The following is a 576,716-nucleotide window of genomic DNA, read 5'->3' on the forward strand; positions in this document are numbered from 1 at the left end:
TTAAGAAGAAACATCTCACAGTAATTAAACTGTATAGTAACGACATCATTTAAAGGCACTAACACATTCATTTTCACTGGATTTAAAACATAAAACAATATGTCAAACTTATTATGAAATGTCAGTTTTCAACTGTAACTTTTTTATGTAATGGTCCCAAGAATGATTTGTAAAGATTTGAATGTTAATAAATTATAAAGAGTGCCATGCCAGAGACCACGCAGATTCAGTTGAGCTGAGAGCAGTCTTGGTAGGAAGTGTTTAGCCAGTCTTCTGAGAGTTCAGTTTCGGTTTTGGCGAATTTGGTTTAAAAATTAACAATGTAGGGAAGATACATTGCAACTTACCATGAAGATACCACACTAAGTTGCAGACAGGCACAATTAAAAGGCTACAGCCCTTGTTGGATACAGAGAAACACACACCATTCATTCACACAATTACCAGCTCCAGCAGCTTCGACCAGAATGCAGCTATCACATGGAATGGTAGCAGAAATCTATAGGGGGTGAGGAAGAAGAAGGGATAGTAATGTATGTGAGGGGCAAGAAATGAAAGCTCTCTGGCGGAATGTGCAGGGACTAGATTGCCAACAGGAACAGCTCAGGAGGCTGTGCGAGGTGGAGAAAATGGAGCAAAATACGAGAGAAACAGGGAAAGATGGGCAGTTGTATTGGCAAAGATTGGCACACAAAGAGTGTAGGAGAGGGAAATGGGGATGAGGTGATAGGACAGAGGGTGTGGAAAATGTTGGCAGAGGGTGTGAGGATAGAATGTTACCTTGTGTTGAGTCCTGGATAATTATGGCAGCAGAGTAAGTGTTCTAAGGACAACTCCCATCTGCACATTTCAGAAAAGCTGGTGGTGGAGGATTCAGGTGGCTCGGGTATCAAAACAGTGACTGAAACCAAGAATGTTATGTTCCATTTAATGGTCTACTTTGATTTCAGTCACAGTTTTGCAGTAGCTGTTCATCCTGATGGACAGCTGATTGGTCATCAGACCAATAAAAAAGATGTGCAACGATTGTAGCAGAGCTGGTAAATGACATGGCTGCTTTCATAGGTGGCCCATCCCCTGATAGGGTAGGATAAACCTGTGACAGGACTGGAATATGAAGTGCTGAGTGGGTAGACTGTGCAAGCCTTGCACCTGGGTCTTCTATAGGGATACCATCTTTGTGACAAGCGGTTCAAATTGGGAATGACATACAGATGGACTAGGATGTTGTGGACGTTGGTTGGGTGATGGAACACCACTTTAGGAGGGGCACTCCAGACAGCACCTCCTTAAATTATCCAACCTGCTGGCATCCTACTGCTGCCTTGGGACACCACTTTACAATCCCTATCCTATCCAACGTGTTCCTCCTTATCCACCCCTCATAGCATCTAAACCCTGCCTAGCTGATGTTTTCAACTTGCCACATCCCCCAAAACTCCATACTAACTCTCCACCAAATACAGAGCCAAAACATTCCTGTAACACTTGTTAATCTTTCCACCAAAACGCTCAGCTCCACAGAAGTTTCAGTCCTGTCCAAAGGCCTCACCTTTAGACCCACACCCAAATTTAACCATGCTTGACTTGTCAACGACCTACTCTTCTTCTCCTGATCTGTGCAATGGAAACCCCCTTTACTGCAAATCCCTCCAACCAAGAGCGAACTAATTTCAACATTGAATTCTGCCTCTCCCAGTTCATACCACCATCCGAACATGATCCTGCACCACCCCTCCCACCTTACCAACCACTGACCACCTTCCAGGAATTCCTTACCTCCAACTTAGCCTCGCCATCCTTCCCAAGTCCCTTCCTCAAAACACCAACCTTTCAGCAGAAGAAAGAATAGCCATATACAATCTCAAAACTAATCCTGACCTAACCATCCTACCAGCATACAACAGTTCCACCACAGTTGTAATAAATCACAGTGATTACTCTGTGGCAGACCTCCACCAATTATCTGATTTCTCCACCTGTAAACACTGTCAAAATGATCCCATTCCAGAAGTACAACACAGCCTCCAATCCCTGCTTAAAGCCTTACCTCCTTCCTAGAAACTCTCCCCTGAATCCATTCCCTCCTCACCCCAACAACACACTGCATACCCACCCTCTACATGCTCTCCAACAGCCACAAGCCCAACAAATCTGAACGCTCCATTGTGGCTGCATATTGTAGAACCAGTGACCAACACTTCCATCAACTTGCCCATAATCTAGTCTCCCACATCAAAGATACCAACCAGACACTTTCTTCGCCAACTCTCCACCATCCCCTCCAGGATCCTACTCATTACTATTGACACCACCTCCGTATACACCAACATCCCTCACATCCATGGTCTTACTGCTATTGAACACTAACTTTCCCAATGTCCTTCAGACTCTAAACCCTTACCTTACTAACTTTATCCTAATTAACAACTACATCTCCTTTGAAGGGAAGGTATAAAAACAAATCTGTGGCACAGCCAAGAACACCTGCATGGCACTCTCCTGTGCCAATCTGTTTATGGGTCATCTAGAGGAGTCCTTCCTTGACTCCCAATACACCAAACTTGTGGCCTGGTTCAGGTTCATTGATGATATCTTCATGATCTGGACTCAAGGCCGAGATACTCTATCCTCATTCCTTCACAACCTTAACACCTTTCTTCAATCTGCTTCACCTGGTCCTCCACACCCAGCATGCCACCTTCATAGGCATTGACCTCCTCCTCTCTGAAGGCTCCATCCATACTTCTGCCACTTTAAACTCACCAAAAATACCTGCATTTTGACAGCTGTCATTCCTTTCACGCCAAAAAATGCCTCCTGCACAGTGTGGCTACCTGGGGATGGCATATCTGCACTCACAAGAACTCCACTGCCCAGTATGCTGAGGGTCTCACCAAGGCCTCTGTAGACAGTCACTATCCTCCGACCCAGTCAGTAAACAGATTTCCTGTGCTGTTTCCCCTCATATCCCTAATCCTCCCATCCCCAAGAACCAGTCACAATGGAATGGCTCTTTTGTTGCCCAAAACCATCCTGGACTGGAACAATAGAACCACATCTTTTGGATGGCTTTCATTACCTACAAGTGTGCCCTAAAATTAGGGACATCCTCCCCCAAATCGTTCACACCCCTTCTAAAGTGGTGTTCCATGCCCACCCAACCTCCACAACATCCCAGTCAAGACCCAGATGCAAGACCTGCACAGTTCACTAACCCAGCATTTCCTATTCCAGTCTTACCACACATTTATCCTACCCCATCATGGGCCGGGGTACCTGTGAAAGTAGCCATGCCACTTACCAGTTCCGTTGCAATCACTGCAAAGCTTTTTATATTGGTTTGACTACCAACTAGCTGTCCACCAGGATGAACGGACAACACCAAACTCTGGCCAAGAGCAAAGTAGACTGCCCTGCGGCACAACATGCAGCTGAACATAATATCCTTGATTTCAGTGGCTGCCTCACTATCTGAGCCTTTTGGACCCCCCATCCACCAGCAGATTCTCTGAACTGAGAGATTGGAGTAACCCTTACAACACATTCTCCACTCACATGACTATCCTGTCCCTAAACCTGCCACCCAACAGTTTCCTCCTCCCCATTCCCCTCTTCTACACTCTTTGTTTGCCACCACTGCCAACACAACCACCCATATTCCCCCTGCCCTCTCCTTCTTCCCTTGGTGTTCCCCACCTCCCTAGCCCACGAAATGATGCTGCACGCATTGACATTCTACTCCCTGCAAATTCTGCCATACAGCACTCGTCTCTTCCCCTTTCCTTCTCCTTCTCTTTATGACACATGCTAGATGCATTCTGGCTTGAGCTGCCAGAATCACTGGTCATATGTGTGTGAGGTGTGCTTGCTTTTGTGAATGAATGGTGTGTACATTTTTTTTTCCAATGAAGGCTGTGGCTGAAAGCTTATGTGTAATTGTCTTTTAATTGTGCCTGTCTGCATCTTAGTGTGTTACCTTTATGGTTCATAGCAACCTATCTTTTTCTATCTTGTTGATATTCCTACCTGGAGTTTTCTTTGTTTAAAAACTGGAATGTATAAATCAGTGAAGTCAGTGTAACACATAACAGAAGATTGGTATCATGATTCTCCATTTATTTGGAGTAATAAACAAAATGAACAATGAAATCAGGTGTTGGATTATTATATTCAGAAATGAATCCTGGAAACAGTAAAAAATTGAACCCCCAAAGTTAGGTAGGATTACAATAAAATATCAGTAGCAATTCAGTGTTACCATCTGGCACTGTTAACTCTCGGCAATGTACATTATGCTTGTTCTGATCACATCACATGACAATAACAATTTTTAACTACTTGACAGTTTTTGTACATGTAATTGAATGCTTATGTCAGATGCTCTTAACATGATACTTCCAGTCAGGTGTTTATCAACACAAATTATGTTTCATTTATTGATTTACTCTTATGTATTATTTCTAATGGTATGGTCAGGCAATTTGAAGTACTGAAAGGAATGTATTGTGTTTTAACTTGCAACAGTCCATTTGCACAGAACCAGTTAGTAATTTTCAAGGAAATATTTACATTTTCGAGTGTTGAAGTTACTCTAGTAGGCTTCATTACAATACTTGTATCATGGGAGGAGAAGCATTTCTTCTTCTTGGATATAAGATGAAACATTATTTATACAGGGTGTAACTAAATTCTCTTTACAGACTTTGAGGACATGTTCCTTACATAAAACAAGAATAAAAAAAATCTTCATAGACATGGGCTCTACAGTGCATATCTTTAAGAGTCATGAACACTTGGTCATCTTCATTACTGTGAAACACCTCCCTTCTATTGAACAAGCACTCATAGCTCTTAAGATATGCATTTTGGAGTGCATTTTTACTGTTTTTTCTGATTTTGCTCTATACTACTTCTGCCCAAAATACAGAAAGCAAAGAGCTTCCAGTAGAATATTTCACAATATTGAAAATGAACAAGTAGTTATAGTTCTTAAGGCATGCGTTTCAGATCTTATGTTTACAGATATTTTCTTCTTGTTTTGGTGTAAGGAACGTGTCCTCAAAGTTGGTAAAGGGAATTTAGTTAGACCCTATATATAACAAGGGCAACTGTAGACCCAATTTTGATCCCTGTGGTACACCTTTGGCGACTGTTCCCATTCTTAAGATGGCACTTGATTTCGCGCACTCCATGATTTTCTTAATAACTATCAGTAGTGTTTAATCATAATCCTTAATTCCGCTGTTCCAAATGACCCTAAGATATTACAAATCTAGTTTCAAATTATCTTTTCACTTATTTTGGTACAATTATTATTATTATTTACACAGACTGACCAAAAAGTTCCAAGACCAGTTTTATTCCTGGTGTACAAGCGACATCAGCATGATAATTATGTTGGCAACTTGGAATAATAACTGTAAACAACAAACGTGCATTTGCCCAGCCAGCTGCAAGCATGCTGTGTTATGTTGTAGATGTGAGGCTGTAGTGTGTCAATACTGTTATGTAACAAATAACAATCGAACAACTTCTCTCAACTGAGTGATCAAAACATCCATGTACTGAAGAAGAGAAAAGTGTATGCAAAGTCTACCCCACACACCTCGGGTTCTGAAAAAAAAACCAGGCACGAACACCTGCTGCAACTTGACTAAAACACAAAAAGGGGGCTAATTATTTTCTAGAAAATATGATTGCAGATGTCAATATTTGGTATTATCAATATGAACCTACCACAAAATATAAAGTGCAGAAATTCACACGAAGGGTTAACGCTTTTACAACATAAGCCATTTAAGCCGGTGTGACACACAAGTTTGTTCAACGTCCCAAAGGAGAACTTCTCTGACAGTTTCATACGGTTGTACGATCATTCTATGCACTGTTGTCTACTGGAAGGTAATGTAGAACACCTGAAACATTCAAACAACCCTAACTTTTTCGAATTATGTGTATTATTTCTAAAGTCAACATCCCTATTTTTCAACACAAACCAATCACAGAGGGACAAATCATGTATCATTACAAAGGCTTTTTTAACCAGCTCCCAACATTTCATACAGATTTTGTGGCAAAACTCGCTATTTGTGGAAAATTTTAAAATAAAAAAGTCTTAATTCTCGTAGGCAAAAGGGCGTCACGGATGCCCGGCTTCACATCTATACAGGGTGAGCATTAATATAACTGACAAACTGCAGTGGTGGATCCCTTACTGGAAGTGGACAAAGAAAAGGTCCTATGAACATGTGTCTGGGAATGGTTGGATGGTGTGCTTGCATCTATAACAGAGCATCCCGGAATACCGTACAAAGCTGTAACCTATCCACATCACACCATATGATCATTATGAAGATTGATGATGCCAATTCTGATAAAGGTTACCTCATCAGTAAAGGGGACTGATGACAGAAATCCCATTATTGTGGAGGTCTTGTGCAAAAAAACATTGACAAAATCCTTCCCGTAGAGGGAAATCCACTGCTGATAATCCTTGCACTTGTTGCAGGTTATAGGGATAGTAGCAGTTGTCATGCTGGATGCACATAATCGTACAGTACTGGCCATTAAAACTGCTACACCACGAAGATGACGTGCTACAGATGTGAAATTTAACCGACAGGAAGAAGATGCTGCGATATGCAAATGATTAGCTTTTCAGAGCATTCACACAAGGTTGGCGCCAGTGGCGACACCTGCAACATGCTGACATGAGGAAAGTTTCCAACCGATTTCTCATACATAAACAGCAATTGACCAGTGTTGCCTGGTGAAATGTTCTTGTGATGCCTCATGTAAGGATGAGAAATGCGTTCCATCACATTTCCGACTTTGATAAAGGTCGGATTGTAGTGTATCATGATTGCGGTTTATTGTATCGCGACATTGCTGCTCACGTTGGTCGATATCCAATGATTGTTAGCATAATATGGAATCGGTGGGTTCAGGAGGGTAATACGGAACACCGTGCTGGATCCCGACGGCCTCATATCACTAGCAGTCAAGATGACAGGCATCTTATCCGCATGGCTGTAACGGATCGTGCAGCCACGTCTTGATCCCTGAGTCAATAGACGTGGACAAGACAACCACAATGGCAAGACAACCACCATCTGCACAAAAAGTTCGACGACGTTTGCAGCAGCATGGACTATCAGCTCGGAGACTGTGGCTGCGGTTACCCTTGATGCTGCATCACAGATAGGAGCGCCTGCGATGGCGTACTCGACAACAAACCTGGGTGCACGAATGGCAAAACATCATTTTTTCAGATGAATCCAGGTTCTTTTACAGCATCAGGATGGTCACAATGATGTTGGTGATATCATGGTAACGCACATTGGAAGGGTGTATTCATCATCACCATACTGGTGTATCACCCGGCGTGATGGTATGGGGTGCCATAGGTTACACGTCTCGGTCACCTCTAGTTGGCATTGACGGCACTTTGAACTGTGGACGTTACATTTCAGATGTGTTAAGACCCGTGGCTCTACCCTTCATTCGATCCCTGTGAAACCCTACAGTTCAGCAGGATATTGCACGACCGCATGTTGGAGGTCCTGTACGTTCCTTTCTGGATACAGAAAATGTTCGACTGCTGCCCTGGCCAGCACATTCTTCAGGTTTCTCAGCAATTGAAAAAGTCTGGTCAATGGTGGCTGAGCAACTGGCTCATCACAATACGCCAGTCACTACTCTCGATGAACTGTGGTAGCGTGTTGGAGCTGCATGGGCAGCTGTACCTGTACACGCCATCTGAGCTCTGTTCGACTCAATGCCCAGGCGTATCAAGGCCGTTATTATGGCCAGAGGTGGTTGTTTTGGGTAATGATTTCTCACGATCTATGCACCCAAATTGCGTGAGAATGTAATCACATGTCAGTTCTACTATAATATATTTGTCCAAAGAATACCTGTTTATCATCTGCATTTCTTCTTGGTATAGCAATTTTAATGGCCAGTAGTGTACTTTGGCTTACACCATGTTGGCAGGCCACTTGCCTGGAGTTTGTACTAGGGTTTGTCTCAATATACTGTACAACCCGGTTCTCCGAATCTGGTGTATGCAGTCCAATGCCTCCCTGCACATTCGTCTGTCTGTAGCACGCCTGAACACACAAATGCCCAAAACGACCTCAAATTGTTTGTCTGTGAGGTTACATGTTTTTGGTTTAGCTGTGATGCCTCCCTACCATTTCCTTCTGCTTGGCCATATACATACATCATCTCAGCTTGTTTCTGACACAAATACCAGACCATTCTGCTGCTTACAGTACACTGCATAACTCACACAACCAGCAACACAAGGACACCTTTCATCACGCCACCTACCATGGCAATGATGCAGCTCTGGACACATGTTCATTGGACCTTTTATCCTCCATTTCCAGTCAGAAATCTGTCACTGCAGTTTGTCAGTTTTATTAATGTTTACCATGTGTTTTAAGAAGTTAACCTATTAATCACAAATAAGAGACTCCTTTTTCATATTATGACAGAGTCCCGCCAATACGAACACCAGTAATCCAAACATTCGGTTAATCCAAACAAAAAATGTGAGGGTAAACTGCTGTACATACACACTATTTTAATTTACACAGTACAGTAAACATGTATTAGAAAAACTGACAAGAAAACATTAGGTTTAAACAATGCATAACAATGAAAGAAAAGCTGTCAAACTTACTAAAGTATAGCGTACATTTTATCCCTACTTTTTAGATGACAAAAACTCACTCATTGTTTTTTGGTGTAATGAAGGCAGCCTGTTACATAATGCATAGTTGCGCCATCATGTCGTAAACATCAAATCAGCAGGTATGGCAGTGGGCTATTGCTCCAAATAACATGGCGCGAGGTTGAGAGCTTCTGCTGCATAACTGTGTGGCACCAGCTCTCCTTTGTCACTTTCAGGGTCATTGTCACTTCCGTCATAGCAGTTCACTTCTTCCTGGTCTTGAGTCACAGCAGCAACTAAATCAGTGCCAGTAAGGTTCTCCACACATGCCCCATCTGCTGCCATCCACTCATTTACATCTCCTTCACTTGCTTCTTCACATCCAGGAATTGTCTGTATCATTTGTAGTAAATTTTCCTCTTCGTTTTCGACTAGGTTGTCCTGAAATTCAAGAGACGTCCACAGTTTTCTCCACGATTTTCTCAGAGTATTTTCTGAAATATTCTTCCAAGCCTCAGCGGCCCAATAAGCAACATCCTTCACATTGGTCTTTTTTATTTTTTACCCTAAAGGAATGCTATCAACTTGGATCAGCATTCTTAAAAATTGTTTTCTGCAAATCAGTTTTAATGCTGGCAGTACGCCCTGGTCCATCGGCCATGTAAGTGGTGTAACATTCGGCGACAAAAAACTTCGCTACAATTTCTCCACCATATAATTCCTCAGTGCTGGGGTCAGATGGCACATTATCAATCAAAAGGATTGCACGGGGAGACAAATGATTTTCCTTAGAAAACTGTCAAACAGAGGGAATAAACTGGCCATAAAACCATTCTTTGAACAGCTTACCATCCATCCATGATTTTTTCTGGTCGTGATAATATATGGCAGGGACTTAATGTTGCAATTTTTAAAAGCTCTGGGCCTAGCAGATTTGCCAGTCAGCCTTTAAGTCAGCTTGTAATTACTGGCAGCATTGCTGCACACTAATAAAGTCACACGATCTTTGCACATTTTAAAACCAGGAGCATGGTCTTCTGCTTATGATGCCAGGCTTTTTGTTGGCAATGCCCTAAAATTAAGGCCAGTCTCGTCAGCGTTATAAACTTGTTGGGGAGAATACTTTCCCTCTCTTATCATTTTTTCAAACTCATCCAAGTATTCCTTCACTGCATCACGATCAGAAGAAAGGTTCTCTCCAGTAATTGTTAGCTGACGAATTCCATGACATTTTTTGAATCCCTTCAACCAACCCGTACTCGCACTAAAAGACTCACCAACATTCATTAACTTGTTCAGGTAAACAGCCTTCTCCTGAACCAGTGTTCCACTCAAAGGAGTTCCTCTTTCTCTTTCCTGTGTAAACCAAAGGAAAAGAGCTTCATCCACGTTATCGTACTGGCACTGTTTCACAGTCTGCTAAATTTTGAGTGTTTTTCCTGAAGATGTTTCACAGGACTGTTCAATCTCCACTCAGTTCTCCTTCCAATCATAAATGGTTGATTTACTAACACCCAGTTCCATTGCCAGTTTAGATACATTCTCACCATTGTCTATCCGCTTTAAAGCATTCAGTTTTTCTTTGAGAGTTAACATTGTATGTTTCTGTTTACTCATGATGAAAATGCGTACACCACTGCACCTGAATGAATACAAGACAATGGTTACACATACCAGTGATTGATAAGTAACATAACCAAGTGCTTTGCGAGCCAACTGGCACTGACCTTAAACACTAAAAAGGGCTCAACAATGCGCAACCAACAAGGGCAGGGCGTAAGAGTGAGCCATTGTTCTCACTCTTGTTCCTATTTGTTACCATGCGTACCTATTTATCTGCTTGCGATATTTTATCCTAGAAACTCGTCAGCGTAATTCAGGCTAATCTGAACAAATCGGTAATCCGAACAGGGTCTGGTCCCAATTAGTTCAGATTAACAGGACTCTACTGTACTTTCGTACAAATACCATTTGATTTGTTTTAAAGTACTTGTTAACTGGATAATTTGTACACAGCATTGTCATAGATAATTATCTCTACCCATCATACAAGTTTACTTTTCAAAATAATATACTTTCCAAAACAACATACTTCTTGTTATTGTTGCCTTGAATTGTGATTTACCTGTTGCTACTATGGCCTAGTGTGCTTACTGCAATTGAAAATGTTTGTTGAGTGAAAATTATAGGTTCTGTGGCCCTACAGACAGTCCCTGATGTTTGCCTGTCGCACAAGTTGGGAAAAATATTCCAAATGAAAAACACTTTTTGGACACATGGAAATGTATTAACATGGATGCGTCATAAATTCATGATTATTCCTTCACATCATTTGTTTCATTTTTAAAGGTGTTCTCTCTTCATTTGCACCACTGCCCATATCCGAGTGACTACACTTATTCAAAATACTGTCATTATTTAAAACTATGAAAGTGCAAAAGTTTTGCGTGGGCCTCCTGGTTTTATATTAATCCAGCCTTGAAACTTTTTGGACTGATAGGGTATAATTATGTTAAGTAAAACATAACATTAAAAGTTTATGTACATTTAAATCACTGCTCTAATGTAAGAGAGATACTGAATGCCCTCAATTGATTGGCTTAAATATACTTTCAACTTTCCACCTGGCATCCACGAAGAATTTAAGGAGTCTCAAATATCTCACATTGTGAGGAAGGCCTCTGGCATGGTGACTTTCCCCCCAACCTCTGTGGCCAAGCCCTCCATCATCCAGAATCTGCAGATCCCTTGTTCTCTGTTGCTAGCAATATAGAATACTGGGACCCGTTATTGACCACCACACATTTCACACGTCACCCTTTTAATGGGCTAAGCCTTGTCTCCACACCTACAGCTTCCTGTCTTCAGCAGCCCTCTTCATCTTCATGTATGAAGACCATCCCAGTAACTGATTATATTTTCAAAAAGGGTGTCCTCAGTCACCCATTTTCATACCTGCAAACTTGGCTTTGGAAATGTTTTGTAAAAGACTATTGTGTCTAAGTGTTTGACGACTTTTGCTTCGCATTGCTCTGTAACTTTCAGTAGTTCTTTCTTCTCTCCTATTTCTTGTATAAACATCTCATTTGGTTTTCTACCAGTTTATCTTAATTCTCCTCCAGAACTGCATTTCCACAGCTCTGAGCTGAGCTTTCTTCTGCTTTGCTAATGCCCATGTTTCACATCCATATGCCAGGACACTTCACACTTTAGACATCTTTTCTTGGTGTGGAAGCTGTTATGCTTGTTAATCAGAAGGTTCTTATTTTTGAAGGTGCTCTCAAGTACTGTTACTCTTCTCTCAGTTTCCTCAAGACTCCTATTGTTTTCCAACACATTGATACTGAGATACCAAAATTCAGCTACTTCCTAGTTTCTCACTGCCTGTTCTTAGTCTTACCTTCACCACCTTTCTTGTCTGTAAACGTGATTTGTGTTCTTGGTATTTTTTTAAATTTTTTTTTTCTCTTGATGTAAGGCCTTCAGCATTTTATTTAGTTTTTTTCTGGGTCCACCACTTCTATAAGTGACATAAGCAGTATTGTATCAATACTTGGACTGAGCTGTGGCACAAGGATTCATAACTTTGACAACATAATACTATGTAAGATGTAGTTGGGATGGCATGTTTGGAAGGCCCTGTATATGAATACCATTAAATTTAATTCCAGCTGTTTTATACTTTTTCTGTCGTTATTGCCTCCATGATGAACATGTTAAGTAAGCCAATAGAGGGCGCCAATCTTTCACACTCTTCTGATTTTTTACTTTTTTTTCTAACATCCACTTCAGTAGTTTGAATTTTGTGTCTTCTCAAAAGTCAGTCACCTGTCCCTTCGCCCAGGTCATACATTGAACTGCTTTAAATAACAACTTCCAGTAAAACATAGCAATTGCCTTTCTTTGGTCAGTAAATGCTATATATGTTTTCTGCTGGGTTGTAATCTTTCCAAAATTTGATGTAGAACCAATACTGCATACCTGGTTCCTTTTCCTGTAATGAAACCAAAACGATCATTTTCATTTTAATCCTCCCTATCGATTGATGGTAATATTTTTGCTGCGTAAGACAGGAGGATTAGTATTATATAATTTGTACAGTCTTTTGCATTTGCCACCTTCTAGTCGGGATGACACGCCTTGAGACCACCCAGAGCATTTCTTGTAAAGCTTAACCCGTGAGACACGGGAAGGTATGTTCTGTCTCGCCGTCATGATTCTGCGGCACACTTGTGGAGAATGGGTCAAAAATTAAGTTTGGTCTTCTCTTCACAGTGCATCGCATACGAACAATCTGGTAAGCCTGCAACGCAAGACACACACGAAAAATTTACTCATTTCATTTGAGATGTAGCATTAGGGATTGGTGTCAGTAAAAGAGACCCGTACTAAAGTCAATGTTTGTAGTGAATATTAATAGCTGTGGGCCTAAGAGTATTTCATGGGTGTTGCAGAAAATAGACTGTAACATCACATTTGTTCCTGGCATTTTAGTTTTGAAAGCTAAACTACAATGGACTATTTGCTGTGTGAGGAACTATGAAATATTTTCTGGCAGTCCAGTATGTAGTAGTAGTAGTAGTGGTAGTAGTAGTTAGTGGTCTGAGAAGGAGCAGTAGCAGTAATATTTCACTCACTTTATAGGGATGAAAGATTTTTTTATAGTTAGTCACAATAGTGGCTGGGCAAAAGGACTTAAACAGTACATCTGTTACCTTAGTAGTAGCCTTAAGTAGTTAGCTCCTTACTTATTACCTCTGCTCTGTCTTTGTGTACACTCCGTAAAAATTTTATTCATACAGCACATATTCCATGTTTGGAATTTTTTCAGTGTCAAATAGCTATATATTTTCCCAGCAATTGTAGTATGTACTACAGAATAAAATTCAATCAATTATATTGATATTTTTATTTGGGTTTAGTTGTTTCAACCGATTAATGTCACCTTCAGAAGCTTTGTATTACTGGTTTGAACAGATTAATCTGTGACCATAAGCTTAGTATATGTTTAACAGATGTTGTTATCTAAAATAGTAAGAAACTTCCACATGGGAAAAAAATATATTAAAAACAAAGATTCCAAGACTTACCAAGCGGGAAAGCACCGGTAGACAGGCACAATAAAATAACACACAAACACACACATAAAATTTCTAGCTTTCGCAACCAACGGTTGCTTCTTCAGGAAAGAGGGAAGGAAGAGGAAAGACGAAAGAATGTGGGTTTTAAGGGAGAGGGTAAGGAGTCATTCCAATCCCGGGAGCGGAAAGACTCCTTACCCTCTTCCTTAAAACCCACATCCTTTCGTCTTTCCCTCTCCTTCCCTCTTTCCTGAAGAAGCAACCGTTGGTTGCGAAAGCTAGAAATTTTGTGTGTGTGTTATTTTATTGTGCCTGTCTACCGCGCTTGGTAAGTCTTGAAGTCTCTGTTTTTAAGATGTTGTTATCTTCTTCACAGAAGCATAATGCCACAATAACTCCAAAAATGTACATCACATACATGCATATTTTTGTCCATGTCCATGTCATGCCATTTGATAAACAAAAACTAAGGTTATGATCACAGATTAATCTGTTGAAACTAGTAAAGTTAAAAAAATCTGCTCAACTGATTAATAAATGTTACCCTGAAACAAATATCAATGTCGATAACGGAATGGGTCACAGATCAAATGGTTCAAATGGCTCTAAGCCATCTGAGGTCATCAGTCCCATAGACTTGGAACTACTTAAACCTAACTAACTTAAGGACATCACACATATCCGTGCCCGAGGCAGGATTCGAACCTGTGACCCTAGCAGCAGTGCGGTTCCAGACTTAAGCACACAGTACAGCTCGGCCACAGTGGCCGGCAGTTCACAGATCATGTAGATGCTGTAACATTTACACTGATCCGCCAGAATATTATGACTACCAACTTGCAATTGGTATAAACCTGTCCATGTGATAGCAGTGTCACCTGGCAAAGAATTATACACTACTGGCTATTAAAATTGCTACACATGAAGATGACGTGCTACAGACGCGAAATTTAACAGAGAGGAAGAAGATGCTGTGATATGCAAATGAATAGCTTTTCAGAGCATTCCCACAAGGTTGGCGCCGGTAGTGACACCTACAAAGTGCTGACATGAGGAAAGTTTCCAACCGATTTCTCATACACAAACAACAGTTGACCGGCGTTGCCTGGTGAAACGTAGTTGTGATGCCTTGTGTGAGGAGGAGAAATGCGTGCCATCACATTTCCGACTTTGATAAAGGTCGGATTGTAGCCTAACACAATTGCGGCTTATCGTATCATGACATCGCTGCTCGCATTAGTCGATATTCAATGACTGTTAGCAGAATATGGAATCGGTGGCTTCAGGAGGGTAATATGGAACGCCGTGCTGGATCCCAACAGACTCGTATCACTAGCAGTCGAGATGACAGGCATCTTACCCGCATGGCTGTAACAGATCATGCAGTCACGTCTCGATCCCTGAGTCAACAGATGGGAACGTTTGCAAGACAACAACCATCTGCACGAACAGTTCGACGATGTTTGCAGCAACACGGACCATCAGCTCGGAGACCGTGGCTGTGGTTACCCCCATCACTGCATCACAGACAGGAGTGCCTGCGATGGTGAACTCAACGATAAACCTGAATGGTAAAATGTCCTTTTTTCGGATGAATCCAGATTCTGTTTACAGCGTCGTGATGGTCACATATGTGTTTGGCGACATCACGGTGAATGCACATTGGAAGCGTGTATTTGTCATCACCATACTGGCGTACACCAGGCGTGATGGTATGGGGTGCCATTGGTTACACACCTCGGTTACCTCTTGTTCACATTGAAGGCACTTTGAACAGTGGACGTTACACTTCAGATGTGTTACGACCAGTGGCTCTACCTTTCATTCGATCCCTGTGAAACCCTACATTTCAGCGAGATAATGCACGAACGCATGTTGAAGGTCCTGTACGGGCCTTTCTGGTTACAGAAAATGTTTGACTGCTGTCCTGGCCAGCACAATCTCCAGATCTCTCACCAATTGAAAACGTGTGCTCAATGGTGGCCGAGCAATTGGCTCATCACAATAAGCCAGTCACTACTCTTGATGAACTTTGGTATCGTGTTGAAGCTGCCCCCAAGCTGTTTGACTCAATGCCCAGGCATATCAAGGCCGTTATTATGGCCAGAGGTGGTTGTTCTGTGTACTGATTTCTCAGGATCTATGCACCCAAATTGCATGATAATGTAATCACATGTCAGTTCTAGTATAATATATTTGTCCAATGAATACCTGTTTATCATCTGCATTTGTTCTTGGTGTAGCAACTTTAATGGCCAGTAGTGGAGCTAGTCAGACATACGCACACAGTGTGTGTAGTATCATTGAGTGTGCTGTCCATAAGCAGAATGGGGAAGCTGCATGATCTGAGCTTGACCAAGAGCAGCCTGTGATGGCCAACTTGGCATGAGCATTTCAGGAATTGCAAGACATATGGGTGTTGGAGGAGTGCTGTGGTATCTTCAGTGAAACCAAGGCGAAACCTAGTAAAGACGTTGCAGGATGGGTGGGCCACCCCTCATTACAGGTGCTGGACGTCATACACTGGGCAGACTGGTAATAACAGGGCAGGTGCAGACTGTGGTGGAACTTACAAAAGACTTTAATGCTGGGCAGAGTACGATTGTGTCTGAACACATCGTGCACTGAACACTCCTAACAACGGGCATCCGCAGCCGATGACCCTTGCATGTGCCAATGTTAAAACCACGACATTGGCAGCTACGACTGAAGTATGCACATAACCATCGGCACAGCATTGTGTGTGAGACATGTTTCTGTCCATTTCGTTTAAACACACGCCCTAATTATGCCTTGGCTTCCCGTCGGCGCTTTTCCGCGTGACGGCGCCATCTGTTCTCCTCGTCTCATGTCCCACCCTCAAAGTCAGTGGAGTGGTGTGACTGAGACATGAAGCAACGCAGTACGCCATCGACTCCGGAAGTGCTTGTTTGTCTTACTTGTGGTGGTTTGTGTGGTGTCGGCCGGTTCATTCCAGCGTGAGGTTCTACAGCATAGCGTGTCTGACTTGGAGAAGCCGTTAGCTCCGATTGTGCTTGTTCTTGTCGGAAGAGAATTGAAATAAGGAGCTGTGATGTTGCTATTCCGGAGAATAGTGGGTGTCGCCCAGGACAGTTGCTCCAGGAATGTTTTGAGCTCTGAGAGCGGCAGTTTTTCTCCGGGACTGAAATTGATGTGCTTTTGACTTGCTATTGCCTTGTATTAGGGTGGTGTGTGCGACTGCCTTTATGTTGCTGCTGCCGACATTGTTTGTTTTCTGTCCACCGGTTTAGCTAGCCGGTTCTGAACCTATGAATAAAGGGTTGAATGTTAGTTCTGCACTGCATTTGCGGAGTTTGACTTCGAGTGTGTAGGTTGTTCTTGTACTGCTGGGCTGGTTCCTCGGTTAGGCGACAATGTGAGCGTGAATTGCTTGGTTAAAATTTGCAGAAGGCACTCCGGGCATGGTCGATGCTGTACAACGAGGATAGTGGAACATGTTGAATCAAAGGCTGTGAATGTGAACTGTTGCTCTGTCATGTCACACTAGGAGACTGTCTAATTAGGTACTGATGTATTGGTGGCTATCTATTGATTCTTGTGACCAATTTGGTAGTCAGTTCCAAGCCTACGTGTTCTATGTATGCGAGTGTGGTCTGATGAACCCTGATACCGTCATCATACCAATGGGAGTGCACGAATTCTTTGTCTTCCACAGCAACAGCTCCTCAATAACTGTACCGCAGGATGGAGGCAAGCCGTCAGCAGCGCCATTATGCTCCGGGGAACATTCGTGTGGGCACCCGTTGGTCCAGTGGGGCTCATGCAGAGGCATCATGATGGACTAGTATTGTACACTGTTTGCTCACAACATATACCCATTCATGACTATCATGTTTTCCGATGGCAGTGGTATTTTTCAACAAGATACTGGGTCGTGCCACATGGCCAGGAATGTGATCACATCTGTCAACAAAGTGGTTCAAGGAGCACAGTGGCAGGTACCAGTTGATGTGCTGGTGCTCCAACTTGCCAGATTTCAACCCAATCAAACCCATGAGGGATGTGGTTTAATGTGGCATCAGAGCTCATCCCCCCCTCCTAGGATTTACAGGAATTAGGTGACTCGTGCATGCAGATGTGGTGTCAGTTCCCTCCAGTAACATACCAAGGCCTCATTGCCTCTATGCCACGATGCATCGCCACCGTTATCTGTGCCGAAGGTGGCCATACCGGCTACCTTACAGGTGGTTATAATGTTCTGGCTGATCAGTATATTTTCATGTGACAATGAAACACTCAATCAAATGAAATATAGCTTTATGCCATCATCCATTTTAGGAGTGCAGGAAATATTCAGACACTTAACATTTCTTTTGGTAGCATGTTGTCAAATTCTCCAGGTAATATCAATTGGAGGTATCTGTAAACTTAAGAGAGTTCTGTGAGAAAGGAAAGCCAATATCAACAGCCGTGCGAGAATGAATTACTGTGACAGTGTAAACATACAAAAGTAATTTGAAAATTCAAACCAACATTACAGAACATGGAAAAAACCACAGTGTAGCATTCACTGTGACATGCTGAGCACCATCGTAAAGTGAATAATTTTTTTTCTTCTTTGCAGTAGTTGTTTTGGAGCATCTATTACTGATTACATCAGTTTCAATGTCTCCACTGCCAATATTTTGTCCAGTCTTCTTGAAATGGCTAGATTATGTGTGCATGCTTTCAGCGCAGCATTCTGAAATGTCCCTGAAGTTTTCAACATGTGTAAATCTGGAGACTGAACAGTGCAAACTGGACCATCCTCTTGTTCTTATACCGTTTCTGACCGTTTTATAATTTTTTTAATTTTTTTATTATTGGATGTAGTAGTAGTAGTAGTAGTAGTATGAATATCACGTGTACGATTGTTACACAGATGAACTATTTTCTTTCTCAAGTGGAGAACCTTTAAGTTTTATAGGTCACAGTATCATTTTGCAAGTACTGATCCTTATTACCCAATTGGTTTACCCTGAAATATTTTTAATAAGTAAATATCAATTTAAATATCTGTAGAAACAGGTGGATACAGAATTTGAAGCAAGCTAATAAGCAGTTCCGACAAACGTATTTCATCTACCCATCATGCCTCTCTTCTCAGCAAGCATCTTTCTTTCTGCTAACACTTCCTATTTCAAATGTTATTTGTAATCATACAGAATGTTCCACACTTACCTGGTTCCATTTCCAGCATTGTTTCGCAGTCCAATTTTTTCTTTGCCCACTTTCAGTGCAAAATCTCAGTAAACTTGATTTAGAGAATTTCATGTTTCAGACAATTTTGTCACGACCTGGTAATCACTGTTTTAGGTTGCGTAGTACAGGGTGTCACACATAAAATCAGTACAATTCTCACACAGTATTCAGGTAACAATGGACTAACTCAAAAGAACAGATAATAGTAACATCACAAAAAAAGTGGATTTGCTGCCAGTATTTATCTTTGTGCCTACAAAGCATGCCTGTGTAGCACTACATATATTCGACGGCAGAAGTTAGTTGTGGCGGCACCCACCAACATTTTTCAAAACCTCCACTTGCTTTGCACTCGATTCCAAGCCACAGGCAGTTTTTTGGATTACAAAAACCAGAAAAAAAGTGCGGCTCAGATTCAAGTAAATACGGTAGAGCATCCGGCCGTTGGACAATGATACAGGTAGTGCGGTGTGGTACTCCGGATTGTGCATCACCTGTCACTGACGTCCATCATCCCTAGAAGCATGCGTGGGCACACACTGTACATCCTTTCCATTCTTCAAAAAAGTTTCCATTCCCTGCAACCCTCCTGCTTTCAGGAAATGCACCACACCCGTTTGCTCTTCTTCTGTAGCCTGTTCCACTGTGCAGTGGTCACTGCCATCACGTGGGTGTGAGCCAGTCCTCTCTAGCAGCGAGTTTGAGGCCTCAGCATTCCTATAGGGAGTACACCTCTTTCTATGGGTAACAGCATTAAGATTCTTTCAGTGGGTTTCATTTTACAGCCTCCAGATAATTTCTTTTTTAATTACTTCGATAATTAACCCACCTCTGTGGCCGAGGTGGTTAACGCCTGCTTGTGCAGGGGCACTTGAACCGAGTGTAAGCTGGTTCAAATCCTGGTGGTGGAAAAATTTTCACTGCCGGTATTTGGCTGGAACGGGAAGGAGAAGTGGTGGCATATAGTTCCCAATTACCCAACTCTGCACCAATGCTCTGATTTAAATATCAAACCTCTCTACAGTGAGTAATGAATGGGAGGCACAAAAGACTGCCGGTCGTGATCAGTCTGGCTGATGGGGGCTTTAAGCTCGGCAGCCTCCTTGTTGCTATTCACGACAAATAGGCTGTATGCCGGCACTGGCACTGGATTGCACCCCCTCCCTTCTCCCGTCATCGTACAGTGTCCCCAGTGAAATAATACGAGAAGACTTTAAAAACAGTATTTATAAAGAAGAGATTTTAAAATTGAATAATGTAATTTTTTCTCACATACTCGTATTATTATAATTTCTCTGTGTAAGTTTCGAGGGCAAAGAGGTATAACAAAATGATCTGAAGAGACGACAAGATACGCTCTTTTGTTAATTTTTTTTTTAGTCGTCTTCACTTCTTCTCTCGTCTTGGTTGCGTGTACACGGACATCGTGCAAGTGCTGGCAAATGTAAGCGTATCTGTATGAATTAAGCGGATAATATATTGATTTAATATCATTGATCACTTTTAATTTGTAAGATGTGATCCCGATTTCATGTCCACCTTCCTTTAATTCACCTGCATTCGAGTAATTTACAGTTCAACAATCGCAACAGCCGATGCAGCCGACAACGCCATTACGTGACGATATTAACTTATAAAAAATTAGCGGAAGTGGAAACTCGCCCACTATTAACACAATATACATTTTTCTCCACAGCTGAACAACACTGCAGAAAATATGTAGCTTTAAGATTCTTACTTTCAGTACAACAGCCGAGAGCCAGAGACAGGACTCCAACTACAACGCAATGGTTGACGGAGGTAAGAAAAAAATACTCTCGCACGTGTGTGGGCCGCAATTTTAATTAACTAAAGATTTTTTGCTTTAAAGTGAACTGACTAGCCGAGGAAATTAATATGAAAAAATTTATTCCATTGTTCAACTTATATATTCATGCTTTAAGATTCAGTGAGTCTAACGTTCATTAACGTAAAAAATAAGTTCCACTCAAGTGAAAAGAAAAAGAGGGGGTGGGGGTGAACTTAAAAAAGCATTTAACTGCAAACCAAAATAAAAAGAAATCATTTTTATTAAGGCCCACCATGTAAGTCTGCAACAATCACCATCATCAACAAATTTTTGTGGTAAATAATATATTAAATTACGATGGCTGACGGATGCAAGAATTGTCACCCAAAACTAACGCTACATTCATCCCCCCCCCCCCCCCCCCCACACACACACACACACACACACACTGCATGCCGGCATAAAAATTTTATATATTGGAGCAACTATGGTACTAAGTTTGATCATGAAGTTTTTCAAGAAATATGTTGGCACTGTTAAGATGTATGAATTTTAAACACTGCCCTGTGATGTGCAACTTTACAAATTCATTAGTGAAACCAGTTCGTCATCTTTTTGAGAGCAATAAATGTGAAAATATTTCAAGTTAACCTGCGCAGTGTTGTGCCCATCATTTAACAGCCCAGTCACTAAACAGACAGTTTCAGGAAGAGTGACAATAAGAGCAGCTACAGAAAAAAAAAAAAAAAAAAAAAAAAAAAAAAAAAAAAAAAAATGTCAGTGCTCACATAACTGAAGCCCCCTCAGCTGTTTTTGGAGTATTGCAGAGGAAGCACATTGTAGGATTTCTTATTTCCACTGTTCTGTTTGAAGATACAATTGTTTCCATCTACATCATTAAACTAGAGGAGGACACAGCAAGTGCATAATCTGATTTCTCAGGTACTTCATTCTGTGGAAGAAGAGTCAAAATAAGGGAGTACATGTCTGCTTATCTGTAGTCGACAGTTTCCGAGAGGGGGAGGGGAAGTCAAAGTTTTCAACATAATTTCGATGCCTTTTAGCTCACAATAATCTCAGCCAAAAATGGTTGCACTGTGGCTAGGGTCACAGTCCCTCATTTCTGCACCCCATATTCGAAACCAAATTGCTTTCGTTTATTTTATCTTATTTATGTTTTCATTTATGTACCCACGTCTGTAGGAGTCTACTACACGAATATTCCTTATCAAGTTCCGGGGTATAACGGGAATACATTAATTGTAAAATTACAGCTGAGTTTCACAATGTCATACATTTACTATATGTGTGCATGGTATTTTCAGGGGTTACAATATTTTTAAATTTTCTTATTCTTACGTTTCTTTCATATACCAATTACATTAATTCTTATATTTTATTGTTATGTTTATTCTTCGGGAAAATTAGGTGCATTCCCTCAAATGAAACAGATCATAGAAACAGTGGAAAGATAGAAATGCTGAACATCACAAGCACTGCAGCAGGCTTGCAACAGTAACATTTGTGCAAATCTCACTTGGGAAAGTGAGCATTAACACTGCTGAAGAGTTCACACAATAATTTCACGGCAGACCATGCATAATGTACCACTTTTAAAAAACTATATGAATTTCATTGAAAACAGATAATAAAAAAAAGGACAACATTATTTCAGCATAAAATAGACAATGTTCATGTAGTAATGTCTTACAGATAAGAATAGATAAATGAACGACAAAAGTGAAAATAAAATATCAGGTTTCAAACACGGGGCTTGAAAGTCTGAAGCCACAACACTAGCCACAGTGCTTCGGCTTCAGTTGTACTATTTACTTGCTGAAAGGCACTTAACGTACATAGAAAACTGTTCAGACATTTTCTCTTAGACGGTCAAGTATCTACGGATAAGCCAAGGCACATATTCCCTTATTTTGACCCCTCTTCCATTGATCAGTTTTTCCGAGAAATTGGGTTTCGGTACTTGCCATGTTTTCCTCGTGATCACGCTACCTTGTGTTGTGAGGTAAAGGGTACTTCATATGCCACCATTTCCAATCCAAACAAAGGTTTTTCACATTCATTTATGTTTGCCTTTGACGTATAAATATGCCATGTTGACCACTTTGCCTTCAACGAAATGTGATTCTCCGTTTCCTTCATGAATTATGTTATTTTTTTACTGACCACAGAATACAGACTTCGTGAAGTGTGGCTCTCAAGTCATTTCCCTCTGGCAAGTCTGCCCCCTCTGATTCAACATCTGTGGAACCATCCCACCCTTGCCACAGCCTATTGCTCACTTGTTTGCACTGCATGAAGATTTCTTCGCTTCAATTCTATTGTTCAGAATAATAAGATTCAATATTTTTTATAAAAAATGTACTGAGAGAATTGGTGTCTTTCAAAAACAATGGGCAGTTTTTACTGATAATGCACCACCCACAGACTGCGGCAAAAATGGCTGCATTGGCCAAATAAGAAATAATGAAGTTAAACAGTTAACTTTATGCTGAATCAGTAAGTACGTGAGTCAGACGTGTCAGGATGATCACAATGAAAGACATTGCACAAGTTGTCAAGGACAAGTTAAATAAATCTGCCTGTATATGTAAATATTTCATTAGTTATGTAATAGTTTTACACATGTAATGAAGCCAAAATTTAAAATTTCAATAGTTTATGTTTTGAGGCTTCCACACACAGTGACACCTCTTTATAACGTTCCTCCATATAATGTTTTCCTCTATGTTACAGCCGTTTTCTTCGGTCCCAACTAAAAGCCCATATAAACAATTTAACACTCATATTTTTGTAACCCTGTCAATTATTTACCTCTTTATAACGTTTAAGTGACTGGATGTAGGCGCATCATTTTCCGTTCTGTGGATTCACAGTTTGCACCAGCTCGGAAAGCCCGCACCCAGCGTGTTTCATATGTAAGTGGCAGAAACCGGTCACGTGACATGTGACGCACAATCTGCTTGTGATCTTTTTGGCGCCATGTCAGTCAATGCTTTGTATTCGTAGTGAATTGTGTGAGCTGAGCAGCAGACAGTTTGTGTGTCTAGTGAGAGTGTATCTTCGATATAACCTTATTTAAGCTTTCATCGGTGAACACGAGTGAAAAGCCGAAGAACATTTCTCTGGAAGAGAAGGTTTCTGTTATTAAAAAAGTGGAGGCATCTCCTGGTGTGAGTCACGTGGAGCTAACGAAGCAATTTGAACTGGCCCCCTCAACACACAACACTATTATGAGAAGCAGATCGTCGATAATGGAAGGGTTTGAGAGTTGTGGAAATTCGAAACGTATGCAAGAGTTTCACGAATTAATAGGCAGTGATTCTGTCATTTTTGAGGACTTTGTGGCTGTGGATGACAACGTGGCAACCACAGGAGTACAAAGTATTGAGGGCTGGCTCATTCTATAATTGGGTCAACTGAAGAATGAGACACCACCTGACGGCTTTGGACAATGATGTCATATCTTAAGAATCTGTTATAACTTTTTACAGCACAAACTGATCCATTTACTTTCAGCCATCTCCCTTAATTACAAAATACTAATCATTTGATACATTGATCATTTGCAATGAATATCATATTACAGTGTTGTGAAAATTTAAAATGTCATCTATGGCACCATTTGTCAAGCTGATTAGTGGTATCCTGACCTTCAGTATTACCCTATAATAATTATTTGGAAGCCTTCCTCTTTATAATGTTTCCCTCTATACAGTGTTCAGAATTTGTGGTCCCTTGACAAATGTTATACAGAGATTTCACTGTATATGGAGTATGTAGAGCTCACAACCCAATATGACTGACAAATCATCTCTACAACCGGCTGGCCATGACGGCATCACACGAGTTGCGTCGGAGAGCAAAGCACTCACCTGAGAAGAATGGCTCATGAATTTTTATTTTCCATACCTAATAAGATAGAAACTTCATATTTCACACAAGCTCTTGCTCTCCCTCCATTTAGTAGAAGCTACCAGAGTGATAAAAATGCGAGCTAAAAGTGTATATCAGGGGAAAAAAAAAAAAAAAAAAAAAAAAAAAAAAAAAAAAAAAAAAAAAAAAACCAAGACTCCAGCAATGTCCAGATTTTTATTACATTCAGCCAATGTCATGTGGGACGAGTACAAATGTGTTTCCACAAAAATCGGTAACAACTTTTAACAACCAGGAACAGAAACCAAACACACTTCATCAGATACACGGGCTCAAAGTAACAGAGCTTTTTTCAAAAAGACGGCACATGCAATTAACTTCACTAATTTTTAACAATAATGTGTGCCGGTAACCTTATTTCCTACCAAGAGCCAGTGTGTCGTGTCTCAGCTATATCACAGGACTGCCGCAGCAGCTAGTTAAGCCTAAATTACAGCTATTTCCAAAAATTAAAATAAAAAGAACAAAAGTACCTACTGCACAGGTGACAATTGAAAAATCCCACAAATTACAAAAAGTTCTAAAAATAGCTTCAATTCTTCACAGACATTTCCGAAACATACGGTTCGTGCACGATTAACATACGTATTGCCGCCGATTATTTTCATTGCTAAAATTTGACGATAATATTCCTAGAGAGAACGAGAAATGGTGAATAAATAATACCTTAGAAAATTTATAATACCCTAGACAGTTTGTAATAAGATACCTACGAGATTTATACTTTTTTTCCCTTTCAATGATGGACACCCCGACAGCATAGGAAAAATTCTTATTTCTCTCTGGCCCGGAGTTCAATATGCTGACAGCTGTAGCGGGTGAAGAACTCAAACTTATTTCACATTTCCTTCTGCAGCAATCCATCAGCCAAGTCTGATGCTTTGTACCAATTTTCAAATATGCAATGTACATTGTTACAGTAATTTCTCTGATACCCGACTCTAGTACGATATTATCGGTGAAGATAAGAACAACTGTGCGACACGTCGGTCCTCTTAACAGTTAACGACACCCAACTAACCTACCCAGTATTCCTCTCGGCTGACACCTCAAAATAAACACACCGTCCCTCACACCTAAAAAACAGTTTGCATCTATTCTCAACTGTTTGTCCACATTCTGTCACCTGTTTGAGGGGATGGCTGAAAATTAGAACACGTCAAATTAGACAATTGTACGAGACGGAAATCAGACTGAGGCAGATATAAAATGCGTCAGTACTTCTTAGCTGACAACACGTGTCTCTTCCCTTGTTTTCTTCTAACACCTTATAGAATAGCAACGGGAAGAGGGAGCTGGTGTCACCAATTTCCAGTGGTTGTTATCAGAAGTGACGTGCCACTTGCTTTCTGCATTTTCAAGATGGAAGCAGCCATTCACATATATGCCACGAGGTGCAGAACAATAACCGCAACACAGGCATAACTGTTATTCAACTGCCCCCCACTGTCCTTTGATTTTACTTTGCACATACCTGCTTTCTTATGATAACCAAATTTTTTGTCAGGAAACATCACTCTCACACCTCAAAAATAATCTCAAATTATATCAGCAGCAAGCAGACTGCACTTTACTAGAAGGTGTCAGTCAGCAGCAGATGTGGGCGAGTAGACACGAGGTGCCCATCATATCCCAACCATCTGTTCCTTAAAAAGAGTCACTTCCACATTTGAAACTGACCCGAAATTACAGTTAGTAAACCAGCGAATGTGAAGGGAGTGAAAGATGGAGGGATAGAATACCAACAGCAAGTACTTCACTAAGAACAGGTCAAACCGAACCTTACGAAACGATCCTGCATACACCGAATGATCGTCACTGTTTGTAGCAGTGTGGCACATTCACTGCGACAGTTGCTCCTATAACCCAAGTTCTTTCTTACTGCTCGGAAAGTGAAAATAAAAAACTAGAGATTACGACAAGTATTTTGTCGAAATCAAGAGAGAAAGAAAATGAACGACCTCGAAACTCGAGGGAGGAGGCCGAGAGAGATATATAGTGGAGTATGTGTGTCGGTCGAATTTTCCTGCAGTGTCGTCAATTCATTGTCCCGCCTAGCGCGCCCGCTCATCACTTGAAGAGCTTCTTGTTGTTGGCCTTGTCCTTGAGGATCTTCGCCTTGAGGTGTTCCTTGTAAGTGTGGATGCCTCCCTGCCATTTTGTCACCGTGCCATTCTCGCACACCCAGATCTCCTCCGCCACCTGAAACATGGGACATCATTATGATAAGCTGTGAAAACTCTAATTGACTTGCACACGCGCACCAAAGCAAAGCAAGAATACAAGAAGCAAAAGAGGCAGCAAGCTGCAAAATTTCTGAGAAAAGAATGACAGCCCACTAGAAGACCGAGGGAATAAATTATTAGTGCAACTGAGTGTTTATCAGGACCTGTGCTTCCCACGTCTAGATTTAAGCAAGGTACAGCTGTGTGCTGAACGAAATTTCATGGACATAATGAGGATGAACACAATAACACACAACCAGGAAGATGGTAAAAGATCGAGTAGACAGAACCAGCAAGCCTTAACCCCATGACTGTTCTGGACATACTAACAAACGTCGCAGCTACTGTCCCCAGATGCCCTGGACATGTATATGCACACCTTCGATCCTTCCATCAGGAGCTGTAAATGCACATACATGCCCTCCCTCGCCAACGTGTTTCTGCTCCCGACATGTTAATACAGCCAGCCACTCGGGTCTCTGCGTGCTCTGAATGAGTTAATGCCTGAGGAACAGTCAAGTACAACGCCCTAGTAAACACATTTCTGCCCTGAGTGCTCTGCAGCTTTCAGTCATTTGGCCTGTGTGCATCTGATGCTATGATCTTGTTGCCATTTTCATCTTCAATTTTGACAGAGAAAATGGCATGCTCTTTTGGTTGTATGCAGGAAGGAATCATTAAGACAGTGACAGGCAATTATAGTTGGCTAAACTGAACTATACTACTGTAACAACAAAAACAATCTATTATTGACAGAATTATTTAATTGGATACATAAAAAAATCTACTCACCAAACAGTGGCAAAAAGACTGTTGTAATTGGTAAACTTCCGGAGCCAGTGGCTCTTCCTTCAGGAAGAGGGGTTGAAGGGGAAGGAAGAAGGGTGAAGGGAAAGGGAAAGGACTGTAGAGGGGTAGGAAAAGGGGTAGATATCGGAAAAGTCACCCAGACCCACAGGTCAAGGGAAACTTGACGTATGGGATGAGAAGGAAAGACATCAGTCTTTCCTTCTCATCCCATATGGTGAGTCTCCGTTGTCCCGTGGTTCCTAGTGACTTTCCCGAAATCTACCCCTTTCCCTAGACCAGTTGTCCTCCTTTACCCTTCTTCCTTCACCTCCAACATTTCTGCCTGAAGAAATAGCGCCACTGGCTCCAAAAGCTTGCCAATTAAAACAGTATTACGTGTGTGTTCTATTGCTGTTTGGTGAATAGATTTTTTATGTATCTAACTATACCATCACTTCACCCAAAGACCACTGCAATAGTGTTGCTGGAGGGTAATTGGCAAGCTGGTATCACGGCGTGTAGCTATAACGAATTCTAAAGCTTCTAAATAAACACAAGGTCTCAATACGAACTGAAATAACTGAACATACTTAGCAATCACATCATGTGACGTAACAACAAACAAATTTTGATTAAAGCTGAGTGTATCACATAGAATACCATAAATATTAATGTCTTCAATGCAATAGTATTCTTTTTTGACAAGGTGTTAAATGATATTAAAAGACATATACTAGATTCTCACTAATCCGGCCATTCCTTGCACATAATGGGTGCCACATTATTGAGAAGATCTGAAATTTAGTTTAAAAATATATGGACTACACTTTACTGAATTTAAAGGTACAGTTACTTTCATAGAAAACTTAGGTCTTTGAAAACGTACATATGCCGTACGATTACTCATAAAAAATATCACAAATAATTAGTAGTTGCAACGATCATGTGACGGCAGCATGCTTATCACACGTTTTACAAACTTTACATCAGTGCTATATCTGCACATCTACACAACTACTCCGCAAATCACACGTACGTGCCTGAAGAAGGGCTCATTGAACCAACTTAACACCAATTCTCTATTGTTTCATTCTCTAACAGCGGAAGAAACAAACATCTTTCAGTGCAAGATCTTATTTTATCATGTCTATCATTTCTCCATATGTAGGTAAGCATCAACAAAATATTTTCACATTCAGAGGAGAAAGCTGGTGACTATTATTCCACGAGATGATCCCATCACAATGAAAAATGAGTGTTTTAGTGATGTCTACTGCAACTATTATGTCCATGACGTACTCTCCCCTATTTCTTGATACTACACAACATGCTGCCCTTCTTTGACCTTTGTCAATGTGCTATATTAATCCTATTTGATAAGGATCCCACAAAAAGAGAGAGAAAAAGAGAGAGAGAGAGAGAGAGAGAGAGAGAGAGAGAGAGAGAAGCCTAGTGTAGGCAGTCACTTGGGTACATGTGTTCATGTGTTGCATTGTGTCAATTCTTTCCCTTGCCTCCATCTGTAGCAGCAGACAACGGTTTGCACAGACCCTAAGCCAGCCCCACAACACCCTTGCTGGTCACTTCAGCTGGAGGGAAAACTTAAGACAGCCACTTTCCGGACATTACGCATGCTGAACCGTTGCTCGACCAGTCTTGTTCCGCTCTGACAAGGCAACATCCCCGGCCGTGCTCTCGGCAGCCCGGCCACACAACGCCACATGGACCCATGTCATTGTCCGCCGCATTTTGCCGGTATATGTGTGAACTATAGAGTTCTTATCCTACACCCATCGTCGTCGTCATCATCTTGTGGCAGCCCGTTTAGTAAGAGGAGTGCTACTGCACTGTTACCCAAGCTGCAGCATCGAGGTGATTCTATATTCTATAGGAGCACAAAGGCAGTTGCCAGATGCCCAGTTCGTCCTCTGGTATCAGCAATTGGGATGCAGGGGAAGTGCAGTTTGTGCCAGGACTACCAGGCTGATTTATTACTATTCTATCCCTGGGCATTTTGAAGCTCCTTCGCCACCAAGCATACCATTAGAGCAGTTTTTGCATGCTGCCAAACAAAGGTTGTAAGCCACCCACGGTCCACCTCGTCCAAACCCTCTTCGATTAAGAGGTATTAGATCATTGCTTCAGCATCTTCTAATGCTCTGCCAATAAAGTGCAGTCTTTGATTCACCTTCCCCACATTTTCTATCCATTCCTTCCAATTTACATTTTTCATAATAGTAATTCCTAGGTATTTGGCTGAATTTACAGCTTTTGGACACTATTGATTTATTGTATAACAGAAGTTTAATGGATTGCTCTTAGTGCTCATGTAGATGACCTCACACTTTACTATTTAAGGCAAATTGCCAATTTTTGTACCATACAGATATCCTATTTATACTGTTTTGCAATTTGTTTTGATCTTCTGATGACTTTACTGCTGACAAACGCCAGCATCATCTGCAAAAACAACCTAAGATGGCTGCTCAGATTGTCTCCTAAATCGTTTATGTAGACAAGGAACAGCAGGAAACCTATAATACTATTTTGGGGAATGCCAGAAATCACTTCTGTTCTACTCGATTACTTTCCGTCATGTACCTGATTGCTACATAATTTTCTCCAGGAAGACTGCAGCTTCATCACCTTCAAACTGAGAAGGCTCCATTCTCTTTCTTCCTATGTCCTCTAATTCATTGCTTTCACCATTACTTTACTGCATGCTTTCGATTATTTCTTCACCTGTTAAAAGATTGCTCGCTCTCACAGTGTTCCTTATTCAGACAGTTACCAACACCATCCTCATCAATTTCTCCTCCTGGAAGATTCTTAAGATGTCAATGTATTAACTGAATTGACTGGCTCATCATTACTGCTCAATACTGACTACAGCTCTTCAACAATGTATGGCCACACTTTATTCCAGCTCCTTTTTATGGTACCGTTCTCCACTTTATCTCAATCTTCTGCTATTTGGAAAATGTCACTTAACTGCTTTCCACACCTTCAACATAGCGCCAATAGAACCTTTTTCACATTCATTCACCAAGGAGACACATTCACATCACTAAGAACATTTAATTGATTCGAAAATTCCCCGATTTATGGGCCAAGTCACTGTTTTCACACTGGGTGGAAGAAAGAATACTTTCATAACAATGGACTTTAGATCACATCAAAAGAATGATTCAGAGCAATATTACAATGACCGCTTTCAGTTTAAACTTTTTCTTCTTTAACTCCTTTCAGAGTGGGTCCAAATATCTCACAGAGGATATTTCTCTGCCAATTCTCACTTTCTTCTGAGCACAATATTGCAATGATAGTGTATTTATGTTTCTGTGTTAAAAACAGTGAGGATGTTGGTATTTCCCATTAGCCATGAGCAGCAGTTAATTACTCCCATTTGCATTACAACATGCCATTTATATCAGGTGTTGTTTCTGTTTTCCTTCTCATTCTTGGCAGCTAATATTTTTGAAAGACGCATCTTTTACAAGAGTCAGGCTTCATCAGCATTATACAAAGCATCATCGTCCTCTATTACCTCTTATTATCTTCTTTACAAACTAACAACGTAGGAATGGTAGATTGCTATTTACTGTAAAGATGACACATTAAGCTGCAGACAGGAACAATTAAAAGACACTTACACAAAGTTATTGGTCACACCTTTGTAAGGAAGAGAGAACACACACTTTTCATTTGCACAGGCAAGCGCACCTCACAAACAAGACAATTCCAGTGTGAGCATGAGGTGTGCTTGCTTGTGTGAATGAATTGTGTGTGCGTTCTTTCTTCTGATTACAGTTGTGGCCAGAAGCTTTGTGCAAGTGTCTTAATTGTGTCACCTTTACTATAAGTAGCAATCTATCTTCCTACAGTGTTGATATTTCAACCTCTCAAGTTTCCCTCCTTTACAAGATCTTCTGCATCTTACAGCATTTTTTTCTGATGAGTGTCAGCAGTCCAATGCTGTGTCTTTTTCCAGTGTAACAGCCAACCCTCATGTGCTGCAATCAAGTTACTCTTGCCAAGATGCGTATTAAATGCAACTGGTTTTTGTTTAATTATCAGACCACTGACTGCAATTTCTTTACTCTGTTGTTGTATGAACCACATATGAACAGATAGATTCAGTTCTTCATTCTCACTCTTTCACATAACCTTCCATTTTCCCAACTCGCTCCCCGCACTGTCGATCATCGTCCCCTTTTTTATGTCCTAAATAATCAGCAACAATGGCTTTCCATGAAGGTCAGTTCAATTTATTCAAAATTTTGGGTTGCTGCTTCATGTCTTGCATAATGGGTTTCCTTTTGGAGGCCATGATATAGGGGCCACTGTATAGAGAAAGCCGCAATTTCAAATATTTATAGCATTGTTTAACAATGTAATTAACTAATGCATTGTTGCAAATGATAATTCGTTGTTTTAAGCATCTTATCTGCTTGAACAACTGAAGGAAAGATGTAGACCAGATTACTGGGAGGACAGAATACTGATGGCTAGATTAGTGGGCATTGGTTGTACGTCATTCCTGCAAAACTAATCATAGATTTTGATATCTTGAACTGTTCATCAAATATGACGAGTATTTTGACAGCAATTCATGTTGCACAGACAGAAAACTGGGCACAATGCAGACAACCCTGCTGCAGATATAAAAACCCAATACCTTCATAACAGTTATATTCAGGGTGTTTGGACAAGAATATACAAAAACATTTATTTATATTTCAGTACCTAGTATGATTGTATAACTATTGGTTCAATATCATACATAGAAGATCAATCATTTTTATACCTAGTGGCAGAGTTCAATGCGGACAACGTAGCTCGACAGATATTGAAACTTACTCCACATCTCGCCACACGTTCATTTGCATGACAGGTGTTACAACCTCACCTGCAGAGTAAATCCTTTGTCTTAAATCCACCAGATCTTGTACCTTCATTCTGAAACAATGTCCTGACAAACCCCCAGGAACTGAAAACAGCAGAGTCGGATCAGTAGACAAAGACTGAAGAGGCCAGCAACTCCTAATCCTCGTCAGTCCATTTAATCTACATCTACATCCATACTCTGCAAGCCACCTGTTGGTGTGTGGCTGAGGATACCTTGAGTACCTTTATCGATTCTCCCTTCTATTCCAGTCTAACTGTCCGTGGAAAGAAAGATAGTCGGTATGCCTCTGTGTGGGCTCTAATCTCTCTGATTTTATCCTGATGGTCTCTTCGCAAGATATACGTAGGAGGGATAATATATAATGCTAGACTCCTCCGTGAAGGTATGTTCTCAAAACTTCAACAAAAGCCCGTACCGAGCTACAGAGCGTCTCTCCTGCAGAGTCTTCCACTGGAGTTTATCAATCATCTCTGTAACACTTTCGCAATTACTAAATGATCCTGTAACGAAGCGCGCTGCTCTCCATTGGATCTTCTCTATCTCTTCTATCAACCCTATCTGGTACGGATCCCACACTGCTAAGCAGTATTCAAGCAGTGGGCGAACAAATGTACTTTAACCTACTTCCTTTGTTTTCAGACTGCATTTCCTTAGGATTCTTCCAATGAATCTCAGTCTGGCATCCACTTTAGCGACAGTTTTATATGGTCATTCCATTTTAAATCATTCCTACTGTCTACTCCCAGATAATGGAATTAACTGCTTCCAGTTGCTGACCTATATTGTAGCTAAATGATAAAGGACAACTCTTCGTATTTACAGGACATTACACTTGTCTACACTAAGATTCAATTCCCCTTCACCCCTCTTCCCTCCCCATCGACCCTTCTACTAGAAAACGGAACCACTGGCTCCTAAAATCTGCACACTTTTTTTAACCTTTGTGTGTGTTTTCTCCTGCTCCAACTTGGCTAGTAGATTTTTTTATCTGTCCACTTATTGAACAATGAGGATGATGCACAGAGTGAAGTTCCCAAAACAGGGATAGTTGTCTGCAAGGGTGGAGGAGGAAAGGAGAGGAGTGGGACACGGAGACAGAGGAAAAGGGGGAGAGATATTTGCAAAGCAGACCTCGTCAGTGGCTGCAAGCTCTGCCTCAATGGCGAATGTACACTTAGACTGATTTCATTTTTGTTGTACAAGTTACATCAGAGCAGTAACTACAGTGGCAACTTTAAGTAATAACTGTAATCAATAATTGTCAATTCAAGCTGTCATCTGTGGGCAGGTAGTGTTAAACAGAACAGGCAACTGGCGTGTGTATCTCTGTTGTCTCACGAACTGCAATGCAACGTCTCTAAGTCTAAGTATTCAATACATTCTCCACAACATTTTGAGGAGTGGAGAAGTGTGTGGAAAGTGTGTGGAAAGAGTGTGTGTGTGTGTGGCACACCTTGACCACCAAACAAAAACAGTGGTGCAATTAGATTAAAAAAGACAGAACTCGTTTCAGAGGGAAAAACAATATCATCACAGGTGATGAGACTTGTCAGTATGATGATAACAAAATAAAAAAAGGGGGGGTGGCGGAGCATAGTGCAGAAATATGCACGAAGGGTCAAAATGCTTTCATGACAATCAATATTCAAGCCAAAGTGACAAGCGAGTTGATCGTCATCCCAAAGAAAGACCTTTCTGAAGGTCTGACATGGCTGCATTATGGTTCTGTGCATTTTATTGAAGTGTGGGCAGACTATGCAGAACACATTAAGCATTAAAACAAACATCTCAGTGTTTCTCCTCTTCTTTTTCCTGTGTCTTTGTCCTGCAGTGGCACAGAGTTGCCACAGTTATGAATGGATGGGGTGGCCGGATGTCCTGCCTACTCGCACATTGGCTTATACAACCGGCTCACAGACAGACCAGACAGACAGACAGACCAGACAGACAGACAGACCAGACAGACAGACAGACCAGACAGACAGACAGACCAGACAGACAGACAGACCAGACAGACAGACAGACCAGACAGACAGACAGACCAGACAGACAGACAGACCAGACAGACAGACAGACCAGACAGACAGACAGACCAGACAGACAGACAGACCAGACAGACAGACAGACCAGACAGACAGACAGACCAGACAGACAGACAGACCAGACAGACAGACAGACCAGACAGACAGACAGACCAGACAGACAGACAGACCAGACAGACAGACAGACCAGACAGACAGACAGACCAGACAGACAGACAGACCAGACAGACAGACAGACCAGACAGACAGACAGACCAGACAGACAGACAGACCAGACAGACAGACAGACCAGACAGACAGACAGACCAGACAGACAGACAGACCAGACAGACAGACAGACCAGACAGACAGACAGACCAGACAGACAGACAGACCAGACAGACAGACAGACAGACCAGACAGACAGACAGACCAGACAGACAGACAGACCAGACAGACAGACAGACCAGACAGACAGACAGACCAGACAGACAGACAGACCAGACAGACAGACAGACAGACCAGACAGACAGACAGACCAGACAGACAGACAGACCAGACAGACAGACAGACCAGACAGACAGACAGACCAGACAGACAGACAGACCAGACAGACAGACAGACCAGACAGACAGACAGACCAGACAGACAGACAGACCAGACAGACAGACAGACCAGACAGACAGACAGACCAGACAGACAGACAGACCAGACAGACAGACCAGACAGACAGACAGACCAGACAGACAGACAGACCAGACAGACCAGACAGACCAGACAGACCAGACAGACAGACAGACCAGACAGACCAGACAGACAGACCAGACAGACCAGACAGACAGACCAGACAGACAGACCAGACAGACAGACCAGACAGACAGACCAGACAGACCAGACAGACAGACCAGACAGACCAGACAGACCAGACAGACCAGACAGACCAGACAGACCAGACAGACCAGACAGACAGACCAGACAGACCAGACAGACCAGACAGACAGACCAGACAGACCAGACAGACCAGACAGACCAGACAGACCAGACAGACCAGACAGACAGACCAGACAGACAGACCAGACAGACCAGACAGACAGACCAGACAGACCAGACAGACAGACCAGACAGACAGACCAGACAGACAGACCAGACAGACAGACCAGACAGACAGACCAGACAGACCAGACAGACAGACCAGACAGACAGACCAGACAGACCAGACAGACAGACCAGACAGACCAGACAGACAGACCAGACAGACCAGACAGACAGACCAGACAGACCAGACAGACCAGACAGACAGACCAGACAGACCAGACAGACAGACAGACAGACCAGACAGACCAGACAGACCAGACAGACCAGACAGACAGACCAGACAGACCAGACAGACAGACCAGACAGACCAGACAGACAGACCAGACAGACCAGACAGACCAGACAGACCAGACAGACCAGACAGACCAGACAGACAGACCAGACAGACCAGACAGACCAGACAGACCAGACAGACCAGACAGACCAGACAGACCAGACAGACCAGACAGACCAGACAGACCAGACAGACCAGACAGACCAGACAGACCAGACAGACCAGACAGACCAGACAGACCAGACAGACCAGACAGACCAGACAGACCAGACAGACCAGACAGACCAGACAGACCAGACAGACCAGACAGACCAGACAGACCAGACAGACCAGACAGACCAGACAGACCAGACAGACCAGACAGACCAGACAGACCAGACAGACCAGACAGACCAGACAGACCAGACAGACCAGACAGACCAGACAGACCAGACAGACCAGACAGACCAGACAGACCAGACAGACCAGACAGACCAGACAGACCAGACAGACCAGACAGACCAGACAGACCAGACAGACCAGACAGACCAGACAGACCAGACAGACCAGACAGACCAGACAGACCAGACAGACCAGACAGACCAGACAGACCAGACAGACCAGACAGACCAGACAGACCAGACAGACCAGACAGACCAGACAGACCAGACAGACCAGACAGACCAGACAGACCAGACAGACCAGACAGACCAGACAGACCAGACAGACCAGACAGACCAGACAGACCAGACAGACCAGACAGACCAGACAGACCAGACAGACCAGACAGACCAGACAGACCAGACAGACCAGACAGACCAGACAGACCAGACAGACCAGACAGACCAGACAGACCAGACAGACCAGACAGACCAGACAGACCAGACAGACCAGACAGACCAGACAGACCAGACAGACCAGACAGACCAGACAGACCAGACAGACCAGACAGACCAGACAGACCAGACAGACCAGACAGACCAGACAGACCAGACAGACCAGACAGACCAGACAGACCAGACAGACCAGACAGACCAGACAGACCAGACAGACCAGACAGACCAGACAGACCAGACAGACCAGACAGACCAGACAGACCAGACAGACCAGACAGACCAGACAGACCAGACAGACCAGACAGACCAGACAGACCAGACAGACCAGACAGACCAGACAGACCAGACAGACCAGACAGACCAGACAGACCAGACAGACCAGACAGACCAGACAGACCAGACAGACCAGACAGACCAGACAGACCAGACAGACCAGACAGACCAGACAGACCAGACAGACCAGACAGACCAGACAGACCAGACAGACCAGACAGACCAGACAGACCAGACAGACCAGACAGACCAGACAGACCAGACAGACCAGACAGACCAGACAGACCAGACAGACCAGACAGACCAGACAGACCAGACAGACCAGACAGACCAGACAGACCAGACAGACCAGACAGACCAGACAGACCAGACAGACCAGACAGACCAGACAGACCAGACAGACCAGACAGACCAGACAGACCAGACAGACCAGACAGACCAGACAGACCAGACAGACCAGACAGACCAGACAGACCAGACAGACCAGACAGACCAGACAGACCAGACAGACCAGACAGACCAGACAGACCAGACAGACCAGACAGACCAGACAGACCAGACAGACCAGACAGACCAGACAGACCAGACAGACCAGACAGACCAGACAGACCAGACAGACCAGACAGACCAGACAGACCAGACAGACCAGACAGACCAGACAGACCAGACAGACCAGACAGACCAGACAGACCAGACAGACCAGACAGACCAGACAGACCAGACAGACCAGACAGACCAGACAGACCAGACAGACCAGACAGACCAGACAGACCAGACAGACCAGACAGACCAGACAGACCAGACAGACCAGACAGACCAGACAGACCAGACAGACCAGACAGACCAGACAGACCAGACAGACCAGACAGACCAGACAGACCAGACAGACCAGACAGACCAGACAGACCAGACAGACCAGACAGACCAGACAGACCAGACAGACCAGACAGACCAGACAGACCAGACAGACCAGACAGACCAGACAGACCAGACAGACCAGACAGACCAGACAGACCAGACAGACCAGACAGACCAGACAGACCAGACAGACCAGACAGACCAGACAGACCAGACAGACCAGACAGACCAGACAGACCAGACAGACCAGACAGACCAGACAGACCAGACAGACCAGACAGACCAGACAGACCAGACAGACCAGACAGACCAGACAGACCAGACAGACCAGACAGACCAGACAGACCAGACAGACCAGACAGACCAGACAGACCAGACAGACCAGACAGACCAGACAGACCAGACAGACCAGACAGACCAGACAGACCAGACAGACCAGACAGACCAGACAGACCAGACAGACCAGACAGACCAGACAGACCAGACAGACCAGACAGACCAGACAGACCAGACAGACCAGACAGACCAGACAGACCAGACAGACCAGACAGACCAGACAGACCAGACAGACCAGACAGACCAGACAGACCAGACAGACCAGACAGACCAGACAGACCAGACAGACCAGACAGACCAGACAGACCAGACATTTCAGGTTTGTTATTACACTGCCGGCTGTGTGATGGGCTGAGCAGTCATAGTTTCTTCTTAATATTTTCTTCTTCTCTGTCAACAGATGGCATCACATGTTATATGGAAATGAAGTCCCATACTTCTTGACAGAGCGTAAGGGATTGATGCGGGAGATGCACACCGCCTTACTAGGCAATGTCTTATTGGAGGTGGTTTGCCGTTTCCTTCCTCCGACTGTAAGGGGGATGAATAATAATGATACCACAACACCCAGTCATCTCAGGGGATGTGAAACACCCTGACCCTGCCAGGAAACAAACCCAGGAACCCACGCTCGGGAAGCAAGAACGCTACTGCGAGACCACGAGCAGCAGAGGATGTGCTATATACCATTGGAAAAATAAGAAATGTCTGTCTAGTGGTGCATAACACACTATTTCTTTCGATATTTTGTGAGTTAGTAAGCAACTGTTATCAGGATTTGTTAGGTTTATCCCCCCAACCCCATCAAGAAAACACCCTACAGAAATTGTGAAGTGTGCAAAGCGAAGGAGAAGAAAAGCAATATACAGTTTGAGTGTGAGAAATCTCTATTGGTGTTCCCAATGCCTGTACTTTTCAAGTATGCCACACCATCCAAAACTTCTAAAACAGTATTGTCTTCTCTACTTATTGCTTCAATAAACAGTAATGACAGATTTATGAAGAATTCCTATCAAAAAATTATACAATTTTGAGGAAATACACTGATTTTCATAAATTTAAATAGTAAATACAGGGTTAATATGGGGGGAAATTATTAGTAAGTGTATTGCACAACACCACTGTCAAATGTACAATACACATTAATATCAGAAAGGATAATAGCATTTTACAGTTTAACAACATTAACAACCCACAGCATATTTTTACACATATAGGTGACAAGCAGGACGGATAGGAGAGTGGAAATGGGGGCGAGAACTGACCTGCGAGATGAGCCTGAAGTCGTGGCTGACCAGCACCATGCCGCCCTCAAAATCGTTGATGGCATCCGCGAGTGCATCGATGGTCTCCATGTCGAGGTGGTTCGTCGGCTCGTCCAGTAGCAGGAGGTGTGGCGCCTGCCACGCCAGGAACGCGAACACCACACGGCACCGCTGCCCGTCTGACAGCTGCCGGATGGGGCACACCTGCCGACAGACACCCACCAGTGATAGCCTCTACTCCACTGCAGAGCTGAAAGCACACACTACTGACTACAGCACTCACTCTGAAAAAGTTATATACTCTTAACAGTCTAAAGGAGGAAACGGCATTACGTCTCGCGCTATTTGTCATCGTCGATGTGCACCCCTTTATTTTAGTAATTTTTAATACCTTTTGTTTCTCATTTAAGATTCCACTTTTTGTATCCAATCTTTCTGTACAACCACCAGCTAAACGAGTTCCACACTGGCAGACCGAAGTCCGATGGCAGAATGAATCCCGTACACGGATGCACCACAGTCCAGCATTCCTTCACCGACCGATCGCGAGGTGCAGGAGGGGACCGCACGACTACTCTCCCATCTGTTTGCAAACTGCAGCTGCTGAGGTCAGCAAAGCAAAGGCTGTAACTCCACTTTCTAATGTTCCTTTACAAAGAAAGACCGAGTAGAAATGCCCAATTTAATACTCGTACCACTGAAAACATTAATGAAACACAGTATAACCCCACTTTTACACTCCCGGAATTAATGTTTCCCCGCACCTTACGAAATTTTTTTACCAGTTCAGTCAAATTCCCTATGCCCACTATGTTAATTTGCACCTGATTTTGCATCAACATATTTATAATTTTTCCACAATTTACACATCACGAAAAAATATGATTCTGGCTTCATGTTGGCCGTCCAGTAGTGTTTACAAATATTAAGTGGTGAATTTTCTTGACACCAGGACACTATTCAAAGGATTTGAATGGGTAAACGAGTAAAAGTTTTAACGTCCGCCCCGGTAGCCGAGTGGTCAACGCGACAGGCTATCAATTCTGAGGACCCGGGTTCGATTCCCGACTGGGTCAGATTTTCTCCGCTCAGGGACCCGGTGTTGTGTTGTCCTAATCATCATCATTTCATCCCCATCGGTGCGCAAATCGTCTACGTGGCGTCAAATCAAAAGACTTGCATTAGGCGAGCGGTCTACCCAACGGGAGGCCCTAGTCACATACTATTATTTTTATTTTTATGAAAGTTTTAACAATTCCTGCCGCATCTCCTGCTGCCGCCTAGCTCTACGTGGCATGGTGGCCGATGGGAGTAACTAGGTTTGTTCCAATGAAGATATAATGACCAATCACAACCTTTTCCATACAGTCTCTACTGCGAAAATGCAGTTTCGTGATTGTTGTTATCATCTTGACATCTTTGTTGAATCATATTTAGCGTGTCTCGGCGTATGGCCACGTGGAGCGCTAGTTGACGCAGTCGTTCACTTTGTGTTGCTCAATGTTTTTAGTGTAAACACAGCCGGCTTCGTATTGTATTCATGCTGAGCGAAACGTGTTTCGAGAATTTGTCGTCAAGTGCAGTATTTATGTGTGTATTTTTTGTAATGTCACACAAACAAACAAAATACTTATTTTCATATTTGCATTTGACAAGGAGAAAAATTTCTCGAGACGTGTCGTGCTAAGCATGAAGGGGGGGGGGGGGGGGAAAAAAAAAAAAAAAAAAAAATAATAATAATACATAACTAGTGCAATATTTCATTATTTAAGTAATGAATGATAGCTGCAGGCTTTCCAAAAAGATCGATTATGACATTTGAAAGTAAGTCAAACATTTTCACTTCCTAGACAGATAAATAGTAAACATTTACTAGGTAATAAAAAATCCCTGACAGGTCTTTTGATGCCTCTTACGTACATATATCATACATGAAGTGCAACGGAGTTTCCTACGCATAACTTTTACAGCTGAAAACTGTATTTCCTACATTTTACATTTTCCCGCATTTTACACCATTTTTTTTTAAGTCACTTGAAAAGGTGTAAGGCCAAATGCCAGACAAGCCTGAGTAAATAAAATATCGGAGTGTAATCTGGCATTAATTTGAACCCAACAATTACGTTTGTTATTGTCTCTGTTGCATTTTGAAATCTTTTCTATCATCTTACTTTCTCTTTTTGTTTGTACAAGTAGTTGCACTTTGTATCCATCTGCCCTTTTTCCGTAATCTACCATACATTTTATCCTGCCTAATTATACTCAATAATACGTAATTTACTTCCAAACCATAACCTAAAATTTTTTAACGCTTTCAACATTACCGCTGCTATAAAATCCACTGTTCCAAGTTTACAAACATTTTGTGTAAACTCGTGAATACTATTTCACAGCTTCAGTTCCTTTTAAACATTAAACAACCATCTCAGCTATTTCCAACAACTTTCGTTTTATTTCCATTCCCGTTTTTCCCACATAACCGATCATTTTTTAGCAGCTTCCCACAGGGTTAAACGTTATTATTTCTTCATCAAACAATTGTTAGCCTCATTTTCATAACCTGCCAGTACATAACTAGTCTTTTGAATACATTTACACGCATTATTTAGAAATTTTTTTTTCGGGAAATTTTTTTCGAAATTTTCCTGAATTTCCCCACCCTTTAACGTGTTTTGGAGACAACACAACTACCTAACCTTTGCACCCATTATTGTTCACCAACCGAAGTTCAGCACAAGCTTACCTCAAACCAACACTTTTTCGACTTTTTTCACACCTTTCTCTCTCCCTATATATATTTGTATTTGTTTTTCACTTTAACCTCATATTACCCTTTCCACCTAATACCATGTCAACCTCACAACATCCCTACAACGACCCCATTATATTTTATTTACATGCCTTCACCCTAGCCAGATTACGCTCCCATATTTTATTTACTCAGGCTTGTCTGACATTTGGCATTACTCCCAAAGGCCTCACACTTAAAGTTCCCATCTCTGGCTGCAATCCTTCTTTCCATCAGTCCTTATACCAGTTCCAAACAGCACAATCCATAGCCCTCACCCGCCTAATCCTTCACCTATACATCGACTTGGCCAATGAACACACCCGTCAACTCCTATCCCAAATCAAAGTCCTCAATCTTTCCTCTCCCACATCCACACCGGCTGTTCATAGCATCCTCCTACAGGTCAACCGCAAATTAGAACAGCATGCCACCCACCACCTCAAAAAACTATCCAATCTCCTGGTTTCCCACCTCCGGAAAGGCAACTCACTCACCCTCCACAACCTTTCCAACAAACCTCAACCTCCTCTCATTGCACACAGACCCAGTCTCCCATCTACTCAATCTCCCACTTCCAGCTCCACTCCCCCCAACACCACCTCAAAATTCTAGTCAACACAATCTGGAACCACAACACCCCAATTCAGTAGTTAACCTTTCCTGCAAACCTCTCTCCCAATCCGAAACCTCTGTCCTAATCCAAAGGCCTCACCTTCAGCCCCACTCCCAGGTTCAACCAAACTGCCCTTGTCAAAGATTTACTGTCCTACACTCTTAGTCTCTGCTGGAAATATCACTTTGCCACGAAGAAAAATAATCCTGATCCCACTCCTAATGATCCAACTCCCCAGGACACTATCCAAATTGAACCCTGCCTGCAACAGTTCCGTCCTCCATCACAGCGGGACCCACCTCCTCTTCCTCAAAATCATCCTCTCCAAACCTTCCAGGAACTTCTCACTTCCAGCCTTGCCTCTCAATCTTTCTTGAAAAACCTTAATCCTACTCCCAACATCACCACAGCCGAAGCCCAGGCTATCCGTGATCTGAAAGCTGACCGATCCATCATCATTCTTCCAGCTGACAAGGGTTCCACGACTGTGGTACTTGATCGTCGGGAGTATGTGGCTGAGGGACTGCGTCAGCTTTCAGACGACTCTACATACAAAGTTTGCCAATGTAATCCCATTCCTGATGTCCAGGCGGAGCTTCAAGGAATCCTCAGAACCTTAGGCCCCCTACAAAACCTTTCACCTGACTCCATCAAACTCCTGACCCCACTGACACCTCGCACTCCTACCTTCTTCCTACTTCCTAAAATTCACAAACCTAAACATCCCGGCCGCCCCATTGTAGCTAGTTACCAAGCCCCCACAGAACGTATCTCTGCCTATGTAGATCAACACCTTCAACCCATTACATGCAGTCTCCCATCCTTCATCAAAGACACCAACCACTTTCTCGAACACCTGGAATCGTCTTTGCCTCCACACTTCCGCCTTGACTTACATCTCTGCCCATACTCTTTGCCTTTAAATATGTCTGCTTGTGTCTGTGTATGTATGTATGGATGGATGGGTGGGTGTGCATGCGTGCGTGCGTAAGTATATACCTATCCTTTTTTCCCCCTAAGGTAAGTCTTTCCACTCCCGGGATTGGAATGACTCCTTACCCTCTCCCTGAAAACCCACATCCTTTCATCTTTCCTTTTCCTTCCCTCTTTCCTGACGAAGCAGCCGCCGGTTGTGAAAGCTCGAAATTCTGTGTGTGTGTGTGTGTGTGTGTGTGTGTGTGTGTTTTTTATTCATTGTGCCTATCTACCGGCGCTTTCTATATATATATATATATATATATATATATATATATATATATATATATATATATATATATTTTAAAAACAAAGATTCCAAGACTTACCAAGCGGGAAAGCGCCGGCAGACAGGCACATGAACAAAACACACACAGAATTACGAGCTTTCGCAACTGGCAGTTGCTTCGTCAGGAAAGAGGGAGGGAGAGGGAAAAATGAAAGGAGAGTGGGTTTTAAGGGAGAGGGTAAGGAGTCATTCCAATCCCGGGAGCGGAAAGACTTCCCTTAGGGGAAAAAAAGGACAGGTGTACACTCGCGCGCACACACACACACACACACACACACACACACACACACACACACACACACACACACACACATATCCATCCGCACATACACAGACACAAGCAGACATATTTAAAGGCCTTTAAATATGTCTGCTTGTGTCTGTGTATGTGCGGATGGATATGTGTGTGTGTGTGTGTGTGTGTGTGTGTGTGTGTGGTGTGTGTGTGTGTGCGCGCGCGAGTGTACACCTGTCCTTTTTTTCCCCTAAGGGAAGTCTTTCCGCTCCCGGGATTGGAATGACTCCTTACCCTCTCCCTTAAAACCCACTCTCCTTTCATTTTTCCCTCTCCCTCCCCCTTTCCTGACGAAGCAACTGCCAGTTGCGAAAGCTCGTAATTCTGTGTGTGTGTTTGTGTGTTTTGTTCATGTGCCTGTCTGCCGGCGCTTTCCCGCTTGGTAAGTCTTGGAATCTTTGTTTTTAATATATTTTTCCCATGTGGAAGTTTCTTTCTGTTTTTATATATATATATATATATATATATATATATATATATATATATATATATATATATATTTAAAAACAAAGATTCCAAGACTTACCAAGCAGGAAAGCGCCGGCAGACAGGCACATGAACAAAACACACACACAGAATTACGAGCTTTCGCAACTGGCAGTTGCTTCGTCAGGAAGGAAGGAAGGAGAGGGAAAAATGAAAGGATGTGGGTTTTAAGGGAGAGGGTAAGGAGTCATTCCAATCCCGGGAGCGGAAAGACTTCCCTTAGGGGAAAAAAAGGGCAGATGTACACTCGCACACACACACACACACACATATCCATCCGCACATACACAGACACAAGCAGACATCTATTATCTTACGATTTTCTCAATAACGCTCGAGAAGTACACGCTACTGCTTACACACATTGTTGTCCTCATGGAGTACTACGAGTGTACGGCGTTTGCAGTAAATCCGCGTTCCAAACGTCGTGGCCTCCCCTTGTTAAACTAAGTTACACAAGGACAACATACACACCCATGCCCAAGGGAGGACCAACCTCCAACAGGGGTAGCCACGCGGACCATGGCAAGGTGCCTCAGACCACGCAGCTTCCCCATGTGGCACACATGTTATAAGAGAAGAAAAACTGACAGAGTACTACTACTACTACTACTACTACTACTACTACTACTACGCAGATCATGTACCTGGTAATGAAGAGAATATACCATTTTTTTAAAAAAATAAAGGTATGTTAAGTTATTCAATGAAAATGGTGTAGCAGTTCTGGAATTTAAAGCAATTAGAACAAGGTCTGAAATTGTCCGAGAGAACAGACACTAGAGTAAATAAGGTCGTTATCATAGCACAGTGCCACGTCAGCACCTACCTGCTGGCGGCCGGTGAGGCCGTAGCGGCCAATGATCTTGCGCATCTCTTCCTTCTCCTTCACCTCGGGGAAGGAGCGCATCATGTACTCGAGTGGAGACAGGTCCAGGTCCAGCAGCTCATGCAAGTGCTGGTGGTAGCGTGCGATGCGCAGGTGAGAGTTCTTGCGGATCATACCCTCCGTCGGGATCAGCTGCAACACGCACCTCCGATTAATACTGCCACCGTAATACGACGCAGAACATACGACAGGAAATATAGCCAAATATCCGAACTTAGAGAAAGTTAGTAATACTTTAACTACAGAAAGAATGAAGTTATTAGTGTACCGTTTTCTTATACACTGGCTGCTGTGTAGACTTGAAGCTGTAGGGAATGACAGAAGCGGGTACAAACAAGCAAAGGGCTGTCAAATTAATCTACAAGCTTGTAAAAGGGATGGAGGGCCACAGTGTAATACAGCCGGCTTAACTATGGCAAATTGTGCGAGAGAAAGATCCAGTTATGTAAGAATTTTTAGCACGTTGCAGCCCTGTCAGCAACTGTGATAAATTAATACGTAAAAAAATCCGCCTCCATTGCAAAATGTTACTGGTCTTTACCCAGGTTTCAGCTAGAGTAATCTAGCCTTCTTCAGAAGCATAAAATAAACTAATACATGCCAGAATAAGGTACGGTCCAACATAAAAAGCTAAAGTACTGTGGATCTATGTCAAGCTACATTACTTAGCTGAGGAACAGCCCCGGCCCCACTTTGTGGAAAGCAGTTGGTTAGCCGCGAACAGTTTGTGGGAGCATGTTGCAGAGCACGCACTGCCCACCACGATGACCACACATACCATTAAGAACCATGCCCCATTGTTATTATGTACAGCGGACTATCATTAATCGTGGTGACTACAATGACATTTCTACATCTACATCTACATGACTACTCTGCAATTTACATTTAAGTGCTTGGCAGAGGGTTCATCGAACCACAATCATACTATCTCTCTACTATTCCACTCCCGAACAGCGCGCGGGAAAAACGAACACCTAAACCTTTCTGTTCGAGCTCTAATTTCTCTTATTTTATTTTGATGATCATTCCTACCTAGGTAGGTTGGGCTCAACAAAATATTTTCGCATTCGGAAGAGAAAGTTGGTGACTGAAATTTCGTAAAAAGGTCTCGCCGCGACGAAAAACGTCTTTGCTGTAATGACTTCCATCCCAACTCGTGTATCATATCTGCCACACTCTCCCCCCTATTACGTGATAATACAAAACGAGCTGCTCTTTTTTGCACCCTTTTCATGTCCTCCATCAATCCCACCTGGTAAGGATCCCACACCACGCAGCAATATTCTAACAGAGGACGAACGAGTGTAGTGTAAGCTGTCTCTTTAGTGGACTTCTTGCATCTTCTAAGTGTCCTGCCAATGAAACGCAACCTTTGGCTCGCCTTCCCCACAATATTATCTATGTGGTCCTTCCAACTGAAGTTATGAGTAATTTTAACACCCAGGTATTTAGTTGAATTGACAGCCTTGAGAATTGTACTATTTATCGAGTAATCGAATTCCAACGGATTTCTTTTGGAACTCGTGTGGATCATCTCACACTTTTCGTTATTTAGCGTCAACTGCCACCTGACACACCATACAGCAATCTTTTCTAAATCGCTTTGCAACTGATACTGGTCTTCGGATGACCTTACTAGACGGTAAATTACAGCATCATCTACGAACAATCAAGAGAACTGCTCAGATTGTCACCCAGGTCATTTATATAGATCAGGAACAGCAGAGGTCCCAGGACGCTTCCCTGGGGAACACCTGATATCACTTCAGTTTTACTCGATGATTTGCCGTCTATTATTGTCTGAATTAAACTGTCCTTTCTGTTTGTCTCCCTGCATATTTCTTTCTGTTACCTTCTGTACTATACTGTAGCAGTTATTTCTATGTACACTCCACGTTTAGTCGAGGTGTGTTAATTCACAGACACCATGAGAAAGTTACTTTCATCCTTACATTTTGTTCACCAGTGTATTTTACATCTGGGAATGATACACAACTGAAATGTGTTGTCTGTTAACATTTTGGAACTCCTTCCTAAGCAAGCACGTATGTTACATGCAGTGTTCCTCTAAATTCTGTATGTATAGGCCCAAATGTTTTGCCAAGATGCAGATTTGGAAAAAGCTGATTCTCCCTATCACCCCCTTATGGATTATACTTAAAACAGCTCTTTTCCTATCAGGCGCCTACATCACACAAAGTACATTCATGTTTTTGTTTCTGAGATTAGTGGTTTAGTTGCACGTTACGTCAATAAGTTTCTTACATACACGGGGAAAGTGATCAACATATCTGAAAGAGCTTTTCAGCACAGCCCTTAAACCAACTGGACAGACAGACAGACACACACACACACACACACACACACACACACAATCACAAGCTACTCACATCCCCATACAGCAGCTTCAGCAGTGTACTCTTGCCAGCTCCATTGGGGCCCACCAGGGCCAGCCTCGTGTCCAGGTCGATTCCAAACTCCAAGTTCTTGTAGATCCAAGGCCCTGTGTCCGTATACCGGAAGCTCACATTCTAGAATTGTGAAGAAAGCAGTGCATTAAAAAAAATGTGTGGCACAAAATAATTTAATTGGTACTGTGCTCTGGTGACACTTCCAACTCAAATATGAAGTTATTTACACAGATGTACAGTCAAAAGAGTCACCAACTGCACGCTGTTGTGTTACAAATAGTGTTGGAATTACTCTGCAATTCACATGTAAGTGCTTGGCAGATTGTTCATCGAACCACAATCATACTATCTCCCTACCATTCCACTCCCAAACAGCGCGCGGGAAAAACGAACACCTAAACCTTTCTGTTCGAGCTCTCATTTCTCTTATTTTATTTTGATGATCATTCCTACCTAGGTAGGTTGGGCTCAACAAAATATTTTCGCATTCGGAAGAGAAAGTTGGTGACTGAAATTTCGTAAAAAGGTCTCGCCGCGACGAAAAACGTCTTTGCTGTAATGACTTCCATCCCAACTCGTGTATCATATCTGCCACACTCTCTCCCCTATTACGTGATAATACAAAACGAGCTGCCCTTTTTTTGCACCCTTTTCATGTCCTCCGTCAATCCCACCTGGTAAGAATCCCACACAGCACAGCAATATTCTAACAGAGGACGAACGAGTGTAGTGTAAGCTGTCTCTTTAGTGGACTTGTTGAATCTTCTAAGTGCCCTGCCAATGAAACGCAACCTGTTACTTTTCCAGCTGAGGGACATCAGCAGGGTGTCTACAGATTTCCAGAGGGTCAAATTCATGGTCTTTTCATGACTCTTACTACCTCAAGTTATGTTCATGATTTCTCAAAATGTGTGTGATACAATGACAAAAACACCTATGAACCTCAAAGACTGAAATTAAAGTTAGCTGTAATACTTCTTATATCACAAAGTGTATGTCAGCATGAATAATGTAAGAATGTACGACTTACAATGAACCACTCATCAAATGCTATAAAAACAAACTTTCGCATAAGATAGGGTATGGCTATTTTCAGATATCTTTATCATCACATCAATTAAAATACAAATTGTTTTAACATCATAAATATGGCAAAAATTTACAATTTTTCATAAGACAATATTACAATTTTGAATGTACTAAATTTATGTCAAATAATATTAAGTTGCTTAGCTAAACTTGACATTTCAACATCTATAACTTCAGGTGCTTCTTTTGCCTTTCTATGATCATTCTTTTTTATTTTTAAGATCTTATTTCTTCAACTGTTTCTTTTATGATTTTTTTTAAGGATTCTAGTATTTTTGATGAAGCATTCTTCACATTTAGTATTAATGATTTTGTGATGTCAAGATCAGTTGTTTCTCACTATTAAGTGAATCTCCTAATAATTTTATTGCAATTATAAGCACTTCTCTCTGCAAGAGCTGTATCTTCTTGCTAGTTTTCACTGAAACTTTATTGTTAACAGAGAAGCCCCTTTCAACTGCGGCATTTCCATAAAACATGCGTAACAACTTCTGCAAGAACTTTAAGTTATGGTTCACACTTTGCAGTATATCAATCAGAAAGTGATCAAGTTTGTCTTCCATAGGACTGAATTGTTATCAGCATTTTCTTTTTTTTTCCTTTTTTTCTCAGAATATTCACGAAATTTAGACTGTTCTCTATTCACAACATCAACTGTTGATGGAACCATACGTCTGACAAATTTATTTAGTGCAAATGTCACTTTAAAATTTCCCAAAATGGAGCTCTGCATAACCTGAGGTGATAAACATGAGCCACCTTAGACTACAGAATGAGATTTTCACTCTACAGCAGAGTGTGCACTGATATGAAACTGGCAGATTAAAACTGTGTGCTGGGCCGAGACTCAAACATGGGACCTTTGCCTTTCGCGGGCAGATTAGAGATTGGATTAGTTTTTTGTTCCATAGATCCATGCCAAGGAGATCCTTGTGGATGTAGAACATGTCTTTTTTGGCTGAAATAACAATACTAATAATATGAATATATACAATACATCATTTGTTTCTATTAAAAAATTCATCAATGGAGTAGAAGGAGTTGGCCACTAGTTAAGCCTTTCAGGCTCCCTTTAAATTGATCTTCATTTGTAACAAAGTTTTTGTGTTTGCTGGCAAATTATTGAAGATGAGTGTTCGTGAGTGGTGGACCCCTTTTTGAACTACAGTAAGTGCTTTTAAGTCCTTGTGCAGATCATTTTTGTTCCTGGTATTGTTATGTATGAACTGAGCTGTTTGTTGGAAAAAGAGATATCTTATTTAGGACAAAAGTGCGCTACCAACTTAGCTACCCAAGCACGGCTCGCGACCCATCCTAACAGCTTCAATTCCGCCAGACCTGTGTGTGAGTGTGTGTGAGTGTGTGTGAGTGTGTGTGTGAGTGTGTGTGAGTGTGTGTGAGTGTGTGTGAGTGTGTGTGAGTGTGTGTGTGAGTGTGTGTGAGTGTGTGTGAGTGTGTGTGAGTGTGTGTGTGAGTGTGTGTGTGAGTGTGTGTGAGTGTGTGTGTGAGTGTGTGTGTGAGTGTGTGTGAGTGTGTGTGAGTGTGTGTGAGTGTGTGTGTGAGTGTGTGTGTGAGTGTGTGTGAGTGTGTGTGAGTGTGTGTGAGTGTGTGTGAGTGTGTGTGAGTGTGTGTGAGTGTGTGTGAGTGTGTGTGAGTGTGTGTGAGTAAGTTTAAAAACTTAATATTGGGTTAATGCCATACCCCTTGCAATATCCTTTTCATAAGGAAAATTTGTCAGCTACTGGAATTTTTTTTAAAAATATTGCCAGACTAAAAAATTTATTATTGAGAAAGTCTTAAAATAAAAAGGTATCTTTAGCAGTGTATGTTATTTTACCAGAACCTCCCACCCCTTACTTGCACGATAATGTTTTGGAATAACATGTGTACTTGAGTTGTTTGTGAACCGCCCTAATTGATGGTTCACACTACCTATCAATTATGGCTCGGTGGAACTCTGACAGCAATGTCACCATGTTGAATAATGCTTTACGAATCAAACTGTGTGCAATAGGCACCATGATGCGCAACTTCACTCCTGACATCCACAGCGAGGGCCATGTTTGCAACCACAACACCATGCAGTGCGGCACAGATGGAATACACAGCATGCTGAATGGACCGCTCAGTATTGGCATCATGTTTTCTTGACACCCATGTTGCACATGCTTTCAACCACACTATCGTCAGAGACGTGTTTGGAGGCAACCCGGTCAGGCTAAACGTCTTAGACACACTGTCCAGCGAGTGCAGCGATGTGGAGGTTCCCTGCTGTTTTGAGGTGGCATTATGTGGGGCTGACATACGCCACTGGTGGTCACAGAAGGCGCTGTAACAGCTGTACGATACGTGAATGCTATCCTCCGACCGATAGTGCAAACATATCGGCAGCACATTGGGGAGACATTCGTCTTCATGGACAACAATTCACACCCCCATTGTGCACGTCTTGTGAGTGGCTTCCTTCAGGATAAAGACACTGCTTGACTAGTGTGGCCAGCATGTTCTCCAGACATTATTAACACTATCAAACATGTCTGGGATGGATTGAAAGGGGCTGTTTATGTACGGCATGACCCATCAACCACTGATGTATCTATGCCATATTGCCACTGAGGAGTGGGACGAACAGTGCCTTGATGAACTTGTGGATAGTATGCCATGACGAATACAGGCATGCATCAATACAAGAGGACGTGCTACTGGGTATAAGAGGTACCGATGTGTACAGCAATCTGGACCACCACCTCTGAAGTCTCGCTACATGGTGGTACAGATGTTTATGCTTATCTCTATTCCAATTTTCTATACCAGTTCCAGAACTCTCTGAACTGAGGTGATGCAAAACTTTTGATGTGTGTAGGTGTGAGGGTGTGATGATTATTCACTGATGACATTGCTATCCTCAGTGAAAGTCAAGAAAAATTACAGGTTGTGCTGAATGGAATGAACAGTCCAATGAGAACAGAATGTGGATTGAGAATAAACTGAAGGAAGACTAAAGTAATGAGAAGCAGCAGAATTGAGAACAGTGAGAGACTTAACATTAGGACAGGTGATCACAAAGTAGATGAATTTACGTAATTATGCTACCTCAGCAGAAAATTAACCTATAACAGAGCAAGGATGACATAAAAAGCAGCCTAGCACTAGCAAAAAGGGGTTTCCTGGCCATGAGAAATTTACTAGTATCAAAATTATGTCTTAATCTGGAGGAGGAAATTTCGTGAAAGTATGTTTGGAAAACAGCATTGTATAACTGTGAGACATGGGGCATGGGGAAACCAGAACAGAAGAGAATCTAAGCATATTAGATGTGATGCTACAGAATGTTGAAAATTAGGTGGAATGATAAGGAAAGGAATATAAGGAAAATACTGACAAGAAGAATGTAAAGGACAATAGGGTATCTGTTAACACATCGGGGAATAACTTCCATGGTACTAGAGGTATCTGTAGAGCGTAAAGACTGGACGAAAACAGAATGGAATACATCCAGAAAATAATTGAGGGCGTACATTGGAATTGCTGATGTGAGATGAAAAGGTTGGTACAAGTTAGGGATTTGTGGCAGGTCTGGCAGAAGACTGAATGACTAAACAGAAGAATAAGAAAATTCAGAGGTAGTACATCCACTTAAAAGTGAAGACAAAGGCCCTGTGACAGTACGTTTCAATTATCAAAAGCACATATGAGAACAGAGCAAGCAGATAGGAAAGTTTTGCCTGTACTAGTGTTTCAGCTCCACACTGGAGCACCACCCGTATGTACTGCCAAAGGCTAATCTTGCAGCTGTGGAGGCAGGGACACCTATAGGGAGGACAGATGTGCCTCACCTGAGAGACACTGTTTAAGGGGGTACCAGTCCCACGAGACAATTTGCGAATTTCCTTGCCCACACACACACACACACACACACACACACACACACACACACACACACACACACACACACACACAGAGAACAAACTGGTGCCAATGCATGCAGTGAACTATAGTGTGGGGATTCTCTGTAGCGTGAAAGTAGATGTCTTTGAGGTGAACGGTACCACCCCTCGTAAAGACAGCCTCATCTGCGAGCGGGTCAGGCGACATATCCCAGCACAGTGGTTGTCCAAAGAGTCACTGTCGAGATGAGTCTAAACATACTAAGGCCAGTACGCATTATGATATAGATAATGGCAGTTGTCTCAGAGAATGTTCCACACAGTTGTCTGGGCTACCTTGCGTTGGAACCTGCTTGGTGCCAATTCGAGGATCACTGTCAAAGTTCTTTTATCTCCACATTTTTGTACAGTGGTACGAGGAAGTGCCATAAAACATACTAAAAATTCTGAGACATGGAGTGTGTGTTGCTGCGGGTGGTGGTGGTGGTGGTGTTTGAAGGTGACTGTTTTTTATCCAGTAACACAAAAACTGGAACTCCAACAACTCTGTTTCCCAGTAATAAATTAAGCTACATTAACTTTACAAGAAGTAAGAACTGATTAATTTTTCTCTCTAGGACTAAGTTTACAATTTGAGGGGGTTGGAAAATCACAGATTATTAAAAATATTATTTTAACTGTATAAAATTAGCATTTATTTTTAAATGAAGTGGATTAAAAACAGATACTAATGTGTGAACCATTTCATACTGCAGTAGAGCCATATTAACACCCACTGGCTTATACAGCTGGCTCAAAGCATGTTACCAGTTTTTAAGTTTATTATTATATTGCTGGCTGTGAGACGGGCCAAGCAGCTATAGCTTTTTCTTCATGTTCTCTATTAGGTGATAGCGTGAAATTTACATACCATTGGAAATCTGAGAAATCAATCTGTTTAGCGGTGTATAAGACAACATTTCTTTCAATATTTTGTGAGTTATAGGCCATCATTCTTAGGTTTTGATACTGCACAAAAATTTGTGACTACACAAATTTCTTCCCTAAACTTTCCTTCACTGACTGAACTGTGCGTCCATAAGACAGTTTTTGATCCCTGTTTTCCCGGTGATTGCTTCCTGACCTTTGCTTCACTTCAATAAACAGCAGATCTACAGGGTGTTACAAAAAGGTACAGCCAAACTTTCAGGAAACATTCCTCACACACAAAGAAAGAAAATATGTTATGTGGACATCTGTACAGAAACGTTTGATTTCCATGTTAGAGCTCATTTTATTACTTCTCTTCAAATCACATTAATCACGGAATGGAAACACACAGCAACAGAACGTACCAGCCTGACTTCAAACACTTTGTTATAGGAAATGTTCAAAATGTCCTCTGTTAGTGAGGATACATGCATCCACCCTCCGTCGCATGGAATTCCTGATGCGCTGATGCAGCCCTGGAGAATGGTGTACTGTATCACACCTGTGCACAAGCACGAGGAGTCTCTACATTTGGTAACGGGGTTGCATAGCAAGAGCTTTCAAATGCCCCCACAAATGAAAGTCGTGAAGGTTGAGGTCAGGAGAGCGTGGAGGCCACGGAATTGGTCCCTCTCTACCTATCCGTCGGTCAATGAATATGTTGTTGAGAAGCGTACGAACACTTCGACTGAAATGTGCAGGAGCTCCAGCGTGCATGAACCACATGTGTCGTAGTTATAAAGGCACATGTTCTAGCAGCACAGGTAGAGTACCCCTTATGAAATCATGATAACGTGCTCCATTGAGCGTAGGTGGAAGAACATGGGGCCCAATCGAGACATCATCAACAATGCCTGCCCAAACGTTCACAGAAAATCTGTGTCGATGACGTGATTGTACAATTGCGTGCAGATTCTCGTCAGCCCACCCATGTTGATTGTGAAAATTTACAATTTGATCACATCAGAATGAAGCCTCATCCGTAAAGAGAACATTTGCACTGAAATGAGGATTGACACATTGTTGGATGAACCATTCGCAGAAGTGTACCCGTGGAGGCCAATCAGCTGCTGATAGTGCCTGCACACGCTGTACACGGCATGAAAACAACTGGTTCTCTCGTGGCACTCTCCATACAGTGATGTGGTCAATATTACCTTGTACAGCAGCAACTTCTCTGACGCTGACATTAGGGTTATCGTCAACTGCAAGAAGAATTGCCTCGTCCATTGTAGGTGTCCTCGTCGTTCTAGGTCTTCCCCAGTTGTGAGTCATAGGCTGGAATGTTCAGTGCTCCCTGAGACGCCGATCAATTGCTTCCAACATCTTCCTGTTGGGACACAGTCGTTCTGGAAATCTCTCGATATGAACGTGCCATGCCACGGCTATTGCCCTGTGTTAATCCATACATCAAATGGGCATCTGCCAACTCCGCATTTGTAAACATTGCACTGATGAACACTAACCTGTTGATGCTACGTACTGATGTGCTCGATGCTAGTACTGTAGAGTAGTGAGTCGCGTGTCAACACAAGCACCAAAGTCAACATTACCTTCCTTCAACTGGGCCAGCTGGCAGTGAATCGAGGAAGTACAGTACATACTGAAAACTAAAATGAGATCTAACATGGAAATTAAGCGTTTCCGGACACATGTCCACATAACATCTTTTCTTTATTTGTGTGTGAGGAATGTTTCCTGAAAGTTTGGCCGTACCTTTTTGTAACACCCTGTATATTAAATATTTTTAAAAGATATGAGACAATTATTTTGTCATTGACAAATAACTACACTTTACTCTGATGTAAAATAATATGTTGGAATTTTTAAGACTAATGCTAAAGTAATCAGCATAAAATATACTCTTAAGTTATAAGTCCGGAGAACATAACCTACAACTGTCATTATTGAAACGAGTAAACAAGTGGCATCTTCTCTGAGTCACTAAAAAGCCTATTTTATTTTTGAGGAAAGCAATATAAACATTCTAAAAGTCATTCATATTCTGCAGTGCCATGTAAAGACTATTATATAGATAAACTTGCTGTGCAGGGTATGTACCTACAAAACCTGATACCATTGCAATCATCTAACTGTTGAAGGTAGGTCTGAACATTTATACAAAGTAACATCACAGTACGGAGGCATCACGACCCCACACACTCACCTGTACCATGATGACCGGAGGTGGGATACTGCCGCAGGACGGAAAGTAGAAGTGCACCGTCTTATCAGTCGTGACACGCTCAGTCAGCCCCTGTGCCACCATCTTGGCCAGCGTCTTCTCCTTCGATTGTGCCTGCCGGGCCAGCTTGGCACTGCCGTGACCGAACCTCGCGATGTAGTTCTGAAAATAACGTCACGCGCTCCGTCACACCAGGTGACTGCAAAAGCGAATCACTGTACCGGCAGTGCCACCAGTAATCCAGTCTGAACTCTCCCAGTTTTATTTATTACTAGTGAACCCGGAAATACTGTGCAACTGCTAAATATGCATGGAAACTGCATATACTTCCTGAATTTCTTGCACCCTCTCTGCCCACATTTCCATCAACGCCCCCTCCCCATCTCCCCTGTACATTTCCTCCTCCACCCATTCTTTGTGCATAACCAATCCTCCCATCCATCTCTTCCTACCCCCTCTCTATGGCCATTTCCATCTGACTGTTTAGTACAGTATTGTGTAAAAATGTGAAGTAAATCCATGAAGATCTTTTCAAGATTTTTGATAACATTATTTCTTTTTCATATATTACATAAAGGCCTTTACGTATGTATGCTTGTGTCTATGCGTGTGCGTATACCTGTCCTCCCCCCCCCCCCCCCCTCCCCCCGAAGATAAGTCTTTCCGCTCCCGGGATTGGAATGACTCCTTACCCTCTCCCTTAAAACCCACATCCTTTCGTCTTTCCCTCTTTGCTGATGAAGCAACCTTGGGTTGCGAAAGCTTGAAATTTGTGTGTGTGTTTTTTATTGTGTATCTACCAGCACTTTCTCGTTTGGCAAGTCACAGCATCTGTTTTTTATATATTTTTCCCAAGTGGAAGGTTTCCCCCTCTTATATTTATATATGTAATATTACAAAAAGACAATATTATGAAAAGGAGTGTTGCTACTGACTGTATAGCAGAGATGCCGAGTCGCACATAGGCCAACAAGACTGTCGGAAAGTAACACACACACACACACACACACACACACACACACACACACACACAAGACTGCAAACAGGACCGCATGCTGGGAGAAGCAATGGAGTGGTGAGGGCAAGGGAGGAGGCTGGGGCACAGAAGGGGATGGTTGGGAGGGTAAGAGTGGGGAATTGTAAAGTGCAGCTGCAGGGAGTGTACAGGGATGAGGTGGAAAGAGGGTAGGGCAACTAGGTGTAGTCACGAGGTTAGACGGATGGCAGGAAGGGCGGGGGAGGGGGGGGGGGGGGGAGGGAAAAAGGAGAGAAGTAGAAAGACTGGGTGCAATGATGGATTGCAGAGATGTGTAGTGCTGGAATGGGAAAAGGGAAGGGGGTAGATTGGTAAGAACAAAGACTAACGAAGGTTGAGACCACGAGGGCGCAGACAATTTGGATCCTTTTCACCAACACCAGCTTTTCTGAACTGAACTGGTGGGAAATCTCCCTGCAATATAGCCTTCGTTCCCGCAATCCTGCTGACCTCAACATACGAAATATTGACAAACTCTTGTAAAATTACAGCGAGAACTTTCAGTGATGATATTAAACAGTTCCACAAGAGCTCTATGCCAAGAGAAGTTTACAGTGCAGTAGCCTTAGGAAAAACCAATGTCCTCTCAAAACCTCCACATATCTCATATACAAATTTACTGGTTGTCAAGTGCAGTATTTACATATGTATTTTTTGTGATGTTACACAAACAATGTGAGTGGTAGTACGCAAGTGTGTGGTTTTCCACATAATTGAGAAGGCACAGTACCTAATGACCTCAATCAAGAGATGCAGAATAACATGTTAACACCACACAAAATACTTTGTACACTTTTGCACCTGACAATGACTAGAATTTCTCAAAACACATCATGATAACCATGAAAAAATACGTAACTAGTGCAGTACTTCAATATTTAAATAATGAATTACAGCTGCAGCCTTTCAAAAACATTGATTATGATGTATGAAATTGTGTCAAACATTCCTACTGCCCAGACAGTTGTCAGTTCCAGTTACATTAGCAGTCTTTATTAGATTATGTAATGGTAAGACAGATTTACGAACCAGGTTTTAAATTGTAAGACATTTCCAGTGGCAGATGTGGACTGACCACAATCTATTGGTTATGACCTGTAGATTAAAACTGAAGAAACTACAAAAAGGTGGGAATTTAAGGAGATGGAACCTGGATAAACTGTAAGAACCAGAGGTTGTGCAGAGTTTCAGGGAGAGTATAAGGGAACAATTGACAGGAATGGGGAAAAGAAATACAGTAGAAGAAGAATGGGTAGCTTTGAGGGATGAAGTAGTGAAGGCAGCAGAGGATCAAGTACGTAAAAAGACAAGGGCTAGTAGAAATCCTTGGGTAACAGAAGAAATATTGAATTTAATTGATGAAAGGAGAAAATATAAAAATGCAATAAATGAAGCAGGCAAAAAGGAATACAAACGTCTCAAAAATGAGATCGACAGGAAGTACAAAATGGCTAAACAGGGATGGCTAGAGGACAAATGTAAGGATGTAGAAGCTTATCTCACTAGGGGTAAGATAGATACTGCCTACAGGAAAATTAAAGAGACCTTTGGAGAAAAGAGAGCCACTTGTATGAATATCAAGAGCTCAGATGGAAACCCAGTTCTAAGCAAAGAAGGGAAAGCAGAAAGGTGGAAGGAGTATATAGAGGGTGTATACAAGGGTGATGTACTCGAGGACAATATTATGGAAATGGAAGAGGATGTAGATGAAGATGAAATGGGAGATACGATACTGCGTGAAGAGTTTGACAGAGCACTGAAAGACCTGAGTCGAAACAAGGCCCCCGGAGTAGACAACATTCCATTGTAACTACTGACGGCCTTGGGGGAGCCAGTCCTGACAAAACTCTACCATCTGGTGAGCAAGATGTATGAAACAGGTGAAATACCCTCAGACTTCAAGAAGAATATAATAATTCCAATCCCAAAGAAAGCAGGTGTTGACAGATGTGAAAATGACCGATCTATCAGTTTAATAAGCCACAGCTGCAAAATACTAACAAGAATACTTTACAGACAAATGGAAAAACTAGTAGAAGCCGACCTCAGGGAGGATCAGTTTGGATTCCGTAGAAATACTGGAACACGTGAGGCAATACTGACCTTACGACTTATCTTAGAAGAAAGATTAAGGAAAGGTAAACCAAGGTTTCTAGTATTTGTAGACGAGGAGAAAGCATTTGACAATGTTGACTGGAATACTCTCTTTAAACTCTAAAGGTAGCAGGGGTAAAATACAGGGATCGAAAGGCTATTTACAATTTGTACAGAAACTAGATGGCAGTTACAAGATTAGGGACATGAAAGGGAAGCAGTGATTGGGAAGGGAGCGAGACAGGGTTGTAGTCTCTCCCCAATGTTATTCAACCTGTATATTGAGCAAGCAGTAAAGGAAACAAAAGAAAAATTCGGAGTAGGCAATAAAATCCATGGAGAAGAAATAAAAATATTGAGGTTTGGCGATGACATTGTAATTCTGTCAGAGACAGCAAAGGACTCACAAGAGCAGTTGAACGGAATGGATAGTATCTTGAAAGGAGGATATAAGATAAACATCAACAAAAGCAAAACGAGGATAATTGAATGTAGTCGAATTAAGTCGGGTGATGCTGAGGGAATTAGATTAGGAAATGAGAGGCTTAAAGTAGTAAATGAGTTTTGCTATTTGGGGAGCAAAATAACTGATGATGGTCGAACTAGAGCGGAAATCAAATGTCAACTGGCAATGGCAAGGAAAGCGTTCCTGAAGAGAAATTTGTTAACACTGAGTATAGATTGAAGTGTCAGGAATTCGTTTCTGAAAGTATTTGTATGGAGTGTAGCCATGTATGGAAGTGAAACATGGACGATAAATAGTTTGGACAAGAAGAGAATAGAAGCTTTCGAAATGTGGTGCTACAGAAGAATGCTGAAGATTAGATCACGTAACTAATGAGGAAGTATTGAATAGGATTGGGGAGAAAAGTTTGCGGCACAACTTGCCCAGAAGAAGGGAGCGGTTGGTAGGCTATGTTCTGAGGCATCAAGGGATCACCAATTTAGTATTGGAGGGCAGCGTGGAGGGTAAAAATTGTAGAGGGAGACCAAGAGATGAATAGACCAAGCAGATTCAGAAGGATGTAGGTTGCAGTAGGTACTGGGAGATGAAGCAGCTTGCACAGGATAGAGTAGCACGGAGAGCTGCATCAAACCAGTCTCAGGACTGAAGACCACAACAACAACAATAAATCTTTATGAGATAAACAAGTCCCTGACAAGTATTTTGATGCCTGTTATGTAAATGGATCATACATAAAAGGCGAGAATACAAGAGGCTATACTATACACAACTTTTACAGCTCAAAATATTATTTGTCATATTTTACATTTTCCTGTGTTTTACACCATTTTTCTGAAGTTTTTCTAAAGTTGTTATCATTATCATCATCAATCATCATCATAATCACCCTGAGGGAGGGGAACAAGAAGAAGGGACCAGGAGGGTAGCCTTTCTACTGTATGGAGGACCTATATTTGCCAAGATCAGCAGAATACTGAAAAAGCTTAATATGAAGAGTGTGTTCTGCCCACCAAACAAGATCAGGGCACTTCTTGGAACGGTTAAGGATGATCTGGGATTGAGAAAACCTGGTATCTACCACATACCATGTGAATGCTGTATGTCTTACATCGGCCAGACCATCAGGACATTGGACATAAGATGTCAAGAGCATCAAAGGTGTACCAGGCTACAAGCCACTAAGTCGGCAATAGCAGAACACTGCTCTGAACTTGAGCACACCATGAATTACGATAAAACCGGGATCTTATCTCAGACCCCCAAATTTTGGGATAGTGTTGTCACTGAATCTATCGAAATCAAGATGACAGAACTCGATAAACCGGGAAGCTGGGTACCAACTCAGCACGGCGTGGAACCCAGCTTTGGACCTCTAACAAAAAGAATGGAAGAAAATACATGACCAGGAGAATGACAGGGGCACTGGAGAAAGTCAGAACAGTCACCAACAGCAAACGCAGCCTGTCGACAGTGCGAGGAACATGCCTGACAGGGGCCAACCTAATATGGAATGCCATGAAATGGCCGCCACTGGGGAAACAGCAGAAGCGGGCACGGACGGAAGACGGAACACCTGGTGACAAACCAATACGGTTGCGCTGGAGAAAGTCTGTATGGTCACTAACAGCCAACAGCCTGTCGATTGTGCTAGGAACGCACCTGGTGGGCGGAACATCCGGCGACCAACCAACATAGCTGTGGTGTGAGCGGACAGCGTAGGGAACGCCAGACACCGTCCACACACAAATACGGCAGACAATCAGCCTGTCGTTCAGTCACTGGAAGAACGTGATGAAGACGCCGAGTTACGGCGTTGAAATATTTTGTCAGAAAAATGCAGACCACCAGCAGTACACTCAATTCAACGAGATGGCATGCTGATTTTTATCAACAACAACAACAACAACAACAACAACAACAACAACTTGGAATGAGGTCAATGTAAAATGAATACATTTCAATTTTGGGAAATGTATCACGATGTTCAGAATCCGACTGGTAAGCGAGTCATCAACGATTTCATACATATTTATGGTTTTAGGAATTTGTGTTTCGAAGTAAAATAGTGTTACTGCATAGGCTGGGCATTAACATTAGCATAGCTTTCAGTCAGGATTGACACAGAGGAAAGAGACAAGAACAGTAATCCTAGAGTAGTGGAGTCGAGTCCATATCTGGAAACATTTCTTTTTCTTATTTTCAATTTTTATGTTGCTTTGGAATTAATGTCCACAGAGAAGAAATAAAAACTGAGATTTGTCCATGACAATCACCATCATCTCAGAGACATCAAAGGGCTTGAAAGAGCACTTGAATGGAATGGACATTGTCTTGAAAGGAGCATAAAAGATGAACAAAAGCGAAGAAAGTATTATGGAATGTACTAGAATTAAATCGGGTGATGCTGGGGAATAAGATTACAAAACAAAACGCTAAGTTGTAGATGAGTTTTGCTATTTGGGCAACAAAATGAATGAAGATAGTCAAAGTGGAAAGGGTACAAAATGCAGACTGGCAAGAATAAGAAAGGCGTTTCTGAAGAAGAGCAATTTGTTAAAATCAAGTGCAGATGTAAGTGTCAGGAAGGCTTTTCAGCAATGTATAGAAGTGAAACATGGATGATACAGAGTTTAGACAAGAAGACAGTAGAAGCTTTTGAAATGTGATGCTACAGAAAAGAGCTCAAGATTAGATGGGTAGATCACATAACTAATGGGGTAATACTGAACAGTATTGGGAAGACAAGAAATCTGTGACACAACTTGGTGAAAAGAAGGGATCTGTTGATAGGACACATTCTGAGAGATCATTAAATGATCTATTTATTACTCGAGGAAGGTGGGTGAGGTAAAAATCTTAGACAGAGAAGAAGAGATTTATACAGTGAGCAGGTTCAGATTTATGTAGGTTGCAGTAGTTATTTGGGGATGAAGGAGCTTGCACAGGATACATTAGCATGGAGTGCTGTATCAAACAGCCTTTGGACTGAAGACCACAACAACCAGGTTCCTTACACAGCAGAATACTGTATATTGAGCATTATTTTGGTTTTTATTAATATTTTCATAAAAGGCTTGAAAAGTACAGAGCAACAAAACTTTGGAATTGTAAATGAATTTCCAGGGAGGGATTGTAAGGCATACATGAGAACTTGCATAAAATTACAGACTTATTCAAAATGGTTAAAATGGCTCTGAGCACTATGGGACTTTAACACATTTGGTCATCAGTCCCCTAGAACTGAGAACTACTTAAACCTAACTAACCTAAGGACATCACACACATCCATGCCCGAGGCAGGATTCGAACCTGCGACCGTAGCAGTCGAGCGGTTCCGGACTGAGTGCCTTAACCGCAAGACCACCGCAGCCGGCTTACAGACTTATTATTTTGTAGTTTATGTTTTAGTAGTGCTGGTGTGATATTAACTATAAAAAGGAAGGTAAAATAATCTTGGTAACTTTCACACTTCATGTAACACTGCATTTTTACAATTACTTGGTGGTTTTACAGTTTTATAGAAAATCCAACTGTTTACTTTCATCAGAGATTCTCCTTCATCGCACAGTGCAGCAGCAAATCACGTGCAACACATTTCTTCAAATATTGGCAATGGAATTTATTAGGAAGCAGTCTTCTTGGGATGTGATATCTCTCTCTCAAGTCAAATTTTTGAATGAAATTTAAAAACAATTTCCCAGATTCTGATGAAGTAACATTCCTACATTTTGCCCAGTACTCACCCACCAAATTTTTGTTTGCTTTTTGTTTTTACACCTCTTATAGCAATATTAATAATAGTGAGCATTATCTTCATTTATTTACAATGTACGTAACACAATGTAAAAATTAAAAATAAAGTTTCTGCATAAGGTCCCAATCCCACACTCTTCAGCTTACCATTCTGTCCTCTTTCCACAGTCACAACCATTGCCTTGAAACCATGTTACCACAAAATACTCATGCATCACCCAGCCTGTGACAAAACAATATTTTCCCCAACTGGCTGGCCATAGAGCTCCCACTTCTGCCACTCATTTCTGTCCGAGCCCTGTGTAAACCATAAATCTGGACGCTACTGGTGACGACTAGGTGCGGTCCCATCACTAGTAGAGACTACCTCGGGACAACACACCAGGATGTTGCATGGCACCTGTTGCGCCATTTTCTCGGGACATACCTTCATGTGGGCGATCTGGTCCTGCTCCCAGTTGTACTGCTTCATCTGGTTCTCCAACAGCTCCAGCCTCGTCCGCACAAACGCGTCGTAGTTCCCCTGCAAACAGAGAGGAACAAGAGGATTGGTCCAAGAAACTGCAGAGCCACTGCACCAACTACCGAGGTCTCGCAGCTGCCTACACTACTGTGCTGTCGTCCGGCCCTCTACACCTGCAGTCCACGAGCCACCGTACAGCTCTCTGTGGAACGTACACCGTTTACTAAATACCCCCTCTTCTAAATCTATATCTACATGATATCTACATTTAACTGCCTGGCAGAGGGTTCATCGAACTACCTTCACAATAATTCTCTAGGAAAAACAAACCCCTGTATCTTTCTGTGCGAGCTCAGATTTCCGTTTATTTTTGTGATTAACATTTCTTCCTATGTAGGTCAGCACCAACACACAATGGTGTCCATCCCAAATCCCATGTGTGTGTGACACTCTTGATAATATAAAACGTGCTGCCCTTCTTTGAACTTCCTCGATGAACTCTGTTAATCCTATCTGGTCAGGATCCCACATACTGCAGCAGTACTCCAAAATAGGATGAAGAAGCATAATGTAGGCAGTCTCTTTAGTGAATCTGTTGCATTTTCTGATTGTTATGCTAGTAAAATGAAAAAACTGCATCTTCCCCACAAAATTTTCTACTTGTTTTCTCCAATTTAACTTGTTTGTAATTGTCTTCCTATGTATTTAGTTGAATTTGCAGCCTTTAGAATTGACTGCTTTATCTTGTAACCGAAGTTTAATGAACTCCTAGCACTCTTGTGGACGACCTTACACTTTTCATTACTTAGGGTCAATTGCCAATTTTCACATAATACAAATACCTTATCTAAATCAATTTTTAACAGTTTTTATCTTCTGATGACTATACTAGATGATAAACAACAGCGTAATCTGCAAACAACCTAAGACCACTCCTACATTAAGCAACAGCAGAGAGCCTATAACATTACCTTGGGGAATGCCAGAAATCACTTCTCTTTTCATTCCACGGCCTTCTGTTTATTACTATGAACTGTGACCTCTATGACAGGAAATCAGAAATTGAATCACATAACAGATGATATTCCATAAGCATGCAATTTTATTACAAGCTGCTTGTGAGGCATGGTATCTACAGGTTTATTGAAATTTAGAATCAATCTGAAATCCCTTTTCAATAACAAGCAACACTTTGTTTAAGTAAAAAGCTAGCTGTCTTTCTCAAGAATTACCTTTTCTAATGTTTACTATGTATCAACAGAATGCTCTTTGAGGTAATTCGTAATGTTCGAACACAATGTGTGTTCCAAGATCCTGCAGCATATCTGTGATAATGACATAGGCTTGTAATTTAGTGGATTACTCCTACTGTCTTTCTCGAATACTGGTAAGCCCTACCTAACTTTCTCTGGGTATGGATCTTTCCTCAAGTGAGCAGTTGTGTATTTTTGTATGAAGCTACTGCATCAGCAGACTCTGAAAGAAGCTTAATTGGTATACAATCTGGCCCACAAGACTTGCTTTTATTAAGTGATTTAAGATGCTTCACCATTCCGAGGATATTTATTTTAAGTTACTTATGTTGGCAGCTGTTCATTTGAATTTCTTGTGATGTGAAAGAGTTTCAGCACCTTACACATGTCTGCCAGTGTGTGTGTGTGTGTGTGTGTGTGTGTGTGTGTGTGTGTGTGTGTGTGTGTGTGTGTGTGGTGTTGTGTCTTTCTACCAGCACTTTCTCGTTTGGTAAGTCACAGCATCTTTGTTTAATATATATTCCTCCTTCACTAAACAACCTACACCATTTTTGCATATTTCCATCATTCATTACTCCTGCACCATAAACTTGAAGCAGTGAATTTCAACAGGATGAACTAGTTTCACATTTAAGAACCGAGTTACTGAGCGTGCTTCACAATCGGCAGGATTGCTGATGCGGCACGACGACAAATGAAGCAGTGTAACCAACACCGCCAGAGATGTGAAATGTAATGGCAGCGTAGTTAGAGACTTGCTGAGAGTGGCCGACCGTGGATGGACATCGTGACAGGACACACTGTTTTTACATTAAAAATGATCCTCTTATTTACAATATAACTAAGCTTAACAATAATAAAATCCACAATAGAAACATTTTCTTTACTTATTTTATCGGTGGTACTGTAGAGGTTAAAGTAGTTCTGTTTAGATAGACTACTCCTTTTCTTTACCTCCAGTGTGAGCTCGGGAGACACTGAAGATTGCGAGACCACTCACAATCCACTTTCCTCTCACACATCAGCCCCGAGAGCCCTGTGTTAAGATTAACAGATCACAGACAGAGAAGAATGTCTGCAACTCATCAATAGTGACTGGTAATGGAGGCATCGACAATCTGCCCTCACCCCGTCTGCGAGTTCCGACACGTCAGCAATAGTCAGTGTCTGAATGGTACAGCGAACACTCTAAACAGTATCCATCCTGTGAGTGCCTGGAGGAGTACATCCAGTACTGCACATATTCGGACATACTTGTGCCTCAGGTCCCATTACAGTGAGTCGAATGAGTGAATATGTGCAGGGGGGGAGGGGGGGGGGGAACCCAAAACAAAACAAAAACAAAAAAACTACTCACCGTGTAATACTTTAATTTCTTCTTGTCTAAGTGGATAATGTTGGTACACACACCATTCAGGAAGTCTTGAGAGTGCGAGATTATCACCAGGATTCGCTTGTACCTGTAAAAATTGACACGCATACATCAGGACTTTCAGTTACACATCTCTCGTTAACATTTGCAAAACAATTAACTTTAATGAAGAAGGAAGGTGGATGGAGCACAAGGCATAGATGGACCCGACAGGGCATGGTGCAACACCTGCGACAGTTGGCGGGATGAGAACGTCAATGTATTCAAGACCAACTACTGTGGCATTCACTTCAATCTCTTTGGGGAAACATTACTGTGAATTGTACAAAAATTGTGTAAATGAAGGTGCCAAGGCAGCAGTTTCGATTCCAGTTGAAATGAAAATGTGTGCCCCGACCGGGACTAACTCAGTAGCTACTGCTTACATGGAGGACACTATCAGATTGAGCCAGCGAGGACACAGAGGATAGTGCAACTGCAGGGTCTTACCTCTGGAATGCTCCGCCTGAGACCCACACTTCCAACTTAACAGTCCACACACTACATTAGTAGTGCCCCTACCCACTACACTCATTACTCGCAGCACTCAATCTACCAATTCCTGTAAGAGTTTCAGCAATATGAGTGCATCCGCACTGAAGATCATTGGCCAGTAAGCCTTCTCTATATGAAGATGGTATCTGTTCTTTTGGACATGTCAGAAAGAATAGATACCATCTTTGTATTAACATAATATTGGATTCGTGTTTGTTTCCTTTTTACAGGCCTTCCATACAGTCATTCCGCCTTTCAGTTTTCTCTTCTTCAGACAGTACTACATTGTGATCCAAGCTCTAGATATTGGTACAGCTCCTTTACTTTTCTCCAAAGTTCTCTCTAATTTTCTTATGTGAGTCACTGAGGCGAAACTAGTGCTGTACAATTGCAAGAGGTATAGAGGCGAGCGAGTGTGCCCAGTTCCAGCACCACGTCGTCATAACGTGCCTGCGCTTAACACGCAAAGGATTGCACCATAATTGAAGAGTGAAATTAAAAATTCATCAGTGTATGCTTAAGCACATTAAAGTTAATGTTGCAAAGTCTCAGGATGATCAAATGAATATGTTAAGCAAAATATGATTTTAAGAAAAATATAAATGGTGCTGAATAATTAAACTACAAAGCTAAAAACTGATCAGAATACAGGATGTATACATGGACAAGGAAAAAATTCCCAGATTTTCCCTGGATGTTCCAGTTAAAAATACACTTTTTCCCGGGTGAAAATAAACTTTTTCAGTGTTAGGTGACAGAATACTTTCTCTCGGAACCATAAAATTTAGAAACCCTTTGAATGGTTCAGGTTTTATACACCTTTGTAGAACTTCCCGGCACTTCAGTGAACGAACCCCACCCCCCCCAAAAAATAATCATTTTGAAAGATGTTTCATGTGCAGCAGCATGTACGCTGCATATTTTCGTATTACAATAGTATATATTTCTTCCACCAAACACAGCACTTTTTGTTTCCGAAGCATTGAAATTGAGACGGCGATGCACTTTAGTAAGCCAATCATAGCTGATATCAAGTGATCTCGCCAGCCGATGACAGCAGATCTTCGGAGCAAACGACACGTGACATGCTACCAACAGCAACCAACATCACTGTTCAGTAGCGCAAACACATAAATATGAAAAGTTAATGATTTAGATTAATGCATATGGTGTAGCTACAAGCTTTCGCATATAATACTGGCCTTTTTTTGCACGTGTTACACTTTAATATACATCACACAAATGTGCTAGTAAACTTTAAAATAATACTTAAACATCTAGGCACGAAATTCTGCTAAGTGGTTGGTAGTCACGGCGTTAAGCTTTTAATGAGAATCAAACGCTCCGTGATTTAGGAAATTCAAAGCACATTCGCACATGTAACATAATTCATCTTGCGTAAAATGAAATTTTTAAAGTTAACGCTTTTCAACCACCATTCGCAGTATTTTCCTGCAACCTGTTAGAATTCATTTCAGCAGTCGACAGACAAAGCCAGAAAAGGTGTTACTGCGGGTGCGCAGCTAGAATGACTTAGGAAGCCCACATGTTCGTACCTTTATAGCTTTAAGAGATCTTACGTCATAAACGAAACAGAACAGAGGGTACTCCAAGAGCATCGGAATTTCGTAAACCAGACTAAAATGCATAATTCGGCAGAAAGTGCACATTCGTATGTCCAGATTCACAAAGAAATAGGTTCCAAAATGATAAGCTTTTCAGTGTGGTTTTCGGGCTGCAAATTTCCTTGGAGTAACAGTATCTAATGTTTGGTTCTTTATTATGGCATAACGCCACATAGGCCAGGGGATAAACACAGGCACTTAATTCAGAAAAGAGTTGACACCAGCCAGTACTGTGGAATAAAACACTTCGTTTCAAATAAATTGACTGCCTCTGCCAAAAAGATAAATAAAAGCCATTTTTTAAGCAAATCAACAAAAATAACTTCAGTATTCTGAAAGGCAATTAATGCTTGACTGCCAAACACCTGGAATTAAAATCAAGAAACAAACTGAAATGTTATTAGTCTTTTGTAATTATATAACCATTTTAATTCACTTGCTAGCTCTCGGCCACAGAAATTTGTTTTGTTCTTATTTGACATCAGAGTTGTAAACGAAGAAGAAACAGCAAAATCACTAGATCTAAACATGGGTCACATGGAGACTACCGTCCTCTCCACTGCTAGTTAAACTGCTCTGCGCATGCACGAATTTAGCAGCTTGGATTTGCCAGAAGAATTTTTCCAGCTCTGTGAGACTGCTTGTTGCTACTGCTGATACAGTTAACAGCTGTACTTCAAATAGCTGTAAGCAGGAGCAGGTTCTGCTCATATGCGGATCAACTGTGCATGCGCACAAGCCTGCTGACAACTGCTCAAATGAATCTAGTGCAAACTGTTGTGACCTCACAGTAATTGGAAGCAGTTTGTTATTAAGTATTGCATAGCCTTCATCCTAAAGCCTTTGACACATTTTGGTGTTGGCAGGCACTTTGTGGGCACTGTCGTTTGTTGTTGGAAATGGCGCATTTCTTTTGCAACTTAAGTTTATTTTGGTTTTCTTTCCCTTGTTTATGTTTTATTGCTGCAGTAGCGGGCTAAAGTAAAGTTATTTGTTAGAGCATCATTTTTGAAACTACAAAATTTTTAACTGAAAACTAAAACAATGAAAACTTCCCAGAATTCTAAAAAATACCAAGTTCTTCCCAGTTTTCTCCCAGATGAAAAAATTCCCAGGCTTTTCCCGGATCTCCTGGTTGTCCCGGGTCGTATACACCCTGGAATATGAAATTGTTACAAGCCCCAACTTCATCAGAGCAGTATTTTGGTTAAAATCTGCATTTTTCAAAAATGCAAGCTGCTAAATATTTGACTCCAAGCTGAAAATCCTTAAGAAGCACCAGTAGAAACATTAAATATGTGAACTGTTGTAGGGTATGATTCCATGGAGCTTAACATACAACATAATACAGATTATTTCACAAAGCCGAGCTCACAGTTACAGACCTCTCCTCGTCAGTGCTGCTCAATTGTTATTTCAGGTTTTCAACGTAATTTACTCTCTGCATAACATATATAGTAGTAATTCGTAATCAGAGATAGACTTGCACTACTGTAACACAACCTTCACTGGAGTCTTTGGCGGCCATTTAGGCAAGTCGTGTTGAAGGAATCTACAATTTCTCATTTCCCCACAGTTTGTAAATGTCTTGGAAGGTCTAACGCACAAATGCATAGGTGGAAGATGAATATCGTCCTTGAAACACAAATACTACTAGGTCTCTCGCCTGAGGTGAACGTGAAATCACCATCTGAACATTAAATTACAAACTTTACCGCTGTCAAGAAGACTATAGTCACTAGCCTATACATGAAAATTTTGTGAGTTAACTTTAATAACAATAGTCCTAAATATTAAAATTTCATAATATGAAGTGGATACATTATTTTTTCATAGGAAATATATAATTTTGAGCCTATTTAAAACAAGTTAAACATATGATACTTGTGATCTCCTTATAACTTCTATTTTCGCAAACATCTATTTTTCTCAGAATTTTGTGTATGTGCTTTACGTTCTTACAGCTGTCTGTGACTTTATATTTTTCCAAGTGTTACTTACAATTTTTAACAGCACATCCTCAGTATTATGGATGAAGCATCACGTGGTAAAATAACAACCATAATGGTATGACAGCATGCTGGAAACCAGCTAAAAATAGTAACACTTGCAAAAACATCTACAAATGACTGAGGGGAAAAGAAAGACTACCTACAACAATGAGCATGCCACTCTGGCATATGTATGTGCCCCACAAGGAATGCTTAATATTCAAGGGTTGTGACAATCATTTTAGGCAAAAAAATTCATATGGACATATGTTCTACTCCCAATTGTTTCCGAGATACAACGTGCGTGCTGGTAGTAAACTACGTTGCATAATTTCCAGAACGTGTTGCTGTTCCTGCACAGATTGTTGAACTACAGGTTCAGAAGAAAAATGGGAACTTGGAGGAAGAACTGTCACGGAATGTGCTGAAAACTCTAGTAAATACTCTATAATCAGGATTTCGATATGTCGGAAAGTGCAGCCGACATATTTCCACAGCAGTAGGAGCACTACTGTCGCAAAACCCATAAACGTACAACATATCTGTATTTTATTTGTTAGTGTAGTTGTGTGGCACTTTAGCGAACACACGTACAAATACAGTTAACCAATGCTTCTCTCTAGTACAATCCCAATCCCTAGAGCACAACTTGACTCGCAACACACTGTAGACAACTGTGTATTGAACAGGCTAGTTTAATAACAGACAGTCCATGCAAAGAGCTTTACAGCAACAATCTAGGTTGGGCTACAATATATCATCAAAATAGGTTGGGTGGGTACGGCACGTTATCTACACACCACTAGCCCAAAAACAAATATACATTAATGTCCTAATTTTGAACACCATTTGCAATAGGGTACAAGTCCACAGGAAGTTTTTTCCTTCACATGAGTGTTCTCATATATCTGAATGCTGACCATTCCTCCTGGGGCACACAGGTACATGTAAGATTAATACGAAGAGCACAACTGAGAGGAAACAACTTGAGAACTGGCTCGTAATAAACGACCAGTCCCGCCTGCTCCTAGCGATAGAGCCCACGCCTCCGCACTACTCACGACTTGAGTTCCTCCTCTAGCCAGACACAGGCATCCAAGTCAAGGTGGTTGGTCGGCTCATCCAGCAGTAGCAGGTGCGGCGTCACGTACAGGGCGCGGGCCAGCGCGATGCGCATGCGCCAGCCTCCACTGAAGTCGCGCGTGCGCTTCCGCTGCATGTCGGGCGAGAAACCGAGACCGTGCAGAATCCAGGCGGCACGCGCCTCTGCCGTGTCTGCCGACAGGTCGTCCAGCCGCTCGTACACGTCCAGCAGCTGTTCCTGCGACTCATCGTCCTCGCACGACACCAGCGACTCCGCCAGCTTCTCCAGGCGGATGCGCTCCTCGTCCACCTGCCGGCAGCAGACAGTTATATACCTGTGCTTGGTGGCAGTGTCAGACATAATGAGGTGCAATACTTGCACTTTCTACAGTCCCACTCCTAGCATAAATACAGGGCTATTACAAATGATTGAAGCGATTTCATAAATTCACTGTAGCTCCATTCATTGACATATGGTCACAACACACTACAGATACGTAGAAAAACTCAAAGTTTTGTTCGGCTGAGGCCGCACTTCAGGCTTCTGCCGCCAGAGCAGTCTAGAGCGCAGTGAGACAAAATGGCGACAGGAGCTGAGAAAGTGTATGTCGTGCTTGAAATGCACTCACATCAGTCAGTCATAACAGTGCAACGACACTTCAGGACGAAGTTCAACAAAGATTCACCGACTGCTATCTTCATTCGGCAATGGTATGCGCAGTTTAAAGCTTCTGGATGCCTCTGTAAGGAGAGATCAATGGGTCTGCCTGCAGTGAGCGAAGAAACGGTCGGACGCGTGCGGGAAAGTTTCACGTGTAGCCCGCGGAAGTCCATGAATAAAGCGAGTGGGGAGCTAAACGTACCACAGTCGACAGTTTGGAAAATCTTACGGAAAAGGCTAAAGCAGAAGCCTTACCGTTTACAATTGCTACAAGCCCTGGCACTTGATGACAAAGTCAAATGCTTTGAATTTTTGGCACGGTTGCAACAGCTCGTGGAAGAAGATGCGTTCAGTGTGAGACTTGTTTTCAGTGATGAAGCAACATTTTTTCTTAATGGTGAAGTGAACAGACACAATGTGCGAATCTGGGTGGTAGAGAATCCTCACGCATTCGTGCAGCAAATTCGCAATTCACCAAAAGTTAACGTGTTTTGTGCAATCTCACGGTTTAAAGTTTACGGCCCCTTTTTCTTCTGCGAAAAAAATGTTACAGGACACGTGTATCTGGAAATGCTCGAAAATTGGCTCGTGCCACAACTGGAGACAGACAGCGCCGACTTCATCTTTCGACAGGATGGTGCTCTACCACACTTCCATCATGATGTTCGGCATTTCTTAAACAGGAGATTGGAAAACCGATGGATCGGTTGTGGTGGAGATAATGATCAGCAATTCATGTCATGGCCTCCATGCTCTCCCGACTTAACCCTGTGCGATTTCTTTCTGTGGGGTTATGTGAAAGATCCAGTGTTTAAACCTCCTCTACCAAGAAACGTGCCAGAACTGCGAGCTCGCATCAACTATGCTTTCGAACTCATTGATGGGGAAATGCTGTGCCGAGTGTGGGAGGAACTTTATTATCGGCTTGATGTCTGCCGAATCACTAAAGGGGCACATATCGTACATTTGTGAATGCCTAAAAAAACTTTTTAAGTTTTTGTATGTGTGTGCAAAGCATTGTGAAAATATCTCAAATAACGAAGTTATTGTAGAGCTGTGAAATCGCTTCAATCATTTGTAATAACCCTGTACTTTCTTTTCTTTTCTCAGTTCCTTATGCAATATATACGTTGTGTACATGGGATGTTAAAAATGTGTTCTACATTTTGAGAGGTGATAGTCTGGACCAAAACAAGATGAAAATGTCTGGAAACATGGGCTGTGAAATGGGTACCTCAGAAGTACGAGAGCAGATTTTCATCTTTGCTACAGTGAATCTCATCCTTTTACTATTAGGTTGGTGCACAAGTTCATAGCATCTTTGTTTTACACATTGGTATACGAGTGGCTTCGAGTTTGTTTATTGGCTGACATAATTTTCATTTGTAGTTCACTGTTGCTATTTGATTTTACATACTGTCACCTGGAAATACAAGTGGCATTATGAACACTAGAAAACGGTGTGCCAAGTGAGGGAATAAAAATAATTCTGACATTTTTCTGACTGAGTTCAACAGGTGGGTGACAGAACTCAAGGCAGCCAGGAACATTTGGACCATTTTTGGGGTCAATTGTTTTTGGCATCTGCAAGAAGTAGGAAGAATGTTAGACTGAACATTTACTCCAGAATGCCCACTTAATTCCAATGTTTAAACTTTACACAGTTAAGCAAGTCGCGACTTGACCCTGTCTGAATTGGACGACACAGAAGCAGTAATGCCCAAAAGAAATGGGGCCACAGAAGTGCTGTCCAATACCACAAGTGCAGTCACCAGCAGTCAGTCTCCTCCTCATCGCAACCAGTAAGTCTCCATAGAGCCAGCGTTCTGCTATACTTTTCTGTATCTCCCCCCATTTTCTAAGCCATGCCAACAAAACATTATGTCAATATCTCTCAACAACATGTCATTTCTTGTAATGATAGTGCCCGAAAAGTGTAGTAAAGGAAATATTCTCTCTCTCTCTCTCTCTCTCTCTCTCTCTCTCTCTCTCTCTCTCTCTCTATGCCCAAATCAAAATCTTCACTACAGCACTGAGTAACGCAGCCAATGTCTCAAACAATTTGTATATGAGGAACCTAAATTTGACTGATCTTAAAAAAAATCTCAGAGAAATTACTCTCCTTCCTGGCTTCAAAAGACAGTTAATGGTCCCTCTACTACCACAGTTATCTCTTCTTTGACATGCATGTCTTCCGCAGTTCACTTTAGTCAACCCCCCCCCCCCCCACACACACACACACACCCCAACTGCATCATCTCTGGCCAGAAATGCTGGACATTGTGTGTGTGTGTGTGTGTGTGTGTGTGTGTGTGTGTGTGTGTGTGTGTGTGTGTGTGATGTTTTATCACCAGTCTGACAATACCCAAGCACCTACAACTGCTTTCTGCATGTATTTATACAGATCTCAGTAAATTTGCTTTAGTGTAGTTGTCAGATGCATATTTTATTAATAGCATTGATCTTCAAAAGCCTACCAAGATGATCTGCAACTACTGCACATGTGCTACAAACCACTGGAACGTCTTTCACTGGTTTATGCCACAGCTGCTGTAGTTTTTATTTCTCACCAATTCAGCTATCAGCTGGAGCAGCAATGTCAATCATTTACTGTTTACCCTTCTCCACAGCTGTGATGCCTGGTGCAATATGTTCAGCATTCAATCAGTCCACAGTTTCTTTCGAGTACCACAGTAATTTAGCACATTCATTTTTTGAAACTTCCTCTGGCTTGTTGTCCCACTGATTTCTTACCAGCAGCAGACAGTAATTGTGGCATAGTTCCACTTTATCACTTGTGGCACATCAGTGTGCCTGTACTTCTAAATTGGTCCGAGCAATCCTTTTGGAACAGCCCAAGACGCAATCAATTGCTTCATCAGCTTCTTCGCAATTCGGATCTTTAGCCGATTTCTTGATTATTCTGGATTCAATATCATTCACTCTGATAGCTTGGTCTTCTGCAGAATGAATCATTCTTCTGGTTTTCTTCTTCAGTGTTCCATGGTCACTCAAGATTGGGTCTTCTTTTTTATCAGGGTGTATACGTGGACAAGGAAAAAATTCCCGGATCTCCCAGATAAAAATACACTTTTTCAGTGTTATTTGACAGTATACTTTCCCTCTGAACTGTAAAACTTATCTTTTGAATGGATATGGTTTTATATAGCAGCACAGAATTTCCCGTCACTTTAAAAAATGAAACTCAGGGGGAAAAACACATTTTGGAAAGATCGTTTATGTGCAGCAACATGTACGCTTTCATGTTACGAAAGTATAAATTCAAATTCCACCCACTGGAAAAGTTAATGGTTTAAATTAATAACATGTTGCTACAAGAAAAGCAAAGCTTTCACATATAATATTAGTCTCTAAGATTAATAAGCTACAAGAGAAGCTAAGCTTCCACATACAATGTTGATCTGTTTAGCGCATGTTATGCTTTAAGATACATCACACAAATACGCCAGTAAAATTTTTAATACCAACATAAATCTTTGATCTTCTGCACTCTAAATTCTTCTAAATGGCTCGTCATCAAAGAGTTGATTTTTAAAAAGAGAGCAAATGCTCTGATTTAAGAAAATAATCTTACATCCTCGCACATAGTTCATCTTGGGTAAAAGGAAATTTACTTTCAAGATAACGCTTTTTGAACAACAATTCGCAATATTTTCCCGCGAACTGTTATAAATAGATTTATTTCCGCAGTTGCCAGAGCGCCAGATAAGAGGCGTCCCCGCGCTGATGCAGCTACTAGGAAGCCCGTATGTCCGCACGTGTAAAACATTAAAAGCTCTTGCATTATGTCATAAAAGAAACTAAAACATCAGAGGATACTTCAAGAGTGTCGGAATTTCGTGAATCATACTAAAACACATAATTCTCCTCACAGTGCACATTCGTATGTCCAGATACCCAATTATGTAGGCCTTGACCTGATATGGACCTTTTCAGTGTAGTTTTCGGGACAAATTTTCTTTGAGTACCAGTACTGTATTACCTCATGTTTGGTTTTTTATTATGGCATAATGCCATCCGTGTTAGAAGATGAAAACGTCCACTTGAAATGCAGGGAACAATTGTGACTAGCCAATAGCATGGAATTAAACACTTTGTTTCAAATAAATTGACTGCCCCAGCAAGAAAGCTTAGTAAAAGCAGTAAAAAATTTTAAAAAATACAGACTTTCCAAAAATAAGTTCATTTTTTAGTGCCCATCTTTCTGAAGAGTGATACATTAAAAAATACCTTCGACAAAATTTACAACACGTTATTTAGTCTTAAATGTGCAGTGCAGTGTCACGCCTCTTCAAACAATATTCTTATACCACATGTCACTGCATTTCGCTCTGTGGAACTCTGACATGAATATTTTGTAATGGATGCCATCAAACTATTTCAGGACAGTGGAAATTAAACACACAGGGACTTCAACTGGCCCTGTATAGTGTACCGATCTGGCCAAAAATTTTCTGCCAAAATTTCACTTTCTTGGGTACACCGAGAAGATAATATGTACCGTATTTACTCGAATCTAAGCCATACATTTTTTCCGGTTTTTGTAACTCAAAAAACTGCCTACGGCTTATAATCGAGTGCAAAGTAAGCGGAAGTTCTGAAAAAATGCTGGTAGGTTCCGCCACAACTAACTTCTGCCGTCAAATATATGTAGCGGATAAATACTGGTACCAAAACCTCTGCATCAGCAAATTTAAAAAAAACAGTGGATGATGAGCTTTCTTCTCCGCCTCAATTTTCGACTACTGCATTTTCATACATTATCCAATGAAGTAAATACAAATTTCGTATTGTTAATTTTCGAATGTAGCAGCATTTCAAAGCACTATGAAAATCCGACTGGCAAGACTCTTTGGGATGTTTGTCAATATGGCCAATTCTACGTTCTGAATTTTTCCTACGTATGAGAAGAGATGGTTGCTAATATGAACATTTATGAATTGTGAATCGCAATGCAGTATTCTCTTCATTATAAGTATAATACGAATATAAACATGTTGCCATGTCTTTTTCGTGTTTGCTGCTATCTCATTTAAATTCTTTCTGCCTAATAAACTACAAAACTAGGGTGAGAACAGCAAACGCGGAAGAATATACATATCATGTCATGTTTATATTCGTATTATTGTTATGCCTAACAGTGATACAGTCATAAAAGAAGCATGGCAATTGACTAGATTTTTAAATCTAAGATGACTCATTTCTGTGCAGAATGTGATGTACTAAAGAGGCGCCTGCAAAAATTTTCAAACGGAGAAAATTTTTTGCTAAACTCTCGTTCAGAACATCATAAGCAGTCTATTATTTGGTTCTTGTTGATAATTATCAAAGAAAGCAGCAGTGTAAGTAACAACAAATAGCACTCTCTTGCCATTGTTTCACTAATGAGACAATCCTTTTTTTAATTGTAAGTAGCAGTAGCATGCACAAAAGCAAACCATGCCGCGAGCGGTGACAGGCTGTAAACACTCATTATCAGAATGTGACAAACAATGCATGACAGTACAGTAATGCATTTTCAGCTTAGAGTGACGTAAACATCTATAACAAAAAGAACAGCACTTATCAGATCAAAGAAAAATAAGCAATCAATTCAAACCAGATGAAGCATGTGAAAAAGGAAGGGTACCTGCATAAATACAGACGGAGCGCCTGATGCATAGCAATGGCTACCTGGTAAAGCTTAACTGCTAAGGAATAGCAGTCAGGGGTGGGGGATGGTAATGGATACATGGTAGCACAGCTAGGTGCAGTCAGGAGGGTTGGCGGATTGGAGTTGGCTGCAGGAAAGGGGAGGGAGTAAAAAGGCGGTGGACGCATTGGTGGAATTTGGGGCTGTGTAATGCTGGAGTGGGAGCAGGGAAGAGGATAGGTGGGTGAAGGGTAGAGAGTGACCAAGGCTGAGGCCAGGTGGGTGACAGAAAAAATATATTATACTGCAGGAACAGTTCCTACCTAAATAACTCAAAAAAAGCTGGTATCAATAGGAGGCCGATATCATTGTAATTCTGTCAGACAACAAAGGACTTTGAAGAGCAGTTGAACGGAATGGATAGTGTCTTGGAAGGAGGATATATGATTAACATCAACAAAAGCAAAACGAGGATAATGGAATGTAGTCGAATTAAGTCGGGTGATGCTGAGGGAATTAGATTAGGAAATGAGTAGTAAAGGAGTTTTGCTATTTGGGGAGCAAAATAACTGATGATGTTCGAAGTAGAGAGGATATAAAATGTAGACTGGCAATGGCAAGGAAAGCTTTTCTGAAGAAGAGAAATTTGTTAACATCTAGTATTGATTTAAGTGTCAGGAAGTCGTTTTTGAAAGTATTTGTATGGAGTGTAGCCATGTATGGAAGTGAAACATGTACAATAAATAGTTTGGACAAGAAAATAATAGAAGCTTTCAAAATGTGGTGCTACAGACGAATGTTGAATAGGTGGGTAGATCACGTAACTAATGAGGAGGTATTGAATAGGATTGGGGAGAAGAAAAGTTTGTGGCACAACTTGAGTAGAAGAAGGGATCGGTTGGTAGGACATGTCCTGAGGCATCAAGGGATCACAAATTTAGCATTGGAGGGCAGCATGGAGGGTAAAAATCGTACAGGGAGACCAAGAGATGAATACACTAAGCAGATTCAGAAGGATGTAGGTTGCAGTAGGTACTGAGAGATGAAGGAGCTTGCACAGGATAGAGTAGCATGGAGAGCTGCATCAAACCAGTCTCAGGACTGAAGACCACAACAACATCAATAGGAAGAATCCAGGTGGTGCTAGGCTGTGAAGTACTCACTAAAATGAAGGTTCTATCAGGCAGCATGCTCGGCAACTGAGTGGTCCATCAGTTTCTCAGCCACAGTTTATCGGTTATTGTGCCCACACAGAATGTAGCACAGTGGTTGCAGCTTACTTTGTAGATCACACGACTGCTTTCACATGTAGCCCTGCCTTGTTGGGAATGCAATGTTTGTGACTAGACAGAACGTGGTGGTGGTACGATGTACAGGACAGGTCTGTCATCTTGGTTCACTACAGGGATATGAACCATGAGGCAAGAGGATGGGAGCATGGGTGGAGTAGGGATGGAAAAGGGTATTGTGTAGGTTTGGCGGGCGGCGGAATACCACAGTGGGAGGCCCGGAAAGGATAGTGGGTAGGACATTCCATATTTGACAGCACAATGAGGGGTAGTCAAAACCCTGGTGGAAAATGCTCCTCTGTGGAGAGATGGTGAGACTTTGGGAAGTGGTGGATGACTGGAGAAAGAAAACACAGGATATCTGTACACAAAGTTGGGAGGATAATTTCAGACTGTGAAAGCCTCAGTAATACATTCGGTATATACTGAGTGGAACGGATCATCACCACAGATGTGACAGCCACAGGTGGCTAGGCTGTACAGGAGAGACTTCTCGGTACAGAATGGGTGGCAGCTGTAGAAGTGGAGGTATTGCTGGTGGTTGGCAGGTTTGATTCTGACAGAGATACTGATGTAGCCTTCTTTGAGGTGGAGGTAAACATTGAGGAAGGTGGACTGTTGGGGTAAAGAGGTCATGTGAATGGGGGATCAGGTGCTGATGTTCTAGAGGAATGTGGATAGGGTGTCCTCACCCTCAATCCAGATCATGAACATGCTAGCAATAATCTGGGCCAGATGAGGGGTTTGGGATTTTGGGTGGTTATGAAGAATTCCTCTAGATGGCCACAAATATGTTGGCACAGGATGGTGACATGCGGGTGCCCACTGCTGCACCACAGATTTGTTTGTAGGTGATGCCTTCAAATATGAAGTAGCTGTGGGTGAGGATATAGTTTATCACCATGACCAGGAAGGAGGCTGTAGGTTTGGAATTCACCGGGCACTGGAAAACTTAGTGTTAAATAGCACTAGTGGCAAGCAGGCATTGTGTGGTGAAGGAACCAATCCTGGATTTTCTGTCATTTGAAAAGGGGTTATAGTGCAGACACCAAAAGGAATAACTACTGTTGTTGACATGTACAGACAAAGGGACCTCAAAATTTTTCATGAATAACAAATTTGTCAGTCACTTATCTTCTACCACTGGGAAGAAGGTTAGTGCTCTAATTTAAACAATTTAGCTGTCAATGAATACTTTCAAAATGTGACACCACTCTGGTAACTGAGGGCGTCTGATTGAAATTGTAGTTTGTGGATACTGTACTCTACAGATATTAATTTTTAATTTTGTGAAATGCACAATTTTACATTTCTGAACATTTAAAGCAAGATGCCAATCTTCGTACTACTTTGAAATGTCATCAGATCCAACATACTGGTGCAGCTTTTTTCAGATAGAACTTCGTTATATAAAACTACATTAGCTGCAGGAAGTGTGATATCAATATTAATATTATCTGAGAGGGCACTAAGGAATGCTGTAAACAAACAAACTTTTATGGAATTTGCTATTTGATTTCCACTGGTTTGTCAAACAAGCGTGCAGATATTCAACCCAAGTCTGGCAAGTTTAAACTGACTTTTGAAACAACTCACACTGTGCATATCATGAGGGTAAAATTTTGAGACTAGTCGGAATGGCTATCAATGTAGACAAAACACTTCTTGCACTAACTTTAGCACTGTATATAGAGAAGAAAAAATAAACAGCTTGGGCAGGGAATAAATGAAATTGAGATATAAATATATCCACCAAATTCTGTCAACAGAATGTTACATTCAGAACCTGGTGATTAGACCAACTGGCACCAAATTATGTTGATCAGAACTTGTTTGCCAAAAATATTTACCACTCAGATTTTCACAACTATTTTTGAAGTTCGTGAACCATTTCCTTTTGTCATCTATGATTTCTTGTTGCAAACATAACATCAGGAATCAAAGAGTTTCCATTTGAAGGCCGTACAGTCCAGAATCAGTATGCCAATTGGGCAAAATCGTCGTGAACATTGAGGTAATCATCCCACTGACACACCAGGTTGAAGATACTCCATGAAGAAGACAATAACTGCCTGATGCACATTCTCATTTGACAACATCGCCGACCCTTCAATGCCTTTTTTTAAGGGACCAAATGTGTGATAATCACACAGGGATACAGGACTGTAGGGTCAGTGCTTGAATTTCCTCTACTTACATTTTTTTGTGGATATTTGTGGTATGTTCCTATAGGACCAAACTGCTGAGGTCATTGGTCCCTAGGCGTACACACTACTTAATCTAACATAAACTAACTTACACTAAGGACAACATACACAGACATGCCCAAAGGATGACATGACCCTCCAACGGGAGGCAAGGGGCCTCAGACCGCGGAGCGTAGCCGCGCGACTCCCTACTCGAGTTGGTGTAGCTCATGAATTTCAAAATTTGCAATATGGGATTGTGAGTTATCAGGAAGCAGCAGCAAGCCTTGTCGCACAGACATGCTGCCATATACACATTCTTCATACTTCCACAAATATCTATCAGTGTTTCTGCTGTGGCAGCCACGGAAAGGACAACAGCGCAGAGGTCCTGTTTGAATGCATTTGGTATTAAACATCTTTGCATTTACCGCACCCACGTCAGAGACTATCGTCTCACTAATCCTTTACCTACGTGCCAGTGCTTATGTACCTGATTCTGAGTGACACTACTTTGCATACATGCTGTAGCATCGTCAAAAAGAAAATTTTTGATTGCTCATTACATTGTATGCTTTAATACATATTTCAATGCAATGTTCCAATTGATTAAACAAATGAAGAAATCAATGAGACTGTCATGCAAAGAATATTCATTTTCTTCTCAATATCTTCCTGTATAATACATGGCTACATAAGATGCAACCCACTACCACTGTGGAAATTGCCAGTAATCTTGGTTTTATGCACGTAATCTTTTGATCTTACTTTCCACAATTGCAGAAACTGATGATCAGTGAGACACAGTGTAATGGAAACTCACTTTATGTGCAGCAAGATTTAACAGAATTTCTGAGAAAGTCTTATGTTATCCCCCCCACACCTCTGTCCCAACTGACAAAGGATAGTCAGGACTTTTAAGTGATATTATAAATAGTAGAGAGGTCACTATCAAGCTGAATGTCATGTGGAAAGTTTCTGTACTCTTGTGACTGTGACATGAGCAGGGCTGGACACAGTGCACTCGCAACATGGGACAATGGACAGACGGTCAACTTCCCATTGCGACACTTGTCATTTAGACAATTGTTCCGTTCCATTAAGCAGATACACTGTGGACCCTACACCCTTGCAGCTCATGACAATCCCACTGTCACAACAGAAAATGCAGTTCTGTATGGCTAACAGACAGCTACCAGATGAGATAGACAAAACTATTGAGAACAATGGTAATATCTGATTCTAAGTTGGATGTAATAAGCAATGAACAATAATAATGGAAGTACTATACATGTGTGTTGTAGGAGATGCACTGAGTTCACTGAGCAGTAGTTGGCATTCATACCTGGTGCAACCAGCTTCAAGGATAGAATCGGACCGAAATTCCCATTTCAGGTCCTCCGAGCTGTGGTTGCAAACCAAGCAGTCTCCGTGTACTGGCAATGGCAACTGCAAGACATTTCTTACTGACAAACCTGTTTACAGCATAGTAATGTAATACTGCCTATGAAACACTGCATTCCGACATTGATACAAACCATTTCACACATTGTGTCAATCTGGACGTCAATCGAAATTTCAATCAGATTAGTGTTCCACAAATACAATTACATACTGCAGAACTGGAGTTTGGCAAACTGTATGATGCTTTACAGCACCTTAATAGACAACTGCAAGGGCCCTGACATACCTAAAGCTAAAGCCCTACAGCAAGTGCAGCCAATGTAGGCCATACATACCTCCATTACACACTGCAGAGCTGTCTTGTCCGACGCCGGCATCTCACGTGTTAGGTGGAAGATGTCTATGTGATCTGGAATGGGCACCTCCCGATTCCCCAGCACGGACAATAGTGTCGACTTCCCTGAAACCCAATACCAGACATGGTCTAGTACCTACACCATACTTTTTGCCTTACATTCCCTCCATCCACTGACTCGTAAAACTGTCCATGCATACAACACACAGACAGAGCCTCTAGGCACTCACCACAGCCATTAAGCCCCAGCAGACCATAGCGGCGTCCACAGTTCAACTCCAGTACAGAGTCTTGCAGCAGCTCGTGGCCATGGAATGAGATGGACAGGTTGTCAATCTTGATGTCACGTGACCGCGGATGCACCGCCAGACTGCCCGTGCACGCCCGCGCCTCCGCATTCAGGCGCGCATCTGCCTCCAGCTTCATGCACAGTGCCTCTGTGATGAGAAGTTCGTTCAGTTTGCTTTTAATATGTTTTTTTCCATCAAACTCTGTCATTTATTTATTTACATATTTACTGTCATTTGGAAAATACTGTATGGTCAGATATTTACTACACACACACACACACACACACAGCGTGAACCAGAAGTACATCAACATTTGAAAATTCAGTACTCACCAAAAAGTGTAAGTAGACTTGCTTGAAATGACTCTGGGATTTTATTGAAACCAAAAGAAAGTACACAAACGTCCAATGCTCCATGTAATACGAAATCAATAATAAACATAGCAACTTATTTTTAGCAAAGATGATATTTATAATACATGTTCACTGTATGGGCCATCACTCATCAACAGTACCTGTAGTTCAGGTACAGTGTTGTCAACACCACTGTACAGCATATGTGTAGGTATGTTGAGAAATTGCCATCAGATCCCTAATGACGTCAGACAATCACGGTAGATTTGCGACTTCATGTAACACCGCAACAAATTACCATAAGGTTTGAGGTCTGGGGAACTGGGAGGCCAACCATGACAGAAGATGCAGCTCAGCACACAATCCTCACCAAACAACGTGTGCAAGAGATGTTTTACATGTGTACCAATATGGGATACAGCAGGTTTCTATCAGCCAGGCAAGGGATATTGTAACTATCAGCAGCATACCTCACAACACTCATGCTGGCAGTTCGAAAAACAGCACCCTGCAATTCCTCTAAGTAAAAGTGTTTGACCACAACTGATGTGATTAATCCACACCACAGCGTGACGGTCTCTTCACGCAATGGGGGTACCTTGACAGTTCTAGAATTTTTGGTAGCCCAAATTCTGCTGACACATCCTTCGAGTGTAATGTGGTCTTCATCGGTCCACAAGAATTGGTGAAGTGTGTGGGACCTTTATGAAATACGACTGACAGGGGATACTTAACATATACAGAGAAGCACAGCATGAATGGTCATGGGTTTGTTTGATCTGTGGCAGAATGTCACAGAGATAATGAAGAAATTGAACTGGAAGACTAAGATGGACATAAACTATCCTAAAAAAAGTCAATTAATGAAGTTTCAAGAACCAGCTCTAAATGATTAAACTAGGAATATATTACAATCCCATACATATCGCTCACATAGAGATTCTGAGGATAAGGTCAGAATAATTACTGCATGCACAGAGGCATTCAAACGATCATTCTTCCCGCACATCGTACCTGAATTTAACAGAAAGAAAACAATTGGTACAATGAGACAGATAATTGTTGCCCTGGTGGCAACACATTAGGGGGTTAAACTCATGGCTGCATACCACAATCAAACTAACTTGGCAAATATTTAAGACATTTAACATTAAATTAGGTCAGTTATAGACTCAAAGTCACTGAGTAAAACAGAAGTCATTTCTGGTATTCTCCAAGGAAATGTTAGAGGCCTTACGCTGTTCCTTCTCTATATAAGGAGATTTAGGAGGCAATCTGAGCAGCCATCCTAGGATGTTTGCAGATGGTGCTGTCTTATCGTCTACTAAAGTCATCAAAACCATTTGAAAAACAATTTAGATATCTGTGTGATATGAAAATTGGCAACTGTCCGTAAATAATTAAAAATATATTAGAAACAAAGATTCCAAAACTTACTAAGCGGGAAAGTGCCGGTACATAGGCACAATAAATAAAACACACAAACACACACACAGAATTTCGAGCTTTCGCAACCGGCGGCTGCTTCCTCAGGAAAGAGGGAACGAAAAGGAAAGATGAAAGGATGTGGGTTTTAAGGGAGAGGGTAAGGAGTCATTCCAATCCCAGGAGCGGAAAGACTTACCTTAGGGGGAAAAAAAGGATAGGTATATACTCGCGCGCACACACACGAACACACATATCCATCCATATATACACACAGACACAAGCAGACATATTTAAAGGCAAAGAGTATGGGCAGAGATGTAAGTCGAGGCAGAAGTGTGGAGGCAAAGATGATGTTGAATGACAGGTGCGGTATGAGTGGCAGCAACTTGAAATTAGCGGAGATTGAGGCCTGGTGGATAATGAGAAGAAAGGATATATTAAAGGTCAAGTTCTCATATCCGGAGTTCGGATAGGTTGGTGTTGGTGGGAAGCATCCAGGTAACTCTGACGGTGTAACACTGTGCCAAGATGTGCTGGCCATGCACCAAGGCATGTTTAGCCACAGGGTGATCCTCATTACCAACAAACACTGCCTGCCTGTGTCCGTTCATGCGAATGGACAGTTTGTTGCTGGTCATTCCCACATAGAAAGCGTCACAGTGTAGGCAGGTAAGTTGGTAACCCTTGGAACTGCCCCCGGTGTAAAACCTGTCCTATGCACCCTACCACCACCACCACCTACTCCAGTCCTGTAACCCGGAAGGTTTACACGATCAAAGGCAGAGCCACGTGTGAAAGCACCCACGTGATTTACCAAGTCTTGGAATCATTGTTTTTAATATATTTTTCCCATGTGGAAGTTTCTTTCTATTTTATTTACATGATCATTAAATAATTAAAAATGTGCGCTAAAAATCCATTAAAACTTCGGTTACACAATAAATCAACCATAAATTCAACTAAGTAGCTAGGAATTACAATTATGAACAACTTAAATTGGAAAGAACACACAATGTTGTGCAGGAGGCAAACCAAAGACTTGTTTTATTGGCATAACACTTACAAGCTGCAACAGATCTACTAAAGCAACTGCCTACACTACACTTATCTGTCCAGTTTAGGGCATACTGCTGTGTGATGTGGGACCCATACCAGATCGTAGTAACACAGTAAATTGGTAAAGTTCTAAAAGGGCAGTATGTTTTGTATTATCAAGAAAGTAGGGGGGGGGGGGGAGAAGTGTTTACAGACCTGACACAGGATTTGAGGTGGACATAATTAAAACAAAGGCGTATCTCAGTATCTCATTGCAGCAGGATCTTCTCATTAAATTTCAATCACCAGCTTTCTCCTCCAAATGTGAAAATATTTTGTTGATGACAACCTATGTAGCGTGAAATGACCATTATAAAATAAGGGAAATACATGCGTGTGTTTTTCCACACATTGTTAAAGAGTGTAATAACAGAATAATTGTGAAGGCAGTTCAACGAACACACTGCCAGGCACTCACGTCTGATTTGCAGAATAGCCATGTAGATACAGGTGAGTCCACTGTATTGACAGGAAGACTGCTGCCAATGTTAGAACGCAAGCTCTACCTTAACTAACGTTGAAATGAAAGATTTTAGTTGCCTCTCTTATGTGGTGCACAAAAGTAGTAGACTACACATTTCCGCCCCCATATGATAAATCACATAATGGAGATTCCTTCAATCCCATTCAGAATGGATGGGCTGATTTGCTGCAATTTTAGTGCTGGTGCCTTACTGTCATCACGAACTGCATGCTTCAATAACAAGTATTGAAATGTGTACATAATGTTACTTCAGTTTGCAACCGCCCGCGATGTGCCCCTTTTCAGATCTCAGCCCAGTCCAACTTCGGCTGCTAACTGTTTCTTGATTTTTCACAGATTAAGCTTACCATTCTTAAAGGAGGACATCAGTCATTTGGGATTTTATCTATGCTAGAATGTCCATATCAATTTTATTAAAAATAAATCTAGGAAAAATTCTGGGACAATTAAGAAAAAAATATAGGACACAAATTGTATTGACAAAATTAAATTTACACTGACATTTACATTTGGGCCATGCACTCAGATGGTCCCAAGTGACTTTACAATTTTAACAAAATGCATGTTAGACCACCCAATTGCAATGTTTCATTACACAATGTACACTCAACAGTTTCTCCACTGCCAGTGATAAAAATGAACTCAGTTTTTTGTATTCCTCTCAAAATTACACTTTTGTTTTGGCATAATGAAACGGTGAAAATCTGTACTACCAACCAGTAAAACATTACCAATAAATAAAGACTGCACAGTAAGTTGTTCAAGTGGCGTTTCCCAGCATATATATTTACGCAATTCATAGTATGTTGCAACTCAGGTGCCCCATAGCATAAAGTATTTTAGCCAAATTGAATCACAAAAATCTACAAAATTCAGAAACAGCTCCAGCCATCCACTCACCTTCTGCACTTATCTCCCGGTCACCATTCTCAGTGGTAATGCCATTGGCCTCTGCGGGCGGAGTAGTTTCCTTGTCCTTGTCGCCAGCCGCTGCACCGTTCTCCACGACCTGCGCCTTGCTCTGCTGCGGCTTGCGGCCTGACTGCCGTGCCTTGGCCGCCTCCTTCTTTCGCTGCTGCTCTCTCTTCTTTGCGTCAGATGGCATGTTGGTGGTTGCGTTGACTGCTGGACGCTACTGTTACCTGCCAGGAGAGAAGGATGTCAGGCAACGGTTATACCAATGGCTGCACCCGCAGCTAAAGTGCATCTCAGCTAATTCTTGTATTGTGTGCTGACACTGGATGTATCCAATTGGGTGTCAAAACGGCAACGGACGAGAATTGCTGAATCTAATGTTTTATTTTGTTGGAAAATACAAATTCATTACATCCGTCATCGATACGGAGAACATCAGAATAAGTTTTGTTGATTATTGATGTATTTATTATGTGAACGGTAAGGGCCAGATGAGACGACATACCGATCTGCAGCAAAGCCAGGTCTAGGTTTGGTTTGGTTGGACCATGACACCTTGCTTTTAAGTTAGCACAGTCAATGATCTCAACACATAAAAATGATTGTTTTAATGGACTGCGTGTAACATAGCCTAAAATATATGATTGTCATTGCAATAACTTATTTGCATTTTCTATTTCCCATTTTGTCTGTAACTCCGATGCATTTAAATTCTAACCTAGTAAGACAAAACACTACCTAAATTTGTTTCTAAACCACAGAAATTACAGAAAAGCATACTCAATGGCTACCGACTCACGATTCATCGTATCCAGATTATATCATTCATCCACAAGCTACCAACATCAACATGCAACAACAGCAACAGACACCATAACCACACTATTATCACTTATAGAGACTGACAATAATTTAGCCGATTTCTTGTAACACTTTTTGCCCAAACACCATTTGCGTGTCTTGGAACAGCAAAAACTACTGCTATAAAAATTAAAAGCTGTGTTAGCATGTTAGGAAGTACTAAATCTGCCAAAATTTGACTACTTTGGGATGTAAAGCCACCATAATGGCAAACATGAATGACTTGCTCAAAGCAAATAGGCATAAAATATGCAACATAGTGAGAATTGCAGTTACTATTATGATATCGCATTTGACGGCTTTCACTCAACTGAGTTATTACCTTCCAGCCTAATTAGGCTTTGGGCAACACTACAGTACAGCCTGTCACCACAACCTGCTTTCAAAATGTTACATGGAACAAAATTAATACTGTCATCAGATTTCTGCTTTACCTATTTGCACACAGACGACAATCACATGCCTATCAACATTACATTATGGGTCAAAGCAGAAGTTAGGTGTAGGTACTTTCAATGTATCTGCAAATCCAATGTTGAATGAACCAGACAATTAAATTAACCTCTTCAGTATAGAACTCTGAATGCTGATTTCCATAAAGAGTATACAGACTACAAATTAACCGTTACTGAGTCTGGTTGAAGGCAATAGTCGGCCTACTGGATGTCAGGTTGACCCCTGATGGGATATATGACAACATATGTGCATATACACAGACAGAACAGAATACTGCACAATATTTATTTGCTTCTATTCAAATCCCCCCCAGAGGCTATTGTGACAAACCAACCTGTGGCAGGTCCTGATATCTTGTTTGGGTTGGAAGGAGACTGCTCTGTTGAGAACTGGCAAATGCAAAGAATGTGATGTCTTTAGAGTAAGTGTACTTCTTACTGGAGCACACTAGATGCTAAAGCATTGTTTATCTCTGCTATTTTAATCATGTCATAGGTGACAGCACATCTGGTGTTGCTAGATTCAATATCTGCCAGTAAAATATAAATAGTATAACCAATCAGTTTTACATGATATGCTGACGTGTGGTAGGTACAAACAACCGTAGCTGCAATGTTCAACTTATTGTCCTGTGCCTCTCTGTTGCTGTCACCGTGACACTTCCTCTGCACCATAAGCTGTTGTCTTTCTCTATGTCAAAAACTTTATACTTAATGTTCTTATGATCTCAACTGTGACTATTCCTACACACCACAGTGGGTGAATAGGTGTAGTGTGTTTCATTGTAAGTCTTTCTCACCCCCAAAGTCACACTAGACCTACTTCAATGTAGTAATGAGGATAAAAATTAAACAAATGTCTGAATACTGCGAATACTTGCCACAGGGTCAGCTGTAATATTTTTAGTATTAAAACTGTTTTCGCAGATCCAAACAACGGTTTTAACTTGTTTTGCTATTAACAGGCATGATGAAAATAGATGGTGGTTGAGGAGAGAGTGCCTCTTCACAGCTCATCTGACACCAAACTCATCTGTCACTATTAGGTACAAAATCTAACTCCTCAAAACAGACAGAAATGTGTTTTCAAATGATAAATTAGGTTGGGTAACTAAATGAACAAGTGTGGAAAAAAATAGCATTATTACACATTGCTCCTTGAACCTCCAAAACAAAATTACTATCATAATATTGAGTAGAGTTTAGTATAAATACAGAAAGCTACCATAAAACAATAATAAATATGATTATTTACAGCTAATGGAATAGTACAGTATTTGGAAATAAATACATTGGCATGATTTAAAAAATCATTATCACAAGCTTCATGCATTTTGGGTAAGTAAACAAAGCACCTTTAAGTTTACTAATGTGAACCAACCAATGTACAACAAAGTGGTACATAGTTAGCAGGACTTGATAAGTGTGTGACATGCACAGAAACAATGGCAACATTTAATTGAAGGCTCTGTCATGCCTTCTTTTAGTTTATAGCTCACACCTAAATTACACTATCTGATCAATAGAAAGAAGTAACGAGAAGAACCATTTACAAAATTTCCGAGCACTGCAGTAAACTGAAAAACAAGACTTGACATTGTGGCTAATAAAAAAAAAAAAAAATCTGCATCTCTCTAAAAGTAAGTTTATACTTTTCTTTATGGAGATGACAAACTATTTTCCCATTCACAGTAACGAAACGGTACCGATGAAAGCAAGCCATTCTTCAGTGCCTTTAAATTCCGTGCAGTATGCATTATCATCTCGTCCAGCTCAAAAAGACTGCCAACAGCGCCAAAAAAACTATCAGTTTAACGGTACTCCAACCAGCAAGTCAAGTTTATTTCAAAGCAGGAGTCGCGTTAGAGTAAAAGCAGTAAGAACTATTCTTACGATTCTAGATACGTTTCTCAAAAACAAACACACGTCACGCCAAAACTTCGGAGAATTTCTACGTCAGAACACAAATTTCTGTTTTCTGAAATGAAACGACAGCCAGTGCGAGGCGTAAAAAAAAACTGTAGTATTGACGGGAAACAATGAAGCACTCACAAGGTATCGCAACAAATCTTCCAGCAATACATTCAGGTCATCAACTGCTCTACTGCTTCATTTCCACAAACCTCGATCCACGGAAATTCACGATGACAAACTCGGCCCACGACAAAAGCGTAACAAAAGCCAGCAACCCAGACGTCAAAGCTCTTTTGGATTAATTTTGCACCACACTGCGCACATACAGAATTACCTCAGTTCATCATACCATTTCATGCATTCAATATAACTGATAGCTTACTCTGTAGATCTTCACTAGGAATATTCTTCACGTGCACGAAACCATAAAGCAAATTTGGACAACACTTTTACCGAAAGAGGACTCTGGCAGCTTCCGTGCGCCGGCAGTGCAAATACAATCTATGGAACTAATACCAACCTTAAATACTCAATACAAGTGATCCACCACGTTCTGAAAAAAAGGACGAGGAACATCTATTTCTACAATTTTCCTCATGCACAGCGAATGTGAGGATGATCGCATTGCACTTGGCACCTGGAAAAAAATTATTCACTACGGGACAGTGTCTTGAGTTGACGGCAGTGGGTGTATCGAATTCGAAACCAAACCTGATATCCATAGTTGAGTATGCGTATGGTCGTGAGTCGTGAGCCTAGAAAAGTAGGAATTTAGGGAAGAGGTGGCGTCTTTTCCACTTTTTCGTAGTGATGGTGGTGTTTTTTTTTTGTCTTTGTCATAGAAACGTGAAAAAGCTGTGTCTACATTCTACAAACGTCCAAGGCGAACTAAAGAGTAGTCCATTTTCACAAACTTAAGCCTTAATAAAAATTGGTTATGCACGTTACTACTTATACATTTAGGACTCCAGTAACTGTCACTCTCTCCTCAGTCGTTTACAACGCAAACAATAGTCTCATCGAATTTCCTGTTGACATCAGTTAAGAAGGAAAATTATAAATTTTAAGAACGTACAGGGAAGTGGAACACCGTCCTTGAACAGATTGTAGAGTAGAAAGAAATCTAATATTTGTAAATGATGGACTGTAATGCAAGACCTGTCTTCGGGTTCTAGTGCATAGCTTTTTGTTGCAGCTGTATTAATTTGATACCACAGCGTGTTAAAAAACATTGTTGTTGGTTACTTTCGCAGAGTAGATTTATGTTAATTTTAAAATTTTCATAAATACCGAAGTTTTGTGGTATTGCCGTTGGAGACTTATTGACATTGCATTTGTGTAACTACACATGAAGTAGCTACGTTGTACCATTCTTCTTCTCCTTCGTTAAAAATATTACATGAAGGAAAAGGAATGTGTGACCGGAAATAATGTGTTAAATCAGGGCTGCTTTACAAGTAGTGACACGTCCCCCCCCCCCCCCCACACCCTGTCAGAGAATTCATTCAAACAGTACTCTAGCTCTTTGTGCAGGTTGTTGTGTGACATCAGAACAGTGCCTTCAACTTCGTATTGTCTGAGCTTATTTAAAAAGATCTTATGAGGAAACAGTGTTGCAGTTTGCAAGTTCTTTTAGGTAAGCATACTGGTGAAAATTTAAAACTGGAAAAGTGATATAGTGGACCTGCGAATACATGAAGGTTCAGCTACTTTTTGCCATAAGAATAACTGCCAACTTTGAGATTGTAGAAGTCAGTACATTAACATATTTTGCATATTTTCATCCACTGATGCCTTATGGAATAATATTCCGGAGTAAGTCTTCACTTAGACAAAAGTACTCACTGAACAAACAAAAGAAATTAGAATTATGTGTGAAGTTTACTTGTGCGCATCTTACAGGTATCCCTTTAGCAGCTGGCAGTATTGACCACAGCCTCACACTACATTCATTTATATGTGAAATTTATCAACAGTCCATCTGAGTCTGAGAGTAGGAGAGATATTCACAAGTTCGGCACTAGAAACAAAACTGATCTGCGTTATTACTTTGCCACAGAATGGGGTGAAATTGGAGCTATAAAACTCTTTGTTGGTTACTCAGTTAAATTAAATGACTAACAGATAGCATCTATGTTTTCAAATGCAGATTAAAGATATTTCTACAAAACAAGTCATATAGGACAGAGGGATTATTGAACGAAAATAAATGGTCATTTATACTGAAAATAACCCTGTAAATGACTGTCTCTTAGCCATACATTGTTTTTTATATAAATATATGTCCTATGTTTGTTAAATTGACACATTTCAGATCATAACATTTATTGTATGGAGCGCACAACAAACTAACTAGCCAACTTCAAATAAAAAATGTGCCCAGGAAGATTTTCATCAGCTTGAAAGTGCGGTGAATCCTTGCAAACCCACATTTTGGAGGAATCAATTTCAAGGTGGAAAATATGACCCAAGAATTGAATTCATGCAGAAGTGTATAAATTTTAAACCTGAATGTTTTCTTTTTTTTTTTGGGGGGGGGGGGGGGATGGAAGGAGATACAGTGAGTTGTACAACAACAGATTTATTGCACATTTTTTTTGTAAAATTGCAAAAGACGTACTTCGTGTTTACGTCTATTTCAGAAACTTCACACTTCTCTGCTACTGCTGTGTTCTGAAATCCTTTACCCAGAAAGCAACATACTGCACCTAGTGTCCAGTTCATGACACTCAGCAGCCAAATTTACTTTCCCCCTTGTTGGCTCCTTGTATTTGAAAAGCTGTTAGTTATGTACAAACCCTACTTGTAAAGTTTCACATAAGACAGAAGCAGACTCGGTTGTAGTCAACTGTCGCAACACATCCAGCCTGTCCACAGTTTCTCCTTTATCACCTATCTTATCTCACTGGCATTAACTGAAATGCCTTTTAATCCCTTTGTCTTTTCTCACAGCTGTTATCTGATGGTGACATTTCCAAAGCTCTTTTACCATTTAGAATCTTCCCTATGCTCAAGATGAGCTGTGCATCGGCACATCACTGCCTGCACTTCAGATAACCACATGCCTTACATAGGCCACATTATCACTCCCTACTGTATTTAAGTCTCAAAATATATTAGTGATTCATAATAGAAGCAAAAACTACATTGTCACGAACTGTGGTTGATTAATCATGGAATACTTCTAGATAAGCTCAAGTACTGTGGTATGAATGGGACAGTGCTCAGATGGTTTAAATCATACCTAACTGGATGAGTGCAGAAAGTTGATATAAGCAGTTCACATAATATGCAAAAAACTGGTAATTTCTCAAAGTGGGGATCAATCAAGAATGGGGTGCCATAAGGTTCAGTCTTGGGTCCTCTGCTGTTCTTAATATATATCAATGACTTGCCATTCTATATTCACGAAGATGCAAAGCTGATACTTTTTGCCAATGATACAAGTATAGCTATCACACCCAGCAGACAAGAATTAACTGGTGAAATTGTAAACAATGTTTTTCAGAAAATCATTAAGTGGTTCTCTGCAAATGGGCTCTCATTAAACTTTGACAAAACACAGTATATACAGTTCCACACAGTAAATGGAATGACACAGTTAATAAATATAGACTTCGATCAGAAATCGGTAGCTAAGGTAGAATATTCAAAATTTATAGGTGCATGCACTGATGAGCGGTTGAACTGGAAAAAACACACTGAGGATCTGCTGGAGCTTTTGAGTTCAGCTACTTACGCTATTAGGGTCATTGCAAATTTTGGCGATATACATCTCAGTAAATTAGCTTATCATGCCTGTTTTCATTCTCTGCTTTCGTATGGCATATTCTGGGGTAACTCATCATTGAGTAAAAGAGTGTTCATTTCACAAAAGTTTGTAATCAGAATAATTGCTGGAGCTCATCCAAGATCATCCTGCAGACACTTATTTAAAGAGCTAGAGATCTTCACTGTAGCCTCACAATATATATATTCACTTATGAAATTTGTTATTAACAATCCGAACGAATTCAAAAGTAATAGCACTGTACATGGCTACAACACTGGGAGAAAGGATGAATTTCACTACTCAAGGTTAAATCTAACTTTGGTGCAGAAGGGGGTAAATTATGCTGCCACAAAAGTCTTTGGTCACTTACCTAATAGCATCAAAAGTCTGACATATAACTCCTTCTACTCATTAGATGAATTTTTAGATATAGTAAGTGGGTAATTTCCCCAAACCTTTTATTAACCTGACACGTTCCACATCATTACGAAGTGTCGTATTCATGTGCTATGGAACAAGTACTGATCTAATCTAAACATACCCAGAACACCCCTCTCCACCTACAATGATGGGAAGGAAGTATATTTTTGTTTGGTACCTGGGCACACAGATACTAAGAGAAACAAAATGGCAGATGTAGCAGCCAAAGATGTGTGTCACAATGATTAGACAGTTCAGTGTGCCATCCCTCTACATGCCGTGGTGGTGGTGGAGGAGGAGGAGGAGGAGGAGGAGAAGAAGATTAGTGATTAATGTGCCATCAAAAACAAAGTCATTAGAGACAGAGCACAAGCTCAGGTTGGGGAAGGAAATTGGCCATGCCCTTTGAGGAAAACTATCCCAGCATTTGCCTGAAGCGACTTAGAAAATCACAGAAAACCTAAATCAGGATGGCTGGCTGTGGGTGTGAATGGTCCTGAATGCGAGTCTAGTGTGCTAACCACTGCACCACCTTGCTCAGGTGTCCTACGTGCAGTCACCTCGCTGTTGACATAAAGAGATATGCGCAGATGGGAAGAGGAGTAGTGTGATGTTACTATAGACTAGTTCCTAATATTCTAACCACTATGCAACATAATATCTATTACAGTTCAAATGATATAAACTTGCTTCTATTTTACGTTCAATGAAATATGAACAGTCCACATGGGTGGTGCATCTCAGGATACTTAACCTGATATATACTCATTGTACTGGAGTTCATGCTAAGAACTGGATTCATATTTTAGGTCCATTCAGCTTGCTGTGTGGATTAGGGAACAGGTATATCTTTATATTTTGCGTTACATTTTTACTACACGAAGTGGCATAGATGGCGCATGACAAAATCTCTGATTAACAATGATGCCCAGTGGACCAACCCTCATTTTTATATACCCTTTTAGACAATTCTTACAGTAATAACAAAAAGAGGGTCAGCGTTGGAAGTAGTAATCTCTATTTCTGTTGCAAATCGATTTCAATCATTGTCTGACCATCATCAATGCTAGTATTAAAGCCAAGTGGACTCATAAATACAGGTGCAGTATCTGGAAATATCAGTAAAGCATATTTGTCAGACTGAAGCTGCAAATGCAGATGGGCTAGCTGCTTACAGGCTTTAAGGCAGTCTTGGTGCGGACAACTCCAGATGGAATCCCCATTCAAAAAATATTTGTACATTGTACATTTGTACATTGTACATTTGTACATTTTTTAAAAAATATTACAGTTGAAGATTACTACATCAAATCAATTTAACATAATCACAAAGTAGTTTCAAATACACTTATCAGTTTTAGACATAACAATTCAGCCAAATTACAATGTTACTACAGAAATTTACATCAATATGTAAAATAAATAATGAATTTATTATTTTTCTTCATTACATAAAGACAAAATTAGATTCAATGTTCTACAAAGGAAATTAGATCTTTCTGTTAGCATAAACAGAAGTTCTTGTCTTCAGACCGATAGTACTTTTTGATAATTTTTTTGACATGTTTTAGGCTGCATTATTCAACAAATTATTTTAATTACTTATAAAATTAAAGACTTAACATTATGTACATTTATTTTAGAGATTAACAGCAGCAGCTCAGATGTTATCTCAGGTATTTTTTGACTAATAAACAAAAATGAGTAACATTGTATTGTATCATTTCATTACACGTTAATTACAACAGAATACTTTAATTTCTGACATTCTTACTAGCTGACCAAATTATATAAATTAGATGTGCTGATGTTCCATAGATATTTATATCTTATATTGTCCACAAGGTAGAGATTACTCATTTCAGCATTGTCCTGACATTATAATTACCCTGTTAATTGAAATCTGATACTTACTTGTCCCAAATGAACTATCAATCACTGCAATATGTTTCCAAAACTGGTTGGTTACGTATCGGTGGCTCCTAGCGACAGACAAGAAACTACACATAGTAAACTTGATAGCTTGGCCGTGGTGTGCCTCCCTCCACCCATGCAGATACGATGAGACTCTTCTCACTTGTCTTCACACAGGACACAGCTCTGTGATGTACAGATTCTTGCTCCAGCAATAGGGCCCCCAATGTGTGGTGCTTGTGGTGTGCAGGTCTCAGAGCACCACATTGTAATAGAATGTATTTTACACACGTGAAAAAAGTGTTGCATCACCTTGGTTCTGGAACCTACACAAAAAATTGGAATAGAGATCAACATAAACATCATTTCTGTCCTAATTATTGCTCATGAAATTGACACATTGCATGTTTTACCACCATACAGTGAGACCTTCAGAGGTGGTGGTCCAGATTGCTGTACACACCGGTACCTGCAACACCCGGTAGCATGCCCTCTTGCATTGATGCATGCTTGTATTTGTTGTGGCATACTATCCACAAGTTCATCAAGGAATTTCATCCAGATTGTTCCACTCCTCAATGGCGATTCAGCGTAGATCCCTCAGGGTGGTTGATGGGTCACGTCGTCCATAAACAGCCCTTTTCAATCCATCCCAGGCATGTTTGATAGGGTTCATGTCTGGTAAACAAGCTGGCCTCTCTAGTCGAGCGATGTCGTTATCCTGAAAGAAGTCATTCACAAGATGTGCATGATGCCGACATGAATCGTCATCCGTGAAGACAAATGCCTCGCCAATGTGCTGCCGATATGGTTGCTCTATTGGTCGGAGGATGGCATTCAAGTAATGTACAGCCGTTACGGTGCCTTCCATGACCACTAGCGGCATATGTCGGCCCCACATAATGCCACCCCAAAACAGTGGGAAATCAACACCTTGCTGCACTCTCTGGACAGTGTGTGTAAGGCATTCAGCCTGACTGGGTTGCCTCCAAACACGTCTCCGACGATTGTCTGGTTGAAGGTATATGTGACGCTTGTCAGTGAAGAGAACATGATGCCTATCCTGAGCGATCCGTTCTGCATGTTGTTGGGCCTATCTGTACCGCACTGCATGGCGTCGTGGTTGCTAAGATGGATCTTGCCATGGAGTGAATTTGCGCATCATGCAGCCTATTGCACACAGTTTGAGTCGTAACATGACATCCTGTGGCTGCATGAGAAGCATTATTCAACATGGTGGCGTTGCTGTCAGTGTTCCTCCGAGCCATAATCCGTAGGCAGCAGTCATCCATTGCAGCCTGAGCGAGGCATGTCATCGACAGTCCCTGTCTCTGTATCTCCTCCATGTCGAACAACATCGCTTTTGTTCACTCCGAGATGCCTGGACACTTCCCTTGTCGAGAGCCCTTCCTGGCACGAAGTAACAATGCAGATGCGATGGAACTGTGGTATTGACTGTCTAGGCATTTTGAACTACAGACAACACGAGCCATGTAGCTCCTTCCTGGTGGAATGACTGGAACTGATCAGCTGTCGGACCCACACTGTCTAATAGGTGCTGCTCATGCATGAGTGTTTACGTCTTTGTGCGGGTTTAGTGACATCTCTGAACAGTCAAAGGGACTGTGTGTGTGATACAGTATCCACAGTCAATGCCTATCTTCAGCAGTTCTGGGAACCAGGGTGATGCAAAACTTTTTTGATGCATGTATTTTCAACAAGAGGGCAACAGCTTGTTTAAAGATTTGCACTGTATTTGAACTGACAGTGACACAAATGTGGAGTGAATTTTCAAGGTTGTGTGAAATGTCCGATCCGTTCCCTAGAATTGTGGGCAGAACTTTTTAATGTGTTGTTCAAGGTATCTGGCCCCTCGCTGTGTTTTATAAGTGACCAGCCCGCCAGATATACCTGTGTAATTATTTTAGCCTTCCCCTTCTACTACTTTTGTTTTAAGTCAACCAATGGAAAATCCATTTAGGAATATCAGGAATATAGGAAAAGATAGATTCCTACTTATCATAAAAAAAAACATGTTAAGTTGCAGACAGGTATAATTAAAAGTTACTTACACACAGCTTTTGGCCACAGCCTTCATCAGCAAAAGAGGAACAGTGAAACATACACTATTCATAAACAAAAGCAAGCGCATCTCGTGCACACATGACCGCCAACTCCAGTATCTCGGGCCAGAATGCATCTGTCACGTGAGGTGGCAGTAGGAGTGTGTAGGGGGCATAGAAGCGGATGGTATAGTAATGTGTGGAGGGACAGGAACACTTATCAGGCGAAGTGTACACAGACTAGAATGCCAACAGGTGCGACATCTGGAGGTTGTGGGGCAGGGAGGTGGTGATAAAGGAGAGGAGCAGGGAAAGATGGACAGGTGCGTGAAAAAGAGAGCAGCAAACAAAGAGGCTGGGAGACAAGAACAGGAAGGAGACGATAGGATGTAGGGGATGGAAACTGTTGGATGGAGGATGTGGGGGCTGTATGTTCCTGTAGATTGACCACAGGATTATTACAGGAGTAGAGAAAGTGTTGTAAAAATAACTGCCATCTGTGCACTTCAGAAAAGGTGGTGGTGGATGGAGGGATCCAGATGACTCGGGTAGTGAAGCAGCCATTGAAATCGAGCACGTCGTGCTCAGCTGCATGTTGTACCGCAGTGTGGTCGACTTTTCTCTCAGCCAGAGTTCAGTAGTGGCCACTCATGCAGGTGGACAGTTGGTTGGTAGTCATATCAATATAGAAAGCTATGCAATGGTTGCAGCAGAGCTGGTAAATGACATGGCTGCTTTCACAAGTGGCTTGGCCCCTGATGTGGTAGGATAAACCTGTGACAGGCCTGGAGTAGGAAGTGCTGGGTGGGTGGATTGGGCAGGTCTTGCACCTGGGTCTTCCACATGGATATGATCCTTGTAGAAAGGGCTTTGGATTGGGAGTAGCATAGGGATGGTCTAGCAGGTTGCATGGATGACAGAACACCACTTTAGGAGGGGTGGGAAGGATCTTGGGTAGGATGACCTTCATTTCGGGGCACAGCGATTGGTAATCAAAGCCTTGGCAAAGGATGTGGTTCAGTTCTTCCAGTCTGGGTTGGTACTGGGTGATGAAGGGGTCACTCTTTTGTGGCTGGTTCTTGGGGGGGTGGGAGGATGTGGGGTGTAAGGAGAAATGGCAAGGGAGATCTGTTTGCAGACTAGTCTGGGGTGGTGCCTGTCTGCGAAGGCCTGAATGAGACCTAAGCGTATTGGGCAGGAGAGGTCCTGTCACTGCAGATACGCCATCCATGGGTGGCTGGGCTGTACAGGACGAATTTTTTGGTGTGAATGGGGTGACGGCTGTTGAAATGCAAGTACCATTGGTTCGTTTATTGTGGGCAGAGGTGCAGATGGAGGAATCAGAGGCGAAGAGGTCAACACCTAGGAAGATGGCCTGCTGCGTTGTGGAGGACCAGGTGAAGTGAATGGAAGAGAATCTGTTGAGATTGTGAGGGAATGAAGATAGGGTGTTGTGGCACTGAATCCATATTGTGAAGATATCATCAATGAACTTGATCCAGGCTAAGGGTATGGTGTTTTGAGAGGCTAGGAAGGTCTGCTCTAGATGGCCCATGAACATGTTGGCCCAGGAAATATTCAATATATCTCTTACTCTTTCTTTAAGCCTAATACTAGCTAAGCCAAATGCAGTAGCCCTACGTATTGTGAAAATATTTATTTCTATAACATTCAACTTCTTGGGTCCACTTAAATGATAAATGTTATTGCACACAGTTTGTTACTCAATTAAAAACTGGGACAATTATATGTCCTGAATGATTTTCTCAGGACACCAGGATGTTATGTGAAAACTGGGACTGTTCCAGCAAAACTGGGACATCTGTTCCGCCTAACCAAGTTGAGGTAGCACAGCAATCCCAGAGTAAATGCCAATGCTGTAATAATACTGTGAACGTTCCACGAAGAAGCAGAAGTAGTATATAGAACATTCATTGATCTAATGATATGTCAAACTGATGTACACAGTCTTATGAGATGTTTCCTATGTTGAAAAGTTTTCTATAGAAGTTGTTGTATATTTATGGAACAATATGCAAAGGCTGTTGTAGAAGAAACTCGTATTCACTTATCAGAGCTTCATATCATTTTTAAAGATTCTGATTCCAGCAATACTCAAGATTGCAACAGCAGTGTAGCCCAACAGATCTGCACCACTGTTACCAAAACACTAATTCAGAACTATGAAAGTTGACAAATTCAACCAGAAGTCAAATAAGAAACATTACACAGGATGATTAGAACCTCACTGTTGAATGCCTGTAAATCAGTATCTCTCTCTCTCTCTCTCTCTCTCTCTCTCTCTCTCTCTCTCTCTCTGGTGAAGGGGAGGTTTACTATGTTTGGCTCAAAAAAAGCATGTTCTTTGAGAATTTTTTTCTCGGGATGTGTTATAGATATCAATGTCAAATTTGGTCTAAATGTTTATTGATATTTCCTCTACAAACTGGAATTTTTTCGACCGGAAATGAAGAGCAACGGCGGAAGTGCCATCGGAAGGAAACAAACTTTTGATGTAGACCACGCGCGGTATGTCACAGGTCAGCTGGCTCGTCTGATATCAAAACTGAGTTGACGTTAGTGATGTATATAAGATTCTTTAGGAGTTGTACCTGTCTTAAGTTATTTGGACAATAGAATACAAACTGGCGGCCATTTGAAAAAAAAAAGTATTAGGCTTAAAGAAAGAGTAAGAGATATTTTGAGTATTTCCTATGCCAACATGTTCATGGGCCATCTAGAGCAGACCTTCCTAGCCTCCCAAAACACCATACCCTTAGTCTGGCTCAAGTTCATTGATGATATCTTCATTGATTTTTCAACTTTGTCGGCCAAGTAAAAATATTTATAGTTGATGGATTGTAATGAAAGTGGTACAACTCCTAGATAATGTAGTTAGCTTTATCGGAAACAAAGAACTCATTTTGAGAAAAAAGTGTTTGAAGTTTTGACTACATGCAATATTATGCAACTTACATTCAATGTGCTATTCTGGGTCCATAAACTAATCCTTCCTCTCCCTCATTGAGGGTGTTCTGCTCGATCTGGCCCATCCTGTACTGCTCCAGAACTGGTCGTATGGCTGGTGACAAGCAGTTTTCGGCCTCTTGAATTCAGTTGTCATCTGAATGCTTGGCGAACTGCGTCAAATAGAGTCCCAGGGTGGTGTCCATTGTTGTCACAGTCTTCAGAATTGCTGAATACCCTTCGTTGAAGCTGCTCTTTGCTAGGAAAGCCACATCTTGACAGTCTTCGCACCAGAATGCAAATGCTTGGGGGCTAACTTCCAAACACACGCGTTCAAACTTTCATTTGAATCCTGTGTGTTTCCTCCTCAATTTTTTGAGCCAAAAGATAGTAAACCTCCCGTTTACATAACCCGTTAACATAGCTACAATTTGAGACCCAAGAATAATATCCATGCAGCCTCTTCCTTCTTGCGGAGATCTGTAGTCTTCTTCAGAGTTTTTTTTAAAGAAACTGCCTGAAGGTATAAGCACCGGTACAATAACTCGTCCTCTGAAAGGGCCTCATAAATCGGATGAATCACTTTTTGAACTTCTTTGGAGAGCATCTGGTCGTGTTGATATTTGTCCAGATGTTTGGTAACCTCTGAAATGCACCCCAGCCGACCAATTTTGGTGTTGTGACTGGTCATCCGTCGAACACTTGTGGAAATACGTTGTCCAAATTGCTTTCTTCATGTGTTCCACCGAATTGGAATGCTGTCGGATTGCCAAGCCATAGTATGTGTAAGCTTCTTGATGACTTTATCAGTTTTAGTCATGGGCAATAGAATAATTTTTCATGGCTACAGAGTCGAAAATCCGCAAAAAAAACTGCTGCGTGATTTCACACAGCTGCATTTTTTTGTTCAACCACAAACAACAAACATTTCTGTTCCGTATTTGGAAAAACCATTACAGGGGTGGATTCTAAATACTTTTATGGATCCAAAAATGCAATTTAAAGAAAATCGATTGTTTGAACAAAAAGATAGTAAACCTCCCCTTAACATAGCCACAATTTGAGACCCAAAAGTAATATCCATGCACGCTCTTACTTCTTGCGGAGATCTGTAGTCTTGTTCAGAGTTTTTTTGTTTTGTTTTAAAGAAGCTGCCTGAAAGTATAAGATAAGAAGCTGGGAAACCTTGAAAGCTAAAACTAATGGAAGCAAGAAGGTGACTAATCACTGCACACTTAAGATGTGAAGAGATCAACAAGTTTGTAAATGTGACAAATTGCGGGTAATCTTCTGGGAGTATACTTTCTTGGAATGATGGTTTGGGGAATATACACTCCTGGAAATTGAAATAAGAACACCGTGAATTCATTGTCCCAGGAAGGGGAATATTGACACATTCCTGGGGTCAGATACATCACATGATCACACTGACAGAACCACAGGCACATAGACACAGGCAACAGAGCATGCACAATGTCGGCACTAGTACAGTGTATATCCACCTTTCGCAGCAATGCAGGCTGCTATTCTCCCATGGAGACGATCGTAGAGATGCTGGATGTAGTCCTGTGGAACGGCTTGCCATGCCATTTCCACCTGGCGCCTCAGTTGGACCAGCGTTCGTGCTGGACGTGCAGACCACGTGAGACGACGCTTCATCCAGTCCCAAACATGCTCAATGGGGGACAGATCCGGAGATCTTGCTGGCCAGGGTAGTTAACTTACACCTCCAAGAGCACGTTGGGTGGCACGGGATACATGCGGACGTGCATTGTCCTGTTGGAACAGCTAGTTCCCTTGCCGGTCTAGGAATGGTAGAACGATGGGTTCGATGACGGTTTGGATGTACCGTGCACTATTCAGTGTCCCCTCGACGATCACCAGAGGTGTACGGCCAGTGTAGGAGATCGCTCCCCACACCATGATGCCGGGTGTTGGCCCTGTGTGCCTCGGTCGTATGCAGTCCTGATTGTGGCGCTCACCTGCACGGCGCCAAACACGCATACGACCATCATTGGCACCAAGGCAGAAGCGACTCTCATCGCTGAAGATGACACGTCTCCATTCGTCCCTCCATTCACACCTGTCGCGACACCACTGGAGGCGGGCTGCACGATGTTGGGGTGTGAGCGGAAGACGGTCTAACGGTGTGCGGGACCGTAGTCCAGCTTCATGGAGAGGGTTGCAAATGGTCCTCGCCGATACCCCAGGAGCAACAGTGTCCCTAATTTGCTGGGAAGTGGCGGTGCGGTCCCCTACGGCACTGCGTAGGATCCTACGGTCTTGGCGTGCGTCGCTGCGGTCTGGTCCCAGGTCGACGGGCACGTGCACCTTCCACCGACATGTTGAGCAATTCGGCGGTACGTCCACCCGGCCTCCCGCATGCCCACTATACGCCCTCGCTCAAAGTCCGTCAACTGCACATACGGTTCACGTCCACGCTGTCGCGGCATGCTACCAGTGTTAAAGGCTGCGATGGAGCTCCGTATGCCACGGCAAACTGGCTGACACTGACGGCGGCGGTGCACAAATGCTGCGCAGTTAGCGCCATTCGACGGCCAACACCGCGGTTCCTGGTGTGTCCGCTGTGCCGTGCGTGTGATCATTGCTTGTACAGCCCTCTCGCAGTGTCCGGAGCAAGTATGGTGGGTCTGACACACCGGTGTCAATGTGTTCTTTTTTCCATTTCCAGGAGTGTATATGTAGGTATGTACTGTGAATGCCATAAGGGACTTACACTTCTTGCACTATTTGTCTACCACCAGGGTTTCACTGTATTCTGTTTAAAGAAAATTGAGAAGGTGGTCGTAGAAAATCCCTTGCCAATGGGTGGGTCACCTGGCCAGTCCATGGAGTGTCGGTATTGTTAATTTTAAAATATTTTTACTTCAATTTTTGTTTTCAGTAATCCAGTACTGACTCTTGTGGCCCAATTCCAAGTAGAATCTTAGGACATCTTCTGAGCTCAAACATAATGAGATACCTTGAAAATAATGATGTCCTCAATGCCAAGCAGCATTAATTCCAAAAACATTGATCATGTGAAACCCAACTTGGACTTTTCTCACATGAGTACTGAAACCTTTGGATCAAGGCAGTCAGGTAGATGAAGTATTTCTTGACTTTCTAAAAGCATTTGACTCAGTACCACATCTAAACGTATTGTCAAAAGTATGATCATATGGGGTTTCAAGTGAAATTTGTGACTGGATTGAGAGCCCGCATCTCGTGGTCGTGCGGCAGCGTTCTCGCTTCCCGCGTCCGGGTTCCTGGGTTCAATTCCCGGCATGGTCAGGGATTTTCTCTGCCTTGTGATGGCTGGGTGTTGTGTGTTGTCCTTAGGTTAGTTAGGTTTAAGTAGTTCTAAGTTCTAGGGGACTGATGACCATAGATGTTAAGTCCCATAGTGCTCAGAGCCATTTGAACCATTTTGACTGGATTGAGAAATTTTTACTATGGAGGATGCAGCATGTTATCTTGGCTGGAGGCTCATCATCAGACATAGGAGTAACTTTGAGTGTGCTCCAGGGAAATGTTTCGGGATCTCTGCTGTTCACATTGTATATTGATGATTGTGCAGATGATATTAATACTAACCTCAGCCTTTTCATAGATGATGCAGTGATCTATAATGATGTACTGTGTGAAAGAAGCTGCATAAATACCCAGTCAGAGCATGCTAAGATTTCCAAGTGCTGCAAAGATTGGGAACTTGCTTTAAATGTTGAGTAATCTAAAATTGTGCACTTCACAAAACAAACAAAAATGTAGTATCAAATTGTTCAAATGGCTCTGAGCACTATGGGACTTATGAGGCCATCTGTCCCCTAGAACTTAGAACTACTTAAACCTAACTAACCTAAGGACTTCACACACATCCATGCGCGAGGCAGGATTTGAACCTGTGACCGTAGTGGTCGCGCGGTTCTAGACTGTAGCGCCTAGAACCACTCGGCCACACTGGCCGGCAATGTAGTATCCTATGACTATAATATCAATGAGTCACTGTTGGAATCGGCCAACTCTACTAACACCTGAGTGTAACACTTTGCAGGGATATAAAATGGAATGATCACAAAGGCTCAGTTGTGGGTAAAGCAGGTGGTAGACTCCATTCCATTGGTGGAATACTGGGGAAGTGCAATCTCAAGTAAATCCATAAAAGTGTCCAAGATTTTTGGTAACATTTCCCCTTTATATGTTACATATATATTCATATATGTATAGCCTATGTGTATCTGAATGTTCATTAGAATATTGTGTAAACATTGGAAGTAAATTAGTCAAGAATTTTTCGAGATTTGTGGTAACAATGCTTCTTCTCCCTTTATATATTGCGTATATATGTATGTATGGCAAAAATGAATCAAAAGAATCAATACACAAAGAAGTGAGATACGGAAGTACTAAGGAAGGACAAGATATGCTTGAAGTTCTCAAAGGCTATAGATACAGCAATAAAGAATAGCTCAGTAGGCAGTATAGTTGAAGAGGAATGGACATCTCTAAAAAGGGCAATCACAAAAGTTGGAAGGAAAAACATAGATCCAAAGAAGGTAACAGAAGAAGTACTTGACGAAAGAAGAAAGTACAAAAAATGTTCGGGGAAATTCAGGAATACAGAAATACAAGTTGCTGAGCAGTGAAATAAAAGAAAGTACAGGAATGCTAAGATGAAATGGCTGCATGAAAAATGTGAAGAATTCGAAAAAGAAATTATTGTCAGAAGGACTGACTCGGCATTTAGGCAAGTCAAAACAACCTCTGGTGAAATTAAAAGCAAGTATGGTAACATTAAGAGTGCAACAGGAGTGCAGAGGAGACAGTGGATAGGTGGAAAGAATACACTGAAGGCCTCTATGAGGGAGGAGATTTGTCTATGTGATAGAAGAAGAAACAGGAGTCAATTTAGAAGAGAGAGGGGATCCCGTATTACAATCAGAATTTGAGAGAGGTGGGGAAGACTTAAAATCAAATAAGTCAGAAGTGATAGATAACATTCCACAAGCATTTCTGAAATCATTGGGGGAAGTGGCAACAAAATGACTATTCACGATGGTATGTAAGGATGTATGAGTCTTGGCGACATATCATCAGACTTTCCAAAAACTGCAAGGGCTGACAAGTGTGAGAATTATCGCACAACCAGCTTAACAGCTCATGCATCAAAGTTACTTACAAGAATAATACACAGAAAAATTGAGAAGAAAATTGAGGGCATGTTAGGTGATGACCAGTTTGGCTTTAGGAAATGTAGTGGCACCAGAGGAGCAGTTCTGATGCTGTGATTGTAATGGAAGCAAGACTAAAGAAAAATCAAGAAATGTCCATAGGATTTGTTGACATTGAAAAAGCATTTGACAATGTAAAACAGTGCAAGATGTTCGACAGGGATGTAGTCTTTCACCCCTACTGTTCAGTTTATACATTGGAAGAAGCAATGATGGAAATAAAAGAACAGTTCAGCAGTGGAATTAAAATTCAAGGTGAAAGGATATCAAAGGTACGATTTGTTGATGACATTGCTATCCTGAGTGAAAGTGAGGAAGAATTACAGGATCTCTTGAATGGAATTAACAGTCTAATGATTACAGAATATGGACTGAGAGTAAATCAAAGGAAGACAGAAGTAATGAGAAGTCGTAGAAATGAGAACGAGAAACTTAACATTGGTATTGATGGTCACAGGGTAGATGAACCAATGACAGATGGAGCAAGGACATCAGAGGCAGGCTAGCACTGGCAAAAAGGGCATTCCTGGCTGAGAGAAATCTATTAGTGTCAAACATGGGCTTTAATTTGAGGAAGAAAATTTTGAGAACGTACATTTGGAGTACAGCATTGTATGGTAGTGAAAGATGGACTGTGGGAAACCTGGAACAGAAGAGAATCAAAGTATTTTAGATGTGGTGCTACAGATGAATGCTGAAAATTAGGTGGACTGATAAGGTAAGGAATATGCAGAAAATACTGACAAGAAGAAGGAGCAGGATGATTGAACATCTGTTATGACATCAGGGAATTACTTCCATGGTACTACAGGGAGTTGTACAGATCAAAAACTGTACAAGAATACAGAGATTGGATGTTGTTGTTGTTGTCTTCAGTCCTGAGACTGGTTTGATGCAGCTCTCCATGCTACTCTATCCTGTGCAAGCTGCTTCATCTCCCAGTACCTACTGCAACCTACATCCTTCTGAATCTGCTTAGTGTACTCATCTCTCGGTCTCCCTCTACGATTTTTACCCTCCACGCTGCCCTCCAATGCTAAATTTGTGATCCCTTGATGCCTCAAAACATGTCCTACCAACCGATCCCTTCTTCTAGTCAAGTTGTGCCACAAACTTCTCTTCTCCCCAATCCTATTCAATACCTCCTCATTAGTTACGTGATCTATCCACCTTACCTTCAGTATTCTTCTGTAGCACCACATTTCGAAAGCTTCTATTCTCTTCTTGTCCAAACTAGTTATCGTCCATGTTTCACTTCCATACATGGCTACACTCCAAACAAATACTTTCAGAAACGACTTCCTGATACATAAATCTATATTCGATGTTAACAAATTTCTCTTCTTCAGAAACGCTTTCCTTGCCATTGCCAGTCTACATTTTATATCCTCTCTACTTCGACCATCATCAGTTATTTTACTTCCTAAATAGCAAAACTCCTTTACTACTTTAAGTGTCTCATTTCCTAATCTAATTCCCTCAGCATCACCCGATTTAATTTGACTACATTCCATTATCCTCGTTTTGCTTTTGTTAATGTTCATCTTATATCTTCCTTTCAAGACACTGTCCATTCCGTTCAACTGCTCTTCCAAGTCCTTTGCCGTCTCTGACAGAATTACAATGTCATCGGCGAACCTCAAAGTTTTTACTTCGTCTCCATGAATTTTAATACCTACTCCAAATTTTTCTTTTGTTTCCTTTACTGCTTGCTCAATATACAGATTGAATAACATCGGGGAGAGGCTACAACCCTGTCTCACTCCCTTCCCAACCACTGCTTCCCTTTCATGCCCCTCGACACTTATGACTGCCATCTGGTTTCTGTACAAATTATAAATAGCCTTTCGCTCCCTGTATTTTACCCCTGCCACCTTTAGAATTTGAAAAAGAGTATTCCAGTCAACATTGTCAAAAGCTTTCTCTAAGTCTACAAATGCTAGAAACGTAGGTTTGCCTTTTCTTAATCTTTCTTCTAAGATAAGTCGTAAGGTCAGTATTGCCTCACGTGTTCCAACATTTCGACGGAATCCAAACTGATCCTCCCCGAGGTCTGCATCTACCAGTTTTTCCATTCGTCTGTAAAGAATTCGCGTTAGTATTTTGCAGCCGTGGCTTATTAAACTGATAGTTCGGTAATTTTCACATCTGTCAGCACCTGCTTTCTTTGGGATTGGAATTATTATATTCTTCTTGAAGTCTGAGGGTATTTCGCCTGTCTCATACATCTTGCTCACCAGCTGGTAGAGTTTTGTCATGACTGGCTCTCCCAAGGCCGTCATTAGTTCTAATGGAATGTTGTCTACTCCGGGGGCCTTGTTTTGACTCAGGTCTTTCAGTGCTCTGTCAAACTCTTCACGCCGTATCGTATCTTCCATTTCGTCTTCATCTACATCCTCTTCCATTTCCATAATATTGTCCTCAAGTACATCGCCCTTGTATAAACCTTCTATATACTCCTTCCACCTTTCTGCCTTCCCTTCTTTACTTAGAACTGGGCTGCCATCTGAGCTCTTGATATTCATACACGTGGTTCTCTTCTCTCCAAAGGTCTCTTTAATTTTCCTGTAGGCAGTATCTATCTTACCCCTAGTGAGATAAGCTTCTACATCCTTACATTTGTCCTCTAGCCATCTCTGTTTAGCCATTTTGCACTTCCTGTCGATCTCATTCTTGAGACGTTTGTATTCCTTTTTGCCTGCTTCATTTACTGCATTTTTATATTTTCTCCTTTCATCAATTAAATTCAATATTTCTTCTGTTACCCAAGGATTTCTAGCAGCCCTTGTCTTTGTACCTACTTTATCCTCTGCTGCCTTCACTACTACATCCCTCAGAGCTACCCATTCTTCTTCTACTGTATTTCTTTCCCCTATTCCTGTCAATTGTTCCCTTATGCTCTCCCTGAAACTCTGTACAACCTCTGGTTCTTTCAGTTTATCCAGGTCCCATCTCCTTAATTTCCCACATTTTTGCAGTTTCTTCAGTTTTAATCTACAGGTCATAACCAATAGATTGTGGTCAGAGTCCACATCTGCCCCTGGAAATGTCTTACAACTTAAAACCTGGTTCCTAAATCTCTGTCTTACCATTATATAATCTGTCTGATACCTTTTAGTGTCTCCAGGGTTCTTCCACGTATACAACCTTCTTTCATGATTCTTAAACCAAGTGTTAGCTATGATTAAGTTGTGCTCTGTGCAAAATTCTACTAGGCGGCTTCCTCTTTCATTTCTTAGCCCCAATCCATATTCACCTACTATGTTTCCTTCTCTCCCTTTTCCTACACTCGAATTCCAGTCACCCATTACTATTAAATTTTCGTCTCCCTTCACTATCTGAATAATTTCTTTTATTTCATCGTACATTTCTTAAATTTCTTCATCATCTGCAGAGCTAGTTAGCATATAAACTTGTACTACTGTGGTAGGTGTGGGCTTCGTATCTATCTTGGCCACAATAATGCGTTCACTATGCTGTTTGTAGTAGCTTACCCGTATTCCTATTTTCCTATTCATTATTAAACCTACTCCTGCATTACCTCTATTTGATTTTGTGTTTATAACCCTGTAATCACCTGACCAGAAGTCTTGTTCCTCCTGCCACCGAACTTCACTAATTCCCACTATATCTAACTTTAACCTATCCATTTCCTTTTTTAAATTTTTTAACCTACCTGCCCGATTAAGGGATCTGACATTCCACGCTCCGATCCGTAGAACGCCAGTTTTCTTTCTCCTGATAATGACATCCTCCTGAGTAGTCCCCGCCCGGAGATCCGAATGGGGGACTATTTTACCTCCGGAATATTTTACCCAAGAGGATGCCATCATCATTTAATCATACAGTAAAGCTGCATGTCCTCGGGAAAAATTATGGCTGTAGTTTCCCCTTGCTTTCAGCCGTTCGCAGTACCAGCACAGCAAGGCCGTTTTGGTTAATGTTGCAAGGCCAGATCAGTCAATCATCCAGACTGTTGCCCCTGCAACTACTGAAAAGGCTGCTGCCCCTCTTCAGGAACCACACGTTTGTCTGGCCTCTCAACAGATACCCCTCCGTTGTGGTTGCACCTACGGTACGGCCATCTGTATCGCTGAGGCACACAAGCCTCCCCACCAACGGCAAGGTCCATGGTTCATGGGGGGGAGAGATTGGATACCTCCACCAAATAATTGAGAAAATAGGTTGCAAGTGCTACTCTAGTATACACCTACAACGTGCTGACATAGGAAAGTTTCCGACCAATTTCTCATACAAAAACAGCAGTTGACCGGTGTTTCCTGGTGAAATGTTGTTGTGATGCCTCGTGTAAGGAGGAGAAATGCATACCATCACATTTCCGACTTTGATAAAGGTTGGATTGTTGCCTATTGCAATTGGGGTTTATCATATCGCGACATTGCTGCTCACGTTGGTCGAGATCCAATGACTCTTAGCAGAATATGGAATCAGTGGGTTCAGGAGGGCAATATGGAACACCGTGCTGGGTCCCAACGGCCTCGTATCACTAGCAGTCGAGATGACGCATCTTATCTGCATGGCTGTAACAGATCGTGCAGCCATGTCTTGATCCCTGAGTCAACAGATGGGGACGTTTGCAAGACAACAACCATCTACACGAACAGTTCGACGACGTTTGCATCAGCATGGACTATCAGCTTGGAGACCTTGGCTGCGGTTACCCTTGACGCTGCATCACAGACAGGAGCGCCTGCGGTGGTGTACTCAACGACGAACCTGGGTGCGCGAATGGCAAAATGTCTTTTATTCGGATGAATCCTGGTTCTGTTTACAGCATCATGATGGTCACATCTGTGTTTGGCGAGATCGCGGTGAACGCACATTAGAAGCGTGTGTTGGTCATTGCCATATTGGCATATCATCTGGTGTGATGGTATGGGGTGCCATTGGTTACACATCTCAGTCACCTCTTGTTTGCATTGACGGCACTTTGAACAGTGAACGTTACATTTCAGATGTGTTATGACCCGTGGCTCTACTGTTCATTTGATCCCTGCGAAACCCTACATTTCAGCAGGATAATGCACGACCGCATGTTGCAGGTCCTGTACGGGCCTTTCTGGATACAGAAAATGTTCATCTGCTGCCCTGGCTAGCACATTCTCCAGATCTCTCACCAAATTAAAATGTCTGGCCAATGGTGGCTGAGCAACTGGCTCATCACAATATGCCAGTTACTACTCTTGATGAACTGTGGTATTGTGTTGAAGCTGCATGGACAGCTGTACCTGTACATGCCATCCGAGCTCTGTTTGACTCAATGTGCAGGCATATTGAGGCCATTATTGCAGCAAGAGGTGGTTGTTCTGGGTACTGATTTCTCAGGATCTATGCACCCAAATTGCGTGAAAATGTAGTCACATGTTAGATCTGGTATAATATATTTGTCCAATGAATACCCGTTTATCATCTGCATTTCTTCTTGGTGTAGCAGCTTTAAGGGCCAGCAGTGTGTGTCTCTCTCTGCTTACATCTGCCTGAATGTTTGTCAGAGTATCATATAAAAATTTGAAGTAAATTAGTCAAGAAATTTTCGAGATTTTTTTTTTATAATTATCAAACTGATTTTTTGTTCTGATAAGATTTTTTTAAATTTTCTTTTCTTTTTCAAACCAAAAATACCATTACTGCGCACATTTACAAACACAATTAAAAAAAGCAAATCAGTCAAGTCATTTTCTCATCTTTAACAATTCATTTTTATTTCCAACTTTTATGCTAGATTTTCCAAAAATTTTCTTACATACAAATCTTGACCTGATAATTACAAAGATAAGAAAGACAAGGATTTGCCAAATCTGTCGACCCATTCATAATTGATTATATTTCATACATGCGGCAACTTAATTTCTGACTTTTCTGTTGGATTTATCCAAAAATTTTCTTCCATACAAACTTTGTCCTAAAACAAACAAAACAAGCAACAAAATTGGGCAAGACATTTTCAGGTGATGATATTTCGTACTAACGGCAGTTGACTTTATTTCTAATTATTTGTCTTGGATGGCCACACTCTTGAATTTATTAATCTACACCTTTACAGCAGAATATAAATAATGGAAGGAGAAAAGTTAACAACTTGTCAGCATTTACAGTCATACTCTGCAAACCACTGTGGAACACATGGCGGAGGGTATGTCCTGTTGTACCAGTTACTAGTGTCTCTTTGCTTTCCATTCACATATGGAGCATGGGAAGAATGCCTCCTTAAACACTATTATGGAAGAAGGAAGTTAGGTCCTAAAATAATTACTCATGGAATCGATTGATTGAGTATACAATACAAGGTCAAATTTTTATCATACTGAAGATTAGTGTCCTCAAGTATAAATAGAATACTTACTACAAAATAATGACTCCAGGTTAATATAAGAATGACTAACAGGGTAAAACCACCAAAAATTGAATTGCTGCAGCAAAATCTCATGAAAAAAAACAGCCCCCAACCTTTAATTTCCATGATATAGCTTCTGATAATGAAAGACACAGGATGTTAATACAAAAATCTTTAAAAACAACACAAACAAAATTGAAAATTATTACTTTTATACAACTATAATACAGTCTTCTCGATTTATCTATTTTATCGAGCAAACCATTATTGTGGAACCCGCTGGTGTTTCGATCTAGGTTCGAAGCCCGTAGAAGAATACCCTTTGTGGAAATCCATAATGAGTACAAAATGCTGCTTCCCATCTGTTGCAGCATGCCAAACACCACTGCCACTATTCCGTCCAGTTATTCAACTGCATAGAATGTGTATATAGTGCATTTTCCTTTTACAGAAGCAGCATTACATGGAGTTCATCGGCACAGACCATGCCTTTATATACATAGGACTCAGACAGTGGTTTCATTAACCTGCAACAGATGTATGTTACACACTGGAAACATCATCATTTCATCAGTTTAACAAATAATATGTAAGCACCTGTAATGATATGCATAGTGTCAGACTGCTACCAAAACTATTAAAGAAACACCACTCTATTACTTTGGTGCCCTGCAAGGATGCCTTTAGGATTCCTTTTAAAACATTATTGACACATTGCAATGGACTGACCGCTATTAAATTCAGCACCTTGTCTCCGAAGCACAAATTGTACATGATAGTTTACAAGAGATAGGCCGTGATAACAGCAGTGAACAGTTCCAATAGGCTACTTCAGTAAACTCTCAGCAGAGGCACAGTACAATCATACCTCAATTCAAACGTCCGCTTCCTACGCACTTACATTGGAACAAAATGAAGCTATTACATTTTCTGATCAATCATTGATACCTCTGCAGTAACACCCTCGGTCCACCAGCCACGCTGTGCCTGCCAAACTTCCAGCTTGCCACACCCCAGACAACCACCACTGTGAAATAACGCCTCCCGTGACCCAAGTAGAAATAATTAATTATTTATGTCTAGGGGAACATATATTTTGCGTTAACTGCAGCGATCATGTAATGTTGATTGTCTGAGTGTTAATGCCAAGCTTACTGTGATCGGCGCAGCATTAACATCTCTGTTACTACTACACTCCTGGAAATTGAAATAAGAACACCGTGAATTCATTGCCCCAGGAAGGGGAAACTTTTTTGACACATTCCTGGGGTCAGATACATCACATGATCACACTGACAGAACCACAGGCACATAGACACAGGCAACAGAGCATGCACAATGTCGGCACTAGTACAGTGTATATCCACCTTTCGCAGCAATGCAGGCTGCTATTCTCCCATGGAGACGATCGTAGAGATGCTGAATGTAGTCCTGTGGAACGGCTTGCAAGGCCATTTCCACCTGGCGCCTCAGTTGGACCAGCGTTCGTGCTGGACGTGCAGACCGCGTGAGACGACGCTTCATCCAGTCCCAAACATGCTCAATGGGGGACAGATCCGGAGATCTTGCTGGCCAGGGTAGTTGACTTACACCTTCTAGAGCACGTTGGGTGGCACGGGATACATGCGGACGTGCATTGCCCTGTTGGAACAGCAATTTCCCTTGCCGGTCTTGGAATGGTAGAACGATGGGTTTGATGACGGTTTGGATGTACCGTGCACTATTCAGTGTCCCCTCGACGATCACCAGAGGTGTACGGCCAGTGTAAGAGATCGCTCCCCACACCATGATGCCGGGTGTTGGCCCTGTGTGCCTCGGTCGTATGCAGTCCTGATTGTGGTGCTCACCTGCACGGCGCCAAACACGCATACGACCATCATTGGCACCAAGGCAGAAGCGACTCTCATCGGCAAGATGACACATCTCCATTCGTCCCTCCATTCACGCCTGTCGCGACACCACTGGAGGCGGGCTGCACGATGTTGGGGCGTGAGCGGAAGACGGCCTAACGGTGTGCGGGACCGTAGCCCAGCTTCATGGAGACGGTTGCAAATGGTCCTCGCCGATACCCCAGGAGCAACAGTGTCCCTAATTTGCTGGGAAGTGGCGGTGCGGTCCCCTACGGCACTGCGTAGGATCCTACGGTCTTGGCGTGCATCCGTGCATCGCTGCGGTCCGGTCCCAGGTCGACGGGCACGTGCACCTTCCGCCGACCACTGGCGACAACATCGATGTACTGTGGAGACCTCACGCCCCACGTGTTGAGCAATTCGACGGTACATCCACCGGGCCTCCCGCATGCCCACTATACGCCCTCGCTCAAAGACCGTCAACTGCACATACGGTTCACATCCATGCTGTTGCGGCATGCTACCAGTGTTAAAGACTGCGATGGAGCTCCGTATGCCACGGCAAACTGGCTGACACTGACGGCGGCGGTGCACAAATGCTGCGCAGCTAGCGCCATTGGACGGCCAACACCGCGGTTCCTGGTGTGTCCGCTGTGCCGTGCGTGTGATCATTGCTTGTACAGCCCTCTCGCAGTGTCTGGAGCAAGTATGGTGGGTCTGACACACCGGTGTCAATGTGTTCTTTTTTCCATTTCCAGGAGTGTATAAATTATGATACATGACCAATTTTGTGCTCCCTATTGTTGTAGCGCCTTTCTGTTAGTCTCTCGAACTATCAAATTCTACTTTGCAGACATTTTAGTTCTAGTGAGTTCTGTTTCTTAATATTGTAATTACTCCTTGTGTCTTATGACATATCATGCATCACAATTATTGTGATATTATTATTTTCCTCAATTATTTCCTCTGCTGATGAGCATTCTAATTTCTAAGCAGGACTAAACTTTGCAAACGATAACTAATTTTCATTGGCATATTCCACTGTGTTTTCTTTGCAGAAGATGTCTGCGTGAAACTTGTAAATGTACAAAACAATTTTTGTAAATAATAACCTGAATTATAGCAAAGTAAAAACGGGATGCTTTTCACAAAATTATTTATTAGTTAGATTTCCAGAGTCTCAGATATTCTATATTTCATCATTAGTCAACCCCACTTATGGACAGTAATAAGAAAAAATATTTTTCTTAGGAACGTTTTACCCCGCTCTTTAAAAACTAGCTGGTATATATATATATATATAATAGAAAGAAACTTCCACATGGGAAAAATATATTAAAAACAAAGAGTCCAAGACTTACCAAGCGGGAAAGCGCCGGTAGATAGGCACAATAAATAAAACACTCAAACACACACACAGAATTTCTAGCTTTCGCAACTGACGGTTGCTTCTTCAGGAAAGAGGGAAGGAGAGGGAAAGACGAAAGGATGTGGGTTTTAAGGGAGAGGGTAAGGAGTCATTCCAATCCCGGGAGGGAAAGACTTCCCTTAGGGGGAAAAAAGGACAAAAAGGACAGGTGTACACTCGCGCGCGCACACACACACACACACACACACACACACACACACACACACACACACACACACACACACACCCGCACATACACAGACACAAGCAGACATTTGTAAAGGCATAAAGGCAAAGAGTTCGGGCAGAGATGTCAGTCGAGGCGGAAGTACAGAGGCAAAGAAGTTGTTGAAAGACAGGTGAGGTATGAGCGGCGGCAACTTGAAATTAGCGGAGGTTGAGGCCTGGTGGATATTGAGAAGAGAGGATATACTGAAGGGCGAGTTCCCATCTCCAGAGTTCGGATAGGTTGGTGTTGGTGGGAAGTATCCAGATAACCCGGACGGTGTAAAACTGTGCCAAGATGTGCTGGCCATGCACCAAGGCATGTTTAGCCACAGGGTGATCCTCATTACCAACAAACACTGTCTGCCTGTGTCCATTCATGCGAATGGACAGTTTGTTGCTGGTCATTCCCACATAGAAAGCGTCACAGTGTAGGCACGTCAGTTGGTAAATCACGTGGGTGCTTTCACACGTGGCTCTGTCTTTGATCGTGTACACCTTCTGGGTTACAGGACTGGAGTAGGTGGTGGTGGGAGGGTGCATAGGACAGGGTTTACACCGGGGGCAGTTACAAGGGTAGGAGCCAGAGGGTAGGGAAGGTGGTTTGGGGATTTCATAGGGATGAACCAAGAGATTACGAAGGTTAGGTGGACGGCAGAAAGACACTCTTGGTGGAGTGGGGAGGATTTCATGAAGGATGGATCTCATTTCGGGGCAGGATTTTAGGAAGTCGTATCCCTGCTGGAGAGCCACATTCAGAGTCTGATCCAGTCTCGGGAAATATCCTGTCACAAGTGGGGCACTTTTAGGGTTCTTCTGTGAGAGGTTCTGGGTTTGAGGGGATGAGGAAGTGGCTCTGGTTATTTGCTTCTGTACCAGGTCGGGAGGGTAGTTGCGGGATGCGAAAGCTGTTTTCAGGTTGTTGGTGTAATGGTTCAGGGATTCAGGACTGGAGCAGATTCGTTTGCCACGAAGGCCTAGGCTGTAGGGAAGGGACCGTTTGATATGGAATGGGTGGCAGCTGTCATAATGGAGGTACTGTTGCTTGTTGGTGTGTTTGATGTGGACGGATGTGTGAAGCTGGCCATTGGACAGATGGAGGTCAACGTCAAGGAAAGTGGCATGGGATTTGGAGTAGGACCAGGTGAATATGATGGAACCAAAGGAGTTGAGGTTGGAGAGGAAATTCTGGAGTTGTTCTTCACTGTGAGTCCAGATCATGAAGATGTCGTCAATAAATCTGTATCAAACTTTGCAACATCACACAACATATCTAGCTGTATTGGCCGTGTGTGTGTGTGTGTGTGTGTGTGTGTGTGTGTGTGTGTGTGTGTGTGTGTGTGTGTGTTGGGGGTGGAGGGTGTTCCTTTCAGACAGATGAATGTGCAGAGAGGAGGCAGAGAGTGTGTACTCCAGATTTGTGGGACTGTGCTACCTGTTGACTGTTTTCATCTGCTTGGCCGCACACAAACACCATCTCGGCTTATTCCAGACATGAGTACCAGACCATTCTACTGCTTATAGAATGCTGCATCAATCATACAGCCTGCAAGACAACAGGGACACACGGTACGTGCTCAGAGGAGCTGACATTTGTCAGCATCATCTACCGTGATAATGATGTATTTCCGGACACATGTTGAAGGACCTTTTATCCTCCATTTCCACTCAGGAATCCATCCCTGCAGTTTGTCAGTTTGATCAATGTTCTTCCTGTATAATTAAGATGTAGATGGTCAATGATCTCTTAAGTGCGGATGTACACCAGTTCAAACTAGTGGTCTACTACCAAAGAAATTGCTTACAAATCACTTGTGCAACCCATCCTATAATATTGCTCAAGTGTGTGGAATCTACTAAATAGGACTGACAGGGGATACTAAACATATAATGAGAAGGACTTTGTGAATGGTCACAAGTTTGGTAATCCCTGGGAGAGTGTCACAGAGATACTGAAGAAACTGAAATAGAAGACTCTTGAAGATAGAAGTTAAGAATTCTGAGAAAGTCTATTAACAAAGTTTCAAGAATTGGCTTTAAACGATTACTCTAGGGACATACTGCAATCATTCATCCTGTGTTCCATCGTGAATGGAACAGGAAGAAAAACTGGTACAATGGGATGTACACTCTGCCGTGCATCTCATGGTGGTTTTCAGCGTATACATGTAGATGTAGAATCTGAAGGGAATCCTCAAAATGCAGTGAGAAATGATAACAATGGGCCAGGGTCACTACACCAGTAGTGTATGGATAAGCTGAGAACTTGGGTCTGATGGGAGGCATGCCCGGGTGGCCTGTGTAGCTGCGATGACCATTGTGTCTGGATGACTTAGTAGTCAGAGCATCTGGTTAGTAAGCAGAAGACCTGGGTTTGAATCCCAGTCCAACACAAATTTTCAACTTTCCCCATTGATTTAAATCAAAGCCCACTCATAGCTAATGTCTGCAATTTCTTAATGTCTTAATTGATAGTGGCTGCTGGATCAAAATGGTATCTGTTGATCTGGACCTATCCAAAAGAACAGACACTACATATATGTTATTTCAAAAGTATTGGCCATAACTGTTACATTTATCCCACTGTTAAACAAGATGGTTAATGCCTTTGTGGAAAAATGTTTGCAGTTGCCTATGGAACCCTGACTGTACCCAGCAAATTGACAGCCACAAATGTCTTTCTTCAGGGCACCAAAAATATGGAAATTGCACAGGGGAGAGATCGGCACTGTACGGAGGATGTGTAAGGGCTTCCCAGTGAAACTTCTGCAGTGGAAATGAGCTTGATTTATTTAATTGTACGGTTGGGCCCCCCTGTAGGGCAGGCCATTCGCCGGGTGCCGGTCTTTCAATTTGTTGCCGCTTCGGTGACCTACAGTCGATGAGGATGACAGGTTGATGATGAGGACAGCACAACACCCAGTCCCTAGGCGGAGAAAATTGCCCAACCCAGCTGGGAATCGAACCTGGGCCCAGAGGATTGACAAATCATCACACTGACCATTCAGCTACTGGGGTTGGAAGGACCTGATGGCGTGCTTCAATTTTTGCAGTGTGTCCGCATACCGCAGAGCATTAATTGAGGTGCCGTGTTGCAGAAGTCTGTGTGAAGTGGGCCCTTGCAAATCAAAGGAAAAGGTCATCATGACTTTCCTGGAGTTGGTGTGCATGGCTTTGCATATTGTTTTTTTTTTGGGGGGGGGGGGGAGGGGGCGGGGATCCACCACTGCCCCCGTCAGCGCTAACGTTTGCTTTCTGGCTCAAAATGATGACCCCATGTTTCATGTCCTACAACAATCCGGGACAGGAAATGATATTCTTTATAATGATACTGTTTGGTGCACTGCAGTTATATCACCATTCTTGACTTCTGCTCCTCTGTCAGGCTGTGGGGAATCAACTGTGCACAGATTTTCTGGAACTTGAGATGCTCCATCATGATGGTGTGATGAGCAACACCATGGCTGACACCCAACGTGAGCTGGATGTCTTAAACTGTCCGCCATCTATCATTTGTATAGCAGTATTCACCACAGGAGCGATAGAAGGGGTAATGACATGATGGACCTGTTGTGGCTGTGTGCTGTCTTTCAGTGACGCTCAATCTTCTTGAAATCATTTATCCCACGCAAACACATGCACAGGTGAGTAACTGTATTTGCCATAGTGGCAGACACTGAGACAGAAATTTCACTTCCTGACAGACTCATTCCACAGTCAAAAACTTTATCACACCTCATTGTCCCTCTTTGACAGCCACCATAGTGTAGTCAGGTGCACACATGACTCACTGATCTCACTTTGAGCATGCCTTACATGCAAATGGCACAGCAGTTAACGATTGAGTGTTCCTTCTGGACTCCCAATACAGGACACTTCTATACACAAACCTACCTGTGTTAACAACGTGTGTGCCGTGCCATTTATAGTCTGTATCATTTTCATTTGACTGTCCCTTATAGTTTTATGAGCTGCATTTTTTATTATTTATAAACATTTAAAACAAGTTGCCAATCTTTGCAACACTACGATACCTTATCAAGGCTTGACTGAATATTTATGCTCTTTTTTCAATAGCACTTCATTATATATAACTGCATCTTATGTGTAACATCATAAATATTAATACTGTCTAACAGATCATTAATAAACCACATGTACAGCCAGGTTCTCAACACACTTCCCTGAGGCACCTAAAGGTTGTTTCTACCTCTGTTCACATCTGTCCATCGAAGATAACCTGCTGCATTTCTTCTGAGAAAACCTTAGTCCATTCAAAAATTGTATCTGATGCCCCATGTTATCATACTTTCATTGATGAGAGTATATTTGAGGTGTGTAATGGCTGACATGCTCACACATAAACCTGAAAATGTTGCTAAGCTTTCGGAGGATGTCCTGGTACAGGATAAACATACACCAATGCGACATTATTTTCATGGCTGACTACTCTGTAGTGGCACCTCAGCGAGACACCAGGTTTAATTTCTGTTGATGATATTGCCCTGTATCACTGACGAAAAAACTGCTGTTTTTTTGCTTGGTGAACTAGGAGTAGAAGGGTAGAACTTTTCAGATTAGTCCCAAAAAATCTCAGACACACTTAAGAGAAAGGAAAAAAGGTACATTTAAGAAGACTGATTGGTTGGTTGCTAGGGGAAGGAGACCAGACAGCGTGGTCATCGGTCTCATCAGATTAGGAAAGGATGGGGAAGGAAGTCAGCCGTGCCCTTTCAGAGGAACCATCCCGGCATTTGCCTGGAGTGATTTAGGGAAATCACGGAAAACCTAAATCAGGATGGCCGGACGCAGGATTGAACCGTTGTCCTCCCGAATGCGAGTCCAGTGTAAGAAGACTGAGGGGAACAGACTAGGTACTCCTTTTTCAGAAAAGTTCCAGAACAGGATTTAAAAAAAGAAATAGAAAATTGCGCTTACCAAGTGATGATCCTATCTCCTGACAAAGTATTTCCCTTTGCTATCTATACACAGGTGCCAACATTTCTTGAGGTCTCGGAGGCAAGCAGGGAAAATTTCAACTGTGAAGTTTGTGAGATCATTTGTCACAGCCTGTTGAATGTCTGCTGTATCTTGATGGGGCTTTCCTTTCAATTGCCTTTTCACTCACAGAAACAAGAAAAATTTACAGCGTGAGACGACGGGCGAATGTGGGATGGCAACAACAGAATGTCTTGCCAGATACTCAGTGACAGAGAAAGCAGTATGGGGTCTTGCATTTCATGCAGTGAGAAGCAGTCCAGAGAATGCCACAAATCAAGGTGGTGATGTCGAATTGCTTGTTGCAAATGTTTTGAGACTTCAATGTAAAGAGTTTGGTTTACTGTGTGACCTGAAGGAATACACTCATAGTGAACTAATAATAATAATAAAATCTTTCGATTTGATGCCACTTCTTGTGGCTTGCGCGTTGATGGGTATGAAATGACAATGATTAGGACAACACAACACCTAGCCCCTGAGCAGAGAAAATCTCCGACCCAGCCAGGAATCGAACCGGGGCCCTAAGGATTGACAGTCCGTCGCGCTGACCACTCAGCTACTGGGGGCTGACATAGTGAACTAATCCTTTACCATCAAAGAACACTCTCAACATTGTCTTTGTTTGCAAAGGTTGTCGCTTGACATTTTTCAGGCTGGTGATTGAGGACTCTACCATTCAGCAGTTTGACACTTCATGTTAGGGTCATGCTGGCAGCACCAACTTTCATCCTCAGCAATAATCTTTAACAGAAATGTGGGATCACATCTGGCTCTGTCCAGTAGTTCATCAGAAGGTTCTTTTTTATTTTTTTTTCATTTTTTTTTATGTCTGTTACGAGGTGAGGAATGAGCTTTGCATTCTGCTTCCCAAAATCTTCATGTAATATCTTACAACACCCATCACGATTCAAATTGAGTTCTTCTGACATGCACGCACAAGTACATGATGGTCTTTCTTGCAATAACTGCCTTGCACACTCCACATTTTCATTGGTATGAGCTGTAGGTGAGCGACCAGCTCTGGGACAATCTTGCACTACATCTCTGCCTCCACAAAACGTTTTGTGTCACTCAAAAATATGACTTCTTGAAAGTGCCTAATCTGCACACGCTTGCTCAATCACTGTCCACCTTTCACTAAAGATTTTGTCAAGCTTAATGCAGAACTGAATGTTCACTGTTTGCTCACAAGCAACATCCATTGTGTCACCGTAATTAATGTGCCGAGAACCTGAACAGTGTATTACTAACCACAGTTCTTCTGACTAGTGAGTCTTCGTGGAAACATAGCCCACGTCATTTCAATGACTTACACATACCAGGTAACATAAAACAACATTTGTTTCTTTATGTATTTGCAACCTCAGAAATTAAAAAAAAATGTCTGACAAAGAGATTATATCTAAAGTGAAAATGCCACTTGTGTACACCTCCGACTCTGGGTGGTCAGCGTGGCTGATTACCAAGCAATGTTCCAGTACTTCTAAGGATCTTTTCTTGTCGGAAGGACTGGAATAATGTGCCCTCAGCCTAGTGAGACCAACCGAGCTGCTACTAGACCGAGTACTAGCAGTTTCAATGCCGAGAAACCTGACAATAGCTGGGAGAGATATGTGCTGACCACATGGCCCTCGATACCACACGCAATGACGGCCATTGGCAGAGGATGACAATGTGGTTGTGTAGCGTTACATGCTGTTTAGACAAATGACATTTCCTTCTCCTTACACATGACAAGGAAAAATAATTGTGACGAAATAGTAAAGTAGTATTAGGTATGGAGTAAGTCGCAAAACACATACTGAGCATGGGCGTTTCATTTCGCATTTGTATGACTGCATACCAATTAGGTTCCTTTTGGAGTATGCTGATGCATTAGCTCCATACTCAACGAAAGATCCGTACCCAAAGACTGGAAAGTTGCACAGGTCACACCAATACTCAAGAAAGGTAGTATGAGTAATCCACTAAATTACAGACCCATATCATTAACGTCGATATGCATCAGGATTTTACAACATATATTGTGTTCAAACGTAATGACTTACCTAGAAGAAAATGGTCTATTGACACACAGTCAACATGGGTTTAGAAAACATCATTCCTGTGAAACACAACTAGCTCTTTATTCACATGAAGTGCTGAGTGCTATTGACAAGGGATTTAAGATTGATTCCATATTTCTGGATTTCTGGAAGGCTTTTGACACTGTACCACACAAGTGACTCGTAGTGAAATTGTGTGCTTATGGAATATCGTCTCAGTTATGTGGCTGCATATGTGTTTTCTTGTCAGAGAGGTCACAGTTCATTGTAACTGACAGAAAGTCATCGAGTAAAACAGAAGTGATTTCTGGCGTTCCCCAAGATAGTGTTATAGGCCCTTTGCTGTTCCTTATCTATATTAACAATTTGGGAGACAATCTGAGCAGCCGTCTTCAGTTGTTTGTAGATGACGCTGTCGTTTATCAACTAATAAAATCATCAGAAGATCAAAACAAACCACAAAATGATTTAGAAGAATTATCAAAATGGTGCAAAAAGTGGCAGTTGACCTTAAATAACGAAAATTGTGAGGTCATCCACATGAGTGCTAAAAAGAACGCATTAAACTTCAGTTACATGATAAATCAGTCTAATCTAACAGCCATAAATTCAACTAAATACCTAGTAATTACAATTACAAAGAATTTAAATTGGAAGGAACACATAGAAAATGTTGTGGGGAAGGCAAACCAAAGACTGTGTCTCATTGGCAGAACACTTAAGAAATGCAACAGACCTACTAAGGAGACTGCCTACACTACCCCTGACTATCCTCCTTTAAAATACTGTTGCCTGGTGTGGGATCCTTACCAGATAGGACTGACTGAGTACATCGAAAAAGTTCAAAGAAAGGCAGCACATTTTGTATTATCGTGAAATATGGAAGAGAGTGTCACAGAAATGATACAGGATTTGGGATGGACATCGTTAAAAGAAAAGTGTTTTTCGTTGCGACAGAATCTTCTCATGAAATTCCAGTCACCAACTTTCTCCTCCGAAAGCGAAAATATTTTGTTGACACTGACGTACATAGGGAGCAACGATCACAAAGATAAAATAAGGGAAATCAGAGCTCGTACGGAAAGATATAGGTCTTCATTCTTCCCGCACACTATACAAGATTGGAATAATAGAGAAATGTGATTTTCAGAGTATCCACGTAGATGTAGATGTAGATGTGTAGAGTTGAATGGAGATGTGTGTGGTTCAAGTAATTGCCAAGATGCATTGGTGAGTAAACGTCTTCACCCAATGTGGGTGGGACCTTCTATGTTTTGATGTCACAGCTTGGTGGTGTCTTGACAGTTGAGGGGCAGACACCCTCTCCAAGAATGTAAACAGCAATGAACAAAGGAAATGTCAGTCACTTCTTGTCAAGCCTTTGGGTGGATGTTATATTTAATTTATATTGTATTTGCTCCAAGTTACGAAGTAGCTGTGACCTTTACACCCATTGAAACAAATACAAGACAGTCAATGATAAAATGTTGATTTAATTTCATAATTACAGTAGATATCATTTCTCCTTCCACCAATAAGAGCAGCAAAGAAAAAAAGTTGGAAGTCTTTCCAGGATTACGCACCATTCTACAGGCATACTGCTTTTCAGGACCTTCACATAAAAAAGAAAATTAACAGTGACCAAGATATATTAAAGACAAATTAACATGATACATCAGATGACAGATCAAATGTGAGTGTTCTGACTCAGCTCCAAACACGTAAGAAGAGGGTAAAAAGTATTTCAATCGATCATGACTGATGCCAGAATGCAGAACATTTTTTTTAATGCCACTCACAGATTAAGCCTCAGGCCTGTTCCGACTGGCTGACTGCTGCTGAGAAAGTGGTACAAGAAGTAACCTGTTATTGTCTACATCTACATCTACATTCATACTCCGCAAGCCACCCAATGGTGTGTGGTGGAGGGCACTTTACATGCCACTGTCATTACCTCTCTTTCCTGTTCCAGTCATGTATGGTTCACGGGAAGAACGACTGCCGGAAAGCCTCCATGCGAGCTCGAATCTCTCTAATTTTACATTCATGATCTCCTCGGGAGGTATAAGTAGGGGAAGAATCCAGAAACACACTCTCTCAAAACCTGGACAGCAAGCTACACCGCAATGCAGAGCGCCTCTCTTGCAGAGTCTGCCACTTGAGTTTACTAAACATCTCCGTAACGCTATCACGCTTACCAAATAACCCCGCTCTTCTTTGGATCTTCTCAATCTCCTCTGTCAACCCGACCTGGTACGGATCCCACACTGAAGAGCAATACTCAAGTATAGGTCAAATGAGTGTTTTGTTAAGCCTTTGTTGATGGACTAGATTTTCTAAGGACTCTCCCAATGAATCTCAACCTGACACCCACCTTACCAAAAATTAATTTTATATGATTATTCCACTTCAAATCATTCCGCACATACTGCCAGATACAGTCAATGATAAAATGTTGATTTAATTTCATAATTACAGTAGATATCATTTCTCCTTCCACCAATAAGAGCAGCAAAGAAAAAAAGTTGGAAGTCTTTCCAGGATTACGCACCATTCTACAGGCATACTGCTTTTCAGGACCTTCACATAAAAAAGAAAATTAACAGTGACCAAGATATATTAAAGACAAATTAACATGATACATCAGATGACAGATCAAATGTGAGTGTTCTGACTCAGCTCCAAACACGTAAGAAGAGGGTAAAAAGTATTTCAATCGATCATGACTGATGCCAGAATGCAGAACATTTTTTTTAATGCCACTCACAGATTAAGCCTCAGGCCTGTTCCGACTGGCTGACTGCTGCTGAGAAAGTGGTACAAGAAGTAACCTGTTATTGTCTACATCTACATCTACATTCATACTCCGCAAGCCACCCAATGGTGTGTGGTGGAGGGCACTTTACATGCCACTGTCATTACCTCTCTTTCCTGTTCCAGTCATGTATGGTTCACGGGAAGAACGACTGCCGGAAAGCCTCCATGCGAGCTCGAATCTCTCTAATTTTACATTCATGATCTCCTCGGGAGGTATAAGTAGGGGAAGAATCCAGAAACACACTCTCTCAAAACCTGGACAGCAAGCTACACCGCAATGCAGAGCACCTCTCTTGCAGAGTCTGCCACTTGAGTTTACTAAACATCTCCGTAACGCTATCACGCTTATCAAATAACCCCGCTCTTCTTTGGATATTCTCAATCTCCTCTGTCAACCCGACCTGGTACGGATCCCACACTGAAGAGCAATACTCAAGTGTAGGTCAAACGAGTGTTTTGTTAAGCCTTTGTTGATGGACTAGATTTTCTAAGGACTCTCCCAATGAATCTCAACCTGACACCCACCTTACCAAAAATTAATTTTATATGATTATTCCACTTCAAATCATTCCGTACACATACTCCCAGATATTTTACAGAAGTAACTGCTACCAGTGTTTGTTCTGCTATCATATAATCGTACAATAAAGGATCCTTCTTTCTACATACTCGCAATACATTACATTCATCTATGTTGAGGTCCAGTTGCCACTCTCTGCACCAAGTGCCTACCCGCTGCAGATCTTCCTGCATTTTGCTGGGATGTGTCATTAGCATGCTGCCAATCCCTCCACCTGCTATCACCAGTAAATCAATCCTGGTGTTGCCACTGCTTCTTTATTCGAGCAGCTCCTCGTTTGGCCTCATGAGGGCTGAATGTGCCCTGTACCAGCCTTCACTACCTGAGGCAAAAATCTGAGGAGGTATCAGGAATCAAATCTGGATCTTTCACATCCAACATAGCAATGACAATCATTAAAAAAATTAACAAAATTCAAATATATTTTTTTTTTTTACTGTAGCTACATTTAGCACTTATTTTTAACCCTTGAGATGGTGCACATTGTTATGAAGCATGCCAGCCACAAATGATGTACTCTTGTACCATTCCATTGTTGTTTTGCAATTGTGAGCACATACCTATTCCTTAATTATTGCTTCAGCTAACACAGTTGTTAGTTGTGTTGTCATACATCTAAATGAGCAGCTGTAATATAAAAGGAACAGTGAGCTATATGACAAACACTTTATGATCCATGCAAGAGGATGATCCAGATTGCAAGCTAGCTGTAGAATCCCACACTGAGACAGTTGTCTACAAAATAATTAGTGATTGAATAAGCAGTTGACTTGGATCTGAGGCAACTGCTCAGTTTATTGCTTTGAGTGGCTCATTACTGTGCAAAGACACTTATACACAGCAACAGAGTAACATGATGAAAGTTTATTTTTTTTTACTGTTTAATTAAATAATGTTTTAGCTCATGTGATGTAAGTTTAATATATTGTTGAATTAAACTAAGATTGAACTGTGATTTTGCACATTTATGTTTATCTTGGTAACATAAAGAAGCTATTGTTCACATGTTTGTTGTTCTTTACATGTGTGCGTGCCCACTCGAGGGTTAAACTCTCGTTAAAAGCAAAGCAATATTATAGAAAAACAATTTATCATTTGTAATGTTTTCTGTGCCTCACTGCTTTTCTTTCTGTAACTAACTTGTGCCTGATTTTATTCTGAGAAGGCTCAGTAATGTATGTAAATACCGTAAATGTAAATGTGATTCAAAAAGTACTTGGAGTGAAGTGAAGTGGAGCTGGACAACAAGAAACTCTTTAGCGCACAATCCCCGCAATGATAGTATTAGAGAATCTTTGAGTATGGACTCTAAAAAAAATAAGACAATTGATTTTATTAAAAAAAAAGACTGTTAATCTGTATCTTGTGGAAAGAGGACGTGTTGCTACGCCGTCGCTCGGAACGTATTGTTACATTTAATGAAAATTTATATTTTAGTGATTAAACCAAGTGAAGTATGTGTAAGAGTTGCCAAACATTTGTGTATACAAATTTTCTGGAAGTGAAGAATAGAAATATCTTGTTTTTGGGAAAAGGAGGTAAATTTCATTGTCGTTGCCGTCTATCAATCGACAGAACTGTAAGAGTACAAAGTTCACTAAAATAAAGGAAAATAAATGCACTGTCTATAGTTTTCATTCAATAAGTGACAATCACTCATAATTTCTTAATTACAGTAATTGGATTATGTTCTTGTACAATAGTATGGTGCTGAATTCCATTGACCAATTTTGATGTAACAGGGCGTGTAGTTTGAAGGAAGTTTGTGTGCCAAGCAATGTCCTAATCTCACAAAAAGCAGATTGCAGTTCGATCTTTCGTACTTACAACAGTGGTCCCTTAGGGATGAAAAGCTACGGAAACTTGGGCTCAAAGCTATCCGCAATACGGTCAAGTAACTAACAGAGTCGCATTTTAAACCTTAAACAACAATAACTTCCTCCAAATTGCAATACGTCAACAACTGGTGCAGAAGCTGATCATTCAAGGAGGCAGCAACCAAAATTCAGGTACCAGTTAGGACTTAAAGTAAAAATCCCAATCAAAAATCAATCTCTCTCTCTCTCTCTCTCTCTCTCTCTCTCTCTCTCTCTCTCTCTCTCTCTCTCTCCAAACACATATATGAATATTCATATTATTATGAAAAAAAAAATAATTTTATACATTCACAAAAGCTCAAAGAAATGTATACTGCCTATTCTGAAAAAGTTGCAACTCACACTTCATTTTCATCCACTGGAACTATTTAAATGGACATTTTAACAGCTGTACACAATTTGTAAATTAATAATAATATTAATGCAACTTCTCAGACAATAACTTAAAAAGAGAAGAATCGTAACTGAAGAGTAAAATCTGGCAGTTTGTGCCACATCCTCAGGTAATTACCAAATGTCTTTCATATTCTTGTTGAAAACTAAGGTTTACCTCTCTCTTTCTTCTGAATAATTACTATACACAGGCAAGATAACTTGTCACAAGTCAAATCATAATTTACTGTGTGAAGTTTCTTTTAGAAACATAAACATACGCTTTTATCATCATTATTTTTAAAAATAAAAAAAAAAATGCCATTCATTCTCTCGCAGAAACCTATTAAGAGCCATTCAAAAGAAGTATATGCCTTTAAGTCATGAACACTTTAACAAACAGACTGAGTTTATAGATGGCTCCGTCACATTAACGTGACCACTGCCTGTGTACAATGTCAACATGCAAAAACGACTCACAGACATGAAACTTCCTGGCAGATTAAAACTGCGTGCTGGACCGAGACTCGATCTCGGGACATTTGCCTTTCACGGCCAAGTGCTCTACCACTTGCCTGTTAAAGGCAAAGGTCCCGAGTTCGAGTCTCGGTCCGGCACACAGTTTTAATCTGCCAGGAAAGTTTCATATCAGCGCACACTCCGCTGCAGAGTGAAAATCTCATTCCACTCACAGACAGCCTGTAGCAGCACTAGCAATGCAGGGCATACAAAGTTGGAGAGACACAGAAAACAGCGCAGTTGTCGTAATGCAGAAATGGATTGACTTATCTGTCATCGAAAAGGGCAGATGCATTTCCAAAATGGCTAAATTTGTAAACTGTTAACATGCCAGCACAGTTAAAGTATGCCTCACAAGCTCCAGCTCGTGAAGCGTCAACTATCAAGTAATTTTATTCAGACTATATCTTTAAAATTATAGAGAATTTTATTGACTATAAAACTCTGTAACTGAAGCGTAAGAAATATCTTCGAAATTGCTTTTTTACAAGGTGTACAACTCTGCTTCCACCGTTTGCCGATAGGTGGCGACAATGGTAAGTAGCGGTCGAAAGAAACGGATCGCAGGCATCAGGCAGTTAGCTTGTACATCGCTCAACATAACCTCATTCAAACATTAGTCGATTTGCGTCTGCAACATAAAGTTTTTCTTCATTGAAAATGTCAGTTTACGAGCCTAATTTTCATCATTTGCGGGAGGTGTTACGGTTTTGTTTCAGTATGAAGAAAACAGTGGCTGAGTCTCATCGAATGCTCTCAGGTACCTATGGTAAGGACGTTATTAGTGAAAGAATGTGTCGTGAGTGGTTTCAGTGCTTAAAGAATGATAATTTTAACATTGTAGACTGGCATAGTGGTGGAAGAGAGAATGTTTTCGAAGATGTAGAATTGTAGACATTTGCTGAGTGAAGATTCGCCTCAACCTCAAGAAGAATTTGCCCGATTAGTGGGAGTGACGAAGCAAGCCATTTCAAAACATCTCAAAGTTATGGGCATGATTCAGAAAGAAGGACTCTGGGTGCTGTGTGAGCTGAAATGAAGAGACGTTGAATGGTGCTTGTGAACAGTTGCTTCAGAGGCAAAAACGGAAGGGATTTCTGCATTGCATTGTGACCAGGGATGAGAAATGGGTTATTACGATAACCCTAAACATGGGGATATCCTGGCCACACTTCCATGTCAACAGCCAAACTGAATATTCTTGGCTACAAGATCATGCTCTGCATTTGGTGGCACCAGATCAGTGTCATGTTCTATGAGATATTAAAATAAAGTGAAACAATCACAGGTGCTTGTTATTGAACACAATTAATGCATTTGAGCAGAGAATTAAGAGACAAATGGCTGCAATACAGTGAGAGGCACAATAAAGTGATTTTGCTGCACAATGCTCAACCCCACGTTGCAAAAGAGGTCAAAACGTACTTGGAAACGTTAAAATGGCAAGTCCTACCCCACCCGCCATATTCTCCAGACATTGCTTCGTCTGACTATCACCTGTTTACATCAATGGCACATGGCCTGGTTGACCAACACCAACCATCTCATGAAGAAGTCACAAATTGGACCAATTTGTGGATTGCTTCAAAAGATGAGCAATTTTTTTGACGCAGGATTCGTACAATACCCCGAAAGATGGGAGAAAGTAGTGGCCAGCAATGGAAAGTACTTTTAATGATACATGTGTAACCAATTTGTTTCAGTATATCCTCAAATATTGGGGAAAAATGGTAGAAGCAAAGCTGTACACTTTGTACAACACCAGGTGAACTACAGCACCAGGTTTCGATGGAATCTCAATTTTTACCAAAAGCAGGGTACAGCATTGACCTCTTATTTAGATTGCATTAATCACAAATCTTTCACCCAGCACAAAGTTCCAAGCGCCTGGGAAAGGTGGCTACTCTGTACAAGAAGGGTAAAGGAATGGACCTGCAAAATTACAGTCAAATATCCGTAACATTGGTTTGCTGCAGAATACTTGAACATATGTGCAGTTCAAATATAATACAAAATATGTCCACAAACCAGCACAGTTTTAGAAAGTACTGCTCATGCAAAACTCAGCTTCCCCTTTCCTCACATGATATCCTACAAACCATGTGTGAAGAGTAACAGACAGATTTCATATTCTCAGATTGCCAAAAAGGCTTTGACCCGGAGTAGTGTAACATGGGTTATCTGTGAGAATGACCTATGTTACACTGAGGATGCTCACAGTGGCAAAATATGGTTAACTCTCTTATGAAATTTTTATGTAGCAGAATAAAATCCACTGTACATGTTCTGAGCTGTGATCTGTGCAGACAATATTTATGCAGTGACATAACACAGCAGGGATAATGTGCGGCATGAAGAGTGCAGTAGCAGTTGCTGGATGTGGATGTTTATGCCTTGGTGATGTCTCTTGAAGGTGTCATGAGCAACCTAGAGAAAACAGGCATGCTATAATGTAAATGCTCAAGACAAACGAAGATTGTACACTATTGGCCCTTAAAATTGCTGCACCAGGAAGAAATGCTGATGATAAACGGGTATTCATTGGACAAATATATTATACTAGAACTGACATGTGATTACATTTTCACGCAATTTGAGTGCATAGATCCTGAGAAATCAGTACCCAGAACAACCACCTCTGGCCGTAATAACGGCCTCGGTACGCCTCGGCATTGAGTCAAACAGAGCTCGGATGGCATGTACAGGTACAGCTGCCCATGCAGCTTCAACACGATACCACAGTTCATCAAGAGTAGTGACTGGCGTATTGTGACGAGCCAGTTGCTCGGCCACCGTTGACCAGACGTTTTCAATTGGTGAGAGATCTGGAGAATGTGCTGGCCAGGGCAGCAGTCGAAATTTTCTGTATTCAGAAAGGACCTGCAACATGCAGTCCTGCATTATCCTGCTGAAAGGTAGGGTTTCCCAGGAATCGATTAAACGTCCACTGTTCAAAGTGCTGTCAACACGAACAAGAGGTGACTGAGTCGTGTAACCAGTGGCACCCCATACCATCACGCTGGGTGATACACCAGTTTGGCGATGATGAATACACGCTTCCAATGTGCATTCACCGTGATGTCGCGAAACATGGATGTGACCATTGTGATGCTGTAAACAGAACCTGGATTCATCCGAAAAAATGATGTTTTGCCATTTGTGCATCCAGGTTTGTCATTGAGTACACCATCGCAGGTGCTCCTGTCTGTGATGCAGCATCATGGGTAACCGCAGCCATGGTCTCTGAGCTGATAGTCTGTGCTGCTGCAAATGTTGTTGAACTGTTCGTGCAGATGGTTGTTGTCTTGCAAATGTCCCCATCTGTTGACTCTGGGATCGAGATGCGGCTGCACGATCCGTTACACCCATGTGGATAAGATGCCTGTCATCTCGACTGCTAGTGATACGAAGCTGTTGGGATCCAGCACAGCATTCCGTATTACCCTCCTGAACCCACCGATTCCATATTCTACTAGCAGTCATTGGATCTCGACCAACGTGAGCAGCTATGTCGCGATACGGTAAAACGCAATCGCGATAGGCTACAATCTGACCTTTATCAAAGCCGGAAACATGATGGTACGCATTTCTCCTCCTTACACGAGGCATCACAACAACATTTCACCAGACAACGCCGGTCAACTGCTGTCTGTGTATGAGAAATCGGTCGGAAACTTTCCTCATGTCAGCACGTTGTAGGTGTCGCCACCGGTTGCAACCTTGTGTGAATGCTGTGAAAAGCTAATCATTTGCATATCACAGCATCTTCTTCCTGTTAGTTAAATTTTATATCTGTAGCACATCATCTTCATGGTGTAGCAAATTTTAATGGCCAGTAGTGTAAAACGTAGACCTTGAGTCAAGTCTAATGTGATCATATGTATCAATCAATGTGTTTGAATTTGTAAGTTACTGTTATTTTAATCTCTCTTCATAACTGATTCAAGTACTTGAAACAATACAGAAGATTGTTGCCGAAGACATGTCCATCATTCAGTAGCTAGGTGTAGTGAGACACTCTCTTACAGCATCACCGTGCCTGGAGACAAAGTCAAGAAGAATACGTTTGCACATGGCTGTGGTACAGAGTAGTCAGACCATGAGAACAAACCAAAAAAGGCAATAATATTGGAAGGAGGACAATCGAAGCGTCACTTCGTAGTGACAAATCTGCCAAGCAGCGTTCCTTACTCATGGTGTTACAGCCAAATCTTAGCACACACACATGGCAGGAAACCCCCTAACAGTGCCCCACTGCAGATGGTCAACAAATGTAAAAACAAACAAAGTAGGTTGCCAGAAATGTGTACAACTCAGTCTTCTTTTAGTGATACAACCAACAACCTCAATGTTCTTGAGGACGAGTATTTGTCTGAGATAAGGGTATTATCAGGAGCACCTCAGGGAAGTGTGCTAGGACCGCTGTTATTTCCTATACACTTAAACGATGTGGTGGACAGCGTGGGCAGCAATCTGCCAGTGTCTGCTGATGATGCTGTGCAGTAAGGTGTCCAAGTTGTACAACTGTAGGAGTTGGTACCCGCGGTCTAGGGGTAGTGTCTTTGATTCATAATCAAAACGTCTTCGGTCACAGGTTCGATCCCCGCCGCTGCCTAAATTTTGATAAATAATCAGCATTGGCGGCCGAAGACTCCCGGCGTAAGAAGTTAGCCTTATTCTGCCAACGGCCTTGTCAAAGAGGGCGGAGGAGCGGATAGAGGTTCAGGGCAGTCTTGTCCTAGGAGTGGGAAATTGCCCCTAAAGGCGGAAGAATCAGCAATGTTCAACGACATGAGGATGCAGAAGGCAATGGAAACCACTGCATTAAAGACACGTAATGTGTATCCACAGGACATGGGGCCTGTAGTTGAAGAAGTGTCATGATGATCTCTCCATTGGCAAAAGATTCCGGAATAGTCCCCCATTCGGATCTCCGAGAGGGGACTGCCAAGGGGGAGGTTACCATGAGAAAAAGATTGAATAATCAACGAAAGTATAATGTTCTACGAGTCAGGGCATGGAATGTCAGAAGCTTGAACGTGGTAAGGAAACTAGAAAATCTGAAAGGGGAAACGCAAAGGCTCAATCTAGATATAGTAGTGGTCAGTGAAATGAAGTGGAAGGAAGACAAGGATTTCTGGTCAGATGAGTATCGGGTAATATCAACAGCAGCAGAAAATGGTATAACAGGTGTAGGATTCGTTATGAATAGGAAGGTAGGGCAGAGGGTCTGTTACTGTGAACAGCTCAGTGACCGGTTTGTTCTAATCAGAATCGACAGCAGACCAACACCGACAATGATAGTTCAGGTATACATGCCGACCTCGCAAGCTGAAGATGAACAGATAGAGAAAGTGTATGAGGATATTGAAAGGGTAATGCAGTATGTAAAGGGGGACGAAAATCTATTGTCATGGGCGACTGGAATGCAGTTGTAGGGGAAGGAGTAGAAGAAAAGGTTACAGGAGAATATGGGCTTGGGACAAGGAATGAAAGAGGAGAAAGACTAATTGAGTTCTGTAACAAGTTTCAGCTAGTAATAGCGAATACCCTGTTCAAGAATCACAAGAGGAGGAGGTATACTTGGAAAAGGCCAGGAGATATGGGAAGATTTCAATTAGATTACATCATGGTCAGACAGAGATTCCGAAATCAGATACTGGATTGTAAGGCGTACTCAGGAGCAGATATAGACTCAGATCACAATATAGTAGTGATGAAGAGTAGGCTGAAGTTCAAGACATTAGTCAGGAAGAATCAATATGCTAAGAAGTGGGATACGGAAGTTCTAAGGAACGACGAGATAAGTATGAAATTCTCTAGCGCTATAGATACAGCAGTAAGGAATAGTGCAGTAGGCAACACAGTTGAAGAGGAATGGACATCTCTAAAAAGGGCTATCACAGAAGTTGGGAAGGAAAACATAGGTACAAAGAAGGTAGCTGCGAAGAAACCATGGGTAACAGAAGAAATACTTCAGTTGATTGATGAAAGGAGGAAGTACAAACATGTTCTGGGAAAATCAGGAATACAGAAATACCAGTTGCTGCGGAATGAAATAAATAGGAAGTGCAGGGAAACTAAGACAAAATGGCTGCAGGAAAAATGTGAAGACATCGAAAAAGATATGATTGTCGGAAGGACAGACTCAGCATACAGGAAAGTCAAAACAACCTTTGGTGACATTAAAAGCAACGGTGGTAACATTAAGAGTGCAATGGGAATTCCACTGTTAAATGCAGAGGAGAGAGCAGATAGGTGGAAAGAATACACTGAAAGCCTCTATGAGGGTGAAGATTTGTCTGATGTGATAGAAGAAGAAACAGGAGTCAATTTAGAAGAGATAGGGGATCCAGTATTAGAATCAGAATTTAAAAGAGCTTTGGAGGACTTACGGTCAAATAAGGCAGAAGGGATAGATAACATTCCATCAGAATTTCTAAAATCATTAGGGGAAGTGGCAACAAAATGGCTGTTCACATTGGTGTGTAGAATATATGAGTCTGGCGACATACCATCTGACTTTCGGAAAAGCATCATCCACACAATTCCGAAGACGGCAAGAGCTGACAAGTGCGAGAATTATCGCACAATCAGCTTAACAGCTCATGTATCGAAGCTGCTTACAAGAATAATATACAGAAGAATGGAAAAGAAAATTGAGAATGTGCTAGGTGATGATCAGTTTGGCTTTAGGAAAAGTAAAGTCACGAGAGAGGCAATTCTGACGTTACGGCTAATAATGGAAGCAAGGGTAAAGAAAAATCAAGACACATTCATAGGATTTGTCGACCTGGAAAAAGCGTTCGACAATATAAAATGGTGCAAGCTGTTCAAGATTCTGAAAAAAGTAGGGGTAAGCTATAGTGTGAGACGGGTCATATACAATATGTACAAGAACCAAGAGGAATAATAAGAGTGGACGATCAAGAACGAAGTGCTCGTATTAAGAAGGGAGTAAGACAAGGCTGTAGCCTTTCTCCCCTACTCTTCAATCTGTACGTCGAGGAAGCAATGATGGAAATAAAAGAAAGGTTCAGGAGTGGAATTAAAATACAAGGTGGAAGGATATCAATGATACGATTCGCTGATGACATTGGTATCCTGAGTGAAAGTGAAGAAGAATTAAATGATCTGCTGAACGGAATGAACAGTCTAATGAGTACACAGTATGGTTTGAAAGTAAATCGGAGAAAGACGAAGGTAATGAGAAGTAGTAGAAATGAGAACAGCGAGAAACTTAACATCAGGATTGATGGTCACGAAGTCAATGAAGTTAAGGAATTCTGCTACCTAGGCAGTAAAATAACCAATGACAGATGGAGCAAGGAGGACATCAAAAGCAGACTCGCTACGGCAAAAAAGGCATTTCTGGCCAAGAGAAGTCTACTAATATCAAATACCAGCCTTAATTTGAGGAAGAAATTTCTGAGGATGTACATCTGGAGTACAGCATTGTATGGTAGTGAAACATGGACTGTGGGAAAACCGGAACAGAAGAGAATCGAAGCATTTGAGATGTGGTGCTATAGACGAATGTTGAAAATTAGGTGGACTGATAAGGTAAGGAATGAGGAGGTTCTACGCAGAATCGGAGAGGAAAGGAATTTGTGGAAAACACTGATAAGGAGAAGAGACAGGATGATAGGACATCTGCTAAGACATGAGGGAATGACTTGCATGGTACTAGAGGGAGCTGTAGAGGGCAAAAAATGTAGAGGAAGACAGAGATTGGAATATGTCAAGCAAATAATTGAGGACGTAGGTTGCAAGTGCTACTCTGAGCCGAATCACACCTGTCAGTAGACTGATGGGGGGGGGGGGGGGGGGGGGGGAAGAAGAAGAAGAAGGAGGAGGAGGAGGAGGAGGAGGAGGATACAATATGACTTACAAGGGAACCTCCCCATCGCACAAGCCCTTGAAAAACTGAACACAGATCAATCGAGAAAACAGGAAGAAGTTGTGTGGAACTATGAAAAAAAAAGGAAAATGTACAAACTGAGTAGTCCATGCGCAAGATAGGTAATATCAAGGAAAGTGTGGGCTCAGTAGCACCATGGTTCCGTGGTTAGCGTAAGCAGCTTCGGAACGAGAGGTCTGTGGTTCAAGACTTCCCTCGGCTGGAAACCTTAATTTTTTATTTTCAGTTGAATCTCCTCTTAAAGGTCCATAAAGGGACAACACATATAGTGTTCTAGATATACATGTGCAGTCTGCAAACCATCATATGGTGTGTGGTGGAGGGTACCCTATACCATCATTTCTTTCATGATCCACATGCAAGAAAAGTGAGAGACATGACTATCTATATGCCTCCGTACAATTCCTAACTAATCTTATCTTATCTCTGTGGTCCTTATGCAGAATGTATGTTGGCAGCAGTATAATCATTCTGCAGTCAATTTCAAACATCGGTTCTCTAAACACTAGTTGCAGTACGCACAGAGCCATTTAAGTAGGCATTCTTCTGACATTCTGTATGAAACTGGAATGGGAAGATCTGGTAACAGCATTGTGATATGATACACAGTGGTATGCAGCGTATTCCTGTAAAATCATTACAAATACAGCTTAATGAGTGTGTGGCACCAATGAGGTCGACACTAGCATCGATCCGAGTATTGTCTTTAAACTAAGCTAAGATTATCTTTGTGCAGTTCCACCATGTCAGTTCTTTGTAAGCCTTGCTTGTGTAAAGAGGTGAATAAATGAACTACTGTTAAAATGATGTTGTTTGGCGTAACCAACCCGAACATCCACCTCATGTGGACTGCCACAAACATAGTGGTGAATGTTTCACAGCCGGACCAAATCATTGGGTGTGAGGCTCTGCTGTGGCCACTGACGGTCTCGTGATAGTCGATGTGTTGAGGGTAGTCCCAGATTTTAATATTCTAGTAGAAACACAATCATAGCTAGCAGAATTATTTTTACTGATCTGATGAATTCTGTAGTCTCCTTGTGTGTTGTATTACAAGGGAGGATCGGAAAATAGCTCACAATAATTTTCTACTCCACAGGTACTGCAGCTGGAATGCTGAAATTTCATGATAATATAGCTTGAAGTTTCCGCTACAGAAGCTTATTTTATTTTTGTGTGCAGACTCTAGTGACAAGAGCCTGAACTATGAAACAAACATGGCACATATGTTACTGTTGTCCACTTGTGAAGAGCAGTGAAGTGTAGTTCAATATTTGTGGGCCAAAGGGCATAAACCAAGTAAAATTTACAGGGACATTCGTGATGTGTATGGAGATGACTCTATGGACTGTTTCACTGTCTCCAGGTGGTGTGCATTCTTCCAAGAGGGCCATGTGAACCTAAGTGATTCCCTGCTCTCCAGATGGCTGGTAACAGCTGCAACCCCACAGAATGTCTGAACCACTGAGGCAGGAATTTTGAACAGTCAGCATGGGCAGCTGCAAAACTTATCACAGCATTTCAATATTTCCTATGGTGTGGTGTACAATATTGACCATGACACATTGAAATTGTGTAACGTTAGTGCTTGTTGTGTGTCTAAGAGCCTGACAAACAACCATAAAGGCCAGCAAGTAATGACAAGCTCAGGTCACTTAATGCATTACATCACAGAAGGGCATGCCTTTCTGAAAGGAATCGTCACTGCTGATGAGTTGTTGGTGTAGTACCACTATACACCTGAAACTGAGCAGCCCTCTTATAGAGTGGAAACATGCTGGTTCTCCAGAACAAAAAAAATTCAGAATGACTCAGTCTTCTAGGAAAGTGCTTGTGACAGTATTCTGGAATACACACAGTGTGCTATTGGTGGACACTGCTGAACATGGGACCACTGTGAATGCTGCAGCCTATGTTTAAACTTTGCATAAGTTTGGTCATGCCATTCATGACAAACGCCACAGCATTAATGTAGACAATGTCAAACTTCTTTGTGACAATGCTTGCCTCTATTTTGCTGCTCCTGTTCATGAGAAAGTCACCAAATTTGTATGGAAGGTGCTCCAGCATCCCCCATACAGTCCAGACTTTGCACCATTGTACTTCCATCAGTTTGGTCCTACAAAGATATTCCTTTCCAGCCAATGCTTTGCGATGGATCTGGAAGTGAAATTGACAGTTCACACATGACAATACTCCAACTGAATGGACTTCAGTGGACAAAGCACATTGGAACTGGTACCACAATGAGAAATGTGTTGAGAATATTGTTTAATGTATAGAAAAGTAGGTAAAGCTCAATTGTAAATTTTTTGGTTTGTCGCCTATTAAACTTTTTGACAGTAAAATTATTGTTTGTTACTTCATGATCTTCCCTCGTATTTAAATTAATGTCTATTGGTGGTGGTACATCCAATGTCTGTGCAAGTGCATCTAATGCATCTGTGTTTGGTTGTCAGTTGTTTATTGCTGGATGCAAAGTTTGCAGTCACTGTACGAAAGTAGTCAGTGAATTTGGTGGCCAATGATTTAAGAGTATCATCATTTCTGCCAGAGCTGTTTCTGGGAGCTGACTTTCATATGCCGACTATTTTTGTTTGTTTCTCATTTAATCATGTGCCAAACAGTTTTTGCCTTACTCTTGGAGTGTTTTAGTTTTTAAGCCCAGCAAACAAGTTTCACTTTTTTTTTTTAATGAAAAAGGGAAGGATTCTACAGTATCAGAGGTAATGGATCTAGAACTCTCAACTACTGCTCATTCTCTGAATTATGCAGAGCTCTCTCTTCCTACCATGAGATCCCAGCAGTTATCCCCCCTTGTTTTGCATCTTTTCAGTTCTGCCCCTGTTTGTTTTAGTGTGAAATGATTGTGGTAGGAATATGTTTAAGAAAGAATTAAATGTTTCATCAACATTGCTTTATAAATTTCTCCTTAGATATTTATTGCATTACTGACTATGATCTTGCAGTACAATACTTTACTGCTATGGTGTATAAGTAATTAGTCAATAAATTTTATTGTGAACATTTGACCACCACAGTCAGATAAACCATCAACTATTGGTTTTAAAGCTAAATCATTGCAGACTGTTGGATGTAAAAACAAACTGTCAGTAGCCAGTGTTTTTCTTCTGGAGAAAAATGCGCCAGTACCCACAGAGGAGGTGTTCTTCCATCAACTTCCACAATTTTAACATGCCCTCTGATTTACACTCATCTCTTATAGACTGCTTCTTGCTTTTGTTATCAGCTGCAGAATGATGGCCTTGAACCAGCCTTGAATAAACATATTTTTTAGGTTTGAACTGAGTGATAGGAGGGCTTACGATCCTCACAAACAACAGTGCAGAATTTGTCCGTACAAGTTGAGATGACCTATGTGAACTAATTGTAAGAGTCCTTTGATAGAAACACATTTCACATTTGCTTGAAGATATAGCAATTACATTCAAAGTGTGATTATGAGAGACTAGTATGTCTGGGAGTTTATTTTCTTGAAGCTGTTCATATAAACCACAAATTGCTTCTCTTTCTTTTAAGTGAAATTTGCAGGCTAACTTCATACTATGGGCTTCACCAAATCTCAGATGATTCTGATTCTGAGGATCATATGGAATAAAACTGGAAGTTTCATTCACGAAGATAGAACCATCTACTGGGATATTTACAATACATTTTGGTCTAAATAAAACAAGACTTTGTAAAACATAAGAAAAAAGGAGCCAATACTGCATACTGTTGCATACTGCCAAGAAGAAAGCACTATCAATAGCTATTGCACAATATCCTTAAATACACTTGACAATTTCTTCTGGGGAAAATAATACACAAATGAAAATCAGCCACTGTAGGTGCCCTTTGTCCATATTATCTGACAGGAAATTAGTGTTAAATTCTGCAAAACAATGATTCCTCCAGTTGAGCCAGTGTAAGCTTACTAAAGCTGTTTCTAACTGCTTTATGAAGTTTAAGATACCTCCTCATTACCTGTAGGGTGCCAGTACAAGAAGCTTCTACATTCTCTGATCCACTTCTGTAGGACAGCATTCAAAAAGCTGTTCAACACATTATTCATTTACCTGAATGACTTGCTGCATAAATACACTTTTTGCATATGCTGTATTGTCACTCCCCATTTCTTTTTATTGGTTCTATGGTTGTATGATAAAAGTTGGACCCATCAAGGTGAAAGCAGTCAATTTCAATTATTTCCTTATGACACTCTGATATGCACAACAAATATGTTGCAATTCCAGGAGAAGTTCACCTTTTTTATCTGTAATGCCTCTTATACAATAGAACCTTCATAATTCAAGGTAATTGGGATGGAACAGAACTCATATTTGGAAAAACTTAAATTACACAATTACTAACAATTTTAGAAACCTTTTATTTAAAAACAGATTCAAAGGAGGATGTTCACAGGATTATTACAAAAAAAGTTACTTTATCAATTAACATATTACTTAGAGCTTGTTTTAGAAATAATGTTCTAGTAGAAACTTAAACAAGGTGGTTTAAACACACCAGCCACACCATTATGACCACCCATGTAATAGCCAGTATATCCACCTTTAGTGAGGATAACAGTGGCAAACCATTGTGGCATGGAACAATGAGACCTTGGTAGGTTGCTGGAGGTATTTGGCACTGCATATGCTCACACATCATATAATTCCTGTAAATTCCGGCAAGAGGGATGATGAGCTCTGACACCACATTCGATCACATTGTGCTACGGTGGGTTGTTAATAATAATAATAAATCATCAGTAATAGATAATATTATAGTAATAGTAATAGAAAATATTATAATATTGCTTGCTGTCTTTTATGAGAGCGTGGAAACTATTTCTGCGGTCAGCCAGAAAGCATTCGAGAACATACTGACCATAGTTTCTACATTCTTGTCCAGTCCACTGAAAGAAATGTTTCTGTTCACTATTTTCTCTGTGGGGTCAGGAACTATGATTATAAATGAAGATTTTAAGTGCTATTTAAGAGACATATTTGATAACTTTTCACATGCACAACATCATAATATTCGTTATGTTAATACTGATAATAAATCTCTCTATGCTAAACAACACTATGAGCAGTTCAGAGGTATTTGTATTTGTTTTTATTTATTTATCCTGTGGATCACATATTGTACAAAGTACACGTGATATAGGACAAGTCATTTTTATTAACAAATATGTAGTTTGGGAAAAAAAAGAATAGGCAATGGACTGCCATTTAAAAAATGTACACAAAATTGTTCACTGATGAATATAGTAACTTCACATACAGAGAATTTAAACAATTTACATGGGGAACTAAGAAACATGTAGGCAATGTAGTGCTACTTTAAATTGACACAAATAATCACTGAGATTACAGAATAGTGAAAATGTCAACTGGAAACACAAACAGAAGGACAATGTCATTTAAAAACTACATTAAACATGAAATTAACATTGAGACTTAACAGACAATTAAGTTTTAATACTAATAGAATGTGTACTTGTACATTCATAGTAGTAGTCGTAGTAGTAGTAGAGGGGTTTTGGGCGCACGACAGCAAGGTCTTCAGCGCCCATTCAGTAACATAGTGAGACGGGTGTCAAGAAAAATCCCAGAACAGGAATATAAAACGAAACAGAAAACATGGATAATAATCGTGGAAAAACATGTGCTCACCCACACCAAAGCGTGGGATGAAGCAGAGCATCAGCAGTAAAACATCGACAACACAGGAAGAAAATGATAGAGGGAGCTAAAACAGTGTAGCAGATGGAAGTGGCTGCTTGACCACAAGGAAAAAAGGGGAGGAGTCAGCTACTCTGCAATACACTAAAACCTCCAGCGTAAAAGTTTAGGCCAGAGTCCAGACACATCACAAAACTTAAAAACCCTAGACACACATGTCTCATCATTAGCTAAAATAGAAGGCAGATCCGCATCAACTTGTGCTTCTGCCCGTGCATCATGGTATAAAATGCAGTCTGTTAAAATGTGCCGGACAGAGATGTGCACACCACAAGCATCACAAAATGGAGGATCCTCCCGCCGTAATAAAAAGCTATGTGTGAGAGGACAGTGCCCGATCCGAAGACGTGTGAGGGCCACCTCCTCCCACCTAAACAACCGGCAGAAGGAACGCCACAGCTGAGTGGTTGACTTTATCAACTGCAGTTTATTGGCCGTCGCTGCCAGCCATTTGTCCTCCCACAACTCCATGCCCTTCCTGTGGAGTGCAGCGATGACTGACTGCAAGGGAATAGGACACTGGACCACACCCTGCTCTCTGCAGGCCTCCTTGGCAGCCCGATCGGCCTGTTCATTGCCCCATATGCCGACATGACCAGGCACCCAGCAGAAGGATACTTCTGTACTCCACCGTTGGAGCAAGTACAGTTGGTCATGTATCAGCTGGACCATCTCCTCAGTCGGGTACAGGTTCTGCAGTGTTTGTAAGGCACTAAGAGAATCGGAGCAGCGAAGAAATCGATCGCCCCAAACACGATTCATCTGCTCCAGTGCCTTCAGGATCGCGTGGAGCTCCACTGCGAAAACAGTATATTCAGCAGGGAGGCGAATCCGGGTAACTTGATCAGGGAACATTACAGAACAGCCGAGGAAATTCTCCTGTTTGGAGCCATCAGTGTAAACAACAGTGAAACCGTGATGCACATCTAAAATGTTAAAAAACAGAGATTGGAATGTAAAATCTGGTGTGCGATCTTTCTTAAAATTAGTCAAATCTAAAATAAGTTTGGGTCTCCAGAGGAGCCACGGGGGGGGATCTGCTCCAACCGCGACGCAAAACACGAAGACCAACCATAGACATCGCAGCGAGGCAATCCTGTGCGCGAATCCCATAGGGCTGCGTCACACGTTGCCGGTTATGAAATAACCGTGCCAGAGGAGGCTGAGCAACGGTATGGTATGCAGGGGTGCATGGTGTGGACAAAGTTTTATACGCCTGGCGCACTGTAAGTAGCCGTCGCCGCATATGAAGTGGCGGTTCACCAGCCTCTGCACAGAGGCTCAGTATGGGGCCAGTTCGGAATGCCCCAGTGGCCAACTGAAGCCCTTCATGGTGCACAACGTCCAACATCTTTAAGTAAGAAGGCCTCAGACCCGTACACCGTGCACCCATAATCGAGCCGAGATCGCACAAACGCCCTGCAAAACTGGAGCAGACAAGTCCTGTCAGCTCCCCATGTACTGTGGCTAAGACATTTTAAAATACTTAAAGCCTTAAGTGACCGCCGTTTCAGGTCTTTAAGATGAGGTAACCACTTGAGCTTTGAGTCAAAAATGAGCCCCAGAAACCTCACCATGTCTTTAAAAGTAAGAATAGTGTCCCTCATCTGCAACTCAGGAAAGGTTAAAATCGAATGAGAATGGTAAAAAATAACACATACAGACTTCTCGGTGGAAAACTTAAAACCACTCTTCCGTGCCCAGTCATCCACACGCCTAATCATAAGTTGCAACTGACGAGTTGTCGTTGCAAGGCTTGAAGAAGAGCAAAACAAAGAGAAATCATCCACAAACAAAGAACACAGGACAGGACTTTTCACTACGTATGTAATGCTATTAATAGCAATGGCAAAGAGAGTCACACTTAAAACACTACCCTGAGGGACACCGTTCTCATGCTCAAAGCGATCAGACAGGATGTCACCAATTCGGTATCAAAAATATCGTGGCGAGAGGAAAGACTGAATAAAAAGACAACCACGAAAACCTCATTTGTGGAACTGCTCCAGGATGAGACGCCTCCAAGTAGTATTGTAGGCCTTCTCGACATCGAAAAATACACGTAGAAGGTGATGACGGCGTAGGAAAGCTTGTTGTATAGCTGCCTCCAGGAGGGCAAGGTTATCGAAGGTGGAACGAAACCTCCTGAACCCACACTGAAAGCGACTAAGGAGTTGCCGGGATTCTAACATCCAGACAAGGCGGCGGTTGACCATCTGCTCCAAGGTCTTCCCTATGCAACTAGTGAGGGTAACACTACGGTAGCTACTTGGGCTCTTGCGGTCTTTCCCAGGTTTTAAAAAAGGGATTAAAACTGCCTCACGCCACGCATCCAGAAAGTGACCCGACGCCCAAATAGCATTAAAAAGTGCGAGGCGGATTTCTTTGTTGCACATTTTGAGGTTCCATAGCATACTGTAATGGATTTTGTCGTGACCAGGAGATGTGTCACGAGCTCCAGACAATGCAGAATCCACCTCCCACATAGAAAATGGGCAGTTGTAAACTTCATGACAGGTGGACTGGAAGTCCAGACTACATCTCTCAGCAATGGCTCTATGGCCCTGGAAACCTGGATCCTGACTGGTTGTTGCAGTAACTGTGGCAAAATACGCTGCCATAGTCTTGGCAATGTTTCGCGGATCTGTGTGGAGAGTGCCGTTATTCATTACAGCAGCTATGAGGCACCTCCCTCCTCTGCCAGAAAGTCTCCTGATAGTCTCCCACACGATGGAACTTTTGGTGGAACGGTTAATGGTGTTCAGGAACTTTTGCCATTACCTCTTCTTGCTCTCACGAATAATACGGCGACATCTTGCCCTCACCACCCGAAAGGCTGCAAGATTCTCAGCAGTCGGCCGACACTTGAACCGATGCACAGCCACACGCCTGGTCCTGATTGCAGAGCGGCATTCGGCACTCCACCAAGGCACAGGTGGCCTCTTCCGGTGGCCTGTGGACTGTGGAACGGATGCTGCAGCGGCGTGGTGGACCGTTTTGGTAATATGATCCACCCACACCTCAACATTTTCACAGTGTTCGAATTGGGCCAACTGGCTATAAAGTGTCCAGTCAGCTCCACTGAGCACCCATCGTGGTGGTCTCCTTTCGGGGGCCACGCCATCTGGCAGGTGAATCCAGATTGGGAAATGATCACTGCCGTGCAGGTCAGCGACCACTTCCCAGTGAGCACTGGCAGTGAGTTGAAAAACTTTGGGAAGTGAAACTGATACATAGTTGTGTATAGTAGAAATTAGGTTATTATTTTGCCTACAGAATGTTTTACTCTAATCACAGTATTTTACAAAGGAATTTTATAATTTTTCATTCCAGGAATTCTTGTACTGAATAGAAACAGTGCTTTGTCAGGAATACCTTTAGTTTATTTTTAAATATTGGATCTGGAGCAGTTTTTATTTGTTCTGGAATTTTATTGTGTAATACGACACCCAGATGAGTTATATATTTTTAGTATAATGATGTCCTTGAAAAAATTGATGGATATTAAGTTGCCCTCTGGTATAATGAGCGTGTATATCATTGTTTTGGATTAATTTGCCTGTTCTTGAGAGGTATTCCCTGGTGAATAGGATTGTTTCTTGAATGAATAGGGATGGGATGCTTAGAACATTAAGTTTTATAAATTGACATTTACAGCTTTTTGGGGCCACAGATTATCCTCAGCGCATTTTTTTTTTTGGAGTTTAATTATATTTGTGCTGTGAGTTGAATTTCCCCAAAAGATGATTCCATAGCGGAGCAATGAGTGGAACTGCACATGGTATAAGCATTAGTGTAGATTTCCTTGTAGTAGATTTTAGTATTCTTAGTCCATAGCACAATGATGAGAGTGTCTTTGATAAGTTGTTTATATATGTGTCCCATTTTAAAATTTGTTGGATCCATAGACCCAAAAATTTTGTTGCATTTACATTTTCAATTTTATCATTATTTAACTTTACTTGGATACTTTTTTGACTGGATGTGGGAATTAGATGGAAGTTGGCATACAGTTTTCCCACAGGTGACGTCTATGGTAAGTTCACAGTAAATGGTCTTTCTCCCTGACTTCTGATGATCAAAATAATTGCTCACCACAAAAGTCAAAAATAAGTATCACCACTTGCCATATGAATTTGTTAACATTACAGGTGGCACACTAACAGTTTCTTTTGCGAAATCTAAGTGATTCAGGACAGTGTACAGTCCTTGCGAATTCACTTTCTGGTTTACTCCAGTGTTTGACGGACGCAGATTGTATGGTAGCTCGGTATGAAGTGAAGTCTCGCCTCTCGGGCCGTATCCCTATACGGGCACAGTGGGCGGCCAAGGGAACACCTGCTGTCATCTGCTCTATGTTCCCGGTAGTAGCCTCTAGACGGCCGCTTTCTTGGATGCATAATATTGTATGACACTGTTGTGTATTAATTCAGAACCTTTGTAATTTGGAATGGATGTAATTAAGATGGCTATGTTGTTCTCGTTGTGGTCTTCAGTCCTGAGACTGGTTAGATGCAGCTCTCCATGCTACCCTATCCTGTGCAAGCTTCTTCATCTCCCAGTACCTACTGCAACCTACATCCTTCTGAATCTGCTTTGTGTATTCATCACTTGGTCTCCCTCCACGATTTTTACCCTCCACACTGCCCCCCAATACTAAATTGGTGATCCCTTGATGCCTCAGAACATGTCCTACCAACCGAACCTTCTTCTTGTCAAGTTGTGCCACAAACACCTCTTCTCCCCAATTCTGTTCAATACCTCCTCATTAGTTACGTGATCTCCCCATCTACCCATCTAATCTAAAGCATTCTTCTGTAGCACCACATTTCTAAAGATTCTATTAATTTTAATTCCTACCCGAATTTTCTTTTGTTTCCTTTATTGCTTGCTCAATATACAGATTGAGAAACGTTGGGGAGAGGCTACAACCCTGTCTCACCCCCTTCCCAACCACTGCTTCCCTTTCATGCCCCTCGACTCTTATAACTGCCATCTGCTTTCTGCACAAATTGTAAATAGCCTTTTGCTCCCTGTATATTACCCCTGCCACCTTTAGAATTTGAAAGCGAGTATTTCAGTCAACATTGTCAAAAGCTTTCTCTAAGTCTACAAATGCTAGGAATGGAGGTTTGCCTTTCCTTAATCTTTCTTCAAAGATAAGTCGTAAGGTCAGTATTGCCTCACGTGTTCCAACATTTCTACGGAATCCAAACTGATCTTCCCCGAGATTGGCTTCTACCAGTTTTTCCATTCGTCTGTAAAGAATTCACGTTAGTGTTTTGCAGCTGTGGCTTATTAAACTGATTGTTCGGTAATTTTCACATCTGTCAACACCTGCTTTCTTTGGGATTGGAATTATTATATTCTTCTTGAAGTCTGAGGGTATTTCGCCTGTCTCATACATCTTGCTCACCAGATGGTAGAGTTTTGTAAGGACTGGCTCTCCCAAGGCTGTCAGTAGTTCTAATGGAATGTTGTCTACTCCGGGGGCCTTGTTTCGACTCAGGTCTTTCAGTGCTCTGTCAAACTCTTCACGCAGTATTGTATCTCCCATTTCATCTTCATCTACTTCCTCTTCCATTTCCATAACATTGTCCTCAAGTACATCACCCTTGTATACACCCTCTATTATACTCGTTCCACCTTTCTGCTTTCCCTTCTTTGCTTAGAACTGGGTTTCCATCTGAGCTCTTGATATTCATACAAGTGGCTCTCTTTTCTTCAAAGGTCTCTTTAATTTTCCTGTAGGCAATATCTATCTTACCCCTAGTGAGATAAGCCTCCACATCCTTACATTTGTCCTCTAGCCATCCCTGCTTAGCCATTTTGCACTTCCTCTCAATCTCATTTTTGAGACGTTTGTATTCCTTTTTGCCTGCTTTATTTACTGCATTTTTATATTTTCTCCTGTAATCAATTAAAATCAATATCTCTTCTGTTACCCAAGGATTTCTACTAGTCCTCGTCTTTTTACCTACTTGATCCTCTGCTGCTGTCACTACTTCATCCCTCAGAGCTACTCATTCTTCTTCTACTGTACTTCTTTCCCCCATTCCTGTCAATTGTTCCCTTATGCTCTCCCTGAAACTGTAGCCAAGATGGTTATAGTCACAGAAAATGATTTAGCTCATCTATGTACAAACTTTGCCATCTAGAATTTTTAGAACAGAACTGACAGTAGAACATGACCTCTCAACTACAACTTTAAGAGACCGTGTATTGTTTGTTATTAACATCAACATCTTGAAACTTGTTATAACGCTATTATTTAATACGTTTCATCACATGCTGTAATCAGAACTTTCTAGCATTAATATAAGAGATACTTAACTTAATCTACTACAAATAATGACATTTTGTTCCAAATCTAGTTTTCAGTGAATTACTCGAAAACTATTAGAGGTAGCTTGTGGGGTCAGGTAATCATTTTTATGTTGAACTGAAGCTTCATACAAATATTCGTATTTATAAGTCTAATATTTAGTGCCTTTTTTTTCTTAAAAACGTGTATTCTGACCAAAATATTGCTTTAATCACGTTGAGACTTGTACAAGTTAATTTTGACATACATCTGCACATTATGACCAATTTTTGGTTTCATAGCTTTATTATTTAGTGCCACTTATTTTTTTCTTAAAACAATGTATTTAGGGAAAGATATTCATCTGATCAATCTGATAGTTTAAACATTTATACACTGAAGCATATGTTGACAAAGTTTGGAAAACCAATTTTAAGTTTTAATTTCATTCTTAAATTATGGTGCAATAGTTCTGTGATATGCACAGATCTGTTGTGGTGATGTGGCGCTAGTTGCAGTGAACTGCGGCAAGTCCCTGCACACTCGCTCACCTCTGTATCTCTCTAAATATACAGCACTTGTTTTGCCACGTCCCCAGTGTGTTCAATTTGGTTCAGATCTGGCGAGTTTGGGGGAGAGCACATCAATTGGAATTTGCCACTGTGTTCCTCGAACTGCTCCCTCACACCCCTGGTCTCGCGACATGGTGCATTATCTTGTTGAAAAAGTCCCTGCCATCAGGAAACGTGATCGTTATGAAGGGTGTATGTACTCTCCAACCACTGTACAATACTCCTTGGCTGTCATGGTGCCTTGCATGAGCTGTACTGGACCCTTTGATGCCCATGTGAGTGTTCCCCAAAGCATAATGGAGCTGCCACCAGCTTGTCTCCATCTGGCAGTACAAGTGTCAAGGAGCTGTTCCCACGGAAGCCGAAGGATCCACACCCTCCCATCGGCATACCATGGAATGCTCTGCTGCTGTGCCAATATTCAGTACAGATGCTCACATGCCGATTTCAGTTGTAGTTGCCAATGTCATGGTGTTAACATTGGTACATGCATGGGTGTCAGCTGTCGGCTGCAGTGGCCCATCGTTAGGAGTGTTCAGTGCACTGTGTGCTCAGACACACTCGTTCTCTGGTCAGTATTAGTCTGATGTTAGTTCTGTCACAGTTTGCCGCTTGTCTTATTTTACCAGTCTTCCCAACCTCCAATGTCTCACATCTGAAATGAGGGGTGGCTGCCCAATCCCATGATGTCTGGATGTGGTTTCACCTCAGCTTCCCCACATGTTGCAGACACTGGCCACAGCATTCCTTGAACACCCAACAAGTCGTGCAGTTTCTTAAATGATAATACTGAGCCTCTGGGCCATCACCATCTGCTCGTGGACAAAGTCAGATAGGTTGCGCGCCTTCCCCCATTCTACACCGGGACAGCTCACTCACTGATACTGCATGCACTGTGCATGTATCTGACTAGCAGTCATTCCTCACCAGGTGACACTGCTAGCGCCGGGACGGGTTTATATTGATAGTATGTCAGTGGTCATAGTGTTCTGGCTGATCAGTGTATGTAGTGCATATACTACTGTGAACTATTCCTACTGTACATATTTTAGTTTTGGAAAAAATAATCAATAGTTTTTTTGCTTGTGTGAATTACATGTATTATTAACAGCTTAGCAATTAACAAAAGTGGCAATTTATGATCTTCAGCCTCATTGCTAGAAGCTAGGATCATTTTTCCATCTTTTGATTTCTTGTAAACTGGAGCAGAAGCTTCATTTCTGTCTGCTGTCATTTTAGCTGGAATCATTCTATAATTTAGTCCTACTTCATTGCAATTATAAACTTGTCGAGTGACAGAGTTTCCTGATTTACTACATTTTTTTTAGTTTTTATTGGATCACTTTGACAGTTTTGCTGTCATTACAGATTTTGAGCTGGTGCATCCCATATCTTCTCTTCCATGTATCGAGCCTGCCAGAAGAACTCTCTCCTTTTTCTGATTCTCTTTGAAATAAAAGTGTCTTCTCCTGAATCAGCAGACCACTTGTTGGACTTCCCTTACCTCACTGTTGAATAAACCGCAAATAAGAGGCTTCACCAGTCTTTTCATAACCTAATGTTTTTCACAGATTTATGATCAGTGAATTCTGGAGTCTTTTTAGAAAAATAACGAGGTGTTTTGCTAGAATACCACTGCTCTAGCTATGTTCTGTTTCACCACCAGACACCTACTGTTACTTTGCCTGCACTCAACACTGCTGTTAATTTTTTATAGTCTCCCAACTACCCAGTCTTTACTTCTGTCTGCAGACAAACAAATTTTTGCTTCTGTTTCAAAGAGTCAGCACTCATATTGGCAAATTGGGGCAGAAGCAATAATAAATACACCAAATGGTGGTGGGTGATACGAAAATAGTGGCCAAAGCAGACATGACAGTAAACAGCATATGTGCTGATCATGCCCCCTCCTTGCATATTTTCCTTGTTGTCTGTGATCTGCGTAATTCAACTAAATGCCTATGGATTACAATTATGAAGAACTTAAATTGGAAAGAACACAAAGAAAATGTTATGAGGAAGGCGAACCAAAGACTGTATTTTATTGGCAGAACAGTTAGAAAATGTAACAGAGCAACTAAAGAGACTGCCTGCACTATGCTTGTCTGTCCTGCTTCGGAGTATAGCTGTGTGGTGCGTGATCCTTACCAGATAGGATTAATGGAGTACATTGAGAAAGTTCAAAGAAGGGCAGGGCATTTTTTGTTGTCAAGAAATAGGGGAGAGAGTGTCATGGACATGATATAGGATTTGGGGTGGACGTCATTAATCCTGAAGCAGGTGCACCATTTTTCACAATGTGGCGCACTTCGTATATGTGTAAAGAATACCTGTTTTTATGTTACTAAGGTTACAGTTTAACCTTAGATTAATTAAAGAATGATAAATAAACTAACTTTATAAGAGCTAAATCACTGTTTAATTGAACAATAATAAAATAAATCTTTCATTGTCTCACTCTGTTGTGCACAAGTGTTGCCCTACAGTAATGACCCGTTGGAAGCATTAAACAGCATAGCTGCAACAGATCATTGCCAACTGCTTATTTGAGTACTAATTATATTTTAGGTATAACTCCTTCATTATGGGACTGTGCTACTAACTCAGAATCTGAGTCAATTTCTAGTACAGACCATAAATTGTTATTTTGTATTATTATTACTCACTTGGACATATGACAACTCAACATATTTCAGCATTAGCTGAAGCAATAATGAAGGGATAAGTATGAGCTTGCAAGTGTAAAACAACAATTAGACAGTACAAAGCAATTTTATTTATGACTGGTGCACATTATACATAGGTGTGCCAGCTAGAAGATGAAAACAAAGGCATTTCTCATTGTGGCAGGATCTCCTCACAAAATTTCAATCACCAACTTTCCCCTCCTAATGTGAAAATATTTTGTTGATGCTGACCCACATATGGAGAAATGACCATGAATATAAAATAAGGTATATCAAAGCTCAGAAATATATAGGAGTTCACTTTTTCTGTGTGCTGTTAGAGAGTAGAATACTAGAGAATTATTGTGCAGGTGGTTCAATGATCCCTCTACCAGGCACATAAGTGTGATTTGCAGAGTATTGATCGAGATGTAGACATTGATATCTTTCCATTTTAACACAGTAGTCATCTGCCATCCACCTCAGATTAAATGGAGGCTCAGATTGCTGAGGCTCAAATTACTACGGTTTTACTTTATTCTGATTAAAGACACTAAACGAATTTTCTTTAATATCCTTAGCTTTGTCTAGATTGCAGTATTTTATTGTACTAGTAGTTTTAACTGTAACTAAATTTATTCTGCAGCTGACAGTATGCAATGAATTTTCTTTAAAAAGCCTTAGTGAACACAATGCAAATCACTGAGGCGGGATACTGCTTCAGTCAGTTTGGAGGATGGTGGTAATTCACCATGTAAATAGCCTATTACCAGAATCACTCAGAGGCAAACCACACTGTGTGTGAAGCAACTGACAGAGGGGCCATGTATCAGACACACCCATGTGGGAACACCTCTCTCCCCTGAGAGGTTTTGCAATCTCAACATTAAGAGGTTCTACACAATGCTCCATCCAGGGTTTAACATATCACTCAAAGAGTGACATGATCTTTACAATGGTGTGAGGAGCATTCTCAGTAACGTGTCTGATGTCATCCTCAGTTGTGTAAGAGCCCAAACTGTAAACTACATCCACTACTATTAGTACACTTTCTTCTTTTCATGATCCTTCCCCAAAGTGCCTGAGGATGCATTTATGTTACTATCTCTCTATTGCTTCTTTTTCCAAAACTGAAATATGTAGAGGAGAAACAGTTGTACACTAGTTTATGCGACACATTTTGCAAACACTACCTTATTTGAGTTTCTACTAAAATATTATTTCTAAAACAAACACTAAGTAATATGTTAACTGATGAAATTACTTTGTTTACTCTTATAATGTCGTGAGCATCAAGTTCTGAATCTGTCTCCAAATTTTCGTGTAATTCAAGTTTTCCAAAATCTGAACTCTTCTGGATCCCAATTACCCCAAATTACCAAGGTTTCACTGTACCATGAGCCTCATAAATAAAAAAGCAGATTTCTTGTGCGTATTGGAATGTCACATGAAAATAACTGAAAATGACTGGTTTCATCTTCATGGATCCAACTTTTATCATTCTGCTGTAGAATCAATAAAAAGGAATGGTAGTGACAATACAGTACATGCAAAAAGTGTATTTATGCCTCATGCCACTCAGGTTAAAGAATAACGTGTTGAACAGCTTTTTGACCCAGCATTGATGAAACAAGCTCACCAAGTCTGACCAATACATTTTATTTATTTATTTAACCTGTTCTGATTACAACCATCAGGCCATCTCTTACATAGAATGAGGGTTTCACAGATATGGTTCTTTTTTTACATCACAACAACTAGTATTAAAATGATTTGATTGTCTATAGTGACTATGAAGCAAGTAAATACTATCAACCATACAGGAAAAGAGAGACTGCTACTTTCTGCAAAGATGACACTGTCTTTTCAGAGTGTGAAAATATGTTGTTGGCACCCACCTACATAAGGAGATATGATGACCATAATAAAATAAGAGAAATCAGAGCTCACATGGAAAGATTTAACTGTTTGTTTTTCTGTGTGCTGTTCAAGGGTGAAACATCGGAGAAGCAGCTTAAAGGTGTTTCAATGAACCCTCTACCAGACACTTAATTGTGAAATGCAGAGTAATCATGCAGATGCAGATGTAGATGTAGATGTAGACCATGTGTCTGGGGAAAATTGATAGCACTGAGTTAAGGTTCTGTGTCCAACAACTCAGAAAGGGATGACATCTGAAACAAATCATTGGGGGAAGTGCCAACGGAGCGACTATTCATGTTTGGTGTGTAGAAGCCAACTTACAAATTTTACCTTGTGTAAGACCACCTGTACAAGAATGTATGTTGATTTAAAGTTCTCTGTTCACATATTTTATTGTTCATGAAGATTCTTCTGCATAATCTTTCATTGTGTGTATCAGTTTGTATTGTGATGTTTGTGAAATTTCAAAGACTTGCGAGTCTGAAATAAACTAGTATTATTATCATTAATTGCAAGCTTAGACTAAATTGTGCTCTTTTAAAATTTTTAAGGAGAGTAGGCCTATCCTCGTTCAAAACAATCTTTCTCTAATTTCAAACAATGGAAAATTCAGGATGGAATGTAACAGTATTATGTTATGGCAGTGTGGCTTCGCTGCCATGTGTGTGTGTGTGTGTGTGTGTGTGTGTGTGATCTATTTTTGACAAAGCTATCTGCAACTCAGTTTCTCTAATTTCATTGTACAATTATGTAGGAAATAAGTTAACCTGAGAATTTTTGGACGCTTACAAAACTATATTTTCAAAAGTTAGCAAATCAGCGTTTGTGATTCACATTTCAGCCAAAGTATACATCACCCTGAATCTCATTCTGTATCGATACAAATAACCCCTTCAGTCACTATTTTTTTCTTCACCAAAGAAAGAAATTATGTTTGCATTTTTCTTGATCAAATGATCTATCTCAACATGTTTTCTGAAAAAGAAAGAAATTTCGAAAATAATTTTTGAAAAATATAATGTTGTCATTTGACACAATTGTGTCAGGATGAGTTCATGTAAATAAACAATTGGTTCAACAACTTCTTGGTACAGAAATAATTAGTACACCATTCAAGTGACAAAATTTATTGCAACAGATTATTTAATATGAAATTTAACACGGCAATTCTTATTTTTGTTCAAACAAAGTGTTACATGGAACAATGAACTCAGCTCATGCCAGTGCATTTTTCTAATTTGCATCTTTTCTCTCTCCCATCAAATGTAATGTGGCCTATGAGAAAACCCGTTACATACGGCATCTGAAACTGGTCTCACCTCTCTCTGCAATGTTTTTACCACATTTGATGTGGATTCTTCATCTTCAAACTCATCCTCAGTCAATTGCGGACATCCTCTTTTCCTTGAGGTGGAGCTGTTTTCCTTCTCCATTAGAATTAAAGCTTTAGCTACCTCGTTTCTGAACTTCAGCAGATCCATTTTCTCTTTATGTCCTTTTCTGTTGACATACAGATCTCTCAGGTATTGTAGCCATGAGTTGCATATGGAGAGATCGACCATGTGAAAAATTACTTTTACAGACCACTTCTTAGTTTTCATGTGTATACTGTACAGGGAGATGAAAACATCCATTTTGTCAACATCACCCATAAATATATAGTATTTCTGTACATTGCACTCCACCTCTTTACTTTATCGATGATGTCTGCACCCATCTATGAGGAAGTGAGTGTGACAGCACTATTCTTGAGCCGGCAAATGAGAGAGAGATCTTCTTCTGTTGTAACACAAACATCAACAGATCCAATTCCATTTTCCTTTGTTTCAGGCTTGGATGCCAGTGGGCACTTTTGTAACCGGTTAACTCTGATGGTCCAAATGGAAAAGACCTTTCTCAACAATTCACACACCAATGACATAGATGTAAAATCATTATCAAAATTTAGTTTGTAGCCACAGCCTTGTGGAATGTGTTCACTCAGTCACACCACCACCACCACCACCACCACTGCCGCCAAGGTCTAGGTGCTTGTGCTCACTTCAAATTCCTGTACTTTTGTCCTGATATATTTCAAAATAATATACAATTCTGGAAACTTCACAACCAACAAAATTTTTTAGACCAACAGGGTTTGGTCTACCATGAACAAATTGCTTCATTACAGTTCTTCCTTTGAAAGGGCTCATTTGGTCATCAATACTTAGCCTTTCTTCTTGTTTCAAACTGAGACAAGTTTCCCAGATTCTATTTAGCAGTAGTCTCATCTTCTAAAGTTTGTCTTCCAGAGAGCCACCTTCCATATTGTTGACTAAATGAAGATGATTCTTCAGTTTGAATATTCTACTTACAGAAAATGTGTCTGAAATTGAAGGTAAAATCGTGTGAGGCTCCCAATACAGACGAAATCTGGGAAATCCTAATATACCCATTAAAATATGAACTCCAATCAGTTTTTGTATTTCAGAGCTGGTATATTTCACTGCACCCCCCCCCCCCCCCCCCCCCCCCCAATGAATCATGGACCTTGCCGTTGGTGGGGACGCATGCGTGCCTCAGTGATACAGATAGCCGTACCGTAGGTGCAACCACAATGGAGGGGTATCTGTGGAAAGGCCAGACAAACGTGTGCTTCCTGAAGAGGGGCAGCAGTCTTTTCAGTAGTTGCAAGGGCAACAGTCTGGATGATTGACTGATCTGGCCTTGTAACAATAACCAAAATGGCCTTGCTGTGCTGCTACTGCGAACGGTTGAAAGCAAGGGGAAACTACGGCTGTTATTTTTCCCGAGGGCATGCAACTTTACTGTATGATTAAATGATGATGGCGTCCTCTGGGGTAAAATATTCCGGAGGTAAAATAGTCCCCATTCGGATCTCCGGGCGGGGACTACTCAAGAGGATGCCGTTATTAGGAGAAAGAAAACTGGCATTCTACGGATCGGAGCGTGGAATGTCAGATCCCATAATCGGGCAGGTAGGTTAGAAAATTTAAAAAGGGAAATGGATAGGTTAAAGTTAGATATAGTGGGAATTAGCGAAGTTCGGTGGCAGGAGGAACAAAACTTCTGGTCAGGTGACTACAGGGTTATAAATACAAAATCAAATAGGGGTAATGCAGGAGTAGGTTTAATAATGAATAAATAAAATAGGCGTGCAGGTAAGCTACTATAAACAGCATAGTGAACGCATTATTGTGGCCAAGATAGATACGAAGCCCACACCTACTACAGTAGTACAAGTTTATATGCCAACTAGCTCTGCAGATGATGAAGAAATTGAAGAAATGTATGATGAAATAAAAGAAATTATTCAGATAGTAAAAGGAGATGAAAATTTAAAAGTCATGGGTGACTGTAATTCGAGTGAAGGAAAAGGGAGAGAAGGTAACGTAGCAGGTGAATATGAATTGGGGCTAAGAAATGAAAGAGGAAGCTGCCTGGTAAAATTTTGCACAGAGCACAACTTAAGCATAGCTAACACTTGGTTTAAGAATCATGAAAGAAGGTTGTATACATGGAAGAACCCTGGAGATACTAAAAGGTATCAGATAGATTGTATAATGGTAAGACAGAGATTTAGGAACCAGGTTTTAAATTGTAAGACATTTCCAGGGGCAGATGTGGACTCTGACCACAATCTATTGGTTATGACCTGTAGATTAAAACTGAAGAAACTGCAAAAAGGTGGGGATTTAAGGAGATGGGACCTGGATAAACTGAAAGAACCAGAGGTTGTACAGAGTTTCAGGGAAACCACCAGGGGAACAATTCAAAGGAATGGGGGAAAGAAATACAGTAGAAGAAGAATGGGTAGCTCTGAGGGATGAAGTGGTGAAGGCAGCAGAGGATCAAGTAGGTAAAAAGACGAGGGCTAGTAGAAATCCTTGGGTAACAGAAGAAATATTGAATTTAATTGATGAAAGGAGAAAATATAAAAATGCAGTAAATGAAGCAGGCAAAAAGGAATACAAACGTCTCAAAAATGAGATCGACAGGAAGTGCAAAATGGCTGAGCAGGCATGGCTAGAGGACAAATGTAAGGATGTAGGGGCTTATCTCACTAGGGGTAAGACAGATACTGCCTACAGGAAAATTAGAGAGACCTTTGGAGAAAAGAGAACCACTTGTATGAATATCAAGTGCTCAGATGGAAACCCAGTTCTAAGCAAAGAAGGGAAAGCAGAAAGGTGGAAGGAGTATATAGAAGGTCTATACAAGGGCGATGTACTTGAGGACAATATTATGGAAATGGAAGAGGATGTAGATGAAGATGAAATGGGAGATACGATACTGCGTGAAGAGTTTGACAGAGCACTGAAAGACCTGAATCGAAACAAGACCCCGGGAGTAGACAACATTCCATTAGAACTACTGATGGCCTTGGGAGAGCCAGTCCTTACAAAACTCTACCATATAGTGAGCAAGATGTATGAAACAGGCGAAATACCCTCAGACTTCAAGAAGAATATAATAATTCCAATCCCAAAGAAAGCAGGTGTTGACAGATGTGAAAATTACCTAACAATCACTTTAATAAGCCACAGCTGCAAAATACTAACATGAATTCTATACAGACGAATGGAAAAACTAGTAGAAGCTGACCTCGGGAAAGATCAGTTTGGATTCCGTAGCAATATTGTAACACGTGAGGTAATACTGACCTTACGACTTATCTTAGAAGAAAGATTAAGGAAAGGCAAACCTATGTTCCTAACATTTGTAGACTTAGAGAAAGCTTTTGACATTGTTAACTGGAATACTCTCTTTCAAATTCTAAAGGTGGCAGGGGTAAAATACAGGGAGCGAAAGGCTATTTACAATTTGTACAGAAAGTAGATGGCAGTTATAAGAGTCGAGGGACATGAAACGGAAGCAGTGGTTGGGAAGGGAGTGAGACAGGGTTGTAGCCTCTCCCTGATGTTATTCAATCTGTATATTGAGCAAGCTGTAAAGGAAACAAAAGAAAATTTTGGAGTAGGTATTAAAATCCATGGAGAAGAAATAAAAACTTTGAGGTTCGCTGATGACATTGTAATTCTGTCAGAGACAGCAAAGGACTTGGAAGAGCAGTTGAATGGAATGGACAGTGTCTTGAAAGGAGGATATAAGGTGAAAATCAACAAAAGCAAAACGAGGATAATGGAATGTAGTCGAATTAAATCGGGTGATGCTGAGGGAATTAGATTAGGAAATGAGACACTTAAAGTAGTATAGGAGTTTTGCTATTTGAGGAGCAAAATAACTGATGATGGTCGAAGCAGAGAGGATATAAAATGGAGACTGGCAATGGCAAGGAAAGCGTTTCTGAAGAAGAGAAATTTGTTAACATCGTGTATAGATTTAAGTGTCAGGAAGTCATTTCTGAAAGTATTTGTATTGAGTGTACCCATGTATGGAAGTGAAACATGGACGATAAATAGTTCGGACAAGAAGAGAATAGAAGCTTTCGAAATGTGGTGCTACACAAGAGTGCTGAAGATTAGATGGGTAGATCACATAAATAATGAGGAAGTATTGAATAGGATTGGAGAGAAGAGAAGTTTGTGGCACAACTTGACCAGAAGAAGGGATCGGTTGGTAGGACATGTTCTGAGGCATCAAGGGAGCACCAATTTAGTATTGGAGGGCAGTGTGGAGGGTAAAAATCGTAGAGGGAGACCAAGAGATGAATACCCCAAGCAGATTCAGAAGGATGTGGGTTGCAGTAGGTACTGGGAGATGAAGAAGCTTGCACAGGATAGAGTAGCATGGAGAGCTGCATCAAACCAGTCTCAGGACTGAAGACAACAACAACAACAACAACAACAACAATATTTCACTGGTATTCCATTTTTCTGTACCGAATACAAATCTGTTTGTTCCAATCCAAAAACAATACCAGAAAATCATTGATGAAGTATTCTGAAAAATATTCAGCAGGGTTTCTTACTTCTTCATCAGCTGTAATATCTGGACCACTGAAAGTAGTGTCAAGGCATGTGAAAGGCATTTTTTCCATTTGAAGTTATCTTGCAGCTGTTTATTTGAAACTTCTTTTTCAGGTTCTAGAGTGTCTCTTTCATGTTGTGAGGTCCGGCACTCCTATTGTGCTTCTTCTCCCTTGTATCTGCTGTATCTCCAATGGTTTCAGATCCAGACTCATCACTGTCAGAACTCTGAAAGCTCAATGACATTGAGCTCTAGAAGAATCTGCTCAATTTCCTTGTCAGGAAGTTTCACCATATCAGAGTCTGAAAAATTAAAATATTTTCTTAAATGAGCTATGTGACGTTTGAAAATAATCAGAATATCGATTAAATATATTAAGAATGATTATCTTTCAAAATTATTACCTACAAGAACAAAAATGTCCATGCAACATGAATGCAAGTCATCACAATTGTGTCAAATGACAACAACCAGATTTGAAAAAAATGTAGCTAACAGTGTAACAAATAAGCATTCACCATAATACACACACACACACACACACACACACACACACACACACACACACACACACACACACACACACACAATAACCTTACCTTTAAGAAAATTGTAACACCTTTGTCTTCTATAAGTCTTCCACAGGCTCAAAACAGAAAGAAAAAATGTGAAGCATGTTCTGCACACTACAGCACACGTAACACAGCATGAAAAACATTTGACTGTTGACTTCCCTATTCAAAGGAGACGAAAGCACTCCATGTGGCACATGCCTCTACTAGATTGTTGTTATCCACCACCAGCGTGACGAAATGCAGACATTCTGTGTTTCCAATCTGCAGTTGGTAAAACATGACGATGTCAATTGGCAACATGATGAACGAAAGGAATAAATGTGCATTTTTGAGAATTTCCGGAAGCTACCATTGTCCTTTGCATAATCTACAAGCAATTTGTAGTAAATCGAGGTTTGTGATTTAGTAACTGTAGCAGATTTTCTAAGTAAAATTTTATGTTACATCTAGTTTGCTCTTAAAGAGTAGTAGCCCCATATATTAACTGCATTTATTGTAAATTAAATCAGTTTTTGAGTTTTCTAAGAACTATAATTAACATCAAAACGTTTTAAGAAAGTAGTAATTTCTACCACAGGTTTTTGTGTTGCCTTAATACAAAACTCATTTTGTTTATCTGCTTCAGTTCTTCCAGGGAATTAGCAACTTTTTTTGCTCAACAAATTAAAAGATAATGAGTGGGCTTAAATTAAAGTTTTTATTTATTTATTTTTTTGCTGCCTTGTATACATTGCACCAGCCTAAACGCAGTCCCACTGTGAATGCTGTTCTCCAACATGAGATGAATTGGTTGATGTTCATAGCAGCTGGAAGTTGTCATGACTAACTGTCAAACTACTAGCAGATGCTGCAAATTGATGTGTTGGAAGGGCTCCTGATAATCATGTACCTTTGATACCAGTATCAGAGATACCTCAAGTACTATAAGAAGATGGTATCTGTTCTTTCGGACATGTCCGAAAGAACAGGTACCATTGGTAACCGTGCAGCTCTCTAGAATGAAAATGATAATTAAATCAAGATCCTAAGCTGCTGACAGGCATTGATATACAGCACCAGGGACAGTTGAAAATGTGTGCCCCTGACCGGGATCTAGTGCTTACATGGCAGATGCTCTGTCCATCAGAGCCACCAAGGGCACAGAGGATAGTGAGACTGCAGGGATTTATCCCTTGCATGCTTCTACAGTGTTACGTGGCTTTATGCTTAATAACAGACTTACTATTTTATCAGTTGATTTGTTTTCACCACGTAACACCCGCTGTTTATGCCCTCTTCGTTGCTGAGCAATGTATCACTTTTCGTTCTGACGCCACAACTCTTCCTTTCCTATATCTTTACTACTTTTTATCTATATAAATGATGAAATAATGGTTTTGCTGTTTAAGAACTTTTCAATAACTGTGAAAGTATTACAGGCATCGGGTCCCACCTAATGTGTCACCCGCCTATACGTTTTACATGAACCTTTTAAGTCTCGATAGATCTGTTTACAAAGAGAAAGCAGGATATCTCTTCCTTTGACATTGTCCAACAACGACCTAGGAAGCTTGACGCCCTCACGGCGCAGGCTCTTCCGTGGCTCGCGGTAGTTTGCAGCATTCATTTTATTCCTTGCCCACTTGCCGCTACATCGAACTTCCGCGGTGATCGTTGGGCAACGTCTTCCATGTTATCTGCAACATAAATAAACTTTCTTTCCACAGTATTTCTGAAAACCCAAAAACAAACTTAAAGAACATAATAATAATAACAACTGTTCTTACAATTTTTCGTACAAGTCTTCGTCGATTTAATGAGGGGTGGGACAAGCCTAAGCCTTGTGGCACCACACCTGTCGATAGCATTTATTCCTTTGTGAGAATAAAAAGATATTTGTGTTTCACAAGAATGATATTTTCCGAAATTGTGTTTGCTGTTTGTCAATAAATCATTTTCTTCATGATATTCGTAAGGTTTGACAACACTGTATGTTGCAAAACCCTAATGGAAGTCGACATTAGTGATATGGGCGTCTAATTCAGTGGATTACTCCTATTTCCTTTCTTGGATATTGTTGTCATTTGTGCAACTTTCCAGTCTTTAGGTATGGGTCTTTCTACAAGTGTGCAGTTGTGTATGATTGCCGAGTATGGATCTATTGTTCCAACATTCAACGTACTCTGAAAGGAACCTAATTGATATATTACCTGGACCACAAGACTTGCCTTTATTAAGCGATATAAGCTGCTTGACCACACTGAAGAGCTGGCCAGTCTGGCCATGCAGTTCTAGGCACTTCAGTCTGGAACCGTGTGACCGCTACGGTCGCAGGTTCGAATCCTGCCTCGGGCATGGATGTGTGTGATGTCCTTAGGTTAGTTAGGTTTAAGTAGTTCTAAGTCTAGAGGGCTGATGATATAAGATGTTAAGTCCCATAGTGTTCAGAGTCATTTGAAACATTTTTTTGCTACTGGACCAACAACAACCATTACAACAGACTGCTACAGAACAGCAGATACAGCCCCGTCAGCAGCCAAGAGGAAGGATAGTGCTCTCATTTCATAAGGAGTACCCCAAGGTTCTGTCTTAGGCCCCACTCTGTTTTTGTTTTACATAAATGATCTGTCACTTAATATTGAGTGTCACTCAGTTTTATTTGCAGATGACACATCTGTAATCATTGAAAGTAACATTACAGATCATATTCCACACACTGTATTGAATACTCTAGTAAACTTAGATACCTGGTTAGATTTAAAAGGGTTAAAATTAAGCATGGAAAAGGCTCAGTTAATGCAATTTAAAACAAAACGAGCGAAATTAAATGATATTCAGGTCAGTCACAGAAACCAGTATTTGCAGGAAGCTAGCTGTGTGAAATTCCTAGGAATACAACTAGATAAAAATCTATCATGGGGGTTACACATACAATACCTTGCAAATAAATTAAATAGCCTAGAATATGCAGTGACAATACTGTACAAAGCTACCAGTATGGGCATAAACTACTTTCAGTCAATGATAAGGTATGGAATTGTATTTTTGGTTACCTCAACCATACATGTCAAATACTAAAACTTCAGAAAACCATCATTAGAAATATGCACAATGTAGGGTGAAGAAAATCGTGTCACCCACTCCTAAAAAATCTGAGTATACTAAGTGTTCCCTCACTATACATATATGAGATGATTATCTTTGAACACAGTAACCCTGATTTATTTGTAGCAAATCATTTTCAACGCGATTACAACACCAAAAATCAAAAAAATTTTATGACGCCCACCACCATTTAAAACTTTATGCTCAGACTCCACATTATATGGGTATGAATATTTACACCAAAGTGAAAGGAAGAGAACTGCTCAGCATTAATTTAGAAACACTGAAAAAATCCTTGTATGAGAAACTAGTGCAGAAATGTTACTATGCTGTAGAAGAATTTATAAATGACAACATGAAAATTTGAGCAGGAGAGAGCAAGTACTCAGGACTGTTAATCTTAAAAGTTTGTTATTTTTGAAGAAAAATTATTTATTGCTTAATTAAGTAATTATTAAGTAGTGTATATTACATTACTGGTATTATAAGGAAAATTGTAAACCAGTTTTTGTGTTTTGACAAGTCTCCTGTACTTTTAAGTCAATGGCTTGAAATTGTATGTTGTGAGACAATAAACGTCTACTTCTGCTTCTACCTCATCTACCAGAAACAGGGCTGTGAGTAACTGCAGTGAAGATTTTTTATGAATGATCATGCCCCAGCCAGTGCCACCAAAACTGTAAATACAGATGCATTAAGTTTTTTACCTCTTTCAACAAATGTGCAGTCAGCCAACCTTCTATGACAAACCTGACAAAACGAAGTATCTCCCTGTACCCACACAGGCTAAAAGATCATCAAAACAGTGCTCTGAGATGCAGTTCAGATACAGAGACAAATAGCTCCCAGAGGCAACTACTCACTTTTCTGCAAATTAATATATGTTGCTGTTCTGGCGTAACCACAAGCACTGGAATGAAGATGAAGTACGCAAGAGAAGAGTTGGCAGTGAAATGACGTTGGCCAATGGTGTGCGGATTAGGACCACACCACGACAGGAGCTCCCCCTGCAAGAAGTGAATACAAGCACTGCTCCTGCCAGCCTCGGCCACTCAGATCGGCTCAGTATACGGACAGTAGTGGACGGTTGTAGACCCGCACTCGCAGAACAGATTGTAGTGATCCGTATCAAGTGTTTACTTGGACTTTGTCTCTAGCAGAGATGATTTACTGTTTGCATGTCACCCATCATTTGTGACACTTGTTTCTAAATCCAAAGTTAAGTATTGTAAATCAGCTACACAGAAATAAAACTATTGATGTTGTTTATATATTTAAAAAAGATGCTGTGACTTACCAAACGGGAAAGCGCTAGTAGATAGACACAATAAAAAACACACACACAAATATCAAGCTTTCGCAACCCATGGTTGCTTCATCAGGAAAGAGGGAAGGAGGGGGAAAGATGAAAGGATGTTGCTTTTAAGGGAGAGGGTAAGGAGTCACTCCTGTTTGAATTGTTGTATAGCATTCTGAGAATGCAGCATCCTTTAGGCATCCTATATGAGACCAGTGGGCAAGATGCAACAGTTGCATTAGAAATAAACTTTTAGAATTAGAATGTGTGTGTAACAACCAGCATTTTGATATTATTTGTGTATCCAACCACTGGTTAACTCGAGATCAAGTACAAGAGTGCTAGAGCTGGAATTTTGTCAAAGATGGAGTAAAATTTACCAGAATTGATTTATCTACATATCGCTTAGAACTGGACGAGGAGTTTAGTTGTGTAAAATTACAGAAGAAAAACATAATGCAGCTAGCGTGTATAGGTCTCCAGATGGAGGTGTAAATTTGTTTATTGAAAAATGTGAGTTGATAGTTCAAAAAATCTTGAAGAATAAGTCAAGAATTGCTATATGTGGTGATTTTGACATAGGAATGGCAAATGTAGAGGGGCAATTCGCAATGACATTTCTGAATATACTAAGACCATTGGACCTACATTGTACAAATAACTGGGCTATGCATAAGAAAGCCTGCATACACAATATTATAGTGAGCAACCAATTAAAAGTGAAGAACCTGAAGTGGTACTATTAAGAGGGCGAAAGGAAGAGTGCGTAAGAGAGTTTATTGAGACACTAGGTAGAGCTAACTGGGACTTTATATAAAACTGCCAATCAGCAAAAGGGGAGCTTAAATGGACTTTGATAATTTTTTAAAGAAATATACAGATATATGATATTATTGTTCTCCAGTAAAAAAAAATAGCTCTCCAGTTGCACTGGAAAATAGAATGCTGAACTGGTTTTCTGGATAACTTACAGAAATCAGACAAAACAAGCTCATACTGCACCAGATGCATAGGCCTGCCTGTACCTGAAGGACGGAACAGAGAGAGCATAGGTTCCTCTCTTAAATGCAAAAAATTCTGTAAAGCTAAGCTCTTCGTGACAAAAACACTGGCAGTGGAAAACTATACAGGGTGTCCCATTTATCTTGACCACCCTAAATAACTGTTTGTCCAGATGCAAATTACAAAATGTTTCAAGCAAATGTTCTTTAGTTGTCAGGGGTACATCAATCAGAATGATTGCCTTCATTGTAGCTTTGTTTTTTTTTTTTTTTTTACAAAGATATGAACAGCAGTACAACTTTTTTAAATAGCACCCTGTATTTTTTATACAGTATTTCATTTCCTCTCCTACAGACCTATTCAAAAATGTATCATAGTGTGCCATTCACTGAAACACACTGTTATTAATTACATAACACAACACCGACGTTGACACTCCCAGCACTTAGTGCAGGTACTCGGGGTAATGGAACACATCCACATGCTGACGTTGACAGAGGACAATGCACATCCGTCATTCCATCAACAAAAAATACACCACATAGTCACCGAGTGTCCCCTACGGAAATATGCTGGAGCTCTGACCAGCATACATGAGGTCTCTGAGGAAGCAATCTCCTGGCTGGATACTTTAGATATTAACCTATAGTTTTTATTACAACTTGAAGCTCTGTTTGTCAATATTACTATTTATAAAAACCACTTTTTCTCTTTTACATGTAACTCATCCTAGTGTTTTTATCCATATGAATATTATTGATTTATCGATCTTATCTAAGACTTTTATTACCATAAATGAATGTAATCTATTTTATTTGTAGTATATGCATATTGTGTTACCAGTAACATCATTGCTGTTCAATTCATGTAATGTATCCTTGATGCCAAACGAAATAATAATAATAAAAATTCCATCAACCATGTCAGTTGAAGAGTTGTGTGAGTAGAATGTACACCAATGAAGAGAAGGTAGAATTGCTACTCATCTATGGAGAATCTAAGTTAGCAGATCAGTAATTGAATACTGTTTTCTTATGTATGGGTACATTTAGTACTGTAGTTTAGTCTTTTTAAATACTGTTGTGTAGAGTAGGAACACAGAAAAGGCTGTCCTTCCTATAAACTGCCTCTACATAACGTTTCTTTTATTGTTGTTCTGTAAGGTAGGTGAAATGCTGCACACACAGCGGAACTGTACAGAGAGAGAACGATAGCCTATCGAGAACCCACCTACCCGACGGATGTTTTTCGTCTTGTTGTGATGCTTCAGGAAACGGGAAGTTTCAACCTACAACAATGCAATTGTAGCACTCGCACAGATGAAGTGGCCGAAGTTACTGTTCTTGCTTCCATTGCTATGAATCCACGTGTGGGCACACGACAGCTTGAACACAAGACCGGCATTCCTAAAACCAGTGTGCATCATATTCTTACACGTCACCATTTCCATCCTTAGTATGTACACTTACATCAAGGAATTGCATGGGAATGATTTCCAGAATCGTGTACAGTTCGGTTGTCAGTGGGCACAGTAGCAAATCCTCGCAAACATGAACTACTTCTCCAATGTTCTATTTACCGAAGTTTGTTCCTTCTCAAACAAAGGACAGGTAAATACAAGGAACATGTATTATTGGTCCAGTGACAAACCACGATGGCTTACACAGGTGGAACGTCAGTGTCAGTGGAGAGTTAACGTCTGGTGTGGGATGCTTGGTACTACAATTATTGGCCCTTATTTAATTAATAGCAGTCTAAACAGCATAGTGTATGCCAACTTCCTCAGACGAATTCTTCCTCCTCTTCTGGACGAAGTGCTGCTAAGAACCAGAATGCTTACGTGGTATCAACACAATGGATGTCCAGCACATAATGCCTTGCGTGCACGTCGTGTTCTGAACCTTGGTTATCCTGCCAGATGGATTGGTCGAGGAGGAACAGTTACTTGGCCTGATAGGTCTCCTGATTTAAATCCTCTGCCCTTTTTTTTCTTTGGGAATGCATAAAGAAATTGTCTATCACGATATTTCAACAACTCTCGAGGACGTGCAAGAACATATTGTGCTTGCTTGTAATTCTCTTCAGCAGGCAACACTGGAAGCAGCAAATAATTCTTTCATTCAATGAGTGCATCAGTGTATCGGTGTCCAGGGTCACCACTTTGAGCACATTTGGATGTTTTACTCCCGGGCAAAGGTACAGGAGAGTCAAAGTCAATTTTGTGTTATGTTTTTCCTTGGTTTTCATTTGTTTTTCGACAACACCAGCAAGTGGACGAGTTTGTGATCCGAGACTCAAAGTCAATATTGTGTTATGTAATTAACAATGTTGTGTTTCAGTGAATGGTACACTGTGATATATTTTTGGATAGGTCTTTAGGAGAGGAAATGAATTACCAAATAAAAAATACAGGCTGCCATTTACAAAAGTCATAATGCAGTTCCTATTTTTGTAAAAAACAAAGCTACAACAAAGGCAATCATGCTGATTGATGTCCCCCTGACGGACAAACAACAACATTTGCTTGAAACATTGTGTAATTTCTATATGGACAAACAGTTATTTTGGGTGGTCAAGATAAATGGGACACGCTGTATAGAAAGGGCCCCCAATAAATGCAAGACAGCATGGCAAATAATAAAACATGAGGACACACCAAAATGCACACAAGCAGCTCTGCTAGATCTTGGGGAGTTAAATCACTACTTTTTAAACTCAATTAAAGAACTAGGAAAAAAATATTAAAGAAACAGGTTTGTAGCAATGGATCTGATTGGAGCCTCACCTTCAGATGACCAGGTATTTCAATGGAGAAGTATCACCTCTGCTGATATCATAAAAGCTGTTTTCAAATTTTCAAATTCTAAAAGTATGGAGTGCTATTGGTTGTTGACATACATCATTAAAGAGATAATATACTCAGTCTCTACTCCATTACCTTTTATTTTTAATAAATATGTAGAATTTAGAGTATTTCCAGAATCACTAGAGGTACCGAAAGTTATCCTAGATTATAAAAAAAAGATGACAAACAATTTCCCCAAAGCTACAGAGCTGTCTCAATTACGCCAATATTTTCAAAGATATTTGAGGCACTGCTACACTCACAAATACGCAGCTACTTTGAAAGATGTTAACAATCAGTTTCATTTTTGTACGGGAAGAAACACAACAGCAGCAGTTTTGGATCAGCTTTTGAAGAGAAAAATGTGGTATCACTGCTATTATGTGAACTAAGAAAAGCATTTGATTGCAACCCCGTTAACATACTAAAAAGAAAGCTGGAGTTTTATGGGGTATGTGTGAGCACATTAGCTGTGACGCATTCTTTTTTAAGCAACAGAAAACAGTTTGTCTCATTCAGAAATGTAGATTACTCCTTAATGGAAATTAGCACAGGTGCTCCACAAGGGTCTATTCTTGAATCCTACTCCTTCTTTGCAGCAATCAGTGATTCGCCTAATGACATACCTCATCCTGTCACGTGTTATGCTTATGATACAATGCTACTGACCACCCATTAGAGAATGTCAGATCTAAATAGGATAACAAAAAAAACTCTTGATACTGCCTCGGTCTGGTTTGCAGTAATAAGCTCCTGTGTAATCCTGATAAAACCCAATTACTCCTAATAGGAATGTCTAATGAAATAGAAAATAAGTCAGTAACACTTTTAGGTATTTACATTGACTCCAGATTGCACTGAAAGGAGCATATCAATTACATAGGTGCAAAAATATTTTCATTTTGAAGCTAAGGGATTTAGTGAGCTTGGTTTACCTTAGGATGACATACTTTGGATTATTCCAGTCACACATGTTGTATGGTCTGATTGTTATGAGGACACTCACCTCACATCAAGAATATCTTAATGCATAAAAAAGAAGTCTACATGTAATGTATAAAACAGGACATATGGAGCACTTGTGGGGTGGTGGGTAAAAATTATTTAATTAATGCCGTCTTATTCACGTGAGCCTCGTAACTAACTTTGTGGTCTGTTGGAAAGTGAAGGGTAACATACTGACCTTAGTTTCCAGTTTGCACGTCCACATTCTGGTCCAGCCCAGTGAGAGAAAAGTTTCTATTCTCCTATTTTTTGCAGGATCAGGACTATGATTTCAAATAAAAGTATAAAGCTCCAGTCAAAATTTATATTACATAAAGTTTCTCACAGACAACACTTAGAAAATTACTGTTGTCAATCGAGAGCAAGTCTTTCTATTTGCTCTATGTAAAAAATAATATTTCAGGATTTGCTGCTAGGGGCGAAACACAAGAACACAACACCAAAGCTAAGGCTAATTGAGGTATAACAAGGTACAGGTTACCAAGAACTGGAAATTCTCACACAGTGAACCCACTCAAAATTTCCAACAAATTACCAATCTATGTTTGGTCTATGGATCTAAAATTTTTTGAATTTAAATGGTACAAATGGCTATCAGAGCACACATTGTACTATATTAAATAATTATTTGAGATGCTTGAGGAGGATATTAGCATGTAACAGTCTACTGTATCATTATGTGCTTCTGTTTTGTATGATTATGTCCTGTATACCCTACTGAATTATTATTGCACAGTATTTGTAACATACTAAATCACAGTACAACTTATGGACATTAGCTCTTAGAAATCTTGCTAATGCATTTATTACTATTGCGGTGCTAAATATGTACACTACAGCTAATTGACATTATTTTATTTTATTTCTATGTACCCATATGTATTACTACACCCTGTGTTATACAACAATGATGAAGCCTATTTCATTGCAAAATGATCAATGGTGAAAAAAGATTCTTGATCAATTGCTTTTAACACCTTTCCTAGCCAAACCAGTGCACGCATCCAGGGTAGAGGGTGTGCAACTCTACACTGATAAGTCAACTAATATTGTCAAGTCATTCATAAAATTGACTTGATTTTGTAATCACTCAGATAACATCACATACTCTCTGAACCCATGAAGTTTTATTTCCTCCTCTCCTCCTAGATGCTACACCTTTTCTGTCAGGTGGAGTATAGGCCAGGAAACTCTGTCACTGTTTCTCAGTTGATGACGGTATTATCAGTGCCTCCATGATCAATTTCAAATACTGACTGTCTTGCAGAAGTAAATTTTATGTGTACAGGGTGATTAAAAAAACCTTTATCAACTGACATGGAGCATTGAGCATACAAGGATCAGTAACCACATAGCAACTGGAGGTCACAAATGCCACGAGATAGCACTATGGTCACAAAAGGGCATTGATATACAAACAAAGGCAGAGCACTCAGAGACAATTCCCATTGAGACTGTGGAAGTGTTGGGAGAGACGTGGCTACCAACAGGTACCGCGAAATGACTGAGATGCATTTGACTTATGGCACGGCCAACTGTAATGGATGAGAAGCCGTGTGATAGTTGTTGCTGTTGTTGTGGTCTTCAGTCCTGAGACTGGTTTGATGCAGCTCTCCATGCTAATCTATCCTGTGCAAACTTCTTCATCTCCCAGTACATACTGTAACCTACATCCTTCTGAATCTGCTTAGTGTATTCATCTCTTGGTCTCCCTCTACGATTTTTACCCTCCACGCTGCCCTCCAATACTAAATTTGTGATCCCTTGATGCCTCAGGACATGTCCTACCAACCAATCCCTTCTTCTGGTCAAGTTGTGCCACAAACATCTCTTCTCTCCAATCCTATTCAATACTTCCTCATTAGTTATGTGATCTACCCATCTAATCTTCAGCATTCTTCTGTAGCACCACATTTCGAAAGCTTCTATTCTCTTCTTGTCCAAACTATTTATTGTCCATGTATCACTTACACACCATACAAATACTTTCAGAAACGACTTCCTGACACTTAAATCTATACATGATGTTAAAAAATTTTTCTTCTTGAGAAACGCTTTCCTTGCCATTGCCAGTCTACATTTTATATCCTCTCTACTTTGACCATCATCAGTTATTTTGCTTCCCAAATAGCAAAACTCCTTTACTACTTTAAGTGTCTCATTTCTTAATCTAATTCCCTCAGCATCACCCGACTTAATTCGACTACATTCCATTATCCTTGTTTTGATTTTGTTGATGTTCATCTTATATCCTACTTTCAAGACACTGTCCATTCCATTCAACTGCTCTTCCAAGTCCTTTGCTATCTCTGATAGAATTACAATGTCATTGACGAACCTCAAAGTTTTTATTTCTTCTCCATGGATTTTAATACCTACTCCGAAATTTTCTTTTGTTTCCTTTACAGCTTGCTCAATATACAGATTGAATAACATCAGGGAGAGGCTACAACCCTGTCTCACTCCCTTCCCAACCACTGCTTCCGTTTCATGTCCCTCGACTCTTATAACTGCCATCTGCTTTCTGTACAAATTGTAAATAGCCTTTCGCTCCCTGTATTTTACCCCTGCCACCTTTAGAATTTGAAAGAGAGTATTCCAGTTAACAATGTCAAAAGCTTTCTCTAAGTCTACAAATGTTAGGAACATAGGTTTGCCTTTCCTTAATCTTTCTTCTAAGATAAGTCGTAAGGTCAGTATTACCTCACGTGTTACAATATTTCTACGGAATCCAAACTGATCTTTCCTGAGGTCGGCTTCTACTAGTTTTTCCATTCGTCTGTATAGAATTCATGTTAGTATTTTGCAGCTGTGGCTTATTAAAGTGATTGTTCGGTAATTTTCACATCTGTCAACACTTGCTTTCTTTGGGATTGGAATTATTATATTCTTCTTGAAGTCTGAGGGTATTTCGCCTGTCTCATACATCTTGCTCACCACGTGGAAGCGTTTTGTCAGGACAGGCTCTCCCAAGGCCATCAGTAGTTCTAATGGGATGTTGTTTACTCCCGGGGCCTTGTTTCGACTCAGGTCTTTCAGTGCTCTGTCAAACTCTTCACGCAGTATCGTATCTCCCATTTCATCTTCATCTACATCCTCTTCCATTTCCATAATATTGTCCTCAAGCACATCGCCCTTGTATAGACCCTCTATATACTCCTTTCACCTTTCTGCTTTACCCTCTTTGCTTAGAACTGGGTTTCCATCTGAGTTCTTGATATTCATACAAGTGGCTCTCTTTTCTCCAAAGGTCTTTTTAATTTTCCTGTAGGCTGTGTCTATCCTACCCCTAGTGAGATAAGCCTCCACATTCTTACATTTGTCCTCTAGCCATGCCTGCTTAGCCATTTTGCACTTCCTGTCGATCTCATTTTTGAGATGTTTGTATTCCTTTTTGCCTGCTTCATTTACTGCATTTTTATATTTTCTCCTTTCATCAACTAAATTCAATATTTCTTCCGTTACCCAAGGATTTCTACTAGCCCTCGTCTTTTTACCTACTTGATCCTCTGCTGCTTCACTACTTCATCCCTCAGAGCTACCCATTCGACTTCTACTGTATTTCTTTCCCCCATTCCTGTCAATTGTTCCCTTATGCTCTCCCTGAAACTCTGTACAACCACTGGTTCTTTCAGTTTATCCAGGTCCCATCTCCTTAAATTCCCACCTTTTTGTAATTTCTTCAGTTTTAATCTACAGTTCATAACCATTAGATTGTGGTCAGAGTCCACATCTGCCCCTGGAAATGTCTTACAATTTAAAACCTGGTTCCTAAATCTCTGTCTTACCATTATATAATCTATCTGATACCTTTTAGTATCTCCAGGATTCTTCCATGTATACAACCTTCTTTTATTATTCTTGAACCAAGTGTTGGCTATGGTTAAGTTATGCTCTGTGCAAAATTCTAAGAGACGGCTTCCTCTTTCATTTCTTAGCCCCAATCCATATTCACCTACTACGTTTCCTTCTCTTCCTTTTTCTACTGTCGAATTCCAGTCACCCATGACTATTAAATTTTTGTCTCCCTTCACTACCTGTATAATTTCTTTTATCTCATCATACATTTCTTCAATTTCTTCGTCATCTGGAGAGCTAGTTGGCATATAAACTTGTACTACTGTAGTAGGCATGGGCTTCATGTCTATCTTGGCCACAATAATGCGTTCACTATGCTGTTTGTAGTAGCTTACCTGCACTCTTATTTTTTTATTCATTATTAAACCTACTCCTGCATTACCCCTATTTGATTTTGTATTTATAACCCTGTATTCACCTGACCAGAAGTCTTGTTCCTCCTGCCACCGAACTTCGCTAATTCTCACTATATCTAACTTTAACCTATCCATTTCCCTTTTTAAATTTTCTAACCTACCTGCCCGATTAAGGGATCTGACATTCCACGCTTCGATCCGTAGAATGCCAGTTTTATTTCTCCTGATAACGACGTCCTCCTGAGTAGTCCCCGCCCAGAGATCCGAATGGGGGACTATTTTACCTCCAGAATATTTTACCCAAGAGGATGCCATCATCAATTAACCATACAGTAAAGCTGCATGCCCTCGAGAAAAACTACGGGCATAGTTTCCCCTTGCTTTCAGCCGTTTGCAGTACCGCAACAGCAAGGCCGTTTTGGTTAATGTTACAAGGCCAGATCAGTCAATCATCCAGACCGTTGCCCCTGCAACTACTGAAAAGGCTGCTGCCCCTCTTCAGGAACCACAAGTTTGTCTGGCCTCTGAACAGATACCCCTCCGTTGTGCTTGCACCTACGGTACGGTTATCTGTATCGCTGAGGCACGCAAGCCTCCCCACCAACGGTAAGGTCCATGGTTCATGGGGGGCTGTGTGATAGTACCGTGCAAAATATCCAGATAGGAAGATTCTGTGTCACATATTATTTGCCGCCCTGCATCGCCGATTGTGCAAAACCAGCTGGATGCTGGCTGTTAATGAGCAACAAGGACAGTTGTGACAGAAGAAAGTGTTCTTGAAAGGGTGCAACGTAAACCGTCAACAAGTACACGTGGTGAACCATGTGCCACTGATATATCCCAACACTCCATCTGGTGCATTTTACACACCAAAGGAGTGCATCTGTTTCCTTTCCAATGCACCCAAGCCACTGCAAGTGTGGGACTACAACAAGCGCATTGAATTTGCGTGGTGCTGATTTCTGCAAGAATCCACTTGAGACTGAAGGGTAAGAGCTTCTTGAATGCCCTCTGACAGGTAACTGCATTCCCTTCATTCTGATAGTTGTGGCAGCTGGTTGAGTGCGGATCTGTTAGGGCTTGTTGCCAGATTCTGTCTGAGTGAAAATGGACGTAAAAACGGAACAACGAGTTTGTGTGAAATTCTGTTTTATAACTGAGAAATTAGCTTCTGAGGCTTATGAACTATTAAAAGCAGCTTTTGGAGATAATTGCATAAGCCATTAAATGTTTTTGTCCAGTTCGACAGATCTAAAAATGGCCGCGAATCTTTTAAGATGAAACACCGGTCCGGCAGTCTGTCCACCTCAAAAACGAATGAAAATGTTATGAAAGCTTGAGACTTTGTGCGCTCTGATCATAGATTTACAATTAGGAGATGACTGATGAACTTAATTTAAATTTATATGCAATTCAGTCAATTTTAGCTGAAGATCTGAAAATGTGCCAAGTGTCTGCAAAATTCATTCCAAAAGTGCTGTCGAGTTACCAAAGACAGTACTGACTTGACGTGTGCCAATAACTGATTAATCAGGCTACAAATGACCCAGACTTAACAGAATCTTTCGTCGGTTCTTGGTAGAACAACATAATAATAATAAATGAAAAGCACCAGTTTGCTTTTGTTCTACAATGTTACTTTTATTGCTAACCGGTTTTTGGCTTACAAGGCCATCTTCAGACATGACCCAGATTTGTTAAGTAGGGTAATTACAGTTGACGAATTGTGAGTATATGGATATGATCCTGAAACCATAGTGTAGTCTTCGCAGTGGAAGACTCCAGGTTCACCATGACTGAAAAAAGCATGGCAAAATCGAAGGTGAAGGCATTGGTGATATTTTTGTTTCGTGTCTCATTTTACCCCTAGAGGACAGACAATTAACCAGGAATACTACAAATGTGTCCTTGAGCATTTGCACAAAAAGGCCTGCACAGTGGAAAGACAGGGGCTGGATGCTATACCATGACAATGCTATGGCTCATCGTGCCTTCTCCATCGTTGAATTTTTGATCAAATTCAAAATTCCTGTGCTTCCACAACCACTATATTCCCCTGATGGACTTCTACCTGTTTCCTAAACTGAAATTTTCACTGAAAAGGAAGCAATTTGACTCGATTGAAGACATCCAGGCAAATATGGAGAGCGTCCTTAACACCATTTAGGAAAAATTTCCAGGTATGTTTCCAAAAGTGGAAATACTGTTGGAGTAGGTGTGTTCAGTCAGAAGGGGACTATTCTGAAGGAGATGCATCACAGTAGCATGTAAGTACCACCAATGTACAATTACAAGCCCATTATTAAAACTTACCAATCACATCTCGTATATCCCCTCACACGAAGGGGGAGGGGGGCAACAAGGTAATGACAGGAAGGGCAACCGGCCAACTTTTACAATTAGCCCTGCCAAATCAGTTCCTAACCATGCTGAACCCAGCACAGATGTGGAACAAAGGAAAAAGTAAAAGAAGACGACAGCCTTGTCTTCGTTCAATAATAATCAGTGGTCATTTCACCAAATTATTTGCAGAGGCTGATGTCATCAGTCATTACTGTTATTCCTGTACTTTGTGATTAGTAAGCAGGATATTTGTACAATCACTAAAAATTATTGGCAGCCCCTTTTTACTACAGCTTCTGAGATCATTAATAAAAATTACAAAGAGGAATGGACAGTAAGCTGGGCGCTGTGAAATGTCTTGTTTGAAAATTTGTTCACAGGATTGTAGGAATTTCTCCATTTTGTGATTACCTCTCCTTGTTTACTACTACCACCACCACCACCACCACCACCACCACCACCACCGACTACTATTGTCTTGTAGATAGGAACCAAACCAGCTCTGAGCACTATGGGACTCAGCTGCTGTGGTCATCAGTCCCCTAGAACTTAGAACTACATAAACCTAACTAACCCAAGGACATCACACACATCCATGCCCGAGGCAGGATTTGAACCTGCGACCGTAGCAGTTGCACGGTTCTGGACTGCGCGCCTAGAACCGCGAGACCAGCGCGGCTGGCTCCAAACCAGTCATTACATGTGCTCCTAATCCCATAACTTTGCATTTACTGTAGCAGAAACCATGACCTATAAGATAAAGTGCCATGGTGAGATGGACGAATATTCCTGAAGTTAGTTTCTTCATATTAATAGCAGAATATATTTAATTTAAGAATCAGTATAGGACCCGACTAATACACATTCCCCTCCTGAAACCAAATTGTTGCTGACTATACAGTGTGAATGTTAATAAAACCAATGAACTGCAGGGACAGATTCCTAACTGGAAATGGAGGAAAAAGGGTTCTCTGAACATGTGTCCAGAAATGGGGATCCTGCGTGTAATGACAACAAATTGTCCCAGAACAGCACATAGCTGCATCATACCCACATCACAACAGATGTTCAAAGTGGTCTCCATGGGATGCAACGTACACGTTTACATGTCGCACCATGGATTGCTGCATGCTTTCACACGTACCAGCCTCTTCTCCGAATAGCAACACAGACATTGTGAACACACTGTTGAAGTGTCAGTATGTCAGGAACTGGTTCAGCATACCCCCAGAGGTTATCTAGCAGGCCATGCTGGTATCAAAGGAAATTGACGGAGATCCGAAATGTGAAATAATTTGGGTGAAGGTCACGGTTAAAGCAGGCTCAGACATGGTAATTGGATGTCTCTATAGGCCCCCTGGCTCAGCAGCTGTTGTGGCTGAGCACCTGAAGGATAACTTGGAAAATATTTTGAGTAAATTTCCCCACCATGTTATAGTTCTGGGTGGAGATTTTAATTTGCCGGATATAGACTGGGAGATTCAAAAGTTCATATCAGGTGGCAGGGAGAAAGAATCCAGTGAAATTTTTTTAGGTGCTTTATATGAAAATTACCTTGAGCAGTTAAACAGAGAACTGACTCGTGGCGATAACATATTAGACATTCTGGTGACAAACAGACCCGAACTATTTGAAACAGTTAACGCAGAGCAGGGAATCAGCGACCATAAAGCGGTTACTGCATCAATGATTTCAGCTGTAAATAAAAATATTAAAAAAGGTAGGAAGATTTTTCTGTTTAGCAAAAGTGACAAAAAGCAAATAACAGAGTACCTGATGGCTCAACACAAAAGTTTTGTCTCAAGTACAGATAGTGTTGAGGATCAGTGGACAAAGTTCAAAACCATCGTACAATATGCGTTAGATGAGTATGTGCCAAGCGAGATCGTAAGAGATGGAAAAGAGCCACTGTGGTACAACAAACGAGTTAGAAAACTGTTGTAAAAGCAAAGGGAACTTCACAGCAAACATAAACATAGCCAAAGCCTTGCAGACAAACAAAAATTAAAAGAAGTGAAATGTAGTGTGAGGAGGACTATGCGAGAGGCGTTCAATGAATTTGAAAGTAAAGTTCTATGTACTGACTTGGCAAGAAATCCCAAGAAATTTTGGTCTTATGTCAAAGCAGTTGGTGGATCAAAACAAAATGCCCAGACACTCTGTGAACAAAATGGTACTGAAACAGAGGATGACAGACAAAAGGCCGAAATACTCAATGTCTTTTTCCAAAGTAGTTTCACAGAGGGAGACTGCACTGTAGTTCCTTCTCAAGATGGTCTCACAGATGACAAAATGGTAGATATAGAAATAGACGACAAAGGGATAGAGAAACAATTAAAACCGCTCAAAAGAGGAAAGGCCGCTGGACCTGATGGGATACCAGTTTGATTTCACACAGAGTACACGAACTTGCCCCCCTTCTTGCAGCGGTATACCAGAGGTCTTTAGAAGAGCGTAGTGTTCCAAAGGATTGGAAAAGGGCATAGGTCATCCCCGTTTTCAAGAAGGGATGTCGAACAGATGTGCAGAACTATAGACCTATATCTCTAACATCGATCAGTTGTAGAATTTTGGAACACGTATTATGTTCGAGTATAATGATTTTTCTGGAGACTAGAAATCTACTCTGTAGGAATCAGCATGGGTTTTGAAAAAGATGATCGTGTGAAACCCAGCTCGCGGTACTCGTCCACGAGACTCAGAGGGCCATAGACACGGGTTCCCAGATAGATGCCGTGTTTCTTGACTTCCGTAAGGCGTTCGATACAGTTCCCCACAGTCGTTTAATGAACAAAGTAAGAGCATATGGACTATCAGACCAACTGTGTGATTGGATTGTAGAGTTCCTGGATAACAGAACGCAGGATGTCATTCTCAATGGAGAGAAGTCTTCCGAAGTAAGAGTGATTTCAGGTGTGCCACAGGGGAGTGTCGTAGGACCGTTGCTATTCACAATATACATAAATGACCTTGTGGATGACATTGGAAGTTCACTGAGGCTTTTTGCGGATGATGCTGTGGTGAATCAAGAGGTTGTAACAATGGAAAATTGTACTGAAATGCAGGAGGATCTGCAGCAAATTGATGCATGGTGCAGGGAATGGCAATTGAATCTCAATGTAGACAAGTGTAATGTGCTGCGAATACATATAAAGATAGATCCCTTATCATTTAGCTACAAAATAGCAGGTCAGCAACTGGAAGCAGTTAATTCCATAAATTATCTGGAAGTATGCATTAGGAGTGATTTTTAAGTCGAATGATCATATAAAGTTGATCATCGGAAAAGCAGATGCCAGATTGAGATTCATTGGAAGAATCCTAAGGAAGTGCAATCCGAAAACAAATGAAGTAGGTTACAGTACGCTTGTTCGCCCACTGCTTGAATACTGCGCAGCAGTGTGGGATCCGTACCAGATAGGGTCAATAGAAGAGAGAGATAAGATCCAACGGAGAGCAGCGCGCTTTGTTACAGGATCATTAAGTAATCACGAAAGCGTTACAGAAATGACAGATAAACTCCAGTGGAAGAGTCTGCAGGAGAGATGCTTAGTAGCTCAGTACGGGCTTTTGTTAAAGTTTCGAAAACATACCTTCACCGAAGAGTCAAGCAGTATATTGCTCCCTCCAACGTATATATCGCGAAGAGACCATGAGGATACAATCAGAAAGATTAGAGCCCACACAGAAGCATACCGACAATCCTTCTTTCCTCGAACAACATGAGACTGGAATAGAAGGGAGAACCGATAGAGATACTCAAGGTACCCTCCGCCACACACTGTCAGGTGGCTTGCGGAGTTTGGATGTAGATGTAGATGTAATGTGGAAATGGGGTGGTGCTCTGTCATACAGAAACCGTATAACCTGTTGTACTGCCAAGGCCACATTTTCAAGTAGCCCAGGCAAAGTATTCCGCACGAAGTACAGGCACATTCCACAATTGAAGCCTTGTGGAATATTAACGTTGTCGCCAAGAATCCCTATCCACACACTGACGCTGGACTGATGTTGGTGGGAAGCCTCAACCATTCCTTGAGGATTGTCTGTAGCCCACAGATGATGATTATGCAGTTCCGGTAAAGAGGACTGATGACTGGAAACCCATAATTGTGACTGTCTGGCGCCAAAACCATCGACAAAATCCTTCCCTTAAGAGGGAAGTCCGCTCCTGATAATCCTTGAACTTGTTGCAGGTGAGAAGGATAATAGCAGTTATCCTGCAGGATATACATAATTGTACAGTGGCTTACACCACGTTGGCAGGCCATTTGCCTGCTTTGGTACAGCTGTGCTACCTTTCGACAGTTCCCATCTGCTTCATTATCTGGGCTTCTTCCTGACATGAAAACCAGGCCACTCTGCTGTTTTCAGTATGCTGCATCAATAATACAGCCTGCAACACACAAGGGACACACGGTACATGGTCAGAGCAGCTTTAATTTGTCAGAGCCATCTACTGTAGCAACAACGCATTTCCGGACATATGTTCATAGGATCTTTTTTCCTCCATTTACTGCCAGGAATTTATCCCTGCAGTTTGTTGGTTTTGTTAACGTTCACTCCGAATAGTAAGCAGAATTTTTTCAAGGAAGTTTTTACCCAATCACACATTTTCTCCATGACCTTTGAAGGACTTGGTATGATATTTTCAGGCCTATAATTATTTACACCCATTTTAATGCCCTTTTTAAACACTGGAATAATTTTTGCCATTTTCAAAGCATTACAAAATTGCACAGTTTGAAATGAAAATTTAATTGTACCACACAACTGAGAAGACATTATGTGGCAGATCTGTTTTAACACGCACTCTGATCTACCACCAAAGCCTCTTGAGTGTGAATCTGGTTTTTGCTTTGTAACACTCCCAATTTCAGCTGGGATTGCCGCAGTCAGCAACACTCATTTTTTTGAATCCTCACTGTGTTGTTGCAAGGGTGTTAACTGAGAAAGAGAGCATGTCAGCAATGTTCGTAAAACTAGTGTTCAACACTTTGCATATAGTCCTGCGATTTATTATTTCACCTTGTGCATGCTTAATACATGTTAATCACGTCTAGATTTTCTTCTAATTGTATTATTTCCTTGTTGCTTTTATATATCTTCACTGTTGTTGTTGTTGTGGTCTTCAGTCCTGAGACTGGTTTCATGCAGCTCTCCATGCTACTCTATCCTGTGCAAGCTTCTTCATCTCCCAGTACCTACTGCAACCTACATCCTTCTGAATCTGCTTAGTGTATTCATCTCTTGGTCTCCCTCTATGATTTTTTACCCTCCAGGCTGCCCTCCAATACTAAACTGGTGATCTCTTGATGCCTCAGAACATGTCCTACTAACCGATCCCTCCTCCTGGTCAAGTAGTGCCACAAACTTCTCTTCTCCCCAATACCATTCAATAGTCCCTCATTAGTTATGTGATCTACCCATCTAATCTTCAGCATTCTTCTGTAGCACCACATTTCGAAAGCTTCTATTCTCTTCTTGTCTAAACTATTTATCGTCCATGTTTCACTTCCATACATGGGTACACTCCATACAAATACTTTCACAAATGACTTCCTGACACATAAATCTATACTCGATGTTAACAAATTTCTCTTCTTCAGAAAAGCTTTCCTTGCCATTGCCAGTCTACATTTTATATCCTCTCTACTTCAACCATCATCAGTTATTTTGCTCCCCAAATAGCAAAACTCCTTTACTACTTCAAGTGTCTCATTTCCTAATCTAATTCCCTCTGCATCAACCGACTTAATTCGACTACATTCCATTATCCTCATTTTGCTTTTATTGATGTTCATCTTATATCCTTTCAAGACACTGTCCATTCCATTCAACTGCTCTTTCAAGTCCTTTGCTGTCTCTGACAGAATTACAATGTCATCGGCGAACCTCAAAGTTTTTTTATTTCTTCTCCATGGATTTTAATACCTACTCCGAATTTTTCTTTTGTTTCCTTTACTGCTTGCTCAATATAGAGGTTGAATTACATCAGGGAGAGGCTACAACCCTGTCTCACTCCCTTCCCAACCACTGCTTCTCTTTCATGTCCCTCGGCTCTTATAACTGCCATCTGGTTTCTGTACAAATTGTAAATAGCCTTTCGCTCCCTGTATTTCACCCCTGCCACCTTTAGAATTTGAAAGAGAGTATTCCAATCAACATTGTCAAAAGCTTTCTCTAAGTCTAGAAATGCTAGAAACGTAGGTTTGCCTTTCCTTAATCTAGCTTCTAAGATAAGTCGTAAGGTCAGTATTGCCTCACGTGTTCCAGTATTTCTATGGAATCCAAACCGATTCGTGTTAGTATTTTGCAGCTGTATCTTATTAAACTTATTGTTCGGTAATTTTCACATCTGTCAACACCTGCTTTCTTTGGGATTGGAATTATTATATTCTTCTTGAAGTCTGAGGGTATTTCGCCTGACTCGTACATCTTGCTCACCAGATGGTAGAGTTTTGTCAGGACTGGCTCTCCCAAGGCCGTCAGTAGTTCTAGTGGAATGTTGTCTACTCTGGGGGCCTTGTTTCGACTCAGGTCTTTCAGTGCTCTGACAAACTCTTAAAGCAATATCGTATCTCCCATTTCATCTTCATCTACATCCTCTTCCATTTCCATAATATTGTCCTCAAGAACATTGCCCCTGTATAGACCCTGTATATACTCCTTCCACCTTTCTGCTTTCCCTTCTTTGGTTATAACTGGGTTTCCATCTGAGCTCTTGATATTCATAGAAGTGGTTCTGTTCTCTCCAAAGGTCTCTTTAATTTTCCTGTAGGCTGTATCTATCTTACCCCTAGTGAGATAAGCCTCTACATCCTTACATTTGTCCTCTAGCCATGCCTGCTTAGCCATTTTGCACTTCCTGTCGATTTCATTTTTGAGACGTTTGTATTCCTTTTTGCCTGCTTCATTCATTGCATTTTTATATTTTCTCCTTTCATCAATTAAAGTCAATATTTCTTCTGTTACCCAAGGATTTCTACTAGCCCCCGCCTTTTTACCTACTTGATCCTCTGCTGCCTTCACTACTTCTACTGTATTTCATTCCCCCATTGTTCCCTTATGCTCTTCCTGAAACTCTGTACAACCACTGGTTCTTTCAGTTTATCCAGGTCCCATCTCCTTAAATTCCCACCTTTTTGCAGTTTCTTCAGTTTTAATCTACAGGTCATAACCAATAGATTGTGGTCAAAGTCCACATCTGCCCCTGGAAATGTCTTACAGTTTAAAACCTGGTTCCTAAGTCTCTGTCTTACCATTATATAATCTATCTGATACCTTTTAGTATCTCCAGGGTTCTTCCATGTATACAACCTTCTTTCATGGTTCTTAAACCAAGTGTTAGCTATAATTAAATTCTACCAGGCGGCTTCCTCTTTCAATTCTTAGTCCCAATCCATATTCACCTACTACGTTTCCTTCTCTCCCTTTTCCTACACTCGAATTCCATTCACCCATGACTATTAAATTTTCGTCTCCCTTCACTATCTGAATAATTTCTTTTATTTCATCATACATTTCTTCGTCATCTGCAGAGCTAGTTGGCATATAAACTTGTACTACTGTAGTAGGTGTAGGCTTCGTATCTCTCATGGCCACAATAATGCGTTCACTATGCTGTTTGTAGTAGCTTACCCGCATTCCTATTCATTATTATACCTACTCCTGCATTACCCCTATTTGATTTTGTATTTATAACCCTGGAGTCACCTGACCAGAAGTCTTGTTCCTCCGGCCACCGATCTTCACTAATTCCCACTATATCTAACTTTAACCTATCCATTTCCCTTTTAAATTTTCTAACCTACCTGCCCGATTAAGGGATCTGACATTCTACGCTCCGATCCGTAGAACGCCAGTTTTCTTTCTCCTGATAACGACATCCTCTTGAGTAGTCCCCGCCTGGAGATCAGAATGGGGGACTATTTTACATCCGGAATATTTTACGCAAGAGGACGCCATCATCATTTAATCATACAGTAAAACTGCATGACCTCGGGAAAAATTACGGCCGTAGTTTCCCCTTGCTTTCAGTCGTTCACAGTCCCAACACAGCAAGGCCATTTTGGTTATTGTTACAAGGCCAGATCAGTCAATCATCCAGACTGTTGCCCTTGCAACTACTGAAAAGGCTGCTGCCCCTCTTCAGGAACCACACGTTTGTCTGGCCTCTCAACATATGCCCCTCCGTTGTGGTTGTACCTACGGTACGGCTATCTGTATCGTTGAGGCACGCAAGCCTCCCCACCAACGGCAAGGTCCATGGTTCATGGGGGGTTCACTATCTTAACAAAATTGTCCAGTGGCCTAGGCTAATGTTTTTGTGATTGGGCATGTTTCCATTTGATGCATGGCATAAAGCTAGCTGGGAAACTGCTAGCCCTTAGTTAGCTGTTGAAATATAAACTTCCCAGAGAATCAGATGTAAGTTCACATTGATATGCAACTGGTACTGAAGTCAGCCGGTGTCTTATAAGCACATAAAAAAAAAATTGTGTCCTTATTAGCCATCAACAAAAAAAAAATAGTAAAATGTTTAATGAAATAACTTGTGTAAAAGTAAGACATAAAACAGATTAGAGAAATATTTGACATACCTCATTTCCTGCAGGATTCTAAGCATCATCCAAAGGCACATTAAATGTTTCTCTAGTCTATTTTATTTATATATTTCATTTGAATGAATAATTTCACAAAACACTGACTCCTCCAATTGGGAAATGAAAATAATAATGTCATTCCTATAATGTGTCTGCTGAGGAGGTGCAGCTTTCTCTGGTTGAACAGACATCCTGTCCCGTGCCAAGCTGGCTTTGTCTGCTCAAAGAACAGATCAAGATTACACTGTTCTTATAAATTGTTGCTAGCCCATAATTTTATAATGTGCAGCAGCAGGAAACGGGGGTAAATCTGCTAATGTCACAAGTTATAAACAATTTCTACTACACTGACAGGTGTTGTAATGGATTTCATGCTTTTGTGTCTTTCAAATATTTATTTTATTGTTGCATTTTTGTATGTATTGATGTCATACAAGGACTTGCTACTTTCCCTATGAAGTTTCTTCCATGACACATATGAAGTACCTATAAGTAAAAGATTACTTAGGTTTTACAATATCTGGATAAAGAATTGCTTACACAGAGAGTAAATGATTGATGGAAAATCTCTTTCTGGTTGAAAATTGAATAGTAAGTGTCAGATCTATTGAAGAAAAAAACATTTTGGATATTCTTGGGCGCTTAGAATGGAAACAACAGTAAAGTTAAAAGGTGCTTTATCCTGCATTTTAAATATATTTTAACGTGTTTGTATGTATATATTTTCTCAAGCAAATAAAATTTGACATTTTGACAAATTTTGATACTTCTCTCTCTCTCTCTCTTTTTTTTCTTTTCCCCCCTCTCCAGTTCTCAGCACGGTGGGGAATTAGCCACATGTCCTTTGTCAAGAATAACCACTATGAATTTTGTTTCAGTTATTTATAAACTCTACTATCATTGCTAATTCCTTAATTCTATTAATATACGAGGGTCGTTTGAAAAGTTCTCGGAATCACTATGAGGGGTCAGTGCTAGCACAATGAGTTGTTCACATGATATTCATTGGACTGTCGCCTGTAAACTTGTACCACGTCAGTGCTCTTTTAAGAAAGCTGTGGTGGTGACGTGGCTCTCTCCTTGTTCCCATGTAGTGATTTGCGAAGATGGAAGGGGGGAACCAGATTTGAGCAGTGAGTAAGCACTTTGTAAAGAAAGGTATGAAAGCAAAGAACATTCATGCCAATTTCCAGAATACAATAATCAACTGTTGCCAAGATGACAAATGAATTTAAATTTTGTTGGGAGAGCTTAGATGATCTGTGGAGTGGTCGGTCAAAATGTGTCACTGCTCCATAAATCATTGCAAAAGTGCACAAAATGGTCACGGAGGATCGCTAAATGAAAGTGCGTGAAATTGCTCACACTTGCCAGATGTCATCTGAGAGGGTATATCACATTTTAACTGAAGAATTAGAAATGAAAAACTTATCTGTGAGATTGGTGCAGTGACTCTTGACACTGGATCAAAAATGCAAAAGAATGGACACATTGGAACAATGTTCAGCCTGTTTTTAGGTGAAACGAACAAGATTTTTTGCGCTGGTTTGTAACCACAAATGAAACTTGGGTGCAGTACTATACCCCAGAGACAAAACAACAGACAAAGTGTTGGAAACAAGCTGATTCCCTAGCACCAAAGAAAGCAAAGACAATTCCTTTGGTGGGAAAGTCCATGGCATCAGTATTCTGGGATGCGAAGGGGATTCTGTTTGTAGATTATCTCCCCACTCGGCAAAAAAATTACAAACTGCAACGAAAGATATGTGAAAAAAGGCCAGATTTAGCGAGGAAGAAAGTCATCTACCATCAAGGCAATGTGCGCCCACACACATGTGCCATCGCCTTGGCAATATTACACCAACTAAGGTATGATTTGTTGCCACACCCGCCTTATACACCTGATATGGCTCCGTCAAGACTGCCATCTCTTCCCAAAACTGAAAATTTTTCTTAGTGGGTGAAGATTCACTTCAAATGAAGAATTGATAGCCGGAGTTGACAACTAGTTTGCAGGCCTGGAGGAAACTCATTTTTGAAATGGGATCAAGGCACTGGAATGTCATTGAACCAAGTGCATTAATCTACAAGGAGACTACCTTGAAAAATAAAAAAGTTTCAGTGATGTAAGCATTTTTTTCTATTCCATTCTGAGAACTTCTCAAACCACCCTCGTATTATGACTTTTTGTAAGGAGGAGGATCACTTTCACTGTAGCAAACCAGACAGCATTCAGAACATGCACAATTTTGGTGCTGAAACGTAAAATGAAGCAATTATTTGCGACAAGCGCGTCTCCATACACTGTGAATGCTGAAGCAGACTCACTCGATGTGAGTTGTTGAACAACAATGTGAAAATGAAGTAACTTGCAGAAAGGAACTTTACAAGTAATGCATGCTGGCATGTATGAAGAACATGAGGCTTACAGGGATGACTTGTGCAAACTGAGCAATTGACGCAGAAAGCTGACATTAGTCAACTTTTGGAGCACCTACCAAAAGGGATGAGGTCACCTAGCCAATATGGCTCCATTTATCTTTTCTTTATCAGGACAGCTGTAAAAAATAGTCTTTCATCTGAAATCTGTGTGGCGTGAGAAATAATACCTTATATTTGAGCGACAGCCGTCTGGAGATATTTTAATTCACGCAGTTTATTTAAACATCCTATTAAACAAGCAATGGCTAATAGAGATGACATCAGTCCAAAAATCGCAGTCTCCAAACTGTTTGTACAGGGGAAGTTACTTTGTACAACAGAATTATTGTTTGATGTATACGGTGGAGCTTTATTGTCTTTCATTACACTGATAGGTATTCAAGAAACCTTCCAACTTTAACACAGATCATACACATTTTTATCTCTGAAAATAATTTCCATTTGTTGAATACATTACGTCCTGTATCTTGCTACTATGATCAATAATATAGGTAAGTTGCATACAGTTACACAACAGTAACATGAATAAAATACAGACATGTAGCCAAGGTTACATTCCAATGTCAACATCTCACTACATATATTGTGATAATATATAATATAATATATAATATATATAATAATACTTATTATAATAATAATAAGTTACAATATGTTAGTATAATACAGGTTACATATAATAATAATAATAATAATAATAATAATAATAACAACAACAATTATACAATGCAAATACAACAGTAATGCCGATAAATGTGCAACTCATGCAAATAAAAAATCTGTGTGGATAAAGAAATTTTGTTTTGTTATTTGGTAATACTACAAATATGTAAATACATCATTTTCATTAAATGCACAGTAGTGGATTGTTCAAAATAAAAATTTAAAATACATATTGGCTCTCTAAATGCATCACACTTGTTGTACAAGAAGGTGAGTGCCGTCAACTCGACATTAACATGGGGTGTGATAGGTAACAGAGTCGGCACAATTTCACCTTGTCGAGCGTGTGTAAAAAATTTTTGGAACAATTTTATAGTCAGTTGACATACGGCGATGTTTATTGTGTGTTTGAGGAAGACCAAGGGGAAAACAGAAAGAATAACCGTTACACAAAAAATGAGAATAGCGACATTCTATATATACTGCTTGATGCGAGTCAAAAGCAGCAACTGTGTAGACCCACATGTTGCAAGAACAATGAGGGAGCATCTGCAGCATGCAGAAGCAGAGGGCAATAATAATACAAAATGCAATGCATACAAACTTAAAACTGGATATGTAAAAGAAACTTCCTTTTATATTTAATAATACTAATAATATTTAAGTACATACGCCATTTTCATTAAATCCACAAGAGTGGGTTTTATAAAACAAGATTTTAAAATACATGCTGCCTCCCAAATGTACCTGGACTGCCGAGCGTACTATAGGGGAAGGCTGGTCTCTCAGCTCAACTTTGTGCCATGTGGCACAACAGGCAATAGCAACGGCACAACTCTTCCAGTTTCACCTCTTTAAGTGTGTGTAGAAAATTTAGGGACAATTGTAATATCTGTGGACATATGGTGATGCATATCATGTGTTAGTGGAAGAGCAAAGGAAGACATAAAGAAACACCACTCAAACAAGTGAAACTGGTTGCATTCTACCCATATCATTCGATGTGAGTCAGAAGCTGGAACTGTATACAGCCATGTCAGAAGAGGGAAGGGGGACAACTGAAGCACGTCGAAGCAGAGGGCAAGGTCAAAGTATCCAACCTCCCTCTCCCTCTCTGCATACCATTCAGAAGCAGAGAGAGAGAGAGAGAGAGAGAGAGAGAGAGAGAGAGAGAGAGAGAGAGAGAGAGAGCATAAGTGTGCCCTCAATAAATGGGGGAAGACAGTACCTCCAAAATGTGGCTGTGGAGCCGAAAACAAACAACCCAATGTAAAGTGGAAGAACTTCCAGACTGAATTATGAGAGTCACTGAATTTCTTGCAGTGACTGATGAGGCAGTGGAGTCTAGCTGTTGCTCGAGTGTTAAATTGTAACTAAGTTCAATAGGTAATAGGTACATGTCCATAAAAACTATGTTAGCTTTATCGCTGTACCAATATAACAATGGCAAGCAATGAAGACCTCATAACTCCATCTGTATGTGAAAATCTTGAGATTCCAGTAACTCCACTGTCAAACAGAGATTTGAAAGAACATGGATTTTTTTAATCTGCCAACATCAAGATTTCTACTACAGTATATAGCTACACATGTGCTAACATTGTCGGCATTACTTTATATGATTTTTAATAAATCTTTTTTCTTTCTCCAGTAAAATTTGACAAAATGGAGTTATGAGGTTTTCATTGCCTATCATTAATATTTTTATTTAATGTTCATTATATGACAAATTACAGATGGAAAATTCCAAGACTTAATCCTCTGTTGTGTCAGAGGATGTTTCACACATTATCCCTAGCAGCATATGTGAACTGACTAAGTCAGTCATTTGCAAGGTGGAAGAAAGGCAAGGGTGTACGTGCTACAGTAGGACTGCAGCTAAGAAAGGACTACAGCATTCAAAGCAATCTTCATCTTGATGACAGTTTCAGTACATATAAAAGGGACAATCAGTAATGAAAGAGACAAACTGATTAAAAATCAAACAGTTCATGGGATGAGTTTTGTACATTAATAATTTTAGGTTGGTATCACTGGGCCGAGCTAAGAATAGTTCATGGACAAAAACTTGTTTATTTATAACCTCAATATTGCGTTTAATGATGGTGCGTCTTCTTGAAGAATCCACAGTTGTTGATCAACATTCAGTGATCGATTTTTTGCTTTCCGAAGGTGAAAATCTGGCTAAAATCTTTTCTTGGATGATTTTACAGTACAATGAATGTTGTACAAACTATGGATATACTTATAAAAGTGCGGAGCAGTTAAAAAATGATTTAACCTCAATGACTGATGAGCAACATCCTGGCTGGTCAGTTGAAGTATCAACCACTTCACTCGAAAGTTGCATTGATGACATGATTCGAGAAGACCAAAGTATTAGAGTTGAACATATAGCAAAGACAGTTGCAGTAAGTGTTGGCACGGTTCATAACTTTGTCAGAAACAAGCTCAATTGCAGCAAAACAAGTGCAAGGTGGGTCCCAAAAGAGTTAACACCACAACACAAGGAAACAAGACTCAAAGTGTGTACAGACTCGATAGAAAGCTATGGAAGGGCAGGTGACCCCTTTTCTAAACGGGATTTTTAATGTGTGGTGAAACTTGGGTTCACTCGAGGAGGTATTATGTTGGAAAAAGTTCAGCAACAATGATGTTGTCAAAACATTTGTGGAATGTGGCTCAAACAACAAGACAAAGACTTCTTTACATAAAACTAGTTCATTGCCAGGACTAGCGAATTAATATTGGTGGGGATTATGTTGAGAAGTACTAAAAGTCTTATTTTGGTAAAATATATAGCTTTTTCTTTTTATACCAATTTGGCTCTTTAATTATTTAATTCCCTTGTATCTGAGTTAATACAAAATCCTTTTTTGTTTTGGTGGTCGTGTAGCTATGATGTGGGTATGAATTTTTTTACAGACTGATTATGAAACAGCATAGTTAATATTGTGCAAACACCTGAAATATTTGTGACCGTAGACTCATCCAGCATATACTATTGGTGAAAAGTTCTCAGGTTTCCAGCAAGTGGCAGTGTTAAATTATCACGACATTTCGAAGAATGTCATACTTGTCATCTACTAGCTCCTAGGGTTACAAACTTCTACACGGAACACTTTGAGGAGATGGCCCTCCAAAGTACCTACCAAAACCCGAGCACTACTTCTGATATGTTGACAATGTTTTTGTGGTGTGGGATCATGGCAAGTTGCAATCTCTATGGAAAAAGAGGAGAATGGTTGTCTCCCTTTCTTGATCAACAGGAAGGCAGACGGTACACTAGGTCATGGAGCATATAAGAAGATGACCCATGCAGACCTTTACCCATACACAACAGTGTTACCATTCAGCATAATGGAAGATTGTACTGACCACAGTGGTACATAGAATGCAGGTCATGCGTGATAAACGAAGGCAGTATTTCACAAATACGCGTTCAGAGTAGCACAGATTAGTAGGGCAGTTGATAAAAGATGCAGCAAACTGGGAAGAGGAGAAAGAAGACAAGATAATCACTTTACTTCGTTACTTGGGGGCCTCTCTCGGTGTAACCTAAAAACTGTCTTATGACCACTGCGTAAGATGAAAGAGTGCTTCGGCTCTGTGAAAGACCCAATATAGTTGAAATGTGCCTGGGATGTACAAGATCTCTTGTGAATGAGGCCTCCAATAACACATTGGACAAACACTCTGTACCTTGTTTCAAAATATTATTTGGAACACCAACATCATGTAAATAGCAATTAGTTATCTGAACATTTATTATTGTGTGTTTAGCAGTATTTTAAAGAATGGTTTGTTTAATGTTGAGTGCACAAGTTTGTCATGAAGTGGTCCAGTGATTATCTATGGATGTAGTATGTAGCAGGAAACAGCTGCCAGGAGAAGTCGCGATAGTACTGTCAAGAACATCCCTGCATGTTATTCTATTGAAATAATATTAATTTTGTAATTAAATACGTAGAGTCTGCATTGAGACTAAAGTATTAACTAACTGTACATGAAGTTTGATTTTGGAAGTGGTCTGCAATTGTATGCTAACATGATTTCATTGACTCAAATAAATCTGCTGGAGAGAAAAAGTTATTGGAAACATATGAACTGGAATAGTTATTTAACCTTACTGGAAACATCTGAATTGGAATACTCATTTGATCTCTTAATTTCCCGTACAGACATTAAAATATTTGAGATTTACAGTATGTGGAATTTTCGTAACGTAATGACAACAGTCAGTGCAATAGCATCTACGGCAAAGGTAAATTCTGACTGGAGTGATTCCCAATGTGATTTTGATGTTATCAGTTTTTCAAGTTACAAAAAATCTTTATGTTCTCTTCCAACTGGTATAAACAAGCTGCATCAGAATAAATGTTAAGAGGAATATACACATTCAAATTATACTATATATCAAGAGAAAGGCAAAAGACTTTTCAGTGAATTGTGGTATTGCTATTGGCGAAATGGTCATCAGCTTAAAAGAAATCTATATATAGAGCCTCTTCAACTGCAACATAATGAAAATTCACTACCTAATTTAGTGGCAACACTACAAGGCCTGTATTACTAGTTTACAAAGAAAAATAAGTAATAGCAAAGTACACCCCACAGGAAGGCCACACTTTTGACTTAGCATTGTAAGGGAATCTGTAGAAATAAGGATTCAAGAGAATCCAGGCAATACAAATGAATGGTACCAACATAGTTTGGCGCAGAATAATGCGTTAGCGACAATATGACAAGAACTTGCTCAGCACACAAGACATATTCAGAATGCCAAAGAGGGCACACCACTAGTGTAAATATTCTGACATCTGCATATCTCAACACCTTGGCAGAAGATGGTGATTATGGTACTCTCTGAAATGTTGTGCTATTTTAACACTGTCTCGCGGGTGGAAACCTGAGACTTTTTCTTTATCTGAAATATTGTAAGTTACAAGAAACTTAGCATCTTTCCAAGATATTCCTCGTGAGGCAAGTAGACACGAAACACCGAAACATGTGCCCTATGTAGAGGGGGAATCCTTCAGTGAAGTACACTGAGGAAGCAGCCAATTCTCATTTGTGAGACATTGCAGGACATACTGACGTAGAGATGGTTTAAATCTGACAGTTTCATCAGTCAGGCAGATTTAAACTTCTATGATCTGAGAACACCATGTAATCTCACTGTACACTTTAAAAAAACACCTCAAGCCTTTACTCAAAGTTGATGGCATCCGACTCTGACGTACTCTGTTCAAATAAGGGTGATGAAACTTATTTTCATCATCAGTATTCAAACAGGAAGGAGGGAAGAGGCAGTCACATTCAGTTCCTGACCACCACATCACATGCTGCACTGCCCGAAGAGCAAGGCCGCTGAACTACACATGCACTCGTTACACTTGCCTGCACCAAAGAGTAAATTTGAAACAATACAAGAGACTCACACTCCACAAGAAAACACTTCACTGTCCACGAAAAAGGAAACGCTTCCCAACTGGATGGCTGAATGACACCAATGACACCTCTCAGGCCTCTGTGCTGGCAATGCCCTCAGGCTTCACAGAGAAACTGGAGAGGAGCTACTTGCTACTTGTACAACTCTGCTGCGAACTACCAATTAATCTTTGAAGCTATTTGATCATTTCTGCCCATTTTGCTATGGAGATTTTTGTATATGCGAAGAAAAACAACATTTGTATTAAGGATAGAATGTCTCAGTTTTAGTATTGTACAATTTGACACTGCCATGCTTACTGTGAAGCCAGCACGAATGCTGCAATATGGAGGCATCACCTGCCCGCCCGCTGACTAGTTGCCCGTGTGCCACCGGCTAACCTGCTCTCGAATTACTGTATGTTTCCCACCTGGGAACAGGCACTGCATTCTTTTTGCAATGACAATAATTTTGAATCTATGCTCAAAACTTCAAACTGCTATATTGTTTCAGACACAGAACTGAAAAACTGTATGGTGATTCGCAGCTTCCTAGCAACAGACGAATACTACAATTTTATACCACAGCCTAATGTACTCCACAAAAATACACAGCTCTCAAACAGCATGATACATAATTCATTATTATTAAAGTACGTAAAGTATGTGAAAAATACTCTAAAATATACATATATTTCTACAAATATTTAATTACATCATTTACAAAACAAAGGAATGCCTCCTGCAGTCTTTTTGAAGAGATTAGGAAACTGACAAGACCATTTTATTATAAACCATTGCACATACAGGGAACCACATACAATTCCCTTCATCCTAAAGATACATCTGCTGTTTACATTAAGTAATTTTCAAATTACTAGCAGAGAGATGGACAGAAAATGGGCAGAATATGCATTTTCGTCTCCCAACAATGCAAATTGTTGCGCACATTATCTCTTGTTAATCAAGGTACTTTTTTATTACACAACTTTTGCAACACACCCAAACAGTGAACAGTTTGTGTGTAAGTAACCAGGCACTGGCCATAAATATTAGTTACATAGATGGGGTCTTCCGTCTTTGAAGGAAGCACACAATTATGTCTCTCTAAAAAATCACACGAACACTCTAGAATATTTGGATAGTGGTCCAACTGGCAACAGAAGGCCAGGGTATCACGTAGAGGCCTCCATAAACTCTTACTAATCTGTCTTTCCATGTTACAAACTCTTTCAGTTTGCTCTTACAATATATACCATTTCATTCGCTACCCCTTCATTTCATCATCATTATTATTAATAACATATGGCCACTAGTGCCAAGGGCTGAAACAGAGGTGATTTAATACATTTACCTACATATGGAGCAATTTATGTCATCAACAACTGATTTCTATTTTTTTTAAATGTACTGGAAAAGAGATCTGAGTTCTATAATAGCCTGTGAAGAGTAAACAGCATCCACTGCCTTCAGAACTAATTCTAATATGAATAAAATACACATTCTGCAGGCAGTAAAAAAATAATCACTGCTCGTTAGTCCTCATCCAGCCCTCTCCACGGCAAAGTCAAAGAACATTCCAAAGGTAAACTGATTGTGGACAACAGTGCACAGCTTACAGTAAAGTGTCTATAAAAATAAAATCTGCCATAAAATGTAACCCAATCAATTAATTTTCAACAAAGAAAAATGAAGACAGTTAATCGTAAACAGATATCCAACATTTGCATATCATACATTTATTAAAGAATTAAATATGCAGCAATTGTTTCCATTCCACATGTGTGACAGCAAGTAAATGTAGTTCACATTTCAATCATCCTCCAAATGGATAAACAATAGCAGACAATTCATTTTTGACAACACACAGGCTGCCACACATTTTCTTCCTTATTCACCATTTGAACACGAAAAAATTACAAAGTTGACTCCCCCACAGTAAATGTTTCAAATGTCCTCTTTCCACTGAATGTTGTGCATATATCAATATTATTCACTGTCTGTGGCCTTCTGAACCAGTACACTGCATGAGCAATCTTTTAAATCTAAATAACTATGCTAATGGAAGACGGTGGATCAATTAGTTAAGTAAGTACATGACACTACACCACACCTTCACCGACCCAAACACTGCCTGCCGACAGAAGAGTATGCCTGTGCCACCTGACAGCAGAACCATGCAAAACCTCCATCCCACTCTCGCCACCAGGCACTGATGTACAAAACGTAACAAGGTTATACCCTAACTACACCAGTTTCTCAGTTTTATCTCCCATATGCAGAAATAATTACATCATCTATGTGTTTTATATCAACATCTCCAACAACAACATTAAATTAGTACAAGCAATATGTAACCCCCTCCCCCCCTATCTTCCCAGAAATACATATGAAATGCTAAAATCTAAGAAACAGATTCTGAAAATAGGTTTATGCTTAGATATATTATCAAAAGAGTTGATATATACAAAACAGTATACATATAGCAAAAATACGACTGTTACATTGAAACAGTCTGATGATTAAGTGGTGTAAGTAATATATTTAAATTTTGTTTTTGTATTTAACAAAATTTAACATGTAAATGTACAATCAACATCAGATTAAAAAGTAATTAATTACTGTGATTCTGGGTGTTTAGAAGTACTGTAGGGATAAAAAAAAGTCTTAGAGTCTAAACACGAAACATGATTCCATATAAGAGTTTTGTGGAGGTGAAAGTAGGAAATGAAAACTTTTAAAGTACATTTCATTTCAGGAAGCCACTGTAGTCAGGATTACAGATTAAACAGAGTGTACAAAATATATAGTCATACAAATATATTGTTTATATATCAAATATGGGCAAGTTAAGTATCTATGCCTCATTTTCATTTTCTGCTACAGACAGTCTCAGAGATTCTTCACTCAAAAGGAGCTCTAAATAAATTCTGTCTCAATAAAACTGTAGAACCTGCAAAACACAGTCAGAGCTCTTCACTAGGCGCTAGAGTTGTAGGCCTATTCAATTTTGTGCAGCAGTGAGAGAGTGCGCCGAGATTCTGTTTTTGGGCAAGGGTCTGGATAAAACAGCCCCTACCTTATGTGGAGTGTGCACAGAAAAAGGATATTTTGGGGAAAAGAGAGAACGCTGTAGAGCTGGTGAAGCAGCCCTACAGAGGGGTGGTGGACGGTGATGCCGACGGGCCCGTGCCCATCACACTCTGTATGCGAACTGCGGCCTCCTGGGAAAGCGCCGCCTCGCGTAGCACCTGGAAAAAACACGTGTGGCAGGACTGAGTGCAACAGGGTCACAGCTCAGAACAGCGGAGTCACAACTGACAAGTTTTAAACTTGGCAATGAAGATAAAATAATTTGTTATTTACCCACAAAAAGCAAGATTTTGAAGAAACATTTGGGAGCTAAAGTGAAATCAATTCCTGTTGAGTGCAGTATCTGCCTTAATAGCTTACAGTGAAAAATATATGCAGAATATACAGGGTGCATGGCAACATGACTTTCTGATATCAAAACACAATAAAATACATTTTATGAATTGAGGGGGTAACATAACACTTTGCTTAAAATTTCTGGGCTGATAGGCCGTGGTAGAAGTATAAAACTCTCCCCTGACGTTTCGTCTCCAACCGCAGCAGACATCCTCGAAGGTACAGCAGCGAATAGTTCACTGCAACACCTCCGAGGACGTCTCCCGCCGTCCTCGGAGGTACAGAAGCGAACAGTTCGCTGCTATACCTCCGAGGACGTCTCGCACAGTCCTTGGAGGTACGGCAGCAAACAGTTCACTGCTGTACCTCCGAGGACGTCTCGCACAGTCCTTGGAGGTACGGCAGCGAACAGTTCGCTGCTGTTCCTTGGAGGTACGACAGCGAAAAGTTCGCTGCTGTACCTCCGAGGACGTCTCGCACAGTCCTTGGAGGTACGGCAGCGAACAGTTCGCTGCTGTACCTCCGAGGACGTCTCGCACAGTCCTTGGAGGTACGGCAGCGAACAGTTCGCTGCTGTACCTCCGAGGACGTCTCGCACAGTCCTTGGAGGTACAGCAGCGAACAGTTTGCTGCTGTACCTCCGAGGATGTCTCCTGCAGTCGGAGACAAAACCTCAGGTGAGAGTTTTATACTTCGACCACGGCCTATCGGCCTAGAAGTTTTAACTGACAATACTGACTGTCAAAGCCAACATTTGATAACACTTTGGGTGAAGTGATGTGTTATTCCCTCCATCCCTCTAACCAACAAAGGAAAGTTGTGACTGTGGACAAGCATTTTGTTATTTTAGTAATTAAGTGTTTCTTTTGGGCCACATACTGTGCAGGAAATTTTGCTTCTTTTGTGCATGCCAAGAGAGTGAAATGGATGCAGCATATCTGCAAGGCAGGGCTGATGGGCATCTGGATTGCTGCTCATCACACATTTGGGAGCTTAAGGGAAATCAATTCCTGTTCAGTGCAGTATTTGCCTTAATAGCTTACAATGAAAAATATATGCACAATATACAGGATGCATGGCAACATGACTTTCTGATATCAAAACAGTATAAAACTCTCTCCTGACGTTTCCTCTCCAACTGCGGGAGACATCCTCGGAGGTACAGTAGCGAACAGTTCGCTTCTGGGCTAATAGACCGTGGTCAAAGTATAAAACTCTCCCCTGACATTTCGTCTCCGACTGCGGGAGAGATCCTCGGAGTTACAGCGGCGAACAGTTCGCTGCTGTATCTCCGAGGATGTCTCCTGCAGTCAGAGACAAAACGTCAGGTGAGAGTTTTATACTTCGACCATGGCCTATTGGCCTAGAAGTTTTAACTGACAATACTGATTGTGAAGGCCTACATTTGATAACACTTTGGGTGAAGTGATGTGTTATTCCCTCCATCTCTCTAACCAACAAAGGAAAGTTGTGACTGTGAACAAGCATTTTGTTATTTTAGTAATTAAGGTGTTTCTATTGGGCCACATACTGTGCAAGAAATTTTGTTTCTTTTGTGCATGCCAAGAGAGTGAAAATGGATGCAGCATATCCACCAGGCAGGGCTGATGGGCATCTGGATTCCTGCACCCAGAGACAGCTGCTCATCACAAAAATGCCACCCCACCTCGGAGATGCACTACAAACTACAGAACCTCGACATGCACAACAATGGTCGTGACGTCATTCATATAGGGAGACTCGTAGGAGACAGGCCGAGCTAAACAACAGAGGCAAATATGTACTGTGAGCTTCATTAAAGCTTTGCTGTCGTAAAATCTAACATGAAATGTAATAAAGTAGGTGAAATACATATGCGATAAAGAAGTAGCACGTGAATTTATTTTGTAGTGACTACTGTACGAGCTTTTCAGCTGGGATGGACTTGGCATCTTCGAGAATGGAGTTGCTGCCTTAAGACAGAGCAACATGATCCAATCAAACAGTTAATGCAGATAATTAATGGTGATCACAAACACTCGAGGCCACTTCATACGACACCTGAACAACGGTAGGTGCATTACTTTCCAGAATCAGAAGTTTTGATTTTTTTTAATAATACAGGTATGAATCTAATGGTTTGTTTTATAATTTTGAAAATCTATCAGATAGGTGGTGCCCCCATTGGCCAGGTGTGGCTACATAACTTCCTTGTTTGACACAGGCACCATTCAGGCAGTTGTAGCAGGGCGGGAGCAGTCTCATTTGACAGATGACAGGGTTGTCCTCTTGCAGGTCAGTCACCATCACACACTGGAACAGTAAGAAGTGTGCATTTGCCACTGAGGTCTATTTTTCGAATGGACAATCTGTGATCGCAATGAAGTGCACCTTTCGAAATCACCTCAATGTAACCCTGTCAGCCCATGTCCCAAACTGGAAATCAATTATTACACGGGTTACTACATTCGAGTATGGCAAGACGAAGAACTGCGGTCCCTCGTCTTGTTGGATCATGTGGGAACACTGAGGCAGCGAGCTCCAATCTTGCAATCCTCACAGTGTTCTGCATGCAGACGTGCATACATGCATCTGCCCCCGGACTTTCCTATCACTCACTGAGCTGAATTCCTCACGCTGCTCTTCATTACCATCCGTACAGGTTGGCGATTATGAAGGAACTCTCCAAATGTGTCTTCAGTTCTTGGAAGAATGAATGTGAGGCACTTCTCAAAAATGTTCATGAGGATGCTTCTCATGCTGGAGTTGGCAGTCGTGTGTGTGTGTGTGTGTGTGTGTGTGTGTGTGTGTGTGTATGTGGGGGGGGGGGGGGGGCACATGCGTGCGTGTGCGCTGAAAGCTATAAGTGAGTGTCTTAATTGTGCCTGTCTGCGACTTGATGTGGCTTCTTTGCAGTAAACAGCAATGTCTTTTCCTACGTTGTTGATATTCCTACCTAAAGTTTCCACTGTTTGGTTAAATGAAGGAGAATATGTTAAGAGATGGTTCAGACTACATAAACACTATGGAAGAGGTGAAAAATGAATTCGTAGTTCCACCAATTACTAGATCAAAATTTTACAATTCAAAGAACAACAAAATGACTGAAACAGATAACATTCCTGCTGACTTACTGATGAATGCTGGAGATCAGGTGAACTGTACAAATTTGTGTCTTCCAGGTTTGTAATCTTTGATGATGACTGAAAAACACATTTACATCATACTTCTATAGCATATGACCAATCCTGTCAGAAATGCTACCTGTGTATCGCAAATAGGCTGTAGACTTTGGTGGATTAAATTAGTAGGTGACCTCGCATACAGAGATGGAGGTTTTTGGTTAAATTCTGCAAGCAATCCTGCTCCTTCCTTGGACAACCAACAGAGGGACAGAGTTAATGTAACCTCACTCATTGGTTATTTATATTTTCAACTGATAACTTCTGACTCTGGTCATCTCTTGTTGTGTGGAGGTACTAACACCTACTCTGTGTGTGTGTGTGTGTGTGTGTGTGTGTGTGTGTGTGTGTGTGTGTGTGTGTGTGTGTGGGCGCACACAATCTTTTCCACATGTGATCTGCATATCACGGCTTGCTTTAAATTTCCTTGCACAGTGTTGAAAATGACAGGGTATGCAGTAGTCAAAATACTGGCGATTATTGAATTATGTTCTATATATCATGCGAAACTTAACACGTAACTGCACTGCTTTGCAGATGTGGAAAGCAAAGTTGAAACTTTTGTTTCCTTGCTGTCCTTGAAGTTGAACACTGGAAACTGCCTTGCAGATGGGCAGTGTTGCTTTATGAGGGTAACTGAAAAGAATCTGCCACTAAAAAGTGCTACAGAGCCCACAATGTAGCCAGATGTGTTGTTATGTGTAACAATGTCGGTCTGATATACAATGCTTTCTTCTGATGGTAACTGTTAATCACAGCAAGTAAGAACACGTAAAAGTAAGAAAAATATTTAGCACTTTTATAGCCCTTGGAGAGTGTGCAGTTCAGCTCATATTTCTGCTACTAATGTACAATTACTACAGGAATCAATTCTGTTTGCGAATGTGCACAAGCGCAATGCTTCCTTCTAGTTTCTCGTGGTAGTTAAAGAGCTGTAATGGAGCCATTCTCGTATTTTGAAAATGGTCAATGTAAAGTGATGTCTTATGAAGAACTTACAGCCCTAGAATATCTGTCTGACAGTGAAGATGGGTTGGATTTTGTCAATCTGGATGATGATCTTTTTATAACTGTAAATGATCTGAAATCTGCAGAAATCTGCAGAAAGTCAAAGCAAGCCTGACACTATTATGATGAGAATATGTAATTCAAATAATTATTTGGAGGATGATGAACTTCTTGTTGACATCCTGGTAGTACAAGCTTCTGAAACACGACCAAATATACAGAAAAATTGAACAATTTGGAAAATGCAAAGTGCTTCAATTGTAAAATGACTATTTTAGATTAAAAGGGAACACCACACTGCCCCAATCAATGCTAGAGTTCTCTAAATCATATCAGTTTTTTAATTTTTACTGACAAATTAAAGGAAAAACTGCAGATGAAGCTAATCTTTACAGCAGATTAGATAATATACTAAATATTAGATCATTTGGAAACATTGTTATTTGCCTTGTATGCAGAATTCCAAGAGACCAGAATTCTACAAGATCCATTTTGACAGAAATTATACCTCTATTGATCTAGTTGTATACCTGTTCAAGATAAAGATTCTGTATGAAGGAATGAACCAAAGTAATGGAAGACGAAACTATAAATTTCAACATTAACAAGAGTTGAAGAAAGATACTTGGGTATTCTGAGTAATACATTAATACCATTGACAAACTGGACATTTCCTCTGTTTAGAATAGAGACAACAGCATTATCTGATTCCTGTCTACTTTTGTCAGTAAGCTGTAAAAAATCTGAAGGGAAAAGTTTGACTAAAAGAAGAGAGACTGCAGAATGGTACCATGTCCTATTTATTAGATAGCAACATTGGCAGATACCAGAGAAATGGTAATTGCAATAAGTTCATGGATTCTCAACAGAAGGATACTTACTGAGGAAAGAGCAGCAGCATTGCTAATGAACCTGAAGAACTGAACTGACTCAAACATTCTGCCAGATTGGCCCAAGAGCAAAAAAATGAGGTAGACCAGCTAACACAGATCAATAGAGACCAACAGGCTTACATATAAGGAATCATCATTACTTGCAAAGGATGTAAGGTCAGATGCCTTTAATGATTGAACAGTGTGGAATGACAACAAAACAATGTGCAAATGCCCAAACTGCAAATGCTATACCACAGTGAGAAGTGTAAAGTAAACTTATGTTCAAATAAAGACAAAAACTACTTTCCTACTCTCCATAGTACACTATGTGATCAAAAGTATCCAGACACCCTCCAAAACATACGTTTTCATATTAGGTACATTGTGCTGCCACCTACTGCCAGGTACTCCATATAAGCGACCTCAATAGTCATTAGACATCGTGAGAGAGCAGAATGGGGCACTCCGTGGAACTCATGGACTTCGAACGTGGTCAGGTGACTGGGTGTCACTTGTGTCATACATCTGTATGTGAGATTTCTAAACTCCTAAACATCCCTAGGTCCAACATTTCTGATGTGATAGTGAAGTGGAAATGTGAAGGTACACATACAGCACAAAAGCGTACAGACCAATCTGGTCTGATGACTGACAGAGACCGCCGACAGTTGAAGAGGGTTGTAATGTGTAATAGGCAGACATCTATCCAGATCATCACACAGAAATTTGCAAACTGCATCAGGATCCACTGAAAGTACTATGACAGTTAAGCGGGAGGTGAGAAAACTTGGATTTCATGGTCGAGCGGGTGCTCACAAGCCACACACCACGCCAGTAAATGCCAAACGATGCCTCGTTTGGTGTAAGAAGCATAAACATTGGACAATTGAACGGTGGAAAAATGTTGTGTGAAATGACAAATCACGGTACACAATATGGCGATCCGATGGCAGGGTGTGGGTATGGCAAATGCCTGGTGAACGTCATCTGCCAGCATGTGTAGTGCCAACAGTAAAACTCCGAGGCGGTCGTGTAATGGTGTGATCATACTTTCGATGGAGGGGCTTGCACCCCTTGTTGTTTTGTGGCAATATCAAAGCACAGGCCTACATTGATGTTTTAAGCATCGTCTTGCTTCCCACTATTGAAGAGCCATTCGGGGATGGAGATTGCATCTTTCAATGTGATTGAGCACCTGTTCATAATGCACGGCCTATGGCTAAGTGGTTACAGGACAATAGCATCCCTGTAATGGACTGGCCTGCACAGAGTCCTGACCTGAATCCTATAGAATACCTTTGGAATGTTTTGGAATGCCGACTTTGTGCGAGACCTCACTGACTGACATGAATACCTCTCCTCAGTGCAGCACTCTGCGAAGAATGGGCTGCTATTCCCCAAGAAACCTTCCAGCACCCGACTGAAGCTGTCATCAAGGCTAAGGATGGGCCAACATCATTATGAATTCCAGCATTTCCGATGGAGGGCGCCACAAACTTGTAAGTCATTTTCAGCCAGGTGTCCAGATAATTTTGATCAGATAGTGTAGACAAATGGAAAAACTAGTTGAAGCCGACCGCGGGGAAGATAAGTTTGGATTCTGTAGCAATGTTGGAATGCGTGAGGTAATACTACAATTTATCTTAGAAGACAGAGTAAGGAAAGGCAAACCCATGTTTCTAGCATTTATAGACTTGGAGAAAGCTTTTGGCAATGTTGATTGGAATACTCTCTTTCAAAATTCTAAAGGTGGCAGTGGTCAAATACAGGGTGCAAAAGGCTATTCACAATTTTGTACAGGAACCAGATGGCAGTTATAGGTGTCGAGGGGAATGAAAGGGAAGCAGTGGTAGGAAAGGGAGTGAGACAGGGTTGCAGCCTATCCCCGATGTTATTCAAACTGTACACCGTGCAAGCAGTAAAGGAAACAAAAGAAAAATTTGGAGTAAGAATTAAAATCTATGGAGAAAAATAAAAACTTTGAGGTTTGCTGATGACATTGTAACTCTGTCAGACACCAAAGGATCTGGAAAAGTAATTGGACGGAATGGACAGTGTCTTGAAAGGAGGATATAAGATTAACATCAACAAAAGCAAAATGTGGATAATGGAATGTAGTTGAATTAAATTGGGTAATGCTGAGGGAATTAGACTAGGAAATGAGACACTTGAAGTAGTAAAGGAGTTTTGCTATTTGGGGAGCAAAATAACTGATGATGGTTGAAGTAGAGAGGATATAAAATGTAGACTGGCAATGGCAAGGAAAGCCTTTCTGAAGAAGAGAAATTTGTTAACATCGAGTACAGGTTTAGGTGTCAGGAAATCATTTCTGAAAGTATTTGTATGGAGTGTAGCCATGTATGGAAGTGAAACATGGACAATAAATAGTTTGGACAAGAAGAGAATAGAAGCTTTCGAAATGTCGTGCTACAGAAGAATGCTGAAGATTAGATGGGTAGATCACATAACTAATGGGGAGGTATTGAATAGGACTCAGGAGAAGAGCAGTTTGTGGCACAACTTGACTAGAAGAAGGGATAGGTTAGTAGGGCATATTCTGAGACATCAAGGGATCACCAATTTAGTACTGGAGGGCAGCATGGAGGGTAAAAATGGTAGAGGGAGACCAAGAGATGATACACTAAGCAGATTCAGAAGGATGTAGGTTGCAGTAGCTACTTGGAAATGAGGAAGCTTACACAGGATAGAGTAGCTTGGAGAGATGCATCAAACCAGTCTCTGAATTGAAGTCTGGCCCCCCTTAGCTCAGTGGTCAGTGCAGCAGAATGCCATCCTAAGGGGCTTGGGTTCGATTCCCAGCTGGGGCAGGAGATTTTGCCCGCTTAGGTCAGGTGACTGGGTGTTACTTGTGTCATACATCTGTATGTGAGATTTCCAAACTCACAAACATCCCTAGGTCCACCATTTACGATGTGATAGTGAAGTGGAAACATGAAGGGACACATACAGCTCAAAAGCGTACAGGCCAACCTCGTCTGTTGACTGACAGACAGCTAACTGTTGAAGAGGGTAGTAATGTGTAATAGGCAGACATCGATCCAGACCATCACACAGGAATTCCAAACTGCACCAGGACTCACCGCAAGTACTGTGACAGTTAAGCAAAGTGTTGTGTTGTCCTCATCATTTCATCCCCATCTCTGACGCGCAAGTCGCCCAATGTGGTGTCAAATGCAGTAAGTACTTGCTCTTGACGGCTGAACTTCCCCGAATGGGGGACTCCTGGCAAATAATGCCATGTGCTCATTTCGATTTCTGGACTGAAGACCACAACACAAACATTACTGGCGTTTAAAACTTTACCATTCCTGAGATGACAAATTGATAAAATGTTTTTACCAAATTATTAGTGAAAAAACTAAAAAAAGACAACCTGTATACCCCAGACCAAACAAATACCAAAAAATACCAGTTATTCAGAACTAAAATGCAGATGTTGGGTAAATGGAACTAAAATACAGAAGTCAGGCAAATGAGTCACCTGATTTTGATGGAATGCCAACTCAATTTTACAAAGAGTGTTCTATGGCACTGGCCCCTTATTTAGTTCATATTTATCATGAATCTCTCACCCAGCACAAAGTCTCAAGTGACTGGAAAGAAGGGCAGGTGACTCCTGTATATAAGAAGAGTAAAAGAACAGACCTGCAAAATTACAGACCAGTATCCCTACTTCGATTTTCTGCAGAATCTTTGAACATATTCTCAGTTTTAATATAATAAACTTTTTTGAGACTTAATGTGCATCAATCGGTGTGGTTTTAGAAAGCATAGCTGGTGCGGAACACAGCTTTCCCTTTACTCACAAGATATACTGTGAACTATGGACGAGGGGCAGCTGTTCTTGATTCGAATTCTGGAACATTTACTTTGTCTTCTGTAGTGAAGGCATTTTGGAATGCCGTGTTTAGTAACTCTGCTTTGGTAGCACTGTCGCTGATAGTGTTTCCATTGCTATCGCACAGAGAAGCACTGACTGTTCCCCACTGCTAGCATACTAAACATATGTCCAGTTATACTGTGGCAGCCACTGCGCTCCCGCAGCTGCCCCCAGTACAGGCCTACACCTCTCCCCACTACTCACCAGGAGGTGCAGGTCGATGTCGGCCAACGCCTGCGCCAGCCAGCTGGGCGTTGCCGTCCCGCCCGTAGTTACTCCGCCCCCGGCCGCCGCCTTCCTCTTGCGCCGCCCCGGCACCCCCGCACTGCCACCCGCTGTCACCAGCAGCGCCAGGTGCGTTACCACAAGGGCGAGTGCCGCCGCGCGCGCCTCCAGCAGGCGTGCGTCGATCGGCGGGTAAACGGCACGCACCACGTCGTCCACCCGCGGAGAGATACGACGAGCCACCTGCCAGCAGAAGCTGTGTACTAAACACCGGCAAACTGACAGATTAAATCGCATGGAACAGTTGAGAAATGCCACAATTACCACGTCTAACAACAGAAATACCAGGATGGGCATGTGCTATCCACCATCCTCCCCATCCCTCACATAGCGGTATTTTCCTGCCACACAAACCTATATAATATTGTCGTCCTTCTCATTCCAGCCCTGCTCCCAACCCCTTGCTTCCTTGTTCAAATCCCTGTAATAGACCAAGATGAATACCTGTCCCATACATCCTCTCACCGCCACCTACTCTAGTCCGGTCATGAGCGTCACATATCTCTAAGGGCTCTTTAATTTTTTTTAAATGTGGCATCTATTCTTCTATAGACATGGATTTTTCCTCTGACCATTTCAGACTTTCTGTCAATGTAATCTTTTTGATGTGCGTAGACCTTTCCTCCTCCTTTATTACATTATTAAAGTGTATTTTCTTTGTGTTGACCTGAGGGCCCCCATTTTTAATATTCATTTGTTAATTAAGGGGTGATATATCATCTTCATCCTATGTCAAAATTAATTGGCCATTAGCAAATTCTAGTAAATACATTTTCTTACACTGTGACTGGCAGCATTCCTGCTGCAATCTCTTTTGTAAGCTGAAATGTATGTGGGAGGAAGTTAAATACATATAGTGAAAGGCAACCACTCGTGCACAGCGGATTGGTGCATGATGCACAGAAATGTATTACAGAAAGCAGTATTTACACTAGCTTTTGAGCTCTTGCTCTTGCTCTTTTTCTAGTAGAAGTAAAAACATTCTCACACACTCGGACACCCAAATATGCACTCCTGCAATAGCAGCAAAACTGATTATTTAAAGGAGGTGCCTGAGCAGATGGTGGTACGAAGGGGGGTAGTGGAAGTAAGGAGAGTCAGGTAGCCTTCCTGGCTGAGTGGCTTGGAGGATAGCTTTGTAACCCCCCCCCCCCCCCCCCCCACCACCAACCTCTTTTGACACACAACTTTTGATCCATGGCAACAATGGGTTTACGATTATCTCACATGGTTAAGTAATTTTATTTTTTACAACACGATGTATCCTGTATAAGAATATTAATTTAGCAACTGTTGTGCATTTTCTTCTTTTCATAAAAGAGGTGTGTGTGTGTGTGTGTGTGTGTGTGTGTGTGTGTGTGTGTGTGTGTGTGTGTGTGTGTGTGCCTCATTGAACACTGAATGAATATGGCCAATTATATTACTGTATGTATGCTATACACACTATTTACAGTAAACAAAGGAGTTAATTTATAGCAGAAGTCAAACTTCAGACACGGCCCTATTTTTTTTACTCTAGCATCTAACTGCCATCACAGAGTGCGGCACAACATTTGCGCTCCACTCTGTGTCCCGACCCAGATACACACCTCCACGATGTCGTGGGCGGCCACGACACTGCCGGCCCCCTTCTTGGAGGCACTCGTGCCGACACGGCCCTGCTCGGCGGCGAGGCGTGTGAGCCGCTCGGTGAGGGCGTGGCAGGCCTTGAGCACGGCCAGCCCGTGGGCCGCCAGGTCACCCGCCCCCGCACCCACACCCGCCGCCGCCTCCCCCAGGATGCGCTCCGCGTCGGGGCTCAGCACCACCTCGCCCAGTTCCACTTCCCCGATGCCGCCGCTGCCCCCGCCGTCGGTGATGAGCAGATCCACGTCTCGCAGCTTCTCTCCTTTCCTGAATACGTAAAAATGTTAACGTCAACTTAAAACTGTGAGAAGAGAAAAAGATTTCTGCAATTTATAGCAGTATATTGCAATACTGTAACTCTACACGAGACAGAAAGTGCCAGTAAAGTAAAGTGGCACGGTTGGTTGAGTGACTCGTAGGTTTAGGCTGAGTAGCCTGGTCAGGAAGGCTTTTCTTCCGCTGCGCACAATGGCCTCTTTCTTTGTGAGTGTGTGAGAATTGTGTATTTGTTGAGTGTACAAGGGGGGACTCAAAAATAACTGGAATTTCTTTCTAGAAAGAATATACTTAATTGTTTTCAATAAGAACCTTAATCTCCTTCGAAGTACACTTGTCCAAACGTTCATTCCAGTGTTCGAAGCACCTTTTAAATTTGTCCTCTTTGATACCTGCTAGCACTTTCATGACACTGCGTTTTAAGTCTTCCATATCCATAAAACACTTCCCTCTCAAGTCTCTTTTCATCCTCGGGAATAGGACGAAGTCCGAGGGTGCTAAATCCAGCGAATAGGGCACGTACGTCTTCGTTGACTCCAAAAACTGGCGAACGCTGAGAGCCGAGTGCGCGGGAGCGTTGTCGTGATGCAGGAACCACACGCCAGAATCCCACAAAGCCGGACATTTTCGCAACAAACTTCTGCGAAGCCGTTTCATAACCTCCAAATAGAATTGCTGGTATACTGTCTGGTTTTTTTTTTTTTTTGGGGAGGGGGAAAAAAAAAAAAAAAAAAAAAAAAAAAAAAAAAAAAAAAAAAAAAAAACAGATTAACATCGTTCTCACATGCAATTTCACTTGTCGAGCCTTTTTTGGTCGAGATGAGCCAGGTGACTTCCATTGGGATGACTGTTGTTTAATTTCTGGATCGTATCCATAGCACCATCACTCATCACCTGTAATGATTTTGTCGAAAAACTGTGGCTCATCTTTGAATGCATCCTTCATTTCGAGACAGGCTTGAACGTGACGATCCCTTTGATCTCCGGTAAGAAGCTTCGGCACGAATTTTGCAGCCACTCTTCACATCCCCAAATCGATGGTCAAGATGCGCTGAATTGAGCTCCAGGGCAACCCGGACAAGTTCTTGAGTCGGTCAATTTTCCTGTGCCGATCTTCACTGATGAGATCACGGATTTTGTTGATGTCTTCGCTTCGAGCAACTGAAGGTCGACCGGAACGGGGCTGATCTTCAACCACCATTTCTCCCTTTTTAAGCCCAGAAAACCATTCGTACACTTGTGTTTTACTAAGAGCACGCTCTTTGTAGGCTCTGAATCATCGCAACAGTTTCTGCTGCGTTCTTGCCGAGCAAGAAACAAAACTTCACTGCCGCACGTTGTTCGTAAGAACTAGTCATTTCCTCATGTTAAGTCTGTACTGTACACACACTCAAAGAACTGCCAAATAAACCGCACTTCCCAGTGGTGGGTGACACTGTGTGGTAGAATGACTCAGCAGAGCTCTTTCTACAACCTTCTGGTGGCGCAACCTGCTACAACTACTGCATGATGTGCAGCATTACGATTCCAGTTACTTTTGGGTCCCCCCTCGTAGGTGAGTGTAATGGTGCGTGTGAAGTGTGGTATGTTTGTGTTGTATGATGATGATGATGATGATGATGATGATGATAAGGTAGAGTGTGAAAGCAGGTGCTGACACACAGCCTACTCCTCTTGAATAGCACCGAGGAGACCAACTGTAGGGAAGCAATCACTTATCGGTTTGTCTAGTGGGGCACGTGAGGTACTGATTTTTCTTCATTGCTCAGCCCAGGGCAAGACGGCAATGCCGTGGACAGAGCGAACAACGAGATTGTATATTAAACTTCTGTGAAATTAAATGTTTGAATATTGTTACAAAACTTGATCATATTATGTAAAAACGAAACTGTTGTCAAAGGTTTTGAACTTCAACGTGATTCAATCATCAGTTAATTAAAAAATCAAGTTTTTTCAAATTTTTTAAAGTACATAATTTTAAACTTATAAAGTTATACTTTTGGAATTAGGTTAAGTTGGTTATAAAAACATTGGGTAGAGCTACCTCTTTTACTTTTGAATTATTAAATAATAACCAATTTTTGTGCCAAAAAATGTGAAAATGCATTAGATTAACTTACTTTACTATAGAAGATGCAAAGCAAAAATGACAGCACCGTATTTGACATATGACAGCACTATATTTGATATAAGTAATAAGGAAACTCTGCCAAGCCTCAGTATACTCCATTTGAAAATTTCTGAAGGTTAAATTTTAAAGTTATTGGGCTCAAAATTTTATGTGATGTAAACAGAGCATGGTTTTACTTTGAGAAAAATTGGTATCATTATAGGCCTTCAACGAACGATATCAACAATTTTGTAGTTAAAAAGGATGCGAGTTGGGCAGTGCTGCCAATGCTAGAAGCAGTTTTGGAGTGAGTGTGTTACTTGACTGTCAGTCATAGGGAAAATATGCTCTGCTACAGAATGTAGCACCATTCTGTCTGTGACAGTCTGCCTAAGCCTCGGATGGTGTTAATGATGACTGACATTGGTTTTTTGAATGAATGGGATGTCGTGTATATATTGTGAAAGTGTGTAACAGTGAACCTAATTGGATTAATGATATACTGGCAAATCCATATTTCATGTTTGATGTTCCGTTTCGGGTGGAGCCTGTTATATTATAAAAAAACTGTGTGGCAAGTGTCTGGGATTATTCTTCAGTTCTACAGTGAGCAATTACCTACATTATCAACAAAGAGTAGAAATTGGCTCTGAACTGTGTCAAGTACTGAGAACCAAAGGCCATCTTTAATGAGTTTTAAAACTATTACTCGTGCATGTGAACTGTTGTCAGAATACACTGCTCAGTTAAGCGACAGTAGACTTTTATTTATCTCATGGTTCCTGATTCCTCTGCACGATTCATAGAGAGTTAGAACATTTTACTTCAGTTTAGGTAGGCTGTATAGTGGACCCGTGGACAGGAGATTATCGGACAACACATTCTCCATTGAATCTGACAATTCGCACAAATAGTTTTCATACCCTCTTAAAAGGCTGTGGTACCCAAAAACTGAACAAGACTATCAAATGTTTCAGTGTTCAAAGCCAAAGAATTGACCACATTATTAAACCCATCGCTCTACATGCCGAGCTTAACAGTGCCATCTAAAAGGTTACTATCAACAACTTCACTATCAAGAAGTTTGGAATTTAATGCAGGACACTGATGACAATAATGCTGAGTAGAGAGTAACCACCACCACTGCTCCATTGCCAGCAAAATAATGGCAGCGAAAAATTCATCCATCGCTATGATTCAAACCAGCTTACCTCCAAGATTACTGCCACCACACAGGTGTGCGATAGTGATCTCAGTTACAGAAGCAGGTAGTAATGACTGCCGATGAGGTAGGTATTGGAATAGGTATTGGAGAAGGTGGTTGTTGCTGTCACTGAAGGTTTTCAAAATTTATGCTGAGAAACTAACAGAAAAAATTAAGGATAATTTTGTTGCGACAGCCTTGACAAACTTCTCAAGAGAAATAAGTTCCTGCATATTTATAAATAAAACGTGAAAACAGAATAGAAATGACTAATAGCCAATGCAAGACAATTGTTTCAACAAAAAGCAAGGAGTATAAGAGGAGGAGGAAGAGGAGGAGGAGGAATAAATATGATTAAGTACAAAGATGATCGAGCAAAGAGAAGCTTCCTGGCAGACTAAAACTGTGCGCATGATCAGAACTCAAACCCAGGACCTTTGCCTTCTGTGGATAAGTGCTCTACCAACTGAGGTACCCGAGCACGACTCACGATCTGTCTTCATAGCTTTACTTCCACCAGTACCTCATCTCCTATCCTCCAAACTTGCAAATTAGAGTACTTGCACACAAAAGAGAGAGGTCCTGGGTTTGAGTCCCAGTCTGATGCAAATATTTACTCTGTCAAGAAATTTCATATCAGTACATAGACTGATGCAGAGTGAAAATTTCATTCTGGATGACAGAGAGGATTGTAAAATTGAGAAAAGCATGTAGAATGAGGAAAATATAGGGAAAACCAAAGTGATGTGACTAAGAAAACATGGATACTACACCAAAACATAATTTGAAGGAGAGACTCTGTAAAAAAAATCATAAGTACCTAGGAAGTTTGATGACAGAAAGTGGAAGCTGTGTGAAGGAAGTAAGAAGTAGAATATTATTGGTAAAACAGCTGTTACACTGATAGCAGATGGATGGGATGTTTGAAAAGTAGACAATAAAATAATGAATGCAAGGCCATGATTCAGCAGCTTCATCCAGTACTAGGGAATGACAATGTCTCCCATGTCATTAAGAAGTGACACTACAATTGTTTTGTCAGAGAAGTGTGTCATATCACACACACACACACACACACACACACACACACACATACACACACACAGACAGACAGACAGACAGACAGAGAGAGAGAGAGAGAGAGAATTCATGCAAAACAATTTTTGTATTTGAGGTGTTGTAAAAGCAAAATAAGGAAAGAGATTGGTACAGTGAAAATGAATGAAACAAGTAGAATGGAATGGCCTTTGCATGGTAACAGAGTACTCAAAAAGGACAGGGAGGCATTCAGGAAAGCTGAACAAGAGCAGACCTAGGGGCACACAAAGCTCACCCAACACAGTCCTCTGTATGTGATCCATCACAAAATTCAAAGCAACAAACCACGAATATCAAGCAAAGTTTGTGACTGGATTGAGAATTTCTTGGTAATGAGGACCTACCAAGTTTTCTTAAGATGTAGAATTGCCGACAGAAGAAGAGGTAACTGAGTGTATCCCTGCAAATTACGTTGAATCCCTCTGGAAGACAATATTAGGAAAAGGGTAGACTGATACTCGCCACAAAGATTACCTGTTTAGTTGGAGTCGAACACAATGAAAAGATTGCTACACATTATAGTTTTGGGCCAAAGCCTTCTTCTGCAAAGACGACACACAAGAAAGCACCCCTCACACAAACATGACCACTACCACCAGCATCTCCGACTGGAAGGCAACTGCTACATGAATGGCATTAGCAGATTGCTATTGATGCGACAGTCGGAGCTGGTGGTGGTAGAGGTCATGTGTGCACGAGATGTGCTTGCTTGTGACCGGGTACACTTTCAATTATTTATTGCACAAGAACTGAACACTGTACAAATGTAATACATATTGCATTTTGAAGAGAAACTCTGGAAGTTTTTTTTTTACAAACATTCGATATGTGAACCTAGAGTGACCCGGCAGACGTCAATACGGTAATCAAATTCTTGTGTATACCCATCCCAGCACTTGCCATACCCATCCCAGCACGGCATCGTCAACTGTGGCAGTCGCTTCCTGTTTTCTCTCCTGGAGCTGCGCCACATCATGAGGTAGAGGCTGTACATACACCAGGTCTTTATGTGGTCCCACAGAAAAAGGGCACACGGAGTGAGATCTGGTGATCGGGGAGGCCATTTCATGAAACAGCTGCCCCCTTCTGTAGCACGGCCGATTCATCGATGCGGCAGCTCCGCGTTCGGGCATCCATGAAATTCACAATGAAAATGGGGTGGAGCCCTGTCCTGCGGAAAGATGAACTGAGAGTCGCATCAGCCATTGGGCCACTGTGTCCAAGTAGGAATATCTAATGACGGTGCCCTCGGTGAAGAAGAATGGCCCATACAGTTTTCGGCGCGACAAAGCACAAAAAAACATCCACCTTGGGGGGAGGATCACGCTCAAATTCGATGCATTTGTGTGGATGGTTTGTACCCCAGTTCGACAGTTATGCCTGTTCACTGTCCCATTAGTGTGAAAAGTGGCTTCGTCGATACAAATTAATCGATCAACACTACCATCGCCATCCTGATTCAATAGTTGCAACTGCGAACAAAACTCAAAACGCTCATCTTTGTCAACATCGAGCTTCTGCACTAGCTCCAATTTGAATAGTTTCATAGACAGCTTCTGTCACAGGACTTTCCACATTGTCACTGGAACCATTTCGAGTTCACGGGATGCAAGAGGCACAGATTTCTTTGGACTCCTTACGGATGTCTCTCGTACGTGCTCAACATTCACTTCACTCACATTGGGACCTCCACTTCTCTTTGCCGAGCACAAACAACCAGTCGTAACAAATTTGTTGTGCCAGTGGTAAATGGCCTTCCTTGTTGGTGGCTTCTTACTGTACTTGGTTCTAAACATTCACTGAACAGCTGTAGCACACTTGTTTTTGTCTAACTCCAACACACAGAAAGCTCGCTCCGCACCTGAACTCACCATGTTTGCGACTAGTGACGACTATTGGCAAATTACAAAACTACACTGTGGCGGTACACAAGAAAAAATACTTTCAGGGTTTCTCTTCGAAATGACATAGGTATTATATCTGTACAATGTTTGGTTCTTGTGCAATAAATAATTGAAAACTGAAGGGGGCTTTGGCCGGAAGCTATCTACATCTACATCTACATCCATACTCCGCAAGCTACCTGACGGTGTGTGGCGGAGGGTACCCTGACTACCTCTATCGGTTTTCCCTTCTATTCCAGTCTCGTACTGTTCGTGGAAAGAAGGACTGTCGGTATGCCTCTGTGGGGGCTCTAATCTCTCTGGTTTTATCTTCATGGTCTCTTCGCGAGATATACATAGGAGGGAGCAATATACTGCTCGACTCTTTGGTGAAGGTTCGTTCTCGAAACTTTAAGAAAAGCCCGTACCGAGCTACTGAGCGTCTCTCTTCCAGAGTCTTCCACTGGAGTTTATCTATCATCTCCATAATTATTACTAAATGATCCTGTAACGAAGCGCGCTGCTCTCAGTCGGATCTTCTCTATCTCTTCTATCAGCCCTATCTGGTACGGATCCCAAACTGCTGAGCAGTATTCAAGCAATGGGCGAAAAAGCGTACTGTAACCTACTTCCTTTGTTTTTGGATTGCATTTCCTTAGGATTCTTCCAATGAATCTCAGTCTGGCATCTGCTTTACCGACGATCAACTTTATATGATCATTTCATTTTAAATCACTCTTAATACCTACTCCCAGATAATTCACAGAATTATCTGCTTCCAGTTGATTACCTGCTATCTTGTAGCTAAATGACAAGGGATCTATCTTTCTATGTATTCGCAGCACATTACACTTGTCTACATTGAGATTCAATTGCCATTCCCTGCACCATGTGTCAATTCGCTGCAGATCCTCCTGCATTTCAGTACAATTTTCCATTGTTACAACCTCTCGATATACCACAGCATCATCCGCAAAAAGCCTCAGTGAACTTCCGATGTCATCCACAAGGTCATTTATGTATATTGTGAATAGCAACGGTCCTACGACACTCCCCTGCGGCACACCTGAAATCACTCTTACTTCGGAAGACTTCTCTCCATTGAGAATGACATGCTGCGTTCTGTTATGTAGGAACTCTTCAATCCAATCACACAATTGGTCTGACAGTCGATATGCTCTTACTTTGTTCATTAAACGACTGGGGGGACTGTATCGAACGCCTTGCGGAACTCAAGAAACACGGCATCTATGAGGTGTGACAGCCTTCTCATTGTGCCTGTCTGCAACTCAATAGTTCATCTTTACTGCGAGTAGCAATCTATTCTTTCCCTAATGTTGTTGAACTTCCAACCTGGAGTTTCCATTGTTTAGCAGCAACTTTATGCTTTTTGCAGATGACACAATTGTCTATGCCCGAAAAAGGTGCATAAATATTCATTCAGACCTTCATATGAGGGTGCACTGAAAAGCAGCACCTCAGAATTTTTTGTTCGGTTCTCAATATCTGATAAGGTATTACATATTATGAATATTACTTTGTTGACATTCACGCTTCACTGGTGCTAGTTGCAATGCACCACCACTAGTAGCCTCTGAATCAGAAGGAAGAAAGATTGGGCTTAACGTCCCGTCAACTTCAAGGTCATTACAGATTGAACCTCAAGCTCGGATTCTGTCAAGGATGGGGAAGGAAACTGTCTGTGCCCTTTTGACGGAAACATCTGAGCAATTTAGGTAAATTGTGGAAAACTTAAATCAAGCCAGAGCCTTCAAATTGTAAAATGGCGGCGTGTAAAGTAACTATGTTGCTCACTGAGCAAGGAACATGTGGAAATAGGTGTAGCTAAACACACCTGGAAATCGGTATATCGAAGCACACATTAAGCTCAGGAAGGAAGAGACACACAAATTAGAACAGAAGACATTTGCGACAAGAGCAGCTTACCGAGTGAATTACAACATCTAAAGGAAATCTTCAGACGAAACGACTACAGTGAGAAACTAACAGGAAAAGCTTTGAGGAATAATAAGAAGAGAGGTGGAGAGAGATCAGATGAGGACAACACCAGAGATTGTGCATTCCCGCCATATGCGGGACCACCAACGGCAAAGATCACAAGAATCCTTAAGAAACACCAAGTGAAGACCGTCTTTCACACAGCAAAGAAAATTGAAGATATTCTTGGATTGACCACAGACCCACTAGGACTAATGACACGAGGTGTTTATAGAATTGTAGAATTGGATGAGAATGTTACATAGGGCAGACACAACGTTGCATTACACAATACTGTACAGAACATATAAGAGACGTGCGTCTTGGACAGGTTGACAAGTCCAAGGTGGCGGAACACAGCATCAACGAAAAGCATACCTTCGAATTTGAAGAAACAAAGAAGTTATGCAGTGCCAGCGGATTTTGGGATTTGGTGATAAAGAAGTGGAAGAGATTCATTCGCATGAAAATTTAATTACAGTACTTACTCGAATCTAAGACTTCCTTTTTTTTCTGGCTTTTGTAATCCAAAAAACCACCTTTGGCTTAGAATCGAGTGCAAAGTAAGCAGAAGTTCTGAAAAATATTGGTAGGTGCCGCCACAGCTAACTTCTGCCGTCGAATATATACTCCCGGAAATTGAAATAAGAACACCGTGAATTCATTGTCCCAGGAAGGGGAAACTTTATTGACACATTCCTGGGGTCAGATACATCACATGATCACAATGACAGAACCACAGGCACATAGACACAGGCAACAGAGCATGCACAATGTTGGCACTAGTACAGTGTATATCCACCTTTCGCAGCAATGCAGGCTGCTATTCTCCCATTGAGACGATCGTAGAGATGCTGGATGTAGTCCTGTGGAACAGCTTCCCATGCCATTTCAACCTGGCGCCTCAGTTGGACCAGCGTTCGTGCTGGACGTGCAGACCGCGTGAGACGACGCTTCATCCAGTCCCAAACATGCTCAATGGGGGACAGATCCGGAGATCTTGCTGGCCAGGGAAGTTGACTTACACCTTCTAGTGCACGTTGGGTGGCACGGGATACATGCGGACATGCATTGTCCTGTTGGAACAGCAAGTTCCCTTGACGGTTTAGCAATGGTAGAACGATGGGTTCGATGGCGGTTTGGATCTACCGTGCACTATTCAGTGTCCCCTCGACGATCACCAGAGGTGTACGGCCAGTGTAGGAGATCGCTCCCCACAGCATGATGCCGGGTGTTGGCCCTGTGTGCCTCGGTCGTATGCAGTCCTGATTGTGGCGCTCACCTGCACGGCGCCAAACACGCATACGACCATCATTGGCACCAAGGCAGAAGCGACTCTCATCGCTGAAGACGAAACGTCTCCATTCGTCCCTCCATTCACGCCTGTCGCAACACCATTGGAGGCAGGCTGCACGATGTTGGGGTGTGAGCGGAAGACGGCCTAACGGTGTGCGGGACCGTAGCCCAGCTTCATGGAGACGGTTGCAAATGGTCCTCGCCGATACCCCAGGAGCAACAGTGTCCCTAATTTGCTGGGAAGTGGCGGTGCGGTCCCCTACGGCACTGCGTAGGATCCTACGCTCTTGGTGTGCATCCGTGTGTCGCTGCGGTCCGGTCCCAGGTCAACGGGCACGTGCGCCTTCCGCCGACCACTGGCGACAACATCGATGTACTGTGGAGACCTCACGCCCCACGTGTTGAGCAATTCGGCGGTACGTCCACCCGGCCTCCCGCATGCCCACTATATGCCCTCGCTCAAAGTCCGTCAACTGCACATACGGTTCACGTCCACGCTGTCGCGGCATGCTACCAGTGTTAAAGACTGCGATGGAGCTCCGTATGCCACGGCAAACTGGCTGACACTGACGGCGGCGGTGCACAAATGCTGCGCAGCTAGCGCCATTCGACAGCCAACACCGCGGTTCCTGGTGTGTCCGCTGTGCCGTGCGTGTGATCATTGCTTGTACAGCCCTCTTGCAGTGTCCGGAGCAAGTATGGTGGGTCTGACACACCGGTGTCAATGTGTTCTTTTTTCCATTTCCAGGAGTGTATGTACCGCAACCAGTACACAGGCATGCTTTGCATGCACAAAGATAAATACTGGCACCAAAACCTCTGTGTCAGTAAATAAATTAAAAGAAAAGTTAGAAGAATGTAAACATTATGCCATGTATTCTTTTGTGTTTGCTACTATCTCATTTAAATCCTGTCTGCCTAATAAACTACAAAACTAGAATGAGACAACAGCAAATGTGGAAGAATATACATGTCACATTTATATTTGTATTAATCTTACACTGAATAGTGATACAGTCAGAAATGAAGCATGGCAACTGACTAGATTTTTAAATCTAAGATGACTAATTTCTGTGCAGAATGTAATGTACTGAAGAGACCTCTGCAAAGATTTTCAAACGGAGAAAAATTTTCGCTAAACTCTCATTCAGAAAATCTTCCATCATACGCAGCCTATTATTTGGTTCTTGTTGATCATTGTGAAGGAAATCAGCAGTGTAAGTAATAACAAATAGCAGTCTCTTGCCATCGTTTTCACTTATGAGATTTTTTTAATTGTAAGCCACGAGCAGCAACAGGTCGTAAACACTCATTATCAGAATGCAACAAACAATGCACGACACAGCACAATAATGCATTTTCAGCTTTGGGTGATGTAAACACCTATAACAAAGAGAATGGCACTTACCAGATCAAAGCAAAATAAGCAATCAATTCAAACCAGACGAAGCATGTCAAAAAGGAAGGGTACCCATATAAATACGGATGGAGTGCCTGACACATAGCAATGGCTACTTGGTAAAGCTTAACTGTTAAGCTTACAACTCGAACCAAACTACTGTAACAGTATCTTCATCAATTGCACCTAAATTGTGTCTCATGTTACAATGGACCAACTTTGCGCCTTAGACTAGGGAAAATTTTTTTCCTTAATTTCGAGTCTCATTTTTCAGGTGTGGCTTAGATTCGAGTGCAGCTTACATTCGAGTAAATACGGTAATCGAGACAGTGGTTACCATTTCAGCACAGCTTGTGATCCTGCAATTAGGAAAATTCTGCAAGAACGCTCCAGTCCGAAGCGGACCGCAGCCAGGGCTGATATGAAAGCACACCGGGAATCGACGCCTGTACGCACGTCCCTCCTACCAGCGGTGGTGCCAAGCGCCCGGTGCAAATCCGCTGGCACGTGATTTGTTGGCGGCCTGAATCTGTTAGCGGTCCAGGGGCTTCAAAGGCACGTGACAGACAACAGCATCCCGACACTTCACCTGAAGATGATGGATACGCATTCCATTGAAACGTTGCAACTAGAAGGCGACACCACTTGGCTAATAACACGTGAAGATTTCATAGCAGAACAGAACATGTACATGAATACACAATTATTCTGACATTCACACAGGTGAAGATCGCTCTAACTTGGCCTAATCGTGATAAGCGTGCTGTAATCGAGTTTCAAAAGTAGAAAATTTATCTCCAATTGAAATTCATATAAGAAAGAAAGCTGTGTATGGTGATGATTGTATCAACCTCAGTAATGTAAGAAACAGTGGTGCTAACCTCAACATATGTGATGGAGCTAAGAGTGGCAATTGACGAGATTCATTGAATCCGACGGATGAACTCATCAGAGAAAATAATCATATAATACAGACACAGCTCTGAGGTAAGTGTGGCATATCAAGAGAGTGTGTACAGGCTATCATTGCAGAACTGTGGTACAGGAAACAGTGCACATGTGGATGCCTCAAATACTCTCTCCAGACATGTACTATAGGAGACTGGACATATGCCAACAATTTCTGTATGTCTATTGTTGACAAAGGCCATTGGCTGAAAGCTTTAAGTGTGAAAATCTTTTTGTTGTGCCTATCTGTGGCTAAGTATGTCCACCATATGGTGAGTAGCAACTTTCCTTCTCATCCTGGATTTTCCATTGTTTGATTAACAATTTCTTTTGTATTTTGAGCATGCAGATGATGGATTCCTTACCAATATTGTGACAGATAATGAAAGCTAGGTTAACCATTTTGATCCCAAAAACCTCTATTTCCAAAACTTAAAGAACACTGCCGAGGAACCACTTTAATAGCTTTGATGAAGTGTAAGCAGAGGTGATGTGGCTCCATCAACTAAGTCAAACGTTCTACAGTGATGGCATTAACAAACTGGTCTCTCAATGGGAGGAATACGTTTGTTGCTAGGATGACTATGTTGAAAAACAAACATGTAGACATGAAGAATAAAGTTGTATAATCTTAATGAAGCTCTTTATCTAAAAAGCCTTAGGAGTTTTCACATAAGTTTGGAAGCACATGTTTTCAGTTCTCCCTCATAAAAGTAAAAAGTGGTGCGAAGACTGGTAACTTCCTTTCAATGTTCTGAAATGTAAAACTGTGCACTTCTCACACACACACACACACACACACACACACACACACACACACACAGTATCCGACCATTCCAATATCAATGTGTAACAACTCGAATCTGTCAACTCAAATACATGAGTAACAATTTGTAGTTGTATTGTAGTGTAACCAAATATCAACACAGTTACACAATATCTCCAAATGTTCAGTTTGCAAGTAATAATATATTATTTGTATGAAAAATGTATGACTTTAAATATTTACTAGGATTATTGTCAATGTTATTTGAATGGTATTAAAGTTTGGATTGTGTGTTAAATTTTTTTTTAAATCTGTTTCATGTCAAGGAAGAGTGCTGTAGCAATGTCGGCATCATCTTTGGCGCTGGCATGAAGTGGAAAGCTGACCCCTGTTGTTCACCAGATGAAGGCCATCGTGTGGAAGAAGATTCTGTCACTCTATGTTATTGCCCTCTGATTTTCATAAGACTTATGGGATTTCATTGTCTTAAACATTATAATATACGGTCAATAATGTAAATGGAAAATATGATGATGATTAGTCAATTCCTGCCTCGATCTCATATGACTAACATTGATGTTAATGTAAAATTGACATCATATTAGAGTACATCAGTGGAAGTGAGAAAATGTTTACTTATCCTTCATGATTTTCTAGAGTGAATGCGTGTTAGAAATGACAATTTGAATCTGAATGTGATTCCATCATGAGAAGAGTGATTTTTTTTATAATTGACTCTTGTAGAGAAATCTGGAGTTACTGAAGTTTGAAGTTAATTGGCGACCGACAGTCAAAGGCAAGAGCAGAGATAATATCCCAATTTTTAGTTTTTGGGGAGGCATGGAACTTCTATGTATCGGTGATATGTAAAATGACTGAAAATCTGCTTCTTTGTACTTCCGAGCTTGCGGAAAGTTAATTTTGGAAAGATGTTCTGTAATGGTCAAGCTGAATTACTATACATACCCCCAACTGAAAGTTTTCATACACTTGGTTTTGGGTTGGGTTGTTTGGGCGAAGACACCAAACAGCTAGGTCATCGGTCTCATCGGATTAGGGAAGAACAGGGAAGGAAGCTGGCTGTGTCCTTTCAAAGGAACCATCCTGGAATTTGCCTGGAGCGATTTAGGGAAATCATGGAAAACCTAAACCAGGATGGCCAGATGTGGGATTGAACCTTCATTCCAGTCCAGTGTGTTCAAGTCCAGTGTGCTAACCACTTCATCACCTCGCTCGGTAAGCGAGTTTTGGGTACAAAATTTACTTATATTGAATGTTTAATACGAAATGGATTACTCACAATGGCTCAATCGTAGATTAGGCAGGGTGGCAGACTTCAGTTCACTGGTAATACACAGTCAGTTTACAAAGGAGACAACTAACCAATCACTGTGTGGTCCATCATGGAAAACTGCTCATCTACTGGTCACGTACCAAATAGAATTAACAGTGGATATTAAACAACAACGAAGAAGGGCAGCATATATGCTGTCTAGGCACATAAATGTGACCAACTGTCCAAAGACTGAAAAACCACTTTTTGCAGCATGGACTGTTGTGAGACATGCAGGAAGAGTGTCAATGAGATTCTGGAAGGTACTGACAGGGATGTGGAGCCACTCCAACTCCAGTGCCATGGCTAGCTGCACTAGGTTTCTCGCTCGAGGATCCCCGGTGTGTACGGCCTGATCGAGGTGGCCCAGATTCTCAGTTGGGTTTAAATGTGAACAATTTGGTGGCCACAGCAGTATGGTAAACTTATCCAGGCACACTCTAACTGTGCACGTACAATGCGAGCTGTGCAACACGTTGTGTTGCCCTGCTGGCAAATGCCACTGTACTGAGGAAAAATGCATTTAGTGGTGGTCCCCAAGGATAGGTGCATACTTGTGTTCATCCATTGTGCCTTACAGCCAGGGAATGTCATGAAAACATTCCCCAGACCATAACATTCTAAAGTGCGCGTCAATTATGATGGCGGCCGAGTTTAGGTTCGTTCTGCGCATCTGATGTCACAAAATAACAGTCAGCCAATGAACAGAGAATGACATTGCCAGAACTTGACTGCAGTGCAGAGCACGGACGAGTGTCTTCAATTATAGAAACATTCAGTCGTAAATAAAGTAATTGAACAAAAGCAATGTCCTAATAGCAGACTTTCTATAAAAGAAAGTTCGCAAAAGCATTCTTTATACCAACTGCTTCATATTGTATTAATTAATTAAACCAAACAAGCAATAAGCCTACTAATTCAGGTGATAGCAAGGAAATTCATTCTTACTAACTGCTTTTTCGCAATAAAGAACAGTGGCAATTGTTTATTTCCTATTGTACTTTGACGAAACGAGAGTAATTCATAGTCGTACAAACAGTGTTCGTCGGTATTTTGCGTGATTCTTTAAATTACTTCGGGAATTCAATTAAATGACGAGCCGTGGAAGCGTAATAGTTAAGGTCTTTGGATGCTAAGCAAATGGTTACGAGTTCAAACCTTGTTCGGTACTCAATATTTTCTATTTTTAAAAAAACAATATTGAAGAGCCTTACTTCATGAATTTTATTCATTTGAATGTAATTTTTTGAAATTTCTAGTGGCAACTAAACTCAATCATACAGAAAGTATACGCAGTGGAATTTTATCTCTGCAAATTCTTCAAAATTTCATGCAATGGTTTACTACATCTAATGCTGCACAATAACTGCGTTGAACATCGAACGAAAATTAAGTCATTTATGGGGGGAAGGCGCCAGTCAAGAAGATGTGTAAAAATCAAGTTTTTGGACCAAATAGTTTTTGTGAAATCGAATGATAAGAGTGTCAAAGCAGTCGGAACACCATGTGCACAGGCGAGCAGTGCAACGATGACAAATGCGGGGAGCACGTCTCTGTAGCAGCGAAAGGGTTAACGCGGCAGTGGCAGCTTTACTTCATAAACTGTGCACTCCCCCCTAAACGTAAGTTTGTGAACTATATGATACTATGTCGCTGCAGCTCTTGGCGCGTGCAACTGGCAACACAGCAATCTCCCGCTTCTGGGCGGGCATGCGTGAGCTGCCAAGACAAAAGAATTGAACTATAGTGACTGTTGCAAGGTTTTGGCATTCAGATGTTTCACACTGCACATGTCCACTAGATATCATCTGGAAATGCCACCTCAGTGGATGTTCAGTAGTGGTACTGGGATGCAGATTCCAACCTTTGACGCCGATGAATCGCAGTCACTACAGGTGCAAGAACAAGGTGTCTGCTGTGGAGGCCCGTACGTAACGACATTCGTTGTACTGTCATTGGGGAGAATCTGTATGTAGCCTCTCGATTCCTTTGGGCGGTCAGTTGCTAAACAGTTGCATGTCTATTTGCCTGTACATAACTCCGCACCTGTCATTTGTGGCCTATGGTGCACCACAGTTATCTCAGTGCCAACTTTGAATAGAGCCATTTTGCCGTGCACAGTATACTTTAACCACAGTGGCATGTGAACAGCCCAATGATTGTGCAATTTTGGATGTAGATAAATCACTTTGTTTCTGAATTACGAAAATGACTGCACTATTTTCTATGTCTCTCCGACATGCCTTATATACCTTCCACTAGTGCTGGCACCTACCATCTGTTGTTTGTCATCACTATAGGGCATAAAAGAGCTGAGGCCATAAGTGCCCATATCGTAACTTACAATGGCCAATTACTGAATTAATTTGAAGTTCATAAAACTCAGAGTGTAACTGATTGGAGTAGAGGGACGGCTAAAAGTAATCACTTCCTGTTTGAGGGGGTTGTTCAAATGATTGAAAATTAAATCTCTTGTCATATTACTACGGCGAATAAAAAGTAAAACTCGATCATGCTTTATCTGCTAAAATATCTGATAATTCAGATGGCAGACAGACATTAAAATGTAAACAGTTATAATATTGGCATTTGGTCAGAAAATAGTGCACTGTCAATGGTCAGTTAGAGTAAGCACTTGATACATCAATGTCCGAGCATTTTCCGTGGTCATTTCCAATGTGGTTCCGCCCCTGCTACCTGCAACGGTTGTTTGCTGCGGCGTGGGCCATTCGTCTTTAGGGTTTCTATTTTCCTGTTGAAGCTATTGTCATGATTGTGTATTTCTATAGCTTCTCTGAACAAGAGGGTGTGATACTTTTTCTCTACAGCAAGAACTTCCGTGTCTGTGAATTTTACTGTGTGGTCAGTTTCGCATGGCCATGGTTGATTTCTTCACCTGCCTTAACCTGCAATGCCGATTTTGTTCAATGATCTTGGTGTTGATTAATCGTCCAGTCATTCCCATATAGACTTTTCCACATGTACATGGGATGTGGTCTATTTCTGACATTGTAAGTGGTCCCTTTCCTTCTTTGCCAATCTGAGACACTCTCTGATCATCTTTGTCGCTTTATGAATAGGCTTTACGCCTGTACACGACATTTCTTTTTCTGATATGTCACTTCACTGAATGTTTGATTCTAAGACACCTGAACAGTCTCCGAGCTAATATAAAATTCATCTTGGAGGTAGAAAAGGATCAACAACTGCTACTCTTTCTAGACGTGCCGGTTGATAAGGATGGTGAATACCTGGGTCACAGCATATACTGAAACCTGACACACATGCACCAATCTTGCCCAAACTCTCAAATTACAATGTCAGCACGAAAAGAGGCACAATTACTAAGCTTGTAACGTGAGCAAGACGAGCATGTGAGCTACAGCACCTCAGACACGAGATGCAACACCTAAAAAGGGCTTTGAGGAGCAATGGCTACTTCACAGAATCAGACACTTGCGAAATGACACATCGGAGAAAGAAATGTTGGGTATGGCCTTTTAGCCATACATTCTCAGCGTACAAACACAGCTACAGACTAACAAAAAGTGTGTCGGATCAGCAAATGGCAAATAGGACAGACTTGCAATGTCAGGAATATACCTCGCACCATATACGTGTGGGAATATCTGTGCCGGAATGATTGTGTGACGAATCGACACCGGGATCATCAAACATAGCAGCACAGCAAGTTGGGGGAGATTGAAAAATTGGCCGTAGCAAGGCACACACTTTGTGACTGACCATATAATATTTGCCAACAGGGAAGTTCTTGCTGTGGAGAAGAGGTACCACACTCGCTTGTCCATGTCGGCTACAGAAATCTGCGAAACATGACAATAGCTCAAACAAGAAAGACAAAAGCTTTGTGGGGAGGAGGTCTTTGAGTCCCATGCTGCAGCAAACAACTATTCCAGATACCAAGAGCAGAATCATAGAAGTACTGAACATGAAAAAGCCCTCTGACAGTGGTGCACCAGGCACAAATTGCAGCTGTCAGGTTTACTCCAGTCTACTACCAGCAGTGGAGGTTGAGGCTTTGACGATGCCAACCACTTGTGATGGGGAAATGTCAGAAAAAATCATCAAACAAAAATCAGCAGAAGAAACCGGGACAGAAGCCTACAAGAAATTGTCAATCATCAGGTTCTGAATGTAGTATGTCCTTCAACAGGTTTTCTTGTATATATATTTCTCATTTTAAACCAGTCCCTGGAACACCTGTACTTTTACTTCTCCTCTAAACACAGGACCAAAGTCAATTTTAGAAATGTTTTGTCTGCATTTGTAGTCATTGCCACTAGTGTCAAAACAAAACATATACAAACAGTGTCTGCTTCAAAAGTGAGGTTAAACTGACAAACTGGTTGGACTGTGTATTGGACTGACTAACAAATCTGCCGATAGATAAGAGCAAATTTTAGATGTAAGTTTGACTGTGGACAAGGATCTTAAGATGTGACATCTGGCATACCTCACGCAGAGTTTGGAGGGACTCAACTGTGGGGAAAATAGCCCCCTCATTCTCAAGTCAATGAGCCGACAACAGAAATCTGTGGGTAACATCTTCATTTACATCTACATTGATACTCTGCAAGCCACCACACAGTGCATGGCAGATGGTACCCTGTACTATTACTTGTCATTTCCTTTCCTATGCCACATGCAAATAGAGCGAGGGAAAAACTATTGTCTGCCTTCGTAGGAGCCCTAATTTCTCTTATCTTTTTCGTTCTTATGTGCAATGTATGTTGGCGGCAGTAGAACAAATCGGCATTCAGCTTCAAAAGCCGGTTCCCTGAATTTCCTTAATTGTGTTTCTCGAAAAGAATGCTACCTTCCCTCCAGGGGTTCCCATTTGAGTTCCTGAAGCATTTCTGTAACACATGTTGCTTGAACCTACCGGTAACAAATCTAGCAACCTGCCTCATAACTGATTCGGTATCTTCCTCCAATCTGACGTCATATGGATCCCAAACACTCAAGCAGTACTCAAGAATAGGTGACACAAGCCTTCTGTAAGCAGTCTTCTTTACAGGTGAACCACTCTTTTCTAAAATTCACCCAATAAACCAAAGTCAACCATTCAACTTCACCACTACAGTTCTCACATGCTCGTTCCACCTCTTATCGATTTGCAATGTAACTCCCAGATACTTAAAACGCTTGGACTCTGTCAAGTAACACAATAGTAATGCTGTATCTGAACGCTACAGGTTTGATCTTCCTACTCATCCATATTAACTTACACTGTTCCACACTGAGGGCTATCTGTCATACTTCAAACCAACTGGAAATTTTGTCTACACCTTGCATCTGCCTACAGTCACTCAACTTTGACACCCTACCATACACCATGACATCATCAACAAAGAGCTGCAGATTGCTGCCCACCCTGTCTGCCAAAATATTTATCTATACAGATAACAACAGGGGTCGTATTACACTGATGATGCCGTTATCTCTGATGTACACTCGTTGTCGAGGACAACACTCTGAGTTCTATTATTTAAGAAGTCTTCAAGCCACTCACATATCTGTGAACTTATTCCACACACTTGTACCTTTGTTAACAGCATGAAATGGGGCACCGTGTCAAATGATTTCTGGAAATCTAGAAATATGGAATCTGCCTGTTGCTCTTCATCTATAGTCCTCAGTATATCATATGAGAAAAGGGCAGGCTGAATTTCAGATGAGCGATGCTTTCTAAAACCGTGCTGATTTGTGGACAGAAGCTTCTCAGTCTCAAGAATGTTTATTATATTTGAACTGAGAATCTGTTCAAGGATTCTGTAGCAAACATATGTTAGTAATATTGGCCTGTAATTTTGTGAGTCCATTCTTTTACCTTTCTTATATACTGGAGTCACGTGCACTTTTTCCAGTCACTTGGGACTTTGTGCTGAGAGAGAATCACGATAAATGGTAGCTGAGTGAAGAGCCAATGCCGTAGAGTACTCTTTGTAAAATCAAACTGGGATTCCATCCAGACCTGATGATTTATTTGTTTTCAAATTTTTCAGTAGTTTCTCTATGCCAGGTATGCTCATTACTATGTCATCCATACAGGAGTCTGTCCAATAGTCAAATGACGGCATTTTTGTACAATTCTTCTGTGTCGACAATTTCTTGAACATGAAATTTAAAACTCTGGCTTTTGTTTTGTTATCTCCAACTGCCACACTAGACTGGTCAACAAGCGACTGAATGGAAGGAAGTCTTACACACACTTGGCGATTTCACTTACAACCATATAACCTTTTTGGGTTCTCTGCGAGACCTTTTCACACATTCACGAATCTCTACTAGCCTCCTCTTATCGTCATCATCGTCATCATCATAACTCCTTATCTGCTCTATCTAGCAGAAACACACTCTTAGACTGATTTACTGTTGTTGTTGTTGTTGTTGTTGTTGTTGTTGTGGCCTTCACAGTCCAGAGTCTGGTTTGATGCAGCTCTCCACGCTACTCTATCCTGTGCAAGCTTCTTCATCTCCCAGTACCTACTGCAGCCTACATCTTTCTGAATCTGCTTGGCGTATTCATCTCTTGGTCTCTCTCTACAATTTTTACCCTCCACGCTGCCCTCCAATACTAAATTGGTGATCCCTTGATGCCTCAGAACATGTCCTACTAAGCGATCCCTTCTTCTAGTCAAGTTGTACCACAAATTTCTCTTCTCCCAATTCTATTCAACAACTCCTCATTAGTTATGTGATGTACCCATCTAATCTTCAGCATTCTTCTGTAGCACCACATTTCGAAAGCTTCTATTCTCTTCTTGTCCAAACTATTTATTGTCCACGTTTCACTTCCATACATGGCTACACTCCATACAAATACTTTCAGAAACGACTTCCTGACACTTAAATATATACTCGATGTTAACAAATTTCTCTTCTTCAGAGACGCTTTCCTTGCCATTGCCAGTCTACATTTTATATCCTCTCTACTTCGACCATCATCAGTTATTTGGCTCCCCAAATAGCAAAACTCCTTTACTACTTTAAGTGTCTCATTTCCTAATCTAATCCCCTCAGCATCAACCGACTTAATTTGACTCCATTCCATTATCCTCATTTTGCTTTTGTTGATGTTCATCTTATACCCTCCTTTCAAGACACTGTCCATTCCGTTCAACTGCTCTTCCAAGTCCTTTGCTGTCTCCGACAGAATTACAATGTCATCGGTGAATATTAAAGTTTTTATTTCTTCTGCACGGATTTCAGTTCCTACTCCGAATGTTTTACTAACTTTCATAATTATAATTGCTATAAAGACATTATGATCACTAATCCCTGTTTCTATACTGACTTTGTCGATAAAGTCTGGCCTTTTTGTTGCTACAAGGTCTAAGATATTTCCACTGTGTGTAAGCTGCTGAGCTAACTCCTCAAGACAATCTTTAGAAAAGTGCTCAAAAAGATTTTGCATTTTACCCCCCCCCTCCCCCCCCCCCTCCCCCCCCCCCTCCCCATGAATCCACAGGCACCCCAGTGTATATTTGGCAGGTTAAAGTCACCTCCAACTAGTAAAAGTCGTCTCTAACTAGTATTGCAGCATCTGGGTATTCATGTGCTAGTGACCATATACTTTCTTTGAATGACTCTGGAATTATCACAGCAGAACCGGGTGGCCGGTAAAAACATCCAACAATTAACTTGGTTTCAACTACTCTTGTTATACACAACCAGATGATTTCACCGTCACATTCAGTTCGATGTCAATAGACAATATTTCTGTCAACTGCAATGAACACTCCCCCTCCTATGGCCTCTAATCTGTACTTCCGATATACATTCCATGACTCGCTAAGTATGTCAGAGCTTTCCACTTCTGGTTTCAGCCAGTTCTCGGTCCCAAGAATGCACGCGAACTTTTCTGGAGGGCAATACATTTGGGATCTTTATTATGAATACTTCAACAGTTTAATGATAAAATTGTGACAGTCGAAGCGTGTTTATTCCGACCATCTCTTGTCTTCCCTTGCTGTATTTCAAAGAGTGAGTGTTCATCAGAGCACTTCAAACTAGTGCCTAGCCTAAAAAACCCTCATGTGCCCTCCACAAGTACTCTGCTACCTGAGTACATCCTTCCTTTGTGTAGTGCAAAATACAGCCACCAAAGGAGCAACAATAGGAATTCTGACAAAGGAAAGGGAGAGAGAATAACACCAGAAACAAGATTTATATGGTCCTGGCATGCACATAGGGTAGAGTCGGGTCAAGAACTGTGACACTTTTGCATGAAATGACTTACAATGAACTGTGTGTGTGAGAAAAAGAAGCTGCGGCAAATGCACAGGTGGCAGAGAAGCATTTGCAGGGAGGGGAGAAGGGGTTTCGAGCATGGGTAAATACTCACTCAAAAGGATAACTGTGGTGGAATATTTATGCCCGAAACTCCCACGCCTCTCACACCAGGAGAGGATCCAGTAAAAAAGATAAGATTACAGGCATAAGGAAATATAATGCAAAAATGTATTTTGAGTGGACAGAGATGGGATTTAGTATTTGTGTGTGGTCACGGCTACAACTAGGTATGGATCGCCTTGTGGCAGGAGGAACTCCACCTCCATCCCCACCCTCTATCTGTTCCGCAAGTCGGTGGCAAAAGCAAACGTGTTACGGGATTGGCATGTGACTAAGTGACAAATAATCAGTTTTTAATTTTTTGTATCAAAACAACCCCCCTTAGTTTTCTCAACATGAAAAAGTTTCTTAGAGGAAACTGTATGCAAGAAAGCCCCAAAATGAGAGGAATTTAAAAGTGTCTGCATACATTATGACACCTGTGAGTCACGCAGATTTTCTCTCACCTGTTTGGTTTTTATTACTTTTTAGTCTCTAATGTCTTAGTGACACCAAGGTGGTAGAGAAGTAATTACATGATAGGATTCAAAATGCAAATGAGAGTTTTAAGAACTGTATATGGGAACATGAATCATAAACTGTTCTGGCATGGCTACATACCTTGAAAATAAAGGTTACAAAATTGTTGGAAGTGCCCTGTGGACTAAATATACAAAGAAATTAAATTAACACTGACTGCAAGGGACTCTCTGAAGCAGAGAAATCAGTGCTGGAAGCCACCAATGAAGCAAGAATAAGAATTCTGAGAAACAAATGGAAGGGAAACAACACCAGAAACTAGATTTATATGGGCCTGAGATGCATTAATGTACAGAAACAAGCTTTAACTTTAACTTGAATTTCCCAGAAGTTCACTTTTTTGCTATTCTGGTACACACCTGTTAAAAACTATTGAAGATATAGGGCTGAAATTTTCTTATTGTTTTAAAAACATACTTAACCAACAGTATGCTATTCTTACAACTTAATTTTGAATATCACAGATTTTTTAGGCTAAACAAAAACTACGGGTTAAGGTTAATTACTGATAATTTTGATAATCATTATTAAAAATATTTTGAATGATGATTTATGACAGCAACATCTTTTTAGAAGTCTACTTTAAACATGATAGTGTAAAGAACTTCCAGAAAAAAAATCAAGCTTCTACTTTTTAAAGACATGTGTACCTATGACGTAAAAAATAATTAACATCCTTCATTTCATTTGCATCACAAAATATGACTCCGAAAAAATAGTGACCAAAAAGCTGTGGTTCATATGTCAAATTATTCCCAAAAGATCTATTAAAAGATGATAAGCATTACATGGGCTTCTAACTGTTATTCTTTAAGCTACACCATTTAGGAAAGTTACTTTTTTTAACATTTCCCCTTGTGTTAACAAACCAGTTCCCATAAATAGTATGGTAACACTAGCTTTCCAGAAGGAAGGTCAAAACACAGTGGGCCCCTGTTGCATTGTCAGCTAGGAACTATAGTAAGGACCGGCTAAGGCATAACCTGCACCATCGGTCGAGTGAGTTTCGAAGGGCCTCACAGGTGTTGCGGACCTTCAGGCCTGCTCTGCAAAAATTCTGAATTATTTTAAGTCAGTGAACACCCAGTTCTTAAAAGAGTCTAACTCCTATGTATAAAACAGCTTCAAAAATCTTTTTACTTTACAAATAAGATAATATGGTAAATATTTGATGTTAAGCATGTAAGTGAGAAAACATGTAGAAGTTTGAAGTTGTGCTTAAAATTTGCTGAAAATCACTAAGTGCTGCTATCATAAAATACTGAATGAATTTACATAGGTTAATTAATTTGCACTCTATTTAAAGCAGAAGAAAGTTTTTCACACATCTCAATGTGTATGATAAGATGAATCCTGAACTAGGTGCCATACACTGATATAATTTTGCAGTAGATTCAGTGCTAAGTGTGGATACTGTCTGCAACTGTGTTGCAAAGAAAGTGGGCAGTAAAGAAGTAATAAACTGAAATGTCTGATGCTGAAAATTTACTGTGTGAACAGTGAAAATGTACTAAGTGATAAACTTTCTTTCATTTCATTATTTTTGTGTGTGTGTGTGTGTGTGTGTGTGTGTGTGTGTGTGTGTGTGTGTGTGTGTGTGTGTGTGTGTGTGTGTGTGTGTGTGCGTGCACGCGCACGCTAGAGTACACCTCTAAATGAGTAGATTATGGCAGCATTTTTATTTTTTAAAGTTGATCAATAATTGAGCAAAATACTGAAAACCAAATTTTTGGTGCTCCTGAAAGCTGTTCGACAGGCAACCTGCAACTGGTATTAGTTTGCTTAGTACTACAGATATCGTCTTATTATTTGCTTGAGATACTCCATGGACAGTGTGCAGCATTTGGAGTTTATCAGCAGGTGTACCCGCATCACTGCAGGTGCCACATGGAGCTACCAATGCTGTATGGAGTGTCAAAGATGACCTCAGAGCACACTGTCAAGGTGAATTTTCCAAAAAAATGAAAACTGTAAACCCACCACAATGGGACCATGTAATGGTTACATTCAAGGGTAATCAACACACAGATTTATACAGTTATCCCACTCGGACATGAGACAATCAATTCTTGTTTTGTACGCGATCATCCACACAGATTTATCTGGCATCTAAAAGGGGCAGTGAAATGAAAATTGAACACCCGCCAGAACGGGTAAACGGAATGTCTCCATTTAAAAGTAATCACCACAGGTGTTAACATATTTATCCCACTGGTAGACAAGATGATCCGCTCCTGTTTTGTAGAATGCCATCAGCCACTGATGGATCCAAAACTGCACCTGCTCTTGCAGTTCCTCATTAGACAAAGTGATGTCCATGTATGTCCTTCCTTAGAAAGCTAAAGATGTGAAAATCACAGAGTGAAAATTACACACTGAATGGAGGATGTTGCAGTGCTTTCCAACCAAATCTCAGAAGCAAGCCTTCATAGGACTGGCAGTGTGAAGTCCGTCATTTTTGTGCAACAGGACGATTCCGTAAAACAGCAATTCGATAGCCGGAGGGCAAACGACAAAGCCAATAGTGGAAACGTTCCACGTCTCCCCTCCCAAACAAATTCAAAGCTATTCACGCAAGTTCTGATAAAGACACGATTATATCCTTCCACTGCAGGGATCCTCTGCTTGTTGAGTTCCCTGAACATGGAACCACAGTCAATGTGTAACTCTACGAAGACACTTTGCAGAAACTGCGGCGCACCGTAACGTCAAAACATCTGGGAATGACTACCACATGCTAGATAAAGCAGGCATCTTTCACCATGTTATTTTCACAGTTTGGCAACCTGAAAACAAAATGCATGGACGTCGATTGCAGTCGAAAAAGGCAGTGCAAGAGTTGGATCAGTTGCGGATCCAACAGTGGACGATTGCATTCTACAAAACAAGAATTGATCATCTCATATCCGAGTGCGATAACTATATAAATCTTTGTGGTGGGTCTACAGTTTTGAGTTTTTGGAAACATTCTTCGAGGAAACAGTGAGCTATTAGTATTATAATTCTTTAGTTAACACAGTGGTGATCACGTATAAAAGTTGTTAAGTTTTAATTGTGGATGACCAGTTTCAATCTACTAAAGAGAGCACCATCATCAGACCTACATTCTTAGGTGGTAGAAGAAATCCCTGATGTGGAGCAGGGCCATCTGTGCTGGTGTTGAGAACACTGCTCCACATCAGGAATGTAAGGCTGACGATGATCTCTTAAGTAGATCAAAACCAGTCATCCAGAAATAAAAAGTACGAGTCCATCCTGTGTTTATTAAACAATTTTCAGTTTTCATCTGACTGCCCTTTTGGTATCCACTGAATATACAAATATGTAATCAAGAATATAATAACATGTCATTGTTGTTGTGTTCTTCACAATCCAGAGACTGGTTTGATTCAGCTCTCCATGCTACTCTATCCTGTGCAAGCTTCTTCATCTCCCAGTTCTTACTGCAACCTACATCCTTCTGAATCTGCTTACGGTGCCCCCCAATACTAAATTTGTGACCCATTCATGCCTCAGAACATGTCCTACCAACCGATCAATTCTTTTAGTCAAGTTGTGCCACAAACTCCTCTTCTCCCCTATTCTATTCAATACCTCCTCATTAGTTATGTGATCTACCCATCTAATCTTCAGCATTCTTCTGTAGCACCACATTTCGAAAGCTTCTATTCTCTTCTTGCCCAAACTAGTTATCGTCCATGTTTCACTTCCATACATGGCTACACTCCATACAAATACTTTCAGAAACGACTTCCTGACACTTAAATCAATACTCGATGTTAACAAATTTTTCTTGTTGTGAAATGTTTTTCTTGCCATTGGCAGTCTACATTTTATATCCTCTCTACTTCGACCACCATCAGTTATTTTGCTCCCCAAATAGCAAAACTCCTTTACTACTTTAAGTGTCTCATTTCCTAATCTAATTCCCTCAGCATCACCCGACTTAATTCAACTACATTCCATTATCCTCATTATTACCTGGAAAAAGCACAAAAAGTTTGTAATAGAAGACAATTATATACGATTTTATAAAGAACCTATAGAAAGAAGTAGTGTTCCCGTCACGCAAACCCTCTCGACTGCTCACCCGGCACTGAGCTTGTCGAGGTAGCGCGTGTGGTGGCGGCGCCAGACGACGACCAGCACGACGAGTGCGCCCAGGAAGACGGCGGCGAGGGCACCGATGGCGATGGCCACTGCCGTCTCCATCCGCTCCAGGCCCACCGGCCGCGCCGGGGGCTCGTACAGGGCCTCCATCTCACTGCACAGTGTAGTATCGCCATGTACAAATCCGAATAAACAGCAAATTACATTTATGCTTCTGTTCTACAATTACAAGACAAATGACCCACTATGAAACAAACTATATATTGTCATCTCAGTCTTCAGGTGAACATAATTACCCCAACAGCCTAGCTCAAAAACAGATATTCTGGGCCATCTCATTCAATACTGGTACAGCCGATCCCTCTGAAAAACAGCACAGGTGTACACCACTTGTCACTCTGTAGTATCTTGGTCTCAAACGTATTAGTCAGGTATGAATATAATAGAAAGAAACATTCCACATGGGAAAAATATATTAAAAATGCTGTGACTTACCAAACGGGAACGCACTGGTAGACAGACACAATAAAAAATACACAAACACACACACACACACACAAATATCAAGCTTTCACAAACCACGGTTGCTTCATCAGGAAAGAGGGACGGAGAGGGAAAGATGAAAGGATGTGGGTTTTGAGGGAGAGGGTAAGGAGTCATTCCAATCCTGGGAGCAGAAAGACTTACCTTAGGGGGGAAAAGGGACAGGTGTACACACACACACACACACACACACACACACACACACACACACACAAGCAGACATATGTAAAGGCAAAGAGTTTGGGGAGGGATGTCAGTCGAGGTGGAAGTACAGATGCAGAAAGAAACTTCCACATGGGAAAAATATATTAAAAACAAAGATTCCAAGACTTACCAAGCGGGAAAGCGCCGGCAGACAGGCACATGAACAAAACACACAAACACACACACAGAATTACAAGCTTTCGCAACTGGCAGTTGCTTCGTCAGGAAGGAAGGAAGGAGAGGGAAAAATGAAAGGGTGTGGGTTTTAAGGGAGAGGGTAAGGAGTCATTCCAATCCTGGGAGCGGAAAGACTTCCCTTAGGGGAAAAAAAGGACAGGTGTACACTCGCACACACACACACACACATATCCATCCGCACATACACAGACACAAGCAGACATATTTAAAGGCAAAGAGTTAAGGGCAGAGATGTCAGTCTTTCAACAACTTCTTTGCCTCTGTACTTCCGCCTCGACTGACATCTCTGCCCTTAACTCTTTGCCTTTAAATATGTCTGCTTGTGTCTGTGTATGTGCGGATGGATATGTGTGTGTGTGTGTGTGTGTGTGTGTGTGTGTGTGTGTGTGTGTGTGTGTGTGTGTGTGTGTGTGTGCGCGCGCGCGCGCGAGTGTACACCTGTCCTTTTTTTCCCCTAAGGGAAGTCTTTCCGCTCCCGGGATTGGAATGACTCCTTACCCTCTCCCTTAAAACCCACACCCTTTCATTTTTCCCTCTCCTTCCTTCCTTCCTGACGAAGCAACTGCCAGTTGCGAAAGCTCGTAATTCTGTGTGTGTGTTTGTGTGTTTTGTTCATGTGCCTGTCTGCCGGCGCTTTCCCGCTTGGTAAGTCTTGGAATATATATATATATATATATATATATATATATATATATATATATATATATATATATTAAAAATAAAGATTCCAAGACTTACCAAGCGGGAAAGTGCCGGCAGACAGGCACATGAACACAACACACAAACACACACACAAAATTACGAGCTTTCGCAACTGGCAGTTGCTTCGTCAGGAAGGAAGGAAGGAGAGGGAAAAATGAAAGGGTGTGGGTCTTTCATTTTTCCCTCTCCTTCCTTCCTTCCTGACGAAGCAACTGCCAGTTGCGAAAGCTCGTAATTTTGTGTGTGTGTTTGTGTGTTGTGTTCATGTGCCTGTCTGCCGGCGCTTTCCCGCTTGGTATGTCTTGGAATCTTTATTTTTAATATATTTTTCCCATGTGGAAGTTTCTTTCTGTTTTATATATATATATATATATGTGTGTGTGTGTGTGTGTGTGTGTGTGTGTGTGTGTGGGCGCGCACGCGTATATGTGGATACCTGTCCCTTGCCCCCCCCCCCCCCCCCCCTCGCGATGAAGCAACCATCGGTTGCGAAAGCTTGATATTTGTGTGTGTGTTTGTGGGTTTTATTGTATCTATCTACCAGTGTTTTCCAGTTTGGTAAGTCACAGCATTTTTAATGTATTAGTCGGGTAGACAAGGTAATGACTTCCTAAATTGTGCCCCAAAATGAAATCCATTCTGTCCAACATTTTGCCCACGACACCTAGAGCATTTCATTGCCCTCCCAATTTCTGCAATATCCTCGTCAGACAGAACCTATGCTGCTCCTGCTCCCAACTGCTTACCCTATGCCTCACACCCCTGTGTCTGTCCCTACTGTAAGACTTGCCTTATGCATCCTCCTATAGCCAACTTTACTAACCATATAACTGGCAAAACATATGCAGTCAAAGAAAGAGCCACCTCTGAATGACATGTCATATATCAGCCATTATGTAAAACTGTTTGGCCTTTTACATTGGCGAGACTAACATCAAGTTATCAGATAGGATGAGTGGGCACAAGCAGAGGTTATCTCTTTAATTGTACGGCTAAGGCACCCCGTTGGGCAGGCCATTCACCGGGTGCCAGTCTTTCAATTTGACACCACTTCGGTGACCTACAGTCGATGAGGATGATAGGATGATGACGACAGCACAACACCCAGTCCCTAGTCAGAGAAAATTGTCCGACCCAGCCGGGAATCGAACCTGGGCCCAGAGTATTGACAATCTGTCACGCTGACCATTCAGTTAGTGCAGGCGGACAACGAGCAGAGGGTGTATACTGGTAAAACACAATATCCTGTTGCAGAGCATGCATCTGGCATGTACGTTGTAGTTGGCTTCTCCCAATGATCTTGGTGCCTGTTTCACCACATGTGCCATCTACATTCTTCCCCCAGACACCAGTTTCTGAGAACTCTGCAGGTGGGAACTTGCACTCCACCATTTCATTGATCCTTGCCATCCAACTTGCCTTAATTTACCTTAATTTCTTCTGTCTATTATTCCTTCACAGAAACTAATCCTTTTTTCACTTCCTTTTAATTTTCTATACCTTTCATTTAATGACTTCTGTAATAACATATCGTCCACCTTTAGGCTCTCACGTTTTCAAATTTCATCCACTGCAGTCGTCAACAATTGGTCCTTTCTTCTCTTCCCATCTGGAAAGTCTTGCCTGACTGGGGTTCTGGGCGACTTTTGCAAACTCTGTTCCTTTTCCTAAACATCAACAGTCCTTTTCCTTTACCACATCTTCCTTCCCCTTCAATCCTTCTGCCAGAAGAAGGAGCCACTGGCCCTAAAAGCTAGCAAACTTTAATACCTTTATACTTGTGTTCTCCTGCTGCCACTTTGTGAGTAGATTCTTATTTATCCAATTATATTATATTTTCAAAAATCGAATATTTCATTGATATAAAACAAACTATCAGTTGATCTATTTTGCTCCAGAATTACTCGATGTACAAAATCTGGCAAAAAAGTAACCACATTTGGGGTATGACATTAATTTTTACTTCTTCACAAATTTTACATTATCCCCTCCGAAGCACCCAGGCCATGATCGTTGGACTGCTCCATGCGAGTTTTCCATTGCTCAAAGCAATCTCTGATTTCTGAAAGCATGTTCATAGTCAACTGGCATGTATGTTGTAGTTGGCTTCTCCCACCCAGCACCAGTCCCTCAGAACTGCGGAGATGGGAACTTGCACTCCAACACATCCTTTCATCCCGCCATCCCCCTGGACTGAACCTACGTTAACAAGCCTCACTCCCATTTACTCTTCAGCCTTCTCCTTTTCCCCTCCCCTCTTTAGCCACTCACGTATCTTTTCATCATACATAGTTGTGTTTATCTTTATACTATATACCTTTTTACTTCTGTATGCATCCTCTTTGGTTTGAAGCTGGCACAGTACTTAACAGTAGAATATCTTTGGCTTCCCTCTGACAACCAAGCCTCCATTCTTGCTACCCTCCCTGTTGCTTCATAACCTGGGTTGTGAGCAACTGAATCCACTTTCCCTTCTTCCCCTTTTTCCCCTCTCTCCTCCCTGATGAAGGAACAAAGTTCCAAAAGCTAAGAATGTAAATTTTCTGTTCTGTTTTGTGTATCTATCGGCTGTACTGAGCTGAGGTAAGTACTGGCCAGCCCCTCTATGTTTGTTAGTATTTGTTTCACATCTTTATATGAGATTTTCCGTTAATCATTTGCATAACATTATCATTGTCATCTATTACACAGGTTGTTCATTTTAAGTGAAGACACTGAAATATTTCAAAAACTACAAATTGGATCAAAAAAATTTATAATTACAATTTGTTTGTCCCTGAGGGGAACATCGAATGATACCACACCCAACCCCACCCTGGTCCTCCAGACCATGTATGTCGCAGGCAACTTTCAAATCTTTGTTGGGAACTCCCATATTTTTATAACAGAGTATGATTTTTTTTAAAAAAAAAAAAAAAAAAAAGAACTACATGTTTCTCTTGAAGCATTTTCGTCGTTTCACGAAAGGGCACGCTGCAGTTGGAGGAATAGAAATGAGTACACAATTGTAATTTACGACATCTATTCAGTGGTCCTTGAATATCCAATGCCACGTGGGAACACACATCCACGCTGGGAGGATAGGACAAACCAGTATTTCATAACTTAATTGGAAACTCCCATTCACAATGTTTTATTTCTCTGACATATCGAACAGGGGACTACCCCCACGTCATTGAGGTCATGGCTTGACACGAACGTGACTCTACTTTTCCAAATCGAGTCAGTGTTTAATCGTAGCACTGTCAACTTCAATACACTTAGTAATCCACTTTTCAAATGACTGTACACGAGACAGAAATATATCTGCAGGAATGCCACAAGAGATGTTTCTGATGTGGTCAGTGCAGTCTTCATGGCCTGTTGGCTCCTGCTGGTACACTTTATGTTCTAAGTATCCCCACAGAAAGAAATTCAGTGACCTAGCAATCTGTCGATTGACCGATCAGTGAAAACACGGTCTAATACCTCCCATGCTTCAATTGCATATGTGCTGGGCAGCCATCGTGCTGAAACCACTTACGCTGTTGAACATAAAATGCTTCATCCTGCTGTAGTAACAATATTTCCTGTTCCAAAAATGTTCAGTGTTTGCATCCATTCAAACTGCCATCAATAAAATATGGAGCAATGAGTTTGTGCCCCATGATGACACACCATGTGTTAACCGATCAAGGATGTCGTGGTCAACTTGTTGTAACCAGTGGGGATGTTATGCCAGTCAACACTACCATGGTTTATGAATTCAGACTCATAGGAAAATAGTACCTTGGCAAAGAACATGGGGATTGTTTGCGTTTGATGATGAGCCTATTCACAAAACACTACTTGGTTATGGAATCAACGCCATGAAGTTCTTGATGCAGTGAAATGGCTCCGAGCACTATGGGACTTAACATCTGAGGTCATCAGTCCCCTTGATGCAGTGACATGTGGTATGGATGATACTTATTATATGATACTTATGATGATTCTGTATTGTGACAATATTACCCAAGGATACACAGAAATCGTGGTGTAATGTAATTGCTGGGCGCTTATCCGTGGTCTGTGGTGCACAGCAGCTAGTACAGATATTTTGTTATGTTCTGCTGTAACACATTTGCTTCATTTCCTTTTGGCAGTCTGTACACAGACATCAGACAAAGGCGCTCACAACCTTGTAAAAGAACAAACGAGAGCTACCTTTCTCTGGAAAACGCTCTGCATACAAGGCACCAGCACCCCCAACATTTCACTTATATTCTTCATACAACAGGATCATTTCAAATTTTCCTTCTGTGGTTGCAACATTCATTGTACATTTACATGTCTGTTCTCCAAATGATAGGTGGGTGTGCAGGCAATTAACACTGTGCAAGTATTATTGTACTCAGAGCCACTATCTGTTCTACATCTGCATGATACATGAGCTCTGCTTGCAGCATACTGTCTGTTATTATACATTGCAGTTCACTACATGGCCATGGTGGTGCATTGAGTAATCGCCTGCTCAATATACAGGGTGAGTCACCTAACGTTACTGCTGGATATATTTCGTAAACCACATCAAATACTGACGAACAGATTCCACAGACTGAACTTGAGGAGAGGGGCTAGTGTAATTGCTTAATATAAACCATACAAAAATGTACAGAAGTATGTTTTTTAACAAAGATTACAGTGTGGTGCTGTGTAAGCGTCTATGTTTTAGACTGTACAAACTACGATTGTGCAGGCACTCATACCAGCATGTAAAATGAAAAGGCAGAATTTTGTGAAGAGCTGCAGTTAAAACTGGAGAATGCTGGTTTTGTAGTAAGACTCATCTTCTGTGATGAAATTACTTTTCATGCAAGTTGCAAAGTGAACACACGCAATGTGCATATTTGGGGAAGGGAGAAATCACATACGCTGGCCCATTTTCACAGGAATGAATGAGAGCTTCTTAATTGTTTTCTTCACCAACAGTGGACTGGATGTGCTGCAACAGCAGACATAAATCTCCTCCAATGGCCAGACCATTCGCTGAATGTTGCACTGAGTGATTTCTTTTAGTGGTGGGGGGGGGGGGGTGTGTTTGAAAAAGACCAAGTTTCTGTACTGCCAATGACCATGTTCCTTGAGGAAGCGTATGATCAGATAAAGCCTGCACTGCAGAGCATCACAGAGGATATGCTACGCTGAATATGAGAAGAATTTGGTTACTGTGTAGATGTGTCTCGTGTGACCAAGGGAGCACTTATTGAAGGACTGTGATTCATGCGTAATAAAATTGGAAAGTTGCCACTGTTTATGCTGCCTTTCTCTGTACATGTTCAACATCCGCCTTAGCGGTGTGGGTCCCACACAATTAAGCAATATTCTAGGATGGGCTGCAAGAGCAGTTTTCTTTGTGGACTGACTGCATTTTCTTAGTATTTTAGAAGCAAACCAAAGGCTGCCATCTGGTTTACCTACAACTGGGGCTATGTGACCTCAGTATATCACAGAATTTCTTGGGATATTGTTTCGTATTCCAATGTCATAGTTTGATTGTACCCCAAGGTAGATGTTAATGTTGAAATGTCACTGCTTTGTTGTGAGTTGGAAAAGCCAACTAATGCAACTGGCAGAAAACTGCCTCTGGCGGTGGACTGATCTGTAGCATAGTCCAACAATCGCTTTGAAAACTTTGTGGGGTATTTTCAAAATTTCTTGATTTCCAATGATGATGTTGCACAGGAATCTGAGAGAACAGTTTCAATTTTACAGAATATTTTGCTTTATAAAAAATCATTCTGCACTATATGTCCCATTACGCCGCCATGTAGTTTTGAACACTCCACAACATCACAAGGTTTATTGAACATTATTTTCCCAGTGGTTCCACCATTTTGTCTGATCATTCAATTCATAATTTTTCATATTCACTTTCCATCATTCCCACACAAACAGTTACCAACTACAGCACACAGTTGAAAAGCCATTGACACTAAAAGTACATTTTTGCCCTGAAGTTAATTTGTATTGTAACTATCACGCTGACAACAATAATGGACACAGGTTACAGATAAGTAACATTCTGCTACAAATTATATCAGTATTTTCAAACTGTGGAAAATTCAGGATGGAATAAAACAATATTATGAAAAGGATCATTGCTACTGACAATATAGTGGAGATGCTGAGTCGTATTAGTTTCAGGTATCATTAAGCAAGAGTCAAACGAAAGCAGCAATACACAAGATTTAGTATTCAGACAAATTCTGCTGTGTAAACAATATTTCAGACAAAGCAGTGTGGTAATTACAAACATGTTTCACCAGTGGCTGGAGTAATACAGTAAAAACCCCAGTATTCTTCTGGAATACAGACCTTCCAAATTTAAGTCCGGATAAAAAGATCATCCACAATTTGAATCTGTCACTGTCACAATTTCATTCTAGGCCTAGTTTTGTGTGACTACATTACTATTTACTCGATGTACTAGAATATTTTTCGGTTATAAAGAATGGGAAAAAGTTCTGAGAATGTATAAATGCTAATTTAAAATAGATTCCTTGCAATTTGTTCGAAATGCATGGTATTCTCAAGGCGGAAGGTAAAAATTATCATAACAACTACTGCAAACGGTGGTGAAAACATAATGAATTTTAGTTTGCTACAGGATATTTGTAAACATGTCAAATGAAAAATGACAATCTCAATGAAAATTACCTTGGCACTTGTGAGTTGTTGAACATCTATTTGTGGCATTCAGGTCCGTGCAAAATGCCGTAGTTGTCTGTAAGATCAGTACAAACACACGCACTGTAACTACTGTCACCAACGTCACACACTTGCTGGGTAGTATTAGAAGTGGACATCTAATAACAACGACAAAGAGTCGTAAATCAGATAGGTGGGAGGTATGCGCTAGACAATAGTCAGCTGTATATTTCAGCAAGGCACACTCCAGCAGTACAAATCTGAGAAGTTGAATTTTACAAATCAGTTACATGATCTTCTCTGAGAGTCAAACGAAATTAAAATTAATGAAAGATATGAGTGGAAATGATAATTACCGTGTGTCCTTCGAAGAACTTTGTTTAGATTTTGTTTTGCTATGAACTTACATTTTTCTAGTTTTTCTTTTGTTTTACAGTGATGCCAACGTAAGCTGATTGACTGGGACCTCGACTATGCAGTGGCAAACTCGGTAGTTGGTAAACATGGTTAGATTACGGCAGACGGCCAGTATTTGCAGGAAGAAGACGTGTTGAGGATTGTTGATATTTCTTGGTGTTGTTCTTTGCTGGGATGGAAAACAAGAAGAAACGTGTGGTTGCTCCCTCCGTGAAAGAGAATGGCGTTGAAGAAATTTCCATGGAAAATGAGGTATCCACAAACACAAACGCGCCGGATATCTTGCCTGGATTTAAAACGATGGACGAGTTTTTACAGGTTAGTAATCGTATCTTAAAGAATTAATTTGCTATTCATGTCAGCCAAATTACATGACCACTATATTTGTATTTTAACGACATTTTACATTTCAGTAACGATGTGTCTGTAAAGTACTGTTAGCTTTTCAAGGCAAAAGAATGTGTGGACAATGTCATTTAACTGGGGATTGATTTAATAACGATGTATGTCAGTTTTTGTGGCAAAGTAATTTTTGTAACGTATCTACCAGAATTTTCGCCCTTGTTGCCGTACTAGTTGTTATTGATCGATCTCTCTGTGTGCACATTGAACTACTTAATAAGGATACCGGTAATTATGATATTCCTATCCATTGTTGATGCGGAAGCATCCCCAATAAAACGGAAAATGCGCCGGAAACCAACATTACAGATGCATAAATCCACCTAAAATCATAGAGAATAAATCAGTATTAATAACGCCCAACATGAACAACAAATGTATACGTATGCTAACGAATCTTGCTGTATCATCTGCAGCAGTCATTGAATGTTTCAATTAAACTCAGATCTTGGGAGAAAAAAATTCCTACTGCAAGAATATTAGGAGACATATATCATATCTTCAAGTCAGTACTCATGAATCGTTTGTTTAACTACAGTTTTGTGTGAGAGTCATTTGTTCTGATTAATGTGATAAGCTCAGATTCTCTCTGGCATTAGAAGTCGATCTGAGGAGGATTGAAGAAGTTATCTTGCTCTCGTTACAGAACCAGTATCCACACCTCCATCATAATAGGTTTTATTTTTATTTGTGTTACACCTTTTATCAAAATGCTGCTCCATTTTTTAATGGAATCTTTCATTGTCTGATAACAGTAATCTCTTTAATCTCCTTGGCAGCAAAAGTTGATTTGAGTTTTATATTCTTTCTTGCAAAATGTTTGTTCAGTTATGATCTTGTTCCATGGTCACAGGTAGAGCACTACATATGAAAATACCTACACCACGTCATGTACCACATGTGTTGCAATCATTTCTTGTCTTTTTATATTGACATGACTACCAACTAGCTGTCTGTCTGAATGAATGAATGGCCACTGCGGAACTATACGCTAGAGCAAAGTGGACCACCCAGTGGTATAGCATGTAGCCGAACATAACATACTGGACCATCTGGATCCTTCCCTCCACCATCAGCTTTTCTAAACTCACAAATGGGAGTTACCATTAGAGCACATCCTCCATTCCCAAAATCATCCCAACCTTAACCTATTATAACCTGTCAGATGTAGAAGTAACTTTGGGTGTGCCCCAGAGGAGTGTGTTGGGACCCTCACTGTTCATGTTGTAGAGAACATTAATAGTACTGACAGGCTTTTTGCTGATGATGAGGTTGTCTATAGTGAATTACCATCTGAAAGAAGCTGCACAAATATTCAGTCAGATCTCAAGATTTCAGTGTGGTGCAGAGATTGCCAACTTGCTCTAAATGTTCAGAAATGTAAAATTTTGCACTTAACAATACAAAAAACCATAGTATACTATTACTGTAATATCAATGAGTCACTGTTGAAATTTCCCATCTCATACAAAAACCTGGGTGTAACGTTTTGTATGGATATGAAATGGAATGATGACATAGGTTCGGTTTGGGGTGAAGCAGATGGTAAACTTGGGATGGTTGGACTGTTTTTGGGGGCGGAGACCAAACAGCGAGGTCATCGGATTAGAGAAGGATGGGGAAGTAAGTCGGCTGTGCCCTTTCAGAGGAACCATCTCGGCATTAGCCTGGATCAATTTAGGGACATCGGGATGGCCGGACGCAGGATTGAACTGTCGTCCTCCCGAATGCGAGTCCAGTTGGTAGACTTGGTTTTGTTGGTAGACTACTGAGGGAAATGCAGTCGGTCTGCAAAAGAGATTGCTTATAAATCACTCATACGAACAGTTCTAGAAATGTGCTCAGGTGTGTTGTTCCCATACCAAATACGACTAACATGGGGTATTGAATGCATACAGGGAAGGGCAGTACAAATGATCACAGGTTTGTTTAATTCATGGGAGAGTGCCACAGAGATACTGAAGGAACTGAACTGGCAGGCTCTTGAAGAGAGACGGGCCCAAGACAGTCTATTAATAAAAATTTCAAGAACCAGTTTTAAATGATTACTGTAGGAAATGCTACAAACCTCTATGTATCGCTCACACAGGGATCGTGAGGATAAGACTAGAATAATTACTGCACACACAAAGGCATTCAAATCCATTATTCCCATGCTCCAAATGTGAGTGGAACACTAAGAAATGGTAGTAACTGGTACAATGGGATGTACCCTCTGCCATGAACCTCACGGTTGCTGCAAAGTATAGATGTTATATACATGTCAACCTTATTTTTGGATCATGTTAATTTTATTTCAGTTGACATATTTACTAGCAACAAGTATAGAACTGTGGATTGTCTTCAAATTCATTACTTGTCTAGAATAAATCAGTTCACTTTCTTCGCACTGTTTCGTAAATACAGGGTGTTTCAAAAATGACCGGTATATTTGAAACGGCAATACAAACTAAATGATCAGTGATAGAAATACACCGTTTGTTGCAATATGCTTGGGACAACAGTACATTTTCAGGCAGACAAACTTTCGAAATTACAGTAGTTACAATTGTCAACAACAGATGGCGCTGCAGTCTGGGGTTCATGTCTAGCGAATATGGAGGCCAATCCATGCCGCCTCCTGTATGTTTCGGATAGCCCAAAGCAATCACACGATCATCGAAATATTCATTCAGGAAATTAAAGATGTTGGTCGTCGATGTGGCCAGGCACCATCTTGCATAAACCACGAGGTGTTCGCAGTGTCGTCTAAGGCAGTTTGTAATGCCACAAATTCACGAAGGATGTCCAGATAGCGTGATGCATTAATCGTTTCGGATCTGAAAAATGGGCCAATGATTCCTTTGGAAGAAATGGCGGCCCAGACCAGTACTTTTTGAGGATGCAGGGACGATGGGACTGCAACATGGGGCTTTTCGGTTCCCCAAATGCGCCAGTTCTGTTTATTGACGAAGCTGTCCAGGTAAAAATAAGCTTCGTCAGTAAACCAAATGCTGCCCACATGCATATCGCCGTCATCAATCCTGTGCACTATATCTTTAGCGAATGTCTCTCGTGCAGCAATGGTAGCAGCGCTGAGGGGTTGCCGTGTTTGAATTTTGTATGGATAGAGGTGTAAACTCTGGCGCATGAGACGATACGTGGACGTTGGCGTCATTTGGGCCGCAGCTGCAACACGGCGAACGGAAACCCGATGCCGCTGTCGGATCACCTGCTGCACTAGCTGCGCGTTGCTCTCTGTGGTTGCTGTACGCTGTCGCCCTACCTTTCCAGCACGTTCATCCGTCACGTTCCCAGTCCGTTGAAATTTTTCAAACAGATCCTTTATTGTATCGCTTTTCGGTCCTTTGGTTATATTAAACCTCCATTGAAAACTTCGTCTTGTTGCAACAACACTGTGTTCTAGGCGGTGGAATTCCAACACCAGAAAAATCCTCTGTTCTAAGGAATAAACCATGTTGTCCACAGCACACTTGCACGTTGTGAACAGCACACGCTTATACCAGAAAGACGACGTACAGAATGGCGCACCCACAGACTGCGTTGTCTTCTATATCTTTCACATCACTTGCAGTGCCATCTGTTGTTGACAATTGTAACTACTGTAATTTCGAAAGTTTGTCCTGAAAATGTACTGTTGTCCCAAGCATATTGCAACAAACGGTGTATTTCTATCGCTGCTCGTTTAGTTTTTATTGCCATTTCAAATATACCGACCATTTTTGAAACACCCTGTATCTTTTGCCAATGCAGCTATATATGTCCACTTATTTCTTCTTAGTCTAGTGATTTTCTGTGAGACACGCCACTCTCACAAACTAAATTTCGCGCTATCGTGACATCACACACCACAACAGCTTTACATCATGGGTCAAAGCCGACAGGTGGGATCGGACACTTCAGTCGACCCTCCCTCTTCTTATATGTTCGTAGCAGAGTCAGAACACCGACATATCATCTGTCACCCGATTTATAGTGTGTTAACTTACCTGTATTATAACTCAGTCATCATTAATTATCTTCTTTATGCACAGGACCTGCAAAGCATTATCTCCATAGAACTGTACTTGGCCCTGGGATGACTTGAACTCTTCTTCTTTGCAACTGTTATTGTTGGAAGGAAAAATGATATTTACTCTAATTGCGGAACGCTTCATCATTTCGTCATTGACTGTCTTATATTTGTTTCAATGGCTGCACAGATCACAATTACTTCGTAATTTGGAGTATATACAACTTAAATCAAATATGACATCAGCCCAAAGACATGAGAAGAAGTAAGTGACAATTTATTTTAGAGCTTCCATTGATCATTGCTGTTTTAATTCTTGTAAAGGGTGTCTGCTTCTTGACAGTCAAGACACCACCCACCTGTGACGCTAAACATAAAAGGTCCTACTAAAAGCAGCTGACTACGTTCACCCACTGTCACACCTTGCCAATTACTCAAACTGCACACCTCTCTGTTCAACTCTGCATAAACGTGAAACAACACAACTGCACACTGTGTGTTTCATGACTTAATCACTACCTAATAATACTTCTACTCTTTTGTCATTATCATCTTTCCTTATCATAAATAGGCAGTGCGAAAAGTCATTTGACACATGTAACACTACACTACACACTGCTCTGTTGAAACAGGTTTGTCAGGTTTAAATGTATACCACTGTCTTTATAAAGCCTCATTACTAAGTGCCATGGGCCAGGATTTTTGTAACTTGGATCCAATTTCTTGCTCATTTTCCATCATTCACCTTGCCACAGATGCTGTATACTTTCACTCAGTAAGGTAGAGGCACTAGTCTTTGACAGTGCCCCAGTTTTTGAGACTTATCTCAGTATTTGTTAAATGTTAATGAAAGTATAACCATTGTCTTCGGTGTGGATATTGGAAAATTTTGTGCCTTACTATATGGCAACATTGTAGATTAGTAGCAGACATACACAGCTGTTACAGAGAAAAAATAAATTGTGACATGATTGTTAATGTTCTTATAGTACATCTACATCCATACTCTGCAAGCCCTGTGATGGTGTGTGGCAGAGGGTACTTGGAGTACCTCTATCGGTTCTCCCTTCTATTGCAGTCTCATACTGTTCGCGGAAAGAAAGATTGTCTGTATGCCTCTGTGTGGGCTCTAATCTCTCTGGTTTTATCTTCATGGTCTCTTTGCGAGATATACATAGGAGGGAGCAATATACTGCTTGACTCCTCGGTAAAGGTATGTTCTCGAAACTTCAACAAAAGCCTGTACCGAGCTACTGAGCGTCTCTCCTGCAGAGTCTTCCACTGGAGTTTATCTACCGTCTCCGTAATGCTTTCGCAATTACTAAATGATCCTGTAATGAAGTGCGATGCTCTCCGTTGGATCTTCTCTACCTCTTCTATCAACCCTATTTGGTACGGATCCCACACTGCGGAGCAGTATTCAAGCAGTGGGCGAAAAAGCATACTGTAACCTACTTCTTTTGTATTCAGATTGCATTTCCTTGGGATCCTTCCATTCAATCTCAGTCTGCCATCTCCTTTACCGACAATCAACTTTATATGATCATTCCATTTTCAATCATTCCTAATACGTACCTCCAGATAATGTACAGAATTAACTGCTTCCAGTTGCTGACCTGCTATATTGTAGCTAACTGATAAAGGATCTTTTTTTCTATGTATTCCCAGCTCATAACACTTGTCTACATTGAATTTCGATTGCCATTCCTGCACCATGCGTCAATTCGTTGCAGTCCTCCTGCATTCCCGTTCAATTTTCCTTTGTTACAACCTCTCGATACACCACAGCATCATCCGCAAAAAGCCTCAGTGAACTTCCAAAGTTATCCACAAGGTCATTTATGTATATTGTGAATGGCAGCGGTCCTAAGACACTCCCCTGCACCTTGTGAAAGTCAAGAAACACGGCATCTACCTGGGAACCCGTGTCTATGGCCCTCTGAGTCTCGTGGAGAAATAGCGCTAGCTGGGTTCACATGCTCATCTTTTGCAAAACCCATGCTGATTCCTACAGAGTAGATTTCTAGTCTCCAGAAAAGTCATTATACTCGAACATAATACGTGTTCCAAAATCCTACAACTGATTGACGTTAGAGATATAGGTCTATAGTTCTGCACATCTGTTCAACGCCCTTTCTTGAAAATGGGGATGACCTGCGCCCTTTTCCAATCCTTTGGAACGCTTCGCTCTTCTAGAGACCTACGGTACATCACTGCAAGAAGGGAGGAAAGTTCCTTCACATACTCTGTGTAAATTGAACTGGTACCCCATCAGGTCCTGCGGCCTTTCCTCTTTTGAGGGATTTTAATTGTTTCTCTATCCCTCTGTCGTCTGTTTCGATATCTACCAGTTTGTCATCTGTGCGACAATCTAGAGAAGAAACTACTGTGCAGTCTTCCTCTGTGAAACAGCTTTGGAAAAAGACGTTTAGTATTTCGGCCTTTAGTCTGCCATCCTCTGTTTCAGTACCATTTTGGTCATAGAGTGTCTGGACATTTTGTTTTGATCCACCTACTGCTTTGACATATGACCAAAATTTCTTAGGATTTTCTGTCAAGTCAGTACACAGAACTTTACTTTCGAATTCATTGAACGCCTCTTGCATAGCCCTCCTCACACTACATATCGCTTTGCGTAATTTTTGTTTGTCTGCAGGGTTTTGGCTATGTTTATGTTTGCTGTGAAGTTCCCTTTGCTTTCACAGCAGATTTCTAACTCTGTTGTTGTACCACGGTGGCTCTTTTCCATCTCTTACGATCTTGCCTGGCACATTCTCATCTAATGCATATTGTACGATGGTTTTAAACTTTGTCCACTGATCCTCAACACTGTTTGTACTTGAGACAAAACTTTTGTGTTGAGCTGTCAAGTACTCTGAAATTTGCTTTTTGTTAAGATAGTATGTTCAAGTAAAACTAGTCTTTAATGCATAATATGCAACATTTTCGAGTTAAATTTAGTAATAGTACTATGCTGGACTGGACCATGACACTGTAGGAGGTAAAGCTGTCAATTACTAGTACCTTTTGTTATTTTTACGTCAGTGTAAAGAAAATGAGTGATAAAAATTTACTACTTTACGGACGCCTCTCTTGGAATTTCGGGTTTGCAAATGTTGGTTTCAGCCTTTGACCTGGTGTCAGTCGGTGGAACAACCGGCTCTCAATAACAGGAGCATTGAAAGAGATTACAATCCTGAGAAGATGACAAAAGCTTTGGAAGCTTTCCAGGCAAACACCCTAATGGCTACGGCAACCAAAGAGCTGATGTGTCGTGTGTGGCATTGCATTATAAAGTAAGACAGCAAAAGTCCCTGTTGCATAACTTTGGTCCATCAGTTATACTGACTGTGGATTGGGTAAATATTCTATCCCACTGGCCTTTGTCAACTGCAAATGTGCACTGTCCACTAGCAAAAGAAATATTGCTGGACAGTGAACAGCAAGTAATAAGCAAAATCAAAAGAAAAAAAGCACTTAACTAAAGTAAGACGAGGTATATATCACTTATGAAAAGGCATCCAGTTCTGTGTTACAGAATGGCACAAAACTTGGGAACTTTGCACGAAAAGATCACTGGTCTGTAGAAATAGAACGGCATTTGTGGGGAACTGGGAACAGCAAATGACACAGGTAGAGTTTCCAACTCAGATCAAACTGCACTTTTGTTTTTTGCAGCTTAAAAGGGAAAATTATTCATCTATAAGGGGAATGAATTTGTATACAATGCTGGCAGTTCTGAGAAAGAAAATGTTACTGTACTTGTAACAACAGGTGCTGCTGATAAGCTTGCTCCTCTGGTGTGTGTGGTTGTGTTTGTGGTTATCAGGCATTGTGATCGCCACACCTAGAATAGCTTTTTGTTGCCCTCCCAATCTCTGCAATATCCTTGTCAGACCCTATACTCCTGCACCCATCTGCCTGCCCTACGGCTCCCACCCTAGTGATCATCCCCACTGCAAGTCTTGCCAGTTTCACCCTACTACCACCACCTGTACCACCCCTACAACTGGGACAACTTATAATGTCAAAGAAAGAGCCAATTGTGAAACAACACGTCACGTACCACCTGCTACACAAACACTGTTCGGCATTTTAGATCGTCGTGACTATCACCAAGTTATCAGTTAGGATGAATGGGCATAGTCAGAGGGTGTATACTGGCAACACACAATATCCTGTTACAAAACATGCTGTACAACATGACAGTCATGATCTCGCTGCATGTTTCACCACACTTGCCATCTAGGTTCTTCCGGCAGACATCAGTTTCTCAGAACTCTGCAGGTGGGAACTGGCATTTCAACATGTCTTCGATTCTGGCCACCCACCTGGCCCCGCTTTACATTAATTTCTGTTGTTGTTGTGGTCTTCAGTCCTGAGACTGGTTTGATGCAGCTCTCCATGATACTCTATGCTGTGCAAGCTTCTTCATCTCCCAGTACCTACTGCGGCCTACATCCTTCTGAATCTGCCCTCCAATTGGTGATCCCTTGATGCCTCAGAACATGTCCTACCAACCGGTCCCTTTTCGTCAAGTTGTGGCACAAACTCCTCTTCTCCCCAATTCTATTCAATACCTCTTGATTAGTTATGTGATCTACCCATCTAATCTTCAGCATTCTTCTGTAGCACCACATTTCGAAAGCTTCTATTCTGTTCTTGTCCAAACTATTTATAGTCTGTGTTTCACTTCCACACATGGCTACACTCCATACAAATACCTTCAGAAATGACTTCCTGACACTTAAATCTATACTCGATGTTAACAAATTTCTCTTCTTCAGAATCGCTTTCCTTGCCATTGCCAGTCTACATTTTATATCCTCTCTACTTCGACCATCATCAGTTATTTTGCTCCCCAAATAGCAAAATTCCTTTACTACTTTAAGTGTCTCATTTCCTAATCTAATTCCCTCAGCATCACCCGACTTAATTCGACTACATTCCATTATCCTCGTTTTGCCTTTGTTGATGTTCATCTTATATCCTCCTTTCAAGACACTATCCATTCCGTTCAACTGCTCTTGTGAGTCCTTTGCTGTCTCTGACAGAATTACAATGTCATCGGCGAACCTCAACATTTTTATTTCTTCTCCATGGATTTTAATACCTACTCCAAATTTTTCTTTTGTTTCCTTTACTGCTTGCTCAATATACAGATTGAATAACATCGGGGAGAGGCTACAACCCTGTCTCACTCCCTTCCCAAGCACTGCTTCCCTTTCATACCCCTCGACTCTTATAACTGCCATCTGGTTTCTGTACAAATTGTAAATAGCCTTTCGCTCCCTGTATTTTACCCCTGCCACCTTCAGAATTTGAAAGAGAGTATTCCAATTAACATTGTCAAAAGCTTTCTCTAAGTCTACAAATGCTAGAAACGTAGGTTTGCCCTTCCTTAATCTAGCTTCTAAGATAACTTGTAAGGACAGTATTGCCTCACGTGTTCCAACATTTCTACGGAATCCAAACTGATCTTCCCTGAGGTCGGCTTCTACTAGTTTTTCCATTCATCTGTAAAGAATTCGCATTAGTATTTTGCAGCTGTGACTTATTAAACTGAAAGTTCGGTAATTTTCACACGTGTCAACACCTGCTTTCTTTGTGATTGGAATTATTATATACTTCTTGAAGTCTGAGGGTATTTCGCCTGACTCATACATCTTGCTCACCAGATGGTAGAGTTTTGTCAGGACTGGCTCTCCCAAGGCCGTCAGTAGTTCCAATGGAATGTTGTCTACTCCGGGGCCCTTGTTTCGACTCAGGTCTTTCAGTGCTCTGTCAAACTCTTCACGCAGTATCGTATCTCCCATTTCATCTTCATCTACGTCCTCTTCCATTTCCATAATATTGTCCTCAAGTACATCGCCCTTGTATAGACCCTCTATATACTCCTTCCACCTTTCTGCTTCCCCTTCTTTGCTTAGAACAGGGTTTCCACCTGAGCTCTTGATGTTCATACAAGTGGGTGTCTTATCTCCAAAGGTCTCTTTAATTTTCCTGTAGGCAGTATCTATCTTACCCCTCATGAGATAAGCCTCTACACCCTTACATTTGTTCTGTAGCCATCCCTGCTTAGCCATTTTGCACTTCCTGTCGATCTCATTTTTGAGACGTTTGTATTCCTTTTTGCCTGCTTCATTTACTGCATTTTTGTATTTTCTCCTTTCATCAATTAAATTCAATATTTCTTCTGTTACCCAAGGATTTCTACTAGCCTTCGTCTTTTTACCTACTTGATACTGTGCTGCCTTCACTACTTCATCCCTCAAAGCTACCCATTCTTCTTCTACCGTATTTCTTTCCCCCATTCCTGTCAAATGCTTCCTTATGCTCTCCCTGAAACTCTGTACAACCTCTGGTTCTTTTAGTTTATCCAGGTCCCATCTCCTTAAATTCCCACCTTTTTGCAGTTTCTGTAGTTTTAATCTACAGGTCATAACCAATAGATTGTGGTCAGAGTCCACATCTGCCCCTGGAAATGTCTTACAATTTAAAACCTGGTTCCTAAATCTCTGTCTTACCATTATATAATCTATCTGAAACCTTTCAGTATCTCCAGGCTTCTTCCATGTATAAAGCCTTCTTTTATAGCTCGTGAACCAAGTGTTAGCTGTGATTAAGTTGTGCTCTGTGCAAAATTCTACTAGGCGGCTTCCTCTTTCATTTCTTTGCCCCAGTCCATATTCACCTACTACTTTTCCTTCTCTCCCTTTTCCTACTACCAAATTTCAGTCACCCATGACTATTAAATTTTCGTCACCCTTCACAATCTGAATAATTTCTTTTATCTCATCATACATTTCTTCAATTTCTTCATCATCTGCAGAGCTAGTTGGCATATAAACTTGAACTACTGTAGTAGGCATGGGCTTCGTGTCTATCTTGGCCACAATAATGCGTTCACTATGCTGTTTGTAGTAGCTTACCCACATTCCTATTTTCCTATTCAGTATTAAACCTACTCCTGTATTACCCCTATTTGATTTTGTATTTATAACCCTGTATTCACCTGACCAAAAGTCTTGTTCCTCCTGCCACCGAACTTAACTAATTCCCACTATATCTAACTTTAACCTATCCATTTCCCTTTTTAAATTTTCTAACCTACCTGCCCGATTAAGGGATCTGACATTCCACGCTCCAACCGTAGAACGCCAGTTTTCTTTCTCCTGATAACGACATCCTCTTGAGTAGTCCCCGCCCAGAGATCCGAATGGGGGACTATTTTACCTCTGGAATATTTTACCCAAGAGGACGCCATCATCATGTAATCCTACAGTAAAGCTGCATGTCCTCGGGAAAGATTACGGCCGTAGTTTCCTCTTGCTTTCAGCCGTTCGCAGTACCAGCACAGCAAGGCCGTATTGGTTATTGTTACAAGGCCAGATCAGTCAATCATCCAGACTGTTGCCCCTGCAACTACTGAAAAGGCTGCTGCCCCTCTTCAGGAACTACACGTTTGTCTGGCCTCTCAACAGATACCCCTCCGTTGTGGTTGCACCTACAGTACGGCTATCTGTATCGCTGGGGCACGCAAGCCTCCCCGCCAACGGCAAGGTCCATGGTTCATGGGATCTCATAATTTATTGTCAATAACCACTCCATTCTTGACTCCATTGTAGTTTCCTGTATCTTACATATTCTGACCTGTCTATTTTTCCCTCCTCCAGTCTATGCCACATTCAGTGCCTTAGCTATCCGCTCTTATTAACTCATGCATGATGTTTTGGTAGTAATCTCTGTCTTTGTGTGTTACCATATTTTTCGCCTTTAAGCTCTCATGTTTTCAGATCTCGTCCTGTGTAGTCCCCAAGAAATCAGCCTTTCCATCTCATCCTGTCCAGTAAGTCTCCCCTGACTTGGCATTATGGATGACTTTTCTAAACTCATCCCATTTCTTAGACCTCACCATTCCTTTTCCTTCATTCCTCTATCTTAGCCTGCGACCCTTTTGCCAGAAGGGGAGCCACTGGCTCTGTGCAATTGCAGCAATGCGTGGACTTACAAATCTAAATCACAATTATGACCGCACTATCCATGATCCCCACCCTCCCCTACGTGTCCATCAATGAAAAACATGATAGATCATTGCAGTTCTTGATCAGTTATCTGAGGCAGAAACATGCCTTTCATGTACTTATAGAATCTGGGACATCACATGCAACAACTTTCAGATCATAAGTTCCCCAATGCTCTTAGTGTGCTGTTAGTTTTTACACCAGGAATTCTCTCCCTCAAGAACATGGGGGATTGGATGATACGAAAAAGTTGTTGAATGTGTGGTCCCATATTCTATGAGTATGTGGCAAATTTGTTTCTGCTTCAGATAACTGAGCAAGAGATCGAATGGCCTCTCATGTTTTTCATTGATGGACATGTAGGGGCAAGGGAGGCATAATGTCATAGCAGCAATTTGAATTTGCTAGTCTGTACAATGTTGAAATTCTAATGAAATTGCATAAAGGTGTCACTCAAAACCCCCTCAGTCAGTAATTTGAAGGAACCAAGATATTTCTCATCTCGCATTCACGTTTTGTTTCCTTTTGAGACCTTTTATCTAAGGTAACTTCTCACTCTATGTATTTATTACAAATTTACATCACAAGTTTGGTTGTTCTAAAATAATTGTGTTGAAGGAGTGGTGAGAGCCTTATATTCCCCTGTCGATGAATGCTTCATTGGACGTTGTCGCTAACAGAAACTATTTTTGTGGAATAGTGTCTAGGCAGGCACCATCCTCAGCCAGTGACTAATATACATACCCTGAATTAAAGATTTTTGTTACATTTTTGCTGTTGTTTATGTGAACAAATATTAAATACTGACAACAAGAGGGTCTTTAAAGGGTTTCAGTCATTTTCGCCTCAAAACAAGAAAAAGAAATTTGACCATATCCTGTTGTTGCACAGATTATTTTTGTGTGTAGGAGTTAAGGATTTGCAGTGCAGATTGTTTCAACTGTCTGAGAGGAATAATATTTCATATAACTTTAATAAGAAGACCAAAATTGCTGGAAAGGAGTGGGTTGTGTGTAGGTACATAGTGAAAGACCTCTCTGGATATGGTAAAGTTAAAATTTATGAAGCAGTAATAATGACAGAAACAAATACCGACCATAAGTGTCGGCAAAGAGATTAATTAGTTGAGGTCAGGTGCCCAGGATATGCAGTGTGAGCCCACAAATAATATGTTGCTGTTGACAAAGATGAAAATGACTGTGAAAGCTGTGCCTAAAATTTTTTGAGTTAGCTTACTTTACTTTTTCTTGGTAGTAGAAATGAATTTCTCATAAAAAGTAAATAGTATTTTATTATGTAATAATTTTTTTATTCTCCATATGTAAATTGTACTGTAAATGAGTTCTTTTCCCCCAGTACACTTTCTCATAGTTAAAACAGGGTTTTCTCAATTTTTAGACCTTTTGAGCTATCTGGCTATTATGCCCTTCCTGTTGGGCACAATGACCACTCTAACATTTTCCACCTGTGTGCTGTACCCTTATTTTGACACTCACTCAAGTTCTGTCCGAAGAATGGTAAAGTGCTTACTGCAATTTTCTCTAACTCAACACGTGTTTTCATACCATAGAATAATGTAGAATCCTTTAAATTTCTGTTAACCTAACTGTCAATAACTGATGTATATGAATGTCAATAGCTGATACTGGTACACATGAAAATCTGGAATCTCAAGGATTTGTGCTGCTGTCTTTTCATGAGTGGTGCAAGCAGTCATAGGCGAAAAGTTACTCTTATACAGCTTTTGATTAGATTCCTCAGGAAAGGGTTGAGAATGTTTTAGGAAAGGCATAAATCTTCTGACAATACATGATGTTGGCTGTTACCTGTGTGTCCAGTCTTCAGTGTGATACATTTTCTGCAATGGTGGATGACTCGACAGAGGCTTTGGATGCAGAAATTTGCATTTTGGCTGTTTGGGAACGGTTCCACCTCAAAAATAACCTTACCGTTGCTCTGGAAATGTCTGCTGCAAAATAGTTTCATCGTCTAAGGAAGGAGCGAAGTAAGTGAATCCCATGTCAGGACAATAAGGTGGATGAGGCAAAATTAGACAGGCCAAAGCAGTAGTATGTGTGACTGTGTGGTGTGCAGATTGAAATGGGGTGTAGTCACAGACCAGAAACACACCCGTCAGACAGCTTCCTGTGATGTTTTGTCTTGACAGGCTCCTGTAACCTGGTCAGGAGATTTTGGTAGTACACTCCTTTGTGACAGTCTGTCTCTTACTAGCATAAAATGATAGCATCATAATGTGGCAGACACCCACCCTGTCACCCACATAAAATTGTTGCTGAGCACCACATTGACCAATGACGGGTGGGTCTTGGCCACTTTTGGGTGATTCTATGGCGTTCGCTGCTTGCTTTGCTCCTTTGTTCTAGGGCCACCGCTATACATGCAGCACTCATCCACAGTGATTGAGTGGCTTAAGAACTCATCTATAAGGGGCATTCAAAAAGAAACAAGTCCGAGTCTGGAATGCGCAGACTGATGACAGGAGAGTAATACATGGCGTGTGTAACAAGGTGTGGTTCTGACCAGAGCGTGGAAGTTCACAGCGCGATGCTAGATGGCACGCGTGCGTGTCACGCGACTACATAGAGCTAGCTGCAGTAAGCATCAGTTGCCAGTCGCATTGCAAACATTGACTTGGAGTCAGCAAAAGAAGAGCAAAGAGGTGTTGTTTCTTTTCTGACAGTGGAAGGAGTAGGAGGAACGGACATTCATAGATGAATGTCACAAGTGTACAGTGAACACTGCATGTCCCTCGTTAGAGTCAAGGCATGCCACAAACACTTCAGGGAAGGACAGGTGTCGTTAGCCGATGATTCATGGTTTGGAGCACCTCACTGCATTACTGATTGCATTGTCCAACTGATGGATGCACTCATTACCCAGGACCGAGTGGCAGTGAAAACTGTAGCCGCCATTGTCGGAATGAGTGTCAGAAGTGTTCACACCATTATGAAGGACTGACTGCACTTGCACTTTGAACCAGAATCAAGACGACAAAGTCTCCAGTGGAAGCATCCAGGGTCACCACCACCAAAAAAAGCCAAGGCCAGCCACATGAGTGCAGGAAAGGTTAGGCTGACATTCTTCTTTGATCAATATGGCCCCATTCTGATTCACTTCCTGCACCATGGGACAATAGTGAATGCCCAGCATTACTCACAAACCTTGACCACCCTCTGCCGAGTGATCAAATCAAAACGACAAGGCAATCTCACCCGTGGGATCATTCTGCTCCACAACAATGCAAAGCCTCATATGGCCAACACAGTCACGGCACTCCTGCATAATTCAAATAGGAGGTTCTTGGCAACCCTCCATACAGTCCGGACCTCTCTCCTTGTGATTACGCCATTTTTGGTCCCCTTAAAAAGACTCTGAGGTGCAAATGATTCACGTCGGGTGACGACGTCCAGCTGTACGTGAGGAACTGGTTAACATCGCAGCCACAGGAATTTTATGAGACAGCAATTTACTGCCTTGCGTTGTAGTGGGAAAAGTGTCTCAACAGCCAGGGTCAATACTTTTATAATACAGGTACTGGTTTCTGTAGTCATGCCTCCGGCTCGTTTCTGTTTTGAGCACCCCTTATAGATTTCCCATAAAAAGTTGCAACATTTCCACTGCTGCCTTGGTACACCAGACTTAGTGACTTACTCTTAAACCATGGTTTAAGAATAAGTCATGTAAGATTTTATAGCAGACTTCACAATTGTGCTTCCCAATACAGTCATATGACTGCAATGGCGCTCCACATATAGTAAAACAATATCTGTAATCCGTTTATGTGCCAAAACAGTTATAAGTAGCCTGCAAACAGTAGTCTGCAGCTGTGGTCTAATGCATGTGTGACTAGTGATGTGCATTTACAGATTATGTTGTTTTACAATGTTTGAATGTGTGTGCTCGCACTGTGGAGCAATGACACGAATGTATTTAACAGGTCTGACGACGACATACACTCCTGGAAATGGATAAAAGAACACATTGACACCGGTGTGTCAGACCCACCATACTTGCTCCGGACACTGCGAGAGGGCTGTATAAGCAATGATCACACGCACGGCACAGGGGACACACCAGGAACCGCGATGTTGGCCGTCGAATGGCGCTAGCTGCGCAGCATTTGTGCACCGCCGCCGTCAGTGTCAGCCAGTTCGCCGTGGCATACGGAGCTCCATCGCAGTCTTTAACACTGGTAGCATGCCGCGACAGCGTGGACGTGAACCGTATGTGCAGTTGACGGACTTTTGAGCGAGGGCGTATAGTGGGCATGCGGAGAGGCCGGGTGGACGTACCGCCGAATTGCTCAACACATGGGGCGTGAGGTCTCCACAGTACATCGATGTTGTCGCCAGTGGTTGGCGGAAGGTGCACGTGCCCATCGACCTGGGACCGGACCGCAGCGACGCACGGATGCACGCCAAGACCGTAGGATCTTACGCAGTGCCGTAGGGGACCGCACCACCACTTCCCAGCAAATTAGGGACACTGTTGCTCCTGGGGTATCGGCGAGGACCATTCGCAACCGTCTCCATGAAGCTGGGGTACGGTCCCGCACACCGTTAGGCCGTCTTCCACTCACGCCCCAACATCGTGCAGCCCGCCTCCAGTGGTGTCGCGACAGGCGTGAATGGAGGGACGAATGGAGATGTGTCGTCTTCAGCGATGAGAGTCGCTTCTGCCTTGGCGCCAATGATGGTCGTATGCGTGTTTGGCGCCGTGCAGGTGAGCGCCACAATCAGGACTGCATACGACCGAGGCACACAGGGCCAACACCCGGCATCATGGTGTGGGGAGCGATCTCCTACACTGGCCGTACACCTCTGGTGATCGTCGAGGGGACACTGCATAGTGCACGGTACATCCAAACCGTCATCGAACCCATTGTTCTACCATTCCTAGACCGGCAAGGGAACTTGCTGTTCCAACAGGACAATGCACGTCCGCATGTATCCCGTGCCACCCAACGTGCTCTAAAAGGTGTAAGTCAACTACCCTGGCCAGCAAGATCTCCGGATCTGTCCCCCATTGAGCATGTTTGGGACTGGATGAAGCGTCGTCTCATGCGGTCTGCACGTCCAGCACGAACTCTGGTCCAACTGAGGCCCCAGGTGGAAATGGCATGGCAAGCCGTTCCACAGGACTACATCCAGCATCTCTACGATCGTCTCCATGGGAGAATAGCAGCCTGCATTGCTGGGAAAGGTGGATATACACTGTACTAGTGCCGACATTGTGCATGCTCTGTTGCCTGTGTCTATGTGCCTGTGGTTCTGTCAGTGTGATCATGTGATGTATCTGACCCCAGGAATGTGTCAATAAAGTTTCCTCTTCCTGGGACAATGAATTCACGGTGTTCTTATTTCAATTTCCAGGAGTGTACAAATGTGTCAGCTTACTTTATGTTGACATGGCTTAAAGCCATAATATGTAAGTAACGTGGCGACATAGTTAAAATGTTTTGTATAATAGGCATAACGTCGAGATACATAATGAATCTGTAAAATAATTTTTTAAACATTCTGTATTTTTCAGTGGCACTTGATAATGGCCTAAGGCTGAAATTGATGTCCTTCAAAAATGTTTGAAGAACATTCTGGACAATCCGAGGAAATGATTTGGCCACCCAGATTGCCCAATATGAATTGTGTTGAATATTTATGGGACTTGATTGGGAGATTAGTTTGTACACAAAATTTACACTGGCAAGGCTTTTGCAGTTACTGACGGCTGTAGATGCAGCATGGCTCAGGATTTCTGCTGGAGACTTCCAACAACTTGTTGTGTCTATGCTGTCTCTATGCTTTGTCGAGTTGCTGCACTAAGTTAGGCAATAGGAGCTCCAACACGATATTAGGAAGTATCCCATGACTTTTGCAACATTAGTATATATTACATTTGCACACTCCCTAAAGCTGTTGTTGATGTGGTTGTGGTCTTCAGTCCTGAGACTGATGCAGCTCTCCACGCTACTCTATCCTGTGCATGCTTCTTCATCTCCAAGTAACTTTTGCAACCTACTCCATCGTCGATACTACGATATTCCTGGGGCTCATGCTCGATAGGAAAATCTCTTGGTCCTCCCATATATCTTACCTGGCAGCCTGCTGTACATGGTCCCTCAATGTCCTACGTGTCCTCAATGGTACTTCCTGAGGTTCCGATCGAACCACCCTCCTCCGTTTGTACTGGTCCCTTGTCCGTTCCAAACTCAATTATGGGTGTTTATGCATCTGCACGCCTGTCCCTTTTACACCGTCTCAATACTATCCATCATCATGGCATCCGTTTGGCCATGAGTGCCTTTTACACCAGCCCGGTTGACACTCCGTATGCTGAACTACCACTGTCCTACCGCCATGACTTTCTTCTCAGTAGGTATGCATGCCGTATGTCTGCCATGTGTGGCCACACGTCCTATGCCTGCTTCTTTGATGATTCCTGTGATTGTCAGTATGGGAGCTTGTCCCTCTTCTCTCTTACCTCCTGGAGTCTGCTTTCAGCACTGGCTATGACTGATTAACTTCATGCTACCTGCAGCTTTCCTGAACCCTTCACCACCTTGGCTTTGTGAAGTGGCCTGTGTCAACCTTTGCCTTCGTTCACTTCCTAAGGACACTGCCCAAGCCTCGGTCTATCGCCTTCAGTTTCACAACCTTCGCATGGGGTAGGATCTGCCTTCGTCATTGGCATCCGTGTCTTTCGATATCGGCTTCCGGCACACTCCTCAATACTTACCGCCGAGCTCTTTGCCTTGTATCAGGCCACAGAGTACATCCGGCAACACCGCCTTTTTAATTGTGTCCTCTGGTCAGACTCACTCAGTACCCTTCAAAGTCTATGTGCACTGTACGCTGCCCATCTGTTAGTGCAGTGGATCCAGGAAAACCGTCACTTGCTCACTGTTGGTGGAGCCAGTGTCCTGTTTCCGTGGGTTCTTGGTCATGTCGGTCTGCCGGGCAATGAGGCTGCTGCCAAAGCTACAGTCCTCGTACCTCAGCCTGCGAGTACCTATATTTCCTCCGATGATGTCTACCTTGCCATCTGTCAGGACGTGGTGTGTGCCCAAATTTGAACTGTCCGCCACTTCCTGATGGAATGCTCTTATTTTAACCATTCATGTTCCAGCTTAGGATTTCCGTCCGATTTATCAGCTGTTTTAGCGAGTGATGTGCGGGCTGTCGACCGTGTTTTACTTTTTATCTGCCAAAGCAATATGATGCAGGCCATTTAATTTTGGACCTCCATTTCTATGTGATGTCTTTTTTACCCTATTTTACACTTGCCTGTTGTTAGCTGTCTTCTGTTGTCAATTGGGACTGACTTGTAATCATTTACCTCCTCTCTGTGTTTGTGTTCTATAGTTTGTGACTTGGGCATGCATGACCCGAGTTGTTTTTTGGGCCCTAAAGCAAAACAAAACACACAAACTGCAACCTACAACCTTCTGAATCTGCTTAATGTATTCGTCCCTTGGTCTCCCTCTACGATTTTTACCCTCCACACTGCCCTCTAATACTAAATTAATGGTGCCTTGATGCCTCAGAACATGGCCTGCCAACTGATCCCTTCTTCTAGTCAAGTTGTGCCACAAATACCTCTTCTCCCCACTTCTGTTCAGTATTTCCTAATTACTTATGTGATCTACCCGTCTAATCTTCAGCATTCTTCAATAGCACCACATTTCGAAAGCTTCTATTCTCTTCTTGTCCAAACTATTTATCGTCCTTGTTTCACCTCTATACATCGCTACACTCCATACAAATACTTTCAGAAACAACTTCCTGACACTTAAATCTATACTCGATGCTAACACATTTCTCTTCTTCAGAAACGCTTTCCTTGCCATAGCCAGGCTACATTTTATATCCTCTCTACTTCGACCATCATCAGTTATTTTGCTTCTCAAATGGCAAAACTCATCTACAACTTTAAGTGTTTCATTTCCTAATCTAATTCCCTCAGCGTCACCCGATTCCATTATCCTCATTTTGGTTTTGTTGATGTTCATCTTATATCCTCCTTTCAAGACACTGTCCATTCCATTCAGCTGTTCTTCCAGGTCCTTTGCTGTCTATAACACAATTACAATGTCATTGGCAAACCTCAAAGTTTTTATTTCTTCTCCATGGATTTTAATCTCTACTCCAAATTTTTCTTTCGTTTCCTTTACTGCTTGCTCAATATACTGATTGAATAACATTGGGGTTAGGCAACAACCCTGCCTCACTCCCTTCCCAACCACTGCTTCCCCTTCATGCCCCTCGACTCTTGTAACTACCATTTGGTTTCAGTACAAATTGTAAATAGCCTTTCGCGCCCTATATTTTACCTCTGCCGCCTTCAGACTTTGAAAGAGAATATTCCATTCAACATTGTCAAAAGCTTTATCTAAGTCTACAAATGCTAGAAACGTAAGTTTGCTTTTCCTTAATCTATCTTCTAAGATAAGTCATAGGGTCAGTATTGCCTCATATGTTCCAACATTTCTACGGAATCCAAACTGATCTTCCCCGAGGTCAGCTATGTGTGGTTATAGCAAAAGTGAATTGGTGTGAACTGCACATTTGACTACTACAATAGTAGAAGTAAAAAATTTCCATATAGGTTATGCATCTCTGTCTAGGACATTTCTAGTTATTACTTTCATCCAGCAATGTTTTCTGTTTGGGTAGACGGGCTTCCGAGCTGCAATGGAGGCGACAAAGCTGGCAAACTGCCTGCCGTCCGGTCACAAGTGGGACATCTACACCAGCTACCCGTCCTTCCAGAGACTCATGGAAGGCGAGGCCAACCAGATGATGCAGATGTGAGTACACTGTGTTCCAGGTTTGAGGAACTGCTGTCCATTTTGTGTGTGTGTGTGTGTGTGTGTGTGTGTGTGTGTGTGTGTGTGTGTGCGTGTGTGTCTGTTTTATACTGTGTAGATGCATAAAACTCCATTTACATGATTTTAAAATCATGTTTCTGTTCGCAACCCTGTTTATGACAAAGTCCGCAACATTGTTGCAACTATGTTGTTTCTGTTCCTGTCCACCCTAGCAACAAACATTTCTTTATATTTATTTGCATGACCTGTTACACTGAAGCTGGTAGCAAATGTTGCACATTGTTTACTTACCTTGCGGTGGCAGGAGAAAGCACACAAAAGTTAAGCAATTGTGCAAGCTTTTTGAGCCAGTGGTTCCTTCTTCTGGCGGAAGGGTCGAAGGGAGAGAAAGAGGGATGAAGGAAAAGGGCTGGGTGAGGTCCACCCCTATCGAGTGAGGTGATGCAGTGGTTAGCACACTGAACTCGCATTTGGGAAGACAATGGTCCCAACCCTTGTCCAGCCATCCAGATTTAGGTTTTCCGTAATTTCCCTTAATCACTCAAGGCAAATGCCAGGATGGTTCCTTCACAACTGCACAGCTGAATCCTTTCCCCTTTGTTGATTCAATCCAAGCTTGTGCTCCATCCCTAATCACCTCGTTGTCGAGGGGATGTTAAACCCAGTCTTCCATCTTTCTTCCTTTCCTTCGTCCCTCTTCCTTGCTCTTTTAACCCTTCTGCCAGAAGAAGGAGCCACTGACTCTGAAAGCTTGCATATTTACTTAAGGTTTACGTGTGTTTTCTCCTGCCGCCACTTGGCAAGTAGATTTTTTTTACCTGTATAATTATGTTTTCAAAACTTGATTATTTTCAATTATTTCTTTCCCATTGTTTACTACACCATGTTCATCGAAGAGAATAGATTGATGACGTTGTTGTTGTTGTTGTTGTTGTTGTTGTCTTCAGTCCTGAGACTGGTTGATGCAGCTCTCCATGCTACTCTGACCTGTGCAAGCTTCTTCATTTCCCAGTACTTACCGCAACTTACATATTTCTGAATCTGCTTAGTGTATTCATCTCTTGGTCTCTCTCTAAGATTTTTACCCTCCACACTGCCCTCCAGTGCTAAATTGGTGATCCCTCGATGCCTCAGAACATGTCCTACCAACCGACCCCTTCTTCTACTCAAGTTGTGCCACAAACTCCTCTTCTCCCCAATTCTATTCAATACCTCCTCATTAGTTATGTGATCTACCCATCTAATCTTCAGCATTCTTGTGTACCACCACATTTCGAAAGCTTCTTTTCTCTTCTGGTCCAAACTGTTTATTGATGACATACTTCTGCATTATTATTACTCAAAAATATAAGCATGCAAAGACATTCATGTAAGACAAAAACATACCGGGGTGGTGGGTACAATTATGTGCTTTGTGAACTGAATTTGGAAGATGGGACTGGTTTTTGTAGCTTCACTGGGCTGTCGCAGTTTGATTTTGAAATTATGTGGAGTATTATAGAGCCATTTGTTTCAGAGAGGGACACGAATTTAAAAAATGGGAGTGGGGGGGTTGGGTGAAACTCCTGTGAAGAAAACACGCTATGGTAATTGACAGCAGAAGATTCCTTTCAAAGACTGCATGTTTGTTCTAGATGTCAAAGCCAGCTGTCTCTCTGATAGTTCCTGGAATTTTTGAAGAATTTCTTAAAGGATTATGCAAAAGTGATTTTTTTTACGTAAATAACATTGAAGTACATCTATATCTATACTGTGCAAACTATGACATGGTCTGTGACAGGGGGTACTTACAGTATTGCTGTCGCTCTCCCACGCCGCCACCTTCTGCTCCCCTTTTTTCCTGTCCCTGTTGTGAGCTTGAAATGCAACGAAATGTGCAGCTCTTCTTTGGGTCTTGTTGATTTCTACTATCAATCCTTCCCAGACTGAAGAGCAACATTCACGTATTGGCTGATCAAGGGTTTTGTACACCAACTCCTTTCCAGGTGAACTACACTTCCTGAGGATTCTTCCAGTGGATCTGTCATTAATTTTATGTTGTAATTAGACTTACTCTTGTATATTTTATGGAAGTAACTGCTTCCAGTGATTCTTCAGCAGTTGTCTAATCATGCAGTTGTGAATCTTTCCACCTGTTTATGTACAGTACATTAGACTTGTTTGTTGAGCATCAACTGCAAACTCTTCACCAAGTGTCAATCCTTGATAGCTCTTCCTTCCTGTCACTACATATTTGTAGCTTTGTGATTTCTCTTTATACAATGATATCATCAAGTGGGAAAAAACTCATGGAACTTCCAACATTGTCCATTAGATCATTTATTACAGGGTGTTAATAATATGTGACGAAACTCTTGGGAATGGATAAAGTACTTATGAAGAAGGAAAAAAGTTCATGTATACATATGGTCAGTGTTTTTTTATTTCCTTGGTTACGGACAATTTTTTGTTCTTACATGTTTGCTTCCTTTTGGTTCTTTTTGTTTGCAAATTACCAGCTTGGTTCTTCAAGCATTTTCTCTTTTAAGATGTTGTCTTCTGATGAATGAATGAAATGAAATGCTCAAAAATCTAACATCTATATTTCTAACATGGTATCCCGGAACCTGGTACCGGTTGCAGCATAAAGGAAATAAAAAAATTGATATTAAAAGTTTTGTGTTGTTACTGACGGAATTTAAAAATTGAAAATGCTGTTATAATATACTCATAAAGAGATAAAATCTTTTGTTAGAAGCTTAACACAATAAGACAAATATTACAGGTAGAAACTGTGTGTTAAGTCTCGATGCAGCATAACTGATGACTTGCAAATACACACACTTCATTCATCCAATATTTGAGAATTACTACATTTTGGCTGTTCATGCAGTGTAATTTCATTGTCAGGCATGAGATTTTAATTTACTGCTTTTTTACCACCAACTTGATTCACTACACAGTTTGCAGTCAGTGTCCACGTATACCACTGAATGTACTTGCAAAGTAATATCATTGTACTACAGATAGTTCAGGAGGTATGACATCATAAATATTGAACTGCATGAAAAACTAGCTTTTGCTTAAAATGGAGCAAAAATTACCCACTTTATATTCATCCATTGTTTCATAATGAGAGCACTTTGCAACTTCCAACAAACTTTAAGCATAATTTCAAACTTTTCCTTTACTTTATCTCGCTTAATTGCTTAAAGTCAGTTGTTGTTGTTGTTGTTGTTGTTGTTGTTGTGGTTGTGGTCTTCAGTCCTGAGACTGGTTTGATGCAGCTCTCCATGCTACTCAATCCTGTGCAAGCTGCTTCATCTTCCAGTACCTACTGCAACCTACATCCTTCTGAATCTGCTTAGTGTATTCATCTCTTGGTCTCCCAGTATGATTTTTACCCTCCATGCTGCCCTCCTAATCTTCAGCATTCTTCTGTAGCACCACATTTCGAAAGCTTCTATTCTCTTCTTGTCCAAACTATTTATCGTCCATGTTTCACTTCCATGCATGGCTACACTCCATACAAATACTTTCAGAAAAGACTTCCTGACACTTAAATCTATATTCGATGTTAACAAATTTCTCTTCTTCAGAATCGCTTTCCTTGCCATTGCCAGTGTACATTTTATATCCTCTCTACTTCGACCATCATCAGTTATTTTGCTCCCCAAATAGCAAAATTCCTTTACTACTTTAAGTGTATCATTTCCTAATCTAATTCCCTCAGCATCACCCGACTTAATTCGACTACATTCCATTATCCTCGTTTTGCTTTTGTTGATGTTCATCTTATATCCTCCTTTCAAGACACTGTCCATTCCGTTCAACAGCTCTTCCAAGTGCCTTGCCGTCTCTGACAGAATTACAATGTCATCGGCCAGCCTAAAAGTTTTTATTTCTTCTCCATGGATTTTAATACATACTCCGAATTTTTCTTTTGTTTCCTTTACTGCTTGCTCAATATGCAGATTGAGTAACATCGGGGAGAGGCTACAAGCCTGTCTCACTCCCTTCCCAACCACTGCTTCCCTGTTATGCCCCTCGACTCTTATAACTGCCATCTGGTTTCTGTACAAATTGTAAATAGCCTTTCGCTACCTGTATTTTACCCCTGCCACCTTTAAAATTTGAAAGAGAGTATTCCAGTCCACATTGTCAAAAGGTTTCTCTAAGTCTACAAATGCTAGAAACGTAGGTTTGCCTTTCCTTAATCTTCTAAGGTAAGTCATAGGGTCAGTATTGCCTCATATGTTCCAACATTTCTACGGAATCCAAACTGATCTCCCCCGAGGTCGGCTTCTATAAGATTTTCCATTCGTCTGTAAAGAATTCGCGTTATTTTGCAGCTGTGACTTATTAAACTGATAGTTGGATAATTATCGCATCTGTCAACACCTGCTTTCTTTGGGATTGGAATTATTATATTCTTCTTGAAGTCTGAGTGTATTTTGCCTGTCTCATACATCTTACTCACCAGATGGTAGAGTTTTGTCAGGACTGGCTCTCCCAAGGCCGTCAATAGTTCTAATGGAATGTTGTCTACTCCCGGGGTCTTGTTTCGACTCGGGTCTTTTAGTGCTCTATCAAACTCTTCACACAGTATTGTATCTCCCATTTCATCTTCATCTACATCCTCTTCCATGTCCACAATATTGTCCTCAAGTACATCGCCCTTGTATAGACCCTCTATATACTCCTTCCACCTTCCTGCTTTCCCTTCTTTGCTTAGAACTGGATTTCCATGTGATCTCTTGATATTCATACAAGTGGCTCTCTTTTCTTCAAAGGTCTTTTTAATTTTCCTGTAGGCAATATCTATCTTACCCCTAGTGAGATAAGCCCCTACATCCTTACATTTGTCCTCTAGCCATGCCTGCTCTGCCATTTTGCACTTCCTGTCGATCTCATTTTTGAGACTTTGTATTCCTTTTTACCTGCTTCATTTTCTGCATTTTTATATTTTCTCCTTTCATCAATTAAATTCAATATTTCTTCTGTTACCCAAGGATTTCTACTAGCCCTTGTCTTTTTACCTACTTGATCCTGCCTTCACTACTTCATCCCTCAGAGCTACCCATTCTTCTTCTACTATATATTTCTTTCCCCCATTCCTGTCAATTGTTCCCTTATGCTCTCCCTGAAACTCTGTACAACCTCTGGTTCTTTCAGTTTATCCAGGTTCCATGTCCTTAAATACCCACCTTTTTGCAGTTTCTTCAGTTTTAATCTACAGTTCATAACCAATAGATTGTGGTCAGAGTCCACATCTGCCCCTGGAAATGTCATACAATTTATAACCTGGTTCCTAAATCTGTCTTACCATTATATAATCTATCTGATACCTTTTAGTATCTCCAGGATTCTTCCATGTATACAACCTTCTTTTAGGATTCTTGAACCAAGTATTAGCTATGATTAAGTTATGATCTGTGCAAAATTCTACCAGACGGCTTCCTCTTTCATTTCTTACCCCCAATCCATATTCACCTACTATGTTCCCTTCTCTTCCTTTTCCTACTACCGAATTCCAGTCACCCATGACTATTAAATTTTCGTCTCCCTTCACTACCTGAATAATTTCTTTCATCTCATCATACATTTCTTCAATTTCTTCGTCATCTCTAGAGCTAGTTGGCATATAAACTTGTACTACTGTAGTAGGCATGGGCTTCTTGTCTATCTTGGCCACAATAATACATTCACTATGCTGTTTGTAGTACCTTACCCGCACTCCTATTTTTTTTTTATTCATTATTAAACCTACTCCTGCATTACCCCTATTTGATTTTGTGTTTATAACCCTGTAGTCACCTGACCAGAAGTCTTGTTCCTCCTGCCACCGAACTTCACTAATTCCCACTATATCTAAGTTTAACCTATCCATTTCCCTTTTTAAATTTTCTAATCTACCTGCCCGATTAAGGGATCTGACATTCCATGCTCCGATCTGTAGAACGCCAGTTTTCTATCTCCTGATGACAACGTTTTCTTGAGTAGTCTCCGCCCGGAGATCCAAATGGGGGACTATTTTACCTCTGGAATATTTTACCCAAGAGAATGCCATCATCATTTAATCGTACAGTAAAGCTGCATGCCCTCAGGAAAAATTACAGCTTGTAGTTTCCCCTTGCTTTAAGCCATTCACAGTACCAGCACAGCAAGGCCGTTTTGTTTAGTGTGACAAGGCCAGATCAGTCAATCATCCAGACTGTTGCCGCTGCAGCTACTGAAAAGGCTGCTGCCCCTCTTCAGGAACCATATGTTTGTCTGGCCTCTCAACAGATACCCCTCCGTTGCGGTTGCACCTACGGTACGGCTATCTGTATCGTTGAGGCACGCAAGCCTCCCCACCAACGGCAAGGTCCATGGTTCAGATGTGCAACACATTAAGTAATTGTAAAGTAATCAAACATTTGAAGCAGTTTTATACATGACAGCTTGGTTCTTTAAAAAATTGGTGGTTTAATGCAATAACGATGAAGACTGATATTATTTTTGGACATTTATACGAGGTGAATGATGGGAGTAATTTTCATGAATCTGTGGGAAAGGGCTTAAGAAGCAGCATGATCTGAGAAGTTAAAAAGGAAGTATAAAAGTACACAACATTAAAAGCGAATAAGATGCAAAAGGAGATGCTTTCAGATGAAAAGCATTAGGGTTTGAAGAATTCTAGAGCAGGACCAGTAAGAGTACAGGGGGAACTGATCTGGAGAAAGATTGATGAAAAGATAGAAGAATATCAGGTGAAAAGAAGTAAACAAATGGCAGGGAACTGAAACTGTCATTCAGTCCTTGAGTGGCCAGACCAGGAGTAGGGTAGAAATCAGATTATCTCCATTATCAACACTAATATCTATCATCTCTTCTACAGCACTGTCACAGTTGCCTTGATGGATGAATTGGGCAAATTCACAGTTGTCAATCCCCATGGTGTATCCACTTTCACTGACGAATCATTTACTTCCTTGGCAAAGTCAATTCCACCTCAGAGAGAACCTGAAGCAATTTTTCTGTGCTGTGGTAGGAAGGCTCTCAGTTCCGTTTCTGTGCCCCTGCTACTGCTGTAGCAGTGGAGTCGTATATTGAACGGGATTTTTTGTAACCTGCAGTTCATACAGTTCAGATGCACCCCTCTGCCTCATAGAGTGATGAGCTCAAATATCTCATCTTGTCCATTCAGTTATTGGGCGACACAATGTACGTCAGAATGCAGATGAACAGTAGCATCACACAGTGACTTTTAGAGGTAGTGGGTCTGAGACAGTGTGTCACGTTTCCTCTCATTTGTTCTGATAGCACTTTCCATGTTTGGAACTTGTTGCAATTGTTGATAGTCCACCAGAAGCTGCAAACATTGTTGTCAGACATGTTTCAAACTTGGTATAAATGTAGCTTTTCATTGTAAAAGCATGTTGCAGGAACAGATTTATCGGTACCTCTGTGTACAGAGGCGTTCTGGCTCCCTCCTTATTCTTGACAGAAGTGAAGTTTTTGAAGGTTCAAGCTCTTTGCAAAGTGAGTTGTAACTTTCTACAAATGGAAGAATTGTACTCTGGGAGAACTAGACTGTTAGAGTCTCGTACCTTCTATACTGACCGAAGATGCTGGAGACCTCAATTGCTAAGAACTCCACAAAGAAAAATACATATTATGTATTTATTTATCCACTCACAAGAAAGGCGAGGTCCACACCAGTAAGCCCTCCAGGGGCCTCACCACTCTTGGACGAGTTTATGCTTGGCTATTGTCGGGCCCCAGCCATTGCAGCATCTTTTCTCTTCCATGCTGCATGTCTATCCTGTGCTATTCTTTTCCCACTCCCTTGGGGAACATATCTGGAATAGTTTTGGGAATGTGTTATGCATTTTTAGTAGCCTGAATCAGAACAATCCCTCCACTTTTTTTTTTTAGTTCTGTGTTTCTTTCTTCATTCCCCTTCTCCTATCCTCCCTCTGCTTTGGTGTTTGAGGTTTCTTTACTGTCCTTCCTCCTCCCTGTGTGCTCCTAAAGACAGGCCCATGCGTCTGACGTGTAACAGGCGACTGGGTAAGGCACGATTCACAGCTCCGGGTCGACAGGTAGAGTTCGCACATACCCCTGGTACAGGCCAAGTACAGGAAGGGGTGAATGCATGACCTGTTACCTTTCCAAATTACCATTTAGTACCTCTGTCAGGTGTTGGGGAGATATTATATGAAGTGTGAACAATCACCTAAGGTGCGTGAGTCTCCCTCTAATGGGCACTCCCCAGTTGGAAGGAGTGCAGCCATTGGAGATGCTGCAATCGTGGGGAGTTTACTTGCAATGAGCCAAACATGTACTTCTCAGACTTTGTCTACTAAATGTAAACAGAATGAGCCTACCGACACACACACACACACACACACACACACACACACACACACACACACACACACACACACTCCAGCTGCACCTCGGTTCCTTGTGGTTTCACATACTGAAGACAGTCAGTCCTTTGTTACAGTTAATCTGTTTATTATTCAGAAAGGTGTTGATGCAATTGCTGCCCCTCTGAAATCCTGCTCTTGTTTATGCAATGGCATGTACTTTTGTAGAGTACTTGTGATTCTCGATCACAACAGCTTGCAGCTTCGCTCCTTCGTGGCTATCCTGTTTGTGTTGAGGCCCATTGAATGCTGAATTATTCATGTGGTGTTCTTTACACCAGGCTGCTCGATGGACAGACTGAGGCAGAAATCCATACTTACCTCTCTGATCGGGGTGTCATTGCAGTCCATCGGGTGATGAAAAACATAGATGCATCCGTAGTGCCCACATCCACTCTCTTTTTCTTACGTTTGATAGAGTAGTGCTTCCATCAGAGATTAAAGCAGGCTATGAAGTTATCACAGTCTGACCATACATTCCGAAACTGATGTGCTGCTACCAATGTCATTGTTACAACCACGCTCGAATGTGCTGTCAACACACAGTCAAATGTGTAATCTGTGGTAGGGATGCTAACGTGGGTGATTGTTCACCTCCTCCTCCTGCTGTATCAATTGCAATGGTGACCATGTAGCCTCCTCCCAAGATTGTCCCGTGTATCTCGATGAGCAGGCCGTCCAGGAGATCAGGCTGAAGGAGAAAGTGCCTTAGCCTATCACTCTCAAGTTGTTGGCTAGTTGGAAACCCAGTGTTTTACCATCTGGCAACTACGGTATCATTCTTGCTACATCGTGCTTCACGAAGGGTATGACCATGCAGATGTGCGACCCCAAATTATCCTCCAGCTGTGCAACAAGCCACCAGATTTGCACCTCATGTGACAAAATCACCAGCTACATGACTGGCAGGCTGGCAAGGAGAGAAGAAATACTTCCATGGAGACTTTTTACGTCTCTACTCAAGAAACATCTGAATCGCCATCTGCCAACCGCGAAGGCTCCATGAAATCAAATAAAGGCAAACAGTTTTCTGCTTCGCTGACTTGACGATCCTCTTCAGTGGTGTTGTCGTGGTGCACTGCCAACTGTTTTTATGCTCTGGACTCCACAGATCGACTCAAGAAGAATGTCGATGCCTCTGGATCTCATGGAGCTGGAGAATCCAGCCTCTGCACCTTGTAGCATAGTGTCTTCAATGGCTGGGCACTTGGCAACCTCTTCATTTTTTCCCTCCAACCCTTCTCCTGTCATAACTCTCCTCCAATGGAACTTTCGTGGCCATAGCTCCAACAAGGAGGAATTTCAGCTGCTCTTGGAATCACAGCGTCTACTTGTGCTCTGCCTCCAGGAAACAAAATTGTGTCCTCACGTGTGCTTTAACCTCTTGCATTTCTCTCCGGTCTACTTTGACAACCCCCCACCCCCCAGGATGGCATTCTATCAAGTGGGGGAGTTATGCTGCTCATATGTGATGATGTTTATAGTCAAACCACCTCCCTGAACACCTGGGTTTATAATCATAGCACCTCCCTGAACACCTGGCTGCAAGATGTTGCAGCTCGCATTTTCCTTCCTTGCTTTACCATTTCCCTTTGTACCATTTACATCCACCATCCATCATTCAGTGTCACCAGAGCAAACTCCTCCCAATTATTGGGCAACTCCCTGACTCCTTTTCACTGCTCGTTGACTTTAATGCACGCCATCCTCTTTGGGACTCTCCCAGAACCTGTCGGATAGGTGCCCTCTTGGCTGACTTGAGTCAACTCCACCGTATCTGCCTTAACAATGGAGCACCCGCATTCCTTTTAGACTGCACACACACTTATTCCCATTTGGATCTCTTGTTCTACACTGCTCAACTTGCCCGTCGTGTCGAGTGGTCCGTTCTCTCTGACATATACTTGAGCGACCATTTCCCGTGTGCCATCCGTTTGCTGACTCCTACCCCATCTACGTGTAAATCCAATTGGCAGCTTTCTGAGGCCGACTGGAGGTTTTACTCCTCCCTGGTGACCTTAGATGAACAACTTTTCCCCAGTTGTGATGACGTGATAGAATACCTTACAAATGTTATCTTTGTAACCACAGGACATTCCATTGCTAGCACTTCAGCTTTACTGTACTGTGTCCCGGTCCGTTGGTGGACTGAGGCATGCTGCAACACAATTTGCAGGCAGAGATGTGCTCTGTGCGTTTTTAACCTTCATCCTACAATGGCAAACTGCATTCCTTATAAACAGTTGCGTGTGCATTGTCATCGCGTTCTTTGAGATAGCAAAAAAGCTTGCTGGATTTCATTTATTAGTTCTTTAATAGTTCCACTCTTCCTTCCATCGTGTAGGCCAACATCCAGCGGCTCTCTGGGACCAAGATCCATTCCCCAATTTCCAACCTGACTGTAGCAGATTGTGTCATAGTGCCCCTATTGCTGTCTCCATCACCTTGGGCTGCTATTTTTTCAGAGATTTTGAGCTCCACCCACTGTCATCCTTCCTTCCTCCAGCAGAAATGAGTGGAGGAGGCTTAGGTGATACCATTCTCTTCTCAGAATTGTGAGTGCTACAATGCCGCTTTTACCATGAGGGAGCCAGATCGTGCTCTCACTTCATCCTGATTCTCCACCCCAGGGCTGGACGCTGTTAATATTCAGATGTTGCAGCACCTTTCTCTTGTGGGAAAGCACTTTCTCCTTCATACGTGCAATCACATTGTGGAAAAGGCACATACGCCAGATGCTGGCACGAAGCCACTATTATCCCCTTATCTAAGCTGGTAAGGACAAGCACCTTCATTCTAGCCACTGCCCCCTTTTGTCACCAGCTGTGTTTGCAAGGTGATGGAACATTCGATTCATGTCCAGCTGTTATGGTGGCTCGAGTCTCACAATTTACTAATCACTGTACAGTGTGGATTTCGAGTGCACTGTTCTGCAGCTGATCATCTCATCACATTGTCAACCCATTTCATGAATGGTTTTCTGCAGAAATACCAGACTGTGACCGTGTCTTTTGATTTGGAGAAAGCCTACGATGCCAGTTGCAGGACTAGTATCCTCTGTACTCACTACACGTGGGGCTTCTGAGGCTGTCTGCCCTATTTCCTTCAGGAATTTTTTAAAGACAGAGTTTTCAAGGTACATGTGGGTTCTGCCTTGTCAGACACATTTATCCTGGAAAATGGTGTGCCTCAGGATTCTGTCTTGACCGATATCCTCTTTGCTATCACCATTAACGCTAAAATGGCCTGACTCGCGCCGGGCACCTCTGGTTCCTGTTTCATTGGCAATTTTGCGATCTACCAGATGTACCGATATGAAATGAACTTTTTTTTGTGAAGATGAAACACTAATTTTGAAAAAAAAAGAAAAAAAATTATTCAATGTACTGACCATTGCTTTCTACACATTTTGACCACCTTTCTGGCAATTTATGGACACCACACCAATAGAAATGTTCGTCTTTTGAAGCAAACCAATCAGACACCCAATTTTTGACTTCTTCGTAGGAATTGAAGTGTTCCTCAGCTAATGCGTGTCCCATTCATGAAAACAAATGGTGGTCGAAAGGGGCCAAGTCTGGTGAACATGGCGGGTGGGGTAGCAGCTCCCAGCCAAGTGTTTTGATTGTATCCTGAACCAGTTTTGCTTTGTGTGCAGTTGCATTGTTGTGTAAAAAAATTGCTTTGCCATGTCTTCTGGCCCATTCTAGTCTTTTTTTTTGATCAATGCATAGTTCAAATTGATCATTTGTTGTCTGTAGCGATTAGTATTCATGGTTTCACTGGGTTTTAGAAGCTCATTATACACTACAACTTTCTGATCTCCCCCCCCCCCCCCTCCCAAACACAGAGGATTGTCTTCTTGCCGAATCGATCTGGTTTTGCAGTCGATGTTGACGGTATCCTGTATTAACTCATGATTTTTCCTATTTAGGATTCTTAAAATAAATCCATTTTTCATTGCCAGTAACAATTTGATGCAAAATTGATTTTCTTTCATGTCTTTGAAGCAAAATTTGACAAATGGTTTTTCGGTATTCCATCTGTCTTTCATTCAGTTCATGTGGAACCCATTTTCCACACTTTAGGATCTTTCCCATAGCTTTCAAATGGTCAGAAATTATTTGTTGTGCAACATTTAGCATTGCTGCCATTTGCTTCTGTCTCAAAGTATCATCTTCATCCAATATTGCTTGCAATTTGGCGTCTTCGAACTTTTTTGGTAGTCTTCCACGTTCTTCATTTCTTATATCAAAATCATTATTTCTGAACCTTTGAAACCATCTTTTGCATGTTGCTTCTGATAGAGCATAATCACCATATGCCTCGACAAGCATTCGATTTGACTCAGCAGCACTTTTTTTCAAATGAAAACAAAAAAATTAATGCTTTCTGCAAATCATCACTTTCTGCTACAAAATTCAACATTGTTAACACGATGAAAACATATGATGTTTGTTCCATGGCTTGATGTATACTAAATATGTTTGACAGATGTCATACCAACCAAACAAAGAAAAATTAAGACTCGTTCACAACAAATGTTCCTATTAACACATTTGTATCTTAGCACTCATTTCATACCGGTATACCTGGTATTGCAGTTCTCCACGGACTTGTCTCCTTGTCCAACATCATCTGTGATGTCTGAATTGTCTTTAATCCTGGAGCTTCAACAATGTCTTTCATTTTTCCACTGACAAACTCATTTGCACATATTTCTGTCAGCGCAGTGGTTTTCTTCCACAATCTTTACATGCTGGGCGTGTTGCTCTTCCATTCATTGACACCGTGAAATATATGAGGCTAATGTTCGATGGAAAATTTCTTGGTCCTCCCTTGTGTTGTACGTGGCTGCCTGCTGTACCCAGTCCCTCAATATCCTACATGTCCTCAGTGGTACTTCCTGGTGAGCGGATCAGACCACCCTCGTCCATTTGTACCAATCTCTTGTTCATTCAAAACTAGACTATGGTTATTTCATTTATGCATCTGCACGTCTGTCCATCTTATTCAGTCCCAATACAATCCACCATCATGGCATCGGTTTGGCCACAGACACCTTTTACACTAGCTCGGTATAGAATTTGTGTGCAGAAGCTGCCGAACTAGGGCTGTCGTACCGACGTGAAGTTCTCCTCAGCGATTACACACGCCGTTAGTATGCCGTGCCTGGCCATCCATCCTTTGCCGACTCCTTTGACCGCCAGTATATGGTGCATTCCTCTTCTTTGTTACCTCCTGGAGTTTGCTTGTGGATATTGTTCCGGCAGCTTAACTTCTTAAGGACACTACTCCAGACTTGCTCTATCATCGTAAGTTTCTCGATGTTTGCACTGAAGTTCGTGATAGCTCCTTTGTGTACACTGATGGCTCTTGGACTGACCGTGGTGTCGGGTGTGATTTTGTCATTGGCACCGATGATTTGCGACATGGGCTTCTGGAACACTGCTCAGTATTTGCAGCAGAGTTCTTTGCCCTGTATCATGCCGTGCAGTACATCTGGTGACATAGGCTTTTCAATTGTGTCATCTGCTGTTCACCGTCCACCTCATAGTGCAACAGGTTGAGGAAAGCTTTCATTTGCTCACTTTTGACAGAGCCACAGTGATGTTTATGTGGGTTCGTGGTCATGTCTGACAGGAAATGGTGCCACTGACACTGCTGCCTAGGCTGCCAACCTCCTACCTCGGCTCGCTAGTTCTTACATTCCCTCTGGTTATCTCTGTATTGCCATCTGTCAGCAGCTGCTGCCAATTTGGCATCATGACTGGTCTTCCCTTCAGGGAAACAATCTCTGGAGAATTAAATCTCTCCCAGCAACTTGGCCGACCTCCTCTCGGCCCTCACACTGCGAGGAGATCATTTCAGCTAGGTTGCGTATTGCACATTGTCATTTTAGAGATCGCCATTTGTTAAGTGGTGATCCTCCGCTACTGTATGCTCATTGTCATCAACCTTTTTTTATCCATCGTAGGAGTATGGTGAAGGACATTTAATTACAAGTTTAGGACCTCCGCTGTTTTTGTGGCATATTTTATGGACCTTTCTCCAAGAGGAAGTCCCTGGTTTTAGCTGCCTTTCCTTTCGTCAATTGTTCTTAATGTGTAGTCACTTTTTAACTCTTTTCTTCATCATGGTGTACTACGGTTCTGACATGGATGCGAATAATGACCTTAGTTGTTTCTGCACCATAAAACAAAACAAAACAAAACAAAAAAACAAACCCAGCAGTGGGATCGACATTTTGAAACCAAATATATGGCAATGTAGGTTAAGAGTCCAGGTATCACACTCACCAGCCATTCACTCTGGTGGGCCCTCATCTGCGAATAACTGGTGAAAAAATTTCGGATTCTCTTGTGTGATGCGCCATAGCACTAAAAAGGCTGTATTGTATAGACTCATATCATGGTGTAGTGGATAGGGTAAGAGCTTTACGTACAGGAGGTTGTTAGTTCAAAACTCATAACGGGCACAAATCTTTTTAATCTTTAAATGTTTATCAAAATAACTTTGATCGTTACTTTTTTCCATAAATTGGGTTACATGTAATTATTTTTTATTTCTGTTCCTTTGTCACATCAGATTAATCACAGTATGAACTTTCTCTTTTGTTTCATCATTTCCTTACTTCATTCTTTTTCCACTTAGAATTTTTTGTGAATATGAATTTAAATATATTTATCTGTTATAATATCCAGTTATTCGAAAAGACCAATCTTTCGATTAAAAAAACAATAGGCAAATAATCTATTTATATTGACTGCGCGGTGGTATGAAAAATATATTGTTCGTTAGAAGCGCAAATTTTTTTTTTTTTTTTTTTTCGGTAGCCATCATATAAACATTTAAAACATAGTCTAAATTTCTGTTGCACTATGGACAAAATAACGCAGATGAAGATTTATATGAAAGGGTGTAGAAGTAAAACAAAATTCAGGCAAAATGAGGAATAAATACGGTGTAATGGATATTATAACCTGGCCAAAAAATAGAATGATAAAAACAAACAAAATTATGTCAAAATTAATCATAAGATTAATTAAAAACAGATGAACAAAGATGTGAAGTGGAAAAGGAATGGTAAGACAAAAAATGAGAGCAAATAAAGAAGTCGATGCTGTATTATGATTAAACTGATGTGACAGAGGAATCCAAATAAAAAATTACATTTAAATCAATTAATTGAATAAAAATGAAGAAAAAATCAGTTTGATAAAGATTTCAAATAAAAGAAATTAATGCACCTGATGAGGCTTAAACCAAATTGTTTTGTTTGAAAATTTTTGAGAACCGTTGACCTGTCCTTGTTCAAAATAATCATTCTCTGATTCCAAAGTAGGCTTTTATAGGGTGTCCCATTTATCTTGACCACCCTAAATAACAGTTTGTCTAGATGTGTTTTACAAAATGTTTCAAGCAAATGCTCTTTAGCTGTCAGGTGGACATCAATCAGCATGGTTGCCTTCGTTATAGCTTTGTTTTTTACAAAGATATGAACAGTGGTGTGACTTTTTTAAATGGCACCCTGTATTTTTTATTCAGTAATTCATTTTCTCTCCTAAAGACTTATTCAAAAATGTATCACAGTGTACCATTCAGTGAAACACCACATTATTAATTACATAACACAACATTGACTTTGTGCCTGGGATCACAAACTTGTCCACTTGTTATAGTTGTCACAAAACAAATGAAAACCAAGTAAAAACATAAGACAAAATTGACTTAGACTCTCCTGTACCATTGCCCAGGAGTAGAACATTCGAAGGTGCTCAATAAACTGGTGCACTCGTTGAATGAAAGAATTATTTACTGCTTCCAGTGTTGCCTGTTGAAGCGAATTACAAGCAAGCACGATACGTTCGTGCATGTCCTCTGGAGTTGTTGGAATATCACAATAGACATCTTTAATGCATCCCCAAAGAAAAAAGTCCAGAGGATTTAAATCGGGAGACTTAGCAGGCCAAGTAAGTGTTCCTCCTCGACCAATCCATCTGGGAGGATAACTAAGGTTCAGAACACGACGTGCACGCAGGGCGTTATGTGGTGGACATCCATTGTGTTGATCCCACGTAAGCATTCTGGTTCTTAGCGACACATCATGCAGAAGAGGAGGAAGAATTTGTCTGAGGAAGGTGACATATGCTGTGCCATTTAGACTACCACTGACGAAATAAGGGCCAATAATTGTAGTACCAAGCATCCCACACCTGGCATTAACTCTCCATTGATGCCGATGTTCCACCTGTCTAAGCCATCGTGGGTTGTCGCTGGACCAATAATGCATGTTCCTTGTATTTAGCTGTCCTTTGTTTGAGAAGGAACATTCATTGTTAAATAGAACATTAGAGAAGAAGTTTGGGTTGGTGAGGATTTGCTGCTGTGCCCACTGGCAGAACTGTACACAATTCTGGAAATCATTCTCCGATTCATTGCACAATTACATAAGAAAGGTTAGTTTGACAATTTTTGGACACTTATAAAGCTATATTTTCACAAATTACCAGTACAAGTGATTTTGGTATGTAATTTATTTTGTAGCAAATTGGTTTTTGTAGTTCGCAGTCCTGCAAAAAAATAGATCACCCCTGAACAAAAAAATAGATCATCCCTGAACTTCACTGTGTATCAGTGCAAATAAATGTGTGTTTTTTTAGAATTTTTGAAACCTACGATTGTCCTTTGCATAATCTGTGAGCAATTAGTAGCAAATTGGCATTTGTAATTTAATTACTGTAGCAGATTTTCTAACTAACACATTGTGTTACACCTAGATTACCCTTAAAAAGGAGTAGCCCCATATATTATCTGCATTTATTGTAAATTAACTAACAACTATAATTAATCTTAAAATGTTTAGGAAACTAGTAGTTTTTAGCACAGGTTTCTGTATTGCTTTAATAGAAATCTTGTTTTGTGTATTTGCATCAGTTCTTACAGGAAATTAGCAACTTTTTAGCTCAACAAATTAAAAGATGATCAATGGCTTAGTTTAAAGTTATTTGTTTGTGTCTTGTAATACATTGCGCACGCCAAAACGCAGCCCCACTGTGAATGCTGTTCTCGAGCACGGGATGGGCTGGTTAACATTCTTAAGCAGCTGGAAATTGGCCTGGCTACTGTCAAATGATTGGCAGCTGCTGCGAATCGGTGTGTTTGAAGAGCTCCCGAGATCTGTGATACAGGTACCAGAGTTACATCAAGTACTATCCTCTTCTGTTTATCCTTCCTGCTCTGCAGAAAGTATAAGATCTAGGCATCCCGTACAGCATGGATGAGGACCAGGAAGGACTCAGGCTGTTACACCTATCCCCCTAGCCAACAAGTTTGAGGCGCTGTCTCTCATTGAAACTGAAACGTAGCTAGTGGGATTCACTTCATCTGTTTTGGGGAAACCTGTTTTGTCCAGTGTTAAGAGGCAGCAAATATAAAAGAGTAGGGGACTATTAATCGTCGGAAGTTCAAACATATGGTGAATGAAAGTACCCCTTAGGACACCTTTTTTTCCCACCAGCTGCTTATTTTTTATGACCCACCGATTATTTCTTATGGGGGGTCGTATTTTGCCACTTAGCCGCTGTGACTGAGTCCGGGGTCCAGTGTGACTGAAAGTGAAACCACACCGGCTCCCGTCCCCACTCACACCGTTGCCCGTGTCCCGCCACGTGCAGGCGGGCTCTATTTGTTTACATCTATTTGATATCTTTTTTTTGTGCAGCAGTAAAAAAACTTATAACTAATACAAAATCAAGTGAGATATTAATAAACGAAATTAAATATTTAGAAAGAAGGAAGGAAGAGAATTGAATAGAGAAGAGATAATTATAATATTGCCCGTCACCTTGTTGTTGGCGGTGGCTAGGGTCTTGGAATGACCCTCAAGACGCTGGCCATCACTCACCATGCCTTTAACATCTACCATCCTAAAAACTAACTTAACTAGAAGAGATTAGGGTACGTTAAAGCCCTGCCCCTTAGGACAGCAAGGGGCAGGAAAGGATGCTAGGTGCATTCATTGTGCATGTCTGAGGGCCTCATTTAACAATTTGAGGAGGCTATTGCCACAGCCATTGAGGGAACAGGGTGTAATCAATTTGGTTAGTCACTGTCCTTTACCCACCTGTCTCCTCTAATGTTCCCATTCCAGCACTATACAGCCTTCTGTCCCACCAAAACACCCACAATCTCTTTATTTCTCTCCTTTTCTGCTGTCCCCCACCTCTCGCCTTCCGTCTTACCTACTGACTGCACCTCGCTGCCCTACCCTCTCCCCACCTTGTCCCTGTATGCTCCCACAAACATCACTTTACTGTCCCCCTCTCCTATCCTGTTATCCCTCCCCACCCTGCCCCAGCTTCCTTCTTACCCCCACCACTCAGGTTGCTTCTTTCATCAGATGCAGCTGCTCACAGTGTGGCCTCAGCAACCAGACAGTGGTCGCGTAAGTGTGTTTATTGTCTTATTCAGAAGAAGGCCTTTTGGCCATAAGCTTACTTGTTTAGTAGTCTTTTTTGTTGTGCCTGTCTATGACTCAACATCCCTCATTATTGTGAGTAGCAGTCTACCCTTTTCTTAATATTGCCAATAATTTGTAAATTCTAGACAATGGCGGCATGTCACTCTGACTATCACTTAACTTTTTTTCCTCAGAAAATCAGCACTCCGCGCGCGTGTGTGTGTGTGTGTGTGTGTTTTTTTATTTGTTTGTTTCACATGTGAGTGTTTTATCAGGACTTTGTTACTCAAGCGTCTAGCTGCAGCTTGCCAGATGTTTGCTTCCATCCTTTTCCTGCCACATATTGACGTGGACGTCCCTCTGTTTGCACAACACTCTGTTCCAGACTGTCGATGATACTCAGGCACCAGGGGATCGGGGCGAACGTGGTGCGCCGCGACGTGGAGGAGAAGTTCGACCTGGTTGTGGAGGCCAACGATGCCATCCTGGAGCGTGTGGTGAGTGACAGCCGAGCTCGTAGTCTGGTGGAGCCCAGCATGGCTTGCAAATGCGTCAGACACCATTATCGAGTAGGCTGTAGCAGCTGCCTCCTCTGGGACATTTAGCCCTGCTTTGGTTTTTGTCATGTGACAGACTATCATCGTGCTGCTGCTGACGATGACGATAACGATGATGATGACGATAACAATGACGATGACGATGATGATGATGTTGTTGTTGTTGTTGTTGTTGTTGTCCTCATTGTCATCGTGTACATTATGAAGACTGGTTTGTAGTAGCTCTCCGTGCTACTCTATCCTATGCAAGCCTCTTCATCTCCGAGTAACTACTGCAACCTACATTCACTTGAACCTGATTACTGCATTCTTGCCTTGGCCTCCCTATCTACTTTTGACCAATACACAGTTCCTTCCATTATGAAATTGACGATCTCTGTGTTTTGGGATGTGTCCTGTCAACCGATCCTCCCTTTTAGTCAAGTTTTGTTTCCTCTCCCAGGTTGGATTTGGTACCTTCTAATTGGTTATTCGGACTACCCATCTACATCATTGGGCCCTTTCTTAGCTTGCATTTATCGCAAACCTCATGCCTGGAGCAAACTCGCAAAGAACTGGAAAAAAGCACAGGTGACTTCTGTTTAAAAATGGTGTAAAAGAATAGCCCCATAAAATTGCAGACTAATATCCTTAACATCGGTTTGCCACAAAATCCTTGAACATATTCTCAGTTCAAATATAATAATCTTTCTTGAGGACAAAAAGCTGTCCATAAATCAGTACCATTCTAAAAAGCATTACCCACGCTAAATTCAACTTGCCCTTCTTTCACATGACATCCTGCGAACTATGTTAAAAGGCAACCTGCAGGTTACATATTTCTAGATTTCTGAAAAGCATTTGACATGATGCCCCGCTGCAGACTATTAATGAAGGTACTAGTGAAAGGAATAGGCTCCCAGATATGTAAGTGCTTTGAAGAATTTTTAAGTAATAAACCCAGTACAATGTCCTATACACTGAGAATTTTGTCACCACCAAGGATATCGTCAGGAGTGCCCCAGGGAGGTGTGATAGGACCACTGTTGTTCTCTATATACATAAATGATTTGGTAGACAGGGTGGGCAGCAGTGTATGGTTGTTTGCTGGTGATATTGTGGTGTATGGGAAGGTGAAGGTGTTGAAGTTGATGAACTGTAGGAGGATACAAGATGACTTGGACAAAATTTTTAGTTGGTGTGATGAATGACAGCTAGTTCTAAATGTACAAAAATATAAGCTAATGCCGATGAGTAGGAAAAACAATCCCATAATGTTCAGATACAGCATCGGTAGTGTTCCAGTTGACATGTCGATTAAATGTCTAGGTGTAACATTGCCAAGCAGTATGAAATTGAATGAGCATGTAAGGACTTTAGTAGGGAAGGCAAATAATTATTTGACTTTGGTTTATTGGGAGTATTTTAGGAAAGTGTGGTTCATCTGTAAAGGATCCTGCATAGAGAGTGCTAGTGCAATCTCTTCATGAGTACTGCTAGAGTCTTTGGGACCTGTACGAGGTCGGATCAAGCAGGACATTGAAACGATTCAGAGGTGACTCACTAGATTCGTTATTGGTAGGTTCAAACAACATGCAAGTGTTACAGGGATGCTTCAGGAATTCAGATGGGGCCTGTTACGTCGGTGGCATAAGTTATTTGTTATATACAACAAGAATTACTGTATATATATTTTATATATTTTTATTTTTAATTTATCTACATACTTCTTTCTCTCAGGGATATGATCTTTTCTTATCACTTTTACTTACGTGCATAAGTAAATATGAAACAGGTTCTGGAAGGGCCTCAGTTATTCGTGTACCAACTTTAGAGTTTGAACGTGATGACTAAAATATAGTTCCGTTAACCGAATTGAATGTAATTTTGTTAATTTTTGTTTATTGACTGCAAAGCAAGACTTGAGAGAATTTTGATTGTTGCTGTGGAGCGGCCAAGATAAAACTTATTGAACTCGTGGAATCTTTGTAATTTAAAAACATGAACTTTAACGTAAACTAATTATCTGTTGCAATTTTAAAAAGGTTCTTATAACGAAATATCTTGCATTTACAGTTACTGTTAACACTGAAAAATAAATTAATACTTCGGCGCGTAATGGTCGACCAGAGGCTGCATCGGAAGATGAGCTTCTCACAGTGCAAATTACTCAAAAAATTCTTATTAAAAATAATTAGCCACTGCGAGCATTTGAGGTGACAACTATTACAAAGAAATTCGTTTTGTAATAATAATAACAAAGTTTTTTTAGCAATAAATACGAATAACTTAAATGAAATATGTGTAGCCGCTCAGTGGCTGCCTTCCGTATAGCGAAACAAAACAGTGTGTGTATCACAAAATACGTCCTTCCTCCTCTGCCGTACAATCGTTTCTCTTTCAATCCTCTTTTATTTTCATAGACATTAAATAAAGATGCTATCGCTGCATATCAGTTGTTTCAAGAACATTAACTATATCTTTTACACTATATTCATAAAATACGTAAACTACGATTTACAACCACTAAAAATGTCAATATTTATGAGACGTACCATCACAGGCCCCTGATGGGAAGTTGACATTCTTTTTGCGAAACATTGAGGAAATTTGGAGAACTGCCATTTAAAGCCGGCTGCAGAATGATTCTACTGCTGGCAGTGTACATTTCGAGTAAGAACTGCAAAGATAAAATAAGAGACATTAGGGCTCGTATGGAGGCATAGAGGCAACTGTTTTTTCCCTTGCTCTATTTGTGTGTGGAACAGGAAAGGAAATGACTTTTAGTGGTATGGGGTACCCCCTGGAAGAACCACACGGTATCTTGCAGAGTATGTATTTAGATGTAGATCTAATCTACAGCATTCATCTGTAGCAGAAAATTCAATAGCTTCAATTCTCGTCATGTCTGAACTGTTTCACCTCTGTACAAGACTACACTCCATAATTCCTAACACTTTAATTCGTATTAGATATTTGCAGATCCTCTTTTTTCAGTAATACTTTCCTTGCTATAGGCATTCTACATTTTATATCTTCTCTGTTTTGGTCATCAGCTGCTGTTTCGATTCCCAAACAGCAAAAATCATCTATCTGTAGTGACTCATTCCCTAATTTAATTCTTTCAGCACCTCCCAATTAAAGTTGACTAGATTCCATTAACACTATTCTACTTTTGTTGATATTCACCTTATAATCTCTTTTTGAGGCAGTATTCACTCTTTTGAAATGTTTCTCCTAATGCTTTGCTGCATGTGACAGAACTGAAATGTCATCGGCAAGCCTCAAAGGTTTCATTTCTTCTCCCTGAACTTTAATTCTGTTTCCAAATTTCTCATTGGTTTTCTCCGCAGCTTCCTCCATGTTCAGACTGAATAACATCAAGGATTAGCTACAACACTGTCTCACTCCCTTCTCCATCAATACTTCCGTTTCATATCCTTTGACTCTTGTGTATGACTGTATTCTGGGTTCTATGCAAGCTGTTGGTGATCTTTTCATTTTTTGTGCTACTACTATTATAACAACTCACACGGAGTATGTCTTCTTTCTGTCTCCAGCACTAAGTCACTTATGACTTGAAAATATGCGATCAGAGTTTTACATTAAATGTTTTCTACAAGTAGGTGCATTTGGACTATGGAATAATTGAAGGCACTGTGTAGCCAAAGCGTACAGTGGCAGGCAGGCAGATAAAGGAAACGGGTCTTGTTGCATATTGTCTGGACAAAATTTTCCACTCTTGGATTTGGCCACTTTTTGCTTTTTACATCTCCAGTGATGATTTTTTCCCATTACACCATTGTTCTGTGTTCACATGAAACTACAAGATTTTACATCTACATCCGTACTGTGCAAACCACCACAAAGTGCGTGGCAGATGCTACATCCCGTGGTACCAGTTGTTAGAATATCTTACTGTTCCAGTCACGTATGGAGTGCGGAAAGAATGCCTCTGAGCATGCTGTAATTATTATAATCCTATCCTCATGATCCCGAGCGATACGTAAGGTGTTGTTATATATTTGAAGACTCGTTATTTAAAGCTGGTTCTTGAAACTTTGTAAGTAAATGTCCTTGGCATAGTTTACTTCCATCTTCAAGAATCTGCCTTGTCAGTTTCTTCAGTATCTCTCTGTCACTCTCCCACAGGACAAACAAATACCTGTGACCATTCGTGCTGCCCTTATCTGTATATGGTCATTACCACATGTTTGTCGTACTCGGTATGGTTCCCTCACACTTGAGCAATATTCTAGAATGGGTCACACAAGTTATTTGTAAACAGTCTCCTTTGTAGACTGATTGCACTTGCCCACTATTCAACCAATAAACCGAAGCCTACCATCTGCTTTACCCACAACTGATTCATTATAATCTTTCTATTAACTATCCCTGCAAAGTGTTACACCCAGGTAAATGTATTATTTGACCAGTTCCAACTGTGACTCATTGAAATTATAGCCATAGGATACTATTTTTGTTTTGTTTTTGTGAGGTGCACAATTTTACATTTCTGAACACTCAAAGCAAGTTGCCAACCTCTGCACCACTTTGAAATCTTATCTTGATCTGACTCAATATTTATAGATAACTGCATCATCTAAAAAATGATCGAGTTTATTATCAATATTGTCAGCAAGAATATTAATATATAGCATGAATAGCAAGGGTTCCAACAAACATACCTGCGGCACACCAGAAGTTACTTTCACATACAATGATTATTCTCCATCGAAGATAACATGCTGCATCCTCCCTACTGTTAAGTCCTCTGTCCAATCACAAATTTTATGTGATACATCATATGATCATACTTTTGACAATAAGTGTAGATGTGGTACTGAGTCGAATGCTTTTAGGAAATCAAGAAATACCTCATTGCTTCGATCAAAAGCTTTCAGTATGGCTTCTAATAAAAGTGGAAGTTGGGCTTAACACGATTGATGTTCTTGCAATCCATGCTGGTTGGTATGGAAATTCCTGTAAATGATTCAAAATGTGGAAGGGAAACCAGCAGGATACTACCCACTAAAACATGCTCTATTCAGACCAATCAAAGGGTTTTACTGTCTCTTTCTCATATATTTTTGATTGCAGGTTTGAAAACTTCAAAACAAGAAGCGGCTAACTATTAAGAAAATCAAATTTGGTTCTTTGTTATCACTGAAGTGTAAAATGCCGTTCATGTTATGTTGCTGGTGTATTAATATTATAATTTCAACAGACTTACATTCTGCTCAGTTGTGTTAATGAATGTCTCATCGTTTCCTCGCAACATTATAAGTCGTAGAAAAACGAAATAACATAACTTTTGTTAAGAATTATAGAGTAGCAACTGTTTAATGTCTCGATGTTTGTCTTCTTTGGCCGTTGTTCAGCTGAGCTGTCTGTTCCAGTCTTATGCACAATATCTTGATCAGTGGCCCAGTGATCTATGTAGGTCACGTTAGCTGTGTTATTACGTGTACTCGCTGCCCGGACTCCTCAACTAAATGGATCACTGCCACGTGCTGTCTCTGCATCGTCACTGCTGTGTTCGGTTGATAGTAGGCAGCAGCCAGATTGCACAGGGGCTGCTTCTAGCGTATTTTGGAATTCAGAACACAGCCAAGTGAACATTTAGATTAGAACTAAAAATGTGAAATTTATAACCTGTCTTGTTATTCTTCTGCAGTGAAAACACATACATATGAGTAGTACTGTGAAAATCTGTAAAAATGAAAAAAATTCAGAGTGCAGTATTGAAAGAATTTTCCCTGTCATCTCAATTCTTTCTCAAGTCATATAGAAAGCCCATTTTCAGCTGTCCACACACAGAGTTCTGGATTTCTTTTTGGAGGGCATCACACTTTAAATTCAACAAGTAACTTGAAATAAGTAACAGTTGTTTGGTTGTGTGTGCGAATGTGTGTACTCATACTAGAAAAACAGCAAGAGCTCCAAAGTTGAGTGTTAACGGTTTTCTTCTGTGTGTGTGTGTGTGTGTGTGTGTGTGTATGTGCTACATGCCAGTCGTCTATGGGTATGTGGTAGTCTTTCTCTTATATCTTACCTAACATTAATAAACTGAAAAATGTAAAAGCATATGGTGCCAATAACGAAAAATAAAAAGAGAACTTTTCCAAAGAATTTAAAGTTAAATAAATGTGCACAGACTATAGGCACATTATACTGACTTATGTAGACACAGTGGCCAACTTGTGAATCAAAAGGAAAGTAAAGTGGGATGTTCCCTGCTGTACTTCATGAATGACCAGAGGGAATTTGTTCTGAAATTACTGACATGGTTATCTGGAATATCTCTCTCCTCTCAATGTATTGTTTCTTCCTTTTGTGGACTTCATGTCCTGTGCTGGAAATGGAGATCGTGCTTATCTATTTTCAATGATCTTCTAAATGACAGAAGTCACCCTCTGAAGATGTTTTTATATTCTTCTAGCTCATACAATCTAAGAACATTCCATATAACAACTGCAAGCAGTTTCAATATGTTAATCACATCAAGTGTTAGAAATTGATAAACAGCTCAGAGTCAACTCTCTGTCCAACTTCAGAGCTGTCTTCTCTCTTTCATGACATCATCCATAGTCAATGCATATTCCACAGAGCACAATGTCTGGCTAAGGCAGCTGTGCAGCTGCACAGAGTAATTGCCAAACTAGCAGGTGCCCAAAAGTATGACCAAATTGTCATCGTCGCCCCTTCTTGCAGAAATGATGCATTGGTCATGCTAGTTAATGTGCACAAACAATTTAGATTCTCCACACAACATGTGTATCCAAACCCTCCAAACCTACTAATAAAATTCAACTGTGTTTTTTGTGATTGGCATTCATCGGTACTGTAAACATTGTGCAACACATCACTTCCTGACTTGGTATGTTACACATAAAAACGCCTTTTTTACTCTGACGTGTCTGTGGTCTGATTGCTGAAACTGAAGGTTGCAATTGACTGGCTAATACTGTAAAGTGTTATGCTTGAATTGGAAATATATCATTAAGAAAATTCCCAATATAAAATTCATTGCAAAAGAACCCTCCTCAGAGTGAAATGTAAAACTTTTGGTTCAGATCAGCTAGACATTGTAGAATCTTATAACATATTCTGAGCTCAAACTTAATGAGGGATATCGAACAGAATGATCCCAAATGCCAACCAACATGTATTCCGAAAACTTCGATCACGTGAAACCCAACTCGCGCTTTTCTCGCGTGTGATACTGGAAGCTTTGGATCAAGACAGTCAGATAGATGCAGTATGTGTTAGTTTCCAAAAAACATTTGACTCAGAACCACAGCTAGGCTTATTATCAAAAGTATGACCGTATGGGGTATCAAGTAAAATCTGTGACTGGATTGAGGACTTTTTGGTAGGGAAGATGCAGCGTGTTATCTTGGATGGAGAGTCCTCGTCAGATGTAGAAGTAACTTTGGACATGCCCTAGCAAAGTATGTTGGGACCCTCTCTGTTCTTCTTGTATAGTAATGACCTTACAGACAATATTAATGGTAACATCAGACTTTTTGCAGATGAGACATACATCTATAATGAGGTACTATCTGAAAGAACCTGCATAAAATATTCATTCAGTCATAATATTTCAAAGTAGTGCAAAGACTGGCAACTTGCTTTAAATGTTAAGAAATGTAACATTGTGCACATAAAAAACGAAAAAAACATAGTATTCTGTGAATATAATGTGTGTTGGAATCAGCCAACTTGTGCAAATACCTGGGTGTAACACTTAGTAGGTATATGAAATGGAATTATTACATGGACTTAATCGTGGGTAAAGCAGGTGATAGACTTTGCATTTCCCCAGTATTCTACCAATAAACCAATCAGTCTACGAAGGAGATTGCTTACAAATCACTTGGATGACCAGTTCTAGAATATTGCTCAAATGTGTGGGACCCATACGAAATAGAACTAACAGGGGATATTGAATGTATACAGAGGGAGTAGCCTGAATGGTCACAGTTTTTTTTTTTTTTTTTTTTTTTTTTTTTTTTTTTTTTTTTTTTTTTTTTTTTTTAATTTGTGGGAGAATGCCACAGAGATTCAGAAGAAACTGAGCTGGAAGGCCCTTGAAGGTAGATTAAACTATCCCGTGAAAGTCTTCTAACAAAGTTCAAGAACTGGCTTTAACTGATGACGGTAGAAATATATTGCAACCCACTATGTACTGCTCACATAGGATTATGAGGATAAGATTATAATAATTAGTCAATGTACAGAGGCATTCAAACAATCAATCTTCCCATGCTCAATACGCAAATGGAATGGGGAGATGTGCTGGTTAATAACTGACACAATGGGATGTACCCTTTGCCATGCACTTCATGGTGCTTTGCAGAGCATAAATGGAGTAGTATATATCTCCACCGCTCTGTTGTCATACGGGCCAATTGGAACCGACTGACTGCCACGTTACCCTGTGCCGGTGGCATCATCAGGATGTGTTATGGGGGGATGTGGGGTCACCACACTGCTCTCCCAGCCGTCGTCGGGCAATGCAGATCTTGGATTTTCTCCTTCGAGTAGCTCTTCAGTCGGCATGACAAGGTGGAGAGCATCCCATTCCAGTCCACAGCCGTTCCAGGAATTGAACCTGTGTCCTTCACGCAGCCTCCAAACGTCTGACCATTAAGACCAGTAGATAAAATGACAAATACATAATCCCAACTGGAAGATGCGATCTGCGACTGGCGGCAATTAGTCCGCTACTCACGGGTCACATCTGCTGGCAGGTCTCACATGTGCAGCTTCTAATGTATGTCTAGTTTTCTATCACAATACATTTTATATTTTGAATATTCCTAGAAACTCGTCTGTTAAATAAGAGTAGTTAACCATGTGGAGATGCAATTGAGAGAGAGTGCTCCTTGTGACAGGGGCTGAACTTGGATGAGCTGGCGGGCATTCGCCGCAACCCAGAGCCCGTGCTGCTGGAGGCGGCCATCACACGGCCGGTTAGTGCGCCCTGGAACAGCACCGCCGCCACTGAGGTGAGTACGAACTGTGCGTGCACTTGAGGTACGTGTGTGTTACACTGTGGGAGGGTCTGCTGCAGAAAGGAGCCGGTCATTATGTTTGAGTTGTGGCTCCATTCGTTAGTAGTCTCATTGCTCTAGATGTGAGGCTGTCCGTCTTGTGAGTTTATTGTGAGACAGAGCTAGGTCTCATAGTTACGTGTCTGTTGCACGAACTGATGGATGTTGTTTATTTACAATACTGTCATGCAAAGGCGTTATCAACAGCAGTGTGTTTTTTCCAACAGTGTGTCGTGTTTTCAGTTCTGGTAAATATAACAGTGCATAATAGTTACGGCTTTTGTGGCCTCTTCTTGACAAATCATCTGAGGGCACCTGTGTCAGGTTCTTTGAACAGTGTTTATTTGATGATGGTTCCGATGTTTTGCAAGCACGAGTGGTTGGTGTAGTGTTATATGCCGACATTTTGCAGTCCCTATTTATAACAAGGAAAGATGATTGTGACCAAATAGTAAAGTAGTATTAGGTAGAGAATAATTCACGAAACACATACTGTGTGCGGTCATTTTGTTTCACGTTTGTGAATGGAGAGGTGTGCTTTTCGAGCAATTGGCAAGGCGTGATTAAACATCTTCACCTGTTGCGGACAGGGACTTTCATCTTTTGACAACGTTGCTTGGCTGTGTCTCAACTGTCGAGAAGCGGACACCCCCTCCAAGAATAAAAACAGTAGCGAACAAAGGAAGGTCTAAAACAAAATGCCACTTTCTTCTTGTTGATCCTCCGTGGCGAACTTTCTATTTACTTTAAATTGTTTCATCTCTGAGGCACAAAGTAATTCTGTTCTGTACACCTATTGAAACAAATATGACAGTCAGTGATGAAGTGTTGACATCATTTTGTAATTACAGTAGATATCATTTTTCCTACTACCAATAACAGCTGCAAAGGAGAAGAGTTCGAGTCTTTCCAGGTCTACACGTGGTTCTACAGAGATACCACTCCGCAAGACCTTCGCAAAAGGAAGGTAATTAATAGCGACTGAGTTACATCAGAGGTGAATTAATACGCGATACGTCGGTCAAATGTGAGTGTTCTAACTCTGGTTCTAACACGTAAGAAGACGGTCAAAAACATTTCACTGGCATTGTTGAAGCTTCACCCTCTGTTGCTGGTGGCAGACTGGAGTCAAACTCACAGCCACAGATTATATCTACCTGGCACGGCAATGTCTGAGGACTTAGCTATTGTTGTTATGTTGTTACCATTACGGTTCTTCCCTTCTTACTACAATGGTCATTTGCTGCAGTACGGGAATCCAGGAACTGCTCATCTTGAGGCTTCCCTCTTTCTTGTTGAAGCTGTTGGTACATTTGCTGGTTTCTGTGGCTTAAGAACTTTCAGCTTTGCAGCGCGTCAGCAATCGTAAGTATCGAAATAATTATAAAAAAATCTGCCTCGATTGCACAAACTGCCTAATTACCTAGGTTTCAGTGTGGATAACCACACTTTCTTCAGAACAAATGTAAAACAGATTGCCTAAATAGGCATAGTCAAAGGCTAAAATCAACACCTACAGCGGCAAGACCCCGTATCATTTTTTTTTTTACAGATAGACAGTGCGTATGTACCAAGTCAGTAATATTACTTATCTCAACCCTGTGTGTGCTGCCTCGCCCCAGCCAACGTACGATGGTCACAGGCTCTCCACTACAGGCTGCTCACATGCGTGGCTATCGAAGTCACTGCGCATGCGTGCGGCCAGGAAATGCTCTTCTTACGCATGGGAGCGGGATTACAAAGTTAACACGGATCGGGACCTAACTGACTGCCAAAAGTTGTCGCACAAATAGCAAATTGAGCAAATGATAAAAGTGATGATGTGGGAATTAAGATGTATTTAATAGCAACGCTCGACAAACATTGTGTATGGATGGTAAATCAGCCACAAGCTAATATGGAAGCCCTAGAATTAGGTAGAAATTACAACTAAACTAAAAAGATAGCTATGCTAAGGATGTTATTATCTGTTAACAATAATGTACCGTGTATTTGTAAAAAAAATTTTATGGGCTCTTGCCACTGTAGGTGTTGATTTTGCTTTTGATTATGCCTATTTAGGCAAGCTGTTTTACATTTGTTCTGAAAAAGTGTGGTTATCCACACTGAAACCTAGGTAAACACCAGGTAGTTTGTGCAATCGAGGCAAATTTTTTATAATTATTTCTGTTACTTCCCTGAATGACGGGGTGTGGTAGCCCTTCTTCACAGCTATAACTCCTCTGTCAGCAAATTATATTATGTGGTCATTATCACATGGTATGTGCTTTAGCATAGCCAGTTTCTCCATCTGTTCCAACTTGGTGATTCTGATGTCATTCTGATGTAGATTTTTCCATATGTATGTGGTATATTCATGACATTGGAAAAGGGTCCCTTTTGTCCTTTGCTGATCTACGGCCCTCTTTTATCTTTATCAGTTTATAAATAGTCTTTATGCTCTGTTTATGCTGTATATAACTGGTTCTTCCCATCACCCTGGGAATGTATGGCAGAAATGCCGAAAGTATTTGATTCTGTGACACTTCTTATGTAACTGTTGGAGGACCCATTGCTAACCAGAACATTTTTCAAGTGTCACATCTGGTGTCAGGTGCTGCAGCTCATATAACACATTTTCTATATGTTTGTTGTTGTTGTTGTTGTTGTTGTTGTGGTTTTCAGTCCAGAGACTAGTTTGATGCAGCTCTCCGTGCAAGCTTCTTCACCTCCCAGTAACTACTGCAATCTACATCCTTCTGAATCTGCTTAGTGTATTCATCTCTTGGTCTCCCTCTACGATTTTTACCCTCCACGCTGCCCTCCAATACTAAATTGGAGATCCCTTGATGCCTCAGAACATGTCCTATCAACTGATCCCTTCTTCTGGTCAAGTTGTGCCACAAACTTCTCTTCTCCCCAATCCTATTCAATACCTCCTCATTAGTTATGTGATCTACCCACCTAATCTTCAGCATTCTTCTGTAGCACCACATTTCGAAAGCTTCTATTCTCTTTTTGTCCAAACTATTTATCGTCCACGTTTCACTTCCATACATGACTACACTCCATACAAATACTTATCAGAAACGACTTCCTGACATTTAAATAAATTCTCGATGTTAACAAATTTCTCTTCTTCAGAAACGTTTTCCTTGCCATTGCCAGTCTACATTTTATATCCTCTCTACTTCGACCATCATCAGTTATTTTCTTCACCAAATAGCAAAACTCTTTTACTACTTTAATTGTCTCATTTCCTAATCTGATTTCCTCACCATCACCCGTCTTAATTATACTACATTCCATTATCCTCGTTTTGCTTTTGTTGATGTTCATCTTATATCCTCCTTTCAAGACACTGTCCATTCCGTTGAACTGCTCTTCCAAGTCCTTTGCTGTTTCTGACAGAATTACAATGTCGTCGGCGAACCTCAAAGTTTTTATTTCTTCTCCATGGATTTCAATACCTACTGCGAACTTTTCTTTTGTTTCCTATACTGCTTGCTCAATAAAGAGGTTGAATAACATCAGGGAGAGACTACAACCCTGTCTCACTCCCTTCCCAACCACTGCTTCCCTTTCATGCCCCTCAACTCATAACTGCTATCTACTTTCTGTACAAATTGTAAATAGCCTTTCGCTCCCTGTATTTTACCCCTGCCACCTTTAGAATTTGAAAGAGAGTATTCCAATCAACATTGTCAAAAGCTTTCTCTAAGTCTACAAATGGTAGAAATGTTGATTGGCCTTTCCTTAATCTATCTTGTGTAGTTTATGATCATATTAATCGTCAAAATTCTGGTTCGAGTTGTGGTTTGATAGTGGTTTGACCATGGTGGGCCATGTGCTGTGAGAAACCGACCATGTGATAAAATTCACTTACACGGAAGTTCTCATTGTGGGGAAGTGCTACCACACCCGCTTGTTCACAGAACCTAAAGAAATCCACAAATATGAGAATAGCTTCAACAAGAAAGAGGAAAACCTCAAAACGAACAGATTTGGAGTCCTGTGCTGCAGAGAATGACTGTTGCAGGAAGAAAGGGGAGAATCACAGTGGTAATGACTGTGGAAAAGCCCACAGACATTGGTACACTAGATAGTGGGGTTGTCAGAAGTTCTGGAAATTGATGACACTGAGGAATATAAGGGAACTACAGATGTGTATTAAAATCCATGGAGAAGAAATAAAAACTTTGAGGTTCACCGATGACATTGTAATTCTGTCAGAGACGGCAAAGGACTTGGAAGAGCAGTTGAACGGAATGGACAGTGTCTTGAAAGGAGGATATAAGATGAACATCAACAAAAGCAAAATGAGGATAATGGAATGTAGTCGAATTAAGTCGGGTGATGCTGAGGGAATTAGATTAGGAAATGACACACTTAAAGTAGTAAAGGAGGTTTGCTATTTGGGGAGCAAAATAACTGATGATGGTCGAAGTAGAGAGGATATAAAATGTAGACTGGCAATGGCAAGGAAAGCGTTTCTGAAGAAGAGAAATTTGTTAACATCGAATATAGATTTAAGTGTCAGGAAGTCGTTTCTGAAAGTATTTGTATGGAGTGTAGCCATGTATGGCAGTGAAACGTGGACGATAAATAGTTTGGACAAGAAGAGAATAGAAGCTTTCAAAATGTGGTGCTACATAACAATGCTGAAGATTAGATGGGTAGATCACATAACTAATGAGGAGGTATTGAATAGAATAGGAGAAGAGGAGTTTGTGGCACAACTTGACTAGAAGAAGGGATTGGTTGGTAGGACATGTTCTGAGGTATCAAAGGATCACAAATTTAGCATTGGAGGGCAGCGTGGAGGGTAGAAATCGTAGAGGGACACCAAGAGATGAATACTCTAAGCAGATTCAGAAGGATGTAGGTTGCAGTAGGTACTGGGAGATGAAAAAGCTTGCACAGGATAGAGTAGCATGGAGAGCTGCATCAAATCAGTCTCAAGACTGAAGACCACAACAACAACAACAGATGTGTTAGGGAAGTCTGAAAATAACACTGGAAACTCCTCGTTTTGGCTCATCGGATGAAACGGTTTGTTTATGGATACACCACCCATCGTCACAAGCTGGGCGCACCTGAGTAGCTGCTGGGCGTCATGCACCCCCATCTTACTCAGTCTTTCTTACCACTTCTCCCGTGCCCACCGCTCTCCTCAGCCTGCAGGCAAATAGCCACTAGCTGAGCAGCTGCCGACAAGAAGGGCAGGGAGGCGTGAGGAGTGGTTTGTTTGAATCTCGGAGGATTGCACGAGCAGAGAGTTTGTTGACATGCTGTGGGTGACTCGTGACTACGGCTGAATGCTGAACAGCAGATTTCTTTGACGAGCCAGGACTGTGGGCCAGTTCTGCTTGTATCCCTGACAGAGCAGGCCTGGCGATCTGAGGCCTGGCATATCCCTTTGATGTAGAAGCCTCGACCGTTTGATCTAGTCTGTCTGATCTGCCCACAGGCTTGGTCTGTTCATCTGTGGTGCATCATCAAGGTTTAGGTTAACGAGAGAACGATTCTGGACTGTTGAAGTGCTTGAGATTGGTGTGGTGAGACTTTAAAGCAGAAGCAATGTGGAGAAGCTGGAAAAGCTGATAAAGCTTGACAGAAGAGGTACATATTCCAAAAAGTTAATGAACTGTATAGGAAGGTGGCATGGATACTTCCTGAGAGGAGAGCGGAATTAACGAAGAGATCACTTCTCTCAGAGAAGAGTTTTGACTTTGTTTTCCATTGATTGATTTTAATTATTTGTTTGACTTTTTTAATTTGTCAAAACACTGAGAATTTTTTGGCAGAGGAAATGTCACTGTACGTACCCCAGTGCTGTCGTTCTTATTTTTGAAACTTTAATGTTGTGTTATACAACGTATTCCATTTCTGTTTCCTGTCCGATCTGACACATATTGTCACCTGGAAAGTTCATAAATCCTGAATGGGAGGAGCAGATAAAACTTGCTACTAATTTGCAGTTTGAGTTAACTCGTTGATAAACATAGAAATCCTGTTATTAAAAAAAGCTTTTATTTACCTGTTGACTCACCCCTTCAGATAATAAATCCTGTAATGATGATGATGACGACGACGATGACGATGATGACTTGCTGTTCATTCAAAGTTAGGGTTAATAACATGTCCAGAAATACAAAAGTTGTTACTTTTTTTGGCAGCTTACTTGCTTACTCCCCCTTCAGACCTCAAAATTTTTCAGGGAGTAATACTAAAACTGTGTCTGGAAATTGAGGAATTTCTCGTTTGACAACTTGTGGCAGCCCTGAGTACATAGAATCTGGGACTGTAAGCTTGACTGCAGTCCACTGTCAACAACGGAGGGTGAAAATTTGAGAATGCCAACCACCAGTGCTGTCAAAATGTCAGAAACATCGTCAAACAGATGTCAGTTGAAGAACATGGGACAGAAGTTGACAGGTGATTTGTCAACAAGTTGCCACAATAGCCTTAACAATTATACTGTGGTATGTTTACCAGAACTGAAAACACAGAGTCTCATATAAAAAAAGACTGCTCTTGAGAACACATTTTCGCACCAGTGGTGTAAATAAACTACATTTGTTAACTCGTGCAACAGAGAGCTAACTTCCAACAAAATAGCAAGTCAATGAATTTTTGACCACATAATTTTATTGGATAGATAAAAAAACTATTCCGAAGTGGCAGCAGAACACACGCATAAAAGAAGGTTATAATTAGGTAAGACTTCGGAGCCAGTGGCTTCTTCCTACAGAAGTGTTCAAGGGGAAGGAAAAGGGAGTACAGGAAAAGGACTGGAGAGGTCTGGGAAAAGCGATAGGTTCTGGAAAAGTCACCCAGTTCTGCAGGTCAGGGGGGACTTCCCAGATGGAAAGAGAAGGAAAGGCTGGCTCCAAACGCTTGCCTGATTATAACCTACTTTTATGTGCGTGTTCTGCCACCATTGGGTGAGCAGGTTTTTTTTATCTATCCAATTACATTAAACTAACTAGTCAGGTGTAGTGCGAGAATATTGAAAAATAAACAATAAATTCTTTATTTCACTACGTTTTTATTAAAAAAAATTGTGATCAATGTAGGTCGTGCTTTTTAATGGTATGTTTCCTAAAAGCAGATAGAATATCTATTTTGTGTTGAGGAACAGTGAGACATGAGCTACAAGATTAGGCAGATAAACTTTTGAGTGAAAACTTAAGGAACCTTGCCAGAAAGAAAGTTTTCACTTGGGTTAGAATTCTGATTTCTCAAAAAGGTTTCTCTTATTGTTTACCAAAGACTTGTAAAACTACAGCTACTTCCTTTCTTGCAGCATATCCTTAAGTTGTTTTTGAAGGTGGTAGCCACAATTGTAGCCACTGAAGTGATAAACTAATAATTGATGTACAGCAAAGATAAGAAATCTGCAGCACACAGCAGTGTCATCTTTTCATCAAAGTATGGTATAGAAGTGGGAAGTGACACACTATTAGATCTGTAGGTTACAGTACGATAAAAAAAAAGCCTTACAGTGTTCTAAGTTGCATTTTCTGATATGAGGCCATGGTAACACTATTGAGAGATCGGTGTTCCAACCAGCCAGTCTCTCGTACAGAGTGACTCACCAGTCACAGTACCGCATTTTCTTCGCTTCATGTAGGTTAGGGCAGCAGATTACCTCGCAGAGGAGAACTTGCTTTATATAATGATCATCAGGCCGGTACACTGACTGATCTGATTGTGGCTTTTGATGCTTTTCCACACTCACTCAGGCTAATGCTAGGCCGGCAAATTTCACAGATTGATAGCTGCAATATTGCTTTTTCTTTTTGTATATCTGTTTGTATTGACTCACTTGAAATACAATCTCTAATGTTGCTTTTAGCACCATTACTTAATGGAAAATCTAGCAACACTGGCAGTTAATATTCCTCCTTTATTAAAATGGAATGCTTTGAAGTCAGCTAAAAACTACACTACTGGCCATTAAAATTGATACTCTACGAAGATGATGTGCTACAGACGCGAAATTTAACCGACAGGAAGAAGATGCTGTGATATGCAATTGATTAGCTTTTCACAGTATTCACACAAGGCTGACGCTGGTAACGACACCTACAACATGCTGACATGAGGAAAGTTTCCAACCGATTTCTCATACACAAACAGCCGTCGGCCGGCGTTGCCTGGTAAAACATTGTTGTGATGCCTTGTTCAAGGTGGAGAAATGCGTACCATCATATTTCCGACTTTGATAAAGGTCGAATTGCAGCCTATCGCGATTGCTGTTTGTCATATCGCGACATTGCTTCTTGCGTTCATAGAGATCCAATGATTGTTAGCAGAATATGGAATCGGTGGGTTCAGGGGGGTAATACGGAACGCCGTGCTGGATCCCAACAGCCTCGTATCACTAGCAGTCGAGATGACAGACATCTTATCCACACGGCTGTAATGGATCGTGCAGCCACGTCTCGATCCCTGAGTCAACAGATGGGGACGTTTGCAAGACAACAACCATCTGCACCAATAGTTTGATGACATTTGCAGCAGCATGGACTATCAGCTTGGAGACCGTGGCTGCGGTTACCCTTGACGCTGCATCACAGACAGGAGAACCTGCGACTGTGTACTCGACGACGGACTTGGGTGCACAAATGACAAAACGTCATCTTTTCGGATGAATCTAGGTTCTGTTTACAGTATCATGACGGTCGCATCATAGACTTATTATGCTGTGAAGTAAGCATAAGTCCACATTGAGCTAACCGGGGCATTTGCCTCCAATACAATCAAGACAGCAGGTGCAGTGATAGGATGGCACTTGCAGAATTGCACACATCTTGCTTCGCTATGCATAGTAGATGATATTGAGCAGTGATAGCCAGTTTTCATTGCACTATGTTTAGTGAAACAAGATGTGTACAGTTCTGTAAGTGTCATCCTATCACTGCACTTGCCGTCTTGATTATCAGAGGCATGTGCACTGGTTAGCTTGATCTGGATGTATCCTTACTCCACAAGCATAGCAGTTCTACAAATGTCTCTCAATTCCCCACAATCTGTTGCTGCCCTACAAAGGCGAAAAGCGGCATTAATCAATATTTTCGCAATCAAGACTGTTTTATTTAGGAATAATCTTTATATGATTGCTGTACCAGTCAGCTGGATGAAGGTAAAGATGTTTTTATTTATATTGTTGGTGGACTCTTGTAACAATGTCACAAAAAGCGATTTCATTCTCGCACATCCTCCACGATTCTACACGGAGTACGCGAAAGAACTTGTCCTCCTTCTAACAGCCGTGTACCGCAAGTCTCTAGAGGAACGGAAGGTTCCAAATGATTGGAAAAGAGCACAGGTACTCCCAGTCTTCAAGAAGGGTCGTCGAGCAGATGCGCAAAACTATAGACCTATATCTCTGATGTCGACCTGCTGTAGAATTTTAGAACATGTTTTTTGCTCGAGTATCGTGTCTTTTTTTGGAAACACAGAATCTACTCTGTAGGAATCAACATGGATTCCGGAAACAGCGATCGTGTGAGACCCAACTCGCTTTATTTGTTCATGAGATCCAGAAAATATTAGATACAGGCTCCCAGGTAGATGCCATTTTCCTCGCCTTTCGGAAGGCGTTCGATACAGTTCCGCACTGTCGCCTGATAAACAAAGTAAGAGCCTACGGAATATCACACCATCTGTGTGACTGGATTGAAGATTTTTTAGCAAACAGAACACAGCATGTTGTTATCAATGGAGAGACGTCTACAGACGTTAAAGTAACCTCTGGCGTGCCACAGCGGAGTGTTATGGGAGCATTGCTTTTCACAATATATATAAATGACCTAGTACATAGTGTCGGAAGTTCCATGCAGCTTTTTGCGGATGATGCTGTAGTATACAGAGAAGTTGCAGCATTAGAATATTGTACCGAAATGCAGGAAGATTGCAGCGGATAGGCACTTGGTGCAGGGAGTGGCAACTGACACTTAACATAGACAAATGTAATGTATTGCGAATACATAGAAAGAAGGATCCTTTATTGTATGATTATATGATAGCGGAACAAACACTGGTAGCAGTTACTTCTGTAAAATATCTGGGAGTATGCGTGCAGAACGATTTGAAGTGGAATGATCATATAAAATTAATTGTTGGTAAGGCGGGTACCAGGTTGGGATTCATTGGGAGAGTCCTTAGAAAATGTAGTCCATCAACAAAGGTGGTGGCTTACAAAAACACTCGTTCGACCTATACTCGAGTATTGTTCATCAGTGTGGGATCCGTACCACATCGGGTTGACGGTGGAGATAGAGAAGATCCAAAGAAGAGCGGCGCGTTTCGTCACAGGGTTATTTAGTAAGTGTGATAGTGTTACGGAGATGTTTAGCAAACTCAAGTGGCAGACTCTGCAAGAGAGGCGCTCTGCATCGCGGTGTAGCTTGCTGTACAGGTTTCGAAAGGGTGCGTTTCTGGATGAGGTATCGAATATATTGCTTCTCCCTACTTATAGCTCCCGAGGAGATCATGAATGTAAAATTAGAGAGATTCGAGTGCGCACGGAGGCTTTCAGACAGTCGTTCTTCCCGCGAACCATACGCGACTGGAACAGGAAATGGTGGTAATGGCAGTGGCGCGTAAAGTGCCCTCCGCCACACACCGTTGGGTGGCTTGCGGAGTATAGATGTAGATGTGATGTCTGCCTATCATGTAACTTGTGCACCATCTTTAGATGTCCCCGAATTATGTGCGTTTTCTACACAATTGTTTGGGTTCCTACATCAGATATGCAGAGTATTTATTAACATATAGTGAAATAGTCACGGAACAACTTACAGTTCACCAAAAACCTGATCAAACTGGGTCAGTGTGACGGAGCAATCTTGATGGTGGAAGAATGATAACCGGAATGTAAGTCGTTGCAAAGTTATTTGCCACACTATCCACCCCCCCTCCCCCTCCTCCCATGTGGGTTAGATCTAAACCTTTATCGACACAGATATAAATAGTACTTAAAGCATTCTGAAGTCCGATCCAGCAGCAGGCAGTCATGTTCTGGCAGAGCAACACAAGGAAGATACGTAAAGTCTTCATTTGTCAAATGGTACGACTGTGGGGTTCCTAGCCTCTGCTTGTAAAGGAATTGTGACCTCTTGGTGATGGGACCAGGTGACTCACCAGTAGTGAGCCCTGCAATCTCTCTGCCACTCTAATATCAATATTGCCCTCGAGGGAACCGATGTCTCTATCGAGATGAGGTATGAGAGGACCAAAGTAAGAATGTACACTTTACAGAAATAACAGATAATGCCTGAAAATAAAATGTAATTGAGTAGATAAAAAGTCTACTCACCAGGCAGCGGCAAGAGAACAAACGTGTAAAAGTTATTGCGCATGCAAGCTCTCGTAGCCAGTGGCTCCTCCTCTTGACAGAAACATTGAAAGGGATGGAAGAGGGGTGAAGGAAAATGGCTGGTGATGTTTAGGAAATGGGGTAGAGTTTGGAAAAGTCCCCCAGAACCCTGGGTCAGGGGAGACTGACCAGATGGGATGAGAAGGAAAGGCTGCTTTTTGGTGACTGCACCGAATAAGACTTGAAAACCTGAGAGCTTGTAGGTGGAGGATAGGGTGACATACAAGACAGAGCTCACTGTTAATACACCACGCATGGGTTAATAAGAGGGAAAAGCTAAGTGCATTGTATGTGATAGAGGGAGACATCGAAAAATAGACAGTTTGGAAAACAGAAAATGTAGGAAACTAATGGACTGAAGAAAGGAATAATTACTATGAAGAAATTCTGACATTGAAGAAATTAACGTAAATTACAGCCAGGTGGGTTGTGAGAACCAAGGACTCATTGTAGCACCAGTTCACACTGCAGAGTTCTAATAAACTGATGTAGGGGGAAGAATTCAGATGGCGCGGGTTGCGAAACAGGCACCGAGGTCACGACTCTTGTGTTGTAGTGCATGCATTGCAACAGAATATTGTGTGTGTTGCCAGGATATACACTCTGCCTATACCTGTCCATCCTAACTGATAACTTGATGATAGTCATGCAGGTGTAAAAGGCCAAACAGTGTTTACATAATAGCTGGTACACAACATGTGTCATTTCACAGGTAGCTCTCCCTTTGATAGTATACGTTTTGCCAATTACAGGGCTGGTATAGATGGTGGTAGGAGGGTGCATAGGGCAAATCTCTTGCAGCGGTGACGGCCACTGGTGTCGGAGCCATAGGGTTGGTTGGGAGATAGGTGCAGGAGGGACGTAGGGTCTGATGAGCAGAGATTTGGTGGGCAACAGAAAGCTATTTTGGATGTGGTAGGCAAAATCTCAGACATAGGATGGACCTCATTGCAAGGCATGATTTTAGGAAGTCACGGCCTTGTCGGAGTAGCTGATTAATACATTTGAGACCAGGATATTACTGAGTGGTAAGTGGTGTACTCTTAAATTCTTTTTTGGGGGGATCATCAGTACCAGGATTGGATGTGATGGCCCAGGAAATCTGCTTTTGAACTAGACTGAGGGGGTAATTACGTGCAACGTGCAGTGGAGGCGGGGGTGAGAATAGTGGTGTACTGCTGTGAAGAATGTGCATCTGGACAAATATGTTTATCTTGAATGCCAAGGCTGTATGGTAGGGAACGTTTGACGTGGAAAGTATGGCAACAGTCAAAATGTAAGTACTGTTGTTTGTTAGTATGTTTAATGTGGACAGAAGTATGTAGCTGGCCTTTGGTGAGGGTGAAATCAACATAAAGGAAACTGGCATGGGATTTGGAATACGACTACGTGAAGTTTAATTGGGAGAAGGTATTTAAACATTCCAGAAATTTTAACAGGTCACCCTCACCATGAATCCGTACAGCAAACATGTCATCAGTGTATCTAAACCAAACCACGGGCTGTAGGCTTATGGATCCCAGGAAAGCCCTCTCGAAGTGACCCATGAAAAGGTTGGCATAGGAAAGAGCCATCCTGGTTCCCATGGTCGTACCCCTGATCTGTTTTTATGTCTGCCCCTCAAAGGTGAAGTAGTTGTTGGTAAGTATTAAGTTGAGTAAGGTGAGTAGTTAGGACATCACATATTTGAAATCAGGTGGGCACTGACTGATGAAATGTTTAGCAGCACACTTACCATGTATGTGGGGGATACTGGTGCAGAGGGAAGTGGTGACAAGCAAGGTGTGTGGTGGAAGTGGGATTGACACAGATTTCAGAAGATATAGGAAATGATTGGTGCCTTTAATATAAGAAGGATGTCTTTGTACTATGGGTTACAGGTGTTGATCGACTAAGGCAGACATACATTTGGTGAGTGTTTTAAGGCAGAAGCTGTGGAATTTTGGATCTTAGGAAAAAGGTAAAAGGTGGGGGTGTGTGGTTTGGCTGGGGTAAGAAGTTTTATGAACTGAGGTGTTAGTCATTGTGAAGGGCCTGAGGTTTTAAGGAGGGACTGTAGGTCAGTTTGAATCACTGGGATGGGGTCCCGATGACAAATGCTTTATGTAAAGGTGTCAGACATCTGGTGCAGACCTTCAGTTACATACTCCCGTCGATCGAGTACCACAGCGGCAGATTCATTCCTGTCGATAAATGCGGGTCGGCTGTTATTATTCCGTGCTGGATCTACCTCGACCGTTGTTCGACAGAGAGAGATAATGAGAGGTGTGTGCTATCCACGTCGTGTGCTGCGGTGCGCGCGCCGCCCCTGCCCGCTCCCACGCTCTGTGTCCTCTTTCGATTGCAGGCCAGCCCAGTGGCTACGGTGGTGGGCTCCGGGCAGACGGTGCGTCTGCTCACTGCGCGCAACATCGAGCGGCCGCAGGCAAAGTTCAAGGACAAGGTGGACAACTCGCCCGGACCGTTTCAGCCGATCCTCAAATACAAGCCGAATGCGATAACGCCGCTCGCCATCACGCTGGAGGTCACTGACGAGGGTGAGAGGTGAGTGCGGTAGGGGCCACTCTGTGTCATTCCACGTGGGAAAAATATATCTAAAAACAAAGATGATGTAACTTACCAAAAGAAAGCGTTGGTATGTTGATAGAGACACTAACAAACACAAACACACACACACAAAATTCATGCTTTCGCAACGCACGGTTGCTTCATCAGGATACTGGGAAGGAGAGGGAAAGACGAAAGGATGTGGGTTTTGAGAGAGAGGGTAAGGAGTCATTCCAATCCCGGGAGTGGAAAGACATACCTTTGGGGGGAAAAAGGATAGGTATATACTCGCGCACACACACATACACGCATATCCATCCATACATACACAAAGGCCTTTAAATATGTCCGCTTGTGTCTGTGTATGTATGGATGGATATGCGTGTATGTGTGTGTGCGCGAGTATATACCTATCCTTTTTTCCCCCTAAGGTAAGTCTTTCCGCTCCCGGGATTGGAATGACTCCTTATCCTCTCCCTTAAAACCCACATCCTTTCATCTTTCCTTTTCCTTCCCTCTTTCCTGACGAAGCAGCCGCCGGTTGCGAAAGCTCGAAATTCTGTGTATATATATATATATATATATATATATATATATATATATATATAGATATATATATATATATATAACAAAGATGCCAAGACTTACCAAGCGGGAAAGTGCCGGTGGACAGGCACAATAAATAAAACACACAAACACACACACAAAATTTCTGCTTTCGCAACCGACGGTTGCTTCTTCAGGAAAGAGGAAAGAGTGTGTTTTATTTATTGTGCCTGACTATTGGCGCTTTCCCGCTTGGTAAGTCTTGGAATCTTTGTTTTTAATATATTTGTGTGTGTGTGTGTGTGTGTTTGTGTGTGTGTGTGTGTGTGTGTGTGTGTGTGTGTGTGTGAGAGAGAGAGAGAGAGAGAGATATATATTTTCATTCTTCTGTAACATTTCCATTTTCCCATTTCTTCATATTATACTTGATACTAGTTGTTTTCCCCAAAAGCAAATTAATTAATGTGTTTTCTTAACATTTTTGTCTCAATAAAAGGCCACCACACATTCAGTAAATCTTCTCATTTGTTTTTCTGGGCAAGCTGATGTCTCTGTTCCAGTTTTTGCATGTATCGTTTGCTAGAGAAAACTATAAAATTACAAAGCAGAATGACTAACTGTAATGTGGGTAAATTGTTGGTTCTTTGTATACACACATTTAACACTAGAATAGTGAAATAGACATTTCAGCTTTTACTTCTGCAGTAATGAATTCAGTTTTTAATGTATTTCCACCAAATTTTGTGACCTTTTCTCATTTCTTCTACTTTTGACATTAAAGTAAACAGGGCTCTCGCTAAACGGCCATGTTATAGTCTCTGTGTGTTTAAACTAAATTTCAGACACACCCAATAATCCTCAAGCATGTACGTGTGCAGCAGTGCCACTGACTGTGAAACATGTCTTGAATTTTTAGTTGTCACAATCATGCGTGCTGTGGTGGTGAACTTTATTCTGAAGCGTCTTTACGAGCATTCCATCGGTGCTGGATTTATCTGGTTGTTGCGTAATGTACTTCAGGAAGATGTCTGCAGCTCTATGTCCCCTTCTTCAATACTTTCATGTACACTTCTGATTACTTCTTCATCTGTTGAAGTTTGGTCTATATCACAGATTTCCTGATCCACCCACTTAATAACACCTTCTTCAATTTCTCCTCCTCCTGGGAGCTTGTAGGACATCTCAGTGTACAAAGTGTCAGCATTTGACAGTTCCAAATTTACTGGCTCATCTCTGTTGCTCAATACTGGTTCCGAAGCTAACTGTTCGGCTGAGCTATAAAGAAAGTCACAATTTCAAATATGTATAGCATTGTTGTGCATTGTGTTGGTCATTTCTGCTCAAATGGCCAGAGGCTGGATGGGTACTACTCTGCTGAGGGCCAGATTAACAAGATTTTAGTGTACTGAAATTTGCTTAATTTTCGAGATTTTGTAGAAATTTCATGAAGTACATTGAGATTGGCAGGAAGATTCAATTAGCCCTTTGCGTAACTCCCTTTTAGAAAATTGCTGTTTTCATAAGTACAAAAGTACTTGTCTTGCATTTTATTTTGGTCAACACCTCCTACCTTGAACGATGATGTCCACATTGTCAGAAAGGGTTACACAGTGGTTATAGTAATGTATCTTAACAGTTTTTTTTTCTTATTCTTCCCCCCACCCCTACCCCCTGCCCCAGTTATTACGCACTGAGCAGATGGCACAGCGGTAACCACACTGGAGTTGCATCTCCGGACTGCCACTGTTAGGTTTTCTGTGATTTCCTTAAATTGCTCCAGTTGAATGCTGGGGTGGTTCCTTTCACACACTGTGCCAAATTTCCTACCCAATCATTGAAACTGTCTGATATTATGCTCTGTCTATCAAGACCACTGTGTCAAATGTACATTAATCCTGATCTTCCTTTCTGAGCCAGGAAAACACTTATAGGATTCAGATGGTGATTTTCTGGTAGAGACAAGTGACGACAAAAATAGGAAGTGCTAACGTCAGCAGGTGACTTTCTATCTCAGTTCTCTCCAACACAGTTTCAGGAGTCAACTGCCACGACAGTGAAGGTGGCAGCTTGAGGTAGAATGGAATAGTTCGCGATCACACTGTCGTCAGGAAGGGGGACTGCTTTGAACATCCCGATACAGGGTGAGGGTACAAAAGTAAGCGGCGAGACAAAAATTAAACTGTATCGTATACGTCACTCGAAACATGTATTGCATATCTCTGTATGAGTGTAGTACTGTGTATTTCATTATCCAGTTCTCTCATTGAGCCAGTTTCACCTCTTTCTGTTTATACCCTGTGGAATGCTAAAAATGAAGATACATACTGGCCAGCATTCTAATCTTTTAGTGATATGAAGATACAGAGTGACTCAAAAGAATGGGAAATTTTGTAATGGAGTTCAGTGGATGAGCACAGTTACTTTACACATATACATTTATGTCGCTGTATAGTACGTAGTATGGCATTATTCAATTTCACAGGCATTTTTATTTCTTGACTATCACATCCAATAGATGAGCTCACCCTTGGTGCTGACATTCCTGTACCTGTTAGGGACAGTATGCATGACTCGACCTAACATTTCAGTCCTCTCATTTTCTTGCTTTTTCATTCTTTGGTGGTAGCAGGTTGACTACGGTAAACTGCACTCTTAAGGTGGCCTCGCAATAGAGAGATAGTACACTGTCAGGTCATGCGATCTTGGATGTCGTGCTGTGTTACCGTGTCTAGAAATGATGCAGTTAACAAACAATTTTCACACAACTGCCATCGATATCTGTGCTGTTGCTCCGTCATATTGAAACCAACTGTCGGCAGAAAAATGGGGCAGTTGGTGCGCAGCAAAACTTTCCATCGTTGCAACATATTGAACATATGAGTTGTTCCCATGTCACTGTCCATCATCATCTTCAAAAAAGTAGGTGCCTGTAACACCACTCGATGACATGACTCACTGTACAGTAACCTTGCTGCTGTGCAATGGATGCTCTTGTAGCTGACATGGATTTTTCTGTGACCAACAATGAAAATTCTGTCTACTGACAAAACCACTCGGGTGAAAGTGAGGTTCATCTGACATCCACTTGTCGTTAGTGAAATTGTGAATTATACTTTTGCTAACAAATGTGTAGCATATTGTCTTCGCATTAGCAGATTGTTAGGTTGAAGTTGCTGAATAATCTGTGGCTTGTACAGATGGACTTTCAATCCACTTTCAGTACTCATCAAACTCTCAAGCAATACAACTGACGTAGAACAGAACGCTGTCCGATTTGTAGTTAAACAGTTCACACATTCTCGCTGCACATTGCTCCTTCAGTACTGAACACATCGCTTCAAAATTGCAGGGTCAGGCATCAGTTGCATGTGCGAAATGATGCCTAAATTGTCAATTTGCATCCTCTACACTTCCATTCTTGTTATAGGCTTTTACCACAAAGACCCTCTGCACGCCATTCTGTTGCTCCACGTTTGGTGTTTATTAAATGGCAAGATAGTGTGAGCAGCATTCTATATCTCATTCGGCACCACCTATCTCGAGTGTTGCCGCTACATGTTCCAAAATTTTCTGTGCTTTTGAGTTAACCCATATTTATTTATCATGTCTGATGGAAGTTACATACGGATACAAAAGTTAACTGAGAACAACACACAAATGTTACAAATATTAAACAACTACTTACCAGACATCGGGAGCATTGAGTACACTGATGACAGCTTTGGCAGAGCCTTCACTGTACGGTAGGCCGGGTGTCAGCAGCTCTGCCGAGATATGCACTGCAGCAAAGTGGAGGATTTGTAGAGAGAAAAGTCCCCTACACTGTGGCAGAGCCACTTCTCTGGAGTATCCTTTCTTCCAGGAGTGCTCGTCTGGTTACGTACATCAGAGAGCTACTGTTGAATTCGGAAAGTAGAAGGCGAGTTACTGCTCTGTAGGCAGGTCGGACGGGTCATGCCCTCATATGTCGGTCGCTAAGAGGCGAGGATTAGGGTCGGAGTTCCGACCCCACACATAGTTTCATACCTGTTGTTTGTTGTTGTTGTTGTTGTTGTTGTTGTTGTTGTGGTCCTCAGTCCTGAGACTGGTTTGATGCAGCTCTCCATGCTACTCTATCCTGTGCAAGCTTCATCATCTCCCAGTACTTACTGCAGCCTACATCCTTCTGAATCTCCTAGTGTATTCATCTCTTGGTTTCCCTCTATGATTTTTACCCTCCACACTGCCCTCAATGCTAAATTTGTGATCCCTTGATGCCTCAGAACGTGTCCTACCAACCGGTCCTTTCTTCTAGTCAAGTTGTCCCACAAACTCCTCTTCTCCCCAATTCTATTCAGCACCTCCTCATTAGTTATGTGATCTACCCATCTAATCTTCAGCATTCTTCTGTAGCACCACATTTCGAAAGCTTCTATTCTCTTCTTGTCCAAACTATTTATCGTTCACATTTCACTTCCATACATGGCTACACTCCGTATAAATACTTTCAGAAACAACTTCCTGACACTTAAATCAACGCTCGATGTTAACAAATTTCTCTTCTTCAAAAACACCTTCCTTGCCACTGCCAGTCTACATTTTATATCCTCTCTACTTTGACCATCATCATTTTGCTCCCCAAATAGCAAAACTCCTTTACTACTTGAAGTGTCTCACTTCCTAATCTAATTCCCTCAGCATCACCCGACTTAATTCGGCTACATTCCATTATCCTCGTTTTGCTTTTGTTGATGTTCATCTTATATCCTCCTTTCAAGATACTATCCATTCCGTTCAACTGCTCTTCCAAGTCCCTTGCCGTCTCTGACAGAATTACTATGTCATCGGCGAACCTAAAAGTTTTTATTTCTTCTCCATGGATTTTAATACCTACTCCAAATTTTTCTTTTGTTTCCTTTACTGCTTGCTCAATATACAGATTGAATAACATCAGGGACAGGCTACAACCCTGTCTCACTTCATTCCCAACCGCTGCTTCCCTTTCATGCCCCTCGACTCTCATAAGAGTTTCATATCTGGCATACAGTTTGTAAGCCTCCGGCATTCAGTGCTTTCACGCAATAATTGGTGGCGGTGGCTCGCGTCGCAGATTCTGCCACCCGTACGAGTATGAGCTGGACCGCCTGCGTGTGCCGCCCCAGCAGCTGGAGCGTGTCCCCGCCCCTCGGCAACCCCTCCCCCTGGACGAGACGCCACTTGTCGTGGTTGAGCGCCCGGAGGATGTGCACATCATGCTCGAGGACCTGCGCCGCTACACCGAAGTCGCCGTCGACCTTGAGGTACAGTAAGCTTTCCATAAAAAATAGTCTGTATGTCAGAAAACCGAATATATAGATTTTAGAAACTCTCTTCTCATGTAACTTGTACTTTAGGTGTCGTATTAAACTAATTGTTTGCGAATGAATCCAGAAATAAACATATTAAACAGTTCAGGATTGTGTAATTAATAATAGAAATTGTAAATATGCAAATATTTTGTAATTTCAAATGTTTATAAAAAATAGTTTTAATTGGATCGTTTGATGCAACAACAATGAGAATTTTACAATGAAATGAACTCCCTTAGCTGCTTACAGGCGTTGACATATGTCAAAGGGGACAGATGTAAATGTGTGCCCCGACCGGGACTCGAACCCGGGATCTGCTGCTTATATGGCAGATGCTCCATCCATCTGAGCCACTGAGGACGCAAAGGATAGCACGACTGCAGGGATTTATCTCTGGCACGCCTCTCGCGAAACACACATTCTGAACGTATTGTCCCGCACTACATTCGTAGTGCCCCTGCCCATTATATTCATTACTCGTGACCGAGCGAGGTGGCACAGTGGTTAGCACATTGGACTTGCATTCGGGAGGACAGCGGTTCAATCCCGACTCCGGCCATCCTGATTTAGGTTCTCCGTGATTTCCCTAAATCGCTTCAGGCAAATGCCGGGATGGTTCCTTTGAAAGGGCACAGCCGATTTTCTTCCCTCACCTGAGCTTGCGCTCTGTCTCTACTGAGCTCGTTGTCGACGAGACGTTAAACACTAATCTCCTCCTCCTCCTTTCATTACTCACGGTGCATTGCCTATTCCCGTAAGTGTTCGGGCACTGTTTGTGCATTCGCACAGAAGAATAAGATGGTCAAGTGGCCAGTGAGCCTTAACTATATACATATACTAAGATGGTATCTGTTCGGACATGTCCGAAAGATCAGATATCATCTTGGTATATATAATGAAAATTTTGTCCGAAGTAGTTAGGAGCTTGAAGACGCAGCATGATTTTTTGTTTTTGCACTGTGTATCTAACATAAAATTGGCGAGACGTAGAAATGGACCGTGCAGTGGTCTCAGGTATTGTAGCTGTTGAAGACCAAAAATCAAGATCGAAAATTTACGCAGCAAAAACCCAACATAAATTGACAATGTGTCATGTGAAGCTTGTGGCTGAGTTTACTGTAAACTGTAGAACAGTTTCATATTAGGAGAAATCATTTTTGTGATGGTCTTATGAGCATAATGACGACCTGAGACTTAGATGGCCAAAAATGTCAACTGATGAATTAAGTGTGAAACATGTGGCAGATGATCTTGAAGAAGATCACAATGCAACTTTTGAGGAACTCTCTCAAGCCATGGGAATTCTCCCCAACAGGAGTATCCCATATCCTGACAGATGATTGGAAGAAAAGAAAAAGTTCTGCAAGATGGGCCCCGCACTGTCTTAACTGCTAAAGAGAAGCAGAACTACCTGCACACTGCAACCTTGTTCAAACAATGATTTGACTGTGAAGGTCAGTGATTCTTGTGTCAAATTGTCACTATTGATGAAACACGGATTAGAGACTTGAACTGGAGTTGAAATCACAGGTCAATGGGCAGAGAGCTTCAGATTTTCCTCTCCAAAATAATTTCGATGTTCTCAATTGAAATTCAAGCAAATGATGATTTTTTTACTCATGATCACCAAGGAATCATCATGACAGATAGAGTGAAAAAGTGACACAGTGGTGTATTATCATAAATTCGTGTAATACGAGCACAGAAAAATGCACGAAACCTGACTTCAATTGCTCGAGGCTGGGCCACTCATTTTCAGTGACAATGTTTGCCCACATATTGGCAATGGCACAGTGCAAGCAAGCACTGCGCGAATACGGATTGGGAGCACTGCAGCATTTGCCGTACAGCCCAGACGTGTGTGTGTGTGTGTGTGTGTGTGTGTGTGTGTGTGTGTGTGTGTGTGTGTATACCAAGCGGGAAAGCGCCGGCAGACAGGCACATGAACAAAACACACAAACACACACACAGAATTACGAGCTTTCGCAACTGGCAGTTGCTTCGTCAGGAAAGAGGGAAGGAGAGGGAAAAATGAAAGGATGTGGGTTTTAAGGGAGAGGGTAAGGAGTCATTCCAATCCCGGGAGCGGAAAGACTTCCCTTAGGGGAAAAAAAAGGACAGGTGTACACTCACGCACACACACACACACACACACACACACACACACGCACACATATCCATCCGCACATACACAGACACAAGCAGACATATTTAAAGGCCTTTATAATTACGGGCAGCATGGGGTTCACGCCTGAGCCTCAGGACGTGCGCTAGCAGCACATGTCGGGTGTTTCAAGTGTCAACTTCGCGTCTCAATATCTCGGGATGTAATGGGAATATTGCGATGCAATCAACGCCATTGTGTATGTGCTTTATCATGCTATGGATTTCTGAAGAAAAAATATAGGAGGTTCATTTTAAAAAAAAACATAAGTTTGTGTTAAAAAACACATATGCTTTTGTTTTAGAATGTTTCCAAATATGTACATTCATGGGCCCCAGCCCTACATTGATACCGGTGAAAGTCGTTTTCCAATAGCTGTTCTTGTTCCAGAGATATTTTGGATGGACAAGATAGCTGGGACACCCTGTATATATATATATATATACAAAGATGATGTGACTTACCAAACAAAAGCGCTGGCAGGTCGATAGGCACACAAACCTACACACAAAATTCGAACTTTCGCAACCGGCGGTTGCTTCGTCAGGAAAGAGGGAAGGGGAGGGAAAGATGAAAGGATGTGGATTTTAAGGCAGAGGGTAAGGAGTCATTCCAATCCCGGGAGCGGAAAGACTTACCTTAGGGGGAAGAAAGGATAGGTATACACCCGCGCACGCGTGCACACGCGCACACACACACACACACACACACACACACACACACACACACACACATCCGCACATACAGACACAAGCAGACATTTGTAAAGGCCTTTACAAATGTGTGCTTGTGTTTGTGTGTGTGCGGATGACACACATGTGTGTGTGCGCGTGCAATTGTATACCTATCCTTTTCCCCCCCTAAGGTTAGTCTTTCCACTCCCGGGATTGGAATGACTCCTTACCCTCTGCCTTAAAACCCACATCCTTTCATCTTTCCCTCCCCTTCCCTCTTTCCTGACGAAGCAACCGCCGGTTGCGAAAGCTCGAATTTTGTGTCTATGTTTGTGTGTCTATCGACCTGACAGTGCTTTTGCTTGGTAAGTCACATCATCTTTGTTTTTAGATATATTTTTTCCATGTGGAATGTTTCCCTCTGGTAATATTGTCTTACATGTGAAATTATCGATACTCACAGGTATCAGAGGGTTCATAATGTGTGTATTAGGCTTCGTACACCACAGTGCTTTTCACATTCCACTGCTAATTAGGGATTTTTCCTGCTCCTTTCACATCTGAAGAGCTAGAAAAATGACAGCTTTATCATCTCTGTGTGCTATAATTAGTCTACTGTAGTCCTCACAGTCCCTACAGGAGCAATACTTCGAGGTCTATAGTGTAGTCCTAGATTTGTCACTTAAAACCACTTCTTGAAACTTATAATAACTAAGTATTTTCGCTACAGCTTGCATCTGTGTTAAGTGTCTACCAGTTAAGTTTCTTCAGTATCTCTGTGACAATCTCCCATGGGTCAAAAAAACGTCTGATCCGAATGAAATCTTCACTTTGCAGCGCAGTGTGCGCTGATATGAAGCTTCCTGGCAGATTAAAACTGTCTGCCGGACTGAGACTTGAACTCGGGACCTTTGCCTTTTGCCGGAAAATGCTCTACCGACTTAGCTACCCGAGCACAATTCATGGCCCCTGAAAGGCAAAGGTTTCGAGTTCGAGTCCCGGTTCGGCACATAGTTTCAATCTGCCAGGAAGTTTCAGAACTGAGACCACTGGTGCTGTTCTCTGTATACATCCTATTTGGTATGGGTCCCACACATCTGAGCAGTATTATAGACTGGGTGCCACGAGTGTTTTGTAAGCAGTCTCCTGATTAGACTGGCTGCCTTTCCTAGTATTCTGCTACTGAAACCAAGTTTGCCACCTGCTTTGTATACATCCGAGCATATGTTAATATTCCATTTCATATTCCCACGTGTTGTTACACGCAGATATTTGTACGAGTTGACTGATTGCAGCTGTGTAATATTATAGTGATAGGGTGATATATTTTTCATTTTTAACAGTGTACAGATTTAAATTTCTTAACTTTTAAAGCAAGTTGCCAATTTTTGAAACATTAAGAAGCTCTGATTTAATATCTTTCTCTCTGTCCTTCCCACAGCACCACTCATACCGCAGCTACCAGGGCCTGACGTGCCTGATGCAGCTGTCGACGCGCGACACAGACTACATCGTCGACACTCTCGCCCTGCGCTCTGACCTGCAGTGTCTCAATGATGTCTTCACTGACCCCAAAGTCGTGAAGGTGAGTGCGGCCGGCACCGTCATTCCCATCTTACTGTGTCATAGTGTCTGAGTAGTGGCACAATTTTATGTAGCCTTTCATGTGGATTGGGGGCTTAACCAATGTTGTAAAGAACCTCAATGTCTGGTGGGCCATTTGTGCATCTAACTTTATATTTTAAAGGTGTCACATAGAATAGGTTACAATTTTCTCTCTCTCTCTCTCTCTCTCTCTCTCTCTCTCTCTCTCACTCACTCACGTGTTAGGAGTCAGTTTAAAATGGAGCATGTGCAGTAATTCAGCAAAAGAAATTGTTTGTTTGCTTGTTTATTTATAGCAGGCTTCATTACACTTTATTTGTGATACTACATGTGTTTGTGTGTGGAGTGGAGTGTAATGATCGTGTTCCATGATGGTTGTGGTGGTGGTGGTGGTGGTGGTGGTGAAGACGAGAGAAAGGAGGTGGTGCCAGAACACAGCCTACTCCTTGTGAGTAGCACCACACCAAACTTAACGTCCCCATCCGATGGGCAGATCACCATCAACAGGGTCAGATGCTCTCACTTCATGAGACACTGCAGAGAGGTTAGGTATTTAAACCAGGATGTTGGTGCAGAGTGTGGTGATCAGAAACTTTATGACACAACCTCTCCTCCCATCACGGGCCAAGTTGTGACAGTAAAAATTTTCTCCACTGCTGGAATTCGAATCAGCTTATCCTTGAGTCGAGTGCCACTACTCTAGCGTGCGTTAGTGACCTCAGCCATGGAGGCGGGATACTTAAAGAAATGTATTCAAAGTTTTTGAAGTACAGTGTCTTAGAAACTATTGTAGGGATTTCAATCCGGTTTTGACTAATAGATTTGCTGATTCATGATAAAAGTTTTTGTATACAGGGTGTTACAAAAAGGTACGGCCAAACTTTCAGGAAACATTCCTTACACACAAAGAAAGAAAATATGTTATGGACATGTGTCTGGAAACGATTACTTTCCATGTTAAGAGGTCATTTCATTACTTCTCTTCAAATCACAATAATCGTGGAATGGAAACACACAGCAACAGAATGAACTAGCGTGACTTCAAACACTTTGTTACAGGAAATGTTCAAAATGTCCTCCGTTAGCGAGGATACGTGCATCCACCCTCCGTCGCGTGGAACCCCTGATGCGCTGATGCAGCCCTGGAGAATGGCGTATTGTGTCACAGCCGTCCACAACCCGAGCACGAAGAGTCTCTACATTTGGTATCCGGGTTGTGTAGACAAGAGCTTTCAAATGCCCCCATAAATGAAAGTCAAGAGGGTTGAGGTCACGAGAGCGTGGAGGCCATGGAATTGGTCCGCCTCTACCAATCCATCGATCACCGAATCTGTTGTTGAGAAGCGTACGTACACTTAGGCTGAAATGTGCCGGAGCTCCATCGTGCATGAACCACATGTTGTGTCGTACTTGTAAAGGCACATGTTCTAGCAGCACAGGTAGAGTATCCCGTATGAAATCGTGATAACATGCTCCATTGAGCGTAAGTGGAAGAACATGGGTCCCAATCGAGACATCACCAACAATGCGTGCCCAAACGTTCACAGAAAATCTGTGTTGATGACGTGATTGCACAATTGCGTGCGGATTCTCGTCAGCCCACACATGATGATTGTGAAATTTTACAATTTGCTCATGTTGGAATGACGAAACTAAAATGAGCTCTAACATGGAAATTAAGCGTTTCCGGACACATGTCCACATAACATCTTTCCTTTATCTGTGTGTGAGGAATGTTTCCTGAAAGTTTGGCCGTACCTTTTTGTAACACCCTGTATAATTTATGAATATTTCACACAAATTGTCTGAATTTAAGTTGTGAAAATGATGCCATTAGCACCTAGTGAGCAGCCGTCATAACTTGAAGAGGGCAGGAAACACAACCAAATGCATGTTGTGCATGACGGTCTAGCAGTAGAGCGTCTGTCTAGAACTCTTTAAGGTTGTGGGGTTGAAACCAAGCAGGCTCACTTTTCTCCACTTTGCCTTTTAAACTAGCATTCACCTATCAACAAAGTGAAGAGTCGCCAGAAATGAAATGTGGCTCAAACTGTGATGCTCCTTTTCTTGGTTGGATAGCTGTTGAGGGACATGAAGGTTGCCTAAGTGACATCCAGTTGATTGCAATCGTTTCAGAACAACTATTCAGTGGGAAAAAAAAAAAAAATGCAAATCAAAAACTTGTGGTTTTCAATTCTTCATGCATGAAGTAAAATGCAGCATGTGATGCAGCTTTGCTTCATTTGTATAAAGGCGAAAGATGATGATTGTTTGAACATACTCAAATTATATAGAAGGCTGGTAAACAAATCTCCACTGGAGAGAAAGAGATTTAGGCTTTTTAAGAATCATAAATGTGCGGGCATGATCTTCTTGAATGGGATTCAGAAACTTCTTGTGGATGAATACACAAGATTTTCAAATACTTCTACAAATGGTTCAGGGACCCATTTTGAAATATCACAGTTTGACTGCCAATTTCTGCTTCCCTCGCACTAACAATCGCAATTCACTGCAAATGCTTGGAACAAGGGGCTGTGAGGTACTTAACTTTTGAAGTACTGTAAGAAGTATAGCCAATAACAAAATGATAACCATCTCATCATGTCATGTGAGACTTGCAATTCGAAATAAATAAACAGTAGTTTCCCTGCAGTTGTTTCAGAACACCTGCATAATGTGTGTGTGTGTGTGGGGGGGGGGGGGGGGGGGGGGGACATGACTCCATAATATGAGGTGTTTCATTTTTTATGCTACAAGTAAAACGTTTCTGAAGAACTGTTGGGTGCAGAAAGGAGTTCAGTATTCAGCAACATTAATTTTTGTTAATGTGCTCAATAACATAAAGTTTCTGACAAGCAGAGAAGCAAGTGTTAAATCTAAATTAAAATCATTTTTCTTCAGCAACTCCCTCTATTCTGTGGACAATTTTTTGTGGAAAAGTCTAGCTTTTAAGTGTAGCTGGAGGAGTAGGAATAAAATATAACATGTGGAATAATGTTAACACTAATCACCTGACTATCCTGCATACTGACCTGTTTCACATCATTCCCATATAAGAAATTTTCAAATGATCCATGGAGAGGTTAGACCAAAGGCTGAAATACTAAATGTCTTTTTCCAAAGCTGTTTCACAGAGGAAAACTGCACTGTAGTTACTTCTCTAGATATCGCACAGATGACAAAATGGTAGATATCGAAATAGACGACAGAGGGATAGAGAAACAATTGAAATCGCTCAAAAGAGGAAAGGTCGCTGGACCTGATGGTTTACCATTTCGATTTTACACAGAGTACGCGAATGAACTTGCCCCCTTCTTGCAGCGGTGTACTGTAGGTCTGCAGAGGAGCGTAGCGTTCCAAAGGATTGGAAAAGGGCACAGGTCATCCCCGTTTTCAAGAACGGACATCGAACAGATGTGCAGAACTATTGGCCTATATCTCTAATATCGATCAGTTGTAGAATTTTGGAACACGTATTATGTTCAAGTATAATGACTTTTCTGGAGACTAGAAATCTCTGTAGGAATCAGCATGGGTTTCGAAAAAGACGATTGTGTGAAACACAGCTCGCGCTATTCGTCCATGAAACTTAGAGGGCCATAGACACGGGTTCCCAGGTAGATGCCATGTTTCTTGACTTGCGCAAGACATTCGATACAGTTCCCCATAGTCGTTTAATGAACAAAGTAAGAGCATTTGGACTATCAGATCAATTGTGTGATTGGATTGAAGAGCTCCTAGATAACAGAACACAGCATGTCATTCTCAATGGAGAGACGTCTTCTGAAGTAAGAGTGATTTCAGTTGTGCTGCAGGGGAGTGTCGTAGGACCGTTGCTATTCTCAGTATGCATAAATGACCTGGTGGATGACATTGAAAGTTCACTGATGCTTTTTGCGGATGATGCTGTGGTATATCGAGAGGTTGTAACAATGGAAAATTGTACTGAAATGCAGGAGGATCTGCAGCGAATTGACGCATGGTGCAGGGAATGGCAATTGAATCTCAATGTGGACAAGTGTAATGTGCTGTGAATACATAGAAAGAAATTTCCCTAATCATTTATCTACAATATAGCAGGTCAGCAACTGGAAGCAGTTAATTCCGTAAATTATCCAGGAGTACGCATTAGGAGTGATTTAAAAAGGAATGATCATATAAAGTTGATTGTCGGTAAAGCAGATGCCAGACTGAGATTCATTGGAAGAATCCTAAGGAAATGCAATCCGAAAACAAGGGAAGTAGGTTACAGTACACTTGTTCGCCCTCTGCTTGAATACTGCTCAGCAGTGTGGGATCCGTACCAGATATGGTTGATAGAAGAGATAGAGAGCAGCGCACTTTGTTACAGGATCATTTAGTTATCGTGAAAGTGTTACGGAGATGATAGATAAACTCCAGCGGAAGACTCTGCAGGAGAGACGCTCAGTAGCTCGGTACGGGCTTTTGTTGAAGTTTCGAGAACATACCTTCACCGAGGAGTCAAGCAGTATATTGCTCCCTCCTACGTATATCTCACGAAGAGACCATGAGGATAAAATCAGAGAGATTGAAGCCCACACAGAGGCATACCGACAATTTTTCTTTCCACAAACAATACAAGACTGGAATAGAAGGGAGAACCGAGAGAAGTACTCAGGGTACCCTCCGCCAGACACCGTCAGGTGGCTTGCGGAGTATGGATGTAGATGTAGAACCTGTGGTAATGTCGCCTATCAGCATTGTGTGTGTGTGTGTGTGTGTGTGTGTGTGTGTGTGTGTGTGTGTGTGTGTGTGTGTGTGTGTCCGTGTGTGTCCTTTGCACTCTGCGCAGGACTCTATTGCAGACTTTGGGTTTGTATTTGTGATTTTTGCGGCAGGTTCTGCACGGGGCGGACAGTGACGTGGAGTGGCTGCAGCGTGACCTGGGCCTCTACCTAGTGAACCTGTTCGACACGCACCAGGCGGCGCGCGTGCTGGGGCTGGCCCACCTGTCGCTCGCCTTCGTGCTGAAGCACTACTGCCACGTCACCGCCGACAAACGCTACCAACTGGCCGACTGGAGGATCCGGTAAAAAAAGCGCACGATAGCTGGCGCTATCTTAGGTGCTATCGACACTTGAATCTGGCTGCGGGAGAGGCATGTGCTAGACCCCCATTTGTAACCAGCTTATGCCGATAACGTGTATTATAACAGCTTGGGCATTGTAACAGACGGTGCACGCATTGGTGTCGGGCACCGTAGAGAATTGTTGGACCGTTTGTGTGCAGGTGACTTGTCTGACATAGGCACTTACATTAAAGCACAGACTGTTCAATGTTGACAATTTATGAATAGCTCACATCTGTGAATATTCTACATCTATGCCTTCAGCCATACATTGAAAACCACTGTGAAACGCTGTGCAAAGTTCGTGTCTCATTGTACCAGTTATTAAGATTTCTTCCTGTTCCATTCACATACAGAGCGTGGGGGAAAATGAGCGTATCAGTGCTTCCGTATGTGTTGTAATCACTATATCTTGTCCTCACGATCCCTATGTGAGTGATATGTAGCGGGTTATGACTTATCTTAGAAGAAAGATTAAGGAAAGGCAAACCTACATTTCTAGCATTTGTAGACTTAGAGAAAGCTTTTGACAATGATGACTGGAATACTCTCTTTCAAAGTCTGAAGGCAGCAGAGGTAAAATATAGGGAGTGAAAGGCTATTTACAATTTGTACAGAAACCAGATGGGAGTTATAAGAGTCGAGGGGCATGAAAGGGAAGCAGCGGTTGGGAAGGGAGTGAGACAGAGTTGTAGCCTCTCCCCAATTTTATTCAATCTGTATATTGAGTAAGCAGTAAAGGGAACAAAAGAAAAGTTCGGAATAGGTATTGAAATCCATGGAGAAGAAATAAAAACTTTGAGGTTTGCCGATGACACTGTAATTCTGTGAGAGACAGCAAAGGACTTGGAAGAGCAGTTGAATGGAATGGACAGTGTCTTGAAAGGAGGATATAAGATGAACATCAACAAAAGCAAAATGAGGCTATGGAATGTAGTCGAATTAAGACGGGTGATGCTGAGGGAATTAGATTAGGAAATGAGACACTTAAAGTAGTAAATGAGCTTTGCTATCTGGGGAGCAAAAAACTGATGATGGTCAAAGTAGAGAGGGTATAAAATGTAGACTGGCAATGGCAAGGAATGCGTTTCTGAAGAAAAGAAATTTGTTAACATCGAGTATAGATTTAAGTGTCAGAAAGTCGTTTCTGAAAGTATTTGTATGGAGTGTAGCCATGTATGGAAGGGAAACATGGACGATAAATAGTTTGGACAAGAAGAGAATAGAAGCTTTTGAAATGTGGTGCTACAGAAGAATGCTGAAGATTAGATGGGTAGATCACATAACTAATGAGGAGGTATTAAATAGAATTGGGGAGAAGAGGAGTTTGTGGCACAACTTGACTAGAAGAAGGGATCAGTTGGTAGGACATGTCCTGAGGCATCACGGGATCACAAATTTAGCATTGGAGGGCAGCATGAAAGGTAAAAGCCGTAGAGGGAGACCAAGAGATGAATACACTAAGCAGATTCAGAAGGATGTAGGCTGCAGTAGGTACTGGGAGATGAAGAAGCTTGCACAGGATAGAGTAGCATGGAGAGCTTGCATCAAACCAGTCTCAGGACTGAAGACCACAACAACAACATGTAGGGGGTTGTATGTTGCTAGAGTCATCATAAATGACCGGTTCTTGAAACTTTCTAACTAGGCTTTCAAGGAACAGTTTATATCTACAAGTATCTACCAGGTCAGCTTCTTCAGCGTCTCTATGACACTCTCCCTTTGGTCAAACCAAACAAATGTGTGACCATTTGTGCTGCCCATCTGTATATATATTCAATATCCCCCGTTATTCCTATTTGGTATGGGTCTCACATACTTGAGCAGCATTCCGAGGTGAGTTGAACAAGTGATTTGTAAGCAGTCTTCATGTGGTCATTCAATTTCGCGTGTCTACAAACTGTAACATCTTGGTATTTGTATCATTTAACCAGTTCCAACTGTGACCCATTGAAATTGTTGTCATAAGATGGTGTGTTTTATTGTTTTTTGAAATGCAAAATTTAACATTTCTGAATGTATCAAGCAAATTGCCAATCCATCTGTCACTTTAAAATCTTGTCAAATTCTGACTAAATATTTGTGCAACTTTTCTTCAGACAGTACTTGATTACAGGCAACTGCATCAACTGTGAAAAGTCTGACGTTATTGTCTGCAAGGCCATTAAAATACAACAAGATCAGCAGGAGTCCTGATACACTTCCCTAGGGTACACCCAAGATCATTTCTACATGTGTTGATGTTTCTCTCCATCAGAGATAAAACCTTCAATACAGTCACAAATTTTGCCTAATCGCCCATATGACAGTATTATTAATAATTTCTCAGCTAATTGTTCAATACTGAATGGAAAAATATGAATCTACTCACTGTAGTGCAAATTGCCAATGCAACTGAGTCAGAAAAATAAATAAAGAAATAATAATACAGTCGCAGATGCTTTTACTGTCACAATGTTGAAATTCCAGTACAGTGTTAATTTCACTGTAATTACGAGATGTACAGATATTCAGCTCCCCTTTAGTTCCCACTGCCTAGAGAAGTGTTGTGTAAGTAGGTAAGATACGGTTCACAAATAACTTTGGTTGTACTGTGGAGTCACTGCACGAGATCTTCGATTAGCTCGTGTTTCTTTACCAGTTATTTTTTATAGTAGGAAGGAGAGTCTGAATCACTTACACCATCCAAATGATGCAAAGTGCAGATCTACTCACCCATACGGAGAGGACAATGCAAAGGGTTCGACCTTTTGGGGCACAACTTCGTAACACTCAAGGGTAGAGATCAGTTGCCACACCGAGTGAAGTGTTGCAATGCCATTTTTGGACTCTGGTCGGTTGGAGTCTGAGTCAAAATCCAGAAATTCCAAGAAAGATTCAGCAAAGTACTGAGAATTATAATTTCCTGTGTCTGGGAAGTGGACACAGAATTCCTCCCTCTCAGAACTCTGCCTTTCTGAGAACAGAGGCCTCTTCTGTGCATTCATTCTCGAATTGCTGCAGCGAGCCTGCGAACGTGTCTTGAATCTGAAATTCTGCAGATTTCCTCCTGTAAAAATAACACCACTTTCACACCGTGACACAGCTAATCTTGGTCAGATCAAGGTTCTGTAGGTGTTATATGACAGTGGTTTCGCACTGCGCAGTTCTCCTTTGTGTGGGGTGGCATCTCGAAATGCTGTCCATCATCTCCACAGAACTCCCCCACTTCACTCATGAATCTCCTCTTTCATTATTTGAGGCAGGGCCTTATTTCTGTGCATTTTGGGGGCTTTTCCTTGTATATGTGTCACTGCTGTCCCAACCACAGTATTTTGGGCAGCTGGAGGATGGATTTTTTGTACCAGTGTCGGCGTCATGCTGAAATCACGTTGTGTACTGACTCGTCAAAAAAATGTGATGTTCTTCTCGGAATTGGCAGATGCTCGACAAACTGGAGCCGTGAAGGGAAGTGCAAAAGCTATTTGAGTGTGATGCATTTGCCTTCTTTGCAGGTGCTTTTCTGGAATCTGTTTTCCTTCTGAAGAGGATGTGGCTGTTTCCATCTCCTCCCTTATCCTTTTGCTCTGTTCCAGACTGCCTCATCATCGGTCGTTCATTAAAGCCTACTCCTCATTTAGGCTGGAGATTTGCTCAGAAAGTTCTCTTCTTTGTGACTGCAGTGCCTGTGAGTCTGTGCTGTACAGAACAGTCAGCTGTAAGGGGTAGTGGAGTTGCCCACAGAGACATTGGCTGTAGTGGTCTTAGCAGCTGTCAGATCTTCATGCTGCCAGAGTTCACACTAGCATCTCTCAATTTTGAGTGTGATGTGTCTGTTGCAGGTTATTGACTAGCTATGACTTCATCTTTCCATAAGTGGTGCTAATGAAGTTGATGTACGTCTCCTAAATCATGGGTCATCAGAAACCTGAGAAGCTCCATTTCGTTTGGTGAGCTGCTGTTTATCTGGAAGTGGTGGTGACTTCCCAAGCTGACAGAGCGATGATTTAAGAAATTTTAGACTTATCACACCCCCACGGCTCATACCTACCTCTTCTGGTGCCAAAGAAAGCTACCGGAGACTTCTCTCTGAGCGAGATTTCAAATTTTCCGCTTTTTCTTGTCTCAGTGTGGCAAGATTTTATAAATACTCTGACAGTCCAAAAACTTTAATGACTGGATTAATAAAAAATATGGAAAGTTAAGATGACGGTTTTAATGCTTGAGGTGTTCTATGGGCGTCCCCTCCTCTGTAGTACAATGCACAGGACATATGTACAATTGTGTGAAAATTTCAGAGAAGACCTTCCTAGATATTTTGTTCCACGTGGCCCTTATATTGTCTCAAATGTCAATTATATTGTCAAAGCATTGATACTTCTTTTAAACTTCTGCATTTTCTCTTTTTGTGATAGCTTTGTATGATAACTCCAAATCTTGTCACCCGTGATGATTTTTTTCAGAAAAGAATTGTCCTCATTTTTAATTTTGGTTGTGGTGTGAAAGGTCACCACTTGTCGTTTTTGCTCAGGATTCAGAGTGTGAGGGACAAGCTTTACACACACTTTTCTCCCCTTCAGAATATTCTGACGAATGTCTTGTTCATTCAATTTTGATATGTGTCTCCACTGCAGTGTGTGACAGAACAGTGTAGGCGCACTACGGCCTAACGGCCACTGCTTAACACTTCCTGTTCAAAACCGACTCCTAGAAAGCATATCTGTTATTTGCATTTCTCAGTTCAAGCTGCTACCATATTTGGTGCCCCAGTGTCACTCATACTCCAGGAATGAAATAAGTTTTGGAACTTTTAGAACAGATGGTTCCATACATTGTAGCTAAATGACCATACAGATATTTGTAGGAAATATCACAAAATTATGTACATCATCCGCCACAGAAAAGAAAGTAATTTATGAAACACTGCTTAATTGAACCATGACAATTTCGGAAAGTCACACTTAAACTTCATTTTTCAAGATATAAGAGTGAATTTAGAAAAATACCAACTGTTGCAGTATCAAAACAGTGATATTATGACAGTTGCGTATCATTCCTGCATCTCCAACCTTTCCCTGGCTCCCCCCACTGTGCTGTGCAACCTGTCAGCTGCTGTCTCGTTTACCGTCTCCCTCTCTCTGCTTCTGGAATTTTGTAAGCTTTGTCCTGTGTGTGTTGTGCCACATTGTGCAAATCTGTAAACAAAGAATACCCTCTAAGCCACTCTCTCTGTGGCTGACTGGTGTCCCCCCCCCACCCCCCACCCCTTCTCCCCGCCCCCAGAGAATTGGAAAATGCCACCTCACTTGTCCAAAATGGCATTGGGTTACAACACACTTCTTTGTGGCAGCAGGTGTGTTGTAAGCTGCTTATTCTGCAGCTGCAGGCTTCTTGGCGAATGCGTAATGACCCCATTTGTGTGGAGGCACACACTTTTTGCAGCCACAGCTCGGCACATGTTAGCATTTCTCTGTATCCTCAAATTGTGTAGCGAACTGGACTCGTTTACAGTAACACTAGTTGACCCTTCCGCTACATTTGAGTACCTTGAATGTTAAGGCTTGCAACTCCTCTTCCATTTGTCTATGTAACCACATACGGACGTTGTTTAAGTTATCACATGTGTACAACCAACAGCAGTGATAATGTAACTGAAAAAAATCAGAAGTGTACGAGTAGGGCTCACATGTCAGTGGTTATTATTTGTATAATATCACATTTGCTACTGTAATTTTTCACTTATTTTATTAATTTTGGGGTTATATTAGCATGCTGTGCCAACTGTCAATTGCAGATGCATTGAATACCCCTGTTGTAATTACCGGTAGGATTTGACAGAAGTCTCCAGAGAAGAAAACAGCACAGGTGGCCACAAGACCATTGGTGTTACACAGATGTCTAACTGCTCTGTGTACACACATTTTATGGGATATCGAAAGCTTATCCTAAACTATGGAAAATCAATCCTGCATCAGTTACCAGTATTACTTTGCTCTGAAACATTACAGATGCTGTACGTTCATAGATGTAGGCTGTCGGTGCATTAGTTGGACATCCTTAAGCCTATCATTGCTAGATGGAAAAGGCATCACTTTAATTTCATTTCAGTTCAACCAATTAACATGACATGTGTAAAATGTAAGCTACTACAAACAGCATAGTGAACGCATTATTGTGGCCAAGATTGATACGAAGCCCACACCTACTACAGTAGTACAAGTTTATATGCCAACTAGCTCTGCACATGACGAAGAAATTGAAGAAATGTATGATGAAATAAAAGAAATTATTCAGATAGTGAAGGGAGATGAAAATTTAATAGTCATGGGTGACTGGAATTCGAGTGTAGGAAAAGGGAGAGAAGGAAACATAGTAGGTGAATATGGATTGGGGCTAAGAAATGAAAGAGGAAGCCGCCTAGTAGAATTTTGTACAGAGCACAACTTAGTCATAGGTAACACTTGGTTTAAGAATCATGAAAGAAGGTTGTATACGTGGAAGAACCCTGGAGATACTAAAAGGTATCAGATAGATTATATAATGGTAAGACAGAGATTTAGGAACCAGGTTTTAAGTTGTAAGACATTTCCAGGGGCAGATGTGGACTCTGACCACAATCTATTGGTTATGACCTGTAGATTAAAACTGAAGAAACTGCAAAAATGTGGGAAATTAAGGAGATGGGACCTAGATAAACTGAAAGAACCAGAGGTTGTACAGAGTTTCAGGGAGAGCATTAGGGAACAATTGACAGGATTGGGGAAAAGAAATACAGTAGAAGAAGAATGATTAGCTTTGAGGGATGAAGTAGTGAAGGCAGCAGAGGATCAAGTAGGTAAAAAGACGAGGGCTAGTAGAATTCCTTGGGTAACAGAAGAAATATTGAATTTAATTGATGAAAGGAGAAAATATAAAAATGCAGTAAATGAAGCAGGCAAAAAGAAATAAAAACGTCTCAAAAATGAGATCGACAGGAAGTGCAAAATGGCTAAGCAGGGATGGCTAGATGACAAATGTAAGGATGTAGAGGCTTATCTCACTAGGAGTAAGATAGATACTGCCTACAGACCTTTGGAGATAAGAGAACCACATGTATGAACATCAAGAGCTCAGATGGCAACCCAGTTCTAAGCAAAAAAGGGAAGGCAGAAAGGTGGAAGGAGTATATAGAAGGTTTATACAAGGGCGATGAACTTGAGGACAATATTATGGAAATGGAAGAGGATGTAGATGAAGATGAAATGGGAGATATGATATTGCGTGAAGAGTTTGACAGAGCACTGAAAGACCTGAATTGAAACAAGGCCCCCGGAGTAGACAACATTCCATTGGAACTACTGACGGACTTGGGAGAGCCAGTCCTGACAAAACTCTGCCATCTGGTGAGCAAGATGTCTGAAACAGGCGAAATACCCCCAGACTTCAATAAGTATATAATAATTCCAATCCCAAAGAAAGCAGGTGTTGACAGATGTGAAAATTACCGAACTATCAGTTTAATAAGCCACAGCTGCAAAATACTAACACAAATTCTTTACAGACGAATGGAAAAACTAGTAGAAGCTGACCTCGGTGAATCACTGTACCTATTACTGAAAACCAGATCAAGATCCCTACAGTAATTCCAGAGATTTTTGACAGATTGCGAATACTGTGTATGTTCATAATAGGAGAGGAATACTTTTTATTTGATATAATTCCAGTTTAACAATGTTCGAAAATTTTCCTTTACTTGTGTTGTGAAACCTTGCTTCTTTTCAAATTTCGTGATTCTAAATAAATGGGAAGTACCCTATAGGTTTTGATAAGTGAGTTAGCAAGTATAAAAGTATCTGATATAAATGGTCACATATTTTCATTGAATTGATCTTGACGCTTAAATTTTTATTCCACCAAGGAACCATAGACCTTGGTATGTGACATAAATTTGAACTTGATATGTGCGCCTGTTCCTGGGAAAACTGTCCGCAACAGTCGGATGGTCAGATAACAGAATGAGCGCACACTGATTTCATTTTTGCCAGATGAGGTACAGAACCCTAAAAGCAGTTGAGTTTTATGTATTTATTTATTTTGTTTACTTATGTATTCTGGTAACCAGTTTTATTCCAAGTGATCATCTTCAAAGCAAAAGCTACTTAATGGTATGTCGATCCAGTTCATGGAGCTGCTGTGAGTACCAACAGATACAAGTCACCACTGCTCTGCAGATGGTCACTTAGACCAAAACCAGGATAAATAAATAAACAAATACTGTGGACTCCATTGTCTTTTTTTCCTTTATGCTGTTAAAACATGATTACTATTGTTCTGCAGTGACATAAAACATTATTTGCCACATTAATGTCAGGGAACATACACCTCTCAATGCTCAGTCTCAGTAGTTTGAGGAGTGAGTTTAGTTCCAGAAAATTTTATCTGGTCTGACTCCTGCAAGTGTTCTTTCAACTTGGACAAATAAGTGGTAGCCAGTGTGCACTAAGCCCGCACTAAAGGGTGGGTGGATGGCGATGTCTCATCCAAACTGTTGCAGGAGGTCTACAGCTTGATGGACAATGTAAGGACGGGCATTGTAGAGGAGAAGGCAAACAGTTTCCTTACAGCTCCAGCAGTTTGGGAGCCCTTAATTTTTGGGATTACCCTTATGAAAACAGTATGAGCAATTATGACCCAGCTGTAGTGTGCCCTAAATGCACATGCTCTCCTCCCTTTCCCCGACACCCCTCATCCCCCTCCCGTTCCCACTGATGACACACAGAGCTCTGGGAGCTGGAGACTACACCACAGTTACCAGTGTCCACCGTCTGCTGTCCGCAGGCCCCTGCCGGAGGAGCTGGTGAAGTACGCACGCGAGGACACGCACTACCTGCTTTACGTGTACGACCTGATGAAGAACGAGCTGCTGGAGCGTGCCAACGGCAACACCAACCTGCTGCTCTCCGTCATCCAGCGCTCCACCGACATCTGTAAGAAGGTACGTGCCGGGGAGACGTCTGACGTGTAAAGTTTCTGGGGAGCTGACGGAATAGAGGTGGTGCTGACGAGAGAGGTGTTGGAGAACTGTGAGGATGAAAAAATTCTACAGGGCCTTGAGCAGGTGGTTTCTAACACGATAATACAGACTGGAAACAGATGAATACACACATTAAAAAACGTTTTGCGTCACCGCGGTTCACAGGACTATTGAAGATAGATGTCGACTGTGGATATTTTATCACAGTCACAGTCCCTTTGACTGTTCAGAAATATCACTAAACCCGCCCAAAGATGTAAACAACCATGCACGAGTAGCGCCTTTTAGACGGAGGTGGTCTGACAGCCGATCAGTTCCAGACATCCCTCCAGGAAGGAGGTACACAGTTCATGTTGTCTGTAGTTCAACCATGCCTAGATGGTCAATACTGCAGTTCGATCGTGTCCACATTGGTACTTTGTGGCAGCAAGGGCTCTCAACAAGGGAGGTGTCCAGACGTCTCGGAGTGAACCAAAGTGATGTTGTTCGGACACGGAGGAGATACAGAGAGACAGGAACTGTCGATGACATACCTCGCCTAGGCCATCCGAGAGCTACTACTGCAGTGGATGACTGCTGCCTTTGGATTATGGCTCGGAAGAACCCTGACAGCAATGCCACTGTGTTGACTAATGCTTTTCGTGCAGCCACAGGACGTCGTGTTATGACTCAAACTGTGCGCAATAGGCTGCATGGTGCGCAACTTCTCTCCTTACGTCCATGGCGAGGTCCATCTTTGCAGCCATGGCACCATGCAGTGCGGTACAGATGGGCCGATTGGACTGCTCAAGATTGGGGCGATTGGACTGCTCAAGATTGGCATCACGTTTTCTTCAGCAATGGGTGTCGCATATGCCTTCAGCCAGATAGTTGTCGGAGACGTGTTTGAAGGCAACCCAGTCAGACTGAATGCCTTAGACACACTGTCCAGCGAGTGCAGCTAGGTGGAGATTCTCCGCTGTTTTGGGGTGGCATTATGCGGTGCAATGTATGCCGCTGGTGGTCACGGAAGGCGCAGTAACTGCTGTACGATACTTGAATGCCATCCACCGACCGATAGTACAACGATATCGGCAACATATTGGTGAGTCATTCATCTTCGTGGATGACAATTAGCACCTCCATTGTAGACATCTTGTGAATGACTTCCTTCAGGATAACAACATCGCTTGACTAGAGTGACCAGTATGTTCTCCAGACATGATCCCTATTGAACATGCCTTAGATAGATTGAAAAGGGCTGTTTATGGATGACGTGACCCACCAACCACTCTGAGGGAGCTACGCTGAATCACCGTTGAGGAGTGGGACAATCTGGACCAATAGTGCTTTGATGAACTTGTGGATAGTATTGCCACGATGAATACAGTCATGCATCGGTGCAAGAGGACGTGCTATTGGGTATTAGAGCTACTGGTGTGCACAGAAATCTGGACCACCGCTTCTGGAGGTCTCACTGTATGGTGGTACAACATGCAATGTGTGGTTTTCATGAACAATAAAAAGGGCGGAAATAATGTTTATGTTATACCTGAGCTTCTCCTGGCGTAAACTATGTTCAAAGTACTTACGGGCATTCAGCCTGGTTGAATTTTCAACAACTGCCGATATTTCGGCGGATGCACACTCCGCCATTTTCAAGGCTTAACTGCAACGACCAGACGAAGTGTAGAAAACACGAGAGCTCGGTTCTGCGAGTCTAACAGGAAAGATAACACACACCTAAACAAAAGCCACCAAAGATGAACGAAGTCAGAGCTATCGATAGTAAGAAACTATGGACTGGTAGTTGAGGAAACGTTAACTCTGTCCCTATGTTTTTTAACAAGTGAAAGAGCAGGATTCCAGGCCGAGTTTAAACAAAAGCCTCCATCCCTATTCACAAGGTTGCTAGCCAATTTAATTTCAACAGACTCCTTAATCACACTATCACAATAGCCGGACGTGCATGCTAATATCTCGGTTTTATTATACCACATGGGGTGACCAGTGTCCAAACAATGTTCAGCAATAGCAGATTTGCTAGGCTGCTGTAGTCGCGTGTGCCGTTTATGTTCAATACACCGGTCCTCCACGGTCCAGATGGTCTGACCGATGTATGCCATGCCACAGCTACAAGGAATGCGATAAACACCTGCCTTACGTAAACCAAGATCATCCTTAACAGACCCCAAAAGCGCTTTAATCTTAGATGGAGGTCGGAAAACACATTTCACATTGTATTTCCGTAAAATACGACCTATCTTGTTTGAAGTGCTTCCTATGTAGGGCAAAAAGGCAATAGATTTAGGAGTCAACTGAGAATTATCATCAGTCACCTGGCGCACAGTTGGTTGGTATCGCAACGCCCGTTCAATCTGTCTTTCACTATACCCATTGTGGCGGAAGGTAGCCTCAAGATGGGCCAGCTCAGCAGGAAAAGTCTCAACGTCGGAGATGACATGTGCCCTGTGTACCAGGGTACGAAGTACCCCTTCACGTTGGGCCGGATGATGACAACTGTCCGCCTGCAGATACAAGTCAGTGTGAGTACGCTTCCTATAAACTGCATGTCCCAACGATCCATCCACCTTCCTCCTAACCAAAACGTCAAGAAAGGGAAGGCAACCATCCTCTTCCACCTCCATGGTAAAACGAATGTTGGGATGGATTGAGTTTAGATGTTCTAAAAAGGCATTCAAATTCTCCCTGCCATGCGGCCAAACAACAAAAGTATCGTCAACGTATCTGAAAAAACAGGCAGGTTTCAATGGCGCCGACTCTAATGCACGCTCCTCGAAGTCTTCCATGAACAGATTTGCAATCACAGGAGATAACGGGCTACCCATCGCAACTCCATCTGTCTGCTCGTAATACTGGTCATTGAATAAGAAATACGTGGACGTCAACACATGTCGAAACAAATTAGTTAGTTCCAATCCAAACTTCACTTCAATTAACCGCAACGAATCAGACAAAGGAACATGAGTAAAGAGCGAGACCACATCAAAACTTACTAACATATCACAGTCATTCAACTGCATTCCCTCCAAACGCCATAAGAAGTCAGCTGAGTTCTTAATATGATGTTCACAACGTCCAACTTGTGGGCTTAACATTGAAGCAAGGTGCTTAGCCACACGATATGTTGGAGCACCGATATTGCTGACTATGGGGCGGAGAGGGACCCCATCCTTATGTAGTTTCGGAAGGCCATATAACCTGGGGGGAACAGCACTATAGGTGTTAAGACTCTTGATAGTGTCCTGTGGCAAACCACTTTTCTTCAGGAGGTTGTTGGTCTTCCTCTCAACGCTTTTCGTGGGGTCAGCATCGATCCTGCGATACGCTGAGTCAGATAATAAACAATTCATCTTTTGTACATAGTCATGTTTGTTCAAAACAACGGTGGCATTGCCCTTGTCCGCAGGTAAAATGACAATGTCCGGATCAGCTCTGAGAGAGTGTAAAGCAGCCCTCTCCGCTGATGTCAAATTGCTCTTGGGTGGACGAGCCCTAGTCAAAACACGACATGTCTCCCTCCTGACATCCTCTGCATCAACAGGAGGTAGTTTGTAAACTGCCTGTTCAATCGAACTGATAAAATCCACTACCGGCAAACTCTTCGGTGTTGGTGCAAAATTTAAACCCTTCCCTAGCACGGATAACGCTGCGTCGTCAAGGGATTTCTCTGTGAGATTTATCACAGAACGTCGGGAGATAGGATCAGCCTCCGAGCCACGGAAACGTTCAAACTTAGCCAGATGCCGAGCAGTGACAGAACGATATTCACAATCAGCCTGAGTCCATGAGGCACCGTCCAACCAATCCCATGTAAATTCAGACAGTTTACTAGCCATCAATAAATGGAAACGAAACAATTCTTTGGAAACAGAGTCCAACCGTAGCAGTCTTCTCCCTTTAATCCCAGAAACCAACCACATATCTGGTAGAGTTTGTTGTGTACCATTTCTCCAAAAAATGAACCAGAATCACACCTTCTGTATCCCAAAAGATTGTTGCTGTAACTTTCCTAGCAGAATGCAGTGTTTAAAAGTTTTTTTCCTTGTCGCTGTGTCTTGCATTGCAATTTTGTCAGCTGATCCTCAGACTTGGGTTGAAAAAAATGAACCCGAGTGTCATCTCCAGCCACAGTTTTCGCCAAAAACACCTCCCATCCACACTGAAGCCCTGCTACAGATTCATTGTAGATGTTTTCCTTGCCTTTGTATTGTGGTCGGGCTATGTTTTAGGTACCCAGTGTTCACTAATCTAGTAGTTGTAGTCCACGTTTTCTGTTGTGGCCACCACACTAACTTTACTGACAAAAAACTGCCAACACAGTTAGTCTGGAGTTATCGAGCAGTCATTGCGGACAATTTGGTCGATACCCTGAATGTCGTTTTAAGTCACTGCAGTCGCCGACTCGTTACTCCACGTCGCAATGTATGACCGACGACTGACAATGTTTGCCCTCCAGCTTTTCTACGGTGACGAACCCATTACTGGACAACACAGTCGTCCACTGTAGCATCTCTGTACACTTTCTTCAGCCTTTCACGAATGCGGGTAGGTGTTTCATATTGTGCAGGAAGGATTTTTATTACTAATTTCTGCCTTACAAGTAAGACAGTGTTGGCGATTTTCTAAGCTTATCCAGTGGTACCATCTGTCATCGTAGGGTGCTGTCACCAGAGGAGGCTTTAGGAGAAGCTTTGGGTAAGTGTGCCAAATGTGTGATCACTAGATTACTGACTTGATAAAGGAGAAAAATAATAGGAAATGTCAGAATCTGTACAATACGTAGAAATCTATAGCGTGTATCCTTTAAAAACGTTGTTGATTTGTTAATAATTATACTGTGCCGTACGCTTTGCAGAGGTACGAGAAGCCGGTGGTGACGGAGCACAGCCACATGGAGCTGTTCCAGCGCCACAAGAAGCTGCTGGACAACCGACAGCAGTATGCGCTGCGAGAGCTCTTCCGCTGGAGGGACAAGATGGCGCGCCAGGAGGATGAGAGCATCGGGTGAGTGCAGCGAGTGGTAAAAACGTCAAAGAAAGGTTTTGCACTCGGCATCTTCCGATCTCTCTCATGTTTACCCACGTTATTACTGCTCATCCTTATAAGTTACTGTACATTTGGTAAAATACTCTATAATATAGTATTAAAATTCAAATAGTTAGAGGAGGAGACTGAAATCAATAACGACAAAGGGCTATGTGGCTGTCACTTACAAAAACTGGCCCTGTAGTTCCACATTGTGTAAATGGAGTGGGGCTGCGGCTGGACAAAGACTTGAAGAAAGTAAATACTGATGGCCATAATTTTACGAGTGAACCTGGCAATACTCTGTTGTAACTGCGACCAGGGCGGTCGTGGGGTAGCAGTGATGGAAAGGGCGGCGGGATCCGCAAACAACAACACAACGGGAGAGGACGGAGATGACCAACAAAGGACAGAACGAATACGAGATCAAACAACGGAGTCACAAGGAAACAAACACGTCCACTCGTACACAGAACAAGGAAGCAAGCTGTCTAGTGCGAAGTGAGTTGTAAACCGACGTACGCGAGACTAGACTGGCTGGCTGAGCGCGAGGCAGGCTCTTAAGTACGCTATTGGGGGCGCCGCTATTGGCCCCTGGGTCCACGTGTTCCACTGTGGCGCCCTCACACTAAAAGCAGGCCAGGAGGTGCACGCTACCACAGCTTATGGCGCGATAGCACAGGGACCTCTATGGGTCTTTGACGTCCATGATGTCTGGCGCGCGTTCAAATTCCGCGGTGCGTGGTACCAGATATTTCACAATTGTTAAATATGTATGGGAGTTGCATACTCATCCTAAATTCTTGGGCAGCCCCCTCCCACCCCTTACTGCCCATCTTCTCATTAGGGTATCATGCAAAAATTGGAAGAAAATGCTACCGGCACACTTAAATATTTGTCAGTTGAGCTGTCTAGCTCACATGGGACTTTCACGTAGATGTTGCTCATATGCTTTCAGAGTATGACCTATCACGGACTCATTACATATTTCTGTCTAATGTGACTTTGGGGTGGGTTTGGCCATACAAGGCCTGGCATATGAATGTTTTAGTATTTCAGAAACTACATAATGGCTTGAAAAACTGTAAGCGTAGATGTGACTGATTGGACCTATGTTTGAGTGTTAGTTCACAGAGTGGATAGTTAATTTACAAAGTGAAAAAGATGACAGAATTATTTAGTATGCTTATACTGTAAATTCCCCAATTACAAGAATGGCAGCCATATGTAGACTTATAATAATTTATAATAATTTTGGCAAATTGTTAATTAATGGCTTAGTTAATTAATGGCTTAGTTAATTAATGGAGGATTCCATTCAGACTGGAAAATTAAAATGACAAAAGAGTAGTGTTAGAAGTTTGCAATTTAATAAGCACAGTGGCATAAATGACCACAGGAGTTGTGTGTGATTCCAAACGTTAATATCAGTTACCTTTTAAGTTAGCTGCAGGAAAATTAGAACATTACTGTAAGACCTGGATTCTTAAATTTCTACTGGGAGGTGTCAGTATGTCCAGTAAGAGAGATTAGCTCATTCATAATCATTGTAATAGGTTCAGTTACTCATTAGTTTTAATTAATAAAGTTTTCAGTAAAACTAATAATAATATTACAGCCAGTAGATCAGAAATTGTCATAAGAATATTCCATTAGCAGGAAATAATAGTGCGAACAATATTTGGAAATATTTCAGTGTAATTTTTAAGGCACAGCCAAATGAAAATGAGACAGATGGGAAAAAAAAACATGTAAACTGTTTTAAAAAATAATGACCATAACTGTTAATACATTTATTCTACTATGAAACAAGATGCTTTCATGGAAAACCACGAATGTACCCAGGTGTGCAGCTCTTCATCTGAAGTAAATTGGTGCCCACAAATGTCTTTTTTTCAGGGCTCTAAAATTATGGAAATCACCTGAGGTGAGATTGAGATTGTATGGAAAGTGTGCGAGGGATTCCCAACAGAATTTGGGCATTACCCTGGAACAAAACAGTGCCGTCTCAACTACGCTGCAGAAGTTATCCTGGGAAGCCCTTACACATCCTCCATACACATATGATTTCCGTATTTTTGGAGCCCAAAAGAGGGACATTCGTGACTGTTAATTTGTTTGGACAAAGAGATGTACACCTAGGTACAATCATGATTACTCAGGCAACTGTACACATTTTTCCATGAAGGCATTGATCATCTTGTCTCACTGTGGGATAAATGAATTAAGTTAGGAAAGAATCTGTTTATGAAGAGGAGTCTAAGGATAACATATGCAAAGGTTTGAGCTTAGTGTGTTACGAGGCTGGATCGGAAAGTAATGCACGGTAATTTTTTTTACCCTGGTATTGCAGCTGGAATGTTGAAATTTCATGACAATATAGTTTGAAGTTTCCACTGCAGAGAATATTCTGTCTTTATGTACAGCTCTGGCAAAAGAAGCCTGAACTACAAATCAGACATGGTGAGCATGTTGTTACTGTCATCAGCTTGTGAAGAGCAGCAAAATGTAGTTCGATACTTGTGAGCCAAAGAGGATAAACTGGATGAAATACACAAGATCATGTGTGGTGTGTATGGGGACTACTGTATAGACCATAGCAGTGTCTCAAGGCGGTGTGCATTCTTCCCAGAGGGCTATGTGAACCTTAGTGATTTGCCATGCTCTGGGTGGTCGGTAACAGCTCCGAACCCACAGAATGTCAGAGCCATTGAGGCAGCAATCTTGAACGACTGGTGTGTACAACTGCGAACCTTATCACAGCAGTTCAACATTTCCTACGGTGAAGTGTATGATATTAATCGTGACACAGTGAAATTTCATAAAGTTAGTGCTCAATGGGAGCCTAAGTACCTGGAAGACAAGAACAAGGGCCAGCTCAGATCATTTAGCACATTACACCACAGAAGGGCATGACTTTCTGAAAGCTTGGAGCAGGAGAGGCACCACAGGACATTTTAATATCCAGTGTCTATACTTTTACAAATAAATTCATAAAACTTTGTCATCATCGCCAGGAAGGATTCAGGATTCACACTCATTGCAGTGGAAGTTCGAAAACATAACAAAATAATTTTTTTTTACTTATGAAATTTCATCATTTTTTCACTTACTAATGGCTGCATTTGTTGCTATAGGTACACTTTTCTTCATAAGTTAGAGAGATTCTTCGATGAATTTTGCACAGCATACGTACCATACTTACAGGTGTATGAAACTCTAGAATTTATTTAATTTATGAAAAAACGAATAATCTGTTGTATTTTCAACTTCATGTTCAGAAAAACACAAATTTTGTAGTTAATTACCTCAATTTTTACCACCGTTTGTAATAGATTTGGAAAATTCTAGAGTTTCATACACCTTTAAGTATGGTTTGTATGCTGTGCAAAATTCATCGGACCATCTCTCTTACTTATGAAGAAAAGTGTACCTATAGCAACAAATGCTGTCATTAGTAAGTGAAAAAAATGGTGAAATTTTACATGTTAAAAAAATTACTTCGTTATGTTTTCGAATTTCCACTGCTATGAGTGTGAATTCTGAATCCTTCCTGGTCATGCTGACAAAGTTTTATGAATTTATTTATAAAAGTATAGACAGTGGAAATTAAAATGTCCTCTGGCGCCTCTCCTGCTCCAAGTCGGCCCATTTGACGTCCTACTCCCCTTAAGTTATGTCGTGCCCTTTGTGACAAACTCTACAACATTAATGCTGACGGTGTCAAACTTATTCGTAACAATCCTCGTCCCCATGTTGCTGCTCCTGCTCCCAAGAGGGAGGTGCTTCAGCATCCGCTGTACAATCTGGACCTTGCACCATCAGATATTCATTAGTTCAGCGTCACGTAGAAATTCGTAGCCGGCCAGTGATTTGCGACAGATGCGGAAGTGAAATCGGCAGTCTGCAGATGGCTATACTCCAACTAAACGAACTTCTATGGACAGTGCATACTGAAAATATCATCATGATGGGAGAAATGCTGTTGAGAATGTGGGTGGCTGTGTGGAAAAGTATGTAAAATGTGTAAGTTCATTTGTTTTTTAGTACCTATTAAACTTTTTGGCAGCAAAATTAGCATGTGTTACTTTCCAATCTTCCCTCATGTAAGTGGTTATGTTAGGTGTACAACAAGCGTACATTGTTTTGCGCAGGCATCAGTAGACAGTTCCTCATCACTGCTGATTGTAGTCTGAACCCGTGCTATTTTAGTGTGTGAGTGACGTGTGTGTGTCAACAGGTACGTGCTGCCGAACCACATGCTGCTGCAGATCTCAGAGGTGCTGCCACGCGAGATGCAGGGCATCCTCGCCTGCTGCAACCCTATCCCGCCGCTGGTCCGCCAGCATCTTAATGCCCTCCACCAGATCGTCCTCAAAGCACGAGACCAGCCCCTCGTCCGGGTGAGTTTCTGGACTGGAGTGTGAATTGTCTTTATTTTTGGCACGTTATACTGGGTGTTACAAAAAGGTATGGCCAAACTTTCAGGAAACATTCCTCAAACACAAAGAAAGAAAATATGTTATGTGGACATGTGTTCGGAAACACTTACTTTCCATGTTAGAGCTCAGTTTATTACTTCTCTTCAAATCACATTAATGATGGAACGGAAACACACAGCAACAGAACGTGCATCAACCCTCCGTCGCACGGAATCTCTGATGCTCTGATGCAGCCCTGGAGAATGGCGTATTGTATCACAGCCGTCCACAATACGAGCACGAAGAGTCTCTACATTTGGTACCGGGGTTGCGTAGACAAGAGCTTTCAAATCCCCCATAAATGAAAGTCGAGAGGGTTAAGGTCAGGAGAGCGTGGAGGCCACAGAATTGGTCCGCCTCTACCAATCCATTGGTCACCGAATCTGTTGTTGAGAAGCGTACGAACAATTCAACTGAAATGTGCAGGAGCTCCATCTGACATTCCACCCTCCGATCCATAGAACGCCAGTTTTCTTTCTCCTGATAACGACATCCTCTTGAGTAGTCCCCACCCGGAGATCCGAATTTGGGACTATTTTACCTCCGGAATATTTTACCCAAGAGGACGCCATCATTTAATCATACAGTAAAGCTGCATGCCCTCGAGAAAGATTACGGCCATAGTTTCCCCTTGCTTTCAGCCGTTCGCAGTACCAGCACAGCAAGGCCGTTTTGATAATTGTTACAAGGGCAGATCAGTCAATCATCCACACTGTTGCCCCTGCAACTACTGAAAAGGCTGCTGCCCCTCTTCAGGAATCACACGTTTGTCTGGCCTCTCAATAGATACCCCTCCGTTGTGGTTGCACTTACGGTACGGCTATCTGTATCGCTGAGGAACGCAAGCCTCCCCACCAACGGCAAGGTCCATGGTTCATGGGGGGAGGACACCTTATCTTAGAAGAAAGATTAAGGAAAGGCAAACCTACGTTTCTAGCATTTGTAGACTTAGAGAAAGCTTTTGACAATGTTGACTGGAATACTCTCTTTCAAATTCTAAAGATGGCAGGGGTAAAATACAGGGAGCGAAAGGCTATTTACAATTTGTACAGAAACCAGATGGCAGTTATAAGAGTCGAGGGGCATGAAAGGGAAGCAGTGGTTGGGAAGGGAGTGAGACAGGGTTGTAGTCTCTCCCCGATGTTATTCAATCTGTATATTGAGCAAGCAGTAAAGGAAACAAAAGAAAAATTTGGAGTAGGTATTAAAATCCATGGAGAAGAAATAAAAACTTTTAGGTTTGCCGATGACATAGTAATTCTGTCAGAGATGGCAAGGGACTTGGAAGAGCAGTTGAACGGAATGGATAGTATCTTGAAAGGAGGATATAAAATGAACATCAACAAAAGCAAAACGAGGATAATGGAATGTAGTCGAATTAAGTCGGGTGATGCTGAGGGAATTAGATTAGGAAATGAGACACTTAAAGTAGTAAAGGAGTTTTGCTATTTGGGGACCAAAATAACTGATGATGGTTGATGTAGAGAGGATATAAAATGTAGACTGGCAATGGCAAGGAAAGCGTTTCTGAAGAAGAGAAATTTGTTAACATCAAGTATAGATTTAAGTGTCAGAAAGTCATTTCTAAAAGTATTTGTATGGAGTGTAGTCATGTATGAAAGTGAAACATGGACAATAAATAGTTTGGACAAGAAGAGAATAGAAGCTTTCGAAATGTGGTGTACAGAAGAATGCTGAAGATTAGATGAGTAGATCACATAACTAATGAGGAAGTATTGAATAGGATTGGGGAGAAGAGAAGTTTGTGGCACAACTTGACCAGAAGAAAGGATCGGTTGGTAGGACATGTTCTGAGGCATCAAGGGATCACCAATTTAGTATTGGAGGGCAGTGTGGAGGGTAAAAATCGTAGAGGGAGACCAAGAGATGAATACAGTAAGCAGATTCAGAAGGACGTAGGTTGCAGTAGGTACTGGGAGATGAAGCAGCTTGCACAGGATAGAGTATCATGGAGAGCTGCATCAAACCAGTCTCAGGACTGAAGACCACAACAACAACAACAACAACAAGATAAGGTGTAAGTCAATATTGCCTCACGTGTTCCAACATTTCTACGGAATCCAAACTGATCTTCTTCGAGGTTGGCTTTCCCAGTTTTTACATTTGCTTGTAAAGAATTCGCGTTAGTATTTTGCAGCTGTGACTTATTAAACTGATAGTTCGGTAATTTTCACATCTATCAACACCTGCTCTCTTTGGGATTGGAATTATTAAATTCGTCTTGAAGTCTGAGGGTATTTCGCCTGTCTCATTCATCTTGTTCACCAGATGGTGGAGTTTTGTCAGGACTGGCCGTCAGTGGTTCTAATGGAAAGTTGTCTACTCCGGGGGCCTTGTTTCGACTCAGGTCTTTCAGTGCTCTGTCAAACTTCACGCAATATTGTGTCTCCCATTTCATCTTCATCTACATCCTCTTCCATTTCCATAATATTGTTCTCAAGTACATCACCCTTGTATAGACCCTCTATATACTCCTTCCACCTTTCTGCCTTCCCTTCTCCGCTTAGAACTGCGTTTCCATCTGAGCTCTTGATATTCATACAAGTGGTACTCTTTTCTCCAAAGGTCTCTTTAATTTTCCTGTAGGCAGTATCTATCTTACCCCTAGTGAGAGATAACGTACTCATAACTATGTAGAACACAGTTCTCACGGTGACTGACACATTGAACATATTGAAGACGCTGCGCAGGTGTCATTCGTGGTCAAATACGACAGTGCAACATGCAGGCTTGGCTGGCATCTCCGTTTATGTTCAAGCACGCATTTCTCACAACATAGCCATATATTTTTGTACATTATGTATCTATATTTGAAGAACAAGCACAGAAGGTGCTCTCTGTAAATCAAAGAAAAATGCGTACGGTGAAGGATACGCTTTTATTTTCAGTAAGCTTAAGACAGAAAAACTGTCAATGATTCATCCTTCTGATTGTTTGCCATCCCGCACTTGGTCAGTCGGCATCTTGACAGTTTAATGCCACCTGCTCCCTAAGCAATGTTCTTCGGTTGTAAATGAGTGCACTTTCTTGAAGATACCTTTTTAAATTATGTAGCTGGTCCAAACAGTTGTGTTCAGATCGCCACCTCACCTTGAAGGAGTTTACGCTTTTCTCCGTAGTGTACTGGGCTGACGTCGGTCCCAGTCTGAGCCGACCAGTCTGACTTTGATAAGCACGTATGTCAGAAAAGGCTGACATCGAGCCAGAGGGTCGGAAATTTGGAAGCCTTGTGTAACACTGGCAAAGTTGCAGAGAAAGAATTAAAACTAAAAAGAATTAAAAGTAAGGAAAAGGGCAACGACTTACCTCTAGAGGATCCTACAGTGACAACACAAACATATGACAACAAACAGTATTTGTACTAGCTTTTGAGCTCTTGCCTTTTTCCTGATGAAGATACACACATGACCACCCAAACATCCAAACATACAGGGTACGTTCCGAAAGTAATGCAATTGAATTTCCCGCGCCGCTCCTAGTAGTCGGAGTGGGAGCGGGCCACATGGAGTAGGTGGGGGGGACGCTAAGCTTTGCCGCGAAACCGGTTTCAGTGCTCTCCGAGCTGTGGAAGCGGCAGGACGTCTGTTATTGTAAACCTCTGCGCGCCGACCGTGTCACGGAAAGAATGAGATCGAGCAACGTTACGCGATTAAGTTTTGTGCTAAACTGAACAAATCTTTTGAGGAGACTAACAAAATGATTCGTGAGGCTTACGGGGACTCTGCTCTGTCCTACTCACAAGTTTCGAGGTGGTTAAAGGCCTTTAAGCCCAAAAAGGCAAGAATGAGCAAATCAAAAGTGAAAACAATGCTCATTGTCTTTTTCGACAGCAAAGGAGTGGTCCATAAGGAGTTTGATCCTCAAGGACAGACAGTTAACACTGCCTACTACGTGGATGTGCTGGAAAAACTCTACAAAAGGGTCGTCAGGACGAGAAAGGACATCTCCGCTACCTGGCAACTCCGTCACGACAACGCGCCTTGCCACAACACGCTACGAGTCCGCGAGTTCCTGGCCAAACACCAGGTGCCAACGCTGCCCCACCCCCCCTATAGTCCTGACCTCGCCCCAGCTGCCTTCTTTTTGTTTCCTAGGATTAAGTCAGCCCTGAAAGGAACCCGTTTTTCGTCCATAGACGAGATCCAATCCGCTGTGACGAAGACCTTGCGAGAGGTCCCAGAAGATGCCTTCCAGGGCGCGTACCGGTCATGGCAGAGTCGCTGGAAAAAATGTGTAGAGGCTCAAGGACAGTACTTTGAAGAATTTTAAGTGTTTGTGCAAATCTGTTCAATAAATTACTTTAAAAAAAAAATAATAGCATTACTTTCGGAACGCACCCTGTACACTCCCATAATAGTAGGCAGAGCGTTGTCACTATTGTAGGTGTGTTCTCTCTCTCTCTCTCTCTCTCTCTCTCTCTCTCTCTCTCTCTCTCTGTGTGTGTGTGTGTGTGTGTGTGTGTGTGTGTGTGTGTGGTGTACTTTGAGTAGGAGAAGAACAAGAGCTCAATAGCTAGTGTAAATATTGTTCTCTGTTGCATGTTTTTACGTGGTACAGTCCCTTGTGCGCGAGTGGTTGCCTTTCCCATTATTACTTACCTGATTTTTCCATCCCGGAATTTCATCTATTGTTGTGAAATTAAAACTTTGCTAGCTTTCAGATAGTTTTCTCTGAATGGTCTCCTTTACTACTAAACTATTTACATTCTGTGTGTACTTTCCTTACCATATTAGCAAAATTACATGTGTTAATAATGTGTACATGGCCTTAGCACAGCAGCTGTTAGAATGGTGTCGGACCAGTATAGCCTCTGTATACTGGTAAACAGTTTTGGTAGAATGCATTTAACAAGATGATCTAACCTCCACTAAAATATAGGACTCCATAAATCTGTTACAACATATGAATTACTAACTATAGGAAATTTTTCTTTTATTTTTTCTTCGTCTCCTCTTTTAAATAACAACTCCCTCTCCAACTAAAATTTGAATGTACATTATTGTCATACACACTTTTGGAGAAAAATAAACCTTGACAGGAATTTTTTAGAGCAAAAGGTATAAAACCTCGCTTGTTCTTAAGAAAAGCTAGTGTGTTACCATGTTCTAGTTGTTTTTGTATAGGCATGGCTACTGCGCAATCATGTGGTAGGTGGTGTGTGACTATGATTGTCCATCACATTGCTTCTGTTTGTGTTATGTGTAATTACTAAGTTTGCCTTTTGTTAATGGTAGCATTTAGCTCATACACTTAAAAGGAGAATGCTTCAGACATGTCAAAACAATGTGACTCATATTTGGCAGGTCTTGTGTACAACCTAAAATGAAAGACTCTTAGGATATTTTGGTTCAAACACGCTGTCCCTCCCCCCATCACTTTTGAGAAAACTGCCCCCTGAGTTCCTGGCATGACGTGCAGTCGATTTCGAATTGCCTGTTCCAACAGATAACACAAAACTAAGCACTTCTCATCGTGCAAGGGGTTCTTAAATGCATAATTTGCTAGAAATTGTGGAAAGAACTTTTTGCTGCTTATGTACCCATAAGGTAAGTGCTGTTCAATGAAAGCAACCGTGGTGTAGCAACCACCTCTCTTCCTATTTTTCTTCAATCCCCCTCCCCTAAAAAAAAATGGAACATGAGGGTTAAAAATGGAAGTAAATCAAAACTGAATAATAAGCTATGCAGATAAATTTCTCAAACAACTTGGATGAAAAGATAATTAAAGTTTGATCCTTGGAGCATGAAAACAATTCTGAGTGAAGTGCTCTGAAGATGAGCATTTGACGCATGTTATCCATAAGGTAGAGGAATGAACTCTTGCCCCAGTTGGTAATATATGTGAAATAACAAATTCATAAGTGATGCTGTGTTCCATTAAGACACCTGTAAACCTAAAATTTTCTTACACTTGTTACAGACTAATGTTTAATTTGCTCCTCAGGGCATAGAAGATGTCAGTCATTTAACCGACTCACTAGGGAATATTTATGTCACTTGCTCCAAATTTAGTAAACTGACAAAATGAGGTTAGTATAACATTGGTTCCGTGGTGTAGACAAACAAATGCTGTCATGTACGACACAACGTTTACAGATGACAAGGGTGAAGCGACTTGCACGATAGAGGTAACACTAATGAGCTAAAAACTTTATTTCGAGGCTTCAAAATTTTAAGCTGATTCTGGAGTCCCAATGTGAATTGCACATGTGTGTATGCCAGAACAATTCCCAGCATAATTCCCAATTAATTATTAATTTTCAACACCGATTTGTCAGGAAATGTTATCATGCATCAAAATTAATTCCCAAAAAAGAAATATTTTGGAATAGAAACAGTCGTTTTCAGCTGAATGTGTGGAAGGAACAATGTAACCTTGTGAAGATTGAGTTTGTTACATGTTCTCGGTGCCGTGAGTGTATTTGCTTCAAATATTTATATGACAAATACCATACGTGTAAATGTTGTAAACAAATGGAAGGCATGTAACAGAGTTGAGTGAAAGAGCCGTTGTAAAGCGACCAGGTACTTGGTTATTCGAAATAGTGTTAGAAAGTTATTTACTAACATGTTGTTATGCCTTATTGATTTACTTATCATATCCTTACCAATTTTGAAACTGGGAAAAAATGAAGAATGCACTTGAGAATCGAAAACAAGTCCTCTGCTTCCCAACCTGATGCCTCGGACACTACACCAGTGGCACTTCTTTTCCATAATGTGTACATTGCAGGTGCACGAGCATCAACCAAAAAAGTTTTCTCCTCAATTTCTAGTAAAATAGGCACTCGGAGACCCCATATATGATAATAAAACATGCTCAGTTTTCAGTTTGATGCTGATACCGCCAATTCTGCATCAATTGTGCCTCATGAATTTTAGGGGTGGTTGAGTGTTGAGCTGAAATATCTTAGTGTCTTTCATTTTAGGTTGTACTACACCCGCTTCCCCCTCACCTAACTCCCGCTTCCCCCTCAGCCGCGCTTACCATATTTACTTGAATCTAAGCTACACTTTTTTTCCGGTTTTTGTAATAAAAAAAAAAAAAAAAAAACAACTGTGGCTTAGAATTGACTGCAAAGTAAGCGGAAGTTCTGAAAAATGTTGGTAGGTGCCGCCACAACTAACTTCTGCCGTTGAATATATGTAGTGCTACACAGGCATGCTATGCAAAGAAACATACTGGTGCCAAAACCTCCGCATCAATAAATACGAGGGTCAGTCAAAAAGTAATGCCTCCTATTTTTTTTTCTACGTTTAATTGTCAGGAAATTTAAATGCAATTACATAGGTTGAAAACCACAACATTGAGGATCATTTTGTCATTTTTCAATGTAATCTCCGCCTATCTCTACAGTTTTGGTCCATCTTTGAACAAGGGCATGTATCCCAGCACGGTAAAAATCACAGCTCTGCTTCCTAAGCCATTGACACACGGATGTTTGACGGCCTCCTCATCTTCAAAATGAATCCCACGATGAGCTTCTTTTAGTGGCCCGAACAGATGGAAGTCTGATGGTGCCAGGTCAGGGCTGTATGGGGGATGAGGCAAAACTTCCCATCCAATTTTGACAATCTCGTCAGAGGTGTGACGACTGGTGTGTGGTCTTGCATTGTCATGCAAAAGAAGAAAAAGAATTGTTTAATAATCGTGATCACACTGCCTTTACTAAGAGAAATAATGCGACACACTTCATCTGCAGTCACCCGACGGTCACCACGAATGATGTCATCAACTTGCTGAATGTTGTGTGGAGTCACTGCACTCACCGGCCTGCCGCTCCACTTTTCGTCAGTCAACGGTGTTTGCCCTTCAGCTTCCTTACAACGACGAACCCATCGTCTAACAGTGCTGACATCCACTGTCACAACACCATACACGTTCTTCAGTCTTTCATGAATGCGTATGGGCGTTTCACCTTCTGCATTCAAGAATTCAATCACACAACGCTGTCTCAAACGAACATCGATGTCGGCCATCTTACAAACTTCTGCTGTGCTGCCACCTGTTGACACAGAAAGTTACTACTGCAGTGGATTGCAGAAGAAGGTTTGAGGAATGGCGCCAAATTCAAATTTTTCACTTAACTTAATTTTTTTAAGTAGAAAAAAATGGGAGGCACTACTTTTTGACCGACCCTCGTACATTAAAAGAAAAGCTGGAAGAATGTAAACATTATGCCATGTATTCTTTCGTGTTTGCTGCTATCTCATTTAAATCCTGTCTGCCTAATAAACTATGAAACTAGAGTCTGACAACAGCAAATGCGGAAGAATACACATATCATGTCATGTTTATATTCGTATTATTCTTATGCCTAATAGTGAGACAGTCAGAAACTAAACACGGCAACTGACTAGATTTTTAAATCTAAGATAACCCTAATTTCTGTGCAGAATGTAACGTACTAAAGAGTCGTCTGCAGAGATTTTCAAACTGAGAAAAATTTTCGCTGAACTCTCATTCAGAACACCTTCTATCATACGCAGCCTATTATTTGGTTCTTGTTGATCATTATCAAAGAAAGCAGCAGTGTAAGTAACAACAAACAGCAATCCTTTGCCATTGTTCCGCTAATGAGACAATTCCTCTCTTTTTTTATTGTAAGCGGCGGTAGCGCGCACAAAAGCAAACCATGCTGCGAGTGGGGACAGGTCTTAAACACTCATTATCAGAATGCGACAAACAATGCATGACACAGTGAAATAATGCATTTTCAGCTTAGAGTGACGTAAACACCTATAATAAAAGCAACAGCACTTATCAGATAAAAGCAAAATAAGCAATCGATTCAAACCAGACGAAGCACGCGAAAAAGCAAGGGTACCAGTATAAATACGGACGGAGCGCCTGGCACATAGCAATGGCCACATGGTAAAGAGCTTAACTGTTAAGCTTACGACTTGAACCAAACTACTGCAGCTGTATGTTCATCCATTCGACCTCAATTGTGTTTCATGTTAACAGTGGACCAACTTTGTTTTGATTTGGAGGGGCAGCCTAAAACTTTTCTCTCACCATGAATTTTGAGTCTCAAATTTCAGGAGCGTGTTAGATTAAGGAATAATCCCCCCCACCCCCCACCCCCGCCCCACCCCACCCCCGATTTCGAGTCTCATTTTTCAGGTGCGGCTTAGATTCGAGTAAATATGGTACCCCTTACCCCCCCTCGCTTACCCCCCCCTCCCTCCAGCTCACCCCTCACCCCCCCACTCGAGCCTCACCCGCTGACTTACACCTCACACACAACCCCACTTATCCCTCACCCCTGCTCTTCTCCTACCCAGTCCATCTCCAACTCATCCTACAACTGGCATTTTGCAAGATCCACTGACTAAATATGATGTGTTGGTAAACATGAGGCTACGTCACAGATCAGTCTGTCACCACAAATATTATTAATTATCATATTTCAACCTAGCATAGACCTCAGGCTACACTACAGATCAGTCTGTCACCACAGCGAAATTGATCGACTTCAGCTCAACAGCTCATCTTATTCATATCCTCTTATGCCCTCCCACTCACTTCTCCCTCACCACCACCACCTGTACCCCTGCCTACCCCTACCACCTCTACCCATACCTACCCCTACCACCTCTACCTCTACCTACCCCCATCACTGAGCTCTAGCTGCAGTCTCCCGGCTCCCAGTCACTGTCTGTGGTGCTTTGCTCTATTCTCTTCTGTTACGGACTGTGTGCTCAGCCGGTGCTGGAGGAAGAGCGACTGGCACGGCCCGCCGCGCAGACACAGTTCCTCAAGGCGAATCTGGAGGGCCCGTTGCTGTGCCCGCACGACCTGAGCCACGCGCCCGACTTCCGCGACGACCTGCCCTGCCTACTGGGAGCAGAGGCCGAGGGGCCGCAGCAGGACCAGCCCCTCTCGGCCGCGGCACCGGCTGTCACCGTGTTTGACGATGCTGACGCATGGGCCGATGTGAGTTTACTTTTTTGTGTCGTCTGTGAGCTGCTGGAAGCTGTGTTGCAGAATATTTGATATTTTTCCAAATTGTAGCAGAGGTGGTACAGCAACCAGTAATATTACACAAAACAGATAATATCAGTTGCAGGGTTGTCATTATTATTTATTTACCCATGATGCATTTTGCCTGATTTGGGCATTTTCAGATTGGCTGATATTAGATGGTGTTAGGCACGTGGGATACCGAGCAATGATGTATCTAGTCCAAACACAAGTGAGTGCACCTCTAACATGTTTACACGGTGACTGATGTATGTAGGTCTGATCCTGTTTGCATTCATCGGACTACATCATGTGCCTCAACAAGGACACTGTACACTGTTTCTAAATAGTTAACTAGGGCTGTTTTCTGCTTGGACTTTTGCATGCTTACAAGGGAACCTCCCCATCGCACCTCCCTCAGATTTAGTTATAACTTGGCACAGTGGATAGGCCTTGAAAAACTGAACACAATTCAATCAAGAAAACAGGAAGAAGTTGTGTGGAACTATGAAAAAAAAATAAGCAAAATATACAAACTGAGTAGTCCATGCGCAAGATAGGCAACATCAAGGAGAGTGTGAGCTCAGGAGCGCCGTGGTCCCGTGGTTAGTGCGAGCAGCTACGGAGCAAGATGTCCTTGTTTCAAGTCTTCCCTCGAGTGAAAACTTTACTTTCTTTATTTTCTTAAAGTTATGATCTGTCCGTTCATTCATTGACGCCTCTGTTCACTGTAATAAGTTCAGTGTATGTGTTTTGCAACTGCACCGCAAAACCGTGCGATTAGTAGGCAAAAGTCCGTGCCTCTCCGACGGGAACCGAAAACATTGGATCACAAGGTCATAGGTCAACCGATTCCTCCACAGGGAAACACATCTGATATATTCTATACGACACTGGTGACGACATGTGCGTCACATGAGAGGAATATGTAGTCGACCCACCTAAGTTGTACACTTGGCAAATGGGTAAAAAGATTCTTCTACCTTGCCCGATTTTGGTTTTCTTGTGGTTGTGATAATCACTCCCAAAAAAGTGATAAAAACATAAGAGTTTGTCACATAAACTGCAACAAATGAATGGAACAATTTCACAGTCACACAGTTTTCCCTGTGCTCTGTCAAAACATATGTTTCTAGCGTTTTCAAGTTTTTCCGTGTGTACACTGTCAAATCCTGCATATGTCCAAGCAAATCTGAACATGTCCTGGAATTTTGGAGAGCGAAGTTGACTGTGTGAGTGCCTGAACTTTGATAATTGTCTGAAAATAAAAAATTAAAGTTTTCACTCGAGGGAAGAATTGAACCAAGGACCTCACGTTCTGCAGCTGCTCACGATAACCACGGGACCACGGTGCTCCTGAGCTCACACTATCCTTGATGTTGCCTATATGGCGCATGGACTACTCAGTTTGTATATTTTGCTTACTTTCTTCATAGTTCCACACAATTTCTTCCTGTTTTCTCGATTTATCTGTGTTCAGTTTTTCAAGGCCTATCCACTGTGCCAACTTATAACTAAATCTGAGGGGGGTGCAATGGGGAGGTTCCCTTGTTAGTATATCATGTGTCTAATGCCATCTAATGTTAGCCAATCTGAAGATGCCTGAATTAGACGAAACATGTCACTGGTGAATAAATAATAATTACAACACTGCAACCGAGATTATCTGTTTCTTCACACTTAATATTTGGTCGTAAAAGAATCCAATAGAACTAAACGATACACCCACCTAAATACCTATTTTCGCACTCAAAATTTATTCTGTATTTCTATAACCTATTAGTCCACCACAATATTAATGCACCTGGAAGTGAGGATGCTTTGCTCAGCTTATCATTGCTTGGTATATAATTGTTGTGGAGGGAAGGAAGGACGATACAGCTAGAGTTACGCAGTAACAGTAACATCACTATATGTTTCCTCTAGCGAAGGCCGAATGCAGTAATATTATGGTTATAAGTACTGACAGAAAGTACGCTTAATATGAAACAAAAATTTCAGAAAATAATCCACTTCAAAACTGAAAATTAGATACAGCACACATAGTGCCATTAACACAGATCAAGAATTAAAAAGTAATCTTTTGACACTTAAAAAGACGATGTAGTATATCAAAGTATTACCAAAATTACAGCTGGCTCTCCCCAGGGCCGAGAAGATAATAAGTGAAATTTTGCTTACCGTAACTGTCAGTTATTGTCAATCATTCTATTGTTATTGACTGTTCCACATCAATGAAACTCAGACTTAACAAGCTATTCAAAAATAATTATCTGAAAAAATTAATTCAATATAAAAGATTTCTTGTATTAGTCAATTACATTGCATTCAAACATTTGTACGATTGGAGCATAAAAACTGGAGTAGCTGCCTCACACTATGCAACTCTTCAATTAAATTTTGTCAAATTAATTATTACTCTCCATCTGCAAATTTATTTAAAACATTTATGTTATAAAAGTTTAACTGAGTGACACTTCCCTTCATTTGTGTATTACTTATGAAATAAATTTTCTCTGAGAATAATTCCCTCTTTCCTAAGATGTAATTTAGCATTTATTAAATTATATAATAATCAGTGAATATACAATGCTAATACATTACTATTTTAACTGCATATTTTTTGAAGTTTGAGTAAGCGTATAATCTCACAGTTACGTCCCAGTACGTCACACGTCTACCAGTCAGCACACTAAAATACAACACTACGTCTCCGCTCCTGGAAAGTCAGTTATAGGTGCTTTGATGAAGTTCCGACAGTGGCCACATGTCACAGTTGTGCCTCTTCTTCAACTAAACCTACATCCTGTGAACTGAATGGCAGAGGGTGCATCACACAGTACTATTTCTCATTCTACAGAGCATGGTTTTTTTTTTTTTTTTTTTTTTTTTTTTTTTTTTTTTTTTTTTTTTTTATGTCTGTGTACACTGCAATTAATATAATCTGTCTGCCGAGTGCCGGACTGACTGCGCCCGATCGTCTTCTGTCCTTGTGGTAGGAAGCGGAGGAGGAACTGCCGGCGCGCGTAAAGCAGGTGCGCTTCGTCAGCCCGTACACGCGCTACCTGCGCGTGCGGCCGTATACGCAGGAGCTGGAGGCGGAGGCGGCGGCGGCAGCTGCAACCGCTGCAGAGGTGACGGCGCCGGAGGCTGCGGTGGCAGACGGGACGGTAAGAAGGCGGCGGCCGGGCACGTCGCTCGCCAGGCTGCTGCGGCTGTTGGCGTGAGGGCCGCCTGCACCCACCCCATCCACACTGTCCCTGAATAAAGTGCCTGCTCTCTGCTCCACTCTGTGTTTCACTTTTGCGCTGTTCTGGCATTTACAGGGTTATAGAAACAGGGTGCTAAATCAGTAGACCTTACTTACTCTTTGCTGCACACGATAGCCACTGCACGAGATCTATGCAGACTTTCTCAGTTGATGCTGTTATATTTATTGACACTGAAACTCTTTCCCGGATAAACCTGTCGTCAACAGGAGATGAGAAATTGTGAAGTAATTACTCCGTGCACGAGCATGTGTCAGACTCGGAGTACTTCATAACAACCAGTCACTGAAGAACCCAGCAATTCACAGAGTGTTCGACAGCATTAGAAGTGAACTAAAATTGAAGCTGCATTTCACATAAAGCCACTTGTCTGTCAGTACACTCCTGAGCAAACTTACGGCAACATATAATTCACAAAATGGAGAAATTTCAAATCACAGTACACTCCATTGCATTAACAAAAGTCCTTGTGGTTTGCATCCCTCCTCGTTGTGCATTCGGTTTCGAGCTACCCGTCTCGTGGTGTGCATCCAGGTACAGTGGCTGTCTGTCTTTTGGACGCTCATGCTCCATAGAGGTGTCACCAAATTGCCGATCACTGAACTGGTAGTAATTTTGCCGTCACAGAGGGATCCACACCTCAGGGTAGGCGGTAGGTCGGTCTCCCCTGGCTGCCATTTTGGATCGTGGGATGTACGGTTTCAGAGGATCCGGTGCAATGTCATTTCAGAGATATTTAACTTGTGCTGGACCCACACTGTCGACCTACTTTTCAGTGCGAGTGTGCTCAGCTAGGATATTGTCCACCTCTTTCCAGGTGTCTGGTGGCTGTGATCCAGAGTGAGTCGCTGCCCTAATCACAGATACTTGCTAAGTTGCAATCTACAGTGTCTCTTCATGCACGCTATTATGGGTCACCTGACAGTGCAGATAACTTTGAACAAATAATACCTTGTGTTGGAAGATCTGCTTTTTGTAAATGACTGCCGGTGTTGCTTCTGGTGGTGGGAATGTAAACAGCACCTGTGGGCACAAAACATGCAGCTGTGTTACTTTCAGACCTCGATCGTACTTGCGACAAAATTTTTTATTATGAGATAAATATACACATCAGACTGGAACTCGAATCTTGGACACTTGTCTTTTGTGTGCCTCAGGAATTGGCAGAATACTAGCCAATTGTTCCCATGTATTTACTGGGTATTTGTTAGGAGTATACCATTGTGTGTGTCATATGCTATTTCACAAAGCATAAATCAGTTTTGCCTTTGCACCATAGTTTTCTATAACCCTGTATTTGAAGGACTGTGTGAAGAGGGAAGTATGAAAGTTGGTGGTTTTTGTGGAATTTTTGCAAAGTGTGTGCTGCGGTGGAATGATGAGCAAGCCCAGAAATTAAACAGGAAAATCGTTGTTTACATCACAAGAAATAGTGAGAACATTTTAGGCGACACAGTTCATTCTTGTGAACCCATAGATCCTGGAATCCAGAGATGGTGGACACATTCTCATCATGCTGAGAAGTGTGTTGGGGCATGCGAAGTGGTTTTTGATTTTGAGAAAGGCAGTGGGGAAAAATTGAGCACTTCGCATACTGTGACTGAAATCTATATTACTGAACTCCAAAGCTGGTTTGCGGTTGCTGGTGCACACTTGTAGTTGCAGGTTGCCATCTACTAGCTTCTAGGGGCAATGAAAATTTTATTTTCAGTAGTTTGCAGAATTGTTGACTATGTTTAAAAATTTAAAGTGCTGTCACTATCTGCTCATTAACAGGTATAATCTTATAAAACTTTGAGACAATGAGACAAGTATTACAGTTAGAACCTGTGTGTTTGTCTTGAGGCAACATAACCAACGGTGCACAAATACACGGACTCCATTCATCCAGTGTTTCAGAATGCAAGCACTTGGCAACGTCCAACAAAATTTACAGATAATTTCGAACCACCTCGAACGTTTTTCTTGCTGACAATGTCTACGAGACAATGAAAGGAAAACATTTCACCTCTCACAACACTTTTTCCGTTTGTGCAGTTGAACTGCAGCATCAGGCATGTTGTTGTTGTGGTCTTCAGTCCTGAGACTGGTTTGATGCAGCTCTCTATGCTACTCTATCCTGTGCAAGCTTCTTCATCTCCCAGTACGTACTGCAACCTACATCCTTCTGAATCTGCTTAGTGTACTCATCTCTTGGTCTCCCTCTACGATTTTTACCCTCCACGCTGCCCTCCAATACTAAATTGGTGATCCCTTGATGCCTCAGAACATGCCCTACCAACCTATCCCTTCTTCTAGTCAAGTTGTGCCACAAACTTCTCTTCTCCCCAATCCTATTCAATACTTCCTCATTAGTTATGTGATCTACCCATCTAATCTTCAGCATTCTTCTGTAGCACCACATTTCGAAAGCTTCTATTCTCTTCTTGTCCAAGCTATTTATCGTCCATGTTTCACATCCATACATGGCTACACTCCATACAAATACTTTCAGAAATGACTTCCTGACACTTAAATCTATACTCGATGTTTTGCTTTTGTTGATGTTCATCTTCTATCCTCCTTTCAAGACACGTCCGTTCCGTTCAGCTGCTCTTCCAAGTCCTTTGCTGTCTCTGACAGAATTACAATGTCATCGGCAAACCTCGAAGTTTTTATTTCTTCTCCATGGATTTTAATACCTACTCCAAGTTTTTCTTTTGTTTCCTTTGCTGCTTGCTCAATACACAGATTGAATAACATCGGGGAGAGACTACAACCCTGTCTCACTCCCTTCTCAACCACAGCTCCCTTTCATGTCCCTCGACTCTTATAACTGCCATCTGGTTTCTGTACAAATTGTAAATAGCTTTTTGCTCCCTTTATTTTATTCCTGCCACCTTCAGAATTTGAAAGAGAGTATTCCAGTCAACATTGTCAAAAGCTTTTTCTAAGTCTACAAATGTTAGAAAAGTAGGTTTGCCGTTCCTCAATCTAGCTTCCAAGATAAGTCGTAAGGTCAATATTGCTTCACGTGTTCCGATATTTCTACGGAATCCAAACTGATCTTCCCCGAAGTCAGCTTCTAACAGTTTTTCCATTCGTCTGTAAAGAATTCGCGTTAGTATTTTGCAGCCGTGACTTATTAAACTGATAGTTCGGCATCAGGCATAAAAGTTTAATTTATTAGTCCTTTGCTACTATATTCACAACACATTTTGCAGACAGTATTTACCCCCTACGGTGTCGGGGGCGAGGATTGCCCTGCGGCCCTTCCTTACATGTCATAAGAGGTGACAAATAGGACTATCTTCTTATTGGGTCAGGTTTTTTACCTTGATCTTGTGACTGTTTTCCGACATTCAAATGTTTTTGCTCTTTTCATTTTTTTAAAATGCTTTTACCGTAACATTTCGTGGCTTTTTAAATTATGGTCCCCAATTTTACATTTGCCCTCCACTTTCCAAATTTTATGAAAGTGAGGGCCATTTGGGGAAGGACTCAATACTGTGGTGCGCTACCTGTCCTCAGTGCACTGTTACCTTTTGTGCCCAGCAGTCAAGTGGATTTACCTCTGCACCCAAAATCCAGTGTGGTAGCCTGTCATTCATGGTCGGGTTGTCATGTACCCTCTCAGTGGTAGCACCCTGACAGTGCAGGGATCATACTGCCGATACCCGAGCTGTGACCTCCGCGTGTCAGCCAAGGAGTAGGTACCTGGCATTTCGGGGTAACGGCACTTTGGGCAGCGGTTACAGTGCCAGGTGGCCTTTGCCTTGGCGGTGTTGTGCCCAGTGGGAAAGCCTCCGATCAGTGGCATTGCAATGAAACTGATCAAATTAATGGTGGCCGTGCCGACACGGCCGCCTCATCATTCAGGAACAGTGATTTTAAGGTAGAAATTTACTACGGCATACCAGTCGTTGACCGTGCCTCAAGATGAGAGCCACACAAGGAGAGATGGAAGTGGACAGTTTGCCAAGTTCTCGGTTTGTTCCCGCGCCGATGGCAGCTCTTTCGCTTCAATGAAGCCAGTGTTTTTCGTGCGGCTCTTTGTCAATGAATCATTACACGCCAACCAATCACGGGCACTTCAGACTTGTGTCAAGTAAACTGACACACCAGTCACCATTTCTCCTCATAACAAGCTCAGTAGAATTCAACGTGTTATCTTCCATTTGGACCGAACACTTCGAACTGATGAAGAGCTGCATACTAATCTGGTGCGGAATGGAGTCCATTTTATTCGCTGTCTACAGAGTGGTCCCAAGGATAATAGTATGGATAATTCAGCTTTTATCCTCGCTTTTGACACCAACATTTTGCCAGAGAAGGTTAGGGTCATGGTTTATAGGCCTTACTTTCCTCCTCCGATGGGATGTTTTAGGTGCCAAAGGATCGGACACACGTTCTCCCACTGTTGTAATTAGGCTATCTGTAGCGCTGTGAACGGGCATCCCACGAGGACATCCCTTGTGACCGACCTACTCAGTGTGTCAACTGCCTGGAACCACACCCTCTTCATTCACTGCAAACCGAGCGAGGTGACGAAGTGGTTAAACACTGGACTCTCATTCGGGAGGCCGACGGTTCAATCCCGCGTCTAGCCATCCTGATTTACGTTTTCCGTGATTTCCCTAAATCGCTCCAGGCAAATGCCAGGATGGTTCCTTTGAAAGGGCACGGCCGACTTCCTTCCCTGTCCTTCCCTAACCCAATGAGACCGATGACCTTGCTGTTGGGGTTGGGTTGTTTTGGGGGAGGAGACCAGACAGCGAGACCATCGGTCTCATTGGATTAGGAAAGGAAGTCGGCCATGCCCTTTCGAAGGAACCATCCCGGCATTTGCCTGGAGTGAGTTAGGAAAATCACAGAAAACCTAAATCAGGATGGCCGGACACGGGGGAGGGCAGGTTTTACTCTAACCTGTAATACTCGTCCTCATCCATTGTTAGGGGTGGTAGTGATGGCAAGAGCCTCCCCGTGTGGCAGGTACCCACCAAGCAACCACAGGTTCCTTTCTTCCCCTCTCACCTTCTTGTGCTTTTAGCCCCATTTGTGCCAGATGCTGCCTTGTTTATCTCTTTTTCTTATACATATTGTAGTACAACTACCGTCACACCTTTTTAAACTCTTTGACTTGCTTATATAGTTTGAGCATCCTAGTGCCCATTGTTTTTGCTTTTTACCTTAATTGAGATGGGACCTGGATAAACTGGATAAACTGAAAGAACCAGAGGGTTGTACAGAGTTTCAGGGAGAGCATAAAGGAACAATTGACAGGAATGGGGGAAAGAAATACAGTAGAAGAAAAATTGGTAGCTTTGAGGAATGAAATAGTGAAGGCGGCAGAGTATCAAGTAGGTAAAAAGATGATGGCTAGTAGAAATCCTTGAGTAACAGAAGAAATATTGAATTTAATTGATGAAAGGAGAAAATATAAAAATGCAGTAAATGAAGCAGGCAAAAAGGAATAAAAATGTCTCAAAAATGAGATCAATAGGAAGTGCAAAATGGCAAAGCAGGGATGGCTAGAGGACAAATGTAAGGATGTAGAGGCTTATGTCACTAGGGGTAAGATAGATACTGCCTACAGGAAAATTAGAGACACCTTTGGAGATAAGAGAACCACTTGTATGAATATCAAGAGCTCAGATGGAAACCCAGTCCTAAGCAAAGAAGGAAAGGCAGAAAGGTGGAAGGAGTACATAGAGGGTCTATACAAGGGCAATGTACTTGAGAACAATATTATGGAAATGGAAGAGGATGTAGATGAAGATGAAATGGGAGATACAATACTGCATGAAGTTTGACAGAGCACTGAAAGACCTGAGTCGAACAAGGCCGCGGGAGTAGACAACATTCCATTAGAACTATTGGCGGCCTTGAGAGAGCCAGTCCTGACAAAACTCTACCATCAGGTGAGCAATATGTATGAGACAGGCGAAATACCCTCAGACTTCAAGAAGAACATAATAATTCCAATCCCAAAGAAAGCAGGCGTTGACAGATGTGAAAATTACCGCGCTATCAGTTTAATAAGTCACGCTGCAAAATACTAATGCAAATGCTTTACAGACGAATGCAAAAACTGGTGGAAGCCAATCTCAGGGAATATCAGTTTGGATTGTGTAGAAATGTTGGAACACATGAGGCAATACTGACCTTACGCCTTATCTTAGAAGAAAGATTAAGTAAAGGCAAACCTACATTTCTAGCATTTGTGCAGTTAGAGAAAGCTTTTGACAATGTTGACTGGAATACTCTCTTTCAAATTATAAAGGTGGCAGGGGTAAAATACAGGGAGCAAACAGCTATTTACAATTTGTACAGAAACCACATGGCAGTTACCAGAGTCAAGGGGCACGAAAGGGAAGCAGTGGTTGGGAAGGGAGTAAGACAGGGTTGTAGCCTGTCCCCGATGTTGTTCAATCTGTATATTGAGGAAGCTGTAAAGGAAACAAAAGAAAAATTTGGAGTAGGTATTAAAATCCACAGAGAAGAAATAAAAACTTTGAGGTTCGCCGGTGACATTGTAATTCTGTCAGAGACAGCAAAGGATTTGGAAGAGCAGTTGAACGGAATGGACAATGTCTTGAAAGGAGGGTATAAGATGAACATGAACGAAAGCAAAACGAGGACAATGGAATGTAGTCGAATTAAGTCGGGTGATGCTGATGGAATTAGATTAGGAAATGAGACACTTAAAGCAGTAAAGGAGTTTTGCTATTTGGGGAGCAAAATAACTGATAATGGTCGAAGTAGAGAGGATATAAAATGTAGACTGGCAATGGCAAGGAAAAGCGTTTCTGAAGAAGAGAAAAGAAGAGAAATTTGTTAACATCGAGTATAGATTTAAGTGTCAGGAAGTCGTTTCTGAAAGTATTTGTATGGAGTGTAGCCATGTATGGAAGTGAAACATGGACGATAAATAGTTTGGACAAGAAGAGAATAGAAGCTTTTGAAATGTGGTGCTACAGAAGAATGTTGAAGATTAAATGGGTAGAGGAAGTATTGAATAGGACTGGGGAGAAGCGAAGTTTGTGGCACAACTTGACCAGAAGAAGGGATCGGTTGGTAGGACATGTTCTGAGGCATCAAGGGATCACCAATTTAGTATTGGAGGGCAGTGTGGAGGGTAAAAATCATAGAGGGAGACCAAGAGATGAATACGCCAAGCAGATTCAGAAGGATGTAGGCTGCAGTAGGGACTGGGAGATGAAGAGGCTTGCACAGGATAGAATAGCGTGGAAAGCTGCACCAAACCAGTCTCAGGACTGAAGACCACAACAACAACAACAACAACAACCACCTTAATTGACATGTTTCTCTCATGATGTGGAGGAGCTGATGACACGATAATCTTAACCATCAGTCATGCAGACAATATTCATATATACCAGTGAATGTACCTGGAAAATTATGTGTACACCACAGTTTGGGAGGTATGTCATTTTATACACGGGAGTTTGATTCTTTAAGAAATTCGGATGGGATTTACTGATGCTTCTATTTCCCATAATGTTACGCAAACTGGAAATGTTTGAAGGTAAAATCCTTTTGGGTTGTCAGACCACATTATGATCAAATGTGTTTTACAGTAGCCGAATGAGTGAGGTGATGCAGTGATTAGCACACTGGACCCATATTCGGGAGGAAAATGGTTCAGGAAAATGGTTCAAATCTCCATACTGTCAGCAAGACTTATATTTTCTGTTGTTGAGAAATATCATACTAAGCTGCTGCAGGAGGTTTAGGATTCCTTGGATAACTAAATTGCCATTTAAACACCATGCATTCACAGAGAAGAAATACTTTTGAGACGCTCTATGACTGATAATGGTTGTGACTAAAGCACGTATTGTTATGATGAAGGAGAACAACATAGATCACAAACAAAACAATTTTGTGTATTACTATTTTTGGTAAGACGTAGGGGTGATAAAATCTTTATCTGGTACTTGCTGTCGACAGTTTCATCACTCGTGTTGCCGTGTGATAGTGACCTATTCAGTTTCATAATCGAAGAAAGCCTTTCGTACACATACGCTGATCAAAATATTGTATCACATTTCCCATGTCGTTACGGAAATTCTTCATGAGTAAAACAATAGCTTTAACTTAAAAGAAATTGTCTTTTAAACAGGAAATACATTGCAGATCGATCTTTTCTATCGGCCCATGCACAGGAGCACTTTCAACTGAAACAAGAAATGGCCTTGAAAAAAGCTCAAAAATAGATGTAAGATTGGCAGTGTCCTCAAAAGTTTAGAAAACTATCCTTGTAAGTCTTTTAGCAACTGAATTAATGCTTTGAAATTTGTGTTTTCGTTTACGCGCCACTGTGCTAAGGGAAATGAACAGTGATTTTTACTCCCCCCCTTCCACAATGTGATTTTCTTTTCAAAATGTATCCACATCAAATCAGAAATATATTGTTTCTCATCTTGCAGCATTGTACTGTGGCCAGTTTGCATTCAGTTCCATTTTTAAAACATATCTGCTATTCATTCTGGGTGTTTGAATTTTTGTCCCAGCTTTCTTTTCTCCTTCAGAAGTTCAACGACTGTGAATTTCAAACTGAAAAATCATTCAAAGCATGCCTGTTGACTTCCAGTGTTCTTTGCAGTAGTATATAAATTCTCCATACACTTCATCCAGTTCAGTCAAAAACTGTTGCAGCTGACAGTGACACTTAACATAATTTACAATTCCTACCAGCAGTTTCATGATGTGCACCTTGCCTGCAAATTTAGCCCACAGTGGGTCTAGATTTACAGAACAGCGATTCCTTATGAATTGTCTGTTGATCATGGTAATTTTTTGCTATTTCATTGACAGCTAAAGCTTTAAATTCATTCTGCACAGTGTTTTAATTGTGTCCCATAGCAAATCTGCAGTACCCACCAATTATGCGACTGCATAATAGACACTGAAAATTCTCATACTTCTCTTATGCAATTCCCATTCATTTTTAAAGGCTTCTGGCAGCATATTACTGGACAACCCCTCCTTTTGGAATTTGCTTTGTACTACGAACAAATAGTGAAGGATAAAGAGTGCAGGCGCCATGAGTCTGCCAAACTGAAGAAAACTGTACCGGCCAAAAATTCCCCACTGCAGCACTAAATGAAATGTTGCTATGTATCGAGTACTTCTGAGAAGTATCTGAGACGTTTCGAGTAGTGCCGAGACAGGCCTAGACTCGGACCAGACGTGTGCAGCGCATTATGCAAGCATACAGTTTTGCATGACATTATTGACTGTGCTTTACAGCAACCAGAGGCAGTCCGTACAGCTTCTCATGGATCTCTCATAAAACCAAAATTTTTCTGTAGTGAGGTGGTGCGTCAGTGAAGTCGGCCATTTTAAATTTCCATGACTGATGTGTGATTGATGAAACTCTGCCTCAGAGGTTGTTATCTTACCCTCCCACACATCACCATTAAATTTTTCATAGTGTCTCAATTAGTTTAAAAAGCTTCAAGAGGCGTAATATATACAGAAAGAAAAACTTTTTACTTATCTTCATTTTCTCTTGTTGTTGTTGTTGTTGTTGGCTTCAGTTTCTTGTGTCTAGGGTACATTCTTGAGGCTGTAATTTTTATAACATTGTGTGTTCCTGTTAATGGAATAATTGATGAAATTATTTCTGTTGCTATGATTTTCTTTTATTTTGTCCCATTCTTCTATATCACACTGACTTCACAATCTCCATTTTCATAAAACCATCAATTACATTATCAGTGCAAAATTGAAGAATACGTGTCTTTCCCTCAGAGGCATGCCTACTACAACTCACATTCTGTGGTACTCACAGTATTCCAAAGAGTTTACAAAGCAAAAGAGTTTACATACTTTCTTGACAAAAGAAGAATCAATACCAAGTTATAACATTATTTTATAAACGAGTACAGAAATAAATTTTATAATTATTGTCATATTCTGCAAATTAATAATAGGAATTTTAAATATGCCGGGTATTTCGCAATTTCAAATATTTTTAAAAGAAGGGTAATTTTATTTGTACATACAGAGTACTAAAAAATTAATCTCCTTTTGCATATTTTAGGCTGAAATATAATACATTGTATACAAAATTAAATGAAATTCTTTCAGTGAAACAGTCGAGATAATGTTCACCTATACGAGATTTGAGATTAATCCTGGTGTCAGCTACTTCTATAAAAAAAAAAAAAAAAAAAAAAAAGGTAATGCTAGAGGAGGGTGTCCCATTACAAGATATAACAGTAACATAAAAAGGATGTATTGCTACTCACCACATGCAGGAGGCATTAAGCTATAGACAGACCCATGAAAAAGACTGCTAAATGTTTAAGCTTTCGATCAGCAAACCTCATCTTCCAAAATACACTGCACAACACAATTAAAGGACCACTTTTTTGAAAACCCGTAATGGTCTCCCATTGTGACACAGAAGTTCAAAATTTCATCTACATCTATATCATACTCCGCAAGTCATCTAATGGTGTGTGGCCGAAGGTACTTTCGGTACCACTATCTGATTCCTCCAATCCTGTTCCACTCACAAATAGTGCGTGGGAAGAATGATTGTTGGTAAGCCTCTATATTGGCTCTAATGTATAGAATTTTCTCCTCGTCAATACACAAGATGTATGTGGGGAGAAGTAATACGTCATCCGACTCCTCCTGAAAAGTGCTGTTCCGAAATTTGAATAGTAAATATCTCTGTGATGCACAACACCTCTCTTGTAATGTCTGTCTGTAGAGTTTGTTTAGCATCTCCATAACGCTCTCTTGCCAGCTAAATGATCCCGTGACAAAACGCGCCACTCTTTGTTGGATCTTCTCTACTTCCTTTATCGGTCCTACCTGATATGGATCTCAGACAAATGAACAACACTCAAGAATTGGGCGAACAAGCTCCTTATAAGCCACTTCTATCAGGATGAGTTACATTTCCATAAAATTCTTCCGATGATTCTGAGTCTGGTGTCTACTTTTCCCACTGTCTGTTTTGTATGGTCATTCCACTTAAGGTTGCTCTGGATAGTCATTCTTAGATATTTTACGGCAGACGCTGTCTCCGGCTGTTTGTCATCAATAGTGTAGCTGTAGAGTAGTGGATTTCTTTTCCTATGTATGTGCAATATTTGTTTACGTTCAGGGTCAACTGCCAGAGTCCGCACCATTCATCAGGACTCTGCAGGTCGTTCTGCAAATTCTTACTATCTTCTGGCATTGCTGCTTTGGTATAGACAACTGCATCATCTGCAAATAGCCTTAAAGAGTGTCTGATGGTTTCTATTAGATCATTTATATATATTGTAAACAGCAAAAGTCCTGTCACACTTCCCTCTGTATATTACCTTTACATGTGTTGATTTTCTTCTGTTAAGAGCGATGTGTTGATTTCTATCTGCAAGAAAGTCTTGAATTCAATTACAGGTCTGCTCCGATACTCTGTAAGCTAGTATTTTTTTAATTAAACAGCAATGCGTGACAGTGTCAGATGCCTTACTGAAATCGAGGCGGCGATGCATCCCAATTGAATGTGATCACACCTATTTTGAGAGCAGTAGAACTGCAATGTTTGCATTACTGTAGGGACTATTCGCAACCATTCAACAAAATTTTAACACGATTAAAGCAGCAATGGGTGCTTGCAGATTTTCAGCCTTTCTGTCGTGTGGTCTCCTGTGGCACGATCAGTGGAGGGTGTGACATGGACACGTGTGTATAAAATGGCAAAGGGCCACCCACTTCAGCAAAACCCTCGGTGTCATCCACCCAGCTTCACTGATAATTTTAAAAATGAGTGCGTACAGAAATAACCTGTGAAGTACAGTGTGTAAACATTGAGATGGCAGACCTCTCCCTACTCCTGAGTCGGTAGAAGTCGGTAAACGTCGGTAGGCTTCGGTAGGCACGCAGTTTCGACTGCTGCCAACATTACGTAGCTGACTGTGTTGTACAAGGTAGCCATTGTCGTCTGCTTCGTTATTGTTTTTGCGCTTTACTGTTCTGCGTGTTTTTATTGTGCAGTTGTGCTAAACATTATCAAAATGAGTGAAGAGGCAGTTGCTGGCCCGCCTCGGGAGTCACCAACAACCCCTACCGGTAGGCCTACGGTTAGAAGGAAACCAGTATTGCGTAGCGATGCTCGCAAAATTATATTGGTGTGTGACTGAATGTTGCGAAGGGGAAAGGGAGCAGAAAAAAACTGCTTCGCCCCATTTGCAAATCTTCAGTGAGAGCTGCTACATACACAAGACAAAGCATGCGTAGCATTGGAAGATTCAAACAGTTTTCCAAGAATCATCCTGGCGTATCACCACAGACGCCTGGCAAGAAAAGGTGAGTTTCCATTTCAGATATTTTGTTCGAGATCACTTTGAAGAAGCCCCCCTATTTCGTCTGAATTACCTTATATTTCATTTTTCCCTTCTACCGTATTGCTTTGTATGGAAACACCACTGGTTACTGTATTATTTCAAAACACATGCTCTCATTCTTAAATACTGAATGCATAAATCTGGGTATTTTCCCGCGGTGGCATCCCATTGTTTGTGACATTCATATCTCCTCCAGAATGCAAATCACCAAAATTTCACTGCAATCGGTTGAATGGTTTGGGAACGCACAGAGGGCAGACATACATACATCCATTTTTATATATAGAGATTGACAGTTACGTTATACTATATGACCTGTTTAAGTATATTTAAATTTTATAATTAATAGTTTAACATTTGGGGTGGGGGGGAAGCGAGCAGTGGGAATCGAACCTGGGTCTGCTGCATGACAAGCCTTTACATTATCATTTTTGCTACGCATTCTATGATGCTTTAACTGTTGAAACATTGTCTATTGCTCTTTCGTTGGCATTCGGATAACAATTCACCAAAGTTTCATTGCAATCGGTTGAATGGTTTTTGGGCGCATAGTAGACAAACATGCATAAATTCATTATTATATACATATATTTTAATGTACATGATTAATTCAGTTTCGTTTATGAACAACATTTAAACCCAGTTTTACTTCCAAGCCTTTCGTCTGCTTTCGTGTAAGGATGACGCGTAATTTTTAGTGCCAGCACTACAACTGATAAGCGTGCCTTAGAGGTGACAGCGGCAGAGGCAGCCAAGAACATTTGCACCGTGTCTGTGGATAATGAGAGCAGAGCATGAAAATGGTTTTTGACATTAATGACTACACGTTCAGGAAGACCTTCAGGGTTGGTGAAGATCATTTAAACACATTAATCCACAATGATCCACTTCACTGTACTCGATGTGATGAACTGTGATCATACCAACATCTTAAAAAAAGTATGCATACTTCTTGCTCTAAGCCAAAATCACTAAAATCAGCGGGTGGCCACATGTGCATTACTGCTTGCTTGTCGTCAACTGGCTCATGAACAACACTGACTGTTCCTATCCTTTATCGTTACTGGTGATGAGAAATGGTGTCTTTATGCTAACATAAGGAAAAGATGTGAATGGTTAAGACCAAACAACGCAACAATTTCCTGTACAAAGACCAGTGCGCATCACAAAAGCTAATGTTGTGCATCTGGTGGAACAGTGATAGCGTGGTGTTCTATGAATTGCTTCTCGATGTGTAACCATCGTGCCAGACACTTATTGTCAGCAACTGAGATGTCTTCCAGACGCAGTCTAAGAACAGCGACCAGGAAGGCTGTGTGAAGTGATGCTACTCCACGATTATGCCTTCCCGCATTCTGCTAGACTGACAAAAGGCACTATACAGGAGTAGAGTTGGGAAGTCATTATGCACCAACCTTATTCACCTGATCTGGTTTTTCCCTTTTCCGCTCTCTATCAGACAACTTTCAAGGAACTTCCTTTCCAGGTGAAAATGCATTCCAAACATGGCTCGACAAGTTCTTCGCCTCAAAACAAATGATTTCTGCACATGCGGAATTGAATAGTTAACCCAGTGTTGGCTGAGTGTTGTAAATGGCAAAGGGGAATATATGATGATTGGGACTATTTTGGCAACTATTTATTTACAGCTTGTACAAAATAGATACATGTTTCAAAGTTTTACTGACCTTCAAAGTAGTCACTAGCATTGTTTATAACCCATTGCCAGCAACGTGGAAGCCGTAGGATGCTCTTAGCAGTGCCAGTTGTGTTGACAGTTCAAGCGGCACGGTCAATTTCCCGACGAATTTGTACCAGTAAGCGAATGCCACGAAGCGTTTCCTTCAGTTCAGAAATAGAGTTGAACTCACGAGGGATTAAGTCAGGGGAGTGCAGTAGGTGGCATAGCACTTAGCAGCCCCATGAGTCAAACAAACCAGTAACAGCCTGCACTGTACGTGCTTGAGCATTGTCCTGCAAAATGATGGTCAGGTCCTGCAGAATGTGTCAGCACTTCTGTCTCTAAGCTGGTCGTAGGTTGTGTTCCAAAAATGAACAACATAGAGACAGAGGTGATGACACTTTCTGCAGGAAACTAGTAACGACAATGCACAAACACGTACAGTGCGAGCTGTTACTGATTTGTTTGACTGATGGGGCTCCTGAGTGCTATGCCAGCTACTGCACTGCCGTAACTTAAGTCGTTGTAAGTTCAACTCAATTTCTTAACTGAAGGAAACACTTCACGGCATTCGCTTCAGAACTGTTACAAATTCATTGGGCAATAGACTGTGCCGCCCGAACTGTCAACACAACTGGCACTCCTAAATGCTGGTTACTACTTTGAAGGTCCGTAAAACTTTGAAACACATATCTATTTTGAATGAGTTGTAAATAAATAGTTGCCACTATTAAAGTTCCAACCCATGTACTATTACTAAAGTTTTTGTTATGTGAGTGTTTATTAAACTTGTGGAAAAATGCTATTAACTTAATTCACCACTCTAATACTAGGTTTTTTTTTTTTTTTAACTTTACCTCATGCTGGCCAATCCGACATCCCATCAGTCAATTCCCAATCTTCATTTGGCCATGAGAATTTGGTCAAAAATTTTCCCTCAAATTGGTAATTAATTTTTTATTCATTACCCTGACTATTTTTTTAAAACATCACACTGGTCAGTGTGATACTCTCTTTGTCTATTCCACTCTGTTTTTAGCTATGAAAATTCAATGGTAATCCCATTGGGTAATTTTTACAGGGAAGGAAAATGGATATGCTGGTGTTCCTTCCATGGATCCTATGAGAAATAGTTCTCAAGGAATGTGGAATGAGCCAAAAAATCTGAAACCTATTTTAATTTAAGAAACGCGGTGCACAAGGCTGCCTGTCAGTGGTAGTTGCCAATCGAGAATGGCTACGACTACTTAGTCAGAAAGTCATGGCATTTTAGCAGTTCTGTGTTTTCAGAAGCTAGAGCATCGGTAGCTGGAGGATGTTGCATCGTAAGTGTGTATCACACCCTCACCATTGTGGCACACCATGCGCAAGACGTGCTGGAAAAATAGTCGAAGAAGAGGTTGAGAAACAGCAGTGAGAAAACTGGCAGAGACAACGGAGGAAATCAGCCATCACAGAGCACTGTGTGGGGTATAATTGTGGAACAACAAATGACAGGACCAACAATGCGGTCTATGAGTTCAACTACAATAAGAATATTGGGAAGCTGCTTAACTGGAGAATGAACATTTCAATTTGAATTAGGCTCAGAATCTGGCACCAGGTTTCCTAAGATCTCAGAACTTGACAGTGGGATTAAACTGTGGGCTTTGAGCCCAGATATTCACCTCTGTGGGCACTTATCTCACTGCACCGCTGTTGCAGCCAAACTTTTGCCGACTGAGTGCCATCCTACTACGTCAAGATCTTCCCGGTTGTCCCCTCCGTGAAGTGTGGAAGACGCAGAGTGGGTGTGCAATTTGGGGTTGATGGAATGTTCAGAGGAAATTGGATGTAAGCCGAAAGGATTGTAGGGAGGGGCGGGGAACTGGAGCTGTCCTGTGTATTGCAGTCAGGGGGCAGCACACGTGTTGTCAGCACTAACCAAAACCCCGTATTATCAAGCTTGGAGGGTGATTAGCCTACATTATCACAGTTACAAGAAAAGACCAACAAAATTGATGTTGTTCTTGTAAAATACAGGTACCATCAATGTTTTGATAGGTGTGTGATTGGCAGACGAAGCTGGCCATGTGTGTAGGGCACTGAAACTATGATATGTCACCTTCATTGCTGGCAGGGGCGTACATAGAAATGACCGCAATGCTACCGTGTGACCGAAACTGGGTCTTCATCTCACATTAAAAGAGAGCAGAGTTTGATTAGGATGCTTGCCACACCTGGATACTCATGAAACAAACTGCTCCCATACACCCTGTTGCCGTAGAAGTTGACACAATTGGAACACTAAGAAATTAGCGTAATGAAGCTCCAGGCTCTAGCAACAGAGATATGGTGAGGAGTCTGTATATACAATGCGGGGAAAATGTGGAATCTAACTATGAAATTAAATTCGGTGTCCAAGATATTACAGTTTTAACATTTAGAGAATCTTTTCAACTTAATTTCAAGCAAATGTAAGTATTAGAAAAAAAAGAAGGCCCTACAAAAGAAGGCATGAAGAGCAAAATTAATAATGTTAACATTGGATTGAAACCCTGGGAAGTAAGACTAAACTGACAAGGATAAGGAAATGAATTTTGTCATACTGCGCACAAAAGTAAGTTAAAAGTTCCACTGATTGTCATCCTAGCAATTACAAAATCCCAAGCAATGTAACAAACACAGCCTAAAGCCAAAGATTCTTTGGCAGTAAGCTGTTATGTGTCTCTCAAACACACATACCCACCATCTAACAATCCCACATTAACTAAACTATAGATCAGCCACAATTAAACTTCATAAAAGACTCAGTGCATAGTGCCGCAGATTTATCTTACGCTCAACTGGTGACTATGGCAGCAAAGGAAATGACCCTGTTGCTGAAGACGAGCCAGCATCATTCACGAGAGAGTCAGATGTTTGTCGGCTGCCTTTGCGTATCATTGGAGTGTAAAGTACTGAGATTGGTGCACAAGCTAACTCAGACACTGCTTGTTACCAAATAGACTGATATCTGTGTGACTCTGTTGTTTACCGAATAACCTTAGTCTCACTCATTTCTCTCCTCCCGAGTTCTGTACAGCACTTCCCGACAACACCCATAACCTATCGAAGTGCCACCTCATTAGTTATTACCGATGGAAAGATTTTATAACAATTTTTCGAGTCCTACCTACTGAATAGGAAAAGCCAATCGGAAACATTCCTGTGAATAGCGAAAGTGCACCCAAAATCTGTTCCCAGGCTGTCCGCCTCAGTAAGCTTTCCACTCCCACGAACAGAACAAAATCGTGTAGCCTCAAGTGCTCTTTGCTTTCAGGAAACATTGGAAAAATGTTATCTGTTCAAAACAGTCCTGTAGTCACGGTTTCAGAGTCTCACCTTTCTTAAGCAACAGAGTGCTGTTCGTGTTCCCTTTTGCCGTAGATTCCTCTGAAAAGAGATTACACTGTCCAGCTGAGTCGCTCACATTGTCTGCAATCATATTTCTGGAGCAAACCTCGGTCCTGTTGTCTGCAACTCTCTCGTTTCGCTATCAGGATCTCGACTGACTCCGATGACCCGGTCTCAGTCACTTTAGAGTTTGGGAGTGACTCTTCGGCTGTGCTCTCCCCCTGGCTTCCTCCAGAGCCAGCCGTCATGCCAGGTAGACTATGGCTGTAAATACCTCTCCGTTACATGAACACCAATACCCAAAGGCAGCTTCCAAGAAAATGTGCATCCCTTATTGCCAAAGTCATGCACAGGCGAAGCGAAGAAATAAGTAGAGAAAATAAACTACAGAACCAACCATCTTGCAGCCACTTGTTACCCTCATGAAATCAAACATCTGCATATACACCTGCATCTACTCTCTGTAAACCACTGTAGTGTATGGCAGAGAGTATCTTCCATTGTATCAGTTATTATGGTTTCTCCTCATTCCATTTGTGTATGGAGAGCAGAAAGAATGATTGTAGAAATCCATCTGTGCATGCTGTAATTATTCTAGTCTTTCCCTCACAATGTGTATTTGAGTGATAGATAGGGAGTTGTTGTATATTCCTAGAGTCACCAATCAAAACTGGCTGAACTGGGTAAGTAGAGTTTCTCAGCACAGTTTATGCCTATCTTCAAGAGTCTTCCTGTTTGGTTCCTTCAGTGTCCAGCATATCTGTGGGGGTTTCCCACCAGTGAAACAAACCTGTGACCATTCGTACGCAATATTCCTGTTAGTTCTGTTTGGTACCGAGTGAGTTGGCGCAGTGGTTATCACACTGGACTTGCATTCGGAAGGACGGTGGTTCAAACCCGCATTTGGCCGTCCTGATTTAGGTTTTCTGTGATATCCCTAAATCACTTTAGGCAAATGCCGGGATGGTTCCTTTGAAAGGGCACGGCCGACTTCCTTCCCCACCCTTTCCGAAACCAATGATACCGGTGACTGTGCTGTTTGGTCCCCTTCCCCAAATCAAACCAGTCCTATTTGGTCCAGGTCCCACACACTTGAGCAATATTCGAAAATGGGCTACACTATTGAATTTTAAGCAACCTCCTTAGTAGACTGATTGCGGTTTCCCAGTATTCTACCAGTAAATTGAAGTCTACCACCTGCTTTACACACAACTGAGCCTCTGAGATCATTCCATTTTGTATCCGTACAAAGTGACACCCCAGGATCTGTATGAGTTGGTCGATGCCAACTTTGAGTCACTGTTGTTATAGTCAGAGGATATTAATTTTTGTTTTGTTTTGTGAAGTGCAGAAATTAACAGTTTTGAACACTTAAAACAAGTTTCTAATCTGTGCAGCACTGTGGAATCTTCTCAAGATCTGAATGAATATTTATGCAGCTTCTTTCATACAATACTTCATTATAAATAAATGAATCGCATGCAAAAAATCTGAAGGTTACTATTAATATTGTCTGCAAGGTCATTATATAAGACATGAACAGCAATGTTCCCAACACACTTCCCTAGGGTTATCCTGAAGTTACATTTTACGATGACTGTCGATTCAAAATAATAAAAACGATTAGAGCTCAAAATAGAATTAAAGAAATAAATGAGAGGAGGAAGCCCAGCCTCTGGTTGATGCCTCTCAAGCTGATATGTATGTATTGCCATGTTTGCATGGCAAAATGACTTTGGTGTAGCACTTCTGATGATTCACTAATGGTCTCATGAAGTTTGAGCCAGCACCACATAACCTTTATAGTGTCATGCAAGATACTGCTCAGTTAAGTGGGGAGACTGACTGTCAGTACATACTTTTAATACAATGTGTCTCTCTGATGACACATCAGACTTTTACAGGAAGTGGAGCGGAGCGATGTCAGCCCGAGCTGAGGAACACCAGCCCAGATATGGCGGAGCCCAAAGTTTTAAGCGGATATGAGAGAGTCTGTCGTGTGCCGCCAGTCTGACGGCTGCCAGTAAAGTTCTGTCTGGTACACTTACATATTAACTGTGCTAGCTCGAGCCGAGTGCTCCGTTTCTGACAGTTGTCGGGAGTGGTGTGCTATGAATCGTGTGCAGGCACAATACTGTTGCATGACTATTACGTCACACTTGTTCAAACAGCCCAGTTTTCAAATACTGTCAACGGCTGCAAGGATTCTCGTTGGGTGACTCGTCCCATCCCGTTCGGGAGACTATTCCCCATGTTGCGACAGTAAGAAAGTGAGTGGGATGCCGGCCTCCTTTCCTCCAGTTGGTCACAGAGCACCTGACATTTTCACTGCCCAGGTCAGTGTGTGAAATCAGCTGCTCCTCCACATGTCCACCTGGGGAGGTCCTTCTGGCGGCCCCTATTTTGCCTGTCAGCTGCAGCAGTGCATTCAGTGCGAATCTCTGTGGGCAGCTCAGAATTCAAAAGAATGGTAAATTATCTCGTATCATAACAACTACTTTTTCTTCACTGTAGTTTCAGGAAGACATATTCATTTTATTATTACTGGATTATACGGTGTGTCTGTATGCTCTGTAAGAGGTTGGCCATACTGATATACACAATATACATAAATGACCTGGTGGATGACATCGGAAGTTCACTGAGGCTTTTTGCAGATGATGCTGTGGTGTATCGAGAGGTTGCAACAATGGAAAATTGTACTGAAATGCAGGAGGATCTGCAGCGAATTGACGCATGGTGCACGAAATGGCAATTGAATCTCAATGTAGACAAGTGTAATGTGATGCGAATACATAGAAAGATAGGTCCCTTATCATTTAGCCACAAAATAGCAGGTCAGCAACTGGAAGCAGTTAATTCCATAAATTATCTGGCAGTACTCATTAGGAGTGATTTAAAATGGAATGATCATATAAAGTTGATCGTCGGTAAAGCAGATGCCAGACTGAGATTCATTGGAAGAATCTTAAGGAAATGCAATCCGACAACAAAGGAAGTAGGTTACAGTACGCTTGTTCGCCCAATGCTTGAATACTGCTCAGCATTGTGGGATCCGCACCAGGTACGGTTGATAGAAGAGATAGAGAAGATCCAACGGAGAGCAGCGCGCTTCGTTACAGGATCATTTAGTAATTGCGAAAGCGTTACGGAGATGATAGATAAACTCCAGTGGAAGACTCTGCAGGAGAGACGCTCAGTAGCTCGGTACGGGGTTTTGTTGAAGTTTCGAGAACATACCTTGACCGAAGAGTCAAGCAGTATATTGTTCCCTCCTACGTATATCTCGCGAAGAGACCATGAGGATAAAATCAGAGAGATTAGAGCCCACACAGAAGCATACCGACAATCCTTCTTTCCACGTACAATACGAGACTCGAATAGAAGGGAGAACCGATAGAGGTACTCAGGGTACCCTCCGCCACACACCGTCAGGTGGCTTGCGGAGTATGGATGTAGATGTAGATGTAGATATCTGTGGTACTATCATGCTGCCTCTTGTTCCCACTGTGACATATCGGAACGCATCGCTGACTTTTACATCGAGATCCATAGACTCTTTTATCTATAATCTGCCATAGATCCCTCGAACAATAAACCATATTTACTTCTTCAAAAAAGCAGAGGTCACACCCGTCTACAAGAAGGGCAGTAGAAGTGATCCAATATCATTATGTCAATTTGTTGTAGAAAACCTTTTGAATTCAAACATAATTACGTATCTTGAATAGAATGACCTCCTCAATGCCAACTAGCACTGATTCCTGAAACATCGACCATGTGAAACACAACTCGCACTTTTCTCATATGACATACTGAAAGCTTCGGATTAAGGCAGCCAGGTAGATGCAATATTTCTTAATTTTCGAAAAGCGTTTAACTCATTACTACACCTACACTTATTGTCAAAAGTAGGGTTATGCAGGATAACAAGTGAAATTTGTGACTGAATTGAGGTCTTTTTGGGAGAGAGGACACAGCGTGTTATCTTGGATGGAGAGTTATCATAAAATGTCGAAGTAACTTCGAGTGTGCCCCAGGGAAGTGTCTGACATTTGCTGTTCATGTTGTCTATTAATGACCTTGCAAGCAATATTAATAATGAAATCAAGCTTTTTGCAGATAATACAGTTATCTGCAGGGTCATCCAGAAAGTAAGTTTCCATACTTTTTTTTTTTTTTTTTTTAAACAAAGACAACATAGTTACATGAAAAACTTTATTGGCAACAGATAGAGCAGTCTTTGAGGTATTTTTTGACACAGTCACCAAAACAATTGAAACACTTGTCATATCGTGACATCGACTTTTGTATTTCTGTGTCGTAGAAGTCTGTCACTTGTGAATGGAACCAGTCTGTGACTGTCATCTTCAGCATTGTCGTCAAAATGCTGTTTCACCTCAGGGCAGGAGTCAATAAACAGAACGCCCTTCATGTCCCAGAATACCGTGCACATCACTTTCCGCACCAACACAGTTGGTTTGAATTTCTTCTCGACCAGAGATCCACTGTGAAGCCAGTGCATTGACTGCAGCTCAGCTGTCGTGGTCAAATGAGAAATCCATGTCTTACATCTACATCCATACTCCGCATGTCACCTGCCGGTGTGTGGTGGAGGGATCGCCCTCGACTTTCCTGTCGAGGAGCTCGTCGCCGTCGTCGTGCTACTGCTGCAGAAATGTCGGCGCTGCTCCAGAGCATTACATTCTTGTGCTAGGGTGTCAGTTTTTCAGCACCCAATTGGCACACATTCCTTGAACAGCAGCCGCTTAGCGACAGTTTCACGCAACAAGGATTGCGATATCTGCAGAAAGTGGCTGCTGAACTCCGTAATCGTTGAGTGACAGTTCTCCGGGATGCACTGCTGCAACAGCTCAACGGGGTGATCACTGCTGAGGGACAGTCGCCCACTCTGCTCTTCATCATGGGCACTTTGACAATGTTTGGAAAATAGCCTACACCAGCCACGCACCATCTGTTTGCTCGCGACGTTCTGCACATAGACCTGGCAGAGCTGATGATGAATTTTGTTAGGCACTACGTTTTGTGGATTAAGGGACGTTGTCACTGACCAAACATTGTAGGCGGTGGGAGAACAAATAAGAGATGCCATTTCAGGGCAAACATTGTAGGCGGTGGGAGAACAAATAAGAGATGCCATTTCAGGGCACTGCTGCTGCCGTACTAGCACCCGGCGAGCATTTGATTGTCACGTCATAGACCCGTTGTGCATGCACAATTTTCCCAGCTAAATATGTCTATTGTATAGGAAACAACATCAGGAAACTTACTTTATAAATGCACATCGTATGATCTGAAAGAACTACATAAATATTCAGTCGGATCTTGATAAGATTTCAAAGTGGTGCAAAGGTCGGCAACTTGATTTAAGTGCTTTAAATGTTCAAAAACATAAAATTGTGAATTCCATAAAACGAAAAAACATAGTATCCTAAGACTTTAATATCAATGAGTCACTTTCGGAATTGGCCAACTTATTCTAATACCAGGGTTTAACAATTTGTGGGGTTATGGAATGGAATGATCACACAGGCCTAGTTGTGGGTAAAGCAGGTGGTACTCATCTGACTGCTTTGATGCGGCCCGCCACGAATTCCTCTCCTGTGCTAACTGTAATAACTTCAAGTTGAACAAATATATTTTAAGGAAGATGCAATACATGAAAGTCACAGCTCAAGTAAACAGAGTAAGACGTGTGTACACTTATAACACTTCTTGATATATATTAATGACTTACCATTCCATATTGATGAAGATGCAAAGTTAGTTCTTTTTGCTGATGATACAAGTATAGTAATAACATCCAAAAACCAAGAACTAAGTGATTTAATTGTAAATGATGTTTTTCACAAAATTATTAAGTGGTTCTCAGCAAACAGACTCTGTTTAAATTTTGATGAAATACAGTATATACAGTTCCGTACAGTAAATGGCACAACTCCAGTAATAAATATAGACTTTGAACAGAAGTCTGTAGCTATGGTAGAATTTTCAAAATTTTTAGGTGTGTCCATTGATGAGAGGTTAAACTGGAAGCAACACATTGATGGTCTGCTGAAACGTCTGAGTTCAGCTACGTATGCTATTAGGGTTATTGCACATTTTGGTGATAAGAATCTCAGTAAATTAGCTTACTATGCCTACTTTCATTCACTGCTTTCGTATGGCATCATATTCTGGGGTAATTCATCGTTGAGTAGAAAAGTATTCATTGCTCAAAAATGTGTAATCAGAATAATTGCTGGAACCCACCCACGGTCATCCTGCAGACATCTATTTAAGGATCTAGGGATCCTCACAGTGTATATATTCACTTATGAAATTTGTTGTTAGTAATCCAACCCAGTTCAAAAGTAATAGCAGTGTGCATAGCTATAACACCAGGAGAAAGGATGATCTTCTCTATGCAGGGTTAAATCTGACTTTGGCACAGAAGGGGGTAAATTATGCTGCCACAAAAGTCTGGTCACCTACCAAACAGCATCAAAAGGCTGACAGATAGTCAACCAACATTTAAAAATAAATTAAAAGAATTTCTAGATGTCAACTCCTTCTACTCATTGGCTGAATTTTTAGATATAAATTAAGGGAGGGGAAAAAATAACTAACTTAAGCATTAGTGTCATGCAATATTTTGTGTAATGTAATATCTTGAACAGACATCTTTTATTAACCTGACACTTTCCACATCATTACGAAGTGTCGTATTCATTATCTATGGAACAAGTATTAATCTAATCTAGTCAATTCGTAACTGAGTCCGAGCCTAGCGGCTGATGGCTTGCTGGCCGCTTAGGTGGCGCTGCTGCTGCACGTCTGGCAGACAGCGCCGCATGTAGAGGACACGCGTAACTGCGCGGCAGCACTTTGAATGATTGGCGGGTCACAACACTAACCTCTTCATCTCAGTGTAGCACTTGGAACCTACGTCCTCAATTATTTGCTTGACGTATTCCAATCTCTGTCTTCCTGTACAGTTTTTGCCCTCTACAGCTTCACCTAGTGACATGGAAGTCATTCCCTCACGTCTTAAGAGATATCCTATCCTATCTCCTTATCAGTGTTTTCGACATATTCCTTTTGTCTCCAATTCTGCACACAACCTTCTCATTCCTTACCTTATCAATCCACCTATTTTTCAACATTCAACATCTCAAATGCTTCAATTCTCTTCTGTTCCTGTTTTCCCACAGTCCATTTTTCACTACCATACACTGCTGTACTCCAGACGTACATTCTCAGAAAATTCTTCCTCAGATAAAGGCTGATATTTGATATTAGTAGACTTCTCTTGGACAGGAATGCCCTTTTTCCCATTGCTAGTCTGTTTGCCTCATCCGTCATTGGTTATTTTACTGCCTAGGCATCAGAATTCCTTAACTTCATCTGCTTTGTGACCATCAATCCTGATGTTAAGTTTCTCGCTGTTCTCATTTCTGCTACTTCTCATTACCTTCGTCTTTCTTCGATGTACTCTCAATCCATACTCTGTACTCATTAGACTGTTCATTCTGTTCGGTAGATCATGTAATTCTTCTTCACTTTCACTCAGAATAGTCGAACCATTGATTTAGTTTCACCTTGAATTTTAATTCTACTCCTGAACCTTTCTTTTAGTTCCATCATTGCTGCCTTGATGTACAGATTGAACAGTAGCTACACCTTGTCTTACACCCTTTTTAATATGAGCACTTCATTCTTGATCGTCCACTCTTATTATTCACTCTTGGCTGTTGTACATATTGTAAATGACCCATCTCTCCATATAGCTTACCCCTACTTTTTTCAGAATTTCGAACATCTTGAACCATTTTTTATTGTCAAACGCTTTTTCCAGGCCGATAAATCCTATAAACGTGTCTTGATTTTTCTTTAGTCTTGCTTCCATTATTAACTGCAACACCAGAATTGTCTCTCTCATGCCTTTTTTATCTTAAAGCCAAACTGATCGTCATCTAGCGCATCCTCAATTTTCATTTCCATTCTTCTGTATATTGTTCTTGTAAGCAACTTGGATGCATGAGCTGTTAAGCTGATTGTGTGCTAATTCTCGCACTTGTCAGCTCTTGCTGTCTTCAGAACTGTGTGGATGACCTTTTCTGAAAGTCCGTTGGCAGAATGAGGGGTAACTTCTTATGCCGGAACACTTTGGCCGCCAATACTGATTATTAATTAAAATTTAAGCAGCGGCAGAATTCGATACTGAGACCAAAGCTGTTTTGATTATGAATCAATGACGCTACCCCTAAACCAGGGGTCATAGCTTTTGCTTATTGGCAGACTACTGGAGAAGTATCAGTCGTGTCACCGGTTGTAGAATATTGCTCAAGTGTGTGGGACCATACCAAATAGTACTAACAGGGTATATTAAACGTGTACATAGAAGGGCAGCAAGTATTGTCACGTTTGTTTGATCTGTGGGAGAGTGTCAGAGAGATACTGAAATAACTTAACTAAAAGGCTGTTGACAGACACAAACTTTCCCGAGTAAGTTTCTAGAATGAAATTTAGCACTCCACAGCGGAGTGTGCGCTGATATGAAAGTTCACGGCAGATTAAAACTGTGTGCCGGTCCGAGACTCAAACTGTGAAGTTTGGAAGGCAGGAGACGAGATACTGGTGGAATTAAAGCTGTGAGGATGAGGATGGAGCGTGAGTCATGCTTGGGTAGCTCAATTGGTAGAGCACTTGCCCGCAAAAGGCAAAAGTCCCGAGTTCGAGTCTCGATCCGGCACACAGTTTTAATCTGCCAGGAAGTATCCCGAGTAAGTTTATCAACAAAGTTTCAAGGACCAGCTTTAACTGATGACTCTAGGAACATACTACAACCTCTATGTATCACTCACATAGGCATCCTGTGGATAAGATTACAATAATTATTACACACACAGAAGCATTCAAACAATGATTCTTCTCGTGCTCCATACATGAATGGAATTGGGAGAAACGTTAATAACTACCATGCACTTCACAGTGATTTGTGGAGTGTATGTATATCTAGATGTAGATGTAGACTCTCCCTCACTTTCATTATTCATTTATCATACCGAGCAACCATTGAGCTGTGGAGCTCCATTCTCTTTCCCTGGGCTCATCTGCTGGGCTTCCTCTTTCCTAGGCCGCGCTTTTGTGAGATACTGTTAACTAAACAGTTCAGATTACTGGAATCCTCTTTTATTCTAATTATGGTCTAAACAAATTTGCTCCCAGAAGTGCTGCCTATCAGTGATTGATGTACCTCGAAGTAGGGAACATCGCCACAGGAAACGTTACCATGTGAGGCGAGATTACACACTTCTTCATCTTCACCAAATTCCTTCATATTTACAGGATTAAAGGCCAGTGGCAGACATGAATTCTCTAAAACGATGCAACAAAATTACCTAAAATAATTTAGAAAAATCAACTTTGAAGATTAGAAGATTTCCGAGCAACAGTAATACAGAACATTTTGAGCATTTTAAACGAATCATCTGTAGGGCACAAAGGTACTACTGATAATGGCTGTGAGTGGGCTTTAATTGAAATGAATGGAGAAAGTTGAAAATTTATGGCAGAGCAGGATTCGAACCTGAGACTCCTGCTTAGTAGGCAGATGCTCTGATCACTGAACCATCCAGACACAGTGGTCCTGCAGCTGCACGGAATACCCTGACACTCCTCATGCCACACACAAATTCTCAACTTATCTGCACACTACTAACATAGCACCTCCTGCCCATTATCCTCATTGCTTGTGGCATGTCATCGATTCCCACAAGAGTTCAAGCTGGTGTGCATGCGCACTGAAGAAGTCGTCGGTCATTTCTGGCCGCGAGCGGACATTGATTGAAATCAAAGGAGAAAGTCTGTGCAGCTGCGATGAGCAATGTGTGTGCGTGGCTTAGTGGTCAGAACATTTGCTTAGTAAGCAGGAGACCCAGGTTCAAATCTCGGTGCAGCAGAAATTTTCCGTCTGCGTAGATTCTTTCTAAAAAAATTTTTCCCATTATACACAGCGAGGCAGCTATGACAGACCACAAAAAATATGTCCTGAATGGCTAAACTTATTGAAGTGCAGTTGTTGCCAAGTTATCATGGACAGTGCAGCATTTTTCCTGACATTCACAAGTAATTTTTATCATTTATAGTTGCAGAATTATGACACTGACCATCCCCCCCCCCCCCTCACCCCCACCCCTCTTGTTTCCTGTGATATTTGAATGAAGCGTATCTACCAAGTTCTACCGTCATAAGATAATTACAGCCCATGCTGAACCTTTATGGGTAGCTGCACTCTAGTTATAACCACCCATTACAATGAAAAAAATTAGTCTCAGAACTTTTTGGACAGACATTCTAAACCTAAATGGTGATTGTATAGAGAAGTGATACAGACCTTTAAAAGGAGTGGCTATAAAATAATGGGACTACTTCTGTAAAGTTTTCTTGTCTCAGAAACATCCCCTACTGTATCCCTACAATGCTCCACGACATTTTTCCATTGATGGGAACAGTGCCAGAAGTCTTCCTCAGTGAGCTCCTAGATAATGTGTGCCACACTTTCTTTCACTGATCCAGCAGGGTGAAATCTTGTTCCTTTTATTGCAGATTTGACCTTGGGGAATAGATCAAACTCTCACGGTGCTAGGTCAGGCGAATAAGGAGCTGGTCTAACACTGGGATGCTGTTCTTTGCTAGAAATCTCTTCACAATAAATGCAGTTTGAACCGGGACATTGTCTTGATGCAGAACCCATGATGTGTTCTTTCTCAATTCAGCTCTTTTTTGTAGAAGCCAGTGAAGATACACAATTCTTTGAAATATTGAAAAAAGGTAAGGGGGACCATTGCTTTGAATCGTGATTTGGTCATTCAAGCTTTTCGCACTCTCAATGAAAGTGGCCCCTTTCAACCCATGGACTGACACTTAGTTTCTGGATCATAAGTGAAAAACCAAGATTCGCCACATGTTATCTCCCTTTCCAAGAAAGTAGGATCTTCTCTGAGGTGTTTGAAGTGTCGGTGCAAACATTTTCACAAGCTTTTTTTTTTTTTTGTTCGATCACGAGAATTTAAGACACCAGTTTTGCCCAGGCTTTTGTCATCTTAAATTGGTTTCATAAAATATGTCTTAAACATTCTTTGTCAATTTCTAGAGTTGCAGCAATTGATTTAATACTCAGCTGATACTCTTACCAAATAAAATTACTTACTTTTCAACATTTTCATCCGTTTTTGATCTGGAAAGGTGTCCCAGGTGTGTGTCATTGCACAAGCACAGTCATTATACAGAAATGGCTCATACACTTAAATGATGTAGCATTTACTGTGAATTTAATTGTCAACACGCTTTCTCATTCGTAGACAACTTACAAACCAGGCATTGACCGGGCATACATTTTGCAATTTTGTATTAGAAAGAAAACCAAAAGATGAACTGTTGTTGTAGTGAAGTACCGAAAAAATTTAATTTCCATGTATTCATGAGAACACCTTTGAAATTATGAAATAGTCATACAAAGAAATATGCATAACATACAAATGTACAAGTACAGCATCTGAATTAAGAAACACGATCTAGAACAGCCTTTGTGTGCTGGGCTACCACAAGATTTTGTAAACGGGTCTGTGGTGACGCATCTTCATAGCTTTGTAATGGGAACTGTTTTTGCCTACAGCTGTTACTGCTTCACAGTTGAAAGCTGTCAAAAGTGCTGTCAGGAGTCAGGGATTTCTTTAATTTGACTCGACCGTAAGAGTATCTTAGCAGTAAAGAATAAATCTTTTACAAATTCATGCATGATGTGACATATTTTGACACATCTCGGTATTTATCATGTCATATCTTTTGAACTATGTGTCGTACAATAATATATTTGCGTAGATACATTCATCGGCGTATGAAGATACTGTCAGTGAAGTGTGTTGAGAAAAGCCAAGAATTAATAAATTTAAACATGGTGCACAATGCCGCTGTCTTTCCTGCATCTCTGGTGTATGACATCATATTTTCTGAACTGTGTGTGATACTTTGATAGACTTTTGTAAGTGCATTTAGCAAAATATATGAATACTGCCTGTGAAATTTATTGCGAATACAGTTAGTAGCACAGAAGTAATAGATTTAAATATGAAACATGATGTTGCTGTTTTTCGTGCATCTTATTTATTTGTGATTTCATTGTCTCCTGAACTGTGATAGATAGGTGCTTGTCCCCCCCCCCCCCCCCCCCCCCCCTCCCTCACAGGGATTGTTGCCCACCAGTGAGGGACATGTGTATTAAGTTTGGTTGTAATAAATCCGATGGTTCAGGTGGTGGTATGGAAACACATACACACACACACAATATGTATGGATGTCTGTACATAACACTTTGTACCTCTGATGTTTATGGAAAAAATTCCAAATGTAATTCAGTAAAAATTCTATATCCTTGCAACACACATAAATGTTCAGATGACTGTTAATGAGTGGTTGCTGTTATGGCAGCTGTGGAGTGTATTGTGTGTGTCTGTGGGGTGGAGGGGGGGGGGGGGGGGGGGGGCGGGGACGAAACAAGAGTTAAAAACTAAAATCAATCCTTATTTTTAAATATACCTCTCCAGTACCTGAGTCTTGTGTAGTTATTGTTTGGTTTTGTTTGTGGTACATAATATCTATTGCCACAGTATTTTTGTTGCACGCTTCAGACAAATTTCTTCCTCCCAGGTCACCTCCACTCCCGCAAAGAGGGAGATCAAAGACGAGGTGGACATTTCCACGGGTCCACCGACGCTCGACTCACCGACTCTGTGCGGTGCCTCTGGGGTGCCAGATTCGTCACCAGAGGGTCCTCCGTCGCTTAAGAGGGAGAGGGAGCGCTCTCCCAACATGGAAGTGGTGAGTGGCATTTGCTGTCGCTGCGGTGACCTGCCGGCGTGGTGTTCCCTTATAGTCGTACTTTTAGGTAAACATTGGTCTGATTTTATAATTTTCCCATAGTAGTAGGCATTTTTTCAGGTATCTCTTCTTTCATCGATATGAGTAACCTTAAGAAACTTGTATGGATTGACCAAAACTGTGCAGTGTTACGTGGCTTTATGCTTAATTACAGACTTACTGTTTCATCAGTTGATTTGTTTTCACCACGTAATGCCCACTGTTTACGTCCTTTTTCGTTGCTGAGCGATGTATCACTTTTCGTTCTGACACTGAAACTCTCCCTTTCCTATATCTTTACTAATTTTTATCCATATAAATGATGAACTATTGGTTTTGCCGTTTAACAACTTTTTAATAACTGTGGAAGTATTACAGACATCGGGTCCCACCTAATGTGTCACCCGCCCATACATTTTACGTGAACCTTTCAAGACTCGATCGATCTGTTTACAAAGAGAAAGCAGAATACCTCTTCCTTTGACGTAGTCCGACAACGACCTAGGAAGCTCGACGCCCTCGCGGCCCGGGCTCTTCCGTGGATCGCGGTAGCTTGCAGCATTCGTTTTATTCCTTGCCCACTTGCCGCTACGTCGAACTTCCGTGGTGATCGTTGGGCAATGTCTTCCACGTTATCTGCAACATAAATAAACGTTCTTCTCAGAGTATTTCTGAAAACCAAAAAACAAACTTAAAGAACATAATAATAATAACTGTTCTTACAATTATTTGTATAAGTCTTAGTCGATTTAATGAGTGGTGGGACAGGCCTAAGCCTTGTGACACCACAATTGCTTGTCTTGTGCACAGTTATGCTCTAATGTGAAGTTTTCGAAACTGCCTGCTGCCACTATACAAGGGATCCACGTTTCTTAATGTTATTTACCTGTCAGTTCCTCCTCCTGGTGGGAGAAAGTGGACTGAATGAGAGCTCACGGTCTCTTTTCAGCCGTGGAACTAATTTTAAGCAGGTACTTAATTTTCGTAATGATGCATATATAGGATCAATTTTCTCTGTGTGGGTAAAAAGAAAAGGGAACAGAACAAACTGATGAAAATGGTTAAGGCTTGGAGTACTTTACTGTTTGTGTTGCATTATTGTTCAACAAAAATGAAATATGGTAGGTACAATAGATACAATTAATACAGAATACAAAATAATACAGCAGGAGAAATATGAGGTGCATTCAAGTTCTAAGGCCTCCGATTTTTTTTCTCCGGGCTGGAAAGAGATAGAAACATGCGCATTGTTTTAAAATGTGGCCGCGTTCATTGTCAATACGTCCCAGAGTTGGCAGCACCGTACGGCAGATGGAATTTTACCGCCAGCGGCAAGAATGAGAACTGTTTTAAATACTTAAAATGGCGATGTTTTCCTTACTTGAACAGCGTGCAATCATACGTTTTCTGAATTTGCGTGGTGTGAAACCAATTGAAATTCATCAACAGTTGAAGGAGACTTATGGTGATTGAGTTATGGATGTGTCGAAAGTGCGTTCGTGGGTGCGACAGTGTAATGAAGGCAGCGCATCGTGTGACAACAAACCGAAACAACCTCGCGCCCACACAAGCCGGTCTGACGACACAATCGAGAAAGTGGAGAGAATTGGTTCGGGGGATCGCTGAATGACTGTTGAACAGAACGCCTCCAGAGTTGGCATTTCTGTGAGTTCTGTGCACACAATCCTGCATGACGACCTGAAAATGCGAAATGTGTCATCCAGGTGGGTGCCACGGATGTTGACAGACGACCACACGGCTGCCCATGTGGCATGTTGCCAAGCAATGTTGACGCGCAACGACAGCATGAATGGGACTTTGTTTTTGTCGGTTGTGACAATGGATGAGACGTGGATGCCATTTTGCAATCAAGAAACAAAGCGCCAGTCAGCTCAATGGAAGCACACAAATTCACCGCCACCAAAAAAATTTCGGGTAACCGCCAGTGCTGAAAAAATGACGGTGTCCATGTTCTGGGACAGCGAGGGCGTAATCCTTACCCATTGCGTTCCAAAGGGCACTACGGTAACAGGTGCATCCTACAAAAATGTTTTGAAGAACAAATTCCTTCCTGCACTGCAACAAAAACGTCCGGGAAGGGCTGCGCGTGTGCTGTTTCACCGAGACGACGCACCCGCACATCGAGCTAACGTTACGCAATAGTTTCTTCGTGATAACAAATTTGAAGTGATTCGTCATGCTCTCTACTCACCTGACCTGGCTCCTAGTGACTTTTGGCTTTTTCCAACAATGAAAGACACTCTCCGTGGCCGCACATTCACCAGCCGTGCTGCTATTGCCTCAGCGATTTTCCAGTGGTCAAAACAGACTCATAAAGAAGCCTTCGCCGCTGCCATGGAATCATGGCGTAAGCGTTGTGAAAAATGTGTACGTCTGCAGGGCAATTACGTCGAGAAGTAACGCCAGTTTCATCAATTTCGGGTGAGTAGTTAGTAGAAAAAAAATCGGAGGCCTTAGAACTTGAATGCACCTCGTTCTGTAGGAAACAAAAAATAGTTCATACGAGGTAGTACAGAGCACAGGATAAATAGACTACATAGTAGATACAAAATACAAAAAAAGAGAACATTCAGTTGGTACTGTATATGGTTCGCTATTGTGACAAGTGTTTGCAAGTGGTGAGAAGCTGCCTGTTATCTTTCTCGAAAATCCTTTTCTTCAAGTGATGTGGAATGTCTGTGTTAACCCTACGACACCTAGGGGGAGGGGGGGGGGGGGGCGTTGAACCCACAATTTTTTTATGTCCCCTGCTTTTGCCCAAGTAACTTTCATACTACATATTCCCTTTGAGTTATTGTTTGTTGGCTATTTTATGAAACGTTGGTGTCAATATATTTTATAGAAAATTCCTGCTTTGAAATAAAAAATAAATAAACTTATTATGGGTCCAACAACCCTCCCCTCTTAGACTTCCATGCTTCCCTTAGTAGGATTTCGTATTTCTCACCTCTACAACAATGTAAGTTAGTTTCTTGCTGGTTGGTTTCTTGATATTCACAACAATCAGTTTACTTTCAGAGGAAGTGATTGTTGATGTCAGTCAGCTGTTATTTATCTTGCAGTTCCCAACACGTAGGCCTCCAGTAACTTTGGTGTCCTACACAGCAAAAATGAAACCAAGTAAAAACTTACTGATGTTGTCAACAATGCACCAAGAAAAAGGCACTCTTGGAGGAGAGAAGAATAAAACCGAGATAAATGCATATTATAATTCCACTAAAGGTGGAATTGATACCATCGATCAAATGGTGCGTATGTACACCTGCAAGAGGGGAACAAAGAGATGGCCTCTGTCTGTATTTTACTCTTCCATCAACATTTGTGCTATCAATACAACCACCGTATTGATCCAGTAGCATCCAAGACGGAATGAAAAGAAACACAACAAACGGAAACTTTATCTTTTGCAAGCTGCGATGGAACTAGTGAAATTGCAGGTAGAAGAAAGAAGTACCAATGCAAGAGGGTTATCTAACCAAATTGTTCAATCAACGGAGACTATTCTACAAAAGAAAATCAAATAAGTGACATCAGAATCACATCAGCCTCCTGCAGGGAAGAGTCGGTGCCATATTTGTGTAAGAAAAGCTAAAACAAAGAAGCAGAAGTACAACAATCTAAGTCAACCAAAGCAGTATTGTGGACAATGTCATAAACACGTGTGTAACACACATTCAGAAAAAAATTGTGAAGTGTGTCTCTTGCCTTGAAGTTGAGGACTCAGAATAGTCTATTGTATATGAACACATCTGTATTTTGTATTGTAATATGTCAATTTTTTATTCACTGAATCCAATATTTATAACAATTAACAACATTTGTAAACTGATGCCTTAGTTAAAATACATAAGCCATTTTGAAAGTTGTAATTTTTCGTCAGTAAACTTATTTAATACCTGTGGGCTCACCGAACCCCTCCCCCTCCCCCCAAAGCATCCAAGTTAGAAAAAAAGGCTTGGGCATACTAGGGTTAAAGTAGTGAGTTCCTCCGTAACGCCTTTGTACGTGGATTTTGTGTGTGACTACTGTTGGGAGGGAGGGTAAGTGTACGAGGGTGATCCCATTGTTGAAAAATATCTCTGGATTAGAAAGTATACCATCTATGAAGCATATGTTTCAAGTTTGATGATGCCACATTGTTTAGTATTTGTTTGGCAGCCATCAGTAGTGAATGTTGTTAGCAAGCTTGTGAAAATGGAGAAAATTTGTCATCGTTATGTGATACAATTGTTTTTTTGAGAAGCCTCAGCACAACCAATATGAAAGCTGAGCTAGATTATACTTTGGGAAAGTCTGCTCTTTTGTTGACAACAGTAAAATATTTGGTAACTGAGTTTAAACGAGGCCATACGAGCTGCCAAGACGAGCATCGCAGAGGTCGACCAAATGAGGTGACGACTTCAGAAATGGGGAAGAAAATCCACAATGCGGTACTGGATGATTGTCAACTAAAAGTGCGCGAGATAGCGGGCACAGTAGGCATTTCAAAAAGTGCGGTACATGCATATTGTCTGAAAATTTGGGCATGAGAAAACTGTGTGCAAGGTTTGTACCGCATTTGCTTGCACTCGAGTAAAAACAATGTCGTGAAGATATTTTGATTGCGTGTTTAGCAAAGTTTTGCAGCAAAAAGGTGACTTTTTGCACTGTTTCTTAAAGATCGATGAAATACGGGTCCACCACTTCACTCCCGAGACGAAAGAACAATCAAAACACCTGACACAAATTGGAGAACCGACTCCAAATAAGGCGAAGACCGTTCCATCTGCAGGCAAGGTCATGGTATCGGATTTTTGCGATGCGCGTGGGATAAATTTCATTGAATACCTTGAACAAACAAAAATGATCAACACAGAGTATTTTGCAAACTTATTGCAACGTTTGGGCGAAGAAATCAACCAAAAATTGCCGCATTTGGCAAAGAAGAAAGTGTTGTCCCTTCAGGAGAATGCACCAGCTCACAAGCTCCTTATGGCAGTGGCCGAAATTAATGAATTAAAGTTTGAATTGCACCTCATGCATGCTATTAGCCAGATTTAGCCCCCCTCGGATTATTTTCTGTTCCCGAAATTGAAAAAATGGCTTGGTGGTCGAAGATTTTCAACAGATGAAGAAATAACGTTGACAGTTAATGGCTATTTTGAGGAGTTACAGTTCTCATTATATAAAGGATATCGAACTTGTTGAACGTCGCAGGGAAAAGTGTACAGAGCTGAAAGGTGATTAAGTTGGGAAAAAAAAATACATTTCCTCCCAAAATTTTTGTCTTTTCTTTGTTGGGTCGGGCACTTATGGTACCACCCTCGTATTTACATATGGGTTCTGTTGTGTGTCTTGGTGTTGCGGTTAGAAAGTTTTGTATGTCAGGTTTGTTTTTCACTATATGGTGTCCGTACTGGGTGCGCAGTTACTTGAGCCTCGTCTGTAGTGGAGTGGTGTCAGCAGTTGTGTAAATTCTTAGGATGTTGTTAGAGGAGGGAGCCTGAGGGTGATTCTGAGTAGTCTTCTTTCGGAGGCAAAGAAACATTGTACTTAGAGTTTTGTTATTCCAGCTAATAGAGCAGCTCCGTATTCCATCGCAGCTCTCATATATGTTTTGTATGTGTTAAGTGTGGTGTTGTTGCTGCGGCTGTGGAAGAGTCCATATATGAGTCTTAATAATCTTTGTCTTTTTGTTACTTTGTCGAGGGTGTACATGGTGCGGTGGTTCTAGATTAGATATTGACCAACACATATTTTGAGGTATTTTGTGTTGTCGGTTAGAGGTAATTGTACGTCTCAGAGCTGGAGTTGTAGGTGCCTTTTATCCACGTTCGACTTACGGGAAATATTTCTGTGTCTGCATAGTACAGACAGTGTCATATTTGGATTTGGTGTAATTCTCCAGCACATCACCCAATTTAGTAGCAGGGATAAGTATTGACTCGTCTGATGTAGGATGGAGTTTGTAGCACTGTAGGCAGTGTTGTCTGCGTACATTTTTACCCTTTCATTGAAGTGTCGTGTCTTGGGGACATCTGTGGTGTGTAAGGTGTAAAGTAACGCGGATAATATGCCTCCTTGTGCAACTCCTGCCTGTAGAATGAATTTGAAAATGTGGCTTCATTGAGACTGACTTCGCACTGTCTAAGTCGGTATAGAGGAGTATGTCAGTTTATATAATAGTCCATCGTGCCAGTCTACCGTACCTTCCTTCATCGTCAGCGTTGTCGTTGTTACTGTGAGACACCGTTATACCAAGAGGAAAGGCGCGTCGATCTTAGAGCGTGAGATATGATGACCTTAAGCCATTGACAACACACAACAGTCACGGTAGCACCTGATTTCAGAATAGCTGCAGTAGTTAGGGTCTACGAACTATCCCCTCTTGACCAGGTCCCCAAAACTTGACTCGTAACGAGATCCCTTCAAAGCAAATTGTCATAACGATCGTCTATAAAGACTTCGTACAACGAGAGGAAATGTTACAGTTTATGGAATAATAACAGGTATGACCAAACTGTCTTGTCTCTTCTGTTTTATTTAACACAACCGCGTTCACAGTTTCATTTCGCATTCACCACTCATTCACCAAAACCCTTTGATGAACAGTTTTGGCTGCTTGACACCAACAGTCAATGATAATGATACAGCTTTTCTCCTTTTCATAAATTGAAGCCCGCTCTACACAAACAATTTAAAAAAAAAACGAGTCCCTCGTGAGATGCGAATAAACTTATCCTGGAATTGACCGCCCTGTAGGTGTACTCAATTTAATGACCACACTTCGCTATCTGCGATTTCGTGTAACTAAATGTCCATTTGTTAGTCTGATTGTACACCGTAGCTATTTAAAACTCGCCCCTATATTTTTCATAACGCACAATTAGCACTTCTTTATTTGTTTATTTCTAAGAGTAAACGAAAAAAAAGGACGCCGTATCATCGGCTTCATTGTTATAAAGCAAAACACCTTAATATGCCCAATTTTACCTCTTCTTATAGAGTCGGCTACCTTATTCATTAATTTACTACATATTATTTCCAAAAACACTAAACAGGCATCGCCATTATATTTTAATTGAATTCAAAAGCATGTTATTATTACACTCCTGGAAATGGAAAAAAGAACACATTGACACCGGTGTGTCAGACCCACCATACTTGCTCCGGACACTGCGAGAGGGCTGTACAAGCAATGATCACACGCACGACACAGCGGACACACCAGGAACCGCGGTGTTGGCCATCGAATGGCACTAGCTGCGCAGCATTTGTGCACTGCCGCCGTCAGTGTCAGCCAGTTTGCCGTGGCATACGGAGCTCCATCACAGTCTTTAACACTGGTAGCATGCCGCGACAGCGTGGACGTGAATCGTATGTGCAGTTGACGGACTTTGAGCGAGGGCGTATAGTGGGCATGCGGGAGGCCGGGTGGACGTACCGCCGAATTGCTCAACACGTGGGGCGTGAGGTCTCCACAGTACGTCGATGTTGTCGCCAGTGGTCGGCGGAAGGTGCACGTGCCCGTCGACCTGGGACCGGACCGCAGCGACGCACGGATGCACACCAACACCGTAGGATCCTACGCACTGCCACTTCCCAGCAAATTAGGGACACTGTTGCTCCTGGGGTACCGGCGAGGACCATTCGCAACCGTCTCCATGAAGCTGGGCTACGGTCCCGCACACCGTTAGGCCGTCTTCTGCTCACGCCCCAACATCGTGCAGCCTGCCTCCAGTGGCTTCGTGACAGGCGTGAATGGAGGGACGAATGGAGACGTGTCGTCTTCAGCGATGAGAGTCGCTTCTGCCTTGGTGCCAATGATGGTCGTATGCGTGTTTGGCGCCGTGCAGGTGAGCGCCACAATCAGGACTGCATACAACCGAGGCACACAGGGCCAACACCCGCCATCATGGTGTTGGGAGCGATCTCCTACACTGGTCGTACACCTGTGGTGATCGTCGAGGGGACACTGAATAGTGCACGGTACATCCAAACTGTCGTCGAACCCATCGTTCTACCATTCCTAGACCGGCAAGGGAACTTGCTGTTCCAACAGGACAATGCACGTCCGCATGTATCCCGTACCACCCAACGTGCTCTAGAAGGAGTAAGTCAACTACCCTGGCCAGCAAGATCTCCGGATCTGTCCCCCATTGAGCATGTTTGGGTCTGGATGAAGCGTCGTCTCACGCAGTCTGCACGTCCAGCACGAACGCTGGTCCAACTGAGGTGCCAGGTGGAAATGGCATGGCAAGCCGTTCCACAGGACTATATCCAGCATCTCTACGATCGTCTCCATGGGAGAATAGCAGCCTGCATTGCTGCGAAAGGTGGATATACACTGTACTAGTGCCGACATTGTGCATGCTCTGTTGCCTGTGTCTATGTGCCTGTGGTTCTGTCAGTGTGATGTATCTGACCCCAGGAATGTGTCAATAAAGTTTCCCCTTCCTGGGACAATGAATTGACGGTGTTCTTATTTCAATTTCCAGGAGTGTATTATGGCCGACCAAATCGTAACAAATCGTTCAGCGTGCGTTTTTAACGATAACTTTATGCTATTCAAGTTCCGTTACGTCTATCTTGACTCGTAATGTTACACTAGGTCTCATTAAAGGCTCTTTCAGTGTCAAGAAAGATGGTCAGAAGGCAGTGGGCTGTGTTTATAGCATTTGTGACGTCTGTTGTGAGATGTAATAGTGGCTCTAGGGTCAATCTTTCTTTTCGGAAGCAGGCTCTCCCAGTAGATACTATTGGTGGGAAGCACTTGGGCTTCCAGCCTGGTGGCTGTGTTAGCATAATGTGACATTTTGAAGAGTGTCATACGTCTGGTGAAGATGAGTATTACGAGACTTGTCAAAACACTGCATTATTTTAACACTGCCACCTGATCAGAAACTTGAGTTTTTTACTGAGATTCGTGTTACTATCCTGTTTCATAATGTTGTAATTTATGTTATTCTTGAAATGTTTTTCTCACAAATAGTGTGTCACATTTGGTCTGCCTCTCCCATAAAGAATACATGAAGTGAATAAAAACTTTGTCGTCTCGTTTGTCAGGACTCTGGCCAGAGGAGACAGAAGCACCAGCCGATGCCAGATCAGATAACGATCGAGAGTGCCGACGATGGCAGCCTGCTGCCTAGCGGCAAGAACAAGAAGAGGAGGAAGAAGAAGAAAGGGAAGGCAAATGCGGCGGCTGCAGCTGATGCGACGGATGTGGGAGACGGTGAGTGCAGTGCCGGATGATGAGGTGGGGATTCAGCAAGTCAAAGAGAGGGCGGGGGGGGGGGGGGGGGAGAGAGAGGAGGATTTATGTGTGTATGGTAAATTCCTTCTCTTTTAAAATTTCCCTCCTTAAAACCTCTGTGTCACCACAGATGACACGTCACTGATCTCATTTGTACTAAGGTTGCAGTTCACGTGAGGTACCTAGTTGCTTCCACTACCTGAGTGGCATAGTTCTGAGTAATGTTCACCAATTGGCAGTATTCTGTAGTTGTTGTTCCCCTGTGCAGAAAACAGCATGTAGGTTGTGAAACTGTCATCTTGGGGCTGTAATTAACTATTAGCTAGGAAGTGGTATTGTAAAAATAACTAAATTTTGAATCGAATATAATAGAGTGAAACATTCCATGTGGGAAAAATATATCTAAAAACAAAGATGCTGTAACTTACCAAACGAAAGTGTTGGTATGTTGATAGGAGACAATAAAAAGCACACACACACACACACACACACACACACACAAATACAAATATCAAGCTTTCGCAACCCACAATTGCTTCATCAGGAAAGAGGGAAGGAGAAGGAAAGACGAAAGGGTGTGGGTTTTAAGGGAGATGGTAAGGAGTCATTCCAATCCCGGGAGCGGAAAGACTTACCTTAGGGGGAAAAAAGGACAGATATGCACTCGCACACTGTATATGTGCAGATGGATATGTGTGTGTGTGTGCGTATCTTTTTTTTTAGATACATTTTGAATCGGTTTGATTAAACAGGATGCCACTCACTTTTTATTAGCAGAATAAGAGAGACTGCACAATTATAGTCCACTTTATGAGTCGCAAATAATTTTCATTCTTTATACTTTCACAGAGAATAAACAAAGTAATGAACAGCTTGTTTGCATAATTATTATGTAACTAGTTGTTAGCTACACATCCAAAAAACCAGAGATTGCAAATTATGTTCTTAACCAATGCCGACTGTGGCAGACAACATGCCTGTCCTCCATGACTACAGATAGAGGTCTCATGTTTACAAACCAGAGCTTCCTAATTAAGTCTTAACTGATGCTGACTGCAGCAGACAAGATGTCTGTCCTCTGAGACTGCCAACAGAGCCATGACCTTACAGCTGAATCACCTCACCGCCATTCAAGTTACACACAATTTGAAGATCTCCGAAGTCCTTTTCGTTTAGCAATTGTTTATTATTCTGCGTGGATACCACCATTTCTGAATAATGGAATGATACCCTTCTATTGTAGATGCATTTAGTTGCAGTGCAAGTAAATCCACTGTTTAGTTTCCCTAATATTAATGACAAAAGTTCATCATTTTGGTATGCTATTTCCAAACACAGCAGTAGAAGGACCTACAATTTAAGCGGTTTTTCTCAGAGTACGTGTACCGAATAAAACACAGGGTGTGTATGACCCGGGAGATCCGGGAGAAACCTGGGAATTTTTCATCTGGGAGAAAAGCAGGAAAAACCCGGGAATTTTTTAGAATTCTGGGAATTTTTCAAAAATGGTTCAAATGGCACTGAGCACTATGGGACTTAACATCTGAAGTCATCAATCCCCTAGAACCTAGAACTACTTAAACCTAACTAACCTAAGGACATCACACACATCCATGCCCAAGACAGGATTCGAACCTGAAACCGTAGCAGGCGCGCAGTTCCCGACTGAAGCACCTAGAACCACTCGGCTACTGCGGCTGGTGGGAATTTTTCATTGTTTCAGTTTTCAATTAAATTTTTGTAACTTTGACTGGTATGAACTAATAGTCTAACAAAGAATATTACCGTATATTGCTACTGCAGAATAATACTGCAGCAATAAAAAACGAACGAGAGGAAAAAAAACGAAAATAAAACATAAGTTACAAAATAAATACACCATATACGACAACAAAACACAGTGCTCATACAAGCGTCTACCAACAGCAAAATGTGTCAAAGGCTTTAGGAAGCCTGTGGTGTATCTTAAAGTGTAACATGCACAAAATAGATCAACATTGTGTGTGAAAGCTTAGCTTCTCTTGCAGCTTATTAATCTTAGAAACCAATGTTATACGTAAAAGCTTTCCTTTTCTTGTAGTAACACTATGTATATTAATTTAAGCCATTACCTTTTCCTAATTGTGTGTTCGCGCTACTTAACAGTGATGTTGCTATTGGCTGACTACATCACGTGTCCTATGCTCTCAATATCCACTGTCATAGGTTGGCGAGATCGCTTCTCACTGGCTTACAAAAGCGCGTCGCAATATAGATTTCAATCCTTCGGAAAGTAACATGCGATGTTTGGTAGAATTTGAATTTATACTTTCGTAATACGAAAATACACAGTGTACACGTTGCTGCACATCAGACACCTTTCCAAAACGTGTTTTTTACCCCCTGATTCTCGTTTTCTGAAGTGCCGGGAAATTCTACGGCAGTGTACAAAACCATAACCATTGAAAGAATTGATAAGTTTTACAGTTCCTAGGAAAAGTATACTGTTACTTAAGACGGCAAAAGTGTATTTTCATCTGGGAGAAAGTGTATTTTTAACCGGGAAATCCAGGAAAAATCCAGGAATTTTTTTTCCCTCATCCACGTATACGCCCTGTAAACATCTGTCATTGCTGCCTCACATTACATTATATCATCTTCCCACTGCTGCCTCCTCAATTCGTTTAAGAAGAGCTTCTTGTAGCTGAATATGATGGCTGTAAAGCCAGAAATATTATAGGAGTTGCAACTGTGGCTCTTGTGGTCTTCTCTTCAGTTTGGGGACTGGCTCATTGATTTCCTATCTTCACTATGCTGCGCCTGTGTTATCAGTTCCGTGTAGTGTGTACAGTGTCGGTCTCTCCTTCAATATGTTTGGTGTGTATCATCCGCTGACCTGCTCTCGCATTCTGACCACCTGTAGAGCCGTCTAGTGTGACTCTTAATTCACTCCTGATCTGAGATATGGGTAGCTTAATCTCTGTAATATATCACAGGTGAGCATTTTCGTTTGTATGGGCAATGTAGAAAGTAACTTGCCGTGTTGGCATTGCAGGAATAAATGTGTGACTACTTCTGCTGTGTGCCGGCGTGACTTTTGAGAGAGCTCTCTCGTGTGAACTTTAGCTGACTGTTGCCGCACGCTCGGTGCATATTTGTAGGAAAGTTGCTTTTCTCATAATCAGTTTTAAGTGGCACTTCATAAAAATCACCGGTCTACTTGTATCACAGGCCTTCTTTTGTTAATCAACTGATGAGTCCTCAGATTTCCAGTGATATGTGCTACAAAGGCCTGGTAGGCTTGTACACACACACACACACACACACACACACACACACACACACACACACACACACACACACACACAAATGGTCAAATGGCTCTGAGCACTATGGGACTTAACTGTTGAGGTCATCACTCCCCTAGAACATAGAACTACTTAAACATAACTAACCTAAGGACATCACACACATCCATGCCTGAGCAGGATTCGAACCTGTGACCCCCCATTTGAAGAGGAATCATATAGTCAGTAATTTATAGTGGCCAGAGCACCTGAAGCACCAGTTCTCTTCCGTGTTTCCCCTCTCACGGATACGGAAATTTGACGACCAGTCAGTCGGCAGCAGCTTCCCGTGCCTCAGAGCCTCTACTTTTCTCCCAAACAGCTCCGCACTTTGCCGTGTGAGCCCAAGTGCGTACCATTCTGGTCCTCTTGTTGAAGCAAGATTTCGGACAGTACCGGGAGCTGAACCTGAGTCCTCCGCAGTTCTGAGCTGCTCTCTGCCCGGGGCCACCTCGGCCATTGGGAGGTCCGAATCTCTCTCTCTCTCTCTCTCTCTCTCTCTCTCTCTCTTTTTGAAACCTTTCCTTAGGATTTCTATCTCTTGCTTAATAATAACAAATGAAATCTTCCCTTTGAAATTTATTCTCTTTCTCAATCTTCGCATACAAATTTAATTGCTGCTTATTAAAAGTGATTTTCTGATTATTTCGACGAAACATAGAATGTGTCGTCGTCGTGGCCCTCAGTCGTTATCTGCAATAACCCAAAACTGTTCCTTACCTTTTTTGCTGTTACTGGATCCCCATCTGACTGCTACATCGAACTGCGACATGAATATACTTACTCTGGTTTACTATACTCTATCAGGTGCTGGTGGGCTGTCATAATAAGTGACTGTATTTATTACCAAAGCTGACGTTATTCTTTAATAGCAAAGGTGACGTTATTCTTTAATTAATTTGACTGAAGTTATGTAATTCATAGTTACACTTTTTCTTGACAACAATAAAATTTTTGCAAAGTTTTACGTTGATCGTTTTTGGGATGGATTATAATCAGTAATACAGCATTGCTGGCAAAAATTAATTATATTCTGAAAACGTTTCTTCAAATATTTACTGCTGGTAATGAAATGATTTTACAAACATTCAAATGAGACCTACTTTTTACAATAATCTTACTACTAGCATTGCACAAACATACCTTCAGTAGCCTTGAGTTTCACAAAGAAAATAATTCAATAATATTAGTTCCTCTTATGATAATAGTTAGCTGATGTCTCTGCACCTCCGTTTATAATCTCTTGTAAATCATAGCTGGTGGCTGGCAGGCATACCGCTCCTCTCAACCTCTCGCTGCAGACCTGCTACCAACTCACTTCACATCTTGTTTACTACTGACTTCCTACGAACGCTAAAGTGCAGTCTCTCCTGCTGACAATGCTTTCTGGTGCAGACAATCCCTGCTACCGTTACAAAATGTATCAATGCATGGCCTTTCCCGCTCTTTTCCTAAAATGTATCCATATGTGGTCCCTCCCACCCTTTTTAAAATTATATAAATTTGCGGTCTCTCTTGCCAACAATACTTTGGTGCTGGCATTCCCTGCTACCACAATTATTTCCAACACGACAAATATTAATTATTCCTACTTAATCCTATTAATAAAATATAAACATCTTTAATAAATTGTGGTTTGACAATAGAAATATACATGTCTCACACCATCTGTTTTAGGGTCACATTCACAGTAAGAATGTGCTGTAGTACTTGACACACACACACATTAACTCTTAGGGTGCCGTTACCTGCTGTGACGCCACATTCAGCCGCATCCTAAATGTGTTCGATCGGGTTAGATCTGGTGAGTTGTGGGGGCCATCATATGAATTGGAACTTGCCACTGTGTTCCTTAAACCACTGCACCACACTCACGGCCTTGTGACACAGCACAATATCTTGTTAAAAAATGACACCGTTGTGAGGAAACATGACCGGCATGAAAGAAACCAGTCTACAATACCAGTACAGGTGTCAAGGAGCTGTTCCTCTGGAAGATGACGGTCTCATGCCCTTCCACTGGCACAGTGAAGAAAGTGTCAGGATCTGCCAGACAGTGGAATGCTCTGCCACCGTGCAAACATCCCGTGCCGATGGTCACGTGCCCATTTTGGTCACAGTTGCCAATGTCGTGGTGCTAACATTGGCACGTGTACGGGTTGTCGCCTGTGGATGCCCACCGTTAGGAGTATTCAGTGCACTGTGTGTTCAGGCACACTTGTACCCTGTCCGGCATTAAAGTCTGATATTAGTTCCACCACAGTTTGCCACCTGTCCTGTTTTACCAATCCGCCCAGCCTAAAACTTCTGACATCTGTAGTGAGGGGTAGCCGCCCAACACCACAATGTTTGGACACGGTTTCACCACGTGCTGAAGACACTCACCACAGCACTCTTACAACACTTTAAAGTAGCGCAGTTTCGGAAATGCACCTGCTGAGCCTCTGGGCTATCACAGTCTGCCCCCAGTCTAACTCAGATAGACTTTCCCCATTCTACACACAGACAGCATAGTTAAAATGTGTTGTACCCCCGCCCCCTAAACATTTGAACAAACATAGGCTGTACGTATTGAAAAATATGTGATATTATTATTGTTGTCATTATTATTATTAAACACAATCAATTTACCCTGTGTTTTTCCTACTCTTTTTGTTCACTTCTTTCCTGTTTCCTTCTCTTTTGGCATTTCGTTAAATCTCTATTTTCTGATTTTTTTCTCTGAATTTTTGCATGTCTGTCATGTCTTCTGAGGAGATGTTCAGTTTGTTGACATCTTCCATGGTTGCCTTTACCTCGTTGATTTTCACTATGTTAGTTGTCACTATGTTAAAATATTGTCTATCAGCCTATTTTCATTCATCCTATGTATGTGTAAGTAGAATGTTTCCCTTCATTTCCTTATGTTGTATTAATCGTCTGTCTGTTCGGACAGTTCTTTTGTCAGCCTCTTTATCCAAATCCCTTATCTTGAAGCAGCCCATACATCTTTCTCAGTGTTTTCCTCTCCTGTCTTTCCATCTCCTTGATTTTTTGTCTTCCCTTGATTACTATAGTGTCTTAATTTGGCATTGATGGAAATACTTCTTTTGTTGTAATGGTTGCATGTAAGTCTGTATGCTTTTTGTAGTTTTGTGATCTTTTCTTCATTCGCTGTCAAGTTCAATCTTGTTTTGTGTATAATCTTCCCAGATATTTGAAACCTTGTTCTTGTGCTATCTTTCCATACTTTGTTACCAGTGGATGTCTGCTCATGGATTTTGTGTCCATGTACTGCATTTTTCATTAGAGGTTTGTAGTATTATTTCAGCAAATATTTTGTATTCTGCCTCTAGAGCTTCTTTGGCTTTTATTCTGTTATTTGTTATGATGACTATACTATTAGCGAAGGCCAGACATTTTATAGTGACAGTTCTATCCTTGTGTCTCCCCATCTTTACCCCAATGACTCCTTCGTCTTGTGTCATGATTATTTTCTCCAAAACACAGTTAAATAGAATGAGTGGAAGGCCATCTCCACTGTATTGATTTCAAATGTTTCTGAGACATTTAATGTTTCCTGGATTAGCTTTTTTGGTCTTGTTGTCAACCTTCATTTCTTCCAGTGTGTTGAAGAGTGATGCTCTATAGAATCGTGGGCCTTCTTGGAAGTTGACAAATGTAGTGTTACTGGATTTCTTGTTGTTAGTATTGTTCTCAGGCACCAGATCTGCGTGAACTTCCCTTTCTGATCCCTCCTCATTATTCTCCTATTTGTGGATCTGTGTCCTCACCGTCCGTCCTTACACAATCCCTGCTCCCAATCCCTTACCTCATTTCTCATACCCCTGTAATAGACCTAGATGCAAGACGCGTCCCATACATCCTCCCACCACCACCTACTCCAGTCCGGTCACTAACAACACCTCTCCCATCAAAGGCAGGGCTACCTGTAAAACCAGTCATGTGACTCACAAGCTAAGCAGCAACCACTGTGCTGCATGACAACCCACAAACTGTCTGCCTGCACGAATGGCCACCAAGAAACAAGTGGACCACCCCGTTGTCGAACACGCTGCCAAACATGATATCCTTCATTTCAATGATTGCTTCACCGCCTGTGCCATATGGATGCTTCCCACTAACACCAACTTTTCTGACTTGCGCAGGTGGGAACTTTCCCTGCAGCACATCCTATGTTCCTGTAACCCTCTTGGCCTCAACCTTCGTTAGTCACTGTCGTTACCCACCCAGCCCCTTCCCTGCTCCCATTCCAGCACTACACAGCCACCATTACACCACCACACCCAATCCTTGTATTTATTTATTTTACTTTATTTATTCTCTCTATATTTCTCTCCTTTTCCCGCTGCTTCCGCCTCCCCCCTCCCCAGCTCTCTCCTGTCCGCTTCCCAACCTGCAACACTAAACTGTCCGGCATCCCTACCATACTATCCCTCCCCCTCCCCCTCCCCTCCCCACCCCAGCCTCCTCCTTTCCCGCACCCGATTGCCACTCCTGTCATACACTGAGACTGCAGTTGCGTTTGCGTGAGTATGTGTGTCTATTGCTGACATTGACCAAAAGCTTTAAGTGTGAAAATCTTTTTGTTGTGCCTATCTGTGTCTCAACATCTCTGCTATATGGTGAGTAGCAACTTTCCTTCTCATAATATTGTCACTTCTGTACAGTGTTTAGTTCTCGTGCAATAAATAATTGAAGGTGTTCCCGGACTTTATGTACACCCTGTATTTTCCACATGGTAAATCATCTCGAGGGGCGACATTTGTCTTTGAGGTGGGACGACAGTCAGACTAACTGAGTACCTGCAAAGGCGTTTGTGCGTGTTCCAAGGATTGCTGGTCGAGGTCGGAGTAGTGCATCGGCCCTGCAGCAAGAGCAACAGTCGAACAATACTGAAAAGTGACTCCAGAAACAAATGAACACTTTTGTGTCTACACTATGATCGTGTTTACGAAGTATGTTCATTTTCAACCATACAGATCACCCCACTGCACAGCATGTATTCCTTGAAAAGTATTTAGGAATTGCAAAGCATTGCTGGCTTTGCTAGTAAGAGTATAAATCTCAGCTTAGCAGTTTGAAATTCCCAAGAGAATGAATGAATGTAAATGTGTTCATTTGTTTCTGGAGTCACTTTTCAGTATTGTTAGACTGTGGCTCTCCCTCCAGGGCTGATGCACTGGTCTGATCTGGATCAGCAATCCTCGGAGCATGCACAAGTGGTCGACAATCTCCACTTCTTCGGACAGCCGTGCCTGTGGTTCATGTGGTTCTGTGCATGTGAAGCAGTGCTGTGACCAGTGCCAAACTCCTGGGTTACACTCGTCACACTTCGTTCTTCTTCCATTTTCCTGACGATTCTTCTCCATGTAACGTCATCTACGTGCCATCTCCTGTCGATGTTTTAATGAAGAACACCTCCCCGATGCACCGTTACTGCACAGTGATTGACACAGACTGTCTTTTAGCACATCCCGTGTTGCAGCGCCAGCCCCAACTGACATTGAAGTCACGCTGACCTTCATGCTGTGTAATGTGCAGCTTTCAGTGTGTGACCGGGAGACATCCGACAACTTGTTTCGACACTTTCATTCGCTTCCACTGAGTAATTAATTTGTTATCTAACTCGACTTTGAGTTTTGCAGAGCAGTGTGCATAGAAATGATAATAAAACTGGGAACCCGGCAAGGCTTCACAGCTGCTAAATATATTTCTTCGGGTATACCACACCAGCAAAAACTTCTAAAATAGTATTATTTTCGCTCGTCCTCACTTCAATATGTAGTAAGTATGAATTATAAAGAATTCCTATCAGAAAACTTGTATAATTTTGAGAAAAGTGTGCAAGACAAAATGTGATGATTTCTATAGTCTTAAATGGTAAATATAGGCGTGACTGGGTGGAAAACTATTAGTAAGTCAGTGGGATAATTTCAACTACCACAGTTGCATTCTACGTGGATTATCCATAAGATCTTTAACAGAGTGATTTTCCATTGCCTTTCCCATTCTATACTGCCGACTGTGATACATCACTTCATTCATATTTAGCTGCAATTTCTCACCCTGGTGACAAAAGAGTGCCCTGTCTTCAGTTTAGTTGTCCACCTTGAGAAGAGGCTGTTGGCGATATTTAGAATACCAGAACTAAGGAGTGGAGGCAGCTATTCACCTTTGCCCCTGATTAGGTATACCGTGAGTTGTAAGAATGGAAAGGGCAGTTAAATCTGTGAAACGATATATTAAAAACAGAGAGAAATGCATATGGAGTGTGCAGTGAATTTTTTCAAGAAAGCTGAACTAATAAATTTGTTGCATTATGACTTGATGAAGATATTACTGGGTTTGTCCATCTCCTTGTCCCCCCCTCCCTCCTTATTTATTGTTATTGCAAACAGAACCTTGACTGCAAATAGAAGTCAAAAGGATTGACTTAATTGGTTGGCATAGTAGTAGTATATAGTATGCGGGGTATGAGAGAGACTTTTCCACCTGCTGGATCTGTGAGCAGGGTGTACACACTCCATGACAACTGGGAAATCTGGGGAAAAGCCTGGAATTTTTTCATCTGGGAGAAAACCAGGAAAACCCCGGAAATTTTTTCATTGTTTTAGTTTTCAGTTAAATTTTTGTAATTTTGACTTGTAAGAACTGATGCGCTAACAAAGAATTTTACTGCATCCCACTACTGCAGAGTAATACTGCAGCATTAAAACATAAACGAGAGGAAAAAACCAAAATAAACTTAAATTGCAAAGAAAATGTGCCATTTACAACATCAAAATGCAGTGCACGCACAAGTGTCTGCCAACAGCAAAATGTGTCAAAGACTCTAGGATGAAAACTATAAAACACTCCATAACAACAGACTGCTTGCGATGAGCATGAAGTCAAGGTCAGAACTATTTACATTAGGTTCGCTGTAAGTGGTTGCCAGTGGGCTCGTGCACATGCACAGTTGAGTCACGTGTGAGCAGTACCTTTTCCCACTTCTGGATGATTGAAAAATTTGCCTGGTGCACCGAAGCTGCCAGGTTTGTGCATGTGCGGGGCAGTGTGAGTTGGAGTGAGGAAGGGGGTATTCTCCACATGACCCATGCTTATGTTTAGGGATTTTACTGTTTCTTTTCTGCTTACAGCTCTCGCGCCAGTGAAAACAAAATGAATTTTTGTGGCTAGGAGCTATGAAGTGAAGTAAAATAAATTCCTGTAATTATGGGAGACTAAAATATCTTATTGGTTTAAGTTTTCTGATTTTATTTTACTTCCACATTTCAGCAGTGTAGCGTTAATCACGTTGCAGAACAATGAAGTTATTTTTGTTGGTTTACTAAACAGATTTCGCTTTTATTAATCTTTTCTGCAGCAGCAGTCAATTTAGTTGAAACGAAGTGTTTCATATCAAATTATTGGCTATTTTCAGCTGTTCACTGAATTTGAAACGCACATTGTAATCTTCTGGCCCATATGGCATTATGGAGTAATAAAGAACTGAACATGAGATAATACAGTATTATACCAAGAAAATTTGCATCCCGAAAACCTCACTGAAAAGCTTAATACTAGATTACGGCCTATTTCATTGTGAATCTGTACATATACATGTGCTCTTTAAGCCTAATTATGCATTTTAGTATGTTTTATGAAATTCCGATGGTCTTGGCGTATGCTCTGATGTCCTGTTTCTTTTATGACGTGCTGTAGGACCTTTTAATGATATATATGTACGAACATACGGGCTTCGTACATCGTTGTAGCTGAACATGCACAGTAACACCAGTTTCCTGGCGCTCTCTGGCAACTGCTATTTCTGACAGGTTGCAGGAAAATATTGTGAATGTTGTTTCAAAAACTTGAAAACTCTACTTTCAAATTAGATTTCCTTTTACGCAAGATGAATCATGTTACATGTAAGATGGGTGATGAATTTCTTAAATTAGAGCATTTGACTCTTTGAGGACCAGCCTCTTATAAAAATTTCGTGCCCTGAAGAAGACCCCTTTATGCGATTATTTAAAATTTTACTGGAACATTTGCGTGATGTGTCTTAAAGTGTAACACACACAAAAAGACCAATATTATATGTGAAAGCTTAGCTTTTAATGTAGCTTAATAATCTTTAAGATCAGTATTATATGTTAAAGTTTCGCGCTACTTGTAGCTAGATTATGTATGTTGATTTAAACCTTAACTTTTTTCTATTTGTTTGTTCACTCTACTTAACAGTGATATTGCTATTTAGTGACTACATCACGTGTCCTATGCTCTGAATATCTATGTCATTGGTGGCAAGATCATGTGACATGAACTGCGGCTGGTTTACAAAAGCTCATCACAATCTCAATTTCAATGCTTCGGTAGCTAACGTGCTGTGTGTGGTGGAATTCTAGATTATACTTTCGTAATACATAAATATGAAGTATACATGTTGCTGCACATCAAAGATCTTTTCAGAACGTGCTTTTTTTGTGGATTTCATTTTCCAAAGTACCAAGAAGAAGTTCTACGCTGGTGTATAAAACCTTAACCATTCAAAGGATTGATAAGTTTGACAGTTCTGAGGGAAAGTATACTATCACTTAACTTAGAAAAAGTGTGTGTTCACCCAGGGAAAAGTATTTTTAAGCAGAAAATCTGGAAAAAATACAGGAATTTTTTTTTCTTTGTCCTCATATACACCCCGTGTTAGGATAGTAGCTTTAATCACAGTATTTTACATGGTAGGATTATGAAGTTAGCCATAAACAGAGCTTTCCTGTTTTCTGTTAATAGTGACTGAGGAAAGGGAATCAAAATGGCACATTTTCACAGCACAGCTTGACATGTTCTTTCTTGCAGCCAATTTAACAGAAAGTTTTATTGTATACTTCTTATTGGCTTTGCCTGCAAAAGCTGTCTGAGCTCTTCATCAGTCACGCCGACTTGACGATCGTGTAGCTGGCTTGCATCATGTGTACACCAACCAATATTTCAACACCTCACTGGTGACATTTCTTTGAAAGAAAAAAAAAACCACAAACTGGAATCAGTTGAATGTTTGCAATGCACCAAATTGCTACATACTGACAACAGTTTAATCTTGACAGCACACCAAAGATATGATCACCACCAATGACACACTGAAATATCGCTTTCAGTTGTTATTCTTTTTTGAAAAAATATCAGTATGCAATGCAGATTTTTTTAATGAAAATGTGGGACAGCAGAAGGGTCAAACTGAACGTCACGTACAGATCATATCATCACATTTCTTTTATTGAGATTTTCATACAAAAATATCATCCAGATTTCTGATTTTCCAGGAATTTACCAAAAATTTTCTTTCACACAAACCTTGTCCTGACAGTTATGAAGGAACACACACACACACACACACACACACACACACACACACACACACACACACACACACACACAAAACTGCCTAATTGGTCAAGCTGTTCTCAAGTGGTGATATTTCATACATGTGGCCATTGATTTGTGTTTATATACATTAGTTGTAGCCACTCTCACTCATTTATATATGGTGATGGTACAGAAAATTTGGTATCTCTAATGCTTATGAGAAAATACCCGAATTCAGTCAGGTTCTGTACCCCGACAGCAGAAAGACTGACCAGCTGCAGAACGCGAACGAGCACCCACATATGCGTGCCGAGCACGGGCGTGTACCGTTAGCACTCACCTGCTGTTCGCACCAGAGAAAGTGCTGCTCCAGTCGTGTCTGCTGCTGTGTTGGCCTGCCATTACAGAGATGCAGTTGTCTCACGGGAGATCACATTGTTTCAGTAGAGAAGCAGACGGTCATTGCGGACGGAGGTGGTGGAGGTGACACGGGGCGGAGACAGAGGAGTGGAGCCGGTCCGAAGCACCCGAGGGACGGTGGAGGTGACAGAGGAAGTGGAGGCGGAGGTCCACTGGAAGAAGAGCTGCAGCCGACGCCACCGAAGCAGAGAAAGGTGAGAGCGAATGTGTGTGTGTGTGTGTGTGTGTGTGTGTGTGTGTGTGTGTGGGCGCGCGCGCGCGCGCGCGCGCACACACACGGCCGGCTTTCTCAGTCTTGTTGTAGCCATAAAAATCCTACTTGGACTGAATATATTTTCACTTTTGAAGAAATGTGAACAATGTGCAGCACTTCTTCACTGGATTTTCATCATATGAAATTATGTTACTCAGTGAATTTCCAGAATGTGTCAAACTCTTCACCTCAAAGAAGCACTTGCAACCTACTTCCTCAATTATTGGCTGGATGTACGAGGGGGGACCCAAAAGGAACCGGATTGTTGTCATAAAAAAATTATTGATGAACCTTTTTACAAAATTACTTCAGTCATATTCAAAATACTCTCTATTACATGTGATGCACTTGTCAAGTCTCGTTTCTCACTGTTGGAATCATGTCTGCTATCGTTCAAGTTTGATATTGTCCACTGCCCTTTGCGAAGCTGATTTTACCGCCTCCACATCATCATAACGCTCCCCTTTTAACGTTTTTTTTCATTTGTGTAAATAGGAAAAAGTCGCACGGGGCTAGGTCTGGCGAATGCAGAGCATGGGGAACGACAGATCACCTCTGAGATGCCAAACAGTGGGTCACTCGTGAGGCCATGTGTGCTGGAGTGTTGTCGTGATGTAGAAACCAGTCACCTGATCGCCAAAGTTCCGGGCGTTTCCTCCTCACATCCTCTCGCAGACACCTTAAAACATCCAAGTAAAAGTGCTGGTTAACAGTCTGGCCAGGGGGTACGAATTCCCGATGCACAATTCCACGAACATAAGAAAAAGACAATGATCATCATCTTCACATTTGACCACACTTGCCTTGCTTTTTTTGGTCTGGGAGAGTTGGCAGTCCTCCACTAGCTTGACGCTTGCTTGGTTTCTGGGTCATACCCGTAACATCAACTCTCATCCCCTTTAATGACTTTGTTCAAGAAGTTTGGATCACGTGCAATCTCTGTTTTCAAGTCCTGACACACATTCATGCAGATGGTTTTTTGCTCCTGTGTGAGAAGGCGGAGCAAATTTAGCAGCAACATGTCTCATATGCAAATCCTCTCTCAAAATCCGCTGCCACGAGCTCCAATTGATTCCAGTCTCTGCCGAAATTTGGTCGATCGTTTGGCAATGATCCTTGTTGATCTTTTGGCGGACCTTTTCAATGTTCTCCTCATTTTGCGATGATGAAGGGTGTCCAGAACGAGCTTGATCATCAACACACATCTCACCACATTTAAAGCGCCCAAACCACTCCCCCCCTGTGGGTTCGGGGGTAAGAATAGGCCCACGGCATTCCTGCCTGTCGTAAGAGGCGACTAAAAGGAGTCTCAAAGGTTTTGGCCTTGTGAGATGGTCCCCTAACGGGTTTGACCTCCATCCTTCTAAATTTTCCGAAGAGCGAGCCGATTGGGGAAGGGCACCTTACAAGGAGCGATGTGTCCATCATGCATTACCATCTCTAGCCAGGTTTGTCGTCATCGCTTAGCAGTCCCGCTACCATCTCTTGGGCGTGGATTTGTTCTTGGGTGCAGTTTATTGCAGTCTGCTATGCTGTGTCGCTTTATGCGCCAATGACGATATTGGACTACATCACCTGAAATCCAGCACGGTAGCCAGTCCGTTGTGGTGGGGCCGCCATTTACCCTGTTGGTTGTAGCCCTCTGACTACACAGGGATCGCTCTGCTGATGCCAGCGCCGTTAACTCCCCACGGATGCCAAGGAGTAGATGCCTATCTCCTTGGGGCATTGGGACTCCCGGCAATGGCCATCCTGCCAGGTGGTCGTTGCTGAGGCTGGGTGGCGCCCATGGGGAGGGCCCTTGGTCGGAGTAGGTGGCATCAGGGCGGATGACCCGCAATGAAGCGTGGTACATCATCTCTTGCTGGTGGCCAGCCGCCAGCAGTCTCTAAGCGTTCCAGGGCTCAATACAACGCAACTACATATGACCCCAAATCGTTCCTCTCCCTGGCTACACCATGGGAGGAACGAAAGACTAAGGATGCCAGCGAACCATACTCGCCCCGCTACCTGGTGTGTACGAGAGCTGATGGTGAATCCTTTACATCCATGAAGCCTCAGTTCTTCGTCGAGCACTTAGAGGACAAGTTCGGGGAGGTGGAGGGCTTGTCCAAAATGCGCTCGGGCTCGGTTTTGATCAAATCGGCGTCCTCCGCCCAGTCCAGCCGGTTACTCGATTGTAACAAGCTGGGGGATGTTCCGGTTACAATCACGCCCCATAAGAGTCTTAATATGGTCCAGGGCATAATATTCCATCGGGAACTTCTATTGCAGTCCGATAACGAGCTTCGCGCCAATTTAGAGCGGCGAGGTGTTCACTTCGTCCGGCGCGTACATCGTGGTCCAAGGGATAAGCAGGTTGCCACCGGTGCCTTCATCTTGGCCTTCGAGGGTGGTACCTTACCTGAGAAGGTCGAGGTAATGGTCTATCGTTGTGACGTCAAGCCATATATCCCTCCCCCGATGCGGTGCTTTAAGTGCTGGAAGTTCGGGCATATGTCTTCCCGCTGTACTTCCAGCCTCACATGTCGAGATTGTGGACGCCCATCATATCCCAATACTCCATGTGCTCCGCCTCCCATCTGTGTAAACTGCGGAGAGCACCACTCGCCTTGCTCGCCGGACTGCAGGATCTTCCAGAAAGAGCGCAAAATCATGGAGTATAAGACCCTGGACCACCTGACATACACTGAGGCCAGGCGGGAGTTCGAACGCCTCCATCCTGTTCGAATGACTGCCTCTTACGCCGCGGCTACTACTGTTACGGCCCCATTAGCTCTCCCTCAGACTCCCACCTCTCAGAGCCGGAATGCTACACCTGCCCCCTTGATGGTGGGGGGCACTTCACTCCCTGCTGCTCCTGCACTACCTGCCTCAGGAGCAGCAACCCCCCAACCATCGGGGACATCAGTCCCCACTTCTAAGCTGGGGAAGCCTCAAACTTCCCCGGCTCGAATAGCACGGAAAGGGTCCCTTGGGTCCCTTCCTTCCCAGGTTTCCGCCTCTGGGAAGGGTGACGTCAGCCAATGGAAGAAAAGCAGACCAGCGGCTGGTCGCAGGGCTTCCCGCTCCTCCTCCGTCCCGGAGACTGACTCGCTGGAGCCATCCCAGCCAATGAAACCCAAGGACCAGAGAGACAAGACGAAGAAGAAGACCTCTAAGGCCAAGGACCACGCGGTGGCATCCACCCCACTGCTCCCTACAGGCTCTGCGTCCGAGGATAAGGTGGAGATCCGGGCGTCCGCTGAGGACCTGGATCTCGCCGGACCCTCAGACACCATGGAAGCAGATTGTACTGGTCCTCCATCGGTGGCAGCAGGTGACCCAGTGGCGTGATCTGCCTCCTCGGCCCCTTCACGCCTTTTTCGGACATGGACAAAGCGATACTCCAGTGGAACTGGAGCGCTTTTTTCCACCACCTTGCTGAGCTTCGCCAACTCATCAGCAGTCACCCTTTCCTCTGCATTGCCCTACAGGAAACTTGGTTTCCGGCAATGCGGACCCCTGCCCTACGTGGGTATCGGGGTTATTACAAGAACCGGGCAGCTTATGAGAGGGTATCTGGTGGAGTCTGCGTCTACATCCTTAACTCTGTCTACAGCGAATGTGTACCTCTTCACACGCCTTTAGAGGCTGTCGCTGTAAGGATGTGGACGCCTCAGCCTATTACTGTCTGCAGTTTGTATCTTCCGCCAGATGGTGATGTCTTGCGTCATGTGTTGGCTGCATTGATAGCACAACTGCCTCCTCCTTTTGTGTTACTGGGCGACTTTAACGCCCATAACCTCCTGTGGGGTAGCGCCGCGATTACTGGCCGGGGTAGAGATGTCGAGACTCTTCTCTCGCAGCTTGACCTCTGCCTCCTAAACACGGGAGAGCCGACACATTTCAGCGTAGTCCATGGCACATTTTCGGCCATCGACCTTTCTATCTGCAGCCTCGGACTTTCACCATCCATCCCATGGAGTGTCCACGACGACTTATGTGGTAGTGACCATTTCCCCATCTTTCTGTCACTACCACAGCGTCACTCTTCTGAACGCCCCTCCAGATGGGCTCTGAATAAGGCTGATTGGGGCTTGTTCTCCTCTCTTGCCACTATCGCACCTCCTTCCCCTGACACCATTGATGCGGTGGTTCAGTCGGTCACCACCGGCATCGTTTCTGCGGCGGCATCGGCGATTCCCTGTTCATCCGGGTCCCCTCGGCGGAGGACTGTGCCTAGGTGGGCGCCCGAGATCGCAGAGGCGATTAGAGATCGCCGGCGGGCTCTTCAACGCCATAACCGGCACCCGTCCTTGGGGAACCTCATCGTTTTTAAACAGCTCCGTGCCCGTGCCCGACGCCTTATTCGCCAACGGAAGCAGGAGTGCTGGGAACGGTATGTTTCCACCATTGGCGTCCATACCTCTGCATCGCAGGTTTGGGCTAAGATTAGGCGACTCCATGGCTATCGGCCGCCTGTCTCTGTCCCTGGGCTTTCGCTGAATGGAGTGGTGTGTACTGACTCCGACACGATTGCGGACTGGTTAGCAGCGCATTTTGCTCAGTGTTCCGCATCTACGAATTACCCACTGGCCTTCCGCTCCCGGCAAGAGCGGTTGGAAAGTTGGAGGCTTTCCTTTCACACGCGCCACGCGGAGTCGTACAACGCTCCTTTCAGCGACTGGGAATTCCAGAGTGCTTGCCCTGATACGGCTCCTGGGCCAGACCGCATCCACAGCCAGATGCTGAAACACCTCTCTGTGAATTGCCAGTGACGCCTCCTAGATGTTTTCAACCGCATCTGGGTTGAGGGTGTGTTCCCGTCTCAATGGCGAGAAAGCATCATCCTCCCCGTGTTGAAACCTGGCAAGAACCCGCTGGAGGTGGACAGCTACCGCCCCATAAGCCTCACCAACGTTCTTTGCAAGTTGCTAGAACGTATGGTGAGCTGGAGGTTGAGTTGGCTCCTCGAGTCTCGAGGCCTTCTGGCTCCGTCTCAGGGTGGGTTCCGTAAAGGCCGCTCTGCCGTCGATAATCTGGTCTCCCTAGAGTCTGCCGTCCGTACAGCCTTTGCACGCCGCCAACATCTGGTTGCCGTCTTCTTCGACATGCGGAAGGCGTACGATACGACTTGGCGATATCACATCCTGGCCACACTTCATGGGTGGGGTCTTAGGGGCCCGCTCCCGATTTTTATTCAGAATTTTCTGTCGTCTCGTTCCTTCCGCGTGCAAGATGCTGCGTCCCATAGTTCCTCCCGGGTCCAGGAGCACGGGGTCCCACAGGGGTCTGTCCTCAGTGTCTCCCTGTTTTTAATTGCGATCAATGGGCTCGCTGAGGCGGTGGGATCGTCCGTTGCAGCTTCGTTGTATGCAGACGACTTCTGCCTCTACTACAGCTCCGCTGGCAGTGCAGTTGCTGAGCGCCAGCTGCAGGGCGCTATCCGCAAGGCGCAGTCGTGGGCTGTAGCGCACGGCTTCCAGTTTTCGGCCGCTAAGACCTGCGTTATGCATTTCTGCCGGCGTCGCACGGTTCACCCTGAGCCACGCCTTTACCTTGACGGTGAACCTCTTGCTGTGGTAGAGACGCATCGGTTCTTGGGACTGGTATTTGATGCCCGGTTGACTTGGCTGCCTCATCTTAGGCAGCTTAAACAAACATGCTGGCGGCATTTAAACGCTCTCCGTTGCCTTAGCCACACCGGATGGGGTGCCGATCGGTCCACCCTTCTCCGGCTGTATCAAGCGCTGATCCAGTCCCACCTTGATTATGGGTGTGTGGCTTATGGTTCGGCATCGCCATCAGCGTTGCAATTGCTGGATCCCATCCATCACTGCGGGATTCGACTCGCCACAGGAGCATTTCGGACAAGCCCTGTTGACAGCTTACTTGTGGAGGCTGGTGTTCCTCTGTTGCGGATCCGGCGCGACCGACTTCTGGCCGCTTATGCTGCCCACGTTTGTAGCTTGCCAGGGCATCCCAACTACCGTCTCCTGTTCCCGCACTCGATCGTCCATCTTCCAGACAGGCGGCCCCGGTCAGGGTGTACGATCGCGGTTCACATCCGGGCTCTACTGTGTGGGATTGAGTTTTTTCCTCTCCCGCCTGTTTTCCGGGCCAATCTCCGTCTGCCCCCTTGGTGTGTGCGCCGACCATGCATTCGGCTGGATTTGGCACAGGGTCCGAAAGACTCGGTCCCTCCTCCGGCCCTCCGCCGCCGCTTTGTTTCTCTCCTTGCCGAGTTTCCCGGATCTGCCGTGGCCTATACCGACGGTTCGATGGTCTCTGGTCGCACTGGTTACGCTCTTACTCTAGAGGATCATTGTGAGCAACGGTCGCTGGCACCCGGGAACAGTGTATACACTGCCGAGTTGGTTGCCATCTATCGCGCCCTAGAGTATATCCGCTCCCGCTCAGGTGAGTCCTTTGTCATCTGTAGTGACTCCCTGAGTGGTTTACGAGCTCTTGACCAGTGCTTTCCTCGTTCCCGTCTGGTGATGGCCATCCACGAGTCGCTTCATGCTCTTGCCCGTTGCGGCCGCTCCGTGGTCTTTGTTTGGACCCCAGGTCATGTCGGCATCCCAGGCAATGAGCGGGTTGACACGCTGGCTAAACAGGCAGTGAGTTCACCGGCTCTGGAACTCGGCCTTATGGAGTGTGATCTCCTGTCGCTTTTGCGCCAGAAAGTGCTTGGTGCCTGGGGTGACGAGTGGCGCACCCTGCCCATGCCCAACAAACTTCGGGCGGTGAAGGAGACGACCGGTGTGAGGCGCTCCTCCATGCGGGCCTCTCGGAAGGACTCTGTCGTCCTCTGCCGGCTGCGCGTTGGCCACACGTGGCTGACGCACGGCCATTTGTTGCGCCGGGAGACCCACCGCTATGTCGCTGCGGGGCAGCTCTGACGGTGGGCCACATTTTGGTGGACTGCCCGCTTTTAACAGGACTCAGGCAGACGTTTGCGCTGCCTGATACCCTCCCTGCCCTTTTATGTGATGACGTTGCTATGGCGGACCTCGTGTTGAGTTTTATTCGGGCAGGGGGTTTTTATCGTATGATTTGAGTGTTTGCCCTTTTATTTCCTGTATTGACTTGGGCCTTTGGCCTGTGGTTTTAAACTGTGGGTTTTAATGTCATTTGGTGGTTGACTTTTCCTTATTTTCATGGTCGGCCAGCCACCTTCACACTCGGTGTGATTTTAGTTCCGTTTGTCTGGTCTTTGTCTGTCTTTCTTGTATTGTGTCGTCCCTTGTCTCAGTTCTCCGTTTTTATCAACTGACAGTTTTTATTTCGTGTTATTTTATCGTGGAACAAGGGACCGATGACCTTAGCAGTCTGGTCCCTTCAATCCCACACCCAACCAACCAACCAAACCACTCGAAAACCTGTGTTGGGCTCATAGCGTCCTCTTGGAAAGCTTTCTGAAGCATTTGGGGTGTCTTCGTTGCAGTTTTTTTTTAGCAGAAAACTAAATTTCACATGTGCTCTTTGTTCTTTTAAAGTTGCCATAACGACTTAGCAGAGGTAACACACCAACAGTCAGAGAAACACAATACCACACTTGCACGCTCAGCTCTACACTGACACTGTCTGCACAGCTCTTTCATGAAGGTCTCTACTAACACCATCTAGTGTAGAACACTGCACTACGGCTACGAGTGGCAGCGCCCTCGGAGTCCGGTTTCTTCTGGGTCCCCCCTCGTATTTCAGTCTCTGTCTTCTTCTACAGTTTTTATCTTCTACAGCTCCCCTGAATACCGTGGAAGTTATTTCCTGATGTCTTAATTGATCTCTTACCATCCTGCCCCTTCTTCTTGTCAGTGTTTTATATACTCATTTCATCACCGACTCTACAGATCAGCTCGTCATTTCTTACCTTATCAGTCCACCTAATTTTCAACATTCTTCTGTAGCACATTTCAAGTGCTCAGATTCTCTTCTGTCCTGGATTTCTCACAGTCCATCTCACTGCCATACAATACTGTGCTCCAAACATACACTCCCAGAAATTTCTTCTTTGTGCTACTTCCCATTACTTTCACCTTTCTTCGATTCACTCTCAGTCGATATTCTGTACTCATTAGACTACTGTAATTATTCTTCACTTTCACTGAGGATAGCAATGTCATCAGTGAATCTTATATTCTATTCCTTCAAATGTAGTTCCACTCTTACATTTAGGAAGTGTAAAAAGTGTGGCTAAGCTAGAAGAAAAAAGTCGTTACACTAGGATAAAGTTAACACATTTCAGAGTTGTGAACTTAGTTTTGCTTAAGACACATTAAAAATATAAACTAATGCCTGCTGAGTTAAACAAAGTCTTTGATGTACACATAGGACCATTTGAAATCCAGGTAAATTCACAACCAAATGGATGCAAGTTAGTTTATCCTAACTCAAGGAAATTGTTTGCATCTAGAAACTTCAGAGCATTATATCTGGAACGCAGAATATACAAACATCAAAAAAAAAAAGTTTTGCATAATCCCAGTTCCCAGAACTCCTGAAGACAGATGGTGACTGTGGATATTCTATGACAGACACAGTCCATTTGACTGTTCAGAGATGTCACTAAACCCACCCAAAGATGTAAACAGCATTGCATGAGTTGTGCCTATTAGATGGAGTGGATCCGACAGGCAGTCAGTTCCAGTCATTCCACCAGGAAGGAGGTACACGGCTCGTGTTGTCTGTAGTTCAACCGAGTCTAGACGGTCAATACCGCGGTTCGATCGCATCCGCATTGTTACTTTGTGCCAGGAACAGCTCTCAAAAGGCGTCTCCAAGTGAACCAAAGTAGTGATGTTTGGACATGGAGGAGATACAGAGAGACAGGAACAGTCAATGAGATGCCTTGTTCAGGCCGCCCGAGGGCCACTGCTGCAGTGGATGACTGCTGCCTACGGATTATGGCTCGGAGAAACACTGACAGCAGTGCCACCACATTGAATAATGCTTTTTGTGCAGCCACAGGACGTCGTGTTAGATGTAACTGTATGCAATAGGCTGCATGATGCACAACTTCACTCCCGATATCCATGGCGAGTTCCATCTTTGCAACCACAACACCGCGCAGCGCAGTACAGATGGACTCAACAACATTCTGAATGGACCGCTCAGAATTGGCATCATGTTCTCTTCACCAATGAGTGTTGCATATGCCTTCAACCATACATATTTCTGATGCAGTCTGGTCAGGTTGAACACCTTAGATACACAGTCCAGCGAGTGCAGCAAGGTGGAGGTTCCCTGATGTTTTGGGGTGGCATTATGTGGGGCCGACGTACGCCGCTGGCGGCCATGTAAGGCGCCGTAACAGCTGTACGAAACGTGAATGCCATCCTCCGACCGATAGTGCAAACAAATCGGCAGCATATTGGCGAGGCATTCGTCTTCATCTGCGACAATTCGAGCCCCCATCATGCACATCTTGTGAATGACTTCCTTCAGGATAAAAACATTGCTTAACTAGAGTGGTCTATCAAACATGCCTGGGATATATTGAAAAGGGCTGTTTATGGACGACGTGACCCACCAGACACACTGAGGGATCTATGCTGAATCGCCGTTGAGGAGTGGGACAATCTGGGCCAACAGTGCTTTGATGAACTTGTTGATAGTATGCCACGACGAATACAGGCATGCATCAATGTAAGAGGACGTGCTACTGGATATTAGAAGTACCAGTGTGTACAACAAACTGGACCTCCACCTCTGAATGTCTCGCTGTATGGTGGTAAAACATGCAATGTGTCGTTTTCATGAGCAATAAAAAGGGTGGAAGTGATGTTTATGTTGATCGCTATTCCAATTTTCTGTATAGGTTCTGGAACTCTCGGTACCTAGGTGATGCAAAACTTTTTTTGATGTGTGTATATAAATGTGTGATAGGGCTTGCAACATTGTATTCATTTCTTTTTTGAAGCCTACGACTATTACAATGTCATCAGCAAATCTGATACAATGCGTTCTTTGACCATTGGCTTTTATTTCCTTTACCTTCTAATTCATGGTCAGCATAGCTTCATCAGTGAACACATTAAATAGATACAGAGGTGGGGGAAGCGCTTGTAGAAAAACTTTTCCTAACCCTTATCTCTTCTTCTTTCTTACTGGTGTTCATCATTAACCCTTTGACTTATATAGCTGGCTCACAGCGGTCACAAGTTTCAAGTCTGTTATGAAATGGCCATCTTTGAGACGAGCTGAGCAAAGCTGAAGCTTCTTCTTAGTCTTTTATTCTTCTCTGTTGAGAGATGGCACGATGTGCTGTATACAGTTGGGAAGCTAAGAAATCTGTGTGTGTAGTGGTGTAGAACAACTTGATTTCTTTCAATATTTTGCGAATTATGAGCAATCATTTTCAGGTTTTGTTAGCTTTATCCCCCTCTCCCAGTGCCCCATTTCCATCTTGGAAACACTCTCCAGAAATTGTGTAGTGTGTGCAAAGCAAAAAAGGAGAAGTGATTCACAGTATGAATTGAGAACTGTCCAGCGGCATAGCACGTCTGTGTTTCTTTGGGTATACCACACCAGCAAAAACTTCTAAAACAGTATTATTTTCGCTCGTCCTCACTTCAATATGTAGTAAGTAGGATTTATAAAGAATTCCTATCAGAAAACTTGTATAATTTTGAGAAAAGTGTGTAAGACAAAATGTGATGATTTCTATAGTCTTAAATGGTAAATATAGGCGTGACTGGGTGGAAAACTATTAGTAAGTCAGTGGGATAATTTCAACTACCACAGTTGCATTCTACGTGGATTATCCATAAGATCTTTAACAGAGTGATTTTCCATTGCCTTTTCAATTCTATACTGCCGACTGTGATACATCACTTCATTCATATTTAGCTGCAATTTCTCACCCCGGTGACAAAAGAGTGCCCTGTCTTCAGTTTAGTTGTCCACCTTGAGAAGAGGCTGTTGGCGATATTTAGAATACGAGAACTAAGGAGTGGAGGCAGCTATTCACCTTTGCCCCTGATTAGGTATACTGTGAGTTGTAAGAATGGAAAAGGCAGTTAAATCTGTGAAACGATATATTAAAAACAGAGAGAAATGCATATGGAGTGTGCAGTGAATTTTTTCAAGAAAGCTGAACTAATAAATTTGTTGCATTATGACTTGATGAAGACATTACTGGGTTTGAAGAACTACGTCAGTGTCTACAGTGGATGGAGAAGCACAGGCAGGTTTTTCTATCAAATTAAGCCAAAGGTAGAGCACATTAAATGCAAGAAGGTCTTGCTGTGTTTAGTCTGCCAATCTTACACCCATTTAACACAAAACTGCAGCATATAGAGGAGAGCTGTACTGGGCACAACAGTGAGCAGGGATATTATGGGCAACTGCTTGTGGTTTTAGAATCCAAACGAGTCAGAAGGGTAGCTGATTCCCTGCTGTAAAGTTTTGTGTTTGTTCTCCAATTTTTTATAATTGTATAGAAGAATTGTTTACTTACTTACACCGCATTTCCCTGATATGGAATACAGAAACTGGGGGAGATAAGTGCAACAGCATATTCAGGAGTCCCTAAATGTGGAATGGGTGGTACGCATACTGTGGTTTCCAGTCGTTGGTGATATTGGAACAACTTTATCACGTGCCAGATTACTGTATTTTCTCGAATCTAAGCCGCACTTTTTTTTCCGGTTTTTGTAATAAAAAACCGCCTGCGACTTAGAATCGAGTGCAAAGCAAGCTGAAGTTCTGAAAAATGTTGGTGGGTGCCACCACAACTAACTTCTGCTGTCGAATATATGTAGCACTACACAGGCATGCTTTTTAGGCACAAAGATAAATACTGGTGCCAAAACATCTGCGTCATTAAAAAAAAAATTGGAAGTCGAACTTTTTTCTCCTCCCCGGGTTTCGACCAGTGCATTTTCATATATTATCCAACGAAGTAATTAGAAATTCCATATTGTTCATCTTCAGATGTAGCAACATTTCAATGTGCTATGAAAATCCGACTGGCAAGACTGTTTGGGATGTTTGTCAATATGGCCAACTCTACGTTCTGAATTTTTTCCTACCTGTTAGAAGGGATGGTTGCTAATAGGAACTTTTATGAATTGTGAATCACATGCAGTATTCTCTTCACCATTAAGAGTAATAGAATATAAACATTTTGCCATGTGTTGTTTTGTGTTTGCTGCTATCTCATGTTTGGTGCTATCTCATTTAAATCCAGCCTGCCTAATAAACTTAGAAACTAGAGTGAGACAACAGCAAACGCGGAAGAATATACATATCATGTCATGTTTGCATTCGTATTATTCTTATGCCTAATAGTGATGGTCAGAAATGAAGCACGGCAATTGAGTAGATTTTTAAATCTAAGATTTCTCTAATTTCTGTGCAGAATGTAATGTACTAAAGAGGCGCCTGCAAAGATTTTCAATCCGAGAAAATTTTTCATTAAACTCACATTCAGAACACCTTCTATCATACGCAGCCTATTATTTGGTTCTTGTTGATCATTATCAAAGAAAGCAGCAGTGTAAGTAACAACAAATAGCAGTCTCTTGCCATTGTTTTGCTAATGAGATGATTCTCTCTCTCTCTCTCTCTCTCTCTCTCTCTCTCTCTCTCTCTCTCTCTCTCTCTCTTTTTAATTGTAAGCGGCGGTAGCACGCACAAAAGCAAGCCATGCCGCAAGCGGTGACAGATTGTAAACATGTACTATCAGAATGCGACAAACAATGCATGACACAGTATAGTAATGCATTTTCAGCTTAGGATGACGTAAACACCTTTAACAAAGAAAACGGCGCTTATCAGATCAAAGAAAAATAAGCACTCAATTCAAACCAGATGAAGCACGTGAAAAAGGAAGGGTACGCGTATAAATATGGACAGAGCGCCTGATGCTTAGCAACGGCTACCTGGTAAAGCTTAACCGCTAAGCTTACGACTCGAACCAAACTACTGTAGCTGTATCGTCATTCATTCGACCTCAATTGTCTCTCATATCACAACAGACCGACTTTGTTTCGATTTGGAGGTGCAGCCTAAAACTTTTCTCCCCCCTTGAATTTTGAGTCTCAAATTTCAGGTGCGGCTTAGATTCGGGAAACTTTTTTTTTTTTCCTTTATTTCAAGTCTAATTTTTCAGGTGCGCCTTAGATTCGAGTGTGGCTTAGATTCGAGTAAATGCGGTATATTTATCGAGAGAGCAGTGTTACGTTCACAGCTTTGCACTTGGTTTTATGTCTGGTTAAAAATGGAAAGTGACGCGGACCTTGATCAAGTGTGACTTCCAAGCATGACAAGCAACTGTACGGTATATGTTACATTGCATTTAGGAACTTTTGGGTAATTGAACATGTATCAATAATTACAGGTTTCTGTAGTTGTATATATTCATTTGGATGTAGCTGTATTGTGTTGATGCACTGGTGGATATTGCGTGGTATGACTCCTGTAGTTGATAGTACAATTGGTATAATGTCAACTTTATCCTGATGCGACATGTCCTTGACTTCCTCAGCCAGTTGTATGTATTTTTCAATTTTTTCTCCTGTATATTTGTTGTATTGGATATTATTATTATTATTATTATTATTATTATTATTATTATTATTATTATTATTATTATTACAGTGACTTATTTTATGAAGCATAATGTTGCACTGCTTATATTAATCTGCACTGATTCGTCACAGGAGGCAGCTCTGAGAGACCACATTCAAAACTCGACATTCTCTTGCTGTTCTCAACAGTTGCAGCATCAGCAGCAGCAGCCACAGCCGATTCGCAGGCAGTGGGGCGACACGGCAGAAACTGCGGGTCCAGCCGGCAGCAGAGGACACGGCCAGAGCCGAGGCCGCGGGAGCGGCAGGGGGCGGGGAGGCGGGCGTGGGTCGGGGGCTCCCGGACCGTCAGAGGTCAGGAGTGGGGCGGCGTTCCGACCCTTCGACTACAGCCAGGTGGACTACCAGAGCCGCTTCAAGGGCGGCAGCAAGAGTGCAGGCGTCGCGAAGGACGGGGCCAACTCGAAGAGAGCCAAGGTGAGTGTGCCGTCGTTCCTGGCAGCCGAGTGGGGATGTCGAGTACGGAGGTCGGGGTCGCAGTCTTACTGTCTGCCTCCGCTGCTCCAGTTAGGGTAGCCAGCCCCTAAGCCAAATCTGCGCTGTGCGAGTCACATTATGGTGTGTGGTGGAGGGCTGTTTCTTCACCTCTGTCATTCCCCCCCTTTCCTCTTCCATTTACAAATGGCGCACTGGAAGAACAATTGTCAGTAAGCCCCTGCATGAGCTGCAATCTTGCTCATTTTAACTCCCTGGTATCTTTGCAGTATGTACTTACAAGGGAACCTCCCCATCGCACTCCCTTCAGATTTAGTTATAAGTTGGCACAGTGGATAGGCCTTGAAAAACTGGACACAGATCAATCGAGAAAACAGGAAGAAGTTGTGTGGAACTATGAAAAAAATAAGCAAAATGTACAAACTGAGTGGTCCATGTGCAAGATAGGCAACATCAAGGATAGTGCGAGCTCAGGAGCACCGTGGTCCCGTGGTTAGCGTGAGCAGCTGCGAAACAAGAGGTCCTTGGTTCAAGTCTTCCCTCGAGTGAAAAGTTTACTTTCTTTATTTTCGCAAAGTTATGATCTGCCCGTTCGTTCATTGACGTCTCTGTTCACTTTAATAAGTTTAGTGTCTTGTTTTTTGCGATCGCACCGCAAAACCGTTCCATTAGTAGACGAAAGGACATGCCTTTCCAATGAGAACTGAAAACATTTGATCACAAGTTCGTAGGTCAACCGATTCCAACACAGGAAAACACGTCTGATATATTCTATACAACACTGGTGATGGCAATGTGTCATATGACAGGAATTTGTTGTCGACCCACCTAACTTGTACACTTGACGAATGGGTAAAAATGTTCTTCTACCTTGCCCGATTTAGGTTTTCTTGTGGATGTGAGAATTACACCCAAAAAGGTGATGAAACATAAGAGTTTATCACATAAAGTGCAACAAATGAATGCAACAGTTTCACAGTTGCACGGTTTTCCCTGTGCTCTGTCAAAACATATGTTTTTAACGTTTTCAAATTTTTCCGTGTGTAGACTGTCAAATCAATGCATATGTCCAAGCAAATCTGAACATGTCCTGGAATTTTGGAGAGCGAAGTTGGTTATGTGTGAGTGCCTAAACTTTGATAATTGTCTGAAAACAAAAAATTAAACTTTTCACTCGAGGGAAGACTTGAACCATTGACCTCTCGTCCCGCAGCTGCTCACGCTAACCACGGGACCAAGGCGCTCCCGAGCTTGATGTTGCCTATCTTGTGCATGGACTACTCAGTTTGTATATTTTGCTTGTTTTTTTCATAGTTCCACACAACTTTTTCCTGTTTTCTCGATTAATCTGTGTTCAATTTTTCAAGGCCTATCCACTGTGCCAAATTATAAGTAAATCTGAAGGGTGTGCGATGGGGAGGTTCCCTTGTTAGGAGGAAGCGGCAATCAGTTGACTCTCCCAGGAACGTACGCTCTCAGCATTGTAACAGTAAAGCACACTGTGATGCTCATTGTCTCTCTGCCACAGAAGCTGGATGAGCAGATCTCTCACACTTTCTTGCTTACTAAAAGAGCCTGTGAGAAATGCACTGCTCTTCTTTGTATTTATTTTCACATTCGATCCTGTCGGGTACAGATCCTTGACTGACTAGCAGTGTTTGACTGTTGATCAAACTGGGATTTTCTTAGCTAACTCCTTCGCGCGTGGACTACGTCTCCTGACGCTTCTTCAAATAAATCTCAGTCCGCCATCTGTCTTACTACGATTTGTGTTATGTAGTCATTCGACTTTATATCAGTCCAAACACACAATCTTAGATACGAGGTGTCCAAGAAATGTTGCAACGTACTTCTAGAACAAGTGGGGCACTTCAAAAGCTTGAGAATTGTGCAGGAACTTGTGGCCTCAAACAGCATCACCTGCCACTGGGCAGTGCTGCACGATGGAGTACTGAGCAAAACACGAAGGTTTCCTCATTTGAGCGTAAGCCAGAATGTGAGTAGTGTGGTATGTTATACAAATGGAAAGCTTGCAGGTGTGTACCTGATGTATGGAGTAGCTGAGTGCATTGTTTGAGCTACTGGATGCATATATTGAGGGTGCTTCACAGACAGGCATCAACCACACCATAGTTTGTTTGCACGTGTGCATCTAAATTTGCACAGCTGCAGCTCGTTGAGAAGTGACAGGGGTAGTGGAGGCAGGCCATGATCGGCATGTTCGGTTGCTACGGAAGAAACTCCATCTGGTTGACCACAATCGAACAACTCTTGTGGCCACCAAATTCTGCGTCTGCTTTGTCGGCTCACTGCTGTGTCGCAGTACCACCCATCAGCTATTGAGAGCGCATCTGGTGTCGCCGTTCTGACGTGTGGTCTCTGTAGGCGCCCCCCGGTGGTCCCGGTCGCCTACGGTGGACTGGATGGCCGATCGGTGACCTCTCCATTTGTCAGGATGCTAGGAAATTTAGAAACGCCAAAGAAACATTATTTATTCATAACAATTTTATTCCTGCCGAATACAATGTGGCTTGGTGATATCAAGGACCTTCCCTGAGTCCTCACTGACTCGTAGTGATGACACCAGATCCGGGCCACGCAGTCTTGCTAGCGCAGCGCCACGTGCTGTGACATAGTGGAGGAATGCCCTTACTTCGGCCGCACATGGCTGGCGGCGCCCGGCCGGCTTGGTGGCGGACAACAGGCCACTGCACATAGGAGGCTCCGGGTGGGAGTCCCGGCGCTGTCGGCACGAGAGGCGTTCTCATAGTGCGGAGTGTACTCTATCCCACCCCATCTTCTTCCCTGTTCCTCCTGGTGGCTCGTCTGCAGTGGACGGGCAGAAAGGGCTGCAGTCCCCCAGCGTCGTCGGCTCACGCGGTTGTGGCGGCAGATGCACGGGGCCTAGGCCCCGCACGATCTTGACGACAGCTCACTGATGGGTCGGCATTGATGGCGAGCGACTCTGCCACAATGTCTGCTAATCCTGGGTTGATGATTGACAGCGGCAGCAGAGAGGACCAGAGCTGGTACTGTCCCCTCACGTCTGCTGCTGGATGGGCGGCCCTTACTGCAACATCTCCTTAATAAAGATTAACATGTCGATCACCAAGCTAAGCGCTACCTAGCAACCCAGTACACATCTAACTGCAAGTCTAACTGCGAGTGCCTTGTTGCTATCAAAGCTGGCATATTTAAAGGAAGCATGAGCGACGTCCTGACGTCATGTTCGTTTGTAATGAACGCATTCGTTCCACTTATACTGCTGATTCATCTGTCGTACTCGCCCCTTAAGTGCTCTTGCGACAGAGTTACGTGTTGTTGCGGCAGACTTACGTGAAGTTATGAAAAGAAATGCAGTACAGCTGACGCTATACCTCTGTCTTGCACTCTACGAAAGTCTCCGTCTAACACAAAACCAGAGTGCTAAGCAATTCTCTCTCGCCTGTTGTGTGTAACCAGGCCATTGCCCCTGCATGATGACACATTCCGATGCATGTGCAATCCTCTTAGGTCTTGTCTAACCTACTGCCTCTGGCTCTCGGCATAGGCAACAAAAATTTGACAATATTCCACGTTTCCAACTCTTCACTATTCTGCGACACTACATATCTCATGTTTAGAATCCTAGATGTACCGATCTGTAAATCAGACATGATTGTGAACTACTCCTCTGGCAGTGCCACCTGCTTCTGCAATGAGCTGCCTTGCATTCTGCATACAATTTGGTGCCCTACCTGTCTTGTTTAGTATGAAGCTGAAGCACTTCCTCCTGTCATCCTTGGGATGTTCCACATCAAATCGACACAGTTTTAGTACGAATTTCAAGTCACCACCTCAGATTTCGATGAAACTCAGAAGAGATGTAGCCTACAAATAAATCAAGAAAATACTCAATTTTATTAAAATATGATGACCCTTTTTTAAAATATGGCAATCTGAAGTTGTCAGAAATTACCAAAAATGGTTCACTGCCTTAATTTCAAATTCTTCTGGCAACTCTCCTAATAAGCTAAAATGATGGGAGAGGTGCCATATTGCAGCATTTTCCATAAGCTTTCCTATGCTCTACAATACAGTATGGATTGAGCAGCAGTTTATTTTAAAAAAATTATATCCAACTCTTCACATTATTGCTAACTAATTCCCTAAGTGTAAAACTGTTGTTGTTGTCCTCAATCTGAAGACTCATTTGATGCAGCATTCCTTGCTACCCTCTCCGTGTAAGCCTCTTCATGTCTGAATAACTACTGCAACTTACATCTTTCTGAATCTGCTTAGTGTATTCATCTTTTGGCCTCCCTCTATGATTTTTACCCCCCACACTTCCCTCCAATACTAAATGGGGTGATCCCTTGATGTCTCAGAATCTCTCTCTCTCTGCCTTCTCTCTCTCTCTCTCTCTCTCTCTCTCTCTCTCTCTCTCTCTCTCTCTCTCTCTTTGTCATAATTTCCTTGCCTCCCCAATTCTTTTCAGTACCTCCTCGTTAGTTACATGATCGACCCATCTATTATTCAGTATTATTCTGTAGCAACACACTTCGAAAGCCTCTATTCTCTTTTTGCTGAAACTGTTTATCGTCCATATTTCACTTTCATACATGGCTACACTCTGAACACACATCTTTAGAAAAGACTTCCTAACATTTCAATCTATATTTGATGTTAACAAATCTCTAATCTTCAGAAATGCTTTCCTTGCCTTCCCATCTACATTTTATATCCTCTTTACTTTGACCATCATCAGTTACTTTGCTGCGCAAGTAGTAGAACTCATCGGCTGTTTTAAGTGTCTCATCTTCTAATCTAATCCCCTCAGCATCACCTGATTTAGTTTGACTTCATTCCATTATCCTCATTTTGCTTTTGTTGATGTTCCTCTTATATTCTGCTTTCAAGACACTGTCCACTTCATTCAGCTGCTCTTCCAAGTCCTTTGCTGTCTCTGACAGAATTACGATGGCATCGGCAAATCTCGAAAGTTTTTATTTCTTCTCCCTGAACTTTAATTCCTACTCCAAAATTTCCTTTTGTTTCCTTTACTGCTTGCTCAATGTACAGATTAAATAACCAAGGATCGGCTACAGCCCTGGCTCATTCCCTCCTTAACCACTGCTTCCCTTTCATGCCCGTCGACTCGTATCCTTGCTGTCTGGTTTCTGTACAAGCTGTAAATAGCATTTTGCTTCCTGTATTTTACCCCTGCTACCTTCAGAACTTCAGAGAGACTATTTCAGTCAGCACTGTCGAAAGCTTTTCGTAAGTCCACAAATGCTATAAATGTGGGTTTGCCCTTTGTTAATCTACTTCCTAAGATAAGTCGTAGGGTCAGTATTGCCTTGCATGTTCCTACATTTCTCTGGAATCCAATCTGATCTTCCCCATGGTCGGCTTCTACCAGTTCTTACATTCTTCTGTAAAGAATTCGTGTTAATATTTTGCAACCGTGACTTATTAAACTGATAATTTTGTAATTTTCACTCCTGTCAACACCTGGTTTCTTTGGTTTTCTACATTATTCTTGAAGTTTGAGGGTACCTCACCTCTCTCGTACATCTTGCCAGATGGAAGAATTTTGTCTCGGCTGACTCTCCCAAGGCTCTCAAAGGTTTACACCTTTATAGAATTTCAAAGATATATATAAAAAGTGAGATTTTTGCAAAAATTTATAAACTAAATTGGAAACATACACAACTTACCCATAAATAAATATCCATCTTTTCATAATTTTTTTAATGTTTGAAATGTAACTAGTGATTATGATAGGTCATTATTTTATTGGAACTACTAAAAATATATTTTTTAATAATCTTATAGGCATAATTATTAAAAGTTAGGAGTATATGTAAAAAGTATGAATCGGGATGAAAAATCTGATTTTTTAATTCTAGCTATTCATGATAGATATTGCTAAGCTCAGTATGTTACCCAAAGGAGACTTGGGCTTTTACAAACACTCTTTAGCAAAAGTGCTGTGCAATCCAGAATCAATACACTATATGATGAGAAACTAGTTCTTGCCCAGGATGCAACCAAATATAAAGTGCACTTCAAAATGCATTTGATGATAATATAGTTGAAAACAACACTTTTTGAGTGGGTTTCAGTAGATAGATGTAACTTAAAACTATACAGAGGGCCTCATCTGAGTTTGTCGAGTTATTTTCGGAAAAATTTACCACATTTATACTCCGTGATTTTCTAGCTGGGCAGCAAAGCTCTTTTGTAAATCAAGTGAAAGAAAACTTGAATGAGGATGAATGTGTTGTTACATCTTACTTATGTGAGAATTACACTTTTGTCATTTTAGATGAGGTCCAGAGTTGTCATTAGTTACGTGGTGACGTAGCAGTATTCCTGTTTGTAGTGTATTACAAGGGTAATTCAATTTTTAAAAACAAAAATTCAGACTGATATACTGAAGATATACTACCTTTCGGATGGCAGTGCAGTGCAGTACCCAAATAAAAAGAATTTTGTAAGCTTATGTTCCCACAAAAAAGATTTTGGCACCAAAACAAAATGGCCTTTTTGCCTCTGCTAATGGAAAATGACCTTGCGACCATGTTGGCTGCACTGTTAAGAGATTAGCAACAAAAGGAAGTCTGCAGAATTCGTATGAACCAAATTCTTATTCCACAGCTACTTTTTGATTGGGCAGTTTCAGCACAAGATGAGTATATTGAAACTGAAAGATTTTTAGAAGAGCTCATAAGTCTGCGTGTTACCGTCAAAGGGACAAGAGACTCCACACTTCTGTACGTGTAGCATGGAGTACATCAAAAATATTCTTCAGATACAACATAATATACTGTTTAAAGTCAAAATCTCCAGAAAAACTGTCTCTGAGAGATTTTTGTGAATACATTACTGCCATCTACGACAAGAAATGATGGCTAGGTAACAATTAAATAAAAGAGAAAAGCCTTGATAAAATTAAAGCTACTTATCTTCTCCGAGCTAGCCCATCACACTCTTATGCATATCCTACACACCGAGCGTGGTGGCGCAGTGATTAGCACACTGGACTCGCGTTCGGAAGGACTACGGTTCAATCCCACATCTGGCCATCGTGATTCAGATTTTCCGTGATTCCCTAGATCACTTCAGGCAAATGCCGGGATAGTTCCTTTGAAAGGGCTTGGCTGATTTCTTTCTCCCTCCTTCCCTAATCCGAGCTTGTGCTCTGTCTCTAATGACCTCGTTGTCGACGGGATGTTAAACACTAATCTCCTCCATATCCTACAAAACCTGATACTCAATGGGTATCTGTAAATGATGTTCTTTGTAAAGTAAATACAATGACACAAGCAGGAAGAATATGTCAAAATCCTGGGGGTAATAACGTAAAAACAAATGATGTTTCTACAAAAAAAGTGAATTGTTAATAGGCGCACTGTTTGTAATATGTTTCACAAGTGATGTTGGAAATAATAGACAACGATAAATTTGAATGTGTGCATACATATATATTAAGTATAAAATTATGATTATTTCCACTTAAATCTATAAATTTTACAGAAGTCTCGTTTTTAAGTACTTTTGAAATTTTATAAAGATATGAACCTGTGGCAGTCCCATTTTCATACTCAGAGAATCGGTTAGAAATAATGTAAAGTATCTTAACATAATTTTTTGAAAAATTTTGATGATTTGCTTTTTCCAAAATTAGAAATCTAAATTTGAAGAACAATTTTCAGTTCAAAACCATGTTGTGTTGTGTATCATATGAAAGCCTGTGGAAAATGCTACAAAATGACACCTCTTCCTTTTATTTTAGAATAATTAGTAGAGTTCCTACAACAGTTTGAAATTGTGGGAGTGTTTTTTTGCAACTTCACATTGCCATATTTTCATAATGGATCAACATATTTTAATAAAATTGGGTACTTCTCTTAATCTGTATGTAGACAACATATCTGCCAAGTTTTATCAAAATCTCAGATGGAGAATGACATGCAATTCCCTCATAACTTTTCCCTAAAATACTTGACATAGAAAGCCAGTTCCCTCATGTCAGACTCTGAAGCAAATCCTCCCAGTCACATTGCTTGTCTTTGATCACTTCCCCCTATTGTTCCCATTCTCTCATGTCCATGACTGCCAATGCTCTCAATATAAATGTAGCGGGCTGTGATCTTTGTCACTCTGTTTGTGATACCCTGATATAAAGTATGCTTTTCTTACAATACATATAATACTGTTTGCAATATTTATTTCATAATGCTTTCCAATCATTTGATACCATATTAGATGAAAAAAAAACCTTCTATATTTGCATTGTAATGAATGTGATATGAATTAATAACCACCTATTGTATTTTTATTTGTTTTAATAACATATATAACCTATGTATTAATTATTTAACTGGTGTCCGGTACTTGCTTGTAGACAGGAATCTGATAGAAAATATAATGAAATAACGTACATTGTTACAGTCACAGTTGTCTTGTCAAATAATAAATTAGAACCGTGTAAAGCACCTCTGTTTTTGCAGTTATGTTTCTGAATATTAATTTATGTATTATTAGTGCATGTTAGGTGGTTAAGTGGCACATTTTTCTTTTCTTTTTTAATTTTTCATTTTCTGTGTATGTTGTTTTGATTTCCCCCTCACAAAAGAATACTGACAGGTGCTAGGCAGTATTCATGAATGCTATTTAGTTACTATTAGTCTCACAGTAAAGAATACTTATTTTTATTATTTTCTTTTACTGTCTGATATGACTAATGTGAATATAAGCATCCAAATTTGCTTATTACAAGTGTTGCCCAATAAGTTAGTTTCCCTTGTTTTATTTCTCTGTAAAATGAACTGTACACGTCTTGTGAGTGCTGGTGAGTTTGACCAGTATACGATGAAAATATACACATTGGCTTACAATACTTACCACAGTACCTTGTCAGTGTGCTGCCAGTTAGCGTGAAGTTTTTATAAAATAGGGAAAACTTACTTACTGAACATCCCTCATATATCTTCTGTCAGATTACTGTTCAAGAGCTACTCCCAAACGCAAGTCAAATAGTAAATAATTTGTATGTTGTTTAAAGGTGTTGTTACTAAAAAATATCATTTACAGAGCACGTGGAAACTGAATAGCATTGTGAATACAAAATGTGGTGTTTACATTGCAGGGCAAGAAAGGGAAAGCCATGTTTGCCGGCAAGATGAACCAGAAGAGCATCACGTTCGCCAAGAAGCTGCTCTGAGTCTGGGGCGACTGACGTGTGCAGACTCTGTACAGACTGTAACGAGGAAGCATTTATCCATTGTTGTATTGATGTGTTTTTTTTTAATAAAAGTTTGGAGGAAAATTAACTTTTCCTCTCAAAAGTGAGTGCTCTGTGAACTTATTTATTCACTGGTTCAGCTGTGACGTGGAACACAGTGCTGAAAATTCCTTGGAGGGGGGGGGGGGGGGGGGGGGGACCTATGGTAAACAGAAATAGTGGCGGCGGCGGCGGCGGCGGCGGCGGTGGTGGTGGTGGTGGTGGTGGTGGCGGTGGTGGCAGTGGTGGTGGTAACTGCTGCTGCTGTTGTTGTTGTTTTTGCTCAAATTGAGGTAAATTTTGTGAGGATAGTGGACGTGTCATGATAATTCATATATTCAGACATTTACATACTTACAGCTCTACTTTGACAAGGGTGGGACAGGTAGTTGGTTGTGACTTCATTGTGGGAACCGCTGTGAAGTAGTTTTAGGAAGTCACAGAAAATGTTAATCAAGGTAGAGCCTGGAGCCTCCACACTTCCCTGTACGAGGCCAGCCTGTTGAACAACAGCACTACTCACTTTAGTTTATCTGTGTGTACAGTACCAGCTTTGTTTAGGTTTTTGTAGAGAAGTTGCTTTGTAACATAAGAAGCCAGTGCCACAGTGTCGATTCATTTCTAGACATGTATCACTGCACACACTATCAACTGACACTGGGACAGTGACGATTACTTTGAGTTTCCACAAAGATGTGTAGCATAACCGTATTTACCTCTGCTAATACGACTCTGGTAGCTGCACCTCTGTGACTGTCTAAAGTGTGCTATTTTAATCAATGTGGTTGGCAGCAGGTTTACACTTCAAACACTTTGACTCTTTCTTTGGTAGTATTGTCATCAAGAAACATCAAAATTGCACACTGTTTTCTGCAACATGTTTCAAATTTTGTCATATGATGGGTAATGGTGCTTGCAAGTAACATTTAAGCTGTCATATACAATGATATTCTGTTGTCTCTGTGACAAGTTTCTGAATAGTGTGCTCCATAAGCAGAAATCCTGCAAAGTTATGTGAACATCAATTACCAATGGAGCAGTTTCTTTTGATTTTGAGGTGTTGCTGTTATTGTGCAATGAAAACTGCTTGTAAATGGAAAGAGGAAGTATTGAAGGTGAGTTATTATGCAGATGTGTAAGCAAAATATTACCTATGTTACTTACCTTTTCTGGAAAGAGAAAGCCTGGCTATTAGTATAGGATGGACAACAAGACCAGAAGAAATATTAAACAGATGCTTCTGTGCCAGGGAATGATATATGACATTACAGTTTTGGTCACTGGCCAGAATATGGCCCAAAAGGGAAGCTGTAGACTTTGCCCTCAGGGATAGTCGACTGTAAACTGCGGAAAATGAGGAATTCTTCTGTGCACGATGGAATTATATGAAGACATTTCACGTGCAGCAGTGCAAAATGCATCCATTTTTCACCCACAGGAAGAACAGTGTAGTACTTTTATTGCAGCACTCCTGCACCTTAAGAGACAGCGTAACTGACAGGTAACATACTGCATTTTCAAATGGTGTATGTAAAATTGTTGACATGACCATATACATCTAATTTAAATAACTTAATGATTTTCCTTCTCAATGTGTGCCAAATCAAGGGTTAATTGCATTTGGATGTTGAGTAACATATAGTTTATGGCCGGATCGATTCTCATTTATTATAATTTATGCATAGATATATAGTCAGCCACGTACTATACTCGACTGATGTCACAATTTGGTTGTTAGAGAACAGTAACCTAACATAGACATACTTGTTCACAAAAGTTCATGTGTAGCAAACATTTATGACTAACACAGTCACTGTATGTAACTCTTGAAACACTGCCCTTGAAATCTGACAGTCAACTCGATACAAAAACGGTGTGCACAGTCAGTAACTAATGGAAGTAGCACTGTTCATATTCTGAATTTGTTGTCACAGTGAACATTATTGAAGTTTGCACAGTCCGTAGTAATAATTATTAATTCCCTGTCCAATCTGTCATTGAAACTAAAGTCACAGAATGGTCTCCTGGGTGCAAAATGTGGATAAAACTGCACGTTGTACGAGTTGCCTGTCTGCACTACACTTACGGACACAGATCTTACTCGTTCTGCAGCCTGACTACGAGGGTCGGTCAAAAAGTAATGCCTCCCATTTTTTTTCTACTTAAAAAAATTAAGTTAAGCGAAAATTTTGAATTTGGCGCCATTCCTCAAACCTTCTTCTGCAATCCACTGCAGTAGTAACTTTCTGTGTCAACAGGTGGCAGCACAGCAGAAGTTTGTAAGATGGCCGACATCAATGTTCGTTTGAGACAGCGTTGTGTGATTGAATTCTTGAATGCAGAAGGTGAAACGCCCATACGCATTCATGAAAGACTGAAGAAGGTGTATGGTGTTGTGACAGTGGATGTCAGCACTGTTAGACGATGGGTTCGTCGTTGTAAGGAAGCTGAAGGGCAAACACCGTTGACTGACGAAAAGCGGAGCGGCAGGCCGGTGAGTGCAGTGACTCCACACAACATTCAGCAAGTTGATGACATCATTCGTGGTGACCGTCGGGTGACTGCAGATGAAGTGTGTCGCATTATTTCTCTTAGTAAAGGCAGTGTGATCACGATTATTAAACAATTGGGGTACTCAAAAGTTTGTGCACGGTGGGTTCCAAGAATGTTAACCGATCAGAATAAAGAGGCAAGGAAAACAATAGCCTCCCAACACTTGCAGCGCTTCCGTTTGGAGGGAGATGAGTTCCTGAAAAAAATTGTGACCGGGGACGAAACATGGGTGCATTTTTTTGAACCCGAATCAAAGAGGCAGTCAATGGAGTGGCGTCACACAAGCTCGCCGAGGAAGAAAAAATTCAAAACTGTGCGATCGGCAGGGAAAGTTATGGCAACAGTTTTCTGGGATACAGAGGGTGTGATTCTGGTTGATTTTTTGGAGCAGGGATGCACAATAAATTCTGTTCAATACGTCACAACCCTCAAAAAACTTAAAGCACGTCTTCAGCGAGTTCGCCCAACAAAATCAATGGCAGATGTTCTTCTTTTGCATGACAATGCAAGACCACACACCAGTCGTCACACCTCTGACGAGGTTGTCAAAATTGGATGGGAAGTTTTGCCTCATCCCTCATACAGCCCTGACCTGGCACCATCAGACTTCCATCTGTTCGGGCCACTAAAAGAAGCTCATCGTGGGATTCATTTTGAAGATGAGGAGGCCGTCAAAACATCCGTGCATCAATGGCTTAGGAAGCAGAGCTGTGATTTTTACCGTGCTGGGATACATGCCCTTGTTCAAAGATGGACCAAAACTGTAGAGATGGGCGGAGATTACATTGAAAAATGACAAAATGATCCTCAATGTTGTGGTTTTCAACCTATGTAATTGCATTTAAATTTCCTGACAATTAAACGTAGAAAAAAAAATAGGAGGCATTACTTTTTGACTGACCCTCGTAAAATGGCTTCAAAATGTTCCTTTTATAAGTTAAAATTTTTAGAACAACATTTATCTATTGTTGTTTACTGGCTTTTACAAATTAGAATTAAAAATTTACATTTCTGATTAACTAAATAGTGGAGGGAGATTCCTTTGAATGTGAACTTTCAGACATAATAATAATCTCTATTGAATTACACTGTTTAGTTTGCCAAATATGGTATTCTATTTCAGTAACAATATTTTAAATATGAATGCTAATTACTCTGAAACAAAACGAGGGTGGAAGTTGCTAACATGTCATCATTAGCTGTAAGAGGACGTCACTTACTTACATATATTTTTGCTCTTCATTATGTGAAAGTTAGTAATTGAGTATATGCTAAATATTAACATTGATAACAGAAGTTTCAAAATTGCTGGTGACTGTAATTAGCACAGGTTTTGGGTGAAATAATTAGCTTATTAACTGTTCATAGCCAAAGGAACGTAATAAATACCATATTTAAAGTTAGGTACTGTGCACATGTCATAAACCAAGAAATGGTAGCCCTGTCTGTAATTTCAGATTAACACTTCTGGCAGGATGTGTGCATATAAAGAGTGGTAAGTGCCAAAAACATGGCTGCCAGTAGTAGTAACTTGTGCAGAGTTTGTACCAGAAAAATGTTTTTCAGGGATGATTTATACAAATTTCAGGATGATATGGACACCTACAACTCAGATAAAAGATCTGAAGATGTTTCTGAATGCAAATACACTTCAAAAGTTGTTGCTAATAAGGTAAATGGGAATAATTCTTAAGCAGGCAAACAGTGTTACCTCTTGTAATTCTTCATGCTTTCCCGGCGATCTGTTGACATCTTGGATATTTGGGAGTCCAGTCGGATATTCGCATCGTTCTCACACGATATTTCAACAGCGTGCCTCGCTGTCTTCTTCAGGTGCTACCTGAGACTGATCCTTGGGTCGGTCGAGTCCAGTATTTATGCCTGGAAGGAGCTGGCGTTCCGTCTTCGGTTCGCGCGGAGTTGAGTGTTCCCTCTGTGGTCTGCGCCTGCCAGACTCAGCTTCAAAGGACCCCTCCAGTCACGGATGTTCTGACTGCCTTCCGTGCCCATTTTGGCCGTCCCCAGTGTTTGTGGACGTCATCTGAGGTGCGTCAGACCCGATCTGAGATGTTGGGTACTCTGTCTCATGCCTGTCACTAGGATTTCCACTTCTGTTTCGTGCTGGACGCTCCGTAATCGGTCCGCGCTGTGTCGTGTTGTCGTGTGTTCCGTCTGCGGTCCGCGCCCGCCAGACACAGCTACATTGGCTCTCTCTGGTCGCTAGTGTTCCGACCGCCCTGGCCTGGCCATCTTCTGAAGTCGAGTTCATGACCTGGGGTGTGTCAACTGGTCTCTAATGCCCGACACCTTGTCTCACGGCTGTTCTCTCAGTCTCCGCTTCTATTTCTTGTAGAATCCCAGAGTGTCCTGCTTTGAGTTTTCACAAGCTCAAGTGCGGATTCCAAGCAGTGCTGATTCAGTATCCCGAGCCACGGTTGATTAAATTATCTATGACCTTAATCTCAATGGCTTCTTTAATGACACTGTCCCAAAATCTTGAGGTCTGTGTCACAATCATGGTGTCATTCTAATCCATTGAGTGACCAAGTTCCAGGCAATGCTCTGCTATGGCTGATTTAGTTGCCTTAGCCCCAGGTCATATTTTACATTCCCCAACATAGCCCCAATTTTGGTGGGTGGGCAAAATGTGCATATTGGGGCTATGCTGGGGAATGTAAAAGATGACCTGGGGCTACACAAGCCAGGTATTTACAACATACCATGCCAGTATGGGATGTCATACATTGGCCAGAACACCAGAACTGTGGACATCAGGTGGAAAGAACACCAAAGACACACCAGACTCAGACAGGCAACTAAATCAGCCATAGCAGAGCATTGTCTGGAACTTGGTCACTCAATGTATTATCAGTAATGGCCTACAGAGTATGGTTTTGTCAAAGTATCCAAAGGCTGTCTATATTCACCACTATGCCCATGTATGAAATTTGGTTTTGCAACAAAGCATCTGCAATATAAAAAAATGTAAAATGTTTTTCCATAGTGTGAGCGGATTCTATTATTTTTTTTTTTTTTTTTTTCCAAATCTTCTAAAAGAACTTACACATATTTGTTCAAAGGGGGTTACCATCACCTGCCCCAACTAGGTGGATCTTCTTATCAAGATTAGTCCACGTACTTAAAGAACACAGAGAAGAACTGTTACAAACCAGGGTATCTGCCCTGGGCGACAATTTCAGGAGGCACCAAATTCATATTCTTGAAGGAAAAAAAAAAAAGAAAGAAAAAAGACTTGTGCATCCAGCACACATTTGTCTATTGGTTATTCATATGATTCTGAAACATGTCCCTGTTGGTTTTTGAACACATTCTAGGTTGGTTTCTGAATGAATCGTAAGTTGATTTTTGAATGCGGGCAAAGTGTACATGATATCGCTGCTAGTGGAATCCCCATCACACCAAGAAACAAAAAACTTTCCCACAGACCAAAGGAGATGGGGCTGTACGAGTTGAGCTAAATAAACTCAACTGAATATCAACAGCTGTTTGTGGTTGACTGAGTGTGTGAATGATAAATGTTGTTATAATTATTAGTGAAACCAGAGGTTCAGATTACCAGAGTGGAAATAAACAATTAACAGGTAAGAAAGATTACATATTTATTTCTCAGTGTATCCAAGAAAATGAAAATTTGACAGAAATTTTTTGCCAGATTGCTACACTATTAAGGGCGAGTTGTACAGTCTCCAATTAGCACCACTTAAGTTCTATTCTCAGAATAGTGTAGAAAATACATTGTACAAACACACAATAATGCCTAACTGGAGAATAAATGCGGAATAACTAAACTGCTGAGTCTGGCAGCGTTAGTGAAGTTAATTTGAGAATAAGTTTGACAACGGCAGGAATAATTACAGAATTAGTGATGACAAGATTTCTTATTAGAATCAGGAAGGAGAAGAAACTAGGACATCACAAAAATTATATGGAAGCATATGACAATTCCAAATTTTTTAAAAATTTCGTACTTCGATACCACAACTTTTTGATCCTGTGCTTGAAAAAATGAAGCATGTGAATAAAATGTGAAACTAAATCCAAACATAAAAATTTTTGGTTGTAATAGGCCTAACAGGCATTTGATACTGCTACTTCATCAGTTATATTGAGTCATGTTATTCATGTAAATGACCATTTCTGCCACAACAGTCTTGCTTAATTGGAATGTGTTACAATTGCTGCAAATATTAGAAAGGCCTATTTCGTTTTATCTAGCAGACAGTGAAAAAATAGATGTAATCAAATCTAGAAACCACCCACTCTTGGGTACTATTCATATTAACAGCCTTTTCTGTATTACACGACATTATTTTGATTATTCATGTAGTAAAACATTTGACGAACTTCGATGAGGTAATACATTCTTTTGCATTAAGGAAAACATTGTGTAAAGCTGTAGCAAAATTAGAGAGAGAAAAATGCTGGGACCTAAGGACTGAAGAAATGTGTACTGCTTTGCCTGTCTTTTGCTTTTACTGGCTCTGTTTCCTGTATTTAATTTGATGTCACACAAAAGAGAGTTATCTAATGGTCAATAAACAGTGCAAATTTCCTGATGAGTTCTCATTCTCCTGGTCACAAATAATCCCACCCAGTATCAATTGTAAGTTTTTTAAGGTGGTGTGGAGTAGGGTGTTAAACTGGCTTACCGGGAGGAGGAGAGGTACCACAGGACATTTTAATTAGAACTGTCCTGAACATACGTTTGATGACTTCCATTACAAAATATACAAGTCTGAATTCCACAGCGAAACAAGTGACGTGAGATAGAAGTATGCTGTGTGAAGAGGCATGGCAGTGCACTGCACTTTGGCAAACATAAGTCTAAATAACATGCCTTACATTTCCTGAAACAGATATGTTTTATATAGCAAACTCTTCAGAATGATGGGCACTACAAAATGAATATACTGTTGGAAATATCGATTTTTAAAATTTTTGACATCCTATCTCAAACATTTGAATCTAGCTCTCAGTCTCAAGCAAAGGAAAAAAAGTAATGTATTCAGCTGATTTTCGTCCAAGAAAATGATTTAAGGCAGTATTAAGCAGGTTTGTAACATGTTTGGAATTGAAATTTTCTTAACGTTAAAAATATCGGGTGATCAAAAAGTCAGTATAAATTTGAAAACTGAATAAATCACGGAATAATGTAGATAGAGATGTACAAATTGACAGACATGCTTGGAATGATATGAGGTTTTATTAGAACCAAAAAAATACAAAAGTTCAAAAAATGTCTGTCAGGTGGCGCTTCATCTGATCGGAATAGCAATAATTAGCATAACAAAGTAAGGCAAAGCAAAGATGATGTTCTTTACAGGAAATGCTCAATATGTCCGCCATCATTCCTCGACAATATCTGTAGTCGAGGAACAATGTTGTGAACAGCACTGTAAAGCATGTCCGGAGTTATGGTGAGGCACTGGCGTCGGATGTTATCTTTCAGCATCCCTAGAGATGTCGGTTGATCACGATACACTTGTGACTTCAGGTAACCCCAAAGCCAATAATCGCATGGTCTGAGGTCTGGGGACCTGGGAGACCAAGCATGACGAAAGTGGCGGCTGAGCACACGATCATCACCAAACAACGCGCGCAAGAGATCTCTCGCGCGTCTAGCAATCGGGGATGTTTTGTTTTGGTTCTAATAAAACCCCATGTCGTTCCAAGCATGTGTGTCAATTTTTACCTCTCTATCTACATTATTCCATGGTTTACTAAGTTTTCAAATTTATACTCACTTTTTGATCACCCAGTACTTCATACCCCCATGCCCCCTACAAACTATCGTATGAGTACCCTTGGCATGTTGAAATGCTTCTTAAAAACCAAAAAGCAGTGTAAACAGACTCATTGTCTGAAACATTGATCGTTGAGTGAGTCACATTTTTACAGTTTGTCTGCATTATGTGAGGTGATCATTGAATGAAGCTTGATCAAACTTCCGTGTGACATTTTTTACTATAGCAGACAGCCCTCCTGCTGGAACGAACTGTCTGGGTCCTCAGCATTGCCTTTCCTGCAGCTATGGCCTCCCCCCACCCTCACTCCCTCGCCCCCCCCCCCCCCCCCCAACTTCCACTCTTTAGTTTGATGATAAAGGGAACTTGCATGTCCACCAGACTTGTTTACGAGACGCCACTGTTGTGTAATGGCCTGTTCATCTTTGTTGCTGTCCTTGTCTGGAACCTCAAAACCCTACTACATGTCAGATGATGTTGGAACACTATGGTCACATTTGTGGATTTCAAAAAAACCTTATTATTCTGTTGACAGACAAATGCTGTGTAATAGCCTAGAAGGATTGGAAGTCAATAGAAAAATCAGAGCCACCATCATCCAGGAGCCATTATCAAAAACCACCTCGAAAGTGAATTTCATTTGAATTTCACACAGGAGTCTTGTAAGGAGATGGCTTATCACCTCTCTTGTTCAACATTTCACTGGAAAAAATAATCAGACAATAGGAAAAGGATGTCAAAAGAGAAAGGGAAAAAGTCACTGTGAAATGCCAGGTCTTTGCTGATGATCGAGCTATATTGACAAACAGTAAAGATGAAGCCAAACAAGTGCTAGATAAACTACATGAAATCTCCTGTAAAACAAAACTCTAAACAACAAAAAAACTTTCATGAAAACATAGTATAGAACAAAATCACAGGTTTCTCACTTCAAGTACTTAGGGAAACCATCCCTTTTGTCTCACCCCAACTGTTGGTACTTCAAAGTTTAATTTACATTTGCTGTACCTGTCTAAAGTCGATACAAACACGGGAGCCCTTCATACTTCTGTATAACCATAATGTCTTTCAGCAGCCTTCCTGTACAGGCTTCGCCGTACTTGATCACACACCTGGCCCCACTGGCTTTGTTACCACCATATCACTGGAGTGCCTTTCCACCAGGCTCCTTTACCATGCCCAGGTCCTGCAGTACCCAGATCCTCCATGTTAAAACTCTACCTCAGGATTCTTATTAATGTATGGGCTCAACTAGACCGCATGATGTGTGCACATCACTTGTCACTAATGGGTGGGCGTTTTCCATTTTGCAGCACATTCAGCTACCTAGCTTTGTAGTGATGTGTGTCAAAATTTTTATTGTTTTTATTGGTGGAACATAAAACTTTGCAACCACCTTCAGTCTTACAGAGACATTTAAATATTTAAGTAATGTTGGGCTACTTGCTATTTCTGCTCTCTCATTCCTCATACTCTTGCGATAACAATGTTTTGTTATGCTTATTATGTTATTGTACAATGTCTATGTTATAATTCACACTACACCATATTCCTTCAGCCATGCATTCATTTTGGGTGCCCATTTCAGGTTTCATCAGTGCAGTAGAGCAAGTTGCAGTCACACCTCCACCCAATGTGGCAGAGGAAGTCCGCTGAGAGACGTGCAGGGCACTCACCGACGCCAAGCCTCCAAAATGGAATATCACATCTAAGGAAAGGCTTGCACTGAAGAATCTCCGGGAAGACAACGGTATTGTAATACTGCCAGCAGACAAATGGAACTCTACAGTCACTTTATAGCAGGTGGATTACGATGAGAAAGTATGTCAACCTCTGGAGGACGCAGCATATAGAACTTTGGAGTGTGACCCCACAGACAAGGTGGACAAGAAGACCAGGGCTCTCCTGAAGGAGACAGGGATGCCTGCGAAGATCATCAGACAACTTTGGGCTAAAGCACTGTATGGTCTGCCTAAAATACACAAGGAGGGCTCGCCTCTATGCCCTATTGTCAGTAATATTGGGGCACCTACATATGCAACAGCCAAGTATTTGAAAAATCAGCTGTCTCTCTATGTGTTCACCACATCCGAAACTCAGAAGACTTGCTGCAACGCCTCAAGCAGCTACGCATCACAGATTTGGACATCGTGGTTAGCTTTCATGTGGTATCACTGTTCACTAGGGTCCCACTGAGAGACTCACTAGAATTGATTGCAGGAAAATGTGATGGTCAACTGCTGGACCTGTTCAGGCATACACTGACATCCATGTATTTCCTGTACGGGAACCAATATTACGAGCAAAACCAAAGGTGTAGCTATGGGTAGCCCACTGTCTCCTGTGGTTGCCAACATGTTCATGGAGAGATTTGAGGCAAGGGCATTACAGACAGTAAGATATAAACCCACATACTTCTTCAGGTATGTGGATGACACCTTCGTGATCTGGCCTCATGGGAAGGACAGGCTCAATGAGTTTCTGGAACATCTTAACTCGTGCCACCCGAATATCAAGTTCACCATAGGGGAAGAATGGCCAGCTGCCGTTTCTGGATTTACTAGTAAAAAGGAAAGCAGATGGATCAATTGGTCCACACACACTGATTTATACCTGCAAGCCAGCAGCTGTCACCACCCTGTACAGAAGAACGGAGTTCTTAAGACATTGGTCCACAGAGCACGAGACCGAGAAAGTCTACCAACAGAAATAGATCATCTCAAAACATTGTTCTGCAAAAATGGAGATGGCACTCCAACCAGCCACTTCACCACAAGTTCCAGAAGCAGAGGAAGTTGAAGCAAAGAAGGTGGTGTATTTGCCCTATACTGGTTTTGTTTCTGCCAGAATTAGTAGGATACTTTGTAAACACAATATCAAGTGTGTTTTCAGTTCATCCTGCAAGATCGGGGGACTGGTGGGAAATGTTAAGGAAGACCTGGGTTTACAGAAACCAGGGATTTATAATATACCTTGCCAATGTCGCATGTCCTACATTGCAGACAACAAGAACAGTAGATATCAGGTTCAAGGAACATCAGAGGCACACCCGATTAAGACAGGCAACAAATCAGCCATTGCTGAACACTGTCTAGAGCTAGCTGATGCCATGAATTATGAAGAAACCAAGCTTCTAGCACAGACGCCCAGATTTTGGGACAGTGTTATAAGGAAGTCAATAGAGATACAAGTGACTGATAATCTCATGAACCGTGACACGGGGTACCAGCTAAGTAGAGCCTGCGATCCTGCTCTGGAATTGTTGAAGGGGCAATGGGGACAGCTACAGCACTCCACAAATAGAAGAACTGAAGGTGTGGACATGGAAGACAATCCCCATACAGAGTTTCAGGCTCACCAGACCGAAGATGGAACGCCCAGGGCCGGGTCTGATTGGCGCGGACAGCAGAGGGAACATCTAGAACCGCAGCGGACTGAAAATGGAATGGGAACGCTCCAGCAGACCACAGCGAGCGAGTGCGGACCGCAGAGGGAGCGCCTTGTGAAGGGGGAAGGCCACAGGCATAAATACTGGACCAGGTCCACTCGAGGAGGAGTCTCAGGTTACCGAAATATCGTGCAGGTACGACGCTGATATCCGGCAGAACACTCGACAACCCAAGATGTCATTAGATCGCTGAGAAAGCCTGAAGAATTACAGATGCTGTTTGTCATTAGACAGTGCTACATAAATGTAACTAGTAAAAAGACTTGTGACATTGTCGTTATGTAACTCTTGTAACTAAAGATCCTTACGAAAACCTTTTGAAGATGTTGGAATCTAGGTGAAGGGACTCCAATGAACCTTTCATTTTTGAATCTGATTGCCTGTATATCACTTCAGCTATGTTCAAGATTGTAATGTGTATTTTCTCTTGTTGCTATGTTATATTTGTCTTTGCTATTATTTATTAACATTCTTTTTATGCAGTTCCTTTTTATACTGTGCTGTTGATGGATGGCCTACTTTTCTAACAGCGAAAGAACTTGCCCCCCTTCTAAGAGCCGTGTACCGCAAGTCTCTAGAGGAACGGAAGGTCCCAAATGATTGGAAAAGAGCATAGGTAGTCCCAGTCTTCAAGAAGGGTCGTCGAGCAGATGCGCAAAACTATAGACCTATATCTCTGACGTCGATCTGTTGTAGAATTTTAGAACATGTTTTTTATTTGCATATTATGTCATTTCTGGAAACGCAGAATCTTCTCTGTAGGAATCAACATGGATTCCGGAAATAGCGATCGTGTGAGACCCAACTCGCTTTATTTGTTCATGAGACCCAGAAAATATTAGATACAGACTCCCAGATAGACGCCAGTTTCCTTGACATCCGGAAGGCGTTCGATACAGTTCCGCACTGTCGCCTGATAAACAAAGTAAAAGCCTATGGAATATCAGACCAGCTGTGTGGTAGGATTGAAGAGTTTTTAGTACACAGAACACAGCATGTTCTTCTCAATGGAGAGACGTCTACAGACGTTAAAGTAACCTCTGGCGTGCCACAGGGGAGTGTTATGGGACCATCGCTTTTCACAATATGTAAAAATGACCTAGTAGATAGTATCGGAAGTTCCATGCGGCTTTTCGCGGATGATCCTGTAGTATATAGAGAAGTTGCAGCATTAGAAAATTGCAGCGAAATTCAGGAAGATCTGCAGCGGATAGGCACTTGGAGCAGGGAGTGGCAACTGTCCCTTAACATAGACAAATGTAATGTATTGCGAATACATAGAAAGAAGGATCCTTTATTGCATGATTATATGATAGCGGAAGAAACACTGGTAGCAGTTACTTCTGTAAAATATCTGGGCGTATGCGTGCGGAACGATTTGAAGTGGAATGGTGATATAAAATTAATTGTTGGTAAGGTGGGAGCCAGGTTGAGATGCGTTGGAAGAGTCCTTAGTAAATGTAGTCCATCAACAAAGGAAGTGGCTTACAAAACACTCGTTCGACCTATACTAGAGTATTGCTCATCAGTGTGGGATCCGTACCAGGTCGGGTTCACAGAGGAGGTAGAGAAGATCCAAAGAAGAGCGGCGCGTTTCGTCACAGGGTTATTTGGTAAGCGTGATAGCGTTACGGAGATGTTTAGCAAACTCGAGTGGCAGACTCTGCAAGAGAGGCGCTCTGCATCGCGGTGTAGCTTGCTGTCCAGGTCTCGAGAGGGTGCGTTTCTGGATGAGGTATCGAATGTATTGCTTCCCCCTACTTACACCTCCCGAGGAGATCACGAATGTAAAATTAGAGAGATTCGAGCGCGCACGGAGGCTTTTCGGCAGTCGTTCTTCCCGCGAACCATAAGACTGGAACAGGAAAGGGAGGCAATGACAGTGGCACGTAAAGTGCCCTCCGCCACACACCGTTGGGTGGCTTGCGGAGTATAAATGTAGATGTAGGTGTAAGTAGGTTGTTTCTGAGTAAAGATTTGTTGAAACAATTATTACTTAAAAAAGAACAGAACTCTCACAGCACTGGTATGTTACGGTTATAGACGTTTCACAATGCACTTCATTCTTGAGGTAACAGCAGTACTTATAATCATGAAAATTAAATGTTGACTATTAACCCTTCTTTCTTAGCAAACTAATCACTGAGAATAAGAAAATGAAGTTTCTCATCAGTAATTAAATAATGTAACACTCAGTGATGGGTAATTGATCATTAGTGTCGTCACTCATGGTCATATATATATTTGGCTTACACTATAAGTGTAGGAATGACAGTATGCATATTATTGAAAATAACTTGCAGGGCACCTTAATCTGGCATTGGCAGTACAGATTCATTGTAATAGTTAGTGGGTAATTAAATGTAATTAAATGTTAAGTAACTGATTTAAAAAAAATACTGTCAAGATCATACAGGGTGTTTCAAAAATGACCGGTATATTTGAAACGGCAATAAAAACTAAACGAGCAGCGATAGAAATACACCGTTTGTTGCAATATGCTTGGGACAACAGTACATTTTCAGGCGGAGAAACTTTCGAAATTACAGTAGTTACAATTTTCAACAACAGATGGCGCTGCAAGTGATGTGAAAGATATAGAAGACAACGCAGTCTGTTGGTGCGCCATTCTTTACGTCGTCTTTCTGCTGTAAGCGTGTGCTGTTCACAACGTGCAAGTGTGCTGTGGACAACATGGTTTATTCCTTAGAACAGAGGATTTTTCTGTGGTTTATGCAAGATGGTGCCCGGCCACATCGCACGGCCGACGTCTTTAATTTCCTGAATGAATATTTCGATGATCGTGTGATTGCTTTGGGCTATCCGAAACATACAGGAGGCGGCGTGGACTGGCCTCACTATTCGCCAGACACGAACCCCTGTGACTTCTTTCTGTGGGGACACTTGAAAGACCAGGTGTACCGCCAGAATCCAGAAACAATTGAACAGCTGAAGCAGTACATCTCATCTGCATGTGAAGCCATTCCGCCAGACACGTTGTCAAAGGTTTCGGGTAATTTCATTCAGAGACTACGCCATATTATTGCTATGCATGGTGGATATGTGGAAAATATCGTACTGTAGAGTTTCCCAGACCGCAGCGCCATCTGTTGTTGACAATTGTAACTACTGTAATTTCGAAAGTTTGTCTGCCTGAAAATATACTGTTGTCCTAAGCAAATTGCAACAAACGGTGTATTTCTATCGCTGCTCGTTTAGTTTGTATTGCCGTTTAAAATATACCGGTCATTTTTGAAACACCCTGTAGATACGAGGGTAATCCCAAAAGTAAGGTCTCTTATTTTTTTATGAGTACATAGACACGTTTATTTGTACAATGGTTTACATCAGTTTACAGCTTGAACATTTAGCTATTTTTTTTACATTATCACTATTTCTGTCAATGCATTTTTGTAGATGCTTTGGCAGTTTTGGTATGTGCATGTCATACCAACTCACCGCCATGCTGTTCAGAAAGTTATGAACCTCTTCTTTCACCTCGTCGTCGGAGCTGAATCGCTTTCCGGCCAAATGTTCTTTTAACCTAGGTAACAAGTGACAGTCACTGGGCACCAAGTCAGGAGTATAGGGTGGGTGGGTGATTATGTACCACTAAAACCGTTTCAGGAGAGCAACGGTTTACTGAGAGATGTGTGGGCGAGTGTTGCCATGGAGAATGTGTACGGCCTTGCTCAGCATTCCTCCTCCGACGAGGTGAAAGAAGAGGTTCATAACTTTCTGAACAGTATGGCGGCGAGCTGGTGTCAGATGGGCATACAAAAAGTGCCACAGCGTCTACAAAAATGCATCGACAGAAATGGTGATTATATCTAAATGTTCAAGCTACGGATATGAAAGTAGCTAGGATGATTGCAGGTACTAGTAGATGGGAACAATTGCAGGAGGGTGTCCACAATGAGGAAATCAAAGAAAAACTGGGAATGAACTCCATAGATGTAGCAGTCAGGACGAACAGCCTTAGATGGTGGGTTCATGTTACACGCATGGGAGAAGCAAGGTTATCCAAGAGACTCATGGGTTCAGCAGTAGAGGGTAGGAGGAGTCGGGGCAGACCAAGGAGAAGGTACCTGGATTCGGTTAAGAATGATTTTGAAGTAATAGGTTTAACATCAGAAGAGGCACCAATGTTAGCACGGAATTGGGGGATCATGGAAGAATTTTATAAGGGTGCTATGCTCCAGACTGAACGCTGAAAGGCATAATCAGTCTTAAATGATGATGATGATGATGATGTTCAAGCTGTAAACTGATGTAAACCATTGTAGAAATAAACAGGTCTATGTACTTATAAAAATAGGAGTCCTTACTTTTGGGACTACTCTCGTATATTTACTAAACCCAATGCACATAACTACTGCAGTGCAAACTACCATTGCCAACTCAAATGTACCAAGAAAGACCGTCTACCACATGACAGTAGCTCGATTGTCTATTTTTAAAAGTGACCTCAGCAACAACTGACACCCCCTCTGCCCCAGGGGGCTCGCCACACCTTGGCGGGTTCATTATTGGCTACCATGAGACCTCAGCCTTTGAAGCATCTTTTGCCTTCCATGCTGCATGTCTATCCTCTTGCTATTCCTTTTCTCCTCCCTTGCGGAACATGTCTGGGATGTTAATGGGAGTATTCTGCATTGTCCGTTGCTGACATACGAACAGTCTCACCACTTTCTTTCCCTTTTCCTTTCTTTGTTTCCCTTCTCCTCTCGTTCCTCCGCTTCGACGTTTGAGGTTTCTTTTTTTTCTTCTTCCTCCTGTGCACTCCCGAAGCCCACACGTCTGACGTCGTGTAACAGGTGACAGGGTTAACGCTTAATTCCCAGCCCCAGTTCGACAGGTAGGGTTCGCACGTACCCCCTGGTACAGGCCAGGCCCAGGGAGGGGTGACTGCCTGAGCTGCTGTCTTCTCAAATTGCCGGTTGGTCCCTCTGTCAAGTGTTCAGGAGGTGTGACCTGAGGTGTGAACAGTCACCCAAGGCAGATGCCTCTGTTGGAAGGAGCGTGCCATCGGAGGTGCTGGAAATCGTGTGGGATTTTCTCGCAATGAGCCAATCATCTCCACAATCGGTATCTACAAAACATAAATGTAATGAGGCTAATGATTCAAAGACCCTTCCCACTTCACCACGCTTCCTCGTGGTCTCACATACTGAAGGCGGTCAATCCTTCACCACACTAAATCCGTTTATTATTCAGAAAGGTGTTGATGCAGTTGCCAGCCATGTGAAATCCTGCTCTCATTTAGAGAATGGCATTTTGCTTTTGGAGACTACTTCTGATTCTCAAGCACAATTGCTTGCTGCCTCACTTCTCCACACCTACCCTGTTCATGTCAAGGCCCAAAGAATTCTTCCTGTGGTGTTATTTACAGTAGGCTACTCGACAGTCTGAACGAGACTGAAATCCAATCTTACCTCTCTGATCAGGGTGTCATTGCAGTCCATCAGGTGATGAAAAAGGTAGATGTCTCCTTAGTGCCCAACCACACTCTTTATCTCACCTTTAATAGAGTTGTATTTCTATCCAAGATCAAAGTAGGCTATGAAACTATCACAGTCCAACTGTGATGCGCTGCTACCAGTGTCATCGTTTCAACTACAATAGAACGTTTTATTGATACCTACCTATGGTAGGGTTAGGCATGAGGGTTATTGCCTGCCTCCTTCTCCCCTCTGTATCAACTGCAATGGCAGCCATGCCACCTCCTCTCGAGATTGTCCCTTGTATCTTGAGGACTGGGATATCCAGGAGATCAGCGTAAAGAAAAAGTGCCTTACTCAGTCGCTCACAAGTTATTGGCTAGTAGCAAACCCTGCGTTCTCCCATCTGGTACCTATAGTTCTGTTCTTGTTACCCCTCGCTCCACGAACGACATGGCCACGCAGACATGCGACCTCAAATTCAGCTCTGAGGTTGCGAAATCGCCCAGTTTTAAGGTAGCATCGCCATTCTCCCGTCCAGCCATGCAACAAGCCGTCAAATTCTCGTCTGAAGGGGCGAAGCCACCAGCTACACAACCGGTAGGCCAGAAAGGACAGGAGGAGGACTCCCGTGAAGACTTCCAACGTCCCTCCAGCCAAACAACACCGAAGTCGTCCTGTGCTAACCGGAAAGGCTCAAAGAAGTCCACCAAAGGCAAATGGTCTTCTCCTTTGCCGACTCGAAGATCCTCTTCGATAGTGTTGCCACGTGATACTTTAGCCCAGTCGACCTCTGTGTTGCCGGTGTACACCACCAACCATCTTTCTGCGTTGGACTCCACAGACTGACAGCACATCAGGCCAATGCTTCTGTGGTCCTCATGGAGCAGGATCCCGCTGCTTCTGTGCCCTGTAGCAGCGCGTCTTCGCAGGGTGTCACTTAGCAGCTGCCGAGGTGACAGCCCTTCGTCTCTTGCTCATCATTACTCTCCTCGAATGGAACATTCGTGGTCTTTGGCCCGAAAAAGAGGCTTTACAGCTTCTTTTAGCATTGCAGCATCCACTTGTACTCTGCCTTCAGGAAACAAAATTGCGTTCTCACCACCACTTTGACCTTTCAAATTTCTTCCCAGTTCATTATGACCTTCCCCCTGAGATCGGCATTCTATCTCATGGGGGCATCATGCTGCTCATATGTGATGACATTCATAGTCAACTCATCTGCCTGACTACCCATCTTCAAGCTGTTGCAGTTCGCCTTTTCCTTCCTCACCTGGCTTTTTCCCTTTGTACCATTTATGTCCCTCCATCAGGGCAGATTTCATTCAGCTTGTTGGGCAGCAACCCCCTCATTTCAGCTACTCAGTGACTTTAAGCGCATCGTCCCCTTTGGGGTTTTCCCAGAACCTGTCAGAGAGGTGCTCCCTTGGCTGATCATCTTAATTAACTCAACCTTTTCTGCCTTAACACTGGAGCACACACTTTCCTTTCTGACTCCTCACACGCCTATTCCCATTTGGACCAATCCTTCTGCACTGCCCAGCTTGCCCATCTTGAGTGGTCCGTTCTTTCTTGACACCTACTTGAGCGACCATTTCCCGTGTGATACCCGTTTGCTGATTCCTACTCCTCCAGAATGCACACCCAAATGGCATCTTGCTAAGGCTAGCTGGTGGCTCTACTCCTCCCTGGCGACCTTCGAAGAACAGGATTTCTCCATTTGTGATGACCAGGTGGAATATTTCACAAACGTTATCTTTACTGCTGTAGAACGTTCCAGGCCTCGCACTTCCTCTTTACCACACCATGTCTCAGTCCCTTGGTGGACTGAGCATGCCGCGACGCGTGCCCGTGGAGACGTGATCTCTGCATTTTTAACCGTCATCCTAGGGTGGCTAACTGCATTTGTTATAAACAGATGCGTCCAAAGTGTCGTCGCATTCTGCAGGATAACTAAAGAGATAGCTGGATTTCGTTCACTAGCCCTTTCAACAGTTCCACTCCTTCCTCTGTTGTGTGGGCCAACCTCTGATGGCTCTCTGGGACCGAAATCCATTCGCCAGTTTCCACCCTGACAGTAGCGGATGATGTCATCATGGACCCGATTGCTATCTCCCTGGGCCGCCATTTTGCGGAAATTTCGAGCTTTTCCCACTATCACCCTGCCTTCCTCCATCGGAAACTAGCAGAGGAGGCCTGGGCGATACCCTTCTCTTGCCTGAACCGTGAGTGCTACAGTGCTCCCTTCACTATGAGGGAGATCGATCATGCTGTCAATTCATTCCGATCCTCTGCCCCAGGACCGGACGCCATCCACATTCAGATATTGCAGCACCTTTCTCTTGCGGGCAATCACTGAAAGTTGGCGTGAAGCCACTGTCATATTCATACCTAATCTTGGTAAGGCAGTCATGTCTTGATCGCCTTTACTCCTGGAGCATGCACAGACAATGACTTTCGTTTTTCCACTGACCAGACCGTCCTTACGAATATCTGTCGGCGCAGTTGGTTTCTCCCACCATCTTTACATCTGGGGCCTGTTGCTCTTGCCACGTGGGGAGACACATGGTGTGAGGTGCCTTGTCGTGATTTGCGTGCCTCTCCCTGTTGGAAGTTGGAGTCCTCCTTCAGGAATGTGCGTGCTGTCCTTAGCATAATTAAGTTTAAGTTAGATCAAGTAGTGTATAAGCTTAGCGACCGATGACCTCAGCAGTATGGTCCCATAGAACTTACCACAAATTTCCAATTTCCTGTTGATCTTCCGTATGTTGAAGTATGAAAGTCTTGGGGCTCATGCTCGATAGGGAACTCGCTTGGTCCTCCCTTGTGTCTTACCTAGCAGCCCACTGTATGCAGTCCCTCAATGCCCAACGTGTCCTCAATGACACTTCCTGGGGTGCCGATCGAACCAGCCTCCTCTGTTTGTACCAGTCCTTTGTCTATTCGAAACTTGACTACATGTGCTTTGTTTACGCCTCTGCATGTCCATCCCTCTTACACCATCTCAACACTATCCACCATTGTGGCATCCATTTGGCCACTGGTGCCTTTCACAGTAGCCTCGTTGAGAGTCTGTATGCGGAAGCTGCTGAACTACCAGTGTCCTACCACTGTGACTTTCTTCTCAGCAGGTATGCATGCCATTTGTCTGTTATGCGTAACCACCTTACCTATGCTTCGTTCTCCTATGTTTCCTGTGATCGCCAGTATGAGGTGTGTTCCTCTTCTCTGTCATCTCCTGGTGTCTCCTTCGGTGCTTGCTCTGGCAGGTTAACATTACACTACCTGCAACTTACCCGGTGGGTGTGAACCCTTCACCACCTTGGCTTCGTGAGGTGGCCCATGTTAACCTTGGCCTTTATTCGCTTCCTAAGGACACTGATCCAGCCTCATTCTGTCGCCTTCAGTTTCACAACCTTTGCATGGAATTTCGCGATAGTACCTTTGTGTACACTGATGCCTCTTGGACTCACTGTGGTGTCGGGTGTGCCTTCGTCATTGGCGCCCAAGTCTTTACATAAGGTCTTCTGGCACACTGCTCAGTATTTATAGCTGAACTCTTCACCCTGTATCAGTCCATGGAGTACATCTGGCAAGGTATACTTTCAATTGTATGCTCAGACACTCTCAGTGCCCTTCAAAGTCTATATGCCACCCATCCCTTAGTCCAGGAAAACTGTCGCTTGCTCAATATTTGTTGAGCCACTGTGAAGTTTCCTGGTTATGTTGGTCTGCCAGGAAATGCGGCTGCTGACGCTGTTACCAAGGCTGTAATCCTTGTACCCCAGCTAATTAGTTCCTATATTCCCTCCAATGAACTGTGTATTGCCATCCGTTGGTAGGTGGTGTCCCTTTGGCATCGCAATTGGTCCTTCCTTCACAGCTGGCTGATGTGACTGAGCGGTTCTAGGCGCGCTTCGGGCATGGACGTGTGTGATGTCCGTAGGTTAGTTAGGTTAAAGTAGTCCTAAGTTCTAGGGGACTGATGACCTCAGATGTTAAGTCCTATAGTGCTCAGAGCAATTTGAACCATTTTGAACCACCCTTCATGGGAATGAGCTCAGGATTATTAAGCCTCTGCTGGTGGCTTGGATGACCTCCTCTCTGTCCTCCCACGAGGAGGAGGTCATTTTAACCAGGTTGCATATTTGACACTGCCTTTTTAGCCATCGTCATTTGATAAGAGGCACTCCCCACAACTTTGTACACGTTGCTCCCAAGTTTTAACTGTCTGCCACTTCCTGGTGGAATGTAGATTTTTTAACCATTTATGTTCCTGCTCGAGTTTGCCATCTGAGTTATCAGCTGTTTCAGCAAATGACACGAGGGCTGTCGACTGCGTTTTACTTTTTATCTGTGAAAGCAATATGGCAAAGGCCACTTAATTTTTAGTTTTGGACCTCCGTTTCTGTATGGTGTCTTTTGTAGTCCTTTCTCCATGTCCCTGTTTTTAACTGTCTTCTCTTATGTCAATTGAGATTGACATTTAGTCGTTTTTTAACTCCTCTCTGTCCTCGTGTTCTATAGTTTTGACATGGGTGCATAAGGCGCCAGTTGCTTTTGCGCCTTAAAACAAAACAAAAACAAAGAACTGGCACTTCTGTCTGAAGGAGATCTGTTCAAAGGGAGCACTTTTTAGATGATTAGCCATAGGTCAAAAGATATTTTGGCTAACATTATTGTTGGCTGAAGCCTAGATTCAAACTTGAGGGAAAAGACTACAGTTTTAAGCCTGTTCTTTCAATTTAGAATTACTTAATTGGAATGGATTGGTGGGAAGGTGATAATAGATACACGTGCATTTAAAGGGAAAAAACAGCTCTTTTTTCCTAAAATATAAAACTGTAAAAATAATTTGCTGATGCATGGGTTGTTTGGGGAAGGAGACGAAACAGCAAGGTCATTGGTCTCATCGGATAAGGGAAGGCCGCTCCTTCAGCAGGGTCTGAGCAGCCACGCAGGGGAGGGTTTACTGGCTATTGGGAGATCCAATGTTAGGCATGTTATGGAGTCCATTTGGCAGGATAGCGTTCGGGGCTGGAAAGAAAACCAATTTGCCCTCAGTAAGTCTGCTGGGGTCCTCATCCCAGAAGTGGAGGTGGCCTTGTCTGTGGCTATCAATTGCGCAGGGTTCAGTTTCTGCAAGTTGTAGCTCATGTCAGCATCAACGACGTCGGTTGCATGGGTTCTGAGGCGATCCTCAGTTCAAAATCTGAAACATCGCTGTGAAACAGCAACTGTGTAAATCTGTAAAGGTCGAAAAAATCAGCCCAAAAACAAAAGTTTATATGCTCTTACCTAGGTTTCCAAATTTCTAAAAGCTTGGCTTCAGCTAATCTAATGTATTATCAGGTGGTGTAACAAGGCCCACTCCTTCTGAAGAAAATATTTTTAGGATTATCGAAACCTAGGTCAAGGGCTAATAAACCTTTCTTTTGAAACTGGTCGGCTGATTTTTCAGATCGTCAGTTCATACAGGCGGCTGCTGAAGGTGCTGAAGACTGCTGGCCTTGAGGATGGGGTTCAAGCTGAGCTTGCAGTTTGCAACATTGTCCCCAGAGTTGATCTGGGTCCTTTGGTTCGTAGCTGAGTGGAGGCTCTCAAGCAAGGGCTTTGTCGACTCTCTTGGTCTTGGCTGCAGATTTCTTGACCTGCGGTATTGTTCAAAAATGGTTGAAATCGCTCTGACCACTATGGGGCTTAACTGCTGAGGTCATCAGTCCCCTAGAACTTAGAACTACTAAAACCTAACTAACCTAAGGACCTCACACACATCTATGCCTGAGGCAGGATTCGAACCTGCGACCATGGCAGTTGCGTGGTTCCAGACTGTAGTGCCTAGAACTGCTCTGCCGCCCCGGCTGGCTGCGTTATTGTGTGAGGATTTATAGGACTATCGTTGATAGGTCAGATGTGCACTACACAAAGAAAGCAGTTACTCGGGTTCCAGGGTACTTGCCGAGCGCACACTATGTTTTTTTTTTTTTTTTTTTTTTTTTTTTTTTTAAGGCTAAGCAGTAGATTGAGGTGCTCTAATGAACACTTGCTAGTCAATTCACAGCAAGGGAAGTCAACAGAATTCAGAATAAAGACACTTTGACCGTCACTATTTTATCAGTAACCTGTTGAACTATTCATATATTTCCGAATTTACTGCCCTCAAGGAAAGTTCTCACGCTCAAATTATTCTAGGGACCAGGAACCAGCTGAAATCCGATGTAGAAAACCCTGAGATATATAGCGAGTCATGGAACATGTATCAGAAAGACAGATTAGAGACCACAGAAGGGGGAGTGTTCATTGTAGTTGACAAAAATACCGTTTCTATTGAGGCCGAATTTGAGTGTGACAGTGTCACCTGGTCATATATAACAGGTGTAATTGAAACCAAGTTAAGTGCTGGAAGTTTTTACTGGCCACACAATTTCACTGTGACAGTTCTAGAATCGTTCAAAGAAAGCCTACAGTCAGTAGCATGTAACTATCCAGATCATGCAATACTAGTTGGAGGTGACTTTAACCTGCCGAGTATAAACTGGAATGTCTATGGTCTATGAATTCATTGGAGGGGGGTGGTGGTGGTGGTGGTGGGGGGGGGGTTGGTACAGACAAACAGTCATGCGAAATACTTTTGAACGCGTTATACAAAAATTGTATTGAGCACCTAGATCAGTATTCCACATGCACTGGAAATATCGTAGACCGTTTAGTTACAAATAGGCTGAACCCTATTGACAATGTCAGAAACGGGGATTAGCAGTATGATGACATTATAGCAACTGTGATTACGAAAGTTAATAAATCAGTCAAGAAGCCTAGGAGATTGTTTCTGCTAGGTAGAGCAGATAAGCAGTTTTTAACATTTCACTTAGACAGTGAAATTGCATCACTTAGTTCCAATAAAATGGATGTAGAGGTATTATGGGCGAAGTTTAAGCAGATCGTAAATAATGGTCTGGAGAGTTATATGCCTAGTAAGTGGATAAAGAACAGAAAAGACCCATCATGGTTTAATAACGAAATTCGCTGGATGCTGAGGAAGCAGAGTCTGTTGCACTCTAGGCACAAAAGAGGACACACAAATGATGACAGGCAGAGGTTTGTAGAGATTTGTGTGTGAAGCGTACAACTACTACCACCATCACACCTTAGCAGAAGACCTGGCGGAGAACCCTAGAAAATTCTGGTCATATGTAAAGTTGCAAAGCATGTCTAAGGCTTCCATTCAGTCTCTTGTTGACTAGCATCGTGTGGCAGTTGAAGACGGCAAAACAAAAGACGAAGTTCTGAATTTCATGTTCAAGAAATCGTTCACACACAGGAGGACCGTACAAACATACTGTCTTTTGACTAACGGGTAGACTCCTGTATGTAAGACATAGATATAAGCATAGATAAGAAACAACTGAAAGATTTGAAAACAAATAAATCACAAGATATAGGTGGAATCCCGGTTCGATTTTACAAAGGGTACTCTATGGCATTCACCCCTTGCCTAGCTTGCATTCATCATAGATCTTTCACCCAGCACAGAGTCCCAAGTGACTGGAAAAAAGCGCAGGTGATTCCAGTACATAAGAAAGGTAAAAAAAAAAAACAGACCCACAAAATTAAAGACCAATTTCCCTGACTTCTGTTTGCTGAGGAATCCTTGAATACATTCTCAGTCTGAAGATAATGAACTTGCTTGAGACCAAGGAGCTTATGTCCAGGAATCAGCATGGTTTTATAAGGCATCTCTCATGCTAAACTCAGCTTGCCCTTTTGTCACATGATATACTGAGAGCCATGAATGGAGCGCAAAAGGCATATTCCATAATGAGATTTTCAGTCTGCAGTGGAGTGTGCGCTGATATGAAACTTCCTGGCAGATTAAAACTGTGTGCCCGACCGAGACTCGAACTCGGGACCTTTGCCTTTCGCGGGCAAGTGCTCTACCATCTGAGCTACCGAAGCACCACTCACGGCCCGGTACTCACAGCTTTACTTCTGCCAGTATCTCGTCTCCTACCTTCCAAACTTTACAGAGTCTCTCCTGCGAACCTGGTAGAGCACTTGCCCGCAAAAGGCAAAGGTCCCGAGTTCGAGTCTGAGTCGGGCACACAGTTTTAATCTGCCAGGAAGTTTCATATCAGCGCACACTCCGCTGCAGAGTAAAAATCTCATTCTGGAAACATCCCCCAGGCTGTGGCTAAGCCATGTCTGCGCAATATCCTTTCTTTCAGGAGTGCTAGTTCTGCAAGGTTCGCACGAGAGCTTCTGTAAAGTTTGGAAGGTAGGAGAGAAGATACTGGCAGAAGTAAAGCTGTGAGTACCGGGCGTCAGTCGTGCTTCGGTAGCTCAGATTGCCGGCACGGTAGCTCAGCGTGTTCGGTCAGAGGGTTAGCTTCCCTCTGTAATTAAAAAAAAAAAAAAACTGAGTTAATCGATCAACTACGAACTTAACAGGATTTCTTACGACGTCCGCCCCGAGCAGATGAAACGAACACAAGCGAACAAAATGAGATTAAAAAAAAAAAAAAAAAAAAAAAAAAAAAAAAAAAAAAAAAAAAAAAAGATGGTAGAGAACTTGCCCTCGAAAGGCAAAGGTCGCGAGTTCGAGTCTCGGTCGGGCACACAGTTTTATTTATTTATTTATTTATTTAACCTGATCACATTAGTGCCATCAGGCCCTCTCTTACATGGGACCAGTGTTCCACACATGCAGCATTTCACACATCAGAGTTACATCATGACCATAGTTTAAATGAGAATATTAGCTTACTCTAGTGACAATATGAATAAAGAGTAGTGACTAAGACCTAATAAAGTAAATGCGGCAGTATTTTTACAACAGGTGCTATACATACAGATTATGATAAAAGCAATAATAAGCAATAATAATAACAGTAAAAAAATCAAATAATTATGACAAACATGAGAAGGATTGGCAATAGTAATGAAGGTTTGTGCAGATGTACATAATATCTTGGTGTGTAAAGTAGATGTTTACTAGTTTAGCGTGTTTTGGGGAAAGGAGATTTAAGGAGGGGGAAAGAGGGAAGTAATGAGGTGAAGTGTATTCATGTACAGAGGAAGGCATTGCTGTTGCTTAAGTAGATACGTCATTAACTGTTTTTTGAAGCTGGACATGTTTTTAAGTTCTCTAACATAACGAGGGAGGTTATTCCAGAGTCGGGTTCCCGCTACTATAAAAGGACTTGGAATAGGTGACTGAGCGATGCAGTGGAACGGAGAGGATTTTATCATGATGGGAACGTGTGTTTCTGTCATGTTGTTCCGACATGAGCGTTAGGGACGAGGAGAGAGATGAGGGACAGTGTACATTTATAAGGCAGTAGATGAGAGAGAGCGTATGGAAATCTCTGCGTTTGTCTGCACGCAGCCAGGACAATTTTTCATATGCTAGTGAAATGTGATCAAAAAGTCGAAAGTCACAGACATATCGGACGCAGGCATTCATGACCAGTTCTAGACGTCGGGAATTTTCCTGAGAGAGGCCTTGTAGGATAATATCGCTGTAGTCATTGATTGGGAGTATAAACGTTTGTACTAATTTCTTTTTCAGATCGAAAGGGAAGAGTTTTTTATATTTTTGTAGGACATGAAGGGATAATGACGCTTTTTTGCACACTGCAGTTACGTGCTCTGTCCAGTTTAGATTTTCATCTATTATTACTCCCAAACTCTTTGCTGAGGGAGAGAAGTTAATATTTGTTCCATTTAGGATAAAAGGTGGTAAGGATTCCCGATGTTTTGGGCTAATGAGCTTAGAGTGACCAACAAGTGCCGCTTGGGTTTTAGATGGGTTTAGTTTTAGACCTATGTCCTGTGCCCATTTTGACAGTGCATCGAGGTCAGTACTGAAATTTTCAATAGTTTTCTTGAGATTGCTTGGTTTCGCACTTAGATACAACTGAAGGTCATCAGCATACATATGGTATTTGCAATACGTCAGAACCGATGACACATCGTTGACATACAGAGAGAACAGTATAGGACCTAATCTGCCATGAAGGCATATTCCATATTTCTAGATTTCCAGAAGGCATTTGACACGATTCCCCATTGCAGGCTGTTAACGAAGGCACGAGGATAAGGAACAAGTTCTAATAATAGAAGCCAGTGTGTTGTCCAGGACGGCGAGCGTTCATCAGGGAAAAGAGTATCCTGAGGAGAGCCCCAGGGAAGTGTGGTAGGGCCGCTGTTGTTCTCTCTATACATAAATAATTTGGTGGACAGAGCGGGCAGCAATCTGTGGTTGTTTGCTGACGATGCCGTGGAGTACGGCAAGGTGTCGAAGTTAAGTGACTGTAGGCTTTTGAAGCTTTTGCTGTGTTTCTCTCTGATTTTGTTCCATTGTGTCTAACTTTTGAAGATTTTGTTGTGTTTGTCTCTGATTTTGTTCCATTGTGTCTAACTTTTGAAGATTTTGTCCCATTTGTTTCTGATTTTGTTCAAGCGTTGTGTCAAACTTTTGTAGCCTTCGTCCCATTTGTTGCATTAACTGTAATAACAGTGCACTGGTGTCTCAGTGCTTTTCGGCAGTGCATTTGAACCGGCAATATTTGCATTTTGAAAAGCAGAAAATGTGTCTCGATTTATTTGAGAAAACGGTGAGGACGCAAAATCTGAATCTACAGTATTTGCAAGATTGTGTCCTGTCATTTCGGATTCCTGACGCGAGCTGTTGCCGACCGATCGATCGATAATGCTTCCCTGTTCACTAATTGTTTCACTGCCTACACCATTATTTGCAGCCCGCTCCATTTCCCTATGCACTATTACCAAATTACTACTTTGAACATTAGTTAATTCATTACATGGTGGCGCTAACACACTGCTTTGGTCTTCACTGTCATTTCTCAGTTTACTTTGGAGCCTAGTATTAAGTTTTTCACACGCCATTATTGTCACAATATTTCACACGATAACACAGAAAAACTCAATTTGAAGAGCAAAAATAAGAGAACACATTAACGTAGCACTGAAAATAATATCTAGTTAATTGCAAGCGCAGCTGCGAAATACTTGGTGCAAACCTACATGCATGCCACAACTGTTTTACTGTACAACAATGAAAAACTACAATTACAGAGGAAATTCTCTCTACAATTACGCGCTAGCAATAAACAAAGGCTACACTAACTACACAAACTACAAGAAAAAAATCAGAAGATTCCAGTGAGGTATCCTCTGCTAAGGGTCGACATATGAAACGTCTCCTTAGAAAAATTGTATAAGACTGTGCTTAAACTGACACACAATATTTTTAGCGCAACGCAATCTGACTTCCAAAAATCCCTACAAGAGAATGGCCCTGACTAACATTAACCTATACGTTTCACAAATCACTTACCTCACAAAAATCTTCGTTACTCGAACTACTGCAATACAGCGAGCGCCACTACTGCCAGCTAAATAAAAGATTCAAACTACTGAAGGCACTAACTACTGATGGGCACAGTTAGCAAATGAAAGATTTTGATAGAGAACAAACAATGTATTTACCTCAATAGTGTTCAAAAGTCATAATGTATATAGCAGTTCATGACATCCAGTGTTACAAATTTCAAAACTCCGTCATTTCTCTCCCCACATCCACCACTACTGGCGGCTCACCTCCAACTCCAAATATTTCAACAATGTCACCCAGCCACAGACTGCACACAGCACAGCCAGTGATTTTCATACACAGCGCTACGTGGCGTTACCAATAAGAAAACCTAAATAGCCTACTTACAAATTAATAAAATGAGCTCTAACATGGAAAGTAAGCGTTTCCGGACACATGTCCACATGACATATTTTCTTTCTTTGTGTGTGAGGAATGTTTCCTGAAACTTTGACCGTACCTTTTTGTAACACCCTGTATATGGTCTCTTTTTCAGCCGGGCAGCACTTTTCTGAAATTCTCCCGATAAGCCAAGTCGACCATTCGCCTTCCCTAGTACAATCCTCACATGCTTATTCCATTTCATATCATCATCTAACGTTACGTTTATGTATTTAATCAACGTGCTTGTGACAAGTAGTGCATTACTAATGCTGTATTTCAACATTATGCATTTGTTTTTCCTACTCATCTGAAACGAGTTACATTTTTCTACATTTAGAGTTAGCTGCCATTTGTTGTACCAACTAGAAATTTTGTCTAAGTTACCTCGCATCCTCTTATAGTCACTCAGCGGCGACACCTTCCCGTACATCACAGCAAACAACGGCAAACTGCTGCTTATCCTATCTGGCAGATCATTTATGTATGTAGAAAATAACAGTGGTTCTATCACGCTTCTCTGGGTCACTTCCGTCGACACACTTGGCTCTGATGAACACTCGCCTTGAGGACATCTGGGTTCTGGTTTTCTTCAAAAGTCTTTGAGCCACTCACGTGTGTGGGAACCTATTCTGTGTACAGGGTGTTACAAAAAGGAACGGCCAAACGTTCAGGAAACATTCCTCACACACAAAGAAAGAAAATATGTTATGTGGACATGTGTCCGGAAACGCTTACTTTCCATGTTAGAGCTCATTTTATTACTTCTCTTCAAATCACATTAATCATGGAATGGAAACACACAGCAACAGAACGTACCAGCGTGACTTCAAACACTTTGTTACAGGAAATGTTCAAAATGTCCTCCGTTAGCGAGGATACGTGCATCCACCCTCCGTCGCACGGAATCCCTGATGCGCTGATGCAGCCCTGGAGAATGGCGTATTGTATCACAGCCGTCCACAATACGAGCACGAAGAGGCTCTACATTTGGTACCGGGGTTGCGTAGACGAAAGCTTTCAAATGCCCCCATAAATTGAGGTCAGGAGAGCGTGGAGGCCACGGAATTGGTCCGCCTTTACCAATCCATCGGTCGCCGAATCTGTTGTTGAGAAGCGTGCGAACACTTCGACTGAAATGTGCAGGAGATCCATCGCGCATGAACCACATGTTGTGTCGTACTTGTAAAGGCACATGTTCCAGCAGCACAGGTACAGTATCCCGTATGAAATCATGATAAGGTGCTCCATTGAGCGTAGGTGGAAGAACATGGGTACCAATCAAGATATCACCAACAATGCCTGCCCAAACGTTCACAGAAAATGTGTGTTGATGACGTGAGTGCACAATTGCGTGCGGATTCTCGTCAGCCCACACAAGTTGATTGTGAAAATTTACAATTTGATCACTTCGGAATGAAGCCTCATCCGTAAAGAGAAAATTTGCACCGAAATGATGATTGACACATTGTTGGATGAACCATTCGCAGAAGTGTACCCGTGGAGGCCAATCAGCTGCTGATAGTGCCTGCACATGCTGTACACGGTACGGAAACAACTGGTTCTCCCGTAGCACTCTCCATACAGTGATGTGGTCAGCGATACTTTGTACAGCAGCAACTTCTCTGACGCTGACATTAGGGTTATCGTCAACTCACTAAGAATTGCCTCGTCCACTGCAGGTGTCCTCGTCGTTCTAGGTCTTCCCCAGTCGCGAGTCATAGGCTGGAATGTTCCGTGCTCCCTAAGACGCCGATCAATTGCTTCGAACGTCTTCCTGCTGGGACACCTTCGGTCTGGAAATCTGTCTCGATACAAACGTACCGCGCCACGGCTATTGCCCCGTGCTAATCCGTACATCAAATGGGCATCTGCCAACTCTGCATTTGTAAACATTGCACTGACTGCGAAACCACGTTCGTGATGAACACTAACCTGTCGATGCTACGTACTGATGTGCTTGATGCTAGTACTGTAGAGCAATGAGTCGCATGTCAACACAAGCACCGAAGTCAACATTACCTTCCTTCAATTGGGCCAACTGGCGGTGAATCGAGGAAGTACAGTACATACTGACGAAACTAAAATGAGCTCTAACAAGGAAATTAAGCGTTTCCGGACACATAACATTTTTCTTTATTCGTGTGTGAGGAAAGTTTCCTGAAAGTTTGGCCGTACCTTCTTGTAACACCCTGTATACGGAGTCTTTGCCTAACCAGTGAAAGTTATCTTACAGACGTGATAAAAATTTTTGCTTAAGTTTGTCTGTCTCACAATCCAGCCTACTGTTTCTGCACTTTTATACGAAGTTCCGTAAGCCGCTTAACAGCAGGCACTAACTATCTGTTGGCTTTATAACACGTAAAAGCATATGTAGGGTGGCGAATATAAAAGTAAGTTGTGTAAGTATAAAGGAAATACAGTGAAATTACAGAAACGAAGAGCTGAAATAGACTTGCCATTTATTTACAATAAAAAATACAGTGAAATATACATTTACACAAAATGTAGGAAGTGACTCCCTGCAACATAAGTACAGAGCTGCGCATATCTGAGCATATTCAGATACACCCGGCATGAAGTTCAGGTATCGATGGGGGGCAGCTTCACGGTTAATGTTGTCTGTCAGGTTATGCACTGTGTGTTTGTGGAGTTGTTTGATAGGCCTCACTATTCAAGCGTCCTCACAGGAAATAATCGCCGGCCGCTGTAGCCGAGAGGTTTTAGGCGCTTCAGTCCGTAATCGTGCTGCTGCTACGGTCGCGAGTTCGAATCCTGCTTCGGGCACGGATGTGTGTGATGTCCTTAGTTTGGTTGGGTTTAAGTAGTTCTACGTCTAGGGGACTGATGACCTCAGATATTAAATCCTATAGTGCTTAGAGCCATCTGAACCTTTTTTTTTTTAATAATCACACATTGTTAGATGCGTCGAATGTGATGGCCATAAATGTTTGCTGATAGTTCGTTCCTCAGCGAAGACATCATGAAGTCGTTCCAGAGCTACCTTAGACTGTGGCATGTTGCCCTATTTTGCTGGAAGAAGCACTATTATTGTATTTCATGTTCAATGACCTGAGCACAAAACGCATCAAAAAAAAAAAAAAATCCATATATACAACAGTGTTGAAGGTTTGTGTCAAAAAATATCAGTCCAATGACGCGCGATTTTTTTTCTTTTATTTTTTGGGGTGGATGATGGCTTTTCCGTTGCCCAGGACCTCGTGTTCTATGAGTTCATGTGACTGGAAAGATGAAACTATGCTTCATCACTCATGATGTAATGGAAAGGTTCTAACAAACCATTGTTGATGTTGTTCCAAAGCCACGTGCAGTAATCTTCACGTTTCTGTCAGTCATCCTCCGGTAAATGCTACACAACCGTCACACGGTGTGGATCTACTATATCTACTGGCAACTCCTGCTACTTACATGCGCCTGTTAGGCCGCATTACGTGTAGACTTCTCTCGGCTCTGAATAATTCTTCGGCGAATGTCTGCAATAACTTCTGGTATGCGAACCGAAGGAATTCTTTGTCGTTTTACATTTTGCTCAGACCCACAGGTGCGCCAGTTTTTTTACACACTCTATACTGCTCTTTTTACCAATAGTCCTGAGTCCGGATACTTGGTCCGGGCCGCGCGGGATAAGCCGAGCGGTCTAGGGCGCTGCGGTCATGGACTGTGCAGCTGGTCCCGGCTGAGGTTCGAGTCCTCCCTCTAGCATGGGTGTGTGTGTGTGTTTCCACCTAACACAGTTTATAAGATGCCTGCTACAAAACAGACGTTTCTTTGTTACCCTACAAAATAAGAGGAGCCGGTGGAGGGCACAGAGAAATGGGTATCCCCCAAGGAAGTGTGCTAGCCCCACTGCTGTTTAATATTTACACTAATGACCAGCCGGTTAATTCTGTCACAAGATCTTTCATTTATGCAGATGACACAGCACTTGCAGCGCAAGGAAGAACCTTTGAGGAGGTGGAAGAAAAACTCACAACAAGTCTTGAGGCATTATCTAACTACTACGTTAGCAACTACCTGAAGCCAAAGTCCTCCAAAATACAAGTGTATGCATTTCACTTACGGAACAGAGACGCACGGAGGAAACTGAGAATAACCTGGAGAGGTCAACAGTTGGCCCACTGTGACACCCCAAAGTACCTCGGAGTGAAGTTGGACCGGTCCCTCACCTTCAAGGACCACTGTACAGATACAAAAATGAAAGTCAGTGCTAGGAACAACATTATTAGGAGACTGACCGGCAACAACTGGGGAGCACACCCACAGGTCCTCCGCACATCTGCCCTCGCTTTGTGCTTCTCCACTGCTGAATATGCAGCACCTGTACGGCAGAACTCCAGCCATGCCAAACAGGTAAATATTGCCCTAAATGAAACAGGACGAATTGTAACCGGGCAACCCCTGTTTACAAAATCTACCACCTCATGGGCGTAGCACCGCCAGACATCCAAAGGAGAACAGTAGCTGAAGTGGAAAGAAAGAAGCAGGAGACAGATCAGAGACACCCCCTGTTTGAATGCGAACATCAAACACCAAGACTCAAGTCGAGAAAAAGTTTTCTTCAGACAATGCGACCAATCCAGACATCACCTGCAGACCACAGGATACAACTCCTGGCGTAGCTCATCATCAGAGAAATATTGCGACAACCCCAAGGAAGAACTTGCTATAGGTCATCATCTCCCATACACAACATGGAAGGTACTCAATAGACTTAGAACTGGCGTATCTCGATGTAAGGATAACATGAAGAAATGGGGATACATCTCAGGGGACGAACTATGTGAATGTGGTGAACCTCAAGACCATCAGCACCTACTCAACTGCAGGAAACTGTCGGAACCTGTGTCAATGGACGATCTGATTATCGCCAATGATAAGGCAGTCTGTGCAGCGGAATACTGGGCAGCACATGGAACATAAAGACGCACATATTCTCCGTAATACTTGTAATATACACTCCTGGAAATGGAAAAAAGGACACATTGACACCGGTGTGTCAGACCCACCATACTTGCTCCGGACACTGCGAGAGGGCTGTACAAGCAATAATCACACGCACGTCACAGCGGACACACCAGGAACCGCGGTGTTGGCCGTCGAATGGCGCTAGCTGCGCAGCATTTGTGCACCGCCGCCGTCAGTGTCAGCCAATTTGCCGTGGCATACGGAGCTCCATCGCAGTCTTTAACACTGGTAGCATGCCGCGACAGCATGGTCGTGAACCGTATGTGCAGTTGACGGACTTTGAGCGAGGGCGTATAGTGGGCATGCGGGAGGCCGGGTGGACGTACCGCCAAATTGCTCAACACGTGGGGCGTGAGGTCTCCACAGTACCTCGATGTTGTCGCCAGTGGTCGGCGGAAGGTGCACGTGCCCGTCGACCTGGGACCGGACCGCAGCGACGCACGGATGCACGCCAAGACCGTAGGATCCTACGCAGTGCCGTAGGGGACCGCACAGCCACTTCCCAGCAACTTAGGGACACTGTTGCTCCTGGGGTATCGGCGAGGACCATTCGCAACCGTCTCCATGAAGCTGGGCTACGGTCCCGCACACCGTTAGGCCGTCTTCCGCTCACGCCCCAACATCGTGCAGCCCGCCTCCAGTGGTGTCGCGACAGGCGTGAATGGAGGGACGAATGGAGACGTGTCGTCTTCAGCGATGAGAGTCGCTTCTGCCTTGGTGCGAATGATGGTAGTATGCGTGTTTGGCGCCGTGCAGGTGAGCGCCACAATCAGGACTGCATACGAGCGAGGCACACAGGGCCAACACCCAGCATCATGGTGTGGGGAGCGATCTCCTACACTGGCCGTACACCTCTGTTGATCGTCGAGGGGACACTGAATAGTGCACGGTACATCCAAACCGTCATCGAACCCATCGTTCTACCATTCCTAGACCGGCAAGGGAACTTGCTGTTCCAACAGGACAATGCACGTCCGCATGTATCCCGTGCCACCCAACGTGCTCTAGAAGGTGTAAGTCAACTACCCTGGCCAGCAAGATCTCCGGATCTGTCCCCCATTGAGCATGTTTGGGACTGGATGAAGCGTCGTCTCACGCGGTCTGCACGTCCAGCACGAACGCTGGTCCAACTGAGGCGCCAGGTGGAAATGGCATGGCAAGCCGTTCCACAGGACTCCATCCAGCATCTCTACGATCGTCTCCATGGGAGAACTGGAGCCTGCATTGCTGCGAAAGGTGGATATACACTGTACTAGTGCCGACATTGTGCATGCTCTGTTGCCTGTGTCTATGTGCCTGTGGTTCTGTCAGTGTGATCATGTGATGTATCTGACCCCCTGAATTTGTCAATAAAGTTTCCCCTTCCTGGGACAATGAATTCACGGTGTTCTTATTTCAATTTGCAGGAGTGTATATGCTATGTATGATATGCTATGTATGGTATGCTATGTATGGTATGCTATGTACTATAAGTTATATTTAATATGTTATGTTCTGGACACGTATAAATAAATAAATAAATAAATAAATTAGGATAATTTAGTGGTGTGTAAGCTTAGGGACTGATGACCTTAGCAGTCAAGTCCCATAAGATTTCACACACATTTGAACATTTTTTTGAACTTGACCCGGAAAATTTCGCGAGTTTCCTGAATCGAACATGTCTTCAGATCCGCTGCCACAATTTCAATTCTTTCGTCTATCGAGAAAAATCATTTTGCGGACCGTAAAGAGAAACGTCTAACTTCTCTGACGAAATAAACTAAAATGCTGACAGAAGAATGCTAACAATCGATTACCGTGTAGCTCTTTACGTAAATCCAAGTATTGCATTCGCATTCAACGCGGAGGCAGGCATCTTGTAAGTGCAACACACTGAATTTCAGTATATACACTTCAGAAAATCTACTTAAAATTTAGTAGGTGAAAGGGAAAAAAATGTTATGTGTTAACTGCATGGGATGTGTGTGTAGTGCAGCGTAGGACTTACGATCTCATTACAAGTGTCGCTAATGTTGCGTGCGCGTTGTGAAATGCTCTAAACCACTCACCCCAAAATGTACCCTCAGCCCCGTTCTTATCTCACGCGACAATCGCCGCTGCGAGTATGCCAGCGCCCGGAGGAAACGCAGCGCGTGTTTCGTGGCGTCATTTTCCGCTGCTCCGCAGTTCGCGGCTGCTTCCACGTTAGCACAGGCATCCTGCAAAGCTGCCCTCATGAAGATCGGAGTAAGTAAGGCACAGCTTCTATACTGATAAGATTCATCTCTTCGGACTCCTTGAAACATGACCCCTTTCGTATCTCATTGCTATTAGCAGCTTGTAAAGAACGTTTCTACCATATCTCATACGAGGAGCGACAATAAAGTAACGAGACTGATTTTCTTTGCAATTTTAGAAAGACTTCGTAAAAGAGTTCTTCGTGTCCGTGCGAACATTGCTGATAATTGGATTCTGCATCACGATAATGCGCCATCTGCTCTGTTAGTACCGCAATTTTTTTAACCTCAAAACAAATTATTCACCAGATATCGCTCCGTGCGGCTTTTTTTCTATTTGCAAAAATCAAAACGGCGATCAAGGGACACCATTTTCAAACACCACAAGATGTCCAAAAAGCTGCGACGAGGGTCTTGGAGGATATTACAGAAGATGGGTTCCAGAAATGTTACCATCAATGGCAGAAGCGCCGGAAAAAGTGTGTGCAATCAGAAGGGAACTACTTTGTAGGAGACAGCACTAAACTTGACTGAAAGGGTAAGCAACATTTTTTTTTCACATCAGTCTCATTACTTTATTGCCGCACCTCTTAAACGCTGGTGCACGTCAAAGTACGCTGCCGACCATTAAATTTGGAACACTAATAAGGCTAGCAAATAACGAGCATCTATTTCTTGTGCGTATACAGCTGCGGGGGGTCTCTTACGCCAGTACACTTTTCACACGTTAACCTGTAACGAGTCCTGCAATGGAAGTTTCATACACTGAAGAGCCAAAGAAACTGGTACGCCTAGGACCCCCACGAGCACGCAGAAGTGCCGCAACACGGTGTCTCAACAAGTGCCGGAGGCAAGTGACACCATGAATCCTGCACGGCTGTCCATAAATCCGGAAGACTATGAGGGGGTCGAGATCTCTTCTTCATTTTGGAAGGCGTCCCAGATATGCTCAATAACGTTAATGTCTGGGAGTTTGGTGGTCAGCGGAAGCGCTTTAGCTCTGATGAGCGTTCCTGCAGACACTCTCTAGCAATCCCGGACGTGTGGGGTGTTGCATTGTCCTGCTGGAATCGACCAAGTCCGGCGAATGGACACGAATGGATACAGATGATCAGACACGATGCTTAAGTATGTGTCACCTGTCAGAGTCGTACCTAGACGTGTCAGGGGTCCCAGATCAATGCAACTGCACACGCCTCACACAATTACAGAGCCTCCACCACATAGAATAGTCCCCTGTTGACATGCGGGAACCATGGATTCATGATGTTGTCTCCTTGCCCGTGCGCGTCCGTCCGAACGATACTATTTGAAACGAGAGTCGTCCGACTAGGCAGCATGTATCCAGTCATCAACAGGCCAATGTCGGTGTTGATGAGCCCAGGCGAGGCGTAAAGCTTCGTGTCATGCAGTCATCAGGGGTACACCAATGCGCCCCCGGCTCCGAAAACCCATATACACTACTGGAAATTTAAATAAGAACACCGTGAATTCATTGTCCCAGGAAGGGGAAACTTTATTGACACATTCCTGGGGTCAGATACATCACACTGACAGAACCACAGGCACATAGACACAGGCAACAGAGCATGCACAATGTCGGCACTAGTACAGTGTATATCCACCTTTCGCAGCGATGCAGGCTGCTATTCTCCCATGGAGATGATCGTGGAGATGCTGAATGTAGTCCTATTGAACGGCTTGCCATGCCATTTCCATCTAGCGCCTCAGTTGGACCAGCGTTCGTGCTGGACGTGCAGACCGCGTGAGACGACGCTTCATCCAGTCCCAAACATGCTCAATGGGGGACAGATCCGGAGATCTTGCTGGCCAGGGTAGTTGACTTACACCTTCTAGAGCACGTTGGGTGGCATGGGATACATGCGGACGTGCATTGTCCTGTTGGAACAGCAAGTTCCCTTGCCGGTCTAGGAATGGTAGAACGGTGGGTTCGATGTCGGTTTGGATGTACTGTGCACTATTCAGTGTCCCCTCGACGATCACCAGAGGTGTACGGCCAGTGTAGGAGATCGCTCCCCACACCATGATGCCGGGTGTTGGCCCTGTGTGCCTCGGTCGTATGCAGTCCTGATTGTGGCACTCACCTGCACGGCGCCAAACACGCATACGACCATCATTGGCACCAAGGCAGAAGCGACTCTCATCGCTGAAGACGACACGTCTCCATTCGTCCCTCCATTAACGCCTGTCGCGACACCACTGGAGGCGGGCTGCACGATGTTGGGGCGTGAGCGGAAGACGGCCTAACGGTGTGCGGGACCGTAGCCCAGCTTCATGGAGACGGTTGCGAATGGTCCTCGCCGATACCCCAGGAGCAACAGTGTCCCTAAGTTGCTGGGAAGTGGCTGTGCGGTCCCCTACGGCACTGCGTAGGATCCTACGGTCTTGGCGTGCATCCGTGCGTCGCTGCGGTCCGGTCCCAGGTCGACGGGCACGTGCACCTTCCGCCGACCACTGGCGACAACATCGATGTACTGTGGAGCCCTCACGCCCCACGTGTTGAGCAATTCGGCGGTACGTCCACCCGGCCTCCCGCATGCCCACTATACGCCCTCGCTCAAAGTCCGTCAACTGCACATACGGTTCATGTCCACGCTGTCGCGGCATGCTACCAGTGTTAAAGACTGCGATGGAGCTCCGTATGCCACGGCAAACTGGCTGACACTGACGGCGGCGGTGCACAAATGCTGCGCAGCTAGCGCCATTCGACGGCCAACACCGCGGTTCTTGGTGTGTCTGCTGTGCCGTGCGTGTGATCATTGCTTGTACAGCCCTCTCGCAGTGTCCGGAGCAAGTATGGTGGGTCTGACACACCGGTGTCAATGTGTTCTTTTTTCCATTTCCAGGAGTGTATGTTATGTTTAGTTGAATGGTTCACACGTTGAGAATTGTTGATGGCCGAGCATTGAAATCTGCAGCAATGTGCGTCACGTCGAACGATTCTCTTCAGTCGTCGTTGGTCCCGGTCTTGCAGGATGTTTCCCGGCCGCGGCGATGTCGGGGATTTGATGTTTTACGGTTTTTCTGATAGTCACGGTACACTCGTGAAATGGTCGTACCGGAAAATCCCCACTTCATCGCTATCTCAGAGATGCTGTGTTCCATCGCGCGTGCGTCGACCACAAGACCACGTTCAAACGCTCTCAGATCCTGATAACCTGCCACTGTGGCAGCAGTAACCGATCTAACAACTGCGGCAGACACTTTTGTCTTGTATAGGCGTTGCCGACCGCAGCGCCGTATTCTGACAGTTTACATATCTCTATATTTAAATACGCAAGCCTATACCTTTTTCTTTGGCACTTCAGTGTATATTGTCATATTTCATTTTTGAATGATGCCATTCAATTTTTATGTGTTATAGTCTTTTTTCTGGAATTACAAAAAATACCCATGAAAATTAAGGTTTTGTGAATGTGAAAACATGTTCGAAGGTACAAAACGGTCATGAACTAAGGAACAAGTATCCTGTTGAAATTTAAAAGCATTGCAATCGAGAAAATCTACTCTGTACTGTATTTGATAGTCTCCCTCTTAACATTATTACTCTACTACGCACCAGTAGTCAGTAGGTGGAATCAGAATCAGATTAAGCAGAAGTATTCTCAAAAACCAGTTACAAATTAAATATCTCTTTTAAATAGAACCTTTTGGAAACTAAAACATTTAGCTTTTCTAAACAAGTAATCTTGTTTGGACGTTATAGAAACTCAGTTTATTTGCCGGTATTACAGGTTCCACAGCAAGATTAGATTGTTGTTGTTGTTGTTGTTGTTGTTGTGGTTGTGGTCTTCAGTCCTGAGACTGGTTTGATGCAGCTCTCCATGCTACTCTATCCTGTGGAAGCTTCCTCATCTCCCAGTACCTACTGCAGCCTACATCCTTCTGAATCTGCTTAGTGTATCCATCTCTTGGTCTCCCTCTACGATTTTTACCCTCCACGCTGCCCTCCAATACGAAATTGGTGATCCCTTGATGCCCCAGAACGTGTCCTACCAACCGATCCCTTCTTCTGATCAAGTTGTGTACAAACTTCTCTTCTCCCCAATCCGATTCAATACTTCCTCATTAGTTATGTGATCTACCCATCTAATTTTCAGCATTCTTGTGTAACACCACATTCCGAAAGCTTCTATTCTCTTCTTGTCCAAACTGTTTATCGTCCATAATTCACTTCCATACATGGGTACACTCCATACAAATACTTTCAGAAATGACTTCCTGACACTTAAATCTATACTCGATGTTAACGAATTTCTCTTCTTCAGAAACGCTTTCCTTGCCATTGCCAGTCTACTTTTTATATCCTCTCTGCTTCGACCATCATCAGTTATTTTGCTCCCCAAATAGCAAAACTCCTTTACTACTTCAAGTGTCTCATTTCCTAATCGAATTCCCTCTGCATCACCCGACTTAATTCGACTACATTCCATTATCCTCATTTTGCTTTTATTGATGTTCATCTTATATCCTTTCAAGACACTGTCCATTCCATTCAACTGCTCTTTCAAGTCCTTTGCTGTCTCTGACAGAATTACAATGTCATCGGCGAACCTCAAAGTTTTTATTTCTTCTCCATGGATTTTAATACCTACTCCGAACTTTTCTTGTTTCCTTTATTGCTTGCTCAATATACAGATTGAATAACATCGGGGATAGGCTACAACCCTGTCTCACTCCCTTCCCAACCACTGCTTCCCTTTCATGTCCCTCGACTCTTATAACTGCCATCTGGTTTCTGTACAAATTGTAAATAGCCTTTCGCTCCCTGTATTTTACCCCTGCCACCTTCAGAATTTCAAAGAGAGTATTCCAGTCAAAAGATTAGATTAGATTAGATTAATACTAGTTCCATGGATCATGAATACGATATTCCGTAATGATGTGGAACGAGTCAAATTTTCCAATATATTAGATAATTAAGTTAATATAACAACATTTTTACTTTTTGTTTTGTTTTTTATTTTTTAAAATAATTTTTTGTTTTTTTTCTCTTTTTCTTAATTTATATCTAAAAATTCCTCTATGGAGTAGAAGGAGTTGTCATTCAGAAATTCTTTTAATTTCTTCTTAAATACTTGTTGGTTATATGTAAGATTTTTGATACTATTTGGTAAGTGACCGAAGACTTTAGTGGCAGTATAATTCACCCCTTTCTGTGCCAAGGTTATATTTAATCTTGAATAGTGAAGATCATCCTTTCTCCTAGTATTGTAGTTATGCACACTACTATTACTTTTGAACTGAGTTTGGTTGTTAATGACAATAAGAGGCCGTCTTCTGTTTCAAGGTACAATATGGTGCACGACCAACGAAGTGTGGTTTAACTGTCCACATGTTGTATAAATAGTTCTAAAAATAAATAGCATTTTAATGACCGTAAAATTCTTTACCTGAAGAATTAGCAATATCATTCAAACAGCTGTAATACGAGGGGTGCTCAATGAGCAATGCAGCACATGTTTTTCTGACAGCAGGTTGGTTTTATTCACGATTCGAATACACCATATTATTCACCACTATTTTGGCTGCAAAACAAAATTTTTCTCCATAATCTCCGTTCAGTGCAGTGCTGCACTGGTAGACGGGAACCAACGTCTTGCTTTGTCAGTAACCTCGATGTCATCAAGGTACTGTTTACTGCAGAGCGCATACCTCATTAGACCAAACAGATGAAAGTCGGAAGGTGCGAGATCTGGACTGCAGGTTGGGCGAGTTTTGTGAGCTTCTCTCGGTTGCGCAGGCTTCTGTGAGACCTAGTGTGGTCCTGAAGAAGAGGAACTTCATGGTCTTCTCTGAGGCGGCGAGGAATCCATGCCTTCGAAGAACCCAACTGGTGCTGGAGTGTGTCCGCACTAACAACAGAGATGCACAGTTTTACTGTGAGGTGTTTGATTGTGATCCGTCCATTACCTGGAATGAGAGTGTCCGCACGTTCCAACATTGCAGGAGTCACAGCTGTGTGGGGACGAGCGGCACGTTGGAGAGCGGGCAGGTTTGCGCGACCTTGTTGCGATGATCACAGTCGCCTCCTGCAACGACTCACCGTGCTTTTGTTCACCGCCAGGCCTCTGTAGACATTCTGCAAGTGCTTGCGGATACCTGCGATGCTCTAGTTCCCCGCCAAAAGAACCTCAGCGACAGCTCTCTGCTTGGAACGCCCCTCTATTACAGACACCATACTGAAGGCTACGCCTAGCACAGTCACATATCGGAACTTCATGAAACTATAGAGGCTGAAGCAGGAATATTCCACGATGTCTCGCAACGATCTGCGCATGTTTTCAGCCGAAATTGGCTGCGAAAAATGTGTTGCATTACTTAAACGCCCCTCCGCCAGTTAAATGTGTAGCATGCGAATTACAGATTGATTCACGAAGCTATGCAAATGTTTTAATGTGTTATTCTACAAATGAAACTAAGGAAAAAAGTTCATATCAAAGTAGATCAGCAAATGTTTAGTCGCTCCGCCTTCAGTACTTGCCTTCCTGTGTGACCTCATCCCCTTCCCCTACCTCCTCCTTTTCCTCCAACATCTCCGCATCCCTTACACTGTCTGCAGGCTTGATCCCCCACACTTCCTGGTTTCCAACTTCCTCTCCACCCTCCTCCCCCACTGCCGTGCCTCTATCACTGTATCCCTACCTCTCCCCACCTCCACACTGTACATGTCCTCCATCAGGGCAATTTCCAGCACCTCCCTTCCCAGATGTTGAACTCCACTGTGACATCTACCCATCCTTCCCACTGTAACCTGGCCTTCCTCCCCCCTCCCCTCCACAGGGCTACATTTTTCCTCTCCCCTCCTTCACCCAGACCAGATTTTTCTCCTTTCCTCCCTGAGTCACTGCTCCCCCTTCTCGACTGTTTCCCTCCCATGTCCTTCCCTCCCCGGCACTCTTCGGAACACCCCCCACCCAACCACCCATCTCCCTTTCTCCTCACCTCCCTTCCTTCTTCCCTTCTTCCCCCTCTCCCTCCCTCCACCCTCTCCTCTCCTCCCCTCCCTCCCTTCTTCCCTCCTCCCTTGTCTGTATGCCCCTGGCAGATCTTCTCTGTTTACTCATCACCATGTACTACATCAGTGTTGTGTTTAGTGCTGTTCTCCATTGCATCCGGAGCTGTGATTTTAGTTGTGTGCTGGATTTCTACGTAGTGTTATTGTCAGCGATTGTTATGTGCTACCCCATATGTCTATACTTTTACGATCCAGTGTGTCGTTTTGTTTTGTGTGCGCCAATTTTTTACGGTTTTTATCTGCATTTTATAGTCGCCCCCTTTTGTCTGTTCTCTTCACTACTGTTCCCCCTTTTTTAGGTCTAAGTACACAATATTTTCCCCTTTCTGTTTTTTTCAAATGTCTTCCTTAGTATAATTCATGTCTTTCGGCTGAAGAGCAACGCATATGCTGCTGCCAGCCCGCCCCAATACAATAAAGGAAAAAAAATGTTTAGTTACAACTAATAAAAGATTTTGCCTGAAATTTAGAAACTTCGCTAATATGAAGCCATAGCAAAACTATACGAGGTTAAAGTAAAGCACGATTTCCATTTATTTTATTGTTATTGGTCTGGTGAATCTAATAAAACATGTACCAGACGTTTATCTGCAGTAGTTTTCCAGAACATCCATAGAAAGAAAGAAGCAATTTCGTAAAATTTTTAATTTGTTGACCACTTGGCCCAATTTGTTTTTTAAATTCCAGGTAATTGCACAAAGATTTCAACAAAAGTTGCAGAGAATTTAATTTTGGAAAAATGATGGTAATAACGCTAACTGAAACTGTATGAATGTGTCACATAATCTGCTTTTATTAATACTATAGCACATGTGAATTCATGTTAAACCGGAAAAAACAAAGCTGTGTGCTAAGGAAGTTATACAGTGTTCATACAATTTCGCAATACATTCACAATAAATGCTCAAAAATACCTCCACCAAGTTCAATGTGTTTAGCTGCACTTGTATGAACAGATTTAGTTGCTCGTTTCAGTTTCACAGGGTTGTTCATAATTTCCTCTGTTGCATTCCTGAATGTTCTGGAAAACTGCTGCTTGTTTTATTACATTAAGCAGACCAATAACAACAAAATAATTGGAAATCGTGCTTTACTTTAACTTCGTACAGTTTTGTGATGACTACATATTAGCAAAGTTGCTAAATTTCAAGTAAAATCTTTTATTAGCCGTAACTCTGTAACTAAAACATTTGCCGACCTATGTTCATACAAACTTTTTTCTTTAGTTTCACTTATAGAATAACATATTAAAATATTTGCATATATTCGTAAATCACCCTGCATTTACAAACTTTGGCCACAGACAACCTGTAAGTGTAACAACAACAAAAACTGTAGAAAATGGTGGAAGCAGCTTATGGCGGACTCTGTACATGTTCCTGCATGTGATTCTAAATTAGGGTCTCCATTCGTCCTGTTTTTTCCCGCGACAGTCCCGTTTTTTACCGAAATGTCCCGCTGCCCCGAAAGTTTTTTTGGGGACGCTCAAATATCCGGTTTTTTTATGATTCCGCTTGCCTAGAGTATTTTACGTTACTGGTTGTTTGACTTGCTATTAACTGCGGAATTATTTTCACTAGGAAGCGTGTGAAGACTTTCAGCATATCCCAAACATGTACCGAACTGTCAAAAATCGCAAGTAATTTTAAACGCACTATAGGTTACGAATAACAACAAAGATTCTTCTCTTCTAAATCGATCCACTGAATCCTTCCTTTCGGAAGACACTCTACACCACTGCTTTTGTCACCACACTGTTAATGTTTTGCACTGTGCAATCACTGTCTCATTATGCCAAAATGAAAGTGTAATTTTAACACCAATATAAAAAGCTAGTTTCTTTTTATCACTGGTAGTGGAGAAACTGTAGAATGTACGATGTGCACATAAAAATTTGCTATTGGTCATGGTGGATGGGCTGACATTGTGAATCACATTAAGACGAAGAAACATCGCATGAGTGATCAAACGAAAAGATCAAATAAATGAGAGTGACTACTATGTAAACTTAAAATCAGTAACAGAAATGGATAGGCAGCTGGCACCACAAGAAGCTACGTTTGCATACCACAGTGCAATGCATAACCATAGCTTTAAGTCAATGGACTGTATTACAGCAGTTCTTAAAAAACTTTTCAATCCTAAATTCACATGTGGACACACAAAATGTAATGCAATCATTTCAAATGTTATTGCACCGTATGCAGCGCAGCAGGTTTTAAATGAACTGAAAAGTGCTCGATTCATATCTGTAATGATTGATACATCGAATCATCTAAGTTGGTTCCTCTCTTTATCAGGTGTTTTCACCCTGAAAATGGTATCACGGTGAAAGTGCTCGAATTGGTTAATTTAGCTGGAAAAACTTCAGATTTACTTCAGAATCATGTGCTGGAGCTCTTAAAGAAATATGATCTTGAGGGTAAGGTGACTGTAGTTTCTGCAGACAACACTAACACCAATTTTGGTGGTAAGCAGAGGAAAGGAAAAACTATTTGTTCTATAAATTGCAACAGAACACAGTGAATAATATAGTAGGTGTTGGCTGTCCAGCATATGTGGTGCACAATTCCTTACAAACTGGCTCACATTGCCTACCCATCGACTTCCAATTAATTGTAAACAAAATCTACCAGCATTTCGGCATATATACAGTAAGGGTTGAATATCTGAAGTCATTCTGTAAGTTTACTGAAACTGAATACAAAGCTTTACTTGGGCACAGCAAGACAAGGTGGCTATCTCTGCTACCAGTATTGGAAAGAACTGTAGAGATATTTCCTGCTTTCAAATAATATTTCATTTCCCTTGATAAGTGTCCTGTTATCCTTAAACAACTCTTTGATAACGCTGTGTCTATTGTTCTTCTACATTTTCTTGTTGGCAAGCTTAAACCTTACTTCACAGCAATTGAATGTATTGAGAAACAAGAAATCACAATAGTGGAATTTTATCAGGAAATAAACAGATTATTGGGCAAATTAGAATGTAGAAAAACTGAAAGGTTTCTCACATCCTTTGTACATCAGACTCTAAGAAATCTGGAAGAAGAGGCTGAAATTACTGTAGAACAATTTCATATTTATGCTGACATCTTCTATGACTCTTGCACTGAGTATATTAAAGAGTGGTGTTTACCATTTCTCACATCTTTTAAAGCATTTGGCTGGGTTAATACTGAAAAGGAGCAGCTACAGTGGAAAGATATTCAGGACTGTTGTGTTTTTGTTAAAAGTATTGCACCAAATTTTCCTATTGATGAAAACGAACTGTTCGATGAATTTTCATGAGACAGAGAAAGTGTTAGTGCAACGTGATTTCCCTAAATCGCTCCAGGAAAATTCCGGGATGGTTCATTTGGAAGGGCACGGCCGACTTCCTTCCCCATCCTTCCGTAATCCGATAAGACCGATGACCTCGCTGTCTGGTCTCCTTCGCCAAACAATCTAATCGAACCGGCTGGGCGTCGAATCTAACAGAGCCTGAAAGACAGGTACTGCTCTGTCAACCCATGCAGCTTCAGCCCTATCATAGCGATCATCTATTCTATATTCTGTTCGTCTAAGAAAAACCTGACGTAAACAAACACAAACGCGATGATTCGTCAGAAGCCGTAGCACACGTACACTGGTGTTGTTACACTCTTGGAAGTAGGTCCTACTCAACGTATTAGGTATCTTATTACTAAGTTACGTTAAATGAAACTTTAAGATATTCAAATGTATTAACACCCCTAAACGTTTTTCTTAATCGCGCTTTAGCTATATGGTTCTCATATCAAGAATGGTGTACAGTCAAAGTCTCTGTACTGTTTTGCTGTGATTGTCGAGCTTTTACTACGTAGTATGAAAATGGCTGCGCCTGCTTCGTGCTCCGTTCTGAAAGACGCGCGTGGAACACGGCTAGAAAGCGCCGAGACAGATTGTTTTTCATCAATTTACAGAAAAAAAAACGGCTTTGATGTTTTCCGAGGGAGTGTATTTAATACAGATGAGACACAAATGCGTGTCGGATGTATAGCGGAGTTCGTAGCATAGTACATTGAAATTTTAGAATCAGTTCTTAGATCGCTGATTTACATCTCGCCTTCGTTATCCTTTTTTTCGTTCAATTTGGAATACCTACATTTCGTAATTGTAAAATTCATCATCATTTTTTATGAATAACGCACGTCTTCTTGTTTCTAATTACGTATTGCAGCGAAATACCTGCTTTTAGTTCAAATATAAATTCTTAATTATCGACATTCTATGAAAAATTGTTAATAAAAGGTTGCCTAAATTAAGAAAAAATTTTTAGGACAAAAATGAAAAGCCAAATACTCTTTATTTGGACTATTTCCTTTGCTTTATACCACAGATGTAGTCTCACACGAACCGGAATGGTAAGTATCGTAGAAACATGAAAAATAATCATTTTCCCGCATCTAGCACACTATACATATGCTACATTTTTAAATTTTCACTGTACTATTAGAATACGAACCCACACAACTGATCTAGAGCCAAGTTAAGGGATCTGTCGCGATAAATAACAAGACTGGTATCCTGCCAGACGTACTGGAGCTAACGCACGCAACTTCTTCACATGTCACTGGCGAACGCTGGGGCGGAAACAGAACGGCACATCATAAAATAATAGTAGAAAATGCGGCACCTGGGTGGCTTCGTGGATTCTGTTGTTAATCCATTCGTTATCAACGTAGCAGATGATATTTCCAGAACTGAAATGCATTTCTCGCATTCGGATAAGAAATGAGCTAAGAGACTACCAGATGACTGAGTATGATTAATACCTTCAGTGGCTTCTGTATTCAACAGTACGGTGAAATCCCTGCGGTATGCTTTCGCAGCACACACAGCTCGCTCAGAAAAATTACCCTGTGTTTAATTTAGGAACTTTCATCGCTCTTCTTTGTAACTACACTCATGCTTATAAATTAAGGATAATGCTGATACATGGTGAAACAACGCTTTGGTCGGCGGTTTGCGGGTTTAAATAACCTCAGTGTATGACCGTGCGGTGCAACTGACCTGTGGTTCTCGCACGGTGGCGCTGGCAGCAGCCCACATACTCAGAGGTGTGTTGGTGCGTGTGAGAGTATGGTGCAGCGAGTAAGTTTTCAGACGTGCTAATGGTGACTGTGTGTTGAAAATGGCTCAAAGAACACATATTGATGACGTTATGATGGGTAGAATACTAGGGCGACTGGAGGCTGGTCAGACACAGCAGGTCGTAGCACGGGCCCACCGTGTGCCACAAAGTGTGATCTCAAGATTATGACAACGGTTCAGTTCCAGCACACAGGAAATGTGTCCAGGAGCTACAGTACGTGACGTCCACAGTGTACACCACCACAAGAAGACCGATATCTCACCATCAGTGCCCACAGATGGCCACGGAGTACTGCAGGTAGCCTCGCTCGGGACCTTACCGCAGCCACTGGAACAGTTGTCTCCAGACACACAGTCTACAGATGATTGAACAGGTATGGTTTATTCGCCCGTAGACCTGCATTCCACTGACCCCTGGTCACAGGCTAGCCCGTAAACACGGTCATTGGAACAGTGGTCCCAGGTTATGTTCATGGACGAGTCCGGGTATACTCTGAACAGTGGTTCTCTCTGGGTTTTCATCTGACGTGAACCAGGAACCTGATACCAATGCCTTAATGTCCTTGAAAAGGACCTGTATGGAGGTCGTGGTTTGATGGTGTGGGGTGGGATTATGATTGGTGCACGTACATCCCTGCATGTCTTTGGTAGAGGAACTGTAACAGGTCAGGTGTATCGGGACGTCGTTTTGCACCAGTATGTCCGCCTTTTCAGGGATGCAGTGGGTCCCACCTTCCTCCTGATGCATGATAACGCACGGCCCCACCGAGCTGCCGTCGTAGAGGAGTACCTTGAAGCAGAAGATATGAGGCGAATGGAGTGCCCCGCCCGTTCTCAAGACCTAAACCCCATAGAGCACGTCTGGGATGCTCTCGGTCGACGTCTCGCTGCACGCCTCCAAACCCCTACGACACTTTAGGAGCTCCGACAGGCACTGGTGCCAGAATGGGAGGCTATACCCCAGGAGTTGCTCGACCACCTGATCCAGAGTATGCCAACCCGTTGTGTGGCCTGTGTACGTGTGTATGGTGATCATAGCCCGTATTGATGTCGGGGTACATGCGTAGGAAACAGTGGCGTTTTGTAGCACACGTGTTTCGGGACGGTTTTCTCAACTTATCACCAATACTGTGGACTTACAGACATGTATCGTGTGTGTTCCCTATGTGCCTATGCTATTAGCGCCAGTTTTGTATAGTGCCACGTTGTGTGGCACTACATTCTGCAATTATCATTAATTTATGAGCATGGGTGTAGAATGCAGTGTTAGGTGCGAACGAGAGTATTTTATGTTTTCCGTCTACGAAGCGTGGGTTAGTGTTGGAATTTTGCTGAATATTATTTCATTCTCTTCAAAAATTAAATGACAATCGAAGCTGTATTGTTTCTCTGCTAGTCTCCTTTTACGTCTGAACTGCAACTGCTCACATAGTTGCTGGTTAGTTGGACCAGCTGGCTGGCCAGTGCAGTCAAAGTTAAACGTACCGGTAAAGCTGTTGTCCCAAATTATCGCTCAGTCTATGTGCGCCCAACACAGAGTAAAACGTATGCTTATGATCGTACTTGACTGTACTGGACACAGCATGGCTTGCGCTTCACGTGAAATGAAACACAATGAGATTCAAGCAAACCCGGAAGAATACATGGCGTAATGTTTACGTTCGGTTTATTGTTATGATGAACGGTGTGTAATGGCTGCCGAGTTGTGGCGTTTCTGTCTTTCAACAACCCATGACCTGACACTTCCACTGTGACAGAGAGCTCGAAAATGCACTGACCAGGGCGACAGTCCAACGCCTGTGTATGGAGGTGATTATATTGGATTAGATTAGTACTTGTTCCATAGATCATGAATACGACACTACGTAATGATGTGGAACGTGTCAGGTTAATGAAAGGTGTCTATACAAGATATTACATTACACAAAATATTACATGACACTTAATATTTTTAATTAATTTTTTTGTGTGGGGGTTGGGGAAATTACCCACCTTCTATATCCAAAAATTCATCTAATGTGTAGAAGGATTTGCCATTAAGAAATTCTTTTAATTTCCTTTTAAATGCTATTTGGCTATCTGTCAGGCTTTTGATGCTATTAGGTAAGTGACCAAAGACTTTTGTGGCAGCATAATTTACCCCCTTCTGAGCCAAAGTTAGATTTAATCTTGAGTAATGAAGATCATCCTTTCTCTTAGTGTTGTAGTCATGTACACTGCTATTACTTTTGAATTCGTTCGGATTGTTGATAACAAATTTCATAAGTGAATATATATTTTGTGAGGCTACAGTGAAGATCTCTAGCTCTTTAAATAAGTGTCTGCAGGATGATCTTGGATGAGCTCCAACAATTATTCTGATTACACGCTTTTGTGCAATGAACACTCTTTCACTCAATGATGAGTTACCCCAGAATATGTTATATGAAAGCAGAGAATGAAAATAGGCATGATAAGCTAATTTACTGAGATGTATATCTCCAAAATTTGCAATGGCCCTAATAGCATAAGTAGCTGATCTCAAACGTTTCAGCAGATCCTCAGTGTGTTTTTTCCAGTTCAGCCCCTCATCAATGCATACACCTAGAAATTTTGAATATTCTACCTTAGCTACCGATTTCTGATCGAAGTCTATATTTATTAATGGTGCCATTCCATTTACTGTGTGGAACTGTATATACTGTGTTTTGTCAAAGTTTAATGAGAGCCCATTTGAAGAGAACCACTTAATCATTTTCTGAAAAACATCATTTACAATTTCACTAGTTAATTCTTGTCGGGCGTGATGGCTATACTTGTATCATAGGCAAAAAGTACCAACTTTGCGTCTTCGTGTATATAGAATGGCAAGTGATTCATATATATTAAGAAAAGCAGAGGACCCACGACCGAACCTTGCAGCACTCCATTCTTGATTGTTCCCCAAGGAGAGGGAGGACTCCATGGGCATTGTACGGTCTGGCGTTATCTTGTCTGACGATAACGTCACGGATACCTCATAGACGGGGCACAGATACTGGCCTTAACTCATCAGAATGTAACGGCTGCTGTTCATATTAGAGACTACGATAATCTGATGTCATCATGCCGTGTGTTCAATGGCACGCCATGGCATCACACCAGGTTCTGGGCCTGATTGATTATGACGAATGTAGCCTCGGAATGTTTGCTGTCGTCAGAGCCTCCACAGACAGGTAAATCCACCATGATGCTGTATGCAGAACTCTCCTGAGATGACGCTGTGGCGCTACTCATGTGTCCAGTGATGCCATTGGTCACACCAATGTAGGCACGCCTCTCTTTGCTGCCCTGCCAAGGGAAGCTACAGTGCTTGGTGCATGGTGCTCCAGCAGATGTTGTCACACAGTCCGTGGGGACACTTGCCCTGCAACACACAAGCCCGTTTCCTGGCTCAGGTGCACGATGGCACATACGATCCTGTATGGCCTAGCCCTCAATGGGTTTGCTCTGTTGGGCGCTAGTCATGTCAGGCCTTTGAGGTCCTGCATAGTGTTGGGTGTGGCCCTCCTGAACCCGCCAACTCTATGCTTGCATGACACTCTTGCACTCTTGGGATACTGACCAACGTCAGCAGCAATATGGCGGAAAGACAAGGCACAATCTGGATAGGCGACAATCGTGCCGAAGCCATGTTCTGACACGCACTGGAAGAGATTTCTCCTCCTTACCTGGATCTTCTCACATACCACCAACATTCATATGCACTTTCTGAATGAGAAACCTGTTCCGCAGTCTCGCCTTCCACACAGAGAAAGTGACATGCTCCAGCTCCGTACAGGTAGTCCAACAAAGAACAAAAACTGTGTGAAATCTTGTGGCACTTAACAGCTAAGGCCATTAGTCCCTACTAAGCTATCACACTACTTAACCTAAATTATCCTAAGGACAAACACACACACACCCATGCCCGAGGGAGGACTCGAACCTCCGCCATGACCAGCCGTACAGGTAGTGTTAAGTTTCTATGGCCAGGCGATTTGTCTGACATACCTTATTTAGTTTACAGGCCAGTGCATAGAGTTATGAATAAAATTGAGAGAAGAATGTTAAGTAAATGAGTATCATCACTGTGATCCAACTTATGCGACTTATACGAAGATGATATCTGTTCGTTCGGACATGTCACTGTGCAGCTCTCTCATCTACATCTACATGACTACTCTGCAATTCACATTTAAGTGCTTGGCAGAGGGTTCATCGAACCACAATCATACTATCTCTCTACTATTCCACTCCCGAACAGCGAGCGGGAAAAACGAACACCTAAACCTTTCTGTTCGAGCTCTGATTTCTCTTATTTTATTTTGATGATCATTCCTACCTATGTACGTTGGGCTCAACAAAATATTTTCGCATTCAGAAGAGTAAGGTGGTGACTGAAATTTTCGTAAATAGATCTCGCCGCGACGAAAAACGTCTATGCTGTAATGACTTCCATCCCAACTCGTGTATCATATCTGCCACACTCTCTCCCCTATAACGCGATAATACAAAACGAGCTGCCCTTTTTTGCACCCTTTCGATGTCCTCCGTCAATCCCATCTGGTAAGGATCCCACACCGCGCAGCAATATTCTAACAGAGGACGAACGAGTGTAGTGTAAGCTGTCTCTTTAGTGGACTTGTTGCATCTTCTAAGTGTCCTGCCAATGAAACGCAACCTTTGGCTCGCCTTCCCCACAATATTGTCTATGTGGTCTTTCCAACTGAAGTTGTTCATAATTTTAACACCCAGGTACTTAGTTGAATTGACAGCCTTGAGAATTGTACTATTTATCGAATAATCGAATTCCAATGGATTTCTTTTGGAACTCATGTGGATCATCTCACACTTTTCGTTATTTAGCGTCAACTGCCACCTGACACACCCTACAGCAATCTTTTCTAAATCGCTTTGCAGCTGATACTGGTCTTCGGATGACCTTACTAGACGGTAAATTACAGCATCGTCTGCGAACAGTCTAAGAGAACTGCTCAGATTGTCACCCAGGTCATTTATATACACTCCTGGAAATTGAAATAAGAACACCGTGAATTCATTGTCCCAGGAACGGGAAACTTTATTGACACATTCCTGGGGTCAGATACATCACCTGATCACACTGACAGAACCACAGGCACATAGACACAGGCAACAGAGCATGCACAATGTCGGCACTAGTACAGTGTATATCCACCTTTCGCAGCAATGCAGGCTGCTATTCTCCCATGCAGACGATCGTAGAGATGCTGGATGTAGTCCTGTGGAACGGCTTGCCATGCCAATTCCACCTGGCGCCTCAGTTGGACCAGCGTTCGTGCTGGACGTGCAGACCGCGTGAGACGACGCTTCTTCCAGTCCCAAACATGCTCAATGGGGGACAGATCCGGAGATCTTGCTGGCCAGGGTAGTTGACTTACACCTTCTAGAGCACGTTGGGTGGCACGGGAGACATGCGGACGTGCATTGTCCTGTTGGAACAGCAAGTTCCCTTGCCGGTCTAGGAATGGTAGAACGATGGGTTCGATGACGGTTTGGATGTACCGTGCACTATTCAGTGTCCCCTCGACGATCACCAGCGGTGTACGGCTAGTGTAGGAGATCGCTCCCCACACCATGATGCCGGGTGTTGGCCCTGTGTGCCTCGGTCGTATGCAGTCCTGATTGTGGCGCTCACCTGCACGGCGCCAAACACGCATACGACCATCATTGGCACCAAGGCAGAAGCGATTCTCATCGCTGAAGATGACACGTCTCCATTCGTCCCTCCATTCACGCCTGTCGCGACACCACTGGAGGCGGGCTGTACGATGTTGGGGCGTGAGCGGAAACGGCCTAACGGTGTGCGGGTCCGTAGCCCAGCTTCATGGAGACGGTTGCGAATGGTCCTCGCCGATACCCCAGGAGCAACAGTGTCCCTAATTTGCTGGGAAGTGGCGGTGCGGTCCCCTACGGCACTGCGTAGGATCCTACGGTCTTGGCGTGCATCCGTGCGTCGCTGCGGTCCAGTCCCAGGTCGACGGGCACGTGCACCTTCCGCCGACCACTGGCGACAACATCGATGTACTGTGGAGACCTCACGCCCCACGTGTTGAGCAATTCGGCGGTACGTCCACCCGGCCTCCCGCATGCCCACTATACGTCCTCGCTCAAAGTCCGTCAACTGCACATACGGTTCACGTCCACGCTGTCGCGGCATGCTACCAGTGTTAAAGACTGCGATGGAGCTCCGTTTGCCACGGCAAACTGGCTGACACTGACGGCGGCGGTGCATAAATGCTGCACAGCTAGCGCCATTCGACGGCCAACAACGCGGTTCCTGGTGTGTCCGCTGTGCCGTGCGTATGATCATTGCTTGTACAGCCCTCTCGCAGTGTCCGGTGCAAGTATGGTGGGTCTGACACACCGGTGTCAATGTGTTCTTTTTTCCATTTCCAGGAGTGTAGATCAGGAACAGTAGAGGTCCCAGGACGCTTCCCTGGGGAACACCTGATATCACTTCAGTTTTACTCGATGATTTGCCGTCTATTACTACGAAATTACTAATGAAATGATAATTAAATCAAGACCGTACATTGCTGACAGGCGTTGATACACGTCAACGGGGACAGTTGAAAATGTATGCCTCGACCGGGACTCGAACCCGGGATCTCCTGCGTACATGGCATACGCTCTATCCATCTGAGCCACCGAGGGCACACACGACAGTGCGACTGCAGGTGTCTATCCCTTGCACGCCCCCGCATGTCCCACATTCCCAACTTACTGTCCACACACTACAATTGTAGTTCCCCTGCCCATTACACTCATTACTTGTGGCAGGCAATCTGACCGAGTCTGGTAACAGTTCGGGCAATGTGAGTGCATCCTCATTGACCTCTGTGCCCTCGGTGGCTCAGATGGATAGAGCGCCTGCCATGTAAGCAGGAGATCCTGGGTTCGAATCCCAGCTCATTTCATTCTAGAGAGCTGTACGGTCACTGATGGTATCTGTTCTTTCAGACATGTCCGAAAGAACAAATACCATCTTTATATAGTCATGGCTAACCGGCCATTCACCTCCTCCTTTGCAGATGCACTCACATTGTCAGAACTCTTACGAGACTCGGTCACATTGCCTGCCGGGGCCGCGAGTAATGGATGTAATGGGCAGGGCACTACGAATGTAGTGTGTGGACATTAAGGGGACCACACCGTGGTTCAGGTCGAAAAATATCGATTTTCTGTTTTCATCATATTTAGATAGATTAAGTTTTTATTTAAGTACTCTGAAAAGGACCATGCTGAAAAAAAATTTTTTTTGAGCATTTAAAGAGTATTTTCCTACCATGTGTGTTTATGTGCCACGCCCACTGTTCTGTCATCCGCTGTTCTGCATATACACTCCTGAAAATGGAAAAAAGAACACATTGACACCGGTGTGTCCGACCCACCATACTTGCTCCGGACACTGCGAGAGGGCTGTACAAGCAATCATCATACGCACGGCACAGCGGACACACCAGGCACCGCGGTGTTGGCCGTCGAATGGCGCTAGCTGCGCAGCATTTGTGCACCGCCGCCGTCAGTGTCAGCCAGTTTGCCGTGGCATACGGAGCTCCATCGCAGTCTTTAACACTGGTAGCATGCCGCGACAGCGTGGACGTGAACCGTATGTGCAGTTGACGGACTTTGAGCGAGGGCGTATAATGGGCATGCGGGAGGCCGGGTGGACGTACCGCCGAATTGCTCAACACGTGGGGCGTAAGGTCTCCACAGTACATCGATGTTGTCGCCAGTGGTCGGCGGAAGGTGCATGTGCCCGTCAACCTGGGACCGGACCGCAGCGACGCACGGATGCACGCCAAGACCGTAGGATCCTACGCAGTGCCGTAGGGGACCGCACCGCCGCTTCCCAGCAAATTAGGGACACTGTTGCTCCTGGGGTATCGGCGAGGACCATTCGCAACCGTCTGCATGAAGCTGGGCTACGTTCCCGCACACCGTTAGGCCGTCTTCCGCTCACGCCCCAACATCGTGCAGCCCGCCTCCAGTTGAGTCGCGACAGGCGTGAATGGAGGGACGAATGAAGACGTGTCGTCTTCAGCGATGAGAGTCGCTTCTGCCTTGGTGCCAATGATGGTCGTATGCGTGTTTGGCGCCGTGCAGGTGAGCGCCACAATCAGGACTGCATACGACCGAGGCACACAGGGCCAACACCCGGCATCATGGTGTGGGGAGCGATCTCCTACACTGGCCGTACACCTCTGGTGATCGTCGAGGGACACTGAATAGTGCACGGTACATCCAAACCGTCATCGAACCCATCGTTCTACCATTCCTAGACCGGCAAGGGAACTTGCTGTTCCAACAGGACAATGCACGTCCGCATGTATCCCGTGCCACCCAACGTGCTCTTGAAGGTGTAAGTCAACTACCCTGGCCAGCAAGATCTCCGGATCTGTCCCCCATTGAGCATGTTTGGGACTGGATGAAGCGTCGTCTCACGCGGTCTGAACGTCCAGCACGAACGTTGGTCCAACTGAGGCGCCAGGTGGAATTGGCATGGCAAGCCGTTCCACAGGACTACATCCAGCATCTCTACGATCGTCTCCATGGGAGAATAGCAGCCTGCATTGCTGCGAAAGGTGGATATACACTGTACTAGTGCCGACATTGTGCATGCTCTGTTGCTAGTGTCTATGTGCCTGTGGTTCTGTCAGTGTGATCATGTGATGTATCTGACCCCAGGAAAGTGTCAATAAAGTTTCCCCTTCCTGGGACAATGAATTCACGGTGTTCTTATTTCAATTTGCAGGAGTGTATTTTAGAACCTTACAGCCACTGCATTGCACATTAGGGATTTTTTTTACTCCCAACTGTGTTGGCTATCCTTGAAATGCAACGGTCGGTATTCTTTTGTCCCTGCTGTTTGTAAACAACACGCTTTCAAACACGCGGTTAGTTTTGTTGAAGCGTGATTGCGAGTAGTTGTTATAGAAAACTTGCAGGTATAGTGTCGGTAAACAATAAGGAGAAACAAAGAACATCTGGAGGCAATGAAGAGAGATGTTCGGGCCATATTCTTCCATAAGTCCTCTACTGATGACAAGCTATGTCATGGATTGTGTCCATCAGGAGAAAATTCGTGGTGCAAATACAATAGGGCTCAGGCAACTGGAGAATCTTATTGTCACCAGCGCTTTCTTCCTGCTGCTGGTTTTACAGCAATTAAACCTATTTTCAGGGACTTGGCTAAGGAAATGTCAGCATGGGCAGACACAGAACCCAAATGTATATTTCAACAGCATAATTTGAAACCGCCTTCCTAAAACTGTGTTTGTAGGCGTGCATACAATGAAACTAGGAGTTCATGATGCTGTTATTACATTCAGTTGTGGTAATATTGGAAAGTGTTGAGTGCCGAAAAAACTGGGAATTAATCCTTGCGAAAATATGATCTCTGGGCTGCAACCTTGCGATAAAATGAGGATAGCCGATGAAGACAAGTCTGCATCTAATATCGCCCAGAAAGCAAGACAAACATCCAGGAAGGTGAAAAAGAAGCTGGAGGACCTGCTAGGAGTCAAAGAAGGGCCATCATATGCAGCAGGACAGTTTTAATTAACTGTAAGTAACAAATTTCAAAAGTCTTTTTCTTTAAAGTCAATTTCTCGCAAACTAAAATTCTCAGTACATATGCCCCATTATATCAGAAACTATCACAGATAAATGAATGAAATTTTCAGAGACTCTGCATAACATAAAAAGCCACTTCTGGTACTAAATTCATTAATATTCCCCCCTTAAGAAGTTCACAAAAAAATAATTTCTGCCCAAAAAACTTAATATTTTTTGTTAATAAATTTAAAAAAAAAGTATTTCTTAAAAACTATAAAATGGATAAAGTAGATTGTAGTACAGTTGACTCTATTAGCATCATGTAACATACAGGAAGAATATTAATTTTTTCAGAAATGGGTCAAATACTTGCCTAAATTAACATGGGTTAGATAGGCAGGGTGTGGTCCCCTTAAGTTGGGAAAGTAGGTCTCACGGGGAGCGTGTAAAATCCGTGCAGTCGGACTTTCCTCTGTGTCCTCGGTGCCTCAGATGGATAGAGCGTCTGCCATGTAAGCAGGAGATCCAGGTTTAGAGTCTCGGTCGTGGCACACATTTTCAACTGTACTCGTTGATGGCTTGCATGGTAACTCAGCGTGTTCGGTCAGAGAGGCGCTAGCCCTCCATAATAATAATAATAAAAAACTGAGTAAAGGAATCAAATATCAACTTGAACGGATGTCTTGTGATGTCCACCCTGACCAAACGCAACCAACGATACCGAACAAAATGAAAAAAAAGGATGGATAGAGCGTCTGCCATGTAAGCAGGAGATACCGTTGATGTACATAATCTCCTTTCGGCAGCTTATGGTCTTGATTTAATTATCATTTCATTTTATACGACTTAAGCAGCGCACACAAGTAAGTTGTCTATGGCCATGAATGTGATGTGGTTCATACTGAACTAGCATTTCGAGTGATATCTCATAGCAGCAATGATGCAAGCACATCATCATGCAAGTAATGTATTAGGTTAGCACGTAAGATCTTAGCGTTTTTCCATATGTTTCATAAACAAAACAGATACACATAACAGAGACTTTAGCCATCAATAATATATTCTCCTCCATTATTTATAACAGTTTGCCAACGCTGGTATAACTTTTCGATTCCGTGACTGTAGAAATCGCGTCGTTTTGATGTGAAGAACTCGTCGAACCGTGTTCAGAGCGCTTTTTCATTTCGGCAGGAAGATCTTTCAAGGCTGCTCGATAGGGAGCGAAAAAAGTAAAAATCTGAAGGCCCAGGATCAGGTGAAAAAGTGGATGTGGAATTACTTCCAAGCCAACACCTGTACAGTGTTTCTCGTGAGTTTAGCAGAATGTATGCAGGCGCTATAATGGTGCGGCATCACTTCACTCTGTCTTCCTGGTCGTTGTTCTCGGATTGTGTCTTCAAGACGTCTCCAGTTGTTGACAATAAATGTCAACAGCGACGGTTACACCTCGGGGAATCAATTCTGTAGTACAGTACACCATCGTTTTTCCACCAGAAGCATAACTATCTTTTTTGGATGCGCCCAGGTTTTCTTACGGGCAGTTGCTGCTTTGTCTGGACTCGGCCAATCTTTTCCTTATGTTTGCATAAAGACACCATTTCTGGTCACCAGTAAGGATACGAGATAAGACGGTCGGTGTTGTTCACGAACCAGCTGATGACGAGCAAGCAGACGTGCAAATATGGCCACCCATTGAATTTCTTTATTTTGGCTTACAGCATGCAGTACCCATCCACCCGATTTTTTAAGCGTTCCCACTGTATACAAATGTCACACGATTGTGGAATGGTCGCAGTTCATCACATTTGCCAGAACTCGGGTACAATGGCGTGGATTATTATGGATTAATGCGCTTAAATGATCTTCATCAAATCCTGAATGTCTTCCTGAATGTGGAGGCTCACTAATGTCAAAATGACCCTCCTTAAAACAAACAAAAAAAACAAAAAAACGATGCTCTTACCGTGATCCGTCGAATGGCACTACCCTCATAAACATGCCCACAGCTCGTGGTCTAGTGGCTACGGTTGCTGCCTCTGGATCACAGGATCCCGGGTTCGATTCCCGGCTGTTTTCGCTCATGTTACCCCTCTGTTGAACTCATAGAGAAGAATACGTCGGAAAGGCGTCAACAGTGTAAGTAGGATGTTTAGGTTTTTTTTATTGGTAACGCCGCCGCCACGTAGCGCTCTGTATGAAAATCACTGGCTGTGCCGTGTGCAGTGTGTGGCTGGTTTGCATTGTTGTCTGCCATTGTAGTGTTGGGCAGCGGCAGCTGGATGCTAACAGCGCGTAGCGTTGCGCAGTTGGAGGTGAGCCGCCAGCAGTGGTGGACGTGGGGAGAGAGATGGCGGAGTTTTGAAATTTGTAAGAATGGATGAATGAACTGATATATATATTATGACTATTAAGGTAAATACATTGTTTGTTCTCTGTTAAAATCTTTCATTTGCTGGTTCTGCTTATCAGTAGTTAGTGCCTTCAGTAGTTTGAATCTTTCATTTAGCTGGCAGTAGTGGCGCTCGCTGTATTGCAGTAGTTCGAGTAACGAATATTTTTGGGAAACACGTAGGTTAATATTAGTCAGGGCCATTCTTTTGTAGGGATTACTGAAGGTCAGACTGCGTTGCGCCAAAAATATTGTGTGTCAGTTTAAGCACAGTCGTGTATAATTTTTCTAAGGGGACGTTTCATATGAAATTATACATAACTGTGCTTAAACAGAAACACAATATTTTTTAGCGCAACGCAATCTGACTTTCAGTAATCCCTACAAGAGAATGGCCCTGACTAATATTAACCTATATGTTTCACAAATCGCTTACCTCACAAAAATCTTCGTTACTCGAACTACTGCAATACAGCTAGCGCCATTACTACCAGCTAAATGAAAGATTCAAACTACTGAAGGCACTAACTACTGATAGGCACAGTTAGCAAATGAAGGATTTTAACAGAGAACAAACAATGTATTTACCTCACTAGTCATAATATATATATATCAGTTCTTGACACCAATTCTTACAAATTTCAAAACTCCGCCATCTCTCTCCCCACGTCCACCACTGCTGGCGGCTCACCTCCAACTGCGCAACGCTACGCGCTGTTAGCATCCAGCTGCCGCTGCCCAACACTACAATGGCAGACAACAATGCAAACCAGCCACACACTGCACACGGCACAGCCAGTGATTTTCATACAGAGCGCTACGTGGCGGCGGCGTTACCAATAAAAAAAAAACCTAAACATCCTACTTACAACAGCTCCAGTCATTATCTCCAAATGACAAAATGACAATGTATAAACTCAAATAGCAACTGTGAACAGCAAATTAAAAATTGACAATCGATAAATAAACCAATAGCAAACGGAATACCAACATGCAAAACAAAAACTCTACGAGCCTACGCAGCAACCTAATATTTACAACCAGTATTAATACTGCCAGCGAATCATGTGTGTGTGTGTGTGTGTGTGTGCGTGTGTGTGAGGTATTCAGTATGTGTCAGAGGCTGGCTGGGTGTTATAGAACTCTTCTTATGAAACTTAGTATGCATTATGATGCATTGGGTTTAGAATCTTCCGTATAATTTGAAAGTGCTCAACAAATTATGTTTTGGTCCAAATGCAAAGGATTGCATTGGATTATCAATCTTCTGTATAATTTGAAGGCGCTCAACAAATAATACGTTTTGCCCCACCACGCAAAGGACACTCCCGGAAATGGAAAAAAGAACACATTGACACCGGTGTGTCAGACCCACCATACTTGCTCCGGACACTGCGAGAGGGCTGTACAAGCAATGATCACACGCACGGCACAGCGGGCACACCAGGAACCGCGGTGTTGGCCGTCGAATGGCGCTAGCTGCGCAGCATTTGTGCACCGCCGCCGTCAGTGTCAGCCAGTTTGCCGTGGCATACGGAGCTCCATCGCAGTCTTTAACACTCGTAGCATGCCGCGACAGCGTGGACGTGAACCGTATGTGCAGCTGACGGACTTTGAGCGAGGGCGTACAGTGGGCATGCGAGAGGCCGGGTGGTGTCGCGACAGGCGTGAATGGAGGGACGAATGGAGACGTGTCGTCTTCAGCGATGAGAGTCGCTTCTGCCTTGGTGCCAATGATGGTCGTATGCGTGTTTGGCGCCGTGCAGGTGAGCGCCACAATCAGGACTGCATACGACCGAGGCACACAGGGCCAACACCCGGCATCATGGTGTGGGGAGCGATCTCCTACACTGGCCGTACACCTCTGGTGATCGTCGAGGGGACACTGAATAGTGCACGGTACATCCAAACCGTCATCGAACCCATCGTTCTACCATTCCTAGACCGGCAAGGGAACTTGCTGTTCCAACAGGACAATGCACGTCCGCATGTCTCCCGTGCCACCCAACGTGCTCTAGAAGGTGTAAGTCAACTACCCTGGCCAGCAAGATCTCCGGATCTGTCCCCCATTGAGCATGTTTGGGACTGGAAAGAAGCGTCGTCTCACGCGGTCTGCACGTCCAGCACGAACGCTGGTCCAAATGAGGCGCCAGGTGGAATTGGCATGGCAAGCCGTTCCACAGGACTACATCCAGCATCTCTACGATCGTCTGCATGGGAGAATAGCAGCCTGCATTGCTGCGAAAGGTGGATATACACTGTACTAGTGCCGACATTGTGCATGCTCTGTTGCCTGTGTCTATGTGCCTGTGGTTCTGTCAGTGTGATCAGGTGATGTGTCTGACCCCAGGAATGTGTCAATAAAGTTTCCCATTCCTGGGACAATGAATTCACGGTGTTCTAATTTCAATTTACAGGAGTGTACGTTCAAGTCAATAAAAGCTGAAAGCTGACTCACCTGCTGCGCTGCTGCAAATCTTTCTTTATACAAACGAAGCAAAGCTGCATCCCACGCTGCAGTAGATTTTCAGAAAACTTTCTAACTTACGCAAAGCCCGCATCTCGTGGTCGTGCGGTAGCGTTCTCGCTTCCCACGCCCGGGTTCCCGGGTTCGATTCCCGGCGGGGTCAGGGATTTTCTCTGCCTCGAGATGGTTGGGTATTGCGTGATGTCCTTAGGTTAGTTAGGTTTAAGTAGTTCTAAGTTCTAGGGGACTGATGACCAAAGATGTTAAGTCCCATAGTGCTCAGAGCAATTTGAAGCCATTAACTTACGCATAAAGGTCTGAACACGACAGGTGTTCGCATTGTTTCTTCACTATGCAGTTCTTCTGAAACGATACAAATCACTAACCAGTTATCCAGCAATCCAGCAGGGAAAAGGGGAGCTACAGTGTAACATGGAACTCTGGACCTCATTAAGAGGTAAGCGCTAAGAGGCAGAGTGTAAAAAATTAACCCAACGAGGTTCGATTCTACAGCCTCCCAATTGCCAGTCCCTCACTTTACCAATTTTTATTTATTTATTAATTTTTTTGCCGTATCGGACGTCAGATGACATCCGTTCAAGTTCGTTGTTGATCTTTTCAGTCAGTATTTTTTTTTTTATTGCGCAGGCCAGTCAGCTCTCTGACCGAACACGCTGAGCTACCGTGCCGGCTGTCCATGCTGCAGTCGGAACTCGAACCTTGGTCTCTTCGCTTGCTAGGCAGAAACGCTAACCATTACACCACCACAGCACTATTCCGCTACACCAGCACATCACGTACAACTTGGGGCACATCTGGTGCGTCCTCGAGACACTGTTGCTCTGTCGCCTTATGGCGGCTGTTTGCTAGGCAACAATGGCACCGTTTATATAACTTAACTTTAATTATTCATAATTTGTTCGAAATATTTATAACTCATGTACAGAAACATTCCTCGTGAATCAGTGTATTTATTAGTCAAAACCACATCAAGATCACTACAGCAGGCCCTGAGGTTAGTCTGCATACACAGACAGACACAAACAAGCGACTTCGGTATATATGTTGTTGTTGTTGTTGTGGTTTTCAGTCCTGAGACTGATTTGATGCAGCTCTCCATGCTACTCTATCCTGTGCAAGCTTCTTCATCTCCCAGTACCTACTGCAACCTACATCCTTCTGAATCTGCTTAGTGTATTCTTCTCTTGGTCTCCCTCTACGATTTTTACCCTCCACACTGCCGTCCAATGCTAAATTTTTGATCCCTTGATGCCTCAGAACATGTCCTACCAACCGATCCATTTTCACAACAAGTTGCGCCACAAACTCCTCTTCTCCCCAATTCTATTCAATAACTCCTCATTAGTTATGTGATCTACCCATCTAATCTTCAGCATTCTTCTGTAGCACCACATTTCGAAAGCTTCTATTCTCTTCTTGTCCAAACTATTTATCGTCCATGTTTCACTTCCATACATGGCTACACTCCAAAGACATGGTACTCTTTATGCCAATCTGACGTTTGTCACATGCCAGCTTCATGACGTAGTTTTAATTGACCAGCAAAGTATATCATATGGTCAGCTGCTCGAGCGTTGGGACCTGTACGGGAATCCCAAGTTGCTATTTTGGGCAAGGCAGACTGGACTCGCAGACAGGAGCAGACTTCAGATTTCCTTCTGATCGACCAGATTTGGCTTTTCCATTGTTTCCCTTAAGTCCTTTTATTCCGTTCAAATTTGTGCATGTACTTACTTCTCGAACACTGCAAGCACCCATGCCAGTTTGTGCATGTTCGATTGGCTGTAACTGGAACTTGCCAGATGCATAGTGCATTGCTACCAGCCAAAGATGTTTCCGTGTGTGTTAAATAACCATCAGCTACCAGCAACCTACCTTCAGGATACATTAAGCCAGCGAGTCCAAGGAGGTAAATATATATATAACTCGAAGGCAAAGTCACAGAAATCGAGCAAAGATACAAGAACATACTACATCATAATCAACAGAAACAAAGAAAAAGAGAACGAAATACATTATCACAAGTCATGTGAAACAATGAACTATGAAAGAAGCAATTGTTGTGGATTTCCCAAAGACTGTGAGAGTTTTCTTGAGGTTGGCTACGTACAATTCTGATTGAACTGAAATGTTTAACTAGCCATATGAACACTTGAGTCTAAAGTGAATTAAATTTACAAGTTGTATTTTCTGCTACTGGTTATTTTAGCTGTTGCCTTTTTTGTGTGGGATTGGATTTAAACCTTGTATGTCTAATACGTATGCAAATTGTGTTCTAGATTTCCTTCCTTAAGTGTTGTGTAAGCTGCTAATGGGCTTGAGAGGTAAGCTCGGTCCTCCTTGCCTTATTGTAATACACGCCAACAAAACGGGTTGGTGCCCTGACAGTTATCGGAGGTATTTGTCGCTGAGCCTTTGATCACAATTGTGACTACTCAGTTGATTAAAGCTTGAGGCTGCCTTTAATTCTCATGCTCTCCTTTGTTCAAAAGCGATCTTTGTTACGAGAGGGAAAGATAAGGTGCTACTCTTTGGTGTGTTCTGGTAACCGCTTCTTTGTCCCTCCCTTATTTAGTGCTTTTTGTTAACAGCGCTAACTTGCCTCAGCTTGCGGCCGACTTCTCTACGCCTCTAGAGGCATTTAAGTGTTATTTATATTTAAAAAATGCATAAAAGACTTGCGAGAAATATTCTGCATCCACAGTATATTCTCTTATTTTTTTGGCATAAGGAACTCTTAATGCTACTATGAAATATGTTGCCTTTTGTTGTTGTGGTCTTCAGTCCCGAGACTGGTTTGATGCATCTCTCCATGCTACTTTATCCCGTGGAAGCTTCTTCATCTCCCAGTACCTACTGCAGCCTACATCCTTCTGAATCTGCTTAGTGTAGTCATCTCTTGGTCTCCCTCTACGATTTTTACCCTCCACGCAGCCCTCCAATACTAAATTGCTGATCCCTTGATGCCTCAGGACATGTACTACCAATCGATCCCTTCTTCTGGTCAAGTTGTGCCACAAACTTCTCTTCTCCCCAATCCTATTCAATACTTCCTCATTAGTTATGTGATCTACCCATCTAATCTTCAGCATTCTTCTGTAGCACCACATTTCGAAAGCTTCTATTCTCTTCTTGTCCAAACTATTTATCGTCCATGTTTCACTTCCATACATGGCTACACTCCATACAAATACTTTCAGAAACGACTTGCTGACACTTAAATGTATACTCGATGTTAACAAATTTCTCTTCTTCAGAAACGCTTTCCTTACCATTGCCAGTCTGCATTTTATATCCTCTCTACTTCTACCACCCTCAGTTATTTTGCTCCCCAAATAGCAAATCTCCTTTACTACTTTAAGTGTCTCATTTCTTAATCTAATTCCCTCAGCATCAACCGACTTAATTCGACTAAATTGCATTATCCTCGTTTCGCTGTCCATTCCGTTTAGCTGCTCTTCCAGGTCTTTTGCTGTCTCTGACAGAATTACAAGGTCATCGGCGAACCTGAAAGTTTTTATTTCTTCTCCATGGATTTTAATTCCTGTACTGCTTGCTCAATATTTTATTATTATTATTTTGAGCTTTTCCTCATTACAGAGGCTTCTCTCCAACATAATAATTTACTTGGAAATTACGGTACAGACAATAAACGTTCTTAAACTATATTCTCAAAATGTTTCTCCAGGTGTTTCGATCTTGTGTGTCCTCTCCCTCTGCGCCCATTCTCCTCATCGTGTACATTTTGGAGCCAGGTGGTCATAGGTCGTCCTCTTCTTCTTCTCCCCTTCGGTTCCCACTCCGGTATCAATTTTGGTATTCTGGTTTTCTCCATTCGTCGTACATGCCCGTACCACTGTAATTCCTTCCTATCCATTACTTCATATATTCTTTCTTTTATTTCCATTCTTCTTATTACTTCGGTGTTCCTTATCTTTTCTTTCCTGGAGATTCTTGCCGATCTTGCTCAATATACAGATCGAATAACATCGGGGAGAGACTACAACCCTGTCTCACTCCCTTCCCAACCACTGCTTCCCTTTCATGCCCCTCGTCTTTTATAACTGCTATCCGGCTCCCTGTATTTTACCCCCGCCACCTTTAGAATTTGAAAGAGAGTATCCCAGTGAACATTGTCAAAAGCTTTCTCTAAGTCTACAAATGCTAGAAACGTAGGTTTGCCTTTTCTTAATCTAGCTTCTAAGGTAAGCCGTAGGGTCAGTATTGCCTCCCGTGTTCCAACATTTTTACGGAATCGAAACTGATCTTCCCCGAGGTCGGCTTCTATCAGTTTTTCCATTCGTCTGTAAAGAATTCGTGTTAGTATTTTGCAGCTGTGACTTATTAAACTGATTGTTCGGTAATTTTCACATCTGTCAACACCTGCTTTCTCTGGGATTGGAATTATTATATTCTTCCTGAAGTCTGAGGGTATTTCGCCTGTCTCATACATTTTGTCAGGACTGTTGTTGCCTTTTATGAAATTACTAATTGGACTATTAATTGTAGCAGTTTCTGCGAGTAGCAACATAGCTTGGTCGAGTGCAGACTGAATGTGGGAATAGGCTTCGATGCCTCATTTTCACCTTTCTCCTAATGTGAAATGCCGCTGTTCTTTGTTGTGTCTATATCTCTGTTATACGTTTTTGACCTATTTGCCTTTGGTTATCGTTTGTTGAGAGAGAGCATGATTATTACTGTGTTTAATTTTATTCGTTGTTATTTGAATAAATGTAGTCGAACGGCAAATGACATTACTACTCTGGATTACCCTCTCACGCTTCCGTATCTTTCCCTCCTGCGTAAAAGAGTTATCACTTACAAGCCGCCGCGCGGGATTAGCCGAGCGGTCTCAGGCGCTGCAGTCATGGATTGTGTGGCTGGTCCTGGCGGAGGTTCGAGTCCTCCCTCGGGAATGGGTGTGTGTGTTTGTCCTTAGGATAGTTTAGGTTAAGTAGTGTGTAAGCTTAGGAACTAATGACCTTAGCAGTCAAGTCCCATAAGATTTCACACACATTTGAACATTTTTGAACTTACAATCCTTAGATCTTCACACATTCCGTCTCTCCTGCGACTATCTTCTCTGCCCCACTTCCATTTTGTACCAGCTAGTAAAAATGTCCCCTCAACGCAAATTCCTTAAATACAATCGAAAACCCTGTAGGAGATGTGGATTAAAGGCCAAAACCTCAGTTTTCTCCCCATTCCTCTTAAATCCTAGATTACTGCTTCGCACAAACTAACATTTTCCGCCCTCTTTCAACTTCCACACGGCCCATGGGAAACTTCAACAGGCATCCGCTTCCTAACACAGACCCTCATCCTGAGATTTGCTCAACCTACCAGGCACACCCCCAGCCACAATATGCTCTACTTACTTGAAGGTTCCCCTTACCATTGTAGAAGCACTTGAGGCCCTCAGAACATTTGCTATGATCGCACTGAAGTCAAACATCATAAGCGAAAAGAAGCATGTAGGTGAAAGTGGATAGTGCTGTGAAGTAACAACATCCCATTGTGTTCTGCGTGCCGGCTTCTGCGGCCGAACGGTTCTAGGCGCTCCGATCCGGAACCGTGCTGCTGCTATGGTCGCAGGTTCGAATCCTGCCTCGGGCATGGATGTGTGTCATGTCCTTAGGTTAGTTAGGTTTAAGTAGTTCTAAGCTCTAGGGGACTGATGACCTCAGATGTAGAGCTTAGAGCCATTTGTACCTTTTTTGCGTTCTGCGTAATTTTTAATAAATGGGTCATTCCATCTCAAATCAACTAACAGTCTGAACCTTGATATCTCGGATTTGGACGATTTTTTTTTCAGGTAATGTACCCACTATCACTAGTTTAAAATTGAAATTTCAAATTTTTCTGACCATTGGTTTTTGAGTTTCAAGGGTGTAAAACTCAAAGGAACCTCCACTTTGGTCAATCGATGATTGTTTTACAATGCTGTAGCTCAAAAACCATACAACGTAGAGAGCTCAAACTTGCACCATTCCTTTCCTCTAAAAATGCACTTCAATTTGATATGTAACATGACTATGCTACCTAAATCTGAAAATGTTAAACTATTCCATAAAAACATTTTTTGAAATTTCAAAATACGTACCCTCGGTTTTTTTTTATAAAAATTGTATGTGTTGTCCAGTCTAACTGACTACATCCATGCAAAATTTCAAGATGGAATCTCAATGGGTTCTTGTATAAAATAATATTTTTCTACTGCAATACACACTTGTGAGGTGAAAAGCAGACTATTTGTAGGCTATGAATACTAAGGTAGGCCTATGTAATTCTAACAAACTTAAATTATTAGGTCAGCCTTTTTATGCAACATTACACTCTTATTGTTTGTTAATTCATTAAATGACATTTTAATGTGAGAATAAAATATATAAAAAAATAATAATAAGCATCTTACGATTTTGTACGACATTCACTTTTTATTATAAAAAAAACGTGATATTTTCATATAGGGTCAAGGCTCTAGTTTTGGCCACTACCCCAATTATGACCATCTTGATGTAACGAGGAAGCTACACTGCATCCTTTCATCATATATTATAAATGGGAGGGAAAACTAAAACATCTGCAGTATGTCTTCGTATCAGATTGCCTGAAACATAATGCACTCGCTTTCTATGTATTCCAGAAAAAAAAATGCTAGAAATCATAAAGCAAAATTTGCCTCTTGCCCTTAAAAAGATTACTTACTTTTGTGATGGCACCACTGCGTTCAGTATAAAAATAAAAAAAAACCTCCTTAATTTGTGTTTGCATAAAACTCTTTTGGAAGTTCAGGCTGAGTGGGAGTTCTTTGCAACATCCCATGGCAAGAGCATATGCAATGGCCTTGGCAGAACTGTTAAGCCGCTAGCTGCTAAAGCCAGCTTACAAAGGCCATATGACCAACAAATCTTAACACCCAAATCGCTTTATATATTTGCCATGGAAACAAAAAACATTGACTCTGAATATTGCACAACAGAGAACTACGAACTGACCAAAGAATTCTTACTTCCTCGGATTAGTGACTCAAAATCGATTGTGGGAACACAAAAGTTTCACTCTTTTAAACCCTGCGCAGAGAGTCAAATTACTGTCAAGCCTTATCATTTTAGTCTGGATGAGTCTCTTGAATGTGTGACAACACAGAACCAAATAACACCGTCACATATGGAAAATATTACTGCTGGTTTTGTGACAGTAGCGTATGACGACTCTTGGTGGCTTGGACGCATTGAAGAAAAATACAATGACATGTACCGAATAAATTTTTTACACACAAAGTGTCCACCCCAGTCTTTTTACTATCCACAAGCAAGAGATATGTTAGATGTCCCAGGAAATACTCTTTTACAAACAGCGAATCCAACAACAGCTACAAGAAGAACCTACACTTTAAGTGCTAAAGAAATGAAGTTGTCTTCTCTTGCTTTGAAAAAGTATCTTAAAAGATCATAAAAGAAGCACGTTTAAATTATGTTACACCTACCCTCACTAAACACTAAGTTGTATAAATACGATATTAACTTTGTAAATACCAATTTGTACTAGAAATACTGTCCTATCCATGCAGATATCAAAAAGTTAATATTTTTCTCGAGTGAAATTACTTACATGCCCATTTCTAATATAAGGAACTTGTTGTAAATTATTACAAATAACACTGGAAAACCAAGAAAAAGATAATCTCTGCCATTTATAACTAAGGATGAAGGTGAGTGGCTTTATTCAAAATTTTAACTTGCAACACATATATTACCAATTAAAATGTGTTCACTTCCTTCTGATGCATTGTTAAAAGAATCATGAACATTAAATTAAAACAACACTATATCATTTAATGAATTAACAAATAATAAGAGGGTAATGTTACATAAAACTGCTAACATAATTATTTAAGTTTGTTAGAATTACATAGGCCTACCTCAGTATTCATAACCTACAAATAGTCTGCTTTTCACCTCACAAGTGTGTATTGCAGTAAAAAAATATTATTTTATACAAGAACCCATTGAGATTGCATCTTGAAATTTTGCATGCATGTAGTCAGTTAGACTGGACAACACAAATATTTTTTATAAAGAAATTGGAGGGTACGTATTTTGGAAATATCAAAAAATGTGTTTTTGAAATAGTTTAAAATTTTCAGATTTAGGTAGCATAGTCATGATACATATGAAATTGAAGTGAATTTTTAGAGGAAAACAATGGTGCAAGTTTGAGCTGTCTAGGTTGTATAGTTTTCGAGCTACAGCATTTTAAAACAATCATCAACTGATCAAAAACAGAGGTTTTTTGATTTTTAAACCCTTGAAACTCAAAAACAAAAGATCAGAAAAATTTTAAATCTCGAATTTAAACCAGTGTTAGTGAGTACATCCCCTTAAAAAGAAATTCATCCAAATCTGAGAGGCCATGGTTCAAATCATGTAGTACAATTGGTTGATTTGACATGGAATGACCCAATGGTCGTCAGCTTCAGGAGACTAATGTGCTGCTTTTGCTCCTATACTACGCTGTCGTGAAAAAAATGATTATTGAACGTGCTTTGGTTTGCCTTGTGTCTTAACGATTATTGTACGTCTTTTTGATTGGTGTTGCAACTTGACCAATATAACTACTAATGTTTCTCAGAAAAAATAGGAAAAAGTGTCCTCCTTGGGCATGTCGACCATCATGTTTATACACTGAAGCGCCAAAGAAACTGGTGTAGGCATGCGTATCCAAATACAGGGATATGTAAACAGGCGGAATACGGCGCTGCGGTCGGCAACGCCTATATAAAGCAAGTGTGTTGCGCATTGTTAGATCGGTTACTGCTGCTACAATGGCAGGTTATCAACATTTAAGTGAGTCTGAACGTGGCGCACGAACAATAGGACACAGAATCTGCGAGGTAGCGGTGAAGTGGGGATTTTCTCGTACGACCATTCCACGAGTGTACCGCGAGTATCAGGAATCTGGTAAACCATCAAATCTGCGACATCGCTGCGACCGAAAAAGATTCTACAATAGCGGGACGAACGGCGACTGAAGAGAATCCTTCAACGTGATAGAAGTGCAAACCGTCCGCAAATGGCTGCAGATTTCAATGCTGGCAATCGACAAGTGTGAGCGTGCAATCGTTCAACGAAACATTATCGATATGGGCTTTCGGAGCGGAAGGCCCACTCGTGTACCCTTGATGACTGCACGGCACAAAGCTTTACGGCTCGCCTGGGCCCGTCAACACCGAAACACAGACAGTGGACTGTTGGTGACTGGAAACATGTTGCCTGGTCGGACGAGTCTCGTTTCAAATTGTTTCGAGCGGATGGATGTGTGCGGGTATGGAGACAACCTCGTGAATCCGTGGACCCTGCATGTCTGCAGGAGAGCCTTGCGGGATAGCCGCGCGGTCTTAGGCGTCTTGTCACGGTACACGCGGCTCCTCTTGCCAGAGGTTCGAGTCATCCCTCGGGCATGGGTGCGAGTGTTGTCCTTAGCGTAAGTTAGTTCAAGTTGGATTAAGTAGTGTGTTAAGTCTAGGGACTGATGGCAGCAGTTTGGTCCCACAGAAACTTACCACAAATTTCCAATTACAGCAGGAGAATGTTCAAGCTGTAATGGTGTGGAGCGTGTGCAGTTGGAGTGATATGAGAGCCCTGATACTAGATACAACTCTGACAGGTGACACGTACGTAAGCATCCTGTCTGATCAGCTGACCGTTGCGCATTCCGACGGACTTGGGCAATTCCAGCAGGACAATGCTCCACGAACACGCTTCTGGGTTTAAACACTTCCGCTGGCCACCAAACTTCCCAGACATGAACAGTATTGAGGATATCTGGGACGCCTTACAACGTGCTGTTTAGGAGAGATCTCCACCCCCTCGTAGTCTTACGTTTTTATGAACACTCTTGCAGCATTCACGGTGACAGTTCCCTCCAGCACTACTCCAGACATTGGTCGAGTCCATGCCACGTCGTGTTGCGGCACTTCTGCGTGCTCCCCTGCACGACATTAGGCAGGTGTACCGGTTTGTTTGGCTCTTCAGTGTATTACTGAGGTGGCGAAAATGATGGAAACGTCGCAAAGGCGCCACCAGACTATGACGTAGGTAGCCGCCTCCGACATGGGAGCAAAACGCCGCGCAGCAACCGATAGGAGACAGTCGTGCGTGTCTGCGGACATTAATTAGTAAAGAGCAGCCGAGCGTGGTGGCGCTTCGAGCAGAGATATGCGGCTCGGCGTGTGGAGGCGTGCGGCGATGTCAGACCGAGGGCGGCCACGGAGCGTGGCTTGCGTGTAAATGTAGCGGCCCGCGCGGATCAGATACGTGGAGTGCGGGTAGTAGCCGAGAGCTCTTGTGCCCACAATTGCGTCTGTCACCACTTAACACCTTCCTTGTCTTTACGCTCCGCGTTCTTTGCACTGTTCATGATTCAGCTTACACCATCGCGGAACTCCGCTATTACTCACTGGAAAAGCAAAGAGAGATTCACTGCAAATTTAAACGCAGCCAAAACCTCTCAGGAAATAGTTCAAATGGCTCTGAGCACTATGGGACGAAACATCTGAGGTCATCACTCACCTAGAACTTAGAACTACGTAAACCTAACTAACCTAAGGACATCACACACATCTATTCCCGAGTCAGGATTCGAACCTGCGACCGTAGCGGTCGCGCGGTTCCAAACTGAGGCGCCTAGAACCGCTCGGCCAAACCTCTCAGACAAACAGAAGCTAAACGATGTCCAAGTTAGCGTAAGGAGAGCTATGCGTGAAGCGTTCAGTGAATTCGAAAGTAAAATGCTATGTACCGACTTGACAGAAAATCCTAGGAAGTTCTGGCCATACGTTAAATCAGCAAGTGGATCGAAACAGCATATCCAGACACTCCGGGATGATGATGGCTTTGAAACAGAGGATGACACGCGTAAAACTGAAATACTAAACACTTTTTCCAAACCTGTTTGCCGGCCGGAGTGGCCGTGCGGTTCTAGGCGCTAGTCTACAACCGAGCGACTGCTACAGTCGCTGGTTCGAATCCTGCCTCGGGCATGGATGTGTGTGATGTCCTTAGGTTAGTCAGATTTAATTAGTTCTAAGTTCTAGGCGACTGATGACCTCAGAAGTTAAGTAGCACAGTGCTCAGAGCCATTTGAACCAAAGCTGGTTCACAGTGGAAGATTGCACTGCAGTTCCTTCTCTAAATCCTCGCACAAACGAAAAAATGGCTGACATCGAAATAAGTGTCGAAGGAATAGAAAAGCAACTGGAATCACTCAACAGAGGAAAGTCCACTGGACGTTACAGGATACCAATTCGATTGTACACAGAGTACGCGAAAGAAGTTGCTCCACTCCTAACAGCCGTGTACCTCAAATCTCTAGAGGAACTGAAGGTTCCAAATGATTGGAAAAGAGCACAGGTAGTCTCAGTCTTCAAGAAGGGTCGTCCAGCAGATGCGCAAAACTTTACGCCTATATCTGACATCATTCTGTTGTAGAATTTTAGAACATGTTTTTTGCTCGAGTATCATGTCGTTTTTGGAAACCCAGAATCTACTCTGTAGGAATCAACATATGGATTCCGGAAACAGCGATCGTGTGAGACCCAACTCGCTTTATTTGTTCATGAGACCCAGGTAGATGCCATTTTCCTTGACTTCCGGAAGGCGTTCGATATAGTTCCGCACTGTCGCCTGATAAACAAAGTAAGAGCCTACGGAATATCAGACCAGCTGTGTGGCTGGATTGAAGAATTTTTAGCAAACAGAACACAGCATGTTATTCTCAATGGAGAGACGTCTACGGACGTTAAAGTAACATCTGGCGTGCCACAGGGGAGTGTTATGGGAGCGTTGCTTTTCACAATATATATAAATGACCTAGTAGATGGTGTCGGAAGTTCCATGCTGCTTTTCGCGGATGATGCTGTAGTATACAGAGAAGTTGCAGCGTTAGAAAATTGCAGCGAAATGCAGGAAGATCTGCAGCGGATAGCCACTTGGTGCACGGAGTGGCAACTGACCCTTAACATAGACGAATGTAATGTATTGCGAATACATAGAAATAAGGATCCTTTATTGTATGGTTATATGATAGCGGAACAAACACTGGTAGCAGTTACTTCTGTAAAATGTCTGGGAGTATGCGTGCGGAACGATTTGAAGTGGAATGATCATATAAAATTAATTGGTGGTAAGGCGGGTACCAGGTTGAGATTCATTGGGAGAGTCCTTAGAAAATGTAGTGCATCAACAAAGGAGGTGGCTTACAAAACACTCGTTCGACCTATACTCGAGTATTGGTCATCAGTGTGGGATCCGTAGCAGGTCGGGTTCACGAGGAGATACAGAAGATCCAAAGAAGAGCGGCGCGTTTCGTCACAGCGTTATTTGGTAAGCGTGACAGCTTTACGGAGTTGTTTAGCAAACTCAAGTGGCAGACTCTGCAACAAAGGCGCTGTGCATCGCGGTGTAGCTTGCTCACCAGGTTTCGAGAGGGTGCGTTTCTGGATGAGGTATCGAATATATTGCTTCCCCCTACTTATACCTCCCGAGGAGATCACGAATGTAAAATTAGAGAGATTCGAGCGCGCACAGAGGCTTTCCGGCAGTCGTTCTTCCCGCGAACCATACGCGACTGGAACAGATGAAACGTCCCCTTAGAAAAATTATACAAGACTGTGCTTAAACTGACACACAATATTTTTTAGCGCAACGCAATCTGACTTTCAGTAATCCCTACAAGAGAATGGCCCTGACTAAATTAACCTATACGTTTCACAAATCACTTACCTCACAAAAATCTTCGTTACTCGAAGTACTGCAATACAGCGAGCGCCACTACTGCCAGCTAAATAAAAGATTCAAACTACTGACGGCACTAACTACTGATAGGTATAGTTAGCAAATGAAAGATTTTGATAGAGAACAAAATGTATTTACCTCAATAGTGTTCAAAAGTCATAATGTATCTAAAGGAGTTCATGACATCCAGTCTTACAAATTTCAAAACTCCGCCATCTCTCTCCCCACATACACCACTGCTGGCGGCTCACCTCCAACTGCGCAACGCTACGCTCTGTTAACAGCCAACAGCCCAACACTACAATGGCAGACAACAATGCAAACTAGCCACAGACTGCACACAGCACAGGCAGTGATTTTTATACAGTGGCGTTACCAACAAGAAAACCTAAACAGCCTACTTACACAGAAAAGGGAGGTAATGACAAAGGCACGTAAAGTGCCCTTCACCACACACCGTTGGGTGGCTTGCGGAGTATAAATGGAGATGTAGATGTATATGTAAAAGCGATCCTTCTCTCTTAGGGCAGACATTGTACTGGGTAAATCAACAATGTATACTGATGGAAAGAAAATCCCAACACTAAGAAGTAACTACTGTAGAATAATGAATTTCCCGGAATACATTCGTTTAAGTATCATATTCTAGTGAGTATCGGTGGAAGACGATAGGTCATTGTAAGCGTGAGAGAAGCCATTGCAAATGTGAAATGCTGGCAGATGAATAACCGGCGTAGGCGCCAGAATGCTGAATGCAGGAGTGCAAATGCAAGCTGCACAGACGCTGGACTTCAGTTTGTCGGACGGAAGGTCTAATGCACTAAATCGGTCAGTACAAGCGACGATTGTTGCTGTTTGTGGATGGACGCTGGAGTTGTGTGTGGTCCGATGACCTTTCGTACGTGCTCAGTTCGAGGCAGGTCTGGTGATCGAACAGGCCTACGCACCATGTGGAGTCGATGACCTGTACAGCGTGTTGGGTTACAATAACGGTATGTGGACGAGCGTTATCCTGTCGGAAAACACCCCTTGGAAGGTCAATCGTGAGCTTCAGCACCACGAGACTGACGAACAAATTTGTATCCAGAGTGCATGGGATAACCATGAGAGTGCTCCTGCTCTCACACGAAATCGTAGCCCAGACCGTAACTCCAGGTGTAAGTCCAGTATGTCTACTGCGCTGACAGGTTGGCTGCAAGTCTTCAATTGGCCTCCTTGGAACCAACACACGGGCGTCACTGGCGCCAGGCAGAAGCTTTTTTTTAACCAGAAAACACAGCAGACTTCCACCCTGCCCTCCAGTGACCTCTCGCTTGGCACCACTGAAGACGGAATTGGCTGTTGTTTGGGGTCAGTGGAATGGACGCTACAGAGGGTCTGGCTCGGATCTGTCCTTCAGCCAACAGGTTTGTACCATGCCGTTTCGTCACTGTGGTCGCTGGAGTTGTGTGTGGTCCGATGACCTTTCGTACGTGCTCAGTTCGAGGCAGGTCTGGTGATCGAACAGGCCTACGCACCATGTGGAGTCGATGACCTGTACAGCGTGTTGGGTTACAATAACGGTATGTGGACGAGCGTTATCCTGTCGGAAAACACCCCTTGGAAGGTCAATCGTGAGCTTCAGCACCACGAGACTGACGAACAAATTTGTATCCAGGGTGCATGGGATAACCATAGAGAGTGCTCCTGCTCTCACACGAAATCGTAGCAATACGCGTACCGACATTCCTCTCAACAGAGACTAGTTCCCCTTCCGTAATGTTCGCACATGCATTGACATTGCGCTGACGCATGTTGTCAGGCGTTGTCGGTGGATCACGACAGCAAATATCTTTCAACTTTCCCCACAGAAAGAAATCCGGGGACGTCAGATCCGGTAAACATGCGGGCCACGGTATGGTGCTTCGACGACCGATCCACCTGTCACGAAATATGCTATTCAATACCGCTTCAACCGCACGCGAGCTATGTGCCGGACATCTGTCATGTTGGAAGTACATCGTCATTCTGTCATGCAGTGAAACATCTTGTAGTAACATCGGTAGAACATTACGCGGTAAATCAGCATACATTGCACCATTTAGATTGCCTTCGATAACATGGGGGCCAATTATCCTTCCTAACAAAATGCCGCACCATACATTAACCCGCCAAGGTCGCTGATGTTCCACTTGTCGCAGCCATCGTGGATTTACCGTTGCCCAATAGTGCATATTATGCCGGTTTACGGTACCGCTGTTGGTGAATGACGCTTTGTCTCTAAATAGAACGCGTGCAAAAAATCTGTCATCGTCCCGTAATTTCCCTTGTGACCAGTGGTAGAACTGTACACGACGTTCAAAGCCGTCCCCATCCAATTCCTGGTGCATAGAAATATGGTAGGGGTGCAATCGATGTTGATGTAGCATTCTCAACACCGACGTTTTTGAGATTTCCGATTCTCACGCACTTTGTCTGCTACTGATGTGCGGATTAGCCGCGACAGCAGCTAAAAGACCTACTTGGGAATCATCATTTGTTGCAGGTCGTGGTTGACGTTCCACACGTGGCTGAACACTTCCTCTTTCCTTAAATAACTTAACTATCTGGCGAACGGTCCGGACACTTGGATGTTGTCGTCCAGGATACCGAGCAGCATACATAACGCACGCCTGTTGGGCATTTTGCTCACAATAGACATACATCAACACGATACCGACCTTTTCCGCTATTGGTAAACGGTCCATTTTAACACGGGTAATGTATCGCGAAGCAAATACCGTCAGCACTGGCGGAATGTTACGTGGTACCACGTACTTATACGCTTGTGACTATTACAGCGTCATCTATCACAAAGCGAAGAAAGTGGTCCAACTGGAACATTCATATTTATTTACGTACTACACGACTATGTAATAAAAATGAGGGCTTCTATTAAAAAAAAACCGCAGTTGATATCCGTTTGAGCTATGGCAGCGCCATCTAGCGGGTCAACCATAGCGCCATGTGGTTTCCCCCTCCAAGCTAGACGAGTTTCGTTCTTTGTAGTCTTTTCGTTTGATGCTTATTTCCTGAGATATTTGGCCCGGTCACCATCAATGGACCACCCTGTGTATATGGGCGATATATATCAACGAAAGGCTTAAAACTACAGCGAGCAACTCGTGACGAATCAGCACCAAGGAACCTTTCTGTTTAGGTTTGAGAAATAAGATATTTCTCGCTCATGTATTTTTTTAAATTTTTTGTTGCGATTCTACTGAAATTTCAACGTTTAGACTAGATCACATGTTTCTTTACAGTAGTTAGAGAATTATTATCCCGTGGCAGTTAATTTTTTCGCCTACCGGTCACTGAGTGAATGTTTCTGGACGGCTAAACGCAGTCCATATGCTGTTTGTGAAATGAAATCTCTTCTGCCACGGACATCACCTACAGTAGCCATTACTCGTGCCTTAGTCTCAGGAAAAATAATTTGGAATACGCCTGAATTAAAGCGAGAACAGATGACATTTTTTTCTCTTATACGTGCGTTTTTTATGCTAGTTTACTGAATAAATTTCTGTGATACAGTAGGGGAAGAAAGGAAAGAAGATCAGAGACGGAGTACGAGACCGGATAAGTGAAGAGTGGGGAAGGAAATCGGACGTGCTCTTTCAAAGGAACCATGCCGGCATTCGCCTGGGGCAATTTAGGGGAATCCCAGAAAACTTAAACCTGCGTGGCTGAGCGCGGATTTGAACAGCCGTACTCCCGACTGTGAGTCCAGAAGCACCTGTCTCGGTGAGGCAGTGAGCCGAGGCGTGAAGGCAGAGCTTCAACGCCGACGCGCTTAGACGCTCTCCACTGCAGCCACCACGGCGGTCACATCTCGTGTTGCTTCGTCATTAAAACTGCCGTTGCGCGCAGTTTTATCAGTTTCAACATCACGCAAGCGTGAGTAAGTTTCATGGCCCCCAATTGTCAAAATTCCTGGAAGTAGCACAGCCGCTCCCGCCTCAATGTTTTACGCATTGCTCCTTTCGTTTTGCACGCAATCTGCGCATGTTTGGGTCAATCACCCCCCTCCCCCCCCCCCCCCCTCGTCTTTGGCGCACAGTTTGTGTCGAATCACTTTTACACTGAAGAGCGAAAGAAACTGGTACACCTGCCTGATATCGTGTAGGGCCCCGGCGAGCACACGACGTGGCGTGGACTCGGCTGATGTCCGAAGTATGGCTGCAGGGAACTGACACCATGAATCCTGCAGGGCTGACCATAAATCGGTAAGAGTACGAAGGGGTGGAGATCTCCTCTGGACAGCACGTTGCAAGGCATCCCAGATATGCTCAACTATGTTCACGTCTGGGGAGTTTGGTGGGCAGCAACCCTGTAGCAATTCTGGAAGTGTGGGGTGTCGCATTCCCATGCAGGAGTCGCCAAAGTCCGTCGAAATGAACAATTGACACGAATGGATGCAGGTGATCAGACAGGATGCTTAGGTACGTGTCACCTGTCAGAGTCGTATCTAGACGTACCAGACTTTCAACTGCACACGCCTCACACCATTACAGAGCCAACACGAGATTGAAAAGCCTCCTGGTGACATGGAGGGTCCATGGATTCATGAGGTTGTCTCCATACCTCTACCTGTCCATCCACTCGATACAACTTGAAACGAGACTCGTCCGACCAGGCAACATGTTTCCAGTCATCAACAGTCCGATGTTGGTGTTGGTGGGCCCAGGCGAGGCGTAAAGCTTTGTGTCGTGCAGTCGTCACGGGTGCAAGAGTATCCCTTCAGCTCCGAAGCTGATATCGATGATGTTTCGTTGAACGGTTTCTCATGCTGACGCTTGTTGATGGCCCACTTCCGTGACCTTGAACGATTCTCTTCAGTCGTCGGTGGTTCTTGCAGGATCTTTCTCCGGCCGCAGCGATGTTGGAGATTTGCCGGCCGGAGTGACCGAGCGGTTCTAGGCGCAACAGTCTGGAACCGCGCGACCGCTACGTCGCAGGTTCGAATCCTGCCTCGGGCATGGATGTGCTTAGGTTACTTAGGTTTAAGTAGCTCTAAGTTCTAGGGGACTGATGACCTCAGAAGTTAAGTCCCATAGTGCTCAGAGCCATCTGAACCATTTTGATGTTGGAGATTTGATGTTTTACCGGATTCCTGATATTCACGGTACACTCGTGAAATGGTCGTACGGGAAAAATCACCAAGTCTCGACTTCATCGCTATATCGGAGATGCTGTGTCCCATCGCTCGCGTGCCTACTATAACACGACGTTCGAACTCACCACCTGCCATTGTAGCAGCAGTAGCTGATCAGACACTTGTGTTATACAGGCGTTGCCGACCGCAGCAACGTGTTTACATATCTCTGTATTTGAATACGCATGCCTATAGCAGTTTCTTTGGCGCTTCAGTGTTATTTCACGGTACGGAGATAATTGCAGTATTGCTCGTTTTGACTCAGTACCACATCTGTGCTTATTATCAAAATTGTGATCGTAGGGGGTATAAAATGCCGAATTTGTGACTGGTTTGAGGACCTCTTGATGGCGACGCCGCACCATTTTTTCTTGGATGGTGAGCTATCGACAGATACAAAAGGAACTTTGGCTGTGCTCCGGAAAGGTCTGTTGACACCCTTGCTGTTCATGTTGTTTGTCAATGACCAAAAGAAAACTCAAAACATACATGCAAATATGCACTAAAAATTCGCAAAATACGTGTGTATACGAAATGCAAAATAAAAATTGTTCAATTAACAAATATTGTCATCAGTTAACCACAGTTTAATTATGTGTACTCAGTTACTGCATAAAAGTTTGCAGTGCTTTAATCAGAATGTTAAAGGAAAATGAAATGAAGAATATCTTATATTAGAAACTCACCGTATTGTCCAGCGCTGCTGTCACATTAGACGAAAAGTGTCATGCTGAGGTTTTCTAGACTGAAACTTCTCCTTTGTCGCTAAACTAGGTTTTGTAGAGGGGAAAAGATATCTCCACGCCACAAGATGTCGCCAGTGCTTGGCAGAAACTCAAATTCCGTTGTTTTTCTTGCACTTCGCACGTTTCTGCGGCCAGGTATTTTTCATTTCACAAACTGTTTTATAGCCTGTATTTTTAGCAAGAACTGCATTCAGCTTGTCAAATGAAATTTTTGGATCTCCGTGCGTTTCGAAGGACTATCTATGCAATACTTATGGACGACGATTGTTGCTACGAACTGTTCCTAGCCTGCGATTCCTTTATGAGTACTGGTAGCGCTGAAAAGCAACTACATATGATCAGGAATTTACTTTCATCATCACTTTAGTCTAAAGACTGTCGAGCCACAGTATCTGTATAGAAGTTGCGTCTTCTGCATCTAAATTATGTGCTACTTTTTTAGCATCACTGAAATGTTTAGAATAGCAACGTACGACCTCCAACCATGAACCCCAACGTGTTAAAATTAGGCCGAGGAGAAAATGATAATGTGGCCTGGGCTTCAATGAAATTTTTCTTGACGTTGGAAACAAGACGGTCGTCTTCCAGTTATTCTGATCCCACCATTTCTGTTACGCTGTGGAGCCCATGAGGTAAACAGGATAGAATTAATCTGGGGTAAACAACGTTGAATGCTTCGGCTGCTTTTTAGAATGTAGAAAGCAGCATCTGTAGGTAACAACAGCACACTATCGCATTTTATACCATCCAGCCACAAAAACTGGGGAATATTTTTTTAAAAAAATGCAGTTGTAGATTGTCTTACACTTTCTGACGTTTGAATATTTAACAGAAACCAGATGGCAGTTATAAGAGTCGAGGGACATGAAAGGGATGTAGCCTATCCCCGATGTTATTCAATCTGTATATTGAGCAAGCAGTGAAGGAAACAAAAGAAAAATTCAGAGTAGGTATTAAAATCCACGGAGAAGAAATAAAAACTTTGAGGTCCGCCGAGGATACAAGATGATCATCAACAAAAGCAAAACGAGGATAATGGAATGTAGTCGAATTAAGTCGAGTGATGCTGAGGAAATTAGATTAGGAAATGAGACACTTAAAGTAGTAAAGGAGTTTCGCTATTTGGAGAGCAAAATAACTGATGATGGTCGAAGTAGAGAGGATATATAATGTAGACTGGCAATGGCAAGGAAAGCGTTTCTGAAGAAGAGAAATTTGTTAACATCGAGTACAGATTTAAGTGTCAGGAAGTCGTTTCTGAAAGTATTTGTATCGAGTGTCGCCATGTGCGGAAGTGAAACATGGACGATAAATAGTTTGGACAAGAAGAGAATAGAAGCTTTCGAAATGTGGTGCTACAGAAGAATGCTGAAGATTTGGTGGGTAGATCACATAACTAATGAGGAGGTATTGAATAGGATTGGGTGGAAGAGAAGTTTGTGGCACAACTTGACCCGAAGAAGAGACCGGTTGGTAGGACATGTTCTGAGGCATCAAGGGATCACCAATTTAGTATTGGAGGGCAGCGTGGAGGGTAAAAATCGTAGAGGGAGATCAAGAGATGACTACACTAAGCAGATTCAGAAGGATGTAGGTTGCAGTAGGTACTGGGAGATGAAGAAGCTTGCACAGGCTAGAGTTGTATGGAGAGCTGCATCAAACCAGTCTCAGGACTGAAGACCACAACAAGAACAACAAAGTTTTGCTTCCCTACTTCACTGCACTGACTGCGTCTGTTATCTCGTCTATTATAATCCACGTGGTTACATCTTTCAACGCCTTCTGAGTATCATGAATAAACTTCCTTGAAACACTTAGGCTTACACGTTCGACGAGGGTAGATTTGTTGGGCATTCTTCTGCTAGCATGATTTTCTAAGAAAATTGTAAGATAAATACTACTTATTTTCCACAAACGAATGTTTGTACTTGTACTGAACGTTATTCCTTGGTGAATGAGACTCGTGAACCGCTAGAGACATCGACCCGTTCCTAAATGACGTACGGTCCCTACAAATTCTTGACATAAAGCGGATTTTCTGGCGGCACTCTGTTCGTGCTTGACAGTGTTCAGATGCTGTCCTACTTGGAAATTTTTGTCAGAATTAATAATTCGTTCACATGATAAAAACATAATACTTGTCCATGCTGACTGAAATTAACATTCCAGAACTCCGTTAACATGTTTATGTAACACAGACTAACGCAGCAGTTTCACTGTAAGCATAACGGAGCAACGCATTACTCACTCATCTTTCAACTGTGATTGCATCTGCAAGCAAATGCATGTTACATCTCCGGCACATGTGATCTTACGTCATACCTCACATCGCTCAGCACCACAATATGATGACGGGGGAATCCCAGCTTCTATTGCAACGTGGCTAAACAATTAGGTGTTATGCTGTCAAGAGTCGTCATTTCAAGAAAATGAAGAAAACTATTGCATGTGTCAACCATCTAGAATTTTAAATACCGCACATTATAATTTCGTGATAAAATATTACTTCGTTATGAATCGGAATTTTAATTTGGCTAGGAAAAGGAATATGTGCCCTTACTTATAGAGGTAATGAACATGCATGCAAAATCAATTTACCCCAAATTTTGCGAATATATGCATTTTCCAACTGCGCCAGTGACCTTGTAAAGGCAACAATGATAAAGACTCGTGCTAATGCATACATTCACACTATTTTAAAACTCTGTGCATATCGCATACAAATACGAACTGTGTCAATGACCTTGTGGACAACGTTAATACTAACCTCAGAGTTCTACATCTACATCTATGTCTACATTTATACTCCGCAAGCCACCCAACGGTGTGTGGCGCAGGGCACTTAACGAGCCACTATCATTACCTCCCTTTCCTGTTCCAGTCGCGTATGGTTCGCAGGAAGAACGACTGTCTGAAAGCCTCCGTGCGCGTTCGAATCTCTCTAATTTTACATTCGTGATCTCCTCGGGAGGTATAAGTAGGTGGAAGCAGTATATTCGATACCTCATCCAGAAACGCACCCTCCCGAAACCTGGCGAGCAAGCTAAACCGCGATGCAGAGCGCCTCTCTTGCAGAGTCTGCCACTAGAGTTTGCTAAACATCTCCGTAACGCTATCACGGTTACCAAATAACCCTGTGACGAAACGCGCCGCTCTTCTTCTCTATCTCCTCCGTCAACCCGATCTGGTACGGATCCCACACTGATGAGCAATACTCAAGTATAGGTCGAACGAGTGTTTTGTAAGCCACCTCCTTTGTTGATGGACTACATTTTCTAAGGACTCTCCCAATGAATCTCAACCTGGTACCCGCCTTACCAACAACTAATTTTATATGATCATTCCACTTCAAATCGTTCCGCACGCATACTCCCAGATATTTTACAGAAGTAACTGCTACCATTGTTTGTTCCGCTATCATATAATCATACAGTAAAGTATCCTCCTTTCTATGTATTCGCAATACATTACATTTTTTTTCGTAGATGATGCGGTTATCTGTCATGAAGTATTGTCTGAAAGAAGCTATGCAAATATGCAGTCAAATCTTGATAAGATTTCAAACTGGTGGAAAGGGTGACAGCTTGTTTTAAATTTTCAGTTGTTAAAAATGTGCACATCACAAAACGAAAGAAACATAGTGCCTACAATATCAATGATATACCACGGGAATACGCCGAAAAATGAAAAAAAAACACCGTCCGAACAGGTCCTGAAGCTCCAACACCACCGACCGGCCACCATGTCGTCCTCAGTACTTTGGCATCATTGGATGCGGATACAGGGAGGCATGTGGTCAGCACATCGCTCTTCCAGCCATTGTCAGTTTTCGTGACCGGAGCCGCTACTTCTCAACCAAGTAGCTCCTCAGTCGGCCTCACAAGGGCTGAGTGCACCCAGATTGCCAACAGCACTAAGCAGACCCAGAAGGTAACCAATTCGAATGCTAGCCAAGCCTGACAGTGCTAAACTTTGGTGATCTGACGGGAAATGGTGTTACCACTATGGCAAGGGCAATGGCCATTGGAATATGCCACCTCACACAAATACCTTGGTGTGACACTTTGTAGGGACATGAAATGGGATGATCATATAAGCTTAGGCATGGGTAAAACAGGTGGTGAACTTTGGGTATTGGTACAATACTGGGGAAGCGCAATCAGTCTATAAAGGAGATTGCTTGTTAACCCCTCATGCGACCAGTTCTAGTATATTGCTCAAGTGTGTGGGACACTCTCCAGCTGGGGCTAATGGGGACTGTTGAACATACACAGATAAGGGCAGCAGGAATGGTCACAGGTTTGTTTAATCTGTGGGTGAGTGTCACAGAGATGCTGAAGAAACTAAACTGGCAGACTTTTGAAAATAGACATAAACTGTCCCGAGAAGGTCTGTTAAGAACGTTTCATATGATGACTCAAAGTACACTCATATTCATAAATTAAGGATAATGCTGATACATGGTGAAACAACGCCCTGGTGGGCGGTTTGCCGGTTTAAATCACCTCGGGGTATGCATTTGACCTGCGGTAGTCGCACGGTGGCGCGGGCAGCAGTCCACATGCAGAGGTGTGTTGGTGCATGTCAGATAACGGTGCAGCGAGTAAGTTTTCAGACGTGCTAATGGTGACTGTTTGTTGAAAATGGCTCAAAGAACACATATTGATGACGTTATGAATACTAGGGCGACTGGAGGTTGGTCAGACACAGCAGGTCGTAGCACGGTCCCTCTGTGTGCCACAAAGTGTGATCTCAAGATTGTGGCAGCGATTCCAGGAGACAGGAAATGTGTCCAGGAGCTACAGCACGGCACGTCCACAGTGTACAACACCACAAGAAGACCGATATCCCACTATCAGTGCCAGCAGATGGCCACGGAGTACTGCAGGTAGCCTCGCTCGGGATCTTACCGCAGCCACTGGAGCAGTTGTCTCCAGACACACAGTCTAGAAACGACTGAACAGACACGGTTTATTCTCCCAGAGATCTGCAAAGTGCATTCCACTGACCCCTGGTCAGACACAGCAGGTCATAGCACGGTCCCTCTGTGTGCCACAAAGTGTGATCTCAAGATTGTGGCAGCGATTCCAGGAGACAGGAAACGTGTCCAGGAGCTACAGCACGGCACGTCCACAGTGTACAACACCACAAGAAGACCGATATCCCACTATCAGTGCCAGCAGATGGCCACGGAGTACTGCAGGTAGCCTCGCTCGGGACCTTACCGCAGCCACTGGAGCAGTTGTCTCCAGACACACAGTCTAGAAACGAATGAACAGACACGGTTTATACTCCCAGAGATCTGCAAAGTGCATTCCACTGACCCCTGGTCACACAAGAGCCCCTAAAGCCTGGTGTCAAGAACACAGTACATGGGCATTGGAACAGTGGTCCCAGGACATGTTCACGGACGAGTCCAGGTACAGTCTGAACAGTGATTGTCGCCGGGTTTTCATCTGGCGTGAACAAGAAACCAGATACCAACCCCTTAATGTAATTGAAAAGGACCTGTATGGAGGCCGTGCTTTGATGGTGTGGGGTGAGATTATGATTGGTGCACGTACACCCCTGCATGTCTTTGGTAGAGGAACGTCATTTTGCACCAGTATGTCCACCTTTTCAAAGGTGCAGTGGATCCCACCTTCCTCCTGATGGATGATAACGCACAGCGCTACCGAGCTGCCATCGTGCAGGAGTACCTGGAAACAGAAGTTATCAGGTGAATGGAGGGCCTGCCTGTTCTCCAGACCTAAACCCCATCGAGCACATCTGGGACACTCTCGGTCGACGTATCGCTGCACGTCTTCTAATCCCTAAGACACTTCAGGAGCTCCGACGGGCACTGGTGCCAGAATGAGAGGCTATACCCCAGCAGCTGCTGGACCACCTGATCCAGAGTATGCCAACCTGTTGTGCGGCCTGCGTACGTGTGCATGGTGATCATATCCCACATCACTGTTGGGGTACATGCGCAGTTAGCAGTGGCGTTTTGTAGCACATGCGCTTCTGGACGGTTTTCTCAACTTATCACCAATACTGTGGACTTACAGACCTGTGTCGTGCGTGTTCCCTATGTGCCTATGCTATTAGCGCCAGTTTTGTGTAGTGCCACGTTGAGTAGCACCACATTCTGCATTTATCCTTAATTTATGAGCATGAGTGCAGATTACGAATAGGGAGGCCAATCCACGCCGCCTCCTGTATGTTTCGGATAGCCCAAAGCAATCACACGATCATCGATATATTCATTCAGGAAATTAAAGACGTCGGCCGTGCGATGTGGCCGGGCACCATCTTGCATAAACCACGAGGTGTTCGCAGTGTCGTCTAAGGCAGTTTGTACCGTCACAAATTCACGAAGAATGTCCATATAGCGCGATGCAGTAATCGTTTCAGATCTGAAAAATGTGCCAATGATTCCTTTGGAAGAAATGGCGGCCCAGACCAGTACTTTTTGAGGATGCAGGGACGATGGGACTGCGACATGGGGCTTTTCGGTTCCCCGTATGCGCCAGTTCTGTTTATTGACGAAGCCATCCAGGTAAAAATAAGCTTCGTCAGTAAACCAAATGCTGCCCACATGCATATTGCCGTCTTCAATCCTGTGCACTATATCGTTAGCGAATGTCTCTCGTGCAGGAATGGTAGCGGCGCTGAGGGGTTGCCGCATTTGAATTTTGTATGGATAGAGGTGTAAACTCTGGCGCATGATACGATACGTGAACGTTGGCGTCATTTGGACCGCAACTGCAACACGGCGAACGGAAACCCGAGGCAGCTGTCGGATCACCTGCTGCACTAGCTGTGCGTTGCCCTCTGTGGTTGCCGTACACGGTCGCCCTACCTTTCCAGCACGTTCATCCATCATGTTCCCAGTCCATTGAAATTTTTCAAACAGATCATTTATTGTATCGCTTTTCGGTCCTTTGGTTACATTAAACCTCCATTGAAAACTTCGTCTTGTTGCAACAACAGTGTGTTCTAGGCGGTGGAATTCCAACACCAGAAAAATCCTCTGTTCTAAGGAATAAACCATGTTGTCCACAGCACACTTGCACGTTGTGAACAGCACACACTTACAGCAGAAAGACGACGTACAGAATGGGGCACCCACAGACTGCGTTGTCTTCTATATCTTTCACATCACTTGCAGCGCCATCTGTTGTTGAAAATTGTAACTACTGTAATTTCGAAAGTTTGTCCGCCTGAAAATGTACTGTTGTCCCAAGCATATTGCAACAAACGGTGTATTTCTATCGCTGCTCGTTTAGTTTGTATTGCCGTTTCAAATATACCGGTCATTTTTGAAACACCCTGTATATACATAAATGACCTGGCGGACAGGGTGGGCAGCAATCTGCGGTTGTTTGCTGACGGTGCTGTGCTGTCTGGAAATGCGAGGAAGTTGAGTGACTGTACGAAGATACAAGATGGCTTGGGCTATAAATTTCTAGTTGATGTGATGTATTACAGGGAGCGCTACATGAGAAATGTGTAAGTTACTACAAATGAGTAGGAAAAACAAACCCATAATGTTCAACTACAACATTAGTAGTGTACTGTTTGACACAGTCACATCGATTAAATGGGCGTCCAGGTAGTTGATGATTTTACCTACTTGGGATCTACAATATGTAGCAAGTTGTCCGTGGACACTGATATTACTAACAGAATGGCAAAAGCGTCGTCTATAGTGGCTAGATAAAAAGAGTATGGGACAATGGACTGCTCGGAATAAAACGTATCAGTACCGTCCTCTATACCTGTGAGACGTGGACAACTCTTGTTAAACATGAATCTCGATTGAGCGGCTTTCATCTCCGCCGTCTACGGGGGACCCTGCAGATCTCTTGGAGAGACAGAGTACCCAACACTAAAATCTTACAGCTCACAAGCATAACCAGTACGTCAGGCACGCGGATTCTGAGTGAATACAGAAAAAAACCTGCTGTACGGAGAAATTTAGGAGGGTGTGGGGCCTGTGGGAAATCCACTCCTGCGCTTCAAGGATGTCTGCAAGGGAAGCCTGACCAAGGCCAGCATTAAGTCACTGGGGAAGTACTGCTGGTGACCGTCTCAAGTCGTGGCTAGCTGCGTGAAATGGAGTCAAGCTTGCAGAGAGAATGAGATTTTCACTCTGCAGCGGAGTGTGCGCTGATATGAAACTTCCTGGGAGATTAAAACTGTGTGCCCGACCGAGACTCGAACTCGGGACCTTTGCCTTTCGCGGGCAAGTGCTCTACCAGCTGAGCTACTGAAGCACGACTCACGTCCGGTACTCACAGCTTTACTTTTGCCAGTATCCGTCTCCTACCTTCCAACTTCTCGGTTGGGCACACAGTTTTAATCTGCCAGGAAGTTTCATATCAGCGCACACTCCGCTGCAGAGTGAAAATCTCATTCTGGAAACATCCCCCAGGCTGTGGCTAAGCCATGTCTCCGCAGTATCCTTTCTTTCAGGAGTGCTAGTTCTGCAAGGTTCGCAGGAGAGCTTCTGTAAAGTTTGGAAGGTAGGAGACGGATACTGGCAGAAGTACAGCTGTGAGTACCGGGCGTCAGTCGTGCTTTGGTAGCTCAGTTGGTAGAGCACTTGCCCGCGAAAGGCAAAGGTCCCGAGTTCGAGTCTCGGTCGGGCACACAGTTTTAATCTGCCAGGAAGTTTCATATCAGCGCACACTCCGCTGCAGAGTGAAAATCTCATTCTGGAAACATCCCCCAGGCTGTGGCTAAGCCATGTCTCCGCAGTATCCTTTCTTTCAGGAGTGCTAGTTCTGCAAGGTTCGCAGGAGAGCTTCTGTAAAGTTTGGAAGGTAGGAGACGGATACTGGCAGAAGTACAGCTGTGAGTACCGGGCGTCAGTCGTGCTTTGGTAGCTCAGTTGGTAGAGCACTTGCCCGCGAAAGGCAAAGGTCCCGAGTTCGAGTCTCGGTCGGGCACACAGTTTTAATCTGCCAGGAAGTTTCAAGCTCGCAGAGGACGAAAGCACACAAATAGTCCAGTCAAATAGTAGATATAGCTTGCAAAAGGTGGGGTAGAAGAGTTTATTTTTTCAGCTCGTTCATATGGTTGGAAAGATACATCTTAATGATGTATTTTTATATTTATAGTTTTACAAATACCAGGGCTGAGGTGGCCCACAGTGAACTTCAGGCAGTGATGTAAGAATCGCAATAGTTGGGTGCCCAGCAACCCTCATGTTGCACACAGAGAAATTGAATACCTGAAAGTGAGGTGGTAAATTCCAACATATAACATGATGTATCATGTACTTATACTACACAAACAGAAACTGAAAAAATAGTGTTCAAAAATAAGGTATCTTGCCACTATGCTCAAAATTTGAAAAATTGGTATTTTTTGATGCGCTGTAGCGCCTTAGACACTGGGAGTAGAAAAAAATGGTAAGAATCAAATGTGCAGAGAATTTTGTGCTCTTTAATAAAGAAAATATTGGACGTTTTTTGACTGCAGAAAGTTTTCCCAAGAGAAATTTTGTTGGCAAAACTTGGTTTTCTAACTTTTCCAACAATATGAACGAGTTAAAAAAATAAAATCTTCTACCCCACCTTTTGCAAGGTACAGGCTTTTTTTCTGACAGTTTCACTGGACTAAAAGACAAATCAGGAGGAGGACAATATGGGAAGGGAGAAGCTCGCCTGGTTAGCCGCGCTGTCTACAGGATCGCGTGTCTCATACAAAACGTTGTAACTACACAGGGTCAAATGGGGCCGCGGCGCAAACTGCGACGCGACGCGACTGGGACGCGACTCGCGTCTGCCCCAGGTTGCGCAGCGTCGTGGTTGAGGCACAGTTTCTCGCGATTGCCTCGCTAGCACCGTGGGGAATTTTGAGGCGGGGAGCGGAAAAGTAGCCCGGCCATATGCTCACATCGGAACGGCGCATCTGAGCAGTGGTAGTATTGCCCATACGATAAATTTTGCCTTACTGTGAACTAAATTTTATTGCCTTCGGTAGTGTTTCGTTTTTCGCCATTTAAACGCTCCAGCTTTCTGTGTCAGTACATTATACTTTTCTGTTATTTATATCTGTATAGTTTTGTTTTTTTTTCTGTCAAGAAAAATGCACACTTCAGTAAGATATTATAAAATCATGTGATTAAGAATCAAGGCAGGAAAGTAAAACAAGTTTATCTTCTCACTGCCTAGTATGCTGGCGTATCTGTACGATCTGTTACAAAAATTTAGAAAGGGGTAATCTCAACAGGTGTGATTCCTTTGTGCATCTGTTGAAAAGCGTCCAAGATCTGAAGTATAGAAGTCTCTCTGTGATTACTCTGATATGGATGTAATAATGTAATACAACACACTGTACTCCATGCATGTGAACATCACATTTCCAATGCAAGCTATAAACAGTCGAAAAACAGTCACAAATAACAATGCTTTAATTGGTTCGCCGTGATGAGAAAAAGCATTTCAATTGTTGCATGAACATTGTCAGCATTAATAAACTAATTATACAACAACAGGCTACACAAATGAAGAAAATGGTCAGTATTATTACGAAAGTAGGAATATCCTAAAAAAGTGTTATTATTGCATGTATTTAATTTGTTGAAATGTGCTGCTAACAAAGGCAGACCTACTTTCATGACAATGTTTTTCGAACTCCATTTCTCAAGGCACACACGGCTAGCTTGTGCATGCCTTGTCACGCGCATTATCCTTCGCTGCTGACAATACACTGACCATTGTGTTGTGCGACAGATCAATTGTTTATTTTTCTCAATAACAAATATTTTATTCGCGATCACTCATTGTCAGTTTGGCAAGCTCTAGCTGAGTAAACAGTACCTGGCATGTGCCTATCATTCCGCCTGACCGACGCTCGTCATTATTTTAATACTGCTCAGATCAAGAGAAGGAATAAAATCCTTTGGTAAGTTTCCATTCCAATCGCTGGGTGTTAAAAATACGATGGGTTACGGGGATCCCACCAAGATTCCAACAGAATTGCCAATCTGTTTTTGTGTGAGTTGTTAACCTTTTCTCATTCGAAGAAGCATCACTATTTATGAGTAAAGGCCACATTTCTCTTGGTGACTGGTTTAATTGTACTTCCTTTGTCACAGTGTAATTTGCCAAACTCATCACACAGCAGCTATTGAGACAGAATTCCGAAACGGAGGGCCTCATTACACAAGTAATTGGCAATTACAGAGCTGAATAGCTTACGAAAAAGCCAATAGCATCGGTTTGCAGTAACATAAAAGAAGAAATTTCATGTTTATTTTCATACTAGGAAGCTCTTGTTTTGCTAGCTGTCTAACTCTTTAAAAATTAGTCACTGTGGTGAAATAAATAAAAAAAGAAGTATAAGTAGTGGTATATCGCCATAGATAAGAAAGTTCCGTGTATTTAATAATTGGCAAAACACTCTCCTCCTTGTGTGCTACCATTCGCCAAACTTTCGTTTCGATGCCTCGAGCGGTTTAGGAGATACGAGAGATGTTGCGAGTATTTCATTCTCGAGATCCGAGGCAGATAGAGACCTCCTCCCAAATCTAAACAAAAATTCAGCATGTTAGCTAAATTTCATACGCAGCAACATATGGTGTAATGAGCACCAAACGCAAAATCATAGCGACCCCTAATTTTCGTTGCAAACTTTTTGAGTTTTTCGTAGTGTCTTATTAAAATGTGTACATCACAGTAAGAATGGTCATTAGCGAGGTGATCAGCTCTTCGCCACGAAGCTGACATATGACGCTACAATTAGGGCAAAAATCATATATTTTCAGTGAATAGTTTCTGTAAAATCGTTTGAGAAAGATAGGTTGCGCACGCTTCGGTTCTGTCAGCGTAGAGCGTGGCCAATCGGCTCGTGCGAAGTTGGTGTACGCGTCGCAATATGCGCTGCAGCCGTGCGGCACGTGCGTGTCGTGTTGTAGTGTCGTGTCACGTCACACGGGCTGTACGCTTCTCAATTTGCGCCTAGCCTTAGCACGATGGTCGAAGTAGAGAGGATATAAAATGTAGACTGGCAATGGCAAGGAAAGCGTTTCTGAAGGAGAGAAATTTGTTAACATCGAGTATAGATTTAAGTGTCAGGAAGCCGTTTCTGAAAGTATTTGTATGGAGTGTAGCCATGTATGGAAGTGAAACATGGACGATAAATAGTTTGGACAAGAAGAGAATAGAAGCTTTCGAAATGTGGTGTTAGAGAAGAATGCTCAAGATTAAATGGGTAGATCACATAAGTAACGAGGAGGTATTGAATAGAATTGGGGAGAAGAGGAGTTTGTGGCACAACTTGACCAGAAGAAGGGACCGGTTGGTAGGACATGTTCTGAGGCATCAAGGGGTCACAAATTTAGCGTTGGAGGGCAGCGTGGAGGGTAAAAATCGTAGAGGGAGACCAAGAGATGAATACACTAAGGAGATTCAGAAGGATGTAGGTAGCAGTAAGTACTGGGAGATGAAGAAGCTTGCACAGGATAGAGTAGCATGGAGGGCTGCATCAAAGCAGTGTCAGGACTGAAGACAACAACAACGACAAAGCTAGCACGGTTTCTAATTGTAGTACTCGTCTTACTGCGGTAGACGATTAACTTAAGATTATACTCTGAAGAGCCGATTGAACCGTTACACCTGCCTGACATCGTGTAGGGCCCCTGCGGGCTTGCAGAAGTGGCGCAACACGAAGTGGCATGGCTTCGACTGATGTCTGAAATAGTGCCGGAGGGAACTGACACCATGAATCCTGCAGGGCTGTCCGTAAATCCGTAAGAGTACGAGGGGGTGGAGTTCTGTTCTGAACAGCACGTGCAAGACATCCCAAACGTGCTCAGTAATGTTCACGCTTGGAGACTTTGGTGGCTAGCGGAAGTGTTTGAACTTAGAAGAGTATTCCCGGAGTCACTCTGCAGCAATTCTGATTGTGCGAAGTGTCCCTGTCTAGCTGTAACTGCACAAGTCCTTTGGAATGCACAATGGACATTAATGGATGTATCTGATCAGACAGGATGCTTACGTACGTGTCACCTGTCAGAGTCGTATCAAGACGTATCAGGGGTTCCAAACAACTCCAGTTGCATACGCCCCACAGCGTTACAGAGCCTCCACCAGCTTGACCAGGCCTCTGCTGAAACGTCTCCATACCTGTACACGTCCATCTGCTTGATACCATTTGAGACGAGACTCGCCCAACAAGGCAACATGCTTCCGTCATCAATAGCCCAGTGTCGGTGTTGACGAGCCAGGGTGAGGCATAAGGCTTTGTGTCGTGCAGTCACCAAGGGTACATGAGTGGGCCCTTGGCTCCGAAAGCCCACATCGATGATGTTTCGTCGAATGGTTCGCACGCTGACACATTGAAACGTGCACTAATTTGTGGAAGGGTTGCATTCCTATGACGTTGAACGATTCTCTCCAGCCTTCGTAGGTCCCGTTGTTGCAGAATCTTTTTCTGGCTGCAGCGATGTCGGAGATTTGATGTTTTACCAGATTCCTAATATTCACGGTACACTCGTGAAATGGCCGTATGGGTAAATCCCCACTTCATCGCTACATTGGAGATTCTGTGTCGCATCGCACGTGCACCGATTATAACTCCACGTTCAGACTCACATAAATCTCGTTAATCTGCCATTGTAGCAGCAGTAACCGATCTAACAACTGCACCGAACACTTGTCTCATATAGGCGTGCTCGACTGCAGCGCCGTTTTCTGCCTGTTTATGTACCAATACAAATGCCTATACCAGTTTCTTTGGCGATTCAGTGTACCTGTTACTGAGTAGGTTACGATAGCTTTTTAAATTTTAAATTTCTGTCAGCAATTATGCGAAATAATGATAATCATATTTATTATTGACCCTGGCAGCCACTAGATAGGCAACCCGCAACTGCGATTGGGTGACGTGGACCAGTTTAGTCACTCCAGCCATCGACACGCAGAGCGATTGCAGAGGAACGCTTTGCCGATGCGAGTTGGAGGCTGGTCGTCAGGGAACGACTCCCCGTGTTGAAGGGGACATTGTACGTTAAATTCGTTGGAATTTGACATTTTCTGTTTTCAACTTCATAATGTCCCATAATGTACTGTGGACTTTCCTGGACATTTTGGTACATAACACATTAAAATCAGACAACTGTGAGACCTTCAAATAATATTTTGAATGTTGACGTGTAACTGTCAAATTTGGCGGCTATGCATATACTGCCATACTGAGCAGTCGTATCTTCGGAACTACGCAGTCTATAAGACTGTGAACTACTTTGTTTTGTGCCTACTGACACGTTTCAGAAGTTGGCATTACGAATAAACAAATCAGTCTTTTGTTTCTGATACTAATTTTCGTTGAAAATAGTGTGATTATCGGCAATTTTTGTAGTAAGCTAACTTATACTGCTTTTTATACGTAAATAAAATGACTAAGCAAATTTGCAGGTAACAGATACGCGAGACCTGCGTTTTCTTCTGAAGTACTTGAAAACACGTGTGCTAGCAGTGAAGGAAACCACGATAAAGTTTCTGAACTGACCTCACCTCCTAGTGCATCGAAAAGGATAGCAACTTTAGAAACGGGTGAAAGCAATGATATTATGTACAACGACTTTACTGTTTTGCAAATCCTTGCACAACTTCTTTCTGAAACTGTCTCTTGCTGTCTTTGTGGTGGTGAAGTAAAACTTTATGAGGATATTGGATCAAATGTGAGAAGTACAGGGAGGCGCAGGCGAACGGGAAATTTTGGACGTTACAATTGGTAGCACTGTAGCGCCAGCAGATGTTAGAAACTTCGCACAGTTGATGTGATCGCATTGCCATTCAGTAATCGTGGGGAAGTGGACTGGTGCGGAACGTGCAGTAGCTGTGAGAGCGTTTTACAAAAGTGGTGATAGTGCGACAGCCGCGCTGAGAACATTTCGACAGCATTGCCAGCTTGGACGTCACGGCCGTGTCCCATCTGCGCATGCGGTTACAACGTGGGTGCGTAATTTTGAAGAAACAGGATCTGCCTTGAAAAAGAGACCTCCAGGTGGCATTCCAACGGTACGTACCCTAGAGAACATTGCAGCTGCTAGAGCTGCAATCGAGACAAGTCCTCGCCGCTCCGTTCGACAGCGTGCATCTTCTCTAGGGATTAAGCGACGAAGCTTGCAAACAATACTGCACGAATTAGACTTCCATACCTACAAGTTGCAGATTGTGCAACACTTACACGAACGAGACCCAGCGTCACGTATGGAGTTTAGTAGCCAGATCTTGGATAAAATCAACGAGGACGCGAATTTCCTTGGTAAATTGTGGATATCAGACGAAGCCCATTTCCACCTGAACGGATTCGTGAACGAACAGAATTTTCGCTATTGGGCACAGGACAAACCTTGTGAGTTTCGCCAGTGACCACTACATAGCGCCAAGGTCACAATACGGTGTGCTGCATCATGTCACGGTGTTATCGGCCCTTATTTTGTTGAACGTGAGGATGGTAGTGCAGTGACAGTAACATCCGCTCGATATGTTGAAACGCTTCAAATATTCTTTACACCGAGACTGTACGAGCTTAATCTTAACGTGGAAAACATGTGGTTTCAGCAGGAAGGAGCCACGTCACACACACATCTCGACAATCGACGACAGCAGTTCGTCAATTGTTTGGAAGACGCATTATTTCACGTAACGGTGACATTGCACGGCCTGCGAGATCCCCTGGTCTCAGTGTGTGCGACTTCTTCCTGTGGGGACATATTAAAGGCAAGGTGTACTGTACACGACCTGCAACAATCCACGAACTGAAGGAGAACATTGAAAACGAAATCACTGCCATTCGCCAAGATCTGCTACACCGCGCACTCCAAAGTTTTCATAACAGGCTGTTAGAGTGTGAACGCCGAACGGGAGCACATCTTTCCGATGTCATCTTTAAAAAGTAAAGAGACACTTTTGGACTTACTGAATAATGGCGTACTGAATACATTCACTTTCGTTAGTAAATTACTAGTTTTATGAATTTATTCGTGGAAATGGCGTTATTTCGAAATTTCTCGTTTCCCTGCGCCACCCTGTACAGTAAAGAAAAATCATTTCATCAAAGTGTTCAGGTAATGAATTGTATGAAACTAATGTGAGACTGTTCTATTGCCTTAGACGCATTGGTAAAGGTGCAAGGGCTTGTAATGTTCTCTGCATTATTTTGAATTTGCCAAAACCACCTTCTAGGTATACGCATTATGTAACAGCAATTGGGGACTATGTAAATGCTGCTACATCAGTTGCTGTTGAACAAAATGAGGGTGGCACAGACATCAGCATTGCTGTGAATGGATACTGGCATAAGCGTAGTTCTAAAATTGGTTTTACATCTGTAACTGGATAAGTTTTGGATTTTGAAGCTCTCAGTAAGTACTGCCAAGGTTGTTCAGTGAACCAGAAGAACATATTACCTCATAAGCAGCAGTGTATAAAAATTATGATGGCACAAGTGAAGGAATGGAGGTAAAAGGAGCAGTTCATATTTTCCAGCGTTTGCAGAACGATAGAGGTGTCAGATAGGTGAGTTACTTAGGTGATAGAGACAGTACAAAACGATAAGCCGTATGATGTTCCTGTAAAAAAACTTGAGTGTGTAGGACATGTGAAGAGAAGGATGGAAACACGTCTGTGTAACTTAAAAACCAACCTGGGCAAAACACAACTGTCCAATGGCGAGACAATAAAATGTGCTGGAAGACTAATGGACAAAATAATTGATGAATTACAGAAATAGTATGGGAAGGCCGTTAGAGATAACTGTGACAATTTCATTGAATATCAACCGATGAAAAGCCATGCTATACTTTGTGTCCACGTCAACCAAACACTTGGTGTAAACATAGGGAAGCTCAATTTTCTGGCACCCTGCATGAATTTACACATAAACATTCTCTTCCTTTGGCACTAATGGAGGCACTCAAACCTATTTAGAGAGATTTGGCAAATCCTTAGCTACTAAAGAAGTGTTTACATGGGAAGACCCAGAATTTGAATGAGTCCTTCAATAATGTTGTGTGGTGGCATGTGCCTAAAAATGTGTTGGACTTATGACTGTAAAGTTAGCAGTGTCTGATGCTGTAATAACTTTTAATGATGGGAACTATGAAAGACTTAAGGTGATGGAGAAGTTAGGGGTAAGATTTGGACAGAAAACAGCTAAAGCACTGCGGGAATTGAATGAGCTTCGTGTACTTGAAGCACAGTTGGCTGCTCAGAAAATTACAAAAGAAGCAAGAAAGAAAAGGAGGCGGCGAGCACCGGGCTGTAGTGACACTGGAGAAGACACAGACTATGGGCCAGGGCAATTCTAGTGCATAAAAGACGCAGAAATGTATGTCTATATAAGAAATCGTAAAAAAATGTAAACCTCAATATCTCTGAACTACAATATTTTGCAACAAATGATTCGTTTTCTAAAAAAGTACTGATGGTAGAGATATGAAATTTTCACAGCATGCCAAGTGTGAGATTCAGCACATGTGGAAGTAGAATAATTTTCTTTTTATGTTAATTCATTTACGAAGTTCCGTCAAAAAATTTAGTGTTTGAAGGAAAAATAGATAACACGCCCCACAATACAATTTTAGTAATAAATCTAGTTCAGTGTATCTAGAAATGTGCATTCAATAATTATGGAAAATTGTAGGTTGATGTCTTAAAAAGTTTCCAAGATGATGGGTCGCAAAATTCTATAAGTTAACATTGGCGGCCTAGGATATACAATGTTCCCTGGATATCATTTCCCACACGGCGCGACTGCAGAGCGACTCAGCAGTAACTCGCAACACGTTGCCAACGACTAGGTGACCACGTTGCCAAGCGATCTGAGTTGCGTCGTCATGTAAAAAATGAATATGTGTCGCTACACAAACGTAAAATCGTAATCTGTTTCACTGCAAATGATCGGCAGCGTTCTGCAATTTCGTGTTTCACATTTTTCAAAATAAGTGACGCACATAATGTGCCCTTCGTATTACCACCCCCCTCGGAACTGTCTTCATCTAACGATACATTTCCTTGTTCTCTGTGATTCTGGTGGTAATAATAATGGGCTCTAAGTTCACATATGTTTGTATTTCGAGGCAACGGGTCCATATTCCTAGATGACGTTTACAGAGCTTGTTTGTCTTGAGCATATTTGAGGACACTGGGATGCGACTGGTTTGGTGATGTGTCGATTTCGAATCATCATATATACCGGTACATTTGCGTTTCTACAAGTCGAACCTTGCAATCTAAAATTCTTATTACGACGCCCGGTTACTGTTCCTGTGCAATGTAGATCATTTCCTGCCTTATACTCTACATTATCAAGGTCCACTGTCACCAAGCTGTTCCGCTCCCTGGTGACGTCTCTGCCCCTGACTCTAAAAGAAATCAGTAAATAGCAGGTAACAGAGTCGCCTTTGACCTAAAACTGACATCGAAATTCTGATCATCCACTTTTTTTAATGTGCTCCTGCTGTGGTAACTGTGAAGTTGAATCGTTCCTTATGAAAAAAAAAATTAAACATCTTAATCTGGAAAACCAATATGCAATGCCCATAATGAAATTAATCCCTTTCAAATTTACCCAGTTTCGTGAGCACCAAGGTCTATGGCCCTGTACAATAAACCGACAAAATTCCTTGCGCAAATTATCAATGAAATAAATTTTCCTTAGCTCTAGAATCGCAACAGGTGTAGCGCAATCCCGGCCGCAAAATAGCTTCATACAAATAATAACAGTAGATTGGCTGATAAATGAGTAACCTTGCAAATGTTCAGTAAAAGTACTGGATATTGGCTCAGCGCTGTGCAGTGTTGCCCGCACGGAAACTGTTACGAACACTAATACTTTTTTGATTCTGGCACATTAATATTTTTCTCATGGTGATTGAAAACTGATTTCTTTTAACAAAATATTCGTTGGATTCAAGTAAACACGACATGGAAGAGGATGAGGTACTGATATGGGGATACGCTAAGACCAAATGCTTCAGTTTGAAAATTGTATTCAAAATAAAGTCTCACCTTCAAGAAAATCTGATATGAAATATTTTACATTAATCTCAAAATCAGTGAACTTCTCAATTGTCCTGCAATTCTCACTTACTGCCGTAATTAAAAACACTTTGAATGTTGCATGAGAAAAAGTCTGACATCATTTGACAAAATAGATTCCAAAATTTAACTTCTCTGTATCAGGATTACAAGACAAATAAAATATTACAAATCGGATATACCTAATCAACGTATACATTAAATCTAATGGAAGGTACTTGGTTCCTACACTCAAGGGTCAGTATGGTAAAATTCAACCAAATTCACACATCCCATTGCTGCACACTTAAAACTAAATATACAAAATTTCATTACCTTACAAACTTATTAGTTGCTTTCCCTTTGAGTAGCACTGTAAATTGACTACTCTCCTATAATTGCCGTGGCCGGTGGTCAATATTTGTTAACGATCAGTACGCTTCAATTGTTCATAATCTTGCCTCACAAATTAATAACACACACTTTACACTTTTATAGAAATAACTATATCGTGACACTTACTAGTTCTGTTTTGAGCACAAACAAAGCCAGTCATCACTTCATTTTATAGAAACGGTATTACGCTGCTTCCATAGACCAACAATTAAATTCTCTCAAATAGCCACTAGCTTCAACAGAGTGCAACAGCAATCGCTACTGCACTCCGTGGGCTCCTACTTACAGTCGATTCTGCCACTCAGGCAACATCTTTGGTTCTGTGGTGTCAAGACACAATCTCATCTACACATGACATCCGTTTCAGGCCACTTTTTCATGAATTATACTACAAAATCGAGCACCTCGTACAAGTGGACCCCTCACAATGTGTCCCACCTCCGAACAATTAGCTCTGCGAGCATTCAAGAGGGATCATTTTATTACACATTCATTCTCTGATGGAAACATTACAGTGTCCTCGCACACAGCTCTGTATTGGTTTAATCCGAAGAGCTGTGACCGAGGGAAGAGGAAAAACATCCCGTTTTATACGCTCCTAGGGTGCAGTAGGGAGCATTTGACGCAGAGAGCGTGGCGTGAAGGAAAAAATTCACACGACACGTGTGTAGTGTAGGGTACAACTACTGTTTAAAATAAAATTGCTCGTACGTAAATGGGAGCAAACGTGTAAGTAAATGTGCATCACACTGGGAGAATTCTCCTGTGCGACCAACAGTCTGTGTCGTTCTGAGAAATTACATTGTCCACTGGAAAACGAGCACTGAAAACGGTGGGAAAACGACAGAAAAGTCACATATCTCCAATACATGTCAACATAACGTTGTTCACAAAGAAATGATTTAACCCTTTCATATCCGAATTTTTTCTGGTGGAAGGAAAATTTTTCTTTGTGTGGTAATGCTCTTAGATGATTTTTAACGATTTTAAATGCCAGATTTGTACAAAAATTTGTATTCGTTTTCAAAATATACTTCACATATTTCGCTTCATTAATAATAACTAATTAAGAAATATTTTCTGTTGTAATAAGCAGTAAACTGATCATTCAGTACTTACCATGCAAAATAACAGTATTCATTTAATACAGTGAACCAACCACGTCCGTGTATTCTGGTGGTCATGAGATGTTGCGTGCCACTGCATAGACTTGCTGATATTCTCATAGTGATGCCCAACAGTTGGCAGCACTTGTACATGATGGGAAGGTTGAACATTAATTCAAAAATTTATACCTCAGGTTTCCATTGGGAAAAATTGCATCTCCTGCATCAAAGATACAATGAAACTTAATGTAGACAGGCTCTGAAAGGATTAACTTTAAAAAATATTTTTATTTCCTTGGCTTGAAAGATGCTTTGCAACTTTTAAAATATAAGGCAAAAAGTGTAATACATGACAAAAATTTGTACTGTGGAATTCCGAGCTCCTCCTGTAGCGGCGCAAATGACCCAAAACGGCCTGCCTGCGAAAACGCGATGTCCCCGTAGTGTCTGGGTATAGTTACAAGCATTTAGAACAATAATACGTCAGAGCGGTGTCAGCAAGCGACAGTACGTGTACGAAAAAGACAATTCTTTCGCTTCTAATCTTCATCATTGTGTGCGATATTGACTGTTGATAGTTTATTTATGATCATATAACACCGTTACAAATTCTAAAGGTGGGAGGGGTAAAATACAGGGAGCGAAAGGCCATTTACAATCTGTACAGACACCAGATGGCGGTTTTAAGAGTCGAGGGGCATTAAAGGAAAGCAGTGGTTGAGAAGGGAGTGTGACACCCTATCGTCGATATTATTCAAACTGAATATTAAGCAAGCAGCAAAGGAAACAAAAGAAAAATTCGGAGTAGATATTACAATCCACGGAGAAGAAATTAAAACTTTGAGGTTTTGCCGGCGGTGGTGGCCGAGCGGTTCTAGGCGCTACAGTCTGGAACCGCGTGACCACTACGGTAGCAGGTTCGAATCCTGCCTCGGGCATGGATGTGTGTGATGTCCTTAGGTTAGTTAGATTTAAGTAGTTCTAAGTTCTAGGGGACTGATGACCTCAGAAGTTGAGTCCCATTGTGCTAAGAATGATTTGAACCTTTGAGGTTTGCCGACGACATCGTAATTTTGTTCAGAGACAGCAAAGGACTTGGAAGAACACTTGAACGGAACGGATAGTGTCTTGAAATGAGGTTATAAGATGAACATCAACAAAAGCAAAACGAGAATAATGGAAAGTAGTCGCATGAAGTCGGGTGATGCTGAGGGACTTAGATTAGGAAATGAGACACTTAAATTAGTAAAGGAGTTTTGCTATTTGGGGAGCAAAATAACTGATGATGGTCGAAGTAGAGAGGATATAAAATGTAGACTGGCAATGGCAAGAAAAGAGTTTCTCAAGAAGAGAAATTTGTTAACATCGAGTATACATTTAAGTGTCAGGAAGACGTTTCTGAAAGTATTTGTATGGAGTGTAGCCATGTATGGAAGCGAAACGTGGACGATAAATAGTTTAGACAAGAAGAGAATAGAAGCTTTCGAAATGTGGTACTACAGAAGAATGTTGAAGATTAGACGGGTGGATCACAAAACTAATGAGGAGCTATTGAACAGAATTGGGGAGAAGAAGAGTTTGTGGCACAACTTGACTAGAAGAAGGGATCGGATGGTAGGACATGTTCTGAGGCATCAAGGGATCACCAATTTAGTATTGGAGGGAAGTGTAGAAGGTTAAAATCGTAGAGGGAGACCAAGACAAACATGCACTGAGCAGATTCAGAAGGATGTAGGCTGCAGTGGGTACTGGAAGATGAAGAGGCTTGCACAGGATAGAGTAGCATGGAGAGCTGCATCAAACCAGTCTCAGGACTGAAGACCACAACAACAATAACACAGTTTTGCCTTTGAACTACGAATAAGTTGTAAGAAAGTGTACTAAGGCAGAAAAGATATCAAAACATCGAATCCAAAGCGGCGGCGAAACAGTCTCATCAAACAAGAGGCTGAGAACAGTTCGGCAGGAGTCAGTGCATCTGCTAAGAAACTGGAAGACAGTCACCAGAATTTTGATGTGCATTGCGGATTGAGCTGAAGGTTTACAAATTTCCTTGCTGCTTTCTTTGTTATTTTTCACAAATTGAAATGTAAAACGTGCACTGTAGATATAACGAAGCCCGCGAGGCTGAGGCTTGGTAATAATAATTACTTGTCCAAAATGCCCAGAAGTTGTTATTCCAAGTACACTCCTGGAAATGGAAAAAAGAACACATTGACACCGGTGTGTCAGACACACCATACTTGCTCCGGACACTGCGAGAGGGCTGTACAAGCAATGATCACACGCACGGCACAGCGGACACACCAGGAACCGCGGTGTTGGCCGTCGAATGGCGCTAGCTGCGCAGCATTTGTGCACCGCCGCCGTCAGTGTCAGCCAGTTTGCCGTGGCATACGGAGCTCCATCGCAGTATTTAACACTGGTAGCATGCCGCGACAGCGTGGACGTCAACCTTATGTGCAGTTGACGGACTTTGAGCGAGGGCGTATAGTGGGCATGCGGGAGGCCGGGTGGACGTACCGCCGAATTGCTCAACACGTGGGGCGTGAGGTCTCCATAGTACATCGATGTTGTCGCCAGTGGTCGGCGGAAGGTGCACGAGCCCGTCGACCTGGGAACGGAACGCAGCGACGCACGTATGCACGCCAAGACCGTAGGATCCTACGCAGTGCCGTAGGGGACCGCACCGCCACTTCCCAGCAAATTAGGGGCACTGTTGCTCCTGGGGTATCGGCGAGGACCATTCGCAACCGTCTCCATGAAGCTGGGCTACGGTCCCGCACACCGTTAGGCCGTCTTCCGCTCACGCCCCAACATCGTGCAGCCCGCCTCCAGTGGTGTCGCGACAGGCGTGAATGGAGGGACGAATGGAGACGTGTCGTCTTCAGCGATGAGAGTCGCTTCTGCCTTGGTGCCGATGATGGTCGTATGCGTGTTTGGCGCCGTGCAGGTGAGCGCCACAATCAGGACTGCATACGACCGAGGCACACATGGCCAACACCCGCCATCATGGTGTGGGGAGCGATCTCCTACACTGGGGCCGTACACCTCTGGTGATCGTTGAGGGGACACTGAATAGTGCACGGTACATCCAAACCGTCATCGAACCCATCGTTCTACCATTCCTAGACCGGCAAGGGAACTTGCTGTTCCAACAGGACAATGCACGTCCGCATGTATCCCGTGCCACCCAACGTGCTCTAGAAGGTGTAAGTCAACTACCCTGGCCAGCAAGATCTCCGGATCTGCCCCCATTGAGCATGTTTGGGACTGGATGAAGCGTCGTCTCACGCGGTCTGCACGTCCAGCACGAACGCTGGTCCAACTGAGGCGCCAGGTGGAAATGGCATGGCAAGCCGTTCCACAGGACTACATCCAGCATCTCTACGATCGTCTCCATGGGAGAATAGCAGCCTGCATTGCTGCGAAAGGTGGATATACACTGTACTAGTGCCGACATTGTGCATGCTCTGTTGCCTGTGTCTATGTGCCTGTGGTTCTGTCAGTGTGATCATGTGATGTATCTGACCCCAGGAATGTGTCAATAAAGTTTCCCCTTCCTGGGACAATGAATTCACGGTGTTCTTATTTCAATTTCCAGGAGTGTAGTAAGTTCATGCCGAGCGCATATGAAATCAATCGCCGAAACGTCGTAGCAATGCGCCTGCTTGAGGTAGGTTCAAAAATGGCTCTGAGCACTATGGGACTTAACATCTGTGGTCATCAGTCCCCTAGAACTTAGAACTACTTAAACCTAACTAACCTAAGGACATCATACACATCCATGCCCGAGGCAGGATTCGAACCTGCGACCGTAGCGGTCGCACAGTTCCAGACTGAAGTGCCTAGAACCGCTCGGCCACTAACGGCCGGCGCTTGAGGTAGGCCTAAACGGAACAGTAAATGGAAATGGAAACTGGAAATGTCACGAGCGATATTTCAATCATCCTGTGATAAACTGGTAGATATGATTTCCATCGCAACGATAACGAAACGGCACGGTAGTGTTGGGACAGCAGATAAAATAGTAAGAGTTTCCTAAAAGTAGAATTTTTTCATTGGTACATAACTATAGCACATTTGAAAACTTCATACGCTTGTTTATCGGAGTATGATTTTTCGAAACTGCTCACTGTTAAGTACAACAATTATCAATCTTTTTATTTGAAAATTGAACCAAAACTTTAAAATAAGATTTGAAATTGAACCCGTAACAGTTTTCGATTAGTTAATTGACACACCACGCGTAACCCGCAGTTGTGATGCATATTATGTAAGCTGAAAGTAGAAGAGGAGAAAGGAAAGGAATTATTGATGTCAGCTGCATCTGGACTTTATGCGGAATCAGCGGCAACGTGTGAAAATGTGTGCCACAGCCAGACACGAACCAGGGACCTCCTGCACACGAACCATTTGGATTAGCCACTGCACTACCAGAATACAACGTTTATCGCAAACACGTCGACTATCCCCTTCTTTATGACCGTCCCTTCCGTTAAAAATAAATGGTCAACGAAAATCCTTTATTAGGCTGATCAGTGGTGTTATCTCTTAACAAGCACAAACAACTTACACATTGCCGTATATATAAATCACAAGAAAAAAATGGTTCAAATGGCTCTGAGGGCTATGGGACTCAACTTCTGTGGTCATAAGTCCCCTAGAACTTAGAACTACTTAAACCTAACTAACCTTAGGACATCACACACATCCATGCCCGAGGCAGGATTCGAACCTGCGACCGTAGCGGTCACGCGGTTCCAGACTGAAGCGCCTCTAACCGCACGGCCACACCGGCCGGCTAAATCACAAGACATTCGGGTTTTTCAAAATAAATTCAGCGCTGCGTTAGGGCCGTAGAAATCGCTGTAGCACTATTTAGTCGTTCTACACTGAACCGCTAAAGAAACTGGTATAGCGATGCGTATTGAAATATAGAGATATTTAAACAGGCAGAATCCGGCGCTGCGGTAGGCATCACCTAGGTAAGACAAGTGTCTGGCGCAGTTGTCAGATCGGTTACTGCTGCTACAGTGGCAGGTTATCAAGATTTAAGTGAGTCTGAACGTGGTGTTATAGTCGGCGCACAAGCGATGGGACACAACATCTCCGATGTAGCGATGAAGTGGGGATATTCCCGTACGACCATTTCACGAGTATACCATGAATATTGTGAATCCGGTAAAACATCAAATCACCGACATCGCTTCGGCCGGAAAAATATCATGCAGGACGAAACCAAAAACGACTGAAGAGAATCGTTCAACGTGGCAGAGGTGCAACCATTCCGCAAATTGCCGCAGATTTCAATGCTGGGCCATCAACAATTGTCAATGTGCGAACCATTCAACCATTCTCGGTCCGGCACACAGTTTTAATCTGCCAGGAAGTTTCATATCAGCGCACACTCCGCTGCAGAGTGAAAATCTCATTCTGGAATCATCCCCAAGGCTGTGGCTAAGCCATGTGTCCGCAATATCCTTTCTTTCAGGAGTGCTACTTCTGCAGGGTTCGCAGGAGAACTCCTGTAAAGGTTGGAAGGTAGGAGGCGGAAGTAAAGCTGTGAGGACGGGGCGTGAGTCGTGTTTGGGTAGCTCAGTTGGTAGAGCACAAAAGGCAAAGGTCCCGAGTTCGAGTCTCGGTCCGGCACACAGTTTTAATCTGCCAAGAAGTTTCATTCAAGGGAACATCATCGATATGGGCTTTCGGAGCCGAAGGCCCACTCGTGTGGCATTGATGACTGCACAACAGAAAGGTTTACGGCTCGCCTGGGCCCGTCAACAGCGACATTGGACTATTAATGACTGGAAACATGTTGCCTAGCCAGACGAGAGTCATTTCAAATTGCATAGAGCACATGGAAGCGTACGGGTATGAAGACAATCTTATGAATCCGTGGACCCAGCATGTCAACAGGGGACTGTTCAAGCTGTGCAGGGCTCTGTAATGGTGTGGGTGTGATATGGGACCAGTGATACGTCTAGATACGAGTCAGACAGGTGACACGTACATAAGCATCTTTCCTGATCACTTGCATTCATTCGTGTTCATTGTGCATTCCGACGGACTTGGGCGATACCAGCAGGACAATTGCTGCAGCGTGGCTCCAGGAACACTCTTCTGAGTTTAAACACTTCCGCTGGCCACGAAACTCCCCAGACGTGAACATAGTTGAGCATATCTGGGATGCCTTGCAGCGTGCTCTTCAGAAGAGATCTCCACCCCCTCATGCTCCTACGGATTTACGGAGAGTCCTGCAGGATTCAAGGTATCAGTTCCCTCCAGCACTGCTTCAGACATTAGTCGAGTCCATGCGACGTCATGTTGCGGCTCTTGTGCATGCTCGCGGGAGCCCTACACAATGTTAGGCAGGTATAGAAGTCTCTTTGGCTCTTCAGTGCATAAAAAGCTCTAAAATTCGAATCTGTGTACTGCAGCTTGTTGGCTTCTACATCAGCCTGTAGTTTGTGTTTCTGTGGCTGTAAGGACGAATCTAGTTTTTTTTTTTTTTTCGTCTTATCCTTCGTGCGTCACAATAACAGAGAACCACATCTTCCTCGACCTTGAATATATACTCAATACCTCCAAATGCAGAGACTTACGGTCGGACGAGCCCGGAGGACAAAGGGAAGCCGGGGATGGGAGGGGAGGGGAGGGGAGGGGAGGGGGGGAGGGAAGGATGGTACCTCCCTCCCCCCACTACCCCGTACCTCTCAGAGAAAGAAAATACTATAGTGCAGTCAGGTGCTTTTCTTTCAAGAAAATGATTTAAAAGTTGGTGTTAAATATGTTTTTAATAGGCTTCGAATTGGAGCTTTTCTATGGTTGCTTACAAATCGCCATTAGTGCTCCAAAATATTCAAAGTACTCCACACCTAGAGGTCTAATCCGCGCTTCCCACTGTAACATTACGAGTCAAGATAGCTGTAACAGAACTTGAATGGCGTAAAGTTATCATTAAAAACGCACGCCGCGCGATTTGTTACGATGTGGTCGTAACAAGCTTATGAATACCATTAAAATATAACGACGGTACCTGTTTAGTGTTATTGGAAATAATATGTAGTAAATTAATGAGTAAGGTATCCTATAAGAAGAGGTAAAATTGGGCAAATTAAGGTGTTTTGCTTTATATCGACTAAGCCGATGAAACGGCGTCTTTTTTTCCGTTTACTCTCAGAAAAAAAAAACAAGTAAAGAAGTGCTAATTGTGCGTTCTGAAAAATATAGGGGCGAATTTTAAATAGCTGCAGTGTATAATCAGACTAACAAATGGACATTCAGTTACGAGAAATAGCGGATAGTGAAGTGTGGTCATTAAACTGAGTACACATACAGGGCGGTCAATTCCGGGATAAGTTTATTCGCATCTCACGAGGGACGCCGTATTGAGACCGTTTTTTTTTTATTGTTATTATTATTATATCGCGGAGAGCGGGCTTCAGTTTATAAAAAGGAGAAAAGCTGTATCATTATCATTGACTGTTGGTGTCAAGCAACCAAAACTGTTCATCAAAGGGTTTCGGTGAATGAGTGGTGAATGCGAAATGAAACTGTTAACGAAGTTGTGTTAAATAAAACAGAAGAGACAAGACAGTTTGGTCGTATCTGTTATTATTCCATAAACTGTAACATTTCTTCTCGTTGTACGAAGCCTTTATAGACGATCGTTATGACAATTTGTTTCGAAGGGATCTCGTTTCGCCGGCCGGAGTGGCTGAGCGGTTCTAGGCGCTACAGCCAGGAACCGGGCGACCGCTGCGGTCACAGATTCGAATCCTGCCTCGGGCGTGGATGTGTGAGATGTCCTTAGGTTAGTTAGGTTTAAGTAGTTCTAAGTCCAGGGGACTGATGACCTCAGCAGTTGAGTCCCGTAGTGCTCAGAGCCATTTTCGGATCTCGTTTCGAGTTAAGTTTTGGGGACCTGGTCGAGAAGGGAAAGTTCGTAGATCCAACCTACTGAAGCTGTTCTGGAATCGGGTGCTACCGTGACCGTTGTGTGTCGTCAATGGCTTAAGGACATCATATCTCATGCTCTAAAATGGACGCGCCTTTCCTCTTGGTATAACGGTGCCTCACGGTGCCGACGACGAATGAAGAAACGGTAGACCACCTCCCCTCCCCCCCCCCCCCCCATCCGCCCCACCTCCCCAAACTATCGTAAGGGTTCCGGCGAGTGTGAGCGAACAAAACTCCACCTCCCCCACGCGCGCTCACTGCACTCGTAGATCTCTCGTTTCACAGTTTCGCCGCGTGCGGAACTGCGCTGCCAGCGACTCGGCAACCAGCTGCCGATACAGATCGCCTAAGCGATGCGTTTTATTTTAGTCGCTCCGTGCACGGACGGCCCCGGTAATATCGATCTTCATTATGACCGTGTCGTGGATAGTCCCGTGTTACAATACGGCAACCACCGTTTCCATAGGACGGCACGACACTCGGGCGCCTTACTATATCGCAACCGCCGTGCTGAATCAGCCGATTTTTTAATCCCACAGGAAATGTTTGGCACCCCCTGGAACTGCTGGCAAACCCGTGGCGATCAACGTCACCGCACTGTGGTAGCTCTGCGGGACCAATGATCAGCTTCAGCTGGATGCGGCAGACGTCAAGAAACTTGCGGAATCATCGCTCTTATGAGACGCAACTAGCTCTGCATTCCCATCAAGTAATGAGTGCCACCGACCGGGGATCTCATATCGATTCCAGATTTCTAGATTTCCGGGAGGCTTTTGATGCCTTGCTTCACAAGCGACTACTAATCAAATTGCATACCGCACCCGGCAGTCATAAGAGTCGAGGGACATCAAAGAGGAGCAGTGGTTTGGAAGGGAGTGAGACAGGGTTGTAACCTCTCCCCGATGTTATTCAATCTGTATATTGAGCAAGCAGTAAAGGAAACAAAAGAAAAATTTGGAGTAGGTATTAAAATACATGGAGAAGAAGTAAAAACTTTGAGGTTCGCCGATGACATTGTACTTCTGTCAGAGACGGCAAAGGAGTTGGAAGAGCAGTTGAACGGAATGGACAGTGTCTTGAAAGGAGGATATATGATGAACATCAACAAAAGCAAAACGAGGATAATGGAATGTAGTCGAATGAAGTCGGGTGATGCTGAGGGAATTAGATTAGGAAATGAGACACTTAAAGTAGTAAAGGAGTTTTGCTATTTAGGAAGTAAAATAACTGATGATGGTCGAAGTAGAGAGGATATAAAATGTAGACTGGCAATGGCAAGGAAAGCGTTTCTGAAGAAGAGAAATTTGTTAACATCGAATATAGATTTATATATCAGGAAGTCGTTTCTGAAAGTATTTGTTTGGAGTGTAGCCATGTATGGAAGTGAAACATGGACGATAACTAGTTTGGACAAGAAGAGAATAGAAGCTTTCGAAATGTGGTGCTACAGAAGAATGCTGAAGATAAGGTGGATAGATCACGTAACTAATGAGGCGGTATTGAATAGGATTGGGTGGAAGAGAAGTTTGTGGCACAACTTGACCAGAAGAAGAGGCCGGTTGGTAGGACCTGTTCTGAGGCATCAAGGGGTCACAAATTTAGCATTGGAGGGCAGCGTGGATGGTAAAAATCGTAGAGGGAGACCAAGAGATGAATGCACTAAGCAGATTCAGAAGGATGTAGGTTGCAGTAGGTACTGGGAGATGAAGAAGCTTGCACAGGATAGATTAGCATGGAGAGCTCAGGACTGAAGACAACAACAACAACATTCATGTGGGTGATAGGATCCGGAATTTTTTCTCACAAGGGATTCTCTCCATCGCACACTCTTCACATTTAGTGATAGGATGGCCCAGTGGATATTCCTTCAAAACCTGAACAGAGAACAAGTGTGAAAAAAAGAAGGTGTACTGAACTGGAGAAAACAAGCAAAAGAGAAACAAGGAATGGCCGAAGAACAAGAACTGTCCAGCCGTGGTAAATGGTTGTGGCGTTGGACTGCCAAGTGGTCAAGCCATCTTGAAAACTCCCTTGTGCCATTTATTTTATTTTCACGGCATGATTAACTGTCCGTCCGGTCATTTAAATGTTTGTTCTCTTTCTGTAGTCTTGGCAGTTGTCATACTATATATTGTTTATATACAGGGTGATTAATTAACTATTGCCACCAAGAATAACTCCGATAGTACGACGGTAGCTGAAAATATTGTGGGACGAATGTTCCATGGAACAACGGGGGCCATGATATGACGCTGGCTTTTTGTTGCTATGTTGGGTCGCGTCAGATATATGAAGGTCAACTTTTTTTTTTTTTTAATCGGATGCTATAGTTTGGTAGCTTTTTCTGATAGCGGCTATCGAGACAACTCCAATGATGTGTTACAGTAAGGTTTTGAGGTCAACGAAGGTCCAAAAGGTGGCACCAACGTCCATTTACAGAAGGTGTTCGATGTGATGGCCATTGGTATCAGTGCAGTGCTGCAATCTTCTTATCATGGATTGAGTCGTAAACACTTCGGCACTTATCGAAGCACATGCTCTGACAATTCTCTCTCTTCACGTGTAGTTGGAACGTCTTTATAAAAAAACGCCTTGCCGCACGGGATTAGCTGAGCGGTCTCAGGCGCTGCAGTCATGGACTGTGCGGCTGGTTTCGGCGGAGGTTCGAGTCTTCCATCGGGCATGGACGTGTGTGTTTGTCTTTAGGATAATTTAGGTTAAGTAGTGTGCAAGCTTAAGGACTGATGACCTTAACAGTTAAGTCCCATAAGTTTTTTTTTTATTAAACGCCTTTTACGAATCCTCACAAGAAAAAATCCAGAGCCGTCAAGTCTGGTGAACGAACCAGCCTCGCCACCCCCCCCCCCTCCCCCCCTCCCCCGCGTCCAATCCAACGATTTGGGAATCATCTCTGCAACTTATTTCTAGGCATCAGCGGAAAATGTGCCGGGCACCCATCGTGTTGATACCACATTCTATTCCTTGTTCCTAAAGGTATTTCTTCCAATAACAGACCTAATGTTTCTTGCAAGAATGTCGTGTACTTCCTCTCATTAAGATTTCCTTCGATGAAATGAATTTTCAGTTGCCCAATAATGCATGTTATGCAAATAGCATTTCCATGGTTTGTGAATGCAGCCTTGTCAGTAAATTAATAAATGTGTCATCCCTCTGAATCAGAAGTTGAGCCCGCCTCCAGAATTCAATGCGACGCATCCAATCCATACCAGCTAATTCTTGGACACAAAGATGGCGATGGAAAACACGAACGACACTGCTCTGGCTCATGCCAGATTCCCTTGCGATTTGACACGAACTAACACAGGGATCTCGAACCACAATGGCAAGAGTATCAGTTTCCGTTTCCTCGTTAGTAACTTTCCTTTTCCGGTTATGTTTCCAATGCGTTGAACATCCAGTTGTTCTCAATTTATCATACACATACTTAAATGTACGACGTGTAGGGCGAATGTTTCGAGGATATCTTTCAGCTTATGTCTCTAGCTCTCGTTAAATTTTGTTGCCATTCTCTGTTAATGAGAAGCATATCGACTTGTCCTTCGAAGGAATACATAATTCACATTCACTTGATTCGACGATCCTAGTTTTGCCGTCCCTATTAGTGTTGTATTGCGAAACCGTCAAATGGGGTTTACATGTCAATGGCACGATATACGAGAGAGAATTTCCAGAGCATGTGCTTCGATAAGTGCCGAAGTTATAAGGAATACCACTCAATCCACGACAAAAAGATCGCAGCAATGCATTGATACCAATGGTCATCACTTCGAACACCTTCTGTAAACGCCATTTTTTTGACCTTCGTTGACTTTCAAAGACCTTGCTGTTACACATCATTGGATTCGTCTCGATTGCCGCTATCAGAAAATAAGTACCACACTACAGAATCCCATGAAAAAAAAAAGAAGTTGACCTTCATGTCTCTGACGCGACCCCACCTAGAAGCAAAAAACCTCCGTTGTCCCATGCAAAATTTGTCCCACGGTCTTTTCAGCTACTATCATACTTTCGTTGTTATTGTGGGTAGAAATAATTAGTGACTCACCTGTACTTAAACAATCTGATCGACACTGTTAATTTTTCAGGTACAGTGTTTCCTGATAAAGAAAATTCTGTATGTGTTTAAAACTAGCTGCGTAATTTGTGGGCAGTTAAATCATATTCCGTCAGTCTTGCACCATTTTGTACCGTGAAGGTCTTCCGCTGTGGAGCATGTGATGTTTACAAATGAATCGAGTTTCTTTAATTTGTTAACAATTTTCCCTGACTTTAAGAGGCAAGTTTGCATCAATTGTCAGTAGCTTCAGTTTCAAAAATTTTTAACTTGTAACTGATTTTTGATAGTATCTCTTCGCAATTTGCTTCAACTTACTAATTAATGTTGTTCACATAGTAACAATGTATCACATAGACTATCAGATACAGTGTTTTCGTGATTGTAACAATTCTAAATTTGGATGCAACATTTGTCACTATGTAAACAGCCATTTTGTACCTTGGGAAAGTTTTCAAATTTGAGAAAACCTTGCTTGTTGAGAATAATAAAGGCAACAGCACATGTGATGTCAATGCTATCATTTCAAAATGGAATAAGAAAATACACTCTAGCACAAAAAAAAGGAGACAGCACGGAGGAAGTCCGTGGCTAGTGATCGAGTGGCTAGCACTGCTGCCTCTGGGTCACGGGGTCTTGGGCTCGATTCCCAGCCGGGTTGGGGAATTTTTTTTCTGCCCGTGGACTGGGTGTTTGTGTTGTCCTCATCATTTCATCATCATCATTCGTCACAGTGGCTGGATTTGACTGTGTAAAAACAATTGGAGTGCGTGAAAATTGGGACTTTGTACCGGCACTGACGACCGCGCAACTGAGCGCCCAACAAAACCAAACATCATCATCACAGCAGAGGAATCCGCAGATGTCATGTACATGTAACGACAAGCAGATGATCACAGTTTCAGAAAAAGGGAAAGAGCTTCACAAATTGAAAAAGTCAGTCACGAGTGGGTCGACCTCAGGCCCTTATGCAAGCAGTTCGTTGACTTGGCATTGATTGACAGGGGGATATCGTGCCAACTTCTGTCCAATTCGAGCTTTAGATCGTCAGAATCCCGAGCTGATTGGAGGGCCCTGACTGTAATGCTCCAAGGTAGCCAAGTAGTGTTTGGCAAGCACAAAGACACGCAGGGGAAAATCTCGGCGACTGTGGGCAAGCGTTACCTTGCTGGAACAGAAGCCACTGCAGTCTGGAGCGTCTCCAGGCACGTCTACGCTTGCCATCGGGGTTCAGTTCGAAACGGGAACTCGTCACTGAAGGCAGTTCTACTCCAGTCAATGACGTTAAACTTCTGTCACTGGAATAAACTAGTGGCGAAGTCGAAAACACTCTCTCTCCCACCGAAACGCTAGCACGCTGGAGTCCAGTCGCAAAGAGGGAGAAATAGACCAAAGAAGCTGTAGAGGACAAGGGGTTATTTTTAGGAAATATGGTGCGAAATTGTGATTTCGTGTATTTCAGTGCGCTATGCGCCAGCCTCACGGAAGACGCCGGACGAAGGCTACCCGGCGCGTTATGCAGGTGACACAGTTTTGCAACGAGCGTCGGTATGTGTGTACGTGCGTGGCAGCCGTCAACAGCCAGAGCGAAGCATTAGCAGAATTATGCAGGCGCCGGCAGCGTGTGGCGCGGTTGCGTTAGCCGACTCATCGAGAACCTTCGAATAAAATGGCGCCACGTAACCGGCGGATCCAGCAGCTGTTCGTCATCAGTGACGGCGTCGCCGAGGAGCGGCTGGCAGAGGGCGTTGCCCCGGTGTCTTCACGAGCCGCAGCGTGTGCAGGAGGCGCGTTAGACCGGGCCTCGTGCTGCTAACCTCCTACTGCCTGCGCAGCCGCTGACCGAGCGCGGCGTCGCGTTCCGCGGGCTGCGTGCATCAGCACGTCTCCACCGCGACACGAGCGGTGGGGCTGAACTACCGGAAGAACCAACAATAAAGAGAAAGACTGTTAACAACAGCCATCTTCTTCTACCCAGCCATGCCCTGCAACCCCAACCACGTCACCCACTCTGGTCATCCTACTACAAAGCTTCGAAACGATGCAAGAACATTCGTGAAAGAAGCAGGAAAATATGTTTAGCTACATTTTTGTTTTACATAATCCTTCAACAATGTGATTTCTTCTTCATGAACACTCCAGTATCGCATTAGTATATCAAGAGTCAAATCGTAAATCTGAACAAATGTACAGGGCTATTACAAATGATTGAAGCGATTTCATAAATTCACTGTAGCTCCATTCATTGACATATGGTCACGACACACTACATATACGTAGAAAAAATGAAGTTTTGTTCGGCTGAAGCCGCACTTCAGGTTTCTGCCGCCAGAGCGCTCGAGAGCGCAGTGAGACAAAATGGCGACAGGAGCCGAGAAAGCGTATGTCGTGCTTGAAATGCACTCACATCAGTCAGTCATAACAGTGCAACGACACTTCAGGATGAAGTTCAGCAAAGACCCACCAACTGCTAACTCCATTCGGCGATGGTATGCGCAGTTTAAAGATTCTGGATGCCTCTGTAAGGGGAAATCAACAGGTCGGCCTGCAGTGAGCGAAGAAACGGTTGAACGCGTGCGGGCAAGTTTCATACGTAGCCCGCGGAAGTCGACGAATAAAGCAAGCAGGGAGCTAAATGTACCACAGCCGACGGTTTGGAAAATCTTACAGAAAAGACTAAAGCAGAAGCCTTACCGTTTACAATTGCTACAAGCCCTGACACCCAATGACAAAGTCAAACGCTTTGAATTTTCGGCACGGTTGCAACAGCTCATGGAAGAGGATGCGTTCAGTGCGAAACTTGTTTTCAGTGATGAAGCAACATTTTTTCTTAATGGTGAAGTGAACAGACACAATGTGCGAATCTGGGTGGTAGAGAATCCTAACGCATTCGTGCAACAAATTCGCAATTCACCAAAAGTTAACGTGTTTTGTGCAATCTCACGGTTTAAAGTTTACGGCCCCTTTTTCTTCTGCGAAAAAAACGTTACAGGACACGTGTATCTGGACATGCTGGAAAATTGGCTCATGCCACAACTGGAGACAGACAGCGCCGACTTCATCTTTCAACAGGATGGTGCTCCATCGCACTTCCATCACGATGTTCGGCATTTCTTAAACAGGAGATTCGAAAACCGATGGATCGGTCGTGGTGGACATCACGATCAGCAATTCATGTCGTGGCCTCCACGCTCTCCCGACTTAACCATATGCAATTTCTTTCTGTGGGGTTTTGTGAAAGATTCAGTGTTTAAACCTCCTCTACCAAGAAACGTGCCAGAACTGCGAGCTCGCATCAACGATGCTTTCGAACTCATCGATGGGGACATGCTGTGCCGAGTGTGGGAGGAACTTGACTATCGGCTTGATGTCTACCGAATCACTGAAGGGGCACATATCGAACATTTGTGAATGCCTAAAAAAACTTTTTGAGTTTTTGTATGTGTGTGCAAAGCATTGTGAAAATATCTCAAATAATAAAGTTATTGTAGAGCTGTGAAATCGCTTCAATCATTTGTAATAACCCTGTAATAATTTCTATGTAGTAACAAATGTGAACACATTTACATTAACTTTTTTCTTTCTCCTGTTTTGCAGTCTTGTTAAATACCTGTTTATTAGCAGTAATTTGAAGGAAACTGATGTCTAAAAACGTGATGTGACACCCTTAGAAGCCGAGGGGTGTAATTGCTAAGTAGGCTACTGCTAAAAACATTACTAAGCACAACATTCTGTGTTTAATTCACTGATATTGTACTTATAGCTTCTCTAATAACCGCCGCATATGCTAATTGCTGTAGACAACATAACAAACGAACATACAATTTAAAATTTAATAAAAACTTCGAAGCTCGTTTGGAGACAGTAGAACCATACTTATCCAAGTGACTTTTCTTTTTATTAGAGCTTTTTGCATGGATCATGGAAGAAAATATAAATTTTCATGCCACATTGAGGCCATTAGTAGAAATCACCATTTTCTGTAAGACCGTCTCAATCTTCTACTTTAGAATTGGTGTTATTTTGAAAAAATACACCCTGCCACACTGATCCAAGTCAACAATCACACTTGGATAGTTATGGATCCATATCATAGCTACAAGTTGTGACTCTCATTTAGTATAAAAGCTGAAGATCCAAGTGCAAAATATTGTAATTTTGACTTATATTTGGCATCTTCGCACCTCAGGTATGGATGGACCATGTGTGTGGCTGTCGAAAGCATAAACCATTCATAGTTCGAGACATGTCTGACAAGTTCCTGCATTTTGAAAGCCTATTAGATCTCTACAAAGACTACCAGACAGTTTTCGGAGAGGGCGCAAAGATATCACAAATGCGAAAATTCTTCAAGGGCTCTAACCTTAAGCATTACAATATGATTATACAGAAAAATATAAGCACTAATAAAACAGATTTATAAGCATTTCTGCTAAACTACCGAAATTACATACCTGTACAGGCTAGGGCCGCAAAGCCGATACCACACAAAAACATGCAAGACATACAAGAAATTCTTAAATTTGTTCCACCAGTTCATCAGCGTTTCTAGCTGTCAGTTCCGCACAAACCCAAACAAGAAATGGGCGATGAGGCCTAGGATGATGAAAGCATGTTACCCTCTGGATTTGTAAATTATTAAGTTTGATTACCTCCTTTGACCTTCAGTATGTAATTTTATTATTTATGTGTACCAAAGTGATCCATGTGATATGTTTAATATAGAAATCAAAATTTTGTATCTTCAAGATTTCAATAAAACATTTTTTGCTTCTAAAATACACACATCAAAAAAAGTTTTGCATCACACCGGTTCCCAGAACTCCTGAAGATAGACGTTGACTGTGGATACTGTATCACAGATCACAGACACAGTCCCTTTGACTGTTCAGAGATCTCACTAAACCCACCCAAAGATGTAAACAACCATACATGTGCAGCACCTATTAGACAGAGGAGGTCCGACAGCAGATCAGTTCCAGTCATTCCACCAGGAAGGAGGTACACCGCTCATGTTGTCTCTAGCTCAACCATGCTTAAATGGTCAATACCGCGGTTCGATCGCGTCCGCATTGTTACTTTGTGCCAGGAAGGTATCTCAACAAGGGAAGTGTACAGGCGTACCGGAGTCAACCAAAGCGATGTTGTTCAGACTTGGAGGAGATACGGGAAAACAGAAACTGTCGATGAGGTGCCTCTCTCAGGTCGCCCAAGGGCTACTACTGCTGTGGGTGACCGCTACCTACGTATTATGGCTCGGAGGAACCCCAACAGCAACGCCACCATGTTGAATAATGCTTTTCGTGCACCCACAAGACGCTGTGTTATGATTCAAACTGTGCGGAATAGGCTGTACGATGCGCAGCTTCACTTCCGACATCCATGGCGAGGTGCATCTTGCAACCACAGCACCATGCAGCACAATACAGATAGGCCCAACAACATGCCAAATGGACTGCTCAGGATTGCCATCATGTTCTCTTCACCGATGAATGTCGCATTTGCCTTCAACAAGACAATCGTTGGAGACGTGTTTGGAGGCAACCCGGTCAGGCTTAGAGACACTGTCCAGCGAGTGCAGCAAGGTTGAGGTTCCCTCCTGGTCTGGGGTGGCATTATGTGGGGCTGACATACGCAGCTGGTGGTCATGGAAGGCGCCATAATCGCTGTGCCATCCTCCAGCCGATAGTGCTATCATATCGGCAAGGCATTCGTCTTCATGGACGATAATTCGCGCCCCCATTGTGCACATCTTGTGAGTGACTTCTTTCAGGATAACGACATCGCTCGACTAGAGTGGCCAGCACGTTCCCCAGACATGAATCCTATAGAACATGCCTGGGATGGATTCAAAAGGTCTGTTTATGGACGATGTTGTTGTTGTGGTCTTCAGCCCTGAGACTGGTTTGATGCAGCTCTCCATGCTACTCTATCCTGTGCAAGCTTCATCTCTCAGTACCTACTGCAACCTACATCCTTCTGAATCTGGTTAGTGTACTCATCTCTTGGTCTCCCTCTACGATTTTTACCCTCTACGTTGTCCTGCAATACTAAATTGGTGATCCCTTGATGCCGCAGAACATGTCCTACGAACCAATCCCGTCTTCTGGTCAAGTTGTGCCACAAACTTCTCTTCTCCCCAATCCTATTCAACACTTCCTCATTAGTTATGCGATCTACCCATCTAATCTTCAGCATGTGACCCACCAACTACTCCTAGGGATCTACGCCAAATTGCCGTTGAGGAGTGGGACAATCTGGAGCAACACTGCCTTGATGAACTTGTGGTTATTATGCCACGGCGAATAGAGGCATGCATCAATGCAAGAGGACGTGCCGCTGGGTATTAGAGGTACCAGTGTGTACAGTAATCTGGACTACCATCTCTGAAGGTCTCGCTGTTGGTACAACATGCAATGTGGGGTTTCCATGAGCAATAAAAAGGACGGAAATGATGTTTATGTTGATCTCTATTCTAATTTTCTATAATATTCTAATTTTCTCGGGAACCGAGGTGATGGGAAACTTTTTTTGATGTGTGTATTAGATTCATTGTAGATTAGTCCATAAAAATGACCCACTTCCTTAAAACAAACACAAATGCGTTTTCTATTTTTCTCCAAATGATGAGAATGCAACTTGGGTCAGTATGGTTCTACAGTCACCATTTTCTCAGAATCGTGATTTTGTCACTTACACTCTTTTGTTTTTAATTCCCTCAGTTAAGTGAACTGTCTACATGTAGAATCTTCCTCCAGTCACAGTGTTTTAGCAACATCACGCTATGTTTCCAGGTGGCAGTGTGCTTCATCCTGTATCCTTGGCCAGTGGCGCGGGCTGTCGCGACAAGCAGTAGACCCCAACCGTCTCTCCGCTGCGTCGTGGAGGCTGTCTTGAACAGGTCACCCCTTGTCGAGGGTCCCCTCCTCACCATCACGATGCATGGAACATCCTCATCACATCCTGCAGACAGGTGGCGTTTGGCACCACCACTACCTGAGATTGACATCAGAAGCCTTCAGACAGTCGCCCTGAAGCTGTTGCAGCTGCCCGTGATAAACTTCCAGCCATATAGCGACAGGACAGAGAGACTACGTGTGACCGTCAGAGGACTACTCTTGGTAATAGATGATGCTATTGCGACAAGACAGACACTGCAGCTGCTACTGCAACAAGCGAATAACTTTGCAAAGTGGAATCCTCGATCGCTGTGCCTAGTTTTCTTCCTCACAGTCGACGCCCAATACCAAAGTAAAGTGGCTGAAATATTTCGAGAATTCGACAGTCGGAACATGATAAACTGCACAATCGTCGTGATACGATTGTCTGGGCAGGGCCTAGCTGCAGTGGACAGTGTGTCTGTGTACACTTGGTTTCCATACGATTCTTCTGGGACGTGTAGGAGTGCTGAAATCCAGTTATCGGTACTGGACGAATGGGATTTGCAGCGACGTCGTTTCGGGAAGAGTTCGAGCCTGTTCCCTGAGAAGGTGCCCCGGCAATTTGACCTGTGTTATCTAACGGTAGCTACGTACCGTTTTCCACCGTTCGTCATGGTCACCGACGAAAACGCAACAGGAGACCGAGATTTAGCCGGATACGACATTTTCACAATAGAACTGGTAGCAGCAATGCTAAATGTGTCTTTGAATATAACAACTGCAGGACCCGACAGTTACTACCTGCTGACGGAACTTGTCCAAAATGGAGAGGTAGACATAGCTTTCGGAGGATTTCACGAGACTGTACTGTCTGTAGGTGAAGTCGAAGTAACGGCATCTTACCTTCGAGATTCTGTGACAATGTTTGTCCCACTGGCCAGTAACGTCCCTGCGTGGACAAACTCTTTCTTTATAATTCCACCACTCCTCTTTGTAATCATTATTGGATTACAATTTCTGCTTTCAGCTATCTCCACGCTGTTTTCGCGCAAGAATGAAATATCTAACTATAAGAGGTTTTGCCACACTTACGTCAATTTCTGCAGTATTGTCTTCTCGGTACCAGTAAGGGAACCTGTGACGCTTACAGCCAGGACGATTTTCGCCTCGTGGGTGCTTTTCTCGCAGGTGATCGGCTATGTCAACCAGTCTATACTCACCAGCAGAATGACACGGCCGAATTATGAAAAACAAATTACGACTATGGAAGAATTTTATTCCTCTGACCTCGTTTGTAGAACGACGAATTATTATATGAGATTCGCCCCCAGGAAGTGTGCAGAACGCCCTTCGCTCGAGTCGTCTTTCGACCACATGGTCCGCTCGGGGAAGACGGGAGTCCTCGGACCCCGAATATACCTCACCCATTTGAGTCTAGCAAAGTACGGCGGAAAAACGGGGCTATATTCTGGTGTCCCACTTTTAGAAGACGTGTTCGCATACAACGTTGTGATGACCGTTCCCACAGGCAGCCCTCTGTTGCCCCTTCTGAACAACGCCATACTGCGCGTTAGCGAGGCGGCGCTGGTCTCGCCCCTGCTGTACAGGCGTTCACGCAGTGTCCTCATGAGCCTCGAAAGGCGCCGTAGCAGCGGAGAACAGGAGCAGAGCACCTTCATTTCCTTTCAACCTTTCAAGTCTATGCTAACAGCTCTCGCAGTGGCTCTCTTCTTTTGCACTGTGGTACTCCTAACAGAGCTGTTCTACAACAGGTACACTCAAATGAGGTCGAGGAGAACGGCGATGAGGACTCTATTTAGAAGATGTCACTGAACCGTCACTTTCAGTCGACATGTTCTACTGATGAGACGTTAACTTGCAACGATTCACAGCATATACGCCCAAGCGGTCAAACAAGTGGCAGAACTAACATGAATAACTTGGAAGGAAGTGTCCAGGGGACTTGGAGAGGAAAAAAAAAGAGGTTCAAATGGCTCTGAGCACTATGGACTCAACATCTGAGGTTATCAGTCCCCTAGAACTTAGAACTGCTTAAACCTAACTAACCGAAGGACATCACACACATCCATGCCCGAGGCAGGATTCGAACCTGCGACCGTAGCAGTCACGCGGTTCCGGACTGAAGTGCCTAGAAACGCACGGCCACCACAGCTGGCCCAGGTCTTGAAACCCAGGAGAGTAACTTAATGAGGTTCTCTCCTGCCCCCCTGGATACACCAGACTAATCCAAAACGAACCACACTTTTAGCAATTGACTGTAGATCATTGCAGAGTAAGACCTCACCTCATCTCAGAAACTGGTTCAATGATTCATTTACAAGAAAATCTCCAAATCGTTTTGTTGTAAAATGATAATAACTAGCTGTAACTCACGGCTGTGCTAGCATATCAGCACTTTTTACCTGTCATATCTACAATGACATCAGCTGCCCTCGTGTGTCTGCCTGTTTGGGTTGTTCAGATATTTTTTATGTAATATATTGTTACTCATATTTTTTCTGTATGTCAACATATGACAAATACCATATCATTGTACATGATAAAACGGGTGCTCAATAAATCAAATCAAATACGTCATCATGAATGTCCTATCCCTCCCCCTCCTGTCCGAATGCACAATACAGCAGCAAGTGCAGTGTCACTGGCGAGCAATGCATAGAGGAGCGTGGGCAGGAGTGCTCATCTGTGCATCACGCTACTGGAGTATCTATAAAATATACACAGTGGGTATTACATAGCAAATTTAGCACCTTTTCTTAACGTATTATACGTGCACTGATGCAAAAACAGATGTTTCATTCCCTACTTCCTCTTTTAGAGGGTCAACATTTTTTTTTCGTTGCGGCTGGAAAATGAAGACCTACTATTCAGCTTCGATGTGACATCCTTATTCACACGAGTACCAATAGAAGACTCCCTGGCTTTACTCTAAGAACACTTTGAGGAGGATATCTAACCACCACCTATTTCAAATATGGTGGGAAGTTCTACAAACAGATAGATGGTGTAGCTATGGGCTCCCCCCCTAGCACCAGGCACAGCCAACCTATACATGGAGCACTTCGAAAAGCTAGCACTGGACACTGCTAAACACAAGCCAAAAGCCTTCTAATGTCGATACCTTTGTAGTCTGGCCACATGGCAGGGACAAACTGCTAGAGTTCCATCAACACCTCAACAGCATACACGAAAATATAAAATTTACCATGGGGATAGAAGAGAACAGAAGCTTACCCTTTCTGGATATTCTGATCACAAGAAACATGGACGGCACGCTGGGACACGTAGTACAGAAAGAAAACACACACGGACCTACATCTTAACGCCAATAGCTGCCACCGCCCTGTGCAACACAATGCTGTACTCAACACATTAGGTCCATCTGCGTTAAGGAAAGTTTGCCAGGAGAATTGCAACACTTACAGGACACTTTCAAGACACAAATAAGAAGAGCTCTGAAGACCGACCACAAGAAGAGAGACCGGATTCTTCCTTGGGGTTGAAGCTATCTCCATACCAACTCTGATCGAAATCAGTTCAGTGGTGAAAATTTAGTAACATAAATTTGGAATAAACCCACTGAGGATTGTTTAGTAATTTTATTTGCAGCTCTCTCCTTACATATCTGTACGGCATGCTAGGGTGTCTGTTTGTGGTAAAGTGGCTGTACGCATGAGGGTGCTGTTTGGAAGTGTGTAAGGCCGTCACACTTCGCATATAGTGTCTCTATGTAAGCTCTTACCTGGAATGTTCAATAAATATCCGTCCGTCCACCACAACAGGTAGCGCAGGTCGGTGGCTCAAGGCACTGATACTGCTGGAAGTTGTAAAATGTCACACCAAGAGGAATCTGACAAGGAACTGATAAATAACATCACAAACTAACGTTTCGTACCTACACGCTTATTACTGGGTGCTAATTCAGGTGTACACCAGACTTCACTATACACATATTTTACACAAGACACAGTAATCCAACACGAGTTAAACTGCAAATTACAAACCTATGATCATTAATATACACTTTTTTCTGGTTCTCCAGACACTATTGCGATTCAAATGCGTTTTGTCATAGTGTCTCGTAATATTTGACTGTAGTTTAGTAGTTTTTCTAACATTTGTGACGACTGCCTTCGACACACGTCCATTTGAGTCACATGCTTCCGCTCGACTGCCTGGCTGTTCAGTAGAGTTCTTGGAGCTTACCAGTGCCAAAAATCCTCTCGTTTAGTTTCGTCACCTTATATGGTATGGCTCCTCTTAGCCTATGAGAAACTAAAATGCAATTCCACATCACCTAGTTGATACTTAGCCAGTGTTATGTCACTGAAAATTACATCAGCTGCTCTTGCTCTGCCCAAAGTTGAGTACTATTTCGCAATCTCATGTAATGAAACCTATATGGAATACTTGCTATGGAATCTAGCATGGATGTATTACACATCCTTCCCATCAAATCTTTTCAAAGTTTTGGATTATCAAAGACAATTCCAGATTTTTCAAATGTCACTATTCAGTTAAATAGTCTAATTAAAGCGCACACAATACCTCTCAACGCAAATACTTGATCATTTATCAGTATATTGCCATCTCTATCACTAGTGCACTGATGACATTCTTGACACTTCATCAGCACTTTACTATTTTGCACATTGCCATTCGTGACTTACACTTTGCTATAAACATGTAACTTATAACTACACTCGGCATGTCACATTCTATTGCTAATAACCTAAGCAATACATATCAATTATTGGTACTATTATTCCCTGTGTATTGCCGTCTCTTGTCACTACAACATACAGCTTACAGTATTAATCAACTGATGGTTTGTGATTTTCAAATTAAAGGTGAGAAAAGTAACGCTACCATTTTCTAGGAGAAAGAAATTAACAGCTGAGGAAGGGACAATATTCCAATATCTTGGAGTAGAAGGAAAGAAGAGTAGGAAGGGTACACAAACACAATGAAGAAATGTGGGTAAAGACCAGAGAGACCGCCACACTCTTTGCAATGATAGGTGATTGATTGATCACCAGGTACTCGAGTTACTTGCAGTTTTACTTAATTTTCCTTTCAGATTGTCTGTCTTTTTCTTCTGTAATTTTAACTATGTTCATCTATTTGAACAGTCTTCACTATCAGGAGGAAACAGAGCAATCAATGGGAATTTTCACCTTGAACTTAGCTGATGAAAGCAATGATTATTAAAAAGAAAGGGTAAAGTATTAATAAATTTTGAAAAGTATATAATTACACTGAACGTTGTTTATGAAAACAGTGATTAGTGGTGGAATATGGTTACAGGTTTGCAGAGGGTGTATTGATTTTTTGTAAAATAGGCTGTGGATTTCGAACGACTACCAGATGTGTTGTGTAAACTAAGTAGCTAGCATGTAGAAACTAGTGGTGGATGTAATTTGAATATTACATTATGAACTGATGTAAGATACGTTTTATGAATAGCTGGTGACTAGTAACCAGATTTTTCAAGAGAAAGATGTGGTGCTGTGAAAGTAAGTATTTTGTTCCCTTACTGAGGAAAAGTTATGGTTAAAGAAGCAGATGATGACTTACAAGTTCTAGTAGGAAAGTGGAATGGATGTCATAATGTTTGTCTGACTAACCTGAATGTGTCAGAAAATAAAAATGATGATATGAAGACTTTTGTAAATACTTTCGTGATTTTTTTTGTATAATCTATTTTGTCCTAGGTCAAAGTTTTATTGTGAGGATTTTAATGGGCATTGTTGCCTTGCCTGCCAACAATATACGTGATTTTCTACAAATTTAAGAAAAGAAACTGCTAAAAGAACATAACTATGTTATATTGTGATTTTAAAAAAATCATAGACTTAAAATTGTAGCCACCTTTAAGTTTCAACTTACAGTAAATATTCTCAATTAGTTAAGTATGTATAGAAGATGCTTTCATTATCTTCCCACTTATTGATAAAATTAGCCATTTTCTTTTTGTTTTAAGAGTATTTCAAGTAACTTTCATTTAGTTCCACTTGAGTGGAGCAGTAAGAGAGTTTCTCCATTAATTTACTTTCATTGAGGAGAATGAGTATAATATTTAAAAATGTAATTAACAATGAACAGAAAACATGTTTCATACAAACAACATGAATTAAACTTACCTTTCAGGAAGATACTATATAAATTTGTAGCCTTAGACGAAACTACGTTTACAGAAAATATTGACCTGTGACTGAAACCTGGACTGCATATGAAATGAAGGTGGAGTGTTATGAATGCCACACAACTAAGGTGCAGCAACAATGTGAGGACTATTTTTGGATATAAGAGGACGCTAGAAGAGTACTGAATATAAAACAGAAATGGATTAATATTAGTAACGCAGAGGCACTACAAGTTGCAAAGGATAGGGAGAATTTGGAGTGTAACAATTCAAATTCTACAGGCGCATGTTACAGTGAGTGAGGAAATAAAGAGTTCATCATTTAAACATCTTAAATACAGAACATAAATAAACTTTTTGTAGATAGCTCAGAGTGTCCTGAAAAGAACGTGAAGATTTCTATTTGGAAACTCTCTGCCTTTACTAATGTCTGCTTGTGTCTGTGTATGTGCAGATGGACATGTGTGTGTGTGTGAGTGTACACCTCTCCTTTTTTCCCCATAAGTTAAGTCTTTCCGCTCACGGGATTGGAATGACTCCTTACCCTCTCCCTTAAAACCCACATCCTTTCGTCTTTCCCTCTCCTTCCCTCTTTCCTGATGAAGCAACCATTGGTTGCGAAAGCTTGAATTTTGTGTGTATGTTTGTGTGTCTATCAACCTGCCAGCACTTTCGTTGGGTGAGTCACATCATCTTTGTTTTTAGATATATTTTTCCCACGTGGAATGTTTCCCATATATATAATTTTGTCAGAATACACAGACTAGTGAATAGGAGTCGACAAGAGCTTTGCGAACCTACACCACTTATTGCCTGAACAGCCCATTCTGAGCCAAAAATATCCTTTTAGAATGCGAAGAGTTACCCCAAAGTAGACTAATTTTCATGTTGAATGGTCACTTACTTCAGGTACCATTCAAATAGTAAAAGTGGCAGCATTAAGTCTTTGAACAATATCCTGAACATGGGCTTTCCATGACAATTTGCTATCTATCTGAACACCAAGGAATTTGAAATGTTCAGTTTCACTAATCATATGCCCATTCTGTGAAATTAAAATGTCGGGTTTTGTTGAATTGTGCGTTAAAAACAGTAAAATCTGTATCTTTCTGTGATTTAGCATTAGTTTATTTTCTACAAGCCATGAACTTACATCATGAACTGCACTATTTCAAACAGAGCCAATGTTGCACACTTTAAGATATTCCACATTTTTGTTGAGATTTGTATTTCAAATGTTGATGATATATTTCGATATCGCAGTTTCATATTATCTGAACATAGTGTTATCTTTACAGATGTCTGAGAAACTAGACATCAGTAACCCAAAGAATGTGGAATATTCTATTTTCTTTGCTGGAGAATGACAGTGATTCTGAATCAGAATGTGACTTTTGAGCTAGTGGCAGCTTGATTAGCCTGGATGAACTGTTTCATGCCACAATGGTACAGTTGTGTGATTATGTGCACACTGAATGTGCAGAGGACCTGGCTGAAGGAGCTACTTCTCAGGCAGCTACAGAAGATGACTCAAATCAACATAGTGACAAAGGCTGGGACAATGGCTGTTCATATCTTTTCAGAGAGGGGACTGGTATCATTTAGCAAAACATGCTGCTTCAAAATATGTTTTCAGTAACAATGACAGTTAACTATGCTACTTTTCAAATCATTCTGATGCCAATATAAAAATGAAAAATACATGTATGCAACTCAAAATAAAGGTTCGTATGGTAGGACTGTTGGTAGAACAAAAGGATGGAGTGTTACAAACTTTAGGGACACGCAAGCATTTTTTGGCTGTCTTATTATTATGGGCATTCATGAACTTACAGCATTGTTAAATTCTTTGAGTTCAAATCCAATTCTAAGAGCTTACAGTGTAGGAGAAGTAACGAGCAGCAAGAGATTTAAAAAAATTGAGCAGATCCAGCAATGAGGATCAGAAACCTCCAAGCCACACTGAGTATATCATGCTTCACAAACTGCAGCTCGTTCTAACAAAAACTACAAAGTAGATTACGAGCACTCTTATTTTCTATCTGTTGCTCTAGTATGACACAGTACACGCTGACGAAATATGTCAAGAAGGGATATTAAGTGCGGTGATTACACACAGAGACAGAATATGCACTAAATTTCGATATCTATACTCGAAAACTGAAAGAAATCAATGACAGTTACACACTAGGGAAAACAGAAATCCTAAAACTAACAGGGTGTGTCACCTCAGAACGCTGCACTTGTAGCGTTTGACAACTTCTTTACATCACTGTTGCTGATGTCTATCTTACCGAAGAAAGGTATTTACTCCTGTGGAACTGTGAGAGAGAATTGTAAAGGTCTCCCTTGTGTGATGAAAGATGGTAGTAGGTTAACGTTTCCTATAAAAGGTGCCATCTCAGCTGTGAAGTGGATGGACAACCATACGGTCACATTGCTGCCTACATTTCATGATGCACAAGGGAGAATAATAGCCACTCACAAGAATAAAGATGGGAGACAGTGACATGTATTCCATCCCCCAGTTGTGGCTGAATGTAACAGGATAAAGGGTGGGACTGACAGATTCGAACAATTGAGAGAAAGATGTGGTTGGTTGGTTTGTGGGATTAAAGGGATCAGACTGCTACGGTCATCGGTCCCTTTTTCCAAATACCAAAAACACCCACAGAGAATAAAAACGATTAACAGAAGAGAGCACAGACGACACAGAACAAGAGAAACTTAGACAAAGACCAGACAAGACGAACTAAAATCACACAGAGTGTGACGGTGGTTGGCCGACCATAGAAACAAAAAAGGAAAAGCCAACCACCGAGAAAAACATTAAAAACTCAGACTAAAATCGTAGGCCAAATTCCAGAATCAACACAAAAGGACATAACAAACACTCAGATTAAACGATAAAAACCCCCTGCTCGAATAAAATGTAAAACTAAGCCAACCATAGCAGGGTCATCAGTTAAAAGGGCAGGGAGCATATGACGGTCTGAATCAGAGGCTCAGACGGTTCTGCGACCGTGTGGGCTGCAGATTCCTCGACTTGCGCCGTAGGGTGGTGGGGTTTCGGGTTCCGCTGGATGGGTCAGGAGTCCACTACAGGTAGCAAGCGGCTACACGGGTAGCAGGGGTTGTGTGGCATGGGCTGGGCGGTTTTTTAGGTTAGATGGCCTCGGGCAAGTACAGAAAGAGGGGTGAGGGGCAAAGTCAGGACATGTGGGGACCAAGCAGCAATCGGTACTGTAATTGTAAACTACTGAAGCTGCGTTGGTAAAGTACCAGAACTTCAAGCGCTGATAGAAAGCACCGAAGCTGAAATCGTTATAGGTACAGAAAGTTAGCTGAAACCAGAGATAAATTCAACCGAAATTTTTACAAAGGCACAGACGGTGTTTAGAAAGGATAGATTGCATGCAACCTGTGGTGGGGTGTTCGTCGCTGTTAATAGTAGTTTATCCTGTAGTGAAGTAGAAGTGGATAATTCCTGTGAATTATTATGGGTGGAGGTTACACTCAACAACCGAGCTAGGTTAATAATTGGCTCATTTTACCGACCTCCCGACTCAGCAGCATTAGTGGCAGAACAACTGAGAGAAAATTTGGAATACATTTCACATAAATTTTCTCAGCAGGTTATAGTCTTAGGTGGAGATTTCAATTTACCAGATATAGACTGGGACACTCAGATGTTTAGGACGGGTGGTAGGGACAGAGCATCGAGTGACATTATACTGAGTGCAATATCCGAAAATTACCTCGAGCAATTAAACAGAGAACCGACTCGTGGAGATAGCATCTTGGACCTACTGATAACAAACAGACACGAACTTTTCGACTCTGTAAGTGCAGAAAAGGGAATCGGTGATCATAAGGCCGTTGCAGCATCCCTGAATATGGAAGTTAATAGGAATATAAAAAAAGGGAGGTAGGTTTATCTGTTTAGCAAGAGTAATAGAAGGCAGATTTCAGACTACCTAACAGATCAAAACGAAAATTTCTGTTCCAACACTGACAATGTTGAGTGTTTATGGAAAAAGTTCAAGGCAATCGTAAAATGCGTTTTAGACAGGTACGTGCTGAGTAAAACTGTGAGGGACGGGAAAAACCCACCGTGGTACAACAACAAAGTTAGGAAACTACTGCAAAAGCAAAGATAGCTTCACTCCAAGTTTAAACGCAGCCAAAACCTCTCAGACAAACAGAAGCTAAACGATGTCAAAGTGAGCAGAAGGGCTATGCGTGAAGCGTTCAGTGAATTTGAAAGTAAAATTCTATGTACTGACTTGACAGAAAATCCTAGGAAGTTCTGGTCTTACGTTAAATCAGCAAGTGGCTCGAAACAGCATATCCAGACACTCTGGGATGATAATGGCTTTGAAACAGAGGATGACATGCGTAAAGCTGAAATACTAAACACCTTTTTCCAAAGCTGTTTCACAGAGGAAGACTGCACTGCAGTTCCTTCTCTAAATCCTCGCACAAACAAAAAAAAATGGCTGACATCAAAATAAGTGTCCAAGGAATAGAAAAGCAACTGGAATCTCTCAACAGAGGAAAGTCCACTGGACCTGACAGGATACCAATTCGATTCTACACAGAGTACGTGAAAGAACTTGCCCCCTTTCTAACAGCCGTGTACCGCAAGTCTATAGAGGAACGGAAGGTTCCAAATAATTGGAAAAGAGCACAGGTAGTCCCAGTCTTCAAGAAGGGTCGTCGAGCAGATGCGCAAAACTATAGACCTATATCTCTGATGTCGATCTGTTGTAGAATTGTAGAACATGTTTTTTGCTCGAGTGTCATCTCGTTTTTGGAAACCCAGAATCTTCTCTGTAGGAATCAACATGGATTCCAGAAACAGCGATCGTGTGAGACCCAACTCGCTTTATTTGTTCATGAGACCCAGAAAATATTAGATACAGGCTCACAGGTAAAGTGTTTTTCCCTTGACTTCTGGAAGGCATTCGATACAGTTCCGCACTGTCAACTGATAAACAAAGTAAGAGCCTACGGAATATCAGACCAGCTCTGTGGCTGGATTGAAGAGTTTTTAGCAAACAGTTATTATCAATGGAGAGACGTCTACAGACGTTAAAGTAAACTCTGGCATGCCACAGGGGAGTGTTATGGGACCATTGCTTTTCACAATATATATAAATGACCTAGTAGATAGTGTCGAAAGTTCCATGCGGCTTTTCGCGAATGATGCAGTAGTATACAGAGAAGTTGCAGGATTAGAAAATTGTACTGAAATGCAGGAAGATCTGCAGCGGATAGGCACTTGGTGCAGGGAGTGGCAACTGACCCTTAACATAGACAAATGTAATGTATTGAGAAAACATAGAAAGAAATATCCTTTATTGTATTATTATACGATAGCGGAACAAACACTGGTAGCAGTTACTTCTGTAAAATACACTCCTGGAAATGGAAAAAAGAACACATTGACACCGGTGTGTCAGACCCACCATACTAGCTCCGGACACTCAAGAGTGCTGTACAAGCAATGATCACACGCACGGCACAGCGGACACACCAGGAACCGCGGTGTTGGCCGTCGAATGGCGCTAGCTGCGCAGCATTTGTGCACTACCGCCGTCAGTGTCAGCCAGTTTGCCGTGGCATATGGAGCTCCATCGCAGTCTTTAACACTGGTAGCATGCCGTGACAGCGTGGACGTGAACCGTATGTGCAGTTGACGAACTTTGAGCGAGGGCATATAGTGGGCATGCGGGAGGCCGGGTGGACGTACCGCCGAATTGCTCAACACGTGGGGCGTGAGGTCTCCACAGTACATCGATGTTGTCGCCAGTGGTTGGCGGAAGGTGCACGTGCCCGTCGACCTGGGACCGGACCGCAGCGACGCACGGATGCACGCCAAGACCGTAGGATCCTACGCAGTGCCGTAGGGGAATACACCGCCACTTCCCAGCAAATTAGGGACACTGTTGCTCCTGGGGTATCGGTGAGGACCATTCGCAACCGTCTCCATGAAGCTGGGCTACGGTCCCGCACACCGTTAGGCCGTCTTCCGCTCACGCCCCAACATCGTACAGCCCGCCTCCAGTGGTGTCGCAACAGGCGTGAATGGAGGGACGAATGGAGACGTGTCGTCTTCAGCGATGAGAGTCGCTTCTGCCTTGGTGCCAATGATGGTCGTATGCGTGTTTGGCACCGTGCAGGTGAGCGCCACAATCAGGACTGCATACGACCGAGGCACACAGGGCCAACACCCGGCATCATGGTGTGGGGAGCGATCTCCTACACTGGCCGTACACCTCTGGTGATCGTCGAGGGGACACTGAATAGTGCACGGTACATCCAAACCGTCATTGAACCCATCGTTCTACCATTTCTAGACCGACAAGGGAACTTGCTGTTCCAACAGGACAATGCACGTGCGCATGTATCCCGTGTCACCCAACGTGCTCTAGAAGGTGTAAGTCAACTACCCTGGTGGCAAGCAAGATCTCCGGATCTGTCCCCCATTGAGCACGTTTGGGACTAGATGAAGCGTCGTCTCACGCGGTCTGCACGTCCAGCACGAACGCTGGTCCAACTGAGGCACCAGGTGGAAATGGCATGGCAAGCCGTTCCACAGGACTACATCCAGCATCTCTACGATCGGCTCCATGGGAGAATAGCAGCCTGCATTGCAGCGAAAGGTGGATATACACTGTACTTGTGCCGACATTGTGCATGCTCTGTTGCCTGTGTCTATGTGCCTGTGGTTCTGTCAGTGTGATCATGTGATGTATCTGACCCCAGGAATGTGTCAATAAAGTTTCCCCTTCCTGGGACAATGAATTCACGGTGTTCTTATTTCAATTTCCAGGAGTGTATCTGGGAGTATGCGTGCGGAATGATTTGAAGTGGAATGATCACATAAAATTAATTGTTGGTAAGGCGGGTACCAGGTTGAGATTCATTGAGAGAGTCCTTAGAAAATGTAGTCCATCAACAAAATGTGGCTTACAAAACACTCGTTCGACCTATACTTGAGTATTGCTCATCAGTGTGGGATCCATACCAGATCGGACTGACGGAGGAGATAGAGAAGATACAAAGAAGAATGGCGCGTATGTCACAGGGTTATTTGGAAACCGTGATAAGGTTACGTAGATGTTTAACAAACTCAAGAGGCAGACTCTGCAAGAGAGGCGCTCTGCATCGCGGCGTAGCTTGCTGTCCAGGTTTCGAGAGGGTGCGTTTTTCCCCTACTTATACCTCCCGAGGAGATCACGAATGTAAAATTAGAGAGATTTGAGCGCGCACAGAGGCTTTCAGACAGTCATTCTTCCCGCGAAACATATGCGACTGGAACAGCAAAGAGAGGTAATGACAGTGGCACGTAAAGTGCCCTCCGCCACACAACGTTGGGTGGCTTGCGGAGTATAAATGTAGATGTAGATGTAGGCAGCGCAAATGTCTGCCTGACCACAGCTAAAAGTGGGCAGGCCAACAAAATGTGGGCCACTGTCAAAGCCGCCCCGCAGCGACATAGAGGAGGGTCCTCCCGGCGCAGTAAATAACTGTTGAGAAAGATGTGCCCTCGATAGACATTCAGTGGAATTGTAATTACCTATTAATTGCAATATTACTCCATACCTAACAAAATTCAGTTTCCTTCCCTAACTATCACCAATGAAAGGGTTAAATGTGAGTCAGTGACAAAATACATACTAACAAGGGATACTGAATGTATACAAAGGAGGGCACAGCATAAATGGTTACAGGTATGTTTAATCCATGAGAGTCACAGTGATACTGAAGCAACAGAACTGGCATACTCATAAAAACTACCTTGAGAAAGTCTGTTAAAGTTTCAAGGACTGGCTTTAAATGATTACTCTAGGTGTATAGTACAATGTCCTACATATTGCTCACATAGGGATTATGAGGACAACATTAGAATAATTACTGCATCCACAGACATTAAAACAAGTATTCTTCTCACACTCCATACGTGAATGGAACAGGAGGAAACCCTAATAACCAATAGAATGGGATGTACCCTCTGCCATGCACCTCAAAGTGGTTTGCAGAGTGTAGATGTGGATGTAAATTTTCATTACTAGACATTTTAAAGGTGTACTTACTGTATATTTTATTAAGCACGTATACTGATCTTTGGAGATCATATTCATTCTTTTGAAAAATAATGATATCTGCAAATAGAGGCACAATGAGGTATTTTTCATTCAGTTCAATAGAGAAACAGCCCAAGTTGCATGATTAACTTTCTACTTAATTGATGACTAGTTTTGTGTTAACTGGACCCATTTTGAAATCATAAATACAGAAAAAAAGAGTATTTTCTGAAATAGCAAATAAAATGTTAAAATTACACTTATACATATAATAAAGTCAAGTTTTAATAAGGTACAGTGACAGAACAAGCATCTATAAATGTATTTTTGTTCTGTCACTGTTCAAGGTTGAAACTTGACTTTGTTATGTAAATGTATAATCTTGACAGGTGTCACATGATACTTTCGAAAATAGTTGGTTTGTCTTGGGTGATTTGAAAATGGTTTCAGTTAACCCAAAACTAGTCATTTAAATAAATAAGAATCTCGAAATGTAGGCTATTTCTACACACATCAAAACAAGTTTTGTATCACCCCATTTCCCAGAACTCCTGGAGATAGATGTTGACTGTGGATATTGTATCACAGACACAGTCCCTTTGACTGTTCAGAGATGTCACTAAAACTACCCAAAGATGTAAACAACCATGCATGAGCAGCGCCTACTGGACAGAGGGGGGTTTGACAGCCGATCAGTTGCAGTCATTCCACCAGGAAGGAGGTACACGGCTCGTGTTGTCTGTAGTTCAACCGTGCCTAGACAGTCAATAAAGCAGTTTAATTGCGTCCCCATTGTTACTTTGTGCCAGGAAGGGCTCTCAACATGGGAAGTGTACAGGCATCTCGGAGTGAACCAAAGCGATGTTGTTTGGGCATTGAGGAGATGGAGAGAGACAGAACTATTAATGACATACATCGCTCAGTCTACACAAGGAGTGCTACTGCAATGGATCAGCACTGCCTATGGAAGTGGTGAAGGCTGCCGGTCTTGCTTACGAGATGAAGGCAGAGCTCACCATCTGCAGCATCGTTGACAGAACCGACTGCGGACCTTTGGTGCAGAGCCGGGTGGAGGGTCTGAATCAGAGGCTCAGACGGTTTTGCGACCGTATTGGCTGCAGATTCCTTGACTTGCGCCATAGGGTGGTGGGGTTTCGGATTCCGCTGAATAGGTCAGGAGTTCACTACACTCAGCTGGCGGCTACACGGGTAGCGGAGGCTGTGTGGCATGGACTGGGCGGTTTTTTAGGTTAGAAGGCCTCGGGAAAGTGCGGGATGGGCTGCAATGTCAAAGGGTGCTTGGCAATTACAGGACGTGCTTGGATCAAGGAACAGTCGGAATTATAGTTGTTAACTGTTGTAGTTGCTCTGGAAAAGTCCCTGAGCTTCAAGCGCTAACAGAAAGCACAGAAGCTGATATTGTTATAGGTACAGAAAGCTGGCTAAAGCCTGAAATAAGTTCTGCAGAAATTTTTACGAAGTCTCAGACGGTGTTCAGGAAAGATAGATTAGGCAGAATTGGTGGTGGAGTGTTGGTGTCTGTCAGTAGTGGTTTATCTTGTAGTGAAGTCGAAGTAGATACTCCGTGCGAATTGGTGTGGGTGGAGGTTATACTTAACAGCCGAATTAAGTTAATAATTGGCTCCTTCTACCGACCCCCAGACTCCGATGATACAGTTGCGGAACAGTTCAGAGAAAGTTTGGGTCTCGTAACAAATAAATACCCCACTCATACGGTTATAGTTGGTGGGGACTTCAACCTACCCTCGGTATGTTGGCAAAAATACTTGTTCAAAACCGGTGGTAGGCAGAAAACGTCTTCCGAGATTGTCCTAAATGCATTCTCCGAAAATTATTTAGAGCAGTTAGTCCACGAACCCACGCGAATTGTGGATGGTTGCGAAAACACACTTGACCTCTTGGCCACAAACAATCCAGAGCTGATAGAGAGCATCATGACTGATACAGGGATTAGTGATCACAAGGTCATTGTAGCTAGGCTCAATACCATTTCTTCCAAATCCATCAGAAACAAACGCAAAATAATTTTATTTAAAAAAGCGGATAAAGTGCCACTAGAAGCCTTCCTAAAAGACAATTTCCATTCCTTCCGAACTGACTATGCGAATGTAGACGAGATGTGGCTCAAATTCAAAGATATAGTAGCAACAGCAATTGAGATATTCATACCTCATAAATTGGTAAGAGATGGAACGGATCCCCCGTGGTACACAAAAAAGGTCCGAACGCTGTTGCAGAGGCAACGGAAAAAGCATGCGAAGTTCAGAAGAACGCGAAATCCTGAAGATGGGCTAAAATTTACAGACGCGCGAAATTTGGCACGTACTTCGATGCGAGATGCCTTTAATAGGTTCCACAACGAAACATTGTCTCGAAATTTGGTAGAAAATCCGAAGACATTCTGGTCGTATGTAAAGTACACAAGCGGCAAGACGCAGTCAATACCTTCGCTGCGCAGTGCCGATGGTACTGTTATCGACGACTGTGCCGCTAAAGCGGAGTTATTGAACGCAGTTTTCCGAAATTCCTTCACCAGGGAAGACGAATGGAATATTCCAGAATTTGAAACACGAACATCTGCTACCATGAGTTTCTTAGAAGTAGATACCTTAGGGGTTGCGAAGCAACTCAAATCGCTTGATACGGGCAAGTCTTCAGGTCCAGATTGTATACCGATTAGGTTCCTTTCAGATTACGCTGATACTATAGCTCCCTACTTAGCACTCATATACAACCGCTCGCTCACCGATAGATCTGTACCTACAGATTGGAAAATTGCGCAGGTCGCACCAGTGTTCAAGAAGGGTAGTAGGAGTAATCCATTTAACTACAGACCTATATCATTGACGTCGGTTTGCAGTAGGGTTTTGGAGCATATACTGTATTCAAACATTATGAATCACCTCGAAGGGAACGATCTATTGACACGTAATCAGCATGGCTTCAGAAAACATCGCTCTTGTGCAACGCAGCTAGCTCTTTATTCGCACGAAGTAATGGCCGCTATCGACAGGGGATCTCAAGTGGATTCCGTATTTCTAGATTTCCGGAAAGCTTTTGACACCGTTCCTCACAAGCGACTTCTAATCAAGCTGCGGAGCTATGGGGTATCGTCTCAGTTGTGCGACTGGATTCGTGATTTCCTGTCAGGAAGGTCGCAGTTCGTAGTAATAGACGGAAAATCATCGAGTAAAACTGAAGTGATATCAGGTGTTCCCCAGGGAAGCGTCCTGGGACCTCTACTGTTCCTGATCTATATAAATGACCTGGGTGACAATCTGAGCAGTTCTCTTAGGTTGTTCGCAGATGATGCTGTAATTTACCGTCTAGTAAGGTCATCCGAAGACCAGTATCAGCTGCAAAGCGATTTAGAAAAGATTGCTGTATGGTGTGTCAGGTGGCAGTTGACGCTAAATAACGAAAAGTGTGAGATGATCCACATGAGTTCGAAAAGAAATCCGTTGGAATTCGATTACTCGTAAATAGTACAATTCTCAAGGCTGTCAATTCAACTAAGTACCTGGGTGTTAAAATTACGAACAACTTCAGTTGGAAGGACCACATAGATAATATTGTCGGGAAGGCGAGCCAAAGGTTGCGTTTCATTGGCAGGACACTTAGAAGATGCAACAAGTCCACTAAAGAGACAGCTTACACTACACTCGTTCGTCCTCTGTTAGAATATTGCTGCGCGGTGTGGGATCCTTACCAGGTGGGATTGACGGAGGACATCGAGAGGGTGCAAAGAAGGGCAGCTCGTTTTGTATTATCGCGTTATAGGGGAGAGAGTGTGGCAGATATGATACACGAGTTGGGATGGAAGTCATTACAGCATAGACGTTTTTCGTCGCGGCGAGAGCTTTTTACGAAATTTCAGTCACCAACTTTCTCTTCCGAATGCGAAAATATTTTGTTGAGCCCAACCTACATAGGTAGGAATGATCATCAAAATAAAATAAGAGAAATCAGAGCTCGAACAGAAAGGTTTAGGTGTTCGTTTTTCCCGCTCGCTGTTCGGGAGTGGAATAGTAGAGAGATAGTATGATTGTGGTTCGATGAACCCTCTGCCAAGCACTTAAATGTGAATTGCAGAGTAGTCATGTAGATGTAGATGGATTATGACTTTGAGGAACCCTGACAGCAACGCCACCATGTTGAATAATGTTTTTCGTGAAGCAACAGGAGGTTGTGTTATGACTCAAACTGTGTGCAATAGGCTGCATGATGCACAACTTCACTCCCAATGTCCATGGTGAGGTCCATCTTTGAAACCACGACACCACGTAGTGTGGCAAAGATGGGCCCAACAACATGCAAATGGACCACTCAGGATTGGCATCAACCTCCCTTCACTGATGAGTGTCACTGTATGGTGATACAACATGCAATGTGAGAGTTTCGTGAGCAATAAAAAGGGCAGAAATGATGTTTTTGTTGATCTATATTTCAATTTTCTGTACAGGTTCTGGAACTCTCCAAACTAAGATATGCAAAACTTTTTTCGATGTGTGTATATCAAAGGGTTTAACGCAAGTTGCTGTCCTGTAAATAATCCAGCATGCTGGAAATTCATATTCTTAAACTGTTATTTTAATTTCTTTGCTTTCTTCGCACTTCCATTTTTGAAAAAAGAAGTAAACGTACATATTAAAATGGTAGGTGATAGTCCACACCCCTGTCGTAACCTTGGTTAGTAATTATTTCTTCTAATCAGTTCCTGCCTGTTTATTACAACGTGTGCTACTACTGTTAGGTGATAAGGATATCCATATTCGGACATAATCTTCCATGGTCTATCACAGCTCACATGGTCAAAAGCATTCCCAAGGACAATAAAGGCCATATGGGTTTTATGACAAATTCTCTGAATATTTTTATGATGCTTTTAATTACAAAGGTATTGTCTGTGCATGAATGGCCTGCTCTAAATCTCCTTTGTTCTTCAGAAATAGTAGCTTCTGTGGTATTGATGTGCTTATTGATTATCTTTGAGTGTAGTTTGTAGCCAGTGTTTACAAGACTGATGCCACAATAGTTTTTGCTGCCACTGTGTGTCCTTTTCTTGGAAAGAGATTACTTCTGCTGTATACCAAGGATCTGAGATCTTGCAATCCATCCAACATTCATTTATTGCAAAATTCTTTTACCTTGCGATAACCCTCCATATTTAATTAATTCCGCATTTATTCCACCTATTGCAGTAGCTTTTCTGTTTATATGTTTCGAAGCCTCTTGAAGCTCCTCCATAGTAATTGGAGCTGTGCAAAGCATACCAGGAGTCATAGTACTTTCTCATACGTGTCTTAGAGTGTGCATGGTAGATATGAAACATTCAAGAAAAAATTTGACAGTGAAATAATGATACTATAAAATCAGTGGAGAAACACAATGAACTCTAAGATATGAGAAACCGGAATACTCCAACAGTACAAGGGAAGCAGAAGGTGATTTCCAGCACCACAGGGAAGGCAGATGTTTATGTAAAAATAATATCCAAGATAGTTCACTAAAAGAACAATGTAAATAAAACAGAAAGAAACTTCCACATGGGAAAAACATATTAAAAACAAAGATTCCAAGACTTACCAAGCGGGAAAGCGCCGGCAGACAGGCACATGAACAAAACACACAAACACACACACAGAATTACGAGCTTTCGCAACTGGCAGTTGCTTCGTCAGGAAAGAGGGAGGGAGAGGGAAAAATGAAAGGATGTGGGTTTTAAGGGAGAGGGTAAGGAGTCATTCCAATCCCGGGAGCGGAAAGACTTCCCTTAGGGGAAAAAAAGGACAGGACACACACACATATCCATCCGCACATACACAGACACAAGCAGACATATTTCAAATGGGAAAATGATGGCCATATCTCTCTCTCTCTCTCTCTCTCTCTCTCTCTCTCTCTCTCTCTCTCTCTCTCTCTGTGTGTGTGTGTGTGTGTGTGTGTGTGTGTGTGTGTGTGTACTTTTTAGCCCACTAAAGTATTTGTCCAAAAGCTACAAGAGTTTCCTTTTTTATGTAGGTCAGTCAATGACTCAATGCTTGTGTTATTTGAGACAGACAAAAAAATCATGGAAGACTTTTCTTCAGGACTACTTATCCATAGCCTAACATTAAATTTGAAGAACCAGATACAGTTGATGTACAAGTCACCACAGCATCTGTAAACAAAATACTATCTATAAGGAACCCAAACAATAACAAGGATTGTGCCGGAGACCAGATTTGCAATGATGTATTTAATAAAATGGAGAAACACAACTGGAATTCGAAATATAACCGTTAATAGAAACTATTTGCAAGATAGAAACCATACCACTGCAGTTACATACCACACATTTGAGAAAAATAACAGCCTTGTCATCTGAAATAAATAGGTAACTACAGACGAATTCCCTCACTTGACGTCACTTACAAAACCAAATGATCTGTCCATTAAACAGCCCGATCTCCTTAGGTGAAGAACTGCCTGGGGGCCACCAACAAGGTTTCTATAAAACCAGATCCACGCAGGCTCATTTATTCACACTAATACAAATTACTGACAAGGCTTGGAAATGAAATGTAGATGTCCACATACTGTTTCTACATTTCAAAAATATGTGAGACAGTATATTTATTTTATTCTTAAATTTATTTATTTTTTAATTTATCCATCCACAGGCAATGAAAACTGTATGGATGTTTTCCAAATGCAGATGTAAATTTAAGTGAAAGTTCTTCAAGGAAATGGAATGTACAAATTTATACATAAGAAGAAGAAACAAATAATAAAGATCTTATAGAGTTATGTTTTCCTGAAGACTTACATGTCACAACTTCTTCATCAATAAGGATAGAAGCAGACTAATGAATTAAAATTTTTACCATGGCAATACTGACAATTTAAAATGGGGAAAATGGGCTGACGGCATCACCTGAAGTTTGTGTCAGGGAGGGCATTGGACTAGGGTAGTCCATGCAGCTGTGGTAGGCACAATGCTGCAGTGCTGTAGTGGTTAGCACATATGCCCAGTAAACATGAGACCTAGGTTCAAGTCCTGAAAGTCATATGAGTTTTAATTCATTACTTCAGCTTCTATCCTCAGAAAAATAATACAAAGCTATACAATACATTGTACCCTGAATTGTGGTAACTATCCCTGCAATATATTTTATGTTCCTGTAAACCCTCTGACTATAACTGTCATTCGTTCCTCAGGGTGTCTACGTGGACAAGGAAAAAAAATTCCCGTATTTTTCCCAGATTTCCCGGTTAAAAATACACTTTCTCCCGGGCGAAAACACACTTTTTCCGTGTTAAGTGACCTTATACTACTCCTTGGCACTGTAAAACTCATCAATCCATTGAATGTTTATGGTTTTATATACCAACGTAGAATTTCCCGCCACTTAAGAAAGCGAAAGGGGGGAAAAACACATTTTGAAACACCTTTAATGTGCAGCAATATGTAGGCTGCATATTTTCGTATTACGAAGGTATAAATTCGAATTCCACCAAATACCGCATGTTACTTTTCGAAGCACTGAAATCGAGATTGCGATGTGCTTTTGTAAGCCACTCATAACTCATGTCACATGATATCGCCAGCTGATGACAGCATAGGGCTCGTAATGTAGCCAGCCAATAGCATGATCGCTCTTCAGTAGCACCAAAACACAAATAAGAAAAGTCAATGGTTTAAATTAATATACATAGCATTCACATATAATATTGGTCCCCAAGATTAATAAGCTGGAAGAGAAGCTAAGCTTCCACATATAACGCTGATCTTTTCTGTTCATGATACACTTTAAAATACACCACACAAATGTGCCAGTAAATTTTTTAATAATGACGTAAATGTGTTGGTCATCTGAGCTCGAAATTCTTCTAAACGGCCGTCCTCTAAGAACTGATTTTTAAATGAGAGTCAAGCGCTTTGTTATTTAAGAAATTCATCGTACATTCTCGCACATAGTTCATCTCACATAAAAGGAAATTTGCTTTTAATGTATGTTAATGCTTTTCAAACCACTGTTCGCAATATTTTACCGCTACCTGTTAGAAATAGGCTCGTTTCAGCAGTTGCTAGAGTGTGCCAAATAACAGTTGTCACAGCGCGATGACGCAGGAAGGCCATACGTTTGTACGTCTAAAACATTAACAGATCTTACGTTATGTCATAAAAGAAACAAGACATCAAAGGATACTTCAAGAGCATCTGAATTTCGTGAACCATACTAAAATGCATAATTCGCCTTACAGTGCACATTCGTATGACCAGATTCTATAACAAGAAGCGGGAGAAGGTACTACTAATATACGACTCAACTACGCATGCACAAGAGCCCACCCGCAACTGCTCAAAGGAATCTAATTTAAACAGTTATCATGTCACGCTCATCGGAGGCAATTTGTTGTTATGAAGCATTGCATAGTCTTCCAAAAGCCTTTGACACATTTTGCTGTTGGCAGACGCTTGTGTGAGCACTGTTTTGTTGTTGTATACAGCGCATTTCCTTTTCAACTTAAGTTTATTTTACATTTTTTTTTCCTCTCTCGTTCATGTTTCATTGCTGCAGTGTTATTTTGCAGTAGCGGGGTACAGTAATATCCGTTGTTTAGAGTATTG

At 42.2% G+C, this 576,716-nt stretch overlaps 3 protein-coding genes across 8 annotated transcripts; 1 reads left to right on the forward strand and 2 right to left on the reverse strand.

Moving 5' to 3' along the window:
- Nucleotides 1–24,867: 24,867 nt before the first annotated feature.
- Nucleotides 24,868–92,000, reverse strand: LOC126295462 (ATP-binding cassette sub-family F member 2). 3 transcript variants are annotated; one of them, XM_049987991.1, is made up of 12 exons: nucleotides 91,868–92,000; nucleotides 88,241–88,482; nucleotides 83,921–84,127; nucleotides 83,671–83,795; nucleotides 72,121–72,452; nucleotides 66,895–66,997; nucleotides 64,249–64,344; nucleotides 56,455–56,634; nucleotides 48,322–48,462; nucleotides 45,869–46,060; nucleotides 39,591–39,794; nucleotides 24,868–26,932 (listed from the first exon to the last, which is right to left on the reverse strand). In XM_049987991.1, the coding sequence occupies exons 2-12, from the start codon at nucleotides 88,443–88,445 to the stop codon at nucleotides 26,801–26,803; spliced, it is 1,917 nt and encodes a 638-aa protein (XP_049843948.1). In that variant the 5' UTR covers nucleotides 88,446–88,482; nucleotides 91,868–92,000; the 3' UTR covers nucleotides 24,868–26,800. The 3 variants fall into 3 exon arrangements, with proteins under 3 accessions (XP_049843948.1, XP_049843949.1, XP_049843947.1); XM_049987992.1 differs by having other exon boundaries at nucleotides 91,695–91,990; XM_049987990.1 differs by having other exon boundaries at nucleotides 91,624–91,962.
- A 97,700-nt stretch (nucleotides 92,001–189,700) lies between these two features.
- LOC126295077 (transmembrane protein 98-like) lies at nucleotides 189,701–245,823 on the reverse strand. Of its 3 annotated transcripts, none has more exons than XM_049987323.1 (6): nucleotides 245,745–245,823; nucleotides 245,398–245,648; nucleotides 237,053–237,226; nucleotides 209,720–210,023; nucleotides 208,050–208,313; nucleotides 189,701–198,722 (listed from the first exon to the last, which is right to left on the reverse strand). In XM_049987323.1, the coding sequence occupies exons 2-6, from the start codon at nucleotides 245,421–245,423 to the stop codon at nucleotides 198,624–198,626; spliced, it is 867 nt and encodes a 288-aa protein (XP_049843280.1). In that variant the 5' UTR covers nucleotides 245,424–245,648; nucleotides 245,745–245,823; the 3' UTR covers nucleotides 189,701–198,623. The 3 variants fall into 3 exon arrangements, with proteins under 3 accessions (XP_049843280.1, XP_049843281.1, XP_049843282.1); XM_049987324.1 differs by having other exon boundaries at nucleotides 245,398–245,464; nucleotides 245,745–245,791; XM_049987325.1 differs by lacking the exon at nucleotides 245,398–245,648 and having other exon boundaries at nucleotides 245,745–245,803.
- A 92-nt stretch (nucleotides 245,824–245,915) lies between these two features.
- Nucleotides 245,916–432,914, forward strand: LOC126295076 (exosome component 10-like). Of its 2 annotated transcripts, none has more exons than XM_049987321.1 (18): nucleotides 245,916–246,123; nucleotides 266,937–267,070; nucleotides 286,335–286,446; nucleotides 295,386–295,499; nucleotides 309,260–309,456; nucleotides 315,095–315,284; nucleotides 319,612–319,755; nucleotides 324,638–324,828; nucleotides 333,664–333,820; nucleotides 338,718–338,866; nucleotides 343,128–343,290; nucleotides 353,098–353,328; nucleotides 356,355–356,525; nucleotides 386,748–386,918; nucleotides 396,024–396,192; nucleotides 409,332–409,501; nucleotides 423,270–423,557; nucleotides 432,712–432,914. In XM_049987321.1, exons 1-18 carry the CDS (start codon nucleotides 245,980–245,982, stop codon nucleotides 432,784–432,786), a joined length of 2,970 nt encoding a protein of 989 aa, XP_049843278.1. In that variant the 5' UTR covers nucleotides 245,916–245,979; the 3' UTR covers nucleotides 432,787–432,914. The 2 variants fall into 2 exon arrangements, with proteins under 2 accessions (XP_049843278.1, XP_049843279.1); XM_049987322.1 differs by having other exon boundaries at nucleotides 409,335–409,501.
- The last annotated feature ends 143,802 nt before the right edge of the window (nucleotides 432,915–576,716 follow it).

Source organism: Schistocerca gregaria, chromosome 11, assembly GCF_023897955.1.
Source record: "Schistocerca gregaria isolate iqSchGreg1 chromosome 11, iqSchGreg1.2, whole genome shotgun sequence".
Lineage (NCBI taxonomy): Eukaryota > Metazoa > Arthropoda > Insecta > Orthoptera > Acrididae > Schistocerca > Schistocerca gregaria.

Excerpts from the sequence above, each read along its gene's own strand:
- LOC126295076 (XM_049987321.1), top strand. The coding sequence starts at position 245,980 with ATGGAAAACAAGAAGAAACGTGTGGTTGCTCCCTCCGTGAAAGAGAAT. Across the intron at positions 286,447-295,385 it reads ATGCCATCCTGGAGCGTGTG|GGGCTGAACTTGGATGAGCT; the intron begins GTGAGTGACAGC and ends TCCTTGTGACAG. Across the intron at positions 396,193-409,331 it reads TGCGACGGATGTGGGAGACG|TAGAGAAGCAGACGGTCATT; the intron begins GTGAGTGCAGTG and ends ACATTGTTTCAG.
- LOC126295077 (XM_049987323.1), bottom strand. The coding sequence starts at position 245,423 with ATGTTCAACAACTCACAAGTGCCAAG. Across the intron at positions 210,024-237,052 it reads CTCGACAAGCTCAGTGCCGG|GAAAGGAGAGAAGCTGCGAG; the intron begins GTGAGCAGTCGA and ends TTACGTATTCAG. Across the intron at positions 208,314-209,719 it reads CCGCCCACGACATCGTGGAG|GTGGCTCGTCGTATCTCTCC; the intron begins GTGTGTATCTGG and ends TTCTGCTGGCAG.
- LOC126295462 (XM_049987991.1), bottom strand. The coding sequence starts at position 88,445 with ATGCCATCTGACGCAAAGAAGAGAGAGCAGCAGCGAAAGAAGGAGGCG. Across the intron at positions 83,796-83,920 it reads GCTGGGGCTTAATGGCTGTG|GGAAGTCGACACTATTGTCC; the intron begins GTGAGTGCCTAG and ends ATTGGGTTTCAG. Across the intron at positions 48,463-56,454 it reads CTCCGGTCATCATGGTACAG|AATGTGAGCTTCCGGTATAC; the intron begins GTGAGTGTGTGG and ends TCACAATTCTAG.